Source organism: Indicator indicator, chromosome 16 (genome assembly GCF_027791375.1).
Source record: "Indicator indicator isolate 239-I01 chromosome 16, UM_Iind_1.1, whole genome shotgun sequence".
In the NCBI taxonomy this organism is placed as follows: Eukaryota; Metazoa; Chordata; class Aves; order Piciformes; family Indicatoridae; genus Indicator; species Indicator indicator.
The window spans coordinates 18,769,505-19,336,616 of NC_072025.1; the positions used below are offsets into that span (position 1 = coordinate 18,769,505).

Below are 567,112 nucleotides of genomic sequence, written 5' to 3' on the forward strand. Positions count from 1 at the left end.
AGCTCTCTGCTATGACCATTTTCCCAGAAGCTCAAAGAGCATCTCTGTTTTTTGGGTTTTTTTTGTTTGGTTGGTTGGTTGTTTTTTTGTTCGTTTGTGCTACAATTGTCCTTCTGGCTTCAGCAGTGAAAGAAACCTTGCTCCTTTGATAAGTCCTAGAAAAGAGACAGCCCCAAACCCTGCTGCTGCAGTTCAGCAAGTGATGAAAAAAGCACTAAGTAGCTGCAGGACCTGCTGATAGAGCAGGACAAGGCCTAAGAGCCACCTCTGAAAGACACAGAAAATTCCTGGGAGTTCCACACCAGCATACGCTGCTCTCAGCTCAAATTACACTTTTTCTAGGAGAAAAAAAAAGAAAAAAAAAATTGATCCCCAGGTGCTTCTACTGTGACGAGACTACAGAAGAGCAGGCAGCTAAAACCAACTCAGAGTGACTAGCAGGCTCAGATGAGGAAAGGAGCCCAGCCCTGCTGCAGGCACCCTGGGTTCCCACACACTCACTTAAACCAGCACCAGAGGCAGCTCCTGCTTGGTACAGGACAGAGGCTGCTGGTGGGCTGGCACAGCCCTTCACAGCATCTCAGGAGGGGGAGGAGGGGGTTGTCAAAGCATTTTCTGTGAGGATTTAGGTGATGGGGGGAAGGATGAGAAACAATCTCTGCACAGGCAGCAGCAGCTTTGTAGAGTGAGGGGAAATTGTGCTGAAGTGCTGGCAGAGATGGGGAGGACGAGGAATACCTAAAAATAAAAGCCTGTTGGATTAGAAGGACTTGAAAGCAAGCTATGGCTTAAACAGTTGGTAGCTGCAGCCTGGGGTCAGCAACGCCTTCTACCTGAGGCTGTGTGAACCAAGAGCATTAATTGAGCCTCTTGGGCATGTAAGCCTCTTATCTACTTATACACAGAGCTTTATTTGAGCTGGGGGGAAAAAAAATTAAAAAAATAATTTAAAAAAAAGAGATTATTAGCTGCTTTTAATGACCAGCAGTAGGACGTGCATGCTCACCTGCTCTTTGCTGGAAGGTGCTTCCTTCTCCCTCTGCTTCTCTTTAAAACTGCTAGCTTTTTTTAGGAAAGGAGCCAGACTTCAAAAGGGGTAGAGGTGTCAGAGGAAGGGAGATGGCTCCTATTCATCATTTAGGAGCTGGGGGTGTTCTCAAAGCTTCTGCTTGGCTCCTTAATCCTACAGGTGCTTCTCAATTCCTCAAATCTGACATCTCAAAGCTGTCGTGTGGGGCTCTCCCTGCCTTCCTTTCTTGCCTAAGTGAGTCCCTTTTTAGCAAGACTGTCTCTGAAAGCACTTTTCCCCTCCTCATCTTGCTCTTCCCACATTCTGTGTCTGGGGTGCACATCAGAAGGGGAGGGTGGATGGGCCACAGCTTCTGGCCAGGCACAAGGACCTTGAAGATGGGTATGGTGGGGTGAAGGCTCCACTTTGGGTAATCTCAATGCAATTTGCAGTCTATGAAAGAGCCTCTGTAAGATCTGGATTCCTACACTGGAGAGCAGAGGGTAACAAGCTCGAGGTGATACTCATGGCTTGGTGCCCCAAGTGTGCTTGAGGATGGGGGGTTGATGTCAGAGGCTGGCTGGGAGCTACCCACAGTTTTGCTCCATGCTTTTTAGGGAACATAAAAAGTGAAGCGGTGTGAAATCAGTACCATGTTGATGCCAGCACTGAGCAGCCCTCTTTCTCTTGCTGCCAACAGAATGGGGGGATGTGCTGGTTCACCAGCCCCAAGGGCCATGTGTCTGGAGGAGGAAGCCGATAAGGAAAAGCCTATCTGCAGGAGCAGATTAAAACTCCCTGGCCTGGAGTTTCCCAAGGCGGTCTGTCACCAGCAAAGGGGCTCTCAGGAGTCCTGCCTTTCCTCCCATTGCCAGCCTTGTCCCTGACCTTGCTGCTGCTGCGCCTGCTGATGTGATCCCTGCTCTGGATGCTCTCATGATCTGAGGGTGACTTCCACTGGCTGCTGCTTTGTCTTTAGTGCCTCAGAGAGCTGTGTTTGTTTTTCAGATTCCCTTTGCTGATTGTTTTGAAAGACAGATGCCCTCTGCCTCCACTGCCTTTGAAAGACATGGCTTCTCTTGCTGCTAGCGGTTGTAAACATCTTTCCTGTTACAAATGTGCCCTTTCAGTTGCTTTCTGGCTCTAAGTGGTGTTGCTTTTTTTGTCTCTCTTTGGAAGCTGAATCTCATTTACTGCCCTCTTCCCCATAAGCTGCTAGTGCTGGCCAGGGGAGATGGGGTGATTTCCTCTCTCCTAAGCTATTCTTCCTATCTAAATTACACCTGAGTCCATTACTAACCTTAAAGATGCTGTACTTGAGAAGATTCAGGCCAGGATGAGGGTTTGAGAGCACTGCAGCACTTTCTCCTTGCCCTCCTGTTGTATTTGGACCTAGAAGCTGATTGGGACCCTCAGCATGGGGAACCAGCAGTGCTTTGTGGCTCAGCCAAAATGATTTCTAAGCAAGGGTAAGTGGAGACCCTGGAGCAGGGCAAGTCTTAAGAGACTTTTATTATCCTTTCTTCTTACACTCAAATCTCTCTGTTCAACCCAAGGCCTTCTGCCTGCAGGGAAGTAGCACACCATAGACCTGGTCAGCAATGGAGCTAGAGGTGGGAGAAGGACCCTTGCAGCTTTGGTTCTTGGCCCAGATTCTGCTCAAAGAGACTGATTCTTCCCCAAATCCTTCAATAACTTTTTAGCTCCATTTTCAGCTTGTTTTTTTCAGAGCTGTCTCTCCCACTGAGTCTGAGGGCTGATCTCTCTCAGATGTCCCTTCTTAGCTGCTTTTGCCCATAGGAAGCAGGGGAGGGAAACAAAAACCCTGTAACTGAGGATCTCAACGTGTATTACAAACCTCTCTTCTCCCCACTGTGACACTACTTGTTCAGGTGGTAGGAAAAGTGAGTCAGGGAGCAGCCTTGGGGTCATGTGCACTTCTAGCATCAAATGTCTGGCAGTACCAGAGCAGAACTGGTTCACAGGATCCCTGGAGTGCAGCTCGCCTTTCCACCCATCTGCTTCACCCCACTAACCAGCCCCTGCAATACACAACAGGCTGTGGTTGGCAGTGGTTGCTTTGCACTGGAACCTGCTAGTGCCAAGCCCTGGGATGGTGACAATTGTTCATAAAAAGAGGGGGGCACAAAGTGGGGAGGGAGCTTTTGAAACACTGGGGAGGTTGGCGTGAGGCAAAGAAACGCAGCAGAGAGAAAGCTCTTTTCCAAATTTATATATGATTGAAAAAAAATCATAATAAATTAAAAACCAACACAACGAAACCAACAAACCCAGGAGCTGGAGCTCAAAAGGCAGCTTGAGGAGCGAAGCTGCTGGAGTTTTCCGAGAAGGCTCCCAAGATGCACAATGGGAACATCTGTACCTCGCCCGGCGCCTTGGAAGGCTCTCAGGCCGCAGAGTGGGGCTGGCGTCAGGCGGCTGCAGCCCTGCCTCCATGCCGCCCTCTCCCCCCAAATCCCTGCCGCCCTCTCTCCCCACCCAGATCCCCGCCGCCCTCTCCCCCCACGAATCGCAGCCGCGGCTCCGCTCCTTGCCGCCGCGGCGCTCGCCGTGCAGCCAGCTGTAAAGCACCCGCCCGAGTCTCCTCCTTCGCCACGGCCTCCGCGGCTTTGCAGCAGCCCAGCAGCCCGGGCAGGAGCGCAGCAGAGGGGAGGTTTGGCCCCGGGAACAACCGGCCTCTGTGCTGCCCATGAAAGGCAGTTTCATAAAGCTCCGTCTGAGAGCGGCCCCTTATCGGCAGTGCCGAGCGGGGCAGCCCCGCTCCCGGGACGGGGCCAAGGAGCCGCACACACACGCAGTGTCTTACTCCTGGCACGGCTGTTTCCCAGCCTCGGGGGATGCAAGCAGCCAGGACTGATCCCGATCCTGCTTTGAAGGCTGTCGTGGGGCTGGGGGATGGCTGTTTCTGCCTCTGCGCCCTGCGAGGGGCTGAGGGTGTGCTCAGATCCCCTTGGTGGAGCCCAGCAAAGTCCCTGGGGTCCTGCTGCCATGATTCCCCCACACGGAGCTGTCAGGAGGTGAAAAGGGTACCCTGGGGGAAGGCAGTGGTGCCCTGAGATGGGGAACGCATTTAGAGGCAGTGCAAGGGGAAGTCCCACCCCTTAAACCCATTCCCCATCAGCTGCTTCACCTTTACCTCTCCCCACACCTACAGCTCCCATCTCCTCGTGGGGAGCTTGGAGCTTGCCTGTTGCCAACAGAGGAGCTCTTAGAGGAAGTGGAACCCACTTGTGCCAAGCATTTCCCACTGCCCAGGACAAGTGGTGGTGGTCAGCCCAAGCTGGGCCAGGCTGCAGCCCATGGTCAGCCTCTCAGCGAGGACATTGGTGCTGTGGCACAGCTGGGAGAGCCACAGAAGTGACTGTGACACAGGGGCTCAGGTTTAGCCCACTTTGTCCTGGCTAGCATCCATCTAGGACAACCTGAAGGAAGGAAGGCTTGGAGATGGAGGAGGAGACAGCTGTCTGGGTTCTCCTCTCTTATCTTTGTGCCCCTATTCCTTCATCAGATTTATTCTCTGCTAATTTCTTTGTGAACTTAGGAAACCTGCTGAAATGAGTCAGAACCAGACACCTGTGGTCTCTTAATGAAAAATTCAGCTGTTTGAGCAGGCAGGTAGAGACTTGGTTACCCACTGCACTTTTTTTCTCTCCTGAGCTACTACAAGTAAACGTGGGAGACAAATTTGTGTTCATTGGAGCATTGGCTACAAACACAACTACCTCATAAGGGGATGCTCTGAGCGTGCACAAATGTGAATTCTACAGCTGACCAGGGGGTGCAGCTTCACTTCCGTTTCTCCAGATGCTGGACTTAGGTGCTAAAGATGGGGTTTTATTTGCAGTGTTGAAGGTAGTAGATGGTCAGGTCCCTGGGCATGAAGGGGCAGGTCTGTCTCTGCCTAGAAGTGAAGGTTTCTGAGGGTGGAAGTCAGCAGGGAGGAAGGTGCCATTCCTAGAGGCTGGATGAACAAGTTTCTGTCCAAGCCGGGAGCATCATTCAGTTGTTGAAGAGCAGACCTCACATAGGTACCTGAGGTTGAATTACCAAGTTGATAGGTTGGCTTGGCCAAGCTTTCCTCCAGTGAGTGAGACCTGGAAGATGAAAAGCAGGCTCTGTAAGCAGTTGTGTTCATCTGCTCATTCTCCATATTTGTTCCCAAAATGAGAGACTCTGTGGAGGTCTCCGAGTGTCATTTTTTTGCTCTCTTTCACAGCTTTTTATTGGAGGCAATGACACCAGAGACCAAGAGGACCATTCCTGTCTCCTGTTGATGTTAACTCCTTGAGACTCATCAGCAAAGTGTTTCTCTCCAGGCCATTTGGGCTGCTGGTGCTGAAGGCAAACATAATTTCTCACACTGTGTTTCCAGCTCAATCTGCCCAGCATCAAAACCAACCCCAAGGCAAAATAAATAAAGAAACATAAAGCACAAACCTCCACAAACAAACAAACAAAACCCAGCCACCTCCCCACCTCCAAAGGAAAAAAAATGGACAAAAAAGCCCCAAACACCACCCCTCCACCCCCAACAAAGAAACAAACCAACCCAAAACACAACAACAATTAGGAGCTGTCCCTGGCCTTTGTGGCTCAGACCATGACACCTGGACAGCTCTGAGAGACTCAGAGCAGTTTGAGGGCTCAGGGCTTGCCTGGGGGAGAGCAGAGATGAGCAGCAACAAGAAACCATTTTTGGAGCAACTTTTACACCCAGACCTGCAAATTAGTGCTGTCTTAAAATGACAACAAATGCTGCTCTGTGTAGCTCTGGCTTTGATCTTTTCCATCATTCTGCTGTTTTCAAAGACCAGAAGATTAAGGGGGATGCCAACATGTCCTACAGTGCCACCACAGAGCAGTCTTGTGTGACTTAGTCGACACTAACGGCTGGGACCTAATCCTGCCTTAAAGGCAGGAGTGGTTTCTAATACAAGGGAAAGAGTCTCTGTCCTGTCCAGGTGAAGGCCAAATGCAAACAGTCACCTCCCAGGATGGCAAACAGGCCCCAGTGTTGACCTGCAGCAGCCCCATCTGTTCCTGCCCTGGGCCCATGGGCAGCCCTAGGGATGCTCTTCATCCCTGTCCCATAACATCCTCCTGCTCCATGGCAGGGTTCCTCCCTAGAGAAGTGAGCTAAAGCAGCTTTATGCTCATTGATTTACATTTCTAAATTAATAAATATCCTCCTAGTGACACCCATGTGTGTTAGCTGCTCTTCCTCCTCTCTCCCCCCTGCCTCTGCACAAGTTGTTGGTGGCAGTTGTGGATGGGTAGTTGCTATTTTACTCCAATGCATTCACTGTGGAATTGTCTTCTTGCCCATCCTGTCTCCTCTTCCTTTCTTGGGGATGTAAAGCACCTTCACAGTACTGGAAATACAAACTACTGAGGGATTCAGCAAGCTGGGATACACAGAGAGAGGTCATTGCTTGCAGTGCATTACTGGTCCACGACCTCGAAGCCCCCTACCAGGGGATTTAGTTCAGCCATGCAAGTGACTTTCAAGCTCCTTTTGTGCTTGTGACTTGCCTAAAACACAGGCTGGGAAGCAGGGGCAGCTCCGGACCCTGTCCCATGCCCAGCCCGGGAGGGGAGAATTCAGGAAGCAGCAGCCCGAGGGCACCATCTAGTGAACAGCCAGCACTGCACAGACCCGACATGGGCAGAAGCGGCGGGGGGACGGGGAGTGCTCCCCCGGGGGGCAGCTCAGAGAAGCGGAGAGTCACGTTTTGTGCTTTCTCCCGTACTCCAGTTATTTTTAAATGTATTTCCATCAGGTTCCCCCAGAGAGGAGCCTTCAGCACACTCCGTGCCTTGCAGCAGGGATACCACACTTGGTGCTCTGCCCTGGCACTGGGAACATCAGGTTATTGTGCTTTCTTGACTGAGAAAAAGAAAATCCAACAAAGAGTTATTTCCAGTGCTTGTCGAGTGGGGGGCAGGTGTGCAGGCAGGTCTGTTGTGGGCCAGCTCTGAGCTGGTGGAACGAGCTGTGCCTTCAGATCAGCTTCAGAACTCCCTTTTGAGTTAGCATCACAGAAGGTTTTGGGTTGGAAGGGACCTTTAAAGGTCACCTGCTGCAGTGAGCAGGGACATCTGCAACTCGATCAGTTTGCTCAGAGCCCTCTCCAACCTGACCTTGAAGGTTTTCAGAGATGCAGCATCCACCACCTCTTTGTGCCAGCGTCTCACCACCTTCAGTGTAAAAAATTTCTTCCTTCTATCTAATCTAAATCTCCTCTTTTCTTTTTTAGTTTGAAACCATCACCTCTTGTGTCCTGTTGCAACAGACCCTGCTGAAAACTCTGTCCACATCTTTCTTGTAGGCCCCTTTTAAGTACTGAAAGACCACAATAAAGTCTCCTGAAAGCTTTCTTTTCTCCAGGCTGAACATCCCTGACTCTCTCAGCCTTTCTTCACAGCAGAGGTGTTCCAGTCCTCTCATCACTTTTGTGGACCCTGCTCCAACATCTCCACGCCCTTCTTGTGGTAAGGACTCCAGAGCTGGACACAGCACTGCAGGTGGGGTCTCACCAGAATCCTCTGCCTTGGTCTGCTGTCCACTCTGCTTTTGATGCAGCCCAGGATATGGTTGGCCTTCTGGGCTGTGAGGACACATTGTCAGCTCTTGCCCAGCTTTTCATCCACCAGCACCCTCAAGTCCTTCTTCACAAGGCTGGTCTCAATCCCATCATCTCCCAGACTGTATTGATACCAAGGATTGCCTCTACCCAGGTGCAGGACCTGCAGCTTGCTGTTCCTGAAGGAAGAGGTGTTTCTGCAGCCCCAGAGCAATAATGTGCCTCAATGCCCTCTGTCATTGTCCCCCAGCTCCCAGCCTGCCTCCTGCAACCTGTCCTCACACCTCTGACCCCAGGGTTAGCTCCTGGTCCCCTCAGCCATAAGATCAGTGGTCATTTTGTGATCTGGCTCACAGAAGAACTGTCACTAATGCCTGGTCTTAGTGCCCACACATCTGACCCTGATGTCCTCAGAGCCCTTTCCCTGACCAGCTGTTGGAGAAGAAAATCCCAAGGCAGGGAAAAAGGAAGGTGACATCTGTGAGTAAGATCACAGTGGTGACCAACCCTTCAGCTTCTTGAGTGCCCTGCATGCCCCTGGTGCTGCGCTCCACAAACCCCTTCTACCCCACAAGTGACATCTTCAGTGGCTTAAGGCCACCACAGCCACTTGTCATCCAGCCCCCAGCTCACCTCATGGGTGCAGGGCTGTGGGGTGCCTTCACTGGGGATCCCCATGACATGCTGGAGGTGAGCCCTGCACCCAGGCTGCCTGCACAGGGTGATGGAGCTGAGTGGGAGAACCTTTCTCCTTGTGTTGTGTCTGCAGCAAACCCTTGCCTTGCACCCAACACACCCATGGAGCAGGGACTGAGGTGTACAGAATCACAGAATCACAGAGTGGTAGGGGTTGAAGGGGACCTCCAGAGATCATCGAGTCCAACACCCCCGCCAGAGCAGGATCACCTAGGACATAGGAACCCATCCAGGTGGGTTTTGAAAGTCCCCAGAGAAGGAGGCTCCACAACCTCTCCGGGCAGCCTGTCCCAGTGCTCTGTCACCCAGAGAGGTGCTTGGCTTGGGCCACCCCAGCCTGTCCAGCGCTGTCTTTGCATCCCCCTTTGGGGCCAGCTCCCTGGGGAGGATGGAGCGCGCCGAGAATTGAGCCTCTCCCTCTCATCTGCAGACAGTCAAGACGGTTAAGTGGCTTGTTTTTCATTAGGGAAAGGCTGTTGCTAGGCCACCCTGGTCCCCGGCATTGGTCGGGAAGGGGTTTTGCAGCCAATCCGGGCAGCTGCTGGTGGCTCCCACCCGTACACACAGGCACACGCACCCCCGCCCGCAGCCGGCGTGCTAAGCGGCTGCCAGATGCACCTATTCATGCCCACATCACACCTAGCCGCTGCTTCTGGCCAAAAGGCTTATTAAGGCTCCTGAGATCTTCATTTATAGCTGCCTGCTGTAATTTTATGCCTCCTGATTTACTGGGGAGGTGGGTGGGGTTAACTGATGAGGCAGGGGTTGAAGGGGGGCTGGTTCCTCCCTCCTCTCTCACCGCTTTTGGAGCCCAGCCTCTGCTCTTTGCCTGCAAACGGAGCAAATCGTCCCTCTTGTGTCCCCAGAGTGAGGGGATAGAGTGCCCCAGGCTAGGGGCTTGCTCCAGGCTGTTATTAGGTATCAGCATTGCTCCACTCCAAGACATTTGGAGCTCGCATGGCCCTTCAACCAGCCCTTCAACCACATGTACTGTGATAACCAGAGCCAGCATCAAGGCAAGTCAGGTGTTTGACCTGAGAATGATGCTCCTAGATGTGGCCCCCATGCAAACAGCCTCCAGCAGCCAGAAGAGCTGTTGGAGCTGGCAGTGCAGGGTAGAAGGGTTGGACACATCCCTGTTGCAGTGTTTCCTGGTACAGCTACTGCTCTGCTGTGGCACAATTTCAAGCACCCTATGGGTGTCTGACACCTGCTCAGCAGAAGCAGAGCAGAAACCAGGCAGGGTGTGAGTGGAGCCCAGGATGTGAGCAGGCATGGAGGATGCATCCACTTTTGCAAAGCTCTTGGCTTGCAGGATAGGAGCAGAGACCAAAACACACAGAGACCCCCCCCAACAAGCCACACAAAACTCAGTTTCTGAGTGTCCCCCATGAAGCCCCCGTTTAGGAGGAGGGCAGGAAGGGGGAGCTCACTGAAAGCAAGGGGAAGCATTGAATTGCTGTCTGCCACTCAAGGAGAAGCTGTTGCTAGACAGAAGTAAAAGCTGTCACCATCAGCTCCCATTGGCTCAGCCCCACTCCAATGACAGGCTTATCAGTTACCTGCTCTTGCAGCTGGCTGGAAAAAAAAAAAAAAACAAAAACCAAAACCTCATTTGACAATGTTTTCCCTCTGATAAAAAAAAAAAAAAAAGCTGCTGGATTTGTGGGTTTTGGTTAATCATTACTCAGGGTTGTGGAGATAAGTGATGAGTTTTCTGCAGAATCTTCAATTATCACAAAATTTAACCTAAATGGGGAGCCACACCAGCCTGGAGATGCTCAGCCTCCCACCATGGGCACCAGTAAGCTGCCTGAGTGATGAACCAGAATGAAGGTTGGTTGCTCTCAATCACAGCAGCTCCTTGGCATACAGGTGAGCATTCACAGACACCTGTGAGGATCCTGATTAGCTCCTCAAGGGCTCACTGGGTGCAGAAGTGGTGAATGGTGCTGTTCAGATTGTTCAGAACAAACATCACTTTGTCAGGTTGCCACCACCCCTCATTACTGTTGGTGGGGTTTGCTCATCAGCAGCCCTGCCCCATGGGGCTGGGGGGGATACAGTGAAGGATTTCACAGAATCACAGAATGTTAGGGGTTGGAAGGGACCTCCAGAGATCATCAAGTCTAAACCCCCTGCCAGAGCAGGATCACCCAGGGCAGGTCACACAGGAACACATCCAAGTGGGTTTTGAATGGGTCCAGAGAAGGAGACTTCACCTGTGACCTTTCTGGGAAGCTTGCTCCAAGGCACCAGCACCTCACAGCAAAGAAGTTTCACTTCCTGTTGAGGTGGAACCTGCTGTGTTGCAGCTTGTACCCATGGCTCCTTGACCTATCACTGAGCCAAAAAAAGAGCCTGACACGTTCATCTTGACACACACCCCTCAGATATTTATAGACATTGATAAGATCCTCTCTTAGCCTTCTCAAGACAGTTTATACAGTCCTTCAAACCTGATGTAAATGGGGATTGACCTCCCCAAATTTGTTACGCATCTTCCTCAAGAGCTGGAGATCACAGCACATAAGTGAAGCTTGCAGGGCATGTGAGTACCAAAGAGCAGCTGGTTTGCCTGCACTTTTGCCCTCAGATTTTCCCCCAAAGCAGGGGAGGTCTGTCAGGAGAGGAGCAGCTCTCAAAGGCAGCCTCATGGCACTGTGTAAGCCCAGGGCTGTGCCAGCAGGAGCAGACATTGGCAGCCATGAAGGTAGACAGGGGTTGCTCCACCATGTTCAGGCAAGCAAGAGCTTCCCTGGATGGATCACAGGGCACAGGGGCTCAGAGAAGTCTGTCCCTTGCCTGGAGTACAGCCCAGGCTTACTTTTGGAAGTAGGTCTCGCTGAAGTGTTTGGATAGACTTCAGAAATGGCTTTTTGTTCCCTTAATTACACCTTCCCCTCGCTGCTGCTGATGGCAAGGCAGGCTGAGTCACAGGCTGATAAAACCCTGTGGCCTTCCACCTCCTCTTGCAGCTTTCTCCAGCCTCAGCCTAACACCCCTGTGTCTCACATCAAGCCTTCATGGGACAAGTCAGAGCTATGGGGTGGTGAGACATGGAGGGCTAGGGAGAGCAACAAGAGGTGGACAAGCAAGTCAGGATCCATGGAGTGCCCCATGCAAGCTCCCCACAAACCTATCTACCCCCCGAGGGAATGCAGTTACAGGGCCTGTACATGGGTCTGCTTTCCTGGGAGCAGGAGACAGCACTGCTGCAGTGGCTTCGGAATGCCACCGTCTTCTGACAGGTGGCTCTGCAACCTGCTGAGCTTTCACCTTTCCTACAGCTTGTCTCCTGTCATCCCAGGAGAGGTGGAAATGGTAGATAAAAGAGACAGAGAGAAAAAAATTGTGCTAGCTGTGCTCCTTCTGCATCCCCCCTGTGCCCCATGGGGTTCAAGTCCCTCCATGGGGTTCAAGTCCTCCCATGGGGTTCTGATCCTGCCGTTGGGGTTCAGATCCCTCCATGGGGTTCAAGTCCTCCCATAGGGTTCTGATCCTGCCATTGGGGTTCAGACCCCTCCATGGGGCTCAAGTACCTTCATGGGGTTCAAGTCCCTCCCATACCCTGCCAGGTCCTGATGGCATTGCAAACATCACACTGGGGCTCAGCTTAGCTGCACCCTAAGGCTCACACAGAGGGTGGTGCTGGCTGTGTTTTACAGCTTGCTGCATCAGGAACGTGCTGGGGACAAACTGGGACGAGCAGGATTTAAAGACCTCTTTGTGGGGCCATGTTTCCTGCCTGGTCTGGTGGAGAGTGCCTGGCCCATGGGCTCAGGGTGCAGCCCAGGTCGTTGTTTCTCTTGAAGGATGGTTGCGCTTGGGCCACCAGCAGGGCAGAGCCTTTTAGACGTGCCCGACGTTGTGAAGTGTTTCCGAGCTGTCCCCGGCTTCCCGTGCCGGGCAGGGAGGAGTTAAGATGGGAAGTGCAGGACGCCTCCTGTAATGGCACTGATGTGTGCGTCAGGTGTGCCTGCGTCACCCGGCTGCCTTGGCCGCTTCCCAAGGCTGGGGCTCAGCTCTCCTTCCCCCCTCCAGCCGCTGGGAATAGCCTGGGACACTGCCTCCGTTTCAGCGCTGGCTTCTGTGCCCATGCTCTGCTGTGGCAGCCCTCTAGCCACCTCGGCCCAGGCAGGAGGACCGGGAGACCCCTGTGCTAAGAGGGTGGCCTCAGCCTTAAGGGGTGCAGCAAAAAAGATAGAGAATTTCTCTAACCATGGCTGTTCTGCTGCCCAGGGAAGCGTGAGACCCCCGTGCCCAGCCCCGTACCACACTCAGCAGGGGTACAGCTGTGCAGCCACAGGTACATAAATCCATTCCCCAGGAAGCAGCAGCCTTGCAGGCAGAGCCACTAAAGGTGACCATCACCTCATGCCAGCAGCCCACATCACAGCTCAGCACCATTCCCCGCCCAGCACCATTCCCAGCCAGCAGAGTAGGCACAGCTCTTGCTCCCAGATCCCAGGCATAGGGATGCTGAGTTGCAGGGTGGGAAATCCCAGTAACACAGGGAGCTCCCGGAGCTGGGACAGCCCAGCTGCTGGAGGGTGACACAGCAGGATGCTTTCTCCTGCACTGGGATGCTTTCTCCTGCACTGGGATGCTTTCTCCACACAGCTGGTAGTGCTGGACCACAGGTTTGTCTCAGCCCATCCCTGCTCCTCCTGCTTTCACAGGGACATATCCAGAGCACAAGGGACCAGGGAGCTGCTTACTCCAGCCACCATCAGGCCACTCCAAGCCTCTTTTTTGGTTGCCAGTGGGTTTTAAGCCCTGAGGCACAGCATGGTAGGCAGGCAGCTGTTTGCCAACCTCATTCTTGCCCTCTCCCTCGTGGAGGGTTGCCAGATGAGATGATGCAACATGTACACAGGGGGTTAGCAGGAACAATTTTTAATTTGGAATTGGGACAATTATGGGAAGAGTTCCTTTAAAATGAAGTGCACCCCACACCCTTGTTCAGGCTCAACACTGATTAGACCTAGAGTTTCTTCAATGTGCAAAGCAAATGAGGAGGAAACTGGTTGCTCAACCAGCCCTGGATGGTTTGCAGCCTTTGGGCATCAGCAAGACATCTCAGTCTTCCCACTGAAAGACTTGCCACTTGCCCACCATGGGCACATTCCCTTCTCAGAGGGCATGGGAGGTGCCCTGCCAGCCCCAGCCCATCACTGCAGTCATTCCACACCCCTGGGGGCTCCTCCAGGCTGACGCCAGGACCCTGCTCACCCCCTAGCACCAAGTGACAGATGAACACGGCACAGTCACAGCTCTTGCTCCTGTGCGACAGCAAGAAGCTGCAGACAGCATCTTCAGGAGACTGCCAGTGTCCAAGTGCCACAATTTCTCCTTCCCTGAGCAGAACTGGGGGTGTCTGACTCCCCTGCACTGCTGCCCTGAACAGAGTTGGGCACTAGGCAGAGCGCTTGGGGCACAAGCCCCCTGGAAGGTCAGCAGCTGTCTCCACCTCGAACAGCTGAAGGCAGCAGGATGGCCCAAGACATGTGGAGGAAATGCTGCCCCCCATCACAGGCCACTTGCCATCAGGTCTGTGGGCCAGTACTGGTCATCCATGTAGTGACTGCTGTCTGCAGCAGGGTCTGTGATGGGGCTGGGGGCCCGGGGGGGCAGGCTGCAGGCCAGCTCTGTCTCCCACTGCACCTCCACCAGTCTGTAGAGCTCCATGGCCGTCTGAGCATCCTCCACTGACGAGTGCCCTTTGGAGCCAACCTGAGCAAAGGGGGGAAAGCCTGGTTAGATAAAAGGGGTGGCAAAAATCCCACAGGTTACATTGTCTGCTTGCTTGGTAGGATACAAGGCCTGGGGGTGTTGGAGATGGCAAAGGCTTGATGCAGCTGAGGAGATGCAGGAATCTCCTGAGCAGTTTCTGGAGTGCTTTATTGCAAGGGGGTTGGAGCTAGATGATTTTTAAGGTCCCTCTTCCAACCTGAACCATTCTGTGATTCTACTGAGGTGCTCAATAGTCAGCCTCGGAGGCCCTGGGCTGCCCCACCTTGATCATACATAGGATAAGGTTCAGCTCCATCTTGCAACTATGGAGATGGGGTAGACCAGGACCAGGCTGACCACACAGGCTCATAGCAAACCCAGGAACTGGTCCTCATCTCAGGTTTCCTGGTACTTACCTGGATGTTTTTCTGGAGCAGGTGCCTGGCCAAGCTCTTGAGTGAGACACTAGCCTTGACAGGGAGCCCAACTCTCTGCTTCAGCACAGGGATCTGACTGGTGTCTCGGGTCCTGTCTTTAGGGTGGAAGTACTTCAGGGCTTGGAAGTCATTGTGGATTGCATGTCCAACCACAATCTTGTCTTTCAAGATCTTCAGGATCTGGAAGTGTCAGAAAGGGTTAGACAGGCAGTGCAGCAAAAGAAACACCAATTAAGCATAAACCAAACCACTTTGTGTTCCTTCAGTTCTAGTTTTGGGGTGCCCAGAATGGAGCAATAACAAGCAAACCAACCCAGGGCACAGCCTCAGAGGCTCCCTGTGCTTGTGCCTCTGCCTCAGGGCAGCTCAGCACAAAACACCAAATATCCCAACTCGTGTGTGGCAGCCTGGATTTTCTTTTTCCTCACCTCTGCTTGGGCAGTCTTGAAGGGAATTGCTCTCTTCATGTGCTGCCTGGTGATGCCACTCCAGCGTGTCCGGTAGTCCACGATGGGCAGCTCGGGCCGGACGTACTTGTCATAGATGACATCCCCCTCGTAGTTCACCACAGAGCACCGTGCCAGCTCACTCAGCCTGCCCTGAGGACCGGTGCCAACCATCTCGCAGTCAATGGCCACATACTTGCTAGGGCGCAGGAGTGGGGAGGACGTCTGCGCTCCCTTGGAGCTGCCATTGCCCTGGGACAGCAGCACAGAGTGATGCCTGGCTGTGCTGTCTGGGGAGGTGGATGGAGAAATTACTTTTTTGGGCTTGGGAACCTTCCCACAGCGTGGTGCCACGGTGCCACCCGTCTTGGTGAGCACGCTGCGTGCTTCTGGCCCCACCGCTGGGGCCTGGCCGCCCGGGCGCCTGCGGGGTCTCAGCAGCCCCCTCTGCTCCAGCAGTGCCCGGCGCTCCATGAAGCGCTGGTGCTTACGGCTCCTCTTCTTGCCGCGACCCTGCGGCGAGCTAGGACCTTCCGGGAGCTGAGTGCAGCCCACTGCAGCTGGGCCAGGGGTGCCATGGGGGGTGGGTGTGGAGACCTTCAAGGTGGGCAGCAGTGGGGTCATCTGCCCTTTGCCAGGAGGCATCCTTGCTGAAGTGGACAAAGGGGTCATGAGTGCCACGCAGCTCCCGTGTCCGTCTGTCAGGCGGGTTCCCCATGCCCCACAGCAACCCCCCCCTCCGCGACATAACCCCGCTCCTGCTCTGCAGACAGCAGCTATGGGGCAGGGAAAGAGAAAACAAGGACACATTGCCACACCCAGTCCCCAGTCCCTTGTCCCTTCATTGCCCAGCTCCCGCCTGCCCCATTTTCGGTCTCGGGAGCCTGCCCACCCCCTTATCGATCCGCAGTCCCCTGGCCACTTCATTGATCCCCCCTGCCCACCCCATTACCCACCCCCTATGGCCCTGTCTGACCACTACCCAGGCCCTCTCCGCCTCACTCCCGGCCCCAGCCCCCTGCCCGCCCCATTACCGAGTCCCAATGCCCCTACCCTTCTCACTGCCCACCATCAGACTCCTGCTTTCCCCCGATCCGTGCTCCCCGATTAGCCCCCCGATCCACCGGTGCCGGCCGGGCCCGGCGCAGCTCCCACGTGTCCGGCCCGGAAGCGCCGCGCTCACATGCCCGGGCAAGTCCAGCCGTGGACACGCCCCCCCCGCTTCTCCATTGGCTACGCGGCGAGGATCGTTTGCATACAGGGGGCGGGGCTGCTGCTGCCTGGCAGTCAGTGAGCTCGGTTATAAGGCGGTTGCCCTCTCTGAATGCTGCGCTGCCTGTCTCACTTCTGGCCCTGGTAGCAGAGGACCCTTCTGGGCGGTGGGCTTGGGCTGCGCACCACGGTACCCAGCTTCATGCCCTGGAACTCAGCCTGGTACCAATATGATGCAGGTTTGCTGGGCTCTGTTACTGACCCTGTGGACGTCCCTGCTCCTGTTGGGAGACCTTGGGACCGCTAGTTGGGTCAGCCCCGCTCTCGGTGGGCTGAGGCACTGCGGTGGTGGGTGTGCATCCTCCGGGTTCTCCCGTGTCGGATTGTGAGGGGCAGCTCTGGCTAGGGCACAGGTGCAGGTGGGGTTTCAGACCGGCCTCTCCTTGCTTCGCTCTGGAGGCTCACAAAAGCATCGGCTGAGGTGGTCAGAAGCGGAGAAGGGTCACGGACAGCCCCAGCCACCAGCTTGTCCCCACGCCTTGTGGATTGCTGGAGAGGCCGTGCGCCCTAGGGCAGACTGTGACTTGTTGTGGTGGGATGAGCCATACAACAACAAAATCACTAGTCTTCCACAGGGAGCCAGGCACTGGGTGTCCTTGTCCCCTGGCATCCCAGGCTGAGCATCCCCTCTCCCTGCCACCCAGCTGGGCTTGAGGGGATGCACACAAGTGTTTTCATGCTGTTTCCTGTATTTTTTTTCCATCTGTGAGCTTCTGCCTGGTCAGAAAGACAAGATTTAGGTCAACCTGCAATTTGTTTTCCCTGTTCCTTTTGCGGTGGTTTTTTTTTTTTTTTTTTTTTTCTTTTTCTTTCTTTTGGCTGGTAAACCTTTTCCTTAAATCTCTTGCTCTGTGTTTTGTGTCTATGGCTTCCATCCCCGCTGCTCAGCTAATTAATTCTCTCTAATGAGAGCAGTTATTTCAAGTGTCCCACAATAACTTGCTGGAGAACCCTGGCAGGTCTCTGTGTAGAAATTTCTACTTGATTCTGCTATTTTTGGTGAACTTGTGTAGCAGCTCCTGCAGACAATTCACTTGGGGTTGCTTGGGCCATTTTTGTCCCATTTTTCTACCACTAAGCAACCACATGAGCACAAACAGAAGCAAACCTGAGCCACAGCATGAAAGAAGCTGGCTGGTGTTGCCTGTGGCATTTCTCTACCAGATCCAGCTGGATAAGGAGGTGACATTTTTGGCTGCCCTTCTCGCTTGTGGGAGAAGAGTCTTTCCCTTGGGACAGAGGAGTCAAGTGCTTCAAGTGTTTGCTGCTTCTGGGTTGATACCTTCTCCCTGGATGTGTTGCTGTTGTACTCATGAGTCTAACCAGTCTTGGCTTGTCCACAATAAACCCTTCCATCTCCCCTCATCTTTGCCTGGTGACAGTCTCATTCCTAGGCTTCATGTTTTGCAAGGGGCATGTGGCTCCCCTTGGTTGTGTGAAATTTTAGCTTTACTCTCATGGCTACAAAAAAGCAAACAAACAAGCCCCAACCAAACAAACCTCATCAGGAGAATTTCTGGGCATATGAAGAGTAAGGGAAAACCCTTTTCTGGTTTTGCAAGGCCACAGTAGCCCAGGCTGCAATGGAACAGTAGTGTCCTTTTTTTTTTTTTCCCTGATCTCAGATACAAAGATGGAGGTGGAAAAAAAAATCCAAATAGCTTTAAATGGATTCATCTGAGCACTGGGGCCTCCTCTCATCCTGCTGACCTCTGGGTTATCAAAAGATGGTTCTCACATCATCTCCAGCTTCAGTTTCTGCAGGGCAAAAGCAGCAGAGAAGAATTTCCCCCTGGGAAAAGATGCAAGAAAGATCCATCAAATGTGAGGACAAACACAGGCAGTGCTGTTCCTACAGGGATCTGTGCTGGAGCCTGCATGGAGTTACAAGCACCAGAGGAGGACCCTGGTCAGAAGAAGGCTACAGCTTGCACCCACTCCCTTGGGAGGAGCCTTGTGCTCAGTGGAGATGCCTCTCATCTCCACAAGGTCCTGTGGCCTCACTGGGGCTGGAGAGTTTGGTGACAGATGGTAGAAATCCCTTTTCAGATGTGGCAGATGAGCAGGGAGCTGAGATGAAAGCAGAGAGCGCCTGAGCCCAGGAGAGGTTCCTGTGGTGTTTGCACAATTTGAAATAATAAGGAAATCTGTAAAACTCTGGGCAGAGCATGTCTGGAATAACTGCCTACATTTGGGGGATGAATAATTTACTAGCAGTGATTGGCCTCTCTCCAAGCCACACGAGCACCAGCCTGAGCCCAGGCAGAGCAGCCTGGGTGGCTCTGTCCTCGGCTGGGACCTGGTCCCTGTCCTGCCACCTGGCCATTGCTCCTGCTATAATAGCTGGTCTCCAGCCAAGGTGTCCATCCCCAGTGTCATTGCTGCCCAGAGCTGCAGGGCTTCCTGCAGAGCTCCTGGTCCCCTTGTCTCTGGTTTGTTTTCAAGATGCTGCTTTGCAGAGCAGAGATGGTGGCAGTGGGTGTCTGTCACCAGCTCCAGGCTCATGAACTCAGTTGTCCCCTGCCTCTTTCCTTTCTCCAGACAATTCTCTGTTCTTGGCTGAGATGCTGAGTGGAGGAACAGAGGCTTTTAGACACTGGGGATAAGAAGGGAGTTGAAGTCCCAGCTCTGGGAGGAGATGGCGGCTGTGGCCACAGCAGCCAATTAATGTGATCATGTTTATGAATGTGGATCAGTAATTCCAGGTAAGTTCCCCAGGAGCAATGCTGTGGGTGAACAAAGCCTCCCACCTGCCCAGGAGCCTGCTGGCAGCCAGCAGTCCCCAACAGTGCCAGCTCGTTCCTGCTGTGATTCTAAACTGCCTCATTTTCCAGACTCAGCCTGGACACAGCTTTTGTCTCCTCTTACTGCAATGCTGGAACTCATCTTTGCAGGGCTGGTTGGCCCTATTCCCACCCTGACTTCTCTGCCCCTTCTTTGTTGTGAGGAATGCTGGTGGGAATGAGGAGCTCAGGGATAAGGTAACTTGGAGAAGACAGCAAGGACCCAGCTTTGCCTCCATGGGTCACAAGGGACTATCTCACTTTCCTGGGCTTTGCTGGTTGCATGGTGTCTCTCTGTCACCCACCCATGGGTTAGGGCACCCCACAAAGTCCCTCTTGAGTGCCTCCCATCATTCCAAATAGGTTTGCAGCAGGGATAGTTTTTTGTATCTGCCAAAAGCAAAGGCTGAGGAGCTACAGATGAAGACTGGGACAGTGAGCAGTCCCTTGCTGGCCTTGGTTTCCTGTAGAGAAAGAAAGTCTTATCATGAAGGGAGCACTTGGAAACACCACCACCACCACCCTTCAGTGCAAGCTGCTGATCCAAGATCACCACTGTGGGGACAGCAGAACAAGTAATCATCATGGCACTCTCTGGCTTTTGCCATGGTGGGTCTCAGACTGCTGCAGCCCTCTTGATCAATAGCAGAAGTCCAGCACAGTGGTCCCCTCAAGACCTCTCCTTTGCCATGCCTCAGCCCCCTCTGAAGAGGGCAAAGTGGTTCATACTGCAGTGCTTGGCTAGTCTTTGACTTCTCTGCTCAGCAAAGCTGGGCTGGGACCACGCACATCTTTCAGGCTCATGCTCAAGCACCTTAAACCTGGAGGACAGGGAAGCAAGAAGTGTGTGTGCACTAGCACAGGCCACAGAAGCCAGGGGGTTCTGCAGTTCCCATCAGTGAGGACCTTTGTCAAGGAGTGAGGAGCATTCATAGAGCATGCCACAGTTACTGAATGCCCTCCTCATCCCTGCTTTATGCCCTCCATGCTTCAGCTGCAGTTGGTCTTCTGAGTTCCTCAGCCTGAGGAACTTGTGCAAAACCTCCAGGAGACCTAGCTAAGGATGGGTAGGGCTGGGTGCAACAGCACTGCACAGCTTTCAAGACTGCTCAGTGCTAGAATGTCACAGAATCACAGAATTGTCAGGGGTGGAAGGGACCCCAAGTTCCAACCCCACTGCCAGAGGCAGGGACACCTCATGCTAGATCAGGTTGTCCAGAGCCACATCCAGCCTGGCCTGAAAAAATTCCAGGCATGGGGCTTAAAATCTTTCTTGGAAGGCAGAAAACCTTTTCCTTTCCCTTGGAGCACCAACAGCCTCCCTCATCCTCTGTCCCCTCCTCCACTTTTCATGCTGTCTGCATCCCTCCAACATCCTGGACAGGCCTCCTTCTCCTCCTCGACCACATCCCTGCAGGTGAAAGCACTGCTGCTGAGGCTCAGGAGGGATGCTCCTGCAGCAGGAGGTGCGGGCAGATGCTGCAGCTCCCCCTTCACCGCCCGTTTTCTGGCCCCCCCCCCAGGAGAGCAGCAAGCAATTAGGGGGCCAGGCGGAAGCTTCATTATCGCCCTGTCGTGGCCCCGTTTGACGAGAGGCTTTATTGCCAAACTTATTAAAAGTGAAACGTGCAGCTTCTGCCCAGCAATTTCCTGTCTGCAGCGATAAGCTGGGCTCTGCCTGCTGGGTAATAAACAGTTATTTTGATGTATGGCTCTGGCTGGGGTGACAAGGAGGAGAGAGGGCCTGGCTCCTGTTAATTGCGGTGGTTAATGAGATCTATTTCGGGAGCAATGTGTGAAGAGGTTTGTGCCTTCTTCCCCCCCACCACCACCCCAGACACTGCTCATGCAGTTAGAGGTTGCCTCTGGTGGCTTCATGCTCTGAGTGTTGCCAGTGGGGACTGTGCAGGGTTTTCTCTCTGCAGGGCACAGAGACAGAATGCCTGGGTGGGAGTTACTCTGAATCCCCCTCACCTGCCCCGTCTCAGCCCTTCCATGCAACCAGGAGCAAACAAGAGAGCTGCTGTGCACCTCCACGCTGTTAGACTTCATCCCCTGCAAGTGCTGCCCCTGAGTTCTGCTGCTACCACCCCCATCTGATGCCAGAGAGAGCCCCAAAACCCAGGGGCTCTGCTTCAATCTCCCCATATTGTCCTGCCTGTCCAAGAACCACCCCAAAGCCTGACACCACCTCCCCATCACCCCTCCTTGGCTACCTGCAGGAGCAAGAAACTCCAAAGGCACACTAATGCCACAGAAAACCTGGGCATTGGTGTGCCTAAGAGCAGCAAAAATCTGATAATTATCAGCAAAAGGCTGATAAATGTTGCCTCATTTTGTCAGAAACAAAATGTCCTCGTTAGGTGTGTGGTCTGTAGCTTGCTTTAATTAGACCTTTTGCAAATGTTTTGAAAGGAAACAGCTTTCATTTTTTCTTTCTTTTCTTTTCTTTTTTTTTTTTTTTTTTTAATGCAAGATGCCCAAACTGGATTTGCAACAATCCTGACTGCTTTTGCTTTTTCTTCTTTATTGTTTCCTTTCCTTCCCTACCTGGCCAAAGCTATTAGCTGCACTCAACTTGAAACTGCATAACTTGCCCCAATAAACAATTTGTCAGAAAAATTTCTCTTGGCTCTAAGAGGCCTGGTAGTAATTTGTCAGCAAACACCCTGTTGAGTGTTTCCCATCTGACTCCTTAACAGCAGCTTTATTGGTCTGGGAATTAACAGGGGGAGATGTGATGCTTGCTATTCATTGCAGCCATCCCAAATTGTACTCATCACATCACAGCTCCACAAAGCAAAAGCTGCTCTCTTTCCTCTGATGCACCTGGTTTTGGCAACCACGGTGTGTTTTACCTCCACTTTGCTCCCTGCATCCTCCCAGTCCTGCAATGTGTGCTGCTATCCCCAGGCTCAAAGCTGCACTGGGGACCCTTATCCCTGTCTTCTTCATCCCCATCCTGTTCCATCCATCCTCATCCTTGCCTGCTCCATCCCCATTCTGCCACAGAATCACATTCATTGGGTTGGGAAGGACCTCTAGAGATCATCTGATCCAACCCCCCTGCAGTAAGCAGGGATATCTCAAACTAAATGAGGTTACTCAGGGCCCCATCAAGTCTGATCTTGAGTATCTTCAAGGATGGGGCTTCCACCACCTCCCTGGGCAACCTGTTGCAGTGTTCCACCACCCTCACGGTAAAGGACTTCTTCCTAGTGTCCAATCTCAATCTAAACTCCTTTAGTTTAAAACCATTGTCCCTTGTCCTATTGATATATGCCCTTGTATACAGTTCCTCTCCAGCTGTCTCCTCCATCCCCATCTTGTCCCCTCCATCCCCATCCTGTCCCCTCCATCCTCATCCCTGTCCCCTCCACCCTTATCCCTGTCCCTTCTATCTTCATCCATGTCTCCTCCATCTCCATCCTGTCCCCTCCATCCTCATCTCAGTTGCCTTTATCTTCATCCCTGTCTTCTCCATCCCCATCCTGGCCCCTCCATCCTCATCCTGTCCTCTCCATCCTCATCCCTGTCCCCTCCACCCTCATCCCTGTCCCATCAAACCTAATCCCTGTCCCCTCTTTCTTCATTCCTGTCTCTTCTATCCCCATCCTGTCTCCTCCACCCTCATCCCCGTCCCTTCAATCCTCATCACTCTCCCCTCTTTCTTCATCCCTGTCTCCTCCATCCCCATCCTGTCTCCTCCATCCCCATCCTGTCTCCTCCATCCTCATCCCTGTCCCCTCCATCCTTGCATCCCTGTCCCCTCCACCCTCATCCCTGTCCCATCGAACCTCATCCCTGTCCCTTCCATCCCCATCCTGTCCCTTCCATCCTCATCCCTGTCCCCTCCACACTCATCCCTGTCCTTTCTATCCTCAACCCTGTCCCCTCTTTCTTCACCCCTGTCTCCTCCATCCCCATCCTGTCCCCTGCATCCCTATCCCTGTCCCTTCCATCCCCATCCCTGCAGCCTCTGGCTGTAGCCAGCCGGGGCCCTCGTTAATTCGCGTTGCAGCGCGTCAGGGGCTGAGGTGTAATTAGAGCTCCTGAAGCCTGTCTCACGCTGTAATTGCCGTGACAGGGGCCACAGCATATCCGCTTGTTAATTAGTAAACCACAATATCCCGGGGGCTCGTTGAGAGCTGCCTTAATTGTATTTCATCTGGAACAGAGGGATAATTACCCTGCGCCAGCGCTGCCACTTTTAACGTTTTTTTTCTGAAAGTGTCTTTTAAAAAGAAAGAAAGAAAGGAAGAAAAACCCAAACGGAGCTCCTCTTCCTCTCCATGGCCACTGCTGCTGCGACCACCCTCAGCTGCCCAGGGCCCTGGGGTTTGTTCTTAGGTTGGAGGGGAAGGGCTGTGGAGCTCAGCGGTGTGGGGACAGCATGCCAAGAGCTTTGCAAAGGGAGGTGTTGTTGGTATGTCCTTCAAACTGGTGGTGGCTGAGCTGCCCCTGCTTTGAGGGCACTTCTGCATCCCTGCACGTGGGACTCCACCAGGAACCCCGTTTGCAGATGCAGGTTTGCTTGCTGGGAGTCCCGTTTGGTGGCAATCCCAACCTTGCTGGTGGGCATGACCACACTGGACACTTCTTGGACTTCCAGCATGCCTGGCTTGGAGAAAGAGCTTCTGTCCAAGGAGGAGTGACCCAAGGTCTCCAGGATTCCCACTGGACAGAGGGGCAGAAGTGCCCCTGAAATGCAAAAGTGAGCTGCTGTGGGCTGTGAGGTGGATCTAGGAGGGCTCAGTGTAACCTCACATTGCTGCCAGGATGCTTTTGTGTTTCACATCCCCAGGATGCTTGGAGCACCAATTGATGCTCAGTGCTGGAGGTCTCTGATCCTACAAACCCTGTGGCAGCATGACCTCAGCCTGCTTGGCTTTGGTGGACCCCAGACATGGACAATTTTCTTTCTCAACTCCCCTCTTGGCAATCCTCATCTCACCAGGCAACCAGGGGTCTTCTAGGAGCTGGTTAAAAGCTTTTCCATCCATGGGAAGGATCTCCCTGCAGGGTGTGAATGTGTCTGTGGTCACAGAGGGACCATAGAGCTTTGGTGTGAGAGGAAGGAGGTGCTGAAGCTCAGCATCCCCCTTCTGAAGGCACTGCTGGCTCCAGAGCCTCTCTGTGCAGCACAACAGGGGAGCTATTGGGTGGTCCAGGATCTTGGTGGAAGGTTAACCTGGGAAGAGATGCTGCTGAATATCTGACTCTTTTCCTATTCTTCTCACTGAGCTGACACAAAGAACTTGTCAGGGCTGATTCCTGCTGTTCAAAATATCATACAGTGGGCAACTGGCCTTCAGGAGCTGGTTGGTGAATTGGTTTAAATATCAGGCCTGACTTTTTCTTGGGAAGCTACCTGGAGCTCAGCCTTGAAGAGAACATCTGTCCAGCTGCTCCAAGCATTAGGAAAAAGAAATAACCAAAGCAAAGGGCCTTGAACATAATTACAGCCTAAGAGCCCCAGTGGGAACTCAGTCACCTGAAGCCATCCCCAGGACTTTTGTGCCATCAAAAGATTGACACTGCTGGGTCCTGAAGGCTGGTCTTTGGAAGCTGTTGCAGCAGGGTTGAATGCCAGAGCAGGCAGAGAAACAGCACAGGTGCTTGTTCCAAAGGTTGGAGCTGGAAAAGTGTCTCACATGCTGTGGAAGAAGCAGATGGAGGCAACCACTGGAACGCTCCATGTGTAATTGAGGGCACCTTCAAGGGTGAGCATGAGGTGGCTGCCTGCCTCCAGGATGCTCTCTCCTGCTGCCACACAAGCCACTGTCATTAGAGCTGGGGCTGGAGTTTAGAGCTGAGTAACCACAACAACTTTGCACAAATTAAACAACATACCACAGGTTAATTAGATTTCTTACCACTGCCTCCATTAACTTAGCCCTGTTGTCAGCTGTCAGGAGTGGAGATAACCTCTTGGAAATCCACAGGCATTGTCACTGGGAGATGGCTAAACCTCTCCCAGGGCAGCCATACCAGCATGGGCATGGGTGGGAAATGCCACCTTTGCTGCTTGGAAACCTCTTGGTGCACCAGAGGAGACCAAGAGGAGATGCAGTCATCCTCCACCAATGGGACTGGATTTCCCCAAGCTGCTGTTTCAACCCCACCTTCTCCCTAAGCTGCTCTTTAAGAACAGGAGGTATTTTCTGCAGCAGTCTCTCTCATGATTCCAGGGGGTGCTGTGTGAATGCAAACAAACAAACAAACAAACAGCCCCCTCAACAACATCTGAGAGTGCAGCTTCAGATTTTTAAACCAATTTCCTTCGACCCTGTCAGGGCCTGGTTTGTGTTTGCCAGACAATTATGTGGCTAATGAGGACAGCCAGGGGTACATCAGGCGGGATGAGGAAGAGTGAGGCTACAAAATGTTGCAGTGCTTTGGAGAGCTGCTAACTAATGGGAGCTCAGGAGGCACGGCCCAGGGGCAGGTGGCTCCTCTCAGGGCTCCTGGTGCTGTTTATAAGGAGCTGGAGCAGGCAGAAGGCAGTGGGCAGCAGGTACAAGGTGAAGGAGAATTCTGGTCCCTGCATGGTGGCCATGCCCATGGGAAATGAGACAGTTTGCTGGTAATTAGGAATATTTAGGGATGATGGCACTGAGTGCCATAGATGTAGAGACAGGCACAAGATTTCTGATGGAGCAGGAGGTAGCAGCCCCAGCTGCCCCATGGGGCTCAGCAAAAGGGGCTCAGCAGCAATGGGGGAACTGAGATCATCGAGATATGTTCTGGCTGAAGCCTTCCCAGCATGGAGCTTTGGGCAGCATCTCTGCAGGGCTACAGCTCTCTCCCACCCCTGCCAAGAGGGTGAGGAAGAAAAGCAGTGAGGGTGGCTGGTGCTGCAGTGAGACCCCACTCCCCAGGTCACCGGGAGAGATGTGAGCAGCCAGCTGTGGCCATTGGACACCTCCTCTCAGCAGCCTCTCTGCCAGCTCTCTGGCTGTCTGCTCCTCCCTGTGCTGGCTCTGCCATCCATCAGCTGTCCAGGCTCTCCCTTGTGTGCTGGCCAGCTGCACCCCTGCTCTCTCCAGGAGCCCACAGCCATGGTCAATGAATTCCTACAACCACAGCATCTCATGCAGCTCCACAGGGACAGAGTGGCTGAGCCACTGCCCAGAAGGCTTTGTGTATTCCTTTATGGATCCTCCTCCTCCTTCACTCTGGCTGCACCTTCAAAAACCTCTGGGCTAAGGTGAACCAGGAAAGTTCACCAGCAGCTGGATGGGCACACAGACACAACTATGTCAGAGGTACTGACATGTGCCCATCTTAAGGTCTGAGCAGCAGATTTTCCAGATCCAACAACCTGAAGATCAAGATGTCACTCTTAAACCATAGCTCCGTGCCAGCCTTGCAATTCACCCTTGGGTTGGGTGCTGCCACAGCAGGGTGCAGAGCTGAGCCTCTTATGCTCAGATCCCTCTTCCTCTCTTGCCAGTGCCATCAGGGAGCTCCTACCTTTCTTCTCTGGTGTAGGGGCTTGGGATGGCCAGGCACAGCCACAATCCAAGGCTGGAGGAAGCCCCTGTCCTCTCTCAGCCTTCCTGCTGGAGAGCTAAGGTGGGTGATGAGGATCTTGCAGAAGACCTTGGGGAGGAGCTGGCTCCTTGCTCTTCTTCCCACCCTTTCTGTTGCCATTTTGCTGCCCTTTGCAAATTCTCCAGCATTTAGTCCCCATGCTTAGCCTCAGAGTCCAGCCATCCACCAAGTCATGCCAAGGTCCAGTGGCCGAGGAGCATGCACAGCTCATGGAGACATCTTAAACACTCTTGCTGACTCTGCTCCAGTCCTGAGGTCCTACCCCAGCCTAAGGCAACAGCCTTTGGCACTTCAAGAACCATGATTGCCCCTTTCTTGTCCCTGCTGGGGCCACCCCACCTGTGCCTGCCACCCACCTTCCTGGAAGAAGATGGCATGTGTGCTGGAGAGCCTCCCCTGAGCACAGCAACTGAACTGCACTCCCAGCGACTAATTTGCGCCCTAATTGGTGTGGAAACAAATGCCAGAAAGTGCTGGAATACTCAGAAGTGAAGCTCTCCACCTTGGCTTCCTTCAGGAAAATGGTCTTAATTAAGAGTCTGTCTTGCAAAGAGATGATTTCCAGCTATGTGTTGAAACAGGAGCCAGGGTAAAAGCTGTGGCTGAGACCAACGTCTTCTCCTTTCTGCTTCCCCTTGGCCGTGGCAAAGCAGATACAGGGTACAGATTCCTCACCCCTCTGCATCTCCAGGGCTTAGCCAGCCTCCACAATTGTTTCTCAGCCCCAAGAGCACTTGCTCATTTTTGTCCACACATTGGGTCCCACCAGCAGCAGCTCCCAACAGAAGTGGTCACACGAGTGCAGGAGATCATTTGACCAGCTCCAGTGATGCTGACTCCATGCCAGTGTTGGCATGACGGCTGTTCAGACTTCATGTCACTTGTTGGTTAACCTCGGGCTCTCCTTTGGGGCTTTTCCTTGGTGTATTTGCTCTGGCCAAGCTGTCACATCCCTGCTCTCAGTGGGGCATCTGGCACCCCTTTCTGCCCTAGCAGGGGACATGTTAGGAGGGGTTGCACATGACAAGCAATCTGGAGTGGCTCCATGTTGCTTTGTTGGTCATACTTGAGCCCATGGCACTGCAGGAGACACTTGGTGAGCCCTGCCACCTGCGGGAAGGGGCCCCTAGGCACCTCACGGTGCCATGGAGAGCTGCTGGACCTGGCAGCGCTGCCTTCAGAGCAAGGCTGGCATCGAGACACCCCAGCCCCTTCCCCATGGCCTCGCCGTGCACAGCTGTTCCCTTAGAAATAGCTGTTGCCATGGTTTTTCCAAAGGAAACACATCTCTCTCCCCACCCCTTCCCCACCACCACCACCACTCCCCACCGCCTTAACCTTGTGACAGCAGGGATGACGCGGCTGCCTCCGAAAGGCCACTTCACGTAGCTATGGCAACAATTAGCTTGCTCTTCCTTTTACCTCGGGGCTGGAGCTAGGCACAGGGACCCACAGCTGCTCTCCCAGGGCGGGTCCTTCCCCGCTCCGGCCTTGTGCCTGCAGCCTGTAGCTGGTATGTGCCTGCTCCCCGCTGCAGCAGCCCAGGCAGATGCCTCCTTCAGACAGGGGGGTGCCTGCAATCCTCCTTCATCTCCGGTGGTGGGGGGCGAGCCCGCTGCGTCCAGCACAGCAGGACGTACCCTGGGATCCTACGCAAGCCCCAAACGTCTCAGCAAGGCTCTGCTGGCCCCCCAGCAGCGGCTGGTGCGGGGAGCTGTGGGGGAGCATCTTCATCGTGGCAGCGTGGGGAAAGGAGGTGGGGAAGCAGCTGGGTGTGCCAGAGGAAAGGTTGGGAGCCAGCTGGGATTTCAGTGCTGAGGCTGGAAGCATGGCAGGGGGGCATCTGGAGCCTGGAGGAGCAATGGTGCCTCTGCTCCCAGCTGCGGGCGGGTAAACAGAGTGTGAAGCTGCTCGTTGGGTACATCAGAGCCACAGCTGCCGACTGCAGCAACTAAAATAAGCCTTTGCCTGCTTTTTATTCCTCCGAGCCCAGCAGAGCCCACTCAGCGCCAGCAGCGGAGCCGGAGTCTATTCTTAGCCCTGCAGAGAAGGGAGCGGGAGTCCCTGCGCCGCTGCCACGCAGGGCTGGGGGCTGCTGGCTCCCCACCCCCTCCTGCTCCCCACGAGCCTGGCCTGACCCAGGTTGCCACTGAAGCGGGAGGGGTTGCACCCCAGGAGGTACAGTGTCCTACTTTTTGGCCAAGGAGGAGCTGGGGAGACAGCAGGGAGGAGGGATGCCCCAGCATGTCTCGAAGCATCGCTGCAGGATTCAGTGTCCCTGGGGAGCAGCTGCGCTGCAGGAGGCTTTGGAAGGGGCCCTGCTCTTGCAAAGCTCCTTTTCTGCCCGGGCTAGGGGGAGAGTGAGGGACCTCAAATCACAGCTCCCTCTGCCTCTGAAGGTGGGAGGTTTAAGGGGAATTCAGGGGTCTGAGCTGATAGTCACCTCCCACCTCATCTTGTGCCAGCACACTGGACCTGCTGCTGTCCACCCCAGCACTTCCCAGTGGTTTCTGAGTGCGCTGCAGACTCTGGTGACCAGGGAGCAGCAGCTGCTGGCATCACACCATCCCCACATCGCACGTGGGGTCCTACTCTGATCTGTGGGGAGATTTGGGGTGACCTCCAAGCTGGCCTGGGGGAACAGTGAGCAGAGCACAGGGAGCAAAACACCCACAGTCAGGCATACCGCAGCCAGCCCAGCGCTCGGCTTCCGTGTCTATCCCAGCCCGGAAGGATGAGGGCAGGACAGGGGGCAGGCAGGGATGCAGCTGAGGGGGGGGGCTCAGGGAAGGAGCCCCAACTCCATAGCAACAGGTACTTGCCACGTAATGGAGTCCTTTCCGCTCGGCCTCCGCAGCCGCCAGCCTGATTCGCGTGGCCATAAATAATTCAATTTTCTCATTCACACACATGAATGCTGTGGGCCAGGGCTCTGGGGGTGCTCAGCCTCCATCTGTCCAGGGGGGAAGGGGGGAGGGAAGGGCCTGATAATAGACTCCAGCATTTGTTTAACATGGATGAGTGTGGCCAGATGGCCTGGGGACCAGGAGGTGGGAATAGGGAGGTGGGAGGTGAGGGGTACTCTGGGGTGTTCCTGGCACCCTAAGTGGCCCCTGGATGAGGAGGCTGGTTCAGGGATGGGCTCTGGCATCTCCAAAGCAACCCTGGCACCTCAAAATCAGCCTCTTTAAGGCTGATTAGCAAACTTTAGGCCTGGGATTGTGTTAGGTGAGCTCAGGTAGCCCTTCCTTGCACCATGTCTTTGGTGCTTTCCCAGCAGGGAAGCAGGGACAGGAAAAGCACTGTGCTGTGCTGAGGATCACCCTGAGACCACATCTCAATGTGAGCTGGGAGCCAGGGAGTCAATCCTGAATCAAAATAATTTAGCTGGAGATGGTAAAGGGGAAGGTGCAAGGGATGCTGTCCCTCACTGCTCTGTCCCACACTGCTGGGCAAGGGCTAGCAGCCTCTAAAACAACCCCAGAGAATAACACCCTGATGACAGAGAGACACATTGCAGCTCACTAGCACAATTAGCAGGCTCCAAGCCACCCCCTGGCAGGGGCACAGTGAGCCTGGCAGGAGAAAACAAGGGAATTAGCAGGGTTAAGGAGCTGTGCTGGAAAAGCCTGCGTGTTGCTGCTGAGCAGCCGGCGCCTGCTGCGTGCACACACCGAGCCAGGCTGGCACCAAGGGAGGCTGCCTACTGCCTGGTGGCATTGATCCCTCACCTTCCCCTCCATGGCTTGAGCACAGTCCAGCCCAAAGCACACTGAGAGCAGTGTGAAAGCCAGCAGCTTCATCCCTTCTTGGTGTCTGACCAGAGGAAGCCATTGCTCCAGCCTGCGGTGGCAGCCCGAGTCTTGGGTGGGTTCACACCTCAGGGAGAAAATACAGACCAGGGAGGAACCTTGAAGGTGGAATTGGTCACTTCACCTTAACTCTGCCTCTCACAGGCAAAGGGTTGGGCTCCTTGCCACCGAATCAAGTTCTCAGCCTCATTCACCACTGGGAGAAATCCTGTCTGGAGATCCCATCCCTGCTTAAGACAGCCAGTGGCAAGCAGGTACCTAGCCTTGAGCTCAGGCTGTGCCTCCAGCTGAAGCCTACAAAGCCAGCAAAGGGAATTCTCAGACTGCCAGGAGGAGGGTCAGGAGAGAAGCCTGTGCTCTGGTGGTGTTATCCATCACTGGTGTTGGAAGAAGTTCCCGTGGGAATGGGGGGAGGTGGAAGAGCCTGCTGGGGGGGGGGGGCCGGGAGCGTAACCAGCTCATGCGCCACGGCGTGTTTGGGTACAACACGTGTGTGTGGTGTGTTTGTGTGTGTGCTGTGTCTGTGTGTGTGCTGTGTCTGTGTGTTTGGGTGTCCTCATGCACAGGCAGGAGCCCTCTCCTGCTTCCATGCTCTCACAGGGCTTGGAAGCAGGGAAGGAGATCAGCCAGACAGCACAACCCTGGGCCATCAGGCACAGCCAGCTGCTTGCTACTCCACAACTCCTCCGTGCCTGTTGGCCATGCCCTGCCTGCTCTGTGTGTCCATCTGCATGGACCAGAGCCAGACCCCGCACCCTGGCCCTCTTCAGCTCCACTCACACTTTTTAGCCCCCTTGGTAGCCCTAGCACATGCCCATGAATATTAAACGAACTCCTGCTTTCTGTGGTTGAAGCTCAAGCAGCCCCCACACCCCACACACAGGGCAGGGTGGGAAAGAGCCCTACAACAGTACACCTGGGAGCTAAGCCCCCCTGGTAGTTCTCAGTCATGAACCCTGCACCTCCCTCTAGGCAATCTCCTCAGGACCTGCCCGCATAGCAGCAGTCCCAGCCTCCCCAGAGCTCCTTGAAGCAAGGTGGGTCTAGCCAGGGCTGTCCCATGCCATGCTGGGGAGTTGAGCGGAGCCAGAGGTCCCCAGGTTGCTGGCTGCACTCACAGAGTGCACCCCTGGCAGCAGAGCATCACAGGGCACTGTGGGTGTTTCCCCCAGATCTCCCAAGCCATGTGCTGGGAGGTGCAGGATGTGGCCCTGTGTTTCAGCTGCTACCAGGTGAGCAAACACCAAAGCCACCCAGATTTCCACCTACCAGGCAATTCAGCTTTTGCCTCTTCCACCAAAAAAAAAACCAAGGCCCAGCCCAAGCCCTCTGCATCTTTGGAGGGATGGGTGGCAGAAACCTGCTGCTGTTTATTCTGCCAGCTCCCAGCACTGCAGGAATGGGACACAGAGAGTCCAGCTCCAGCAGACTTCTTTCTCTCCCAGAGTGCTAGGGGCAGGTACATCCTTAGGTTTGCCCAGGTCCTCAAGGATGGACCACAGAGTTGCTGGAGCATGGTCCCCTTCCCTGCTTACCCCTTGTCCCCATGCTTTCTGCCCCTGGGAAGGCTGCAGAGGCAACCCAGGCTACCAGCCATGAGGCTTTTCCCAGCTGCCTTGCTCCCATCACAGCCACCCTGGTGGGACCAGCGGTTCTGTAGCTGCTGGGAGTCCACCAGGCTCCAGTGGATCTGGATCTGCAGGCAGCTGCAGGCTCAGGAAGACCCTCAAGGGCTGCCTGGTGGGGTCTGCTGAGTTTGGTGACCTGCACGGTCACCAGTGGGACCCTGTGGGAAAGGCACACAGCCTTCCCCTTGCTGGGAATGCACACCCCAATCCCTACACATACACCCCAATCCCTACACACACACATCCCCTCTGCTCCTCTCCCAGGTCCCAGACCCTTTTCCTGCCCCTCTCCTGCCTGCATTCCCAAGTGACACCAAACACAGCCACTTACCTCCTGCTTGCCCTTAGTGGACACTGGGACAAAGCCTTGAGGACTGGGCAAAGGTGGTTCTTCCCCCACCCCCCATCAAGATGAGGAGGGCAGCTGCTCTTCCCCTGCTGCTGCCTGCTCCTACAGCATGCACTGTGTCTCCTGGCATCATCCATGGCTCCTGGCATCACCCACATCTCCTAGCATCACCTGTGGCCCCTCAGGGCTTGGCCATGGTGGGTTTCAGGTGTCCAGCAAGGTATCAGCTCTGAGAATCCCCTTGATGAGGACCATAACAGCGACAAGGAGATGCCCAAGGCTCTTTCCTGGGCGGGGGGGAGGTGTAAAAGGAAGGCTGATACCCAACACCAGCTATCTCCTGAGGTGGTCTGTGAATGACAGCTGGCAAGGGATGAAGACCTTCTCTACCCCCATACCTCAGCAGTACCCCGGGCAGGAGCATCTCAACCTCTTTATGCCACCCCAGGGGTTTTGTTGTGCCAGAGGTGGTCTTTTCTTCTGGAATAATTCTCCATGTCCTGCCCGGAGGTGTGGGGAAGGAGGCTCAGTGGAGCTGAAGGAGGGTCTCAGTGGAGGACAGAAGTGGCCGATCTTAGCTGGGGTACCCTGTGCGATGTTTGTATTCCAGGGGCACCACGGTGGGCTGCAGCCTCGGAATGCCGCTGGTGGCGTTCAGCGCTGCAGCCCCCCGTGGTCCCCGGTGGAACAGGAGGTGCCCGGTGAGACAAGGGATTCCCGGTGGGATACGGGAGCACGGAGCGCATCCTTACCTTGGAGGAGCCTCTATGGGGAAGGGATACGGGACCCAGCTTAGGATGCCCCGGTCCCGGAAGAGCGCGGTGGTGGAGGCAAGGGATGCGGGGCTGGGATGGGATGGGTGGATGGATGGATGGAGTGGGTGGGATGGATGGGGTGGGTTGGATGGGGGTCGCAGGTCTCCCCGCTTTCAGGTGCGGAGACAATAGCCAGGGCTCCTGTTGCAGCTGCAGACTGTCTCTTTAAACCCCTCACCAGCCCACAGGTGGCCCTGTCACCACCGTGGTCATCCATGACGTCATCGGGAGGGAGGGAAGGAAGGGGAGGAGGAGGAGGAGGAGGAGGAGGGGAGGGGGGGAAGAAACGCGATCCCCCTCCACAGCAAAAGTCCCCGAGCGCCCATGGCAACAGATTGCAAATGTCACTGCGCATCAGCCGGGAGGAGGCTGCCGGGCTGCCCCCACCCCGGCTGGCATAGCGGGGACAGGGCTGCCACCCCATGGGGGGCACGGGGAGGGGGGGACAGGGCTGTCACCTGCGATGGCATAGGGCTGTCACTTGCGATGGCATAGGGCTGTCACCCCCGTGGATGAAAGGAGGTGGACAAAGCTGTCATCCTGTGGTGGGTGCATGCGAAGGGACAGGGCTGTCACCCCTCAGGCAGCACGAAGGGGACAGGACTGTCATCCTGTGGTGGGTGCACGGGAGGGGACAAGGCTGTAACTCACCACGAAGAGCTGGCTGTGGGGAGGTCCAGCTCTCACCACAGGATGAGGAGCAGCCAGGTGCCTCCACCTTGCTGCACCTGGGTGCTGCTGTCCTCCTTCCCAGGAGGGTGCTGGTCCCTGCCTGTCCCCCATGTGAAGAGGAGCTCCATTACCCAGTGGTGGTACCCAGCTTCAGCTGTCCCCAAGGCCACCCTGGAAGGACCAGGCACCCCAGTGAGCCCCCAGCTTCTGCCCCTGGGGTCCTACCTGTGCTCTGCCCCTGCAACAAGGTGTTTTGCACAGGCCAGGACAGCATTGGAAAGTGTTTAAATCAGATCTTGCCTTCAAGTAGAAGCAACACCAGGAGCAAGAAAAGGGGATCCCAGTCCCACACCCACAGACCCACAGACCACATCCTGATGGTGGTGATCCCATTAACAGCCTCCAAAACTTGCCCAGTTCCACTTCAGAAAGAGCCCCTGGCACCAGGGATGCTTTGGTGGCAAAGAAAGGTCTCCTTGGTGCTGTGAAGGTCTGTGGGTGTTGCAGCCTGCAGACTTGGCTCTGATGGACCCCGATCCCAGTGAGACTTGTCCAGTGTGGAGAGGAGGGGGGCGGAGGAGCAGATCCCACAGGGTTGCAGTGGGGCTGAGGAACCTTTTCATGCCCTTTATAAAGCCATGTGTGAGCATATCCATGGATCCCCACGTGAGGGGACTCCCAAACTCTGCAAATATGAATGAAGTCAACCCCCAGGCTTGAGGGAGAACTAAATATTGAATTACATCCTTGCTTTTTTGGCACAAGGAGAGACATCCAAGGTGGCCCTCTGCTCTCTTTCTGCTTCTCTCACACCAACAGGAGTTTCCCCAGTTGAAGGTTGTTGATACCACCTCCAGGGTGCTTCACCCTGAAAAAAACCCAACAACAACATGGGAGCAGCTCCTTCCTGCAGAGTGGCCACACTCAGCTCTGTACATGCTGGGGCTAGGGGAGGACTGAGGCACCACCACTCAAAGCTGAAGCATTCCTCCCCAGGCCAGACTCTTGTGCAGATTTCACCCTCTACCTACATTTAAAAAAGAAAAGGTTTATTTTTCTCCCTGGCCTTGGCACAACAGGGAAGACAACAGTGACCCAGCTCAGCAGCAATGGGAGGGGGATGCAGATGCTCAGGACCTGAAGGTTTGCTTCCTCTGTAAGCATCCCTCGAGGAGACAGTTCAGCTTTTCCTCACAGTGGGTTTGTGCTGGTGGAGAAGCCAGGATGGGAGCAGCCCACCCCTGCCATCTCCCCAGTGCTGTTCTCCTTCCACACTCTCTCTAATCCTGGGAAAGCAGCCATGGGATCCAGTCAGGAGGCTCTTGGTAAACAACCAAAGCAAGAACAGCAGAAGGGCCCTTGCTTCAGGAACGAGAGAAATCATCTCAATGAGCCCAAATAGGTTACAGTTTATCTTTTTATTTTTTTAACCCACCTGCTGGCTCTGGAGGAACAGGCTGGAGAAGGATGTGGCACTGGCAGGGCAGTGGTGTGGTTGGTGGTACTGCTTTGGTGCTGAGGCTTACATCAAAGCCTGGATAAAGGATTGTCCCCCCAGGGCAGGAACTTCTCAGTTCTTGCTTGAGGCCATTTAGGGTGGGACAGAGGGATTTGCTTGGGGGAGCAGCCAAAGCGGGGAGCTGAGAGCTGGACAAAGGATGAATTGGGTGAGGGACACCCTGGAGCATCCCAGCTGCCCAGCTGCGAGGTCTGAGCTGTGGAGAGCAGGGATCATCTTCCAGACACCACTTCTGCCTTCAAACCCAGCCCAGTGAGACCCAAAGGCATGGACTCACAGCTGCTTTGTGAAGCTGGAAGAGACCAGCAACCTTCTGGACCAGCCCCCAGTAACCTCTGTACCCATTCCCAGTAACCCAGCCTTCAGTAACCCCCAAATCAGCACTGGGCTCTGGAGTTTGCTGTCTCCCCACTGCCTGGGGACGTGTGGATGGACACCTCACCTCCCCACTGTGCCCCAGCAGGCAAGGATGGAGACAGCCACACGTCCCACAGTGCTGGACCACCAAGAAGTGGCATGAAATGCTGCAGGAGGTGGGAGATTACATGTGCTGAAACATTCCCGGGAGCCCCGGGGCAAGCATCCTCCTGAGCGTGGGGGTCTGGCCCCACGACCCCTCCACCTCCCTCCCTCCCCCAGGCCAAAATAAGCAGGGACTAACTTCGCCAAGAGCCTTGTGCCCACAGGGAGATTTATTTCACGTGATGCAAATCCCTGTCGATGGATGAAACTGCTCCAATGAGGATCCCTCGACCCCCTCCCCAGCACCAGGGGGGCCACAGCCACGGGGAGGTTGTAGTGCTGAAGTGATTAGCTCCGGAAGCACTAATTGCTGCTGTCTTAATGGCCCTTTTGTCCGGCGAGCTGGCTTGCGGTGCGTGTGTGCCGGGCGCTTGTTTTTCTGCCAGCTGCTGTGTGGTTGGATGCTCTTTGGTATTTAGTTTGATCCTATTAAGGTGGATCTCAATTAATTAGGCGGGAGGCTGAGAGACAAAGAGAGACACTGGGGCCATTCATTTTCAGTCTTGTCATCGTGCCTTCGGCAACTTGGAGCCGGAGGGGAGGTGGGAAAGGGACACAGGATGCTGGGTGTATCCCATGTCTCTTCTGTTGGGTGTGAGATGGGAATGCGGCAGGCAGGTGGAACGGCAACGAGGTCCCCCTGAGGGTCCTCTGGTGCCCCAGGGTCCCCTGCCTGCTGTACAGGGGTGCCAGGCAGACTGCCTTCCTCCATCAGCCTCCAGCAGGCAGCTGGAGCCAGCCAGGTCCCATTCCCTGGGGCGATGGGGGACTGCTCCAGCTGCTGGGACCTGAAAGCATACTCCCAAACACATGGAGGATCCCTGGGAATTGCAACCAGAGCTTTGGGGAAGGAGCATTGCTGCTCCATCCCAGCGTAATGCTGGCTGGGTCCGGCTGCTGCATCCCTGTGGGGCCACCCACCCCGCGGAGGGGGGGTGCACTCACCCCACAGGAACGGGGTAACCCACCCCACAGGGACAAGGTGCATTCACCCCACAGGAATGGGGTACACACACCCACAGGGAAGGGGTACACTCACCCCACAAGACGGGGTGCCCCCAGCAGTCTCTCCAGCACCCTGGGTTGAGCATCCTGCCTCACACCGCCTGCTCCCAGCTCCTGTGCCCACTGGTCGAGTGGCTCCAAGAGCTGGTGCAGCAGCTCAGCCCTGGTGAGAGGCTGGCAGATGGATCTCAAGGGCCCCCTGACATTCCTCCTTCCTTCCCTTTGAAGGACAAGTGCCCCCGGAGCTGCCCTTACTGCTAATGCACGGGGTGGGAGGCGAGATGCTGCTAAAAGCCCAGGTGAGCAAAAAGCTTTCAATCTCCTTGAGAAGCCCAAAGGGGTGCCCAGAAGTGACCCCAATCTCTGCCGCTGATGCCAGGGTTGAGGTGCACCTCAGTATGCTGGCTGGCAGCAGGTTTGATGTCCCTTGGGGTGTCCCCAAGTGGGGACTCAGGGTGCATGGGATTCCTGGGGGTGGAAGGGTGCAGGAGGGTGCTGTAATGGGGTGGCCAGGGTGCAGGATAGATGCAGGGAGTTCTGGGGTAGTGTGCTGGATGGGTGAAGGGGAGCGAAAGGGTTCAGGGTGTGCCTGTGCTACAGGGATAGGGGGAAAGAATGGGTGCAGGAGGTGATTGGATAGGATGGATGTGGTGCCTGGGTTGCAGGATGAACAGAGTGGGTCCAGGCTGGGTGTAGAATGCGTGCAGCACGGGTGCAGGAGCTGCAGAACGGGTGAGGGATTCCAGAGAGCACGGGGAGGGTGCTGAGGGTGCAGGGAAGGGAGTACGCACGGGTGCAGGGGGTGGCCGGCGCGCCCCTCCCGCCGCCAGGGTGCGCAAGCTCCCCCCTGCTGCCCCTTTGGCCCGGCCCCGCCGCCTCGCTGGCCCAGCAGCCGGAAGCGGAAATGGGCCATGGGCCGTGCTCCCTCCCGTCGCGCCGCGTCGTCGTCGTGCGGTACGGCAAGATGGCGGCCGCCATAAAGTGAGCGGCGGCGGCACCCAACGCCGGGCCTGAGTGGTGAGCGCAGTTGTGGCCTCCTCCCGCCTCGCGCCTGGCCCCACCGTGTGCCCCCTTTCTCGGGTCCTCGCCTAGCTAGGGGGCCGCCGCAGCCCTCGGTTTTCCCCCGTGTGCTCTCCGGGAAAGAGGCAGAGAGTCTGGGGGCCATCGGTAGGCGGGCCCCCAGCTTTTCCTAGGCATCCTCTGGAGATCTGTGTGTCCCCACAACCCCGGGAACGTGAGGCTCTCTACGGCGCCCCTCAGCAGGCAGGCCCGTAGGCCTCACAGTACGCTCTCATGTGCCCCTCACCCTGCCTCCTCCATCCTTTCCAAGCAGCCCCCTGCCCCTTGCTGTCAGCGGGCAGGTCCGGATTGTCTCTGTCTCCCCTCTCTGGTGGCTGCGTCTCCCTACGTTCCCTTGGTGCTTACCTGTGTCTGCCACCCTCACCAGCTCCTTCCATCCTCTCCTACGTGTCCATCATCAGCAGACAAGCCTGCATATCCCAGCACCCCCTGGTACACCGGGATTGTCTCAGAGTTCCTCTTTTCCCTGGTACCTCCCACTGAGGTCTCTCCTGGTCTCCACCTCTCCTTCCACTGTCCTCCTGTGTCAGCTCCCCCTTTTCCAGAGGCATACCTGCACTTTTCAACTCCTTGGGTGCTGCGGGACCTTTCCCCACCTCCTCTGTGCCAACAGGTGCTCCCTACCCTGCGTTCTGCCCCTGGTGTAGTCGCAGGGCATGACAACATGCTGTTTCCCTAGCAGGGTGAAGATGAAGTAGAGCTCTGACCATGGACCATGATGTCCCTACGATCAGGCCCCGCCGCATCCAGAACCAGAATGTCATCCACCGCCTGGAGCGTCGCCGGATCAGCTCGGGCAAAGCTGGCACCCACTGGCACCAAGTCCGCGTCTTCCACCAGAACGTCTTCCCCAACTTCACTGTGGTCAACGTGGAGAAGCCGCCCTGCTTCTTGCGCAAGTTCTCCCCTGACGGCCGCTACTTCATCGCCTTCTCCTCCGACCAGACCTCTCTGGAGATCTACGAGTATCAAGGCTGCCAGGCAGCAGAAGACCTCCTGCAAGGCTACGAGGGAGAGATCCTGGCCAACGGCAACGACCAGAGATCGGTCAACATCCGGGGGCGGCTCTTTGAGCGCTTCTTCGTCCTGCTGCACATCACCAACGTGGCCTGCAACGGGGAGCACCTGAACCGGGAGTGCAGCCTGTTCACGGACGACTGCCGCTACGTGATCGTGGGCTCTGCTGCCTACCTGCCCGAGGAGCCTCACCCTCCCTTCTTCGAGGTCTACCGCAACAGTGAGTCCGTGACCCCCAACCCTCGCTCCCCCTTGGAGGACTATTCCTTGCACATCATCGACCTCCACACGGGCAGGCTTTGTGACACGCGGACTTTCAAGTGTGACAAAGTCATCCTGTCCCACAACCAGGGGCTCTATCTCTACAAGAACATCTTGGCCATCCTCTCGGTGCAGCAGCAGACCATCCATGTCTTCCAGGTGACGCCTGAGGGGACCTTCATCGACGTGCGGACCATCGGCCGCTTCTGCTACGAGGACGATCTCCTCACCCTGTCTGCTGTGTATCCCGAGGTGCAGCGGGACACCCAGACCGGGATGGCCAACCCCTACAAAGAGCCCTTCATCAACTCTTTGAAGCACAGGCTGCTGGTGTACCTGTGGAGAAGGGCTGAGCAGGACGGAAGTGCTATCGCGAAGAGAAGGTTCTTCCAGTACTTTGACCAGCTGCGGCAGCTCCGCATGTGGAAGATGCAGCTGCTGGATGAGAACCATCTGTTCATCAAGTACACCAGCGAGGATGTGGTCACTCTGCGGGTGACGGACCCGTCCCAGGTACTGCCTGCCTGCCTGCCTCCTTGGGCTGCTGCTTGCTTTGGGGCAGGCACAGTGCTGTGAGCTGCGTTTGTTAGTTGGGTCTGTGGATGTTGTTTGGGAGCCCCTGGACTTTAGTCTTTGTAGAATCACAGAATGGCTCAGGTTGGAAGGGATCTCAGAGATCATCTCCTCCAACCTCCCCATCATGGGCAGGGACACCTCTCAACTAGACTCAGCTGCTCAGGGCCTCATCCAGCCTGGCCTTGAACATCGTTGGGTGGGGAGCAGCCACAGCCTCCCTGGGCAGCCTCTTCCAGAGTCTCATTACCTTCCTAAGAACTTCTTCCTCATCTCCAGTCTCACCCTGCTCTGCCTCAGCTTCAAACCACTCCCCTTTGTCCTGTCTCTAGACACCCTCCTGAGAAGTCCCTCTGCAGCCTTCCTGTAGGATTCCTTCAGGATTGAAGGCAGCTGTTATTCCCTAGATGTTTGTTTTCCATGTGCATTGTTGTGGGAACATTTGGCACCTCTTGATACTCGATTATTCTCGATTTCATGGCTTCCTTCTCCACAGAAAACGAGAGGGAAATGATCTGATGTGGTTGTCCCATCCCCTTTCTCCAGGGATTGTTCTCTCTCCTGGTAGATACATTTAGAACCCTCTTGCTCTCCCACATCCCTGGCTAATTTTATTTTTGCTGATTCTTCAGATACTACACTTAGACTGTAGAGGTGGTCTCTCCCTTTTCTCCTCCACCTTCAAGCATGTCTTTCAGCTATAATAGCCTTCATTTTTCCCTAGGAGAATTGCCTTTTCTGGCCTGCCTACGTCCTTACTCTCACAAGCTTCATCTTGTTTATGATCTCTTGGAATTGGCGTAGCAGCTCTTGGATCTACTTAATGTGCCAACTGCTTCTCCTTTCAGTTTAGCACTAAAGAAGTCAGAGCAGATACAGCTCAGTCACTGCTGGGTCCTTCCTGCAGGCTGGTCATCTCCTCTCACTCCTGTGAGAGTGGTGGTCAGGTTTTGACCTCTGTGAAGCTGAGTTGGATGTTGTTTTTAACCTGTTCTCTTCCTTCAATCTGCATGGGGTTTATTCTTCAGAAAGTGTTCAGCAAGAATTTGTAATCAATCTCTGATGCAGTGTCAAGGTCTGATTTCTCCTTAGATGTTTTTTTTCCTTCCATACCTTTCTTTTCCTGTCTTTGCTAGATCCAGGACATAGGTCCTAGGAGAAACAGACAGCTGTTATTGTGTTGCCTTAGTCTAATGCTTCCTGGAAGATCACAGAATGGCTCAGGTTGGAAGGGACCTCAAAGATCATCTGCTTCAATGTCCCCACCATGGGCAGGGACATCTCTCAACTAGACTCAGCTGCTCAGGGCCTCATCCAACCTGGCCTTGAACATCTCCAGGAAGGAGGCAGCCACAACCTCCCTGGACAGCCTGTTCCAGAGCCTCACCACCCTCCTGCTGAAGAGCTTCTTACTCAGCTGCAGTCTAACCCTGCTCTCCCTCAGCTTCAAACCATTCCCCCTTGTTCTGTCTCTACACACCCTCATGAAAAGTCCCTCTGCAGCCTTCCTGTAGGATCCCTTCGGCTATTGGAAGACAGCTCTAAGGTCCCCCTGGAGTCTTCTCTTCTCCAGGCTGAACAACCCCAGCTCCCTCAGCCTGTCCTCATGGCTCATGATCCAAATCTTGGATCATCTTTGTGTCTTCCTCTGGACTCATTCCAGCAGCTCTGTGTCCTTCTCATGCTGGGGGCACCAGAACTGGAGGCAGGATTGGAGGTGGGGTCTCAGCAGAGCAGAGTCAAGGGGCAGAGTCCCCTCTCTTGCCCTGCTGCCCACACTCCTCTGGATGCAGCCCAGGATACAACAGAGGACTCTGGTTTCTTTTGTTTTTCTTCTCTGTGGTGTTTGTTTGGGGCAGTTGCTTTGGGAAGGAATAGGTCAGGCTTCACCTGATACATTTTACCCATTCATGGAAAAACTGAAGCTTTGTGGAAGTGGCCTGCAGCATTCTGCTGGTTGCTGATACCTGGAATGGTGTTCTGGAACCTGCTGTAAATGTGGTAGGCTTGGCTCTGCTCTCTGCTGCAGTTCCCAAGGCTTCTGTGCTGTTTTGCTGCAACCTGCTCTTGCTTCTCTTCACCTGAGGGTTAGTTTGAGGTGCAGATTGTGGATTGCTTGCAGTGTTCCTCAGGCAGTGTGTTTAGTGCTGCAGGATCAGCATCTCTTTGCTTAGCTCTTTCAGGAGGTCATTCCAGATGTGGAGCAGTCTCTGCAGACCTGCCTGAATACAGCCTTTGTGTTAGGGCTTGCTGATGATAACTTGGCTCAGCAAATATGTAAAGATCCTGGTTTGCTTTCATCTGTCAGAGAGGACTGAGGTTTCAGCCAGTTTCAGGCTCCTATCTTCCCTCTGGCTTCTCTGTCAAGAAGTTGAAGGAGGTCACTGTTCATACCTGGGGGTCTGAAGTGAATCCTATTGATGAGGAGGTTGGGGTTTGTTCTAGGCTGGTGGTGCTGGACCTGCCAGCTTTGCTGTGAGATTTCTGTGTCACTCAACTGCTGCCACCCATGCTGTGCTGATCTTTTGCTGGTGTTCCAGGTGCTGCAGTGAGGGTAGTTTCTCTGGTCAGGGACATCCTGTAGATGTCTGCATCTTAACCTGGCAAAGGAACGTTTTTATTTAAGGTTGGAGGACACTCCCTGCAACTGTCAAATGATGGAAACAGTTTCTCCTGCTGTCTCCTCTCATTTTTCTCTCTGTTCCAACCCTGTGTTTCAGAAGGGCTTCCCTTCCCTCAGGCAGCAGTCTAGTGAGTAACCTCATCTGCTGTGCTTCCTTTTGACGTGTGGGGGCTGGATTTGTGTTATCACAGTTTTATTTTGGGGCTGTAAACCAAACAATCCCTTGTGATGTTTGCAAGTGGGTGGGGTGGGCAGTGTGCCTGCCATCATCCCTGAGCATTGCCTGGGAGGGGAGGTGAAGCATTCAGAAAGTGCCTTTATTGACAGGAGATCCAAGCAGATGTGTGCATGCACCATGGGAACTGGTTACCTTTGGAGCAGAGGCAGGCTCTTGCTGTGGGGTGTTGATGTGTCACCCTTCCTGTTGCTGACAATAGCTGCCTGTGATGACCAGGGATTAAATTTGCCCTTTCTCGATGGGATGGCAGTGTTGTTGCCCTTTGATGTAGTTGTGCTGGCACAATGTCACCTTGTCCCTGAACTTCGTGCTCCTTCATGCCATGAAACACTGCCACTGCCAGTCACACAATGGCTCAGGTTGGGAGGGAGCTCAGAGATCATCTACTCCAACCTCCCTGCCAGAGTCAGGACACCACTCAACTAGACTCAGCTGCTCAAGGCCTCAGACAGCCTGGCCTTCAACACCCCCAGGCAGCAGGCAGCCACAACCTCCCTGGGCAGCCTGTTCCAGAGTCTTACTGCCCTTGTGCTGAAGAGCTTCTTCCTCAGCTCCAGTCTCACCCTGCTCTCCCTCAGCTTCAAACCATTCCCCCTTGTCCTGTCTCTAAACACCCTCATGAAAAGTCCCTCTGCAGCCTTCCTGGAGGATCCCTTCAGCTATTGGAAGGCAGCTCTAAGGTGCTCCTGGAAGCTGAACACCCCCAGCTCCCTCAGCCTGTCCTCACAGCAGAGGTGCTCCAGCCCTTGGATCATCTTTGTGGTCTCCTCTGGACTCACTCCAGCAGCTCTGTGTCCTTCTTATGCTGGGGATACCAGAACTGGAGGCAGGATTGGAGGTGGGGTCTCAGCAGAGCAGAGTCAAGGGGCAGAGTCCCCTCTCTTGCCCTGCTGGCCACACTCCTCTGAATGCAGCCCAGCACAGTCCCTGGGCCCTGTCTCATGAGAACACTGGAACTGAATGAAGGCATTAATGTCTCTGATTCCCATTTTTGTGCTAGCAGGATACCTGGAGGGCACAGTCTTTGTGAGCAGTAGTGTAGTGCACAGTAGACTGAAAAGACTCATCCCTGTGTGATGGAAATACTAAGAAGGGGAAGAAAATAATGTCACCACACAAAGGACAGAAATACTTTGTGGCCAGCTAGCACTGGATTTAAAATAATTTTGTCAGCAGGAAGAAGAATTAAATTTGTCACTTGCAGGAAGTGTTTTGGATTTGGTGAAGGGCAGAGAGGAAGAGAAAACAGAAATTTTGACATCCAGTTTGAGCTGAAAAATTGGAAGCCTATTAGGTTTGCTTCATAAATAATCACAGTTAAGAGGTGGATAATTTGGTTCACGTTGAGGCATTTGAATGGCAGAATGAATTAGTGTGAGGCTGTGAGATTCTCCTGTGCTGCAGAGACATGGGGAACAGGGGCTGTGGTGTCATGTGAGGAGAAGGAAGTGGGACAGCTTCCTCCTCTCTGCCCTCCTGGGTAACTGCTGCCTCTGCCTCTCTCCCCAGCCCTCCTTCTTCGTGGTGTACAACATGGTGACCACAGAGGTCATTGCTGTGTTTGAGAATACGTCTGATGAGCTGCTGGAGCTGTTTGAGAACTTCTGTGACCTCTTCAGGAACGCCACCCTGCACAGTGAGGCCGTCCAGTTCCCCTGCTCAGCTTCCAGCAACAACTTTGCCAGGCAGATCCAGCGCCGGTGAGCCCTTGGCAGCATGCTTTATACGTGTAGGCACCGTCTGCTGAAGGCTAGTATCACACACCCACTGCCACCCTGGCACAGCCACTGCCCTGTTCCTGCCTTCTACATGCTTCATCTTGCAGCCTCAGCCATCTGATTTCATATTCATAGAATGTCTCAGGCTGGAAGGGAGCTCAGAGATCATCTGCTCCAACCTCCCCACCGTGGGCAGGGACAACTCTCAACCAGACTCAGCTGCTCAAGGACTCATCCAACCTGGCCTGGAACACCCCCCCCAGGAAGGAGACATCCACAGGCTTCTTGGGCAGCCTTTTCCAGATTCTCAGCACCTTTGTACAGAAGAATTTCCTAAGCTCCAGTCTAACCCTGCTCACCCTCAGCTTTACACCATTCCTATTTGTCCTGTCTCTAGACACCCTCCTGAAAAGTCCCTCTGCAGCCTTCCTGTAGGATCCCTTCAGCTGTTGGGAGGCAGCTCTAAGGTTCCCTGGGAGACCTCTCTTCTCCAGGCTGAACACACCCAGCTCCCTCAGCCTGTCCTCATAGTATCTGTCTTGCAGCATGAAGGAACAAAGCTGTGGCAAGCAGGAAAAGAAATCTGGAGGGAAAGCTCTCCTTCAACAGGAGCTGGAGCTCTTCAAAGTGTGCCTGCCCAGCAGCTGTGGTCCCTGCAGATGGGATTAGTCAAGGTGTTAGTGCTGTCCAGTGGAATGTATTTTGCCAAGTGGCACCCCCTGAGTTTAGTGGATACCAGACTGTCTTCTGCAGTGTTTTCTCCACCACCTGTCAGAAACTTCTGGTTCTCATCAAGCTGTGCTAGGTAGGAAAAAGGGAAATTCATCAGCCTAGACCTATTGTAGAAGCTGAGCACAATATCAAAATAACCTGGATTTCTAGAATATGCTTTTAGCCAGTCAAATGTGATCTTAATGAGGCAGAGTGTTGTTCCTCTTGGAATACATTTTTAGGTGAGTCAGGTTATTTTGTTCTCCCAGGGACTTGTTTCACATCATCCAGAGTACTTGGCAAACACTTAGAGGCATGAAGCTCCTGTTGATTCTAGGTTGACATCACACAAGGAAGGGGAAGTTGGCTTTGTCTGTAACTTTCTAGAGCTGCCTGTCAGGAAATCCTTAATGCTTTGTGGGAGAGAGAATGAGAGAGCTGCAGACACCTGCAGAGCAGCTCCTGCCTTGTGTGGAAGTAGAGGGGAGAATCTTCTCATCCCTTTGCCCACAAGGGCCTGTGACAGGAGTGTTTGATTTCCATAGTAAAGTCTAATAAAGCATAATCCACAGAGCTTTTGGCTGAGTGCTTCTGGTCAAAGGGAACTGTTTTTACCCCCCCTTCATGTATGACAACCATCTGGCTGCTCTTGTACATGAAAAGCTCACATTTTCCTTAGAAAGAGGAATCCAGCCTGGCTTAATCTCTCCTCCAGGAAGAACTTTTCAGCTTGCTGTAGTTTCTGAAGAGCTTTAGGCTTCTTGTCAAGCTTCTTCCTGATCTAAGGTTTCTCCCTTTATGCATTTAAAACGTATTGGCCAGAGAGAAGGAGATTCTCAAGCTGACATTAGGCACTCAGCTGTTACTGGGAAACCCTCTGGCTTCTGCTTATGCTTTTTCCAGGCTTCGTGGTAAAGCTTGGCTTGACTGATTAGCTGCTAATCCACCTCTCCCTGTTTCTGATCCTCTTCATTTCCTGTACTGCTGAGCAGCTGGGGCCAGACCTTGTGGGTAGGCAGTGCTGTCCTCCTGTCAGTTTGAACTTCCAGAGCAGAAACAGTAATGATGAGGGAGGATAAAAAAAGGTCACCAGACCTGGTTGACGTTTGAATCGCCACGCTCCGTCGTCTCTGGAAACAAGCTGCTCCAGTTCCTATGCTGCTGCTGGGTTTCTTGGCTTAGCAGTTTGTTTCCTCCTCAGTTCCTTTCAGCTGTGCTCTTCACCTGTGGCCTTTGTGAGTAAAACCTGTTCCTTGCTTTGCTGCAGGTTCAAAGACACCATCGTGAATGCCAAATACGGAGGGCACACGGAGGCCGTGCGGAGGCTGCTGGGGCAGCTCCCAATCAGTGCCCAGTCCTACAGTGGCAGCCCCTACCTCGACCTCTCCCTCTTCAGCTATGATGACAAGTGGGTGTCAGTCATGGAGAGGCCCAAGACCTGTGGAGATCACCCTATAAGGTATGGAACGGGCTGGGAAGCTGGATGTTAGGAACAAGTTCTGCACCAGGAGGGTTGCAGAACGCTGGATGAGGTTGCCCGGGGAGATGGTTGAGGCCATATCCCTTGAGATACTCAAGAGTGAGGCTCAGCAAGGCTCTGGGCAACCTGATCTAGTTGAGGATGTCCCTGCTGACTGCAGAGGAGGTTGGATTAGATCACCTTTGGAGGTCCCTCCCAACCCAGACTGTTGTACATGCCCAGAGCAGTGTGAGAGTAACTCTGCATCACCTTGTACAAGCACATGTGCAGAAAGAGGAGCAGATTGAGGACTGGTCAGGAAATCCTTTCACCAGAGGGTTTGTTTCAGCAGTCCCACAAAGTTTGCCTCTCTCCTCAGAGTAACTGCTTTACCTTGTATGTGTAGGTGGGATCTTCAGGTCCTCTCCTTCAGCTGTCCTGGGGGAGGGATTGGGTTGTGAAGCCTGAGCCTCTTCTGTGTGAATGCTTTTGTTCCTCCTCCTCCTCTTGCTGCATGTATGTTGCAGAGTGATCCTGTTCTAGATGCCTGCTTTTCTGCTCCTTTGAGCCTGTGCATTGAGCTAGTTTGTCCTGTGAATAAAAGAGCAGCTGGCTGAGGTGTTGCTTGGAATGCTTGAGACATCGATTTTTAGCTATTTTCAGACTTCCCTTGTTTACAGCTCTCATCCTGGGAGCTGTACTCTGTGCTCCTTTCAGGGAGCTGCAGGAAATTTGTTGCTCTGGTAGGAATTTTAGGGCCAGTCCATGCCTCTTCTGTCCAGGTCTTTGGTGGCAGAAGGAATAAATCAGAGCTTGGGAATAAGGAGGTTTGCAATGCTTCTTGTAGAAACACCAGGACTGTTTATTTCTTTCTGTTGGCAGCCAGTAAGAGTGGTTAAAACCCCACCATCTCCAGGCTGAAAGGCTCTCAGAGAGGCTGGGTTCTCCAGGCAGAAGAAACCTTCCACTTAGAGTGCTGCAGAAGCAAACCTATGCTCTGGAAACAAAGAGAGCCTGCAATGCCTAAGTGCTTTGTTTAGTGACTACACACATGTTGGGGGCTCAGGCAGCCTAGGGAGACCGTTCTGGCCAGTTTCCCAACTTCTGTTTTCATCAGTGCACTCTCAAAAAGTGGTTTCATGTCTCCCCTGGCCCTGACTCAGGTGGCAGGGAAGCTCTGATTATTCCTGGGCACTCAATTCCCAAATTATGTATATTTAATTGAATTTTTCTGCCTGTATGATTTGGTTTGATCTCCAACTCCCATGTTATCTGCAGAGAAAAGCTTGCCCTTTCCCCCTTGCCATGCTTGACGTTGGGAAAACTTGCAGGGCAGCAGTTGTCTGCCAGCAGCCAACCTGCCTGTGGCTCCTGCAGACAAAAGGGAGCAAAACCGCAGTCGTTTGCTGCGGTTAAGTCTTTGTAGTAAACAAAGCCGAGTCCCACCTTCCCTCCTGCCCTGAGCAGCCCGGCAGCTCTGAGCCAGGGCTTTTAAAGCTCAAAAGCTGTGCAGAGTCAATTAGGACCTGAATAGTGCCTCTGAACAGTGGGAGCTCCTGGTTTTTTTTTTTTCCTTTTTTGGGGGGGGGAAGTCGAGGTGGGGGAAGTAAGCAGAAGATGAGGCGTTAACCTTCACCGTTCAGCAGCTGAAGCCGTGCTGCTGTGGTTCTCCCGTGCAAAGCAGAAGGATTAACGAAATAATGCTGCTGCTGGTGCTGCCTGTTGTGGTTAGAGGGCTTGGAAATGAGGAGCCACAGCGTTTGTAATCTAAGTCCTATTATTGGCTGGAATGCAGAACCCTTCTGAAGTTTCAAGGTGTCCCAATCTGTGTGAGGTAGGAAGACCTCGATGCCTTGGTTCCAGCACCTCTGTGCACGGTGTCCTTTTAACCTTTTGTGCCTTTCTGCAGCCCAGAAGGTTCAATCCTCAACTCTGGCTGCTTGACAGACCAGTGGTTGCTTGCTCTCAGGCAGAAAGGACTTCAGGTTCCCCAGCACCACCGTCTTCCAGTAGCTTTTCAGGAGGCTTGAAGAGATATTCCGTGGGTGAAATGATGGCACTTGTGAGGAAGAGGCTTTAACACAGCCTTACCTGTAGTAGGGGGTCTCTAAAATCCATCTAGATGGCTAATAAGGAGCCATTTAACCAAAAAAATTGGTCTGCAGATAACTCTTCCATTTTCATAGAGTTTGAATAGGCTGCTCTTGCTGTTTCTGTTGACATACAATTTTATATTGCAATGCCTAATTTATCCCCAGAGTGAGAGCCCATGGAAATGACCTCTGATTGCAGAGCACTTTTAAGAATACATTTAAAAATACCAAACTGAGCACATCTTGGAGATTACAGGGAGCTTCATCTTGAGGAGTAAATTATTGTGAATTGGGGGGAGAGAGAGAGAGAGAGAAGCAGACAAGGGACTGTGCTTTATTTAAAGAATGACCCTCTGCATACCCAGCCTTGTGTAGGAGGGAAAGGGCCTTTTGAAAAGCCAAATACCAAGATTGTGACTCTCTCCCTGGGTTCTTGTGTGCAATTTTCAGGCAGGGTTGGCTGGCACTCTGATTCAGAAGAAGGGAGAGGAGAGTGGCCCTCCAGGAAGAACATGAGGCTCTCAATAGGGCTGTGTTGTTAAAATGTGGAGTGTGTCTGCTCCTGAAGCAGCATTGCCTCTCTCTGTCATCACCCCTTCTGCCAGGCTAAGAGCTGAGTGCATCACTGTGCTGGAAGGTTGGGGGTGGGGGAAATTGTGCTCTGAGATTAAAAGCATTCTCCAAGTTAAAAACCAGAGGAAAATGCAAAATACCCACATGGACTAAGTGATGGTGGGGAAAGGAAACAGCTGGGAGCCAAAATGGCAATTTTGTGGCTGAAACTGAAAGAGCAGCTAAAATGGTCTGGGGAGCGAAGGCAGCCTTGGGCTGCGGGGGGCTTGAGTGAGAGCCCAGCTGCTTTGTGGAGGTTCCACATCCAGCAACCGTCACCAAACTCTTGGAGGGTGGGGTCACAGGACAGTGGTGTTACCTGGGCTTATGTTGGTTACACAAAGTGCAGAGAAGGTTCAAGAAGCAAAGAGCTTCCCAGACCTGCCTGTCTTTTCAGCACTGCCTGCCTCAGCCCCCTGGCAGTGTTTGTGTTGTGCTGGAGCTCTGTTCCAGAACTCACCTGTTTGGAGACACCAATGAGCTTCACCCACAGGGAGGTTTGGGGGTGACAGCAGAAGGGTAAGAAGTTTTCCTTTGCCTCTGCACGTGCTCTGACAAGCAGGTTGGAAAAGACCTCAGAGATCATCAAGTCCAAACCTAACACCTCCTGACAACTAGACCATGGCTCCAAGTGCCACATCCAGTCTTTTTTTTTTTTTAACACCTCCAGGGAGGGTGACTCCACCATCTCCCTGGGCAGCACATTCCATGGCCAATTACTCTTTCTGTGAAGAACTTTCTCCTCACCTTGAGCCTAAACTTCCCCTGCTGCAGCTTGAGATTGTGTCCTCTTGTTCTGGTGCTGGTTGCCTGGGAGAAGAGACCAACCCCCTCCTGGCTACAACCTCCCTTCAGGTAGTTGTAGACAGCAATGAGGTCTCCCCTGAGCCTCCTCTTCTCCAGGCTGAACACCCCCAGCTCCTTCAACCTCTTCTCCCAGGGCTGTGCTCAAACAGACCTCTCCCCAGCCTCGTTGCCCTTCTCTGGACACATTCAAGTGTCTCAATGTCCTTAAATTGAGGAGCCCAGAACTGGACACAGCACTCAAGGTGTGGTCTAACCAGTGCTGAGCACAGGGCAGGATGACTTTCCTGCTCCTGCTGGCCACACTATTGCTGATGCAGGCCAGGATGCCATTGGCCTTCTCGGCCACCTGGGCACACTGCTGGCTCGTGTTCAGCAGCTGCCAACCAGCACTACTCTCTGCTCAGGAGCTGTGGGAAGGCCTGTGCCTGTGCGGAGGGCAGCGGGTGGGCAGGGCCATCAGCAGGTCTGTGTTCCTCGCAGGTTCTACGCTCGCGACTCGGGGCTGCTGAAGTTCGAGATCCAGGCGGGGCTGCTGGGCCGCCCCATCAACCACACTGTGCGGCGCCTGGTGGCCTTCACCTTCCACCCCTTCGAGCCCTTCGCCATCTCGGTGCAGCGCACCAACGCCGAGTACGTGGTCAACTTCCACATGAGGCACAGCTGCACCTAGCGGGGGGATGCCTGCCCGGGCCCGGCTGCTCTCCTCGCCTCTGGGCCTCCGCCGCCACGCACCGAAGCCGCAGGCTGATGCCTTCCGGGGAACCGAACCCCTGCTCGGCTCAGGCACAGCCCTGACTTGGGAGCTCCTGGCAGCCAGCCCTCACACAGGGCCCTCAGCTGTGGAGAGCAGCTCTGCTGACCGTGGGTGTCTGAACGTTCCTTCTGACCCTCTTGGTACTGCGGTGGTCCCACTGTAGCAATCGCTGCTCTTGTTCCCTCTTCCTGTCTCTGAAGTGTAGCTGAGGCTCCTTTCCTGGTTTCCCAGAGGTTTGTCCTCTTTCTCTCCTGTTGTAGCTCTTAGGATGGCAAAGGTGGAGCTTTGCAAGATGATTGTGGAGCGCTCCTTCCTGTGCCTTGCTGAGACACACACAGCCTGTCGTTCAGGGAATGGATGGGAGCCATGGAGAGGGCTTAGAAATACAGCTACCCCTGTTTGTGTTAGCAGGGAACTGAAGTCCTGTTCTTATCTGCACAATCTGCTCATGTGGTTTTAGTATGCAGGAGGTCAGGAAAAAGAGGTGTGAGAAACACACTGCAGTGGAGAGACATGAGCTGTGCTCTTGACTCTATGCAAGTTGCTTAATCTTTGTGCCTTAGCATCTGGAAGAGCTCCTAAGTGGAAGGTGGTGTCTCAGAAAGCCAGGGCAGCTGGTGGTGTCTCCAGTGCACCAGGAGGTGGGCACAGAAGGAAGATGGGTGGCTGGGAAGGGTGCGTGGGGAGCACCAGCAGCTCCTTGCTGATGTTGGAAGGACTTTTCTGCAGCCTAGGGGTGAATCCTCATGGCCCATCTGGAAGCTCTGCTGCTGAGGGGAGGGAAACCCAGCTGCAGGCAGCCTCCTGCATGTTGAAAGTGTGAGTGTGGGGAATCAGTAGCATTTGGCTTTGCCCAGGAAGGAGGGAGGAGACCTGAATTCAGGTGCATTGCTGCAGCTTGGCAGTTAGGAGCTGAGCTGGTTGGCTCAGGTTGCTGACCTACCCCTGTTCTCTGTGAGAACCCAATTTGCTGTCCCCAGGCTTGCAAGCACAGCTGGCTGGTGGCTTGGTGCTGACTCTGGTGTTTATGCTGCTGCTGATAAAATAAGCTCCTGGGTGGATTACTGCCTGCCACCGTGGGCTGGTGAGGATCCTGGCCTGCCTTTCTCTCTGGGGGAGGAAAAAAAACACGGGGGAAATTGTTGGTTGTGGGCCAACATTTGGGTTTTCCTGCACACAGACTGCTGTGTGAGTGTGGGCCAGCAGGCAGTGCAGCCACCCCCAGCACTGCAACGTTGGAAGCTGGAGCTCTCCTGTTGGCCCATCCCTCTAGGAGGTGCAGAGGGGGGCATTAGAAAACTGATGCTTATACATGGGAGACCTTTCACTTTAAAGGACCCTGTGGGTGTCTTGTGTGGACCAAAATGAGCTGTGAGTGCTGTGGCCTTGTGCCTGTGAAGAGCAGTGTGGCAGTCCTGCATTTGTATTGCTAGGAAAAGAGTGGTGTGGGGCTCCAGGGTCCTGCAGTCAGCCTTCACTCTCTGTTCTCATGATACTACTTCTGTCTCCTGGCCTTGCTAACCACATCTCCAGGGTAAGGCATTTGTATTTCCCTGCTCTTTTGCTGCTGTTTGCACTGTTGGTTTCTCAGGTCTGTCAGGAGCAGCTTTAGGTCAGCAGACTGCTAACAGAGGAGGCATCAGGCCGCTGGTGCTGCAGCTCCAGGCTCCTCTCCATCTAATAACACTATTTGGCAAGGCTTTAGGCTTTATCCTGTGATCTCTTCCTCAAATATTCAGTTAAAGCTCCACGTGGAGAATCATTTGCACATTTGTACATCATGGATTTACCTCCTCCTGCACCACTCACATTTGTTCACACTTCCAGGATGAGACTTCCCCCCCCACACCCCCCCTTTCCTTTCCTTTCCCTTCCTTTCCCAAAGCTCTCAGCAGCTCTATCCAAGACTGGCTTTGCTCCTTGGTGTCACAGTCCTGGGATGTCAGTGCTTACTAAAATAGCTGTCAGATCTCTATTTAGTGATAAAAACTAAATAAAACTTCAACATTCCTGCTGTTGAGGGGCTTTTGCCAAATTCAAGCTGCCTTGTGTGGAGCAGAGAGCACAGTACAGATCGTTGGACTTGGGGGCTGAGAGACCAGAGCTCTGTTCTTAGCTCTGCTATTAAATTGTTCTGTGTCTGGGGGCAAATCTCTTTCCTGTTCCAGCTGGTGTTTTCATTCTCTGTAAATGAGGCCAAAACCATATTTGTAGCTTTTGTAAACCACTTTGAGATTCGTGGATTAAAAAAAGAAAAGAAAAAAAGAAGTGCTGGGTAAGTGCTAAGTATTTTCCTATTCTGTTTGCAGACAAACTGATTGATCATTCTCAGTATTAATTGCCTTGGAGTAGCATAGCAGCAGATCCTCTGCTCTTGGCTGCTGCATTTTTCTATCTACAACAGAGTTAATTTTATTACAGAAAAATGGGTTGAAAGAAAAGTCTCTCATGCTTGAAATGTTGGTTCTTTTATTTAAGAAGCAAAAGAAGTGTGTATGTGTGGGTGGGTGGGAGGAAAGGGGAGATGTTTTTCTACCTGTGTTTTTTTTTTTTCTCTTAGGCTAGATGAAAATGGAATAAACAGAATTTGCTTGTAAGAGCCTGATTTACTGTCTCTATCTTCCAAAAATCAGAATGATGCAGGTTGGAATTCCCTTTTGCTAAGAAGAGAGGGCAGGGGGGTTGCCTTGGACTGCTCAGGTTTATCACATGTGAGTTTGCTGCCTCTTCCTGGCACTTGGAATATATTTGCTGTTCCTACCTGAGGCATTTCTGTGCTTACTGCAGATTTCTCAAATTCTTGTCTGCGTGAGCTGATGCTGGAGGAGGAATTGTTGATTTTCAGTTCTGATTTCCCCTTTGTATATTTATATTAGCCCAACTTATACCCAGAGACTCCTCCTTTAACCCATTTATAGCATTTGTCTTGTCTTATCTTTTCTGCTGATGGTCCAGTGATCAAGAGATGAAAGCTGAAGGCCCCTTGCTGGGCAGAAGAGCCATTCCCTGTCCTCTGCTTTTAGGCTGGGTTAAAGAACTTGGGTTTTCCACTGCATGCTGCTCCTAGCCATGGTGCAGCTTTTGCAGAGCATTGTGGCTGGGAACATGTGGACAGACCCTTCCCAAAGCCTGGGATCCCTTTGTAATCTGCTGCTGGCAGCATCCCTTTTTTAACTCCTCTCAGCATGCACATCTCAGGCATGAAAGCCACTTTCCTTTGAAGCCTTCCTCCATTTTGGTGCCTGCAGCTCTCTGGTGCTTTGCTTTGCAGACCTTGAGCCCATCAGAAAGCTCTTGAGCCTGTGGCTTTTCAGAGAGGCACTAAGTGACAAGGAGATGCTTGACTTGGAAACCACATTTGGCTGGCAGCAGAGTCCTCTCTTTTGTTACCATCCTGTGCTGCCTTTGCTTTCACAAAAAAAACCCAAAAGAAGTAAAAGCAGGACCCTTGCAATATTTCTCAGCTAAACTGCATTAGGCAGCTAGCCACAGAACCAGGGCTAGAAGCAGACCCAGGCAGCCACCAATGCTGAAGATTCCTTTCAATTAACCTTCCAGTGCTCAGCTGCTGGCTCTGATTTAGCTCCCTGATGTTGTCAGGGTACTCACAAGACCTTCCTTTTGCTCAAGTGCTGGTGTGTATCATGCTTCCTCTGGTCCTTTTGACCCAACTGGAAGAAGCAGGCTTCTGCTGCTGTAAGAAGTCTCTTTGTCTTCCTTCTTTGTGTCCTTTGTCTTGCTGGGCTTCTGCCTGCTTTTCCTGCAGGATCTCTCAGGGCTGTGGGCAGAGAGATGGTAAAGGCTGGGTGGCAACGAGACATGTGGCCCTCTGACCACTTTTCATCCTTCTGTGAACCTTTATCAGATAGGTGCTTGCTGGCAGAGCAAATGGCTGGTCCTGTGGGCAGGAGTTGGTGGCTTTGCTTTGCCTGGCATTCTGAGTTTCAGAGGCCAGGTGGCTGATGTGCCTGAATTCTTGTGCTTCCCTGTCTTGTTAGGTGCTTGCAAAAGCTTTTCTGGCTGAGTACTCCACAGGAGGAGGAAATAGTGAAAGGGCTTTTATTGGGTTTATCTTCTTTTTAGCTTGCTCCAGAGCTGCAGGGGACATGGGCTGAGCTGTGCAGACTTGGTCACTGTAGCAGTAGCAGCCTGGCACTCCCTGCCCACCATGCTGGCTGCTCATCAGGCACCGGTGCCCTGGCTGAGCTCTGCTTTGCCTTTTGCTTCTCTCAGGGAAGAGCTGCACACTGAATTCAGAGTTCTCAGGAAAAGCCCTGAACTGTATATTCTTTGACTGATAGTTTGCCAGGTGAAAAATACTGCACCAGTTTTAGACCAGCCCTTGGGAAAGGAGGCAGTGCTGCTGTGGGCCTGCATGTGAGGAGAGCTGAAAAGGGGCATGGTGCCCCTAGCCTCAGCCAGGCAGGGCTGTGCTGCAGCAGCTGGGTAGCACCTTGGCTCTTGCTTGGTTAACAAGGAGTGGAGGGCACTGCACAAGCCCACAGGCTCTGCTGCATTTGTGCAGAGGGATTTTTTTTTTTTTCTTACTGTGTCTTGTTTCTTTCCTTCCAGAAGCCAAACCTGTTCCCAGGGCCCATCCTAGCTGTTGCTATCAGGGTGCTTGCTGCCTGCTTGTGGTTTTGTGAGGATGCCAAGTGCACCTGAACAAATATTTGAGGACAGTTGTAGAGGAGGGTGGCAGGGAAGTGCCTGGTGGGTGCCCAGGGCCCTTGGCAAGCCAGAGGGAGGAGTGCCACAGGGAGAGGCATCTCTCAAGTCAGCCTTCCCAGAGAAGGAGCAGCACAACTTTTGGCCACTGTGGAAGAAGACCTTACAGAACCTGCAACAAGGCAATGGAGAGCTGTGGCTAACTCTACAAAGTCCCCAGCATCTTCAGGTGTGGATAGCTCTACAATGTCCTGCTGCATCCTGCTTTCTCCAGGTATGAACTGAGGTCTTTATAGGACTTTATTTTGTGTGACTGACAGAACTTGCTTGAATTCAGCATTTTCAAAGCCAGGAACATGCTACTTTTGCTCTCCATGGCTGTCCTCTTTCTCCCAGTATCTTTGTGAGATACCAAGCCTGGGCCACAGCAGCCCTGGCTTTGCCCAGAGGAGTCCCTGAGCCCCTGCTCTTGGCAGTGCCCTCTGAAAGCTGCTCTTGCACAGGTTCACCCTCTCGCCTGCCAGTGTCATCTAGCTGTGTTGTGACAGTCTCAGGGAGGGAGAAAGAGTGATCCAAGAGAGTTGGGTGGCCCAGCACACTGTCCCCACCCCAGTGCAGGGTGAACTGGACAACATCTTCTGCTTACCTTGGGTGAGGCTGGTGAGGATCTGCCAGTGGTGCTGACATCCAGCCCCAGGCCAGAGCCCTGCCAGAGGACAGCCCAGCCCTGGGGCTGCTGGAGCAGGGGGATGCATGGGACTAGCTGTGCAAGGAGACCTGAGGAGGTGAGAGCCAGGCAGGTGGCAGGGAAGCCCTGGCAGAGCCAGCTGGGTGCCGTTTGACACCGTTTTGGGTGTTAATAAGGGCAGTGGGCAGCGGTGGGGCCCTCCCAGTGCCCGCTGGCAGCTGCTGAGCTGGTCACTTGATAGCTGCTGGGTGCTGCTCAGAGGCATAAAGTGGAGCAATGCTGGATTAGATGTACCTGCTGCCCTTGGTGAGCACCAGGGAGAGGGGATGGGTCCTCACCCTGCTGCCTCCGGCCGGCTGGCGCCCAGCGCCGTCCCCATGGCAACAGAGGGAAGCAGCCAGCGGCATGGAAACGGCCTTGCTGTGCCCAGCAACCTGCCTGCAGGGATCACACCCTTCCCAGGGGGAGTTTGGCACCCCTCTGGCAACCACTGGGGAGCCCTGGGCTGTGCTGCTGGGCTGAACGCACGTCCCCTGGGGTATTGCATCACTGTCCCTGCAGCTGGGACACTCCTAGCACCCTGGCATCCTGCCCCAGAGGCAGCCCTGAAGGGTGGTTTCATTGCTGCTGCCTTGTTGGGTTTTTTTCGGGGGGGAGGGGGGGGGGGCAGCTGGTCCTGAGGTCAGGCTGAGGTGCAGATGAGTTGTGCTGATCCCTGCAGCAGCAGCAGTGTAGGTGGGCCCCTGGTTCAGCCCTTAATGCTGGCAAAATCCCTCTCTATCAGGGAGCAGAGGCAGCTGGCAGCCAAACAAGGGCTCCTGTGACATAGGGCAGACAAATGTCACATCAGCACTGTGGCTCTGCACTGCAGCCTGCCTGGCTTTGGGCAGCAAAGTCCAAGTTAATCTCTCCTCATCCTGCCTTCTACCCCTTAAACCCTCGGAAAATGGCTCTGCCCATGAGGGCTTCTTCCCCAGAGGGGGGCCAGATTTGAAGGAGATGTTGGTGCTGACTTGCTGTCTCCAATGAGGGCTGAGGAGAGCAAGCTCTGCCCTGCAGCTGCTTGAGGCCCAGCAGGGTTTGTTCTGTTTTCACACTGCCCTTGGCTGCAGGATGACTGCAGGAGCAGACTGCCCGGAGAGAGGTTGTGGAGTCTCCTTCTCTGGAGACATTCAATCCCTGCCTGAATGTGTTCCTATGTGACCTGCCCTGGGTGATCCTGCTCTGGCAGGGGGGGTTGGACTGGATGATCTCTGGAGGTCCCTTCCAACTCCTACTGTTCAGTGATTCTGTGATTGCCAGGCAGGGGACCTCCCCAGCCAGCTGCACTGCCTCTCTTGCAGGGAATTTGCTAACCAGGGCTGGTTTTACAACCATGTCCAAGGGCAGGTAATTTTGGAGTGTGTCTCAGTGCTGGGGCCAGGTTGTTTCTGGGCTGTTGGCATTAGAGAGGAGCCAAGAGGGCTGGCCCATCCAAAATCATCTGCATTCCATGGTCAGTTTGACCCTGGCAGCTCAGTAAATTGGTCCTTTGCCTTGATTCAACTGAGCAAAATGAAAGGCAGCATCCAGGTGTTGGCAAGGGGCTGAGAGAGCCATGGCTGGCAATTAGGAGAGCAAGCTGTTTGCCTGCTGGCTGGTGCATGAACAGATCAAGGGTCCTGCTCCACCACCTCATCTTGGGACCTGCTGCAGGGATTCAACAGATGTCTGTGCCCTGCCCAGGGGCTTTGACTTTTGTTTGCTTCCCAGAGTGATGTGTGTGTGTAAGGCTGGCCTGTTCCTGTGCAGAGAAGAAAGGCTCCAAAGCTGGAGTCTTCAGTGGTGTGGCCAGGAGGTACAGTGGGGGCCAGTCCAGCTGCTCCAGCTTCAGGTTTGCCTTTGCAAAATGAATGGTGAAAGTGGCAAGGCACAGAGGAGGGATTCTGGAGGCAGCTTGGAAGGGGAAGGAAGGTTTTGAGGAGTGTTAGTGCCACATGGAGGGGCTTGGGAGCAGTTTCTAAATAGAGCTTTGGGATGCCATCTTTAAGATAGTGAAGTGAAAGCCCCAAAGAGCTGCTTGTGCCAGCAGGGAGGGCTCCAAACCAAGGCCACCCTGTGCTGCTGCCATGGAGATCTGGCTGGGAGAAGAGCAAAGAGCAGAGCATCCAGTTCCAGTGTGGAGAGCTGTGCTGACCCTTGTCCCACCAGCTAGGACATTCCAACCTAAGGAAGGTTTGTGTTGGTTTTTACTATGGTATCTTCTCTCCCTGCATTTCCCCCTCTGTGTCCTCTCTCACTGCTCTCTTTTTGTTGCCTGTATCCTTGCTTAGCATTCAGCCCCTCGCACCCAACTCTTCCTGCCTGCTTTCTGTAGGGAAAAACAAGTGGGGAAGCTGCTGCTGGGAGCAGCTCTGCCAGGCAATGGCTGTTAGGGCTCCAGAGCTGCCAAGAGGTTTGGGTCCAGGTGCACAGCTCAGTAAATGTGAGCATAGGAAGGGAGCTCTCAACTCCAGAGAAATGAAAGGACCCTGCCAAGTGGCACTAGCACAGGGGGAGCTTGGAGAGCACAGCAAAGGAGGTGTGAGTGGTTTCAAAAGAAGGGGAGAGCATCGAGGCTTGGCTCCCCTCTGCACTTCCTCGACAGGACCCCGCAGCCCTGCTTCACCAGCAGTGCAGGAACTTGGATGCTATTAGGCAGTTGATTAGCAAAGCCTCCGAGCAGCCCCCACTGCTGCTGAGTACCCATTAATGCCTCTCGAGGGGAGAGGAGAGCCTTGGAAAAGCACAAGACCAATCTGAGTGTCCTTGATCTCTTTTTGGTCTGAGAGGTCATGGGCTAAAGCCGGAGGGGCAGCTGGGGAGGGGAGGAGGGGCGGCCTGGGGACAGCAGGCATGAAGGCAGCACCGCTATTAGCTGAGTGCAAAAACGTCGCCTGATTTCAACCCTGCCTTCTGAAAGGCTCCCGGGAGTGTTTTAGGGTTATAAACACCTACTCACCGACCTGCTTCCTGCACATGGTGAGCCAGGTACTCCTGCAGCAGAGGGGAAGCCAGCCAAAACCTCTGCAGACGTCCCTCAGCAGCTGCAGCTGGGCTGCGGTGAGCTCCCTGCCCCCTCCCTCCCCTCCTGCTGCTAGGGTTTATTGGCACTGCAGGGTCTGTCCCCTTCTCCTTGCTGGCTCCTGGATCCAGCCAGCTGCTAAAGGACACTGACATCACTTAATTAAGGGTTTAATTGAATCTCACAAAGGGATTGAAATTGGCTGCCTGCTTCTTGTCACTGAGATGCTCACAGAAGAAAGAGTAAATCACCAACTCAGCAGCTAGGGCTGCAGCTCTAGGTGCAAACCCTTGTTGCTGTGGACAGGGCAGTGACTCTTCTTTGAATGGTGCACTGGCTGGGGGCTGCTTTTCCAAGTCACCAGGTGCCATCCCTGCCCAAGGGAAGGGTAGATAAATTAGACTGACTCCCCAAGGCACTCAGGAACAGATAAATAGACCTGAGGCCATGTTTCATTGTGCTTCACCCCCTAAAATGTGGAGGAAGTTCTGGGTGGTGTTTTGAGATGGAGGGCAAAACCCCAGAGAGGCCAAGGTTGAACCAGGGTGAAGCTTTGTGGTCAGCAGCAGCTTCTGAATTTGTTCCATGGGGGGAGAAAGAAAAGAGAAAAAAAAAAAAAAAAAAGGCTTCTTTGAGAGGAGGGAATCAGAAGTTGGGAGGGAGTGGAGGAAAAAAAAATGTCCCAGAGCAAAAGGGTGACCCTAATGAGGATGCTGATGCTGTGGCCCTGTTACTGATGAGTAAATTGCTGCTCAGGAGGAATGTGAGCCAGTAGAAAACAGCATTCCACCCAGGTGCCAAAAAAAAAAAAGAAAGGCAATTAGAACTGGTAAACACCAGGGGCTGACTAAACCCTGGCCCTTAATTAATCACTTCACCTGAATGGTAAGGAAATCATTAAGTGCTATTGATGTCTATTAATTCCCTGCAAGCCCAACAACAACAGAGTTTGAAGACTTCTTTCACTGTATGGTGAGCAACCAAGCCCTTGCACAAGGTAGGAGAGTTGCTTTGTGCAGCTCTGCTCTCCCAGGCCACTGAACACTGCCCCAGAGGCCCAGGAGGTGCTGCACAATCAGCAGTAAGTTAGGATGTGGCTCTGGGGGTGGCTTTGACAGGCCAGGAGAGAAGGGGGGTGGAAAATGTGACTTCAGTGGAGCACAGTGCTGGAGAGCTCAGGGAAGGGTGTGCAGAGCTGGGGGCTTAGAAGGTGAATGTTGCATGGTGGTGTACAGATCTGTGCCAGGCTCTTCTGTCCAGCTTGGAGAGTGCTGTGTAGATGTCAGCTGCAGGAATCACAGAATGGTAGGGGTTGGAAGGGACCTCCAGAGATTGAGTCCCACCTCCTGCCAGAGCAGGATCACCCAGGGCAGGTCACACAGGAACATATCCAGGTGGGTCTTGAAAGTCCCCAGAGAAGGAGACTCCACAACCTCTCTGGGCAGCCTCCTCCAGGGCTCTGTCACCCTCCCCATACAGAAGTGTCTGCTCATGTTGGGATGGAACCTCCTGTATTCCAGCTTGTGTCTCTTGTTCCTTGTCCTGTCACTGGGCACCAGTGAAAAGAGCCTGGCACCCACCCCTCAGGTATTTACAGATGCTGATCAGATCCCCTCTCAGCCTTCACTTCTCCAGACTAAACAGCCCCAGGGCTCTCAATCTGTCTTCACAGCAGAGATGTTCCAGTCCCCCAGTCATCCTCAGAGCCTCTGTTGGACTCTCTCCAGCAGCTCCCTGTCTCTCTTGAACTGGGGAGCCCAAAACTGGACAGAGTATTGCAGGTGTGGTCTCAGCAGGAAGCAGCAGAGGCAGCTACCAGAACTAGGCTGCTGAATGAGCAGTGGCAATGCAGTGGCAGACTTCCTAAGACGTTCCCCAATGTTCAGACTGAGTAGCCTTCACAAAGGAGACAGCCTTGATTCAAGGTCAAGAAAGGACAAAGACTTCTCCTTGCTTTCTGACTGTTGAGTCACCCACCTGTTCTTCCCTGAACTTCAGAAGGACCACAGATCTCTTCCCAGTCTGATTTTTCCATTTGTCCTGTCACCTTTATTTGATGTGGGCACTTCTGCATCGATGCAACTAGCAGCTTGTGGTTGAGGATGGTGGTGTTGGTGTGTTGGACAAGCCTGCCAGCTCAGAACTCACTGGAAGCTTAGTTTCTGGAAGGAAGGGGAAGCTCTTCCAGGCTGTCAAACATCCATGGAAGAACCTCTTTTCCTCTCTGTCAAACCTGTGACAGCTGAAGGAACTTCCCTTGAAGCTAACCTAGACAGCTGGAGTTAAGGTAGGGGATTCATCCAGTTCTTGTTTTCTTCTTTGCTGTCAACTGCAACTCAAAAGGCTCTTCTCAGCAGACTGAGCTCTTTCAAAGCCTGCCGTGTGCCATTCAGCCCCACCGAGGAGGTTCACTGCCTTGTTGCCATGGTTCCCTCTCTCTAAAGAGGAGTAGTTAAATATGCAATTTGAGAAACTAAAGAGGAACAACAGAAAGAAAAAGAATAGAAAGGAAGATTCTGGGTTTGTGACAGAACTGCTGGCTGCACCAAAATACTCTGTTTACAGGTGAAGTATTTACCCAGTGTGTGCTGCAGGCAGCCAAGGCTTCTCTGGCAGCATGGATTTCAAGGAGGTGCCCTTTGTGCCTCTGCCATCCAGGAAATCAGTCTCCAGTCAGTTACTGCTGCTACTGTCCCCAGTTAATGCTCCAGAGAGCCTCAGATGTATTTCCTTGGCAGAAATGCTCTCTGGCTGGATTTGGAACAGCAACAATGCATCACAGACCCATGACTAGCTCGTGCTGCCTGTGGATATAGAGGTACAGTTCAAGGCTGAAGTGTTTTAAATCCCCTTGGTAGCATTTCATTGTTCCTCAGGCCTGCTAACCCCCTGCCTGCTTTCCCCAGGATGCCAGGACATGCAGTTTGTGCTGCACAAGACCACAGAGCCTGCAAGCATCAGAACTGGCAATGTCCCAGCCCCTTCAGAAGGGCTGGCACTTGCCCTTTGCCAATGGCACTGGCAGGCCAGCTACAGCTTTGGTGAAAGTGCAGTGGGAATGAGTGGGAGCTGCCTCTTGTAGCACACTGAGCCCTGCAAACTGGGGGATGGGAAGAGTTACCCCATAGCTTGTTTCTAAATGTCTGCAGTGAGAGAAAGCAGGAAGAGAGATGACATGATCCCAGCAAGTTGTTTATTCCAAGTGACTAGAAGGAGATGTACACCTAAAGCTCCTCTTCCACCTAACAAAGGCAGTAATAGCACAAAGGGCTAGACAAGAGCCACATATGGTGGGGTAAGAGGAAAAGCACAGTTGAGAGGCAGTAATAATCCAAAATAATTCTGGGAACACAGCAGGAGTGGCTCTCAAAAGACCAACATTTTAATCAACAGACTTTGTACAGAAGAGGCTTCCCACTAAGGCAGTACATCTACCTGGGCTTTAAGGCCCAGGATGATCTGTCTTGTCAAGCTATCCTCAACAGCTCTTTTCAGGGAGGGTGGCTTTGCAGAATCCCTCACAGGAGCAAGGTTCAGCCCAGTCCCTGTGGCATGAGCTGCTGCTGAAAGCTGAGTGTCACTTCCACTCCCCGCTCACATCCGCCTGGCCTTCCGTGGGCGGCAGCCGTTGTGTGGCACTGGGGTGTTGTCAGTGATGGAGATGACCTCCAGACCTCCCATGGTCAAACCCTTGATGGCAGCCTGGAAGACAGCAGATGACACTTGGTTATCAACACATGAACAGCAGAGAAGGAGAAAAGAATTTGGTCCCCAGGCTGAAAATCAACTTCTTACAATGGTTCTACTTTGTAGTTGTCTCAAAAGTAAGTAACCTGCAGCAGAAAGCCCAGGCTGAGCCTGTCTGCTCCAGTTCCTTCATCATTCCCAGAAATTTTCCCACTTCAGTTGGATAAAGTCCCCAATACAGGTTTTGTTCTGCCTCCAAAGTGCTATTAATGAAACTCTAATGGGTTTTTTAAGGTGACCTTAGAGCTGCCTTCCAATAGCTGAAGGGATTCTGCAGGAAGGCTGCAGAGGGACTTTTCCTGAGGGTGTCCAGAGACAGGACATGGGGGAATGGTTTGAAGCTGAGGCAGAGCAGGGTGAGACTGGTGCTTAGGAAGAAGTTCTTCAGTAGGAGGGTGGTGAGACTCTGGAACAGGCTGCCCAGGGAAGTTGTTGCTGCCTCCTGCCTGGGGGTGTTCAAGGCCAGGTTGGATGAGGCCTTGAGCAGTTGAGTCTAATTGAGAGGTGTCCCTGCCCAGGGTGGAGAGGTTGGAGTAGATGATCTCTGAGGCTCCTTCCAACCTGAGCTATTCTGTGATTCTGAATTTTTATTACTAGGTGTTTAAGTGATTAGTTCTTCAGAAAAGCAGTCATGAGAGCAGCCTGAATTTCAAACCCCTGGAATGATGCCTGAGGAAGAAATCCAGGAGATGTTGACACCTACCTTGCGTCCCGGTCCCAGTCCTTTCACCACGACTCGTACATGCAGCACACCCTTCCCACGTGCTTTCTGTGAAAAGAACAATGCTTTAGTGTTCTCCTTGATATAACTACTGCTGCTCTGGCTCCCCAGGAGTCTTTTTGTTCCCCTCTGACCCACTATCATAGTATTCTGTAAGTAAAACTAAAGGGTAGGTAGTAATGGATACAGAAGATAACTCTGGCAGATTGCTGCACGAAAACACAAGGAGAAAAGGAGGCCTGGAAACAGCTATGGCAGGTTGAAGGGAACTTCTGTGCTAGCCTGTTAGTGCTGCATAGAGACAGCTTGAAGATCAAACTGCTGCCTAAAGCCAGGGCAGAAGACAACCTGCCCATGGATATGTGACTGAAGTGGCAAGGGACTAACAAGAACTAACTCAAAGCTGTTTTCCCCTCTCTCAGGCAGCTCTCTCCTGTGATCAGTGGATTCCTTCTGGAGGATAAATGAGGAAAGAAGGCAAGCTTTAGCTTTGCTGTGCAGGAGTCCCTACCTTCAGTGCCAAAATTCCAGGGGCTTGCAAATTGAGAATGCAAAGCAGAGCCGTGCTGCCACCACCTGGACACAGCTCCTCCGGGCCTCTTGCTTTGTGTTCCAGTGTAATCAATGTATCAACAGCTGACACAGGGACAGTCAAGCTGGTCAAGCAGAGCTCTGCAGCTGTTAAGAAGCTCCAATGAGCACAGACTAACAGTGAAGATGATCTGTTTCTCAGAATCAAGCACACTAAGGTGCTGGCCAGCACCAAACACCTCCAATGTGAAAGGCTGGAACAAGTTCCACTGCATTTAGGATGAGGATTTTCAGTTTAACTTTGCCTCGTTCTGCTGTAAGGAGGACTGTGGTGCAGCCAAACTCCTCTTTTCCTGCCACCTGAGCACCCACATGGCTTTTTTTAGAAATAATGGCAATAAACTGGATGCAGCTGGAAACTACAAGGGCAAGGACATCACCTTCTTTGACTTGGAACTGTTAGCAGCAGCTCTGTTCTGTGACAGAGAGCAAATATCAAAGGTTTGGAAGGCTGGAGCACCTCTCCTGTGGGAACAGGCTGTGAGAGAGTTGGGATTGTTCAGTCTGGAGAAGAGCAGGCTCCCAGAAGACTTCATTGTGGCTTTTCACTATCTAAAGTGGGCAGCAAGAAGCCTGGTGAGGAACTTTTTAGGATGTGGGGTAGTGATCAGACTAGGGGGGAATGGATCTAAGCTAGAAGAGGGGAGATTCAGATGGGATGTCAGGAAGAAGTTCTTCCCCGTGAGGGTGGTGAGATGCTGGAACAGGTTGCCCAGGGAGGTGGTAGAAACCTCATCCCTGAAAGTTTTTTAAGGCCAGGCTGGATGTAGCTCTGGGCAACCTGATCTAGTGGAAAGTGTCCCTGCCCATGGCAGGGGGGTTAGAACTAGATGATCCTTGAAGTGCCTTTCAACCCAGACAATTCTGATTCTGTAATTACAGCTGCTCCTCAGGCCTCTACAGTGAAGAAATGGACCTGCTGCTGATTCAGGGGCTAGATTTCCAAAACAGCCAGGACATCTTCACTTAGAAAAAGGGAGCTGTGCAAGCTGGTACTGAGGATAAGCTGAGTTCCATTTCACAGCTGGGCACTTGGACCTGCTGTTTCCAACCTGCTTTGTGTGAAGATGAAGCCAACAGCAGTGTGCTGCTCCAGTGCAAATCATAGAATGGTCTGGGTTGGAAGGGACCTCCAAAGGTTCCCCACTGCAGTCAGCAGGGACATCCTCCACTCGATCAGGTTGCCCAGAGCCCTGTCAAGCCTCACCTTGAATATCTCCAGGGATGGGGCCTCAACCACCTCCCTGGGCAACCTGTTTCAGGGTTCCACCACCCTCCTGGTGCGGAATTTGTTCCTAACATCCAATCTAAATCTGCTTTTTAGTTTGAAGCCATTGCCCCTCTTCCTACCACTGCAGGCCTTTATAAACAGTCTCTCTCCATCCTTCTGGTAGCCCCCTTCAGGTATTGGCAGGCATCTATTAGGTCTCCCCCGAGCCTTCTCTTCTCCAGGCTGAACAACCTCAGCTCCTTCAGCCTGAAAGGGACAGAGCTCAGGCTGCTGCCTGGGAGCAAGGCAGTACCCAGGCAGCGTGGGGAGCGGGCAGGTGGTGCTCCCCTCTGGGAGGCTGAGGGCTGTCAGTGCAGACTCACCGTTGCTGCCGCGATGGCTGCAGTCTGTGCCGCGATGGCAGTGCCCTTCTTGGCATTCTGGAAGCCTTCTGTGCCACAGGACGTGTGGGCAAAGGGCCTGTTGTCAAAGCCAACCACCTGGATGTGGGTGCTACAAAAAGAGAGGGGCAAGAGAATGAAGCTACTGCCAAGCTTTATTGTCCATGTTCTTCTTGCTCACCTTACAGGCATGGCTTGTCTTCTGTCTCCCTCCTCCAAGCCACCCTAACTTAGCACTGCCTTCAGATGAACCCAGCACAGAGACCTCCTAGCAGTGACCTTCTGCTCACCCTAAATCTGAGCAAGGTGGCAAAACCTTCCTGGGTCAGGTAAACTTTATCCAGGAACACCTCAGATACCGCTTAGCCCTTTCACACCTCTCTCTCTCTCAGCATCCTGCATCTGCTGTTTAAAGCATAAAAACATTTCTACAACTTAGAAAAGTTAAAGAAACAGTAAAATATCATATTAGGCATCACTGCTGAAACAACTGTCCCATGGGGGATGTGATTAATTTTTTTAAACAGCTGTACAGTAACAGTGTTAGAGCAGAGGGCTGGAAGAAATCAAGAATCAAGAAGGTTGGAAGAGACCTCAAGGATCATCGAGTCCAACCTGTCACCCTACACCTCATGCCTATCTAAACCATGGCACCAAGTGCCACGTCCAATCCCCTCTTGAACACCTCCAGGGATGGTGACTCCACCACCTCCCTGGGCAGCACATTCCAATGGCCAACCACTCTCTCTGTGAAGAACTTTCTCCTCACCTCCAGCCTAAACCTCCCCTGGCGCAGCTTGAGACTGTGTCCTCTTGTTCTGGTGCTGGTTGCCTGGGAGAAGAGACCAAACCCCTCCTGGCTACAACCTCCCTTCAGGTAGTTGTAGACAGCAATGAGGTCTCCCCTGAGCCTCCTCTTCTCCAGGCTAAACAGTCCCAGCTCCCTCAGCCTCTCCTCATAGGGCTTGTGCTCAAGGCCTCTCCCCAGCCTCGTTGCCCTTCTCTGGACATGCTCCAGCAATTCAACATCTTTCCTAAACTGAGGGGCCCAGAACTGGACACAGTACTCAAGGTGTGGCCTAACCAGTGCTGTGTACAGGGGTACAATGACCTCCCTGCTCCTGCTGGCCACACTATTCCTGATGCAGGCCAGGATGCCATTGGCTCTCTTGGCCACCTGGGCACACTGCTGGCTCATGTTCAGCTGCTGTCAACCAGTACCCCCAGCTCCCTTTCCACCTGGTTGCTCTCCAGCCACTCTGACCGCAGCCATTAAAGCAGTGAGCATCAAAATATTCATATCAGAATGGAGTCAAAACATGTTATTAACAATTACACTGCTGTTAAAGGCACTGTAAGAACAGTTCTGCTTCCTGGATAGCACTGAGGTTTGAATTCAGTACTATCCTCCCAGTCCTTTGAGGTTTTCCATCAAAACCACTCACCAAAGCCCAGGTATGTGACAGGATTTTATTCTGTAGGAATGGAGAAGCTCATTTGCTTACTTGTTGTATGTAGCTTTGATGTGAGCTATTGGGATCTCTTCATAGACCTTTCCATCCCACCTCATGGAGTTCCTCTGCAGGATCAAAGGGCTGAGGAGTGAAACGAGTTATCAGACACTGACTCTTTAAATTTTCACACACAGAAAACATCCTGCTGGAAGAGACCTCCAAGCTCATCCAGTCCAACCTTCAACCTGGCACTGCAGGGTCAGCACTAAACCATGTCCCTAAGCTGCTTGAACACCTCCAGGGATGGTGACTCTAGCACTGCCCTGGGCAGACCATTCCAGTGCTTGAGAACTGTCTCTGTAAAGAAGCTTTTCCTGGCATCCAGCCTCAACCTCCCCTGGTGCAGCTTGAAACCAAAGTCAAGAAGCCAGCAGGTCTCCGAAAGACACAAGCTGTGTTTATGATTAAGTCAATACCCCTCCCTCCCTCAGCTAAAAAACTACCGAAGGCGATAAAACCTCGCAGCAAGAGGCAAGTGGCTGAGCCCTGCCGGCGAGGCCTGGCCCTCTCACCTCTGATCGGTCATGCTCCTGTTCTCCGCCTCCTTCGCGGCCGCCGCCGCTCCCGCAAGGTCCTGCAGCCTTTGCGGGCCGGTGTGTAAGCCGCGACGCAGGGAAGCAGCGCAGCTCCTGCGGGAAAGAAACGGCAGTGAGGGTAGTGAGGTTGCGGAGAGCGAGGGCGAGCCGAAGGCCTAGGCCGGGGTAAGGGGTGCCGGGGCCTCCCGTGCCGGCGGCCATGGCGGGGCGGGAGGGCTCAGGCGGTCAGCCCGGAGTGAGACTGGGGAGCCCGTCGCGGTCCCGGCCCCGGCAGGGTCCCGCCGCTCACCCCCAGGCCGCTCCGAGCAGCCGTTGCCAGGCGACCGCCAGCGCCGCGCTCATGGCCGCGGCTGCTCGCGCGCCCGGTGAGGTCGTCGCAAAGCATGACGGGAGCGAGGCGGAAAGATGGCGGCGTCCGCGAGCTCGCCCGCTCAGGCTGTAGCAAAGCACGACGGGAGCGAGGCGGAAAGATGGCGGCGTCCGCGAGCTCGCCCGCTCAGGCTGTAGCAAAGCACGACGGGAGCGAAGAGGAAAGACGGCGGCGCGCAGCCGCGGTGCATTGTGGGCCGCGCGGCGCCGTAATGGCGGCGTCCAGGCAGGGAGCCGTGGGTTGGGGTCGGTGGCTTTGTACCGCTGCTGCGCCTCGGCCGTGGAAGCTTTTCGGGGCGATGTGCCTGCTGAGGTTGCCCCGCATCACGCAACCTCTCGAGAAGGAGGAGGAAGAGATGGCGGCCCTCATGGAGCAGGTAGAGGGGGGCACCTGGGGGCCTGCTGGTAGGAAAACCTCTGCTTCGGGCCTGGCGGAGAGGGCAGCCTGCGGGTCTGGAAGTCGTGGCTAGTTCCCAGTAGTGCCTCAGGTGCTATGGGGGACTGGTTGCGTCTGCCAGCCCCGGGAGGTGACAGAAACCAGAATGAGGGCACCTTGAGTAGTGTCACTTCCCGCCCCTACACGATACCGAGTGCTCGGTACAATTTGCTGCCCGCACCAGGCATCGTGAATCTTGGCAGCTTCCTTGGTGGTAGAGGTTCCTGCTGTGAGCAGGTTAGTCCTGCACTATCTCAGGCAAATTCCCATAATCTTGCGTTTGCTGAGGTAGAAATAATTTAATTCTGCTTGCCAAGTCCAGCCCACAACACCTGGTGGCTTAAGAATGCTCTGTGCTGCTTTTCTAGATAGAACTGGAGAAAAGCCAGTATTCAGATCATGAAATCAGGAAGATGCAGGAGGAAGAGCAGCTGAGGAAGAGGAAGGAAAGCATGTATGATGATGAAGGACCTGGCAAAACTGTCATCATGGCTCAAGATCTGGAGGAGAAATGGGAACAGAGGTTCATGAAGTTTGAAGCTGCCCCACGGATAACAGGTACAGTCTGGAGTCTGTGGTGGGGGAGAACACCCTGAGAGCTTGCCAAGCACAGCAGAGTGCAAGGCAGTAGAGGAAGAGCACTTGCTGAGGCTCTTTTCACACAGCTGAGTGGAGTTTGGTGGAGGGAAGGCATTTTTTTGAGATTTTGTTAAAAGAGAGTCTTGACTCTCTGGCAGCACTGCTGGTACACGAGGAGTTACCTGGCTAGTGAGGGAGTCACTTTTCCCATGCTGCATTGATATAGGTATTCAACCTCACCAGAGATAAAGAGTGAGCATGGCTGTTGTTTCCATGCTTGGTTACTTGGTTCCCAAGTTTCACTTAGTGCTCTTGTTGAGTTGAATCAAAAGAGAGATCCAGGCTGCTTGCTATAAAATCCTTCTGGAAACCCAGCTGTGGATTCCAGCTGAATCCTGCCCTGGCTTCTTAGAGGGATTGAGCATTTTTGTCTGGGTTGTTGTGTTCTGTGGATCCACATTTGTGTGCTAGTGCTGAGATGCAGAGGGTGCACCACTGGACCAGGGCAGTGCTGCCAGGAACCTTTATTTCCAGTGGGTGTTGGGTTTTGGCAGATGCTGATAAAAAGAACGATCGGACGTCACTGGACAGGAGGCTGGACAGCAACCTGCTGCTTCTGGTGAAACAGAAAATTGGGAACCAGGAGCTGTGGCTCCTGCCTCAAGCAGAATGGCAGCCTGGAGAGACATTGCGCAGCACAGCTGAGAGAGCCATGGCGATGGTTTTGGGTGTGTAGTTTGCTCTCTGCATGGCTCTCCCTCCTCTTTGTCCCAGGCCTTCTCTTCCCCTACTCTGTCTCCCTCCTCTTTGTCCCAGGCCTTCTCTTCCCCTACCCTGTCTCCCTCCTCTTTGTCCCAGGCCTTCTCTTCCCCTACCCTATCTCCCTCCTCTTTGTCCCAGGCCTTCTCTTCCCCTACCCTGTCTCCCTCCTCTTTGTCCCAGGCCTTCTCTTCCCCTACCCTATCTCCCTCCTCTTTGTCCCAGGGGTTCTCTTCCCCTACCCTGTCTCCCTCCTCTTTGTCCCAGGCCTTCTCTTCCCCTACCCTGTCTCCCTCCTCTTTGTCCCAGGCCTTCTCTTCCCCTACCCTATCTCCCTCCTCTTTGTCCCAGGGGTTCTCTTCCCCTACCCTGTCTCCCTCCTCTTTGTCCCAGGCCTTCTCTTCCCCTACTCTGTCTCCCTTCTCTTTGTCCCAGGCCTTCTCTTCCCCTACCCTATCTCCCTCCTCTTTGTCCCCAGGGTTCTCTTCTGCCCTGAGGCATGTTTGCCATCTGCTGTATCAAAATTGCCCCCACCTGCTGGGAAAAGGCATTTCATGGCAGAGGGAGGGTGCTAAATGGGGTGGGCTTCTGGCAAGAACTGTGATCCTGAGCTCTGTACTGTCACAGTGTCTGCAGTGTGTGGTAGGCTGCAGGCTGAGAGCTGGGACATCTCTGGCTGCCAGCAGCTGCAGTGCTGAGTCTGGCCCCCACAGTCTGATGTCCCCTGAATTGATCTGGGCTTGCTCCAAGTGCATGGCTTCTCTTGCCCTCTTTAAGCCAATGGGTGATGGCAAACCAAAGTGCCCTTGCTTTGCACTGTGGGTTGGCAAACTTGATCCCCTCTCCCAGTCTCTCTCACTTTTGAGAGCACTCCCTGGGCTCCAGACAAGCTTGACCCAGACAGGAGGAGTGGCTCACACTGCCTTCCATTCCTTCAGAGGAGCAGGCACTGTTGTTCTGTGCTCTTATGCCTTGTTTTCTTTCTCTTGCACTGCTGGGGTCTTGCAGGAGGTCACGTTCAGGCCAAAACCCTGGGGAATGCACCGTCTGGGATTTACAAGTATAAATTCCCCAGGGCCATCAGGACTGAGGATAACGTGGGAGCCAAAGTGTTCTTCTTCAAAGCCTTCCTCCAGAGCAGTGATTTGTCCCAGGCAGAGCCAAAGGAGGATTACCTCTGGGTCACAAAGGACGAGCTGGGAGGTTACTTGAAGTCAGAATACCTGAAGAAAGTGAATCGGTTCCTTCTGGACTTGTAAGCAGCAGGCTGTGCTCCAGCAGATGGGAAAGGTGTGGGACAGTGCTCCAGGGAGGAGCACAGCTGCTGCTTTGCATGGTCTGTGCCTGTCAGATGTTAACTTGGGCTCTGGAGGATAATTTGCCCTTGCCTTATTTCCCAGTTCTCTTCACTGGGACTGTACTAAATAAATATTAAAACTGAGACTTGGAAGTGAAGCTTTCCTGAGGGAGTTCTTTGCTCTTGTTGAATCCTCCTCCTCCTCAGAAATGCATGTTGTGATCTCCTCTCCCAAGTGTGCAATTCCCTGGGGCTGTGGTACCCAGGGGGCTCACTTTCCTCACCAGACTCCTGTCTAAGTCTCAAGCTCAAATGGTTTCTTCTGTGCAATGGTTAATGCTTGTCTCTGGTACCTGCAGGGCTGGAGGGTTGTTTGTCCTGTTTGTCCTGCTGGGAACAGACCCTCCTGGCCACAAAGCTGGGGAGAGGGAAGCTGGGGTACTCACAGGTTGTCAGCCTGGAGCCTGTGATGTGTGGTGACCATGGAGCACCTGGATGCATGAGGAACAGGCAGCAGCTCTTCCTTTTGAGATGAGTTCTGCCTTCCCATCCACACTGCCTGCCTCTTGAACCTAAACCTACAGCAACAGACACTGAAGGAGGGTAAGAAGAGCAGCTCTGCACTGTGAGGCTCCTTTTTCCTGCTGATGAAAGGCTGCTCTACCATTGCTGCCTCCTGGGAGCTGCCTGGAATGTGGCTCTGGGGAGTTCTCAGTGCCCACTCCTGGTGCATTAAGCCAGCACTGCCAACCCAGCCCAGCTGCTTCTGCCTCAGGTAGCCTGACCCTGTTGCCCCAATTTATTAGAAGATCTATCCTGGACTTCTCTCCTCTCTCTGGGGTTGGTTCTACTTCTTGAAGGTTTATTTTTCTGGTTGTAAATGTTGCTCTTTGGTAGCCAGAACGTGGGCCCAGTGCTGGCTGGTCCTTGTCTTCTTCAGGGGCAGGCAGAGAGGGAGGAAATAGCTGTAGTTAATCACTGGGAGAGAGTCTGGCCTCCAGAGGTGAAACTGGAGATTGCTATATGTATTTTATCAACCCTTTGGGAGCTGTTGAGCTGCAGGCCTTAAATTAAAGCTATCCTTAATCACTCCACAAGCCATTGGGTTGGGGAGATAGCACAGCAGCCTTCTTTTTTTTTTTTTTTTCCTAGCACTGGGCAGTTTGGGAGCTGCAGGCTCGTGGTAAATTACCCACAAAACAAAACCTGGGTTCTTGAAGCACCCTTGCAAGCCTGGCAAGGAGCTTAGGTCTGCAACAGAGAGCCCTTGCAATGAGGAAATAAGTGAGAGCAGGATGGATCTGTTCCCCAAAGCTGTTGATTTTTTGGACTCTTGTCTGAAGGGGAGGCTCTTGCCTTCTCCAGAGCTGAAAGCTCCTGCAGAGGAGCAGTTGGAAATGCAGAAGTCCTTCCCCCACCAGCCTGGGGGGGGGCTTGGGTGCAGTCAGCTCAGGACAGGTTTGGTTTGGGGGTTTTTTTCCCCTCTGTTTCAGGCTGTTGCTGGCTCCAACTCCTGAAAAGAGCTTTGTGTGCACAGGCCTGGGGCATGGCCTTTGCCAAGGCCTCTGACCCCTTTCTCACACCAAGGGTAGGTTTTGTTATGCTGGCAGCTTTTTGGGTATTAAGACTGCAACCAGCAAGTTGAGGGAGGTTTTCCTGCCCCACTACTCTGCCCTACTGAGGCTCCATCTGGAGTATCCTGTCTAGTTCATGGGATCACAGGATGTTAGGGGTTGGAAGGGACCTCTGGAGATCGAGTCCAACCCTGCTGCCAGAGCAGTTCTGGGCTCCTCAGTTGAAGAGAGACAGGGAACTACTGGAGAGAGCCCAGCAGAAGCTGCAAAGCTGCTGAGGGGACTGGAGCACCTGTCTGGAGAGGAGCTGGGAGGCCTGGGGCTGTTTAGTCTGGGGAGGAGGAGACTGAGAGGGCATCTTCTCAATGCTAATCAATACCTAAGAGAGGTGCCAAGGGCATGGGGCCAGGCTCTTTTCAGTGGTGCCCAGGGATGGGACAAGGGGCACAGGCTGGAACAGAGGGAAGTTCCACCTAAGCATGAGGAAGAACTTTGCTGGAGCCCTGGAGCAGGCTGCCCAGGGAGGTTGTGGAGTCTCCTTCTCTGCAGACTTTCAGGGCCCATCTGGATGTGTTCCTGTGTGACTTGCCCTGGGTGATCCTGCTTTAACAGGATGGGAGTGGACTTGATGATCTCCAGAGGTCCCTTCCAACCCCTACCATTCTGTGATTCTGTGAACAAAACTTCCAAAGGATCTAAAATGCTGTTGAATTGCTGCTTATTTGCTCTCAAAACCAGGAGCACAAAAGAGAGGGGAAAAAAAAAAAAAAAAAAAGCTTGCTGGAAGCTTGCTGATCTTCAAACCCAGGCAGCTCTTCATCTGTCTTACTGAAGCTCCAAGTCTTTGCATATTGCCTGTGCTGAGGGCTGTAGCTCCCTCCAGCACTGAAAAAAACATCACAACCAACAGCCTCCTCCTTTTGGTGTCTTTTTCTTTTTCCTTGGGCTCCGGCCTTTGTTCTTACAGGTAGCAGCTGTGTGGGAAGCTTGGTCTTGTCTGGGATCTGAAATGATTGTGTTCTCTTCCACTAAAACACAAATTCCTGCTTGCAGCCTGCCTGGGAACAGCATTTATTTGTTTCTTTATTTCCCCCCTCCCCCTGCAATTGATTTTATTTAAAAGCTCTCAGCCACTTGCTGCAAACAATCCCAGATCCTGCAGCTCAGGGGTTTGGCTCAGTTCTGCAGGGCTGTTCCCCTCCCCTCTGGCTGTGGTGAGAGGGAAGGCAGAAGGGTACCAGGCAGGTTTGGTGGTGGAGGGGATGGTTTGTATCTTATTTTTTCTCAGCTCTCAGAGGTTCCACAGTAGATCCCTGAGGCTCCTCTTTTCCTTTGAGAATTTGGTGGCTGCAGGCTGCCTTTCTTCTCATAGAATCACAGAATGGCTCAGGGGGACCTCAGAGCTCATCTCTTCCAACCTCCCCACCATGGCCAGGGACACCTCTCAGCCAGACTCAGCTGCTCAAGGCCTCATCCAGCCTGGCCTTCAGCACCCCCAGGCTAGGAGGCAGCCACAACCTCCCTGGGCAGCCTATTCCAGAGTCTCACCACCCTCCTGCTGAAGAACTTCTTCCTCAGCTCCAGTCTAACCCTGCTCTGCCTCAGCTTCAAACCATTCCCCCTTGTCCTGTCTCTAGACACTCTCATGAAAAGTCCCTCTGCAGCCTTCCTGTAGGATCCCTTCAGGTACTGGAAGGCAGCTCTAAGGTCCCCCTGGAGTCTTCTCTTCTCCAGGCTGAACAACTTCATTACAATTTGAGTAATAGCACTTTGGAGGCAGAACAAAACTTGGATTTGGGACTTCATCCAACTGGTCCCCCCCAGAGTCTTCTCTTTAGAACTGCTGAAGATTAAGGTGAGAGCTGATGCCTGAAGCTGATGATTGTGGCTAAGGGCTGCTCTCCCTCTCAAGCATCTGGGCAGAGAGGAGCTGGGGAACTTTGGTACAAGAGGCAGGGACCAGTGGTGCTGCTGGGAGGCCAGCAAGCCAGGGCAGGGCTGAGTGTGAGTGCTGCTGCCTGCCTGCCTGCTCTCTGCCCTCTCTCTCTCATTTATCAGTGTAATGAGGTCCATTACATTTCTCCTTTCAGGTTTTACCCTCCCCAGTGTTACTTTGTAGCATGAAACCCGTGGGGGGAAGTGAATGATTGGGGCAAGCAACTGGATCTAATGCAGCTTTAATGGGCACACAGAAAAAGCAGACTGGGGTGGGAGGGGGGCTCAGGCAGCCTCCTGCTTCTGCAGGCAAACAGGAATTTATCTTGATGTGTGGATATATATCTGGCTTTGTGATCTGTGAGCTTTTAATAATTGGTTTGGTGACCTGCTGGCGGTGTTCTTTCTCTCTGTAGAGCTTTCCTCAGTCCCCAGTTAATATAATGGGTCACAAATCCCATTTACTTTTGAAATTCTGAGTAATCCTTTTGTTAATGTCGCCCTCTTGCTTTTCTGGAAGGGTTGGAGGAAATCAGAGCCATGTGCTAATCAGTAAATCTGCTCCTGCATCTCTGTCAGCTGTTGCCCTGCCCTGCCTGCCTGTTCCAAATGACCAGTGCAGCCCATTTGTGTTGGAGCCTCTGCAAAACAGCAATTGCCACCTTGAGCTGTGGTCCTTGCAAATGGCATGGGCTGGAAATGTTGGATGAGCCTGAGGAAAGCAGTGAGGTGGGATGGGGAGTGGGCAGCCAAGTGATAAAGGCTGAGGAGGGAGGCTGGGCATTTGGGGGGGTCTGATCCCCCCCTCAATGCCCTCTGTGGAGGGGCAGTGAGTTCAACATTTCAGGGTGACTGCTGGAGGTGACACCTGTGGGGATTCCCTTTTCTGCTCCAGCTCCAGCAGTGCTCACAGCCCTGCATCCAGGCTTGTGCCCTGCACAGAAGCAGAGGATGTGGCACAGCAGAAGGTGCCCTTCCAGCAGCATTCCAGAGGCTCCTGGTCTACCAGTGACTGGAAACAGGACTGGGGTAAGCTGCAGCTGCCTTGCCTGCTCTCTCCTGCCTTTGGGGGTAATTAGGTATCAGACTTCTTTCAGAGGGATAAGAAGCTGCCAGATGCCCAGCCCCTAAGGTGAGAACAGGCTGCATACCCCCACTGAAGGGAGAGGAGGGAGAACATCAGCCCCTGAAGTGCCTGAAGGCTTGCAAACCACTCCAGATCAGCTGCTGTTGCTGCCAACCCAAAGGCTACCCCCAGCAGTGGCTGCCAGTGGACTGAACTGGGTGGGCAACTCCAGCAGCACCTCCAAGCCCCAAAATACCCAACCCACACACTCAGTGCTTCTGGAATATTCTTGTTTCCTATTCTCTGTAGGTCTTCAGTCTCCCACACAGCTGCCAAGCCTCACCTTTTGCCCTTTTCTTCTCTGCTTCCATTTGTCTCCCTATTTTTAGCCTGTCCGTGGCATTCTTCACACGGTGCCTGTGTGCAGTGCTTTGATCAGAGCTGCTGCTGCTGCCACAACCTTGAAGGTAACAGAGTGCAGTGGAGCAGGATGTGCTGCATTTCATTCACTTGCTGTAGCTGGGCATCCCAGGCAGGCACACAGCTTCATCTCCCCTCTCTCCCGGGGTGTTTCCCTTTAAAGGTCTCACCAGGATTTGGGATGTTTGATTCCAAACCTCTCTCTCTGGCCTTGGCACGGAGCACGGTGAGGAGCTTCCCAGTGCTGGGGGAATGTTACCAGCTCTGGTTAAAAAGCTCCGTTCCCCTGAGGGTGGAGCTGGACGTCACTCGCTGCCCGTGAAACAGCTCCGTGCTAGGCACTAGATGGCAGGCGGTGACTGGGAAATCCCAGCTGTGGAGCTTGCCTTCCTTTTCCCCTTAAAATCACCTCCTGCTCTAGCTCTTGAGTGCTCCAGCGTGGGAGAATGGAGTGAGGATCACGAATTTTTGGCCACTGTGCCCAAAGCTTGGTGCCTTGCACGCTGAAGGATCCCAGCAGCTTGCAGAAGGTCACCTTTGGTCCATGGATGCTTGACAAGTAACCAGATGGACAGAGAAAGAGAGCAGGCAGACAGCGTCTGAGGAGGGAGGGTGGATGGGTGCTGAGGGCTGCCCAGGGCATGGCAGAGGGTTAGGGAGGGATGGGGGTGCAGGAGGGATATGTCCATAAGGGGTAGGGATAGGGGCAAAGAAATGATTGTAGGTGTTTGAGGCAGGCAAGAAATCCCTGGGGATGAATTTGCTGTGGCCCAGCTGTGCAGCACTTGCTTTGGAGATGGTGATGGGGTTCCCAGCAGGGTCCAGGTCTCAGCCACATGCTGGCAGGAGGGAGTGCAGTCACCAGAGGCTGGCTGTGGCACTTGCTCCCCAGCACAGCTTTGGTTTCCTTGGGCTGGGCTTTGGGGCTTGATCCCCCAAAGTGGCCATGACAGTGAGTTTACCTAGAGGGGCAGATTTTCCTCCCCTGCCCCAGCGACGCAGCACAGGCTTCCATGCACTACTGGGGAGCAGGAGTGGCAAAATCCCTCCCTTTTCAGCCAGGGGTCTGAGCTCAAGGTGTCCTTGGCCCCTGCCAAGGGGTGCTGCTCCCACCCCTAGGAAGCTCAGGTGGTGCCAGGGGGGTGCTCGCCCTCCTCCCAGGCATCAGTGCAGAGCTGCAGCCCCTGTGCCCCACTCTGGGTGCTGTAGGTCCCTTGTAAGCACCTTCCACCAAGAAGGGGATTATCTCTAGCTCGTTAGAGTCCTTGCAGGGAGGGAGAATGAGGCTCTTTGCTTTGAAAGGTTTCCTTGCCTGGGATTACAAGATAATGCGTATGGAACGACATTAGCTCAGCCAGGTTTATGGATTATTTGAAAATCAAATTCTTTTAATCTCATCCACCATCTGGCACCAGCAGAAGAGCCAGCAGCCAGCTCCCTGCTGCTGCTGCCACCCTGACTGTGCTGGAGCAACTGGAGCACCAGAGCCAGTGAGGGGACACCAGCATCTCTGGCCACTGCTGTGAAGCCTGGTACCAGCCCTCAGGCCGGCCTTGTCCTGATCCCTTCCCAAGGCAGCATGGAGGTGACACAGCCCTGAGGGACTGAGAGGGAACAGATGTGTTAGGAACATCTTGTTCCTTGTGTGACCATGAGACCCAAAGGCAGCAGTCAGAGGGGTGCCCAGGCTTTGGATGAAGGTGAAGATGAAGATCTGACCAGGGGACCTGTCAACTGTCAGCTGTGAAGGTTTGTGTCTTATTTTTTCCCAGCTCCTAGAGGTTCCACAGTAGATCACTGAGGTGGTTCTGTTCCTTTGAGTGCTTGGTGGCTGCAGGCTGCCTTTCTACTCATAGAATCACAGAATGGCTCAGGTTGGGAGGGACCTCAGAGATCATCCACTCCAACCTCCCCACCACAGGCAGGGTCACCTCTCAACCAGACTCAGCTGCTCAAGGCCTTCAGCACCCCCAGGCAGGAGGATCCTGCTCTCTAAGCTATCCATGGTGTCAAGTCTCTCTCTCCCTCCCCCTGGAGATGCCAGTTGGGGTCTGTGCCATATGCCACAGCCAGTCTCACTGACATGGGAGATCCCCTGGCTGGGCAGAGAGGGGCAAGGGTGCAGGAGGTCTTTGCACCTCCCTGGGGAGTGGACAAGGTCGAGTGACACCCCATCCCCCAGCTGATTTTTCAGCTTTGAAACCAGCCATGCTGCAGAGCTGCTGGATTCTCCTGGTTCTGGTTTCTTTGCTGAGCCTCAACAGGAGCATCCATCTCCTCCTGTCTGCTCCAGAAGGCTTCTGCACCTAATACCACGGAGTGCTATCATCTCAGTACCCATTTAGCAAGAATAAAAAAGCCTTCTGGGACAGTAGGTCACAGTTAGACAATTTAGCTCAAGTAGAGAAAAGGCCTTTACAGCTATGAATACATGAATACTTAAATTATATATATATATATCTAACATTGGTTAACAGCAGGGCTTATAAGCATAATCTATATATATAGCAGAGAGCTAACAGCCTCTTCCTTGAGACCCTCCACAGAAGGCTTGGGGCTGATCTGCCTGTCAGCTCTGTCCCCGTGGCTGGAGTCCCAGTTTGCACCACTGCTCAGTTTTCACACACTCACAGGATGTTAGGTGGTGGAAGGGACCCCCAAAGCTCATCCAGTCCAACCCCCCTGCCAGAGCAGGAGCACCCAGGGCAGGTCACACAGGAACACATCCAGGTGGGGTTGGAATGTCTCCAGAGGAGACTCCACAACCTCTCTGGGCAGCCTGCTCCAGGACCCTGTCACCCTCACAGTGACAAAGTTTTCCCTTCTGTTCCTGTGGCACCTCCTCTGCTCCAGCTTGCCCCCACTGCCCCTTGTCCTGTCCTTGGACATCCCTGAGCAGAGCCTGGCTCCATCCTCCCAACACTGCCCTGCACATCTTGATCACCAGGAATGAGGGCACCCCCCAGGCTCCTCTGCTCCAAGCTCAAGAGCTCCAAATCCCTCAATCTGTCCTCACAGGGAGATGTTCCTCTGCCTTTGTGCAGAGCATCTTTGTGGCTCTGTGCTGGACTCTCCAGCAGTTCCCTGAGGTCCTTCTTGATCTGAGGGGCCCAGAACTGGACAAAATATTCCAGATGTGGTCTCGCCAGGGCAGAGTAGAGAGGGAGGAAAACTTTTCTGGACCTACTAACCCCAGCCCTTCTAATACCCTCCAGGGCTCCATCCTCCCAGCACTGTCCTGCACATCCTTATCAACAGCAATATTGGGCTCTTGGCTGGGGAGTGGCTGCTAGGGACAGAGGGAGGCTGGGCAGGGACAGAGGAACCCACTCCTGGGTGGGGTTTGGGATGGGAGAGGTGAGGCTGTGGCACCTCTGCCTGCACACAGAGCCAGGCTGCTACCTGATGCATCAGGCAATGATTCTTGCTGTGATCCTGCGTGGCCTGGACACAGGAATGCAAGAAGAAAGGAAAAAAAAGAAAAAAAGAAAAACAAACACCAAGAATGAAAATGAATAGCTTTAAAGAAAAGAATGAGTCATTTCTGCAGGTAATTCATTACTAATCATACAATGGCAGCATTGTCTGCATCATTAAAATTACTTGGGGTTTTCAATACATTGTTGTTCTAATTAAACAAACCCTTAGATTATTTTTTCCTCTCCTCCTTTGCAGCACAAATTCTTTTTATTTTTTCCCTCTTTTCTTGTCTTTTTTTTTCTTTTCTTTTTTTTTTCCCATTAATGCCAAAGAAGAAATTAATTGTGTAATTAGTGATTATTACTTTGTCACTCCTGCAAGGGTTCTTTCCAGGTTGTAGCTGTGCAGTGGTTGGGGAATGGGTTTGAAATGTTTGGTATCAAGACTCCCTAGAAGGAGCTGGCTGTGGATGCTGCTGGAGGTGGGGATTTGGCAGTGCTGGGACACAGCTGGCAGGAAAGGGGGTGAAAAACTCTGCCAGGGCTGGTTGGAGGAGGCTGTCAAACACTGGTAGGTATCCCCTTGCTTACTTCATAGAATCACAGAATGGCTCAGGTTGGAAGGGACCTCAGGGATCATCTCCTCCAACCTCCCCACCATGGGCAGGGCAGGGACACCTCTCAACTAGGCTCAGCTGCTCAGGGCCTCATCCAACCTGGCCTTCAGCATCCCCAGGCAGGATTCAGCCACAACCTCCCTGGGCAGCCTGTTCCAGAGTCTCACCACCCTCCTGCTGAACAACTTCTTCCTCAGCTCCAGTTTAACCCTGCTCTCCCTCAGCTTCAAACCATTCCCCCTTGTCCTGTCTCATGACAAGTCCCTCTGCAGCCTTCCTGTAGGATCCCTTCAGCTATTGGAAGGCAGCTCTGAGGTCACCCTGGAGTCTTCTCTTCTCCAGGCTGAACACCCCCAGCTCCTTCAGCAGAGGTGCTCCAGCCCTTGGATCATCTTTGTTTCCTCCTCTGGACTCACTCCACCAGCTCTGTGTCCTTCTTGTGCTGGGAACACCAGAACTGGAGAACCCCTGGAGCACCCAGGGCTGTAGGCAGCTCTGTGTGACAGCAGCAGGTCCCTGTGCTGCCCAGACCTGGGTCTTTGCTCTGCTTTCTGTCAATCAACTGTCACAGTGCAGGACAATGCCCCAGGAATGATCCTAGCCCTGAGGGCAGCCAGCTTCATCCATGGGCTCCCTTTAACATTGCTGCTTTCACACCTCCTGCCTCTCCATTTTCCTTTGGGGGTGATTCCAGCAAGGAAATTCTGCTTCTCCTGCCCCCATGGTCCACAGAAGATAGATGCATCCAGCCAGGCCCATCCCATCTCTGCACCAGGGTGGAGAGCAGCCCCCTATGGCAGCAGAGTGGACAACCTGCTGCTGCCCACTGTGCTCTATCCTTGGGCAGCCACTTCCATGCTGCCTCCTTCACTTGCTGCAGGTTCCCTCCCAACTCACTGACCTCCTGCAGCACCACTTGCATTGTGGACACTGGGCTTGAACCAGGATCAGTTCCTTCTTTATCCTGCCAGGGTCCTGCTGCTTTCTGCTCACTTTTGAGGGTGAAATTCCCAAATCCTTTAGAATACATGAAATATGAAGTCTGCTTTTCACCCTCCACTGGAGTGAGTATCCGTGAGGGTTTGCCTCTTATTTTTCTTATAGAATCATAGAATCATTCAGTTTCAACCCCCCTGCCATGGGCAGGGACACCTCACACTACATCAGGCTGGCCAGAGCCTCATCCAGCCTGGCCTTAAACACCTCCAGGGATGGGGCCCCAACCACCTCCCTGGACAACCCATTCCAGGCTGTCACCACTCTCATGGGGAAGAACTTCTCCCTCATGTCCAGCCTGAATCTCCCCACTTCCACCTTTATTCCATTCCCCCCAGTCCTGTCACTACCTGATAGACTAAAAAGTCCCTCCCCAGCTTTCTTGTAGCCCCCTTCAGATACTGGAAGGCCACAAGAAGGTCACCTTGGAGCCTTCTCCTCTCCAGACTGAACAGCCCCGACTCTCTCAGTCTGTCCTCATAGGAGAGGAGCTCCAGCCCTCTGATCATCCTGGTGGCCCTTCTCTGGACACCTTCCAGCACCTCCATATCCCTCTTGTAACAGAGGCTCCACAACTGGATGCAGTACTCCAGATGGGGTCTCACCAGAGCTGAGCAGAGAGGGAGAATCCCCTCCCTTGCCCTGCTGGCCACACTTCTCTTGCTGCAGCCCAGGCTCTGGTTGGCTTTCTGGGCTGCAAGTGCACATTGACAGCTCATGTTGAGCTTCTCAACCACCAGCACTCCCAAGTCCCTCTACTCAGGGCTGCTCTCCAGCCAGTCCCTGCCCAGCCTGTGTTTGTGCTTGGGATTGGCTCGACCCAGCTGCAGGACCCTGCACTTGGTCTTGTTGAACCTCCTGAGGTTGGCTTGTGCTCACCTCTGCAGCCTGTCCAGGTCCCTCTGGATGGATCCCTTCCCTCCAGCCTGTCTGCTGCACCACACAGCTTGGTGTCAGCAGCAAACCTGCTGAGGGTGCACTCAATGCCTCTGTCCATGGCACCAACAAAGATGTTGAACAAGACTGGTCCTAGCACTGACCCCTGAGGGACTCTGCTTGTCCCTGGCCTGCACTGGGACATGGAGCCATTGACAGCCACTCTTTGGGTGCAGCCATCAAGCCAGTTCTGTATCCATCTGGTGGTCCACCCATCAAACCCATGTGTCACCAGTTTGGAGAGCAGGATGTGGTGTGGGACAGTGTGGAAGGCTCTGCTCAGCTCCATGTCAATGACATCAGCTGCTCACCCCTCAGCTATCGATGCCCATATCTAACATTTGTTCCTGCCCTCCCCCTTTCCTTTTCATGATGTCAGCATTCTGCCAAGCCTCACCCTACCCTGCCATGCAGTTCTGCACCACTGAGCCAGGTAGGTACAAGCAACCTTCCTCTCTGCTTCCTTTCCCTGAAGTAAAGAGCTGACCCTGGAAGCCCAAACCTGGCGCTGCAGGCCAGAGACCCCCAGAGCAACCCAGCAGTGTGCACAGGGCTGGGGAGAGCTCAGGTGGTTTCAGTCAGGGGTTGTGGTGCTCCTGCTGCTGTGTCCTTTCCCAGGGCATCAGCGTCAGCAGCCCTGTTAGCTGTGAAATGAGGAAGGTGACTCATGGGCCACACAGATGCAAGTGGTGTCACTGCTTCACCGGGGCCATCGGGTTTCCAACCTGCGTCAGCACAAGCAGGCAGGGGAAGGAGGAAATGAGGCTGGCAAACTGACCTGAAGCTGAGGGGGAGAGGGCAATTGTGGTATGGCAAATAAAAAGCCTCTGAACTCCTGTCCCCCACACCTTGCCAGACACAAGCTGCAGGGAGATCCAGCCCTGCAGACCTGCAGGCATGGACTGTTCCTGTCACTGTCAGACGTTACGAGGGTTGACTCTTGATGTGCTCTCCCACAGGCTCCAACTTTTTTTTCCCTCTCCCCATAGACTGGAAGCAACTTCCCTGCCTCTCTCCCAACCTCTTTCCTCCTGACTTTTTTCCTCTCCCCATAGACTGGAAGCATCTTCCCTGTCTCTCTCCCAACCTCTTTCCTCCTGACTTCATTTCCTCTCCCCATAGACTGGAAGCATCTTCCCTGTCTCTCTCCCAACCTCTTTCCTCCTGACTTCATTTCCTCTCCCCATAGACTGGAAGCATCTTCCCTGTCTCTCTCCCAACCTCTTTCCTCCTGACTTCATTTCCTCTCCCCATAGACTGGAAGCATCTTCCCTGTCTCTCTCCCAACCTCTTTCCTCCTGACTTCATTTCCTCTCCTCATAGACTGGAAGCATCTTCCCTGTCTCTCTCCCAACCTCTTTCCTCCTGACTTCATTTCCTCTCCCCATAGACTGGAAGCATCTTCCCTGTCTCTCTCCCAACCTCTTTCCTCCTGACTTCATTTCCTCTCCTCATAGACTGGAAGCATCTTCCCTGTCTCTCTCCCAACCTCTTTCCTCCTGACTTCATTTCCTCTCCCCATAGACTGGAAGCATCTTCTCTGCCTCTCTCTGTGCCAACCTCTTTCCTCCTGACTTTGCCATGGATGTTGTGCAAGAAACCTGCCTTAGGTCAGAGAAAAAAGCAGGCCAGAAGTGTTCAACAGCCTTGAAGCCAAGAGAGCAGGTGAGGGGGCTGGCAAATGCAAACTTCAGGTGTTATGAACCCAATTGTGATGATTGATGGATTTATTTATTTATTTATTTAATCTGAAGCTGATTAGAAATTGACACTTTCTGAAGAAATGAGAGTGAGGTCTTTGGAATAAACCAGGAAGAATTTGTTTGTTTGTTTTTTCCTTTTAAAAAAGGATGTTTCAGCCAATACCAGCAATCACACATCCCTGAGTGTCTCTCCCTGCTTGCAAGCTCTAGCAGAGGAAAAAGAATGTTGAGGGATAAATAATTCAGTTTGGGTTAAGGGAGAACCAGACTGGACCATCACCTGCAGCTCATGTGTGACCTCTACAGAGGGCTGAATGGGGGAGATGAACCAACCCCATTCCCACCACAGGATGCAAGGAGAAGAGGTTGGGAGGGAGGTGGTTGGGGCCCCATCCCTGGAGATATTCAGGATGAGGCTGGACAGGGCTCTAGGCAGCCTGATCTAGTTGAGGATGTCCCTGCTGACTGCAGAGGGGCTTGGACTGGATGACCTTTGGAGGTCCCTTCCAACCCAGACCATTCTGTGAGTCTATGATTCTGTTCTTCTAACACCTGGAGTTGTTCTAGCAGCATGGACCTGGCTTAGTGTTGACCCTTCAGTGCTGGGTGGAGGGTTGGACTGGATGATCTTGGAGGTCTCATCCAACCAGATATATTCTGTGATTCTGTGCCAAGACACAGTCACAGAGACCACCTCTACCAGCAGCCTGGCAGCTGCTTCTGCTCAGCTGGGATAGCAGCTCCCAGTCCAGCCCTTTCTCCTTGGCAGGTGGAGCACTCAGCATCACCACCTCAGCACTCACCTACACACCTGCATCCTTCAAGCCTTCCCCCATCCCTTTCTCCATCACCACCCAAAGTGGTGAGACATACCTCCTCCAGGTGCTCTCAGATCAACAGAGCCATCCCAAGAGCACACCTGAGCTGCCAAGTGAGGTGTCTCCCAGCAGGTAATGAAGGGGAGCTGTGCTCTGCTGGGTTTTTAAGACATGGTTTTGCAGGGTGGCTGTGCACAACCCACCTTCATCTTCAAAAGTTTCATTGTTCCTGGAGCAGAAACACAAGAGAGCTCCTTGCATCTGTTTACCATGCAGAGAGGTCACAAATGGCTCTTCTCCCTCCTGGGTCCCTGCAGCTTCTTGAGCAGAATTAAAAGACACACTTGGGGGTGAAGAAGAGCAGGAAGAGAAGAGAAGGAGCCCTCTGCTTCCTCCCACCTGCTCCGCGATGGTGACTTGCCCCGAAGAGGCTGAGGAAAATCCTGTGTAAATGGAACATAAATGTTTTATGAATTCAGCCCTGGTGGAGTAAATTAAAGGGTCATTAATGGCCTCATTAAAGAGCTTTGCACTTTGTTCTGAATTATGAAAGCTATCATGCAATGTTAAACTAAATGGAGTTTGCAGGGAAATTTTCAAACTCTTTAACCAGTTCCCTCTCCCCCTCTGCCTCTCTCTCTCCTTTTCTCTTGCCTCCCCCAATCCCCCTCTCTCTCTTTTCTTTTTTTTTTTCTTGGTGTCTGAGAAATGTCTTTCGAGGGAGCCTCCTGTAGAGCTCCAAACTAGATTTCAATTATAAATCTTCTTATGCTCCACTAATTGCCTAGAATTTTTCTCGAGAGCTGCCTGAGGTTAATGCTGATGAAGAAAGAGCCCTTTTGTCTTGTCTTGAAATGCTGCCTCCCTCCCCCACCTCTGATGAGACATCAGGCAGGGAATTACCTATAATGACATCCAAAAAGGACACTGAGAGCTGCCATGGGGCAAGAGAGGGAACTTTGCTGTGGCTTTGCCATGGCTTGCTGAGGAGAAGCCTTTGGCTCTCCTGGTATCTCATGCTGTGGCTCTTGATGGACCCTGGCAGCCTTCCTGAGCTCTGGCTCCATCAGCAGCCCAGCACTGACCCTTTGCTGGGAAATCAGCTGGTGCTCAGTAGGGTCAAAGGGACATGTCTGGGAGCCCAGCCTGGACACTGTGGGCTTGATAAAGCAGAGTGATAAATGGAGTGGTGCTGTGTGATGCTGTCCAGAGCCATCAGCAAGGCTGCCTGATGGTGCCTGACGCAGAAGAGCCCTTGAGCAGCTGAGTCTAGTTGAGAGGTGTCCCTGGCCATGGCAGGGAGGTTGGAGCAGATGATCTCTGAGGTCCCTTCCAACCTAAGGCATTCTGTGTTCCTGTGATTCTATGAAGAGGAGTGGAGAAGGGGTGGATGAGCTGCTGCTGCAGCTTTTGTCCAGCAGCCCTTTGCACTTTAACAGGCTGAGATCAGATCTCTGCCGTTCTCCTCCACCTTGATCACCTCCATATAAGAGCTCACCCTTATCAAGGCCCCAGGGTTGTAAGGACATCCCTGAGAGCTATAATTGCTGGGGAGCATCCTGGCTGCCATCACAGGATGCTTGTCTCCTGTCCTGCTCTTGGGCATGAGGAGTGGTGAAGCCTCCTGTGCAGCATAGCAGCAACTCCACATAAAGACTCATTTCATGCCTCTTGAAGTGCTGCTGTGGATAAACACTAATTGCCAGGTCATTTTGGATCAGGCAGGAGCTTGCTGAGACAGTGCCTGCCCTGCCTGGCCAGAGAGAGTCCAAGTGCTGCTGCTATGGCTTGGATAGGAGCATGGAAGATACAGGCAGTGGGAGGTACAGGAGTGCAAGCCCAGTGCCCTTGGAGACAAAGTCTTTGAAGTCCAAGTTCAGGACCCAGCCTCTTCATTGCCCCTGGGTTTGAGTATATAGGAATAAGGAGCTGGCCTCTGGCCACCTCCTTGCCTTTCCCCTGTGGTGGGGGGGATGCAGGGAGCCCCGCATCTCATTGCAGAGAAGGGGAATCTGCTGTGTCTGGGGCCAGCAACCTCTTGCTTGAGATCCTGCTGCCCTGCTGAAGTGGGCAGGAATTGTTCAGGAAACCAGGAAACGCTGCTTTGCCCCAACTTTTCCACTGGGACACAACCATTTCACCACCAAGAGAAGCTCCTCAGGCCTGGCCTGGCAAATCCTGGCTGAGGCTGGAGGCAGAGCTGGGTCTCTGGGGAAACAGTGGCTGGTCACAATGGGAACACCCTCCCCAGCCTACCTCTAAGGCTCATTGCTTTGACTTCTTGACTTCGCTTGCCCTCTGCAAGTTCTTCACACAGCTCCACAACAAATTAAAGCCCTTATTAACTAATTAAGCTATTTCTCCAAGCAGGCAGGAGAGAGAAGAGGTTGTTATTATTTCTATTTTTAACCACCTGCTCAGCCCAGCTGAGACATGAGTGGTGGACAGGGCCAGCAGAGAGCTCCCACTGCAGCCTAGGTCTTCAGCTACCAAATCCCCACAGGACTCAGCTGTGATGCTTTAGCTCTTTGGTTTTCCACCTCTGGGACTGATTTTGGGATGAGGATGCCAGCCTCTGGGAGATGCAGGCTGTGCTGGGGATGGTGTGGGGGTACCCTTGGGGAGGGATGCTGAGCTCCCCACACAGGATGTAGCAGCCCCAGGGACCCCTCTGCCTCCCCCAGTGAGTGGCAGCTGAGCAGGGGGTTCTAACCCCCACGCAGGCATCTCTGAGGGCTCAGGGCCTGCAGGCTGCCAGCAGCCATCCCACTCATCCTCCTTGGCAGCTGTGGACTTACTGCAGCCAGACTTCCCTAGAGCCCAGCTCCCCAGGGCTCCCCCCCCAGCATTCTCATTGTCTCCAGAGACCACCCAAACACTTTTTTTAGGTGGGGTCCTCCTCAGAGGTCAAAAGTCACTCGATGACCTCCATCAGTAGGACTGGTCCTGCCCTGGGGCACCCCAGAGTGGCTCTCCTGGCCAGCAGCCTCCCTGATGGGAAGCGCAGCCAAGGGCTTACTGCCACACGGGGCTTGGGCAGCAGATTCCCGGTGTTGAGGCTTGTGGGATGGCTCTTTAGGAGCATCCTGGCTGGCTCCTGGCAGCCTGTGCTGCAGTGCTTCAGCACTGAGAGGCTCTGTCTGCCTCCCAGCTCCTTTGCTCTGAGGTGGGAAGGCTGTGGTTGCGCAGTGTGCGGGAAAGGATGAGGATCCTGTGAGAGCTCTGCTCAGAACTGCAGCTGCTTTCTGGCAAGCTCTGGCCTCCTTCCCTGCACTAGGATGTGTGGCACTGGGACAGGGAGGTCACCAGGAGCTGGGAAGTGGTTTCTATAGGTGAAACTCCCCATGTGAAGGCTTTTTGGGTCTGGGGAGGGGGTCAGGAGTCATAGCTGCTCTCCATACAGAATCACTAAGGCTGGAAAAGACCTTTAAGATCATCAAGTCCAACCATAACCCAGCTGCCATGACTACCAAACCATGTCCTGAAGCACCACATCTACAGCTTCTTGGTGACTCCAGCACCTCCCTTGGCAGCCTGTTCCAACCCCTCACCATTCTCTCCCTAAAGAAGTTTTTCCTCAGGTCCAGCCTAACCCTCCCCTGGAGCAACTCAAATCCATTTCCTCTCATCCTGTTGCTGGTTACTTGGGAGAAGAGACCAACAGCAGCCTCACTCCAACCTCCCTTCAGGCATTGTAGAGAGCAATGAGATCTCCCCTCAGCCTTCTCTTCTCCAGACTAACCAACCCCACCTCCCTCAGCTGCTCCTCATATGGCATCCTCCAAACCCCTCTCCAGCCTCCTTGCTCTTCTCTGGATGCTCTCCAGCACCTCGATGTCTTTCCTACCCTGTGGTGCCCAGCATTGAACCCAACACTCAAGCTGTGGCCTCACCAGTGCCCAGTTCAGGGGCACCACCACTGCCCTACTCCTGGCCACACTGGTTTTGATCCAGGCCAGGCTGCCCTTGGCCTTCTTGGCCAGCTGGGCACACTGCTGGCTTGTGTTCAGCTGCCCACCAGCACCCCCAGATCCTTTTCTGCCAGGCTGCTTTCCAGCTGCTCTTCTCCAAGCCTTGAGCATTGCTTTGAGTTGCTGTGACCACAGTGCAGGACCCAGCACTTGATCTTGTTCAATTTCATTCTGTTGACCTCAGCCCATGGATTTAACCTGTCCAGATCTCTCTGCAGAGCCTTCTTACCCTCCAGCAGCCCAACACTGCTGCTCAATTTAGTGTCATCTGCAAACCTGCTGAGGGTGTCCTTGATCCCCTCATCCTAAGCATTCATAAAGAGATTAAACAGAACTGATCCCAACACAGAGCCCTGGGGGACACCACTAGTGACCAGCCAGCAGCTGGTGTGGGCTCTTTAAATGGGGACTTTGCCCTCAGGGGCTGGGAGCAGCTACTGGGCATGTTCTGGGAGAGTTGGGCAGGGTATAAAAAGCCCTGGAGGGAGGCAAGAGGTTTGGTCTGTGCAAGTTCTGCTTTTCTTGGTAAGGTTATTTAGCTCTTCTTTATTTTTCTCTTGAGGGTTTTTGGCTTGGTTTGGAGTGGGTTTTTTGTTTGTTTGTTTGTTTGTTTGTTTAAGTTTTTGTGCCTTTTTTTGCCTCAATTGTTCTGTCCTGCTCCCCTCCATCCCTTCACCTGCAGCTATTCTTGAGTGCAATGGAAGAGCTGATGTGGAGGTGTCCCTGCTGGAGACTCTTCTTGGTGCCTCCAGCAGGGACACCCTGCTGCCCTACCTCTGCCAGACAGCCCTTTGGAAACTTTCTCTTAGTGCTGATGGTGATCCTTGCAATGCCTCCAGCCTCAGCAGAGGGCTGGGAGAGGTGAGCTGGTGCTCTGGTGAGGGATGGGGACCACTGCAGGGGTGATTTAGAAGTGCTGCCAGGGAGCAGTGGCAGTGCTATAAACCATGTTTGTGCTGATAGGATTAGAGGAGCTGTTGCTGTGCTGAGCTGGAGCCCTGCAGCTGGGGTGAGCAAGGGAAGGGACAAAGCTCCCTGGCAGCTGCCCTCAGCCACCCAACCTCTCTGCAGGCATTGAGCACCCAGCAGGCTGCAACTGGAGGGTGCAGTGTGGGGGGCAGGTGAGAGGGTGGTGCTGTGGGCTCTGTTTGATGCCTTTGCTTGTCCACTGGTGTCTGTGGACATGGGCTCTATGTGGCTCCAGCTCCCAGTGCCTGCTGGGCAGGGCTGTGGGCATGACTCCTTTGCAGCCCAGGGGCACAGGGGGTGGCCAGGGCTTGGGCCACACCACTTGGGGGGGACCAGGCAGAGGGTTTGGGGTCAGTGCTGTGGCTTGAGTGCCTGCAGAGTGTGCTGTGGCTTCCAGGATGCCATGAGAACCCTCAGCCCCTTTTAAGTGCTGCAGACAGGAGGGTTTTATGGGTTGTCCATGAAAACTTCCCACAGGTGCTATTGAAGAGGGATGCTAGGGAGTCAGAGCTGGGCTCTGCTGCCTGTGGCTTGCAGATTTGGGGGGGGGCTCTGTTTGCCCTTAGGTAGGCTGAGGACACTGGGGGAAGCCCGGGGGGCCAGAGTGATGAAGCAGTGTTACTGGGATGGGGAATGTGGAGGGCAGTTCCAGGTGTTGATGCTGTGGTGCTGCTCTTCTCCTTGGGCCCTGCTGTGAGCAGGGAGGTGAGAAGGTTTTGGTAGGGAGAACCATGTGCTGCTCCTGGTCTGCACAAACAGAAGATGGAAGGGTGAAGGCAGCTTGGCAGCTCCTCAGGCACTGCTGAAGAACCCCTGAAATGCTTTGCATGATTTCCAGGCTGATGGGGACTGAGGGAGGGAGAAAGATACGGATGGGGAGAAGACTGAGAAGTGATTTTACTGCTGGGTAAATTTTCTCTGCACTGAAACATTGCAGAACTTGGGGGTAGAGACATAACTCTGCCAAGAAAAAGTACCTGTGACCAGACAGCAAGGGAAAGGAGCTTGAAAAGTCATTGGTGATGTGAAGCCACACCAGGAAAACATGGGACAGGGCATGAAAGAGAAATCTCTCTCCCTTGTCTAATCCATTCCCACATGCCTCATTCCTACAACAAATAACTGAGTCAGCCAGAGAAAATCAAACTCAATTTATATCTCAATCCAAGCAAATATGAAAAGGCTGCCAAACCTGACAATAAAGCCACAGTGATCTCAGCTCTTTCCCTCCTAGATACTAAGAGAAAGAGGAGCAGAAGAGCTTTGGGCCATGCAGTCATAGGTTGGGGACACAGAGGGCTTAGCAGGATGCCTTAGAGCTCTGTCCTTGGGTGGTGAGAAAAGCTTTGTGCTCTGAGTGGCACCATCCAGATGCCTGGTGGGGAAAAAAGCAGAGGCTTCCACAAGTCACTGTGGGATTCTCAGGGGTGTCCCCCTCCCTGCTTTGCAAGCCTTAACAGCTGGCTCTGGCAGGCTGTGAGCACAAAGATTTGTCTTCAAAGTTTGTCAGATCTGCCACACTTTCCATGCCAGTGGAGCCATGCAGCAATGTGCCCTGTGCTGGGGGATGTTCTCTCCTGGCAGGCAGATCAGTTGCTCCCTGTGGCCCGGGGGAGGCTCTTCCTGCATTGCTCAAGGTGTGATCAACAGATGCAACCAGCTCAAAGGTTGGTCTCCCTTCCTGCAGAGATACACCACCCTCTCTCTTCCACCCACAACTGCTCCAAGAGAGCCAAGTTTTCCCTTGGAGCAAGGCAAACCTCTCTGCAAGTCCCTTTCTTCCCCTCTGAGCTGCCCCAGGGGCGTTCAGCTTAGCTAAGAGCTGGTTTAGCTGCAGGTGTGCAGTGACACTGAAAGGATGCTCAGAAAGCCAGCAGAGGGGCTGGGTTCACACCCAGCTTGCCACTTGCTTGCTCCCTGCTTGAAGCCAGGTGATGTGCCCAGCCTGAGCCCTGCCCCCCATGCCCCTCGGTGCCCTTTCACACTCAGGTGGTGCTGGGCTTCCAGCAACGCCGCAGATGGGCAAAGAGAGATTAAACAAAGACTCAAAATAGACAGTTTGATGAACTATTTTCCTAGAAGAAGGCATTTAGCAAGCTCAGCTGAGCTATAAATATCCCATAATGTTCCTCTAATGTGTGAGGAGAGCTGGGGAATGGGAAAGGGGGAGGAGGGTGGGGTGGGGGGAGGGATTTTCTCCATGTAAACAAATAGAGAGGAAATAGCAGCAGGAGGAACAAAAGGAACTAATGAGTTCAAGTCCAGCGCCCTGGTTTGGCTCCGAGGTGTAGCTTCACTTGGGGAGAGTGTGGCCACGTCCAGGAGGTTCGTCTGAAACTCAAACTTGGGACTTTTTGTTCCCAAATATTGGCAATTTGGGGCTTGTGGTTGATCTTCCTTTTCAAAGCTAAAAACAAACAAACAAACCAAACCCCGAACCGACTAAACAAAACCACAGAACAACAACGACAACAAAACCCAAACAACCAACCATGACAACAAAAAACCCCACAGAACAACAACAACAAAACCCAAACAAACAACCGTGACAACGACAAAAAAAAAAAAAAAACACCAAAAAAAAGAGAAAACAACCCAACCAACAAACCACTCAAAAGAAAACTAAAGCAAAACAAACAGAAAAAACCGAAAAAGCAAACAAACAAAAAAATCCAAGCAAGTGAAGTCATGCAGGAACAAAAGGAAACGTTTCATGAATTTGTTGTTTTTTTTTTTTTTTTTTTTTTTTTTAGGTTTCAGCCTGAGAAATTCCCACTTTCCTGAGTATGTCACATCAGTAAGGGCTGGATTCAGCCCCTGGAGAACAGGCAGAGGATGGCTGATGGGAGGTCCACGAGGGAGCAGGTGGGGGGTGGGGATGACGACGGCACCCATGCCTGGGACAAACTCTTGTCGGACCTGTGCTTTGCTCAGGAAAAGCAAAAATGTTCTTCATGCTAATTTGCTTTTTACCCACTCAAATCACACAACGGCAAAAGGGAGAGGAACAAAAAGCTGTTCCCGAGCCACATTAGGAACAGTTTGGTCTCATTAAAATCTGCTTTCACCTGCTACTAATTTCCCTCTGGTTACAAAAGCCTGGGATGGGGTGGGTTGTTTGCTCGTTTGAATGAAGCAGGGGGGAAAGAGCTGTGAGGCATTGGCCGTGGGGAGGAAATGACAGCACAGGCTGGGGAGGGCACCGGGTAGGGAGCCAGCAGTGGGGACAGGGAGAAAACTGCAGCAGCAAAAGCCTTCCTGGGCTTCCTCAGCAACCTGAGAAGGGTGGGAGGGATGGCAAGGTAGGAGCTGCCCTGCTTGCTGTCCTGGTGCAGTGGCTGTTTGGTGAGAGGCTGGCTGCAGCCCCCAGGGTGATTTGCATGGGGGATGGTGTACTGCTGGAGGGTCCAGAGCAGGATCTTGCCCAGTCCTGTTGTCCTGCCTCACCCCAACCCTCCTTAACTCAGGGCTGGGGACGTCCCTCTGTCCCAGGGAGGAGACATTTGCAGTCCAGAGCAGCAGCAGGGTGCTGAAACACTGCTCTCATCCATGGGGCTGGCAAAGGCTCCTGCCAACAACACGACCTGGGCAAGAGGGGCTCTTTGTGAGGTGTTTGGGCTGTTGCTTTGGGGAGCTGTGATGAGGAAATGGAAACAGCAGGTGTGTGGGGAAATGACCTCAAATGCTGGGGCTGAGGCTGAGCCCAGGTCTCCATCCTCCCCACAGGCACTGCCTGGGCTATGGAGCACAGTGCTCCAGAGCTGCCTCTTGTTACTCTGACAAGTAATTAGGGTGATGTGAGATGTTAAAAAGTCACTTTATTAGGCAAAGGCTGCCTATAAAGCTCCTGGAACAAGCAGGCTTTTTAAACAGCTCCAGACTGCCCGGGAAGGCCTCTGCTCTCCTCCATCCTGCTCCCACCATGCTCCTCATCCTTCACATCCAGACCAAAGGAAGAACTGAGACCTGGAAAGGCTTTTTCCTGCTCTACCTTAACCTTTCACCTGCTGGTAAGACCCTCCTCCCCCCCCCCAAAATAGGAAACTCAAATCACAGCAACCACCAGTGATGGGTTCAACCTCTGCTCTCCCCTGTGCTTGATGACATCCCTTCCCTAGAAGCTCCCCAAAACCTCCCCTGGGGTTGAATTCCTCATCTCTGTGGCACAGAGGCATGGCTGGCCAAGCACCTGCTTGTGCCCACTGCTAGCACTGGCCAGCAGCAGCCTGGGGATGGGATGAGTGTTAATAAATCCCCAGCACTGGTCCTGCTTTAGTGTTCCTCTAATTGGAGCCATAAAGTTAAACTCAGCCACTCAGGGTTCTGCTGGGAGCTGAGTCTTCCATTTGCTGGTTCTCCTGCTCTGCTAAAGGGCACCATGCTGCCTAATAGGTGTTAAATTGGAGCCTCACTATTCAATAAGCCTCTTAATGGCACTGTGCAGATCCTTGGCAGCTTTGGGATGATGCCTGCTTCAGGATACCCATGCGTGGGGAAGGTGGTGCTGGGAACTGGAGGGTTGGAGAGGCAGAGGGTGGTGGTAAAAAAGTACAGGGAGCATTCAGGTGCTGCTCTTCTGCACACAACCAGGTGACTGCACAAAATCAAGAAGGTGGCCAGGTCTGAAAGCCAGGACACAGGCACAGGGGGTGGCCAGGGGATTGCGCTGCCCACGGCCAGTGGCATGGCATAGTGTGGTGTGTTTGGTCCTGCAGTGTGTGTCTCTGGGGTGTCTGGGTACTTACTGCCTGGGGAAAAGCATCACCTGGGGCTGGGCAAAGCAGCGGTGCTCCCCTGTGTGATTTGTCCCTCTTGGTCAATGACAAAGCCACAATCTGTGTTTCCCTCAGCAGGACCATCCCCTTTGTGATGCTGCTGCTGAGGTATCACTTCCAGGGCGATGCTTCTTGCTGCCCCTCCTCCTGAGCTGATGACAAGCTGGGTTTCAGTCCTGTCTCAGCCTCCTCCCACCCCCAGCACTGCTCTTTCACTGAGAACATTTCATAGCTTCCCACACCCCCAAGCTCCTCCTTCCTCACTTGCCAGGTCAAAAGGATTTCTCTCCTCCCACTGCTCTGCATGGCTGACCACCTAGAAGTACCAGCGTGGATGTGATCATGAAGTGTCCTGCAGGCAGTGAAGCCATCCAGGCTGCTCTCACTTTTGGGTAGTGCTCAAAGGCAGGCCCAAGCTCCCAAGAAACAAGCAGCCTATTTTTATCTCATCCCTCTGCTGTAATAACTGGGAGTTGGAGGGCTCTCATTATTCATAATTCAGATGAGGGTGTTCTTAAAAGTCCCTGGTGGGTTCATCTTCTGCCTCCAGCACTGCTGCTTGCCTGGGTTTGCTCCTGCAATGTGGCACCACAAGGTTGGCCAAGCCCATGATTGTGTTCTAGCAGCTCCACACTGCCCAAGAGCTTGATGCATAACCCCACATTTGATCTCCAGGCACTCTGAGGTTTCACTAAGGAACACCCCTAAAGCTGGGCCATGCTCTGGTGGCTCTGGTGTGGAATCTCTGGGCTCTAAACTCACCTTGAATACTGCATCCAGTTCTGGTGTTCCCAGTGTGCCTGGCTGGATGCATCTAGCTTCTGTGGACTGTGGAGTCAGGAGAAGCAGAATTTCCTTGCTGGAATCACCCCCAAAGGAAAATGGAGAGGCAGGAGGTGTGAAAGCAGCAATGTTAAAGGGAGCCCATGGATGAAGCTGGCTGCCCTCAGGGCTAGGATCATTCCTGGGGCATTGTCCTGCACTGTGACAGTTGATTGACAGAAAGCAGAGCAAAGACCCAGGTCTGGGCAGCACAGGGACCTGCTGCTGTCACACAGAGCTGCCTACAGCCCTGGGTGCTCCAGGGGTTCTCCAGTTCTGGTGTTCCCAGCACAAGAAGGACACAGAGCTGGTGGAGTGAGTCCAGAGGAGGAAACAAAGATGATCCAAGGGCTGGAGCACCTCTGCTATGAGGATAGACTGAGGGAGCTGGGGGTGTTCAGCCTGGAGAAGAGAAGACTCCAGGGTGACCTTAGAGCTGCCTTCCAATAGCTGAAGGGATCCTGCAGGAAGGCTGCAGAGGGACTTTTCATGAGGGACTTGTCATGAGACAGGACAAGGGGGAATGGTTTGAAGCTGAGGGAGAGCAGGGTGAGACTGGATCTGTGAAAGAAGTTCTTCAGTAGGAGGGTGGTGAGACTCTGGAACAGGCTGCCCAGGGAGGTTGTGGCTGCCTCCTCTGTGGGGATGTTCAAGGCCAGGCTGGAGGAGGCCCTTGAGCAACCTGATCCAGTGGAGTGTCAAGGAAATCTGAGCAGATGATCTCTAAGGTCCCATCCTAACCAAGCCATTCTCTGAGCATCCACCTAAGACAGGCTGGGATGGACTCAGTGTGCTGCAGGAAATGAGGTGGGATTTGCCACCCTCTCCAGAGCAGGCAGCTTTGAGGCCGAAGCAGGGGACAGGACTGGATGCAGGTTTTTTTTTTTTTTTGTCAGCTCCATCCGTGCTGGAGAATGCAGCTCATGAATTACACAGCCTCCAGCTGACAGCCTGACATTTTAGCTCCAAACATTCTCCTATAATTAGAGAACCTAATGCAATAGAGGGAATGGCTCCATTTTACACACACATTATCGTAATGCCTTTAAATAAGATAATTGATTATGCCTCTGCATAAGAAAGTGAAATATTCGGGGTAATTAAAACCGACATTCAGGTTTTTTTTTTTTTTTTTTTTTTGGCATGATGACAGGTGAGGCCCTGTGTCAGTGGAGAAATCTTTAAAGTGATAGTCACACCCACAGCCACCTTCCCAAAGTTTTGGGGAGAAGTGATAAAGGAACCCTCATGACTGAGTTGCCTTTTTTTTTATCCTGAGTTCAAATGAGGAGACCTTCTGGTGGCCTTCCAGTATCTGAAGGGGGCTACAAGAAAGCTGGGGAGGGACTGTTTAGGGTCTCAGGGAGTGATAGGACTGGGGGAGAATGGAGCAAAACTAGAAATGGGTAGATTCAGATTGGATGTTAGGAAGAAATTCTTCCCCATGAGGGTGGTGAGACACTGGCACAGGTTGCCCAGGGAGGTGGTGGAAGCCTCATCCCTGGAGGTTTTTGCAGCCAGGCTGGATGTGGCTCTGGACAACCTGCTGTAGTGTGAGGTGTCCCTGCCCATGGCAGCGGGGTTAGAACTGGATGATCCTTGAGGTCCCTTCCAACCCTGACAATTCTGTGATTCTGTGTTTTGATGAGAGGTTTCTCTTTTCTGCTTTCATTTATCTTCATTTCAGCCTCATATCATCAGTTGACAAAAAAAAAAAAAAAAACCCTCCTGCAGTCACACTGCTGTGAGCAGGGATATTGGTAGATCCCACCTGATAAGCAGGATTTGGCCAGCTTTCTGCTTGTGGCAGACCCCTCTGAGGTGTTGGTGCACAGGGCTGCTGAGCTGGCTGGCAGCAGCTTCCAGCCTGCATCTAGCCTGATGATGAAACCTCTGCTGGGTGGTTATGGGCTCTGTTGGAACCCTAGAATGGTTTGAGTTGGAAAGGACCTTACAGATCATCTAGTTCCAACCCCCTGCCATGGGCAGGGACACTTCCCACTAGACTGGGTTGCTCAAAACCTCACCCAGCATGGTCTTAAACAATTCCAAGGATGAGGCATCCACAACTTCTCAGGGCAACCCATCGAGTGTCTCCCCACTCTTTTACAAAGGCAGGTGTTCATGTAGAAGCCAGGAAAGTGCTTTGTGGTCCTTCCAGGTGAGGGCTAACTGGGCAGTATGTCCCCTGTGCAATGGATGGATGTTGGGGCGCAGTTAAGGATGGGACATGCTAGAGGGACAGGTCATGGTGAGTCTGGGTGCACAAGGACCTGCACTGGAGGACTCTGGGGACATGGGGCTGCACTGGCAGTTGTTCTGTCCTTGCCACCCAGGCTGAGATGCTCTGCTTCTTTTATTGGTGCTTTTATGTTGCTTCTGTCCTTTCTCAGAGTTGGAGGTGCCTGTGAGCACTGGATGAGGCACGTAGTGCTGTGGTCTAGTTGATTAGTTAGGGTTGGGTGATCAGTTGGACTTGATGATCTTGGAGGTCTCTTCCAGCCTGGTTGATTCTGTGTGACTGCATTTCTGATCCAAACAGTAGGCACCTAAAACTACCATTAACTTCCTCTTGTTTGGGCTCCTTCCTCCTGCTAGAGGGCAAGGTTTAGCTGAAAAACTGCCTCTGCTGCTGAGTAGTGAAACCTGCCACTGGTACTCATGGGGTTGATGAGAGGGTTTGGGGTCTGGGGGCTTTTGAGGGGATTCTTTTGGTCTCCAGAATTTATCCAAGTCAATGCTGAGGCTGACCTGCTGCCTTGGTGTTTGCTGACTCTTGTGCCTTGGAACTTTGCAAAGAGAGGCCTGAACTTCTCCAGCATCCCTAACACTTTCCTTGTTGTCTACCAGGATGTTTCTGGCAAGAGCTGGTCGGGACCTGGGCGAGGAATCTTTGTCTCTGCCCTCTGGATTCATCCCCATCCCCTTGGAAGACAACACTTCTGACAAAAGGGAGGGCCAAGATTGTGACCATCCAATCTGTCTCCTGCCTTCATTTTCTTCCAGAAACCCACAGATGGTTTCTCCTTCCTGCACTCCCATCCAGTCTTCCAAGCCTGAGAAGATCTGCTGAGACAAGCTGCCATTTCCAGCCCCATGCAGGGTCTGTGTGAGGAACTTTGCAGAAGAAAAGGTGCAAGAGGGTCCCATCAGATGGTTTGTGCCTGCCCATGGACATGCAGCATGTAGAATGGTGCCTGCTAGGTGCACTTCCAGTGGCACTTGCTCCCTAGCATTGCAGCTCAACCCTCCAGTGACGAAATTCCCTCTTTGGCAGCTGCTGGTCCAGCTCCCTGCTCATCATTCTCTTCCCCATGGGCTTCATCCAGTGCAGGTAATTAAGGAACCTTGCTTATTTAGATGGCTCCCAGCCTCCAAGCTGCCTGTGGAGGCTTGATCCTGCTCCAGGACATGGTGTCCCTCAGCACAACCTGGATGGGGCTGGCAGGGCACAGGCAGGAGAGTGAGCAGACATGATGGAGCAGCTCTTGGTGGGGATGAAGGATGGGAGCAGAGGCTTCTCCCGGCCTCAGCTTGGTCCCACCTCCCCACCCATCCCTATCAGGGGGCTCGGAGCGAGGGGTCTCCTTGTGGGAAAGAGAAAACCAGAGCTGTGGCAGAGGGAGGAGGAGGAGGGGGTTGAGGAGCGGCGCTGTCTGCCCTGCACATTAGCAGGATGCTCGGGCTCTCTGCGCCGCTCTTTAGGCTATTACGCCAGGCTCGGCGGACTGCGGTCGGCAGCGGGGCCCGCCGGGACGGCACCGGCAGCTCGCCCCTTCCTCCGCTCCTCAGCGGGCTGGTAAAATCCCCGCCGCACGGCCGCCTGCCAGCCAGCCAGAGGCGTGCTTAAACCGCCTTGGTTAAAGGCACCGCCTGGCCTCCCGGGGGACAGCCTCCCCGCGCCGAGGGGACGAGAAGGAAGGAGGACAAAAGGTTTTCCCAGCCGTGCGGGTACGTGGGGAGGCGATGGAAGGTGAGCTGATGTGGCACGAGCCCCCTGGGACCGGGCCACGGCTGCCAGAAGTGATCTGATGTACTGGCCTGAGGGGACAGCAGACCCTGCAGGTGGGGTTTTGTCGTACCTGGCACCTAGCCTGCAGCCAAAGCCTCAGATCGCAGCAGCACCCTGGCCACCGGCATTGGCTGTGTCCTCTGGCAGAACAAGGCTGGAGCCCTGCAGCGTTTAGGAACACTACCCAAGGCTCCCATGAGTGCAGCCATACACAGATAAATTGTGGGTGGGCACCCAAGCAGGCAAGAAAGAGCCCTCAGTGCAATTCACTTTTCCATGACTGGGCTGAGAGCTTGCACAGATTTGACTTCCTGGGGGTTGCCTCCCTCAACATCCTGCATGCCTCACCGCCCTGTCTCTCCTAGGAGCCACCAAGCAGTGTGGGTGATGGGGCTAAATGATGGGGAGACTGGTGGGACTGCTGAGGGAGAGAAGAATCTCCTGAGTGCCTGGCCCAGAGGGCAGCTTTTCTTGGAGGCCTGGCACCTCATGGGTGATGGAGCAGACCACTAAAAGGACAGTGGGCACTGCTGTGTCGAGCCTGGGCAGGACCTCCATCTCCTTACAGACAGACCTCAGCTGCTGCTGACTTGGTGTTCATGAGCTGTGTCCTACCGAGCTCTGGAGCTGCCCCTCGCTGGTGGGAGAATGGCAGCCTGGGAGACCACTGAGCAGTGACTGCAATGAAGTGTTGCCCGGGGGAGACAGAAGCAGGGGGCTGGGGTATGACTTGCCCTAAGGCTCTCAGCAGTTCTGCCTGCCCTCCTGCTCTAATTCTCATATAAGAGAAACTCAGAGGTCCCAACCTTCCCAGCTCCTTCAAGTCCATGCCCCTGCTCACCCAGAAGCAGTGCCCTGCTGGAAAGAGCCACTTGAACATGCCCAGATGTTGTTTCATCTAGACAGGGACCCCATCTGCCCTCGTGGTCCCCAGGCTATCCCCTTCTCCCACTGACCCCCCCCCTTCCCCCCAGGCTCCTGCAGCCCATCTCAGAAGTGTGCTCCCCGCTCTCTGTGCTCTCTCTCACCCTCGCACACCCACACAGCCGGGATGATGCAGGAGAGCAGCCTGTGCCATCAGCCTTAGTCACCGCTTCCGTAGGAGGAAGATTGTGAGCAGAGGAGGAGGAGCAGAGCCACCACGTGGAGCGAGACCACAGCCTAGAGGACAACCACCAGCTTGGCTGTGGTGTCACTGCTGACCACCCTGTTCCTTGCTGTTGGATCCATTAGGACAAAATAATTGCGTGGCTGGGTTGGGGTCAGGCAGTCACCTAGCTGGGGGACACCGATGGTAGCACAATGACTCCTCCTCCAGAGGAAAACCAGCCTGGAAGCGTTTGCAGCTCCCTGGGAGAGAAGGGGCTGGGCCGTACCTGCAGCCAGTGATGTGAGGACATGTGGCTGGGGTTAGGTCAGGAGCAGGGGCAGAGCCACATAAGTGTTCCCCTGCGATGGTGCCAACACATTTCTGAGCATTCTTTTATGAGGAGGAGCTGAGTGCAGAAGAGGACAAGGGCAGGTGGGTAAAGCTCAATGAGATGGACTGGAAAGGGAAGAGCAAAGCAACCTGGGCACGTTTGGCTTACCAATGTGGGCACAAAATTAATGCAGGGATAGAAAGAGGCAGTCATGGTGGGGCTGAGAGCATTCTGGAGGACTCCAAGGGAAGCAGAGCAGGGTTGAGCAAAGAGACCTTCCCCTTTGATTACTTTCCAAGAGGTGACAATGAGAAGACAGCTTGGCTGGCTGTCCTGAAGAGAAGCCTCAACAGCAGCAGCCTTGGCTGAGAAGCGTGGAGCAATGTGAGAGGAGCCATGAGAGGAGTCCTGCCTGCCAGCCCCGTTGACCTGCATCTTCCAAGTCCTGTGGATCGTGTGGGCAGCAGCCTGGAGAAGAGAGTAACCACAGACACTTACTGGAGTTTTCTCCTTCCCTACCATTAGCCTCAGCCCAGCTGGTAAGTGAAGGCAGGCTGCCTTTCAACTGCAAAGCAGGCAGCTGCCCTGTTTTCAGGGGTGGGGTGGAAGTGCAAGCCAGCAGGAGAAGGCTTCTGGCCACAGGGTGCTGGTAAATTCTGGTAATGGTGCTGGCAGAGAAGAGCACAGGGGAGCTGGAGGTGACAGTGGCATGGCTGACCCTGCCTGCAGGTTCACCAGGCTCTGCAGTCGTCCTCTGGTGATGAGCAGACTGTGAGCTGGTGCTGCAAGCTGTCCTGGGCTCCTAGGACCTTCCAAATGACCATCCACATGGTTCTATTCAAAGGCCTCCTTGGGTTGGGTGTTTAATCCACTCTCTCTCTCATATATTTGTTTTTTCTCTTCTCCCTGCTCCTATCCAGACTCCAGCTAATGTCCCCCATCTCATGCCTCACATTCTGCTGTGAACTGCCATCCTCCCCAACATCTTCAGCCTCAGGTGGACTTGGATGAGGGTGGTCCTACTCAGATGAGACCTTCTGCTGGACAGCGAGCCATGAGCATGCAACATGAGAACACATCACACCCAGGATTGTCCCAGGACCTTCTCAGCATCCCTCTGCTGCCAGCTGCTGCTTTACAGCTGCCATGTGCCACTTGCCTGGCCCTCCTCTGGGAGCTTGCTGTCTCCATGTGTGTGTGGTGCACATCTGTGTGCCTGCATCTGAGCCTTTCCCGGGATCCATGGGGGTACTGTGCATGCCTCACACCATCCCTGTAACACATCCCACATCCAGGCTCCTCCTCTGTTTGCAGCTGTGTGCTTCTCTTTCCTCAGCAGGTTGTTGTGATTGCTTTCCCCAGTGTGGGCTGGATCAGCAAGGGATTAAAAAGGTCACCCAGAGCTGGGAAAAGCAACTCTCTTTTGAGCATTAACTGTGGCACCACGCTTCAGTTCCATTTTCTTTCCTACCAAGGCTGAGCTGCCAGACTCCAGGCTGGTCTCTTCCCTCCTGTGCACCTCTGACTTGCCAGCAGAAGCTGAGCACCGGCTTTCAGCGAGAGCCGCCGATTCCTCCGCGGGCCCGGGAACACACCAATGCAGTGCACTAATGAATCACACCATGCATTAACTTCTTTGAAATGCAAAGCACCCCCTTGATGTCTCAGCAGTTTCCACTTAAATCCAAAGCAAAACCCAACAGGCAGGGAAAAGGGGGAAGCGAAGCAAGGTAACTGTTTCCACCTCGTGTCTGTTACACCGATTGCATCAGCCTTAATTACAAGGGGACTTTCTGCCCTTTAGAACAGTTTGGCACTTGGCGTATTCTCAGCTTTCCTGCCTCTGGCTGGCTCTGAAACAGTTTCTCTCATGCATCCCAAACAGTTTGTAATTAACAATTGCATTGTTGTCCTTCGAACATCGGCAGAGATACAGAAAGCAGAGAGCTGGGGAGTGAAGATGTTGATGTGACTGAGTATTGTTTTGCTTCCACAAAATGACTTTTCCCCATTTTTACAGCAAATTTTGTACTGATGAAAGGTTCAGAATAGTGGAGAGACTTTGCTTACCAGTTGGTTGTGAAGCTTGGCTCACACCCTGAAAAAATTCTCTCTCTTTCGTGTCAGTGGAGAAGGAAATTCCAGCTCAGCTGCTCTGTTATCTTTGGCTCATGTTCTTGACCCGAGTGGATGCCCATGTAGAAAATATTCCTGCCAGCATTGTTGCAGTCACAAAATGACCCTTGATGGGAAACCAAAAGGGAGAGCAAACCCAGGAGTGTTTCAGCCCCATGTTGGATTCTTGAGCTACCCAACGAGTCAGACCAGAGGGAGCTGCATTTGAAGCCTTGGCTGTGTAAACAAGAACCAGATTACAACTTCTTCAGTTCTGGTGCAGAAACTTGGACAGGAGGATTGTTGTGTCCATCTGTTCCTCTCCGAGGCAATCTGCCTTCAAAAGCCATTGCTGCATAAATCTGGAGGCAGCCTAAATGCAGGAGTACCTGAATGTTGTCTAACAGATGGGGACACAATTTTTTTTTTTCCTCCCCAGCAGAGATTTCCCTTGCATTGCCCCATTTATTTTTGAGGGTGTTTTTCAGGACCATCCTTGCAATGCCAAGGCTGCCAGGGAAGAAGAAGGCATCCCAGTCTGAGGTTTGTAGGTAGCCAGTTTGATTTTTTTTTCAGGAGCAAACTTTCCTGTGTGAACAGTGTTGTGACATTTTTGGGTTTGCTTTCACCCCTTTCAACACTGGTTCATAGAATGGGCTGGGCTGGAAGGGACCTCCAAAGGTCATCCAGTCCAACCCCAATGCAGTCAGCAGGGATATCCTCAACTAGATCAGGTTGCCCAGAGCCCTGTGGAGCCTCACCTGGAATATCTCCAGGGATGGAGCTTCAAACACCTCCCTGGGCAACCTGTTCCAGTGTTCCACCACCCTCCTGGTGCAGAACTTGTTCCTCACATCCAATCTAAATCTGCTCTTCTCTAGTTTGAAGCCATTGCCCCTCGTCCTGTCACTGCAGGCCTTTGCAAACAGTCTCTCTCCATCCTTCTTGTAGTCCTCTTCAGGTACTGGCAGGCTGCTATTAGGTCTCCCTGAAGTCTTCTCCAGGCTGAACAACCCCAGCTCCTTCAGCCTGTCTTTGTAGCAGAGGTTCATCGTCTGACCCAACTCCTATTTCTCATCCAAGCCTTTCAGAAAGCCTATTAGCTGTGAACACTTGATGTTGCCCTCTCCCACCCTGCGGATAGTGGCTTGAGGAGTTCTTCCACCACTTCTCTTGAAACTCATTCTGGCATAAACAACCAAATGCACCTGGGAATAAACACAAAGCTGTGTTTTGAACCCTGTGAATCCCTCCACTCGTGGGTCCTTCCCCTCCTTCCCTGCCAGGCAGCCCAGCCATCTGCCCTCCACTTGACAGGATTCTCCCTTGTCCTTCCACCTTTCATCCCAGAGGATCTTTGAAGCATTTAGCATGGTCGCATTCAGCTTCATCAACTCAAGGACTGCCACAAATTTTCCACCAGTACCACAGCCTGGCCTGCTGAATGGCAGCAAGGTAATTGCTTTTCTTTGCAACCTTTTCACAGCTCCCTGCAAGCAGTTGCTGTCCCACCCCCCAGGCCTCAAGGACTGCAGATTGAAAGCCACCAACTCATCAGGCTGCATATGGAGATGACTTGGGGTAATGTCTCTGGGTGGGAAGGAGTTAGCCATCAAATTTAGTAAGCAGCAGCAGCGTTTCATGCAGGTCATGGAGGGAATGAGAAACTGCTGCTCAATTGCAGTGGGACTTTGGATATTCCTGATGAGAATGGGGAGCTCTTTCCCACTGCAACATCCTCCCTTGTGGTGAGCAGAGCCCTGGCTGTGGAGCCACAAAGATCTGCCCAAGGAGGCAAGCCTGGCTCCTTCCTCTCTGGGAACAGAGGCACAACAGATGCTGCACTGCTGACCCCCGACGTTCAGAGCTCACCAGTCTGGTCTCCAAATGCAAAGAAAGATATTGGATGTTGTTGTCTTTCCACTTGCCTCCTGGCTCTGGAACCAGTAGGTTGCACTCAACACTCACAGCTTTTATTTATTCTCCCCCCAGCCACAAGAACTAGCACCTCTCCTTGCCCTCCTTGCCCTCCTTTTTTTTCTTTCTTTTTCCTTCCTTTCCTTCAATTCCCCCCTCCACCCCCCAGTATAAATGGAAAGCTGCGAGTCTCTCTGAATCACTTGTCTCCAGGAACTGGGGCTTTGAGGCAAGTATCCAGGATTGGGAAGTGTGCAACGTAAGTGAGAGACTTGGCAGTGGCAGCAGGAGATGAAACCGAAAGGTGATGTAATGCAGCCATGTCAGGAAGGATGAGGATTATGTTTGGGGTTTGCCTGCAATCCTGGTCAGAGGGTAGGGCTCTGTGACCATGTCCTGTGGCTTGTGACAGACAAGTGCCATGGGATGCTGTGAAAACAGGCAGGCAGTGAGCTCAGCCCATCCTGGCTTCTCCCCTCCATTACTTCTGTACCTAATGGGGGAGTCAAGGTAAGGATCACATCTTCTAGGAGAGCTGGGCAGTACCCTGGGCTACTGGACTAGCAGTGTGGGGAGAGGGGGAGAGAGAGTGGTTGGTGCAGCAAGGGAAAGAGGAGAAGATGAGGGAAGGAGGGGGAGAAGGTTTAGAACTGGGAGAAACACACGTGGAAGGGGCTGGTTGGCCCCAGGGCAATGTGAGCTGGACCTGAGCAGCTGCTTACTGTCTCACTGACCCTCAGCCCTGCCCATCCAGAGCTCTGGACTCAGGAAAAGGCAGTAAGCAGCACAATGCAGCCTCCTGTGCTTGGTTGAGCATGCCATAGGCACAGCCCTGGCAGGACCTGCTCTCCCTGGGCCATAACATATCCTCATGCAGCTACCGGAAGAGGTCTGTGCCTGAGAAGAAGGGGTAGGGGGGGGAGGAAGAGAAGTGAAACTATGGCTGCAGAGGATGGACTCCAAATTTCTGCTTCCTTATTGCTTCCCCCTCCCCTCATCTTGTCCAGACTTCAGTTGCATTCTTCCTGAGAGAAGTGGCTGTTGGAAAACAGAGAGGGAAGACGACGAACACTGCTGCGGAATTATTTAACGAGACAGAATGAATTGCATTTGAAATCATTTAAATGGGATCTGGGAGTATTTAACTGCAGCACAGGAACTTAACAAGAGTGGGAAAGGATTTTGTGCTAATTGCTGGCAATGATATACCTATGGAGAGAGAACATGCAGCAATTAGCAAGCAAGGCTGTAATTTCTGCCCAAGGTCCCTGCCTACCCTAGAATAAGGCATGGATTATCTGCTGGAAGAAAGGCTGGGGCTCTGCCCCACAGGTGACCAGAGAAAGGAGCAGATGAGATTCTCATTAAGAGGTTGTTAACTCAGTTTTACAAGCAGTGGGATGCAGGAGATGGGTTTGGTCTGTCCCAGCTGTCTTGCATCACCCCAGGTTTGACTCTTGACCACCTGTTCTCCAGCCTGGCATAACTGAGACTGGCAAAACCTTAATGAAACACAAATCCCTGTCCCAACCCACAGCAGGTTATTTTATCTGCTGCTTGCCCACCCAGATATGGCAGGGACTGATTCTGCAGCCAGCCTCCTCTCCATGCCTCAGAGGTGGGGTTACAGTTCCTAGGGTGGAAGGCCTGAGGATCAATTTGATCACTTCTGGCTGAGACCTCAGCAGCTGCTGGATGTGGGGAACCTGCAAGACAAGACTAGAGAGCTGGGGGTGTGATGTAGCCTTGTTCAAAGCCTGTGTGAGGGCAGAGGCTGGGGTGAGGACCCTTGGGCTGGGGCCATGCAGTGATGGTGAGGGTGAGATGTGAGGAAGGTTGAGGAGAGGAGGGGAGATGAGATACTTTTGCAGGTGCAATGACAGCACTCACCAGTTAGTGGCTTTGCACGAACCCACTCCAGATGGCCCTCAGCCTGAGAACAGAGACCTGCCCTTCCTATAGAAGTGTCCATGGAGTCCAGACCCTATGGCCCCACTCTGCTGAGCCTGCAAAGCCTGCAAACGATGCCCAGCAGCAGGTCTCAAGCCCAACCCCAGAATCACAGAACCAATAAGGTTGGAAAAGCCCTCAGGGATCATCAAAGTCCAACCTGTCACCCAAGACCTCATGACTACTAAACCATGGCACCAAGTGCCACGTCCAATCCCCTCTTGAACACCTCCATGGCATGAGCTGCCATGGCTCTAAATGGGACAGGCCCTGCTAAGCAGCAGCCCTGGGAGAGTGTCCTCACTGCAGGGGAAAGCAGAAAGCCAGCAGCTCTTGGCCATGCCTCTGACACCCAGCAGCTGCAGGCAGCCTCTGCCAGCCTCTGCCCATTGTTTCCCTCCCTATCTCCATTCTCTCACTGTGATGCCTCTGTCTTTGGTTTTTGTCTTTCAATCAGTTTTCATCTCAGTAATTCCCATTCAATGGTTAGTCCCTGATCTTTATAATTGAGATCAGAGCTTCATATAATAGGGAAGTGGAGGGGGGAGGGAGACTATTTTTAATTTGCTACGTTCCCATTAATAACAAGTTCTAATTAAAAATCCTCCGTCTTCCATCCTCCCAAGTTCAGAGGAAAACTCTCTGCGACTTCTGTTGGAATCTTCTCCTGATAAATTGGTACCACAGCCTCCTAGAACAGCTGGTCCTCTTTAGCAGGCATAGTAATTAATGGGAATAATAAATGCATTCAAAGCAGGTTCGTAACCCTCCTTTCTGTGCACTCCAGACATCCCTTTGCATTGCAAGAGACACACATCAACATTGCCAGCTTACAAAACAGGCACCAAAGAGCTGCCCACGTCTAACAAGCCCAGGTTTCATTAGCACTCTCCATCCCATAATAAACCTTGTGATACAAAAGGTCCCCAGGGATGGGGAGGTTCTCTCTCAGCTGGGAATGAGGTGGATGCACGGAGTGGGAGCCTTGTCTTGGAGCATCCCTGTGGCTGCTGAGGGATTTGTGCCAGCCCTGAGTTTCACAGCACAGCTCCCCACCTCTGCAAGGAGGAAAGCCATGTTCTGCTCTTCACCTGGAGCCTGCCCAGTGGGGAAGGGTCTCTAGTTTTGCAGGGCATAGCTCCACACACAGCTCTGATGGGTGGGGTGAGCGTGGGGCTCTCATCCTGAGCTGCTGCCTTGTGCTGCCAGGCCTGACCCTGCCTGTGCCTGGGCTCCTGTGCAATGCTGCCCTTGCTGCTATGGCAGGGGAAGGCAAAGGGACCTCAGGGAGGGAATTTGCTTTGCCACCTGCACAAGGATGCAGGAGACCAGGATTTCCCCTTCTCTCCAGCTCCTGTTCTCTGCTGTCCATCTGCCTGCCTAGCATGTGTTTGGGCAGACAGGCATTCGTGCCTTGCAACATCCATGCAGTGAGACTGAAAGGAAGGTGGAGTGAATGCAAAGCTGCAGACGAGCCCTAGGTGTCTTGATCCCCCTTGCTGGCCACATGGGGACTACCCTGCCCACACAATGGGGGAGTAGGGGTCACATCTAGCCTGGGCCACAGCCAAGCTAAAGCATAAGGTCCAGCAAGCTGCACAGTCTTCCCTCTCTTTGTGTGGGTCTCCACTTACAGCAGCTGCTGCCTTGGGCTTCCTTGGGTGTGCAGATCAGCTCTGCCGGGGCTGGGCAACCTCACGCTGTCCCTCACGCTTGCTTTTGTTCCCCACTGCTGAGCTAATGGACTCATCTCAGGAGTGGCCAAACCAGGAGCCATCAGTGCAGATCTCCCCAAGCTGAGCAATCTGTCCTGAGTAGTGATTTCAATTAAAGGGTCATTAGCATGAAATCTTATCCAGCCCAGCTCCCATTTGCCAGCAGGAGGTCTTTCTCCTGCCCGTCCCAAGCCCTGCTCTGCGGTTAGAACACGCTGCTCCTGCTGGAGCCCTCCAGTTTTGCTAAAACACAGCAGCTGCTGCTAATAAACAAACATATTGATCATAGAGATATGGGCTGTCAGGGACTTAATTCATGAATGAAATGTACTTAAGAGAGCCCAGTAGGCAACGGCTGTGCTTAAAGAGCTTGCAGCCAAGATGGTGCTTGGAGGTGGGAATTGAGAAGCCCAGCAGCTGCTCAGCACAGGGATGTGGCAGCCTGGGGCTGGTGTAAGGATTTGGGGATGAATTTATGCATGGGACAGAAAGGAGCAGAGTAAATTTACCCTTCATCATCAGAGGCCATCACTAACAGTGGTGTGGTGCAACGAAGGGCTCTGCACTTCCCTCCCACAGGGACATTCAGTGATAGGCTCCTGGTTTGGCTCTATCACGTGGGGAGCACCTGGGCAATGCAAAGATCTGGGGCTAATTTAAGGAGAAAACTATCAAATAGCCCACAAAACCCCGTCCCTGGAGTCCTTCAGGAGTCTGAGGCTTGCAGAGAACCAGCAGCAGGACCCATGCCTGCCTGCTGAAGTATGGGATGCCCCTTGCAGGTGTGAGAGATGAGCTGGTGCAGCATCTCTCAGGAACTCCATCAGTGCTGGAAAAGCTCCAAGCTTCCAACGTTTCTGTTCTTCTGACAGCACCCAGGTTTTGCTGATTTTGCATCAAATTTTCCCTCCAAAGGCAGACAACAAAATTCTCCCTGGACATAAGACCATGGCTGCTCATATCACTGGTGCTGAGAGGACTCATGTCTACACTAGGTGCCATCAGCTCCCCAGAGGATCCCACACACACAGAGGCTGTAATTACCACAGGACTATGTTTGAATACAGCCTTTAGTGGCACCAATAAATCATACCTCAATATGCAAAGATGGAGGCTGATCTGTAACAGGTTTCCACACTTCTGGTATTGGCCACGTTGAAAGCAGTTGTTAAAATAGGTCTTGGTATTTATGGTCCTGGGATGTGGAGGCCTTGCTGAGAGCTTGATGGATGAACATTCAAGGACAGGAATAGTTGTCAGTCTGAAATATTTATCAGTCTGAAATCTCCCTGCCATGGCTTTGATATCCCTGTTTGTTCTCCTTGTCTTCTAGGTTTGAAGCTGAGGTTCCTGGGCAGAAGGAGGGTCTCTGCTGTGGGGCTGCAGTGGGCAGGGCTCTGTCTCTGCCTCCTCTCCCCCTGCCTTGTCTCATCTGGCAAGGCTGGGATGGAGAGGGTTGGTGGGACCCTACTAGGATCATAGAATCATAGAATTGTTAGAGTTGGAAGGGACCTCAAGGATCATTCAGTCCCACCCCCCCTGCCATGGGCAGGACACCTCACACTACATCAGGTTTCTCACAGCCACATCCCAGCCTGGCTGCAAAAACCTCCAGGGATGAGGCTTCTACCACCTCCCTGGGCAACCTGTTCCGGTGTCTCCCCACCCTCATGGGGAAGAATTTCTTCCTAACATTCAATCTGAATCTACCCATTTCTAGGTTTTTTTTTCCATTCCCCCCAGTCCTATCACTCCCTGACACCCTGAAAAGTCCCTCCCCAGCTTTCTTGTAGCCCCCTTCAGATACTGGAAGGCCACAAGAGGGTCTCCTCAGAGCCTTCTCTTCTCCAGGCTGAATAGCCCCAGCTCAGGCTCCCTACAGCTTGAGGAGTCCTGGGGGAGGTTGAGCAGCCTGGGGAGGGCAGAGAAGGGAGACCTGCCTGCTGCTCTGTGTGCAGGGCAGCCAGGATGGAAAAACCTCATGTGCAAGGCACCTCTGTGGGGAGGAGGGTGTGGGTTCTGCTTCTAAAATCAATGGCTACACTCTTTGCAGAGGGAAAGGAAGATGTCTGTGTGTTTATGGGCACTCAGAGGCTGTAGCAGCCCCATGGCAGGAGGCTGTGGGGGAGGCAGGGGCCATGGGGACAGCATCTGACCTGCATGCAGTGCAGACCCTGCTGGAGTGATGTTATCTCTCCTCCCCATGGCAGCAGTGACCTCTGTGTGACCTGGCTGTGGTACCCTGCCCCAGCCAGCCTGCTGCAGGCTGCTCCCTCTGCCCTCCGCCCCTGGGGCTGTGTTTTAGGGCTTGCCAAACAGATTCCTGCTCCACTCACAGCAGGAGAGGAGGCCAGTGTCTGGATGGACTGCATGCCTCCCCCAGTGTGTGTCCATACCCTGCTGCTGTAATACTCTGCTATGGACCTCCCACATCCCTCCAGGGCTGGGAAGAGACTTGAGGCCACATGGGCAGGATGGGTTCTCCATCATCTTGCACCTCATTTCTCCTTAATCAGCAGCACAACCCCCTTCACTGCCCAGCTCCAGTTCCTCCCTCAGTTCCTGGTGTCAGCAGCATGCCTGGGACTGCCAGCCCTCTCCTGCAGGATTGGCAGCCTGGACACTTTGCTCCTCCTTGCAACGGGAGAGGAGGAGCTGGAGGGTTTTACGGCAGCACAGATGAACTTTCCTCTTCTTTTTTGCTAACACAACCCCAAACCCACAGTGGAATGTGTTTCATTTCTGGCCCATCTTTCTGTGCTGCTTTTATGAGTCTGTTGTGCTTCATGACTAAAACATGGCTTGAAGACCACAAGTGGTGCATGAGGTCACTGCAGAACCATGTCCCACTGCAGCCTTCTTAGAAGGTCCATGCATGAGGGCCAGGGGGTCTGCTGAGCAAGAGAAGAGAGCAAGAGAATTTTGGAAGGATCAAATGCTGGGTGTCAGAGGGATCCAATGCTGGGTTTCAGAGGGATCCAGTGCTGGGTTTCAGAGGGATCCAATGCTGGGTTTCAGGGGGATCAAATGCTGGGTTTCAGGGGGATCAAATGCTGGGTTTCAGAGGGATCAAATGCTGGGTTTGAGAGGGATCAAATTCTGGGTTTCAGAGGGATCAAATGCTGGGTTTCAGGGGGATCAAATGCTGGGTTTGAGAGGGATCATATGCTGGGTTTGAGAGGGATCAAATTCTGGGTTTGAGAGGGATCCAATGCTGGGTTTGAGAGGGATCAAATGCTGGGTTTGAGAGGGATCAAATGCTGGGTTTCAGGGGGATCAAATGCTGGGTTTGAGAGGGATCAAATTCTGGGGTTCAGAGGGATCAAATGCTGGGTTTCAGGGGGATCAAATGCTGGGTTTGAGAGGGATCATATGCTGGGTTTGAGAGGGATCAAATTCTGGGTTTGAGAGGGATCAAATGCTGGGTTTCAGGGGGATCAAATGCTGGGTTTCAGAGGGATCCAATGCTGGGTTTCAGAGGGATCAAATGCTGGGTTTCAGGGGGATCAAATGCTGGGTTTCAGAGGGATCAAATGCTGGGTTTGAGAGGGATCAAATTCTGGGTTTGAGAGGGATCCAATGCTGGGTTTCAGGGGGATCAAATGCTGGGTTTCAGGGGGATCCAATGCTGGGTTTGAGAGGGATCCAATGCTGGGTTTGAGAGGGATCAAATGCTGGGTTTCAGTGGGATCAAATGCTGGGTTTGAGAGGGATCAAATGCTGGGTTTCAGAGGGATCAAATGCTGGGTTTGAGAGGGATCATATGCTGGGTTTGAGAGGGATCAAATGCTGGGTTTCAGTGGGATCAAATGCTGGGTTTGAGAGGGATCAAATGCTGGGTTTCAGTGGGATCAAATGCTGGGTTTGAGAGGGATCAAATGCTGGGTTTCAGGTGGATCAAATGCTGGGTTTGAGAGGGATCAAATGCTGGGTTTCAGGTGGATCAAATGCTGGGTTTGAGAGGGATCAAATGCTGGGTTTCAGGGGGATCAAATGCTGGGTTTGAGAGGGATCAAATGCTGGGTTTGAGAGGGATCAAATGCTGGGTTTCAGAGGGATCAAATGCTGGGTTTCAGTGGGATCAAATGCTGGGTTTGAGAGGGATCAAATGCTGGGTTTCAGAGGGATCAAATGCTGGGTTTCAGTGGGATCAAATGCTGGGTTTGAGAGGGATCCAATGCTGGGTTTGAGAGGGATCCAATGCTGGGTTTGAGAGGGATCAAATGCTGGGTTTCAGAGGGATTAAATGCTGGGTTTCAGGTGGATCAAATGCTGGGTTTGAGAGGGATCAAATGCTGGGTTTGAGAGGGATCAAATGCTGGGTTTCAGGGGGATCCAATGCTGGGTTTCAGAGGGATCCAATGCTGGGTTTCAGTGGGATCAAATGTGGGTTTCAGAGGGATCAAATGCTGGGTTTCAGGTGGATCAAATGCTGGGTTTCAGAGGGATCCAATGCTGGGTTTCAGGGGGATTAAATGCTGGGTTTGAGAGGGATCAAATGCTGGGTTTGAGAGGGATCAAATGCTGGGTTTCAGAGGGATCCACTGCTTGAGAAAAGACTGAGCGTCACTACTTCAGGCATCTTTTCAGAGCCTGATCTCAGCAGCTGGGGGACTCCTCAGGTCTCCAAGACACCCAGAGTTTGCAAGTTAAATAAGTGTCTAGACATTCTCTCATGAGAGAGGGGATGAACACTCCCAGAGATTCACCTGCAGCAAAGCACCTTTGCTTGAGGTTTCCTGAAGCCACCACTGAAAGGTCAGGACTCTCAGTGAGATGAGCAGCTCTCTTCTCCCTTCAAGCTCTTCCATCAATACCTGTTTTTCCTCTCCATTTACTTTTACATCCCTCTTCAGAAAAAAACATACACAAAGAGGTAAAAAAATATGCTGCTTCCCATCACAGCAGCTAAACAACTTCTACTGACAGAGTTCAGGCTGAAGACCTCAGTCCACCTTGGGGACAACAGTGGGGACCAGGAGTCCCCAGTGATGACCAAAGCACTGCAAAGAAGGTAATGAAGTTGAGGTGTGAGGAGAGCACCTGATCTTCTCCAGCCAGAATTGAGGTGTGGTGGTTGTTCTCCATGTGCTCCCTTCAGCCTGGGCAGATGCTGTGCACTGGGAGAAGGGAAGGTGGCTACAAAGAAGAGCCTATGAGCATCTTGCCATCCATGGTTCTATGAGTGACATGGCTTTAGGCCTTGCATACAGGCAGCAGATGGGAACAAGAGTCCAGTTTCACCTTTGCAATGACTTCTGTGAAAACAATGACCACTGTTGTAGCTTCTACCACCTGCGTGGAAGAAGCCTTTCAGGCGGTGCTTGTAGCCCCTCTAGTAGGAAAGAAAATGGCTCCTCAGTCCTTTGGACATCTGCCATGGGGATCACCTTTCTGGCTCACTGTTATGGTTTGAAGGTGGAACTTCTGCCTAGCTCCTAACCCACTTCAGCCAGATGTCTCCTTCTTCCAGCAGCCAGCTTACAGTGTTTGGACACTGGCAGCCAATGCTCTTCAAGTGAGGGACAGAAACCTGTCTGGCTGGCATGGGAGCAGGAGCTCCATGCAGAGAACTGGGCTCACCTCTCCTACTCATCCAGTTAATGGATCTCTGCTGAGTTAATGTGGGGATAATGTTCCTCAACCCACTGCTGGGCTCTTCCGTGATGATTGCTCCAGCTGCAACCCACCTCTCTTCCACTCCCTGCTCTCATCCCTCCCTTCTCCCCCAGCTTTGTCTTGTTTCTCTCTCTAGGTCATTATGGCCTTCATCCAACAAAGCACTTAACCAGGTGTTTCACCAAACAAATAACCTGGCCCTCTCCCTACACTGAAGCCGGAAGCCTCATGCAGGAGGCATCTCTCCACTTTTGCCTTCTGGACCCCTGGGGCTTTTGTGGTGTGGAGAAGTTCTCAGGCTGTGGGTAGAAAAGCTTGGAAAACTCTCTGATGGCCTTCCTGACCTGCTGGCTATGATCTGCAGTACTAACATCTGCTTGCTTGTAGGCAAGAAAATAAACCACCAAGGATTTCCTTGCTGGGCTTGAGGAAGAGGAGCAGCAGAGTCCCTTTCAGCTAGAGCTGAAAGAGAAAGGCTGAGCTTCTTGGAGATCTGCATAGGAGGAAGAAATGGGTTTGATGGGTCTGGCTGAAGATGGAGAACCCTGGGAAGGAGTGGACCCAGCAGCAGCTTTTCCACTTCCCTGACTGTTCCATGTGTAGCTGTGGTCGTTGTTTTGCAGGGACCTTTTCACTGGCACCCAGAATGCAATTTCTGCATAATATCCAAGTCAGGACAAGTGTCCAAGGCCCCCCAACTGGATAAGGTAAGACATCATCCCTGATATCCTAAAAAATCCCTCCCCAGCTTTCTTGTAGGCCCCCTAAGAAAGCTGGGGAGGGACTTTTTAGGCTATCAGGGAGTGACAGGACTGGGGGGAATGGAATAAAGCTGGAAGTGGGGAGATTCAGACTGGAGGTGAGGAAAAAGTTCTTCCCCATGAGAGTGGTGAGAGCCTGGAATGGGTTGTCCAGGGAGGTGGTTGGGTCCCCATCCCTGGAGGTGTTTAAGGCCAGGCTGGATGAGGCTCTGGCCAGCCTGATCTGTGTGAGGTGTCCCTGCCCATGGCAGGGGGGTTGGAACTGGATGATCCTTGTGGTCCCTTCCAGCCCTGACTGATTCTATGATTTTTTTTGCTGTCACAGGAAAGAGGAGTTTCTCAGGGTGCCTCAGGAGTCTACCAAAGAGGTTAAAACACTTCTTGTGTGACCAGGAGCAGACCCCTCTGCCTTTTTGCCTCAAAAAAAAAAAAAAAGAGCAAGACTGAAGGTTAGGTTTTCGTGCTGGGGCAAGGTCTGTGCTGCTCAGCTCTGTAACCAGCCGTGGCTAAGGCAGTGGGGCTTACATTTCAGGGCTTAAATATTCAATTAATCAATGGGATATTCCATTAGTGTAATAATCACTTGGCATCCCCTGATCTATAGGTACATCTCAGCTGGGCCTCCCAAATTGATTTCTGATGAAGTTCTAATTGACTGCACAGGCAGAAGAGGACCTGCCTGAGCATGTTGAAGCAGGGCTCTGGGCAGGCTGTGGCAGCACCTCCCCAACCCCCCCTCTCCCCCCAAGGAAGGGGAAGGAGGAGGGGGAGGTGTGATTTATGCCCCATTTATCACCACAGCCTCCACCCTCTCCTGTTTTATGGCTCTCGAGTGAGACATGAGAGCTCACAGCCTCAGTGTGGAAATCTGCCACAGCCAGAGCCCCCCACCAGCTGCTGACAGCTGCTTCTCACTCCTGCAGTAGGTGCCAGGGGTAGGCTAAATCCTGCAGCTCCCCAGGTGGGGTGCAGCCCTTGTGTGAGCTGTGTGGTGAGGGCTCAGGTCCCTCTGGCACTGTGTGTGCTGCTGGCTGGGCTCTGCCACCCCTCTCCGTCGAGCAAAGCCAAGCTGCAGGGGGTTCTGCCCTGCTGGTGTGGCCCAGAGAATAGCGGGGTGGAGGTGTGTGGAGTGAGGCTGTGGTTGACCCCTCTGTGCTCTTGTTTGGCCATCTTGGCCAAAGGGATTGCTTGGGGCAATCCCAAGCATGGATATAGGCTGGGCAGGGACTGGCTTGAAAGCAGCCCTGAGGAGAGGGACTTGGGGGTGCTGGGGGATGAGAAGCTCAACAGGAGCTGTCAAGGTGCACTTGCAGCCCAGAAAGCCAACCAGAGCCTGGGCTGCAGCAAGAGAAGTGTGGCCAGCAGGGCAAGGGAGGGGATTCTCCCCCTCTGCTCAGCTCTGGTGAGACCCCATCTGGAGTACTGCATCCAGTTGTGGAGTACTGCATCCAGTTCTGGAGTCCCTGTTACAGGAAGGATCTGGAGGTGCTGGAAGGTGTCCAGAGAAGGGCCACCAGGATGATCAGAGGGCTGGAGCTCCTCTCCTATGAGGACAGACTGAAAGAGTTGGGGCTGTTCAGTCTGGAGAAGAGAAGGCTCTGAGGAGACCTTCTTGTGGCCTTCCAGTATCTGAAGGGGGCTACAAGAAAGCTGGGGAGGGACTTTTTAGGGTGTCAGGGAGTGATAGGACTGGGGGGAAAGGAACAAAATAGAAATAGGTAGATTCAGATTGGATGTTAGGAAGAAGTTCTTCCCCATGAGGGTGGTGAGACACTGGAACAGGTTGCCCAGGGAGGTGTTGGAAGGTTAAAAACCTCATCCCTGGAGGTTTTTGCAGCCAGGCTGGATGAGGCTCTGGCCAGCCTGCTCTAGTGTGAGGTGTCCCTGCCCATGGCAGGGGGGTTGGAACTGGCTGAGCCTTGAGGTCCCTTCCAACCCTAACAATTCTATGATTCTCTCTGGCAGTCCTGTGTCCTGAGTGTTGTCTTTCTTGAGCCTGGTGGTGGGCCCTGAAGGAGGATGGCACTGCAGGGATATCTTTGTTGTTTTCTCATGTGAGGTTGGGAGCATCTTAAGCTGCCATGCCATAGACCTCCAAAAGCTCTACTATAAACATTTAGGCAAACCCTGCCCTTGTTAGCAGCCTGGCTATGAATTTATCTTGCTGGGATGGTTGTAGTGGGAGAGCTCATGGTCATGGCAAGCCCTGGCACGTGATGCATCTACAGGTGTAGGCACACAGAGATGCCAATCTCCTGGTGGGATGGGATTGCCTCCCCAGTCACACCATGGGATGGTTTGTCACCCTGGCTGCTGCAGTCACTCCCAGAGGTGTGCAGAGAGAACACTTCAGGTGCACTCCTTCACTGGAGACGTTCAAACCCCTTCTGGTTGTCTTCCTGTGTGACCTACTCTAGGTAATCCTGCTCTGGCAGGGGGGTTGGACCAGATGATCTTTTGAGGTCCCCTCCAGCCCCTGACATTGATTCTGTGTGCACAAATGTCCCCAACACAAGTCGTTGAGATGGTGAGGGCTTGGATCACCACCAGCCCTTCTAGCTGGTCACACTGTGACGCCCAGACCCCCATCTGGGACCTGAGTGGCTCCTCCTGCAGGAGCTGGTTAAAAGGGAAGGTTTAAGGGCTTCCTGCTCTGCTCCTCAGTGGTGGGAAGGGGCCAGATGCTGGTCCCTGAAGCACAGGCTGGCTGCTTCCCTCCTCCTGCCTGCCAGGGGACTCAGGCAGCCGAGCTGAGCTGGGGGAAGGTGACTGATAGTGGTTTCAAGAATCCTGAAAACAGCAACATCAATGAAACCAATCAAAGCCTCCGTGGCTGGCTGCTGAATTTTAAGAGCAATGGCTCCATTTCTCAAAGCTACAGAAGTGACTGCAGCTTCCTCTCCATCCTCTGCCTGCATTAGCTTAAGAGACAGCCAGGTGCTTAGAGGTTACTTTGCAGGCAATGACTGTTCTGTTAAGGGCTACTCATCTCTAACAGAGATAGGTTTGCTTTTATTGAACACCAGGCAGAGTGGTTGAAACCTGATAAAAAAAAAAAAAATCTTGTGATAGGTTTTTTTTTCCTCTTTCTTTTTACTTTTTTTTTTTTTCTCCCTCTCTTCCCCTCCTTTTTCCATGAGGAATATTAACAAGCAGAATCAAAAGGCTCACTGGCCACACTGCTTTCAGCAACTGCTCTGTGTGGCAGGGGAGGCAGCTTAGCCCAATTAGTAAGATCTTGTAGGAAGAGTTTTGAATCATCACAGCCAAGAGTCTCTCCCCAACACCACCATCTTCATCACCATTATTTCAGTCCTCACCTCCATACTTCAAAGTGCAAGGTCCTGTAGCTGGGTCAGGCCAATCCCAGGCACAAATCCAGGCTGGGTGCAGAGTGGGTTGAGAGCAGCTCTGAAGAAAGAGGCTTGGGGATGTTGGTTGCTGAGAAGCTCCCCAGGAGCCATCAGTGCCCTCATGCAGCCCAGCAGGCAGCTGTGTGCTGAGCTGCAGCCAGAGGAGTGTGGCCAGCAGGGCAAGAGAGGGGATTCTGCCCCTTGACTCTGCTCTGCTGAGACCCCACCTCCAATCCTGCCTCCAGTTCTGGTGTCCCCAGCATAGGAAGGACACAGAGCTGCTGGAGTGAGTCCAGAGGAGGACACAAAGATGATCCAAGGGCTGGAGCACCTCTGCTGTGAGGACAGGCTGAGGGAGCTGGGGGTGTTCAGCCTGGAGAAGAGAAGACTCCAGGGGGACCTTAGAGCTGCCTTCCAATTCCTTCAGGAAGGCTGCAGAGGGACTTTTCATGATGGTGTCTAGAGACAGGCCAAGGGGGAATGGTTTGAAGGTGAGGAAGAGTAGGTTTAGACTGAAGCTTAGGAGAAGTTCTTCTGTAGGAGGATGGAGAGACTCTGGAACAGGCTGCCCAGGGAGGTTGTGGCTGCCTCCTCCCTGAAGGTGTTGAAAGCCAGGTTGGATGAGGACTTGAGCAGCTGAGTCTGGTTGAGAGATGTCTCTGCCCATGGTGGGGAGGTTGGAGGAGATGAGCTCTTAAGTCCCTTCCAACCCAAGCCCTTCTAGGATGTTTCTGTGATGATTTATGGCACAGGAAGGGGATTCAGTTGATTGAAACCTCATCTGTGGAGTTTAGGTGCCAAAGTTTTCTCCAGAACCATTAAATCTGGGTGGGTAATGGCAGTGTGGCTTGTAGGGGTGGCCTGTTTTGAGACCCTGGGAGTCACCTTAGGTTGTGTCTCCTTCCTCACAACAGAGAAAGATGCAGCTTTGCCCAGGAGGGGAGTTCTGACTGCAAAACAAATTGTGAAACCAACCTCTTCTATGTGGAGAAAAGGATTTTCCTGCATGCCAATGGGAATCCAATCCTTTCCATGGCTGTAGCTGCTGGTGGCTTCAGAGCAGTCTTGACTGATGAGTTTTATTTCTAGTTTGTTTGGTTTTGCTGTTTTTAATTACTCAGTGAGCAGAGCCAGAAATATAACCCATGGGAAACCCAGCTGGAAGGAGGAAAGCTACAAATGAGGGAGAACTCAGGCAGGTGGAACCATTTCCTTCAGTGTGGGTGGACCTTTCCAGCAGCATCTCTGTGTGCTGTTCTCCACCTTAGATCCTTGCAGGACACTCCTTCCTCAGCCAGCTTGGGCATCTGGCAAAGACATCCCCTCCTAGCAGCCCACAGGCTCATCCCTTGGGAGATATTGAGGCCTTCCATCCCTGTAGAGAGAAACCTTTGTGGGGCTGTCCCTGAACTTCCCTCCTTTCTGTATCATCCTAGGCACAGGAGGCTGTTTTGTGGCCATCCAGCTTGGTGAGGAGCTGATTACACTCATGGTCTGTTCAGGCTGTCCCTTCAGGGCTGTGTTATGACCATCCTCACATTTAGATTTGTTGTCTGCATGTGGAGGGAGCCCCAAACATGATTAGAGAACAGCCAAGGCACAGCCCTTGAGAGCTGAGCATCCTCAGGTGACATCACCTGTTCCTACAACAGCTGGAGGATGAGGATGAAGCACACCCTAAGAGAAATCCTCTCAAACCCTGCAGACAGAATTTGGCCATATCACAGAATCACAGAGCATTAGGAGTTGGAAGGGACCCCCAAAGCTCATCCAGTCCAGCCCCCCTGCCAGAGCAGCAGCACCCAGGGCAGGTCACACAGGAACACATCCAGGCAGGGTTTGGAAAGTCTCCAGAGAAGGACACTCCACAACCTCTCTGGGCAGCCTGCTCCAGGACCCTGTCACCCTCACAAAGTTTTCCCTTCTGTTCCTGTGGCACCTCCTCTGCTCCAGCTTGCCCCCACTGCCCCTTGTCCTGTCCTTGGACATCCCTGAGCAGAGCCTGGCTCCATCCTCCCAACACTGCCCTGCACATCTTGATCACCAGGAATGAGGGCACCCCCCAGGCTCCTCTGCTCCAAGCTCAAGAGCCCCAAATCCCTCAGCCTGTCCTCACAGGGAGATGTTCCTCTGCCTTTGTGCAGAGCATCTTTGTGGCTCTGTGCTGGACTCTCCAGCAGTTCCCTGAGGTCCTTCTTGATCTGAGGGGCCCAGAACTGGACAAAATATTCCAGATGTGGTCTCACCAGGGCAGAGTAGAGAGGGAGGAAAACTTTTCTGGACCTACTAACCCCAGCCCTTCTAACACCCTCCAGGATACCATATCCATGATATGGATATCCATGAGTGTCTGCTGCTTATACCCACTATAGAAAGAGAAGTCCCTGCTCTCCAGCTCTGACAGCCTCATTTTTGATCAGCATCTTGAAATGCAATTAGAATCTGGATTATTTTTTGTTGTTGTTGTTTTCCTGGTACCATTTTTTTTCTTTTTTTCCTTTCCTCCCTTTTTTTTTTCCTAATTTTTTTCTTTTTTCCTTTTTTGTTTTTTTTCCTCTTTCCCCCTTTCCCCCCCCTTTCCCCCCTTTCCCCCCCCCTGTTTTCTTCCCCTTTTTTTCTTTTTTCTTCTTTTTTCTGTTTTCTTTTTTTCTTTTTTCTCTTCTTTCTTTTTTATTTTTTGTTCCTTTTTTCCCTTTTTTTTTTCTTTTTTCTTTCTTTTTAACTTTTCTTTTTGCAAGCTGCATGACATATGGGGTAACCACACTGCCTGTGCTGAGGAAGCATGGACAGTCCTCCTCCTGTCACAGATTCCCACACAAATATGGAGGCTATTAAGCAGAAGTTATTAAGTCTCATTATTAATGCACTGGAATGAGATGGGAAGGATATTTGGTTGATTCTTTTTTTCTGTGCCAGAGCTTTGCCTGTATGCTCTCATCACAACAGGGTGAAAGGGAAAGAGGCTTAGAAGGGGACAAGAAGGCTGGAGAGAGACTGCTTGCAAAGGCCTGCAGTGACAGGACAAAGGGCAATGGTGTGAAATGAGAGCAGAGCAGATTCAGATTGGATGTGAGGAACAAGTTTTGCACCATGAGGATGGTGGAACACTGGAACAGGTTGCCCAGGGAGGTGTTTGAGGCTCCATCCCTGGAGATATTCAAGGTGAGGCTCCACAGGGCTCTGGGCAACCTGATCTAGTTGAGGATATCCCTGCTGACTGCATTGGGGTTGGACTGGATGACCTTTGGAGATCCCTTCCAACTCAGACCATTCTATGATTCTATCCAGGGCTAGGGGATTCAGGTGACTCTGAGGAGTGACGGTGAGCTCTGGAGCCTGTCACCTTCTGAGCACAGGTTTGGTGGCAGCTCAGGTCACTAATGGGTGGCTGGGTCTTGCTGCTGGTCAGCACTGGTTTAGAAGCAGTGTGGCTGGATGAGAAGCAGACCCAGTAAGCCTTGTGACCTACACCTCTGCCTCAGCAGAGTGTTCCCCAGGGGGTAGTTTTTTCCTAATGTTTCCAGCTGAGTTTTCCTGTTCTGCCAGCAGTGATCCTTCCATCAATCCATACCACAGTTGCTGAGAGCAAAATCTTTTGGAGAAAGTACCTCTGCATTTGCTTTCCAACACTATCCTGGGCTGCAGCAGGAGAAATGTGACCAGCAGGATGGGGGAGGTGATTCTGCCCCTCTACTCTGATCTTATGGAGTACTGTGTCCAGTTCTGGTGCCCCCAGCATAAGAGAGGTGTGGAGCTGCTGAATTTGGTCTAGAGGATGGCCACAAAGCTGATCAGAGGGCTGGAGCACCTCTCCTATGTGGACAGGCTGAGGGAGCTGGGGTTGTTCAGCCTGGAGAGGAGAAGGCTCCACAAGACCTTGTAGTGACCTTTCAGTACTACTGGGGCCCTACAAGAAGATTGGGAAGGGACTTTCTACAAGGGCTCGTAGTGATAGGACAAGAGAGAATGGATTGAAGCTTGAGGAGGGCATATTTAGACTGGAGATTAGGAAGGAACTCTTTGCAGTGAGGGTGGTGAGACACTGGAACAGGTTGCCCAGGGAGGCTGTGGATGCCTCCTCTCTGGAGGTGTTCAAGGCCAGGTTGGATGTAGCCTTGAGCAACCTGGACTGGTGCAAGGTGTCCCTTGCAAGGGACAAGGGGGTTGGAACTGGATGATCTTTGAGGTCCTTTCCAACCTAAACCATTCTGTGATTCTTTGACTTTCCCTTCTTCCTGTAGACCAGATTCCACCTTCCCCAGCACCTCCCTCTTGCCCTTGCAGATCTTTGTGGATGGATGCTCAGTTCCCCGCTTTAGGCAGGCAAAATGGCTTCAGCCTCCTTAACATCTCCTTGTAAATCAGATTTCTGATTATTGCCACTGCCCTCTGAACCCCCTCCAATCCTTCACTCTATTCCTGGTGCTGCAGCAGGCCGAGCATGAAGAGACAATGTTTGAAAACCTCCTCAACCCGGGTGGCCATCTAACGAGGCAGGGAATAAAAATATCCTTCCGAGGGGAGCTGGAGGCACTGTGCAGCTCTCTCATCATTTCCAAGATGGTAAAATCATTCTGCAAGGACAGCCTGTCTCCACTCTGATAAAATCAGGGCCAGAAAGGCAGCTCAGCTTGGAGGAACAAATTGTAGAGTTGTTGGGGTTTATTTATTTATCTATTTATTTATTTTGTTTTCCTTCCCCCTTCCTTCCCCCCTTCCTTCCCCCCTTCCTTCCCCCCTTCCTTCCCCCCTTCCTTCCCCCTTCCTTCCCCCTTCCTTCCCCCTTCCTTCCCCCCTTCCTTCCCCCTTCCTTCCCCCTTCCTTCCCCCCTTCCTTCCCCCCTTCCTTCCCCCTTCCTTCCCCCCTTCCTTCCCCCTTCCTTCCCCCCTTCCTTCCCCCTTCCTTCCCCCTTCCTTCCCCCCTTTTTAGTTTTGCAAGGATTTTTTTTTTTTTAAATAGGAGAACTGTCACAGATTGGGACAGATGATGTAGAGAAGAGCAGGTACAGATGAAAGCAAGGTGGTGGTGTTTTTACCAAACAGAAAGTGGATGGTTTGGCCTCTGCTCTCCAAAGCCCTTTAGCTCCCAGGCTGTCTCCTACTGTCCCTGCAATGCACCATGCTCATCACAAGAAGAGCATGGACCTGTAGGAGCAGGTCCAGAGGAGGGTCACACAAGTGAGCAGAGGGCTGGAGCACCTCTGCTACAAAGACAGGCTGAGAGAATTGTTCAACCTGGGGAAGAGAAGGCTCTGGGCAGATCTTATAACAGTACCTGAAGGGGACCTACAAGAAGGCTGCAGAGGGACTGTTTGCAAAGGCCTGCAGTGATAGGAAAGGGACAATGGTGTGAAATGAGAGCAGAGCACATTTAGATTGGATGTTAGGAACAAGTTCTGCACCATGAGGGTGCTGGAACACTGCAACAGGTTGCCCAGTTTGGTAGTTGAGGTCCCATTCCTGGAGATATTCAAAGTGAGGCTCAACAGGGCTCTGAGCTACCTGATCGAGTTGAAGATGTCCTTGCTTATTGCAAGGGGTTGGACTGGATGATCTCTAGAAGCCCCTTCCTACCCAAATCATTCTGTGGTTCTTTGTCCCTGGCAGTACTCTCAGAGCCTTTTCAGACCCACAGCTTAAGCTTCACCTCCCAGAGCAGCTGATCTTGGTCCTTCCCACATCTCCCTTGCTTTGGTGTGAAACTGCTCTTGTGTTTCTTGCCTGCTCTGCCTCTCCCTATCTCTGAGACCTGCTGTGCTTGGAGGGAGATAAAAGAAACCAAAACAACAAAAGAATCATATAGAATGGTTTGGGTTGGAAGATACTTTAGAAACCATCCAGTTTCAACCACCCCTGCCATGTGTAGGGACACCTCCCACTGCACCAGGTTGCTCACAGCCTCCTCCAGCCTGGTCTTAAACACTTCCAAGCATGAGGCATCCACAACTTCTCTGGACAACCCATTCCAGTATCTCACCACCCTCATAGTAAAGAACTTAAGAGCCAGGTGAGAAGGCTACCTTTGTGCTAGAAGTTGTCTTGATCTTCACTAATGTGCCTATCCCTGGAGCACCTGGGAGTTGAAGGCTGCCCAAAACAACCCCTCAGTGTCCTCTCAGCTCCATGAGAACCATGAGCTTTTCTTCTCCAGTTTTTTTTTCCTTCCCTTTTTCATTGCCATCTGAAGATGGTGGGGAAAGGTGAACTTCATTAAAGGCTAATGAAATGCACAATGCCTTGACAAGCTGCAGTGGGAGTTAGGAGAGGGCACTGCTGCTTGTGGAGCCTCTTGGCTCTGGGGTGGGTTTTCCACTCTGTCTTTCCCTTTGTCTGGTAAACAGGGATTGCATAAGCCCTCATGTCTTCATGGGATGCTCAGAACATTGTCCTCACTTGCCATTGTCTGGGTTAATTTATGCTGGGTTAGACCTCACCCTTTGGACAGGGTCCAGAGTCCTGCTGGGATAAATCTTGCTGATTTATGGCTCCCTCTCCGAGGACTTTAGGGAGGCCCAAAATGAGGAGAATTCAGAACAATTAAGCCAGGATTCAGAATTCAGAATCCAGGGAAGGTGTGATGGGATAATTTGGGGTTGGTAAGCACAGACCTTTCATCTGTTGGTGGAAAGAAGGGAAATGAAATCTCCTGGCCTGTCTGAGAGAGGAAATTGCCCAGAATAGCTGTGACAGAATCAGCTACTCTACATTAGCTCCCCGTGAGGATGCTCCAGCCACTTTGTTCCAGGCTAATTAGTGTGCTTCCAAGCAGAGTAAATATTCTGGAAGGGAAATCTCTCTTCTCCCACAATGAGTGTCTACATAGAGGTGGTTATTTGGGAATGGCCCAAGCAGGACATCTGAAATGGTTGTTGTTCCATGGACCAGTGTTCCCTTGTTGAGAGACTGTGGGCTTGGAGAATTCCAGCCATTTGTGGGTGTTTGGAGGAGGGCTGGGAAACTAGAAGTGTGTAGATTCAGACTGGAAGTTAGGAAGAAGCTCTTCACTATGAGGGTGGTGAGAGCCTGGAACAGGTTGCCTAGGGAGGTGGTGGAAGCCTCATCCCTGGAGGTTTTTAAGGCCAGGCTGGATGTGGCTGTGAGCAACCTGCTGTAGTGTGAGGTGTCCCTGCCCATGGCAGGGGGGTTGGAACTGGATGATCCTTGAGGTCCCTTCCAACCCTGACAATTCTGTGAGACAGCAGCATGGATGATCCAGGTGGTTACCCAGGTGAGATGGGCTTGGGTGGACTACCCTAGTGCATGCTTCCAGAATTTCAGAGAATCAACCAGGTTGGAAGAGGCCTCCAAGATCCTCCAACCAATCACCCAACCCTAACTAATCAATGGGATCTTAGAGATGCCAGAAGTGGTGGTGATTCAGAAATCAGAAGAGCTGACAGCAGTCTCGTTATTTCATGTTCTGTCTTTTATTGCACTGTTTCATGACCATGCTATTAAATGTCTGCTCTAGAGGGTATTTTTTCCCCTCTCTCAGATCGTTCCCCCTCTCTTCCCTCTCTCTTCCCTCTCTCTTCCCTCTCTCTTCCCTCTCTCTTCCCTCTCTCTTCCCTCTCTCTTCCCTCTCTCTTCCCTCTCTCTTCCCTCTCTCTTCCCTCTCTCTTCCCTCTCTCTTCCCTCTCTCTCCCTCTCTCTTCCTCTCTCTTCCCTCTCTCTTCCCTCTCTCTTCCCTCTCTCTTCCCTCTCTCTTCCCTCTCTCTCCCTCTCTCTTCCCTCTCTCTTCCTCTCTCTTCCCTCTCTCTTCCCTCTCTCTTCCCTCTCTCTTCCCTCTCTCTTCCTCTCTCTTCCCTCTCTCTTCCCTCTCTCTTCCTCTCTCTTCCCTCTCTCTTCCCTCTCTCTTCCCTCTCTCTCCCTCTCTCTTCCCTCTCTCTTCCCCTTCCTTTCTCTCTCTTCCCCTTTCCTTCTCTCTCTTCCCCTTCCTTTCTCTCTCTTCCCCTTCCTTTCTCTCTCTTCCCCTTTCCTTTCTCTCTCTTCCCCTTTCCTTTTCTCTCTCTTCCCCTTTCCTTTTCTCTCTCTTCCCCTTTCCTTTTCTCTCTCTTCCCCTTCCTTTCTCTCTCTTCCCCTTCCTTTCTCTCTCTTCCCTCTCTCTTCCCCTTTCCTTTTCTCTCTCTCTCCTTCCCTACTTTGTTACTGACTCAATCTAAATGTTTCTCAGGAGACCATCTGTGTCTCACATGGCTCATTCCACATCACTCACAGAGAAGTTCTCTCTATGAAAGATGAAGGCTTCTGAGAGGAGGGAGCTGAGCCCAAAGGGAGAACCATTTACCCAGGTTCTGGGCCAAAGCATTTGACTGGCTCTGAGTTCCTGCAGACAGTTCTGACCACCTCCATGCTGCTTGCACCAGGCTCAGTGGAGGTCAGCTCAGCTTAAACCAGGAAATCTGAGGTCAAGCCTCCCAGTAGCAACACACATGAGGACCTCCCCCATGGCTCATGGAGCAAAGCTGTACTTGCACTTGCTTGGTGGCACTTTAGAGTCAACCCTGGCAAAATATTGATGCTGAGGAAATGGGAGAAATAACAGAGGATATCCTAGGAGGTCCATCTCCATCCAATACAGGCTCTGGAGATGTTTTATGATCTCAGGGCTTGATAGGTATGGCCCAGCCCAAAGGAACCTCTCAGCTGCAGTCTGCTCTTAGAGCCATTGAGAGTCACAGCCCAACCTCTTGCACTTTGCACATTGTCTTGGAGAAGGAAGGCAAAGTTCTGTGCTGATCTTCTGGCACTCATAGTGCTGGTTACTCTTCCCCCAAGGCTCAGCCCTAAGCAAGGGGTAATCTGGTACTTGGAGGGGCAGAAAGAGGGCCTGGGAGTGCTGGATGATCCACACTGGCTTCCTTCCTGCTGGAAAACGTTCAAAACAACTTCATCAGCATTTTAGTGTCACCTGGAGAGATTCTTCACAGCCATAAACCCTGGCATGGCTTTTATAATTCCACACGATGTGCCTGCTCTGGAGAATTGATACTTACATGGTCCACTGGGTTCTGTGTCCCTGGCAAAATGCAGAGCAGCCTTTCCCTGTGGGACAACTGAACCCTCCACCCTCCTTCCAGACACAGCACTAAAAGAAAATGGATGGAAACTTTTTTTTTCCCCCCACTGAAGAAAGCCTCTACCTCCTTAGACTCCACAGGATCCCAGAGAGACTCTGAGAGCATGTGGTGGGAAACAAAGGGGCTCCTCCAGTGTCTGGCTGGGATGTATCTCTGTTTGAAAGCATTTTGGGTGGACTCCCAAGCCACCAAGGAGTTCAGTTGTGTCCAGGGGGCTGCAGGTCTCAGTGGTACTGAGTCCTGCAGTCATCCAGGGCAGAAAAAGCATTGGAAGAAGGATTGAGACAATGTGGATGGATTAGAGGAATCACAAGCACCTGAGCTGCCAAACTCAGGAGAAGAAACTGTTACTGGAGAGAAGAAATTGTGTCTCTACTAAATCTGCTGCTTCCTCCAACATATCCTGGCTCCTGTAGACCCTGCACCCCAATCCTTAGGTCCCTCCTGCAGACCCTGCACCCCAATCCTTAGGTCCCTCCTGCAGACCCTGTACCCCAATCCTTAGGTCCCTCCCCACCTTGTTCCTGCCTCTCTTTGGCCAGAAAAGGAGACAAAACTGTGGAAAGCCTTGGAGCTTTTGTGCCTGAAAGAATGAAGAGAGGAGGTAAGGAGGGTTGGAGGCTGATGCAGCTCAGCAGCAGCACAGCTGGTCTCCATGACCCATGAGGTCCCTTCCAGGCCCATGCCTCTATAGGGGCTGGGCAGGGCACCTCCCAGAACTGCAGCAAGGAGAGGGAGCATGTCTCATGGAAAAGCAGGTAGAAGGTAGCACAGGAGGCTGAGGAGTGTCTCCTGCTCCCAGCCCAGACCTGGCCCTGCTGTGTTGGCTTCAGATAGGCAGAAGAGACTGCTTGGGGCAGAGGCTCCAAGCAGTGAGGGAGCCTCAGGTTCCTTCTAATGATGGGGAGAGAAAAAAAAGCAATACTGTCAGTGAAGAGCAGGCTGACACCTCATCAGTGCTGCAGTGACTGATACCTTCTTCTTCTGAGAGATTAATTGTCTGAAAATAACTGTAACACCAGGATCTATGAGCTCTTGTCTCTGCAGAGGAGTTCTCTCCTTTCCCACCATAAAGGACCCCTTCCTTGTGAGAGGAGTCCCTTGAGAGGTGGCTGGAGACCCCCTTTGTGGTGCTTCAACCTCGCCAGCCACCAGCCTGGTGTTTTCTGTGGGCACCAAACCCCAAAAGCAGTTCTGAAAGGGGCAGCACAGGGATCAGCATAGTTAGGGCAAGGTGGTGGTGACAGCTAGGAGAACTGAGGGGCAGAAATTCCATTTACAGGGAGGCTCTGGGAGGCTTTTCAGCTTCTTGAGCTGCACCTTGTGGTTGCATCAGGATCTCACCCCTTTGTGGCAGGAGCAAGGCACCCTGCAGCTGCCTCCCCAGCTCCAGCCAGAGCCTCGCCAAGGCACTGGCTGCTCAGGAAGCCCACGTCTAGCCATTAATCTCCCAGACATCTCCCATGTCTCTGCATCTTCCTTCTGAGCTGACCCCTTGCTCCAGCTAAGGTTTTTCTCCTCCTGAATTCTATTTCAGCTGTCGAATCTGCAGAGATGAAGTGTGTGGAAATGTTGCAGATCCGCCTGATTCCTGCTGTTGTATCCAAGCTTCAGCTGCTTCAAAGGGTGCAAATGGGAATATTGACAAGACCAGCAAGAAGACCCATCAGCAGGTAAAGAGCTAAACAGGCTGACTAATGAGGGGGTGCAGAGAAAAATCAGCATTTTTTAGGATGATTTCTCCATGCTGGCCTCTTGCCTAGACTCTAAGTAATCCTGGACTATGGGCACACAGTGTTGCAGCCATGCCTCAGCCCTTCCTAGCAGCTGATCCCATCCCAGCCAGAGAAGGTGGCTTCCTCCTTGGTGTCAGAAAGCCACAATCATAGAATCACCCCGGTTGGAAAGGAGCTCCTAAGGTCATCTAGTGCAACCCCCCTGCAGTGAGCAGGGACATCCTCAGCTAGCTCAGCTCCCCTGTACTGAGCTTGGCACTTTGCATGGAGCAGCAGTGAAGTCACCACGTCCCAGGTCACTCAGCTGCCCCATCCCCTGGCTGTGCTGCCCTGCCTGCAGCCCCCCCACCGCTCCCTAGTGCCCGATATCCCAGCCCAGCCCTTCCTTAACGAGGTTTGCAAAGATTTCCCCGGACAGAGCCGGCTGCCGGCCGCGCTCTCGGCTCGCCGCTGCGCTGCCCTCGTCCCGGATCGATCTCCGCCTCGGAACTGCTGCTGTTTGATCTGCTCATTGCAATGCGCTGGAAGGGAGCGAGTGAGCCTAGGGAACGAGCCTCCTCGGAATTCAACTGCCTCTCTAATGTGATCACAAATGGCTGTTAACCCTTGCATTGGCGTGGAGGAATGCAATCGAGGGAGGGATGAGGCATGAGGGTCCCTCCTCACCCTCGGGATGCTCTGTTAACTAGGAACAACTAGGCCCACGGTGGAGGGGTTAGGAGGAGTTATTTTATGTTTGCAAAGCTCTTTGAAGAAGGGAAACATCCTAGAAATGCTGCAAGTACCAGCACCGTGGCTGCCACTGCTGCTGTCACTCAGGGGAGAGGGTTGCAGCTATGGGATGTCTTGCACCCCAGGGTTTCACAGCCTGTCACCTGGGTGGGACCTGAGTGGGAGGTGTGAATATTGTTATCATGGCATTTAAACAAATGGAGAAACAGGGGTGCAGGCCACAGGGGAGCTGCTGAATGTCTCTTACATTGTTGGGTTTTGTGGTCTCCACCCAGGGGATGCCTGGCCTTGAAGACACTGGTGATTAGGAACCATGCATTGACTGGTGATGCTGCAGTAGAGGTGCAAGGGAAGTCAAGTGGAAATCAAGTCCACGACTTGGGTTTCTCAAACACCTCCATGTGTGGGAGTTGGGGAGCCTGGTCCATTACCTTTTTAGCTTGAAGAACCCAGGAGAGATCCAAGTGCAAAGCTCTGGCTGTGTGTCTCTCCCCCAAAGCAGGCTAAGCCTCAAGCTCACCCACCTGCCCCTCCATCATCACCCTAACCCTTAAGGGGAACTGGAGGCATGCTGGGTGCTGGAGCTGTTTCACCTAACCATGTCCCTGGTCTGAACCACAGGACCCTGGCGCTACCACCACCTCCACTCCATGGTGCTGCTGACTGCCTGGGTGCCAAGCTGAACGTTACACAGCAAACTCTGATGAAAACTAATTTCCCCCTGACCTCCCCATTTTGTCTTCACAGCAGAAACATCAAGCAAGCTGTAGAGAAAAGAAGAAAGCTGTACCAGAACAAGCTTGGCTGGGTTCCCACTGTCAGTTTGGTTCCCTCCAACAACAATCAACCAGGACAGGAGCATCTGCTTCACTCAGAAGGGCTTATAAGCATCATCTGTGCACCCCAACACAGCAGCCATAAACCTTTCCCTCTCAAACTGTTATCAATGTAAAACTCTTCAGCTGGAGAGTGTTTGCAAAACACCTTCTAACCTTGACTTCTACAACCCCAAGCCCTCACTGTATCCTTGGCATGATCAGAGGCAGCAGCCACTGTCTTCTGAGCTGAAGTGGGGGATGTGTATGATGTCCAGGGAGGTCTCCAAGGAAGAGGGGTAGAGGGTGGGCAGGCACCTGCCTGGGAAGGGGCGGGGAGGACAGGGACAGCAAAGGCACAGGATGTTCTTGGAGCACAGAATAACAGCCTTGTCCATGCTTCTCCTTTCTTCCCTCTGACAGCTTGACAACCTAACAGGAAAAATGAAGTCAGTGAAGGGAGAAATGTTATCAGGAGCCCTGTGCTAAGAGGGCAGACAGGCCAGATTGGAGCAAAATGAGAAGCTGTCCGGACTAATGCAATCATTTATCACATAATCTTGCTCAGCAGTTGGGCGGGGAGCCTGGCAGTGCCTGGCACTCAGAGGAGACTCTCTTGGCCCCTGGTACACTGCTCCAGTTGGTGAGGGCTGTTTCTCCTGGATTCTCCAAGGCTTGAGGTCTCCCTTTCGCCACCTTGTTGTGTTTGTGACATCTGCCTCGAATTGCTCTCGCTGTTCCCTTCACACTTCCCTCCTCCCCAGAGCTGTGCTGGGCTCTATGCTTTGCTGTGGAACCCTTTTTCAGAGGAGGTGGCATCCTGTCAGGTCATTGCTTGTGCTGAGACATTTCCTCACCCAGCCATTTTGGCTCCATGCTGTGTTAGCAGCTTGCCTGGAAGCTAGATTTACTGCTACCTCATCCCTGCCGTTGCTGAACCGCTGCTGCAAAAAGGGATCAGCACCAAAGGGTTACCAAAAGGAAGCAGCAAGGGAATGTCACTGCCTGCTCCTGTTGCATCTTGGGGTTTGCTCTGGGCTTGGGCCATATGTGGTCCTCACCCCAGGGGAACAGCTGGACTTCAGAGGGTGGCTTCTGGCAAGGATGAGCTCATTCACTCCTGCTCAATCCTCCTGCAGGGCAGGGGGGTGGGAGCTCTGTGACCACCAGGCTGCTCTGCCCTGCCTGGGACTGTGACTGTCTAAAGCAAGGAGTCCACCAGCTGTGGCTGCTCTGGATCCATCTGGATCCACTCTTCTTCCTCTTGAGACCCTGAACTGGAGGGACACCTTATGCTTCTCTTAAGAGCCACAAACCCCTGTGCTGCTAGCACAGCACTTGGCACTGCCCAGTCCAGCATGGCAGCGTCTCACCCCAGGATGGGTTATCAAAAGGGTCTGCATGTGCCAGGCTGTGGGACGTGGTGACACACCAAGCCACCTCTTCTGTATCTCACCCCTGCAGCCAGTGTGCATGGGCTTTGTGATTAACCTCACCTGCTGGCTCCCCAGGAAAGCTGTGATGTGCCAAACCAGGCAGCTCATTTGTGCAGCCCCCCTCACAGATGAGCACTTAGATGTGAAACTGCTTGAGCTGGCCACAGGTCGAGAAAGCCAACTCCACCTCTGCTCTCAGAGGAAACCCAAACCTTCAGGTGCTGGGAGATGAAGGCTGTGCTGGAGTGCAGGGCACTGGCTCAGGGCTGGGGAGTGCAGATTCAAATCTCTCAGCTTGAATTATTTTCCCTCCTAGACACTTGAGTGTCCCATATCCCTAATGCTCCATCTGCAGACCCTCTCCCTTGTGTCCTCTCACCTTTCCTGGCTGTGGAAACCAGCTTGTTTACAAGAAACATCTTGGCTGAGACAAAGCTTCCAGCAATGTTGGAGCCAAGTCCAGCAGTTATTCCTCCTTCAGCTACACTCCTGGCTGGGCCTCTCTGTGCATCCAGCTCCATCGTGGTGTCTTCAGCACCTCCTTTCAGAGCAGCTCCAGTTTTTACTTCTGACAGAGAGCTGCTCTTCTTTGAAAGAGATCTGTGCCCTCTCTTCCTCCCAGCCCAGCCCAAATCCAGCTGGAAAAGGTGTTATAGCCATCTTGTGTCTGATGAGATCCTCCTCAGACAGAGCTTAGCCATCTCCAGGCCCTGCACTTCCCGATCCACAGAGCCATTTGTCACCCAAACAGCTCCAGACTTTCCTTCCCTCTCTTGCAGAAGAGCCATGAGGAGGGGGATGGATGTTGCAGGAAAAACAGTGGCAGAGGGCTGCATTCTCTGGGAAAGGGAGCAGGGGAATCACGCTCCATGATTTCCCTCACCACTAGAGATGTCTTAGTCCTGGTGATGGCTTGGTGCCCTTTGGGGCTTGGTGGATCTGATTTGGGACTCAGCAATGCTTTTTGGTGCCATTTCCTGGTGTCTCTGTGCTCCCTCCCCCATCCCACGCAGGCAGAGAGAAATTGTGGATAAATGAATTTTAATGGAAAGAGGATCAACAAGAGAGTCATCATCCACACCCTCACCCCACCTCCCCAAAACCATCTGATCTCTGCAACAGGTCTAATCCCACCCTCCCCCCAAACCCCTGAACCTCACCCTCTGATGCCACCCTCATTCCCCAGCACAGGCTGCAAGATCCTGGTGCTTTCAGAGAGCCTGTGGCATTCTGCTGCTTCCTCCCACACTTCTCCAGCCTGGGACACACTGTCCCAAGCTGGTGACTGAATTGTCCTCTCATCTGGTTCTGAATGCTCAGGATTTGTCTTGGTGCTGCTGAAGTGCTCCATGCACTGAATATCTTTGGAGGTCTTGTGGAGAGCACCTTGGTGGGCAGCCTGGGTGGCCTGGTAGTTGTGGTAGGGGTGGTGGCACTGGTGCCCAAGCTGATGGCACCACTTGGGAGGGTGTCCTCATCCATGTCTATGCCTGGGGTGGTGTCCTCATAGAATCATAGAATCAGTCAGGGTTGGAAGGGACCACAAGGATCATCCAGTTCCAACCCCCCTGCCATGGGCAGGGACACCTCACACTACATCAGGCTGGCCAGAGCCTCATCCAGCCTGGCTGCAAACACCTCCAGGGATGGGACCTCAACCACCTCCCTGGACAACCCATTCCAGGCTCTCACCACTCTCATGGGGAAGAACTTTTTCCTCACATCCAGTCTGAATCTCCCCACTTCCAGCTTTATTCCATTCCCCCCAGTCCTGTGTATCCCTGATATCCTAAAAAGTCCCTCCCCAGCTTTCTTGTAGCCCCCTTCAGATACTGGAAGGCCACAAGGTCTCCTCAGAACCTTCTCTTCTCCAGACTGAACAGCCCCAACTCTTTCAGTCTGTCCTCATAGCAGAGGTGCTCCAGCCCTCTGATCATCCTTGTGTCCCTCATCCATGTTGATATCAGTGGCCAGGGAGATGTCAAGAACTGGACTTGGGTCCAAGGCAAGGTGGGGGGATGGAAGGGGGTGTTTGCCAGAATGCATCCCATGTTGAGGACCCACCAGGCATGTCACAGCACCTGCCTGCTTTCTGGCTTAACAACAGAGAAGCAAAACTTCTCATCCCACTGCCTCCTCCAGGAATACAGAGTGTTAATCGTTATTAATGACTCCCTGTGACTTTTGTTATTAGCCATACTAATTAATTGGATTATTACTGTATCCTCTCTTGGAGATGCTTGGGGGTTGCAAGTTAGAAGTACAGGACATTGCTTTCAATGCAGGAAAGGGATAAGAGGGACCCCACAGGATGTTATTTGGGTAACAGAAAGCAGCAGAGGTGAGTGGAGGTCTGGGAGGATCATCCTAGAGGGGATGGAGTGGAAGCTTAGCAATGCCAGCACCAAACCCTCCCCAGGGTGAATGCTTTGATTCAATGCATGGTTTTGTTAAATTTCAGCTACAGAGGTAGAAAAAAACAACCCAAATCCTTAGTCCTTTGTCCCAAGACTCCTTAGCTCTCTGTATCTCAACCAATGGTGAGGGCTTGACCCTGCAGTTCCCCCAAGGATAAGATCAGGAGAAATGGTAGCAGACAATCTCTGTACAGGACATGAGTGAGACTTGGTCCCCAAATCTTTGCCTTTATCACCCCCAATCAGCCAGTGTGAGCAGCTCAATGCACTTGCCCACGCCCATCAAATTAGTTTCTTCTTGCCCTTGTCCATCACACCAGTTCCTCCTTGCCAAAGCCCGTCACTCTAGTTTCTTGTTGCCCTGAGCTCAGGACGAGCCAACCTGCCTTGTGGTGAGACCCAGCATGCACTTGCAGCCCAGAAAGCCAATCACAACCTGGGCTGCATCAAGAGAAGCACAGCCAGCAGGTCGTGGGAGGAGATTCTCCCCCTCTGCTCCACTCTGGTGAGACCCCACCTGGAGTACTGCATCCAGTTCTGGAGACACTATTACAGGAAAGATCTGGAGGTACTGGAACATGTCCAGAGAAGGGCCACAGGGATGATCAGAGGGCTGGAGCTCCTCTCCTATGAGGACAGACTGAAAGAGTTGGGGCTGTTCAGTCTGGAGAAGAGAAGGCTCTGAGGTGACCTTCTTGTGGCCTTCCAGTATCTGAAGGGGGCTTCAAGAAAGCTGGGGAGGGACTTTTTAGGGTGTCAGGTAGTGATAGGACTGGGGGGATGGAGCAAAACTAGAAATGGGTAGATTCAGATTGGATGTTAGGAAGAAGTTTTACACCATGAGGGTGGTGAGACACTGGCACAGGTTGCCCAGGGAGGTGGTGGAAGCCTCATCCCTGGAGGTTTTTGCAGCCAGGCTGGATGTGGCTGTGAGCAACCTGCTGTAGTGTGAGGTGTCCCTGCCCATGGCAGGGGGGTTGAAACAGGCTGATCCTTGAGGTCCCTTCCAACCCTAACAATTCTATGATTAAATGCATGGCACAGCACCAACTCCCCCCAAAAAATAGCTCTGGGGAAAGAAAAAGAGCAGAAGTGTTTGTGCAGGCACTTGTGCACGTGTGTGTGTGTGTGTGTGTCCCACACAAACCCATTTGCTGTTTAGGTGTCAGAAATAAATTTTACCACTGGAGTCTGCAGCATCTGATTAGTGAATTATTCAGTTTGGAGATTGCCTTTGCTGTGACCTCATTAGTAACCCCGAGGTGAGCAGGACGCATTAGACTAACCACCAGCCTGTCACTGAGGAGCAGAACTGGGGCAGTAAAATGGATTTAAGTGCTTTACCAAGAAGTGCAGCACAACTCCTGTGTGTGTATATATATATATGTATGTATGTATGTATTAAAAAGGTAAAAAAAAAAAAAAGAAGACAAAAGGGAGAAGAGAGAGGGATAGAAGTGGGAGAAAAGAAAGAACAATAAAATAAACAAATAAATAAACAAGCCAGCCTGTTAAGCTGGCAGCCTGAGGATAAACAGGCAAGCAGGCAGAGGGGTGCAGCAAAAGTGTGAAAGCAGGGTAGGGCTGTGGCTGGGAAGAGGCACCTGCAGGGCTCTTCAGTCTCTGCTCTGCCAAGAGAACCCCAGCAGCTGCACAGTGAATGCCAGCCAAATCACCCCACCAGGTGCCCAGGGGAGCCTTCTCTTTTGGACCCCCAGTGGGCTGACACCCAGCCTTGGAGCTCCTCTACATCAGTGCAGGTGATGCAGGGCTGAAGGAAGGTCCTCCCATGCTCCTGGCCTCTAAGTGTTGATGCCCACGTTGGGTGTCTCAGCTGCTGCATGCTGCTGGCTGTAAATGGCAGTCTGGTGGGGACATGCTCATGTCTCCCAAACCTGCGCAGGAGTGGGACTTACTCTGATGCCACGGGGTGCAGCCTACAGTCAACATCCAAGGAGCATGGTGAGCCCCTTGAAGAGGGCATGATAGGGGGAAGGAGAGGTGAGAGACCCCATGTTGTCTTTTCCTGACACGCCTACAGAAGGGAAAGGGGGATGGGCTTGTCCCACCCTCCCTCAGGGTCAGCTGTTCTTTCCTGGGGGGAGGCAGGGGCTGATGCCAGCAGCTTTCATCTGGGGATGGGCCCAGTGACTGATGTGGTCACATTTGTTTGCTCAGCAGCTGTTGCAAATAATGGATGCTAAAAGGCTTTGTGGTTCATTGATGGCCATGCTCATAACCACACACTCTTCATCCAGTTCTGGGGAAGAAATGCAGCTCTTCCCACCTAACTCCTCAGGTCCTAAGCCCTGCCTTTGGTATGAAGTGGCCTTGATCCCTTTGCTGTGTGCACAAGAGACCCTGCTGCTGAGAAATGCTCCAAGGTGATGGCTGGACCCTGCAAGAAGATCACCCAAAGGTCTGTTCCTTCCTCCTACCACTGCAGCTGCTAGAAGCCTGGATCTGCATCCATGGCACTGGACTCAGCTCTTTATGAGCTCTCTCTGTGGCAGTGCCTGTTGAGTACGTTTACCTTTTCCACTTCTTTAGTGGCAGTACTGGGAGCACCTCACTGCCACTTCACACCAGGAGCAGTCGTCAAGAGGATCCTATGGGATTTCTCTGTGTCATCATCCAGTCCTCAGAGGCATGGTGAGCTCACAGGTTTCTTCAATAGAGCCAAGTATTTACTTGCCATCTAGCTTCAGCTGGGGTCCATCTCTGACTGAGGACACCCTTATTTAATACTCTCCTCATGCTCCCTATTATAAGATCTCCCTGCACCTGGGCTGATCTCTGGACCAATGCAGGAATGGGAGCTCATTGTCTTTATCTTCCCTGTGGGGTTTTGGCCATCTGGGATTATCCAGAGCCTGATCCCTCAACCCTTCCCCGTTTGAATCCATCAGCTATTGCCTGGCATCTTGTGAGAAGCTGTAAGAGGAACAAGAAAGCGTAAGAAGGGTAGGACACAACTCCTGGAGTTCTATTAGGCTTAATTGTCCTTACTTGCTTCTACCCAAAATGCTCAAAGAGCCTCAACTGAATCCATTTCAAACACCCAGGGCCAAGGAGCCACCGGATAGAGACAAGCTGAGGAGGGAGTGAAGGAGGCTGTTGGTTCTCTGGGTCTTTCCTGAATCCTCCTTCCCTTTCCTACCAGGCAAGTACAGGAAATTAGCTCATTTATTGCTGCTTAATAATATATAGTTATGCACTGCCTATCCCAAGCCCTTTGCATTGTCAAGTCAAGTGCACTGGTGTGGAAGCTTTTGCCTTCCCTTGTGCTGCTGCTGCTGCTGCTGGTGTCACCTCCGAGCCTTTGCCTAACGATGACTTGACGAAGCGAAGGGAAAGATGCAGCAGAGTTGAAAAATAGCTGGGGGAGCCCAGCCAGGGCTCTCTGTCACCCAGCCAGGTTGTGCTAGCTGAGCATCTAGCAGGGACACACACACAGTTGTGTGCCTTCCCCTTCCAATTAAAGCAGCCACAGTGGGGTTGCGTTGAAGGGCAGCCAAATTTCAGCCCTTCTTGCACAGCTCTCCCCATCTCATCTCTCATGCAGATTGACCTCTCCTCAGCTTAGTCCCTCTCCAAAAAATAACCAGTTTGCAACTGGAGAAAGTGCCACACCAGATGAACAGGACTCTGCTTGCACTTCATCTTCCTCTTGCCAGCCAGCTCCCTTTGGTCTGCTCTGCTACCATGGATGCAAAGGGACATGAGGGACCTTTTCCAGCATTGCCACCATGGTCTCAACACACCCCCCCCCCCCCCCCCGCAAACAGTCTCCTGGCATCTTCCTGAATTTGGAGTCCAGGCTTGCAGGGTGAGCTTGAAGGATAGAAGACTTGCTCCCTTTTCTCATGCATGAGTTTCTTCTTTCCCTCCTGTGTTTCCTGTGGGAGCTGTTTGCAATCCATGTTTTCAGTGATGAACAGAGCTGCATGTCATGTCTCCTCACAAGGCTTCTCCCAGCTCCCATTCCTTGCTTAATTACTTGGAAAAACTCTTCCACCTCTCTGGGTAGGGATGCTTCTAGTGAGTCTCCTCTGTATGCAGTTCCCCCTAGCAGCTCCTGGCTGGGCAGCCTGGCAGGCTGTAAGATGCTGCATGCCTGCTCGTGGGACACACCTTGAGATGCGAATGCAGACACAGGAGCATCCCTCAGCACCTTCTCTGGCACTAAATTATCCATAAGGAACCTTGCTCATCAGCACAGATGGATTATCCACTCAACTAATGCTGGCCCTTCCTCCTCCACTCATTAGAGATGAGCCCTTTGCAAAGGACCAGCCTGAAAATCAACGCAGGACAAGAGCCCAACCCCACACTGCCTATGGCCCAGCCTGGTGGGCACCAGCACCCTCTCCCTAGCTGCTGTACCTTTGGCCTGCACTTTTCCTCTTCCCAGCTGCCCTGCAGCCAGAAGAGGGTGGCATTAATCCCTGCCTGTTTTGTGAAGCAAGGCTGGAGTTTTCCCTTGGCCATTTGCTAAACAGCTGGAGTGCTCCCTGTATCCAAGGAAACCTGCCTTAACCTGCTGCTTACAGGGAGGCTTCCATCCAGCAAGTTTCTCTCAGCTTTTCTCAGTGCCCCTGGGTTAAGGTTCTGGGAGGTCTATAGGTAGAGATGCACCTTCCTTCTTCCTGCACTCCCCAGCCTCTCCTGCTTCCCTTGCTCTGGGAATTGGGTCCCTGTGTAGAGCAGAATGGGCACAGCCCTGATTTCCCCAGGTTTGTCACCACTTAATTGCAGTTTCTGGAGGCAGAGCTGTAGGCTGGTTTTGAGCTTCTGTTTTTTCTTCCTTTCTTCTTCTTCTACCCTACTCCCAACATTTCCAGTACAGGAAGTGCAATGCAAGCATCCACCACAGAGATGCTCTGTGCTGCATCTTCAACTGGGGTCACATGCAGAAGTGCCAGGAGAGATGCAGATGAAGGTTTTGGAGGAGGTGGAAGGAGTCAAAATCCAGGAAGAAACTGTGGGTTAGACAGTGTCTGTGGCTTCACCTGAGACCTTCCAGCTCTCTCTCAAAGCAGGAAAAACTGCAAGCATGAGGGACAGCAGAGAGTGGGCAATGCTCTCAGGTTTCTCTAGACACTTTCTCTTCTACTGGCCCACGTTCACTCTCTGGATGTCGTTGTCAGCAGCTCCTTGCTCTGCAGAGCTGCTGTTGCAGCCCTAACCCTTCCTGGATCCATACCTCTCCAGACAGAGTGCTGCTCCGTCCTGCCCCTGAGCACCTGAACTCATCCCATCAATTCCATTCCATTTTCTTCTCTTCTATCCCATACTATCCCATCCCATGCCATGTGGTGCTGTCAGCAGCCCCCCATTCTGCATCCCTGCCTCTCTGTCTTATCCCTGCTGTCCCATATTTCCTCTGGAAGCAGCAATGATCTCTGATCTCATTCAGAAAACTCACAGTAAAAAAAAAAAAATCTCCTTTTCCTTTCCCATTTCTTCTGCTGCTTGAGAGCTGGGTGCAGGCAGGAGGGTAGGGGAAGTCCTGGAGCATGGATTTAACTGGCCATGAGCTGGTGATGGAGTTGTAGGATGGACTACAGGAGTTGGAGAAGGTGGGCAAAGCCTAGGGAACAAGTCCAGGGAAGCTGGTTTGGGCACAAAAGGTTTCCCAGGCTCAGGACATCATGCTGAGACCACCAAGGAGAAAAGGAGCATCTGTCCCCTCCCTGTCCCCATCCACTCAGCGACGCCAGCCCCGGTGGGGATATGCTGCCCTGTCCAGCTCTGGCACCGTGTTGTATTGTGCCAGAGCATCCCTGAGCACCTCCAGGAGGTTTAACGATGTCCTGGGAGCCGGAGGTTGCTCCTTTCCCTCCAGCAAGCCCTTGGGGCTGGGTGGTTGCTGCAGCGGCCGTGCCGTGCCCAAGGCTCTGCTGCTCCCCGGAGCAGGGCTCCTGAGGCGGAGCTGCGGAGCGCAGCCCTGAGCGGGGTTGGCTCCCTCAGCACCCCCAACTCTGCTGCCGAGGTCAAACTTCTGCCTTGGCCTTGCAATATCCAGCCCAAGGCGACAGCGACATCGCTTCCCGCGCTCAGGTTAAGCATTTCTTTGGCTTTCCCTAAGGTGGCAGTGGAAGCCCCACGCTGCAGCATCCTCCCGCAGCCCGGCACTTCAGCTCTGCATGCTCCAAGATGTCCCTCTGCCTCCCAAAGCACCCAGCTCTGTGTTTCGTGGCTTGGTCCCCATCTGTTTCATCTAGCAGCCCGGCCTGGTCCCAGGTAGCAGCTGGGGGGACCCATGTCACCCCCCAAACACCGAGCACTGACACCCGTGCAGGCTCAAGCAGGAGGATGTGCTGGTGCTCTGGCAGTGAGCAGTAGCTTGCAGGCAGAGCTGGGAGGGCTGACAGGTTTCCAGGGTCTGGTCAGGAGGAGAAGAGATGATGGAGAGGCAGAGAAGGCTGAGGTGGAAAAAAAAGAAATCTCAATTTTCCACCAATAGAGAGAAACAAAACTGCTTTGTGTTGGTGTGGGGAAGCTTTAAAGGGTGATAAGAGGGTGTCAGGAAGAACTCTGAGGCAAAGAAAGGATACTTTGCACCCTAGCCTGGTGTTTTCACTCCTGATTTGCAGCATCTCCCCAGCACTGCCTTTGTGGTGCAGGTCGGCTCAGTCCAGCCAAGGGACTGCAAGGGCAGGTCCCAGCCGTGGCAGCCAGCTGGCTCCTGTGCCCGGGGAGCCCCACTGCTATCCTGCAGCCCTGAAGTTGTTGGGATGTACCATGGGGTCTCCTCTACCTTCAGCAAGGACCCAAGCCCTTCTAGAAGAGCTGGGCCATGGGGTGAGCTGCTGACTGTGCAGTCCTCAGGTCTTCCAGGACACGGGGACCAAAGGAGGTTAAAAATGATCCGGTTGGCAAGGATAGCCTGCAATTTCCTCTCTCTCTGATCACAAAGTGCCCCCTTAGGAATGCCAGACAGCCTTGGGCAGCAGGCACAGATTTGGATTTACTCCTGTTGTTCAGAGCAAACAGCTGCTAAGGGCGTCAGTGATACAGACAGGATGATGTTGTCACTTTATGGATCATTTTTATTTCATTGCTCTCCAACGTTTGTAATACCCCGGAGCTCAGAAGCTTAAATAACAGCTCTCCCCACATTGATTTTATCCTTTGCCATTTGGCACTCCTCCTTCCCTTTCCCTTTGAGTTCCTAATAACCAGGATTTTAACCCAGAAGCGTCCCTCTGTGTTTGGGCAGTGGCTGTGGCCGGCCAGAGATGGCAGGGGAAGGGACGGGCACAGGACAATAGTTTCCTTGGAGTCCTTCAGAGATGGGGCTGGGGGAAGGTGTGCTGCTGTGGTACCTCTTGGGCTCCTCCTTGCCAAAAAAAAAGAGAAGAAAAAGAAAAGATAAAGCTAGCCCCAAGACAAATGTTCTTGCCTAGTTGCAGTAACTCTGAAGGGAGTTGTGTTTAGGATCAGGATGGCCCTCTCCAGTGGGCTTTTGGGGATGGAACAGACAAGCAGATGGTGCTGAGGGAATTGTTTCACACCAGAATGTGTCTCTTCTTCCCAGTGCAAACTGCCTGTGAAGCCACCATGTGCTCTTCATGTGTATCTGCCCTATGGAGGCGTGCTGCCTGCTCAACCTGGGGCTCCTGCATCTGAGCTATGGGGCTTGGACCCTGGACCATACAGCCCCTTGCTCTCCTCTGGCTCAGCGCAACATCCCCCTGGGGCCTGCAGCACAGCTGCTCTGGTTGGTATCTGGTGGTGTGTTTCATCTGCTCTCCCTGAGGGATCAGAGTGGTAGATCTGGGTCTAGAGCACCCAGGGCTGCTAGACCCTCAAATAGCCTGCTCCAGCCTCTCCAGCACATCTCACCCACCAAAACCACAGCAACACTCTATGTTGTAGGTGGGTTTGACAAATAGCACCAGGAGGTGGACCTCCAGAAGGCTGTGAGAGTGTCCAACAGAGAGCTACCAGGATGACTGAGGGACTGGAGCACTGCCTTATGAGGAGAGGCTGAGAGCCCTGGGGCTTTTTAATCTGGAGAGGAGAAGACTGAGAGGGGATTTAATAAATTTTTCTAAATATCTGAGGGTTGGGGGTCAGGAAGGAAGGGGACAGGCTCTGCTCACTTGCACCCTGTGATAGGACAAGGGGCAATGGATAGAAACTACAGCACAGGAGGTTCAACCTCAACATGAGGAGGAACTTCCTCACTGTGAGGATCACAGAGCACTGCAACAAGCTGCCCAGAGAGGTTGTGGAGTCTCCCTCTCTATAGACTTTCAAGCCCTGTCTGGATGTGTTCCTGTGTGACCTGTGCTGGATTCTCTGGTCCTGCTCTGGCAGGGGGGTTGGACTTGATGATCTTTAGAGGTCCCTTCCAACTCCTAACATCCTGTGAGCCTGTGAGATGTGCCTCAGGAGGAATGAATGGAGATCAATTGCTGGGGCTAGTGAAATAGAATCATAGAATCAGTCAGGGTTGGAAGGGACCTCAAGGATCATCCAGTTCCAACCCCCCTACCATGGGCAGGGACACCCCACACTAGACCAGGCTGGCCAGAGCCTCATCCAGCCTGGCCTTAAACACCAGTGGTGTGGGCTTGGCTGGACAGGCGTGAAAAGAAGTAATCAGTAGAAGTAAATATTTGTCATAGCTTCACTCTAAGGCTCTGGCAGATCCCTGAGGGAGGTGAGAGGAGCCCTGCAGCACACTGAAGCAACTGCTACTGAATCTGCTTGCTCAGCACAGCAATGCCTGTACACACAGACAGGTATGGCTGGCACAGAGTGGTCTGGAGGCTCAGCTTCTCTGTCTGGGTTGCAAAAGCTCCTTTTGGATAGTCTGCATGTGAGCAGCCAAAGAAGAGGGCTGCTGGCCCCACCTCCTCCATCTCAGTGGGAAGCAGAGCTGTATCCAAATGCTTCTCATTACAGCATGAGGAAGAGAACCTGGTGACACTTCAGCTGCCCTTAGTCATTTGAGCTGTGGAGGCCATCTCTAGATTTCAGCTGGGTGCAGTGTTCTGTGTCTTTGCAAAAAAGAAAGTGAGCCTTTAATATTTAATCAGTCATTAGTCACTTTTATTTATTTTACTCAGCTGAGCTGCATCACAAGTGGTTCACTGATAGCTCTTCATAGTGGGAGCTCTTTGCTGGATGAAAACTCTCCAGTGTTTGAGATTCTTTTTTTTTTTTTTTTTTTTGGATCAACTCAGGCTCCCCTGGAAGCTCTGCAGTGGGTGGCTGAACATCCTCAGCTGGCAGAAGTCTGTCTCCATTCCTCCCCAGGGCCTTCCAGAGGCTCCCCAGCTCCTCAGGAGGAGCAGGGCTGGTGGGGCCTTGGTTAATGCCTCTGCACCATCAGCTGTAGATGCGTTTAGCTATCACAAACCGCAGCGGTGCCTGGCAGGGGGAGCGGGTGCTGAGCTGAGTGGGGAATGGGAAGATGGGCTCTGGGGAGCCCACCCCACTGAGAAGGTGGGTTGTGTTTCACATTAGCTGGTGCTCTTGTGTGGTTTCCAGCACTAGCCCAGATGCAGAGGCTTGTGGCGAGCCAGCTCGGATGTGATGCAGTAGGCATTAATCATGTCAGCCAGATCTGTCTCTCTGAGGATGGGGAGAGCCTGTTTTCAAACTGGAGGGGTGGGAGAGGGAGTTGCTCAGTGCTGAGAACTGCTCAGCAATGGGCTGAAAGGTGTGAGGGATTTGCCTCTTCTAGTAGAACAAAGATTTGACAGCACTCTGAGTGAGATCCTGGGCTTTGGTTTTTACCCTGTTGGTACTAAAAGTGGCAGGGCAGGGATGATACAGGTGCCGGTGTGGAGAGCAATATGGCACTGCTGTCCAGGCATCTTCAGGGCTTGCTGGTGTCCTCCTCTGCCTTCCTCCTCTGGCAGTGTGTCCTAGATGAACATGGGGACCTTGGTGCTTGACCTGTTGGTGCCTAACACCAATCAAAATAACCTGAGAGATCGTTTCCCACTGCAGGATGGAGTGTAGGTCTGGAGCTGGCTGGACAGGAGGCTGGCAACTTATTTGGCATCTTGAGCCTTGAACAGGTAAGTGTGAGGTTGGTAAGGCTGCTTTTGGGGAGGCAGTGATCTGTAGCAAGTGACATGGATGGAGAAGAACCAGGCAGGGGTAGGCAAGCAAAAGTGCTGCATGTTCAAGGAGAAGAAAACTTGGCAGCTGTTTTAGGGGCAGGCATTGAGACCCTTTGTTCACCTGATGGAGATGGTTTGTGAGTCAGCAGCAGGCACAGCTGAACGGAGCCACAGTGCACAATCTTGCTTTAGTGATCCTGAGTTGGTGTGTAAGGAACGTTTCTTTCATCCAACTTCCACTAGAGGCTGGTGCCCTAAACCTAGCAGGAGCAGGATCTGAGCACCACCACTAGTGGAGGAACAGAAGATCATAGGATCATAGGATGTTAGAGGTAGGAAGGGACCTTAGAAGATCATCCAGTCCAATCTCCCTGCCAGAGCAGGACCAGAGAGTCCAGCACAGGTCACACAGGAACACATCCAGACAGGGCTTGAAAGTCTCCAGAGAAGGAGACTCCACAACCTCTCTGGGCAGCCTGTTCCAGTGCTCTCTGACCCTCACAGTGAAGAAGTTCCTCCTCATGTTGAGGTGGAATCTCCTGTGCTGCAGTTTCTATCCATTGCCCCTTGTCCTATCACAGGGTGCAAGTGAGGCCTGTCCCCTCCCTCTTGACACTCAGCCCTCAGATATTTATAAACATTTATTAAATCCCCTCTCAGCCTTCTCTTCTTCAGACTTCTTGTGGTGGGACTTCACCTGCCAGGCATGGGAAGGGCTGGGGGACTGGAGCACTGATGATGTGTTTTCTCTGCACAGCTCCTCCGTGCTGTCTCATGGCACATCCTCACTTCACAGCTCCAGCATGTGGACTTTATACCTGGCACACCACTCACACACATCACCTCCAGCCCCTGCAAATGCACACATCCCTCTTCTGAGGCTGATTTCCCCAGCTGGCTGCTTCCCACACACATCCCTAATCCTGCAACTTGCCTGCCTGACAGATCTCACCCTCCTCGTCCTGATCCTCCTTCACCCTTAACCCGCACCTCATCCTCCCGCACCCCTCAGCCCTTTGCAGCCTCCCTGCTTTGCTCACCCCACACATTTTCCTTGGAACATCTGAAACAAGCTTTACCTGGAGTGTGTTCAAAGGCTAATGGACATCCTCCCTTAATTATTGATTTGTTTATTGCAGACACTTTGGCAGGACATTCGCCACTGCTCGCACACCAGGCTCCTGCCTTCGGCTTCCCTTGCAGCCCACAGGGGCTGAGAGCAGTGTTAGAAATGTCACCTGGGGACCACACACCCAAGCTTGAGGGCAGTAGCCCTTCATCCCTACCAGCACCTACTGTGCTCCGAGGTCTCCCAAGTTAATCCCTGTTAGCCCAGACCTGTGGGAACAGTGAAGGACTTTCCTGCAGAGCCACACCAGAGCTCCCCACCAAGCCTTCCCTTTCTCCCCAGGTGAGCAGTGTTCATTGTGGCTGTTTCCCACAGCAAGATCCCTTCCTGTAAGGTAGTATCGACTCCCAGCATCTGTCCACGAAGTCTGGCACAAGGCATCACAACACAAGGATGCCATTGAGCCCCAGCTGCTGCCATTCTGGGTGGGGAGAGATGAGATGCTGAGTGCTAGCAGGATTGTTCATGACTCTGTGTTGGGAAAGAAGTGTGGCAGCAGCCAGTGATGAGGGCTCAGAGGCGTGGTCCTGCTGCTGGGGCTGCTGCCAGCCTGTCACCCTGAGCTCCAGGAGCTCTGGCTTTCAGGTGATGCTAGAGAGGTATCAAAGTAGGAAAACACAGATGCCACAAGCTGCCAAGGGGAAGCATCCCTCATTTGCTTGCAGAGTGTGGTGAGGTAGCTGGGACAGAGCACTTTGGGATCCGGTTTGCTTTGGGGTCCTGCTTGCTCAGGCCAGGTCTCCTGGCTAAGCCAGGCCTTGTAGGTCCTGGTCCCTTTGAGCATGGTCACTTCTCCCTGCATGGTGGGTTGAGAATTGGTGATATTAGTTTCTTCCCTGTTTAACCCTGCTCCAGCACCTCTCCTCAAAGCCCCCGGGAAGGAGCATCAGTGAAAGATTTGGAGGCATAAACAGGCTGGGGAGCTTTATTTAAGGCAATTTAATTTCCTCACAAGGGCAGGCAGGGTTTGTGGAGCACGTTTCTGTGCTTGTGTGTGTGTGGGGAAGAGCTGAGGGCGAGGAGGAGTTGATTCTCCAATGAGTTGTGATTCAACTTGGAAGCTTGGTAGGGGCCCGAGATGAGCGTTGTTACCTCTCTGATGAGGCATGTGTCACAGCCACTATTCCTTTCACACCATTTCCTCCCCAGCATCTCAGCAGCAGCCTGAGCTTCTTCAGACCATGCTGTGATGGGGAGGGATGCTGCTGTGGCTGTAGGTGCCCAGCTGGAGGACAGGGACACTTGGGATAATGAGCTGTAATGCAAGAAAAGAGCTTGGCGTGGGCATAGCTCTTCCTTTTGTTCTTAAAAACGTGCTTGAAAATGATGAAAGGTTTGGTTGGTTGGTTGGTTGTTGTTTCATTTTGATTCTTTTAAAAATCTAAAGCAATGTTCCTTACACCAAGGTCCTGCCTTGTAGGATGTTCCAGGTTCTCTCTGCCCACCCCCACACTCCCCAAAATCCCACGTTTCACTTGTACTTTCAGAGGCTGAATTAGGAACATGGGATTTTTGAAGGCATTGGCTTGGTTTGAGGAAAATCATGGGGGAACACGATGGAAACTTCTGCTCCTTTGTCCTGGCAAGGGCTGTGTCCTCCACTCCGTGTCCTGACAGCTCACATCAGAAGTTTCCTGAGTTGTGCCCACAACGAAGCAGCTCTGAGCATGTAAAAATGCCCCAGGAGACATGCAGATGGCAGAGCATCAGAAGAACAATGCTGGGACTATAAATCCTGTTATCTGCCTGCAGCATGGCTATTTCCAGTGCCTTCTGGGACTCCTTTGCAGCCCTCTCCCCAGTTCCTCTCCCAGCAGCTGCCTTTAGGCTCTGTAGCCTCACCCTTGTCTGAGCTTCCCCACCCAAGCCTCAGAATTTTCTTTCCTCTTGGTGAGAGATGGACCCAGCCCTGTGCAGAGCATCGCTGGCAGATCAAAGCTCTGCCTTGATTCCTTGATGGCAGCTCTATTCTGCTCCCCATTATTCTCCTTCCTATTCCTTGGGCTTTCCAAGACCTTTGTTTCAGTCTCTTTTCTATTTTATTTTCTTTTTTTTGACCCCTGTAGACATCCTCCCTAGAACATCCCTGGACATTACAGCCATGACCAGATCTTTTCCCTGGCTAGACACATTAATTCAGGAGCTGCCTAGGTGGGAGATGGGTTCATGTCCTAGCAATGAATGCAAGCACAGCAGTATTTGTAATCTTCATGACAGGGCTGTTTCTTTAGACCTCACTTGAATATGGTTCCTCATGAATTTTGTTTTTTTTATATATATATATATATATATATATATATATATATTTAGTGTTTACTGGAGCAAACAATTCCTGGTTAGATGTTTTTCCTTACACTTTCTTATCAGCCTCGGAGAGTTTATGAACAGAACATCTGCTGGAGTGGCTTCATCCTGTCCTTGTCCCGACATGCCCACAGTATGGATAAGGACAACCTAAGGCTGGAGTCTCCTACCACTGGCTGCTCTCCAGACACCTCCCGCAGCTGAGAACTTCACCTTTCATCACACAGTTGTCACTGCTCAAATGTGCCCTCCACTGCCCCTCTCCCTGCAGGTTCCCAGGCCAGGCTGACCCATGTACAGGATGTGACCTTCCCTGTTCCTCCTGACAAGCACTTGAGAAATAAGCTGCTTCCAAGCTCTTCCCAGGCTGGTGGGAATGAGGAGCTCTGTTTCAGGAGGCAACACTTCAGATGCTTGTGTACCTATGCAGCTCAGGTGAGAGGCAAATGTCTTTCTGGCTCTGCAGGAGATGATATTTTCCTCCTGCAGCTCATGCCAGCAATGCTGTGGGGGATGCTGCACCCCCAAACTAGCCCTGACCCCCTCCCCGCAAGCTGGCAGCAGCTCCCAGGCATTTATTCTGCAAGCTGGACCCTCTCCAAAATTGCACTTCCTAGAGTCTCTCTGCAAAGGGGTGCATGAACCTGCAGCCAAGCTCCTAATGCAGAGGATGAAAACCTTCTCCCCACTGCTCCTGTCAGAGCTCACACCCTGTGCTGCTGCCCAGCATCACTGAGTGCTGCCAACCAGCAGCTCTGCCTGCCCTGGGGCTGGCTGCCTTTCAGAGGTGCAAAGTGGTCCTGTGGTAGACAGATTTTTCAGATCCTTCTGGATGAGAGGGGGAGGGGGGGGGGGGCAAGAAAAATGTCAGCTCATCATTTTCAGCGAGTGGCAAGTGCTCTTCTGGTAACAGGGAGCAGGGCGGTGCGTGCCTCAGCGGGGGCCTGCCGGATCGATACGGAGATCAGAGGCAGGAGTGGACGTCGGAGCTTGTGATGACTGAGCAGATATGGGACCATGGAGCTCTTTCTGGTCATACCCCAAAGGGCTGTAGTGTTTGCTGGCCCTGGGAGGCAAGCAGTGCACTGGGGAGCCTTTACCTGGCAAGTGGTGTGGTGGGAGCAAAGATTGCTCCCGGGGGATGGCCAGCCTGAGAGTGTGATGCTAAAGGCAGTCAGGTAGGTGGGAAGAGCAGAAATACAAACAAAGCAGCTGCCTTCACCTCTGCCTGTGGCTAGGGGCCCCCCAGGCACCTCCCAGCCTCGCTCTGTTTCGTTAGCTACTCGTGTCCCCATGCATGGGGCAGCTTGGATGGGGAGCATGGGGACCTCTCTGCAGAGAAACAGATTTAGTCTTGGCTAAGTGCTTCCCATGGAATTTCTGGAGACTCTCAAAGGACAGTGGAAACCCAGCCCCCAAACCCCTGTGGGGCAGAGTTCTCACAGCAGTCACTGATTTCATCCTTCATGGAGATGCTTCTTGAAAGAGCAATTTGCCAGCATCCCTCAGAGCAATAATGGCAAGGCCTCTGCTCGAGATACCATCTCTGCCATCTGACAGCCCCATCACTCATGCCCTTCCCCTGCCTCCTTCTTGCACAGGGACAAGAGTGAGGGATGGAGGCAGGGATGGAGATAGGGATGGAGGCAGAGATGGCACATTCCCACCACTAGCAGCTCCCAAATCCTCCTGTCCCCCTTTAGGTCTGGCTGTGCAAGAAGTAGAGCTGCCCTTGCTGAGCTGAGCATCTTCCATCTGCCCATGGACCAGGGAGCTGTGGTGATTTTGAATGCAGGAAGCAGGGCCAGGGGCTGCCCAGCTCTGGTTCTGGCTGACAGTTGGTGGTTTGTCTGCTCCCTGTGGCAGGGACTTTGCTGTTACTGCAGTCTCTTCTGCCAGGGAACTCACCTGGCAGCCTGCAGTGGGGAGGATGAACAGTCCCCAGGTTTCCTTCTTTTCCTGCCTACCTTCCACCTACCCTCTGGGCACCCAGCTGGATGCTTCCTGCTCCTCCCATTCCCACACTTCCCTCCTTGAGCAGTGACTTTATCTATTAATGGCAGAGGAAGCCAGGGCTTGGCACAGAACTTTCTCATCATCTGCTGAAGTGGGGTCTGCCTGGCACCGTCTGGCAGAGTAGGATGGGAGCAGCCTGGCTCCTGTGTCCCCCCTATCCAGGACAGCTGACCTGAGACCTCCCCAACTTTCTGCAGGTTAAACCTCATCTTTGAAAGGAGAGTGCAGAGCATGTAACTGTCTTGGAGGACTCAAAAGCTTCTCTGGGTAGGTTTGTTATGCTCTGCTCCAGGCCTGGGCTTGAGCCCACCACCAGGGGAGCAGTGACACAGGACGAGCTGGTACCCAGGTGGATGAGGAGGGTGCCATGCACATGCCAGGGAGTGCCACCCTGGCACCTCCATGGTGACAGTGGCTTCTCCCAGGTCCCAGAGTTGATCTGTTGGAGGAGAGCCTTGTGCTGTGGGACTGCAGAGGGTCCCCAAGGAGGGGGGGGGGAGGTGGGTTGTCCCCTGGCGGTGTTCCCACCCTGTGACTGGCACCGTGGTGACATGCCATGGCAGGCTGATGGTCTTTCACTGGTTTCACATGCAACAGTGTGATCAATGCCAAGTGCCAGGAGGAGGCTGGGATTGGTTTTGCAGGTAGTGTGACATCCCTGTCCCCTGTGCTCTCAGGGGATGAACCCACATGCAGGCTGGGCATTTTTGGGTGCCCAGTGTTCTCCATTGGCCATGGCACGTGACGTAGTGCCCTCCACTGGAGTCTTCTCCAGTCTGGTGGCAGCGCTGGACTGTAAGAGTGACATTTCTCTGACATGGGGGAGGAAACTGAGGCAGGAGTATAAAACATGGCTGGGTGTTTTCTTCTTCCCAGCCATGATCTCTGCACAGGTGCCTGAGGATAGCAGCTGCTTCTCGTGGAGATGGGGAACCACCCACCTCTTTGTGCTCCTCTTCCTTGCCCTGCCCAGCACTTTGGTGACCTCTTGGGATGCAGGTGTTTCACTTCAGTAATTTGGAAGCAGGTGGGGTTCACCAAGAAATCAGCCCTCCCACTTCAGTATATATCCATTGGACCAGTAGCTGGGCTTTTCCTAGGGAGCCCTGGTGGAAGGAGCCTTGATGCAACTACCTGACACCCCAGAAACCTTCGAGGGAACAGGTCTGTCACCCCAGTATGTGCAGCCCCATGCACATCACCACTGTTCCCAAGGCCTTGCAATGTGGCTGTGCAGCAATGGGCAAGGAGATAACCAAGTGATGGGCTTCCTGTGAGTGTGGTGGTGGGCAGCCCCCTCCTCACTGAGGGGTATGGGTGCCTGAAGTGCAGTTGCAAATCCTCCCCATGGTTGTTTATCATCATTTTTTATATCCCCAAATGTTATTGCCTCTCCTGGACTGGGATGACCTGGGGTATGTAGTGGAGCCTGGAGGTGGTGGCTCTGCCAGTGAGGAGATTCCTCTTGTCTCTCCTTCCTGTGCTGAAGTCCTGTGCCTGGCAGAAGCAACCCCTTGAAATATTTGAAGTCCTACACCTGTAATTCCTCCCTTCACCCCTGCTCCTGCCTGCAGCACTGTCCCTTTATCGTTGTGTCTCTGTGCAGAGGAGCAGAGACATGAAACTATTGGAGGGGGGGGGAGAGAGAAGGGGGGCGGGCAGAGGGGAAAAAAAAAAAGGCAAGGCATGCAGGAAAGCGCCGTGGAAGAGCAGAGCAAATTAAGCAGAGCTCTGATCTGCTTGGGTTTGTGCTTGCCAAAAATGCACCATGCATCTTAATTCGCTCTGCTGTTCAGCTCGCACTCACTGCTCTCCCGATGCCATCTCGGCGCTCTGAGCTCAGCCTTTTCAACACTTCACTCTTCCTCTTGCACGGTGGCTCCCCCCCCTTTTTTTTTTTTTTTTCCTTTTTTTCTCTCTTTCCCCCCCCCCCCCTTTTTTTTTTTTTTTTTGCATGTCTGATTGCAGCAGATTCTGCAGGAGGGAGGGAAGGACGGGGGAGCCCCGACCCTGGGTGCTCCTGTTCTGCACTTCCCGGCAGCCGGCTGAGTCCCCGTTGCATTTTGGAGGGGAGGTTGGGGGGAGGGGGGAATGTGTGTGCGTTTGTGTCTTTTCTAGAAAGTCCTTCCTGGGTGCTCTCCAGTCGCTTTTTAAAATTTTTTCCCCCCACCTAGTCGTCTGAGCTGCCTCTCGCTAGGATCCTCCAAAGGAAAAAAAAAAAAAATCACAAAAATATTATTTCAATCGCTGTAATCCACACTGGGTTTTATTCTCTTCCAGTTCCATTTAATCTTTCTTTCCTTTCCGCCCTTGTGTCCGGATTGCAGGGGGGGTGGAGGGTGAAACCCACCCAACAACCGAGCGAAAGGCAGCATCGTCCTCCTCCAAAAGGCGAAAGAGCTTGAGAAAGCCGGAGCCGAGCCAGATCCTCTCTGCTCTCCCCCCCAGCACAAATTTAACCCTAGCTGCAACTTTTCCTTTGCTGGTGGGGCTGAACTGGGGCTCCGGCAGGGCTGGGGTGGGTTTTTCCCCTGTCTCCTTCTCCTCCCTTAGACTGATTTTAGCGGAAAGGGAGGGGGGTGGGGAATCCTTTTTATTGCAGAGCCCGGCTCGCTTTGCAAGCCTTCCTCCTCCTTCTCCTCCTCCTCCCCTGATTTTTTTTTGTGCCCGCCGCAGCAGGGCTGGCCAGGCCGGGGGAGGGAAGCGATGGGAAGGGGAGGTCGCCCCCTCCTCTCCCTCTGTGTGTGTTTTTTTTGCAGGTGTGTCAATTTTAATTCTGCCCAGTAGGTGGGACTTGGTGACTTTCGCACCGTTTTTTGTTATTTATTTATTTCCTCGGCTGCCTCCCCAGCCTCCCGTTGCAATCCTCCGGAGCGGCTGGCGGGGAGCGGCGGGCGGCCGGGCCGGCATGCATCCATCCCCGCCCGCTGCCGCTGCCGGAGCGGGAACTACAGCTTCTCCCAGCCAGCTGCCAGCATGATTTCATCTGCTGGAGGATTTTTGCATCTGATCGCTTGAGGTTTTGTTGTGGTTTTTTTTTTCCTCCTTTTTTTTTTGTTTGTTTTGGTGTTTTTTTTCCTCCTTCTCTCTTTGTTTCCTTCCCCCTTTCCCCCCCCCCTCCCCTCCCTCCATCCCCCCTTTCCTCCTCCTCCTCTTTTTTAGAAGCAGCAATCGGAGATGGATGTCTCTCTTTGCCCTACCAAGTGCACTTTCTGGAGGGTATTTTTGCTTTGGAGCATTTGGGGAGACTATCTGCTTTCGGTGCTGGCTTGCCCTGCTAATTGTCTTTGCAGCAAGACAGATATCAATTGCAAGAAGCCGGATGATGGGAACCTCTTCCCTCTCTTGGAAGGGCAAGATTCAGGCAGCAGCAATGGCAACACGAGCATCAATATCACGGACATCTCAAGGAACATCACTTCCATGTAAGTGGGGGTGCCTCCGGGCTCTCCTGGCGGCACGGCTCGGGCTGGGCCGCCGGTGCAGGGCTCAGGTGCCCTCGGCATTGCTGCGCTGCCTGGCACTGCTCAGCCCGGCTTGCCGAGCGGGGAGATGCAGATCCGGCTTTCCTCCCTTACCCCATCTCCAAAACAACAAAAAAATAACAAACGCAGCAACAGTTTGGCCAAGGCTTAAGAGGAATGAAGTAAATGAGATCTGATTCCTTAGCAGGAGAGCGAGCAGCAGGCGAAGATGCTAAAGCTGCTGCTTCCTTTAACTGTTTGCTTCTGCAAGGGGAGGGGGCTGAGGTGGGGGGGAGGACCCCCCAGCCATGCATAGCCACATATTTACCCAAATTGGGCAAGAAAAGCAAGTTCTGAGCTGCTTATTCTTTTTCGAGACTTTGGATCTGGTTAGACTGCAATTTATTTATTTATTTATTTTTAATTCATCCCCATAACAGAAAATGCTCCCTTCCCTCCTCTGGCTGAGTGTATCTGGGGAATCTGCGGTTTTGCCTTTTTCAGGGGAGCTGAAAAGAAAGAGAGAGAGGGGGGAAAAAAAAGGACAGCAAGATGTCCCTTAAGTAGCTTATTTAGCTGACATTGTTGTAATTTCGCCACTCGCTGTGGTGCTGCGATAGGATTTGTGTGTTTTGGTCTCAGGGTGGTGGCAGTGAGGAGAAGCATCGGAGCAGGGAGATATTTTTAGTTGAGCACTTTGCGTTTGTTTGCATGCTTGTTTATCTGGAAAATCAACTTGAAAGTTGCATTATCCTTGTTTGGAGAGGCAGTTAGGAAAGCCCATGTTAATCTCATCAGCGTGGAGCCGAGAAAAGGAATATTTCCTTCTCCTGAATCCATCGTGCTCTATGAATGTGTTTGTGGGGAGGGGGAAAAAAACAATTCCTCATCTTTTCCAATCTCTGCTCTTTATTTTCCAGCGCATTTTTTGTTGTTGTTGTTGAGATGAACTCTGAACCATTTCATTATTCTAATGCTAATTGAAATGTGAGCATTTAGGGAAATGTAGCCCCCAGAGCAAGTTGGCAGTGGGAGTTGAGCAGAGAAGAGGTGGAATCCTTTATTCTGGCAGTTAAAAGCAGCAGCGTTTGATATGAGTAATGGAGGGTCCTTCATTTATTTTCCCACCTCGATTGCCCGGTTGCATGGAGGGGAGTGGGTTTTGCTGGGTCTCTTCCCAAGGTTGTTTTTGGTCACAGTGCGATTGCAGCAGAGCTATGGAGTAATTGCAGTGCCTCTTTCGCATCTCTGCTCGTCACCTTTGCTGGGTGAAGAGGCTGGGAGCTGCTTTTCCTGCTTGCTTACAGGTTTATGGGATGCCCAAACAGGTTCCCTGCGGGTACCTCTGGCCCTGAACCCCCCAGCCTTGTTCACACCTTGCCAGCAAACCTCTGCAAACCCAGCAGGAACGGGGAAAGTACGTGGGGAAACTAATGCAATGCTCCCCTTCCAACTGCCCCACATTTACCCTGCATCGTGATGCTGGAGCGTGTTCTCTGCCATGCTGGAGGGATGTGGGTGATGCCGAGGAAGTCTGAGAAACTCGTGTTGTTCTCTCTCTCTTTTTTTTTTTTTTTTTTTTTTTTTTTTTATCTCCTGTGCTTGCTGTTTGTTGTGGCTTGGTTTTAATCCTTTGGTGGGCAGGGAGCAGCAGGAAAAGGTTGGGAAGGGTTTGGAAGCTGCCAGTGTGAGCGAGCGTGCGTTGTCAGATGCACACACACACACATCTGAACTGCTGCTAGAGGTAGTGTTATGTGAGTCCTTTGTGCCCAGAAAATGTCTTGACTGCTTTGAAATTGAAAAATGCTGATAAGCACTCTGTGGAAAGGAGAGGGGCACCAAAAAAAAAAAAAAAAAAAAAAAAAAAAAAAAAAGGAGGAAAATGGAGGACTCCAGAAACAGATGTTGGGTGTGTGTTCTTTTTTGAAGAGGAGCTTCTCCTAAGTTGGGGAAGGAGGAGAAGGTGCTGGGTTTTGCTGGAATTTGTATGCATCTCTGTTCCACATGAGCAAAGAGTGTTCCCTCGTCCCCTGCATCACTGCTGGCTCCATGCCTCACTCCTTAGGCTTGAGGGGGCTAGGCTGAACCCCAAAATGCCTTGAGGGGCTGAGACTAAGCATGAGTGAAAACTTTTCCTAGGGTTTTGTGCTTATTGGGAAGGCAGCACTAGTTTGTAAGGGATGTTTATGTGTGCAGAGGGATTGTTCTTGTGTAGAAGGCATCAGGTCCTGCATCCTTCCAGGTTGATGTCAGACCTCTTCTTGCAAGCCCCTCCACCACAGGTGCTGGGGTGAGGGTTACATGGAAACCCAGCCTGGTCCTTGCTGAATCACTCCTGGCATGTGGGTCTGATTCATCTGGGCATCAAATGGTGCTTCTCCCTGCTTGCCATGCTCTGAGGGCTTGGCTTTGTTAGGCAGCTTGCCTTATTTGTGGGCAGCAAATAGGCAAAAAAAAAAAACATATCCCATTGGGCTGCGGAGTGAAGTGGGGAGGTTTAGCCCTGTGACTGGGGTGTGGGATACTCCAGCCAGGTTCTCCCAACAGGCCCTGGAGAAGGTGGAGGTCTCTGCTCCATCCTGCTTCTGGAGAGAAGTCACCACCCTGGGGCCAAGCAGAGCCTTATTCATGTCCGAAAGATGAGCTCAGCCCTGCAAAAACAGAGCTTGGGTGGTGCTGACGAAAGGCTGCCAGGGCCCATTTGGAGGGTTGGAGGAAGAAAGCAGCATGAACTGGTTTGGAAGCCTTGTCCACCTCACCTCCTTGAGCCAAGGCAGAGGACTCACCATGCCATCTCACCCCATTCAGGCAGGTCCCCCCAGCACTGGGGGGCAAACTGTCAAGAGCTTTGGGTTATTTCACATCTTAGTGGCTGATGAGACCCCTGAGACAAGGATAACAGAAGGAGGACAGGAGACAGCCTATAGTACTGGCAGGGCAGGCCAGCCCCATAGATGCCTGCAGTGTGGTATCCCATCCCTCCTGTTGTACCCCCTCAGTGAATGGCCTTCTCTCCAATCACTGTTGCTGCTTCTGGTTTCTTACCCATCCTCTTTTTGGTGAGAGTGGAGTGGCTGCTGTAAGGGCTTGGTGGCTCCTGCCTGGGCTGGGGGGGAACAGCGTTTGTGTAAATCCAGGCAGTGCCAGGCTAATGGTGAAGCAGGGGAAGGGCAGGAGGTTCCTGCCCTGAAATGGAGCTGGAGGATGGGTTGGCTGATGTCTGTCTTTCTGCCCTTTCCCAGCTTGCCCAGAAATATATCCAATTTTGGATTGCATCCCTGGGGACATGGCTCTGCACACAGATTCCTGCAAGAACTGCCAAAGGCCCTGTCTAGCTGTGGGGCCAGCTTGGGACCTTGGCTGAGATTGTCTCTAGCTTGGGGTCATGATGCTGGATTTCCCTCGCCCAGTTTGGGCAGAGGGTGACTGTGGGGCTGGGGTACGTCCATGCTTTGTGCAGCTGGGTGGTCTTTACTCTGTTCCCAGCCAGGTATGACTTGTGGAGACACCTGAGCTTCCCTTGACCCAGCCTCACCCCTGCCATGTGGGGCTCCATCCATTGCAAGACCTCCCTAAAAAAAGCCCAGATGCAGAGGGAGGACTTTCGACCTGGGGGTTCCGTGGCGCAAACCCCACATGCACCAAGCATCTTGGGGGGGTGTTTGCCACCGTGGGGTCCCCATCCGTGGCACTGTGGGGACCTTTCTGGTGCACAGGGAGGCCGGGCTTGCCTGTGCTGCCACGTGTCGGGGTGAGAGTAAGTGCTGTGTGCTGGGGCGGGCTGGGGAGTTTCCCTTCTGGCAGCGTGGGCAGCGCCTGCGTGCACCGGCAGGGTGCGTGGGGAAGGACGGACGGAGGAGTTTGCCATCTGGGCCTCCCTACTTCTCAGCTGTTGCTATGGCACTGCAGAGATGCTGCCAGGCAGGCGGCGGTGGTGGTGGCCTGTGTTTGTCACCCCTTGAGGTAGGGAGGTAGCCCAGGTTGTGTGAAGCTTTGCCTCTGAGCCAGCCCCACGAGGGGAGATGGGGGGTGGGGGCTTCTGGTGGCAATCTACTCCTGATGGGTGGGTCTGCAAGGGTTGTCTCTGTGGCTTCTAGCTGCCTTCAGCAAGGTGGGGAGAATTCAGAGCAACCCAAGAGGAGGTGGAGGTGGCTCATCAGAGTGCTGTGGAATGTAGGATTTTAGGGTCTCGCTTGCAGGGCTGAGGGGAAGTATCTTTCCCCCCCTGGCCCCAGCTCCCGTGGACAAGAGCAACAGCCCTGTCCTTGCCTGTCGGGCTGTCCCAACAGCCCACGGCAGCATCCGCTTCATGCCGTGGGCCTGGCTGGGGGTGGCAGAGCCGCGTCAGAGCCGGGTGCTGGTGGGGGGTGAGCGACAGCGCAGCCCCCACTCGCTGCGCGGGAGCTGGCAGCACGTGGCGTGGGGGAGAGCCAGGAGGGGGTGCTCGGAGATGCAGCCACCCCTTCGCTGCCGGCACGGGAGGAGCAGAGGCACCCAGGGCGTCCGTGCATACCTGGATCTGGGAAGAGGGGGAAGAAGGAAGGGGCAGGCATCTTCCTGGATGGGCTGGAAGGAGCAGAACTTGCTCCTGGCGCAGGAGCCAGGCAGGGGGCTCCCGTGATGCTCGAGCTGATGATTGCTTCAATCAACAGACCACAAACTTTCCCCCTCTCTGCGATTCAGCCACAGTGTGCCCTGCGTGCTGCTGCTCTCCAGAGACGAAGGGCTCAGCGTTTCCAAAAGCCTCCCATCCCATTGTTCCTTCCATCTCCTAGGCTCAGAGGCTTTGGATGGGGCAGAGACCGTTCAGAAAGTCCTGAATTCAGCCCAGCTTTGTTTTGTAGGGTTCTAGTTCATGCAGAGTGGCTGTCCCAGAGGGTGTAAGGATGGGGGAGTTGGGTGTAGTACAAGGCTGTGAAGACAGAAGAGGATGCAGAGATGTTTGGGACAAAGAGGTGGGCTGAGATATGGTCTCGATGCTCTAGAGATGCTGGGAGCACTGGTCCTGACTGTCCTTGTGTTGTTCCACTTCTATCAGGAGATCAGGTCCATGGTGGGTGCTGCCCTGTACACCAAAGTAGCTAAACTTGCACCAGGGCCACTCAGGGCTGGGTGCATCCCCTGGGCTGGGTGCTAGCTCCTTGTCCTGCCCTTAAAGCCTTTATCCCTGCTGAGCAGTCCTGAAGGGAGGCAACTTTCTTGGCACAGGCAATGTCTGAGACCTTCAGTACTTTTGTAGCCTTCCAGGCTGTGTGTGGGAGCAGAGCAGAAAGATCTGGGGTAGATGGGCTCTAAAAGGTGGCTTTTAGAGCAGTTGACTGTCAGGACCAGGTCTCAACCCAGCTTTCTCAGTGGTGGATGAGCTAATGCTGAACAGCTACTCAGGGTTACAGGCCCACTTTGTCTGGGACTTGGGATTCCTGCTGGGCTGAGGCTCCTACCTTTTTCATGCCAGAATCTGCTGGTGTCTCTGCCCTCCTTGTGCTTGATCTCACTAGAGTCTCCAAGTGCTTCCCAGCTCTATTTGTATTACTTGGCTCTACTAATGGCTCGCACCAGGTATTTCTTCAGGGAGGAGATATTTTTGGTGCCTGCCAGGATTTCCCAAGCTTTTCCTGAGCTGAACATGGGGCCTGAGCTGCTGGCTGGACAGGAGAAGTCAGTGATCCAGATGGTTTCAAGCTGTATGTGACATCTCAGCCCTCATCCTGCACAGTGTGAGGATGTTTGAGTCAGCTGTCTGCTGGTTTGACTCTCTGGTCTTGGAAAGGTGAGGATGCTTTGGGTCTAAGACTGGTGTTTCATAGAGGCAAGACAGCATTCTGCAGGCTGTGGTCTCCTCCAGATTCTCTTGTTTTCCCCTCAGCAAAGGCCCTGCTGAAGTGGTGCTGTGGGTGGGTTTCTTGTTCAGAGGCTGCAGTTTGTGTATGGTGGTTGGGTCTTGCAGAATCATAGAATGGTTTGGGTTGGAAGGGACATTTAAAAGTCATCTAGACCAAGTCCTTTGTAGTGAGCTGGGACATCTTCAACTAGATCAGGTTGCTCAGAGACCCATCCAACCTGAACTTGAATGTAAACAGGAATGAGCCTTCTACCACCTCTGGGCAACCTGTGTTAGCGTTTCACCATTCTCACTGTAAAAAAATTCTTCATTCTATCCAGCCTAAATCTCCCTCTTTTAGTTTAAAACCATCTCCACACTTTTAGTTTAAAACCATCACCCCTTGTCCTGTTGCAACAGACCCTGCTAAGGAGACTATCACCATCTTTAAGTACTGGAAGGCTGCAATAGGTCTCTCTTGGAGCCTTGTCTTAGGGCTGAACAACCCTCTCAGCCTTTCTCCATACCAGAGCTGTTCCAGCCCTCTGATCATTTTTGTGGCCTTCTCTGGATCTGCTCCAGCAGCTCCATGACTCCCCTGTGCTGAGGATTCCAGAGCTGACCACAACACTGCAGGTGGGGTTTCACCAGAGCAGAGAGACAGAATCCCCTCCCTTGACCTGTTGGCTTTTGATAAAGCCCAGGATCTTGGAGGCACTTTGTGCTCCACATGAAGAGATGGGGAGCAGCAGCCCTGTTTGCCCCACATGATGCTCCATGTGCTGGAGAATCATGCACAGGGCTAGTCCCTGTGTTTCTTTCCCAGCATTGTAAGGCTGTTTGTGCAGGAGTGTTGCAGATGAGCAGCTCTGTGGATGTGCCACAGCCTCCAGCTGAGCCTCTGTCCTGTGCCCACCTTGGAGCAGCTGGATCCTGGCTCAGCCCCAGCCCATCAGAGAATCATTTCAGCTGGAAAAGACCTTTAAGATCGAGTCCAACCACTATCCAACTACCAACTCTGGTGCTAAACCATGTCCCTCAGCACCCATCTCTGTTTCTTTTAACCACCTCCCTGGGGAGCCTGTTTGAGAACCCTGTCAGTGAAGAATTTTCTTCTAATATCCAACCTGAACCTCCCCTGCTGCAACTTGAAGCCATTTCTTCCTTGTCCTCACTTGTTACCTGGGAGAAGAGTCCAACTTCTACCCCATTACAACCTCCTTTCAGGGAGTTGTAGAGCCTGAAAAGGTCCCCATCAGCCTCCTCTTCTTCAGGATGAACAATCCAGGTCCCTCAGCTGCCCCTCCTAACACCTGTTAGGACCAGCTGGTCCAGAGACCCTTCTCTGGACCTGCTCCAGCACCTCAATGTCCTTGTAGCGAGGGCCCCACAGCCGAGCTCAGAACTCAAGGTGCGTCCTCACCAGCGCCTAGCAGAGGGGGACAATCCCTTCCCGGGTCTTGCTTGTCTCACCGATCCCTCCGCCGTTCTCCCAGCTCGGGCGGCTGTGCCACTAGAGGGCAAGCGGCGGCGGCGGACGGCGCGGCGGGACCCGCTGCGGGCTGCGCCGGCTCCGCCGATCCCCGAGCCAGCGCCGTCAGCCAGCCGGGGCGGGTGGCACCGGTGCGGTGCGGCAGTGGCTGCGGGCTCAGGTCGCCGCTGGTTCGATGTCGCTGCCTGAGAGCCGAGCCCTCGCTCCGGGGTGTCGCTGCTGCTCTACCTTTCTTGGGCTGCCACCTGCTTCCCCAGCTCAGAATTCCAGTCCTTGGGTGGGCACCCGGTTGTCAGATGGTCACCCGAGATGTGGCTGGGTGCTGGGTCACAGCCTTCTGCCCTGTGCTGCTGCCAGAGGATGCAGTTAGTGCACCCTCACTTTCCCACAGCTCTTCTAGCAGTGCCACAAGTCAGGCAGCCTCAGCCCAGTGGGGGACTGAGGGGATTTGCAGCCTTTTTTTTGGCGGAGGTTGACCCAACCAGAGCATGTGTGGTGTGAGGGAGATGTTTCTGGGCTGTTTGAAGTGCTGGGCAAGAGGTACCTGGCTGGGGTGGTGTGATGCCATCTGCCAGCAGCTTCTGGCTATATGTGGTCTGCAAGTAAGCCCCTGACAGCTCTGCCCGTTTTACTGATGGGGAATCTGAGGCTTGGAGCATTGGTACTACTGGCCTGCAAGCAGCAGAGCAGGGATGGAGACCCTTCAGCCCATCAATGGCCAGGATTTAAGGACAGGCCAAGAGTGGAGTGGGGATATCCAAGGTGATCGGTCCTGTTGTGTTGAACATCCAAGAGAAGTATTCCCAGGAAAATCCTGGATGTAGAGGCAAGAGTTCAAAGGCTGGGAGCTGTCTCTGGATGTCTCCAGGATGGCTTTGATGCTCTTTGCTTTTCTTATTAGCCCTTTGCTCTAGGGGTTGGAGGGCTAAAGAAACCATGTGCCCTTCCCCAGGGGAGAAAGGCTGAGAAGAGCCTGGTAGGAGATGGGAAAAGGGCTGGTGGTTGTGGGAAGCTGGTTCAGACCCTACAGCACCCTCCATGTGCAGCTCTTGAGAGATATCCCATTCTCTCTGGCAGCTGGGAGATGGGCTGGTTGTCTCTCTGGTGACCATCCCCATGTGCTGCCAGCATAGTGGAAGGGCTGTGACACCCAGGGGTCCCACAACTCAACAGCAGATGGGGGCCCCAGCACTGTGGCATTGGGGTGGATGTGTGCTGAGGGGTGAGTGACATATGTGGGTTAGAACAGTGCTATTGCTTGGGGATTGGACTTTATTTTGTTGGGAGAACATTAAAATCTCTCTGGATTCCCCTTGGAAGGCTGTACTGGAGTCAGTGCCCAGCTAGCAAGGCCTTCTCCAGCAGCTTTGGTGGATGTGCCCTTGTGCATCTTCATCTTCCATGTACCACCTTGTTTTCAGATCCTGTGGGGCTGAAGGCTCTGCCCTGTTGCCCTGTGCGTGAGCCCTGGTTCCTGCTTGCCAGGAGAATGTGTGCTGTATTTTTAGCTTGTTTTCATGTGGCATAGCAGTTGGAGAGCTGAAGGAGAAGCCAGAACCATGTGTGCAGCTAGTTTTCCTTCAGCTGCCCCCCAGTGCTCCTGTGTAGGACATAATGGAGCCTGATAGTGACTGTCCCTGTCCTGTACCCCTCTCCTGCATGTGCCATCACCCCACCTTCCTTTTCTTCCTGCTTCTGTCTGCCTAGAAAGGAAAAGTGTTTAATTAAAAAGACAAGTCCCAGGAGTGGAGCAGAGAGGCCAGGAAGGATCCCTAAGGGAGTGTGATGGTGCCACAGCACAGATGGGTAGCTTGGAGTGCTCCTCCTTGGCCTTGGTGCTTGTTGCAGTGACCAGTGAATGGCCTTGGGATCTAGGAAAGGATGCAGGGAGATGCTGAGCCCAGGTGCTATCCCCTGCAGCTCTCTTATGGTTCTGCACTGGGCTCAGTTGTGCCAAGGAGGGCACAGGGCACTGGTGCTCTTGCTGGCTGTCTCTGGGGGACTGAAAAGTGGATAGGAGCAGATGTCAGGGTGGTGAAATCCTCCTCCTTCTCCTAGCTTGTACAAGGCTGTGCCTTACCCAGCTCTCCTTGAGCTCTCCCCTGGCAGTTCCCTCTAGGAAATGTTAATGTGGAAATGCTCAAACAGATGCTGGGAATCCAAGTGCTGCTGAGGACCCTGCATGCTCGGGGTGTTGCCAGGATAAATTAGGAGCATGAGTGCTCAGCTGAGCTGCAGCTACACCAGGCTCTGACTCCTGACCCTGCTGGGATGTGAAGCCACATGAGGAAGGCCCTGGATGCCTCCAGCTGTTGGCCTTTCTTCTGCTCCTGGAGCAGCTCTGGCCCCATCCTTCATCCCATGCTCCCCATGGAAGTGGTGTGCAGTGACCTGAGGTGGGAACAAGGAGTCCTGGCTCTCTGGTCTGTGGTCCAGCTGTGCAAATGCTCCCTTGGGCTGCCCGCCCTTATTTTGGACCACAGCCCTCCTCCTCTCCTGCCTGCTTCTAACCTAGGCAGGCATAACCTGTTTGGGCATCCCTTGTGCCCATCCCAGTACAGATGGCATTGCCTCTGGGGAGCTCCCTGGCTTGTGTGGCTGGAAAGATCTCGTGTCCCCTAGACCTCTTTCCTCTAGGGTGTGGCTGGTTGCTACTGGGGCAGTGTGGATTCTGATTCTGGCTGTCTCCTGCTATGCCTGTGGTGTTTCAGCCAAAATATGTTCCAGGAAAAATGCACTAAAAGACACTTGGTGGCTGCTGCTGAGCAGCCTGGGGAGCAAGCAAAGTTCAGTGGGGCACAAGGCCAAGGATGCTCTGCATTCCCAGGCTCTGGAGAGCATCCTTATCCTTCTGGGGCTCTCTTTATGCCAGTTAAGAGAGGCTGAGTGTTACTGGGCACTGTTTCCTCATTTGAGCCTCACCTAGGCTCTGGATCTATCCATAGTGTCAGCAGTCTCAGGTGCTGTGCCAGGCAAGAGTAGCAGAGAGCTGGGTCAGTGTCAGAGCAGCAGCCCTGTGCCCCCTTGCAAATGCTGTGCCACTCACTTCAGGTCAGGGCAGATGCTGGAGTTTGTGCCTGGGGGCATCAGAGCAAAACTTGAGCTCAGGGAACTTGTGCAAGTCTCTGGTGTGGCACAGGAGTGGTGGCTGGGCACGGAGGGAGCCTGCACAACAGGGACCTGGCACCTGGGGGGTTAACAGCAAGGTTCATGGTACAGCTGGAGAGGATTTGGGAGAGGCAGAGTCTGAGGAGGATGAAGAGGAATCCGTTGGGAGAGCTGATATGCAGGCATAGAGGGGTGTCAGGGTTTGTGGGTGAGGAGGGCAGGCAGTTGCAGTGCTGCTCACGAGGTGCTGCAGCAGTGGTGCTGGGGAGAGGAGCAGAGGCAGGGATGCTTTCAAGCAGGATGCTGTGCTGGGTTTCCTGCCCTGGGCAGGGGTGCAGCTGGGAGCTGGTCCCTGGAGCAGCCCTGGCTGCTTGCTTGGTGGTGGGCTGTGGTGATGTGTGGTGGTACCTGGCTGTGTCACCCCAGCAGAGTGTGGGATGATCCTCTGGCCCTGAGAAGCACAAGCCTTTGGCTCCTTGATTGCAGCTGGGGCACAACCTTGGGGCCAAGAGGCACTGCTTTGGGCAATCCTCCCTGGAAATCCTCCTCTCTCTGTGTCTTACTCTGCCCTCATCCGGGTCTTAGAAGCCAAAGTCCATGATGTGCCCAGCCTGAGCCATGCCTGGTGGTGTTTCATGCTGCATCCAGGAGGGATGGTGGTGGGATCCTCAGGAAGAGTGCCCCAAGCTTGTCCCCAGCCCTGGGCAGGCTGCCCAGCACCCATGGTGCTCAGGGCTGCCCTGGCCTCTAGGGAAGGATTCCTGCCTTCCAGCAGGCACGGGTAGCATAGATTTATTTATTTATTCAGAGATTTAATTAACATCTTTAAATATTAAATAGTAAACAAACTGTGTCTAGTGGGATCAACATTTACAAACAGGGATTTCTAATTCTTTTTTTTTTTTTTTTTGTCCCCCTCTGGGACATGCACTTGGTTGGTTGGTGCATGCTTGAGTTTTTTTTTTTTTGAAGTGTTTGGGGAGGACCAGCTGTGTGTGGGCTCTGATTAATGGGTGAGGGATGACCCACAGCACTGCTGGTGAAGGAGGGGGAGAAGATGGGGTGAAGGAGCAGGAAGAGACAGGAGAGCTGGGAGAAAGGAGGCAGCAAAGCAGGGATGGGTGCTCAGAGTGAGAGTGTTGGAGAACTGGGTGGCCAAGTGCTGCATTTAGGTGACTCTTGGTAGCCTGTGCCATCCTCCTCCTGCCCAGGCAGGTGGAATGGAGGTTCCTGCCATGGCACAGCTAATTGCAATCAAAAGGTGGTGGTCCTTGCAAAGGGAGGTGGTTTGCAGCTGATCTGCATCCTATTATCTCTGCAAATGGAGGCCTGCCTGGCAGTGGATTACACTGGGGGTTATTTATTGGCAAAGCATTGTACGGTTTTAATTTTTCCTTTTTGCTTATTCAGGCTTTAGCTCCAGAGGAAAATAGCCTGGGGTGGCTTTGAAATGGATTCTCTCTGCCCCATTAACTTATTCAGTGAGTTTAATGGGCCCCTTCTTTTTTTTTTTTTTTTTTTTTTTTTTTTTTTTCCTCACTCTGAGCCTTGAAGCCATCATTAAAAGGCAGAGATTTATAAAAGCAAAGACACTCCTGAGCTTTAGTCAAACTTTGGGGTAGAGGGGTGAGGGCAGTGGTGCTGTTTCTGCCTGTGCTTCAGGTGAAGGTGGCCAAGGCTTTGCTCAGGGCTCTTTGGAGGGCTGGCTGCTGCTGTAGTGCCTCTCTGGAAGTTTTTTACCTGGGGAGAAGAGAGTGAGGTTGCTTGGGATGCTGCACTGGTGCTGCCCATCTTTCTCTGCTGGGGAGATGATCCTGAGGAGCTGCAGGCTCAGCTGGGCCTTGCTGGGACTGAGCCCATGCCTGAGAGCACTGGGATGTCATCTGGGATCTTCTGTGTTGGGCTGGGGCCCAGTGTGATTTGTACCCTGTTGGTGCTGCAAAGCTGCCATCTCTTCAACTTCTCTTGCTGTGTGGGGGCTGCTCACAACCTTCATCTTATTTATGCCATGCCAGGGCCGGGCAGTGCTTGAGGCTTGCATGGGTGTCTGTGGTCAGTGGTTGGAACCTTTCCCCTCCTTCCCTTCTCTAGTGACACCTGGTCCCTGTGCTGAGCAACCCAATTGAGTGTCCCCTGTGAGGACTGCACTTGTTGAGCACATAGACTCCTGCTATCCAGTGTAAAACAGAGGATCTGGGGAGTGTCTGGAGAATGAGGCTGAGAAGAGACACTTGAGTGCATTCCCTCCATCCAGGGCTCTTCTAGGGCCAATCTCTCCAACTTTTGTGTTGCAAACCAGGCCTGGGGTCCTTTTGGAGAGTAAATGTAGGAGCATGTAAGCTGGTCTCTTCTCCCAGGCAACCAGCACCAGAACAAGAGGACACAGTCTCAAGCTGTGCAGGAGGAAGTTTAGGCTTGAGCTTAGAAAGAAGTTCTTCACAGAGAGAGAGAGATTGCCCATTGGAATGGGCTGCCCAGGGAGGTGGTGGGGTTGGCATCCCTGGAGGTGTTCAAGAAAAGCCTGGATGAGGCACTTAGTGCCATGGTCTGGTTGATTAGATAGGGTTGGGTGATTGGTTGGACTTGATGATCTTGGAGGTCTCTTCCCACCTGGTTGATTCTGTGATTCTCTGTGGGTTGACATGTCATCCTCCTGGGCCACCCTCCTGCTGCCATGGTTCAAGTTTTGGTCCCCAAACTGTGATGTGTTTGCTGCAAACACCATTCCTGCACAGGCCCCCAGTAACTTGTGCCACCACTGGGGACCAGAGGCAGTGCAGGGCTGGGGGCAGCAGGATTTCCTGGCTTGCTCCTGGACACTAAGCTGAGCTAGTTCTGGCACCTCCTGGGGTGTGCAGAAGACAACGTGGTGCCTGTTGTGCTCCCTTGAGTGCCCTGCACAGTGTGGTGTGCTCTGATGGGAGAATGTCTTTCTGTCACCTTTCCTTCATCAAACTTCCTGCATCCCTTGGGAATGCACATGGCATAAGAGCTTGGGGATAATTAGATTGTGATAAACTTCTCTAGCCAGCCTGATGTAGTGTGAGGTGTCCCTGCCCATGGCAGGGGGTTTGGAACTAGATGATCCTTGTGGTCCCTTCCACCCTGACTGATTCTATGCTTCTCAGAACCCACAGTCCAGATTCAATTCTCTCTGGTTTTCTAACTAAGGAAAAGGTGGTAAGTAGCAGGAGTTTCGCTCCTATTAGGCAAAAAAAAAAAAAAAAAAAAAAAGAAGCTCAGGTGCTTGAAGCACCTCTCCTATGAAGATAGATTGAAAGAGTTGGGATTGTTCAGTCTACAGAAGAGAAGGCTTTGAGGTGACCTTCTTGTGGCCTTCCAGTATCTGAAGGGGGCTACAAGAAAGCTGGGGAGGGACTTTTTAGGGTGTCAGGGAGTGATAGGACTGGGGGGGATGGAGCAAAACTAGAAATGGGTAGATTCAGATTGGATGTTAGGAAGAAGTTTTACACCATGAGGGTGGTGAGACACTGGCACAGGTTGCCCAGGGAGGTGGTGGAAGCCTCATCCCTGGAGGTTTTTAAGGCCAGGCTGGATGTGGCTCTGGGCAACCTGCTGTAGTGTGAGGTGTCCCTGCCCATGGCAGGGGATTGGAACTGGATGACCCTTGAGGTCCCTTCCAACCCTAAGAGTTCTGTGATTCTATCATTCTATGATGTCACATCCTGGCAACCAAAGCCTCAGAGCTGGGACATCTGCTCTTGTGTATCACAGTATCACAGAATGTCAGAGGTTGGAAGGGACCTCAAGAGATCATCAGGTACTTTTTTACTTCTCTTACTCCCCTTGGGGTTAGCACCAGGCAGCATGAGCAGCCAGATGTAAGGCATGTCTTTGTGCCCAGCCTGCCACCTGCTAGCACAGGGATGAACCCAGGCTGGGGAGTTTGTGACAGCTGGAGACCCAAACGTGCTGCCACCCTTCATGTTTGCAATGTCTGCTTGAGCTGTGTAGATCCTGCCAGCCCTGCTGCAGTTCAGGAATGGGAGGAAGACGTGGCAGGACAAGGAAAGGATCTGCTTGTCCTGACCAATATGCTCAGGGTTGCAATTCTGGGGCTGACCCCTGACCAGGGTGCCAGAAGCAGCTGGAAAATGAGACTAGAGCCTGGTTAACATGACTTGTGTTTGTGGTGGTGGCCCCAGGGCTGGCTTGGCTGCCCCACCATGGGATGGAGGGAGGGAGACTGTGACCCCTGCCCACCAGTTGCCAGTCTGGCAAACAGTGAGGAGCCTTGGCAGTGGGAGATATGCTGCCTCAGTGCCAGCAGATGGGCTGGATCAGACCCTGGCAGGGAGGGGCTTGGGGGGTTGCCAGGAGGAAGGGCCTCCAGCTCCAGCAGGAGGTGGCCCAGGGTTTGCTCTTTGTAGGCTCTCTGGAGGGACTGACCACTGAGCCTGGCCTCAGGGTGGTGGCAGGACGGGAACAAGCTAAAACAACCCTGAGAGTGCTGTGACCAAGCAGAAGCCAGCTGCAAAGTGCAGGATGGGAAGGGCCCCTGATGCTGGCCTGTTTGTGACCTCCAGGGCAAGGGGGATGCTCTCTGCAAATCTCTCTGCTCCTGTGCCCCTCTCTGGGTCCCAGTGGCCAGGAGAAGGAGACACTCATTGCCTAATGAACACCCAGCAACTGAACTTCTCCCCTGCCCCTGTCCACCCTTGCCTCCTTGCTGCTACCTGCTGGGTACATTGCTGCAGACCCTGTACATCACCTCCTGCTCTGCTCCACCTTCCCTCTAACTCCTGCTCCCCATCAGTTTGCTGCTGCCACCCCCCTTGCTGCTCCTCTGCTGTAAATCCCGAGCCCTGGGGAGGATTGGGGTGGGGATGTAGGGGGCCACAGCGATGGCTGCTGACCCAGGATGGGTTAATCCCTCCCGACAGCTCCCCTGGGACTCGCTTGCCAGCAGGAGCTGCTGGAGGATGTTCTGTCCAGCCGCCTGTGGGGGAAGCTCATCCTCCCGCGGGAAGCAGGGCAGAGCTGGGCTGCTCTCTTCAGCCTGTGGGCTGCAGCCAGCTGGATACAATCCGGAGGGTGTTGGTGGAGCCTGTGCCTGACCATAGGCATCCCAGCCCTCAGGAGGGCTCCTGGAGAGGGCTGCTCCCCCAGGACGTGTTTCTGTCATGTAAAAATAGCCCAAGTCAAGAGGCAAATCTCCATTTTATCCCGGGAGTGCTTGGGCTCATGCTGCAGCATGGCTTCCTTTGTGCCCTTCCCTCAGCTCCCTTCAGTGAGCACTGCAGGAGCTGTGGGCAGCAGAGGTCCTTTGTGAGGATGGAGAACCATCACCTCAGCTTCTGCTGAGTGGTGCTGCTCCATTTCTGAGCTGCCCATGCTGTGCTGGTTTCTTTTTTCCCCTTGTGATGATGGGACAGCAGGAAGGAGCCGAGGGCAAGGGGGCTGGCAGAAAGCTGACTTCAGGGGGGTGTAAGAAGCCAAGCCTGGGGGCATCAGCTCAGTGAGTGAGCTGTTGGCCATAACCCTAGCCCCACTGCTCAGCTTGGGCATGCTGGGCTGTGCCAGGGAGTGGAAGAGGAGCTGCTTGTGTCTGCATGGGAAAGGCTGCAAGCGTCCAGAGCTGACGTCTTGGCCTGCGTGGGTGGCTCAGCCTCGCTCCAGGCTGGCACTGCTGCTGCTTGGCTGTGGCTGGAGGGCTTGTCCTGAGGGTGCACACACACCTGGCACCCAGACAGGGAGGTACTTGGTGTGCCACATGCTGAGCCTGGCTGTGCCCATGGGTTTAGTGAGCTGTAACTGATCATGCTCCCACGCAGCTGCCTCCTTCCTCCTAAGGAGCAGCGATGGAAATGACCCTGAGCTGTGTGAGCTCTGCCCTGCTCCCATGGAGCCCAGCAAAGCACACAGCAGAGGATGCATGGTCAGAGCCAGGATGGGGTCACCAAAGTGCTTTGGGATGGTGCTGTCTGCAAAGCTGCTGCATGCACACAGGGATTTTAGGCATTCTGCTGGGCAGCCTGTGGAGGAAAATGCTGCAGGGGATCTGAGTCCCTGATGATGTTGCTTTCCAAATCACTGAGGTGTGAGTGGAAAACTGAGGTACCAGCCTAGGGCAGGGGGTCTGCAGCCCTTCCTGACCCCTCTCTGCAAGCCACAAACCTGTAGGAACATCTCAACCACTTGACATTGGTTGAAGGTTTGGTTTGTAGAGGTGCTGGCCCTGGCTCCCGTGTGGACCATGTGTGTCCTCTGGAAAGGCACTGAGCAGTGTCACTTGTGATCACCTGGAAGGTGGTTGCCAGATAGTTTGCATGAATTATTGGTGGGTGTGCGCGGGGTTGGCGGCGGTCTGGCATGGTGAATGTATTAGGCGAGCATGGGCGGCGGGGGAGGGGCATTGGGTAAGGGGCAGGATAATTGAGGTTTGGAGACGGGGGGTACAGGGAGAAGGAGGTATTTATGGAAGGGGGGGGAAAGAAAGGAGAAGAAAGGAGAAGAAAGGAGAAGAAAGGAGAAGAAAGGAGAAGAAAGGAGAAGAAAGGAGAAGAAAGGAGAAGAAGGAGAAGAAAGGAGAAGAAAGGAGAAGAAAGGAGAAGAAAGGAGAAGAAAGGAGAAGAAAGGAGAAGAAAGGAGAAGAAAGGAGAAGAAAGGAGACGAAAGGAGAAGAAAGGAGAAGAAAGGAGAAGAAAGGAGAGAAGGAGAAGAAAGGAGAAGAAAGGAGAAGAAAGGAGAAGAAAGGGAAGAAAGGAGAAGAAAGGAGAAGAAAGGAGAAGAAAGGAGAAGAAGGAGAAGAAAGGAGAAGAAGGAGAAGAAGGAGGAGAAGGGAGGAGAAGGAGGAGAAGGGAGGAGAAGGAGGAGAAGGGAGGAGAAAGGGAGGAGAAGGGAGGAGAAGGAGGAGAAGGGAGGAGAAGGGAGGAGAAGGGAGGAGAAGGGAGGAGAAGGAGGAGAAGGGAGGAGAAGGGAGGAGAAGGGAGGAGAAGGAGGAGAAGGGAGGAGAAGGGAGGAGAAGGAGGAGAAGGGAGGAGAAGGGAGGAGAAGGGAGGAGAAGGGAGGAGAAGGGAGGAGAAGGAGGAGAAGGGAGGAGAAGGGAGGAGAAGGGAGGAGAAGGGAGGAGAAGGGAGAGAAGGAGGAGAAGGGAGGAGAAGGAGGAGAAGGGAGGAGAAGGGAGGAGAAGGAGGAGAAGGGAGGAGAAGGGAGGAGAAGGGAGGAGAAGGGAGGAGAAGGGAGGAGAAGGGAGGAGAAGGAGGAGAAGGGAGGAGAAGGGAGGAGAAGGGAGGAGAAGGAGGAGAAGAGGAGAAGAAAGGAGAAGAAAGGAGAAGAAAGGAGAAGAAGGAGAAGAAAGGCGAAGAAAGGAGAAGAAAGGAGAAGAAAGGAGAAGAAAGGAGAAGAACAGGAGCAGAAGGCGAGGGCAGAAAGCGACGGAGAAGAAGGAGAGAAACGGAGAAGACAAGGGACGCCGGGAGAGCACGGAGAAGACAGGCGACAGAAAGGAGACGACAGGCGAAGCACAGGCAGAACGGCGCAGCAAGGAGCACTAGACGGACGCAGAAGAAAGAGGAGCCGCACTCGAGCGACCGTCGCGCACGAACATGCGCCGACACAGGAGACGCAAGGCGAATACCGTTCTCCGTACCGGCTTCTCACCTTTCTCCCTTCACCCTTCTCCTCCCTTCTCCTCCCTTCTCCTCCCTTCTCCTCCCTTCTCCTCCCTTCTCCTCCCTTCTCCTCCCTTCTCCTCCCTTCTCCTCCCTTCTCCTCCTTCTCCTCCCTTCTCCTCCCTTCTCCTCCCTTCTCCTCCCTTCTCCTCCCTTCTCCTCCCTTCTCCTCCCTTCTCCTCCCTTCTCCTCCCTTCTCCTCCCTTCTCCTCCCTTCTCCTCCCTTCTCCTCCCTTCTCCTCCCTTCTCCTCCCTTCTCCTCCCTTCTCCTCCCTTCTCCTCCCTTCTCCTCCCTTCTCCTCCCTTCTCCTCCCTTCTCCTCCCTTCTCCTCCCTTCTCCTCCCTTCTCCTCCCTTCTCCTCCCTTCTCCTCCCTTCTCCTCCCTTCTCCTCCCTTCTCCTCCCTTCTCCTCCCTTCTCCTCCCTTCTCCTCCCTTCTCCTCCCTTCTCCTCCCTTCTCCTCCCTTCTCCTCCCTTCTCCTCCCTTCTCCTCCCTTCTCCTCCCTTCTCCTCCCTTCTCCTCCCTTCTCCTCCCTTCTCCTCCCTTCTCCTCCCTTCTCCTCCCTTCTCCTCCCTTCTCCTCCCTTCTCCTCCCTTCTCCTCCCTTCTCCTCCCTTCTCCTCCCTTCTCCTCCCTTCTCCTCCCTTCTCCTCCCTTCTCCTCCCTTCTCCTCCCTTCTCCTCCCTTCTCCTCCCGCTGTTGATTAACCCTGGCCTTCTGATACCACTCTTTGGGAGGAGGAAAGGAGGGGATGTGTGCTGCAGCAGCCCAGGGATGCTAACAGCAGTGGGGAAGGCAGGGGGCAGTGGAGGAGAGCAGAGGCAGATTTCTCCCAATCCTCCCAAACTGAAGGAAAAAAAAAAAAAATCCAGCAAATGCTTCCAGTCCTGCAGTATTAAGAAAGTGAAGCACTAGAGGATAAGGAAAGCATGAGCAATAACAGCAGGGATTTAGGAGGAATAAATCTTGCCAGACAAACCTGATTGCTTTTGCTTTTTTCCTTTTTTCCTTTTTTTTTTCTTTTTTCTTTTTTTTTTTTTTTTTGGATGGAATCACAAAATTAGTGGCTGAGCAGAACGTGGAAATCCTAATATATTTGGATTTAGCAAAGCATTTGATATAGTGTCTGGCCAAATCTTACTCTAAAAATTAGTTCAGTTTGCCTTGGCTGTGACTCTGCCAAATGGACTGAAAACTGGCTTAGGGCCCTCAGCAAATAGCAGTGGGCTGTGCTGGGGGGGGTGGGAGGGAGCTGTGGGAGCAGGGCTACAGACTGGGTTTTGTTCTTTAAAAGATTCCAAACTGGCAGAAAAATACCCCAGAAATAAGAATAATTAACACCCTCCCCCCCCCCCCCCAAAAAAAAAAAAAGAAGAATAATTAACAGCCCCAAGAACGTGGTCTGGGTTTGGAGCACCTTATTACAGAAATATTGACAAACTGGAGAGAGTTCAGAGGCAAGCAGGGGCGGGGGGGGGGGGTGGAGGGGGAAGAAAAAAAATCAGATGGGTCAAATTACCCTTGGAGAGAAGCTCTGGGCTGAAAAAGTCCTGGAGCTGGAGGCGTTTTTGGGAGGAGCAGGTGGTGGCCTGTGGAGCTGTGATGAATATTTGGGGTGCTGTTGGGATTTGGAGGTGTTTTGGAGAGAAGCAGGTGGTAGCTGTGGGGCTGGGATGGATATTTAGGCTGTTGTTGGGATCTGGAAGAGCAGGTGGGAGCTGTGGGGCTGGGATAGGTATTTGAGCTGTTGTTGGGGACCTGGAGGTGTTTCAGGGAGAAGCAGGTGGTAGCTGTGGGGCTGGGATAGATATTTGGGCTGTTGTTGGTGACCTGGAGGCATTTTGGGGAGGAGAATGTGGTGAGGTGTGGGGCTGGGATGAATATTGGAGGAGATGTGGGGACTTTGAGGCGTTTTTGGGAGAAGCAGGTGGTGTGCTGTGGGGCTGGGATGGGTATTTGGGGTGGTGTTGGGATCTGGAAGGGTTTGGAGAGAAGCAGGTAGTAGGCTGTGATGAATATTTGGGGTGGTGTTGGGATCTGGAAGAGCAGGTGGTAGGCTGTGGGGCTAGGATGAGTATTTGAGCTGTTGTTGGGGACCTGGAGGTGTTTCAGGGAGAAGCAGGTGGTAGGCTGTGGGGCTGGGATGGATATTTGGGGTGGTGTTGGTGCCCTCAAGAGCAGGTGGTGGGCTGTGGGGCTGTGATGAATATTTGGGCTGTTGTTGGTGACCTGGAGGAGCAGGTGGTGTGCTGTGGGGCTGGGATGAAATTTAGGCTGTTGTGGGACCTGGAGGAGCAGGTGGTGTGCTGTGGGGCTGGGATGAATATTTAGGCTGTTGTTGGGACCTGGAGGAGCAGGTGGTGTGCTGTGGGGCTGGGATGAATATTTAGGCTGTTGTTGGGACCTGGAGGAGCAGGTGGTGTGCTGTGGGGCTGAGATGAACATTTGGGCTGTTGTTGGGACCTGGAGGAGCAGGTGGTGGGCTGTGGGGCTGGGATGAACATTTGGGCTGTTGTTGGGACCTGGAGGAGCAGGTGGTGGGCTGTGGGGCTGAGATGAACATTTAGGCTGTTGTTGGGACCTGGAGGAGCAGGTGGTGGGCTGTGGGGCTGGGATGAACATTTGGGCTGTTGTTGGGGACCTGGCACCTCAGAGTCTTCGCCCCCACAGAGCAGGGAATTGCTAAGCTGCCCATTTCATGGCCCCTTTCCAGACATTATCCAATAAGCAGGGAAAACATTCGGCGTGACTGTCGGAAAGAACATCCCTGACTGCAGGAGCTGGGCACGTTTCTTTGGGGGGGGGGGACCTTCAGTCTTAGAGCAAGGACAAAAAGATGACCCTGGGTGATTTGGTCAGCAGGTTGGGAGGTGTTTTCCTGGGTTGTGGGCTTGGGTGGGGAGCTGAGAAGTGATGGTAGCTGCCTTGAGGTCCTGCAGTATCTGTCTGCACCCCACAGATGTTTATTTGCCATTGGGAAATAGGCTGAGAAACTGCTGGGGACAGCTGGGGTGCAGATGGGTCCCCAAGGGAGGATGGCTGAGTCCCTTCATGTTTAAAGGTGTGTGGAGGGGTGTGGTGGCCCCCTGGCCACCTTGCAGAGGTAGGGCAGGATGGGTGGATGCCCCTCATGGGATTTTATGTTGAGTTCCTCATTGCTGTCTATAACTACCTGAAGGGAGGTTGTAGCCAGGAGGGGGTTGGTCTCTTCTCCCAGGCAGCCAGCAGCAGAACAAGAGGACACAGTCTCAAGCTGTGCCAGGGGAGGTTAGGCTCAAGGTGAGGAGAAAGCTCTTCATGGAGAGAGTTGTTAGACATTGGAATGTGCTGCCCAGGGAGGTGGTGGAGTCACCATCCCTGGAGGTGTTCAAGAGGGGATTGGAGGTGGCACTTGGTGCCATGGTTTAGTGGTCATGAGGTCTTGGGTGACAGGTTGGACTTTGGTGATCCTTGAGGTCTTTTCCAACCTTATTGATTCTGTGAGTTGAGCCCTGTGTGTAAAAGTCAGGAAGAATGAGGACTTCCAGCGTGTTTATCCATGCAGGTGTCTGTCTGTCCAGCACACTGAGCTCTTGGAGTTCTTCAGCACTTGTTTGGGGCCTAGAAAGAAGTTCTGGGTGTGTGGAGACTCTTGACCCAACTGTGATGTTCCCATAAGGTGAGCAAATGCCTGTGTCTGTCAAGGATGGCTCTGCTGGCTCAGTTGGGTGCTTGAAGGGCTGTTGCTCACCACTGCCAGCAGGATGGAGTGGGTGAGCTGGACCTTTCCATCTGCCTCTTAGAGCAGATCTGTACCTTCTGATCCAAATGCAAAGACACTTTCATGGGAAAGGCAGCTTGCTGCTGGGGACATGGCTTTGCATAGGGAGCAGCTACCTTACACCTGTGAGCAAGCTGATGGGACAGGAATTAGGAAGGTCCATGGAATGGACCTCCCAGAAGATGGGGTGGCCTTGTGTTGGTGTCCTGCTCTTCCTGGAGGAGCACAGAGTTTGGAGATGATGTGTGCTGGCAGGGTGTTGCAAGAAGGAGTTGGCAGTGTCAGAGCATCACAGGCAGCTGGCCTCTGCTTCCCTGACTCCAGCCTGGGTTTGCTGTCCCTGGTACAAGCAGGGCCAATTTGGGGCTGTCTCTCGCTTTTGTAGAGAGGCCTTTTGCTCTGCAGGCAGTGTGGTGAGTTGAAAACTCTTTCCCCAACATTAACTTCACCAGACCAGCTCAGTGGAAGCAAATGGAAGCTGTCCCTGGTGCAAGCAGGACCAATTTGGGGCTGTCTCTTGCTTTTGTAGAGAGGACCTTTGCTCTGCAGGCAGTGTGGTGGGTTGAAAACTCCCCCCATTCCCCCCCTAGCATTAACTTCACCAGACCAGCTCAGTGGAAGCAAATGGAAGCTGTCCCTGGTGCAAGCAGGACCAATTTGCTTTTGTAACTCCTTGCAATAAGAACCCCTCAAAAGTGCAGAGCAGAATGTTTTTGGGCTGGTACAATGAGATTTCTGCCAGCAGGGAGCAAGAGAGGCCCTGTGTCTCCTAGCCATGGGACAAAACCATGGTCCCCCCTGACCTTAGTGTGATTCCCTCCGTTCACATCGCTCCCTGCCCACCGCCGAGCCTTGCTGGGAGGAGGAGTAGTGGTGATGTGCTGGGGCCGAAGGAAGCAAGGTTTGGGAGGTATTTTTAGCTGTTCTAATTGTGGCAAATAAATGCCATTCTTACTTGTTGAGATTTGAGCTGCAGCTAAATCACAGCTAGTCCCTAATGATGATAATTACCGGATTTCAATATTTATAGAAGCGGGCGCTGCCTTCACAGCAGCACTGCCACCCAGCCCTCACCTTCACACAGCCAAACCTTCCCTCATTATCTCCACTGCTGTTTATTTACTTGCACAGTTTTAACCCACAGATGGCAACCTAGGAGAGATCTGAACCCATACAGGCCTGCAGTGGGGGTGTGTGTGGGAGTTTAGGAGATGGATAGGGAAAGCATCTCCTAAGGATGTGGAAGTTTTTGGGCAGAAGCTGCAGGATGGATAGGGGAAAGCATCTCCTAAGGATCTGGAAGTCTTTGGGCAGAAGCTGCAGGATGGATAGGGAAAGCATCTCCTAAGGATCTGGAAGTCTTTGGGCAGAAGCTGCAGGATGGATAGGGAAAGCATCTCCTAAGGATCTGGAAGTCTTTGGGCAGAAGCTGCAGGATGGATAGGGAAAGCATCTCCTAAGGATCTGGAAGTCTTTGGGCAGAAGCTGCAGGATGGATAGGGAAAGCATCTCCTAAGGATCTGGAAGTCTTTGGGCAGAAGCTGCAGGATGGATAGGGAAAGCATCTCCTAAGGATCTGGAAGTCTTTGGGCAGAAGCTGCAGGATGGATAGGGAAAGCATCTCCTAAGGATCTGGAAGTCTTTGGGCAGAAGCTGCAGGATGGATAGGGAAAGCATCTCCTAAGGATCTGGAAGTCTTTGGGCAGAAGCTGCAGGATGGATAGGGAAAGCATCTCCTAAGGATCTGGAAGTCTTTGGGCAGAAGCTGCAGGATGGATAGGGAAAGCATCTCCTAAGGATCTGGAAGTCTTTGGGCAGAAGCTGCAGGATGGATAGGGAAAGCATCTCCTAAGGATCTGGAAGTCTTTGGGCAGAAGCTGCAGGATGGATAGGGAAAGCATCTCCTAAGGACCTGCTGGTTGGATTCTTGGTGTTTTGGCCATCCTTGGAGGGATGCTCTCAGGTCTGCAAGCTTGCCTGTGTCTGCCAGGGCTTAGCCCCCAAAGGGTGGGGGTGGTTGTGCCTCTTTTTGCAGGTGTTGGTGTGGGGGATGGCTGCCTCTGATTGCTGCGTGCACCAATGCATGTCCAGGCTGTAACTGGGACAGAGCTGTAGGGTGAAGCAATGCAGATGGCTCCAGTCCTGCAAGGCTGGACTTGGGGGAGCTTGAAGGAAGGGGTCTGAGAAACTCCTGCCTGCAAGTTTTCTTGATTCAACAGCATCGCTCTCATAGAGGGGTGGCCACCTCTTGGAGCGTGTGGGTGCAGAGCCACGTGTGTGGGTGGCATGTGTCCCCTAAGCCTGGGATGGGGATGCAGAACCCTCTGGATATCCCAAAGCAGCTCCATCAGATCAATCCCAGGCTGTGGACCCTCGCTGGCATCCACTGTTGCGCTCCCATCGGGTTTGAGACTCCCTCCTTGTGCAAGGTGTAGAAAGGATTCACTTATTCAATTTGCTATCTCTCCAGTGCCACATAAGCTGTATTGATAAATTAATCTTATATTGTAGTGACTAAACAGCCCTGCAATTTTTTACCCTGTGCAGTCTAATCTGTCTTGACAGCTGTATCATTAGTTTATATTTGTTGTAATCTCATTCGCTGTGTTGGCTGTGGAGAGTTTGCATCCGAGGTGCTGTGCTGTGCTGCTCTGCAGGTGAGGGGTGCAGCTGGTGGCTCTCTGCTGGGGGGCTCAAGGTGCTGTGTGGGGGGTGCTGTGCTCAGAAACCTGCCCCCAAAATGCTGCTCTGCTGCCTTGTTACCGGTAGCTGCCCAGTAGAATCATAGAATTGTTCAGGGTTGGAAGGGACCACAAGGATCATCCAGTTCCAACCCCCCTGCCATGGGCAGGGACACCTCACACTACATCAGGCTGGCCAGAGCCTCATCCAGCCTGGCTGCAAACACCTCCAGGGATGGGGCCTCAACCACCTCCCTGGACAACCCATTCCAGGCTCTCACCACTCTCATGGGGAAGAACTTCTTCCTCACATCCAGCCTGAATCTCCCCACTTCCAGCTTTATTCCATTCCCCCCAGTCCTGTCACTACTTGACAGCCTAAAAAGTCCCTCCCCAGCTTTCTTGTAGCCCCCTTCAGATACTGGAATGCCACAAGAAGGTCACCTTGGAGCCTTCTTTTCTCCAGACTGAACAACCCCAACTCTTTCAGTCTGTCCTCATAAGAGAGGTGCTCCAGCCCTCTGCTCATCCTGGTGGTCCTTCTCTGGACACCTTCCAGCATGTCCATATCCCTCTTGTAACAGAGGCTCCAGAACTGGATGCAGTACTCCAGGTGGAGTCTCACCAGAGCTGAGCAGAGGGGGAGAATCACCTCCCTTGCCCTGCTGGCCACACTTCTCAGCAGCTGTGTCCCCAGGGCTGCCAAAGCTTCCCTGCTGCTGAGGTTTGGATGGGGACACTCAGGCTGGGGTAAAGATGGTGAAGAGGTGGAAGCTGAGAGATCTGCTTCTTGAGGTGTGCTGAAGGGTTTGTGGCATGCGGAGGTTATGAGTAGTTGTTTTTTTTGGGCTATGCTTTTGTTTTCAGTGTTAAGGGTGGTCCCTGCTCCATTGCTGAGGTCACCTTTTGGCCATGGAGGGTGAAGGGACTTCGGGAGCTTGGACTGCACAGCCTCTCACCCAGCCCTTTGGAGGTGGTGCAGGAGGGATGTGTGCTGGCAGGGTGTTGCAAGAGGGAGGGGGCAGTGTCACAGCATCACAGGCAGCTGGCCTCTGGCTCCAGCCTGGGTTTGCTGTCCCTGGTGCAAACAGGGCCAATTTGGGGCTGTCTCTTGTTTTTGTAGAGAAGCTTTCTGCTCTGCAGGCAGCTTTGCCTGTAACTCCTTCCAATAAGAACCCCTCAAAAGTGGGGAGCAAAAGGTTTTTTGGGCTGGTACAATGAGATTTCTGCCAGCAGGGAGCAAGAGAGGCTCTGTGTCCCCTAGCCATGGGACAAAACTCTCAGAGTGGGAAGATTTTTGGCTACTGCTTTGTGCTTTAGGTCTGGAACCTGTTAAATCTGTATGGGAAAGGGCAGTTCCAGAGTGCAGGCTCATGGTTACAGCATCTCTGGCCAAGCCTGCATGGTCTGGTAACCTCTTGATCCTATCCCTCCCTCTGGAGTGCATCCTTTTGGGAAAGCCTTCAAGATTGGAGGCTGAAGATGTGGATGGCTAGGCTTCACCCTTGCAGTTTGCTGCTTCCCCCTTTGCAGATGGGCCTGAAAGGGTGGGATGTGCTGTGTGCCAGCTCCAGTGGCTTCATGTAGAGGCTGGTGGAGGATGGTGCAGCTCTGTGAGATCAGCTTGGTGGCACCAGCACTAAATGATGGAAAATCCCCACTCCATGAGGCATTCTTGGGGAAACATCTAGAGCCTGTTTGTTGCCAAGCATGTAGTGATGCTGTGAATGCAGTTTCAGGCAGGGTGGTCCATGATGAGTGCTAAGAAGCGGACCTGACTGTCCCACCACACAGCTCAGAACCTCCTCACTGTGGCACTAGGTTGGCATCAAGGTTGAACTGCCATTTGCAAGGTGCTCTCAGGTTTGGGATGCCTCAGGGAGAGTCCTCGGCAGTGGCAGAGTCCTGTGTTTGCACAGGGAGAGCATCTTGCTGCCATTGCTCCTGGAGCTGCTCTTTGTCACGGGTGGCAGTGGATGACAAGGTGATAGAATCCTAGAATCAGTCAGGGTTGGAAGGGACCACAAGGATCAGCCAGTTCCAACCCCCCTGCCATGAGCAGGGACACCTCACACTACATCAGGCTGGCCAGAGCCTCATCCAGCCTGGCTGCAAAAACCTCCAGGGATGAGGCCTCAACCACCTCCCTGGACAACCCATTCCAGGCTCTCACCACTCTCATGGGGAAGAACTTCTTCCTCACTTCCAGCCTGAATCTCCCCATTTCCAGCTTTGTTCCATTCCCCCTAGTCCTATCACTCCCTGATATCCTAAAAAGTCCCTCCCCAGCTTTCTTGTAGCCCCCTTCAGATACTGGAAGGCCACAAGAAGGTCACCTCAGAGCCTTCTCTTCTCCAGACTGAACAGCCCCAACTCCTTCAGTCTCTCCTCATAGGAGAGGTGCTCCAGCCCTCTGATCATCCTGGTGGCCCTTCTCTGGACACCAGCAGGCTGCATACAGCTGCTTGGCACAGCTGGAAGCAGACAGTGTCCACACTGGAGGCAGGAGTGTCACATCCTCTGGTCTCTTCTCCCAGGCAACCAGTGACAGAAGGAGAGGACACAGTCTCAAGCTGCTCCAGGGGAGGTTTAGGCTGGATGTTAGGAAGCAATTCTTCCCAGAAAGAGAGATTGGCCATTGGGATGGGCTGCCCAGGGAGGTGGTGGAGTCACCATCCCTGGAGGTGTTTAAAGTCAGACGATGAGGACCTTAGTGCCATGGTTTAGTTGATTAGATGGTGGTGGGTGACAGGCTGGACTTGATGATCTTGAAGGTCTTTTCCAACCTGCTTACTTCTGTGATCCTTCCTCTCTGCTAGCCAGCTGGGGCTGTTGGAGTTGAGGGTCCTTAGCACTTGCCCTAAATTCAGAGTCACTGAGAGGTACATGACCCCTGCAGCATGGCACTCAGCACCTTTGTGTACACTCAGCACTGCTGCCTGCTCTACAGTGGCATGGAGGAGAAGTGTTTCCTCCCTAGCTGGTCTCTGCTGCCTGGGGACCTCTCTCCATGCTCTGCTGGCCAAGGATGCAAAGACCTTGCTAGCATTTTCAGCAAGGGATCTGCTCCTGGTGTAAAAGCAGAATGCTCTGCAGCCAGGGCTCTAGGGGAGGCTCCCCTCAGGGGGTGAAGTGTGTGTGTGTGTGTTCACTCACCTGTGGTGGGAATAAAGAGAGGGCAGCAGAAGGCTCCCTGGAGGGCACCATGGAACCGGTGGCAAAGCTTAGCTCTGCTCCTCCTGCTTTGTCTGTGGCTACCTTCTCCTCACAGTGAGGGTGACTGGGGCAGACTGCAGCTTTTTGTCCCCCAGCCAGTGTGAGGATGCCTTAGGTTTATTTTTTCTTTTAATATTCCTCCCTCCCTTCTCTCCCCCCTTCCACCCTCCACTTTATCCCCAGGTGAATTGCAGCTCCCTGCTCTTGACTTCCAGATGGGTCTCACTCACCTCTTGGTTCCATTTAAGCTCAGGTTATATCCCCCCTCCCTTCTGCAGCTTGGCATAGCCTCCAGTGCTGCCAGTTCCTAGGCAGTGGTGTCAACTGGGAGCCACAGGGAGTTTGGGCTGGGGCTGCTATGCTCCACCCATACTGATGAGACTATTTCCATAGCAACTACAGGATTGTTCAAAGGGGAGATGGGGGAAAGATGTGAGAAACCAAAGCCAGCCCAGCTGAAAGCACTCATGAGCAGAAGCTGTTGGTCAGTGTGTGGGGGCTGTCACCCAGGAGAAGTCCCCTGGCTGGGTGGATCTGTGTGGCATGTTGTGGCCAGGCAGCTGTGGTGCCCTCACCACTGAAAATAGGGAATCTGGAGCTGGTCCTTGGACTGTGCTGCTTGGGGAGGGCTGGGATGGCCCTCACGGGGCAGCTGTGCTGTGGCTTTGGGGTTGGGGAAGGGGCAGGACATGTAGGGCCAGGCTGCGTGAAGATGGTGCCTACTGTGGCTCTGGGGCTGTGCTGTGGCTCTGGGTGCCACAGCTGCTGGTGCACAAGGTGGTTTCCCAAGCTGGTGGCATCGTTGTGCTCATTGATGCCAAGGTGATCCCAGCAGTGCTGGGGGCTCTGTCGGCTCAGAACCTGGGGAGAAGGAGCTGCAGCTTCAGCCCATGAGCATCCCAGTGCTGCTTTGGCCTTGAACTCTGCTTACCCCTCTGTCCTCATCCTGCTGCCTTTTCTGCCCTCACTGGGAGCCAGGGAAACACCTAAAAGGGCTTCTGAGGTAGAGAGCTTTGGAAATGTGATGCTGGGCACAAGCCTTGCCCAGTGATCCTATGTGTGCCGTGCCAGAGACTAAATCTGAGTTTTGGCATTGCAGCAGGAGAGCCCAAGGAGTGGCTTGACCCTGGACTGTTGGAGGTGATCTGTGGTTTGATGATGGCTTGAGGCTGGGGCTTGCCAGTGGGGCTTGGGGCAGGTCTGCTGGCTGCCTGGAATGCCCCAAGGTGACTTAGGGACTGGTGGGCACCCTGCAAGCTCAGTGCAAGGCTGGAGCAGGCAGGCTGTGGATGAAGACACATTGGTGGGTGGATGCCAGCTGTGTAGGGTGGTGACACCTGGTCCCAGCCCTTCTGCTGCTGAGGAGGGGGGAGCAGGCCTTGTCCAGCCCATTGCTGTACCCACAGAGGGAAATGGAGCTGGTGTGCAGGAGGATTGTCCACTGCCAGCTGCCACCCCCAGTGAGCCCCATCCTGGCACGTGGTGTGGGCTCTTGGGCCCCAGCTGCTGCAGGCTGTGAGCCAGCCAGCCACAGCCCAGGGGGTGGCCCAGGGCTGCTGGCAGACAATGTTCACATTCTTGGTGCAGAATGAGCTTCCCTTCACTGACAACCTCCTGGGCTCACAAAGTTTGCTTTGAGGTTGGTGCTAGGAGCTTCCTGGTTCTCTAGCTGCCCAGGAGCAGAAACAAAGATTGAGTGATGCCTTGCAAACAAACAAAAATCCAACAACAACAAAATTTCCCTGGAAGGACTTAGTCTGATGATTTGCTTTCTGGTTTGCAATTGCTCTGTGACCTTAAAGAGTGCCAAGAAGCCATTTGTCCAGATGAATATTGCTTCAACCCAAGCTGCAACAGGGCAGGTGCAGCCTGCTTTCCTTGCTGCCTCTCTACAACCCCAACTGAGCAAGGCTTCTGGATCCCTCCTGTGCCCCTGGGTGATTTTTATGCCTCTCAGTGTCATGCTGGCCTCTTGGAGATGCTTCAGAAATAAGAAACTCCTCTTCAGGAGCACAAAGCTGCAAGGCTCATCACACCTGTTCTTGTGCCTGGGGCTGAGGAGGGGAGCACCTTGGGCTCTGGATGGCTTTGCTTCCTCATTGCTGTGGCCTTCAACCTCTCTGCAAAGCCTGAGGGTCTGCTGCTGGAGAACATCTTCCTGTGGGGTGAGGAGAGCCTGCTAGTGAAGGATGGGGGTGCCAGCCCTGGGTTAACGAGGTGCCAGGTGTTGGGCAAGCTGCAGTAACTCAGGCTGTGTGCTCCTGCCTTGCTCCTAATGTAAAGCAAAACATGTTGGCTCCACCATGTGTTCTGGAGTGTTGGAGCTCCCAGGTGTCAGCCCACCCTTGGCCCTAGTGAAGGAGTGAAGGGCAGGGGCTTGGCTGGGGTGGTTGGTTTTGAAGTGCTGGCCAGCCCTGGCTGTGGGTGTTGCTCTCTGTCCAGGTGCTGGGTGAGCAGAGGCTTCCCCATGATTCAGTTATGGCTTCATCTGGCAGAACAGCAGACTGAGCTGTGGTGTGAGGCAGAAATGGTCCCAGATTTGCTTTTTGTGTAGCTGGATCAGCTCAGACACAACAACAACCCTTTAGCAGCATCTCTGGCTGTCACTGTCTTCTCCTGCAATATTTTTTTCAAGGCACTTCCCCCCCACCTCTTCCCCCCCCCATGTTTATATGAACAAAGTAAAGTGCTGGGAGAGGAGCTTTTAAAGTGTCTGTTCCTTCCCTGCTCTCCTTTCTTCCCTTCCCTGCATCCTCCTGCCTGTGTCATGTTTAGAGCTGTGCTGGTTAGCTTTTCCTTTTCAGAGCCAGATGACTTCCCACAAGATCCTTGCTGTGCTGGGAAGCCTGGAGCTCTGAGTCTCCATCCCTTGATGTCTGCATCTGCCTGCTCCTGGGTGATGCTTCTGCTCTCACACCTCTGCAATAAGAGTGAGCTGGTGTTTGGGAAAAGCTTGGGGGAGGGGGCAAAAGATGAGGAGGGGAGGTTTGTTTTTTTTTTCCCTGGTTTGGGAGAAGGGATCTGACACCTTCACATGGGTGATGGAGGAGCCCTTCCATTGTTGCTGGGGAGGGTAGGCAGAGCTGGCAGTGATTTATAATGCAGATATCTAAGTCCAGGGGGGTCGTGGCAGTTGGCTCAACATAAACTCCATGGGAAGCTTGCCTGGTCCTTTGGCTTTACAGGGAGCAGGTGGTGCCATGGAGGTAATAGGGACACCCTGGCAAGTCTCCTTGCAGGTTGGAGCTCCTCTGCCCATGGCTATCCTGAGCAGAGAGGCTGGGAGTCTGGCCTGTGGCCAGCCCAGCTGGGCATGGCAGCCCCCTTGTTGGAGCTTCATAAACCCCTGAGGAGCCAAAGCAGTGGCCAACCAAAGGTCAGGCTCCCTGGGAGCTGTTTGGGAAAACAAACATGTTGTGGGAGCTGGGCTCTGAGTCCAAGAAAGCTTGGCTCTTCCCTCCCCTTGCTTGGGCAGTGGCTTTCCTGGTGTTCAGGATATGTGGGAAAGCTGGAAGTGGGATGAGCTCTGCTATAGGAGTGGTGGAGCTGTGGGGGAATGGAGGAGGGTGAAGTGGGATGGGGAACTGAGGGAGGGTTCTGGATTCAGCCACTCACAGGCCATGAGCATGCAGAAGCAAAGGGATCCTTTGGCACCTGTGGTTTGCTGCTCCAAGATCTGTTTTCTGTGCTGCTTTTGGAACCCAGGCACAGGAGCAGTGGGAAGGACCTGTCCCAAAATGTGCAGTTACATGGAAGTGGGATTGGAAATGAAGCTGCCGTGGATGTGAAAAGCTCCCAAATGCAGACTGCCCTGGAGGCTGTGGTTTTGGCAAGCATCCTTGAGGGTTTGTGTGGGAGGGTGGCAGCAGGCAGGGTCAGGGCAAGTCAGCAGGTCTGGGCTGTGAGGACCTCAGTGGCCCCATCCTGCCACAGCATTTGTGCAGCCCCATCTCTGGCTCTGGTGTCTGCTCTTGCTGGACTCTGAGTCCCTCCTCCTCCTCATTCCCAGCACTGTACATCACTGTAACAGCCACTTCATGAGAGGTTTTATTTCCTCCTTTTCCAGCACCATCCATTTTCCTGTCTTCAAGCACAGCACAAGGTGCAATGCATGCCTGTCCCTGGCAGTGCTCCCTTCTGGGTCCAAGCTGAGCTAATGTGGTCTCTCAGGACATCATCTTGACCATTGCCAAGGCCTTGTGAGTTTTTGAGGGGGCTCCTTTCCACCATGTGCTCTTTGTCACCTCTCTGGACAAAGAATTTTTTCCTGCCAAGCTGAACTCTGGTGATCCTTTACCTTTAGGACCTTTACCTCCTTCTCTTGCTAATGTGTGGAGGCACTGTGCTCTCCAGCTGCCTTTGGAGCAGAGCTTGGCAGCTCTGCCTGCCTCTATCAATTTATATATTTTAATTTCTGAGAAGCCCTGGACCCATTTGAGGATGGAATCCTTGAGGGAATCTGACCTGCAGTCTGAAGTTCCAGAGAGGGTTTAATAAGGCAGAATATGCTTCCTGAAGGCCATTTTTGGCCAGGGTGCTGCTTGCTCTCTAAAATGCCATTTGATCTTTAAAGACCACAAAATGCTGCATGCTGCTGCCTGTCACTGCCTATGAAATCCCATGGATAAAAGCATCCTTTCCTTTGGCATGGCAGGTGTCTGGGGTGGCTGCTGAGAAATGGGAGCTCTTTTGGTCTCCTGCACCTTCATATGAAGCAAAAGGTGTGCTGCCTCACCTGGAGGTTTGTGCTGAGTGGGAAAACTCCCAGGGGAATTGTTGTTTTTGGTTGTTTTTTTTTCTTTTTTTCTGCCCTTGGATTGTCCTCTTATGCCAGCTGGCTGCATGGTTGGTTTGGAGAGGTGTGACCAGAGATGCACAGGTTGCCAGAGAATTGCTCAGGGTTGGAAGGGATCACAAGAATCATCCAGTTCCAACCCCCCTGCCATGGGCAGGGACACCTCACACTACAGCAGGCTGGCCAGAGCCTCATCCAGCCTGGCTGCAAACACCTCCAGGGATGGGGCCTCAACCACCTCCCTGGACAACCCATTCCAGGCTCTCACCACTCTCATGGGGAAGAACTTCTTCCTCATGTCCAGTCTGAATCTCCCCACTTCCAGCTTTGTTCCATTCCCTCTAGTCCTGTCACTCCCTGATATCCTAAAAAGTCCCTCCCCAGCTTTCTTGTAGCCCCCTTCAGATACTGGAAGGCCACAAGAAGGTCACCTTGGAGCCTTCTCTTCTCCAGACTGAACAGCCCCAACTCTTTCAGTCTGTCCTCATAGGAGAGGAGCTCCAGCCCTCTGCTCATCCTCATGGCCCTTCTCTGGACACCTTCCAGCACCTCCATATCCCTCTTGTAACAGAGGCTCCAGAACTGGATGCAGTACTCCAGGTGGGGTCTCAGCAGAGCTGAGCAGAGGGGGAGAATCCCCTCCCTTGACCTGCTGGCCACACTTCTCTTGCTGCAGCCCAGGCTCTGGTTGGCTTTCTGGGCTGCAAGTGCACATTGACAGCTCCTTAGAGGTCCTGAGCAGGAGCCTCTGCTTCATGTACCCCAGGTCTGTGTCTAATGGTGAGAAGCACCTCTCTGGGCACAGAGGACCTGCTTTGCAGGCTCTCCTGTAAAGAGTAACAAGAGAAATGCCATTTGGGGGAAATATCATCATTTTTTTCAGTCTGCCAGTGAGAGGCAAAGGGGAGAATGAGCTGTGGCTGATGCTGCAGGTGGGGGGTTTGCTCTTGCTGGTATTTCACCCCAAGGCAGCTGGATTTTTGTGTATTTATGCAATATCTGCAGGACTAAGCTGCTCATCCTGTCTCACACTTTCCTGCTTCAGGTGGTGTCCAAGCCTGTGCAGGGATCACATAGCGGCAGGCAATAAATAAGATGTGGGAAGGGAGCCTACAGCAGCTGGGAGGTGGTGGGCAGGCAGCTGGGGCTGAGCCAGTAGCCCAGCCTGTATGCAGAGATGTTCAGGGGTACTGTGTCCTCCACCCTGCTCCCTGGGCAGCCCTTGGCACTTTCCTCCTGAATCTTTTGCTCTGTTGCACATCTCTGGAGAACAAGAGGGTTTGTTTTTTTTTTTTTCAGTGCTGGGATGATCTTGGACACCTCAGTTATTGCTCAGGACACCAGGGCTGTTTTTTCCCAGGACTAGTGATGAGATATTAAGGAGGGGTTTTGTTGTGATGGCAATTGCACTGCTGCCCACAGCACTTCTTCAGCTCTGCCATCCCACTTTGCACTTGCTTCTTCCTTTCTGAAAGCAACTGACTGGGCATAACTCTTCCTGCACTGAAAAACCTTGGCTGTAGAGTGTGATAAGAGGAACATACTGCTGCCTGGCTGCTGCAGCAATCTGACCATGCTGGGCCCAGGCAGCTCCCTGTCTTGTAGTAATACTGACACATTGTCCCTGGAAGGGATGCTCTCTGCTCCAGAAGTCACCAGCCAGAGCTGGTGCAGGATGTGGCAGCTGTCCTGGGGTGAACTGAAGGCTTGTGGAGGTTAAGTAGAGGAGAAATAGTAGCGATAGGATGAGGGGCAATGGCCACAAACTAGAAAAGAGCAGATTTAGATTGGATGTTAGGAACAGGTTCTTTACTCTGAGGGTGGTGGAACACTGGAACAGGTTGCCCGGGGAGGTGGTTGGGGGCCCCATCCCTGGAGGTATTCAAGGTGAGGCTTAACAGGGCTCTGGGCAACCTGAGGATGTCCCTGCTGACTGCAGAAGGGTTTGGACTTAGATGATCTTTGGAGGTCCCTTGCATCCCAGAGCATTCTGTGATATGGATAAACGCACAACATGCGGCACAGCGAGCCCTGTGCAGGAGAGGGTCTGATGTCTTCAGGGCCACAAGCAAGGTCCTGGTTATGCAGGCAGTTTCCCTCTCTCCCTTAGGCACAGCTCCTGTGCATCCTTAAGGCTACCAGGCAGTGTTGCTGGATTACAGTGCCTGGAGGAAACTTGTTTTGGCACAGCTTAAAGCTGCTCCTCAGGGTATCTTCTACCATAGGATGGCTTTATAGGCAATCTGCTGTAGCAGCTCTTCTGCACCTGCTGAGTTTTCCTAGCTGGCCTGTGGCAGGCAGATGCTGCTGGAGTGAGCAGGAAGGTGTCCTGCAGAGGAGTCCTCTCCTCTGACTGCCTTGTGTGTGCTAAGTTGCTAGGGGATAGTGGTTGGCTTTCTCCAGGAAGGCTGCTGAGACACCACACTGCAGTGGCTTGTGCCTGGCTGTATCCTTCCCACTCACTCCCCAGCTGAGGGCACTGGGGGCTTTTTCCTTTGCCCAGCTCAATCTGGATTGGATAGTTGGGTTGGATGCCCCTAGGGGTTGGGGACTTGTGTCCTCTGCAGCACTTGTGTGCTCCTGCAGGGCCTTGGCAAGGGGAGCAGCTGAGCCAGTGTAGAGGGAGCCATGTCAGTGGTGTGCTTCATGATGGTTACCTTGAGGAACCCCAGTTGTGCTGTGGGGTTGTGCCCAGAATTGTTTCTATCAAGCTGGATTTACTTTCTCTCTCCACCTTCCCCCTTCCCTCACCCTTTTTTCCCCCCACTGACCTCAGATTATCCTTAATGATGCCAAGTTAGCCACTGCTGGGTGACTTTTCCATGTGTTTTTGGGAAGGGGAAGCCCAGTTTAAGCAGGGACAATGCTGCCCCTGGAAGTCTTTCTTCAGCTGTGCTTGCCTTTAATACTCTGTTACCAATTCACTTTTATACCTTCCATATTGAGGGAATCAAGTCTTTCCTGCCTCTGCTTATTAAATATAGGCAATAAGTGCCTTTAAAATACTGTGAAGGATGGTTGGGTCTTTTGTGGCTTACTCAGCCTTGCCTGGGCAGTAAGGGATGGATGAAAGGAGCTGGCAGTCCCCACCATGGCTGTGCTTTGCCCTAGGGGTGCCAGGGCCATGGGTTTCCCAGCCTTAAGGGCTTCCCGCCACCATCTGCAGCACCTCTGCTGGGAGGAGGCAGGGCTTGCTGGGCAAAAAGAGACATCTTCTCTCTCTTCTAGCCTTGCAATCCAAATTCCTGTTTGCATGGTGTGGAGGCTTGTTTGTAATGCTAAATCTATCAGGTAATTGAAAGTGAATGCTTCTGCCTGGATGGTGAGGTGTGATGTGCCTGGGTGATGAATCAAATTTTCTTGTTGCCCCACAAGAGAGGGAAGACAAACACTCCTGCTTGCCTTTCCTGTGTATTTACCTGTGTGTTTGTATGCTCTGCTCTGCTGAGACCTCATCTCCAATATTGCATCCAGTTCTGCTGTCCACTCAGGAGGAGGACACAGAGCTGATGGAGGGAGTCCAAAGGAGGCCACAAAGATGATCCAAGGGCTGGAGCACCTCTGCTATGAGGACCTCTCCTGAGGGAGCTGGAGGTGTTCAGCCTGGAGAAGAGAAGACTCCAGGGGGACCTTAGAGCTGCCTTCCAATAGCTGAAGGGATCCTCCAGGAAGGCTGCAGAGGGACTTTTCATGAGGGTGTCTAGAGACAGGACAAGGGGGAATGGTTTGAAGCTGAGGCAGAGCAGGGTTAGACTGGAGCTGAGGAAGAAGTTTTTCAGTATGAGGGTTGTGAGACTGGAATAGGCTGCTCAGGGAGGATGTGGCTGCCTCCTGCCTGGAGGTGTTGAAGGCTAGGTGGGATGTGGCCTTGAGCAGCTGAGTCTAGTTGAGAGGTGTCCTTGTCCATGGTGGTGAGGGTTGTAGTAGATATCTCTGAGGTCCCTTCCAACCTGAGCCATTCCATGGCATGTCTCTCTGTACCTACTGTGTGTGCTGTGGGGTGCTGCCTGCTTGCTGGTGCACAATGTGTTTGCTGCTGAGCATCCAAGCCCAAGCGATGGCACTTGGGTGGCATGGCTCTAAGAGGGGTGTGTGGTCTGCTCTGGCAGTGAAGGGAGCTGATGACAGCCTGCGGTGAAGTCCTCCTCCTCTGGTCTGGACCCAGAGAGGAGGTAGGTTTGGATAGCACCTGTGTACACAACACATGCTATGGAATACTTGGTGCTTACTGAGAGCCTTTTGAGGCTGCTGAGCACAGCGCTTGGAAAGCTGAGGGAGATTAGATAAATATTATCCCTGTTGTGTGAGGAGGGTGAAGGGAGGCCAGGCACATTAAGCAGCCTCAAGCTAATCACTTGGTAAATTGGCATAAGAGGCTGTTTTTCACCTCTGCCTGATGCCTGTGGGCTGAAATGAGCGTGACTGTGCTTAAATCCCAGTGGATGTTCCAGTCTCCCTCGCTCCCTTGGCACTGGGCTGCGAGAGGAGCACCTGGAGCAGAGCAGGCTTGCTGTGTGGCCTTGAGAAGGTGTCCAGCACCTTCTGGCATGATGTCCTTCTGGGAATGAAAGGGAATTCTCATGGACTCAGTGGCTACCATTTCCCTATCAGCAAGTACAGCAAAATCACACAGAATCAACCAGGTTGGAAGAGAGCTCCAGGATCATCAAGTCCAGCTGATCACCCAGCCCTAACTAATCAACTAGACCATGGCACTAAGTGCCTCATCCAGGCTTTTCTTAAACACCTCCAGGGATGTTGACCCCACCACCTCCCTGGGCAGCCCATCCAAGTCCTGGCACTTCACTTATCACAGCCTCACAGTATATCAGAGGTTGGAAGGGACCTCAAGAGATCATCAGCTCCAACCCCCCTGCCAGAGTAGCATCACTTAGGGTAGTCTGCACAGGAATGCATCCAGCTGGGGTTTGAAAGTCTCCAGAGAAGGAGACTCCACAACCTCTCTGGGCAGCCTGTTCCAGGGCTCTGTCACCCTCACTGGAAAGAAGTTTCTCCTCATGTAGAGCTGAAGTCTTCTATGTTCCAGTCTGAACCCATTGTTCCTTGGCTTATCACTGTGAACCACCCAAAAGAGCCTGGCCCCCTCCTCCTGACACCCACCCCTCAGCTATTGATAGGCATTGATCAGATCCCCTCTCAGTCTTCTCTTCTCCAGACTAAACAGCCCCAGGGCTCTCAGTCTCTCTTCACAGGGGAGATGCTCAAGTCCCCTAAGCATCCTCCTGGCTCTCCCTTGGATTCTCTCCAGCAGGTCTCTGTCTCTCTTGAACTGGAGACTATCTGAAACCTAAACCCTGTGACTTGGTGACCATATAGTCAACAAACTTGCTGATGTCTCTGTGATGCAAGGACAAAAATCACAGCATCACAGAAACATTCAGCTTGGGAAAGACCCTCAGGGTCACCAAGTCCAACCATACCTGCCATCTTATTGGCCTCAGACAGTGTCTTGGGGTTTGCAAGTGGGATGTGATGCTTGTGAGCTGCAAAACCTGGCAAAGATGGGTTTAGGCTTCACAAGTTTGCTATGAGCTGGGACACAGCAGGCAAGCTGACTGCAGTGGTCTCCAGGGCTTTCAACAAGTTCTAAAGGTGTGGCTGTAGGTACATGGAGGCTGAGATATGATGCAGGGTTGGCCTCTACAGCTAGCCTTTATCAGGCTTACCCTGTGTTTTCCTGCAGAAAGGCAACTGATTTCCTCAGCAGAGAGATATTTTTTGTGGTCAGAGGTTAATATGATGCTGCATTACATCACAAATGGTTTGTTTTTTTTCTGGAGGACACCCAGGATAACCCAGCTGTTGTAGGTGAAGAGCTGGAAAAGTGGTGGTGGGAGGTGTTGAAAGAGAAGATAATCACTGAGGTTCTGTGGAGGTGATATTGGCTTCTGCTTTCCTTGAGGACAGTCTCTACTCTGCTGCACCCTGTAACAGGACAAGGGGCAATGGATATCAACTCCAGCACAGGAGGTTCCACCTCAACTTGAGGAGGAACTTCTTCACTGTGAGGGTCACAGAGCACTGGAACAGGCTGCCCAGAGAGGTTGTGGAGTCTCCTCTGGAGACTTTCAAGCCCCATCTGGATGTGTTCCTGTGTGACCTGTGCTGGATTCTATGGTCCTGGGGGGTTGGACTTGATCTCCTGAGGTCCTTTCCAACCCCTAACATCCTGTGATCCTCTGGCTGGCCCAGAAGGCAGGAGGATGCTCATGGGCTTTGCTGCTGACACAGGGCTGTGGGAACACAAAATTGAGTTAGGCAGGCCAAGGGGAAGAGCTGCAGTAGTGAAACCAAGAGAGTCTGTAATATGAGGTGGGCTGAATGCAAATGTGGGTGCAATGGGGCTTTTGCTGCCAGCTAGGCAATCTTGTCACTTGGAAACCATCTGGTGGATAGAAGTCTTGGTGCAATGCTCCACTCTGAGATGAAAACATGCTTCCAGGCTGATGGGGCTGCAAGTCAGGGTGTCTCCAGTGTGACTGGAGAATTGCTCATGCTGTTAGACAAGTGAGACTTTCCAGAGACTGCTCTGTGGGTTTTTTTTTTTTTTTTTTTGGTCACTCTTATTCAAGGAAACAGCAGCAACAAAAAAAGGGTAAAGTAAGCTGATGAAGAAAGTAGTCATTGTTTATTTTTGAGTGTCTATCACAGTGCTCCTTGCTCAGGTCACCAAGTGTGAGTGCCAGTTGTGCTGGGGCTGGAACCAGAAGCAAAATAACTTTGCCAGCAGGACTCTGCCTGAGCAATATATCTGCAGCACTTCTGGGACTTGATTTAGTATCTGTTCAAGGCACTTGAGACAGTTTGCCTTGCACTTCATTGCTTGGTACAGCCATGCTGCCTTGGAAGAGCTGGCCTCCTGTAACTTAGAAATGAGAGCTGGGTGGGTCTGGCTTTGGCTTCTAAAGAGAGGAAAGGAAAAGAGCTGCTTGAGCAAAGAGTTTTGCTGTGAGAAAACAGATGTAGAATGCTTGTGGGTAAGAAATGGGAAGAGCAGGGGAGTTCTGGTGTGGTGCTACAGTGTGGATTGGGAGGACAAAGCCCTAGCTTGCTCCTAAGGTGGGCTTTGATTGCTCTGTCAGAGACATGGTATAAAGGCAGCTCTGCAGAGCAAGGAGACCTGGGCCAGCAGGATCCTCCAAACAGGCAGGAAGCATGAGAAGGAAGGAAGGATTTCAACAGGCACCCCCTTCCCTCCATCTCTTCCTCCCCACCTCCCCCAAAAAACAAAAAGAAAAAAGAGTGAGTAATCTCATCTGGTAGTGGTGCATCTCATATGGCCTCAATTAGAAGCTGGAAATGGGTCTAGGTGGATGTGTTCATCTTGAGCTCTTCAGGGTTTGTGAGCTACAGGATTAGTCCTAGAGCTATTGCAAGAGGAGCAGCTCACCTCAATAATAACTGAGCAATGCCACAGCAATCTGTGCTCAGAGATGCTTGCATGGAGGAGGGAGTAACCCACTGACTGTAATTCAGCTCTCAACACCTGATTGCAGAGCCCAGGGCAGGGCTGGGAGCTGTCACATCTGTATTTGGCATCAGCTCAGCACCAGTGCTCCTGCCAGCTTAATGAACCGAGGCAGGGAAGAAGGGAAGGTCTCAATCTTCAGCAGCAGCTGGGAGGGTATAAAATGTCTAGAGCAAGCAAGACCTTGGATGGAGAAGAGGGGAGCTCATTGAGATACTGAAGGACATGAAGAGGAGCTGAAGTTCTAGGGGTGTGGAGTTTCTTTGCTTGGTTGGTTTGCTTTCCTGTACAACCACTGCCAGTTCTGCAATCACAACTTGACTCCTTGAGATTTGTAACAAGATGCATTTCTGGTTTGGTTTAAAAAGTGGATTCAGGGGAACTCAGCCAACACAAAGCAACAGGGAACCAAAGAAAATGTTTTTCTTGGTGTGTCTCTGAGGTGCTTGTGAACCAAAATTGATCTGTCACTTCTAGGAGCAAGGGTGGCATTCCTGCTAGGTTGAAAAATTAGATTTAAAAAAGAAAAAGGGCCATTTCTGGCAGTCCCTGGGATGGAAAGTGTAGCTTAAAGGACTCAAAGTCCCTTGCCAACCTGCTCTCTTTGTCCCAGATGAGGCCATTTCCCTCTCTTGCCCTCTGTGTAAAGCAGCTGCTGGGTTGGGGGAACATCCTCTCTGTGTATGTTTATTTCCACTGCTGCTTTTCTTGTGTCTCACTTTCATAGAATCAGAGAATGGCTCAGGTTGGAAGGGACCTCAGAAGTTATCTGCTACAACCTCCCTGCCATGGGCAGGGACACCTCTCAATTAGACTCAGGGCCTCATCCAACCTGGCCTTCAACCTCCCGAGAGGAGGCAGCCACAGCCTCCCTGGGCAGCCTATTCCAGAGTCTCACCACCCTCCTACTGAAGAGCTTCTTCCTCAGCTCCAGTCTAACCCTGCTCTCCCTCAGCTTCACACCATTGCCCCTTGTTCTGTCTCTAGACACCCTCATGACAAGTCCCTCTGCAGCCTTCCTGTAGGATCCCTTCAGGCATTAGAAGGCAGCTCTAAGGTCTTCTCTTCTCCAGGCTGAACACCCCCAGCTCCCTCAGGAGAGGTCCTCATAGCAGAGGTGCTCCAGCCCTTGGATCATCTTCTTGGCCTCCTCTGAACTCACTCCAGCAGCTCTGTGTCCTTCTCACACCTCTCTCTGCTGGGGACACTAGCACTGGAGGCAGTGTGTGTGTTGTGCCTCTGTTAACAAACCAAAGCACACCTGCCTGAGGAAACTCAGGGGTTTTGTATGGGAGGCTGGAACGCAAGCTGTGGAGATGTATTTGCAGTCGAGTGTAATGTCACTTCTGGAGGGCCTGACCATGGTGGGGGGGCAGGGTGTCTCCAAGACCTCTGTGACCTAATGCTGAGTCATCAGAAAGTCATGCCTGTGCATGTTGCTGGGAACAAGCTCAGGTCTTTTTCTGCCTCTTCTAGAATGCTGCCCACATGGCTTTGAGTGTCAGGTCAAAAATAACCTTGACTTTTTTTAGCAAACCCAATCAATGAGACAAGAGCCAATCTGGCTGCTGCCTCCTTCCCAGCTGGGGTTGCTCCATAGTTCCTGGCTCCAGGCTGCTCCATCCCTCTCCGAAGGTCATCGCTTGGATCCTGCAGCTTTAGCATGCCCTGGTGGTGGTAAACTCGCAACATCCCATCCCTGCTTCGTGCCATGCTTGCTCTTTCTCTTAGAGGTCTCTTTCTTCCTTCACATTGGAGTTGCCGATGGGAAACATTTCCAACTTGTGTTTCTAGCCTAGCTCAGTCCTGCAGCCTTGTGACTCAAGATCTGAACTCCCCTGCCCTGTATCAGAAGGGTTTCAGTGAGGTGGAAAACCTCTTGACTGACTCCTCCCAATCTGTGTTTTGTTCTGCAGGCATTCACAGGGCCTTCAGGCACTGGCAGGGAACGCACAGTGGCTGTAACCATGTCCTGTTTCTCATCTGTCTGGGGCAGAGGCTCTCCAAGGCCACGAGCAGGTCTCTGAGGCTCTCCAAGGCCACGAGCAGGTGGCTGAGGCTCTCCAAGGCCACGAGCAGGTGGCTGAGGCTCTCCAAGGCCACGAGCAGGTGGCTGAGGCTCTCCAAGGCCACGAGCAGGTCTCTGAGGCTCTCCAAGGCCACGAGCAGGTCTCTGAGGCTCTCCAAGGCCACGAGCAGGTGGCTGAGGCTCTCCAAGGCCACGAGCAGGTGGCTGAGGCTCTCCAAGGCCACGAGCAGGTGGCTGAGGCTCTCCAAGGCCACGAGCAGGTCTCTGAGGCTCTCCAAGGCCACGAGCAGGTGGCTGAGGCTCTCCAAGGCCACGAGCAGGTGGCTGAGGCTCTCCAAGGCCACGAGCAGGTGGCTGAGGCTCTCCAAGGCCACGAGCAGGTGGCTGAGGCTCTCCAAGGCCACGAGCAGGTGGCTGAGGCTTAGCTGTAGGTTATGTTGTCCTGCTGCCTCCTCACACTAACCCCTCAGGGTATGCAGGCAGTTATGGAACATATGGAAAACAGAGGTGACTCTTGTGGCTTTCTGGTTTTCTTGGATCTGCATGGTGAGAGCTGAGCAATATGTTTAGGTCTAGTCCAGGCTTTGTACTTTTCTTGGGCTGGATGTTTGGAATATGGCTCAAATAGGGGTGTGTTCCTCTGCCACACTCATTTGTCTGTTCTGGTCCAAGCATGAGGTGTGGAAAGCCCTGGAGGGAGGAACATGTGGCCTCTGGGACTGTTCTGGAAGCTGTCAAAAGCCTTTTTTCTGCTCACCCTGTAGACCCCCTCAGAGTCCTCCAAAGTTCTTGCTCACAATCGTGGTATTGTGGGATGGTTCTCAGTGCTGACTCATCAGCCCAGCTCTGCACCTCTGGGAAGTGTTTCCCTTCTCCAGAGCCAAGTCCCTAGCCAGCTATTGCATCAGGGCAGATCTGAGCTTGGGTGCACATGTTGATTAACATCAAAGTTAGGCTTCATTCACATGTTGTCTCAGGGAACCAGCCAGGTGGTTTTGTTCTCCCTCTCAGTTCACTTTGAGAAAAGTCCTCCTCCACCTGCTCTCCAGCAAAGATCCTCTTGAAAAATATTTGTGTTTTGGGGTGGGAGGATGCCAGAGTTTGATCTGGGAGAAAGCTTAGAGTGGCCTAAAAGTGACTTAAGCTGGGGATGAGGACTGAGCTCCTTCCTCCAGCACACAGTGTGGCAGCTTGTTAGGAGAGACCCATGGCCATGTCCAGCCAGCTACACTGCTGCCAGCAATGCTCCTGTGCTGCTGATAACAGGGGACCCCATTCTCTGGGGTTGTCACTCTGTCACCTTTCCTGGCTCCAATATTTACTGAGTAATGATCCTACAGTGACAGATCTATTTCTGGTTTTGTTCTCTGGAACATACCTGCCAGAGTGCCCCAGGCAGCTGAGGAATTTATAATAAAAGGCATGGTTTCCAAACCAAGCTTGCTGCTCTCCTGCTTGGCAGCACTTCCAGCCAGCAAAGACTAGGACCCCATTTGTCTCCTGGAGTAAGAGGCTGGATAAATATGACTTTTCCTCCTCCCATTTAGGGCCCAAGTTATTTATTTATTCATTCAATTGAGTAGTTTTATTTGCATTCAGTCCTTCTGTGTGAGCTGTCTCGATCGTGTCTTTGTTTAACCAACCTGCAGAGAGGGGACACGACCTGGGGCAAGGATGTCCAATGGATTGATTGCACCTTGCACACTTGAAACTTGGTCAACCCATGGCATTGCTGTTGGTAGAACCATGGCAGTTTGGCTTTCCTGAGTCACTGCAGAAGCAGAATAAAAGGCACCATGAGAAATGACTTGTTTGGGCAGCTTGATGCATTCTGTGGGTGTCTGAGGCTGGGGAGGCTGAAGCCTCTGCAGGGCCAGTCCCAGACCTGTTGCCAGAAGGTTTTGGTTGAAGTGAGCTGGGAAGAAACGTGGGGCTGGGTGGTGGGATGTGATGAATTCATTCTGTGTGCTGTCCCTTGCACAGGCAGAGCATCCATCTGGTTGTGCCACAGCTGAGCCTCTCTTTGTTCTCCACAGACACATAGAGAACTGGAAGAACTTGCAGACGCTGAATGCTGTCGACATGGAGCTGTACACAGGACTCCAGAGGCTGTGAGTATGTCCTGTGTGTTGGGGACAACAGCAGCAGGCAACTCCTTCCACCAAAGACCTGTAGCTTCCCTCCATCTCCACTCTTTCCACCCACCATGCTCAGAGCCTGTTTCAGCTGCTGGCTCTGCAATGAGACAGTGCAAAACAGAGATGAAGTGGTTCTGGTCTTTGCTGGGTCCGAGAGAGGGAAGATTATTAGCTCCTGACAGTTCTGTCAACACACATCAATCCTGACCTCTCTTCTCCCCCACTTTTCTGGTTCTTGGCCTGTGCATTGTTCTGACTCATTTCAGCTCCACAATGTGAAATTCCAGCTGTCTCAAATGATCCTTCATTGCTGAGCTGTTGGTTCTCATTTAACACAGTTGCCATCGTGGGGGTGCTGCACAGTAAGGGAATTGCATCTCCCTGCACAGCCCTCCAAGCAGCAGGAAAGGCTGACTTTGTGCATCATGGAGGGGAAACTGAGGTCCATGAGGTTAAAGGGACTTGCTAGATGCTTGGGAAATTTGGCCAACTGAGGATACCACCCAATCTCTTAATTCCCCTACCTGGAGCTCTGAACAACCTGGGTGCTGCTCTCTTGAGGTGCTCAGGGTTAATCAGAGACTCTGCTGGTCCTGTGTTTCCCTGAGAGCTTTACACCAGGTTCAGCTTGCTTGCAGGCTGGAGGAGAGGTGTGCTTTGCTGAGTGCTCCATAACCAAGCCCCAGCAAGCTGTGCTTTGAGCGCACGCATACTGTAAGCAGGCTGGCTGCTGTTCTCAGCTCAACCTAAGAAAGCAGTACTGGAGTGGGACATGCTTTTGCCTGCAGCAGGTATTAGTAGTCAAAGTGCTGATGCAGCTCCAAAACAAGGTGAGAAGAACATTCCCCCTTCCAGTGCCCATAACTCCCTACACAAAACACCTCTCCTCATCAGAGGGGCAAGCAGAAGGCTTTTCTCTTGGCTTTGAGGGAGGGGAGCTGGTGATGCAGAGGCTTACATTTGCTCTGGGACCAGGCAGTGCTGCTCAAGAAGATGGAGAGGGAAGAGCAGGAGATGCTCTGGGCCACCTCAGCAAGCCTTCGTGGATGGGGGGGGATGGGGTTTGGGGGGAGAGTCTTGCCCAGCAGCCACTCTGTGCCGAGCCTGTGCTGTCACCACATCAGATGAAGCTGAAAAGTCCAATTCCCTCTTTATTTGCCCTTCACAGAAGCTGTCTGGGGAGGGATATGCCTCCTTGGTGGGTGGGGAGGGAGGAATTGAGGGCCTTCAGTGGACCTCAGGTACTGAGGGTAGGATTTTCATGCAATTGTCATCCTTGACTTCATCACTGCCCTTCTGCATCTCTTTGCAGGACAATCAGGAACTCAGGACTACGAAACATCCAGCCCCGCGCCTTTGCCAAGAACCCTCACCTGCACTACATGTGAGTCCCTCTGCTCCCTGGGCAAAGTGCATCCTCAGTGTCCATCTGGGAGAGCAAGGGGCGGGAAAGGGGGATGCTGACGGGGAAGGGGAGGAAGGTGTGGTAAAGGAGGGGAGAAGGAAAAGCAAAGGCACAGAGAGCTGAGAAGGGGAAAAGGACCTTGGGGATAGTAGTGGATGGAAAGCTGACCATGAGCCAGCAGTGCGCTGTACTCTTGTGGCCAATGGTGTCCTGGGGTGGATTAGAAGGGCTGTGGTCTCCCTCTCTGGAGATATTCAAGCCCTGCCTGGATGAGTCCCTGCGCGTGATCTGCTCTAGGTGATCCTGCTCTGGCAGGGGGGTTGGACTTGGATGATCTCTCAAGGTCCCTTCCAGCCCCTAACATTCTGTGATGTCCCAGCACAGGATGGGACAAGCTCCTGCTGATGGGTTTCAGTGTCTACTAAATGGTCTGGTTTTGATCACCCCTCTAATGAGCACTTGCTTGATTAGCAGCCTTGCATTTCCCTTTCTGCAGGGTTGGGGGCATGGCCCCATGCCCCAGTGTGCAGCCAGAGCCTGCCCTACTCATCAGCTTTTAACCAAAAGGCAGGTTTTTTTTTAAGAACAAATCCTGGGCCAGAGGGTTGCCAGCTTAGCTCTGCTCCTAATTATTGATTCCTTAAGCTGACTTCTGCAGCTAGCCTGGGGTTAGGGATGTTTTATCCCAGAAAACTGGAGATCATGGGATGTTGTATAAGTGTCCAGCTGCTGGAACATTGTTAGCCAGCAGGTGCAGTCTCCTGGGGAATTCCCACATCCTTGAGGCTGAGAGCAGTGATTGCTTTTCTGGATGTGTGTTTGCTGTTCCCAAGTGATAAAGGAAAGCCTGAACTTCAGGGCAGGGTGCAAGGCACTGCATGGGATTGAGATATCTTGTAAAAGTCTGTCTGACAGCAAACCCTCCTTAGCTTCAGGATAGTTGTGAAAGGTGAAAAGGGGTTGGTGAGAGGCCCCAGCCTTGGGCATGAGCTGTTGGGCTGGATCAAGAGTGTGTGTAGGCCTGCTTTTTGGAAACCAATGCAAAGCAGCCATGGTGCATCCCTTGGAGTCCATGGGTGCATGTGGGCATGTTCCTGATGGAGGGAGATAGACGCAGCCTGCAGAGCTGGATAGATTTTTGTCTTTTGATGTCTGCTCAGCCACGATGTGGAGACTGAAAAACCCCAAAAGCTTCCTTTTTGGCAAACCAGTTACAGTTGCTAAGTGACAGTAAAGTGCTTGCTAACCAGGAGGTCTGCAGCACCAAAGGGCATGAATAGTTAAGGGACAGCAAAAGCCTTTTTGCAGTTTAAAGAAGTGTGCATTTGGTCCTCTAAACCCTCCTTAATGCTGACCACTGGGATTTTCCTGCTTCCTGCATTCTAAGTTTGTCTGCTGTTTGCTGTAACTGTTTGTTACTGAGAAGCATTCTCTCTGAATACCTCTCTTAATTGATTTTTTTTCTTTTAAATGAGTGTCAGTGATGCTGTTTATTTCTCTAGCAGATGAAACAACTAACATTTGATTCCTGCTGCAATCCCTTTGCCTGTTGTAGGAGTTTAGAAGGCCACATAGGCTGGCTTGGAGGCTGTGTAAACATCTAGTTGGTGCTGCTTCTTCCAAAAGTGTTTGGGGTGTTGTTTTTTTTTTTTTTCCCCTGTCTTTTGAGACTGGAAGGAATAAAAAGAAAAAACAAAACAAAACAACAACCAACCCCACATCCATCTTGTGTCAAGAGTTAAGGTTGGTGTGTGGTGATGAAATATGTGTTTGTTTACTGCTTGGGCTGGGTGAGATTGATCATGTTCTTAACATCTTTCTTTTGATGCTGGAGGCAAGTAAGTGTATTATGTGCTTAGTGCTTGCCATTGGGTTATGATGCTGTTCCTGGGACCTGGCAGGGTGGATAATTGCAAGGTGTGGACGTCCCTTGTGGTGGATACCAAGCATCCAAGCGTGGAGACCTGGTGCCTTGCAGGGATGGTGGTTCCCTCCTGCTCCCCAGAGGCTCCTGAGCCTCAATCTTGCTGCTCCCTTGCAGCTAGGCTGCTTTTTCTAGGGGAGACTCTTGTGAGGCTTTGTGCAGCCTGGTGGGCATCTGCTGCCACCCAGGGTCCCCTCTATGGCCATGGCACCTGGATGAGGGGATTAAGAGTACCCTCAGCAAGTTTGCTGATGATACAAAACTGGGGGGGGGGGGGGGGGGGGTTGGCTGACACCCCTCAGGCTGTGCAGCCATCCAACATGACCTGGACAGGCTGAGAGCTGGGTGCAGGCAAACCTCATGGAGTTTAATAAGGACAAGTGCAGGGTCCTACATCTGGGGAGAAATAACAACAGGCACCAGGACAGGTTAGAGGCTGCCCTGCTGGAAAGCAGCTCCACAGAGAAAGAGCTTGGAGTGCTGGTGGACAGCATGGTACAACAATGTGCCCTTGTGGCCAAGAGAGCCAATGGGATCCTGGGATGTATCAAGGGAAGTGTCCAGCAGGGCTAGGGAAGTTGTTCTACCTCTCTACTCTGCCCTGGTCAGACCACACCTGCAATCCTGTGTCCAGTTTGGGGCTCCCCAGTTCAAGAGAGACAGAGACCTGCTGGAGAGAATCCAAGGGAGAGCCAAGAGGATGCTTAGGGGACTTGAGCATCTGCCCTGTGAAGAGAGACTGAGAGCCCTGGGGCTGTTTAGTCTGGAGAAGAGAAGACTGAGAGGGGATCTGATCAATGTCTATCAACAGCTGAGGGGTGGGTGTCAGGAGGAGGGGGCCAGGCTCTTTTGGGTGGTTCACAGTGATAAGCCAAGGAACAATGTGTTCAGACTTGAACATAGAAGATTTCAGCTCTACATGAGGAGAAACTTCTTTCCAGTGAGGGTGACAGAGCCCTGGAACAGGCTGCCCAGGGGGGTTGTGGAGTCTCCTTCTCTGGAGACTTTCCAAACCCACCTGGATGTATTCCTGTGCAGACTACCCTAAGAAAACTGGGGAGGGACTTTCTAGGCTATCAGGTAGTGACAGGACTTGGGGGAATGGAATAAAGCTGGAAGTGGGGAGATTCAGGCTGGATGTGAGGAAGAAGTTCTTCCCCATGAGAGTGGTGAGAGCCTGGAATGGGTTGTCCAGGGAGGTGGTTGAGGTCCCATCCCTGGAGGTGTTTAAGGCCAGGCTGGATGAGGCTCTGACCAGTCTGGTCTAGTGTGAGGTGTCCCTGCCTATGGCAGGGGTTTGGAACTGGCTGATCCTTGTGGTCCCTTCCAACCCTGACTGACTCTATGATTCTAAGTGGTGCTGCTCTGGCAGGCGGTTTGGAACTGATGATCTCTTGAGATCCCTTCCAACCTCTGATATACTGTGAGACTGTGAAGTGCCTCCTTGGCTGCTCTGCAGGCACTGCCTCCTGGGCAGCTCAGCTTGCTGAGGGCCTGATACACTTTCTGCAGTGGCTGCAGGGGTGAGCCAGGGATAAAAGGATTCATGGAAATGTCACTCTACTGGAAGGCTTGGGCAGCTGTAACTGGGTACAGTAGCTGACAGGAGCCAGGGATGCTGTCCCAGTCTCTTTGTGGTACGGCTGGCTGCAGCTGGATGGGTGTGGGGTTGGGGGCTTGTTGCTGCTATGTGTTGCCACTGGTTTTCTTTCTTCTTTGCTGGCTTTTGGGATGGTTGTAGGTGGTGTCAAGTCAGTAAGATGTCAAAGATGTCTTATAAATGACAGAGAAATTTCACTGCCAGGGAGGGGTGGCACCGGGTGGTCAGAGCCCTGGGTTAGACATTTGCTACAAGCTGGGTCTGAGCAGCAGCAGGCATTTCCCACATGAAGCTTGGGTACAAATTCTAAGGACTTAAAAAGCTGGATTTCCCCCCCCCCCCCCCTCTCCCCATCCTGGGTTAAATCCCAGCTTCCTGCTGAAGTGAGTTTTTCCCTGTGCCTTTCATCAAGGTTTCCTCCTCTCAGATGGGCCAGAGAGCTCTGCCTTCTCCCAGCAACTTCTATTTCTGGCCCTTCTTCTGTGCACATGCTTATCTTCAGACCCCAGCTGTGCAATCACAAGCAGATCACTTATCCCAGCTCTAATTGCAGGAGCTCAGGTTTGGGGGGGGTTGTTTAAGATAATGGTTCTGGATGAGGTTTGGATTGGGTTTTGGTTTTTTTTCCCCCCTTTCCCATCATAGCCAGGGAAGAAAAGTGAGAAACCCATGAAAGGGCTTTTCAGCATTCGTCTGCCTGAGAGGTGGATTACAAAATGTCCCCCAAGTGCAGCCTGGCAGAGTTGTGCCTGTCCTTTAAGGTTTGAAATTAGCTGTGTAAGTGCAAGGGGCCTGAGGCCAACCTAATCAGTGGAGGAGCAGTGGATGACTGGGAGCCAGAGGTCTGGATCTAGAAATAGCTATGGATCTTTCTTCTTGAAAGAGGAGAGTTAGGGCTCCATGGCTCATCTGCTGGTTAGTGCTGTGAAGCCTATCACTGATAGAGGCAATGAATCCAAAAGGTAACAGTGGGCTTTACCATGTGGATCTACAACATCTGCTGGCACTTTGAAGCAGGTAACTCACAGAATCATTCAGCTTGGAAAAGACCCTTGGGATCATCAAGCCCAACCATTAACCCTACTATGCGAAGTTCACCCCTAAACCATAGCCCCGAGCACCACATCTGAATGACCTTTAAACACATCCAGGGATGGTGACTCAACCACCTCCCTGTGCAGCCTGTTCCAGTGTCAACTCACAGAATTAACCAGGTTGGGAACAGACCTTCAAGAACATCAAGTCCAACTTACCACCCAACACCATCTAATCAACTAAACCATGGCACCAGGTTCCACTTCCAGGAGAAGCTTGTTGTTGAATGGGGATGGATATTATCCAGTGTCATTTTGTGCCCTCATTGAAGTTGGTCCTCCTGGGCAAAGTGGCGTTGGTGGGTTCTTGGCCCCATTTCTGTGCAGCTTTGTCAGTCCTTTGGCTAATACAGAGATTGTCCTGGAGAACATCATGCACTGGGTGCAAGGACCAGAAGGTCTAAGCTGTGGAAAACCAAGCCCTTGTAGCCAAGATTTGTGGAAGCTGGTTAGCAGGCAATGCAGGTGGACATAGGAAATGTTTGGTGTTTTCACAAGAAGTTAGTCTTTGGCTTGAGTCTGTACAAGAAACCCTTAGGATGATATGGGTTCTGAATTTGAGACACATCAGCCATCTGAATATTTATTTACTGTGTTCAGCACAGCTTATTGAGGGAAAAGGTCTTTCATGCTCTCACTCTTTCTGTCCTTCTAACGACACTAGAATGCTTTGGACAATTTATTTGTGCTTGATGGAGGATTATAAGTCATGAGGATATCAATATCCTACATGTATGATGAAAAGAGGCAGAGGAAGAGTTGTGAGGTGCCCCTGCCCATGACAGAGACTCTTTACTATTCACAGAATGGCTTAGTTTGGAAGAGACCTTAGAGATCATCTACTCCAACCTCCATGTCCGTGCCAGGGTGGTTGGAGTAGATGATCTCTAAGGTCTCTTCCAACCTAAGCCATTCTATGAGTCTATGAATAGTAAAGAAAGGTGGTTATAGTGCCTTGCAAGGAAGAATTAAACATTGTCCCATCCCTGGAAAGTCAACAGGAGAGCTCAGTGTCACTGTGCACCAGAAATCAGTGCACAGGGAAGGACAGGACCTGTTTCACAGAATCACAGAATCAATAAGGTTGGAAAAGACCTCAAAGATCATCGAGTCCAACCTGTCACCCAAGATCTCATGACTACTAAACCATGGCACCAAGTGCCACGTCCAATCCCCTCTTGAACACCTCCAGGGATGGTGACTCCACCACCTCCCTGGGCAGCACATTCCAACCTCTAACAACTCCTTCCATGAAGAACTTTCTCCTCACCTCCAGCCTAAACCTCCCCTGGCACAGCTTGAGACTGTGTCCTCTTGTTCTGCTGCTGGCTGCCTGGGAGAAGAGACCAACCCCCACCTGGCTACAACCTCCCTTCAGGTAGTTGTAGACAGCAATGAGGTCACCCCTGAGCCTCCTCTTCTCCAGGCTAAACAATTCCAGCTCCCTCAGCCTCTCCTCATAGGGCTCTTTTAGAATCATAGAATCAGTCAGGGTGGAAGGGACCACAAGTATCATCCAGTTCCAACCCCCCTGCCATGGGCAGGGACACCTCACACTACATCAGGCTGGCCAGAGCCTCATCCAGCCTGGCTGCAAACACCTCCAGGGATGGGACCTCAACCACCTCCCTGGACAACCCATTCCAGGCTCTCACCACTCTCATGGGGAAGAACTTCTTCCTCACGTCCAGCCTGAATCTCCCCATTTCCAGCTTTATTCCATTCCCCCTAGTCCTATCACTACCTGATTTTTTGCTGCTGGCCAAAGCATCCAGGCTTTGCTGGCTGCATGACAGCAGAGCTGAGCATGCAGACGGCTCCTAGCAGGTTGTGCTAGGCAAGCTGACATTGGCAGTGGCTGAGTCCCCCTTTGCTGGGAAGCAGGCAGTTAAGAGCCTGTGATTCCCTCTGCACGCTTCCTTGGGCGGCTGCGTACTCAACCAGGCAGTCAGGAGGCACTGCTGTGTATTTGCAGAAGGTAATTGTGCACACCTTATTTATTGTGTGCTAAAGAAAACAAATTAAGGCTGTGTAATTATGGAGAGAGGCACACTTTTAAATAAGGCTTTAAGTACTCAGATTTCTAGTTAGGAAATTAATAATTGCCATTTCTGTCTGCGTTCAGAGGCTTCTCTTAAACTGTCTGCTGGAGGTTTGTCCTTGCACTAAATTGGTTTGTGGGCTGGCCAAGAGACAGTTCCTGTCAAGGAGTTCTCTGCCTGCCAGAGTAAAGATGGAGTTGAGGATCAAGCCTTCATCCAAGGGTCTTAAAGATGGAGATCTTGGAGTGCTTCGTGCTGTAACTGTTTTATTGAGTACAGTGTGGTTGGATCACCTCTGCCCAACAGACATTTTTATCTGTGCCACCCTGTCAGTCTTTTCTCCCAAAAGTGAGGATTGAGGAAGATCTGGAAGGTGTTGGCAGGAATGTGCATGGAGCTGGTTTGCCAGGGAAAAGACTGAGCTTACTGATCTGTGGGCTTGTTTTTACAAGCAAACTGAGGTGGGATTAATGTAGAGTCTCCCTAGAGTCTCCTCTGGAGGTTGTGTTGTTGTGCTGAGGGTGGGGTTAGCTTTGATGTCATGCTTGGGCTCATGGCAGTTGTGCATTGTCATATGAACTGGTACCCTGCTATTGGATGGACTTTGTAGCTTTGACCCATTTGGATGCACTCCTGTGTGACCTGTGTTGGATTCTATGGTCCTGCTCTGGCAGGCAGGTTGGACTTGAAGATCTCCAGAGGTCCCTTCCAACCCCTAACATCCTGTGATCCTGTGACATGGGAGTTCCAGAGATGTGCTATGGTTTTAGGCTTAGACAGGAAAGAAACAGGGCTGTTTGCCCTGAGAATTGAGGTGGTCGAGGCAGTATGAGGTTGGTGAGTTGCTCTCTGCCCTCTTCAGCACTGTTTCAAGACAGCACTTGAAACCCTCCAGCAACCCAGGTCTGTGCATTTTCATAGGGCCACAGGCAACTGTCTGGCAAGGCTGGCAAGGTTCCCCTTCTTTGCTTTGTGTGCCTGGGAGCTTAATTGACATCTTACAGTAAGTGAAGAAATAAACAAACATCTGATAGAATGGTTTGGATTGGAAGGGACCTTAAAGGTCATCTAGTCCCAGCCCTCAGATGCTGAGCTATTGCAAGTATAGCACTGTTGCCCCTCAGCCATGGCTGGAGGATTATATTTTCTCCTGACTCGTAATTAATGAGCTACTGCCTTGCTCTCAAAGCCGTTCTTAGGTGCAGAGCTGGGTTAAGCTCTCTCTCTTTTTGCTCTCTTCCTGTAAACAGCTCCAGGCCTCATGACTGCCTCCACCCTTCACTTGATTCTCCATGCCCTTCCTCCTCCTTCCTGGTGATTTCTGCCTGCTTTTCCCTTTCATCACAGTGCTGCTGTCATACCCATCCTGGCAGTCTCCTCCTAACCCAAAGTGTCATGTGTTAATTGCTCTTGATTTCCTGTCTGTGCTCTTGAGCAGTGCAGCCTAACAAGTCTGTGTGCATCAGCTGGGGCACAGTTTATGACTGTATGGCAGCTATTAGCTTGCTGGGAGGGGGAAGTAAAGCATATTTACCTAAACAGTTTCCTTGATAGCTTAGTGTTTTATATTTTGCACTTGCAAAGGACTAAATAGGAACTGTTTCCCTCCCCCTGAATACAGACAAAATAACAAGTATGAGAAAGGTTTAAACAGCCTCTAATTTCTGTTGAATCACAGAATCATTTAGGTTGGAAAAGACCTTTTATGATCATTGAGGCCAGCTGTTAACCCAGCACAGCCAAGTCCAGCACCAAACCACGTCACTGAGCACCACATCCACACGTCTTTAAAACACCTCCAGGGGTGGTGACTCAACCACTTCCCTGGCAGGCAGGCAGGGAGCTTGGGTACACTTTGATTTCCATTTGTACTCTCAGTATCTTTCTGCTCTGGCCCCTTCTAGGAGCAGGCCTTTGTGTCTGATTTGCTCAGAGAGGCTCTTCCCTGACAAGTCTCCAGCTCATCCTATGAACATGCTTAGAGTGCAGTCACTAAAATAAACAGCAGTGACATCTCCTCTGCTTCCATAAGCTTTCTTGTTCTGCTCTCCATCTGCTTTGCCCCCTGGATGCCATCACACTGCAGGTCCTTGCTGATATGCTGATCAGCAGCAGTGGTTTGATGGCCTGTTTATTCCCAGTTACCACAAGTGACTGATAAGCATTTAACTGCAGCTCTTCCTTTTCCTGCAGCAACAGAGGGCAGAGGTAGGTCCTGTGTGTTTGTTGGGATTTTTTTTTTTTTTTTTTTTTTTTACTAGCCATTGTGTATGAGGCCAGGGGAGAAACCAGTTTCTTGCAGGTCTATGGCTTTCCTTCAGGCTGGGTGGAAATCATTTGACCTGCATTCAGAGAGCTGGGTAACTAATGCCTGGCTGCAGGCTGTGGAGCATTCATTGTGTTGTAAGAGGAAGCAGAGCAGTGAGTTTGTGACTGATAATCCTCTGGTGGAACTCAAGAAAGAAAGTTTCCAACCCAAGCACTGTGCACCTTGCAGCAAAACTTGTCCTACTTCCATTTTTCCATCTGAAAATCTGGAATTTGACATTTTACTTTCTCTTCATTTATTTGATCTATTTGCAGCATAACACCTTGCATGGTTTCTAGGGAAACCTGGTCTTGAATTGTGGGGTGCTGTTGCAAAGTGAGATGAGCTATTACAACGCTATCACAAAGAGTTATTGCCTGCTCAGACTCTTAGTCCTGCCACTCTGGTACTTGGGCTCCTAGGACTTTTGCTGTCACATTGTCTCTCCTTTCTTCCTGTGAAATGTTTTCACAGATTCATTTGTGGAATGGCTTGAGTTGGAGGGGCCCTTAAAAGTCATCTAGTTCCAACCCATGGGCAGGGATGCATCCTGCTACACCAGGTTGCTCAAAGCCTCATCCAGTCTGTTCTTAAACACTTCCAAGGTTGAGGTCTTCCACTTGTCTGGGCAAACTGTTCCACTGTCTCATCACTCTTATATGTCTCATCACTCTTATATTAAAGAACTTCCTTCTATGTCTAATCTAAATCTACACTGCTCCAGTTTCAAACCATTGCCCCTTGCCCTGTCACCACATGCTGGATGTTCTTTCCAGCTGCATCATGTGCCTACAGGACTTCCTTTTCTGAAATTTGAGCAACTGTCTTTTGGCAGATGTGCAATGGGCAGCTGTGGTTTTGCAGAGGTCCTGGGTTTTCTCATTCTATCCTTTCATTTAACACAAACAAACAAAAAGGCTAAAGACAATGCTGAAGATGTTTTGAATGAAGCTGTTCCTACATGGGCTGTCTGTTTGTGTGTCTTTTTACAAGCTTTGTTTCAGGATTGGGGTAAAATATGAATTAAGACAAGCTGAGATTTTTTTGGGGCTCATCCTCTGTGACAGGTGTGTTGGAACTGGATGATCTTTGAGGTCCCTTCCAATCCTGGTAATTCTGTGATTCTGACCCTTACTGTGCAGCAATGGTTTGATAGATGCCTGCAACCAGCTCTCTTAGATGTGATCCTGAAGAGAAGCTGTGGTGGTGTCTTGGTTAAACCTCACCACACCTGTGATCACAAGCAGCAGAGAATGAGCTGGTTTCTGGAGATGTGGGTATGAAGAGGACTAGATCTTGCTCCTAGACTTAGGAGGTCACTGAAGCATGGAGGTGCTCCAGAAAAACACAGCCTTTGGCTGTCCCTTTTGCTTACTCCCCAGACCCTGTGGCTCAGGTGATTACCTGCAGGGCAAGAAATGTCTTAATTGCCTAATGCCAATGTGAGAGGTGATCTTGGGGGGGACATTCCCCAGGATGGAGCTGAGGATGCGGAAACCTACTCAAAAGCTGCTGGGAGAGAGAGAGTGAACAACCATGGTAGGATGTAAGAAAGTTAAGTAACTGGACAAGTCTTCTTGCCTAGGATTTGTCTTTCCATGATACTGGTTTACTAACAGTATGATTTCAAGGCTGATTCCCCCCGCTCCACTTTTTGATGTACAGGCAATAAGCACCAGGGCAGAAAACCAGAAACATTAAAATCATATGTTATTTGAGCAATAAGATACGACAGGGCATGAATGATGGGACATTAATTCATGATGGTGTGTGACTAGGCAAGAATTTAAATGTCACCAGTTAGGCAGTGGTGTGTTTTATTGGAATTATAAAATTTTATATCACAAGGCTGGGCCAATGGGAGGAGTTTCCCACCGACCCCCGACCCCCCCTCCCTTTATCTGTATTTGTGAAGGGATGAGCCATGAATTGCGTTGGATGCAGTAGTCAGTGGGGTATTTACGAGGCTGCCAGGATGACCCAGAGATTTGTCTCCCCCGGGAGCTGAGGGTAACCCTGGCTGTGGCCTTGCTAGTGACTGAGGATGAGGATGCTTCATGCTTGTTGTGGCCTTTCCCTGGGCTGCTCCCCACGTAGCTCCTGTGGGGCCCACGGATGACGTGTGGAGTGGGGCCGTGCCCGGCGCCATGAGCCCTCGGGGTAGGGCTTCAGCACCACGGACAGGGTCGCCCCAGCCGCCTGCCCCGGTCCGCCTCTGCCCCTGTCCGCCCTGCCGGGGTCCTGCTTGCACTGCCCCAGCTGCCGTCGCCGTTATTAGCCTTTCAGCTTCTCTGCCTGCAGTTGAGCTTCCCAGCCTCCAACCCAGACCTGGCTTTGCTGCCTGTGACTGGGCCTCCCTGCCTCCCACCCTGCAGATTTCCAGGCTGTCCTGCCTCCGGTCCAGTTCTCCAGCCTCCCGTGTTTGCTGCCTGCAGCTGGGCTTCTTTGCTGCTGTGCAAGCTCTGATCTCCCTGCCTGCAGCCTAGAACTAGCCTCAGCCACCCTGCCTCCAGCATGGACCCTGGCCTCTAGCCTTGTCCAGTCGTCTCAGCCCTCTCTGCTTGCAGCCTGGCCTCTGATCCAGCCTCCCTGTCTACACAGAAGTCTCCTGACTTCCCTATGTCTTGTTCAGCCCCAGTCTGCAGTCTGGCCTCCCTGCATGCAGCCTGGGTCTCCTTTGTGCTCCTCTTGGAACAAACTCATTTCCCTTCCAGGCTTAGCCCAGCACCCCAGAGCAGTGCATGGAGCAGTGACTGTGCGTGTGCAGGCTGGATCAAGCCATCAGCTGCAAGCCCACCTCGAGGGCTGGCCAGCCTGGTTTCACTGCCACCTCTGCCTTTCTTCTTCTGTCTCTCCTGCACTGGAGCCAGTCTGATGAGCTGCCTGATTGACAGATGCAGTGCAAACTTTCTCAGCTGTGGTGGCTCCCAGCACTGGCTTCGTTCTGCCACGTGGATGGAGTCATCTTACACAGCACTGCTGCTGTCTGTGGGTTTCCTCACACGAGTAGCTCTCTAGGAGATCTGTCATCCACCCTCACTGAAACCACAACCCCTGAGCTTTGGCTAAATGTTTGTTGTATCCAGTTGTGCCTGTTGATAATTGTGGGTAATTTGCTGTCTCAGAGTAATGAAAGAATGCCTGCCGCAGTCTGAAGCACTCAGTGCTTGATGGTGATTAGTCTTTTCCTTTGAAAACATTCTTCAGTGGCCAATAGGGAAAGATAAAGGCTGGGTGAAAGATACTTCTTTTTTAAGTGTATCATGCATTGAGAAGAAAAGGGAAAATGGACCTGCTGTGTCCAGCCATTCTTGTGGATTATTTTTTTTTTGACAGAGCTACTTGTGAAAGACCAAAAGGTGTTCCTGCTTTTGGAGTGGTTATAAGTGAGGAGTGTAGCAAGCAGGCTTTGCTGGCCTCTGACTGAATTAAGTCACCGATAGCTGCCTGTCCCCCCTCAGCCAAGCATGCCTGGGGCTGTGATCAAGCACATCACACCGCAGCTCAGGTGTAGCTGCAGGCAGGTCTCTGCTGAGAGCATTGCTCCTCCCTGTGTGCTCAGCTGCTGCAGACAGAAGCATTTCTGCTCAGAAGCCGATGGCCCTGCTCAGGTGTGCTCCAGGCGTCTGCTGCCTCCCTGCTTCCCATCGCTGCTCCGTGGGTCCCTAGAGGGAGGCAGCAGCCTGGTGTGAGGCAGCTCCCTGCTTTCAGCTGTCTGTCTCCTAGGCTGAATGTTTTCCTTGCCGTTTGATGAGGCATAGCTGGAGCACATCCTCCTCACCCCCTGCTGTGGCCGGGAGCCTCCTCACAGCACGGGAGGTGGCAGCTGCCATCTCCACTGGCTGACGGCGTGGTCCCTTTGGTTCCCCGTTCCCCACCCGTGCCCCTCCCCGCACCAGCCCACTGCCCCTGCATCCAGGTGCTGCTCCCAGGCCCCCTGTGCTGTGGGTGCAGGTAGCTGTGCTCATTGCCAAGGAGGGCTGAGCCCTGCAGGCTAATGGCAGGCTCACTTGTCATTAGCTGGTGTAAACACAGCTCTTTGGCAGCAGCCTGCTTTTCCAAGCCCTGGAAGACCATTTTTCCTTTTATCTATAATTCAGCTAAGTGTCAAGCCACAGTAAGTTTTAGTGATAACACACAGCAGAGGAAATTTATTTATTGGCTGTGCAAAGGTGGGTTTCATTCCAGGGCTGTGGGATGGGGTGGGTTGTTTTTATGCTCCCCTCTCAAGTCATGTTGGCTGTTCATGCAACCTCCCTTCCAGCATGTTCAAGTGGCCTTCCTTGCAAAGCTCCCCATTGCACTTCCTGCTTGGCTCAGTGGCTTTTCAGCCCTTCTCCTATGCAGGATCTGTTGGCTAAGTGAACTGGGAAAAGAGAAGCAAGGAAAATAGAGTGGGTGGGAGTATTCATGTGCTTGATGAGGTGTAATGGGAGGAAAGAGAGTCACGAGTTCCCCATCTTTCACTTTCTTCTGTTGCTGTGTATCCATTGCATCTGCTTCCCTGACCAGCCTCTGGGCTTTGACTGCTGAGGAGAAGCAGGGAAGAGCTTTTTTGGGGTGGGACTACGTGTAGTGCTTGCCTTCTGTCAGCCTATGAAGCTGCCAGGGGTGACTGGAGACACAAAAGTGGATGCAAATGGATGTGGCACTTGGAGCCATGGTTTAGTTGTCAGGTGAGTTAGGTAATAGGTTGGACTTGATGATCTCTGAGGTCTTTTTCAACCTGGCTGATTCTGTGAAAGACTTCAGGCTCCTTCCTGAGGCAGAGGAAGGCAGAGAGTGGAGCTTGGGGCTGGCCAAAGATGAGCAGAGGAGGGGTGCAGCTGTACAAGGAACAGGGACCAGTCTGAGAGAGAGGATCGCAGGAAAGGATTGGAGCAAGGAGCTTATTAGGAAAGAAGGTTGAAATGGAGTAGAAGGGGAGGGGTGGGTGTAAAAAAAGGTGATGAAGAAAATGGAACTGGAGGGGAGACAGAGGGTTAACTGGGGTGGGGAAGAAGAATGTGTGTGTGAGCTCTGCAGGTGGTAGCAAGTGTAAGGGAGAAATGGGTTAGCTAGCAAATACTTGGGAACTGCCTCTGAAGTAACCAGAACCTTCCTCTCCCATTTGGATGTGGCTTTGGAGGCAATACTAGAATCTTCCTAATTATTTTTCTTGGACGAGTTTTGTGATCCTGATGATATTAATTATTCTTAAAGGTCAACAGCACTCACTTGAATCCCCTTCTGTTCTATCATGTAATCAGTTAATTAATTGGAAACCATTTAGCAGTGTCTGCCGAGAGCTTAGCCTGCCTTATGCCCTGTTGTTTAGCTGTTGCTGGGAGATACAGATATATATGTGTCTGGCTATTCGTATCTGTACTCCCTCCTTTACTCAGAGGCTCTGCAGAGTGCTCAGTACTGTCCCAGCCCATCTCAACCTCTGACATCCCACCCCAAGGCAAGCAAATTTGGGCTCAGGCCTAGTTGTTGCTTTTTACTTAACCCCCTTGCAAGAGCAGTGTTTGAGATTATTCAGGGTTTGTTGATTGCTGGGCATCTAAGTAGGTGGGGGGAAAAATATATATACTTTTTATATATAAATATATAAATTTATATACATTTATAAATATATAAATTTATAAATATGTAATATAAAATTGAAGCAAGAGCCCTGTAACAGCTGAGATCACAGCCCTAGCTCAGGAGGGAGAGGAAGGACCTGACCTAGTTGAGCCTGCCCCTTCTTACTACAGAGGGGGTTGGACTAGATGACCTTCAGAGGTCCCTTCCAACCCAGACCATTCTATGGTTCTGTGACCTTGTCCAAGTGCATCTGTTCTTGATGTGTTGGAGTTGAAGCTTGTGTGGACCTGTTCCAACTCTCCTAGTGCTGGCCTGTGCTTTTGGGGTGACCCCCCCAGCTGGGGTAGTACTTCCTGAACACCTGTCCTTGCTGCTTCAGTGTATTCAAAAGGAAGGTTGTAGGGAACATGCAGGAGCTTGGGAGGGCAGGAGTTTGGGCTCTGATGTCACTGTGTACTCAGAGATGCTGGGAAATGCCCCTTGGACACAACTCTCCTTCCTGTGCTGTCTTCTTGAGCTGTGTTTTGCTGCTGCACAGAGCTCTTTTCTCTTTCACAGAGTCATCAGGTTTGCTCTGGGTCCACTGGAAACCAGTGAGTAGGAGGCAATCCTCCAGTTGTTCTGTTCCTAGCTTGTAGAAGCACATAATTTGAAGCAAACAGGCAGGATAAACCCAACCCCTTGCTGGACCAGCAATTGGCAGCCCTTGTTCTCCATCAGCACTCATCTCTGGTGGTATTTCTGCCTGCTGAAGCAGGAGGTGAGCCCAGCTTACAGACACATTTTGGGCCTAATGGATCTAAAATTACTACAGCTTGGGAGAGAAAAGGTGGGCTGGGAGCAGAGGAGCCATAAGGATGTCTCAGCTGCTGGAGGGCAGCCATAGGGAAGGACTCTTGGTTGATTTTTCTTTTCCTTGAGCAGAAGATTGGTGTGTTCCATGGATGCTGCTGGAATTTGCCCCACAGGGAAGCTGGCAGGCAAAGGGAAAGCAACTGCAGGGCTGACCCAGCTCTTAACCTTTCCTTGAGTCTTTTGAAAGCCCAGATGTCTTTGGAGAAGAGCAAAGGAAACTGCACACAGCAAGGGAGTGTAGTCCAGAGGGCCAGATCCCTGCATCTGATCTGCCTCAAAACATAAGGGACAACACTACCCACATCTGGTGCTGACTTCTCATCTGCACCATGCACTGAACCAAAACTGTGAGCAACAAGCTCCGAGGGGCGAGTCGTCTCCAAACAGAGCTGGGAGATGCCTCAGAATAGATGACTTGGAGGGTGTGGAAGCATCACGGGGCTGGAGATGGCCTTTATTAAAGTGGCCTCCAAAGTGTTGTGGGCTGAAGGCAGCAGCAGGAGGTGGCTTGCTGTGTTGGCAAGGGCGGTGGGAGGAGAGGCGTGGGGCTGATGTGCTGCTGGCGTTGGCCGTGGGAGCCGGGTGAGAGAGGCGTGGTGCCTCAACCCCCTCCTGCTTGCTCTGAGACTTCTGGTTTTGCAATCTGGTGTTCAAAGAACAATAGAGGAGACAAGCCCCTTCCACCTCCTTCAGCCCTGTCTCAGTGACAGCTGGGATTTTACAAATCAAGGTCATGCAGCTGGGAAATACAGAGGGGTTGGTGGCTTCTCCTCTGTCATTGTCCCTCCTGCGCCTGTGGAGTGGCAGGGTCTCTTCTCCTGTGTCACTGATCATGGTCTCTTGCTCTCCACTGGTGCAGGATGGTTGGAGTTTAGGAAATTATTGCAAATTCTGGCTCCAGTCCTAGAACAAGAAGGAATTTGTGGGGAATGAGATGATCATCTGTTGGGACCTGCTGTGTGATGTATGCCTTACAAGGCACAGCACAGTGTCTGTGAATGTGATGAGAAAGGAGTTAATTACACTGCCCAAACCTGCAGGGGGAGATTGAACCTTGGAGTCCTTCCAATTCTGCTGGGTTTGGGGTCAGTTAAAGACCTGGGTGGTGTTAAGGTGTTGCTTGAGGAGCAGAACTGTAGGTGATGCCAGACCATGGCTGGAGAACCTCTGTGAACTGTCTTATTCCTCCAGAGCACCAACACTGAGGTCCTGGTGTTGAGCCAGGACAGGGAACATAAATGGCCTGGATCAGGAATAGTGTGGCCAGCAGGAGCAGGGAAGTCGTTCTGCCCTGTACTCAGCACTGGTCAGGCCACACCTTGAGTACTGTGACCAGTTCTGAAAGAAAGATGTTGAGTTGCTTGACCGTGTCCAGAGAAGGGCAACAAGGCTGGTGTGGGGTGTGGAGCACAAATCCTATGAGGAGAGGCTGAGGGAGCTGGGCGTGTTTAGCCTGGAGAAGAGGAGGCTCAGGGAAGACCTTATTGATCTCTACAACTGCCTGAAGGGAGGCTGTAGCCAGGTGGGGATTGGTCTCTTCTCCCAGGCATCAGCACCAGAACAAGAGGACACAGTCTCAAGCTGTGCAGGGGGAAGTTTAGGCTTGAGCTTAGAAAGAAGTTCTTCACAGAGAGAGATTGCCCATGGGAATGGGCTGCCCAGGGAGGTGGTGGAGTTGGCATCCCTGGAAGTGTTTAAGAAAAGCCTGGATGAGGCACTTAGTGCTATGGTCTGGTTGATTAGATAGGGTTGGGTGATTGGTTGGACTTGATGACATGCTGGAAGGTATCCAGAGAAGGGCCACAAGGATGATCAGAGGGTTGGAGCACCTCTGCTATGAGGACAGACTGAGAGAGTTGGGGCTGTTCAGTCTGGAGAAGAGAAGGCTCTGAGGAGACCTTCTTGTGGCCTTCCAGTATTTGAAGGGGGCTACAAGCAAGTTGGGGAGGGAATTTTAAGGGTGTCAGGGAGTGATAGGACAAGGGGGAAGGAAAAAAAACCTAGAAATGGGTAGATTCAGATTGGATGTTAGGAAGAAATTCTTCCCCATGAGGGTGGTGAGACACTGGCACAGGTTGCCCAGGGAGGTGCTGGAAGCCTCATCCCTGGAGGTTTTTGCAGCCAGGCTGGATATGGCTGTGAGCAACCTGCTGTAGTGTGAGGTGTCCCTGCCCATGGCAGAGGGGTTGGAACTGGCTGATCCTTGATGTCCCTTCCAACTCTAACAATTCTGTGGTTCTGTGATCTTGAGGTCTCTTCCAACTTGGTTGTTTCTGTGTAAATGGGAGTGCTGCTGGCAGCTATGAAATCTCAGTGACCAGTTTGCCACCGTGTCCCGTTCTGCTAACTCTGCTCTGCAAGGCTTGCATGTGCTTGGCATTACTTGGTGCTCTTGCAGGCTCCATCTCAGGTGTGTCCTGCTGAGGCTTTGTGTTGAGCTATGAGAGGTTTCAGTTGAGTCTAACATTTGCAGAGCCTGCCTTGTGGGCAGCCTGTGCTGTCAGAGCTTTTGGGACTTGCTGGGGTAATTTTAGCACCTTCATTAAGGGAGGACAGTACATTTTTCCCTTAATGAGCAAAGCTGCTTACTAAACAGGAAAGGGAGGGAGAAGCAGAGGGCAGGGCTGGTGATGGGGACTGTTTTTAGAGGTCATTGGAGTTATCTGACAGGGACAAACCCCAGAATGACTTTACAACCTTCCTCTGGTTCAAACCCAAAGCCTTAGCAGCTTACTCGCTGTGGAGAATGAAGCCTGGACGGAGCTACCCCTAAACCTACCACAGCATGTGAGGCTGCTAATGTTTTCCTTTCCTATGGCCACTAGCACCTAACCAAGGCTGCAGAGAGCTGTGAGGTGATGGGAAGCACCCCTTGTGCCCAGAGCACAGGGCATATCAAGGGACTTCCACGTGGTGCCATCATCATACCCAGCACAGTTAAGAAAGGGCATCTTGCCTCTCATTTCTGTGCTCCCTCAGCCCCAGCTGCTCTGCACAGCTAATCCCTCCCTGCTCAGGATTTTCAGAGTGGCACCATGTTATTAAAATGTGTGAAAAACTTCTCCCATGCAGAAATAAATGTGTCAGGTTGGGAAACAAGGGCGAGTGGAGGATGGAGAGATGTGTGGAGGAGGGACAGGTGCAGAGGGTACCACCCCAGCAGCAGCCTTTCTGCCTTTGCATTGGGCTGAGCTGCAATAATGTAGCTTTCAGTTTAATTACAGGGGCTCCTGCTTGGTGGTGTCATTAGCTGAGGTAACTGGCTTAATTGAGCTGAGAAGAAATGGCTTTAATAGTGGCAACAGTTTTGGCTGCTGGGTAATTGAGGGAAGAAGACGTGCCAGCTCCTTTTGCACCCAAGTCCCCTTGTTCTGGGCTGCATGGATCCAGACTCCTGTTTTCATCCCACACCCACACATCCCTTTTTTTAAATACAGGAATTTGTTCAGCAGATGTACCCCCCTGGCCCCAGCTGTCATTCATATGCTGGGTCAAAATGGCAATGGGCATCTCCCCTCCATTGCTGCTCACCAGCAAGGTCTCCACTCTGGTCTGAGGGAGCTGTGGGAAGAGCATGCAGGACACAATGAGTCCCCTCCTGAAATGGAGGAGGAGGAATGGATGTAGGGAGGGGGTAAGAATTGGGACTTTGCTGTCACTCAGCAGTGACAACCTGTCTTTGAGGTGTGTGTGGGGTTGTTGGTGAGGAAGGCTGGTGCAGACATGGTGTGATGAGCCACCTGCAAAGCAGGAGGCTTAGGAGTGCTGCTGGTGTGGCAGCAGGAGACAGGAGTGGCATCCAGCTTGAGTCAGGAGTGGGTTTGGGTGTCTGCTGCCCTGGAGCTGGGCCAGGTGAGCTTCAGCCAACTCCTTCTCCCTACCCAACTCCTTTGAAACCTGCTCCAGAGGCGAAAAGGGCCCTGGCAGCTATTTCTAAAGACTGCTTCCATGGAAAACAACATCTTGTGAGTGATGGAGAAAAAGTCCTGTGGCAAAGCAGCAGCTTGAAGATGTTCCAGGAGTGCTGCTGGTGGGTTTGTCCTGAGAGAGGCAGGCTTCTGTCTACTGTTGAGAATCATGCAGGGAAGGCCTTTTGCTTCCTTCCCTCCCCTGTTTCCTCACTATGTGATGTGCTGCTGTATTTTATTGCAAGTGGAGCTGATGCAGAGACTCCTCTAAAGGTTGTCTGGCACGCTCTGACACAGGACTGCTTCCTCTTTCCTATCACTCTGCCAAATTTTAATTGCTCAGGCTGAAGTTGTCTCTGTTGGATGTCTTTTCCTGGCTGAATTATTATTATTATTATTTATTTCTAGTTACAAATAAAACCCCTCAGGCAGAGGAAGGGGGGTGAGGGAAAGCAAGTGGGTCAGGGAGCAGGGACTGGCACTATCCAGCCAGGGGCACAGGGGAGTGGAGGTTCTGGTCACTGCAAACAACAGGGATTTCATAGAATGGTTCAGGTTGGAAGGGACCTCAGAGATCCTCTACTCCAACCTCCCCACCATGGGCAGGGACACCTCTCAGCCAGACTCAGCTGCTCAAGACCTCATCCAACCTGGCCTTGAACATCCCCAGGCAGGAGGCAACCACAACCTCCTTGGGCAGTCTGTTCCAGAGTCTCACTCAGACTGAAGAACTTCTTCCTCAGATCCAGTCTAAGCCTACTGTCCCTCAGCTTCAAACCATTTGGAGATGCTAACAGCCTTTGAGCCTTGGAAACAGAGGTGGGAAGGCAGAGCAGGCAGCTGGAGCTGGGAAAAGATTGGTCTTGGCTGGGAGGGCCTTGTTTTTTCCCACTTTTCTCCCCTTTTATACTCCACTGGGAAACTCAGAGCACACAGGCAAGATCTGAGCATGGGGACAACTTCAGGAGAACCAAAGAGTTGCTGCAGAGTGCTGGAGCTCAGTGCTTCAGCCCTGGAGCAGTCGTTGAACCTCCTGGTGCTCAGGTACCGTGGTACCATCTCTCCTCACACCCTCACACACTGTCCTCCCTGGGAAACCTGCTCCATCCTGCACTGGGTGGAGCTGCTCTGGAGAGGATCAGTGCTGTGCAAGGAGGTTTCTCTCTAGGAGCTCTCTCTCTCTTGCAGCAAAAGTCAGCAGGGGTACTCTTTGCATGGGGAAACCCAGTCCTGACGTCTTTGACCTTTGGAGTTTCCCTGCCTGAAATGGTGCATTTTGGATGGGTCTTTGTGTGTGCCTCCACTTCCTGCCTCTGTGCTGAGCTCAGGGAGCTTTGCAAGGACCTTTCTGACATTGTAAAGTGTCCAAGGTGTCTGTTTCCAGCTCTAAATGCTTTCCTGCCCCTGTGTCCTGGTCAATCTGAAAGGGTTGATGCCTGTCTCCCTGACCAGCCTTGTGGAGGTGATGGTCAGGTTGAACCAAACACAGGCTTTGCCCTTTGAGCCCAGAGTCTCCTGCAAGACATCTGCAGGTGAAGATCCATCTCCTAGTTGCCTAAATGCTTGCTGTGGGCTGCTGTCTGGGGGAGGGTGGAGGCAGTAGGAGTTGGTTTCCAGGGACTGTAGGAGCTGAGGAGTGGAGAACATCTGCCTGGCAAAGCTCCTTACGTTAGTGAGGATGTTTCCTTTCTCCATCTCTGTGTCCTAAATTGTAATCAGGCTATTTTTGAGTCCCTTATTTGCGTGGCAAGCCTGTTTTGTGTGTGGTTTGTTTTTTTTTTTTCTCTCTTCTCTTTCAGAATCCAATTTTCTCTTGACATTTCTGCCTAATGTAGCAAAACATGACCTTTGAGAAAGGACATTCCAGCAAGATTCACTCCCTCCTCTGCATCTCTGCCTCTCTCCCACATCTTGCTGTCTCTCATGCATCCCTCTTTTCCTCTCCCTTCATCTCAGGGGGTGGGGGGTGGGGGTGGGGTGTGGGGGCCTTTACTGTCTTGCTTTCCAGTAGCAGCAAGCTGCTCCTTCTCCTCCTACTTTTCGTCTGTCTTTGCAAAGTTTCCAGGTGCTCAGTGCCTCCAGGGTGGTTAAAAAAAAAAAAAAAAAGAGGGAGTTTTGGCAATATTTTTATTTTCTCTCTCTTAGCTCCACCTGCTTCTTTTTTTTTTGCCACCTTTCTGAACTTCTTTGAATCATAGAATCAACAAGATTGGAAAAGACCTCAGAGATCATCAAGTCCAACCTATCACCTCATGACTAATTAAACCATGGCCTCAAGTGCCACATACAATCCTTTTTTGAACACCTCCAGGGAGGGTGACTCCACCACCTCCCTGGGCAGCACATTCCAAGGGCAGATCACTCTTTCTGGGAAGAACTTTCTCCTCATCTCAAGCCTAAACTTCCCCTGGTGCAGCTTGAGACGGTGTCCTCTTGTTCTGGTGCTGGTTGCCTGGGAGAAGAGACCAACCCCCTCCTGGCTACAACCTCCTTTGGTAGTTGTAGAGGGCAATAAGGTCTCCCCTGAGCCTCCTCTTCTCCAGGCTAAACACCCCCAGCTCCCTCAGCCTCTCCTCACAGGGCTGTGTTCCAGACCACTCCCCAGCCTCATTGCCCTTCTCTGGACGTGTTCAAGTGTCTCAACATCCTTTTGGTGTGAAGCAGAGCAGGAACTGAACGATGCAAGAGCTGTGCCATCATGGTGTTTGGGGTTATTCCTCTGCTAGGTTCTTGGATAGCTTCTGGGAGGAGAGTTTGCTGCATCAGCTGCAGGCTTCTCTGCTCCTAACTGTGGAGTTTTGGGCTCCATGGTCTTGCATGGGAGTAGGTGAGGCAGGCTGAGGGAGCTGGGGTTGTTCAGCCTGGAGAAGAGAAGAGCTAATAGAGGCCTTCCAGTACCTGAAGGAGGCTACAAGAAGGCTGGAGAGGGACTGTTTACAAAGACCTGCACTAATAGGATGAGGGGCAATGGTCTGACATTAGAGAAGAATAGGTTTAGGTTGGATGTTAGAAGGAAGCTCTGTACCACGAGGGTGATGGAACACTGGAATAGGTTCCCCAGGGAGATAGCTGAGGCCTCATCCCTGGAGACATTCAAGATCAGGCTCAACAGGGCTCTGGGCAGCCTGATCTAGTTGAGGATGTCCCTGCTGACTGCAGGGGCTTTGGACTGGATGACCTTTGGTGGTCCCTTCCAACCCAACCCATTCCATGATTCTAAGCTTTTCCCTTGCTGGTCCCTGGGCTGTGCCCTCTGCATTTAGCCCACATGTTGCTGCCCTTCCTGCAGCCTGCTGTGAGGCAACAAAGGAATCTCTCATCCCAGACCCTTCTGCTTCAGACCTGCACAAGCAGGAGCCACTCCAGGATTTGTTTGATTGGTTTTAGTGTCTTTCTGCAAATCAAACAGGGACTGTGGGCTGAGCCCAGCATGGCTGTGCTGTCCATGGTCACATCTGTGCCACCTTGTCCCACACCTTCTTTCTGTCCAGCTGAGCATTTAATGAACCTCCAGGTAGTTCATGCTTCCAGACCTTCATTGGTCTTGCCAGCAAGCAGGGCTGAGGCAGGAGGGCATCTGCAGCTTTGCACTGAGCTGCCTTGCCTGCCTGTAGATGGCTCACAGGGGGAAGGGAAGTGATGTGGCCAGGGCTGGATTCAGCAGAAGATGCAAGGCAGAACCTTCTGTGTTTTCTGGAGACCAGCACAGATAAGGGAGGATTTGAATTTCTACCAGAGCTTGAGACCACCCATTCCTCTGCTCACCCCATGAGCTGGTCTATGAGCTAGTAGCCCTCAGGCTGGCCAGGTGTCCCCAGGAAGGCTTCCCACTGCAGAAAGTGTTTCCTTACCTTCTCATGCCTTTAGAAACCCAGGACACTTCTCTCCTTGCTGGCTCTGCCCTAAGCGTTTATTATTTCCTCCCTTCCCCCCCTCTTATTTTTAATCCTTTGGTTGCTTTTACACTCTTTCATCCTCTCAGCTGAAGAGGTGATGTCTGCTGGGCTGCAAAGCTCTCTCAGGTAGAGGAGATTTATGTTTCTGCAAGTTTGAGCAGATGGAGAGAGGGATGGGGAGCTGTCGGCTGCTGTAGGGGCGATACCCCGGGGGCAAACAGCACACAGCTGTAGAGGGACACTTTGAGCACACAGCTCCTGCAGCTCATGTGACAAGACCACAGGTACTCATCCTGCTGTCATCTGAACATCACTGTTACTATTTTTAGCATTTCTACTTAATTTTTCTTGCTCAAGTGATTAAATTAGAATTGTTCTTTTTGCTTACCGTTGGTCGAACCCCAGGTTCTTTTCTGCAGAGGGTGGTAGAACGCTGCAACAGGTTGCTCAGGGAGGTGGTTGAGGCTTCATCATCCCTGGAGATATTCAAGGTGAAGCTCAAGAGGGCTCTGGGCAACCTGATCTAGTTGAGGATGCCCCTGCTGGCTGCAGAGGGGGTTGGAACTGGATGACCTTCGGTGTGGTCCCTTCCAACCCAACCAATTCTATGACTCCTGAACAAGAACCAGCCATACCTCGCCGTCTTTGAGTTTTACTTTTCCTTTCTGAATATTGCAGTAGGATATAAACGATTTGCCTGCTTGGGAGGAGGAAAAAAAAAGATAAAAAACAAATAGAAAAAGAGAAATTTCCACTTGGGTTTGTCCTCATTAAAAAAAAATCTCTCATCATGAAGTCTAAGCTTGGGTCATAAACTGCTTGACAGTCTCCCTGTCGAGGAGGACGATGAGCACTGCAGAGGCAGTAGGGCCACATGCAGGAGGAATTATTTACCATGACTTCTTTTTCTTTCCCTCCCCCTCCCCCCTCCCTTCTTCTTCTTCTTTTTTTTTTTTTTTTCCCCTTGTCAATTTTCAGAGACCTCTCTGGGAACCGGCTCACCACTCTGTCATGGCAACTCTTCCAGACCCTGCGACTCTTTGAACTGTAAGTCCCCACCCTGGGAGGTATCTCCTGGGAGGAGAGAGGGGAGGCTGAGAGGAGGAAGGATGATTGATTTCCAAACAGAGCTGTTGGGGTTTGGTTGTTTTTTTTTTTTTTTTTTGTTTTTTTGAAGCCTATGAATAATTGCCTAAAACTCCAGTGGGCAGCACCATCCTTGGGAGGGTTTGCTGGGTATGGGAGCACCAGAGCAGAACTGCTTCTCTTTTAACTTCACAGCAGCTGGCTAATTAATGTCAGGATGATGAACAAGTCATGCTTGGGGTAGTAAACGGTTGACTAACTCTGGGAACACATTAGAAGCACTTAGAGGCCTGATTTCCAGTGAATCTCCTCCAATACTTGCTCCTCATCTGTGGCAAGGTAGGGCTGACTGTTTCTCTTCAGCTGATGGATGTCCTTTGTAAGACACCCCTGCTCTTGAGGTGAATGCCTCCCTTGCTCTTTAGCAATTGAGGCACCTCCCAGCTCCTATGTGGGAGATGAGATAGTGTCTCTCCTGGGGCACTGGTGGCCTTCAGCCTGCTGAATTATTGATGGAGCATTCAGTGCTGTGCTTGGAGAATAAGTGGACACGAAATCAATGGAGCGTTGGCCTGCTGACCTGTTTTGTTGAATTTTAGAAAGAGTTGTTTGGTAGGGATATATAAAAAAAAAAAAAATATATATATATATTTAATTATATGTAGGATTTGTCCTGGAGGGTCTTGGGAAGCTCCATTCATCCTCACTGATGATCAATAGAGCTGTAAGCCAGAAGTGACTTATGAAAGAATAAAGGCAGTCTTTCAAGTGGGAGTAAGTGCGTTATCAGTGGTGTTACTGCAGCTTATTTTATTTCTATCAAGTTGTTAAATGAAAAAAAAAACCAAAAAACAATTACTAATAGTGATATTAGAAACCCAGAGAAACACCCTTCTGATGGGGGCACTCTGGCTAGCAGAGTGAAAATGCTGAATTTGGAATTTGTCTGCTGGCTGATTACAGCTCTAAATATTTTATTTTTTTTTACACCCCCCCCCCCCCCCCTCCCAGCCTGGCTCAGGTTTCAGCTTTAATAGCATGAGTCATTTGTATCCTTAGACCTTTACTTATTGTCATTGCACTGTCTGGCAAAACTCAGATGGATGGTTGGGACCCAAGAGAGACCTGAGAGTGGAGGAGTGAAATGGGTCTGCAGTCCTGAGCTGGAGGTGCTGGGGCTAAGGGTGAGCCTGTAGATGAATGGGAATGCTTCCAGCAGGACTCCTTTGCTTCATTTGGTCACATTTTGTTTCTTCAGGCATACCTCCCAGGCCTGCCCCTCCAAGTCAGGCTCAAAAGACCAATGCCAAGCATGAAGGAAATTGAGAGGCTGCTGTTTTGACAGCCAAGGTGTCCTTGTCCCCACCTAGGTGTTCAAAAAAGGATTGGATGTGGCACTTGAAGCCATGGTTTAGTCAGTCATGAGGTGCTGGGTGGTAGGTTGGACTTGATGATCTCTGAGGTCTTTTCCACCTTGTTGATTCTATGATTCTATGATGAAGAATGCACCTCTGTGTGGTCTTGCTGTGCTGATCCTGACAGGGAAGCTGGTGTGGCTTAGAGGGCCCTTGGTTCGTGTCAGCAGAGCCACAGCACCCTGCAGGCTGGCAAATGGGAAGGAGCTGAATGACTTGGCTCTGGCTGGAGCTGTGCTCAGAGCAGTTTTCTTGGAGACAACAAACCCTGATTGATGAGAGAAGAAAAGCAGCTAGAGATTGGAGACTGCAGGGCTGCTTGGTGGGGAAAGGTGGTGGGGTGGAAAAGCAGCACTGGTGTGATGAGTGGTGTCTATGGTGTGCTGGGGTGAGGCTTGGCACTGGACCTCTTCTGTCATCATACTGCAGAAGGGGTCTTGGCAAACTACCCCTGGCAGTGGCTCTGGATCAGGTTACACCTCCAAATCCATGTGCCTGCAGAGTCTGGCTTGCTGTTGGCTGGGCTGGAGTCAGAGCCCAATCAGGTTTATCTTCGCTGAAGAATTGCTTTGTCACTGGTGCCTCCTGACAAATAATCCTCTCTGGCCACCTTGACACAGAGGATCCTCCATCCGTGGGAGCACAGGCAGGATGGTCAGCACCAGAGTAACAGCATGACTGAGGGAGCAGCAGCAGATCAAGAGAGGTTCTCCTCCTCCTCTGTTCTGCCCTGATGAGACCTCACCTGGAATATTGCATCCAGTTCTGGGCTCTCCAGTTCAAGAGAGACAGGGATCTGCTGGAGAGAGTCCAGTGGAGAGCTACCAGCATGACTAAGGGATTGGAGCACAGCCAGATGAGGAGAGGCTGAGAGCCCTGGGGCAGTTTAGTCTGGAGAAGAGAAGACTGAGAGGGGATTTAATAAATGTTTCTAAATATCTGAGGGCTGGGGGTCAAGAGGGAGGGGACAGGCTCTGCTCACTTGCACCCTGGGATAGGACAAGGGGCAATGAATAGAAACTACAGCACAGGAGGTTCCACCTCAACATGAGGAGGAACTTCTTCACTGTGAGGGTCCCAGAGCACTGGAACAGGCTGCCCAGAGAGGTTGTGGAGTCTCCTTCTCTGGAGACTTTCAAGCCCTGTCTGGCTGTGTTCCTGTGTGACCTGTGCTGGATTCTCTGGTCCTGCTCTGGCAGGGGGGTTGGACTTGATGGTCTCCAGAGGTCCCTTCCAACCCCTAACATCCTGTGAGCCTATGAGGATGCTGTTCCCCAAAGTGTGATGGGAGAGGAATGCCTGAACTGATACCCACTGGCATGTTGGTGTTAATGAGGCAGGGAAATGTCAGCAGTGCCCTTCCTTGGGGCAGTGAAACTGTCCTGCTGAACTTTGGATCTTGAGAGGAGACAGCCTGAGGGTGTAGCCTGAGCTATGGCCTCTGACTAATCCTTCACAGAAAGATGTTGGGAATTCAGTTAAAACCATTTTATCTCCTGTGGGGTGGTCCTGGTCCTGAGTGCTAGAAAGATGGGACCTGTTGAGGAGGAAAAGCAACTCTTCAAGACGGTGAGAAATTAGTAATGAATGTGCAAAAGTGGGAAATACTGTATTTTTTTTAGAAATGCAGAGGATGGGTGAGGAGAAGACAGTTTTTTGGCACACTGAGCTCCAAGAAGACTTCCAGAATCTGGGAAGGAGAGAGAATTCATGGCCCACATAAAGAGGGTGTGAAGCACTGGTGAAAGTTAGAAAGGGAGTTGCAGACTGACATCAGACAAGGACTTGAAGCTGAGCCAAAAACTCTCTGGAAAGGAAGAAGGTGGTGAGCAGCAGAGAGCAGAAGCAATGAGCCTGAGGAAGGCAGGGTGAGCAGCAGCACTTGCACGTGGTCCTGGAGAGGCCAGAAGATCCCAGGGAAACCCAGATCCTGGCAAGACTCTGCTCTTCTCAAGAGGGTTAAGCCTACAGAGAAGGTTGATGGCACAAATGGATGCAGGTCTGCAGCGTGGTTCACCCCTGCACCTTATTTTGAGTAGCAGTGCCTCAGGGCTACCAAGCAGCTGTGGAGCCAGAGGGTGGACAATCATCACAGGCAAATGTGCAGCTTGCAGTGAGGTAGCTTGGAGCTGAAGAGCATGCAGGAGGGGAAGCAACATGAGGATCATCTCCAGGGAAGTGCTGGGAGGAGAGGAACTACAACTGAGGTGACATGGAGATTGCCAGGGAACGTGAGACCTGACAAAGCCACTCACTGTGAATGTGGGAGAGGGAAGAACAGGAGACTAATGGGAAGATCATGCCACACTATGGGAGCCTGGGGCCTGGAACAGCTGCCTGGTTGTATTCAAGGCATCACAAGCTTGGGAAGATGGGGCTGCTTCAAAGCTGAGTTGCTTTTCTTGTTCAACAGAGCTGAGATATTTTGCTTTTTAAAATATTTTCCCCCTGCTTGACTCACTGAAGAAAGGATGGCAAAAATGAGGCAGGCTTCCAAAGAGTATTATCTTCCTCCTCCTGGCCAGAAGCAAGGCTTGGAATGGTTTTCCAGTAACTTCAGCCCTAATTCCCACAGCACAGGCTGACCTTGACCAGCAGGGCTCAGGCTAATGTGTGCAGAGCTCTCCTAAGTCCGAAGCTGGGTGTGCACAGGGAAGCATCTAACACGTGCAACAGCTCATAAACATTGGACTTAGAGCCTTTCTTATCCAGAAGTCACAGCTGGTTTCCTCTGTCATCTCCTTGGCTTCCTTTGTCCTGTCCTGAGAGAGCTCAGGGCTGACATTTCGAGAAATTCCTTCCCAGAAAGACCTAAGGCTCTGGATCCAATTACATCTCTGGTTGTCTAAAACCTTCTAGTCCTGCCCATCTTGCCACTCTGCCCAGTCCAGCAGCAGCTCTAATACCAGCAGTCCCTGCCAGCTTGCCCTGCAGTAGCTTTCTACAGTGCTACACAGCAAGAGGCTTTGGAGGGGGTGGGGGACAGCAGTGTCCCTCTTAACCCTGCAAGTCCAACTTCACATGGTCTGTGCCTCTGGGTTCCAGACTTAAGGCCACCACCAGCCACGCTGATAGAGCTGTAGCCATGCAGTGGGTACCTGCCTGCTGTCTGCATTAGCTGACCCAGCTGTCAGCTTAATCCTTCCCTTTCTACCCCATCCTGTTCTGGCAGGGGTTTGGAAATAACTTGGGTCTGGCTGGACTGCTGTGAGAAGCCCTGGTTCTGGGGAAATAAATAGAAATGGAAAACCAAAATAGGTTTTTGCTCTGCTGGATGCCTTTTTGTGGTTCTCAGGCACGGGGAAGCGGTCTGGGTCCCCAGGTAGGAGAAGTGTTTTAATTGCCAGTGCATGAAACCTTGGCAGCAGCTTTATGGCAATGAAAAGAGACAGGAGAAGTGTGGCAAGGATCTCCACTGCCCTGTGAGATGCTGTAGCTGCAGACAGCTTTGTTTTAGCTGATGGCTGGGGAGGCATGGGACAGGGAGTGTCTCATTTTGTTGCCTAGCTTAAATAAAACCCTGCTCTGTGTATGCGTGAGGTCCTGCCTGTCCCAGCACATACTGGGATGTTGATGACATCCCTTCTCCAACACTGGTCCACCCTTTTGTAGTGTCTCCAAGCAGTTTTGGGAGCCAATGGATACAGCTTTCTCCAGGGAATAAAGCTGGGCTCAGTCAGGCACCTGCAGCATCGCTGTCTCTGGAGAGCTGCCTTGGTGACCTCATGGCTGTAGGGTTTCAGCTCTGTCATCACTTCCTTGAATGAGTGTGGGACATGATTGTCTTGGGCTTCCTCTGCCCCAAACACCAGCTCTGCACTGAAGGGGCTGTGCCTGGAGCACCTGAAGGGAAGTTGTAGTCAGGTGGGGCTCAGGCTCTTCTCCCAGGCAGCTTGTGACAAGAGGAGAGGGCATGGCCTGAAGGTGCACCAGGGGAGGGTTAGGTTGGATGTTAGGAAGTGTTTCCTCATGGAAAGGGGAATTAGACACTGGAATGGACTGCCCAGGGAGGTGGTGGAGTCGACATTCCTGGAGGTGTTTAAGGCAAGATTGGATGTGGCACTTGGTGACATGGTCTAGGCAATGTGGTGGTGTTGGTCATAGGCTGGACTTGATGATCTCAGAGGTCTGTTCTGGCCTCAATAATTCTGTGCTTCACATGGGGCTGACGGATGTCTCTGGCTCCTGAGCAGATTTGTTCCCTATTTGGGCCAACTCCTTGGTGCAGGAGCAGCTTTGCTTGTGCAGAGAGAGCGCCCAGCTCTCCTGTGGCTGTGGTCCTTGCTGTTACTCACAGGCTGTTTCTTCACTTTAACCAAGGCCTTCAGAAGGTGTGGGAGTGTGCACAGTTCCTGAGTGCCTGTAACCAAGCAATGCTTTGGCAGCATTTCCAGGCTAAGGGTTTACTTGGTCTCTCCCAGGAGTAAGCTGTGCTGGATATGTCTCACGAGAAGGAGCCACTTGCCTCCCTCCTCCCTGTGACACTCTTGCAGTGACCTCTTGGCTGTCCTGCTGTGTATTTCAGCACCAGCTTTTGCCCTTCCTGCTGTGATGGGAGACACCTCTGCAGCCTGTGCTGATGTCTTCTGGTCTGATGGTGGGTTTTGGCCAAATGGTGCTTTGTTGTTCCTGAGGTGTTTCTCCTCCTTACAGAGAATGGAAAATACGTTTCCCCTAGCAAGCAGAGTCATAGGCAGTAGAGATGTGGTACAGAAGTTGTGGGAGAAAGAGTTGGAAGGAGCTGCAGATCCTAATGATCCCTGTAAGGGAGGTGGGCAGAGGGAAAAAAGGGAGGTCCAGGTTTTGGCCAGATGCAGGACTGGAAATCTCTGTGCACCTCTCCAGAGATGGCAGGGCATCTTGCATGGCAGGGCAGGCACCAAACAGGGAGGGAGGGCAACTCCTGCCTGTTAAGAGTGCTTCTGCAATGAGTGTTGGGGAAAATGGGTGTTGCTTGTACACACTGTGCCATGCCAGCTGCTGGTGGCCCTTGGCACATCCAGCTGGCGCTGATGGAAGTTAATTTGTGCAAACCCCTCTCTGGGGGTCTTGCTTAGAGCTCCAACACTGAGGTTGGGGTAGGTTGTGGGTAAGTTCTGCTCTGCCATCCACTGCTGCTGTATTATTCATGGCCCTTCATGAATTAGCAATGGGTCAGGAATGTTGATCTCTCTTACTTACAAAGCTGCCCCTAACTGCTAGGACTGCAGCACTCCCTGACAGTCCTGTTTCATCAGGATGTTTGCAGTGCAGCAGAATTTCTTGCCTGCTGCCTCTGAGCTCCTCCAGCTGCCTGAGGGATCCCAGCATACAACTCCAGTTGCCTGCTCTGCCCTTAGCTGAGTTCATGGTTCTTACCTTCTTGGAACAACAATGTGCTTTTGAGGCCAAGAGAGCCAATGGGATCCTGGGATGTGTATCAAGAAAGGTGTCCAGCAGGGCTAGGGAAGTTCTTCTACCTCTCTACTCTGCCCTGGTCAGACCACACCTGCAATCCTGTGTCCAGTTTGGGGCTCCCCAGTTCAAGAGAGACAGAGACCTGCTGGAGAGAATCCAAGGGAGAGCCAGGAGGATGCTTAGGGGACTTGAGCATCTCCCCTGTGAAGAGAGACTGAGAGCCCTGGGGCTGTTTAGTCTGGAGAAGGGAAGACTGAGAGGGGATCTGATCAATGTCTATCAATAGCTGAGAGGTGGGTGTCAGGAGGAGGGGGCCAGGCTCTTTTGGGTGGTCACAGTGATAAGCCAAGGAACAATGAGTTCAGACTTGAACACAGAAGATTTCAGCTCTACATGAGGAGAAACTTCTTTCCAGTGAGGGTGACAGAGCCCTGGAACAGGCTGCCCAGGGGGGTTGTGGAGTCTCCTTCTCTGGAGACTTTCCAACCCCAGCTGGATGCATTCCTGTGCAGACTACCCTAAGTGATGCTGCTCTGGCAGGGGGGTTGGAGCTGATGATCTCTTGAGGTCCCTTCCAACCTCTGATATACTGTGAGACTGTGATACCCATGTACCATCTCCTATGTCCTGCTGGCAGCAGTGACCTTGGGAGAATCCAGAGGAGAATGTGGTTTCATGGCCATGCTGAAGAGGATGCAAAGCCTGTACGGTACCTACTGCAGTAGGCAGGAAATGTCTTGTCACTCCAGTCCCACCAAATTACTGTGCTAATCTGCTTTGCTCTGTTAAATTCACTGCTTTGGCCTTTTGAGTTGCTTGTCTGAGTCTTGTACCTGTCTTGCAAAGGTTTGCATGCTTTTGACAGGAAAGGAATGAACTAATGAAAAGCCACAGAGTGAGGTCCAATTTGGTGTTTGCTCTAAAAATAAAGGAGGAAACAAAAAGTTAGGTGACATCTTGGTTTATGAGAAGATTCAAACTGTCTCCATTAGGGTTCAGATTTAACCCCCTTGGGTGCTGGCAGAAGATTCCATTCTCTTCCTCCTCCTTTTGCAGCTCTGTATTGATGGCAGAGCAGCTGCATGTTTGGAAGGTTGTTTCCCAATCCTTTCAGTTGGTGGAATTAATGTTGTGAAAGCAAGCATGAATTTTTCAGGAACATGTGGAGCAGACCAGAAGAGCAGCTCCTGCCTTTGCCTATATGACAGGAGGATCTAGCAATGGTTTGATCTTTGGAGCTGCCTTTCTGCTTGTGGATGACTGAGCTCACCTTCTGCAACTCCTCTGCTCCCTGCTCTCTTTTGCTTCACAGCTAGATGGGGAAGTGTTTTGCTTTTCAGACTGGACCTCCTCTTTTCTCAAGTTGCTGTTGCAACCCTCCTTAGGAAACCCTCCTGGCTGAGCACTGTCTCCCTGCTGGGACCTGCCCTTCATGTATCTCCAACAGAGAGCTATAGAGAGCTTTAAAAATGCAAATGAAATTGTTAATAGGTGGGAAAAATCAATTATAATAAACATTCCTGGTATATAAACTACATGTAACTGTGTTTTAAATGAAGTACATTAAAGGCAGTGCTTTTTTTCCTTCCATTTCTCCTGGCCAGGTCAGCAGGGTCTCTGTGCAGTGCTGTTTGATTTGATTAAAATGCATTTATAGCCTGTTCATTAGCTCATGTCCTGGGTCACCAGGAGGCTGTGTTCCTACAAGGTACTCAGGAGAAGAGCTGCCAGCTTCACTGAGCACTTGTAGGGGCTGGAGGTGCAGGCTCTTGGACCTCCACTGAAGTGGGATTTGAAAACCTGAATCAATATTTGAGGGTGGTGGGGAGCTGCCTGCTCCTTTCCTGTGGGATGAACGTGCTGGGTACCAGGAGTGCTGTGGGAGCAAGCTGCAGATGTGCAGGTCTTGTGGTAAGAGATGTTGTGTATATGCCTGGCTCTGGACAGCCTGATCTAGTGTGAGGTGTCCCTGCCTATGGCAGGGGGGTTGGAACTAGATGATCCTTGTGGTCCCTTCCAACCCTGACTGATTCTATGATTCTATGCCTGTGCTGCCCTGGGAGATACAAAACCTTGTGTGTGTGTGCATGAAGGAGGCTGTGTGAAAGCTGGGTGTGCAACCCCTGCATCTCTGGAGACAGCAGAGACATCAGTAACACGTGCCAGCAAACCCCAGGCAAATAACATGCAGGAGATTCTCCCTTAGCTCTAAAGGGGACCTTGCAGCTGCGTGGTTGCTGTCTTCCCTGGGGAGCCTGGAGCCAGGTGACAGCCCTGCTCGTCCTTTCCCTGCCCCACCACCCTTTCTCATGCTCTCTCTGCCCATAGGAAACTAGAGAGGAACCCTTTCAACTGCAGCTGTGACATCCGCTGGATCCAGCTGTGGCAGGAGAAAAGCGAGGCCAGCCTGCAGTACCAGGACCTGTACTGCATGAACGTGGATGCAGGCACCATCCGTCTGCAGGAGATGAACATCACCCAGTGTGGTAAGGACTCTCTTCACAGAGAGAGTGGTTGGCCATTGGAATGGGCTGCCCAGGGAGGTGGTGGAGTCACCATCCCTGGAGGTGTTCAAGAGGGGATTGGACGTGGCACTTGGTGCCATGGTTTAGATAGGCATGAGGTTTAGGGTGACAGGTTGGACTCGATGATCTTTGAGGTCTCTTCCAACCTTCTTGATTCTATGATTCTATGACTCCTGGGGCCAGGCAGGGGCACTGCCCCCTCTGGCACCCCTACTTCAACCATGTGCTTGGGGGAACCTGGGGTGGCAGCATCTCACCCTGTGGGGAAGTTTGTGGAGTCAAAACGCTGCCTCTTGGTCAGTGTGGGGCTGCTGGTTGTGTGTGTGAAGAGATTGGGGGATTGGGAGTGTTTCTTGCCCTGATTTGGGGCAGTTTGTGGATTCAAAATGCTGCCTCTGGTTCAATGTTGGGAGTTGCTGTTTGTGTGTGTGAAGAGACTGGGGGATTGGGAGTATTTCTTACCCTCACTTGGGGCAGTTTGTAGATTCAAAATGCTGCCTTTAGGTCAGTGTGGGGCTGCTGTTGCTGTCTATGTGAAGAGATTGGGGATTTGGGGCATTTCTTATACTGATTTGTGGAAGTTTGTGCATTCAAAATGCTGCCTCTGGGTCAGTGTGGGGCTGCTGGTTGTGTGTATGAAGAGATCGGGGGATTTGGGCCATTTCTTACCCTGATTTGGGGCAGTTTGTGGATTCAAAAGACTCTCTGTGGGTGTGTGTGGGGCTGCTGTCTGTGTGTATGAAAAGATTGGCTGATTTGGGGCATTTCTTAGCCTGCAGTGTCATTGGTAGTGATGAGCCTGCATGAAAAGGGATGTGTTTCACCTTGCTCTTCTTCTGTCTAACGGTTTATTGTTACAAGACACTGCCACTGTGTCTTTTGTAATTACTCCTAGGAAATACATCTCTCTATTCATTTGCTTTTGTTTTGTTCTTCTATTATTTTTTTTCCTTCAACTGAAAGCCCATATCTGTAGGGAAGAGGCAGCAGTGACTTTATATCTCTTTCTCTTCCCGGCTGATGTTTAAAAGAGTCTTGTGGCCCCAGGAGCAACATGAGGCATGTTCAGAAATTATCCTTTTCTTTTCCTCCTTCACCTTGTTCACACATCAGCTGTCTGTTCAGTGTCAGTTCTTGCTCTGCTATTGCCATTAAGGGAAAGCATCCCTTGCAGGGGAAGGGGAAGGAGTTGCACCTTCAGCAGAACAATTAAACTGCCTATATGCAAGCGGCTGTCAAACTTGCAGGCTAGGAAAAAAAAAAGAATCAAAGAGCAAACCCAGATATTTTCTTTTTCTAATGATTGTTTTCTGTTCTAGGAATGTGGGGGTTCGTTCCCTGTAGCAGTAGCAGGCAAACAGCACAAGCATTTGGATTTGCATGGCTTGGTTATTTATTTATTTTCCCTCAAGTTCATGATGTCCCCTTTATTAAGCTCTGGAAACTGGCCAAAGCGTGCCTGCATGTGGATGGACTAAAAAGATTTGAGTGTGCTGTAATTTCCTTCCCACATGGGAAGAATATAATCTGCAAAGATTAAAAGAAAAAGGAAAAAAAAAAAAACCAACAGAAATCCTTAGGGATCAGGGACAGGAGAAAAAGGTGACCCCATCAATGGTGGCATTAGACTGTAGGGGACAGTGGGTGCTGATTTGAGAACCCAAACGTGCTGGTGTGCAGGGTGAGCATCTCCTCTGCCCTCTCAGTCTCCTTGAGAGCAGGGAGCCACACTGATCTGCTTGCCTCTAGAGGGAGAGTCTTTTTCTTCAAGCTTTAAGAGGACTCAAGGGATGTTGTAACAACAGCCCATTTGTCTTTGTCCTTTGATTCTGAGGGCTGCTGTAGCTTGGTGTGGCTCAACGTGAAGTGACCACGCGCGGCCTTTTAATCTTCTCTCTGTTGCTCCTTGCTCACCTGTGCAGCTTTGCCAGACCTTGGCTGCTGCCTTGTTTCTTCTGGCATCCCCCCAGATGAGCCCAATGGTGTTACTCGCTGGTGGCAAGGAAAGGCTGTGTGTCCCTGGCCGTGGCTTTGGGTTGTTGGGATGGATGCTGTGATGGGAGCAGACTACTGCTCAGCTCCTCCCTGCCCTGCCTGGTCAGTTTGTCTCTATGAAGAGCCCAGAAGGCCTCCCCTGTGCAAGAAAGCTGTTTGCCCTTCATGCAACCAGTTCTGTCTGGTTTTGTGTTGCAAGGATATTTGGCACCTGTGATGGCAAGGGAGGAAGTGGTGTAAATCAGAGGCACCATAAATCAGTGGGTTCCTCTGCCACCACCAAGGAAGAACAAGGGCACCTTTTATTAGGAGAGCTGCAGTTAACAGAAGGACACATCCTGGGTCATCTTCTCTTGATTGTTATAAATCAGAGGGACATTTTCCTCACCTGGAGTGCTGGGTGCTCTACCTTGTCCCCAGAGGTGGGAATGTTTTGCATCCTCTCCCAGCACTTTCCCATCCCAGATGACTGCCCTGGAGCAGCTACTTTGGGATTAGCAGAGATGGGAATGGGGGATTACTTGAAGGGAAGGGCAGTCAGAAGTGGACACTAGCTTTTGGAATTGAATGGGATGGGAGGCTCTGTTCAGCTTCAGTGTCTACATTTTCCCTTCTCTCCAAGACCTCTCCTTCCCTCCGTTGGGCAAAGCCATGCTGTTCTCTCCTGCTACTTATCCCAAGGTGCTGGAAGCTGATTTTTTTTTTTTTTTTTTTGGTGGGGATCTTGGGTCAACACATGTCCTGTGGTTGGAAGCAGCAAATTCTGCTGCACACCTGAGCACCTTGGTGTTTGGCTCTCCTAGACCTCCCTGAGATCAGTGTGAGCCACGTGAACCTGACGGTGCGGGAAGGGGAGAACGCAGTCATCACCTGCAACGGCTCTGGCTCGCCGCTGCCCGACGTCGACTGGACCGTGGCTGACCTCCACTCCATCAACACACACCAGGTGGGGGCTGCTGGGCTCCAGTGCTGCCTTGTGCCCAAGGTGGCAAGGGCAAGACGTCTACCAGGGGTTCCCCAGATCTCTCCAGAGCAGAGGGTCAAGTGGAGGGATGGTGGAAGTGAAATGATCCTATCCAAGGGGAAATTGAGGCTGTGCTCTACCCACCTGAGAACACTTGAACTACCTGAAAGCAGCAAACCCTTCCTTTGGTGTGGCTGGAAAGTGAAGATGAGATAGCTTTGTGTCTCAGGGCTCCCCAGCTGAATTGATTCATGTCTCCTGCCGTGGAACTCCCTCAGCTGTAGCTGAAACAGGCAGCTCAACAAGCTTTCCGAGGGGCAAGCCCAGCTTCCCTGTGCTACACCACCTTGGCTCTCTCCCCTCTTTAAGGTGTGGTGTGTTAGCACACTAGGAAACATCTCCTTTCACACAGATCCTAGCTGCCCTTGGACTTTGGGGAGCCTCCTCACAGGTGGAACACTGTGATCCTCATGTGCTGAGGGCTGGGGAGAAAAGGAGCTACCAGAAGCTGATTTCTGTCTCTCTCTCTCTGGGATTTTTAGACCAACCTCAACTGGACCAACGTTCATGCCATCAATTTGACCTTGGTGAATGTCACCAGTGAGGACAATGGGTTCCTGCTTACCTGCATTGCTGAGAACGTGGTGGGGATGAGCAATGCCAGTGTGCTGCTCACAGTCTACTGTAAGTAGCAATGGAGAGACCTTGACTGTAGAGAGGCTGGAGGGCTGCCCTGGGAGCTGTCTGAATGCATGGCCACTTGCTACCTGGTTTGGTGGATGAGGATTAGGAGCTGAGTGCAGTGAGGAGGAGGATCCCTGCACAGCTCTCAAGTAGCTGTATTTTTGCTTTTCTGCTGCTTCCATTAATGCAGAAATGAGCCCTAGGGCAGGGGAGGAGCAGTGGTGCCACACTGGTGGTGGATCTCTCTCCACTCATCTCTTGGGAGACCCAGTAGGGGAAGGAAAAGCCACAGTGGGATTAGAACTGTGTTTACAGACACAGAGGTGCTCTGCCTGATGCTGTGTGAGGGGTTAAATGTCACCCTTGCTAAAGCAAATGAATCTTGCTTCTGATTTGAGGGGTCCTCAGACCTTCCTCCCAGGCCTGCTCCTACAAATGCCATGTAAACATGCACGTGTCACATTCCAACTGTTCACTTTTAGCTGCAAGTAGCTAAACTTTCTTTGTGCTCTCTAATAAAACTTAACACAAACCTGACCTTAAGAGGAAGTTTACACAGCTTTGTGCTCTCAAGCAGCTGAGATTTACTATATGTTGCTGTGTCTGTAATATTTGCCTTTATTCTGTAGTTTGAAAAAATCTCTCCACCACCTTCATCCTTGCCAGGTGGAGTGGAAAACTATGTGGGGTTCTGGCTGGGCTTGGTGAGCCCACACATGTCCCAGAGCAGTGCAGGAGGTGTGGGGTTCTGTAGACAAGGCAGTCACAAAGGGTAGGAGGGGGAAAAAGGAGAACAGATGCTTTACTGCTTTCATCTTCTTCCCAATAAGTACTATTGATGGTTTGAAGAATGGAGGTGATTAAGGCTCAGATCAGCTCAGAGGTGACTGAGCATCAGGCAGGCAGGGGATTTTTGCTCTGCTTTTTAGCATCTTTTCCTGCACACCTTAAACAGCACCAGGGCAAGTGCCTGTTTTCACCCATGTAATCCTCTAAGCTCCTCACAGTTTCTGCTGCTCTTGCTCTTGTTGCCCAGACCCATTACTTGGGCTGGAATTTCACACTGAAATGATCTGGGGTTGGGTGTGTAGGTGGCTGCCTGTTTTGCATCCTCCTTGCCAGGAAGATGTGAACAAGCCACATGCAGCTCGAAGCTTGTGAGTGAAAGGAGGTGGCTGGGACACAGCTCTGTGGTTCAGGGTGTCTGGGTGCTAGTGGGAGAACTTTACTCAGCTCCAACTGGCTCTGCATCCTTTTCTCTTGAGGAGACCTTATTGTGGCCTTCCAGTATCTGAAGGGGGCATACAAGAAAGCTGGGGAGGGACTTTTTAGGGTGTCAGCTAATGACAGGGATAGAGGGAATTGTAAAAAGTAGAAATGGGTAGATTCAGATTGGATGTTAGGAAGAAATTCTTCCCCATGAGGGTGGTGAGACACTGGCACAAGTTGTCCAGGGAGCTGCTGGAAGCCTCATCCCTGGAGGTTTTTGCAGCCACGCTGGATGTGGCTGTGAGCAACCTGCTGCAGTGTGAGGTGTCCTTGCCCATGGCAGGGAGGTTGGAACTGGCTGATCCTTGAGGTTCCTTCCAACCCTGACAATTCTGTGATTCTACGACCTTCAAGTCTGTTTTCCAAAAGATGGGCCAGAGTTGGTGCACTGTTTTTGTTCCCCTTGGGGATGCCTCATGGGCTGCATTTGCAGCTGGATAAGATCAGCAAAAGGAGTGTTTTAGGGAAGACCTTTTGTGTCCTGTCTTTGCACAAACCTCTATTCTTCTACTTCAGACCTTGCCAGCCTTGGGGTTTGGGACCTCACCTGCGGGTGTCATAAACAGTGTTTCAGAAGCAATAGCAAAGCAACATTGCAATTCCTGGGGTGTCCCGGGGGGAAGACAATGCCTATGCAATAAATTGCAGGTGGAGTCTCTGTTTCTCTCTTCCCTCTTCCTCTCTCCTTTAATTAAAACACCCCTGGAGGGTGCTGGGTGGGTGAGAACTCCTCTGGGATCTTCAGGCAGCCGAAGTCCCCAAGGACAGGCGGTTTGCTTCCACAGCTCTGCAACCAAAAGTGGTCCAGTGTGACTGGAGAGCTCCCATGGGTGCCTTGCACATGTGTAATGTAGCAGTGCTGCCTCTCAGCATCCTCCTTAACAGGAGCAGGTGGCCTCCCTCTGATCCCTTGAGGGAAGGAGAGCAGCTGTAGGTATGTGGACTGGGCAACTCCAGGCTTAATAGTTTCTTGGCTGGAGAAAGGACCATCCCTGTTGTTAATTTGTACCTTTGTCCAGAAGCCCCAGAGAGCTGGCTGTGGTGCAGACCCTCCTTCTGGGGTGCCTGGAGTGGGTCTTGTGACTTAGCACCCTGCTTCTTTACAGAGATCCGTGGGAAGAGTAGAAGGGGATAAGGCATTTTGGAGGTTGCTTTTCCAGCAGTCTTAATTTCCATGGTGCACAGAGCCATGATGGGAGTGGAGGGGTGCTGTGAGCCTGCCATGTATTCTCTCTGCTAGATCCCCCTCGCATCCTGACTCTGGAGGAGCCAGTGTTGCACCTGGAGCACTGCATCGCGTTTGCAGTGCACGGGAACCCAGCCCCCACCCTTCACTGGCTGCACAACGGCCAGGTCCTCCGGGAGACAGAGATCATCCACATGGAGTTTTACCAGCAAGGGGAAGTCTCTGAGGGTTGCCTGCTCTTCAACAAACCCACTCACTACAACAACGGCAACTACACCATTGTGGCCACCAACCAGCTGGGCTCAGCCAACCAAACCATCAAAGGACACTTCCTTGAAAAGCCCTTTCCAGGTAGGAGATTCAGTTTATGTCTTTAGGGTTGCCTGCAATCCACAACTCTTGCTATGACCCCAACAACAGTTCTTGCACTTGACCACCCCAGCCGGCCTTTGAGCAGCAGGTTGGAAGAGGTGACCTCTGCAGGCCTCTTCTGACTGGTTTGATTCTCCTACTTAAGTCCTAAGAGAGACACTAAGTGGTTTGGATATTCTGTAGTGGTGGTGGTGGTGTTTTGTTTGTGGGTTTTTTTTTTTTTTTTTAACAGCTTTAGGGATTTCAGTAGGAATAGGATGGAAGTTTGGCCAATTATTTTGGGTCTCCTCTGGGGTGTCCCAAAAAGCTTGCCCAATTGTTTTTGGAAGAGTTTTTTCACTGGGATTGCTTTTCAGAAGCTAAAGAAAGGAAACCCCTTTGCATCACTTTGAAGTGATGCAATTCTACCTTTTATTTATTTGTTTGTTTATTTGATTGTTTTCTTCAAGCTTGCAATTGTGAAATGACTAAAGCAGGATGGGGCAGTGCCAGGGTTGTTTTCTTTCTGGGTATGACATGTGTAATTCCAGACTGCCAGGCCTACAGAAGATGCCACAGCTCAATTAGTCATTTCCCATCACTTTGCTGGGGTTTCTTCACTGACTGGTTAGAATTCCCACTTGTACCCTGCAGTGTCTTCAAGAGTTGCTTTTCCTCCTCAGCAGGTCCCATCTTTCTAGCACTCAGGACCAGGACCACCCCACAGGAGATAAAATGGTTTTAACTGAATTCCCAACATCTTTCTGTGAAGGATTAGTCAGAGGCCATAGCTCAGGCTACACCCTCAGGCTGTCTCCTCTCAAGATCCAAAGTTCAGCAGGACAGTTTCACTGCCCCAAGGAAGGGCACTGCTGACATTTCCCTGCCTCATTAACACCAACATGCCAGTGGGTATCAGTTCAGGCATTCCTCTCCCATCACACTTTGGGGAACAGCATCCTCATAGGCTCACAGGATGTTAGGGGTTGGAAGGGACCTCTGGAGACCATCAAGTCCAACCCCCCTGCCAGAGCAGGACCAGAGAATCCAGCACAGGTCACACAGGAACACAGCCAGACAGGGCTTGAAAGTCTCCGGAGAAGGAGACTCCACAACCTCTCTGGGCAGCCTGTTCCAGTGCTCTGGGACCCTCACAGTGAAGAAGTTCCTCCTCATGTTGAGGTGGAACCTCCTGTGCTGTAGTTTCTATTCATTGCCCCTTGCCCTATCCCAGGGTGCAAGTGAGCAGAGCCTGTCCCCTCCCTCTTGATCCCCAGCCCTCAGATATTTAGAAACATTTATTAAATCCCCTCTCAGTCTTCTCTTCTCCAGACTAAACTGCCCCAGGGCTCTCAGCCTCTCCTCATAGGGCAGCACTCTTAATCACCCTCACAGCTCTGCATTGGATTCTCTCCAGTAGATCCCTGTGTCTCTTGAACTGGGGAGCCCAGAACAGGATGCAATATTCCAGGTGAGGTCTCACCAGGGCAGAACAGAGGGGGAGGAGAACCTTCCTCTGTCTGCTGAACACACTCCTCTGAATGCAGCCCTTGCTCTGCTCTCTGGCTGTGCACCCCCATGCTGGCCATGGTGGAGTTAAGATCCGTGCGTGCTGCAGCCTTCAGGAATGAAGCCATGAGAAAGTGGCAGCTCTAAATTGGCCCCTGCAGCCCAGAGAAAACCCAGCAAAATAGGGCACTTGCTAAATATAGCAAAATACCCCCAGTGCTCTCATTTATTATTTATATTGCACCATATATGTACACAGAGCTTTCCCACAGGTCAAATAGCGTAAACGCAACCCCAGATCTCTGCCTTGAAGATCTGACAGTTGAACAAAGCAGCTGAGATGGATGGGAGTGTGAAATTTGTGCTCTGGCTCTGAGGATGGTGCCCTTTTTGTCCAGCTGACCTGTTTGTTTCCTTCTGTTAGAGCAGAAGAGCAGCTTATCAAATGTAGGTGAGGGTGAGGAGAGGTGCACAGGTTTGCAGTCTCAGCTCTGTCAGGTCTCACCTTGGTGACTTAATTTCCCCATCTGTCAAATGGGGACAGCTCTTAAGTAGGTCCTGGACCTCCAGAAAAGGGGGCAGGCAGATCTGCTGCTCCAGGAGGGCTGGGTTTGGAAATGAATCTGAGCCATGCCATGATGTGGGAAGGCACAGTGGTGTTTGAAGAGCCTCATGTGCCAGAGGTCCTGGGAGAATGGGGTTATGTGGGACATGGAAAATACTGCCCTTGTGACTGCAGCTTCCCTCACCACCTTGTGAGTAGTGTTGGTGTGGAGGCCTTACTGATCCTGAGACAGAGAGAGAGAGAGGGGACTGGGAAGGGACTTTTCAGGGTGTCAGCTAATGATAGGGATAGAGGAAATAGAAAAAAAGTAGAAATGGGGAGATTCAGATTGGATGTTAGAAAGAAATTCTTCCCCATGAGGGTGGTGAGACACTGGAACAGGTTGCCCAGGGGGGTGCTGGAAGCCTCATCCCTGGAGGTTTTGAAGGTCAGGCTGGATATGGCTGTGAGCAACCTGATCTAGTGTGAGGTGTCCCTGCCCATGGCAGGGGGGTTGGAAGTGGATGATCCTTGAGGTTCCTTCCAACCCTGACCCATTTCTTTTATTTCTTCTGATCTAGAGTTCCAAAGTGTTCCTCACCCTGGCAGACCTTGCCAGCCCCATGCAGGATGTAATTTGCTTCCCTTGAAGTTTGTTGCTCCATCCACTGCAGCAGCTGCCTGTAAGACTCAGTGTAGCTGATGTTTATCATTTCCCATTGGAAGGTAGACTCCCTCAGAAAACACCTCAAATGGAAGGTTCCCCACTGGGATCCATTCAGGAAGTTTATTGCCCATAGCTATTCACACATGCAAAGATTTTACTGTCTGTGGAATGAGAATTGTTAGTCTTAATTAATTAATGAAAGCAAAGTGCCTAGTAAAGGATCTGTGACCACATCTTTTGGAGACACCTCTGGTTTGCCACCTCCTGTTGCTGTGCCAGATTGTGCTGCTTAGGTTGAGAAGAGAAAAGTGCTGTTAGAAGCTGTGAAGATATCTCCCATGCCATATCCTGCTTCTCTAGGGTCCAGGACAGTGGCTCCTAGGACAGATTTGTCTCATATCCTGATCAAAGTCTCATTTGCACCTTGTCACTGGCATCTCAGCCACAGGTTGCCATCTCTTTATTAAATCCACACAGGTTAATATCCACTGTGATGAGTGTTCAGTTCTTTGGGAGCTTCTCAGAGAACTCAAGTGGACTGAAATGTCTTGGCTATGTTTTATATGTTGAAAAATAAGATGTAGTTGGAAAAACATTTTTTTAATTTGTTTTTTGGTGGGCTTTTAGTGAATTTGCTTAGTCCAGCAGAAAAAGAAAACGGAAAGAGGAAAATATAAAAGCAGGGAGAGTTTTGCAACTAGGCTCTGCCTGCTTTAATGGTGTAAAAAAACCCAAACACAACAGTCTCCAAGTGAAATATTTCTCTTCCCCCTCCCTTTTTTCTTTTTCTTTCTTTTTTTTTTTTTTTCCATCCTCTTTCTAGAAAAAGCCAAAGGAAGTTACTCTTCTGCTTGATTGAAATCAAAATATTTTTTCAGGTTTTGTTTTGTTTTTTTCCCCCCACCCCCTGGTTTGGAAAGCCCTGTTTGTCACCCAGGGGTTGCTTTAAGCTTCCTTTCCAAGCCTCCAGTGTGAACATTGCAGTGTCCTTCCAGGAGCCCTCTGCCAGCAAAGCTGTGTAAACTCCAGTTACTGTGGGGCTCAGTCTCTTACATGGGCAAGTGAATGGAAAGCTGATGTTACTCTCATGCTATGTAAACTGAGTGTCACCAAGAGCTTTAGACCTCATCATCTGGGGCCTCAGCTGCCTGCAGAGCTGAAGGAGCTTTACTGAATAGAGTGGAGCAGTCAAGAGGCTGACAGCAGGGACTGGAGTAGTTTTCCCAGGCAAGAGGCAGCTCTGGGACAGCCACAGCCTCCACGCCCAGTTCAGATGCTGTTGGCTTTCCTGAGCTGCTCATGAAAAAGAGGTCAGGGGAGGTCTCTCTAACCTGTTGCCCCAAACTGAGCCCTCCTCCTTGGGAACTGGTCCTTATTTTCATGGGATTTTGTCCTTGGTGAATGCTGCCATGCCAGGCAAGATCTATTCCTTTGCCCTCCACCTCCATGCTGCTGAGCCCTGTGTGTCTGTGGGAGTTTTGCTGGCCTGCTGGAGGCAGGATTGTTCAAGGACCATTCCAAAGAGTGGTTAGCATGCTGCTGGCCTTGCAGTAACATCCGTCCCCTCCTGTTTCAGCCCAAGGCCCTGCACAGTCTGCCCTATGCTCTTTCCATCCTGACCCTCCAGCATGTCCTGCTGTGGCACATCCACTGCAATTTCCAGTTATGGTTGCCCAAGAGGACAGAAAGACCTTGGTTTCCTGGGAACTTCAGGGTGGTGCTGAGTGCCTGAGGGTGGGTTGGGAATGAGATTACTCTTCCTTTGCTGTGCTGCTAACTCTGTTGCTTCTCTCTTTGTCCTTTCCACAGAGAGTACGGACAACTTTGTCTCAAGTAAGTGTCCCCTTGCCCTTTGAATGCTGTGGGGGTGTTTGGGTTTGGCAGGTTCCTCTGTCTCTCTGTGACTTAATTTGCTCCTAAGGGATAAAAAACAGGAAGACAAAAGGAAGCTTGTGTAGGTTGGAAAAAGCCCTGATTTTCCATGCATTTGACTAGTAGGCAAATGCATCAAAATGGTGTGGCCAGCAGGGCGAGAGAGGGGACTCTGCCCCTTGACTCTGCTCTGCTGAGACCCCACCTCCAATCCTGCCTCCAGTTCTGATATCCCTAGCATAAGAAGGACACAGAGCTGCTGGAGAGAGTTCAGAGGAGGCCACAAAGATGATCCAAGGACTGGAACACCTCTGCTGTGAGGACAGTCTGAAGGAGCTGGAGAAGAGAAGACTCCAGGGGCACCTTAGAGCTGCCTTCCAGTAGCTGAGGGGATCCTCCAGGAAGGCTGCAGAGGGACTCTTCATGAGAGTGTCTAGAGACAGAACAAGGGAGAATGATGTGAGGCTGAGGGAGAGCAGGGTGAGACTGGATCTGAGGAAGAAGTTCTTCAGTAGGAGGGTGGTGAGACTCTGGAATAGGCTGCCCAGGGAGGTTGTGGCTGCCTCCTTCCTGGAGGTGTTCAAGGCCAGGCTGGATGAGGCCCTGAGCAGCTGAGTCTAGTTGAGAGGTGTCCCTGCCCATGGCTGGGAGGTTAGTGTGGATGACCAATGATGTCCCTTCCAACCTGAGCCATTCTATGATCAAGTTCTGCTGGAGTCAATCTTGTGTTTTAGCCCTTCTTAGACCAGTAAACTGGAAACTTTGGGAGATGGCTCAGGGCTGGAGGCCACCCAACACAGAAGATCAGGCACTCTAATGTTTTGTGTAAGGTTGGAGTGACATCAGCATTGTCCTGCTCAGTGTTTTTCTCTGCTGATGTGCATCAGAAACTCTCTGACAGTTGATTTTGGTGCCCTCTGAAACAGGAATTTGCAGCCTCTGTTAGGGGTGACCTGGCTGTCATTAGATCAGACACTGCCACTGGGGATGTGTCTTGGCAGCCCCACGGGAGCCCTGCTGAATCTTCTGTCTTTGGTCTTTTGGTTTCAGTCGGTGATTATGAAGTGAGTCCCACCCCACCCATCACTGTGACCCACAAACCAGAGGAGGACACTTTTGGGGTGAGTCTTGTCCTCTTCCCTGCAGAACTGTAGACAACTCACTATTTACATTCCTCTGCTGCTTGGAGATGTTTGCAAGAAAAAAAAAAATCTCTTCCTTTCTGACTCAAGCCAACAATCAGAAGGATTTTGTGGCTTACACTGGGAGGAACCACATGATCCTCTTGGGTCTGCAGTGGAGCCAAGGATCTCTTTGAAAATGAGGCATCCTGTGAAGCTGCTACTGGCAGGGTCAGAAATTCTCTCTCTAAAAAAGCAGCACCCAGAGAGCAAACAAACAGGCAATTGTCTGTTTCAGGCTATTATTGAGCTGTTAGGCTTAGCCTTGTGAGGGACTCAGATTTACCTTGACTCCATTCTGTCAATGCCAGTTTGCCTTCCCTCCTGCTGTGCAGGCCATGCCAAAACTGAAAAAGGAAAGAAAGCTTTTGGCTTCTCAGGTCTCAGGATGGTCTTTCTCTTGCAGAATCCAGGCAAAAAGGGACAAATACTTGTGTGTAAGTGTTGGGAGGGGGGTGTGGAAATTATCAGGTTATCACAATTGCTCTAATTGTGCAGATTTTGAGATCTTAAGACCCACCAGGCATCCACAGAAGGAGGAGAACTCAATCCACCTTGGTTTCAGTTACCACAATTGCTCTAATTGTGCAGATTTTAAGATCTTGAAACCTACAAGGCATCAACAGAAGGAGGAGAACTCAATCCACCTTGGTTTCAGTCACCACAATTGCTCTAATTGTGCAGATTTTAAGATCTTGAGACGCACCAGACATCCACAGAAGGAAGAGAACTCAATCCATCTTGGTTTCAATTCTCCTCCTCCAACTGAAAATCTCTTGTAACTGGAGGGAAAACTTTGAACACTGAGGCTTGGAGTAATCATGTGCACTGATTATTAGATGTACAGCCCAGCAAACATTGTGTGTGTGTGTGGGGGTGAAAACAGAGTGTGGCAAAGTAACAAATGTTAAAACCAAAAATAAATCTAGTAGCTGATGTATCAAGGGCAGGGGAAAGAGTTGCAAATTGAAATGTCTTTTTCTTGGTGAAATGATGCCTTTTCTATTAGGAGCAGAATAGAGTTTTGTAAAAGGAAGCAAAGTCTAAATGCATCACAAGACCCCAGCACAATTGGACAAATGCCAAGGAAATTGTTGTTTACATCAATGCAATAAAAAGAGCTCCAGCAAAGGCTTGGAGGAATAAATATTCATAAATATTAAAATAAGCCTGGGATTGTAAACCCTTTAGGGCAAGGAGGTTTTCTTTCCTCTGCTTGTATACTGACACAGTGGAACTGCAGTTCCAGTGAAGGGTTTTTAGACACTGTTGTAGGATAAATATTGACTACTAAAAAAAAAAAACCAAAACTAAATTACAACAAGCAGGGAGAACCATTACAGACTTTAGGAAAACCAAATGGTTTTGGGGGAAGAAAAACCTAAACCAGTCCTACTTCATTTCTTCCATTTTCTTTTCGTGGTGTGTTATTTCCCCTCATTTTTTTGTCCTGAGGGAGGTTTGGGTGGAGGCAGAGTTGCTCTTTCCAAAGAGTTTTCTGCTGCTCCTGTGTAATCCCAGCTCAGGTTAGGGTAGCTTTAGCATGGTGATGTCATGGCCCAGTGGTGATGTCATGGCCCAGTGATGGTGATGTCAGAATTGGAGGCTCGTGATGTGGGGCAGTGAAGGGAGGACCCGGGCATTAGAGCAGAGGACCTCCTTCCTTGCAGATAAATGGAGAGGCTGGGGAGAGCTGGTGCCAGACTGGTATCACTGACAGGGAGACCCCAGCTCATCAGACCTGTGGTGCTTCCAAGCTGTGCCATCGTGGATCCTTTCTCGTGGATCCTTTCTCGGCTGATATCCACGGTGCGGCAGCAGCAGGTGTGAGCCTCTAGAGAGGTTATCTGGGCAAGGAGGTTGCTGTATTTCCAATCTGAACCCCCAAATTCCCCTCTCTTGACTCTGAGGCTTTCTCCTTTCAGGTTTCCATCGCAGTTGGGCTGGCAGCTTTTGCTTGTGTCCTCTTGGTCATCCTCTTTATTATGATCAACAAGTACGGCCGGCGGTCCAAGTTTGGGATGAAAGGTAAGTGCAGTTGCTTTCCTCTAGCAGGAGGCATCTTCCAGGATTGCCAGGCTCTTATAGCACAGGTGGAAAGGTGGTGTGGTTTTATTCCTACCTCATCAGTCTTGGTGCAAAGCCTTCTGAAGAGCACAGTGTCCAAACCTGTTCTGTTTGCTGAGGGAGTGATGGAGATGTTCTCACCTCTGGGTGCTTCTGCTGGGCAGAAGTCTGTGTGTGTTCTCCTTAGCAGCACACATCTGCATCTACAGGCTGCCTAGCAGGGCTTTGAGCTTTCTCCCTCCAGCTGTGTGTTGAAAGAGCTGTGCTCAGGAGAGTGTGTTCTTTGATGAAATCTTCTGGGTGGACTTGGTGGTGCATGGGTTTTGCCTTGCATCACGCTGGGTGCAGAGGGCAGGGTGTATGAAGGAGGTAGAGAAGGATATGGAATTGGTTTAGGTTCTATTGGAAGGGCAGGTGGACCCATTCTGTGCCTGGCTGTGGATGGGGACCAGGATGCTACTCTAAGCTCATAAGGTCCCTGCCACAAAAGCAACTGCTGACCTGTCTTTCAGCGATGTGGAAGGCTCCCATCTGCTGCCTCTCTGCTGGAAGGTTTCCTCCTCTGCAGCATGAATAACCACTTTAAGAGGTATTTCAAGTGTCCCTGGTAGTGATTAGAAAGTGAGAAGGCATCTGATGTTTGCCAGGCAAGATGGGTGTCCCTGTGCTACCAACACCAGCACAGTGATGTGACAGAGCTAATGCCAGAAGAAAGTAGATGACTCTGTGCCATCTGCTTTTTGTGACTCTGCTGGTATCTCCAGTTGGGCAGCGTTGGTGGTGCCCCTTGAAGGTTGGAGGAAGAGCCTTCCCATGACAAAGTAGTTCCCGGCCTAATTGGTGGCTCATGCACACACTGTTTGAAGCCAAGCTTTGACTAACCTGAGCTGCTTCTGAGGCTCTTGAGTCGCAGCCTTCCTCTGGCCTTGCTGGGACCTGCATGGGAGGGCAGGTTGAGAGGTTTGGGAACATTTCTGGTGCTTCCTGGGGCTTTGTTTGGTTTAAAAAGACATTTCTGAGTGGGTCCAGATGGGATTCTGGCTGGAGTTTCTCCTCTGCATCCTATGGAGAGAGAAGACAGGACATTTAATTAAATAGTGAATCTTCTACACCAACTTAGTAATATTTAGTCCATATGTCCAATGATAAGAACCATCTGGTGGGGTGTACTGACTGGTGGGTGGAATAGAGGAATGGAAGACAGGGTTCCTGGGATCAATTCCCAGCTCTTCCACTGACTCACTTAGTGTCCATAGGCAACTAGCTGACTTAACCTCTGTCTCTGCTTTGATTTCCCCATCTGTAAAAGGGGGGATGATGTTGGGTGCCTTCTGGAGAGATTTGTCACTGCCAGGGTATTGCTACTGATGGGGCTTAGAGGTACAAATATAAGAAAGGAAAAGTAACTTCTGACCCTGATGGAAGAATCAAAGGGGAATGAGTCTCATGTGAATAACCAGTCTTGGTGAAGAGATGTGCATGTGAGTGTGTGCAGAGGTGTTTGGGTGAGTGTGGTGGTGGATATTCTGTCCTCCCAGAAGCTGGAGGGATGCTGTCATGGATGCTTCTGTGTGCAGTTTTTGGAAGGCAAAAATGTTTAGCCAGAACCCTAGAATGGCTCAGGTTGGAAGGGACCTTAGAGATCATCTCCTCCAACCTCCCCACCATGGGCAGGGACACCTCTCAACTAGACTCAGCTGCTCAAGGCCTCATCCAGCCTGGCCTTCGACAGCACAGGTGTCCACAGCCTCCCTGGGCAGCCTATTCCTGAGTCTCACCACCCTCCTACTGAAGAACTTCTCCTAAGCTTCAGTCTCAACCTACTCTTCCTCAGCTCCAAACCATTCCCCCTTGTCCTGTCTCTAGACACCCTCATGAAAAGTCCCTCTGCAGCCTTCCTGTAGGATCCCTTCAGCTGTTGGAAGGCAGCTCTGAGGTCCCCTTGGAGCCTTCTCTTCTCCAGGCTGCACAACCCCAGCTCCCTCAGCCTGTCCTCACAGCAGAGGTGCTCCAGCCCTTGGATCATCTTTGTGGCCCTCAGCAGAGCTCGCTTTCCTTCTCATCATGCTGTATTTCCTCCAATTGTGATATGAAATCACAACCCTGGAAAGGTTGTAAAAGTTTTATGGGTGGCTTTGGAGAGCTGGAGCTGTCAGGAATGAAACACATCTTTAAAACCAGATGGTGGCTGCAGATCCTCCTGCCCTGTGGACAGTTTCTCTTGCACAAGGCCTTACTTGCTCTGAGCCTCCTGCTTTTCCCCTACACCCTTTGTAGGGTGCCTTTGTCAGCTGCCCTGCCACCAGGCTTTGCATCTTTAAACTGTCTCCTTTCTTTGCTGCCAGACCTCATCACCTTTCTACCCACAACACAAATGCAACCCTTCCATTCCCTTGCCATGGCTGGCACGTTTGGGACTACCTTGGCTCTGGTCTGCCCTGAAAGCTGTAGCTGACTTATTTCTTGCCCCACAAGGAATGCAGCAGTCCACTCCATGCTTTCCAAAATGCAGTTTCTCAGCTCTCTCTCCTCTCTGTTCAGCACATCCATGGCTCCATGGCCTTGCACTCTCCTCACATTGCTTTGGGGTCCCAGCTGAGCTGTTGCAGCTGGTCCCAACCTGGCAATGGTACTTTGAAGCTAATGTTTGTCTTGTGTCCTCCATGTCTCTTTCCACAGTGTCTCCTCTTTCACTCCACTAGTGGGATGCTCTTCCATTCCTTCTTTCTGAAAGCTTTCCCTTAAGGGGGGGTGATGTCCTTGTCCAAGTCCTCAAATCACTTCCCTTAGTGATCCTCAGCTCACATACAGGTTCTACCTCATTCTGACCCTCTGTACAGGGCACAGTGCAGCTGTTAGCTACCCCCAAACCACCTTTAGCTGGCACTTTCCTCTGGGTCCCTCATTACCAGTTAGTTCTTGGTCAGGAGCCACCTCCTGTGTGGCATCCAGTGTGTTATCACTTACTAATTAAAAAAAAACCCAAAACCAAAAATGCCAAAGTATGAGTGGTTTGGAGAAAGTACATCATTCCCTGATGCACTCCCTGAGTCAGGAGTTGTTTTGTTCCTTGCCAGCTGATATGTTGCCACTTGTTGTTGAAATCCCAGGCTGGCAGGCCTGCAGCAGCAGGTTTTTCCTGTTGTTTTTGTCACAGACACAGAACCAGAACGCTGTGTGCTCCTGTTGGATGTGTTACTCAAAGCACCTTGTGAGTCTGAGAGTGTTTTGCCTTCTGCATCTCCTAGCATGTTAAGCAGATGGGGTTTCTCTTAGAGAGAGAGAATGAGAGGTAAATCTGGACTGGCAAGATGTCACTTTGGGCTGGAAAGTGCCCCCTGGCCAGCCTGTTGGGTTGCCCACCAGCCTTCAAAGCAGACTAATGGTCGCTGAATGTCCAACATGCCTTTGGAAAGTAACTCTGTGCCTCACAGAGCATGTGCTGGGGGAGGACTGCTAGAGGATGATGTGTCCACACTTGTCCTCTCCTGGCTGGTAGCACACCCTCAGAGCACTGCATGAGAGCCCTGGCAGAGCTGCTGCTCTGGTTCTGACCTGGCTACTGATACAGCCAAGTGGTGCAAAGGGCTGCGCTGCCGAGCGAGCTGTCCACAGGCTGCAGCAGGGGCACCAACAAAAGCTCCTTGTGCAGGGGCTGTGACGTGCTCTGCTCCTGTCTCCTTGGTGTCCCTTGGCTGGGCTCACAGGGGCTGGCTCAGTGCCACCCCCTTGTTCTCTCAGGAGAGGCCATTCATTAGCCTGGGGTGGAGGAGGGCAAATCCCCTTTCTGGCTGGCTGTCTTTGGCTTCTCCAGCTGGGGCGCAGGGAGAGGGGTAGGCTGAAGCAGCTTGGGAGGGGTGCTGGGGTGATGGAGGTGTCAAGAAAACAGCAAAGCAAAGAGAATTTTTGTAAAGTGTGGTGTTATGTGGGCATCATGGAGGCAGAGGGGAATCAGAATGTTAGGGGTTGGAAGGGACCTCAAAAGATCATCTAGTCCAACCCCCACCCTGTCAGAGCAGGATCAGCCAGGGCAGGTCACACAGGAACACATCCAGGTTGGTTTTGAGTGTCTCCAGAGAAGGAGACTCCACAGCCTCTCTGGGCAGCATGTTCCAAGGCTCTGTCACCCTCACAGTCAAAAAGTTCTTTCTTATGTTCATATGAAACTTCCTCTGCTCCACCCTGCACCCATTGCCCCTTGTCCTGTCATTGGGCATCACTGAGGAGAGCCTGGCTCTGTCCTCCTGACACTCACCCTTCACATCTGGAGCTGCAGAGGTGGGCTGCAGCTGCTTGCTGAAGGGTGATGTATCTAGAGGGAGAGCTGAGATGCTTGTTAAGACCTTGTGCTAGTGTGGGATGAAGAACAGCATCTTACAGAGCAAGAAACTGACAGCTCTTGGGTTTGCTGTTGTGGCCAGGGCAATGGGTGGGATGGAGCACATGGGAAGGAGGAGCCTGGCATCCCTCCCTCAGTCATTGCTTGCTCTGACTCTGGGCTCAGTCTTTCACATTCTCTGACCACCCAGAAGAGGTGCAGGGATTTAAAGCTCACCTTCTAAGATCAGGCTTGTCACCACAAGCCTCGTAAACCCACTTCTTCTGATAAAAGTTGGAAATTCCAGCAGATGACAGGAAATTAAGTTTCATAATGTATTAAAAAAATAAAAAAAACCCCACAACCCCATATGCAAGTCCTGGGACTAACAAAAATGGAATTTCATAAACCAGTAATAACAGCAGAGAAAAGTCCTGGGACTAACAAACTGCTGGGATGGCACAGAGGTGGAGACTGTGTAAGCACAGAGGTGGATGGACAAATATCTGCTCCTTTCACTTGTTTTGCATTACATTTGAGAGTGCCTAGGGATCAAGAACGTGTGCTCAGGCAGATTTCTGTGCTGCATGACTTTAAAGGAGGGAAAAAAAAAGTGAAAATCAAACTGAGTTTGCCAAGATCTGGGGAGAAAGATGCTAGAACAAATCCAGAGGCAAGGGCACTTGTTGCTTTGCTGAGCTGAACTGCTTTCCAGGCTCTGAGATTAAAAATAAAACAAAACATCTTGCATTTTCCAAATGAGGTTTTTCTTCCTGGGGTGGAGAGAGTGGCAGCTAATGGTTCAGATTTGGTTACAGTTGGCAAAGAGTCAATTGCTTTGGGGTCTGTCCTACAGAAATAAGGGCCTGTGACGGGGGCTGCCTCCCTGTGTATGTGGAGAGGGTGTGTACAGCTCTGCACACCTGCTCTTGCCCTTTTGGTTCCACCCAGAGGAGAAGGACTTAGCGAGATCTTTACAGGCAGAATCACAGAATTATTGAGGCTAGAACAGCCCTCTGAGATCAAGTCCAGCCTATGACCCAACACCTATGACCTAGCCTATGACCTAAGTCTGGTGACTTAGACCAGACCATGTCACTAAGTGCCACATCCAATCTTGCCTTAGACACCTCCAGAGATGGTGATTGCACCACCTCCCTGCCAGTCCATTCCAGTGTCTAATTATCCTTTCCAGGAGGAAGTGCTTTCTGACATCCAACCTAAACCTCCCCTGATGCAGCTTCAGGCCATGCCTTCTCCTCTTGTCACAAGTTGCCTGACCCTCACCTGACTACAACTTCCCTTCAGGTAGTTGTAGAGCGTGGTAAGGTCCCCTCTGAGTCTCCTCTTCTCCAGGCTGAACACCGCCAGCTCCCACAGCCTTTTCCTCCAGTCCCTTCCCCAGTCCTGTTGCTCTCCTCTGGACTTGCTCCAGCACTTCAATATCATTTTTTTTTTTTTTTTTTTTTGAAGTGACAGGCCCAGGACTGCAAACTGTGCTCAAGGTGAGGCTTCACCAGTGCCAAGCACAGGGGCAGAATTCCATCCCTAGTCCTGCTGCCCACACTATTCCTGGTACAAGCCAAGATGCCATTGGCCTTCTGTGCCAGCTGGGCACACTGCTGGCTCCTGCTCAGCCAGTTGTCAACCAGCAATTCCAGGTCCCTTTCTGCCAGGCTGCTGACAACTCAGCTGATGCCCCACTGATGAAAATACCTCCAACCTTTCAGGCCATTGGAGAATCCACATGGAAGCTCAGCCTTGGGCAGAAAAACCAAGCAGAGAGGGGAGTAGAATTTCCAGGGCTCTGCCACATGCATGTGTATATTTTCTTTCTGAATAGGCAGAGACAAGAAGGAGATGGGGGGAGAAAAACCAACGAGAGAGGAGTGAATACACTGCCCACACCTCCTGTAAGGTCTGAGGAGCCTCAGCACCGTTTGTTCTCACAGCCCTGATCAAAGTGCTGGCACTGCTGGTGTGCATGTGGATGTCAGAAGCACTTGCAGAGCTGTTCCATTGTAATTTAGCATTAGCTAATAGGTACTTAAAGTAAAGTGGTTGCCTGTTTCATTACGACTGGGGGGTTATTAACATTTTTTTCCCCCATAAACAGATGGTAGCTGTCCTCTGAGTCGATTGCAGAACAGTTCCAGGGTTCTGATTCAGGAGGGCTGACCCCTGAAAAGATGTCTTGGGTGCCTGGCATTTTGCTTTTTGTTGATTTGGGTTTTTCTGTTTCTCTTTTATTTGTTTATTTTATATTTTCTTTCCTCCTTCATCATGCAATTCAAGAGGACCAACCCCTGCAAAGATATCTTAAAATCATAGAATTGTTAGGGTTGGAAGGGACCTCAAGGATCATCCAATTCCAACCCCCTGCCATGGGCAGGGACACCTCACACTACAGCAGGTTGCTCACAGCCACATCCAGCCTGGCTGCAAAAACCTCCAGGGATGAGGCTTCCAGCAGCTCCCTGGGCAACCTGTTCCAGTGTCTCACCACCCTCATGGGGAAGAATTTCTTCCTAACATCCAATCTGAATCTACTTGCTTCTAGATGTGCTCCATTCCCCCCAGTCCTATCGCTACCTGACACCCTAATAAGTCCCTCACCAGCCTTGGGTGCCTGATATTTTGCTTTTTGTTAGTTTGGGGTTTCCTGTTTATTTATTTATTCATTTAGTTCCTCCACCATGCAATTGGAGACAACCAGGCCCAGCAAAGTTATCTTGGGTGCCTGGCATTTTGCTTTTTGTTGATTTGGGTTTTTCTGTCTCCCCCCTCCGCCTCCCCCCATTTTATTTTACTCTTTTCCTCCTTCATCATGCAATTATTGCTGCAGCTTTCTGGAAGAAGAAACAAACAGATATGTACCCAAAAGCCATGACCTACCTATCAGCTGAGGCTTAATTCTGACCCACCTTGCCTTGGCCAAGTGTGCCTCTAATCGTGCACTGCTTGGTTTTTGCCCTGATTACTTGTTTGCAGCTCTGTAGTCAAGAACAAACACTCTGCAGCTTGGACAGCCTGCTCCTTAAGAGTTAGTTGCTCAGGAGGAATCTGTGATTGCAGGGTCCTTTCATTTCATCCTCCTGGGAACTTGCCATGCAGTGGGAGCAGGAGGAAAGAGAGTGCAAAGCAGCATCAACCAGCATGGCACAGTTACTGGAGAGAAGCAGCCCCAGATGAGAAGCCAAGGCTAACCACAGGGCTCAGGAATGTCTGGTGGGCCACACTAATGAACTGGAAGTGGAAACTGACTGCTGTTGGTGTCACAGCCCAGCAGTGCCAAAGGACTGAGCCCCCTGAGATGTGTGGGCAGAGTGACCGAGTAGGGCTCTTGGAGGTCAGGCTTTGTACTTGTTGGTTTTAACTTGTTGGTATCCTTCTGTTTGTTTGAGAAGCCCCTTGGTGTACTTCTCACTCCTGATATTACTTGCATTTATTTGCTAGGGAGGTGGATTGAAAGGGCATGTTGTTCCTCTGGGGCTTCTGTCTATAAATACCTGTTTATACTCTGCTGAAGTGCAAGCAGTGCTATTTATTTATTTATTTAGTGCCTTCAAGGTGAGAAAGCATCAAGCTCTTCAAACTGATAAGTGCTTCACCCTCTGCTAAGCCATGCAGTCCATAATCAGTATGGTGGCAGCAAGGGAAAGGTGCTGTGCCACCCTGGGCTCCTTGGCAAACCTTTGAGAGGTTCCACCTCTCCCCTGAGGTGCTGTGACATGGCACCTGCTGCTCTCTCTCTTCTCTCTGCTCTCAAGCCAGCAGTTAACACTCACACCCTTTCTCTTTCAGTCCCAGGCAGTGTTAGTCCAGGGAAAGTTGTGAAAGAAGGGAGCTGCTGTCACTTGTTGCTGCCTGCAGGAGCATGGAAGCCACCTTTGGCTGGCGAGAGGCCCCCAGGAAGGCTGGAGTGATGCATCAAATGACCCTGCAGGAGGAATGGTTAGCAGAAGAGCAGGATTTATTTAGATCTAGCACTAAACCACTGTCCCACTCCCAGAAGTAATAATAGATTATTTATGAAGGAAATGTCAAGTGCACTGACCAGCCATTATCTCTTTCAGTTGCTTTTACAAAACCAAGGTGTCTATTTTGGACAGCTACTAAAAGCAGTTTAAAAAAAAACCCTAAAAACAGTCACATCAGTAGTTTTCAGGTGACCTGAGAAGCCCTCAGCCTCCTTCATGCCACGTTCCTGCAGGCTCTTCCTTCCCCTGCATGACCTCACTTGCTCATGGGTGCAGGCATTTGCTCCAGTCACAGCTGGGTGCAGGGCCTGGGGTGCCCCAGAGGAGCCCCACAGCATAACTGGTGTGTGCCCAGGGCAGCTCTGTCTTAGCAGCTGTCTCACTGCTGACTTGCACCACTGCTTCTCACATTGCAGTGACAAAAGCTGTGTGAGTGACCCTCATCTTACCTGTGACTCAGCATGATGTGAGCTCCCAGCTGAGTTGGTGGAAAGATGTTGGAACTTATTATTTTTAAGTTTTTTTTTTTTGGTTTGTTTTGTTTTTTTAAGCTATCCCTGTTGCAGTCTTGGAGCATCAGCTTCTTCCATCAGCTAAGCATTAGTGTGTGGCAGCACTGGGGACCCTGCTGCTTGTGGCTCTGAGCTTGCTTCTGCCTTTGCATGTGTGCTGGGCTCATTCTTGAGGAAGGAGAGAGTGAGAATGAGCCATCCCTGCTTCCTTCGTCTTGAAAGGTTGGGAAGATATATCCTTCATCCACTTGCAACTGAGTTGCCCCAATTCCCCATCTATCTTTTCCACAGCCAGGCTCAGTCATAGAATCACAGAATCAGTCAGGGTTGGAAGGGACCACAAGGATCAGCCAGTTCCAACCCCCCTATGCCATGGGCAGGGACACCTCACACTACATCAGGCTGGCCAGAGCCTCATCCAGCCTGGCCTTAAACAGCTCCAGGGATGGGGCCTCAACCACCTCCCTGGACAATCCATTCCAGGATTACCTGAGCAGCCTGCCCCAAGGACCATGCAGAAGGTGCTAATCCTCAGGGGGGCACCTCTCCATGGCAGTGATGCTGCTGCCTGCCTGCCCCCTGCCTCCAATTTGTGTTTGCTGCTTGGACTGATGGTGTTTGTCCATCTGTGTTCGTGTGACTTTGCTGGAATGACAGCACAGAGCTGGCCTAATTCTGTTTAGCTCCAGAGCAGGCACCATGTACAGCAGCAGGATAGGCTGATGAAGAGACATCTCCCCAAGCCTTGTGTCCTTTGTGCTCTCTGTGCCTCTCTGAAGGCAGCCAACAACCAAAGACCTACATGTCACCTTTGATGTGGCTTTAATGAGGTGCAGGGCAGTGTGGGGAGAAGCAAAGGGCTGTAATTAATATTTTAATTGTAGTTGCTCTGGACTGCAGTTGTCCAATTATCCTTTGAAAATTATTTTGCTACTGTTAATGCTGATAAGTGGTCCTCTGGGAGGATGTCCCTGGTGAGTTTATCACCTCTTCCTCCTCATGATTTGCTGTAGGATTGTGGTGTTTGGGCAGGGATGCTGAGATTGAGCACTCTGTGCTGAAACCCTGGAGCAGGAGAGGTTCAGCCTTGGTCAAGAGACAGGTGACTGTCATGTAAAGGGCAGGACTGGCAAGGGAAGTGTTTGGAATCTGTGAAAACAAATGGAGAGAAGGTGGAGAATGGTGCTGCTGGGTTTGAACCTGGGCCAGGTGTGCTTGAAGAAGTGCCTAGAAATTTGGAGGCAGTGCAATGGGAATGGACAGGAGCTGTCATTTAAATGTGCTGTTCAACCCTCAACTGGAGGAAGCACTGAGAAAGCAAAATGGTAGAGAGTGCTGGAGCCTCTGATGATCTAATGGGCTTGTTCCACCTCTGACTTCTAGTTCTTGTGGTGCAGCCTCCTTGTGTCCCAGACAGTCCCAGGAAACTCACCATCAGAACCAGTGTTTAACATCTGCTGGTGAAGGTGGCAGCAGTACAGAGCCCTGTGTAATGCTCGGGCATCTCATTTTGATCTACAGCTGTGCTATTAAAAACCAATGGACCAGAAGATAATGTCTGTACACAAAGGCACCTGAGTGGTGTTCTGTGCACAGGAGGAATAAATCATCACTCTTGGACCCTTATTTTTGTCTCTGAAGGGGCAGGGTTATAATCCAGGTTCTGTTTGGGAGAGTGGTTTTCACTTGGTGCTGGCTGGTGGCACCCAGTTGATAGACCCTGGATAGAGGGGGAGCAGAGGGGATGGGATGCTCTTACCCCAAACCTGCCTTGTTCAGGAAAGGGACCCACAAACTGGCCATAGGTCTCTCTTTGGGCTCTGTGTATGAGGCACCAGGGTATGTTAAGGGACACCATGCTGGGAATGATGCCCAGTGCACCCACAAGCTCACCCCAGCCCTGACATCAGCCTTCAGTGTGCTGTGCTCCACAGCCAGGCTGGATTGCAGAATCTCCCTGCTGCTCTAAGGCTTGTGGTGTGAGAACAGCATGAAGCTCAGGGTCATCTTCTGTGTCTCATGGCCTCTTTGCTCCCTGTATCTGCTAGAACCTGTCAGCTGCAGAAAAGTTTCTTTTTCTTCATTGTTTTGCTTGACATCAGAGCAGCTGCAGGAGTTAGCAGCCTTGCCCGTAAAGGACTCTCTTCACATCAAGACTCTTATGCTGCAGCCAAGCATCTTACACACCCTGGTGTTGGGGTGCTTTTGTGGCTTTGATCTTGCTGAGTGGTCTCACTTTGTGATCAGTGAGGGGTTTTCACCACAGGAGAGGGAAAAGCCACTTTTTGACCAGAGCCCTGTTGAGAAGCGTGGCCTTTGGCAACATAATTTTGCCACATCTGCCTTTGATGAGACCTGAGGCAAAGTGCTGCAGCACAGAGGTGAGAACCCATATGACTACAGCAGAGAAAATAGATGAGTCTGCTTGGATTTGGGATCAAAAATGCTCTGCCTTCTTTCTCATTCCACCTGAACCAGCTGCAGGAGGGGCTGGTGCCAGTGAACCTGCATCTCTGCTGTGAGGACAGGCTGAGGGAGCTGGGGTTGTTCAGCCTGGAGAGGAGAAGACTGCAGAGGGATCTTAGAGCTGCCTCCCAACACCTGGAGGGAACCTACAGGAAGGCTGGAGAGGGACTTTTTACCACTGATAGGACAAGGGAAAATGGATTTAAACTGAAGGAGAATAGGTTGTGATTGGATCTTAGGAAGAAATTCTTCACTATGAGGATGACAAGACTCTGGAATAGATTGTCCACAGAGGTTGTAGATGCCCTCTCCCTGGAGATGTTCAAGGCCAGGTTGGATGGAGTGTGATCTAGTTTGGAGGCATCCCTGTCCATAGCAGGGAGGTTGGATTAGATGATTTCTAAGGTCTCTTCCAGCTTAAACCATTTTATGATTCTCTGATCTCCATTTTCTCTATGTCCCAGAGCGTCCTTCACCCTCCCCAGCAGACAGCAAGCTCATCCCAGCCTAACAGAGTCAAGACTCAGACAAGAGGCTGTGAATTAGTGTGAAGGGGAAGACACTGTTTTCCTTCACCCTGGTTTCCCTTCAGAGCAAGGCTCCCGTGGCAGGGCTGAGCTGCTGGTGCCACGGTAGCCGCCGGGCAAGCAGCGCGCCCCACGAGGCCCCTCGGTGGCTTTGGTGCCCTGATGCAGAAGCCTGTGGTGCTGAGACATCTGCTGGGGCTGGGGCAGGGGAGAAGTGGCCCTTTTGTTGCTGACAAGACAATTTTTGTCTTGATGTTCTAAAAGCTCTTGTGACATCTGCAATTTTCCAGATGGATAATGAAAAGCTGCACGCAGCGGCGGCTTCCAAAGCGCTGCCCCCGTGGAGCTGCGTCCCTTGGTTTCATGGCTGCTGACAGGGCTTAATAATCATTACACTAAGTGGAGCTGGCACCTGGGGAGGCAGGTAAAGCTGCTGCTGCTGCCCTTGGGCTGAGACATGTTTCCCACTGTGCAGCAAGAGGTGCAGATCTGAGCTGAGGATCCTTGTCCTGCCTATTCTCCTCCCAGGATGTGGAGGTCTGGAGGAGCCTGCCAGCCAGGTCTGCATCCCTTTTGCTCAGGAGCCCCTTAGCACACTCTCATGGCATCCAAGGATGCAGCTGGGTCTGCCCCAGGGGCTGCAGTGCTTCCTCTGGGTGCTGGGTTCAGTCATAGAATCATAGAACGGTTGGGGTTGGAAGGGACCTTAAAGATTATCTAGTTCTAACCCCCCTGCCATGGGCACAGACACTTCCCACTAGACCAGGTGGAAGGTATCCTACTTTTGATGTTTTCATCTTGGTTTCCTTACTGCTGCTTATGCTGGCTAAGGGACACACTGCCTGTGTGACTTTGTGCCTTTGGTGCTGCTTGACTGGAAGATAGCAGAGCTATGGGAGAAGGAACCAGTTCTGCTCAGTCACTAAGCCACCATTCTATGATTCTATATCAGTGATGGCTTCCAGAAATTGCTGAAGTCATAGAATCACAGAATAGTTCAGGTTGGAAGGCATCCTTGAGATCATCTACTCCAATGTCCCTGCCATGGGCAGGGACACCTCTCAACCAGACTCAGCTGCTCAAAGCCTCATCCAGCCTGGCCTTCAACACTCCCAGGAAGGAGGCAGCCACAACCTCCCTGGGCAGCCTGTTCCAGAGTCTCACCACCCTCCTACTGAAGAACTTCTTCCTCAGCTCCAGTCTAACCCTGCTCTGCCTCAGCTTCAAACCATTCTCCCTTGTTCTGTCTCTAGACACCCTCATGAAAAGTCCCTCTGCAGCCTTCCTGTAGGATCCCTATTGGAAGGCAGCTCTAAGGTGCCCCTGGATTCTTCTCCAGGCTGAACACCCCCAGCTCCTTCAGCCTGTCCTCAGAGCAGAGGTGTTCCAGCCCTTGGATCATCTTTGTGGTCTCCTCTGGACTCACTCCAGCAGCTCTGTGTCCTTCTTATGCTGGGGACACCAGAACTGGAGGCAGGATTGGAGGTGGGGTCTCAGCAGAGCAGAGTCAAGGGGCAGAATCCCCTCTCTTGCCCTGTTGGCCACACTCCCCTGGCTGCAGCCCAGCACACAGCTGCCTGCTGGGCTGCATAAGAGCACTGCTGGCTCCTGGGGAGCTTCTCAGCAATCAATGCACCCCTAAGTGTCTTTCTTCAGAGCTGCTCTCAATCCACTCTGTACTCAGCCTGGATTTATGCCTGAGATTGGCCCAACCCAGCTGCAGGACCTTACACTCAGACTTGTTGAACCTCAGGCAGTCACACCTGCCCCCCTAAACCAGCACCCAGCAGCTAATTCAGTAGGTTCCTATCAGATGTTGCTTAAACCCAGCCTGAACTCCAGTCCCTGTGGTGAGCTTCTCTGGCTTAAAGCTCTGCCATGTTTGTGCCACCCAGACCAACCCTAGCAGGGAAGAGGCACCTAAATCAAATTTACTGTTGAGATGAATATTGTTGGGTGACAGTGCTCAGATCCAAGCCAGTCTGAATTAATTTTTTCAAGGAAATTCTGGGGGTTCTGTGGTTTTTTTTTATGTTTGGGTTTGGGATTTTTTTGTTTAGGGTTTTGTTTTGTTTTGTTTAGGTTTTTTTTTGCTGAGACACTATCAAATATTTTACTAAGCCCAGATATATTGCTTGTCTTCATTGACTAATTTGGTAACTCAATCAGGGGAAAACAAGACAGTGAAGGCAGTTCAGAGTGATTTGTTTTTATTGACCCACTGCTTCATCCTTTCCATTCTGTTATCATTTAGCCTCTTAAATATTTTTTTCTTAATATTTCCTTTGGTTTTTGTTTGGTTTTATTTTTTATTATATAAACATTTCCTTTGGTTTTTGTTTGGCTTTATTTTTTATTATATAAACATTTCCTTTGGTTTTTGTTTGACTTTATTTTTTAGCATAAATATTTCCTTTGGTTTTTGTTTGGTTTTATTTTTTAGCATAAATATTGCCTTTGGTTTTTGTTTGGTTTTAGTTTTTAGTATAAATATTGCCTTTGGTTTTTGTTTGGTTTTAGTTTTTAGTATAAATATTGCCTTTGGTTTTTGTTTGGTTTTAGTTTTTAGTATAAATATTGCCTTTGGTTTTTGTTTGGTTTTAGTTTTTAGTATAAATATTGCCTTTGGTTTTTGTTTGGTTTTAGTTTTTAGTATAAATATTGCCTTTGGTTTTTGTTTGGTTTTAGTTTTTAGCATAAACATTTCCTGCTTTTTGTTTGGCTTTATTTTTTAGCATAAATATTTCCTTTGGTTTTTGTTTGGTTTTAGTTTTTAGTATAAATATTTCCTTTGGTTTTTGTTTGGTTTTAGTTTTTAGTATAAATATTGCCTTTGGTTTTTGTTTGGTTTTAGTTTTTAGCATAAACATTTCCTGCTTTTTGTTTGGTTTTAGTTTTTAGCATAAACATTTCCTTTTTTTTGTTTGGCTTTATTTTTTAGCATAAATATTTCCTTTGGTTTTTGTTTGGTTTTAGTTTTTAGCATAAATATTTCCTTTGGTTTTTGTTTGGTTTTAGTTTTTAGCATAAATATTGCCTTTGGTTTTTGTTTGGTTTTAGTTTTTAGCATAAATATTGCCTTTGGTTTTTGTTTGGTTTTAGTTTTTAGCATAAATATTGCCTTTGGTTTTTGTTTGGTTTTAGTTTTTAGCATAAATATTGCCTTTGGTTTTTGTTTGGTTTTAGTTTTTAGCATAAACATTTCCTTCTTTTTGTTTGGCTTTATTTTTTAGTATAAATATTTCCTTTGGTTTTTGTTTGGTTTTATTTTTTAGTATAAATATTATCTTTGGTTTTTGTTTGGGTTTATTTTTTAGTATAAGTATTTCCTTTGGATTTTGTTTGTTTTTATTTTTTAGCATAAATTTGTAGTTTTTACTCTTTTTTTTTTTTTTTTTTTTTTTTTTTGCTGTACATCAGCCAGGAGAACAAATACAAGTTGTGTGCACAGAGATGAATAAAAAGGGAAATGTCTTTACAGATTTTCAGCATCTCTACCTTCTTGACATTCACTTTCTTAGCCCAAAATTAAATTGGGTGACAGCAGCTTAATGATGTGACTTCATGCCTGTTGGGCTGCTGAGTGCTTTTGTTGAGTATCCTGATACAATCATGGAATGGCTCAGGTCAGAAAAGACTTCAGAGATCATCTGCTCCAACCTCCCTGCTATGGGCAGGGACACCTCTCAACTAGACTCAGCTGCTCAAAGCCTCATCCAACCACACCTCCAGACAGGCAGCAGCCACAACCTCCCTGGGCAGCCTGTTCCAGAGTCTCACCACCCCCCTACTGAAGAACTTCTTCCTCAGCTCCAGTCTAACCCTGCTCTGCCTCAGCTTCAAACCATTCCCCCTTGTCCTGTTGCTAGACACCCTCCTGAAAAGTCCCTCTGCAGCCTTCCTGCAGGATCCCTTCAGCAGCTCTAAGGTCCTCTTGGAGTCTTCTCTTCTCCAGGCTGAACACCCCCAGCTCCCTCAGCAGAGGTCCTCAGAGCAGAGGTGCTCTCCAGCCCTTGGATCATCCCTGTGGCCCTCCTCTGGCCTCTCTCCAACAGCTCTGTGTCTGTCCCTTGGTATGTGAGACCCAGAGAAGAACTACTTCTGAATTTTCCAGTAAGAATTTTGCATGCTTGTTTTGACCCTTATTTAATTTTCTTTCTGTTGGTATTTTTGTTTCCCTTAATTGCTATTTAAAGAATATAAGTTCTTCTATCTCCTCTTTGCTCTCAGTCTCCCCTGGTCTAAAATATCAAGATAAGAAAACTGAGATCAGATACAGCTTGTTTTCACTTCTGGTTGTCTGCAGAAACCTTTTTCACTCTGTTGCTGCAGTGCAGCTGCATTTTAGTTGTGGGTTTTTTTTTTTGGTTTTGGGTTTGGTTTTGTTTGGTTTGTTTTTTTTTGTTGTTATTGCTTTGTTTTTCTTTTGATATTTAATTCTTAATAACAAAAATATATGGGCTTCCCTCTCTTTCTCTTGTATCAAAGTTTATTATGCTCCTGGTGTATTTAGGAGTGATTTGGGCTTATTATTTCTGCTTAAAGATTTCAAGTAATGCTTTTTGGCTGCTACTGTCTATTAAGATGATATTGGAGTTAATGGGATGGCAGCATGTGCCAAAAGCTCTCATCAGCAAAGCTGTAAGGCTGCAGCAGGGCTCCTTCCTACTTTCTGCTATGTCTGGGTGAAGGCATTGCTGTCAGTTTTGCTGAAGTCCCTCTGAGCTGGTCACAGAGAGCTCTGCTGGGATGCTTCAGTGAAGGGTGGCTCACTTAGGTTCTCTGCTGCCAGAGCTTTGCAGGGCTTTCAGCTGGTGGTTTGGGGACCTGTGGTGTAGAAGCAAGCTTTGTGTTAATCTGCTGTGAAGGAATGATGTTCTGCTCTTTTGGTACAAGAGGAGAGAGGTGCTGTTGAATTTAGTTGATTGAGGCTTTTGTTAACACGTGCTGCTGGCCCTTTGAATGCCTGCCAGTTGCCTCTTTTCTGTTATTTTTTTTTTTAAATTTTATTGTTCAAATGAGACAAAAGCTGACACTTCCCTGCTGCTAGCCAGTTTGCAGAAAGCTGGCTAAGCTCTCCTTTTGCAAAAGGTGCCTTAGATCAGGTTCCTGGTTGCTCTGCTGATCCATGATGCAGCAACTCACTTTGATACCAGCCTTGCCAATCCAAAAGCCTCCTGGGTGCCAGCAGGGAGGCAGGGTGCTGCCTACAGCTGTGCCTTCAGGATAAAAAAAGTCCTGATTTTCAACCACTGGCAAAAGTCTCTAGTTTATTTTTTTTTTTTCCCCGTGAATCAGCTTTTACTCCTAGATTTTTTTTTTACCCATGTGTGGCTCTCCAAGCTGTTAGGTTTTTGTGCAAATTCATAATCACCTACAGGTCCTTTAAGATCCTCCATTCTGAGTAGAGAATCTTCAATCCTGAACCCAGCACTTGAGAGCTTTTTTCAGGTGAGTTTGAAGATGGCACATCCACACAAAACCCCCTGTGTCCTTCAGGGCCTCTGAGCTCTCTTCTGTGGTGTGCTCTTCTTCTGAAAACTTGATGGTTCTTGTAGCATCACTACCTACAGTGTATTTTGGACAGCAGGATCATAGAATTGTTTCACTGATGTTTCAGTGGTGAAGACCTCTAAGATCATTGAGTCAACTGTCCACCCAACACCATGTCCATTAAACCATTGCCATGTCTATACATTTTTTGAACACTTTCAGGGATGTGGCCTCCACCACCTCCCTGGGCAGCTTGTTCCAATGATTACTCTTTCAGTAAAAAAATTTTCTTCCTAACATGCAACCCAAACCTCCCCTTGCACAACTTGAGGCCATTTCCTCTTGTCCTGTCACTTGGTTGCTCTCTACAAGTCCCTGAAAGGAAGTTGTAGACAGGTGGGGATTGGTCTCTTCTCCTAGGCAGTGACAGAACAACACAGTCTCAAGCCGTGCCAGGGGATATTTAGGCTTGAGGTGAGGAGAAAGTTCTTCACAGAAAGAGCAATTGGCCATGAAATGTATTTCCCAGGGAGGTGGTGGACCTCCCTGGAGGTGTTGCCCTTCCTGGAGGTGTTCAACAAAAGCTTGGATGTGGCACTTGGAGCCATGGTTTAGTTGTCAGGAGGTGTTAGGTGATAGGTTGGACTTGATGAGCTCTGAGGTCTTTTCCAACCTGCTTGATTCTGTGATACTTGGTGTTGTGTTGTTCACAGTTGGAAGATGAGAAGAATGAGGATATGGACTGATGAGGGAGGGGTGACAAAGCAGCCCAGGCTCTTCTTTGACAGCCTAATGCTTCATGACACTTAGCAAAGCAGGTAGAGAAGGAGGAAAGTCCTCTTCCCACACACTTTGTGCACTTGGAGCAGGCATCTGTGCATGGCCGTGCAGGCATTGCAGGCGCATAGAGGTAGGGAGATGCTTTATGAAGTTGTTAGGAGCTGGTGGTAAGTGCTCATTTATCTGCACTGAGCTGCAGAGCCTAGGAGCTGCTGGAGGGAGATTTGCTGTCGAGCAGGCTCTTTAAGGATAAATAATCTTGGCTGGAATTTGCACTAATGATTTCCTAAGCGTGCTGGCACATCTCGGGAGCTGGAGAAGGAGGGAAGGCAACGCTTGCGTCTTTATTGGAGGTGTGAATGGGGAAGGCTGGAGGAGGCAGGAGGGAGGAGGGAGCAGCAAGCAGTGTTTCCCATTTTGGTTAGCAGTGTGGGAGCTGGGAAGTTGGTGGCTGAATCTTGGTTTCTTTTATTGGTCTAGTAAGCCCAGTAGCTATGGGAGGTGTGTGATCCATAGACGTAGCTTCGCTGGAGACGTTGCAGTCTTTGAGACTTTCTGCTGAAGGATGTTGCCTTGATAAAGAAGTTGATTGCTACAGAATCCAGCACAGCTCTGTCAGTTTAAATTATCAAGAAGGCACCTACAACTGCCTTGATCAGCAGTAAAACCAAAGCAAAAAATACACAAACCCATCTCCCTGGAGCCAAAGGCTGTGCTATGCTAATGCAGAGCTGGCAGAACCACGTGGGAGCCTCCAGTTATCAACCTCATATCTCCAGCACATTCAGATCAGGTTCAACAGAATTTCACTGCTTTCCTGAATTAATACAGGAGTGAAGATTTGAATTTAAACTCATCAGTCCAGAGTCTGGAAGTAGGTGTGTGCACTCCCAGGTGTGTTTTGAGTGAGAAAGAGCACTGCAGGCAGCATTGCCTGCCTTCACGCCTCGTGCTGCAGCTGTTGAGGTGCAGGGGGTCAGATGTGTTATAGGTACCAAAGAAAGCCCTCAGGATATTTAGACATAATCTTCTACAAGTTGTAGGCTGAGGGAAACATTTCTAGTAAATATTGGCTCCCAGAGGATAAAGAAAGGAGCAGCCCTTATCTCTTTGAGGTAGTTTATCCCTGATTCTGAGGCTTATCACAAATGCACAATTAGGCTTTTGCTGTGGTTGTGCCTTTGCCTGTGCCACAGACATGGGAAATGTGGGCTTGGGAGGTGGGGTGATGCTGTGTGTGTGCACTGCTGGATGAGTGAGGATCTGGTCATGCATCTCTGCTCCAGCCTTCATCAGCTGTGACAGCAGCTCCAAACCCTACCATCTCAGTTGTACTTTTTTGGGGGGGTTGGGGCTCTTCTTACCAGAGCAGCTGAGCTTTACTGACAAAGCAGCTGGTGGATAATTTCATTAGTGGCTACCTGTTGCAAGGGACATGTGTGTCAGCATTTTTTTAAGCAGAGGAGTTTGAAAAAAATAGCAAAGGGAATTAATAGACAAATCCTGCTGAAATTCCTCTAACATCCTCCACCAATCCTGGGCTTAATGTCTAACAAGTACTGAAGTATGAATGATGGGAGCAGGGGGATGGGGCTTAATGAAATGTTTCATCAGCTAGGGAAAAAGGGCTTTGCTCACAGTAACTCAGTGTGGGTAAGTCTGTATGGTCTTGATGAGAAGACAGGGACAGAGATGGGCTTGGGGACTGAGATGGGCTCCCTGCTGTGCCCAGCAGCTGGATGAGCCATCCAGCGGGTGCAAGGGCCTTAAGGGCCATCCAAGCAGAAATGAAGCCTTGTAGACTGTTAAAACAGCAAGGCTGGATTTCCATTTATCCTCTACTAACAAGTCTGACTTGGATAGTTCATCAGTTTGATGTTGGAGTAGCTTTCACGGAGGCTTAATGAGACTAATCGCTGCAGACTTCCTCCACAGCCAGCCGGGAGGGGTGGGTTCCTGATTAGGCAGCCACAGAAGAATTTGGTGCTGTCTGTCTCACTACTGACTGCAGAGTGAGCCTCAGGGACATCCATCAGATGTTGTTAAAGACTGGGAGACCCAGTGATAAAAGTGTGCTCAGGGTGAGAGTATCCTGAAATGCCATCTTGAGCATCTTCCTTGAAGAGCAGGAGTGCATCTTGGCTACCCTTGTGGCTTTTTTTTCAGCATGGGATCACCACAAAGTTGCTCACAGGGCATTGGGGTAAAGTTTAAGCTTATGTTGGCTTCTGAGATGCATGTTCCTGGCAGATCTCTCTGGCATCTGCCCATGAGAAGTGCTGCCTTCACTCTTTCACCCTGCTCTTTGTTGGAGATTGTTATTATTAAACTTTTTTTTTTTTTGTTATCCTGTCAGCTAGAAGAGATGAGGTGTGAAGGAGGATGCATTAGCACAGCCTTCTGCAGGCAGCAAAAGAGGGAAGAAAAAAAAAGGAGGAGATTGGATATGTTGTCAGAAGGTGAACAGACAAAGAACAATGGCCTGAACTTTGGGAAAAGCTGTAGAGGAGTTAGCAAAGGTTTGGGGGAGAAGAGGAGGGTGCTGTCCAGCATGAAGGGGATTTGGGACCAGAGAATTAACCCCCAATTTCCAAGAGGCTTTGTGTGCTGTGATCCTGAGGCCCAACTCTAAAGATTTTCTCTGCTCCGGAAGATAAACTCCCTGGAGAATCATAGAATGGTCCAGGCTGGAAGGGACCTCAAGAGGTCCTCTAGTCTGACCTCCCCACAGTCAGCAGGGACATGCCTGACTAGATCAGGTTGGGAGAAGCTGGCAGAGGACTTATGTGGAGCAGTACTGCTGGCCACAGAGCAGAGTGACCATGGTAGCATCTGTGCCATCCTCCATTCTTTTTCTCTTTTGGACTTGCCTTGTTGGCTACTTCCCTCTCCCTCCCTGCCTCCCTGTGACTAAGCGCTCAGTCCAGCTTTCCTCCTGATGACCCTGTCCTTTGCCTTGGATGAGCAAACACCCTTTAGCACAAGCCCTGAGCTGCATGCCCAGCTGCAGGAGGGCTCAGACAGCCTGTGGTTGGCACTGAGCTGTGTGCCACTTGGATGTTTTCCTCCTGACAGGAGCAGCGTGCAAGGATTTTCCGCTTACCGCTCCGGTCGCTCCCCGAGCCCGAGTTAGTTACAGCAGCTTTCAGCACAGCCTATGTAGATCACTGCACTGGAGGACTCATGTATTTCATGCAGGAAAGGTTTTATTATTTTTTTTTCCTCCCCTCCCTCCCCTATTTTGCTTCTGGAGAATGAGTAAATTAAGCTATGTGTTTACTACCACTTGAGCAAAGCAGTCCCAGGCTGGGCCACGGAGATGCACGGCCGGTGGTTAAAATTAAGAGAGCAAACATCAACCTAGGAACTCAGAGAGGGGAGAAGGAGGCTGGGAAATGGGATTACATTACTGCCACGCTAATGTGACCTCAGAGATGGTCTACTGCTCTGCAGGGATTTGGGGAGTAATGCATTTGATAGCATCATCTGAGAGGGTGTGCATTTATTTGCACATATTTACATCCAAGCTTGCAGTCTGCCAGTTGTTTATTCTCTCAGTTTACCCTGGGGTGTTTTTTTTACCCATCTCCAGCTCTGTGTGCCCCAGAGATGTGTTACAGGTGATGCTATAGGATGCTTCTGCACTGGGCTCAGATGCTGCAAGGGGTTGAATGCCTTCTCCTTTGAGCTGCCACCTGAAAAGGCTAAACAAAAAGCACTGCACCCTTAAAAGTCAGAACACAGTGGCAGCCCCCCACTGGGGACTAGATCTTCACTCCTTAGTCTCTTCTGGAGCCAGCAGGGGAGGGATATTTCAAAGGAAGGCTCTGCTGTCTGCTAATGTGCCCTCTTTGTGGCATTATTGGCATGGAGAAGAGCAGCAGCATCTCTTTTATCTCAACTCTTGGGGTGCCACACCTAGATGCATCAATTGCTGAGGCATCCAGGGGTCCAGCTCTGAATGGGAAAACTCCCAGATCAGAAGCAGCATTTTGGATACCTGCTGGTGGTCAGAGTGCTGTGGTGTTGGGCAGGCTGTAAATTGTTAAAATCAATTTTTGTCCTAATTGGCAGTCACAGCAGAAGTGATACTGAAGCAGTTACAAGGGAATGGATCCAGGCAGTGTGTGGAGGAGTGGGAGAAGAGCAGGATTTCCATCCATGGGGAGCTGCTGCTTTGGGTCAGGATGTGCAGAGATGTCTGTCAGGGGCAGCTCACCATTCCACCTGGTCTTTGCAGATTTAGCTTTGATTTAGGTAACAGCAGCAGGTTTTTCTCTGTTCCCTTTTTCTTTCAGTATTTTCAATATTTTTTGTTTTCTTTTCCCTAGAGCTGTGTGAAAACAGCCTTTATGTATCCACAGGGAAATAAAGCCCAGCTCATGACTGAGAGAGAAGGACAGCCTTAGGTGATGTGGGAGATTTCTGTCTGAGGGTGGCATTTGCTCAAGGACAGAAGGCATCTCTTCTTATTCTTCCTTGGAAATAAAACTGAAGTGAAGGCAATGGGATGACTCTGAGAGAATGCTTTAAGAGCTGCATGGCTATTGAGCTGTGGAGTGGATGTGGTTTCTTTTGAGGCTGCTGTAGCTGCTTTATGAGGCCTTTTGCTGATGGAGTATTTGCTGAGAGTGACCATCTAGCTCCCACCCAGCATCCTCACTGCAGCTAGTTTCTCTCCAGTCATTCATCACCTCTGCATACCACAAGCCTCCCCAGCCAGCTTTCAGCTCCACAGCTCCTTGCTTGTGAAATGCAGCATTTTTTTTTAATTTATTTTTCCCCCTCTCCTTTTCTTTTGACACAGTTTGGATGTGAGAAGGTTGTGTATCTAATATGAGCTTGAAATCTCATGACCCATTGCAGTGCCTGCTTCCCTCATGTCCCCAGTCCTCTGGCAGTGGTACCCTCTTCACTAGGCTGCCCCTTTTGCCTGTGCTGCCCAGATGTGGCAGATATGTCTCCTCCTCTGCCTTAGCCATGCAGATGCTAGATGAACCTTGGTCTGTCTTCTATTTCCCTAACCCCCATGGCTGCTGGGGAAGAGGTTCTTGTCTTGTGGGCTAACACAGCCTGCCCAAGCTGAGGTTTGACCTGTCACCAGCAGCCCCAGTAAGCACACCTCTCAGTGATCATGGGGTGACCATGTGGAGCAATGGGCTCTCCTCAAAGAGAAGGCTCCAAGGAGACCTTATTGTGGCCTTCCACTATCTGAAGGTGGCTACGAGAAAGCTGGGGAGGGACTTTTTAGGGTGTTGGGTAGTGATAGGACTGGGGAGAACAGATCCAAGCTAGAGGAGGGGAGATTTAGATTAGATGTGAGGAAGTTCTTTGCCATGAGGGTGGTGAGGCACTGGAACAGGTTGCCCAAAGAGGTGGGTGGAAGCCTCATCCTTGGAAGTTTGTAAGGTCAGGCTGGTTGTGGCTCTGATCCAGTGGAAAGTGTCCCTGCCCACGGCAGGTGGGTTGGAAGTAGATGATCCTTGAGATCCCTTCCAACCCTGACAATTCTGTGATTCTGTGCTTCCTGCAGAAGAGGCTTTGAAGGCATAAGATTGAGGCTGCTGGATGACCCTTTGCACCCTGGGCTCAGCCCTGGACCATCTGCACCTCCCTGGAGGCAGGTTGCAGGCAGTGAGTAGAGACGAATCTTTGCTTGTGGTCTATAAAACTCACAATGGAAGCTTCTCTCCTCATCCAGGCAATTAAAATGTCTGTTTTGTGCATGAAAAGAGTCTAATAGTAATAATAATGGTGCAGTTAATGAGATTTCAGATGCCTTTGCAAACCAGCTGAGGTTTTGTGTAAGTTCAAAGATGTGTTGTGTTGGAACCCTGGTGAACTGGGGAGCTTTCTCCCCTTGGGTGCTTCAGGTTGTAAGGAAGGTTGAGCATTCCTGATCAGGCAGCTTGCTGAGGGAATGTCTTCTCCCAAGGGAAAAAGGCATTAGTGAAAATGCAGTCCAGAAGGGAAGACAGCAAAATTGCAAAAACATTTTCCCTGATGCCTTTTGGAAGGAATTCAGAGAAGAGCAACTAAAACGATTAAGGTTCTGCAGGGAATGTATTGTAAGAAAAGATTAAGCAAAAGAAAAGCTAAATATAAAATGCAGCAAGACCAGAGTGAAGGCAAAGAGTTCCCCAGCGGTGCATATTTAGAGGAGTTGAACAATGGAGAAGTGAAAAGAGTGTTTAGGATGCTGGAAGGAGAACATGGGGTGTACAGAACCAATTAAGCAATCCAAAACTTGTGGGCTGTGTATCTTGGATTCTCATTTCCAAAGGAAAGAAGTAAGAGGTGCATGGGAAGGGGCTCTGAAATGGCTGCTCAGCCTTTGGAAACTTTCGAGCTGGGCTGAAGGGGACAAAGAGTAGTCATGGGTGGAGGTGTCCTCACCAAGGTCCCTGCACAGTGGGGTGCAGGGTTATGGAAACCTTCTGGCCTTGCTGGGCTTCTGGTTTGTCCTTAGAAACTGTGGAGGGGTGGCAGGGCATCCCCCCAACCCTGAACCACCTTGTCCCTTCCCTGGGGCTGTGCTGGTGCATGGAATAGCGACCTGGAAGGCCTGATAGGGATGACTGGCTGCAGTCTCCCTGCCTTGGCTGATTAATTAACTCTTCAGATTAATTTCCTTTCTGATTGCTGCTTGATTAATTCCTTCTAACTCTGTGAGACCTCCTCACCACTTAATCCTCTTTACAAGCCCTCAGAGTGCGATGCTTGAAGTAAACATCAGGCAAAAAAAAAAAAAAAAAAAAAAGAAAAGAAAATTAAAAGAAAGGCAAACACTCTGAAGCGCAAACACAACCACACTGCTGGTGGGACCCCCTCCTGCACTGGGACCTGGCACCCACGGGGGCTGCCTCTCAGCACCCAAGAGCCCTTCCACAGTCCCTATTCCTCCCCGTGCTGAGCCCCACTTTTCATGCTGGTTCTCCAGTGTGTCTGTAGCAAATTGCACAATTTCACTTGTTGAGCCTGATAATTAGTGACAATATCCCAGTGATCTGCAGAGGGGGCAGGAGGAGGGAGCTGTGTTCAGCTGCCTTCAGCAGGTGAGGGAAGAGATTGTTTTTGTTTCCCTATTGCTTCGTTAACAGGAGTGGCTGAACTCCTAAAGCAGCCTTTGATGTGGGCAAGAGCACAAGATGCTGCTGGCACAGTGGCTTGAGACAGGTGTCAGTGCTTGCACCCTCTCACCACTCAGACCAGACCCATTGGGCAGGTCCAAGAGGTGTGGGAGATGGCAGGAGCCACCAGTTTTGAAGGGGAGGGCCAGTGGGTGAGTGGGGACACTGATTTGTGACTGGTGTAGGTCAGAGTGATCCATGGCCAGCAGATCAAGAAAGGTGATTCTGCCAATTTCCTCTGCTCTGGTGAGACCTCACCTGGGATACTGTGTGCAGCTCTGGAGTCCTCAGCACAGGAAGGACATGGACCTGATGGAGCAGGGTCAAGAGAAGAGCCGTGAAAATGATCAGAGGGCTGAAACACCTCTGCTAGGACATGCTGAGGGAGCTGGGGTTGTTCAGCCTGGAGGAGAGAAGGCTCCAGGGTGACCTGATGGCAGCCTTCAAGCACCTGGAGAGGGCTACAAGAAGGCTTGCAGAGAGACTGTTTGCAAAGGCCTGCAGTGACAGGACGAGGGGCAATGGCTTCAAACTAGGGCAGAGCAGATTCAGATTGGATGTGAGGAAGAAGTTCTGCACCAGGAAGGTGGTGGAACACTGGAGCAGGTTGCCCAGGGAAGTAGTTGATGCCCCATCCTTGGAGGTATTCAAGGTGAGGCTTGTCAGGGCTTTGAGCAACCTCATTTAGTGGATGATGTCCCTGCTGACTGCAGGGGGGGTTGGACTGGATTACCTTTAGAGGTCCCTTCCAACCCAACCCATTCTATGATTCTGTGGTCAGGCTGAGCCTTTTGAATTGGGGACAATATCTATGTGCAGAAGGCAGAAGTTCTGATCTGCTATCTGCTGAGGTTTTCTAATTTCATTTTAATGCCTTTTTTTTTTTTCATTTAAAATTATTATTTATTTTTTATTCCTGGGCATCCATTTCCAAAGGTCTCTGGATACTATATAGTTAAAAAAACCCCAACCAAACAAAACCAAACCCAACCCAACCCTTATGATGAGAAAGGAAATGCAGCCAAATGAATCCCCAAACAGGAACAAAATTTTTTCCCCACATCTCCCCCTCCCTATGCTCAATAACCCAATGCATTCCCCTGGGAAATGTAATGTTTAAAGAGCAGCAGCACTTTCTTGGCCATTGTTTTTGAGGAATGCTTTGTGGTTGGAAACAAAGATGTAGCATGCACCAGCTAAGTCCTGGTGAGTTTGTTTTGTCTCCTGACCTCAGCTGCAGTGGACGCAGCACGAAGGCTTTGGTGCCCGAGAGCCAAACTTGTTTTCTGTTCCGTGGCTGCTCAGCCTGTGTCAGCCATAAATGTGACCTAAACTAATGAAGTTGGCTGAGTTTGAGCTCACAAGTGGAAGAAAACAAGAGAGATGGTGTGTGGATAGAGGCAGGGGCAGTGATTTATTTCTGTGTTGACAGACGACACAAGCAGCTCTTGGAGGTTTTTGGAGCCGGCGCTGTTCCTGGGCTGCAGCCTTTGCTGTGAGCTTTGCACAGCCCTGCCCTGTGCTCTCCTGGTGAAGTGTTATGGTTGTGCTATCCATCTTTACAGGATCACAGGATGGTAGGGGTTGGAAGGGACCTCTGGAGGTCTTTGAGTCCAGGCCCCCTGCCACAGCAGGACCATAGAATCTAGTGCAGGTCCTACAGGAATGCATCCAGATGGGGCTTGAAAGTCTCCAGAGAAGGAGACTCCACAACCTCTCTGGGCAGCCTGATCCAGGGCTCTGTGACCCTCACAGTGGAGAAGCTCTTCCTCACGCTGAGATGGCACTTCCTGTGCTGTAGTTTATATCCAGTGCCCCTTGTCCTATCCCAGGGTGCAAGTGAGCAGAGCCTGTCCCTGTGTTTCCTTCCTGACACTCACCCCTCAGATATTTATAGACATTTATTAGATCCCCTCTCAATCCTCTCCTCTCCAGACTAAACAGCCCCAGGGCTCTCAGCCTCTCCTCACAAGGCAGCACTCCAATCTCTTTATCATCCTTGTAGCCCTCCATTGGACTCTCCAGCAGATCCCTGTCCCTCTTGAACTGGGGAGCCCAGAACTGGATGCAATATTCCAGGTGAGGCCTCACCAGAGCAGAGTAGAGGGGGAGGAGAACCTCTCTCGATCTGTTGGACACATTCCTCTTAATGACCCCAGAATCCCATTGGCTTTCTTGGCCACCAGGGCACATTGTTGTCCCATGGAGAACTTGCTGTCCACCAGGACTGGAAACCAAATGACTCTGATAAAGGAGCCTGAGCTGCACACAGAGAATGTGCTGTTCTCCTGCAGACTGCATTAAGCACAGCCCTCCAGTGTTACTGGGGTACAGAGAATAGATTGGGTCAAGTTGCAGCCAGTAATTTTTGGCCATGAAGTCACTTGGGTCCAAGCTTGTTTTCCTCTATGTTATTGCCTCTAAAAAAATATGAATTTGGGCCATGTGAGCTGTGTTCTAGGTGGCATATAACAAATTACAGCTTGGACATGCATCCAGACAAACCAGCCTGGAGTACCTTTTTGGTCCAGTATCTCACCTCCTGAATTGCAGGAAGAGATGAATGCTCTTTGGGGAGCATTTCTGAACTTGTGATGCTATTCCTGTCCTGCTGGGATGGGGGGAGGCAGAGATGGATTCTTCCTAGTAGCCTACATCCATTGGAGTTGTCAGGACCCTCTAGAGCTGTGTGTGGCTGAGGTCTCTGGCCAGGGAAGTTCCATGTTGAAGCAAAGGTGGGTGGTGGGGCATTAGGGGACCTGAGCTGTACTGTTGGCTCTTCTCCTGACCCAGGCTTCAAGCCTTCCTTTCACCCTTCTGTAATGGAAGCCAAGGGCACCTACAGCCCCTGCAGAGCTCCCTGGTCTCTGGGCTCTGCAGGTGCTTACCTCGGTGTGGGCAGTGATTTGTTCTTACATTTGAGACCTGCAGAAACCTCTTTTTTTTTTTTTTTTTTTTGGCTGTCAGCAGGGCAGGGTCCTGCCTTTGTGAGTTTTGTAGGTTAAACACATCTTTCATTAGGGGGAAAAATAATCCTTTTATTTGCCTTTTAATCTCTACTACTAAAGCTTTACTGCCAACCAATATCCAATTTCTACAAGGAATGGGGGAGACTGAATTGAAATCTTTGATCTCCTTTGCTCCACCTCCCTTGTCCTTGCATCTTCTTTAGGGATGTATTTCCTTGGCTACAGAAGAAAAAAAAAAAAGAAAAAAAAAGTCAATATAAAAGTAAGAGGGCAGAGGGAAAGAAAAAAAAGATAATTTATTTTTGGTAGTGGTGAAGGGAATGTGCAGACCAGCAGCAGTGAAAACATTGCATCAAAATTTCCACACCACATCTGTGGATGAGAGATGGTCCCAGCTGCATGCAGGGGATGCCAGTGGCATCTGCTGCATGTCCAGCTGGGAGGAGGGGGTTTGGGGGCTGTCTGTGGTACAGCTGTATGGGTACAGGTCAACACAGGATTGCAGGTTGTGCCTGTGGACAGGCCACTGTGGCAAATGTGCAGAATCTCTTCTGAACACATTTGACAGGTTGGCATCACCCCTGCAGGCCCAATGGTCCAGGGATGGTTGCCAAGCTTTTTAGAGTTGAGGCACCTCTGGCCAGAGCATCCTAGGATGAAGCCAGCTCCCCCAGCCTGGCAGGAGACTGATGCCCTCTCCATCTGCCATTCCTGAAGGAGCTCTGGGTGCACACCTTTAGACCTTGTCCTGCAGCTCACACTGGGCATGGCACATGTGTGCAGGATTAGTGTGAGGAGCTTAGCTGGGTTTCAGGCTGCTTTAGAGATCCTAAATCATGGCAAGTGTGAAGCCTGCAGGAGGGCAGATACTGATGGGAAGTTCCTTAGGAGTTTGGGCTGAGAGCGTTGTCTGGGTCAGAAGAAATTAAATTCTGATGATGGGGGGGGAGGGGGGGGAAGGGAGAGGAAAAAAAAAGGATATTTTAACTACATCCCAAAAATCCAGCCAGAAGCAGCCAGAACTGGGCTGGGTGGAGCAGCTCTGGCATGCTTTTTTGGTTTCCTACACAGCTTGGAAACTGGAACAAGGGAGAGATGAAAGGCAGATTTACAAGGAAGGTGTAAGTCTGGGGGAGAGGAGGGAAACAGCAGAGGGTAAAGGGTAGATGGATTCTCAGCTTCTGCAGAGGATCCAAATATGCACATAAACTATTATGGAGGGATGAAACTGAAGCTTTTAGAAGGCATTGCTGTCACAATCCCCAGCAAAGGTGCTTCAGTGCCCAAGGGAAGTTCTCATTGTGTAAGGTGACCAGAGGGGCAATGCACAACCCTTTTGGTACTGCATTGTCCCAGAGCCTGCCCTCCCTCCAGCCTCACCCTCAGGCCACTTCAGCTCTGTGAAGATGACTTAGTGCATCAAGGATGTGGTAGGATTGGAGCCTAATCAGATCATTTCTGCAGCAGTGAAGGAATATAATTTCCTATACATGAGCCAGCACCTCTTTCAACATCATCTTTATTTCTAAATAATATATATATGCTCTCTTTAATTTAGTTTTCTCCCCCTTCCCTCCTTTTTGCTGTGCGGTCAAAATTGAAACCACTGTGTGTAAAAGGCAGAAGGAGCAAGCCAAGTTTGGACAGCATGGAAAATGCTTGTTTTACTTCAGGATTAAACCCAGGTACAAACTCCAGATGGTTTGAAATCCAGTGCTGAGATAGGCACATGCACAAACATCAGCCCTGCCAACCAAAGGATGCTGCCCTACATCCAGACTCCAGCTACTGGACTGGTGTGCCTGTTGAGCACAGTGGGCTCCTGTGGCCAAAAGCTACAGAACAGAAGGAATGGTAAGAAATAAATGCACCTAACAAACCCTCAAAACCTATCAAAACTCATCACTGTTGCCATTGTAACAATGTATGGTGGCTGGCTCAAGATACAGGTAAGAGCTCTGCCTCAGACTGGAACTTGTGAAGAAATTCCTCAGTATGGAGGTAGGGAGACTCTGGAACAGGTTGCCAGGGAGGTTGTGGATGCCTCCTCCCTGGGGGTGTTGAAGGCCAGGTTGGATGAGGCCTTGAGCAGTTGAGTCTGGGTTGGAAGGGACTTCCAAAGATCTTCCAGTCCAACCCTCTCTGCAGTCAGCAGGGACATCCTCAACTAGAGCAGGCTGCTCAGAGCCCTGTTGAGCCTCACCTTGAATATCTCCAGGAATGGAACCTCAGCCACCTCCCTGGGCAACTGTTGTGGTGTCCCTGCCCATGGTTGGAGTAGATGATTTCTGAGGTCCTTTCCAACCTCAGCCAGTCTAGAATTCTCTATGGCATGTTTAGTTGTCTGGTCTAGCTCTGGGTTTCAGCCAGCAGTCTGCAGCCCTCTGCATGTCTCAGCCTCTAAATAGGAGCTCTTTGAAGGGTGTGGGGGGGATTTGTCTTGCTCTCTCCTGCCTCTGACTTTGCAGGCAATACCTGGGTGGATTTGGCAACTCCCGTGGGAAACATTTTAGCTTGGGATACATCCTAACTCCACAAAGAGCAGCTGCAAACTGCATGCCTGGCTCTGTGATGTTCTGTGGTGTCATTTCTAGTCGTGTGAAGTGGTTGAACCATGGCATGTTGTGGTAGTTTTAGGCTATGCCTTTAAAATTTTTCCCAGAACTTGAGCAGAAAGAGTAAATAAATCACTATTAGGTGCAAAAAGGAAAATAATGATTGCTCTAAACAATTCCATTAGAGTGAGATCTCCCGGAAGATTTGGTTCCCAAAACAATCTCTCTCTCTTCTTACTATAGGCTGGGAGTTACTAACTCTGTGCTTCTGTTGGCTTCTGCTTGACCTTGGCTGCTTCACTTTTATTTTGGCTAAGTTTAATATCTCTGCTTCTTTCTCTTGTCTCTTTTGTACAGGGGGATAAGGGGGAGACAAGGAGGGAGAAGTTGTTGCAGCTCCCCTGGTCTTTGACCCAGGGGGGTCCTTGTGCTGTTTGTTAATTGTAAATACCTGTAAATATTGTAAACACAATATAGCTTGTACATATTCATTGCATTTCGTTGTAGATTGTAGTTTTGCCTGTAAATTCAGCTTTCATTGGGCTTCCAAACTGAGCTGGTCTGGCAAAGTTAATGTTGGGGGGTTGAATTTTCAACCCACCACATCCCACACGTGCAGCCCTTTAGCAGCCAGCGGGGTGCTGCTGGTGTTAGTTTTGGGGGAGGAGGGGGTGGGGGTGGAAATCTGTCATTTCCCACACAGAAAAGAAAGTTTGCATGTGACACTGGAGCAGCTCTAGAGCTGTGAACGTTTGGCAGGAATTTTTTTTTTTCTTTAGGAGTCCACAGATGGGGGAGGGGAGGGACGGAGAAGTAGTTGCAAAGTCTCTGCTAGGTGTGAATGGGAAAACTGCAGCTGCATGAACCATCAGCAGCAGCAAGGTGTTGGTGCAGAGTGGTTTAATAGACCTGATTGTGGAGTTTGAGATGCAGCTTTTGGGGTGGAAATGGTAGATTTTTCTATGCAGAAGTCTTGCTCTACTGCAGCTAAGCTCCCAAGCTGCAACTCAGTTCTGGCCCCTTGTGCCACAGGATCTCTTTGGTGGAAGGCTGTGCATGTGGAGCTGGTTTGTGTGTGTTGCACCAGCAGATAACTGCTAATGGCTGTAGGAGGTTCTGTGTTTTGAGGTTGTGGGTTTGCTTGTCTGTTTTCCAAGGGCAGAAGGAAGAGGTTGGAGTGGGGGGATTCTGCTGGGTGTGCTCGAGAGCTCTCTGCCTACATAGAGCTGTCTCAGCAACATCACTGTTCCCCGCTTGAAATGCTAAATTACTCTTCTCCCTTTGTTGTGTGATTGTTTTATGTGCTTTTCTCAGCAAAATCAATCAAGAATTGATAATTTATAAGCTCTTGTTTGCCTATTTCAGTCTTCAAGGGGAAAAAAGATGAGGATAAAGCAGAAGGCAATGCCACAAGTAAAGGACTGTGGGGGATGAAGAGCTGAGTGCCCACCTGCTTTCTCCCTGAGGTCTGGGGGTGCTCATTGCTCATGCCTGTGAGGGAGGTGGGCTCTGCTGCTTTCTCCTTAAGGGTCTGCCCTTGCTGCCTACTCAAGGAGTGAGGCTAAGAGCTGTGAACTTGCCTGTAGGAAAAAACAGGCTCAGCCTTGAGAGGTACCAGGCACGGTCATCCCCAGCAAAGTTATCGGGGTGTGAGTGAGAGCAGAGCCTTGCCAGGTTTCTGTGTTTCTGCATGAAGAGTGCCAAGGCAAGAGGGAAATTTAACTAGGCAGGTAGAAGGAGAAAGCTGGGTCAGCTGCCATCCCAGCTTACACTGAGAAAGCAACACCCTGTGGCAGCATATTCCACACTTCTAAGCTTGAACCCTGCCCGCATGTCTGCTGTCACGCACACCTCTGTGCACACAGGGATGTGTCCTCCTGCTGCCTGCCTGCCCACCTGCCCCCAGCTGCTGCTGCCCTTTGATGGGTGCACATCCTCTCTCCATCCCACCCCACCACCTCCCTGAAATACAAGGAGGACCCAAGAGGAAAGAGCCATTTTCCCCTGGGACCATTGGGAATGTTTGGTGGGGGAAAAAAAGAGACACTATTGTCTTTTAAAGAGAGAAAAATGTTATAGCTTCATAGAAAGATAAACAGAATGAGGCACTGCTTAGATAAAGAAGTGGATAAATACTTGGATACTGGGAAAAATGATGTAGAGAGAGGGATGCACAAGCAGTGTCTAGACATGGATGGTATCAGGATGCTCTTGAGGAATGGGAGGCACACAGTGGTTACATTTCCCCAACCCTCTGCTGGACTGTTTTTCCCTTTCACTGCTACTCCTGCCAGAGCTGTCATTTGCATGGTGAGCTGCTGCTTTTCCTTGGGAAGGCTCAATTTCTAGTCTCCATGCTCTGCAGCTTTCTCAAAATCTCCCATTTTGAGAGCAGCCTTGGAAGAGAGAGCTTAATGAAGCCAGGATAATCCAGCTATGAAAACTGGCTGGCTTGGACCTGCCTTCAGTTCTTCTTCTGTGGGTTCCTGATCCAGCAGGATGGGGGGAGCTGAGCTGTGGGGCAGTCAGCCTTGGTGACTGCCTGTGTTCTACCAGTCCTCAGGTGCCCACTGAAAGCTGAGGCATCTGTTGTGCTGCCTCCTCTGCCTAGTGGGGTTTCATCCTCTAGCAGATGGTCTAGAAATGCAAAACAACATCTCAGAGTGGACTGTTGACGTCCTCCCTTTTGTAGGCTGTTCAGAATTTGATTCAGATAGTCTGTATTTACCATGGGTGTTTCAAACCACGCTTTGGAGAATTTGGCCAGGAAGGTCTGGGGAGCTGGCTGGCTCCCAAAGCTTTCCCATTACAAGGGAAAGTTTTCATCCTCAGTTTTCAGCTCTTTATGCTCCTCCTCATGATCTGCAGCAAAAGCTCAGTAGCTGCTTAAATAGAGGGATGTGAGATTTTCCTAGAAAGAGTCAGACCTAGGGGTTCAGCTTGGCTCTAGGAATGGCAAAAATTTGTGGGTGATGCTTCTGCAGAGCAGTTCTGTCTTCTTTCTGATGGATGCCTTTTTCTTTTATCTGCTCTCACTTCATGGTGTGACCAACACTGCTGTGTCCCACTCAGCTCAGTCTCTTGGAAAACAGCTGTTACTAGATGGGTAGCTGATACAGTTCAAAGTGCAGCCTGTGATGGGTTGACTGATTCTGAAAATTTCTTTTAACCTCTTCATTATTTTTCTGGTTACAATTTAGCCAAGGCTCCAGCCCAGAAAATGAATTCATTGTGTGCTAATCACTCCTTGTGTCTAGCCACAGGGCAAGGGGGAATGGTGTGAAGCTGAGGGAGAGCAAGGTTAGACTGGAGCTGAGGAAGAAGTTCTTCAGCAGGAGGGTGGTGAGACTCTGGAACAGGCTGCCCAGGGAGGTTGTGGCTGCCTCCTGCCTGGGGATGTTCAACACCAGGTTGGATGAGGCCTTGAGCAGCTGAGTGTAGTTGAGAGGTGTCCCTGCCCACGGTGGGGAGGTTGGAGGAGATGATCTTCCAACCTAAGACGTTATATGACTCTATGAAACTTTCTATTCTCACCCTCTGATGCCCACTTTGAAGGAAAGCCAGCAAAAGCTCATTACCCATTTACCAACCACTCTCTTGGTAGCAGAGAAGAGCCAAGACATGACCATGCTATGAACACACTCTTCTCACACCTTCAAAGTTATAATTGATAGTGAGTAAAGGCTGAAAAATGCCCCAGATTCCCCTGTTCTAAGTCTTCCTAGGACAAGCTACTAGCAAAAACTGTGTTGCTTCACAGCACTCCCAGAGACTGTACCAAGAGGTCTGTTAAATATAGCAGAGCCATGCAATAACCCCATGTGCTGGACCTTCAGGCTGTTCCTCTCTGCACGGGCAAACAGCTTGTTCTTTGCCACTCTTAGGTGGAAAGATGCTCCCTGCCTTTGTGTGTTGCCTTTGTGAGAAGTACATTTGAGCTTGAAAGCCTTTATGCATCCCTGGTGAAGATTCATCCCAGACATGCAAAAAACCCCCATGGGGCTGATTGTTTGGGGAATTATCAGGAGCTGGGCTCTCTTTAGAGTGCAGAAGTCCCTCTGGATCAACCACTTGGCTTATTCTTTGGCCATTCTCATTAGAAAAGATGCTTTTGAAGAACTTGGTGCTTCCAACAATACATCCTAGGGGTCACAGAATCAACCAGGCTGGAAAAGACCTCAGAAATCATCAAGTCCAACCTACTGCCTAACACCTCCTGACAACTAATCCATGGCTCCAAGTGCCACATCCAAGCTTTTTTTGAACACCTCCAGGGATGGTGACTTCACCACCTCCCTGGGCAGCACATTCCACTGGCCAATTACTCTTTCTGTGAAGAAAGAGTAGGTCTTGTGGTCCTGTCTTGCTGTGATGTTTCTCCCCACCATACCCCACCCTTCTTCTGCCTCCTCTTGTGCCTGTGGCTGTGAACACCAGGAGTAGTAACCTACTCCATGATGCTAATGGTGCTGAAGATTGATAACTCCTCATTGCAGAAACACTTGTCAGGGGTTTGACAGGCTGCTCAAGGGTGCCTGATGTCGCAGGGTGGAGGGAGGCAGCCAGCAAGCTGCTTGCTTGCATTTTATGACCCTCCTGGTGGGACTAGTAGGCAGCCTGGCATAGCAACTGCTCAGGGCATTTACTAAGAGATTTATGAATTTGTAATTTTCAGAGGCCCTGAAGCAAAAGTGTCTTTAATTAAATTTTGATTCTTTTCTCTCTTCACCCCCCCCTATCCCCTGCCTTCTCCCTCCCCACTCTTATCCCTGCCTGTGGTTTGTTTACTGAGACCAGCAAAGCTTTTGGAGAACAGGTAGGAGTCTTTGAGCATAGCCAGGAGGAGCAGAGGGTTGCAAAGCAAACAAGCAGATGGCAGATATGATAAAGCAGCCCCCGACTGGCTCTGCCAAGCTCACAGAGGGCTCTGCCATGCAGTTCAAGGGTCCCACAGTAAGAGCTTCCTGGATCCCTCTGCTCTGGACATGGATTTGGCAAGGTGTCCAAGAGACTGATGGCCAAGCTGTGTTCCTGTGCTCCCATTTGCCCAGTGCTTGGATCCTGGCATTCCTTAGAGCTGCCTGGGGGACAGAGGTGTTGAGGGTGAGACAGCCTTATGCTGCTCTGTGTGGCCCTGCTGTGACTGACATGCATGGCAGCCATCCGCCTCTGAACGGTGCTTTCCTCTAGAGGGGAGCACAAGCCCAAAGGGAAGCAGGCAGCCTCTCTATATTATTATTTTGTTTCTCTTTAAAAGGGAGTTCTGGAAGAATAAGATGAGAAATTGGCCTGGCCTTTGTGAGCAGGGACAGGTGCTCCAGGAGATGATGCCTTGGCATCGCCTAGGACTTCCCCCATCGCCCCTCTTGTGATTCCTCCCCTGCCACTGACCCAGTGGCAGTGTCCCTCCCCAGCCAAGTGATGCTAGCCCTGTGAGTAGGTTTCTCTCAGCCCACTCAGTCCTGAAGAGCTGCAGTTAAAAGGCTCTGGAGACATAATTGTGTCTGCATAACAGCACTGATGATTTCCTTGAGAGGTAGGATGAAAAGTGGCTCCGTTCCACTCCTTCTGCAGAGACTTGATAGCTGCTTCTAGAAAGGGGTTTGGTTGTGGTCCAGATGCCTCTGCTGCTGCAGCTCTGTCTGCTTTGTGCTGCCTGCACACTCAGGCCACGGTCTGTAGGGTGTTGCCAGCTTAATGGGTGCCTCCAGGTGGGTGAATTTGGGAGAGGGCTTGGCAGAGTGTGCTGCAGGATGCTCTGGCAGCCTGAAGTGGGCTTTGTGCAAGAGGCACTTGGTCTGATGCTCAGCAGACACTTGCTGCTCCTAAATAGAAAGCCATCAGCCTTGTGAAGCTCCCTTTCCCCCTCCTTCTCTCCTCATCAGCCTGCTGTGGGTGAGGGAGCTGTTTATCCCACTCCCTCCTTCCTGTTCCCTTGATGGCATGGATGGAGAAGTCACTTGACCTCCAAACAGCTTCAGGTGTGGCTTCCCAGCCTGGATGTGTTGCCATGTCTCTGGTTGTGAGCTCAGAGCTGCCAAGCAAGGGATGTGTTTTGGGGGCATGGGGTGTGGAGCAGGGATGTGGTGCTTAGTCACAGAGGTAAGTGCTGAACACCCTCGTGGCTCACAGGCTAATGTGAAGGCAGCTTCCCTCCTACCTGCCTTCAGGCTGGTGATGAAGGAGCTTGTGGGCAGGATGTGGAACGTGTGCAGGGAGGCAGAGATTGGGCTGGTGATGCCTCTTGCGCACTCATGCTTTAAAAGCTGGTGACTGAGGTTGCAAGAACCAGCAGCAGCAAAATGAGTCTCTGAAGATCCAGACCTAATGTCCCTTTGCATGTCAGGCTGTTGCTTGTTCCAGCCATGCCTGGGGTGACTGTGGTGATGCCCCATCTCTTGCATCCTTTCAAGAGTCCTTTTTAGTAGGCTTTTCACCTTCCTCATGCCTGTCTCCTGGCTATAGGAAGATGTTTGTTTTCATTCTGCTGTTTCCAGGGCTGGCACCGTGTTCAGGTGCCTCTGATCTCACATGGAGCCTCATATGACTTGTCCCTGTTTCCTAACCACCTTCTCCAGCATTTCCATCTGCTTAACTCCTACTCTATTACTTTTCTCAAGCTGCTCTGTTTCATTGGTGTCCTCCAGCCAGAGAGCAGGGTTCCAGTTAGCTGCTGCTGTTGTAAATGACAGAGGTGGATCTGGGGCTGATCCCTCTCGCGGAGAGATGAGATGTACCCTGCCCCAGCCTCCATGTCTGCATCAGGTACCAGCTGCTTGTTTCTCAGGCAGGGTTGGAAGCTGCTGCGTTTCTGCAGACTAGCCTCTCTGCTTTAATTGACGATTTATGCTCTTGCAGCATTAAAAACTCTGGTCTTGAAAAGCGTTGGTGTCAGGCTGACTGGCTGGGAGCCGAGGCTTTGAGGACTTGCAGAGCACCAGGAGGTGTGAAGTAAGCTCCTTGCAAGGGCTGTGGCAGAGCCCCCACCCTGGAAATGCCAACCCAGCAAGGCAGTGACAGGCCATGCATTTGCTGGCACCGGCATTGAGATGCAAATGGCATTCCTCGGTGACCTCTGGTGGGACCCACCTCCGTGCCTACAGCCCACCAGTGAGGAGGGGAATGTGCTAGGCTGGTTAGAAAGGGAAATTTCCCCAGGCCTTGGAGGAATTAATCATTTTATATGCTGGACTCTTGCCTTCTGACTGATCCATCTGAATTACAGATTAACTGGCAGCATGGGGACAGAGGAAGCCATTTCAATTAATAGCTCTCTAATTTATTAAAGGGGTTGTTTGGGCTGGTGGATCAGCAATGCAGCAAGTTCTCTGACTGGGGAGATGTTTTCTGTTCCCTTCTGCATCTCCCAATCTTTTCTCCCTTGCTGGTTTGATATCCCTGTTCACAGGAACCTCTCAGACTTGATGAGCATCTCAGTGAGGCAGGTGGAAGCCCCAAACCAGTGATACCCTCTGCAGCTCTCAGAAAGCTGTAACTCCAGGGGGCACTTCTCTGATTTTTAAGCAAAACCATCACCTTTAGGACCAAGGAGCACAAATTTTGGAGTAAGCCATGACATCCTGGAAAACACCAGTGGCTCAGTGCTGCAGCTAGCATTAGTTGAGCATAAAAGTATTGGTCCATTTTCAATCAGTTCTGCCTGGAGAATGTCAGGGGCTTAGCTCCAACCCTGTAAGGCTACAAAAATTTCTTGACAACCTGCAAATCCTTCTTTCTTCAGCCATTTGACACTTTAGCAAATGTGAATTGTATCCTGGGCTGCATCCAGAGGAATGTGGCCAGCAGGGCAAGAGAGGTGATTCTGCCCCTTGACTCTGCTCTGCTGAGACCCCACCTCCAATCCTGCCTCCACTTCTGGTGTCCCCAGCATGAGAAGGACACAGAGCTGGTGGAGAGAGTTCAGAGGAGGGCCACAAAGATGACCCAAGAGCTGGAGCACCTCTGCTGCGAGGACAGACTGAAGGAGCTGGTACTGTTCAGCCTGGAGAAGAGAAGACTCCAAGAGGACCTTAGAGCTGCCTTCCAATAGCTGAAGGGATCCTACAAGAAGGCTACAGAGGGACTTTTCATGACGGTGTTTAGAGACAGGACAAGGGGGAATGGTTTGAAGCTGAGGCAGAGCAGGGTTAGACTGGAGCTGAGGAAGAAGTTCTTCAGTAGGAGGGTGGTGAGACTCTGGAATAGGCTGCCCAGGGAGGTTGTGGCTGCCTCCTGCCTGGAGGTGTTGAAGGCCAGGCTGGATGAGGCTTTGAGCAGCTGAGTCTAGCTAGGAGGTGTCCTGCCCATGGTGAGGAGGTTGGAGCAGATGAGCTCTGAAGTCCCTTCTGTGACTTGCAGCAAAACTCAGCACCCCCAGCACCATAACTGATGTGAGCATCATGAACTGGGGAGCACCAGGGCTGCCCAAGCTTCACTTCCTCTCCCAGTTACTCAGCATGAAGGAAAAAGGGATTTGTTGGTTTGTTTGTTTGTTTATGGATATTTTTTAGATGAAACTCATCTTCCAAAAGGGTTTCTTAATATTGCAGGAGCAGATTCAGGATTTGAACCGTTATAGAAGTTAAATATGCTTTGATTCTGTAAGTAACACATTATTTATCTTGGGATAGAATAAATCTGGGGGGTTGAGATCACTCCTGGAGATCATCTCAAGGAGGGTTGTGGAGGGGAAAGAATAAAAACAAAAGTTTGCCTTTCTGTGAGGCAGAAGTTTTAGATTTCCCCTTTCCTTGTGCGTGAACTAAGCCCAAACTATGGCTGCAGGGATGTTTTGATTATTTTTTTTTTATTTGATCATGTAAGGATTTATCTTTTGGCCTGAAAGCAAACATCATGAGCCTGACTTGAAATCTGGGTCTATAGCTTTTCCACCTGGAGCAGGGCCTCTGCATGTAGGGTGTCTGCTGGATGGAAACCCAGTCCCTTGGCCTCTGATGTTTTCAAGGAAAAAAAAAAAGTCCTTCTAAAAAAAACCAAACCAAAACAAAAAAGGTTAAAAGTTGACCCAAAAAAAACCTCCCCTATTTTTGTTTGGGAAAAAAAAAAAAAAAAAGAAATTACAAGCACTATTAATTACACATGAGAACCAGATGGTGGTATTGCCCAGCTTCCTTCCAGGGTCCAAGCAGGTTCTTGAAAGCAAACCAAGAAGAAAAACACAGAGCAAAGACACAAACCATGTGTTGTGTGCCAGGTACTTCACATCTGGAATGCTCCTTCCATTTGAAACCTCTGAGCAGTGCAGAATTAGGGCATTTATTTATTATTTTTAATGTGATTTATTGTCTTTCTGTCTTTCTGTCTTTCTGTCTTTCTGTCTTTCTGTCTTTCTGTCTGTCTGTCTGTCTGTCTTTCTGTCTTTCTGTCTTTCTGTCTGTCTTTCTGTCTGTCTTTCTGTCTGTCTTTCTGTCTGTCTTTCTGTCTGTCTTTCTGTCTGTCTTTCTGTCTTTCTTTCTGTCTTTCTGTCTGTCTTTCTGTCTGTCTTTCTGTCTGTCTTTCTGTCTGTCTTTCTGTCTGTCTTTCTGTCTGTCTTTCTGTCTGTCTGTCTGTCTGTCTGTCTGTCTTTCTGTCTGTCTGTCTTTCTGTCTTTCTGTCTTTCTGTCTGTCTTTCTGTCTGTCTTTCTGTCTGTCTTTCTGTCTGTCTTTCTGTCTTTCTGTCTGTCTTTCTGTCTGTCTTTCTGTCTTTCTTTCTGTCTTTCTGTCTTTCTGTCTTTCTTTCTGTCTTTCTGTCTTTCTGTCTTTCTTTCTGTCTGTCTTTCTGTCTGTCTTTCTGTCTGTCTTTCTGTCTGTCTTTCTTTCTGTCTTTCTTTCTGTCTTTCTTTCTGTCTTTCTTTCTGTCTTTCTTTCTGTCTTTCTGTCTGTCTTTCTGTCTGTCTTTCTGTCTGTCTGTCTTTCTGTCTGTCTTTCTGTCTTTCTGTCTGTCTTTCTGTCTTTCTTTCTGTCTTTCTTTCTGTCTTTCTGTCTTTCTTTCTGTCTTTCTGTCTTTCTGTCTTTCTTTCTGTCTTTCTTTCTGTCTTTCTTTCTGTCTGTCTTTCTTTCTGTCTTTCTTTCTGTCTGTCTTTCTGTCTTTCTTTCTGTCTTTCTTTCTGTCTTTCTGTCTTTCTGTCTTTCTTTCTGTCTTTCTTTCTGTCTTTCTTTCTGTCTGTCTTTCTTTCTGTCTTTCTTTCTGTCTTTCTTTCTGTCTTTCTTTCTGTCTTTCTGTCTGTCTTTCTGTCTGTCTTTCTGTCTGTCTTTCTGTCTGTCTTTCTGTCTGTCTTTCTGTCTGTCTTTCTGTCTGTCTTTCTGTCTGTCTTTCTGTCTGTCTTTCTGTCTGTCTTTCTGTCTGTCTTTCTGTCTGTCTTTCTGTCTGTCTTTCTGTCTGTCTTTCTGTCTTTCTTTCTGTCTTTCTTTCTGTCTTTCTGTCTTTCTGTCTTTCTGTCTTTCTGTCTTTCTGTCTTTCTGTCTTTCTGTCTTTCTGTCTTTCTGTCTTTCTGTCTTTTTTTTTAAATCTTGACAGAATATTAAATTGAAATAAAGGGGCCTGAAAATGAATGTCCTGTAATGACAGCAAAAAATCCCTTGGCGTCCTGGGAATCTCAGAAATTGGATGTTTGGAGGAGGGGGATGCACAGCTCTTTGGGTTTGGAGGGGCTCTAGTTACCACTGGACAAAAATAAACCTTCTCAGCACAGGAGCAGGCAGGCTCTGGGGAGGAGGTACTGGTGTCAGCACGAAGTGATGTGGCTGGAAGATAGCCTGGCCAGGCTAATTGATCCGGAGCCTTTGCCTTTCCTGTCTCCTTACCCACAATCCCCACCCCTCTGATGGCCTGTCAGGAATATGGGACTTGGCCCAGTTTCACATCTCTCCAATAACATTATGAAATTGAGAGTGACACTGCCATTGGCACTCAGTGCAGTAAGAGACTGGAGCCAGAGGACAAGCAGTTTGCCTTCATGGCAGCTAAGCTTTCCAAGCAGATCAAGACGACCCAAGACTGATCTCACAGTGGCCAAGACATGGGAAGAGGGGGCACAGGAGGTGGCTGGTGGACACAGGCAAGGAGCTAATGAGAAACATGCCCCATGCTTGCCTTCAGCATGTGCTAATCCTGGCTGGTGGGAAGGATGTGCTGCTGCCCTGGCTTGTGCTGCAGAGCCACTTCTGGAAGGGCTTTCTCTCCATGGATGGTGTTTGTGAAGCAGAATTGGGCACTGCTCTCAGCAAAGGTCAGGAGAATCCTCGGGCAGGAGCACAATTGTGATCCCAGCAGTTGCCTCTGAGACCTTCAGTGGTTCTCTCTGTTTTGAGTATTTCCTGGCACAGACAAAGGTTCCTGCAGCATCACACTCTTGGCTCTGGTCATTCAGTGATCCAGCAGCAGGCTGGACATGCTTGTGGTGAAGCTGCCAATGGAGCCTCTCACCAGGATGTCACTGGTTGTCCCCCTGTGCTGAGGGAGCTGCACTCTGAGCTGGTTAGATGTCACATCCCAAACTGTTCACCCAACTGGCCACAGTCTTGAAGGTGTGCAGTTGCCACAGCCTTAATGCCCACCATGGGCATATTCTTTGCTGGTTGAATTGCAGGGTATATCTGTTGTGGAGCTTACAACTCTTCTCCTTTCCTCTCCATCTTGCAGTTGTTTAGCCAAGGTGTGGTTTGAGGTGCTGAGCTGGAGTTTGCAGAAGATGGCCCCTTGGCAGCTGGACAGTCAGCCTTTTCCCCAGCCTCCTGCTGCGTTCACACATTCACCCAGGCAAGGGTGTTGAGAAAAGGTTTATCAGTGTGTCACAGTCTCACTCTGCAGTGGCTGGGGGCCAGGAGAGAGGATAAAAGCCTTGGTCTGATGATAAATTGGAAATGCAGAAAGGAAATGTCTGCTCAGTGCTGAGCAGGCAGCCCTGCTCCAGGCTCGGGTCTTTGCTTGAGGTCACTCAGGTTGTGAGTGCTGGATGCTCACAAGGGGGTGAAATGCCATCAGAGCCACATCCAAGCCTGTGACCAAGTACAGCCATAGGGTCCTGGGAGTGTGGGGAAAGCAGACACTGCTGCCTCCTTGCCAGTGTCCCTGTGCTGATGGCACTGTCCACCTTAGAGTGTTTGGCAGCAGATCTGAGCACGCTTGGATGCCCATCAACCCTGAGCAAGCTGCCATGCACTTGGGAAGGGGTGTGAGTGAGCAAGTAGCTCCCTTTTAGCAAGTGCTAACATGACCCAGGGCTCAGCCAGGGCATGTCAGAGCTGCTGTTACACAGACAAGACACTTTGCTTTGGGAGACCTCTTACATGGAGAAGGGCAAGAGCTGTGGTGTAGATCTCTACCTCCAGCAGCTTTTCACCAGAGGGGCTGAGAGTGAGGATTTGGCTGCACATGGGAGCACAGAGGGGCTGTGGAGGTCCCAGGGCACCCTGTAGCCAAGCTGCAGGAAATGCTGCAGTATATAAAGCGTGTCTTGCACACAGAAGAGATTAAGAAGCTGATCTGATGTTATTCCCATTGATTTTGCTGTTGTATTTATACCTGAAGGGAAGGAGCAGACGTGCTGGAAATCAATTGGGCTCGTGCTCTTCCCCACTCTCTCTGCAGTGCTGTTTGAATGAAATGCTGATATCATTTTTACCTTGTGCTTGTGATAGGGATGAGTGAGCCAAGAGATTAATAGGTGCTGCTGAGGCCTTCACCCAGATGCTGCCCAGCTCTTGCCTTGTAAAGCCTGTGCCACTCTAGAACCCAAGGTGGCCCTGAGGTGGCAGCTTGCTGACTTTGCTTGGAGAAATCCAAACCTTCTCTAGTCAAGGGGAGGAAGAGAAAAAAGTAAATGGCAATAAGCAGAGGATTTGGGACAGGTAGGACGGTGGCCACCTAAGAAGGTGGGAGATGGATGCAGTGGGATGATGGAGATCTCAGGGGAGAAAATGAAGATTTGTCTTCAAATGGAGGCAAGCCCATAAAGAGTTTTGGAGATGATGGCTCTGTACATGAGGTGTAAGATAACAGGGACCTTATTTTGATGTCTTATTGTTCATCTGGTACCCAACAGCTACCCATCCTGCCTCACCAGCCTTTCTGAGGCTTTCTGAGCCTTGACCTTGGAGCTGAGGCAGGAGGGCTGCAGCAGGACCATGCAGGGAATTTGGCTGCTCACAGATCCTCAGGTGTTCCTGCTCCCTCTTGCTCTGCCACGTCCAGGTGTGTGTTTCTCTCCTGTGGGACCTGCTAGTGCTGGATCTCTCATGCCGTGATGCTGTCTTAGGAGGTTTCTCTGCAAGGATGGATGTGTTGGAGCCCAGCTGGCTCCTTGTATCCCATGGGGAGCATGCACCCCTAGCAGGGGAAGAATTGGCCAGGTGAAATAGTCTTCCTCCCTGCAGAAGCAGTTGAACAGAACACACTTCTCTTCCTCTCCTATTGTCTGCTCTATTAGCTGCTTGCTTCACCTGACCTCAGCGGTGAAAACCTTTTCCTGTGGCAAATGAAGCAGCTTCCCAGTTTCCATCCCCTGTTACATGGGAGAAGGTGGTGGCTTGTCAAGACTTGACCAGCAGATCCTTGTGCTGCAGGACCTACACCATTCTCCTGGTTCCCCCCACGCATCCTATTTGTGGTCCCTTTTCTGCTTATATGCTTTCCGAGCTGAAGAGGTTTTCGGTGCCACTGGGCTGGGAGCTATCAGTCTAGGTGTAAAAAATAAAAAAAAAAAAAAAAAGAAAATTGCTGCTTTGCTTTGCTGTGGGTGCTGGCTGGCTTTGCTGTCATGCATGGCCCTGGCTTCTCAGCTCCTTCCCTTTTTAATTATCAGATTGTCTCATCGGTCTTACTGTAAGCGGTTTCTTGTTGCTCGTTCTGCTGGATTTATGCATTCGTGCCTTCATGTGCATTGAATTCATATTTTATACAGCTTGATCTTCATGTTTCCATTCCTGAGGGTGAGTGCTTATAGGATTCATGTCTAAGCTCAATAAATAAACTTGAGAAAGGGGGGGAAAGGAAAGGAACATGAGAGGAATGGGGGAGGTTTGGGGATCCCCTGTCCCCAACGAGATTGGAGGGATGCTCCACACTGGGACTGCCAGGGAGGTTGAGATGGGAAAAGGAGGGGATGTACAGGGCTGCTGCATTCCCTTTGCCTTGATGCATCCTCTTTTGCACCTTCTCCTTCTGTCTTCCCCCTCTGCAAGCACCTGAAGGATTCAGAGAGAGAAGGAAATTGCCATTTGTAATGGGGGCAAGGGACTTCTATAAACAGCAGCATTTTGGCAGACTGTTTCATCAGGAAAAAAAGTGCTTTGAAGGATCACCTTTGTAGGGATTGCCCACTTGAGGAGGGGTCTGACAGATCTTTTTTTTTAGGCACCTGGCATTTTTAAGACAGTGGAAGGTGGCAGTGGGGTGGGGGAAGAGCCATGTGTTCAACCTGAGCAGTGATGGGTGCAGGGTCTCTGGACCCATCCCTTGTTCACTTTCACCCCAGTCTTCAGTGGGAGCTTCATCTCCTCGAGATGCTGAGGGACCCAAAGTCATTATCTCATTCAGGAGAGGGGGACAGGGATTATTGCTGCCTTTGTTCTCCTGCCTTTGTTGCTGGAGGGGCTGGAAGCTGAGGGGTTGGAGTAAGACCTACTAGAGAGGTCAAATTTATGTTCTCAGAGTCTTTATCTGCTCATGAAGCTCAAGAACAGGAATTTTTTTATGTGTTATAGGAGAGTCTGTGCCCCTTGGGGCATGACAGAGGAGGGGTTGGCACGTTTGCAGGCTCTGCAGCTGGGCATGGTATGGTCAGAGCAGGAGCCCTGCTCTACAGGTCAACCTCTGCAGCAATGCCTTCCAGCTCCTGTGGCAGGTGTTGTGCAGGGGTGCAGGGATAACAGAGGGAGACAGAATGGAGCTGTATGGCTGTGGAAAATGCTGCTTGGACGTGGCTGAGGTGGTGATGCCAGAGCAGGAGGACAGAGAGCTGGAAACAGGGAAGTCTCCAGTTAAAGCCTAACGTTTTGTACAAGAAAGGGATCTTCTGTGGCTCAGGGAAAGAGGCATCACGTGATGGACCATCTTGTGGTTGGGACTGGTGACCCCAGAGATGAGAAGAAGCTGCTGCTTCCCTTTGCAGGAGGGCAGAGGGTGGGTTGGAGCCCATGGCAGTCTGGCTCCAAGCAGGTCCTGCGCAGGCACCGAGCACTGCCTTGGCCTCGTGCCCACATCTGCCAATAAAAATTAAGAAATTGATTTCCTTTTGTTTGCCTGACAGGACGAGGCTGTCTTTATGAGACAGTAAATGCAATCCTGCTCTGAGCACAGCTAGACTTTTTTAATTGTGTTTGTTGGGCTTTCGCTTATTGTTTTATGAGTTTCAGTTGCCTGCCTTGCTGGTGCAGAGATCAGCCCTGGGGGAGGGTTTGATTTCATCTCCAGCACAAGGTGGGAATTTCTTTAAGCGTCTTTTTTCTTCTTTTTAAAAAATTATTATTATTATTGTTATTGTTATTATTGTTATTTTATTATTAGTAGTAGTATCGTTATTGTTATTGCTATTAGTTTTGTTTTATTTTTATTATTTTTATTTGTGTTATTGTTATCATTATTATTTTTATTTTAAATTTTATTATTTCTATTTTTATAATTACTATTACTATTGCTATTATTATATTTTTATTTTTATCATTTTTATTTTTATTATTACTATCATTATTTTTATTTTAAATTTTATTATTATTTTTATTTTTATTATTACTATTATTATATTTTTATTTCTATCATTTTTATTTTTATTATTACTATCATTATTTTTATTTTAAATTTTATTATTATTTTTATTTTTATTATTACTATTATTATATTTTTATCATTTTTATTTTTATTATTACTATCACTATTTTTATTTTAAATTTTATTATTATTTTTATTTTTATTATTACTATTATTATATTTTTATCATTTTTATTTTTATTATTACTATCACTATTTTTATTTTAAATTTTATTATTATTTTTATTTTTATAATTACTATTATTATATTTTTATCATTTTATTTTTATTATTACTATCACTATTTTTATTTTAAATTTTATTATTATTTTTATTTTTATAATTACTATTATTATATTTTTATCATTTTAATTTTTATTATTACTATCACTATTTTTATTTTAAATTTTATTATTATTTTTATTTTTATTATTACTATTATTATATTTTTATCATTTTAATTTTTATTATTACTATCACTATTTTTATTTTAAATTTTATTATTTTTATAATTACTATTGCTATTATATTTTTATTTTTACTATTTTTATTTTTATTCTTACTATTATTATTTTTATTTTAAGTGTTATTATTATTTTAATTTTAATTTTTATTATTACTATTATTTTTATTTTTATTATTACTATTACATTGTTATTTTTATATTATTATCATCATCATTATTATTATTGTTATTATTATTATTATTATTATTATTATTATTATTATTATTATTATTATTATTATTATTATTATTTAATGTGTTTGGTTTCCTGCTTCTCTGAATTTGGGGGGTTCCTTCTCTACCTGTGCTTAAAAATGAAGGTGTTGGTGTGTCTGTTTCGCTCTGAGTTGTAAAGCCAAGGCTGAGAGCTCCTGCCTTGGAATGCTCTACTTGCCAGTCAGTGATCTGGCCCTTTGAAGAGCACCATTTAAGATTAATATCAAGGAAATAGGGAAATGCCAACAAAGGTTTGAAGTCAGAGGAGGGAGGGATTTGATATGTGATACATACTGGAGTTTAATAAGGGCTGCTTCAGTGCTTGCTATGCAAGGCATGGTGACCCACTTTGCTAGGAGAGCACTTTGGAGCTATTATTTTTTCCTAGGTGTGGGTCATATACAGTTCCTAATTAAGTAGGTTAATTATATGGCTTCTTTATATTCCCCAGGCAGACGTGGATGGCACCGTTAGATCTTGGGGTTAGCTTTTTTGATTCAAAAAATGGTGTTCTGAGCAGCAGCTCCTGGAGGCATGGGTGGTGACAGGGGTGTTTCCCTGCAGCCCTGAGCACTCATAGAATCACTAAGGCTGGAAAAGACCTTAAAGATCATCAAGTCCAGCTGTAACCCAACTGCCACAACCACTAAACCATGTCCTGAAGCACCACAGCTACAGCTTCTTGAACACCTCCAGGGATGGGGACTCCACCACCTCCCTGGGCAGCCTGTTCCAATCTTTCACCACTCTCTCATTGAAGAAGTTTTTCCTCATGTCCAGTCTAAACCTCCCCTGGCACAGCTCAAACCCATTTCCTCAGGTCCTGTTGCTGGTTACTTGAGAGAAGAGACCAACACCAGCCTCACTCCAACCTCTTTCCAGGTAGCTGTAGAGAGCAATGAGATCTCTCCTCAGCCTTTTCTTCTCCAGACTAACCAACCCCACCTCCCTCAGCTGCTCCTCATATGATACCCTCCAACCCCTCACCAGCTTCCTTGCTCTTCTCTGGTGGGCACACTCCAGCACCTCAATGTCTTTACAGTCCTGTGGCACCCAGAACTGAACCCAGTACTCAAGCTGTGACCACTCACCTCATCACTTTTTGCTTCAGCAAACTCAGTTTCTGTGCTTAGCACGTGGCCTAGGACATGGATGGAGTTGTTTTTTTCTGAAACCACATCGTAGAGACCATTGCCCAATTCTAGTCCAGTGCTGCACCCACAGTGTCTCAGCTGCTGCCCAAACCTGGTCTTGCAGCACAGCTGAGGTCCCTGCTTTTTTGGAAGCATCAAAAAGAGAAGAGCACTCCTTGCTGAGGGTTTTTAGTGGAAAGTGCTGCAGCCTGGGAAAGCTCTGAGCAGGCCTTGTAGCTAAACTGTCCTTGAAAGGAGTTTCTTTAACCTTTCCCTTCCCAGCTCAGCAGTGGCTGAGCCCCGCAGCATCTCTGGGTTATCTGTTCCAGGGCTCAACCATCCGTACTTGGAGGCATTAGGGAAAACATTCAAGCCCTAATCTCCCTCAGTGCAATTTAAACCTATTATTTCTTGTTTTATCCCCAGTGGACACGGAGAACAGCTATTATATTTCTCTTTGCTGCAACCTTTTACATATTTGAAGGCTGTTATCATGTGTCCCTACAGTCATCTGCTCTCAGCACAAAGCATAATTCTTTCTCTTTTCCCTTGGAGGTCACATTTGCTACACCTTCCATCATTTGTTTTTTTTTTTCCCCTGCTGCTTTGCAGAGGTTACTGTGATAGCAAGCTGGAGTTTTTGTTGTTTCTTCACCTGTCTGCCCTGAAGCTTTCATTATGTTATGGATGTGTATGAAGCGACCATTATCTTTTCTAATCTGTGGTTAGTTCTAAAGTAGCCTGGATTCCTGAGCCTCTGTTTTATCACAATGTATAGCTCTTATCCTTGATAAATAATTGAAGCAGTCTGATGTGATCATGCAAACAGGGCTCCCTAAGCTGTGTCTTATTGTTTGCTTTATTTTTCTTGAGTAACAAGTTGTCTCTAGAAGACTTGGGAACAAACCAGGCAATTCAAGAGCAAAGACTGAAAGGTATATCCTGTTTCATGGAGCTTACCGACAAACAAGGAGATGAAGGAAGACACCAAGCCAAACTCCAGTTTAGCCCCAGGGAGGAAGGCTGAGTAGACAGTGCAAGGAGATTTTCTGAAAAGCAGGGGTTTTAGGGCAATCTGGAAGAGTATTTGTTCAGGATTTGAGGAGATTGTAGAGTGGCTCAGGTTGGAAGAGACCTCAGAGATTATCTACTCCAATCTCCCTGCCATGGGCTGGAAGTGGGGAGATTCAGGCTGGACATGAGGAAGAAGTTCTTCCCCATGAAAGTGGTGAGAGCCTGGAATGGGTTATCCAGGGAGGTGGTTGGGGCCCCATCCCTGGAGGTGTTTAAGGCCAGGCTGGATGAGGCTCTGGCCAGCCTGATGTAGTGTGAGGTGTCCCTGCCCATGGCAGGGGGGTTGGAACTGGCTGAGCCTTGTGGTCCCTTCCAACCCTGACTTACTCTATGATTCTATGACACCTCTCAACTAGACTCAGCTGCTCAAGGCTTCATCCAGCCTGGCCTTCAACACCCCCAGGGAGGAGGCAGCCACAACATCCCTGAGCAGCCTATTCCAGAGTCTCACCACCTTCCTACTGAAGAACTTCTTCCTCAGCTCCAGTCTAACCCTGCTCTGCCTCAGCTTCAAACCATTCCCCCTTGGCCTGTCTCTAGACACCTTCATGAGAAGTCCCTCTGCAGCCTTCATGTAGGATCCCTTCAGCTATAGGAAGGCAGCTCTAAGGTCCTCTTGGAGTCTTCTCTTCTCCAGGCTGAACAACCCCAGCTCATCAGAATGGATGCAAAGCAAGAAGAGCTGGAACATTGATGGGATGGATGGAGCATAGCCTGACAGGGAGCCTGGAAGAGAAAAAAAAGGTGGAGATGAGCCTGGGATGGTGGTGTTTGAATTGAGGTGTCTTTCTTGGGAAAGAGGAGTTGGCTGTAGAGAAGCTGTAGGAGGGAAGAGAGAACAGCACTACTTCTGGTGGCATTTCCAAAATCAGCATTTTCAAGTTGGTTAACACCACATTCATTTTGGTCCTAAATTTCTGTCTTTATGGTTCTCTTCTCCTGTCATTGTAAATGGGCAGGGTGGCAGTGGCTGTATGGCCAGGCTGGAACAGGAGCTGACCACCATTTCACCCAGGGGTATTCCTGGGACATCCTTAATATCTCTCCAGCCTTTCTCTGCAGTTCTGTGCCTCTGTCAGTTCTGCTGATATTGCTTCCCTGGCAGGAAAACTGCATGGGCTTAGCGTGGAGAACAGCTAAGCTCTGCCTTTGCAGCTGCTGGCTGGTGATACCCCTGCTTGGGTGGAAGGAGAGACAGTGAAAGCTTTCAGAGTGTAGATGTGACCCTTTCAATGCTGAGAACATACAAAGGCTTCTCAAAGTATTACCAATTAGATTCTTATCAGAGTTACAGCCCACAGCATGTTTGGCCAGAGCACAGCCTCGGTCCTTCACAGACAGCTGCTGAATGGAACCAACCATCTCCCTCCAGTACTAATGCTGCAGGAGATGTCTTCTCTCTTCTTTGTCACAGAGGTGAGATTTCTGCTCTCAAAGCAGAGGACAATGAAACCTTCTTCCTATCACTCACTAGAGAGGCATTTCACATCCCGCTGTCTCATTAGGTACCTCCCTTTGAAGCAACACCTTGGCTGGTTAGGGAAAGCAATCAGCCCTCAGTAGCCTCTTCCATTGCTCCACTGCAGGGGAGAACTTTATGGTCTCTTCTCAAATTATTGACAACAGCCTGTACTAGCTGCTATTTTTATGCCTTCCTTTGTGAGCTGCACCTTGAAATGCAGAGGTGATTAGACTGGAGCAGTGATGCTCTTGGACAGCAGTGCAAGGAACAGCCAAAAGGAACCATGCAAGAACCCAACCTCCTGGTTTGCATGCAAAGAATTGACAGCACAGAAGAACAACAACAAAAAAAAATTCACTGAAAGCCAAACTCCCTGTTTGCTTTGTGTGCTTGGAGAAATAAAGTCTGTGTGTGTGTAGTCCCAGCAGAGGCATTTTGCAGCTGAATTTTGGAGCTGAATTTTTGCCTCTGCATCTTGAAAGCTGGAAGTCACCTGGGCTTGAGGACTTATAGATATATATTTTCCCCCACCCCCCTTGTGACTAAAACACCTGTCACAGCTGCCAGGACTCTGCTAATTACACAATAACTTTATTATATCCCACTTGGAAAAGCAAACAATCCTTGAAACTCAAAAAAAAAAAAAAAAAAAAAAAAGAGAAGCCTTTAGCCTAGATTAATGCAGGCAAAATGATTGCATGGAACCAGCATTCACCCTCTCCTCCCAGAAGCTCTGGAGAGTAAAATGGCTTGAAGACTCCTCTCTTTGTTGCTAGTGCTACACAATAAAGTAATTGTGCAATTAGAAGTAGATTATTGATGGGAGAAAGGCATGTGCTGTGCAGGCTAGGTAAAAGGCTTCTCTGAATAAGTTTAAAGCCTCAATGCAGCATCTCTGCTTGGTTTTGAGTGAGCTTCTTGTAGCCCCTGGTTAGGGGGTTTGAAGCCTCAGTGCAGCATCTCTGCATGGTTTTGAGTGAGCTTGTTGTAGCCCCTGGTCAGGAGGTTTGAAGCCTTGGTGCTGCAGCATCTCTGCTTGGTTTTGAGTGAGCTTCTTGTAGCCCCTGGTAACATCCAGCCAGGAGCAACGGAGTATATCTAGTTAGGTGTGGTTTTTCCTGGGATGTCCCCATGGAAGGCTGCAGTGCCCAGGTCCTCAGGATCCTGTGTTTTTACACAGCATGAATGGCTGCAGCATGGATTAAAGAGTTTCCTTTGGTGCTGGAGGTGTTTGTGATGTTGGCTGGCAGGTCAGACCCTAAGATGGGTGAGAATAGATGGAAGTGGGGAAGAATGTGTTCAGACCTGATGTCCCCTGAGGTTTCCAGCTTTGGCAGCTGATGGAAGAGGCTGAAGTTAGAAGGTCTAAAAATAAAATCAAGCATAAGCTAAAAGCTGGGATACAGCTGAATGCTGTGAAATAGCTCTGTGTGGGAAGCAGGCCCTGGCTCTCAGGTGTAGATGTTCTTTCCTTTGTGACTTGATTTTACCTATGGGAACCAGCCTGCCATTAGTTAGGGAAAGACTAGAGCAGTGATACTCTTGAGAGCAGGCACTTGGGTGTTAGAAGTTGTGGCTGGAGCAGGAGGCTGAGGGAGCTGGACCATGGTTGTTGGCTGACCATCTGTAGTGGGGAATCACAGGATGTTAGGGGTTGGAAGGGACCTCTGGAGATCTTCGAGTCCAACGCCCCTGCCAAAGCAAGACCATAGAATCTAGCACAGGTCTCACAGGAATGCATCCAGACAGGGCTTGAGAGTCTCCAGAGAAGGAGACTCCACAACCTACAAAGATGATGAAGGGATTGGAGCCTTATGAGGAAAGGCTGAGAGACCTGGGGCTGTTTCACCTGGAGAGAAGACTGAGAGGGGATTTAACCAATGTCTATAGATATCTGAGGGCTGGGTGTCAGGAAGGAAGGGACAGCCTCTGCTCACTTGCACCCTGTGATAGGACAAGGGGCAATGGATGAATCAGTGTGGCTGCATCTGGTCACACTCTCACTGAAGAAGTTTTTCCTCATGTCCAATCTAACCTTCCCCTGGCACAACTCAAATCCATTTCCTCTTGTCCTGTTGCTGGTTACTTGGGAGAAGAGACCAACATCAGCCTCACTCCAACCTCCTTTCAGGTGGCTGTAGAGAGCAATGACATGTCCCCTCAGCCTTCTCTTCTCCAGACTAACCAACCCCAGCCCCCTCAGCTGCTCCTCATACGATACCCTCCAAACCCCTCTCCATCCTCCTTGCTCTTCCCTGGTGGACACTCTCCAGCACCTCGATGTCTTTACAGTCCTGTGGCACCCAGAACCGGTGTTCTGGGGACCTGATCCATGGAAGCAGACAAGGACATCAAGTGGGTGCTGTGGGGCTTGGCGGGGGGAGGCACGGGGACCACCTCACCTGGTCGGCAGAGCTCGCGGGTCTGCTTTCTTCTGCTGTGCCTGACGGGTGCGTTGTGGTGTTTGCAGGTCCCGTGGCGGTGATCAGCGGAGAGGAGGATTCAGCCAGTCCCCTGCACCACATCAACCACGGCATCACCACCCCCTCGTCGCTGGAGGCCGGGCCGGACACGGTGGTGATCGGCATGACTCGCATCCCCGTCATCGAGAACCCTCAGTACTTCCGGCAGGGACACAACTGCCACAAGCCAGACACCTGTGAGTGCCTCCTCCGGCTGCAGCCCCCTGCCCCCGCCAGCACCTGGGGAGGGCTCGCTGGGGTGGGGGGAAGGAGGGCAAGGAGGAAGAGGTTAAGAGAATGAGGAAGAAAAGAAGGAGGTTTTTGAGGAGAATGGGTCTCGGTATGGTCCAGAAACCAAAGCGAATCTCAGGTTTCAGAAATCACAACATACATGTAGGTGCTTCCAGAGAAGACTTTCCACCCTCACCTTCACCTCCCTTCACCCTCCCTCCGTCACCCACCTGTCACCTTCCCCCCACCCCTTGCCTGAAAGTGCCATTTGAAGCTGGGCTTTGCCTCGTTGGGTCCGAGCATGAGGTCCCAGATGTGAGCAAGAGCTGCCTGGGAGCACAGGGATGGATGTGACCCCTGCTTAGCTGGGGAAAGGACCTGCCTCCTCTTTCTCCTCCAGCAGTTTCCCAGCCATGGGGCTGCCTCCTTGGCTCCCCACTGGACCAGGGAGAAGCTCAGGGCACATGGCCACAGATGGGGCAGATGTGTGGAGATAAAGAACAGGAGGCTTGGAGGCTTAGATGCTGGATGTCTTGTGTTCATGGGTTTCTGAAAAGGTTTTGCATCTTCCCTGTGTAAACCTGGGTTGTAAACTGGGCTGACTAGACTAGCAGGTGGTGATCAAGTGGTCCTTTCTGGTTTGCATTCCTGAATTCTCAGTATAATAGAGCAGTACTGGGCAAAAGGATGCTTTTCTGGGAGTTCTGCACCGCTTCACATGCCAGTGGTGAGATGCAGTCTCCCCAGCACGTGATTCACAGCTGGTGCTTGAGTTCTCCCAGGCCTCTTTCTAGCTCTGAGATGCAAGCTGAGCAATGCAGGAGGTTTGGATCATGTTCCTCTCTTGCTATTGAACATGCTTTTGGTGCATCTTGGTTCCAGGTAGAAGTGGAAAACTAAAAAGCTTGCACAAAATAGGGCCGCCTCCCCCCCCCACCCCGAGTTTGTGCTGTCTTTGTGGCCCAGTCATACGCAGGGAGTGCTGCACTGAAGTTGCCTCTGCTCTCCCTTTGGCTGCTGCTGACTCATGAGTGCAGGAGACATAACTCAGCCCCTGAAAACAGGGAGGAGGCCAATCTCCCCCCCTGCAGAAACTCGTTCAGCATTAAGTGCTTGGAAAGAGCTGCTCCTCTCGTCAGGGATGGGGAGCTGCAGCCGCTGGGGCTGTGAGGTGTCTCTGGAACAGCCCCTTCTGGGTGCTGTGAGCTGGAGCTGTTATTGCTGTGCTTTGCTTGCTGGAGGGATGGGGTGTACCAAATGACTGCACCCAGATCTCCCTGTGATTTTCATTTTAATCCTCTACTTTAACTCTAAATTTAACCTCTCTTGTCAGGGATGGGGAGCTGCAGCCACTGGGTCTATGGGGGTGTCTCTGGAGCAGCCCCTCCTGGGTGCTGTGAGCTGGAGCTGTTCTCGCTGTGGTTCTCTTGCTGGAGCAGTGGGGTGAACCCAGTGGATGCACCCAGCTCTCCCTTTTTGATTTTCATTTCAATCTGCTAAATTGGGTCTGTTGGTAGGGAGGGGAGGAGGAGGGCAATGATTAGGCAGGAGTGGAGAAGCCTGATTCTAGCGTGGGTTTTCTGTGCTGTTAATTCTATATTTTACACTTTGCATAGCACCTCATCTCAAAATGATTTACAAACCCTGATGGCTTGGGGGGAGGGGGAGCTCCCCTGCTTTATTTTTTGTTTTCTTTTCCTTCCCTTCCTGTGCTCTCTCAAATCTCTAGTCTGTGTGCTGGCCATTGCAGCATGTGAGTGCTGATGCAGCTGTGTAGTAGCAGAACCTAAACCTCAAAGGAGGGAATTTTGCTCTGAGCCTTTGCCCTGTGGAGTTCATCAGAGCTGGGGGAGTTGCAGGGAAAGCTGCTGGCAGCAGGATTTGGTTTCATAGAACTATTTGATTAGGATCTGAAAAGTTCACAGAGATGTTTGGGGGTGGCATCTGAACCCACTTCTCCCATGGAAGATGCCGTGTGGGTGAAATGTAGCACTAGTGAGAACTGTGCCCACATCCACATCCATAGCAAATCACCACCTCTGAGCTCCAGATTTCCTAGGGCTGCAAGGCAGTGGGGATGGAAACAACCTCCCCACCACAGGCACTGCCTTTGGGTGCCAACAAGAAGCTGGAAGCTGGCAGGCTGCAGGCCATTCCAGTTTTACATTTCCTTGTCATTCATAAGGCAAAACCTGGGCTTCAAGACCTCAGGCAGGGCTGGATTTGGTGTGTGTATTGTATTTTAGTCCCCAGGACATTAGTTGGGCAAAACTTCTGACTTCATTGGTGGCTTTGCTTGAGGCTGGAAAGTTTCATGATCCACCTTTTAAATTAACCATGCTTTAGGGAGCTTTGGCTGTAAGGGGTTTGCTTGATCTGATGTGCTCTGCTCAGCTTGAACCTGAGCTGGAGAATATTTGTTGTTCCCATTCTCCCCATGGTTTTCACGCTGGAGGGTTTTTTCCTTTCCCCCTGTGCAGACCTTGGACACAAACACTTCATTTGCTGTCACTTTAGAGAGGAGAACTCCTCTGGGTTGGGGAAGCTCCTCGATGTGCAGCTCAGCCTTTACTGTTGTGAGCTGTCAACTGTCTTCTGCCACCCACCTCCTGCAGAGCTGCTGTCCAGCTGTAAGCAAAGGTGCTCCCAGTCTCTCTCCTTTGCACTGAGGTGTTGCTAGAGCAAGGACATATTCATCAAGGAATCATGGTGAAGCTTTTCTCCTTCCTTCCTTCCTTCCTTCCTTCCTTCCTTCCTTCCTTCCTTCCTTTCTCCTGCAAGCATCCCCCTGCTCTTGGATGCTGTCTGGGTTGAGGAGATGCCGATACCCATTACCAGGCTGCAATGAAGAGAGCAAACTCTATATGCTTAATGCAGTATTAATAGGACATTGATGTGATATAGATTTCTGTCACCCTCTATCCCAGCAAACATCGCTTATCACGCAGGGATGACGGATGTTTATTCCCAGCCACTTAGCTCTGCATAATGGAATTGCAGCTGAAATATGGAGAGCAGCTCCTGCTCGTGGAGCTGCGGCCCCTCGCTCCTGCTCTGCGCTTCTCTCCTGTGGGCTCTTCTCCTTAACTTGTCCTTAAGGAGACTGAACTCTGCTCCTCACTGGGGATGTGCTGCCCTCACATCGATGAGCCAGCTCTCACTTTTGACTTTCTGGGATGTTTGCAGTTGTTTCTTACCCCCTTTTGGCTGCTGCCTCATTCCAAGGAGCAAGAGAGACAAGCTGAGGATCCTCTATCCTTTCCCAGTTGAGGGCCCCTCAAAGGACATGGAAGAAACTGCAGCACCTTATTTTCTGTTGAGGAAGCACTGAGTCTTTGAGAAGATGCTCCCCACACCTTTGTGCTATGACTCCATGGCATGCTGGGCAGCACTGGGGTTTGCAACTAGTCCTTGTTTCAACTACTCTCAGCTCTGCCTGTAGGACTAAGCAAAGACCATGGCAATGGGGACAGTGCAACCACAGATCCATTTCAGAAGAGTAGACTGAAGTGTTTTTTATTCTCCTGCTCTTTTGCACTTGGAAGAGAAACCCAGAGGCCTGTTTGCTTGGCAGATGTCACCAGGAGGAGAAACAGGTTTTGATGGGTTTGCTCCTGTGTTTATTTGTAAATAAACAGACGGGAGGAGAAGACTGAGACTTGTGAGCAAGCACTGTGGATAGAATATGTGATGAGGACACCTGGTGTAAGACCACATGGCTCCATCCTATGGTCAGGGGTTTTGGTGATGTGAAACATGATTTAGTCTGCCCCCCAGAAAAGAGCTCTTGGCTCTTCTGGGCAGATAGAGTCAGCTCAAATAGCTCCTATCAGTAGCAAAAAAGGAGCATTGGCTTGAAATGAGTTGATGAGGCTGTTGATAGGACATCATTTTCACACCTATGCTTCGTGTCAGTAACAGCAATTTTTAACCTTAGCTCCACCTCCTAAGTTCAGGATTCACATATGAAAAAAAAAAAAGGGTAATTGTGAATAACTGAAGACTTTTGTGGTGAAAGATGGAGTAGTGTTTCAGAAGAAACATTTGGGAGGATTGTTTAATAGCAGTGATTAATTATTAACATGATGCATCTGATGCAGATTAGTTCTTGGATCTGATGTCTCAAGCTTTACTGAAATGCCACAGCACAGCTTTGCAGTTGTTCTGTTCTCTCATACTTTTTTGCCTGACCAAAGAGGTCTTCTTGACCAAAGAGTGACACAAATCAGAGAAACAAATCCTAACCTTAGTAGAGCTAATTAATCTGGGGGGCAGATTGCTTGCAGATCCTTGCCTGTCTCACATCAGTGGATGCTTGATTACCACCAGTGCTGTGTAGACTTTTGGGAGCTGGGGGTGTTCAGCCTGGAGAAGACTCCAGGGGGATCTTAGAGCTGCTTTGTAATACCTGAAGGGATCCTCCAGGAAGGCTGCAGAGAGATTTCTCATGAAGGTGTCTAGAGACAGGACAAGGGGGAATGGTTTGAAGCTGAGGCAGAGCAGGGTTAGACTGGAGCTGAGTAAGAAGTTCTTCAGTAGGAGGGTGGTGAGACTCTGGAATAGGCTGCCCAGAGAGGCTGTGGCTACCTCCTCCTGGGGGTGTTCAAGACCAGGTTGGATGAGGCTTTGAACAGCTGAGTGTAGTTGAGAGGTGTCCCTGCCCATGATGGGGAGGTTGGAGCAGATGCTTTCTGATGACCCTTGCAATCCAAGCCATTCTCTGATTTTGGGGGAGGCTGTTGCCAGCCATGACCAGGGCTGGCTTTGTTTTCCTTCCCCAGGACTGGTGCAGTCTGGGCACCCCGAAATGTTCTCCACGCCAGCGGAGCGGACATCCTTCCATAGAGTTCTAGTGAGAGTTGGTTGTTGTCTTGTTGTGGTGTTATTTTTCTTCCCAACCTCATTTATTACAGGCTGCCCTGACATAATTACATATTCAAAGTTAGTAATTACATGTATTCATGCTAATTAAGTAATTAGATCTAATTACAGCAACTGTAAATACATGGTAATTGGCTAAAAAGAAGTACTGCAGAAAAAAATAAACCCAAGGCAGATCACACAATAAAAACACCATCAGCACCCTTTCAGGCCATCACCAGCCTTGATCTTGTGTTGCAGAGCTGTCTAAAAGGAACATTTTGGTCATTTAAACAAATAGATTTCCTTCCCTCTCTGCCTAACAGGCCTGGAAAACAAAACTGGGAAGGATATTTACCCTTATCACTGTAAATTCTATTTTTGTTTGCTCAGTGTGGTTTGTTCAGCTTGGGCTAAAAAAGATAAGAACTATGCAGCATTTCTATTTTGGGTCACTTCATTTTTTCCCCTCCCCTTCTTTTTTTTTTTTTCTTTTGCCAAAAATGGCACCAATGTTGGAAAGAAAATTACATCAAAAAAAAAAAAAAGCTTGCAGTTTCATTTGGCTAAGGAAAAAAAAATATACATATAATTATCTGAACCTGCTGGTAGTGAAAAATGGGAAATTTCCTTTCATTTTCCCCAGGATTAAGAGGATTTGTCAAACAGAAATTTAATGCAATATAAATGTGCAGCCCAGGGTGAAATAACAACAGCACTCTGCTGCCCAGTGCCCAGCCTGGGGCCAAGCTCTCAGTTCCTCCCACAGGTCTCTGCTGTTTCTCCAAACTTCTCTTTTCTTCTTCTCTTCTCTAACATGAAGGCCCCAGACTCTTTTCCAGCAGGACCCAGTGCCCTTTGCTTCTCAGAAGTAGGCACTTGTGGATTGAGACTCTTCTGCCAAGGGGCTCCTCACTGTCTTGTAAGTTTTGTTCTTCTCAGTCAACCCATGTGAGCTGCTTTCAGAGGGTTTAATGAGGGGTGGTGAGTAGCTGTTTAGTCAGTGATGTGTTTTGCTCCTTTCTTCTGTGTCTCCTCATTTGTCCTGGCAAATCCTGGGTTTGTGGCTTGGTTCTGTGGAAAAGCCCTGGCCTCAACACTCAGCTGCTAGCAGGTGGGAGGCATAGGTGGTCACTGCAGTGACCTTCTGCCTGCAGATTTCCCTTCCTTCTGCTTTGTGATCGCCTCTCATAGAAACTCCTCTTGAGCTCCCAGTGCTGAGATGAATGTCCTGCAAAAGATCTGGATGTTGAAGCAACCCTGCAGGCTCTGGCCTGCTGCCTCCAGTGCAGGTGTTGCAGATACCTGAAGAAAAGTGTGAACCACAGAAATCTGTGCTTCCATTAGCCCTTGGAGCAGGAATGAACTTTTATTGCACTCAATACCACCTTCTTATCTCCTTCTCCAGGCTGCAACATCTGACTAGCAGGAGAGATCCCACGGCCAGTGGGACTCAATCTGCTCAGCTCTTCCCAGCCCTTTCCTCTGTTTTTCCTTTACCTGTGGCTGTTTTGTGCTCTGTGCTGTTTTATCCAGCTCTGAAAGAACTAATGGAAGAAATATCCACTTTTTCCAGACCTCAGAAATCCAGTTTGTGTTTGCAGAGGTGCCCATCCCTCTTGGTTCACCTGTACTTTGAATTGCAGCCTCATGCTCAGCAAGTTGCTCCTCAGACCTTCCTGCTCTGATGGTGAGGGTTTTTTTTTCACGCTGTCTGGGAGAGGCTGCAGAATTCACTGTGTATATCTTGCCCCTCACCCAGCTCTGCAGGCATTGTCTGTGGGGCTGCATTGAGAGGAGGAGAAGCAGTGTGGAGCAATGGAAAATGTGGCTCTGTCTGTCCCCTGTCTACTTTGGAAAGGGCTGCTGCAGCCAGCAGTGCAGCCCTGCCTCCTGCAGCTGCTCAGGGTTTAGCTCCTGTCTCTGTTAACTTTAACATGTGTCTACCCAAAATATTTGTAGCAGCACCCAAGATAAGAGGCAGCTGTGCAGGCTCCAACCCCAGCAGAGGGGAATGATGCTGGGCAGCACAGCTGTGGTGGATGGATGGTGACGCCTTGGCTGGGGACATTCCTGAAGAATGAAATCCATTAGGAAACCCTTAAATCCAGGAGAACATGGCTTTGGTCTCTGAAATTGACCTGCCTCCAGAGAGGTTGGCCTGGTGGTGGAAATACTGCTGGGTACAGACATCAAAGATTGGGCAGGGAAATCTTTTCTCAAGCAAAATTCTGCCTGTTCCTCTGGTGTGAAGCCATCTCCTCTGGACCCTTTAATGCAGGTGTCTGTGGGGACATCAAGCAGGGATGGCTCATCTGGACTGGTTTTAGATCTGCAGCTCGTCATGTAGGAACTGCCAAGCACTTAACAAGCCGGATGAGAGGAGTCCCTGAGCTGTTTTCCTCCTGGATTTGGAGCAGCTCTAGCACAGCAGACTGCTCTTGCTGCCTGGTGCCTTCATCCCTGCATCAAACGGATTGGCCTGGACATGCGCTGCTTCATGGAGGACAAGCACTCCTGGTGCTCTGTCTTGCATCCAAGGCCCTGCTCTTCTCATACAGGGGCTCAGGCACCCTCCCACTGCTCTTGCAGCACCTCATGGCCCTAGGCACACACCACCACCCTTGTGTACGTGGACACATCTCCCTCACTCGCTCAGCCATGCACTGTGGGATGGGCATGGTGCAAACCTCTTGCTGAATCAGCTCTTCTTCACTCCTTCTGCCACATCCTCCTGCCTGGTGACTCCTACACACTGATCATTCATCTCTACCTCACCACTGGTGCTGCTGAAGGACATGTGGATGTCTGCTGAGCACCTCACAGCTCTACCTTTCCTCAACCACCCAGAGATGCCACAATGCTCCCAAACAGGCAGTTCCCAAAGCCATCAAAGCTCTGGTTGCATCTCCAGTTTCTTGTGGATGTTTAAGGCTTGGCAGAACAGGTCTGCTTTTCACCCATGGCCCAGCATGAGTCAAGACTCACTGTAACAGGATGAGAGGAGGAATGGCATGAATTGGGGACAAATGGGTTTGCATTCCCTGCTTTATTGGCTGTATGTTTAGGCATTGGTGCTTCTCCCTGGGCAGTTAGCCTTGTAGTGGATCCAGGGTGCTCTTAAGCATGAAGATGTCCATGCCAGAGATAGGAGGGCTCTGCTCATAGGCATTGGTGCTTGTTCCTGGCCAGTTACCCTTGTAGTGGACCCAGGGTGTTCTTAAACATGAAGATGTCCATGCCAGAGAGAGGAGGGTTCTGCTCATAAGCCAGCACTCCTCATGCCCATGGCTTCATCCCTGCAGGGGACAGCAACAAGGTGCATGACCTGAAGTTGTTGCAAAGTCAGGCAGCCAGTAAGAAAAGGGATTCAGGAGTATTCTCCTCATGCTTGTGTCAATTTTGCTGTGAGTTACTTCAGAAGTAGCTGGGGAGGGGTGTGTGTGTGGTTGGAGTTGTGGTACTGGTCACATTGATTTTGGTTTTTAATGGATTTACAGCAGCTTATAATGCTTGGCTGTTGGGGAAGTATCTGGAGGCTGGGCTACCTCTGCATTGTTGAGACAAGGGGAATGTGCCCATGATGCCTGGCCATGAGGTACCCCTGAAGGCACCAGCAGCTTGCAGAGTCTGCAAAGATGTTGCATTGTGACTTTTTTTGGTTTGACCAGGCTGCTTTTCAGGCTTAAAATCTATCTCTGAGAAGCGTTGGGGGACTCCTCGTGGTCAGACAGGAGCTGTCTCTATGGTTAGAAGATTGCAGGCTCTCCTTGCTTGTTCATTGTCTGCTTAAATTAAGATTCCTAATTAAAAAATAGCTGCTGTTGTTTAGGAGCTGGAGCAGTTTTGCATGACCACACACACAGCAGGAACATCATTAGCAGTGCTGCCCTGTGGGACAAGGAGTACAGCCCAGGATCTAGCAGAGAAGCTGTGCATCAATAGAGCTTCAAAGAAAAAAAAAAACCTCCCACAAACCTACCCTGAGTGTTGCTGTTGCTTTTTGAGAGCCCAAAATACTCTGCTCAGTCCTGAAACCTGGGGAAGGACCCATGTTAAAAGATGTTCTGCTTTGAAGAGCTTCTCATGTCAGTGAAGGTTTTGTTGACAAGCCTGGCATGATGGCTGGCTCTGGGGGGGATGGTGTGGGCAGGCACTGGTGGCTTGTGCCTCCCAGTAGCACTGGGCAGGCAGAGCAGTTGCTTCATGTGTAACCTAACAAAAAGGCAGAAATTGTCATTCTTGGTTGCTGAATGTTTCCAGTCTGCTTCAGCATCCTTCTTCATCATCTGTCCTGCTCTCATTGGTCTCAACTGCGTGGACAGGCAGTGGGTTGACTGCCAGTGGGGTTGATTGGGAGAAGGAAGATGGTGCTGGCTAATGGAAGCATCTCTTCTGCTGGTGTGTTCCTGAAGCCCTGACCTGAAGGAGCTGTCTTGCAGTGCAGTTAAGTGTAAAGCACTGTCCTTGTTGAACTGGCTGTGATTTACTGAACAGGCCCAGCTGAGAGCTCAGCAAACCCTTTTTCATGTGTAGCTGATGGAAGATTTGTATGCAAGTGTCTTGAGGTGAAAAGTACATTGAATTCACAGCATGTAAGGATTGCTCTTGATGCCCAGGCTTGTCTCCCATTAAGGAAGGGTTTATTGCATAATCCATTTTTAGATTCCTCCATGCTCGTTCCTGAAGAGACTGTGAGTTACCTAATGCTGAACCCTGCCTGAATCTGGTTTCCAGAGCCTTTCTCCCTGCTCTACCTGGACAGATCTATTCCAGACTCAGAAAACCACAGAATGTTATGGGTTGGAAGAGACCTCGACAGATGAGCCAGTCCAACCCCCCCTGCTGGAGCAGGATCATGTAGAGCAGGTCACACAGGAACCCATCCAGAGAAAGAGACTCCACAACCTCTCTGGGCAGCCTGCTCCAGTGTTTTGTCACCCTCACAGTGACAGAGTTTCCCCTTCTGTTCCTGTGGCACCACCTCTGCTCCAGCTTACCCCCATTGCCCCTTGTCCTGTCGTTGGACATCCCTGAGCAGAGCCTGGCTCCATCCTCCCAACACTGCCCTGCTGCACATCTTTATCACCAGGAATGAGGGCACCCCTCAGGCTCCTCTGCTCCAAGCTCAAGAGCTCTAAAATCCTAAGCCTGTCCTCACAGGGACATGTTCAACTGCCTACAGCAGCTTGGTGACTCTGTGCTGGACTCTCTCAAGCAGTTCTCTGAGGTCCTTCTTAAACTGAGGGACCCAGAACTGGACACAATATTCTAGACATGGCCTCACCAGGGCAGAGTAGAGGAAGAGGAGAACCTCTCTGAACCTACACACCACAGCCCTTCTAATCCACCCCAGGATGCCATTGGCCTTCTTGGCCACAAGGACACATTGTGCTGGCTCATGGCCATCCTGTTGATCACCAGGACTCCCAGGTCCCTTTCCCCAGAGCTGCTCTCCAACAGATCAGCCCCCAGCCTATCCTGCTCTGTGGGGGTTGTTCTTTCCCAGATGCCAGGTTCTTCACTTGTCCTTGTTTGTAGTCCATTCCATTTCTCCTCACCCAAGTCCCCAGCCTGTCCAGGTCTGGCTGGATGGCAGCAAAGCCTTCAGCTGAGCCTTCAGACTTGGTGTAAGCATGCCAGTGTCTGCCCATCCTTTACCAGTGGGGCTCTGCTGCTGCCTGCAGCTGAGCGTGGTCGATACGGGGTGCAGTGTTCAGACTAAGCAATGTCTTACAGCTTTGTGGACACTCAGCTCTGCCTGATCTTAGTGCTGAGTTCCTGCTGGTTGCTGATGGTTCTGTGTCACAGCTGTGGGTCTGCCAAAATGTCAAACCTTTCCCTCAGCCCTGCTAACCTATTTTTCCTCAGTGCACTGGAGCACTGAGTCTAGAGGCTGCTGTAGTTAGCTATTTTTGTATCTGTGTTTGATCTATTTGGAATGCACTAGGTTAGACTGTTTGGATACCTGTTCTTCTCCTGCTAATATATTTTAATAGATGTTTTCACCACCCCTCCCTGTCCCACCACCACATCTTCCTTTTGCAAAGGAAAAGAGATCTATTTTGTGGTTGGTTTGGGTTTGGTTTGGTTTAGTTTGGTTTGTTTTTTTTCCCCCTGCAAGCACCTCTTAAATTTAGGATGAGCAGTTTTCTCTGGCTCCCATAAGTGTGACTAGGAGATAAGGCAGCTAAGTCTATTAAGTATATATGGCAAATTTGCAATTAGAAGAAAACACTGGAAGAAAATGATTTCAGCCCTTGTCTCCCTTCCCCCCCATCCCAGCCTTTCCCACCCCTCCACCTCCCCCTTCGCAGGATTAAGCTAAACTAATCCTCAGATGAGCAAGATCCTCAGGAAAGCAGAGAAGCAGAGTAAAAACCAAGGGAGGAGAAACCGAAAAAAAAAAAAAAAATCCTTCACACTCAACACTAATAAGGAAATTACAGGCGTCCTACATTATGAATTGGATGAATTTTTAATGGTTAGAAATGCAGCTGATTTATAATGCATCCATCCTGGACTGCAGGGCCTGTCGCCAGCTAATAAATAAATGACAGCCCCTTTATATTAAAAGTATCAGTCATTTCACATCTCTGCACTGGAATTGATGTGGAGCACTGAGCACAAGGGGAAGGTGATGGCCAGCAGGTCTATACCAAAGCAAAAGGACCTCATGGTTCAAGCCATACCTCAGGTATGGCTTGATAAGCCAGCAAGTTGCAGCCCAGGCTGCACCTCTGAGATGGGCCACAGCTTTTGCTCTGTCCCACTACTCACAGTCCCAGACAAGGGAAAGAAAAAAAAAAAAAAAGGGAGATAAAGAGCTTGGCAAAAGGGCTCTGTGATTTTGAGCCCAATTAGGACCCTGTTTGATGTGTCTTATGCTCTAGGAGAAGTTCACAGGCTCACAGGATGTTAGGAGTTGGAAGGGACCTCTGAAGGACATCAAGTCCAACCCTCCTGCCAGAGCAGCACCATAGAATCCAGCACAGGTCACACAGGAACACATCCAGATGGGGCTTGAAAGTCTCCAGAGAAGGAGATTCCACAACCTCTCTGGGGTGCCTGTTCCAGTGCTCTCTAACCCTCACAGAGAATCATAGAATGGTTTGGGTTGGAAGGGACTTTAAAGATCACCCAGTTCCAACCCCCCTGGCACTGGCAGGGACACCATTCACTAGACCAGACTGATCAATGCATCTCCAACCTGGCCTTGAACATCTCCAGGCAGAAGGCATCCACAACCTGCTCCAGTTAGTTAACCCTGGATGGCAGGAGAAGCTCCATGTGAGGTGGCTGCCTACAACTTCCTTCCTACACGTGGAAGGAGATAGGATGCTTTGGATCTGCCTCTTGTCAGACACCTTGTTTCAGGATAAGGGAGTCTGGTCTCTTGGTGGTGCTGACTATTGGTGCAGCCAGGATGAGGCTAGCTCAGAGTGAGAGGTCAGCATGAAGTCAGATGAATCCCACCACAGATTTCACGCTGAGGGCTGAGTTAAAAATAAACTCTGGGCACATTCCAGAGCTGGGAATCTCATGCCAGATCCCAAATGAGCCCAAATGCTGAGGGGACCTTACAAAGAACACAGCAGGCAGCTGAATATTTGAGGGATAGCCTATGTTTTATCGTCCTCTTAATGAGGAGAGGTAACCTGGCATCCTGCACCTCTGCTATTTCCTGGAAAGAAGCTTTTCTTCTTTCAGCCCATCAAGGGGCTGCCAAGCATCTTCATCTCCATTTTATGGATGAGGAGAGGCAGCTGGAAAGACATCAGTTAGCTCAAGGTCACACCAGGTTACTGACAGCTAGCAGTCTGGACCACATTCAGCCCGCTGGACCGTGTGGTGTTTGAGTCACCTCCTGAAGTCCCCTCACAGCCAGCCTGTTGGACTCAGGAGTTTAGACAGACAAGCAAGTTCTGGGAGCTGTCAGCTCTGTATTATGACCCCACAAAACAGGAATTTGGAGTGTTTCCTGCTTCTTCCCAAACTGGTTTGCTCAAATTGTCCCTTTCCATCTACACACTCCCATGCTGCAGTCTAACACATTCCTGCTTTCCTCGCTTGGTTAATTCCAAAGAGATCTTTCCTTGCTCCCCTCCTGGGAGCTCTGTACACCTCATTCCACCTAGGCACTGCCTCCTGGTTGATGTTGGAGTTGGTTGGAACCCCAGTGCTGGCCTTGGAGGAAGATCACAGGATGTTAGGGGTTGGAGATCATCGAGACCAAACCCCCTGCCAGAGCAGGATCACAGAATCTAGCACAGGTCACACAGGAACACATCCAGATGGGTCTTGAGAGTTTCCAGAGAAGGAGACTTCGCAAGCTCTCTGGGGAGTCTGTTCCAGTGCTCTGTGACCCTCATAGTGAAGAAGTTCCTCCCCATGTTGAGCAGTTCTTTTTTCACCTTAGCTTCAGCTGTGGCTGAAGGAATTGAGCAGGGAGCCTGGGCTCTGAGCCCTGCTGCTGCTGCCCGAGGAAAGCGCAGCTCTCCCAGATGCAGGCTTTCATCTTGACCTGAAGGAAGGAGCTGCTTATTGCCTTATTTATTACATTTCCCCATAGCAGTGTAAGTACTATATCCATGATAGATATAGGTCTTATGAATGATATAGAGATTGGAGCTAAGTAATTGCAGGGTTTCTTTAATACAAGAGCTCCTCGGTGTCAAGCGGTATTAATGATCTGCCTTGACGTGGGCTCTGCAGAGGGCAATTGCAAACCCCAGTTCCGTGAGAATTTGAGAAATTGGGAGAGAAATCTTAATGTGCTCTTCATCCCTTCTGTTCCCATTGGGATACTCCACAAAGAGTATCCTGTCTGCTGGTTTTTTCTCAGCTTTCCCTAGACCCTCCAAGGACGGGAAAGCTAAGAGAGTTTGGGGAAAACAAATCCCTTTCGTAGGCAGGCTGGGCTGGGTTGGGCTGTCAGAGGAGGCAACTTGGGGAGGAAATATAGCACAAAGATCCTGGCAGCTCCCTGTGGTCACTAACAGTTCTCTGGATGTTTCTGGAAGAGTAGAATGATTATCTAGAGTGAAACAGCTAAATTCAGGCAGCGATAATGATGTTCTGTGTCTCTACTCATCTGAGCCTTGTCTCTTCTCTGTAGCTTTAATAGGAAGCTCTCTGAAAGCCTTGCACAACCTCATTGCTGGGTGCTGTTAAACAGGTGGCTACATCACCATGAGAAATTCTCTATAAAGCCTACTCTTTAATGCCTTAGAATCTTTGGGGATGAGTTAATAAGTATTAGGATTTAACAGCTAATACTTCTCTGCAGTGACATCATTGCAGGGGAAGGGGTGAGGGGACAGTAATTGCAGGCTGTGCTGAGGGTCGTTTTCTGCCTTGCAGTTCTGGTTGCAGGGAGTTGGTAGCCTGCCTGGCTGGTCCTTCTTGCTCCCTGCTGTAGAGTTCTGAGGCCTCTTTAAACTAATGGAGCTCTTTGTGAAGGTTATGAATCTTTGCCTTTTCCATTTTTAGTATTTTGTTTTCTTTCCCCCAAGCCTTGAATCAGGCTGCTAGAGCTTTTTTTCATTCCTTTCTTTCTAGCCACCTTCGTCTTTAAGGTTGTTTCTTTTTCTTCTTCCACCACCTCCTTTTTAACATGAATGAGGGCAGGGGAGACCTGTGGACTTGGTGGCCCATGTTGTGTGTCGTCAGTCCTGGAGGAGGTGGTCTTGCTGACCTCTGTGGGTTGTGTGGAGCAGGGAGAGTGGGCTCAGGTGTTCTCTTGCTCCAGGAGTGGCAGCTCATTAACACTCTATGCCTTGCAGATAAATTTCATTGATCAGCAGCAGCTTAATCAAAAACTCTATCACAGTTTGCTTCGATTATTCTTTTCCATTTCTTCATCTTTGGAGAATCAGCTTAGCTGAAGTTGATGGACTCATTATATAGTGGGGAAGCTACTGCCCCAGACTGCTGTGTGCATCACAGGCTTCAGGAAGGTTTGTGTCCTCCCTCCTGCATGTAGATGAATATTCCTCTGATGAAACAGGCAGTGGGGCAGTTGTGCTGAGCTGAGTTTTGATCTGCCTGAGCTGATCACTTCCCAGCTCACACAGAGTCCAGGCTTGGTCCTCACAGTTCTGGCATAGTGATGAACAAGTACTGCTGCTGTGCATAGAGCTAACCCACCTTCACCTTTCTAGAGGCATATGGTGGCCTCCACATCACCATAAATAACTACCAACATGTGCACCTGCACCAATGGAGACTTCCCTCTCCCCTCTTGGAGAGGGATGTTTGGGTAGAAGCAGTGCTACAGAGTTGTCTCTGCTGGTGATTGCTCAGCAGTTGGGTGATGAGGGCTTTCTTGTGGGACAAGAAGGGATGGAGATGTGAAAGAGTTAGGAGGGGGATCTATGTAGGGGTACTCTGAGGAAGAAGGCATGGACAGGGATTGTTTGAGAGATGTGAGCTAGGGAAGGGAGATGTGAGCAGAACTGAGTGCAAAACCCTGGTAGGGAAAGTCTGCACAGCTGGACCATGTGCTTGCTTTTCCTTTGCTGTTGATCTGTGTGCAGTGCAAACATAGACATAGAAGTGGTGACCTGCAGCAAAAGTAGGACACTAAGTCCCCTGTCTGAACAGGTCTCAGCACTCCTGAGATCAGCACCTTGAGTGTGTTGCTGTTGTGCATTTTGCTGACACAGTGAAGGCTGTGGCTGGAAACCTGCTCTGTGAACAGTGGCTTTACTCTTTGGAAGAGCACTAAAGCTGTGGGGAGGGGGAGCAAGGAAGCTGTGCAGGAAGTGGCAAAGATGTTTCCTAGCACTTGCCATGTTTTTAATGACCAGCTTTGAGAAGTGGAAGCCCAGTTTGGGGACAGAGAAGGGAACTGGGAGGGAAGCCCTGAGCCAGGAGTGCTGCTTGTTCCTGCCACTCCAGATTCATCTGACACTGACTATGCTTGATGTCCTGATAAGATTCATTTTTCTTTTGTCTTTTACTGTTTGCTGCATAAAATCACTCTCCTTGATCCTACACGCTCTCAGGGCTACGTATTTCGTGCTGGTTGCGGTGTTGCAACGACCTAATTTGATTGCAGAGGGTCGTGTCCTGTATAATGTTGTCTCATTTTCTCAGCAGTCAATACAAACTCGATTTGATTTTCTTCAAAAATCAAAAGAAGTGGGGGCAGGAGCCCAGCATCCACAGTCAAGCTTTTACCTGCAGCTCTTACCTTGCTGCCTGGCTGTGATGGCACCCAGCCTGATCCAGGATCTGCAGGCTCTTATTATTTCTTTATTTTTCCTGCTGGTTACTGAAGGGCAGAAAGGATGGAAGCTATAGTAGAGAAAGGTCCTCATTTGTAGTTTCTGGCACCTCTGATATGCCTCATTCCAGCGGGCTGGACACCCTCTTGATGGAGCTTATCTCCAGAGAGGAAGGTTAACTGTGTCTCGCCTTGGGACCTGGGTGAACATCGAGCTTTCTCCTTTTGTCTCCAGCTAGATGCTTGGTTCTTTGTACCTTTGTGTTTCACCTGCCTCAAAGACTCTTAATCTGCCTTATGCCTGTTGTTTTTCAGTAGCTCAGAGGGGGAAAAGGAGGGTCTGGTCTCAATTTGTGTGTCTCATTTCCATGTGCAATGAGCGTGTCGGTTTCAGAAGTGGTGGCAGCAGCCCAGGTCTCCTGACCCCACTGGTGGTGTTCAGGGCAGCTTCAACAGCTCCAAGGCTATGACTTGCTGAGCAGTGGCAGGGCTTGCTTGTAACCTGGAAGTGTCACTGTGTTGTTACAGAGCTCATTCAGAGGATGGTGCTTTTTCAGCAGCTCATAAAGGAGGTGTCAGCCCAGTGGTTGGTCTGTGGGGGGAAAAATAAAAGGTTGCAGCAAGCTCTTAGCTCTGGCTTGTAGGCCATGTCTGCCAGCTGGGATTGCTGGGGATGGCAAATGATCCAGCTGATGACTTTGTTGCTCTTTTCCTTCTGGCTCTTGGACTTTCTTCCTTTGTTCTCAGGGGATTCCTTGTTCTCTGTCCTGGTGACTCGGGTCCCATTGGGTGTTTGCTGGGTGTTTGATTAAAAATGGATTTATTGAGTTGGCACAGTAAGAGTGAGAGAGCTGTGGGCAGGCAGAATGGACCATGATTTTGCAGCTTTAGCTGCAAGCAGGAGTTGAATAAACTAGTCAACAGATCTGTGTTCCTGGTATGTCACCAAGCAGGCTGCTTTGGCTTGAGTAGAAGGATTAAAGGTGGCAGGAAGAGGCCAGGCAGTGGGGTGGCTGAAACACACAACAGTAATCTGTGCAGCTGAGCAAAGGGAATGGGATCATAAACCTGGAGGGCAGGAAGAAAGGGAGCAGGCTGGACACTACCCACTCATGTCAACCTCCTTGGCAGGATACCAGGTCTCCATAGGCTAAGTGCCTGCCATGGTCAAGCCAATGTCCCTGATTTGTTCTCAGTTTCAAAATATTTAATCAGAGAATGAAATCTGAAGTCTCTTTAAGAAGAGACTGGCACAGAGCAGCTGGCTGAGCGTCGCAATCAATGTATCCGCTGTGGAATGTTTCCTGCAGAAATATTACATCCTCTCTCATTTACTTGATGATCTTTAGGTGGAATCAATCAAAAGATGCTGCACACAAATAGTTCAGCCTGGGATGCTGTGGGTGTCCATTAGAGAGGCATTTGCTCCGTGTTAATGGACCTGTTGATTAACAAACAACCCCACTGCTTTTTAAGTAGAAAGCTGTTACTTGATGGCAGTTGTTAGCATTTTCTTCTCTGGTGCCCCACCTCCTCTGTGTACAGATCTTACTCTCTGCCAACTTGGGCAGCTGCTCCAGCAAACCCCAGACCTGCACTGCTGGAGACTAAAGCACTCCTGTCTCACCCGGGGAGGTTACTGGAGATGGACCTTCTCCTGGAGGTTAGAAAGGACAGAAAGAGATCTCTCTGTACTCAGCATGTGATCCCAGCCCTGTGTGTCTTGTTCTGTTTTCTGCTTCCATCTGACTTTGTATGTAGTATCCTGCTGTGCTCCAGCAACGTCCAAGGAAGATCTCCCCCTGACACCTCCAACAGGCTGAGACCCTGCAGCTCCTTGAGGAGTCTGTCTTGGGTTTTAACACCAGGCTGAGTGTTTATGGTTTTATTTTAGCCTGTAAAGCCTCTGGTTTGTTGGATCAATACTATCTTCATTTCCTTTCCCTGCAGCATGGAACTTTCCTAGTCTCCACTTGCTCTGGGCAAAAAAAAATGCCTATGCTGTAGTACTAGTTCTTGCTCTTCTGATGCTAGCGTGGCAGGAAACCCAGCTGGCATTTCAAGCACTTCAAGCTGATGTTTTTAAACTGGTATTTTAAGATTAGGATGATACTTACTGCTTAGAAGATGTCTGCCTACTGGAAAGCTCCTGCACCAACCTGAGTGGACCCAACTCAGTGATGAGCAATGCTGTGGAGACAGGAAAACAGAATGTTTGGTTCTGGAAACATGGTCCCTGGACACAGCCCAGGACAGACTTCCATGCTGAGCCACGTAATGTAGCTAATTGCAGAGAGGCAGCCACACAACAGGGTGTTTGGATCCTTACTGCTCAGTCAGAGGCTGGGGGGGACCATTTGGGCCCACCCCAGGCTGCTGGTGCTCCTGCAAAGCAGCTGCTGTTTAGTCTGGTGGGCCAAGCAGCAGGGGACCAACCTCCACCCCCATGTCACTTGTATAGTTCCACCCTTTTTTGCTCCAAACTGACTCAGCCAGAGCTGTCCTTCCCACAGCTGGTGGGAGTCACAGTGGTGAGGCAGGCAGTGGATTAGGGCAGCAGAGTGAAAACCATTTGGTGTCTCTCTCGATTCTTCTGGGTGCCTTTAATTAGCATGATTGCTCAGCACGCCATTTTGCCATGTTCTTCAGCTCCTCTGGTTAGAGTAATTATTCCCCCAGCTCCTTTTGTTCCAATCCCTGATTGCTTACAAAGTCTCCTGTTAAAAGCCATTAAACCCCTAAAGTAAAGTGAGAGCAAACGCTCGGCAGCGGCCACGCTCCCGGCCCCACCCGCGTGTGCCCGCGCACTCGCCAGCCCCTCTCTGGCACTCCTCTGCTCCCTGCCACGTGCTCTCTGCTGCAGCATCTCTCCCTGCCTTCCCCTCATACGCTTCCCCACAGGCCATCCCACGTGTCCCACATGCAGCAGGTTGTGTGCATGGCTCCCTCTCCCTGCTTTCTGCTTCGGCACCTTCGGCAGCGCTCCGCTCGGTTTGCTCCGTGCATGGGCTGGGTTGGCACTGAGGCTGAACTCAGGGCTGTGTTCTCTTTTGAGTTGCCTGTGCCAATATGGAAGTGCCATTAGAAGTGGAAATGTGTCAGCATGCTTTTGCCCCAGTGTGGCAGCTCTTGCATTGAGGAGCAGCAAACATAGAGGAGGACATATCCTGGCTATGGTGTCAGACAGGGCTTCTAGGATCATAGAACCACAGAATCACCTGGGTTGGAAGGGACCTCTAAAGGTCATCTAGTCCAACCTTCCTGCAGTATTCAGGGACATCCTTAGCTAGATTGGGTCATCTAGAGCCCCATCAAGCCTCACCTTGAATACTTCCAGGAATGAAGAGTAGGAAAGAACTTAATTCTGACATAAAGTTGTTTCCCTTTCTCTCAAGCACAAAATCCTTTGGTGGAAGGAAAATGGGGCTTTGAGAGCCAGCATTCTTGGGAGTTTTGGCATTGCAGTGCTTCCTTATACAGAGGTTGGGGAGCTCAGTCCCTTCCTTGTCCCTCATCTGTGCTGATATTTGCTTAGCACATGCCAGTGATGACACAAGCAAGGCAGATACAAAGGCTTGCAGAGAATTACATGGTGTGAAATAAGATTGGGCTGACGTGCTTTAAATGCCTTGTGCATTTAGGTGAGTTGGTGTGAGAGAGGGAAGGGAGAGAGGGAGACTCATTTCCAGCCCCAGAGTGAAACTGGGTCAGAGGAGGGTCTGTCATTCATGTAGTTTGTTAAGTGTGGAGCTGACTGCCAGAGGAGAAAATTCTCATCTAGGCTACTTGCTGGAAAGACATTGTAGGAAAGGCTTTTCCTCCACCTTCCTTCCTTTGAATGGAAACTCCTAATTCACAGTAGCCACACAGTTTGGGTTTAGGTCTTCATTTACTGCTCTGCTGTGATATGTCAGATCTTCCCCTCTCTGCGAAGTGGGGAAGGAGTAAGGGTCTCCTTGCCCAGCAGCACCCCCCCATACACTGCTTGGAGGGCTTCCTACTCACTTCATCTCTGCTTTGCTGGCTACAAGGGGCTTCCCAGGCTTTTCATACCTTCTCTGTGTTCCATGCGTGCTTTGTGACAGCAAAGCCCTTTCTCCCTTCCTACTAATTGAAGGCCATCACAAGTTCCTGCCTCTCATTTGGTGAGCAATATCCAAACTGTTCCCTAGGAGCATCAAGATCCTAGTGCAAGCCTGTGTTCTGGTGATTGCTGTTCCCTCTTCCTCTGGGTAAAGCACACCCCACCCTGGGTTGTGTGTTTTAGAGCTTGCCATGCACTGGTAGGTACCAAAACATGGTCCTGAAACAGAATCTGGAAGCAGGAACTCTCCCTTGGCAAGATTAATGATGTTCTTCTGATGTATTTTGGTGCAGAAGGCAAACAGAAGGTTCTGAGAACCATCTAGTGGGGCAGTTTTCAAGAGAAGAGCCAGGCTGGCATCCTTCATTTCTAAAACAATCACCAGAGCAGGAGCACTAGAGAGGCACAGATGAAGGACAATGATTCCAGACAATGCAGCATCCAAACAGCCTAAAAAAGTCAACAAAGCCTCATTCCTCCAGGCTCCCTGCTGCTCTCGCTGTGTTTTTTGCCCTCAGCTCTTCCTGTTCCCATTTGCAACTCCCCTGTAGTGCTCAGTGCCTCCTTGCCTGCTGAGATCTCCTCAGTTTCCATCCTCAGCTTGTAAACTCCACGAAATCACGTTTCCCCACAGGATGCTCCTGCTGACACTTCAGGCTCTCGGGCTTGTACCCCTCCTGGGCTTCCTGGAGGGCAGCTCTGGCCTTTCTAGATGACATAAGGTATTGCTGGAACAGATGGCAGAGTAAAGGGACTTGAGCAAACAAGGATTTATCCTGGACCTTGATCAGCTCCTCTGCCAGCCTTCTGAAGAGCAGGAGAGCATCGTTGGCACTGCCTGGGCAGGGGAGGTCCAAGATACAGATGACAGCAGCACCCTGTGTATCTCCTTTGGTGTCTACTCCAGATGCTATCCTGACCATCTGGCTTTACCAAGCACTTCTGTGCCCTTCTAGACCCCAGGTTTCTTGGAGAAGGTGGGAGCCTGGAAGCTGGGGTTATTCCATATTGACTGCCTACAACTGGTATCAGTTCCTTCAGGAACCTTGGAGAAACCATGGTCCTGTTCTGTGCTACCATTATGCCATCTATGTAATGACTATACCAGCTCCTGCCTCCCTGGGGAAGGAACCAGGCATAACTGATGTTTGTGAAGTGCTCTCTGGCTGAAAAGAAGTTTGCAACCACTCTGCTGCAAGTTCTGACCGGGGGCTTCCCTTGCTGGTTTGCTCTTTGATGCGACGAGCTGTGGTACTCGTGGATCTGTTGTACCATAATTGGAATTAATCAGCAATTAAGAAACAAGAGCCCAAACAGATTCCTTCCCAATGTATATCAATTTCTGGGCAGAGGAGTCAGTGGTTTCAACAACTGTTTAAAATGCTTAGGGGAAGCTATTGCTACCTGAAGCAACTGGGGAAGAGTGCTGGAGGTGTGAGAGGCAAAGTGGAAATGAGAAGCTCTTGTAACATTGTGCACCATGCTTTACTTTGGCAGCACTCTGAGGGTGCACTTGGAAAAAAAAAACCACAAAGCAAAACAAAACAAAAAACAAACAAAAAAAACAAACAAACAAACAAACAAAAACCCCCAACAAAAACCACCATAAATGAAAAATTGACAGAAGAATACGTTTGAAAGCCAAAGTGGTGAAAATGATGTATCACTTTCTGGGATGGGAACTTTCATGCTGGGCCCCATGGGCTTTCTGTGGAGTGCAGAGGCAAAGAGAATGCACAGCAGTGAGAAGCAGGGACTTGTGGAGGCAGGGAGAAGTGGTTGCTCCTCCTGGGTGGTGAGAACTGCAGAGGAGAAGGCTCCTGGATGCAGTGCTGCAAGCAGACAGAAGGACATCAGCTACCAGCAAATGCTCAGGCATTTTGGAAGCACTTTCCTGCAGCTTGTTCTCGAGGCTGATCTCTAAACCCCAAGAGGTTTGCAAGGCCCTGGGTGTCACAAGAGACAACCCAAGCATCCTCTTTGCTCAGCTACCTTCTCTCGGATCCAGAACGACTGCAACGAGGCAGAGGCTGAGCTCTGTCCGTTGTGGGCGAAGCTGCTGGATGCCTGGTCCTTCCCCCTTCCCTGCTCCTCTTGCAACTCATTCCACATACTCTGGCTTCAATCTAAGGAAAACAAAACCGATGAGGCCCAACTGATCTGGCTGCTCTCCATCATGCAGAGGGCCTCAGAGTGGCTTTAAATAGCTGCACCTCTGTGCAGCCTGGAGAGAAGCATCGGCTGGGCCTCTGGAGAGGGAGGGTAGCTTTGACTGCCACCACAGGGCATCTCAGACTTGAAGACAGTCTTTTAATTTTGCCTTTGCTCCTAATTTTTTATCCCCCTATATTTTTTAATTTTTTTTTTTTATTGTATACCCTGGTAAGTGCTTTTCTACTTTGAGACTTTTCCTGAGGGGGATCGGTGGGGAATCTTGGAGCTCTGCCTCCTTGAGCTATCAAGCTACATCATTTAGTATCTTGGAACTACTCCATCTATGAAAAGAGTTCCAGAGAAAACAAACTTGTGATCCTGGCTAACGTGGACATGGCCCACATTGAGGGTGACAAGAGGAGAAATGCAAAGGATGCTGGAACTCCTCCGACCAAAGGTTTAATGAATCTTGCACAGTCTGAAAGAGTTCACTGCTTGAAAAGCTGCAAACCTTGCCCTTTTTTCAAGGATCATCATTCAGCTCTTCAGTGCCTGCAAATATTCTCCTACCCCTTCCTCTGCTCCAATTAAGCACGTGGAAATGGGATCTTCTGGACCCATTTGCTGTTTCTCTTGTCCTCAGCACCTCTTTTCCTGCCCTCAATGACATGTGTGGTGTTGAGACCCCCTGCTCGTGATTTTGGGTCATGAAGAAGATGAAGATGCCACAAACCGGAGCTGAAGCTCCTTCTAGCACATTCCTAAGAGGTTTCCAGTGACACCAAGTCTTGTTGACTGTGGTGGGATATTCTTAGGCTTGAGGTTAAACCATGGAAAATGAATAGAGATACAAGGGAAGCTGCTGTGGAGAGGAATAAGGACCCTGTTGCCATGAAAATGAAGAGTCATAAGGCATTTCTGCAGCTCCCAGGGCCTTCTGAATCTTAAAAGAGCTGTTAACCTACTTGAAGTTCTGCTTGAGGTCTGTGTATCAGTGTGACATTCACCTGTGGGCTGAATTTTCTTGTGGCTCTCCATTGTGGTCAACACTGTTGGGCTGGTGTGAATGAGAGGAGGTCTTAGTTCTGACTTCACCTTGGATGGTGCTGGATATGATGTGCTTGTGTGCAGCTAAGACCACCAGAAAACCCTGTGGTCTCTACAGCTACCTGAAGGGAGGCTGTGGTCAGGTGGGGGTTGGTCTCTTCTCCCAGGCAACCAGCAGCAGAACAAGAGGACACAGTCTCAAGTTGTGCCAGGGGAGGTACAGGCTGGATATTAGGAGAAAGTTCTTCACAGAAAGAGAGATTGCCCATTGGAATGTGCTGCCCAGGGAGGTGGTGGTGTTGACATCCCTGGAGGTGTTTAAGATGAGACTGGATGAAGCACTCAGTGCCATGGTCTGGTTGATTAGATAGGGTTGGGTGATCAGTTGGACTTGATGATCTTGGAGGTCTCTTCTGACCTGATTCTGTGATTCTGTGTGCTTTTGCTGAGCTTCTGTGACCTGCCTTGTTGTGGCAAGCAAGGCCTCAGACTGGCTTGCATCTCACCCTGCTGTGTGGATGGAGGGGGAGAAAAAGCAGAGGGTTTTGTATCATGGCCCTGCAGATGAACCCATCCGTGACAGGAAACCTGGATTTCTCTGTTGCTTTCCCCTCAGATGTAGACATATCACTCCTGGCTTTGGCTAGATGGATGGCTGTTTCCTTCACTCTGGATGTGAGCCAGGCTTGATGGTTTTCATGCCTTCTTTGATGCTATTCATACTTCATATCTGTGCACAGAGAAAGATAAAATGCACGCTGTTGTTGGAGTCTTCTGTTGCTTTTCCTTTCCATCATAAATTCAGCTGTAACCCAACAGAGTGATCAGAGCCTAATGTGGGCTGTGTGGATAGCAGTGTTATGTTTGGCCAGCTCATTGCCCCTTCAATTGCTCTTTTTGTTTAACCCATTTTGGCCAGGTGTTAGCAGGCATCCTGGGGCTTTTCTCCTCCTTTCCCACAGCTATTTATGCTGCTGGTTTAGAAGCAGTTTCCACCCCTGGGTTTCAAAACTGTTCTGCACCTCTCCTGCTGTGGCAGATGGGTCTGCCATGAGGAGTTGTGCATCATTTTCCTGTGTCACACTCCCTGCTGCTCTTCTCAGGTGACCTGGAACAGCCTTAGATGTCAAAAGCCCTGGAAGCATGGGATGTAGGAATAGCTGCAATTTTACTAGAAGGCAAGGTGAAATGATCTGGTTTGGCTCCTTAGTCTTGCTCTCAATTAGGGGAGGAATGGGGTTTGTCAGAGGTCTGTAGGCTGGATTGGGTATGTGCAGGGGGCAGAGTAGCTGAGACCCACTAGCTAGGGTGCTGGAGAGTGCAAGACAGCTCTGGAGGACTAAGTGGATGGCCAGGGTTGAGGACAAAAACTGATTGCATGGTTTGGTTGCCCTCAATTCTCTTGTCCTTTCGTTGGCACATCCTTACAGCCTGCTTAGAGAAATGCCCCACCTGCCCCATCCATCTCAAGCTTTTAGAGCTGCACAGTGAATCTGAGCTCATTCCTCCTTCCCTATTCTCCCACACTCTCCATACATTTATTCCTCTACCATATCATGGCTCTTAGTAGAGGCAGTGTCATATTTTCATTTAAAAAAGTGAGGGAGAGGCACACAGTTTAGTCTGTCAGACCCTTCCCAATTGTGTAGGTCTTCTAGATATGCTTTTGATTTGAATCTACAGGGTGGGTTGGGTGTTTTGTTTTTTTTTTTTTTTCACCTATTTATTATTTTCAGGCTTATCTGTTGGAGTTTTGCTCCAAATTTACAACCAATATCAATGCCAGCATTTTCCCTCTCATTTTCCATCTAGGGCTGACAAATGCAGAACTCCACAAATAGGATTGCATTTAAAATTTCCCTAATTCATTTTTCTTTTTTCCCTTTTGCTCTTCTACTTTTCTTTTTTTTCCCCCTCAAGAGACAAAAATCAACCAACCAAAAAAATCCCAAAAAACCCAAAACACCCAAAGCCAACCCAAACCCAACCAAAAAAAAAAAAAACAAAAACCAACCCAAAACCCCAAACAACTAAACAAAAAAAAAAAAAGCCCCAAACCCAGAAACAACCAAAAGCAAACCAAATCCCCACACTCTTTTAAAGATACTTCCAAGCCAGTTTTTCAGGTGGTAGAAGGATGACATTTGTCACAGCAGCAGTAGAACTCTGACCCCGTGGAGATTCACCCATCTGAACCCTGGCCATCCCAGTGCACATCATCCATCTCACATCTGACAGCAGAGATGTAAACCTAGCGAAAGCCTTGTTGGTTTCTGCTCCATACAAGAGGAGGGGGTTGAAGGTAGCAGTGCAACACAGGGGACAGCAGTGAGGAGAGACAGAGAAAAGCAGGCAGGAGAGAAGCATGTGTTTTTTGCAGATTCTCTGGGGACTTTAATAACTCAGGAGGAGAGGAGGCCCCAGTGACCGATGCTGCATTGCTTTCCCAAGCCAGCGGTATGTGCTCAGCCCCTCAGCTTCAGAACCACCTCCTGTCCTCCTGCCACGTCCCTCAGAGGCCACTGCATGTCACTTCTGGGCTAACCCCTGCTGCAGCCCCATTCTGCAAAGACCCTGCTCTCACTGGAGATCCCTGCAGGTGGGATTCACAGCACAGTGCTGACAACAAAGAGCAAAGCCCTTGGCATCCCCTGCCTCCAGTCTTGCTGGTCTTTCACGTGTCCCTTTGCTGAGGCTCTGTGTCACCAGGGGGTTTTTAGGCCTGTTGGATGTGGTCTGGCAGAAGTGGAATTGCCTTAATTTAGCAGAGCTCAGAAACACAAAGAAAACAAAGCAAAGAGGAGTGTTCCTTGGAGATATTTGGTATAGTTGAGTATAGACTTTCCCAGCTATCCTTTGGTGGCCATAAAATGTATTTATATTATGGAAAACAAACCATGGTAAACAGTGACGTTCAGGGATGCCACATTTATTTGTCTCCCAGTGGCTCTGATAAGAAATGGACTTAGTCTGCATCCATATTTCTGAGCATCAGCACTTTAAGCTCTGCTTTGGCTCTGAGAGTTGAGCCAGGCTCTTTCTCACTACTAATGACATTTCAACAGTTAGAATTTGCCTGTGAATGTTGTTTATGACCCATATACTGAAGCTTGAGCCTGGCTTACTCTCCCATGTGGATCAGCCCTTCAGGGGCCACAGAGAATAACAGATAGCTTCCCTTCCCCCCCCCAAGTTTAAACAGTTCCAAACCAAACAAACAGCTTTTGTCTGCATTCTCAGGTTCATCAGGAGGCACACGTTTGATGAGCAGATGGAACAAGGTAGTGCAGGGAGGAGATATAAATAGAGATAAAAGGTAAAATAGAAAGAAAAAATAGGGGGGGAAAAAAACACCTTCTGGTTGGTGTAAATTCAATGCAAGAAACTTTCTGTTCCTAGTGGAAAGCACTTTCTCTACTGAGATCAATTCACAAAGGCATCCAAGCTGCTCTATGCTGCTCTAAGTGGTGCTGGACTTGGGCTAACTTACCTAATTTGTTGAGGAGCCTGTGACTGCATGAGGAGCAGGAGCATTTTTTCAGACCTTGGAGCAATTGTGGAGCCAAGACATCCCAGTAATTTCTTGGAAAAACCCTTTGGGCCTATCAGAAGCTGTGGGAGATCAGAGCAATCCCTAGGATCCTGCCATGTGTATCTTTGTCCTTGTGACCTGGTAGATCAGATATTGATGAGCTGGCACAGAAACTTCTTGAGTTCACATACTTTATCTGAGCTAAGACCAACTCCACTGCAGTCTTAGCAGCTACCTTCAGTGGCATGTGCCCAGTTCCTGCTATGCCTCTTTGCAGTCAGCTTCAGCAATACTGTTACAAATGGTTGTCTGAGAAAGTATTGTAAAAAACCATGAGCTGACACCTGAAGACAAATGCCAGGGGCTTTTCTGCAACAGCTTGCAGGATTTAGCACAAAAGATGCTAGAAAACAGGAGTTCAAGTCAAGAAGAAGGGAAATAGAACCTAAATATCAGGATGTGTCCTCCTTCAGTCAGACCTTGAGGAGCAGACTGTGGGACTGGACGTCCCAGCAGAAGGCTTCCCTTCTGCAGCTCACATCCAGTGCTCCACAAGAAGTTTGCTTCCTCAAGACCAGAGAACTATTCTCTGGCAAATCCTGAATATTTGCATTTCATTTCATCTTTAATAGTAATTAACATCTACTAATTTCTGTGTTAGAAACATGCTAATACTTGGTTTCCCTGGCTGGGGCTTCCCAAGGCAGGAGCATTATGATTAATACAGCCCTTGAAAATGCTGAATTTCATAGAATCACAGAATGTTAGGGGTAGAAAGGGATCTCCAGAGATCATCAAGTCCAACCTCCCCTGCTTGAGCAGGACCACCTAGAACAGGTCACACAAGAACACATCCAGGCAGGTTTTGAATGTCTTGGGTCTGAAGGAAGGAGCATCCCTATGGTCTCTGCTCCATTCTTTTTTCCTTTTCATCTGGCCAGTACTTTTGGCAAATCCTAACCCATTTTTAGAGAGGTGGGGTTCTGTGAGGAGATGCCTCCAAAACACAGCTTCCAGTGCAGCTGAGGCTGAGAAGTCTACAGGGTTATGAGGGTCAGGTCTCTGCAGCCTTGCAGTGATGCTCTTCAGCTTGAGAAGTGTTAAGCCATAAAATAAATCATGAGAGATGTCAAGCTTAAATAAATCAGGAGAGCAAAGCAGCTATAGGAAGGATTCTGTTTTCCCACTCCCTGCCTAGGGGAAACAGGGAGTAGGTAGGAATTAGGGGCTTTTCCACTCCTGATTGCTGGGAACTTCTAGAAAAGCCTTGTTCCCTCTTCTCTGTCCAGACAGCTTGCATGCCCCTTGTCCTCAGAGCACTTGTGCCTGCACACACCACACGAAGCCATTGCCTGTTCCTTATGCAAAGCCAGGGTGAGGTTAGCCCTGCCCAGAGAAGGTGTTTTGGCTTTAATTTGACAGCAGCCATTTGCTGGTTATTCATTTGGTTCTTTTTTAATAATTACATGTGTGTCGATATCTCTCTCTTTTTTTTTCTCTAGTTTTGCTCTTTTTTTGGTTTTTCGTTTACTTTATTTTGCTTTTTTCTTTTTTCTGTTTTTTTTTCCCCTTTAGGTTTCAGAGAAATTATGTTGAATCCAATAAGCCTCCCTGGACATTCCAAACCTCTTAACCAAGGCATTTATGTTGAGGATGTCAGTGTTTATTTCAGCAAAGGACGTCATGGCTTTTAAAACAAACAAAAAAACAAAAAACAAACAAACAAAAAACACAAAAACAAACAAACAAACAAAAACTCCTTAAAAGTCCCTGTTCTGATGTCAAGTTTATAGGCTGTGCCCTCAAAGTGGTGGGAAGCAGTAAGCGTGGTCTGTATGGATTGAGGTCTCCTCCTAATAGGACTCTGCAGCCCTGGCGGTTAAAGCCAACTGAAACTGTGGGGTTCTTTTTTTCCTGTCACCAGATACCAGGGTTGTTATTTTTTTTTCTTTCTTTTTTTCCTTTTTTTCCCTTTTTTGCCCTCCAATGGTCGCTGTGTTCATTAAATATTCCTGCAAGGCACAACAGCAGCAATGAGAGCAAATAAAGAGAATTAAAAACCCGATCGAAAAGGAGTCATCCTAATGACACAGTAAATCATTGTCCTTTTTTGCTTTTTATTTTGGTTTTTTTTTTTTTTTTGTTTTTTTTTGCTTTAAAATAAAACACAAAACCAACCAACAAACAAAACAAAACCAACCAAGCCAACCAAGCTGACATCTTTTAGTCATGTCCTCCCCGCTTGGAGTTTTACCTTGTAAGCTTTTTGTTGTCTTCGCGACACCCAGCGAACGCCGCCGGCGCCTCCCTCACGGGGCCACCGCCCGTGGGAGGTCTCCCAGAGCCAGCCGAGGTGGGGGAGCCTGGAAGAAACCTAAAGCAGAAGGAAGACTTTTTTTTGGTAAGACCCAAGGCAGCCCTGCTCCCAGTCCTTGAGCAGAAAATAATGTCGGAAGGAGTAACGGAAAAGAGGAACGAACAAAGCAAACAAACACACACAAGAGAATCTTACTTCTCTGACAGGAAGAGAAAGTGGTTGTCTGTGAAGTGCACATATTCTAGGAGGCATTTTTTTTTCTTTTCTTTTTTTTTTCTTTCTTCTGTTTGTCTGTCTGTCTATCTGTGTGTGTTAGAGAGGCTCGTTGGATCTGACTGTATCGTTGTTGTACTCTGGTCTCTCCCTGCTGCTTGAATGATGAGCTTTATCTGAGGAGTTGCCTGGACTTCCTGCGTGGATGGAGAATCCGTAGCGCAGGAGAGTCTGTGTCCTTGCCAGGACTAGGGCAGGAAGCAAAGTGGAAAAAGGTATCAGATGCACACAGGTCCTGGTTGCTGGGCCTTTTCCAGCCCCTTTAGCTCTCCCTTACATTTCTACCCAAGTAGAGATTGATTGTAACCCAGTCACATACCCAGAGCCATCAGCTTGAGGCTGACTGACTGAAGGGGAGTTTAAAAAATATAAGTATTCTGTTGCTTCTTCTCTGGCATAAACAGGAATATCGATCCTGTTCTCCGGCCGATATTTGTATTTGCTCCCCATCTCCCACCCCACTTTTGTCTTACTTCATCCAAAGCCTCTCAGATGGAAAAGTAAACCCTTTGATCCTGTCCTCAAGAGAAGCCAGCTGCCCTTGCAAGCAACTTGCAAGGCTTTCCTTGGAACTCTCTGGGTGTCACGTGTACGGGAAATACAGATTTGTTTGTACGTGTCACTGATAACCTATAAGCAAGGCAGATTTTCTCTAGAGGAGAGAAAAACAGAAGAACCTTCCAAAAGCTTCAGGTCTGGCCAGATCCTTTTCAGAAAGGAGTATTGAACCAGGAGCTTGCTCACCAGCCACTCAGCTTTGCTTGCCTTCTTGGTGGCCCCGGATGACTTTATCACGTCAGGGATGTCTCTAAGTCACCAGCCCTGAAGGGTCACTGCCACTGGAAAGAATCACGGTCCCTCTCCACCAGAGCTGGGCAGAAGCTTCAGAATGGGATGTTCTGCTTCATCCTGCCTTTACAGGTGACCTGCATGAACCAGCCTGGAGATTGCCAGGAGGTTTTGTAATCAGCTTGCCCATAGAGACGTCCCTGGGAATATTCCATTCTCTCGCTTCTTCTCCTGGTTCATTCTTGTAAAAGAGGTCAAGTGCAATAGAAGAATCCAGGAGAAACGGTAGCAGATTGCTTTAAGTTAATGGACATGCCTTAGGGGGGCACCTGTGTTAGGATGAGGAGGCCTGGCTCAGGTTGGATGGCTTCAGAAACCATGACCAAAACTCCCAACAACGTTTCCTGCCCGCATCGGAGCTGGAAATGCAAGAGGCGCACTGCCAGAGAGGACCTGCGGCCATGCTCCTGACACCTCAGTTCTGCAGATTCACAGAGTGAGGAGGAGCTTCACCAAGCATGTGAATCACTGGGTGCTTGTCTGAACTGAATCCTCTCCCCCCCCCCCCCAATATCCTGGGAGTCGCCCACCTGACCTGGGGGTGTCCTGTCCATCTGAACTGTCTCCTCTCCCTAGCACTGTTCAGGGGACTCTGTTCTCAACCGTGTGTATCAAGTCGTAGAGATACATCCCTGAGCCTGGACCAGAAGCCTATATCCAAACACCCTAGCAGAGGAAAGGTTGAATTTTTTTGCAGCTCAGGTCCATCTCTGCTTAGAAGAAATCCTCTGGAGTGTACAGCATAATTAAAAGCAGTTCTCCCCACTGTGATGGACGTCTCCATTTGTTTAACACCAGTTAAGGATTCTGATTCCTCACTGCTGAAAATGAAAGCCAAGTCCTGGCTGTTTTGCAATTTGGTGGCTTTAAGTAGCAAGTTTAAGGATGGGGTTGTTGGGTGTTTTTCTTTTTTTTGTTGTTTGGGTTTTATTTTTTCTTAAACAAAACAAAACTTTAATTATTTTATTTTCAATTATTGTAAATCATTACCTCATTTTTTTCTGTCAGTGAGACTCCTCCACCCTTGAGCATTCTTCTCTTGCCATAACTCTCATCCTGTGCTAATGGGAAATGGGACAGTCCCTTTTCACAGAGACTTATAGGGGTGTTCAATGTCTAGTTTCTTAATAAACACTTTATTTTCTAACGAAACAGCTGCATCAGGCCTCTTCTTTGAAGACAAAAATAAAGAGAAGTTCAGAATGAGACGTCCTATAGTCTACTTCTTCACAAGGTCATCCGTGGATGGGGGGTTTGGCTTCTTCTGAGGGTGGTGCTGAGGGTGGGACCCACAGGAGTGATGTGAAACCTTGCTCAGGTGTAGCTCTTGCTTCTATCACTCTCAGCAGGCACCAAGGTGTTTTCTTGCCTGAGATCTTAGCTGCTGATCTTGGTTGACAACCTGTTGTTTGGCTGGGGTTTTTTTGTAGCTCAAAATGGTCATGTTCTTAGAGACAAGATGGTGTCAGGATTTGTCCAGCCAAGTTTCTGTGCTTAGTGGAAGGAGGTTTATTAGGAGACTTATCTGTCAGGGAGCTTGACACTGAACGATTGTTCTAGCTTCAGTGCTTTTGTTTCAGGACATGATTTTGCTGCAGGTCTCCTTGCTTGGCTGTGCAAATTGCTCTCCTGTTGGGTGTTGGACTGCTGTCCCTTCAGCAGGGACAATTAGCCTCCTATTAAGCTAGCAAAAATGTGTCTGATGTGGAGGCAGTGGGGTACACATGAGTGCTGCACTCAATTTCCTCATTGGGACTTCACATGAGGACAGTTGATTGCTCCAGGAGGAGAGAGGAACCACTCTGCAGGCTGAGGGTCTCAGCATGAGTGAGGCTGTGTATTGGTGGCTGTGCCTTAGTATTGTTGCCAGGAGACTTTCATTTATGTGACTTTAAGCTGCTGTGCCACCCTGCAGATGACTGTGAGCATGAGGCTGGGGATGTGTTTAAGCTGCTATTGGTGGATGGTGCTAGAACTCTCTAAGCAAACCTGGTGAGAGTTTTGGTGAGCAAAACAGAAACATGTTTGCCAGCATCCTTCTCTTCCTATAACTTCTGGCATGGCTTTCAAGCAACTGCTTCAAATGTTGCCATGAATGAATTTCTGCCTACTGTTCCCTCCTAATGACTGTGCTTCTACAGGTGATGGGGTGCTGTGCTTTTCACAGGCTTAGGTGATGGCTGAGATCTTTACCTTTCTAGGGGTGTCTGTGATGCCTGAAATGAAGAGTTGTCTCCTAACATAACCTGACACACAGGATGGGCAGCTGAGCTGCAACGAACTTCATCTCAATTTCCCTTTCCCTTCTGAGGTGTGGGAAACAAACCTGGGTGATGGAAGCTCTGAATTTCTCTCCCCACTGCTCCAGGGTCTGTCATCAGGTTTCACAGCCCAGAAATACTGCAAACAGAAGGTTTATTTAGCCAGTTACTTAAGGCTGCTGGTGTGGTCATCCTCAGTTCACTTTGCTTTGTATTTATGGAAACTGATTCCTTGCCTGCGAGTCCCCACAATGGTTTTGGTGCTGCCAGTTCACAAGGAGCTGGCTGAACTCTGCCTGTGGGCTCTGACATGCATTGCAGAGGGGTTGGGCACTTGTTTCTCTTTGTGCTTGCTTCTTGGTTGCCTCTGTTGCCTGCTGTACCCACATGAAAGCTCTGTGCTTTTCCAGACAGGTGGACCATGAGTTGATGCTGTTGTCCTGCTCTCCCTCCTCATGCTACTGAAGGAGCCTGGGGTACTGGTTTGGTAGGGTGCAGGCAGTGGTACAGAGCAGCTCCTCCTGAAAATCTTAACCCTACCTACTGTACATGGACAAGAGAAACAAAGCTTTATTTCCTTGAGTTTTGACTCTAAAAAGATGCAGTTACATTCTCTTCTCTTCTCTTCTCTTCTCTTCTCTTCTCTTCTCTTCTCTTCTCTTCTCTTCTCTTCTCTTCTCTTCTCTTCTCTTCTCTTCTCTTCTCTTCTCTTCTCTTCTCTTCTCTTCTCTTCTCTTCTGAATGTAACAGACATGTTATGATTCTGGCACAGTAACTCTCTGCATAATGGAAGCAATGCATGGCCCAGAGGGACCTTGGGATTAGACTTGCTGCAGGCAAGTGTTTGATGTGTGATGCTCTTGTAGATCATGTCTGGAGAACATTGGGCCTCTATAGGTGGTTGTCCAAGTTGCATCAGCTGAGTCTTGGACTTTGCTGCTCTGTTGTTCATTTAGAGGTGCATGCAAGGGGCCAGCCCTTCTTTCCCAGGAGGCTGGAACTTCTTTTGGAAGGGGTTAGTTTTCCCTGCCACCAGGTCTTTGGCCTTTTTGGCATGTGTCTGTGCCCTGCTGTCCAGGGAGGCAGAGGCAGAAGTGGACAATCAGAGGAAGGTTCCTCTTGCAGCAGCTTGTTCTGGGGTCAAATCACAGCAGAGTGGCATCGCCACCCTGCTCTGATTTGTCCCCAGAACAAGCTGCGGATCCTCCAGGTTAAGCCCTGACGTTAGCAGGGGATAAAGACACAGCACAGCTAAACCCCACAGGCCTGCAGGAGCAGTGGGAAGAGAGCATGCAAGAAATCAATGCTGGGTGACTTCATTTTTGCTTAACATTTTCAAGTGCTTGTGGTGTGGTTCATGCAATGAGTCCAAGAGTCCTTATTAACTGTGTGCTTAGCACTGCCTGCAGACCATCATCAACTGGCAGAAGAGTGTAACAAGCTGGGGGAAAGTGCATACAAAGCTGCTTTGAAAGGGAAAGAGTATGGCAGGAGAGCAGCACACACACACAGCTGGGGAAGGTGCTTCACTTGGTGAAGTGATGCCCAGACCTTCCTCTGCTCTTCTGGTGCATTTTGCTTTGCCTCTGCTGATATTTTGTGGTTTCTCTGATGTCTCCCCTCCACACCCCTCGTGGCTCCCTGGTGGTGCCATCATGTGGGCTGAGAACACCACAGAGCATCAGCCATAGGCCCCACATCTTCAGTGGCCTGAGCTTCTTGTGCCGCAGGGGTGCACTGCAGGCTGTAGGACATCCTACCCTGTGGGGATTCACAGAGATCCTCCTTTACCTTGACCCCTAAAAAACAACTTAGGAAACCCAATGGTAAAAAGAGCTCCATTTGTGCGGTGTGGCTTCCATTGTGTTTCTTGTGAACTGCCATGTGGGGAGAACAGAGAGGGCTGAGGGGTGCAGTTTTGATGCCTTTCTGCTTCTACTGGGAACAGTTTGGCTGTGTCAGTTCCTGACATCATTCTTCAGTTTCGGATTTCCCCTTCTTGGATGCACTGCTGAAGTTTTGGGGGTTGTTTGTCTGTCTTCCTTACTGGGATTTGGTACCTGGTTTCCAGAGAAGTGATAATTGCCTGTTCTTGCTGAAATCAGTAGAGAAATTCCAGTGAGTGGTAACTGAACTTTTGCCAGGCAGAGCTTTGAGGTGGACCTCAGGCTTGGAGTCTGTCAAGTTAAGAGCCATAATCAATCCCAACCCACACTTCCAGCCCTGGATGATTGCTTTGCTAAAAGAAGATGATGGTCTGTCCAGCAGTAAAGCAGAATGCAAGCACCAGACAACTGGGTTTGAACTTTGCTATTCATTTTTGTCTTGGGGAGTGTAACTGCTGACTAATCAGCAGGAATACATTTGGATTGTTCTCTGCACTGCAGAGGGACTGGTTCCAAGTGCTGGTTAAATGATTTGCTCTGCTCTTAGTGAGTCATTTGTGACCTGTGCCCGGTTCCTGCAGATGGAGTGACTTGTTGTAAGGGTTTGCCTATGATTTCAGACTATTTGGCCTTTTTTTTCCCCCCTTTTTTTCCTCTGAGGGTTTGCTTCAAACGTTCATGTTGTGTGACTGGCTGACTGGTGCTGCTTTTGCTCTCATGTTGGGTGAGGGAATGTTTCAGCCAGAAATGTAGTATGGAGAGATGCTCTTTGGTCATCTGGTGTTTGGGGTTGGCCTTAACCCCATGTTTCTCTTTCTTGGGATTGGTACCACTCCACCAGCTCTGTCTGCAGGCATGAAAAACTGTTGTTCCCTAGGCCTTTGCAGTAGTTAAGAGCTTGTTTCAGAGCAAGCAGCCTTCATGGCTCCAGCCTGAATTTTGGGAGCAGCCTGTGTCTGACCTGTATGTGGATCTCCATCCACTGATGGCAGTGCAGCTGCTGCTGGGGGTCAGCCTCCTTCAGAAGAAGTCAGAAAGAGCCAGGCTGGCACTGCATTAGGCTCACTAATCTGCCAGGATATCTGAATAAGCTAACCATGCCTGAGTCATCATTATCTTAAGTGACTCAGAGATGTGTCCAGCCTGCTTATTAAGATAATTGGGAGAGGGAGGGAAGAGTGTTTGCAGTCTGGGGGTTAGATTGGTGAGGCAGTGGAGTATTGTAGCAGCTGACCCAAAAGAGAGGGAGCTCATGGCCTTTCAGGTTGGTGCTCTGCCTGTGTGCAGGAGCTGGTCCTGCTGAGGTTCAGTCCTGGTGCCAGTGACAGGGATGTGAGGTGGCATCATGGTAATGCAGTCTGCATGTTTCAAACACCACTGGTGTGAGCTTGCCCTTACCAGGCTGAAGAGTTGTACCTCTGCTCAAAATTCCTGAGGAGGCTTTGTTGCCTGGTAACTTTAAAGGTGCTCTGGATCCATAGAGCATTGCACTTCTGCTGCATCAGTGCCATGCAACGTCTGAGGGACAAATAGGAGCAGCTGGCACAGTCACTCTCTTGGTCCAGTCCCCTGTAGACTGCTGAAGGTGATGGCAGGTTTGGTTTGTGTTCATTTGGTTTGGTTCATTGAATGGTACCAGTGAGGCTTGCAGGTTTTAGAGTGTTTAAGCTCCATCATACTCTCAGTGCTACTAGAACAGCTCCAGGGGTGCACATCCCCCAAACCCTTCACATCTCACCATGCAGAGACATTGCACACAACAGAGAAGGGACTCCCTTAAAGACAGGTAAGTGCCATTTTTCTCTTTCCAGGGAGCTGTTGTGTGTATTATGATAAATTCAGACTTCTAGCAGGAATTATTTTGATAGATCTGCTCCAAATGCATGAAGAATAACTGACTGCATTAGATGGTATCAGTAAGAAACTGTCAGTCAATGCTCAGGAACTAGCAGGGACTCCTCTGGTGGAAATGTTGCAGATCTGGCACTGCATGAAGGTGGAAAACCAGAAGATCTAAATGCTGCTGCAGTCTGGGCTTAGCCCTCACTGCCACTCCTGTTAGACTGCCAGGTCAGGGCTGGTGGCTGGAGGATGCAGCTAGGGTGCCAGCAGGTATGGCAGAGCTGTTTTCAGCATGGCCCTCCAGTCCTTTGGAAAGCTGAGGAGCACAGAACTGCAAGGGTGGCTACTTGGTGATGGTTCCAGCCTCTCATTTTCATCATCAATAAGCTAAAAAGCCTCCAGTGTGCCTTAACCTTCTGCCTGGTGCCAGCAGAGTGTGTTACAGATGGATCACCTCTTCCACAGCCACATGAAATGCTTGCCACTGGACCCTAACAGAAGGTCTGTATAGCCACAGCTTCAAAAGAAAGCAGGAAAATCCCTGGCAGTGCATCCTGGATGAAAATCCTGCCTTGTGTCTAGGCTGAAAGTTTGGTATAATGCTGAACATCTCAAAGGGGACTCCTGGGAACTGGGTACTGTTCTGTTTAGGTCCTTAAGCTCCTCTGCATGACTGCAATGCATGAAGCATCTAATCTCATGCCAAATTTCCTTCCCTGGGTTCTGAGGAGCTGGCCTAAGGCTCAAAGAAAATGGGGGTAGGTTGATCTCAATAACAGTCTTACAAGGAAGGAAGAATCTCCCTCATCAAAACAAAACAGAATCACCTTTAGGAAACAGAGAAGACTCCTGAGCATATCATCAGGTATACTCAAATGAGTAAGTATCACCAATGTCTCTTCTAAGGAAGAAGGTCTCTAAGACTGCAAAGAACAAGGAAATGTGGTGATGATGAGCTGTAGATACACCACAGACTGAAGCCTGCCTCTGAAAAGACCACTGAAAACTAATGGACTGCATGGGAATATGTTTGGATCATCCCTTGAAGGGCTGGTTCAGGCTTCTGGGGCATGTCTGTGCCATTAGTTTGTATCACTGTGTAGCTCAGGTTTGACAGCTACCTGGGCTTTTGGCCTGCCAGTAGAGGGAGGGGAGGCATCCCATAGCTTACTGGACACAAGCCATGGAGGACTTTGCTGCCAGGCCTGCCCTGTCTGAGACCTCTCCTTCTCTTGCCTGTGCCCTTCCGAGCCACAATGGATCCTCATGGGTTTGGAGCTTTCCCAAGATCTTACTCAGGCTTATGCTTGGGTTCCTCAACAAGATGGTCATCTCTTCAGCTGGAAAGAAGGTTACTCTGCCATAACATCCTTGGAACTGCCTGAAGTGATGTTCTTGTCTGAAGCAGTAAGTAGATGTTTGCTGATCGTGGTGCAAGGCTGTGTGCATGTTTGTGTTTGTATGCACAGTAAGCATCAAATATTGATGGTGGAAAGGTGGTGCTGGACTTCCAAGAGAAGAGAACAATGATTAAATGTGGTCTGCTGCCCAAAGCAATGATCTGGCAGCTGGGATGGTACATTAGGCTGTGACATGGAGGTAAGTCTTTGCTGCAGAGTCCCCATCTGTAATCCTGCATAAATGATTCCTGTTCCCCGCCGTGCGATGGTGCTGTGTGCACACTCCTGATGCCATGGATGGATGAGAAGGGCCTGGCTTTGAGCTGGTCCTGAGTGTGACTCAAGAAAGCCATTCTCAAGACCCTCAGCAGCAATCACATCCCTGTGTGCTAGAGACTGAGCTCAGAACAACCTCTGGGTTTGGAAAGAAAAGGGGAGCCACATGGGTCCTTTCCTAAGGGACATCCTAGCCCAAGTGCAGGCACTGCACATGCTGCTCTCTCACAACTCCCCTGAATAAAGTTTCTTTGTTCTAGGAGATACAGGTGATATATTTTTTAAGGCTCTGTGAATCATTCATATCCCAAAGATGAAACTGAGCAGCAGAGCTAAGGAAAGGCTGAAGGTATGAGGGAAGGAATCTTCCATTATTTATTGTACTAAATCTTGACCTGGGAGCACCTTCTTGCAGTCCTTCCTTTGCTTTGGGAAGCCCTCTTTTCTCTAAAAAATCTGAAGCAGTCTCCTACTTCCCGCAGATAATTGTAGCAAGAACCCAATCAAGTGCTTCCCTTGTGCAGCTTGATGGCTGTCTTTCGAAGGAGCAAGTCCTGGTGAGCATGTGAGAGTGCAGTGGGGCTGCTGGCAAAAGCATGGACATGTTGGCTGGGGGAGAGGGTAAAAGAGTCCTGCCTATGCTCTGGGTCTGGCAAACAGTGGCAGGAGAAGTACTGCTGAATGGCTTGGAAGGAGGGGCTGGTTGCTTTCTGACTGAGCCAGGCACTTCCAGGCTTGATGTGGCACAAGCCAGAGGTGAATAAGGGCTCCTGCTCGTTTGTGGCCACTTGGTGGTCAGTGTGAAATGATTTTGTGGGTGCCAGTCTCATCCGTGGCACCCAGATATTCACAGCACAGGAAATGTCTGTGATTGCTTGGATGGGTGACTAAATTCAGAGCATGGCTGCATGGTGCTGGCTTGTGGTGTCCAAGGGCTGGAGCACCTCTGCTCTGAGGACAGGCTGAGGGAGATGGGGATGTTCAATCTGGAGAAGAGAAGACTCTGGGAGCACCTCAGAGCTGCCTTCCAATACACGAAAGAATCCTCCAGGAAGGCTGCAGAGGGATTTTTCATGAAGGTGTCTAGAGACAGGACAGGGAGGAGTGGTTTGAGTATGAGAGAGAACAGGGTTAGACTGGATCTGAGGAAGAAGTTCTGCAGTATGAAGGTGGTGAGACTCTGGAACAGGCTGCCAAGGAGGCTGTGGTTACCTCCTTCCTGGAGGTGTTGAAGGCCAGGTTGGATGAGGCCTTGAGCAGCTGAGTCTAGTTGAGAGGTGTCCTTGTCCATGGTGGGGAGGTTGAAGTAGATGATCTCTGAGCTCCCTTCCAACCTGAGCCATTCTGTGACCTCTTGGTAAAAAGAAATAATCAACACAGGCTGTCTGAATAGCACCAAAACTCACATCCAGAAAAGTGAAAAGGGTAGAAGAGAGACTGATTGGCTGGTTGGTTAGTTGCAGATTTGGGGAGGTGGGGGGACTTTTGGAGGTGGTTTGTTGTGGGTTGGTTTGTTTGTTTGTTGGGTGGGTTTTTTTCCTGTAATCTAAGAGAAGGGCTTGACGTTGACCTTTCATTTTCTAAGATCAGAGTTTTCTTTCTTATCTCAGTTGTAACGCTGCAAAAAAAAAATCAGGTTCTGCTTGTCCTGATTAAATGGTAAAGCATTGTACCACCCCAGCAGGAAACCGTCCTGTTGCTTTGTTATTGCCTTTTTAATTACTGTGACCAATTCATTGGCAAGAGTAATATTATTGCTGAGGGCAGGAGACACCTTCTCTCTCCATTGCTATCTGGCCCCAGGGCTTATATGATGCAGCACTGGCAATAAGGTGAGATAAAGAGAACTTCATTTAGTTGCTGCTCTTCATTTGTGCCTGCTCAAGAGCTCATGAGGACTCAGTTTAACCCTGGGTGTTTAGTAATGATCCAAGGTAAAAATAATCCCACTCCCACCCCTGCTTTCTCTGTGGTTATTTATTATCAAGAAGCTTTTGGAGTGCTACTTGGGCTCCCCGATTCAGGAAAGACAGGGAGCTGCTGGGGAGGGTCCAGCAAATTGCTGCAGGGATGATGAAGGGACTTGAGCATCTCTGCTATGAAGAAAGACTGAGAGACCTGGAACTGGTTAGTCTGGAAGAGAGAAAGCTGAGAGGGGATCTGATCAATGTCTATAAATATCTGAGGGGTGGGTGTCAAGAGGAAGGGGCCAGGCTCTTTTCAGAGGCACCTGGTAACAAGACAGGGAATAATGGATGTATCTAGAACACAGGAGGCTGCACCTTAACATGAGGAGACACTTCTTTACTGTGGGGGTGGTGGAGCCCTGGAGCAGGCTGCCCAGAGAGGTTGTGGAGTCTCCTTCTCTGGAGACTTTCAAAACCAACCTGGATGTGTTTCTGTGTGACCTGCCCTGAGTGATCCTACTTTGTATCTCTGGAGGTCCCTTCCAACCCCTACCATTCTGTGATTCTGTGATACTTGTGCTAAACAGCACAAGGAAAGGGGTGGCCAGCTGTGGGGTGGGGATAGTAGGAGGCTAAGCACCCAAGCAGGTTTTACCATCAGAGCTGGCAGCTCTGATGTGATGCCCAAGAAGGCTGCTGCTAAAACTGGGTGAGAAATGATTTGGAAGCATGTGCTGTTCCTGAAGATTTTATTTTTTAATGGAGAAACCTTTCAGGCCCCTCTTGAATTCATAATGAAGAGCAGGTTGAAAAGAAGGAGAGGGCAAATGAAGACAGTGAGGCTTGCTAACTTCCTTTAAAGCTGGAAGGTCACCTTTAAAAATGGATGAGTGCAGCGTTTGGAGGAAGCTCCAAGGCAGCAGGCCTGGGGTTCAGCACTAGAATAGGAGGCAGAACAAAGATGAAAAGAAGAATCCAGTTGGGATCTAGGAACAGCTGCAGAGCTGCAAGTGCCTGTGGTGGGCTTGGGTGGAGGCAGTGTTGGAGGGAGCTTCCCTGCCTGCTCTCTGGAAGCGTGGCGAGGTGCTGGGGAGCGTTAAGCTGGGTGCTGGATAGGCAGCTGGGCTGCCCAGGAGCGTGGGAATCGCTGATGCCGTTGTGGATGTGAGCTGGAATTTGGGTTTAAATTCCACCTTTAGGGATGCTGAGTAACCCTGAAGAGGTCTCCTCTGCTTTGGTTGTGTCCATGCTGACTTTTGCCTTTTCCTGGGGTGCCTCAGGGAGTGGGAAAGGGGCGACCGCAGCCTGAGCCCTGCAAAGTCTTGCTGTGCAGAAAGCTTTGGGGCTGTCTTTTGGATGGTTTCCTGGCTCACACTGCCTTGTGAGCTGGTGCAAGGCATGGTAGTGCCACTGTGTCATGTGAAGGTATGTGAGTATATTCCTCCTCTCCCCATACCCCATCCAAATCAACATAATGGGCACTAGGCTACAGCCATCAGGTATTTCCTCCCCAGAATATCCAAAAGATGATGTATCACAAGGAAAGGAGCCCAGCATTTGAAAAGGTAAGACCCCACCCCCCTGCATCCATTACAGAGCTTTCTCCCCCATGCTCCCAGTGCCAACCCTTCCTTGGAAACCACCAGACTCAGCCTGGGAGCTGACTGGTTGTGGAGCAAGCACATGGCAGACCTTTCTTCAGCTCTAGCCAGATCAGGCATATCTTCAGGGAGCTCTGTTCCAACAGGTTCCAGATCTGGTCCCCAAATGAAGGGCCTGGGTAAGTACAGAGAAATGCATTTCCCCCAACACCTTCAAATCAAAGCTGAAAGGTGAGATTGCTCCTCTGAAGTTGTTGTGTGGTGAGTTGAAAGGACAGGATTGCAAAGGAGAAAGGACTTCTGTGAATCCCCAGGTAGTTTGTAAAGCTTTGGGATCTACTGAAAACTGCTGCCACATGGTATTTTGTCCTGCTGTATTACTTCTCTTTTCCTGTGTCTGTCCTGTTTGGAGGTTCTCAGAGCACTCTTACAATCAATAATCAGTAAGTCTTGTTAGGGGGAGGGAAGGGAAGGGAAACTGAGGCAAGTGTGTTGCCTTCCCCAGACTGTTGCAGCTTGTACAGAAGCACAGGGAAGTGCATGGCCTGACAGGGACCAGGGTACCCAGGGAAGAATGGGGACTGTGACCAGAGAAAGCTGGGACCCTGTCACTGGTGGCAGCTGTGTCTGCCCCAGGAAGAAGTTCCCTATGACAGGGAATGAAGTGACATTTCTTAAGGGTTCACCTAAGAACTGAGCTCATTTCGTCTTTAAGCCCTTGCCTGTCTTTCTCCCTGAGCCAAGGCACAGGAGCATCAGTCACATGCTATCTGTTGCTTATTAAGTGGTTTAACAAGCCCAGCTAATTACAGTGTACTCAAGGATTTGGTAGCTTCTGAAAAGGGTCCCTGTTTGTTTGTGGCAGTGCTTTAATACATTAATACACCAATTAATCCTTGGGGGGTGTGTGTGCTCATGCAGTTTAAGATGCAGGAAAGCATGGTGATGGCTTTCAGATCAGCTGGGGCTTCTCTGGCTGTTTCAGCTGCAGCTCTGAAGGGCTGCTTCAACCTTCTCACTGGAGGAACCTGCATAAAACCAACCCTCCCCCAGAATATTGTTTTACAAGGCTCTGGCAGGCATGGGCGCTCTGTTGTTAAGGTCTCCTTCTCTCAGACAGGCCTGGAAGCATTTCTCAGTCTTTATTTCCATCTCGGTGATGGTGATACAGGCAATCTGTGCATGAAAGTCTTGTCTTCTCTCCCTCAGTTAGTCCTGAGGGGTCACCAGAAGAAGCATGCTGGTTGCCACATTTGAACTTGTTTGCAGAGGGCACTGTGCATTCATTAAGCCCCACAAGTAGTGAGCAATAATCTGTGCACAAGGCACACAGTATGAGTTGGTGCAGGGATGGGGCTGGAGCAGGCAGCCAGGGCCAGAGGTAAAACCCTCCTTCAATGCTCTTAGAGTTCAGTGAAAAGGCAGCAAATTGAGATTGGGGTTGCGGGGGGGAGGAGGAGAAGGAGAACTGCCAGATTAAAGGAAATTGAGGAGCTGTAAGAAATACACTTCAAATTGAAGAGCATCTAGGATGCAGTGATTATATTCCCTGCAGAGCTGAAGTGCTGAGGAGGGTCTGCAGAAAGGGACAGCCACACAAAGCCAGTGGCCTTTTGGTCAGCAGCCTGGCAGGGAATGAAAAATGAGTTGAGGAGAGCTGGCTGGGCTTTAATGCAGGTCTTTAAGATACAGTTGGGAAGGCTGCTGTAAACATTCAGCCTAGTTAAAATAAAGGCAATAAAAGAGGGTAATGAAAGGGCTGATGTACACCAGGCTGGCTAAGCAAAAGATGGAGACTGTGGTGGGGCAGCCTTGGAGTATCACAGTGAAAGGAGAAGGGAAGAAGAAAGCAGGAGAAAAGAAAGGGACAGAAAGCAGCAGCCATACTGACAGAGTATTTCAGCCAGCAATGGTCTTTTTTGCACAGAAGTATCTCTGAGAGACAACAAAACTGCCCTCAGAGCAAGAAGGGGCTGGAGACTGGAGGAGAAGGCTGAGCTGGTACAGAGGATATGGAGGAGAAAGTGCTTATCTTGAGAGTGATAGATGGAGAACTTAGACAGATGCCAGAGAATGAAAGTCAGCTTATTTCAGAGATAAGAGAAGGATTATTAAATATTTTTTCATCTGCCAAAATTGCATCCAGCTTTATGGAGGATGAAGAGAAAGATCTCCCTGGGTCAGTGGCCAGCTGCTCAAGGGCATGGGACAAGGTGAGCATTCTTTACAGATGGAGAGCACACCCACCTGTGGGTAGGCACACCACTTGGCAAGCTCTTTGCTGACAACTTTAAGTTGCCTGTCTAAAATGAAGGAGGTGGATGAGAGATGGAAGTGGTGGACATTATGGGGACAGGAGCCACATCAGCAAGTTTAAGCTTTGCTTTGGGGAAATCTTGAAAATCTTCTAAAACTTTGAGGGATGTTGTGGGAGAACAATGCTCTGTGAAGGCCAAACCCATGGGGGCTTGCAGTGGTGGGAGGTCACACTGAACTAATCTGCTGGCATTCCCCAGGGATCTGCCTGTCACTGTATTCAAGGGAAATTCAGTGGATGTAGTAGACTGAGATTTTTCAGCAAGTGCTTGACATGAACCCACCTCAGAGACTGATGACTGGAGATAGAAGCCTTGGTGTAGGAGTTAAAATAAGAACCTGCACAGAAAACTGCACCAAGAGCAAGAGACAGAGAGGAGCTGTTGCTAGAAGGGTTTCCAATTGGAAAGAGGTTGAAAGTGATGTGTCCTGGAGGTCAGTCTTCATCACCTGTGTTGTTCAGGCAGTCTGCTAATGATCTGCAAGGAAACACTGAAAGCAGCAGCCAGAGCCAGCCCTGCTGTAACACCACAGACCTGAGGGAATTTTTTTTTTGCAGCACTGACTATGGCTGAGGTCTCAAATGTGCCCAGTGCCTGTCCTGATTTGGGATGTGTTTGAGAGAGAAATCCCAACAGAGAATAGGAGCAGAGAGAGAGGACCTCTTTGAGCCTCCTGCAATACTGTGAACAGCACCTGAGGAGATGTGGCATGGGGAGGCTGCAGTTTATGCAATGGAGACACAATGCTGCCTGTGAAGAAAGGATACATGAAGGAAGGTGGATAGCATAAGAGCCTTTCCCTTCCCAAAATGAAGACGTGATTTTGAACAGCTCAGTAAATTATTTTTGCCTTCTTTTTATTTTTTTTCCCCCTGCTTTCTCCACAATTCCAGTTTCTAGAGTGGAGACTTCAGATGACTTGGTGTGAGCTCTGTTTGCAGGAGAATTGCAGCCTGGCTGTGTAAATGCAAGAAGTCAGAGTGAAGTTTTGAACTGCTCATCTGCACTCAGGTATTGAGCTGGGTAGGTTTGCCCATTACCTGCTTGAAAAATCTCTGCCTTGGGAAAAGGTTAAGGGACTTGATGTAAACTCTGATTGATAAAGAAAGGACATGGAGGTGACCTTTATAACAGGAGCTGAATTTGGGGTCACTCTCCAAGCTCAGATTGCAGTAAGGAAACAGGATTTGCAGGCAGACTGATGGATTAGATTAGTGGAACCCAGCCTCTGATTTTTCCATGTTACTCTCCCAGTATCTGATGCTGACCCTCTAATTAAGGTAGTTAAGGCAGGCAACACATAAACTCTTCAAGATATTTTCCAATTAGATGAGACCTATCCTACACCAGTGAGGAGAAACAGCTAACGGCATATGGGAAATCTTTCCACCATTATTCTCTGCAGCATCACCCACATAGACTCATCCACAAACTCCCATTGCCAGCTTTGAGAAGTCCTTTTTTTATGCCTCTGCATCCTTAGCTAACTGCCAAACATTATTTCCCTTCCCCTCCTTTCTTTGCAATCCTGCTCATTCCAGTCCTTTTCACCAGCAGTTTATTCTTGCTGTAAAACTTCAGTAGACACATTTAAATTTAAGCTGTTTAGCCATATATGATATCTTTTTTTTAATGTAAAAGCATATATACATAATCTTGGCTCTGCAGCTGAAGATCCTGGTAGGTTGCCTTCTTTCTGTGCCTTGAATACCAACTTAGCAATCATCCAGTCCTCACACATAGCTCGCTTAAAGCTGAACATGCACCCTTTCCCCATCTGCAATTAATCATGTCTACTGAGGCTACCAGCACTGCAGACTGTTTTCTTGAGTCTCACCAGGGCCCTTAAGAAGAATTAAGTGGGTATTTTTTTTTCCCCTGGTGCAGACACTGATGTTTTGCCCCAGGAGGAAACTGTAGGCTTTTATTTGTTTTTCCCCTCTCACGCGCAGCAAAGTTTGTGATGTCTCTTCCCTTGGAAATTCACCCCAACCATCTGGCTCATAACGGTGTGAGGCACCACTGAAAGCTGACAGACAAATGAACAAATATCCAGGGTTTTATTACCCCCCTGGTCTCTCCATGCTGGGAGTGTCAGAGACAATAAACCACAATGGGTTCTCATTTATAATCGTACTAAAGACAGGGCACGGCGGGGGGGAAGGATAAAGCAGTGCCATCAGGGAAGGAAGCTCAGTGTCCTAACAAGAGCATGTGGTGCCTTAAATAGTCCTGAGCTCCTGGTGAGGAGGGACTTCTAAAGCTGTGTCCAAGCAGAGCTTTTTCTGCCCAAGGAGACCTTTTGCTGCTTCGCTTCACCTCAAAGTGCTCTGCTTCAGCCAAGGAGAGTAAGTTGGTGGTGGCAAAACAACTGCTCAGCAAGTGGAGGAGGCTCTGGAGTCAACACATTGGCCAAGCCACTGCCTTTCAGAGGTCCTCTTCTGCAGGATGGACCCAGGCTCCTTAGTCTTGTCTGCAGCCTCCCTGCCATCACCCTGGTTCATTTTTTCAGCAGTGTGGGGGACCCAAGAGGAAAGGTGGATTTCTCTTTGTGTGAAGCATCACAGGAGCACCAGTCCAACATTCGTTGCCTCCTACTTCTGACTCAGACATAGACCAAAGGAGTACAGGAAGCCCCAACTATGCAGAGACCTGGAGAGCTAAATGAGGACCAGCTGCTATCCCCATCAGATTAGCTAATTCCTTTGTAGGGTCAGTCCTTTATTCCTCTCTGCATAATTTGCTGCCTCGTAACAATTGCTGAAATCACCCAAACCACAGTAATTTTAGAGCCCAGCAGGCAGAGCTGTCTCACATTACTCCTCCTTCAGGGGTTTCCTTCTGCAGGAGAAGTTGGCAAGATGAAAAAAGGGATGGGGTTGTGCAGACAAACAAGTACAGAGAAAGCCAAGGAAACCTTAGGCAGAAACAAAGATGGAGCAAGCTCCATTCAGGGTGTTAGGAAAACATGAGTCTGAGGGAACACCTCATCAAGCCAGAGATGGAGGCACACCTCCTGTGTTGGCCCTGTGAGAAAGGGAGCTGGAGGAGGTGGGAAGGAAGGGGAGAGATGGAAATTGGGCAAATTGGAGAGAGGCCTTTTAATGAAACCATAACTTGAGCCTGAGATCTGTCTTTCAACACCTCATGTTTTTACTCTGTATAGCCTCCCTTCTGGAATTTTCTTGTTCCATGAGTTTGGCTGGATCAGCCACTTCTTTAATGACCACCAAAGGAAGTTGTTGGGAGAATGACTGGCCATGGGGCAAGAAAGGAGAGAGGTGCCCAGAGATCACAGAAGCAAAAGAAAGGCAGAGGATGCTCTGTTTTGTCTAAAATTGTCCTTTTCCTTTGTGATGATGATGAGGCTGCCAACAGTCAGAAGCATTTCCAACCTGCCTGGAGCTCCAGCTGGAAAATGCAGAACACCAGGACCCCTCACCAACGTTCCTGCTTTAAGACAGTCCAGAAATTCTGTCAGAAGAGATTTTTCTGAGGGTCTTTTCTTGTTTCCACTTCTGGAGGGAACTGCTCTTCTAAAAATACTTTATTTTGTAACCAAATTTGGGGCCAGTTCATACTCTGCCCAGAGTGGGTTTTACACCAGGGACTACCTCTGTGGATTGGTGCTCCAATCACATTCAAACCACCTTTAATGCCACCCTTCTAATAGTCACATAGCCCCCAGAACATCTTCAGTACATCTGGGGTATTGTATCATTTGTGGTGGGGGAACGTTAAGATCAGAAGCAGTTAGGAAGACAAGGACAGATGAGGCAGATGCAGCCTCTGGCTAGAAGCCTCAAAGCAGAAACTGAGCAGCTTTGAAACAGTGGCCTCAAACCCTCCTAAATCCTCAAAATTGCAAGGGAAAGCTTAACAGTGAGACCTGAACCCAGTGCTAAAATATCTACCTGGGTGTGCAAGTGAACAGCAGCACGGCTCTGAGACAGAGTGCTGGGACCAGGATGGCACTAGTAGGATCTAGCTGGTAGGGCCAAAAGGGCACTAAATTGCCCATAGGATGTCTGTTGGTGAGAGATGTACCCACTGTGGGGGTAAGGGCTAGCTGGGCTGAGCTCTCCTGTTAGCTGTTGGAGGGAGCACCGGGTGCTGGCAGCAGTGATGCCAGGCACACGTTCGTGCCTTACTGTCACTCCAGGTGGGGACTGGAGTCTAAACAAGGCTGTTGCAATGATGAGCGAATGTTTTTGGTGCTACTCCCAAGTTTGGGAGTGGGAGGAAGACTCAACATGGAGAAAAGAGTTGGGAGAAAAGCTCATGTCTTGATATGAGCCAATTAACCCAACCTTGAGTGACACCTTCTTGCTGGGATGTTGCAGGGGTGCCAAGACAGTGAAAGCCCAGGCTGAGTTTACTGAGAGCAAACCCCTTCCTACAAAGGACCTGGCAGCTCTTTTCTGGCCTTGCAGCAGCTTAGCACTACTCACAGAGAGCTGAGGGGCTGCTGCCTGTGTCAGGTGCTGGAGTCGGTCCCCAGCTTTCTGCCATGGAGATTTGACCAGAGAATTCTGAGGCTTGGTGGTACCTGAAGGCAGGCATTGCCAGGCTTCTGGCCCCTCTGGAGCAGGCAGAGCTGTGGCAGTGAACTCCCAGGCTGAAGTCCCCAGCTGATAGCCAAGAGCCTCTGAGACCCTGGGGACAGAAGGTAAGCCTCTGTGTTCTTGCTGGGAGACAGCCTCCAAGCTGCAAGGCTGCTGCTGAGCCCTGATCACTTCCAGCTTTCTTGTGATTATCCATCTCAGCTCTAGGATGCTGTTGTGTCTGATTACTGCGTTGTTGAAGCCTTAAGCCTGAAATCTGACTACTGTGTGCTCCCTTGAGGGGCAGCCAATCCTCCTCCATCCCTCCACCAGTAATCCCTCCCTTCCCATGGAAAAGTAATAAAAAAGAGAGACAAGTGGTGTCTGTCTGCAGCAACGCTTTCCAATCAAGTGAAAACTGGATGGGAAATCAAATCAGCGGGTAAGTTCCTGCAAAACACAGCCTTATCTCTTTAAAATCTCTCCTTTTGATGGGATGAACTGAATGGCAATGGTTGCTGATGTAAAACAAACCATTATTCCTTCTATCTCCTCTCCAAGCCCCTCTCCCTGTAGAGGCATGAGTCTGAGGGAGGGAGATGCTCTCTGAAGACTATTTTCCTCCGTTAAATAAATTCACTTTCAAATAATGTGTAATTAAATGTGTGGTATTGAATTAATGTTTTATTCTGAGTGCTTTGGCAGCAAGGGACCTAGGGGCTTGGCTGGTGGAAAGAAAACATGTTCACCAGAAAGACTCCCTTCCCTTCTCTCCTTCCCTTTTTCTCCCACCCTGCCAAGAATCCCAATCCCTGTTTCCAAGAGCGAGTTGGTGAGGACCATGCTTTGCGCAAAGTCCTTTTATGATACTTTGCCATAGGTCTTTTGGGCATTTCACCCAAAGCAAAGACTTCTGCAGCCCACTCCAGTTGCTCCTCTCTCCTGGGCTTCATCTTCCTCCTCCTCAAAGCCTAGTTGTGTAGTTAACCTTTGTATATAAAGGCAAAGCCTGAGCACCTCCTTGGGATGTGAGTTTGTGCTGGAGCTGGAGAGGCATTTTGGCTTTGCAGCCTAATGTCAGCCACCAATTATTTGGAAAGATGCAGGAGGTGATAGGAATCATTGATATGTTTTAAAGTGTTCTGTCTGGAATATTAAGAAGGGTTTGGTCCCTTCAGCAGTTTGTATTCCCCTGGGAGACAGCTGAGGAGGAGCTGGTGCCTACAGAGACATGGGTGTGCAGCGGGTGAACTCACACTCAGGCTTTGTAAAAAGGCAACAGCAGCAAGGGGGGCTAGGGGGTCTGTCCTAACCTGAGGGGATCTCGTATGTGCCTTGGGCACAAGGAGCTTGGACAGAGGCAGAATACATGGGGGGCACGTCTGGGAGCCCACTTACAGCTGTGTGCCTGCTCCCTAACCCCAAGCCCAGCAGCTGCAGGGAACCTTGTGAGGATTAGATTTCTTTTGGAAGGTCTTCCAGGTCTCCATACAAAGAGACATTTTAACCACTGAGAAGAGCACAGGTGAAGGGATTTACCTTGTTGGATCAGGGAAGGTTGCTGTTGATGTGATGAGCCCTCACCTGAGTAACTGCAGTATGTCACCAATCTGCAGAAAGACAAGGAGATGGATGCTGTCCTAAATGCAAGAGCCTGCTGCTGTGCAAGGCCCAGGTGTGCTGGATGCTTGCTTGCTTTGTAGTCACTCTCCAACATTTGCTGGGGCTGATGTACCAGAAGTTTCCTCTTGCTGTCGCTCCTTTACTTTGGGATCTCCCCAGGACGGCTGCTCAGCCTGCAGCACTATGTGGTGTGGTGCATCCCAGCTGAGACTGCTCAGCACCCAGTAGCCATGGGAAACTTTATACTGCTGTCTTCATAAAACACTGAGTGGTTATCAGTCAGATTTATGGGACTGAAGTGAATAAGAAGAGCTTGAAATCATGTTTTGTTTTTAGAGGAGTGTCAGGTGGTTTAAGCTGGGACAGGAGGTTTTGCTTAAGAAGTGCTTGTGAGCTGGTGCTGGAGGTGGTGCTGCAGCAGCGATGCAGCTGCTCAGGGAGTGCTAATCCGGTGGCTCTCTACTGCTAATCAGATCACTCTGTGGGCCTGGAGGGCTGCTTCACAGAAACAGCTCTGCCTTGACTAGAAACTGGCTGGAGTTAGCTGGCAACTGACTGGCAGTTCATGGGGGCAGGGCTTCCTCTCCTCCTGCTGTTGCAACAGCAAAAGCCAGAGGAGCTGGTGATGCCCCAGCTGCTGGAGGTGTGCTTGGAAGTGGTGCATGTAAGGTGTTTTCAAAGCAGCAGAGGTCTGCCTTGCAGAAGTTGTCCTTCTCTTGTTTTCTTGATCTTGATTATGCTGAACATCAGCTCCTGATGCAGATTGGTATTCCTGGATAAATTTCTTTTCAGCCCAGGTTGTCCAGCTAAAGGTGTCAAGCCCTGCTGGTTTGTACCAAGGTTCATTTACCAGCGTGCTGTGCATTAGCTTTGGGTCTGCTGGGTCAGCTGGGCAATAATGCCTCCTTCACATCAGGGTTCTGCACTCATGCCTTGTGTCTGCTCCCAGAGAATGAAGGGAATGTAAAGAACTTCAGCAACATAAAGTAGTTGCCTTTTAAGGTTTGATCATGGATGTTTGATAACATAATATACAGTGGAGCACATGGGGCTGCCTGGAAGCAAGTTGCCAGCATCTTGGTAAGGTACAAGAGATGGGAAACAGTTTGAAGAAAGGCTGTGGAGCCAATGACACATATTGGTCTGCTGGAGATTAGAAAATCTGAAAAGAGATGCAGAGAGAGGAATAATTTAGTAGAAGGAAGATTTCAAGTTGTTTCCATCAAAGCCAGAGGAGAGATGGGTGGGAAATGTGAGAAAGTCTCTCTCTGTGTAATTTTGCTGTACGGACACCCAAATGGCTGTGAGAAGCTGTCATGCAGAAATAGTAAGACTGAAAAACACTGCCCCAAAGTGAAGATCTGAGCAAGGTGGTCTTGTCCACAGGGCCTGCAAAGAAGCAGGTGGGAGGGATCTTGGTGTATCCATATGTCAGAGCCCAGGTGACTCCACTAAGGACTGTGGCTGCTCCAAGAAATTCCCAGAAATTCCGAGATGCCTTACACAAACCTCCATGATTTGGGGTCGTTTTCAAAGGACTGTCAGAACTATTTGTTGTTTATAATCACGACTCTTTTGAATCTGAGTCCTTGAAGGGTGCCTTCACAGAGGAACTTGGCAGAGAACCAGCTTCTGGGCACAGCGCCGAACTGCCAAGGATTGTATCCAGGCCTTTTCCCAGAGGTGGCTCATGTCAGAGCAAGGAAAGAAGCCACCAGAAGTGGAGGGTTACCTACTCAGAGTCCATAGAGAGATAAGAAACAGCCTGTTTATGTCCCCCTTTTTTTTTTTAAAGATGTGGGACTGATTCTCCATTTGTCTATGTGTACTTCCCAGCAGCCCACGACTGAAATCAATATCCTTCACTGACTTTGATGGATTTGCACCAGGCCAGGAGGGAGACACAGCTACCTTATGCATTATCTTCTCTCACTGTGAGACAAACCTGTGAGAGAATGACTTATCAGCCCTCCAGCAACAAGGCTTTTTGATCTAATCCTACCTGATCTGCGCCTTTGCTCTGATCGGGTGCATCAGGCAACTCCTCAACACGTTTGGTTGACATCCAGGTTGCAGCTGACTGCCTGACATGAAAGGCATGGGTTTGGTTGTTCCATTCCTTAATGACAAGCTTCACAGTGTAAGTTACAAGCTTTATTTAGTTGGTTTCAATTGTCCCAGAGCAGGGAAGCTGTGCAGGGTTTGTTCACAGGAATTGCTTTAGCAGCGAGTCAGGAGAGAGCTGAGTGAATCATTGCCTAAGTGAGAACTTTGCTACTTTTTTGTGGACAACTTCTGTATAAATTAAAAAAAAAAAAAAAGAAAGGAAGAAAAAAAAAGATAATTCTTTGGCATAAATTAGTTGTTACAGCAAATGACTCAGCCACTGAAAAATGTCATTGTTGTTATCATTTATAAAGGGCTGTTGATGCAAATGAGGCTTCAGAAGCTTATGAAAATCAAGGCTATTACCACTAAAAGAAAAAAAAATAATACTCAAACCAGGATCAGACTCAAATCAGGGCACCCTAGAAACACATCTAAAAGAAATTAGTTCTGAACCAGATATTGAACAACAAGAAATGGAGAAGAAAAAAAAAAAAAGATAAGAAATGAGACAAAGCTAAGGGAAGGAGGAACTGGTGGCAGGGAGGCATAGGAAAGGACTCCATGTGTGTGGAGGAGAAGGAGCTGGTAGAAAATGGATATTGGTCTTATTTAGGCTAGAAGAAAACCCTGCTGCTACAATGGGTGGCAAAAGTAAAAGGAGAAATTGCTATGGTTTTGTTCTTTTTCCCCAGTGAGCTGCGTGTGGTTCATGAATGAAGAGTCCAAAGACAGGAAACCCACTAGAAGTACAGCAACCAGCTCTTAGGAGTGGGAAAGTAAGAGATGTGAGGATTTAATTTCAGACCTGGTGTAAATGATGCAGCTTAAGAAGCAGTTTTACGTTTTGCTCTAGCTTAAGTACTGGCACTGCTCATGGTTTCCTCTGTTTGGGGTTTGATTTGTCCATTTACCTCCTGCTGGAGTCATCTGTGTCCAAACACAATCATCTGCAGCCAGGTTTCAAGATAATTATCAAGCCATTGTTTTAAGGATGTAGACTGTGATGACATCCTGGAATGCAGAATTTGCAGTTTCACTGAAGCCATCTCTGTTTCAGCTGGTGCCCAGGGCTGATTTGGAAAGGAGACAAGAATTGGAAAAGCAGATTCATGAAATGTACCCACACAGCTTCCCAGTTTCTGCTTATGTGGTGGAAATGTGGTGGTTATTAAGGGAAAAAAAAAAAAAAGTTGTTTTAATTGCACACAGTCTGTTATGAGCACTCTGTGCTCTACCTGGGATTTAGTGGTTGAGTTGGGGATCTTTTTGCCTTGACCTCATCACAAGCAAGAGAGATTCTCTAATATGAGTGTAAAAGATGGGTGAAGAGCCATTGAGTCTGTGATTTAAAGGAGAAAGTTCTGGCTCTTGCAGGCTCTATCTATCCCAGGGGCCAGCAGAGAAGTGACCCATCAGGACATGGTAGATTGATGTATGAGAAGAGCAGAATTCCCCTTTTCTTCTTCTATATCCCATGGCTGTGCTGGGTTCACACGGTTAGCAAACTGGAATATGCTTGTGTCAAGGAGAGGAGCAGCAATGACTAAGGGACACATGGGAGGGAATAGGAGGAGGAGGAAGTTGTTGTTTTTAGACAGACCCTCTTCTGACTGAGTGCACTTGAAGCACAGATCAAGTCAGCCATCCTACAAAAGGTTCCAAGGAGGATAGGTAAGATCCCATTGCAGAGCCAAAGCCACAACCCTTCTGCCTTAGCTTTGCCAGAGAAAAGGAATGGTTTCTGCTCTGGAGTCAATTTGTAAAGGTGAGTGCCTGTGTGCCACCATCACTGCACTGAAGCCATGGGGAACCTCCAGCCAGCTGCAGGCTGAGTGTGTTCTGATGTGCTTCGTGTTTGCTCAGAGTAACAGCAAAGGCAAGAGCTTGAAAAACGTTCTCTGTGTGTTATATCTTGATGGACAAGAAGGAAGGAGGGAGGGTGGAGGGGTGGGAATCTGCCCAACTCTTCTTCTGTGTCATGCAGCAACATAATAATTCCAAAACAAGAGCCACAAGATGTTTCATTTAGAACTGGAATGACTTCAGCGTTGCACACTCGCATCCTTCCTGTAGATACAGCACGGCCTTGAATGAGCTCCCATCAGGCTGTCAAGTCTGGTTATTTTCCTGTCAGGTCTTGCTGTGGCTCCTGCACAGGTTCTTCTTTTGAATTGTCTCATTGGCTTGTTTTTATAAGTTAATGGAACAGGGGGAAGGGGAAGAAAAAAACAAAAAAGAAAGAAAAAAAGGCAAGAGTGGTACTTAGGGGAAGACAGTTTGCATACACCTTGTCAGCAGGGCTGACTGCAACACAGTGGAGACAGATTAGCACACCGCTGCCTGCCTAAAACAAACAAACACCAGCTGTTTATCAGACAGGGCTCAGCTTTCTCCAGGAGGAGGTAAACAGATTTATGCAGATGAACCTCCCAGCTGCCCTTGCAGCACAGCATCTTTCATGGCTATTTGGTCTTCCTCCATGAGTTACAGCCAGGACAGGCGAGCGAAGAGATGCAAGGTTAGCACAATAACACAGCAAGCTGCAGGCGGTGCCAGGGTGGTTTGTCACTGCTTTACGTTTAAAGCCCGTATTTAACAGTGAGGTGGAATTAATCATAGTGTTGATCTCACTGTGACTGGAAGGACTTGATGTCAAGTTCAGCATTTTGATTCAAGTTCAGCATGCCCACGAGCATGAGGGGGAAAAAAAGAAGCCATTTATCGTCACTCGCTCATTATCCCATTTGTGCCTAAAAAACTAGGATGCAAATATTGAGGTGGAGAAAAGTTGTGGTCAGCAAAAATGCTTCTCTGACTCTACATTAAGATTGTCCAGTTGCTGTCAAACTGCTTAACTTCATGAACCTTCCTTTGATAACCATTCAAGTTTTGCTTTAAATCCAGCAGCGCTACCTGAGTCCACTACCTCTAACGGATTGTTCCTCCCTCATTGCAGCTCTATTCCCACAATACCTCCTTCAATTCTTCACATAAATTTTCCATGAAGCTTCTCAGGTGACCCTAGCAACTTGCTGTGAAATGTGCTCTTAAAGACAGATGGGATATTATTTTAATAACGTAGCCATAATCACACAATCTGGACACTGGCTCTTGGAGATGTCTGATCATTTATTAAGATGTTGCTGGGAGGGAAAGTTTGGAGCTGAAGATTTTTGGGGCAAGGCCCTGGGGAGTTCAGAAAGAGAGGTTTGCTTTAGTTCTTGTGGTGTTACCATTAATCCATCAGAAGTGGAAATAATACCAAAGAGCATTGCTGGTTACTTGGAGGCAGTTTCCTTTTTCATCTTGTTTCACACCGAATGGGGCAACAGGATTGCAGTTGCAACATTTCAGTTGGGGTTCTGTGGTATTTTTGGAAGTGTTCTTGAGCTCCTCTCGGTACAAAATCATTTCCCCATTGCTTTCTTGCCTGCTGCTATTCAGGAGACCCAGAATGCAAATGTGTGGTTGGTCAATGCAGTAAATCCTAGGTACTGTGCTGATGAGTGCTGTAGAAATGCTTGCCAAGAGAAAGAGGAAAAAAACCCTTTTCCTCTACTCTATTAAGTAAATTGGTGCCATTTCAGCTTTTCTTAGATTAGGACTTTGCTCACCCAAGTGCATCACTTAACATTTCAACACACAGTATTTCAGATTTCTCAAGGTACTCCTTAACCACTCAACTAAACCAGGTGGAGAAGGCAAAGCCCACGTGTGATTTGTTCTCCCTGGCTGTCACTGCAGATTTAAACCCAAAGTCATTGGGGATGTGCTACCATCCTGTGCTTTAATGTTACCAATATTATTAATATTGGTAACTAACAGTTTTCAGGCTGTTGAACAATTAATGAAAAGGTCAGTGGGAATCCTCCACAGGGGGATCATTCATTACAAGCCCCATTGCTTATGCAATCTCGCAGCATCCATCTTCCCAAACAAGCCAAAGGGCCAGGCAGGGCAGCTCCTCCAGCCTGCCTGTGGGCTCCTGATTAAAAAGCTTAATTGTTTGAAAGCCATCAGGATGCTAGTCTTCCAGTCCACTGGATTTTGATGCATCAAGTGGTACAGAAATTGTCATGGGGCACCTCGTGTCTCTGCAGGAGCCTGAGTGGGTGGTAGGAGTTGGTGGCACACTCTGGTCAGTGTTAGTGGTGCTTCCCTGAGGCCACCTTTATCAGTCCCCTGAAGGAAATGGATGTGTGCATACCTGTACAGCTCCTGTGGCACGTGGAAGAGATGGAGAAGACTCTAAAGCAGCCAAGTTTGTGAGTAAACAGCTGCAGGGCCAGGTTATGAATGCCCCAGAGTAGGAGTGGAAGGAGGGCACTGTTCCATCCAATGCCTCTGCCTACAAGAAAGCTGGGGAAGGACTTTTTAGGCTATCAGGTAGTGATAGGACTAGGGGGAATGGAATGAACCTGGAAGTGGGGAGATTCAGGCTGGACGTGAGGAAGAAGTTCTTCCCCATGAGAGTGGTGAGAGCCTGGAATGGGTTGTCCAGGGAGGTGGTTGAGGCCTCATCCCTGGAGGTGTTTGCAGCCAGGCTGGATGAGGCTCTGACCAGCCTGATGTAGTGTGAGGTGTCCCTGCTCATGGCAGGGGGGTTGGAACTGGCTGATCCTTGTGGTCCCTTTCAACCCTGACTGATTCTATGATTCTATGATTCTAAATGTATCAGCTTTTGCTCAGCAAGCACTGGAGAAAAATGTGTAGCACTCACTGCCCTGCCATAACCATCAGGCTGGTGCTGGAGATGGTCTGTGCTGTCACAGTTCTCAAGGCAGGCAGTAACCACCAGTGAAGGGCAGTTAGGAGAGAGAAAGTTTTGAGTACTGTGCCTCTGGAAAATGCTTTGATGGCATGGAAAAAAAAAGACACTTTCTATTACTAGAGGATCTGTATGGGTGCTGTGATGTGAGGGAGGTTTGGCAGGAAGAAGCTGTGCCCTAGTGTTGTTCCCAAAAGAGACTGTGGAGACCTCCAAGCTCTCCCAGCAGACAGTGGCATTTAATAACAACGCAGCATTCGTGGGTCTCCTGCTGACTGCTTCTCTACTCGTGTAGGTACCCAGTACCTGGGTAGATGCAGCCCTCATGAATGACCTTGTTAGCTGAGCAGCCTGATCTTCAGAGGCCTCTGTACCTTTGTTAAATGAATACCTGTTGCTCTTTTGATTCTTCCTGAAGCCTTGGTTGCTATTCTATGTCGCTCTTCACCGTCCTAAATGTCAGTGGAAAGGATCATTGAAACTAATGGGTTCGGTTTGTCTGTTGTGCCAGGGACTTTATCCTGGGCTGACCTTGTTGCTGAGGGGACAGTAATGCAGGAGTTGGCTGCAGGGTCAGGGTCTTGCTGCAGGGCAGTGCTCAGCACTTCCTGCTTGTGCCTGAAGGTGCATGGAGGTCAGTGGTCCTCCTCCTCTTTGGCATGCTTGGACTTGACAAAGTTCAGCCTCAAAAATCTGCCTGAATTTGGGGTTAAACTGATCCCACTTGAAACGTGAAACTCAACAGGACCTTCTAATCTCCCCTGACCTGGCATTGGAAGTATGTGACCTTTGCTGTGCCTCACAGGAGATGAATTATTTCCAGGGTCATTCCAAAGAGACTCTGGTCTTTGTAGCAGATTTTGCCCCACAGGTTGCTCTCCCTGAGGACAAGCTTGCTGCCAGCTAGTAGTGAGAACACAACAAGTCTCGAGTGCTTTCCTCACAGATGTTTTGCATAAGACTAGCTCCATCCCAGAGATGGTTGCATTCCGTGGGTGGGTTCAAAGATCCCTGCAGGTATTTTTGCAAAGCAATGTCAGACCCTTTTTCAGCTTGCTAGAAAATTGAGTTAGTTGGTTTGCCGTTCCCTGAATTAACCCTGATTCATTCTCCCCTCAACCCTCTCCCTTCTTCCTCCCCTCCCTCCAACAGATGTCCAGCATATTAAGAGGAGAGACATCGTTTTGAAGAGGGAGCTGGGAGAAGGTGCCTTTGGGAAGGTGTTCTTGGCAGAGTGTTACAACCTCAGCCCCACCAACGACAAAATGCTGGTGGCAGTGAAGGTAAATCCCAAGGGTGAATGGCAGAGAGTAGGACACAGGGGCTGGCTGGCAGAGGCTGGATGAGCCTGCGTGGGAAAGGGAAGCAGGGGAGGGCTGGGGGCCAGGGGTGGAGATTTATCTGATGCCAGAGATTGTGGTAAATCCACTTAGTCACACCAAGTTTCAGTATTTTCCTTCAAGGTCGTCTGTTCTCACCCATGCCAAAGCCTCTCCTCCTGCCGACGTGGCCAGGAGACAGAGGGGTGGAGAAGCTGCTCCAGAAGCTGTAAGCTCCTGTGCAGCTGCAAGATCCTGTGCAGCACCTTCCCTCTCTGAGGGAGCAGGGCCCTTCTCATTCTGGATTTTCTCTCTTTGTGGAACATGTAGAAGCTGAAACAAACAAAAACCCCCAACGACAAAAAAGGGCCTCAGCAAAAATGAGTACTCAGAAGCAAAGCACGACTAACCAATTTGCTGGGATCAATTTGCTGCAAGCTGTGTGAAGCAGCCCATCTCCACTCCACCCAGCTCCTGCTTGCCTAGCCACAGATTGCTTCTGTTTTGGTGGGTTTGAGCCAACAAAAGTTCAGCTTGGCTTGTGCTATGCTGTTTGCATCCTTGTGAAGGGTCTTCGCTTGAGCTGTGCTCCACCAGTGTGGCTCTGCTGGGCAGAGGACACCACTCAAGCACACCACAAGAAGTGTGCTCTCCTCTAAAGTGGCTCCAGTTGGCACTTGGTTTAATCCCCAGCAGTGAACTGATGTCTCCTAACTCCTTGGAAGAAAATCTGCGTTTAAACTGATGCTCTACAGGGAGAAAGATTCCAGCACACTTTCCAGGATGCTGGAAGCATCCAGTTACTTGAAAGTCATTTTAATCATTGGCAGGTCAAGGGGAGGTTTTTTTGTCCCTTTATGCCCCACATGTGAACTGCAAGATGGCACCTTTCACCTCTGAGACTGGTTCAAGCCAAGGCATCACAGCTACCCATATGATTAATTGCCTGATTCTGGGGCTGGTAGCTGCCTATCAGTGTCAGGCATGGCTCACAGGATCCTGTCTCTCAAGTGTCTGCTGAGTTTCATTTGCATGTAGGCAGAAACAACATCTGAACTTGTTTCTGTTAATTGCTAATATGAGCTTACATCTCCAGAGTGCCTTTCATCCTGCAAGATCATACAGATCCAGCTTTGGAGCAGGGCCTTGATATCTGGCTTCTTGCCAGCTCAGGGGAAGAGGAGCAGGGAAAAAAAAAATCCCTCTAATTTGGGCCACATTATAAATCTTAGGTGGAAAAAAAAGGAAGAAAGAAAGAAATGAAAATACAAGGGGAAAAAAAAAAAAAAAAGGTTTACTTGTGAAGTTGAAATCTGGCTGCATTTCATGAAGTTCTCATGCTTCCAATGGAGGCTGAGAACAACCTCCCCAATCACTGCAGCTCAGGGCATCAGTGGGGCACACTGCTTAGGGCAGCTGAGTCCACAGCCCAGAGCCTGCTTCTGCTCTGCTCGCAGGGCCAGAGAAAGTGGCTGTGTTATTCACTTGGTTAATGGACTCAGATTTTCAGCAGATCTAAAGGCTGCAGCCCCACAGATAAAAGCTGAGCTGTGATGTGATGGCATGACCAAGCTTCCTCATTTATTCAGCTTGCTTCTAAAAACATCCAGAGAAATGCACAAAACCCGTATTCAGCAAAGAGCTGGAGGTTACAAAGTCAAGTGCTGGAGATGCTGGAGGAGCTGGTATGAAGGGCATGTCCTCCCAGTGTGGATTTCTCTTTTCTCTATAGGCTGCTCCATTGTAATGATCACTCCTGTGTCTGAGAGTTCCCTACATGTGGATGAGCTCCTTTTCAGATTCTCACAGAGAGGTGCTGGGGTTGTCTCATCCCCACTTTACAAGGGGCAGCTGGGAAAGCAGGGAAACTGAGCTGAAAGGCTCGCTTAAGCAGAGGTTGGAGTTACTGCCTTGCCTTCCCAGCCCTGCAGACAGCAGGTACCAGAGCCACGCTGAGCCCTGCTGCTGCAGGGTGCTCCTGCAGACCTGGCCCTGGTGCCACACAAGACAGGCTGTTTTCCAGGTAGTACTGGAACAAGTGACATGGCATGACAACCTGCAGATGCTGAGTGACCTCCCAGCTGTCACACAGGAATCATGTCATGGAGGCACCAACCCACCCCAAACCTTCCCAGAAGAGGCATTGCAGTGGTTTTGCTGAGCCATCTCATCTCTTCCTCTGGTCCTGGTCTTCTTTCCCTCTTCTACCACTCCTAGCTCCTGTTTCCCTCATTTCTAAGTGCTTGGCTGTGCAACCTCAGTCACGTGGGGTTTGATATCTTTGTTGGGGTTATTGTTTTAGTGTGTGATGTTTGCAGATTTGCAGTTCTAACGCCTTGTAGAAATGTTTGTGTATGAAGGGGAGGAAAGCTAAGGGTGCTGCAGCTTGAAAAGTTCCATGCAACCACAGGAAAAAAGAGTGATGTGGCAGGAGACTCTTTTCCTGGGGAAAACAGGGCATCATCAACATTATGAAGGTATTAAATGACTAAAAGTGATTGGGTGCCTGAGATAAGGATGGATGGTTTGCCATCTGCACCATGTAACTAATACCCATCAAAAATATCTCTAGTCAAGCTATCTCAGAGGACAGAGAATTAAATCATGCCATGTGACCAGCAGTTTTGGGGCAGAAGAAGGAGATGAGGCAGTACCCTAAGGCTTGGAGAAGAACCTGGCAGCAGATCTGCTCCAAGGGATAAGCAGCCACTCTGGAGGACTTGGCTGCTTTGCAGTGCCATGGACCAGCCCAAGTTGCATGAAGAGTGTGCACAGTCCCCTCCTCTAGGCACAGCTCTCTGGTGCTGAACATCTCTTTTTGCACACAAATTGGAGCCTGCACCTGCTGATGCCACCTCTGCTATCTGTGTGGGGAGACTGAAAGCATGGGGAAAGGGGGACAGGTACATTTAAGGGGAGAAATACCTCTCATCCACCACCACTGAGGAGGAACCAGTGCAGATCAGATTGAATCTGGGGATAACTGGGTCTAGTTGGCTTGAATCCTTTTTGGCTTTGGATAGGTTGCACAGTTAAAGCCAGAACTGCTAGTGAACACTGCTGGCACGTGGAGGATGAGGAGAATATAACCTGAGGCCCAGCAACTGAACAGCAGAATTGCCTCTTCATTTCCTTAAACGTCTGCAAAGGCTGTGCTGCTCCTCATGGCCATCCCATCCTGCCAAATGTTCTGAACTTCAAGTTTCTCACTCAGTGCCCTCCCTTGATGACAACAGGCTGCTCTCAACCCAGCTCTCCAATTCAACTGTGCAATAATGGCATGGCCAAGCCAGACTCCAGCCCTGAGGAACCCTCCCTGATCACCAGCTGCACCCACAGCAACATCTTCCTAGCAACCCTCTGACGTCCACACAGCCTGGAGCCTGCGAGCTACCCTGCAATGGCAACGTGGCATGCTCCAATGTGGAGGATGAGATATTCTCAGTAAGGATACCAATTTCAGCATCAGCCTGCCAGGGGAGCTGTTATAAACAGCAGGGAATAAACCCATGATGTTCAAAATTATGAGCAAAGACTTGCCAGTGTCCTTCTTCAGAGGCAGTTTGAAAAATCCACACAATAACTGCACAGCCAGGCAAATCCATCTTCTGAATAAAGGCAGTCTAGTCAGCTATTTCAAAATAAAAGACAGATAGCAAAGACTGACTGGCTCAGGAATTTAATAATAATGAGATATGAAGCCATTCACCCCTAGGTCACCAGTACAAATCCTGCCCAAGCTGGGAATAATTGGAAGCTATTACCCTCTGAGGCATGTTTGCTTCTGCCTGGGAAATGAGTCGGGGAACCTGCTGGGCTGGTAACTATGTGAACAAAATGCCAGGCTGGTGCCACCAGCACCTGCCACCAGCCTTTTCCAGTGCCAGTGTGTCCTCTCCTTTCCTCATCAGCTCCTCTGTGTGATGCTCTTTGTTCTGGCTTTGGCCCTGCTGGAGCTCAGCCGCTGTGTGTCTGTGCCCCTTCTTGCAGGCGCTGAAGGACCCTACCTTGGCAGCCCGCAAGGATTTCCAGAGGGAAGCAGAGCTGCTCACCAACCTGCAGCATGAGCACATTGTCAAGTTCTATGGGGTGTGTGGTGATGGTGACCCACTCATCATGGTCTTCGAGTACATGAAGCACGGTGACCTGAACAAGTTCCTGAGGTACGTGTGGTGGAGGGCATGGGAGCTGCTGGGCAGCTGCTCTGCAGTCTCAGTCTGGCTTGTTATAGATCTGTGGTGCACAAGGGACACTGTGACCACCTGGCAGGGCAGTGGGGTGAGTAATGAGAATGTTTGTTCCAAGGAGAGCTTGTAGGAGATGATGGTCTTCACCAGAGTTGGTGCTTTATTAGCTCTACCCCAACATTTCCTCTTAGGTAGTCCCAAGGATCTTCCTTCTCACCTATGGAAACCAGATTTTTCTTTTCCCACCCCAGCAAGTTTGAAGCTGCAGGAAATGGGGCTGCAATCCCTGTCTGCCCTATGGGAGTGGAAGGGCATGAAGCCATGTCTGTCAACAGCTCTGAAGTCCACACACCCAGCAGAGTCATGCCCTGCTGAAGCAGGAAGGCAACTAGTTATCAGTCCCCATGTCATCCAGCTCCTGGTTCAACAGCACGAGAATCAAAACATTCCTTTGAGAAACTTGCTGGAGTCCTTGCTCCTTTGTATCCTGGGCATCCATTGATTTCTAGTTCTCATTCCTCTATTCAGAAAAGTCCTGAGCAATTGGGGAGGGACTTTTTAGGATATCAGGTAGTGATAGGACTAGGGGGAATGGAATAAAGATGGAAGTGGGGAGATTCAGGCTGGACGTGAGGAAGAAGTTCTTCCCCATGAGAGTGGTGAGAGCCTGGAATGGGTTGTCCAGGGAGGTGGTTGAGGCCTCATCCCTGGAGGTGTTTGCAGCCAGGCTGGATGAGGCTCTGGCCAGCCTGATGTAGTGTGAGGTGTCCCTGCCCATGGCAGGGGGGTTGGAACTGGATGATCCTTGTGGTTCCTCCCAACCCTGATTGATGCTATGATTCTATAATGTTAGAGGAGCTTAGGGGTGGTACCTGTGGAGTCTACCCCTGCTCCTTGTTCCCTAAGCCTCCTCAGACAAAGACCCTGACTGAGTTACAAATGATGCTGACCTGTGGCACCAGGCTCCTCAAGAAGCTAGGCAAGGCCTGGCAGTGTGCCGTAATTGCCTTCCCTGCCTCCAGAGAGATGCAAATTGCAGGAGCCTTCTCCTCCTCCAGTCATCAGTCAACCACTTCTTCAGCGTGAGGCAGATCATTTGTGTGCCCTGAATGTGCCAGAGGTGAGGGGCAGGGAGCAGCTGTGGGAGGAGGAGGTTTGTGGTGCAGTTCTCCCACGGTACAGAAATTACACTTTGAAACCTGCCTGCAAGTGGAGTGGTACTTACCTCTTGAAATAATTAGTAGTTTTATTTCCTAGCACTTAGAAAATTGGACCCTTGATATTTTCCTGTTTTGACTGCTAAGTGTGAACAAGACTGCACCAGGAACAAGAAGCTGGAGCACAGCAGGTCTGGACTGGGGGCTGGAATATGCTTAGTGATTGTTTTTCACCATCACGGTCAGTTTCTGATCAGGAAGCTCAGGTCCTTCCCTGAGGGTTTTGTGTTTAAGCAATCACCTACACCAGCAGATCTACAGGGAAGGACCCCAGAGGTTTCTTCTTTCCTTTGGCAGGCAGTGCCAACCTGTCTCAGAGCATTGTCAGGGCAGTAGCAGAGCTGAGAACATCCTTCTGATGGTTTTGCTCCTTGTTTTAGGGTGTCAGGTAATGACAGGACTGGGAATGGAACCAAACTAGAAATGGGTAGATTCAGATTAGATGTTAGGAAGAAATTATTCACCATGAGGGTGGTGAGACACTGGAACAGGTTGCCCAGGGAGGTGGTAGAAGCCTCATCTCTGGAAGTTTTTGCAGCCAGGCTGGATGTGGCTCTGGGGAACTTGATGTAGTGTGAGGTGTCCCTGCCCATGGCAGGGGGGTTGGAACTGGATGATTCTTGAGGTCCCTTCCAACCCTGACAATTCTATGATTCTATGGTTTTGGCAGAGTTGTGAGTGAGTTGATTTTACAGCTCAGTCCCTGTCTCAGGCTCTGGAGAGATGACATCCTTGGCAAGGTAGGACAAGTGACAGCTGATGCTACACTAGCTTTGCAGAGCTCCTCAGACCAGTGTTCAGCCTTGGTTACCCTAGGACCCTCCCAACAGCTGCAGACTGAGCTCTGCCTGCTGGCACAAAACCGTGCATTGGGCTGAAGTGGTGTGATAGCACAGGGTGGAGGTGAAGTGTAAAGGACAGTGCCTCAACCTTGTGACTGATGGAGGGCAGTCTAAAAAAGCACCTGAGAGGCTGTGTCCTTGAAGTGCTTCCCAAGCAAGAGCAGCAAATCACCTCACCTTTTTTCCTGGCAGAACCAGCAACCTTGTTTTCCTGAAAGGAGGGGTTTGGTCTCTTCTCCCAGGCAACCAGCACCAGAACAAGAGGACACAGTCTCAAGCTGCGCCAGGGGAGGTTTAGGCTGGAGGTGAGGAGAAAGTTCTTCACAGAGAGAGTGGTTGGCCATTGGAATGTGCTGCCCAGGGAGGTGGTGGAGTCACCATCCCTGGAGGTGTTCAAGAGGGGATTGGACGTGGCACTTGGTGCCATGGTTTAGATAGTCATGAGGTTTAGGGTGACAGGTTGGACTCGATCTTTGAGGTCTCTTCCAACCTTCTTGATTCTATGATTCTATGATCCCAGCTGAGGCAATAGCAACAGCCTTCCTTACTGCTCCAGCTGACCTTCCAAACAGCATAGTCCAAACCAGGCTCTCCTGCTGTTTCTGAAGGATATCTCATGCCCACTGCTAATGCCTTGTGGAATTGGTTCACACAACAGTGTGCTCCCTAGCCTGATGCTATGCTGGAGCCAAAACCCCATCACGCCCATGTCCCAACCCCACCTTGAGAAACACTCATGCCCTAGGAGGCCAGGACCTGTCCTGGTATCACTGGAGAAGAAAGCTTGTTGTTGCATTATCTTTGGCCTCTGTGGAGGAAAATAGACTTTCTAGATGTGTGGTCCCTGGCATTTGCAACCTCTCCTCTGCCAGCTGAGAGTTTCTCCTTCTGATGCAGATATGGAGGAAGGAACTCCAAGCTCCATGCTCTGCATATTGGTGTGTGATAGGCAGTGAAGTCCCTTGGTGTCACAAAGGAAGCTGACTTTTGGGACAAGGGAGCTTATTCCCAGTGAATGGGAACTCAAAATGCCTGAGGAGGCTTATGGAAAGAGAGCCATGGGCTTTGTTTTCCAGGTCAGCTATCTGCTGGTGGGAAACTCTGGGGGATAGGCTCTGCAAGGGGATCAGAGAGGACTGGTGGTGCAGGAGTGCCTGGCATCCCCTCAGCAAGCAGCACTTTTTATTGTGGCATGATTCACCACAGCAGGAGACAGTTGTCCCCAGGCACTGGAGGCCAGGGATGCTGGGAGCCTGTAGGAGACACTCAGATGGACTTTTCCTAGTTTAACTGCAGGAATTGGCAAAGCAGTAAAATGGAAGAGACTCACTTTAGACCCAGTGTCCTGGGGAAAAGCACAATAAATAAATCCCTTCAAGTGTTGTTAGGCTTTTATCTGCTTCCCAGAGCAGAACTGTGCTGATCTGTGACATTAACTGGTGTGTCAAGGGAAAGCCCTGGGATCAACATGAGCAGCTGGCTTAGAGGTGGCATGGCTTGGGATGGTCCCTTTGGGTAAGACTGTTGCTGGTGGTGCAGCAGCTCAAGATCCTGGCTTGGGGAAACACAGACACAGCTCTCTAGGGAGTGAGGCATCCCCAGGGCTGGGTACCCAGGGGCTGGGCTGGCTGCTCCCCAACACACAGACCTGCTGCTCAGGGTTCTGCAGCAGCAGCCTATCTCCATCCCTTCTTCCCTTTCCCTCTGTCCCTGGCTCTCTAGCCTTTGTTTTCTCTGTGGCAGCAACACATCTGAAGCAGGGATATTTGCATACTGCTGTTACAGACCCTCTTGGCAGCCTGAAGTAAGTTGTTGTTGTTTGGTGTTGAATCAGACAGGCCATAGGTGGTGTTAGAAAAGTTTGCCAAGTTCTGGGGTTTTTGCAGCCCCCACAGTCTTTGGGACAGAAAGAGGAATTTCAGGAGAGGAAGGCAGAGGGGTGATTTTCTTCCCCATGTTGGCAAAAGCCTTCATCACCCTGTAATGGAAAGGAAACCCAAACAAATGCATAATTCTTTAATGGGAAATCCACCCAATTTATGGCCAATTATGACCCAATTAAACCTTTTTCCCTGAGGAAAGATGGAGAGAGCCTTCTCATGTTTCCTGTAGGCTTCTTGACACACCTCAATGTGGGGATATCCTTCCTGTTAGTCTCATGAACATGTTGATGCTTCTTTCCTCTGGACTATGTGAGATGGGCAAAGGGTGGGAGGGAAGTGTATGCACTGTACAGGACATACTGAGATGTGTCCTACATAGTAAGATATACAAAGAGCCAATAATAGAAAGATGTTGGCTGACCATTTTTGTTACCCATCACCTGTTCCCTGTAGACCTGGACTCTTCTTTGGGGGCCATTATTGTCTTTGGAAAAGGTGGCAGTAATGAGGCAGTGATGTATCCTTCACTTCTCACCTAGGAACGTTTACCTTTGATGACAACAGGTAGTAGCTGCAGCTAAATATGGTGCAACAGCAAGGCCTGACTGGCACAAACTGTCCAGCACAGTTTTAGAAGGTATTGTTTGTCCTCCTTTGCTGGTTTTAAGCTAACCTGCCCAGCCCTGGCTCAGCTTCACCTGCTGTTGATATCTGTAGTCAATCACCAGGTAATTTCCTGGGGTAAACCCATCTGTGGGCTATTTAAATAAGACATCAAACAGTCTCATTTCTGCATACACTCTCCTGCAGCTCTTCCTTGCCTTTAGAAGTTTTTCCAGTGTGCTGCTGCTCCCACTGTGCCCACAAGCCTCCGAGACGCCTCCAGCAGCTGCAGTGCTGCTCCCATCCAGCTCATTCCACATTCAATGCAGCATCACCCACACATGGCTCCCAAAAACCCCCACTACTGGCTCCTCAGCATTCATTTCTGGAGTTCCACTCCTCTTCCAGCTGTCTTTTCTACCAGGAGGGGATGTTCAGAGCAATGTTTCCAGTGGTGGGGGCAGCTGGAGGTAGCTGAAGAGAAGGGAATTGGAAAAACTATGGGTTGTAGCCCATACACCTGAATGCTAATCCTTCTGGCACACCCTCAAGCCCAGCAGAGCAATTAGGGAACAGAAACAAAGGAGAGAAACAGTTTGGGTCTTGTTGTGGGTTGTTCAGTCCCATGTCAAGAAGGAGGCAGAGCTCTGTATGTGCAATTTCAATTTGCTGTCTCCCTGGGAGGTTACTGCTGATGACAGGGGTGAAATGCCAAGAAGCATTTCAAAGAGAGCAGTATGAAAGCCTTGGAGGCAGTGCTGTACTGTACCTTAGTCATAAGGAGGAAGGTCACAGCAAAATCTCTTACTTTTCCCTAAATATGAGGGCTTTTGTTATTCCACCTTCACACAGGCTACCCCAGGGAGAGCTCTACCAGGGCAAGAGACATCACAGAGGGAGCATGGCAAAGACAGGCTTGGTACACAGCAAGGAAGGGGACTAGAAAGGGGACAGGACAGGAGTGAGGCTGACCTTAAGTCCTGCATTTCCAATGTACTTGTTTCAGCACAACCTTTGCTTTTGTTGCCCAAGGTGCTCTCTGCATTTGCTGACATCCAGACCTAACCTCTGCACCTGTGCTTGTGCCTGTTCACAGAATCAGAATCACAGAAACATTCAGGTTGGAAAAGACCCTCAGGATCATCAAGTCCAGTCATTGACCCTACTCTACAAAGTTCACTCCTAAACCCCAAGCACCACATCCAAACCACCTTTAAACACATCCAGGGTTGGTGACTCAAGCACCTCCCTGGGCAGCACATTCCAATGCCTGACCACTCTTGCTGGGAATTTTTTTTTTTCCCCTAATGTTCAGTCTAAACCAACCCAGCTGTAGCTTGAGGCCATTCCCTCTTGTTCTATCACTAATTACTTCACAAAACCTCTGGGATGATTTAGGGTGTAAAAGGTACCTCCAGCAGTGAAGCTGCTGGTGTTCCTCTGCAACCTTTTCTGTGCTCTCTGGATCTGTTTCTGTCAATCAGGAGGTGGTCAGTCGGTGTCACAGTCTTTGAAGGGAAATAGAGGAGGTCAATTTGGGTTGATTGTTGTAGAGAAAAAGAAGAAGAAGAAGAAGGGTGATATCTCTACCTCTAGGAAGCTTTACAAGATGTAGAAATTAACTGGAGCAAAGATGTAAATATCTGATATTGCATAGGTCTGGCCAGAGGAGAATGCCCAAGGAGAATGCCTTGCACCAAGCCAATGGCCCCTCTCTCCTGGCAGTCTAGCCTGCCTCCATCTGTGCCTATAAGAAGTTGCCTGCAGTAGAGTAAGGATAGGACAAGGATCGTAGCCTCACCATCCTTGTTTAAAGGATGGTTTAAAAACTGTCTTTTGAATTTTTCTTCTCAAAGTTTGAGCAGAGAAAGCGAAGGAGTGTAAATAAGTCACTGTTGGGTGTAAGAAAGCAAAATAATGATTGTTCTGAACACTTCCATTGGGGAGAGAGAAATTTTTAAGAACCACTACTCAGAACAAAGTTGGGGCAGTCGGAGTCAGAGTTCTCAGCTTGCTTGCTGGGCTTCTGTCTGGCTGCTGCTGCTTCTTTTCTGGCTGACGATAACACACTGACCTTGGCAAGCTAAGTCTAACAGCCTCTCTGCTTCTTCACTCTCTGCCTTCTGCCAGGGGGGTCTGGAGGGATTTCTCAGAGGCCCCTTGGGAAGAGGTCCCCTCTCTTTGGGGGAAGCAAAGGGGGCTTGGTTTTCTGTTGATTGTACCTATTTGTAAATGTTGTGAGTATTGTCTGTTTGTACATATTCATTGCATTTCACCATAGATTGTAGACTTGCTTGTAAATACAGCTTTTCATTTGCTTCCAGGCTGAGCTAGCCTGGTTATTTTCGGGGGGGGGGGGGGGGGGATTTCAGCTTCCACACTGTTACAACCCCCAAGAGATGTTCCCCCAGCCTCCTGTTCTCTTCAGCTTTTCTTCCTTCCACTGGAGCTCTGTGTACATCCTCACAGTGTAGAGCAGGTGACTGGTCCCCACTCCAGCAGGAGCAGCAGCCTGTGAGGGATTCTTGTCCGCTGCTCTCTTCTGACTTTTGAGTAATAGTTCTTAAACATTTCTATCTATCCAATGGAAGTGTTTAGAACAATCAGTATTTTGCTTTCTTACACCCAATAGTGACTTGTTTACACTCTTCAGCTTTCTCTGCTTGAACTTTGCAAAGAAAAATTAAAAAGACAGTCTCAAACCATCACAGACACCTGACTCCATGCTTTTTGCTTCTTCCTCCCTCTAGGGCACATGGCCCAGATGCTATGATCCTGGTGGATGGGCAGCCTCGACAAGCCAAAGGGGAGCTAGGGCTATCCCAGATGCTCCACATCGCCAGCCAGATCGCCTCTGGAATGGTGTACCTCGCCTCCCAGCACTTTGTCCACAGAGACCTGGCCACCAGGAACTGCTTGGTGGGAGCCAACCTGCTGGTGAAGATTGGAGACTTTGGGATGTCAAGAGATGTCTACAGCACTGATTACTACAGGGTAAGGCAGCTCCAGCAGCAGTCTGGTGCTCAGCGCAAAGGGAGCCTAGGGAGTGTTGCAGTAAATCGGTTTTAGGAGCTCTTGGGCTCATTCACTTGGTTGTTGCCTCCTTGAAACGTGCACAGATATTGATCAGGCATCGCTGGACCACTGTCCTTATTGCTTGTCCATCCTGGGCATGCTTGCAGGCCAGGCATCCATGCAGATGCCTCCACACAGACCTCTCTGTGATACCCCAGCACACAGCCACATACTTTGGGATGGCTCTGAAGTCATCCTATTCTTACTTCCTTCGTATTTTTTCTTCCCCTTTTTTTGGAAGACATTGATAAATTAAAGGTAATCCAAAGAGTAGAGGCTGTGACCTCTGGTGTTGGATTAAAGAAACTTAATACAGGGACCTGGAGAAAAGGCAACTGAAAGACTGACTGATAAGTGCATACAATATGGGAGAGGAAATAATAGGCAATTTAGGTTCAACCTCAAAACACTTTTTTTTCCCTGCAGGGTCATCATTTAAACAATGGAATAATTTGCCAGAGGTAGGTTGCTGAGGGCTTGTCATTAAAGAAGGAAGCAGCTAGATAAAAATGCCAGGGTTTAGTGCAGAGGCTAATCCTGCACTCCTCTCTGGGGACAGGCTCAATGAGTCAGGAATGCCTTTCCAGCCTTTTCTTCTCTGACTTATGCTACTCTGTCCCTTTGTCTTGCACACTCCCTTTGTGCCTGTCTGCATTGCCCCATCTGCCCAGGATGGCAGCCTCCCCCAGGGCAGAGCACATTTCTCACCCTTCCCCAGCTACAGGAGGAGCTGTGATGTGCAAAGTGTTTGAAGCACACTGGACTTAGTCCTTTGTCACTGGAACATCCACCAGCAGGGGAGAGCTTTTCAGGCTAAGGAGTAGTGGTTTCTACCCTGGTGCTGGACTAAGGTTGGTTTATTCCTGGTTGCAACGTGGATGTTTGACTTTGAGGATGATGTTTATCAGCTACCCAAGAAAGGGTTGACAAGGTTTTGATCTGATTCAGAAGGTTTTCTTTGTGATAGGCAGTTGCTAAGTGCAGTTACTGTGCTGAAGACAAAAATGTGATCAGATTCCTGCTGTGATGTATCACCTCTCCCAGCCCAGGACATTGGCTTAGCACTGTGTTTAATTACCAGTGAGGGAACCAATCCTCACTGTGCAGCTCAAAAGTCCATGTAGTTGAGGCCCCATCCCTGGAGATATTCAAGGTGATGCTTGACAGGGCTCTGGGCAACCTGATCTAGTTGAGGATGACTCTGCTGACTTCAGAGGGGGTTGGACCTTTGGAGGTCCCTTCCAAGCCAGACTGTTCTATGTTTCTATGTTGGGGAAAGGTCTCACTTACTGTGATGAGGGAAGAGAAGTGGCTATGGTCCTATCCCTGCTGAAACTTCATGAAAGAGCGAGTAGAGAAGAGCCCAAGGGAGGATGAGAAACAGCCTATGTGATAGCTCATATTCTTGCCTGCCCCCTTTCCTGTAGTCATGTTAGACCTACCCCAACCACAGTCAGTGTCACACCACTTGGGGCAATCCCAGCTGAACTTGTGCTCCTGCAGCACCAAGAGCTCTCTAGGCAGGATTTTTTTGTCTTCTCTGTGGTGGTGTCCTGTAGACCTCATCCTGTCTGTGCAGAATGCTTTGCTGAGGGCTGCTCCATGCTGTTTCCTGCAGTGGTGTAAGGCTTTCGGGTGGGCTTTTACCTGCTAACAGAAATTGCCATGGATGACCAAAGCAGTAGCTGGTTATCAGCCATTTACCAGAGCAAGAGCTGAGCTTCAGATGAGCACAGCCATTTGTTCTTGATTGATTTTCCTTCCTCTGCTTTCACTGACTTCTGGTACTTTAAAAAGTCTCAACCACAAAGTCCATGCTCTGCATGCAAGGAGACCGTTCCTCTGTTACAGTTCAAAGAAGAATCCTGGCAAAATAAGGTTCTGATTGCCCCTATTTACGTTGGCATGAGGGGCAGAGGGTTTATGTGACTTACCTAAGGCCAAAGCAGGATTTGGTGGCACAGCTGTAAAGCCCTTCCAGACCAAACATTTCCACCAGCAAAGAGCAGAAGTCCGGGAGCCGAGTGTCCTGCATCCCTCCTCCAGCCACAGCCCAGCCACACTCCTCCCAGCATGTGAGAACCCAGACAGGTTCATTTCTCAATCTCCTTCTCTAACTATTACCTTGTGGGATGTGTTTACCAGGAGAAGACACGGAGCTGATGTCGTTATTCATCCTTCTGGTGTGCTCATTGTTATGTGACCATCTCTGCTTTTCCCTATCAAACAGCATCTCATACCTATCCTCTCCCTCTGCTTTTGCACAGCACTGCTGCATTCATTCTCTGCAGCAGCTCCTGTGAGCCTTGCTGTCTCTGGACTGGGAAATCTATTTGGTTTCTCTGTGGCAAGCTGCATTGCTAAGTTGCCTGTGAACATGAGTAGGAAACCCTTTGAACAGGAAGCTGCTTGTAACACTAATGAAGCCACACGGGGCTGATCTGAACCGACTGGATTAGACTTGACTCCAACTCTGGTAAGAAGCAGCATTCACTTTCCCCTGCAAGTGTAGGTGAGACAAACACCTTGGCTTCACAACAGTACTGCATTTGTGATCTGCCTTCCTCACAACTCTGATTCCTAAAATCTCTTGCATGGAACCTGGCTCCTCAGGGCTCCTGAGATGAGCCAAGTGCTCAGACCCATCATAAAATGGGCACCCACGTGAGGGCTTTTGAGTGGATGCTGAGCTGGTGGGAGAAGCAAACTGCTCCTGAGTCTGACCTTTGGAAGGTGGAGCTGTGGCTGAAGAGCTGAGCTTTACAACTCTTTGGTGCTGTCCCTGATCACATCTACAACCTGTCTAGTGAAATTCCCAAGCCTGATTCTCAGGATTTGTGCACAGCAGCTCTCCTCTGCCATTCCCACCAACCAGGAGGACCTGAGGCAAAGTTCTGTTTCAGGTGATTTCTAGAAACCATTGCTGCAGGACAGGGAGAATGCTGCAATTTGTCATTTTCTGGGAGCACAGTGAAGGATTCCACCTCAAAGCTGACACAAAGTGACAGGGCTGGAGCTCTCTGCAAACAGACTCCCCCCAGTGTGCTGGGTGCCTGTACTTGCTCCTGCCCCAAGCCCCACAATCATGGATAACTGGGCACATGGAGATTTGAGTGTGTTCCAGGCTGAGGATTAGCTCTGAGCCATTTCCTTTCTCTCCCATTTTTAATCTTTTAAAACAAAGAAAGAACACCATCTGGCTCCTGTATTTGTGGGATGCAAAAGTGCTTTAACAAAGGTGAACTGCTTAATTTCCTGTTATACATTTGGATACAGAATGCAAACATTTGTGTAACAAAAGCAGCAGAGAGGCTTTTTTTTTTTCCCCCTCTCCACAAAGCTCTCCATGTTCTGCCTGAAGACAGATGAGTCCTTTTCCTTATGCATCACAGAGGGATCCCTTCAGCTGTTGCCTTTAAACCTTCTCTCCACAAGCCAGGATGGAGAGAAGATGGTTGTGGAGGTGGAGGTGTTGGGGAAATGTGAAACAGCATCTGATTAGAAAGTGGAGGGACTGGGGAGGTGGGGAGAAGTAGCCCAGCTTCTGTGTGAAGGGTAAAAGGCAAGGATGCTGAAGAAGCATTTCTGTGATGTGTTGTGTAACGTGCTGCAGAATCTTTGGTGTGGGTCTCTGTGGGAAGGCAGGATGGAAACTATCCATATTGGAGAGGAAAGATTTGGCTGGGTTTTGTTGCCCTTGTTGTTTTCTTCAAAAAAACAAAAGGTGTGAGTAGGCATGGGTTTGGGGTTTTTTTAGGTATGACTCAGGGCTGTGACAGCAGGTGGTGGGACGCTGCAGGTCAGGGACATTGTGCCTCAGCCAAGCTGAGCGTGGCATGGAGGCTGCAAGTCAAGCACACAATGCCCACTGCTGCCCAGGGAGCAGGAGGCTGTCAGAATGGCTGGGGTACATCACTTAGGACCCCCAGCTGCTCTTCCACTCAGCAGCCTGGGGGTTGCTTGCTCCCAGAGCCCTTCTGTAGGGCTGCCACCTGCGCTCCAGTAAAAAGCAGATCATTTTCCTTTTGTACCCCAAAATGAGTAATTCAATTCCAAACCAAAATCATGTGGCAGCTACCCAGGCAAAGGGCTGCATTTCTTCATCTCTAGAAGAGAACAGAGTCTTAAATCATAGCCCTTAACAACTTCCAAGGTGATGTCCTGACATGGGTAGGACATCATCAGTGAAGACACATGTTGTGCAGAAGAAGGATTTATGTAGGCATTAAAACCTCATTCAGACATCCCCCTGTCCAGATCTTCTATGTCTTACCCTTCTGGCATCCTGCCCCACATCCCTGGCTTGGCTTGAAACCACTTGGGGATTTATCTCCATCCTTTCCAAAAGCTCTGTCCTGAGAGTTCTCCTGATCACCATTCACTGGGTGGAGGTCACCTACTTGTCAAAGCAAGGACACAGGCAGCATTTGCAAAGGGCTCTGCAAAGATGTTTCTATTTCTAGCAAAACAGAACTAAACATAATAACAAACAAACAAACAAATGCTCCCTCCCCACTCTGGAGCATTGTTTGGGTTTGGGAGAGGCAAAGTTTGCAGGAAGAAAGTGATGTCTTTTAATAGACCATACAATACGGTTGAAGGGAGGAAAAAAGAATAAATTTTATTCACATGAACCCTATCTGAGCTCTTTTTCTTTTTTTTTTTCCTTTTTTTTTTTCCCCCAAGTACTATCAGTTGGTTTAATAAAAGATTAATATATCTTCCAATGAACCTTGACTCTCACATCCTTTAGACCATCAGAACCAAACCAATATTTCTGCAATGGCTGTGGCCTTAGGTTGGTGTTCTTTACAAGGTCTAGGGTCCCTCAGGCATATGCCTGCACTAAAGCATGAAGGCTTACTCTGGAAATATTTTCTTTCTTCTCTTTTAATGTGGCTAGCAAAAAAAAAAAAAAAAAAAAAAACAACCAAAACAACAACAAAAAAAAAAAACACCAAACCACAAAACCCACCACCAAAATACATATTTTGATATAATTTTCAGTACCCATCATCAGGTTACTTTCTGATGACCATCTCCCATCTAGACCGTCTCTTACTTCAGTTGCTTTCCTCTGGAGTTCAAAATTGTTTTCTTTCTCTAGGCCACAGTCAGTTGTTGGGGTTTTATTTTGCTGTTGTTTGGTTGAGTTTTTTTTGGTTTTTTTTTTTCCCAGAGAGGTTTCCATGAAAATAATGAAACTCTGAGCTTTAGCAGCTGCTGGGTCATGCTCCTTTGGAGGCTTATTCAGCATGGTAGATAAGACTAATAGACAAGCCTTATATTGAAAGTAGATTTAGCCTGACCCATGCTCTCCCAGACAGAGGGGCCCTGAAGGATCACACCATCACTGAATGCTGCTCTGTTCCAACTAGCTTTGAGCTCTCTGCAGAGGTTTAGCTCTACTCTCCACCAGCACTTTTTGTGCATCCTTGCCAGAGCCCCTTCATGTCCACGTGCATCCTCCAGCTGTGTGACACCTGCTATCGTGTCACTTCATTCTCCATTTGTTGCTTTGCTGTCCCTCACACATTTACAGCATGGGAGAGTGGTCCTAGCAGGGGGAAGCTGCTGCCCAGACCTTTTAGCACCAGGAAGGAGCCCTGTGACAAGTGTGCAAGGGCTTTGCACCATCTGCACACAGGGGAAGATTAGGCTCAAAGTGAGGAGAAAGTTCTTCACAGAAAGAGTAATTGGCCATGGAGTAGGCTACCCAGGGAGGTGGTGGAGTAATTGGCCATGGAGTAGGCTACCCAGGGAGGTGGTGGAGTCACCATCCCTGGAGGAGTTCAAAAAAAGCTTGGATGTGGCACTTGGGACCATGGTTTAGTCGTCAAGAGCTGTTAGGTAATAGGTATTAGGTAATAGGTTGGACTTGATGAGCTCTGAGGTCTTTTCCAACCTGGTTGATTCTGTGATCTGTGAAGGGGAAGAAAAGCCCCTCTGAGTTTCTATCAGGAATGTGACACTGACTCACTCTGGGGCAGAAAGCAAGCTGCCACTCCCAGGTTTTAGAGCAGAACCCTGCCAGGAGTTGCCAGCTCTGGACAGAGAGCAAGCCAGGCTCATGCACCCAGGCAGTGGGCTCAGGCTTTACTTCAGTGCCAACAGGTGGGGGAAAGCAAGCTCAGTCCCTGCCATGCTGACTGTTGGGTGGCATCTTGTGTAGATGGCACCTTCAGCTTTCAACATCGGTACCATTTCCAGCATCTAAGTGTTGTGGAGATGTTAAGCAGCTGAGCATTGCCTTTTGTTCTTCAGTTGGAGAGTGGTGGGACTCTGGAATAAACTGCCCAGGGAGGTTGTGGCTGCCTCCTCCCTGGGTAGGGGAGATGTTCAAGGCCAAATTGGAGCAACCAAGTCTAGTTGGGTGCTGTCTCTGCCTATTGTGAGGAGGTTGGAGCAGATTATCTGTAAGGTCCCTTCCAACCTAAGCCACTCTGTGGTTCTCTAAGGTGAAAAATATAAAATGTTACTCTCTCTCTCTCCATCCTTTCTGCTTGGCTGTTGGGAAGGTTTCATATCTGTAAATCTGTTCCACTAGGGGAAGGACTTAGAAGTGAGAAATACTTAATTTTTTCTCCTGTACTAAGTGAGATCCTGGAGAACCTTTTGCTTTGTCATATCTGTGCAAGCAAGTGCAACAAAAAGTCTCACAGAGACCTGGAGATGTGACCTGGAGACCCCTAGTACTGATGTAGCTTGGCCAGCCAGGCAGAGCCATAGTCTTGCTGTGTTGAAAGTCTGCTCATTTGTTTACCCCATGTTGCTCATCAGGCCAACCCTGGAGTTCTTATTTCTTTCCCTGTTTTCATTGCTCTCATTCCCCCTAGATGACAATTCTATGCCAGGTGAGGCATGGACAGCCGTGGTGCCTCACAACTGCCTTGCCTGATGGTTTGGGGGTGAAAAAGTGATTTTTCTCCCTAGCTTGCAGTGGAAACAGGGGAGTGAGGGAACTGCTTGATGTGGGTGGGTGGGTGAAGTGTCTCTGTGCCTGTCCTGGTGTGTTCTGTGTGCAGGAAAAGTCAGTGTGATGTTGAACGTGTTGGGCTGTGATCTCTGCGGCTCCCATAAAAACCTCTGCAAATTGAATTGGTGGCACAGTTCCTTATCTCCTGGAAGAAAGATGTAACAGCATCATCCTGTGTTTTAGCCAGCCATTTTTCCTCAACAATTCCCCATTTCTACATTGAGGGAAAAAAAACAAATGTTGAGCCTTGATTGGAGTTGTGGTTTTTTTTTTTTGTGTGTGTTTTTTTTTTCCCCTTCTTTTCTTCCTCCTGTTTGAAGCATTAAGAGCCCTTCACACAAAGCATCTCAAGTGCAGAAGAATTAATTGGGGAAATTAAGCTGTGTTGTATTTCTGGCATCTCCTCAAAAACGGTAATTTACCCCAATTCTCCACCCTGCCAAGACCTCCACCCACACCCTGCTTCCCTCCTCCCCTCTTCCTCACCCTCTACCTGTCTTTCTCCTGCTTGAGTTGCTGTTTTCATACTGTTGCCATTTACTTCACTCCAGTAATGAGAGGGATGTGGCAGGTGAAGAGCTCTCACAGTCTGGTGACATCTTCCTTGCAACAGGGAAAACAAAACTCCCTGCTATGGTACTTGACCTCCACGCTCCCTTCAGCTGCTGCTTGGGATAGGTTGCTGCTGCACTGCAAGTCCTGTGGCTCAGATTTCTTGTTTAATATGCAGTCTCAATATTCACCCAAACACTGACCTCCATCCTTAACCCCTCTGTTGTTCTCTCCAAACCCTCACATGCTTACTGAGAGCTAATCCAGCTTGCAATCTGACAGGGCAAGGGTAACAACTTGAAACAGAAAGAGGGTGGCTTTAGGCTAGCTGTAAGGAAGTTCTCCACTGTGAGGGCAGTGAGGCACTGGAACAGGCTGCCCAGAGTGTTGTGGATGCCCCATCCCTGGAAGTGTTCAAGGCCAGGTTGGATGGGGCTCCTGACCAACTGCTCATGCTTTGGAAGGAGTGTTGCCACTCAACTGAGGGAGACCTGGATGTGCAAAACCCTCCCCTCTCACCTTAACTGGATTATTGGATCCATTTTTCCACTGCATCCCAGTTGGCCAGTGGCTTCCTCCTGCCTTCCCACTGGCAGGACGATGATCTCAGCTCTCCTTTACCATGTGGACAGCTGCGAGATCACAAAATGGTCAGGAAAGGCAGGAGGCAGACCCAAACCCCAGTATGATCAGCAAGATGACTGGAGGCAGAGAAATTATAAACCATTTCAGTGGAAACATGGAGAAATTATGCCTTGCTGAAGACATCCCTAGGAAAATTAAGATGCAAATATCTTTGTCATCCTGCTTAACTAAGGTGTTTGCATGGAAAAAGAACTCATTGCCTTTCTTTTTTCCTCCTGATTTCAGCATGGCCAGAGTTTACACAGCCTTTTCTCCCCTGTTTCCTCCTGATTTCAGCATGGACAGGGTTTCCACAGCCTTTCCTCTCCTGTTCCTCTCCTGTTTCCTCCTGATTTCAGCATGGCCAGAGTTTCCACAGCCTTTCCTTTCCTGTTTCCTCCTGATTTCAGCATGGCCAGAGTTTACACAGCCTTTCCTCTCCTGTTCCTCTCTCTTTTCCTCCTGATTTCAGCATAGCCAGAGTTTCCACAGCCTTTCCTCTCCTGTTCCTCTCCCTTTTCCTCCTGATTTCAGCACAACCAGAGTTTCCACAGCCTTTCCTCTCCTGCTCTCCCCACCTCCTTTCTTAGTCCTGCCTCTCAGCCACAGCAAGCTCCTTCTCCACACCAGCTGGATGGAGAAAGCCCGTATTTGCAAGCAGCTGTCTTTAATCCACAGGCTGTTTAGGGCTAGGCTGTCAAAGAGAGCATGTTCAATGTACAATCAAGGGGCAATGATGCACAAAATTGCACACACAGGCAGAAATCGGAATCTTTTCTCGGTGTGTGTTGAGCTTTGAACACTTAAGTGATTCCACCTCTCTCTTCCCCAGCCAATTATTCAGGCAGCACATGATAAGATTGCTAAAGGAATTAGTGAGGGAAATCTTTATGCTAGCCAATCAATATTGCTCTGCTTAACACAAGGCATCTCCTCCTCTCTGGCCTCAGTTGTGTTCTCTGCAAACACAAGTTACACCTTGGCCCTGGTGGCCAAGAGGAAAACCAGCAGCATGTCTGTTGGAGATGTTGGTAGTTAATGAGGTTCCTCTTTGCATTTAATAACAGTAATAGTAATCATCATCATCATCATTATCATCATCATCATCATCACAACAACAAGAACAGCAATAACAGTAACAACAACAACAACAACAATAATAATAATAACAACAACAACTGCACCACAGCCTTGCCATAACCATGTTTTAGGGTTTCAAAGAGGTTGCTGTGCAGGCCAGGTGGACCTTGCAGCTCTCAACTCCACAGCCTCAAAGAAATGGGGCAGCAACTGTATAAGCAAAGGCACTGGATGATAATTTTTGTGAGCACCACTGAGGCAAGAGGCCAGATTTTTATGGGCTGCTAGGCTGATCCAATAGAGCAAATCCTGTGTTCCACTGTGGATTCTGAGACCAAATTATCAATTAATGTGAAGCATGGGGGGGAAAAAAAATCCAAATCCTTTTTAGTTCCCTGCAGTTGTTAGTGACAAGGCACAATATCTACAGCTCAAAAGCTTTGCCAGCATCCCCTGCCAGCAAGGCAAAAACTCCACTCCTACCTTCCCCCCTTCCCCAACCCCTCCCCAGTACATAGAAGGAAAACAGATGAGATCAGTGGGGTTTGCAGTCAGATTCAGCTGCCTCTTCATGTTTACCTAGATGGAGAAATAAATCAGGTTTGGGTTACACTCTAGGTTAGTTTTTTTGTTATTGGAATAAATGCATGGTAATAGATCTGCCAGAGGAGGATGTTTCTCTTTCAGCTCAGTGTTTGAGGTACAATTTGCTTTGTTCTGCACTATATTATTTTGATGATTTTTTTTTTTTTTTTTTTTTATGCCACTGCTGGCTGACTTCATTTGCTCTGCTTCTTTCCAGTGTCCATACCTCTGCTACAGTTGGCTGGAGGATGTAGTGTTAGGGGATAGAGCTCTCTTTTCTTCCCCTCCCCCTAACTGTAACAAAACAGAGGCATCTGAAAAAATTTACCATCATGAAACAATTTTCTAAGCCTTTCTCCTCCCCCACTTGGTACCTCAGTGTTTTGGGAAGGGAGGTGAGTCAGTCGTTAAGGGGGCAATTCCCCAAGCAGAACGAGCTGTCAGCTACATGTAGCAGCCCAGTTTCCACCTCCGGTGTGAGGAGGGAAGACACCCAGGGTGATGACTGGATGGACACACCCTGAAGTCCTGTTTTTGGTATTCCCCAGGCAGCTGTCAGCCTGAGTAGGTCCTAAGGAGCATGGCCAGAAGTCTGCCCCCCAAGTTGCTGTGCTCACCAACTCTCCTTTTGTCTTGGGATTTTCTTTCCTTTTCTTCCTGGTGGGAATACAAACATGCTAATAGAAAGTCAGTGGACCTTATGCTTGTCTTTCACTCTTGATCTGCACCCTGAGATCCCTACCCCTTCTTCCCTCTCCTGCTCCCCAAATCTTCCCTACTTTGATGCATGGGAAAATGTAGCACTCTACTTTCCCCTCCATTGTTTTGCTTTCCTTGACCCCTCCTGCAAGCACTGGCAGGTTTGCAAGTGATTTGAAGCTATGGCATGAGTTTTCATCCCTTCCTTCTCCAACCTGCAGCAGTACTGATAGGACAAAGGCTTTTTGGGAAGCATAGGGTGATGTATAAGCTGCTTCACTGGGACATTTGGCCAGTGATGCCTTTAACTCTTGCTAACTCAAGCTTACTTGAATTAAGACATTAGGCCTGGGTCATCTCGTGCTGGCAGAGGCAGATGAGTCCCTGCACTGTGCCAGTGGGCCTGGTGATGGGCAAGAGGCAGGGTGCTTGGCTTCCAGATGCAGAGCAATTACTTATGCCTCCTCAAACTTCTCTCTGGGCCCCCCCCCCCCAAGAGATGTGGCTTCACAGTTCAAGAAGTTTCAAGAGACCAAGCCCCACTTTGACTCTTGCCCAGCTCACCTTCCCTCTGCACTGGTGTGGGGTGTGCAAGGTGATGGTGCCCAGGGCCAGAGGGTCTCAGCTGCCTCATGCAGAGCTTGTGCAATGTTGGGATGATGCAGCCAGTGAAAGACATATGGTTCAGTTAAAGACACACCCTTTCCCTTCTTGTCCCCTTGCTTCATCTCCCCCATCCCTCCCTCCCTCTCTCACCCTTCCCTTCTCTTTTGTTTGTCTCCTTCCCTTGTTTTCACCCCTTGACTGTCAGGAAGGGCCGTGTCCGAAGGGCCAGCTCAGCGCAGCGTGGCAGCGACAGAGACTGGCACCACCGGCAGCTGCAACAGTGAGTGGATCTCGACCCCTGGGGCAGCTGGAAGTGGGGGACTGGTGCCACTGGAGCATGAAATGACACCTGGGATTGAGTGGCTTTGGTCGGGTCTAGTGTGCTTGGCTCTCCTGTGGGCTGAGAGCTGCTCGTGTTTCTACTACAGCAACTCTCTGGGGCTTGGCTGCGTGGTGAGATAATATGGAATGAGTGCAGAAGTCCTCAGTGCAGTCCTCCTCTGCAGCTGTTCAGGCTGTGTCTGAACTGATGGACAGCATGGACCATCCCCTGGCTGTGATGGCAGAGAGCTCACTGTGATTTGTGTTCACTCTGTGCCTCCAAGCAGGTGGCATTTGTGCAGCTCACCAGGGCCTGTCCCTGACTTGTGTTGTCCTCTCCAATGGTTGTGTGGATGCCATCGAATTGTCATGGACTAAAACCAGACCAGGCTGTCACATGCCAGCCCTGATGCTTTTTATCTGCTAGCCTAGACACAGCCTCAGTGTCTGACCAATTGGGTGCTTGCAATGCACTTGAGTGGATGTCGACCATCACTGCCCCACTGCAGCTCCCATCCCTTGGCCAGAGGAGCGACAGTGAGGGCTTGGTGTGAGTTTGATGCTCTAACAGTGCAGAGAAGTTTGGGTCTGCCAAGGTGGTGGCTGATGGGAGCCTTGTGGGGCAGTTGAGGGCTGGTAACACTTCTGTTCACTCTGCCCTCCCTCTTACCACCCTCTTGTGCTTACTGCATAGTGGAGCCTCTGTGTAGGGATGCTTAGCCTGGTGGGTTCTCAGCCGTCACAGCATTCCTACCACCAGCCATCTGCAAGGTTGCTGGAGGTGAAGTGCAGAAGCCATGAGAGGGACAAATATTTCAATTGCTTGTCCTGCTGCTGGGACACAAGGAAGTGCAGTGTTGATGCAGAAAGTTGTGGGACTTTTGGTTGAGTCTGCTTTGAAAGTGGATTGAGCTAATCCACCCAAAGGCACTGTCTGTTCAGAGCAGTTATGACCCCTCGTAAATCAAGTCAGGAAAGCGATGGCTTGCACATTTTATTTCTCAGCAGCTTCCCTATGCCAGCAAGCCCAGAGGGATGGGCAGGAATATTTGTGTAGTAGCTGTGACTAGGACAAATTACTGAGGTCCAATTACCCACACCTCCCTCTGACTTTGAAAGAGGAGCTGCATGCTCCTGGAGCTGTTCCGCTGCCCAACCTCCTCCCGGTGTGGCCACCACTCCTCCTTTCCCAGCAGTGAAGGGGGCTAAGTGAAGGCCTACAGGGGTGTTAAGCAGCTGGGTGGATCTCACAAAGCTCTCCTGGGAGCAGGAGGGGGGCAGGACTCTGGCAGTTCCTGGCTGTTGCCAGAATCACAAGGGCATGTGAGTTCCGATGCCGCCGATTTTACAAGGGATATGTCAGTGGCTGAGTTGGACATGCCTCCAAAAGGTGATTTTGTTACATTTATGCCTTTTTGAGCCAAAAATTGAATTGTGGGGTGTGGATGGGAGTTTAGTGCTGAGCACTGATGTAATTTTGGATCCTCAGCCCTGAAGGCAGCTTTTAAAAAAATGATCTCCTCCTGTGTCCCCTGACACTATTTCTTTGCCTCTCAATCATGTCCTTCTGACAGAACAAATACTAGAGTTGACCTTTGCAATGTGACATCCTAATATGTGACTCCTTTATAGCTGTTTTCATCCAAAATGTTTGGCACACTAAGAATCTGCTCCTGCAACCACTTTACCACTGGGCTTAGCACTTTCTGCTCCAAGCAATCCTGGGGGAAGCCAGAAGAGCACTCACATGCACAGAAGTGCTCTACCTGGTGTGACTTGCAGGATCAGGCCCTGGGGACACGTAGCACATGTCTGTGAATAGCTGCAGTTTGAAGCCAGAAAGCCTTGCCCCTCTCATTTATGATCTTTATTCCCTATCAGAGTGCTGTGCCCAGCACTAATCTGACAGCCTCCCCTTGGCTACAGTGCCATGGCAGGTAGTGCTTGGGTCATGTTTACAGCCATCATCTACAACCCTGCTGCTGCTGCTTGGTTTTTTCCCTCCCTCCCCCCTCTCCCCCCAGCCCTGAAACCTTGCTAATTAATAAACTCCCTTAGCTTACCCTGCACCATTTGATCCTGCAGAAATCACAGTGTTTTATCTTATTAGCAAGTTGGAATTAAAGAATTAAAACGCCTCAGGGGAAAAAAAGGAACACAACCACTTCCCTGTGCATCCCTGCTGAAACAACCTTGCACTGTCCCTCAGAAAGCCCAAGCTCAGCCCCACCTTGGGTTGACAGAGGATGGGAATCTCAGCCCAGTGAGTGCTTCAGCTGAAAAGGCCTTTCTGCTCTGCTACTCCTGTTGTGAAAGGGAGAGCTCAGTTAGTGTGGAGAAGCAGTGACTGGAGACAGGGCTGCAGGTCCCTCCCATGCCACCAATGTCCTCTACCACTGTAGGAACTTCAGTTAGTCTTCCCATGCCTCAGTTTCACGTTGTTAGAAGGTGGTCTCTGCTCATCTTCACCAAGGAGATTCACATGCAAAAAGCCCCCCAAAAACAACAACAAAAAATCCCCAAACAAACAAAAAAAAATCAAACAACAAAAAAAATTGCAAAGGACACAGTCACTTTGGTGGTGAGAGAAGGGTAAGTACCTGAGAAATACACAAGGAACCTGTGAGCTGAGGCATTTGTGGCACTGGTTCAAAGAGAATGAATTTTGGAAGACCTCAGTAGCTGAAAAATTCAGAGAGAACAAGGCAGGATCCTTGTTCTGCCCACCTCTGCTTGGTATTTGTAGGGTAGGCAGAACCAGGAGAGAAACCTGCTTCACCTTCTTGGTGATGGGACTTGATTAAATCTGGGGCTGGAGACCACTACCCACCAGGAGGTGTCTACACACTTCCCTGCTGTTTGCCAGCAGTAGAGCACTGCATTTCCCCCCCACCCCCAGGCCCTTAAAAATAGATTCATTAGGAGTACAGAGGGCTGGAAGGGATTCCCAGGATCATCAAATCCAATCCCCTGTTGCATCAATCACATCAGATTTATCCTTTTCATAATCAAGCACCACTATTAAATGTGCTCCTAAGGGAAGACAGTCCCAGAATCTCATTGCTTTAACTCAGAGTTGCTTCTAATTTCCAGTCTCTGCTTAGTCATGGCCCGTTGGTTAAGCAGCAGCTACCTGGCACAGAAGCAAAAAAAAAACAAAAACAACAAAAACACCACAGTTTGCTTAAAATAACCACCCAGAAGTCCTACACCCCCCTCTCTGTCCCCCCAAAATATGCTGAGGCTGCAGAAAGAAGATTGCAAGGTCAGGTAATGATAACAGGGAGGCCCAAGCTCCCTCTTGCCTCTGCCTTGTAGTACAGACTTTACATAATCCCCTGCTGTTAATCTTGACTGATTCAGCTGAGGTACAAGGCAAAAGCAGTCACTGAACAAAGGATCTTCTTTGCTGTTCTTCTCCATAATATCCATGGTGTCACCCTCTCCCTTTTTTGCCAGGTCTAGCTAACAATGAGCTCAACATTGGACTCTTTTTCCCTTTCTTGGCAGCTATCTCCATGCCAATTTTGGCTTGTCTGTACAAGCCAGTACCTGCCCAGCACCTTTGAGGAAGTCAGGGAGTTGCATTACCTCACTTTGCAGGTCAGGGAGGGAAGCACAGAGCCAGCAGCCTTATAGCAACCCAGAGTGACTTCTCCCAGGTAACGAGTGAGAGGATGAGAGGAAATGGCTTTGAGTTGTGCCAGGGGAGGTCTAGATTGGACATTAGGAAAAAAAACTTCTTTACTGAGAGAGTGGTGAGAGGCTGGAACAGGCTGACCAGAGAGGTGGTGGAATCATCCTCCCTGGAGATCACAGAATCACAGAACATTAGAGGTTGGAAGGGACCTCCAGAGATCATCAAGTCCAACCCTCCTGCTAAAGCAGGAAGAGATATTCAAGAAGCTGTAGATGTGGTGCTTCAGGATCTGGTTTATTGGTCATGGCAGCTGGGTTGTGGTTGGACTGGATGATCTCAAAGGTCTTTTCCAGCCTTAGTGAGTGTATGATTCTGTGAACTTCAAGGGCAGCTTCCCTCCTCCAAAACACCCCTGGCAGCCTTATTCACCCCAAACCATGCGAGGGAAGGGGCTGGTGAAGCAACCTGTCGTGTTGCACACGGGGTCTGCTGTGTGCCATGGAGATGATGTGATGCTCTAGACACATGGTTTCCTTGCTTCACAGCCCTGTCTGGTTAGTTAATCAGAGTGCACAAGGAATGGGTGGGGAGGCAGAAGTAGGTTGGGGGTAGGCTGAGGTGCTAAACCTCTGCATTCCCCAGGAGGTGTGACCCAGCCCAGTGGAGGCAGCACCACAGAGTGGCACACGTGCTGAGGTCAAGGCACTGCCATGCAGTGCAACCAGAGTGACTAAGGAGAAAGCTCACCTGCCAAAAAAAAAAAAAAAAAAAAAAAAGCCTTTGCAACTAGGACGCTGCAATCCCATGGTTGCTTATTTAACTTGGCAGGGATTCAGCTGAGACAGGCACAGAGGGGAGGTGGCAGAGCTGATCTCAGTACCAGCGTGGGGGATTTGGACTTTCTATTTCAGTGCTCTTGTTTGGAAAATAAATGCATCAGAACTCCATCCTTTTTTTTTTTTTCTTTTTATTTTTTTTGCCTCTGTTTTCTTTCCCCCTTTTTCCCTTCCCTCCCACCCCCCTCCCTTTTTTCCTTTTTTTTCCCCCCTTTTTTTCCACTTTCTTTTTCCTTTTCCCCCTTTTCCCCTTTTCTCCCCCTTCTTTTCTCCTTCCCCCCTTCTTTTCTGCTTTCCCCTTCTTTTCTCTTTCCCCTTCTTTTCTCCTTTCCCCCCTTCTTTTCTCCTTTCCCCCCTTCTTTTCTCCTTTCCCCCTTCTTTTCTCCTTTCCCCCTTCTTTTCTCCTTTCCCCCCTTCTTTTCTCCTTTCCCCCCTTCTTTTCTCCTTTCCCCCCTTCTTTTCTCCTTTCCCCCCTTCTTTTCTCCTTTCCCCCTTTTTCATTTTCCCTTTTTTCATTTTTCTCTTTCTTTCCTCCTTGTTTCACCCTTTTTTCATTTTCCCCTTCTTTCCTCCTTTTTTTACCCCTTTTTCTTTCATTTTCTCCCTTTTTTTATATTTTATCTTTTTTTATTTCCTCCCCCTTTTTTCTCCCCCTTTTTTTCCTTTCCCTCCTTTATTCCTTTCTCCCCCTTTTTTCCCATTTTTTCTTTTCTTTTTTCCTTCCCCTTTCTCCTCCCTTTTTCTTAATTCCCCCCCCCCTTTTTTCCTCTTCTTTTCTTTTCTTTTTTTTTTCTTCTCAAAGCACTATTTAAATGCCATAGGAATCATTCAGTGCCCACCTTAATGTTCCTAACAAATTAAAATATTTTATTAGTCCATAATCTGAAAATCATTACCGTGTCTGCTATAAAATCTCCAGGCTCTCCAGAGGGAATGATGTCAGTGTGGGTCTAAAATGTATGCAAATATATTTCACAGCCATAAAGGTGCCAGGGGTCAAACAGGCAGCCCCCAGCCCCACAGGCTGTTAGTGTGAGGGAGTGAAATGCATCTCACAATGGAGAGGGATCTCTGGGTTGGTTTTCCTGGAGGCCTGCAGGTGAATGCCTGTGCCTGACTGGTTTGGATGGTTTCAGAGGAAGGAGTTGGTGCTGTTCCCACACACCTCTCTCTTGGTGAGAGTAAAGAAGCTCTGCAGATAGCTCACCACCATCACACCTGAGCCTGCTCATGAAGACAGGGTGGATGCCTGTTCCCCCCAGGCACCCACATGCCCCCCCTGTGCCACCTTCCTCTTGAATATGATTGAATGTGTCCCTCTGATGCAGGGAGGGCAGGACACAGCTGCATGCAGCTCACAGAAAGCAGCCCACACCCAGGCAGCTGGCAGCTGGAGAGGCTGGGTGACCAAGCAGCCCCTGCTTTGGCCAGGTGACACCATTCACTCCCAGAGCAATGCCTTCTGAGTTGGTCCTTTGGCCCCTGCAGAGCCAGTGGGCTTCTGCTGCTTACTTCTCACTGGCTTGGGCAAGTGTCAGATGGCTCAAAGATTAATTACCTTTTAAATGGCTGGATTTTCCTCTCCACAGATGACTGCAGTGGAAAAGACAGAAGTACTGGGATAATTCACCCTGGTAATACCCAGCAGGTTATCCTGTACTTACAAGGTCACCAGTTACCACGTAATTAGACCTCCAACACAAACAAGTCTGTGATAGATTTCCAAACCACTCTTCCCCCTGTGTCAGAGAAGCAGAGGGGATGGCAGCAAAGTGCAGGCTGAACCCTCATCAGGTGCAGTTAAAGCTGTTAAATAGTTTAAAACTCAAGCTGGGGGAGGTGCAACGAGAGGGCACCAAGGCCACCTGCACCTGTCAGTGAGTGGGAGGAAAAAGAAAACCAGAGCACTTTGTCTAGCAAATGCAGGAAAGTCAGAGCAGAAAGGAGGCCTTTGAGGCAGCTATGTGTGGCAGGTGGCTGAGGGCTGAATGGCAGCAATGGTCTCTGCTCTTTGAGCTTCATTAGGGAGAGCTTTGCCAGTGCTGATGGATTGTGCTGAGACACAGAGTTGCATGGCTGCTGGATGATGCTCATGGGGCCACGTGGGATGCAGCATCAGGTATCCCTGTGGGTCAGGAGGAGGAGGAGATGATCAGGACACCCTACCTGTGCCTGCTGCCTCCTGGAGCATTTAGAAGAATGACAAATGCCTTTGATTACCAAGCACAAATTCTAGCAGCAGCTCATCACACCCCTCAGGTGGCTAACAAAGCATCGAGCCTGTGCTGATCAATACACAGCAAATATGGCTGCAAAGTGAGACTATGGCCACCCTGCATTTTGTCTTTAGAAACTGTGTCCTCTCCAAACCAAGCACAGTCCCTTGTGGGGGGTGGCAGCTCCCCAGAAAGCTTGTGGCCTTCAGGGTGCCAATGAAACAAAGGTCAAGAATCTAAGTCAAAGAGCCAAACGTGTACCTCTATAGCAATCATTACCTGCAGTAGTCTTTTATTAGACAGCCACACCTCCCTGGCTCAGCCTCACAAAGGGTATCCATAAGGTCAACAGCTTCTGGAGAGGTGCAGCAGGAGCAAAGAGAGTGTGGAGCAATTGATTGCTGAGGATGGAAAGAGCTGTATGTAAATAGCCTGTCTAGAGGATGACCAGAGAGAGAGGAGATGCGGTGCCTGATTGCAAATATTTACATAGTTGTCAGCTTGAAGGTGAGGCAACGTTGAGAGAAGTATATAGGTGTTAGCAGAGGGACAGAGCAGTGAGGATGAGGCTGGGGAGCATCCGTGTGGCAAGCAGGAAATTTCCATCCTGTAGGCAAGGCTCCCTTGTGGTTTCCTGAGGCAGGCTGTGAGCTGCCTGGTGGGAGATATGGATTGGCACCTATCAATACCTTAGCAAATCCTTTAAGGGCCCTCTCTTACAAAGGGAAGAGGGCAGAATGGAATTTAATAGGGGTTTTTAGCCCTCCTGCCTAGGCTGGGAAGCTGTTTCCTAGGCAGACATGTGTGTCCTTGCCACTGCATGCTGCACGCACCCATGCACAGCGTTAGCTCCTGGGCTAGAGCAGCTTAGCCAGAGGCAGCAAAACCAGCCAAGGCTCCAAGCCCATCCTCTGTAGTCACGTTTCTCCTTGAAGTAAATGCTCCAGCAATGACATAATTGAGGACTGTCCTGTCTGCTCAGCACATGTCTGCAGGGGTCATACATCCTACCAGACACTGCAGAGCATTAGCGGTTTCTTCAGGCTCGCTTTCTCCTTCCATCCTTCCTCTTGTGGCTAACCCTAATGGAGAACTGGTGGCTAGAGACTCCTCTAGGAAAGCTTGCCTGGTTCAGAAAGCTGACCATCAAGGAGCAGCTCTATATTATGGCAAAACCAGTCAGATGTCTCCTACCGGGTGCTAGGTTTGTGAAATGGTCCCAGTGGGGCTCGCTAGGAGGGAGCAGCTGGCTGGCTACAGGAAGGGGAGCAGAAGGCAACCAGTGATATCTGCATGGCCACTTAGTGCTTGAGGGCTCTAATGGCAGCTGGGTACCAGGGTCCTGTGTTTGTGGGTTTCCTTATTTACTTGCACTGCTGGCTGCATCAAGTGGGGAGGGAGCATTTCGACACAAGGCTGTTAAACTTCAACAGCTCAGTCCTACTCAAGGGCATCTAGAAAACAGAAGTAAAATAAAGGAGCAAACTTCAATGCACAGAAAGTCTGGGGTGGAAAAATAGTGTGGAAGAGGATCCAATGCTTCATTCCTTCACATTTTCAAACTCAGCTTGTCTTCCAGCTGAATCCTGAAGTCAAACCCCAGCCTCCCCTTCTGCACATGGCACTCTTTTGGCTATCACTAGTTTTGGTTCTGCCACTTCCCAGTGCTGCTGCTGCTTCTTCAGCACAGCTGGGCTCAGATGGGTGCAGTCTCTTCTCTGCCTGTCCCTCTTTGGCTGTGTCAGCATCTACAGCCTCTCTTTTATGTGCCACACCACTTTTTGACAGGGATGCTTCAGCTAGGCTTGTGAAGGGTATGTCAAGGGCAGCCTGCCTTATTTTAGGTCTCAGGAAGTTCAGCCTTTGGCATCACAGATTCATTGTGCCTCTACATTGGCCTAACTTGTGGTAGGTGGTTGTGGAGGGAGGAAGTTTGCCTCTGCTGTGAAATGCAGCTCTCCATTCAGCAGTGCCAGAGCTGGCACAGCTTTCCCACTGGCACTGATGAGTTTAATCACATCATTAGTAGGTGTGACACTGCAGCCTCCCATGATGAGCTCTTTATTTTAACACAACTTGCAGCGTGTTTGTCTGAGATGCCATCTGTGCCTGCACTGCCTTCATTAGGAGAGAAAGCCTGTGCATCCTCTGAAGTTGGTCTCTATTTCTGTGATGCTTCCCTGCTGAGAGAGCACTGTTCAGCTGAGGTGATGGGAACTTGCACCTGAAGGAAAGCACCATCACCCAACTTAAACAGGCCAAAGAAACCATTAGGAAGCACACCACTGGGAACCATCCTCAACTGGCCTGCAGGGAACTGACTGGAAGGAATAATCCAACTGTTTTACAGCTGGAATAATCCAACTATTTCATTGCTGTAAGTTTTTCATCTTGGTAAAACACTAAGACACCCCCCCCCCCTCCCCCCCATCCTTCAATCTGAAGTACTCTTAAGCTTTCAGGCTTTTGATTTTTTGTGCCTCCTTACCATGACTGCCCATAGAAGCCTGCCCATCTTTCAGATACAAAAGGTGTTACTGAGATTTGTGGGTGCAGATCTCAGCATCTAATCTTCCCCCTTAAAAACTCCATCCTCAGCTGTACAATCTTATAGGTAGCCTTTTTTCAGCCACGGGCAGCATGCCCACAGTGTTTCACTGCTGCTTGACAAGACTCACAAATGACAAAGCAGGCAGGAGCTGCCAGATCGTGGTCCAGCTGCATGTAGGGAAAGGGACTGCCTCTGTAGGGAGTTCCCACACCCTGTGCTGGATTAAATTTCTGTCTGTATGCTGCCAGGCCTCTGCTCATTGAATCTGACATTAACAAGAAATAGATTTCCAAACAATCTAGCCTAATGAATTTTGAATATTATTATGATTAATGCCAAGGCATTTGAACTGATTATCCAGCAACCAGAAGTTAAGTAATGGAGCCTTATCTAAATCATGTGTAGTCCTCAGTCAGGAATGGCTCTGACTGCAGACAGAGAGAGAGAGCATTATTGGTTACCCAGAGGGGAGGCACTGTCAGGACAGGCAGAGAAGGACGATGGAAGGGGAAGATTATGAGATACCAATCTGAAAGCATTTTAGCACAGAGAGCTCACACATGCAAGTGCTTTATTGGTCCTGTATCCTAAGCTGCATGTCTCAAGCCATTTGGAGTCTTTGCTTTTATATCACCAGGTTAAGAGTTTCTGGGCAAATCTTATTCCTACTTCCCAAAGCCAGAAACTGAGCTGATTTTCATTCCCTGCCTTGCCAGAAGAGCAGAATGCTGATGGATGTCATTCTTCCATCATGATGGTTTAACTTAGCCTCTATCTGATTAGCTTTTGAGCTATTAAACACTTCTTGTAGCATTACCAGCTCACTGCAAAATGATAATGCAGATCAGTCATGGGCAATTTCTGTTGGTACTTGCAGCCTTTGCAGGCTATAGATTCCCTTTGAATCTGGAACTAGCTGGCAGCTGTGCTGTTTTCATGGGTATTGCACAGCTCTGAGCAGGCCTGTCCTAAACTAGACTCTAGTGTGGTGGTGCAAGGGTCTCCAGGCTGGTGGAGGTGAATTGGTAAATCCATATCATATGGTGCCTGACAAACTATCTGATGGCTGCAGTTTGAATATGTTTAAGTGGCTTTCCTACCACCTGCTGTTTACCTGGGCAGTGACCAGCAGAAAGGTGGCTTTAATTGGTAGGTGTTGAACAGGTGTGGTGCCCCTGTCGTGGCTGCAGCACAGAAGCCACTAGCTGGATGCATCTCTCTGCAGAACCACCCAGTGCTAAGCCACAGCCAAGCAGTGTGGTTCCTGGGAAGCCATCGCTTGAGTCCTTCTTCAGTGCTACCAGTTTGGGCTCTTGTCACTCTGGGCCACAAGAAGCTTTCAGCAGGTGACCTAGGGGATCAGGAGGCTGGCCAGTTCTCCTTCACCTGAGAAGGCTTTAGTGGCAACTGGTAGGACAGAGCTTTAGGACCTGTTGATGGCCTTGCTGAACTCTTTACTAGGTGCTTTGCAAACTGCAGCTGCTCTGCACCCACATCTTCCCAGCTGAATGAAGCAAGGCTGGAATTCCTCACAGGTTATGTCCCGGGGTTGGAGGTCCTGGCTTTTGGAGCATTTACTGGTCCAAAAATGAGAAGTTGGGTCCTGGCTTTTGGAGCATTTACTGGTCCAAAACTGAGAAGCTGGCCTTCATTCCTCTGCAGGCTGGTTGTGCAGCCCTTTCCTAGCAGTGGGTGCTGCTGCTTTGAGTTCTGGGAAGAAAAGGGGAGGGGAGAGCTGTGGTAAGGAGCACAGCACATAGATTATTGGCAAACATAATTAAAAATATATGTGAGATTACTCCTCTGTTTCCCTTTTCTCAAGCATCCTCTGCATTACCTCTGGCATTTTTAGATGGCAGATAATATAACTGAGAGGACTCTTGGGTACAGGCAGATCTCAGAGCAGCAGTGATTTATCTCAGGCCCTTTTGAGGTAGCAGAATTTAACTCTAGCTACAGTCACCCCTCCATGTCTGCCCAACCCCCACCCCCCTACTCCATTTGCATAAGTAATTGGCAGCTTGTTAATGGCTCATTAGGAATGCTGAAAACCGTGGGATTAAAACACAGTCAGTGGAGCAGAGATGAGGGGAAGGGGGAGAAAGGCCACTGTCCCTGCTTGCAAATGACACCACTTGATTCAGTGTGATTCAGAATTACAGGTCATAAAGTAACTAGATTGTTAAATGAAGTAAGGAAAAACAATGTCACTGGCAGGCTTTATTTTTAGACTCATGTTTAAACACAGTATGTGCATCTGGGGGGAACAAACAGTCCCTTGCCAACAGTCCTACTGACAGCAGGAAGGTCTCATCCCCCCCCTTCTCAGTTTCTCATTAACCCTGCCTGGTCAGTCTTTTCTGCTCCTGAGCAAGTCCATCTGGCTCTTTACATCACCTCACACCAGGGACATTTGTTTCCTTTCCCCCTGTTCTCACTGGGTAAGGCCATTTCTCTCCCCTCTGGCAGCAGGTGACATCTGCATCTCCCCTGCTCTGGGCAAGGCTGGGACACTCAGGGCAGGTGCATGCAAGTAGGAGCACCAGCTCCAGGTTGCTTTGTGTGTCCTCTGAAACTCCAAACACCCTTTGTGATGCCTTGCAAAATTGCTGTGCTATGCCTTCAGTCACTGGCATGCAGGGGAGCAGGCAGCAAGCCCCATGCTGTGGCACTGCCAGAGCCTGCAAAGGTAGAGTTGTTTGGTGTGGAACATGAGGATTAGGAGAGGATCAGATCTGCTATTCTCCAGAAAGTGAAGCATACACATCCAGAACACTGCATGGTGAGGACATAAAAGTCAAGTAAATTGAAATGTTTGGGGGAAGCTTTGTGTTGTTTGCTGAGTTTTAAGCTCAAGTTCAGACAGCAGTGACAGCAAAGGCACAAGGCCTGCCAGCAAGGGGAGGGCTGCACAGAGACTTTGCAGTGATGGCTCTTGGATCACTTAGAGGATGCTCAGCCTGGGGGCTGGGACAGCCATAGTGCATGATGCCTTTCAGTCAGGAGAGCACCTTGGGGATTTTTTTGAGGCTAGAGTAATTGTGGCAATGGTGCAGTCTCAGCTATAGCTAGAACCCTTCTTCCTGGGTAAGCTGAACAGAAATGGCAGATAAAATACTTACGAATTGCAGCCAGACACAACCTGCAGCTAAACTGAGCTACCACAGGCAGCTGATTGTAAACTACTTGGGTACTTCAGAGCCTTAGTAAGGTAGCAGTTGAAACTATGAGGTGCAGGACAGCTAACATTCAGCAAAGCTCAGCTCCCTCTGCCGTATCAGAGTTAATACCACTGCTTTGCCCAGGAAACTCTCAGGACTCACACAGGCAAAAAATATGAACACATCTGATAGGGAAAGGTCTCAGTGCTGCTGGATCCAGAACCGAAGGCAAGGAAGGAGTGTCTCCTCCTGGATCCCCAGCCATGAGCAGGCACTGCCCTTGCCTTGCAGCTGAGAAACCACCTTCCCATGCCTCAACCTGATCTGACAAACACAGCCTCACAGAGGTGTGACCTCCAAGAGTTCTGTTTGCTGTTTGTTTTTCTCCAAGAGCTCAGCTTAGCCAAACAGAGAAGTTTTTCCTGCTTCTTGCTTGCATTGCTTTTTTTTTTTTCCTTTTGCCCTTCTGTTCTCTCCAGTGACCCAGCCACCTGTGGCCCTTATTCATACAAGGCTGTCCAGAACTGCTGAATAACACAGCCTGCCTGCAGCAGGGATCAGTGTGTCCTGGTGGGGACATACATCTGGCTGCTGGGGGAAGGTTCAGAGCTAAGGATCTTCCAGAGATCACCCAGCTCCTAGTGCTGAGGTGTCAAGTACAGATGTTCTGGTGTATCCCAGCCTGGGATGACAGCCAGGGCTGCAATTAAAGAAGATCCCAGGTCACCTCTTACCTATAGCAGCAGCAACAGAGACAGCAGTCAGGCAATATCCACTAGGGCAATGGATTGAGTGGATTTTTTTCCTGGAGAAAAAAGGTGCCAAGGTCTTCTTTACTGCTGTGTGATTCTGCACAAACTCTAATGCCTCAGCTTCCTGCACATAAAAGGGAACTTCAAATAATGCTGCCCCATGTGAAGACACCTACAGTGGCTCTTCTGACTTTCCCAAGGCAGGAGCAGCAGCAAAGCCTCCCTGAAGCATGCCAGGGACAGGAAGAAAGCTATCAAATGACCAAGGGAAACAAAAGCATTATTCAATTTGAAAGTTGTGAAGGAAACAAAACAAAAAGGAAAATAAAACACAGTCTTAGAGTATGCCAGAGACCAAACTCTGTTCTTAGCTGAGGTCCATGAAGCAACCTTCAGCTGTGAGAGTGGAAGGGATGAATCAGTAGCTCCCCTCCAAATGCTGCTTTGAGATACAACCAAAACCAGGGCTGCCCAGCAAGAGCTGCCTTTGGCATGTTAGCAGCTGGGTTCCCACCAATACAAAGATCTCAGGAGGGTTTTTCAGCCCTGGTGTATCTCTGTTTGTGGCCTAAACTGCAGACACATTGCACACTGCTGCTCCACTACCTGCTGCTGTACTGTCAAACTCACTGGGGACAGCAAGTCATCTTTTTTCCCTTCCTAATCAGCTGGATGTCATTCAGGAAGCTGGGACAAGGGGAACTTTTTCCCCAGACACCAGCTTGCCTTGGTAGGAGAACAAACCTCGAGCCTTATACAACTACTTGTACACAGCACTTATAGAGCTTTACATCATCAGAGTGCTGCACCAGCATTAAGTAATTATCTCTCTCCCTAATGGCTGTTAATGCTGGCCTCTTGTGAACCTCCCCCAGCTCCCTGAGGCTCATATCTAACACAGCAATAAGCTGCTCAAAGGGAGTGGCTGGTTATCTTGCAAGTCTAGGGGCATGGATGTGTAATGAGTCTTCAGAGCAAAAGCCAGGTGCCCTGGAGTGTCAGAAACATGTGGCTGTGGCCTAAGTCAAGCACTGGGGAGTATCCATTAGAAAAGGATGGAAATGAGCAGGTGATACTGCAATCTTGAAATGGAGACAGGAGAAGGAAACTTTGGCTGCTCAGAGGATATGCACTGATTGCTCTCTTTATTAGTAGTATAATACTGCAAGGTGAAAGAGCAAAGCAGTGGGAGTAGATGTCAGTGTGGGCATGGGGAGTTGGTCTAGGGAGAGAAAGTCAGAGTGCTAAAAATGTCAAGGAAATCTAGACAGCCATGGCAATGGGATAAGGAGGCCAGTCTGCAGGTCTACGAAGCATTACAATAACAAGGAGAAAAAAACCAAGCTTACAGTATCATAGGATTTAAAGAGGGGAACAGAGGAGGCTTCACTTGCTTGAAAGCAAGTCCTCATTCCAGGTGGTGGACTGTCTCCAGGATAGATGGTGCAATGCCACTATTTGAGGACATTTCATCCTTAAGGGCCTTTAGAAGATGAACCTGCATGATAGCTGGGCTCCTCCCATGCTTGACTCCCAAAGGAAATGGAGCAAGATGGAGTGGAAGGATGACATGACTGGTTTAGAAAAGACTCAGCAGTAGCATGCTCCTGACAAGCACCAGTCCTGCATGGTCACTTAGCTCAGAAACCTGCCAGGCTCAGCTCTGAGCAGAGGTTTGACTGGAACAAACTTTCAGCTTCTCTCTAAAGACAGAATAAAGCCACTTCTCAAAGCCAAGGACATGTCATGTAGACTGGTTTTGCAGAAGGATAAACCCACCATTTTTATTTCTCTTTAATCCTGATTTAATAGCATCATTTTGCTTTTTATGCTTCTGGCAATGGCTGGTCCTGTAGAAGAGGTGAGAAGCTGTGAGAATCATGTGCAAGTGCACAGTGGCATGACACAGCTCAGAGCCACTACATGTTATGCAAAGCACTTCTGTCACCCTGGACACACTCTGCTTCCTATGGCATCAGCAGCACAATCCCTCTGTGCTCAGCTCTAAGCCATTTTGCTACATCAGCAAATAACAGGGTATGGCTGACTGCAGACCAGGAAGACTCAACTTTGTGTTCTCTTGCTGTACAGCTTCAGAGCAGGGCCTTTCCCTGCCTTCCTGCATCTGTTACCTCATCTGTGAAATGGGAATTTTAATCCTAATCAGTTTGTGAGGGAAGCAGGAAGGGACAGTCAAAGGCAATGCATTACAAGGTAGTAGTCAGCCTGATGTGGCAGGCCAGGCATTGGAGTGGTTTCATGGTGCTGTTCAATTGCTCTGCTTTTAGTCACCAGCTAAGTGCAAGAAAATGTTTGCTCTTAAAAATGTGGCACTCCTTTTGAGGGATGCAAACACCACCTCTGCAAAGACTACCCAGGAGCATGGCTGAGCCATATTTTGGGACCCAGGCATTTCTGAACGTTGCTTGGGGCTTCCCCCCCCCCCCCAAATTAATTTGATTATTAATCATTATTGGATTAATTTTTCATAAAAGATATATGTCATGTGACATACAGGGCTGAGAGGAAGGCTTTGGCAGTCCCTGGGCTCCAACACATCAGCTAAGCCAAGACTGTGTGTCACAGCCTTGGGACTGCTGTTGACTGTAGATGTCACTTTACTGGCAGTGCTTCACCAGGATGTGTCTAGAGGAGACCAAAGACCTTTATTTTAGGTTATTAAAGCTGAGATGGGACTACTGGCTTCTCTCATCTGCTTTCAGAGCCAGATCCTCAAGAGGTGTAAAGGTCCCATTTAAGCAACACTGCTGTAATAATGTTTGTGTAAGCTGAGGACCTGCATCATGGATCCTGAACTGCTCCAAGACCTGTTCCAGAAGGGAGTTAACTGTGCTCAGGACGTTGTACTACTTGTAACCTCAAATGGTTCTGCAAGATTCAGGATATTACAAATGTAGAGAGCTTTGCAATAAGTAATCATTCTGAGATTGCTGGAAAATTGAAGCGTTAGTGCTGCTTAAAGGAGAATAAAATAAGCATTGACACAAACCAGTTTTTTGCAACAATCAAATTTGATGTATGTCCTCTTCTGTTGATAATGTTTCCTCAGAGTGCTTCACAAGAAGGGAAAGCAACTTGCAAAAGCTGGGAATGCAGGGAAAAGCAAAAAAAAAAATGTGGCCAGGTTTTCAGAGGAACAAAGAAAAGCACATTTCCATTACAGGAGAACATTCCTGGGAGCTCAGAGCAGCAAGCTGAGAACAGCCCAGCCAAGCCTGCTCTAAACAGGAGGTGCAGAGCTGCAATGAGCTTTTTATCTTCATGCATCACAGTTCTGAGCACCTCTGCACTTAGGAAAGAAAGATGCTCCTACAACTAGTAAAACTCCTTCTCTTTTTTGAGGCAGGGTCTGTTTCAGAGTTAGAGCAAGGGCTGGTCTGCAGGCCTCTGAGTACAGCACTGCAAGCCTGAGTCCAAATTCTGTCAGCTCTGGAGAAGCCTGACTGGCAGCCTCTGTGCGGAAAGGCTGCCAGCAGCACATCCCTTTCACCCCTGCTCCAGCACTGCCCCTCTGGCTTCCAAGCACTGCAGTGTCTGTGTGCTGACCCTTCCCCACACTACTTCTCTGCTTTAAGCAGGCTAAGAAATCTGTGGCAGCTCAGGGAAAACTGGCAGCTGGGAGGAGAGCTTCTGCTGTACAAGAACCTTTTTCATCCAAGCCAGCGCAACAATCTCATTATTTTGAATAGCCACACACAGGCTGGAAACTTAGATACCAGCTACCTCCTGCCCTGATCCTTCACAGGACCAGAGAGATTTCAGCCTGTGTGATTCAGCTGCAGTGCTCCAAAGTTAGTTTTTGGTGTCCCTAATGAGACCGTCTTCCACGCAGCACCACACAAAAGAGCTCTTGCTCAGCACCACCAAAACCTCAGACAGAAATGGGTCCTGGAGACTTGCAGCCATACAGCTCTCAGCACTGACTGGTCCTAGCAATTAGTGTTGTCCCACAGATGGTGCTTTTTATGTAGGACAGAAAAGAGAAAGTCTTCTCCTCCTCAGAAACAATTGTTTAGTAAATCTGAAGGTAAATCCATCAGGGCTGCAGCAGAAGTGTGGCCAGCAGGCTGATGGAGAGGGATTCTTCCCCCCTGCTCTGCTCTGGTGAGACCCCCACCTGGAGTATTGTGTCCAGCTCTGGAGTCCTCAGCTCAAGAAAGACATGGACCTGTTGGAGTGCATCCAGAGGTGGCCACAAAAATGATCAGAGGACTGGAACACCTCTGCTATGAGGACAGGCTGAGAGAGTTGGGGTTGTTCAACCTGGAGAAGAGAAGGCTCCAGAAGACCTTATTATGGCCTTCAAATATTTAAAAGGGGCCTACAAGAAAGATAGGAATGGTCTTTCTAGTAGGACTTGTGACAGGACAAGGGGGGGATGGCTTTAAACTAAAAGAGGGGAGATTTTGACTATAGCTAAGGAAGAATTTTTTTTTTTTTTACAATGAGAGTGGTTAGACACTGGCACAGGTTGCCCAAAGAGGTGGTGGATATCCCATCCTTGGAAACACTCAAGGTCAGGCTGGTCAGGGCTCTCAGTAACTTTATCTAGTTGAAGATGTCCCTGATCACTGGGGATTGAACTAGATGACCTTTAAAAATCCCTTCCAATCCCAAACTATTCCATGATTCTATCTGCTGTCCAGCTGTTTGCATGTACCCTGCAAACCCACTGCATACCTGTTGGGTTCCTAGCTCTGGAGAAGGGCAAACCCTGACTGAGAAAGTACTTTACCCTGGCTGGGCAGATCCCAGTGGGACTTCACCCATGAGCCCATCCACTTCCAAACTCTACAGAGGGGCTGCCTTTCTGATCTCCATGCAATGTTTGGCATATTCCTGACTCTGGGAGCCTGCTCTTTACAAACAATCTTTGCTGCGTGGTCCCGCGCTCATTTACACACTCAAAGCCCTCTTTGACAAGGTCTGTAGCACAAAATCTCTCCTGCAGTTAGGTGATGTGCAGATGCCTGTGTGTGTGCATGGTAGAAAACCTCATGGAAGGCAGACAAAGCTCATGCTGTGCTTCTGGTGGGTGCTTGAGAGCACTGAGGATCTGCAAAACTCACAGCAACACTCTGGTGAATATTGTTTGTTGCCTTCTGGTTCATCAGACTGTAGGGCTGGAGTCTGCTCTTGGCATTTTATCATTACAAGCCCATTTTGGGAGGAGAGGACATCGTTTATCTTGATGGATATCACTCCCTATCCATCATGCTAACCAGGTGGGATTGGTGGGTAAGCCCCTGGGCGGTCAGGAAGGCAGTAGCCAGCTCAGGTTTGTTTGGGGTTTTTAGTTTTTTAGCAGCTTTGATGTAGCTCCCAGGGAAGCCCTGAGTTTGTCCACATCCTGTCAGGGCTCACCTCCTTCCTCAGGGCTCTCATCACTCACGTTTCCCTCCTGCCTTTGCCCTCACCCAGGTTGGAGGACACACCATGCTGCCTATCCGCTGGATGCCTCCAGAAAGCATCATGTACAGGAAGTTCACAACAGAGAGCGACGTCTGGAGCTTCGGGGTGATCCTCTGGGAGATCTTCACCTATGGGAAGCAGCCCTGGTTTCAGCTCTCAAACACAGAGGTACAACAGTGCTGAGATACCTCAGCTGGTGCTTTTTAGCTTCTCTCCAGGCTGCTTGCAAAGCAGTTTGTACATAGGCAGTCCCCTTCTCTGCGGTCCCATGGCTCCCATGGCAGAAGTGTCACTGTCCCTGTTTAAGAGCTGGGGAAACTGAGACATGCAGGAATCAAAGGGCTCTGCCAACGCCACGTGCTGACTCATTCTCAGTCTCCAAGTTCTGACATACCCCCATAACAGCCACATCTGACAAACTCTTGGGGTGCTTCCAGAGCTGGGGATATCCAAATTACTGCTGGGATCTGAGTTACTGCTATGCCCTGAATTTCCTAGGCTCCTTTATAGCTGAGCCTCTCACTGCAGTCTCCAGAAAGCCTTTGAAGCCTGTCATGTGGCACTTTTTCCTACAGGGGTATCTATTAGATGTTTTGCCCCAGTTCACTGAGGGCAGAACCATAGGAGCTGGCTTGTCCTTGTTTCTTTGAACAGCAAAACTTGCAGCCCATCAGCATCAGGCTTCACTGTAAAAATGTTGAGGGAAGGCTGGCTGGGATTAGCAGGGTGTCAGAGCTGAGGTTTGAGGCACATCAGCAGAAATACACTGAAAGATTTTTTGCTCAGAATAGCAGGGGGTATTAGAAGAGAGGGACAAGATGCATTGACATAGCAGTGTGTGGGAGCCTTGCACGTTTTTATCCCACTGTGTATCTAATGGATTTCAGAAATTTCCCCCCTTTTGTAATGAAAAATGTGCATTTTCTGCTTTGTGGATACAGATCCCTTAATTAAGTGAGTTGCAGAGATGGCAAATCCAAGGTGTTGCTGTACAAACTCTAATACTTGCCCATTCGTGTGCTCAATGGGGCCTGACTGTATATCCCAAAGTAGCACAGGCAAACATTTTGGAGGCACAAACAAAGGAATCAGTGAGGACAGAAGTTATTTGTCATGCCAGTTAATGAGCTGCTCTTGCATTTCCCTGGGAGGGTACATACAAACACACAGGAATGAGCATGTGTGACTTGGACATGGGTGATTGGCAGATTGGGATATGACAGCTCAGCTACCCCATGCTTTCTGCCTCTGTTTCCTTTACAGTAGGACTGAAAATAGTCACCCTTAGCCTTGAAGGAAAAGGGCTGGTTAAAATTCTGCAGCTGTATTGGCTTTGCAACCATCTCTGGGAAAAGTCTTGGCCTTCCCTTTCCTGTTGCTATATCCACTTCTTTCTGAGTTCTGTGAGTTCCCACTGCAGGCCGTACTGTCCTGGGGAGAGGGACCTATGTTAGCTCTCATCTAGCTCACTTTTCACAGCTTGTGGAGAGCTGGGCAGAACCTGGGTGGTTGCAGAGGACTGGTGCCTCCAGCAGCTCCTCATGGTGAAGTTTCAGAGCAAGTCTTAGCAGCAGCCTGGGCAGAGCTGAGGCAGGTTAACAGGGTCTGTGCTAAGCCCCAGGCTGCTAAGGCTGGTCTGTGAGCAGCACCACTGCTGGCTGTGGGCATTAACAAGGCTGGGATCTCTGCTCTCTCCCTCTCTCCTTTAGTATCCATATAGCTTCATAGCCCAAGAGCATGTTTAGCAGGTGTTGTCACAGCTGGAAGAGACCCTGCCTGAAGCAGAGGAAGGAGGCAAGGCACCACCTCTTGTGAAAGCCTCAGCCAAATCCATTAACTTCTGTCCATACCTTTCCTATGCCCTGGAGAGAAAGGCCCCACCACAGGACTTCTGTGCACGTCCAGGCCACCCTGTCAGAAACCATAACTCACCTCCTCCTCCAAGTGGCCACTGCCAGCAGCTTTCTGGCCACGCAGGCTTCTCTGCATGCTGCGCCTCTCTCCTCTGCTTTCAGCAGGTCCTAATCTCTCCCTTCTGTATTTAAATGCAAACAGCAAAGCGATAAGGATCTGTTGAGCTGTGTGGCTGCCCCATTACTATTCATAAATGATAAATTCCAAACACCCCTTGCTGGGTGGCTTCCCCCAACACACACTGCTTGGGATCTGGGTTTATCTGCAGCGCGTGGCAGGTCACTCGCACGCTGCAAGGCTGAGACTCATCAACTCCAGCTAAGGAGACTAGACTGTAATAGCAGCCCTCTGACAAATCATAACCTCCCTTCTTTTTGCATCCATTCCTCTGGTGAGCAAAATACAAACCCTTAGGTGAGTCTTTTCCAACAGCATCCCTCTGAAGAGACTTTAATGCCATCCAAGAGCTCACATTTCTCTCATCAGCAGCACCAACCTGACTCAGAACCAAGTGTCAGCACTGCAATTATTCTTTTCACCATCCTAGATATGCTTAAAGATGGAATTTAATTTTTTTCAGCTGTTTTCTATGTTAAAATGAGGCAAACCTGCCCATGGACATGGAGGTAGGAGAAGACATTCTGAACTCTCACTTGTAGAACTCTCCTGGGTTTTGCAAAGGCAAGAATTCTTCATTTTCAGGGAAGAGAAATGTAATTTCAGCTGTGCAAAATACTACTTTACTTTGGGGGTTTTAGGGCTTTTCTCTTTCCTGTTTCAATTAGCCAGGAAAAAAAAAATGACATAATGGATTAAAGCTTCATTTCATTTTCTTGTGACCTCCTGTTTAGAGAGTGCATTGAGGTAGGTCTGTGTCAAACGGGGATGGGTTTTGGGAACTGCAAGACTGCAGCTAGAGATTAACTTTTCACTGGAAAACTGTCACTAGCAGCACACAAACAGGTGAGTGCTGAGGAGATTCAGACCTCTTGGCTTCTCAGTGCTCACTAAATACCACCACATCAGCCAAGACATCCTCCAGGAACTGCTAGAAGGGTGTTCAATGCCTCTCTTCTCTTTCTCTCTCTTTCAGGTCATTGAGTGTATTACCCAAGGCCGAGTTTTAGAAAGGCCTCGAGTCTGTCCCAAGGAGGTTTATGACATCATGTTGGGCTGCTGGCAGAGAGAACCTCAGCAACGGCTCAACATCAAGGAGATCTACAAGATCCTTCATGCTCTGGGCAAGGCCACGCCAATCTACCTGGACATCCTTGGCTAGCCACAGCCACTTGTCAAAAGTCCCTGCTCCTTCTTTCCGTCCTTCCTTCCCTCTCCCTCTCCCAACTCCTTTGCCCCTCAGCTCCCAAGCAAACATCTTCATATAAACTCAAGTGCCTGCTACACATACAACACTGAAAGAAACGAAACAGAAAAGCAAAACCAACAAACAAATTCCACAAACCAATAACCTGTAAGGCAGTTTGGCTTATATATATTTATAGATATCTCTCTATATATAACTTCCACACCAATACAGAAAGAAGCTGCTGTTACAGAAAATTATAAGACTGGGAAAAAAAGAAAAGAAAAAAAAAGAAAACAAAAAAAGAAAACTAAAAAAAAAAAGGAGAAAAAAGTACTTAGAAAGGTATATATAATTAAAAAAAAAAAAAAAAGAAAAACAAAACAAAGCTAAAGAAAGGAGAAGGTATCTTTGCCCTGAGCAATGAAGCAGTGAATTGTAACCCTGCTGTGAGTACGGTTAAGGCTGCTGGGCAGGGCTCTAGACTGGCTACAGCACTGATGCCATCCTGGGTAGGAGCCCTGGGAGGAGGGCCTTGCCCTGGTTGTATGATATGCACTGAATGTGTGAAATCAGACCTCCCTTTTCAGCCCTTCCTCCCTCCCTCCTTCCCAGCCCACAGGTGATGGGCGCCAAGCCAGGGCAGTGCCCCTGGATGAACTCTCTTTTACCAATCCCTTCCCTCCCTCCCCCTCGGTCCTTCCCCATTCCTTCTCTGCCTTCCTGCCTTTTTTTCCTCCCTCCAACATTTCAGGACAATTTTTCTAATTTGCTGATTCTTAACTGTATAGACTCAAGGCTTTCGAACTCACAGTCAAAGGATTGTGGCACCTACGGGTAAAACACACCCCGGGAAACCAGCCGTCCCCCCGCAGACTGCGAGCCAGCCTGCCCCAGACCTGCCTCCTGCCCAAGCCGGGAGAGCAGTGGGACCACGGCGGCTGTGCGAGGGAGTCAAAGGGGAGGTCCTGGAGACCCGGTCCCAAATCATCCCCAACACATTTCAGTGTGGAGACAGGAGTGCCGTTCGCCCAGCACGCCCAGCGCAGGAGGCGGCTTTGGGAGAACAACCCCTCCCCATCCCCACCCCTCCTTTTTCTCCCCACCTTTCACGTTGTCTAGCAGACATGGAGTTGTTCCCCCTCCTTCAGCTGTCTGCACCAGGGCCAAAGCAGTTCCTGGTGTAAGACTTCAGCAGGCAGGGTTGGATCCCTGCTCCCTCCATTGCATCACGCAGACAGCTGGGGAGCATCCCTGCATCCCAGCTGGGTGTGCCTACGGAGTCAGCGTATCCCAGCGCTCTTCCTCCTCATCCTCTTCCTTTCCCCCATCCCTGCCCCATGCCTCAGTCCAAGCCTCAGGCACAAGCCAGCCAGGAGAGAGGGAGAGGGACAAGGCTTGGGAACCTACCAACACCTGCCTGCAGCCCCCTTGCCATTCTCCTCACGTCCCCATCACCTGAAAGGATTGATGCATCTGCCTTTGAGCTGTTGTGAAATGCAGAGGCTGAAGAATAGCTCCACAGGCAGCCCCGGGAGGAGGGGGAGGAGAGGGAGGAGGGGAAGCAGGAGAAGGTGCCTTCAGGAGCAGACGGCTCAGCGGATGGCCACAGCAGCCAGCCTTGCATCTCAATGAGGATAAAGGCCTGGCAAGCAGCGACAGGGTGCTGGGGACAGGAGGGAGAGACTCATCCTCACTCTAGCCCGTCTCCCTCGAGCAGGAAATAATCCTGACCTCAGGAAGGGCTGAGTCAAACACTGAAGCTCATCCAGACTGGGCTAAGAACACAAAACTTTTCTGGGTCTTTTATTTTGGTGCTGGTGATGGAGGATGAGGGGGAGCCTCAGCTTGGCAACTGCTCTCAGGAGGCAAGGAGCATCATCAAGGCAATTTTGAGAAGGCAAATGCTGGTACAAAAATAGCCTGCTCAGATGTGGCATTTGCCTAGAAGGGAATGCAGATGGGAGAAGAGGAGACAGAGAAGGGATCCTGACTCCTTCTCCATGGCCAGAGCAGTGTTCATGGCCAGGATGCAAGGGAAGATCAGAGACTGTGGTTATGGCTGGCTACTGAAAGGGAATATTTTCTATCCTCTCCTTACCCTCCTTGCCTCTTGCCAGTCTCTACCTCCCATCCTTGGCTATGGCATGTCCTGGCTTATGGTTGCAGGCAGATGCAGGGGACATTGCCACAATGAGGTTTGTGGTAGCAGCAGTGGCTGTGGGTTTATCATGTGCTTGTGTAAAGAGCAGGGCAAGCCTTGGGTGGGAGATGATGGCTGGCAGTATCCGTTTGGGAGAAAGGGTGTAACCTTCCTCTGTGATAGAGAGATCCAGGACAGACTCTTGCCAATGAAAGCTGGACAGACTACCCCTGAACAGGCACAAGCAACTCACAGCATGGACACCAGAGGTGGCATGGTCAGGCACAAGGGTGTGGACCATGTCCAGGATACCACACACCTCAAGCCATGTATTATGCCACCCCTCAATAGCTAGATCCTGCTCCTTTGGGAGAGGACATCCAGTTTTCCTCATCTGCCAACTTAGGTGTCCCCTTGAAAGGAACTAGATCAGTTAAAGGGTTGCTAGTCCTGGCCTGGCTGCCATTGTATGCAGCCTGCTTTGGCCAAAAGGATTAGAGAGGGAAACTACTTTGAGGGTGCTAGAGCACTGGAATAGGCTGCTCAGAGAGGCTGTGGAGTCTCCTTCTCTGGGTGCAATCCTGTGCAACCTGCTCTAGGTGAAGCTGCTGCTTCAGCAAGAGAGCTGGACTAGATGCTCTCCAGAGGTCCCTTCCAACACTGCCCATTCTGTGAGTCTGCACCAGGAGGGAACAAGCAATGGCAGTTAGTTGCCCAAAAGAAAACCCTTCCCTCAGGCTGTCTGTCTCTTAGGCTAAATGGCTTCTTGCCAGGCACTGGACCAGACTGTGCAAGGCCACCATTTTGGTGACTCCTCTCTCTTGCTCTCATTTCTTTTTCTGCTAATGTCACAGGCCTTTACACTATCTACACACACTGGCTCCCCATAGTCAGTGAGATTCCCCTGTCACTGTTCTACACAACAGCCACATCCTCCTTTCCTTCCTTCTTCCCTGCTTCCCCTCCTCCCCAGCACCACCACCCTGTCCCTTTTGCCACCTCTTTGTATGGTCACAACAGCCAGGTGAGCTCAGGAGCTCATGACACCAAGCCTTGGTGCTGTATGGTTAGGACTGAGTAGTCTGTGAAAGGCATGGAAATGGGTCCCCAGAAGATGTGAAGAGGCTGAGACCTAGGTTCAGGCTGCCTGACTGCTTTACTGTTAGTTCCACCAAGTGCAGCAACTGCCTCAGCAAAAGAAAAAAAAAAAAGATCCTTTTATCAAAGTGAATTGTGAACAGTTGCTTAGAAGAGGATGAGCTACAGTTCTGTGGTCATCACATCTCATCTGCTCCTTCTGCTTTATGTCCCTTGGCCTGTTGGTGCTGGATGGAGATTTGCTGGTGGGGAGGAGGAAGTTGTGGTTGAAGACATGATGGAAACTGCTGCATCACTTTTTTGGCATGACAGTTTTGGAGGGGAAGCAGCTGTGCTGAATTCTTGGTGAACACCTAAGACCTTATTTTCAAGAGGATCATCCATGGACCAGAAGTGGAGCCGCCCACCAACACGGGTGATGCTGCTTTTCCCTGCAGGAAGATGGGCTCTGGGGTGGCCCTGCTGCATATGAGGGGAGGAAGAAGAGCAGATTTTGGGGGGCAGCTCTCACAAAGTGCCATAGATCTGAGTGTGGGGACTGCTGAGAGGCAAAGAGAATTGAGTTGATGCTCCTTCTTCGTTTCCCAGCGAGATAATTCCCCTTATCCTGCCTCTATTAAGAACAGAGAGCTATCCCTGCTTCCTGGGGACACCAACAGGTCTCACCCAGCTCTGGGGCAGGCCAGGCCCAATTCCCTGCACATCCAGGCAGGTGTTCTCTCCACCTCTTTCTCAAGGGTCTTGTGAAAGGAAGCTGGGGGAAACGTCAGTCTGAGCGCTGCTGAGAAGGGGCCGTGGGGTCTTCCTGCTCCCTAAAATAAAATAGTTAACATCAACTCAGTCACACAGACACCCACTTGGGTGTCACCAAAAGGCTGCTTTCTTGGAGGTTAAGGCACTGTTTTGGTGGCAGGGCATACACTGTGTGCAGCAAACGTGTCTCCAGCCTTAGGGGCTCACCAGTGACCTGTCTTCACTCCTCCAGCCATTGCTTTTCCTTCCACCCCAGTCTGTCAGGTTGCAAGATGAGAGCTGAAATGCAGCAAAGGGAAGACACACAATGATCTGCCAGACTGAAAGTCAGCCCTTTCCTGTCACTAGTTACTGGTGTAACTTTCCTGACAGCAGTTACAGCAGTGAGTCCCCCCCAGAGCTTGCCCATCTGGTCCTTTCAGATATCCCTTGATGCATATATTTTTGGGGTGAAAAAGGAGCCTGAGACACCCTCATTGGGTCTACGGAGTGCTGAATTGCAGACCCTGGGAATGAGTGCTGCACAGACAAATGTGGAAAGTCTGGAGTGACTTTAGAGAGGCTGCTTGCTTGAGAGACATCATTAGCTTTGAGCTGTCTGCTTGGCCCCAGGAGTGGGTGGAACAAGGTGAGAAAATATGTGGAGAAATAAAAAAGCCAAGGAAAAGGAGAGGCTGGGCTTAGAAGGCAAGTAAGTCTCTTGGATTGGGAAATGGAGACTGGTTTGGGGAGTGTGGCACAGAATTTTAAGTAGCCCAGTAGATACAAGCAAAATCAGCAGAAAATAGCAACATGCTGGAGTTCCAGGAAAAAGTTCCAGCTATAACTCTGGGGTTAAAATGGAGACAGAAACCAATAAAAGCAAGGGACCATTTATGCAGGCAGAAGCCAAAATGGCTCGGGTTTGTGCTTTGTTGTGATTTATGATGGTTTTGATGGTGGTTTTTATTTTCTAGAAGAAAATGCAACTGAATTAAGGCCAGAAAAAGTGATGTTTTGGGGGGGCCCACAGACAGAAGTATGATGGCAGATGGGAAAGGCTCTTATTTCCCAGAACTTAAATGCATGGGGTCCCTTGAGTTCAGAATATGGGTGGAAGAATGCAGACCTGGGTCACTAGAGCTAGAAGTAATTCTGAACAGCAGGCATTCATGTACCAGTCTGTGTGGAGACAGAGCTTTGGGCAGCATGTCACCTTAAGAGGTGGGAGGTTTTGATCTCTCTCATTTCCCTGCCCCCAGGGAGTAGCTACATCCTTTGCCCAGCTGTGACTCACAAAGTTTAATGAAAAAGCAATGCAAGTAGTTGTGTCTTTTGGTGCATCCTATAACTGGCCAGGAATCAGCTAAACCACCACAGCCATGGCTCCTACCCAATGTTTTCCTAACAGCTGTAGGTGTTCTTTGATGGTGAGGCACCAGTGAGGATAAGCAAGCTGAATAAGTGGGAGCTGGGCTGTGATACCCTCCTGTAGTAGTTCCTCTAAGAGCTGGAATGCTGTGGGGCATCCAGAGGGTTCCTTCACTATGACACTCAGTAGGCACAGGCATGCTTTGCCACAACCCCAAAAGGCTCATTTTCCTTTCAGATGTGGTGGCTTTTCTGATGGGTGGTAGGGACATGGGGCCTTGGCCTAACAATGCTGTCTCCAGATGAATACCAAAAACACTAAAAAGAGACATTTTCCTGCTCAGCACTGCCTTCCAGGAGTGGACAAACTTGCTCAACTCTAAGGTGCCTTCTCCCCCCTTGCTCCACAGTGTGTTTTACATCAGTACGAATTTTATGTTTCTTTAAGTAGCTGCTAAGTCCTTAAACTTTTCTTTTCCCCTTCACTGCTATCCTTGCAAGAAAGGATATTGAGTTTCAGGCACGGAGAAAGTAGGTGTTTTCAAAACATCTGTTCTGGCTGGCACTACCATAAATGACACAAGCAGAGACATCAGTGGCTGCTCCAAGAGGAATGTAGGAGCATTCCATCTCTCCTGGGCCTCTTATTCCTCTCCAATACACTACTGAGCCATAAATGGCTCCCTGAGAGGAGCAAGAAGAGTCCTGTTGCTTGCAAACCTTGAAAACTAAATTGAAGATAGAGAAGAGACCAAAGAAGGACACAATCTTACAGCTGAGTTAAATGAGTTGAGAGGTTGGTTTCACCTCCATGGCTTAAGTTTCTCACAGACCCCATCCTACAGATCTTTTCAAACTAAAGGAATGACCACTAGTTCCTCCTGCTGCCTTCTAGCCCACAGTTTCAGCATCTCTCCAAAGGGAAAGGAGATACAACAAATCTAAGCACTGCTTCCTCCCACCATCAGGAGTCCTCTGTAGGAACTGATCTCCCACCCAGCACAAGTGACTGATCCTACAGATGAAAACTTGAGGGGTTGCACAACTACTGAACTACTGGCTGCTAGGACAGGATCCCAGCAGGGAAGGACTGAAAGACCTCTAAAGAAAATCATAGCTCTGGGAGGTCTGAATCTCTTCTTACATACTTTCTCTTTCCCTCTGCTGCCTTCCAGCCTCCCCAGTCTTTGCTGCTGAGTTTCTGCAGTCACTCTCTTTTCAGAGCACAGAGAGCCAGTGAAGCTGTTTGATTTCAATGTGGTAGGTGAGAGAAATTTTTTTTTCCCCTCTGCCCTCTTCTTCTTCTCCCCGCGCGGCTCCTGTCCTTGCGGTTCTCAGGACTGGACTAGCAGAGCTTTTAAATGAAGTGAAAATCTTAATGTGAGGTGAATCCCAAGACCACAAACAGTTTGGACTTCAAACAGTGAGAAAATTGGCGCCGAATGATTCCGCACACAAAGCAGAAAACTTTCATTTCCTGCAGGCAGGATGGAATTGACTGTTATATTAAGACTTCAGAAGGAGCACTGCCCCGGAGTAATTTCACTGCTGTCAGGCAGTGTTGACATCTAGATTAACCTCTGTGCAGTGAATTTTACAGCAAGGCTCATTGTAATGCATGTGGGGTATCTCCTGTAAATCCCAGCCGAAGCCCACAGTGTCCCACCCTTCTGGCACAGGAGAAAGGCTTGGGGAGCAGCTGCTATCATTTTTTACCCCAATGGAGCATGACTCTAACCTCATCCAGGCCAGTTCTGCTGAAACCTATTTTCTGCTGGGCTAAAGTGACAGTAGCTCCAGCCAGTGGCTTGGCTTTTATTTTAATTCCCCAAAGAGGCTTACATCACAAGGCTGACATTTTTTTTTTTGCCAGCGACCAACAGCTCCCTTCACACATCCACCGAGCAACGCAGTCCTAATTAAAAGGCACTAGTTAACCAGTGGCAATTAGCTGCTTCCACTGATTAACTCCAACACATACAATCCCCACACGCTCTGATCAAACATGATTCAGGATTAAATGGCAGACAAACTCCCAGCTGAGGCGAGGTGACGGCACCTGATCCTACCCACCAGCACACAGGCACGCCGTTAACTCTGCCTACCAAACCAAAACTGCATGGATTCAAGAAGCTCACACAGTTCATCCTGTCAAGTCAGAAGACATTGAAGAGAAGTCCCTTGACTCCTGAGCTGAGTGTTCCTGGTGTTGAGTTGAAAACATAGGCCAGACCCCAAGCCCTTATGTCTTTTGCTGTAAGAGCAGGTTGAACAGCAAGAATTCCCAGGCAGGACCACAACAGCTTCTTCCCTCTTGTGTGGATAGAGACAACCCTGTCTGTGGTTCTCAAGATGCTTCTCTGAGACGCATTTCTTTGTGAAGAAAAAAAAAAAACAACCACCAAACCAACCACTAGCAGCTAAAAAAAATATGAAGCGGAAAAGAGGGGCTTTTCAATGTGGTTTTGCCACCCCTTTCTATTTATGCACTTATTGTCATACTCAAATATTGCTCTGCAGTCATCTGCAGGAGGTTCTAGGCAAGAGACGAGCGATCAGGTGTGGAACAGGTTAGCCACTAACCCTAAATTAAATCTCAGTAGTACTTCTAGACATCTCTTTCAGAGGCCTCCCATCCTGTCACCCACAGCTCTTCACAGCAGGCTTACCATGATATTTGCCAAAGGTGTTGGATAGCCTATGAAGAGAGGACATGCCTGTAGTTTCCCCTCATCTTCAGACAGTGTGGTGTGCCCCTGGCATTTCTGTAATCAGGCCCATCAAGAAGATTTACTACCCTCAATCAGAATACAGATGAAAAGGCTGCCCAAGGTTATGAAGAAGGTCAAGCTGTTGCTTTGGACTGGTATTTGCTTTGGAAGGAATTTGATGGACCAATTTAACCACCGCAGCACATCAAAACCCGGTGGCTTCATTTAAAAAGTAATCAGTATTGTATTTCGCTTTAGACATCCGTGCATTAGTGTTCTGCAAATATGATTTCCTCTTTGTTTGCATTATTGATGCCATAAAATGTCAGACACATTAAAGAAAAAAAAAAAAAAAAAAAAAGAAAGAAAAAAGGAAAAAAAAATCCAGGCCAACCTTTGGGGTTTGGAATGATTCTGGCTGAATTGCAGTTGGGTTGCTTTTTATTTCCCATGGCAGCGATGCACTGCTGCTCATTCTGCTATTGCTTCACAAAGAGTTATCTCTAAGTGTATTTATTCAGCCAACCATATTTCAGGAAACACATAACCTTGATATTTTTACAGTATGTGGCAGCGTGAGTACATGTGTTGGGGGTGGGGAGTGGTGAGGAGAGAGCCCTCCCCATATCTGGTGGTATGTTGGCTTTGTGCAATGCTGGGTGACAGCCTTCTGCTCAGGTGGCCAATTTGATTTACTCTCAAGAACTGTAAGTCCTGTGATCAGGACTGAAGGTCTTCTGGTTTTGCACTGCCCAGAATCTGTCATCTGCTTTCAGCATTCAGCAGCCATTTGCTATCCACAATGGTTCCTAGATGTGTATGCCACAGAGACTACACAGTGCTTGAATCTCAGGCACGAGACAGATGAGTTTTAGCTCATCCTAGTCCTGAACCAGTGACAAGCTCACTGATTTATCATGGTTCCTACACTGCTCCCCACTGAAGGCTCCCTGACTACTGTTCCCAAAGCAAATACCATTAGCTGCTCAGTGTGTTTTCTTCTAGACTATTAAAGAGCACTGGTCTTGGCATATGTTTTCTGCCTCACCTCTCTATAACAAATGCTAATCCATTGTTCAATTTTCCTATAAAGCTTTTTGAAGAATATTCTTCCTCTTAAAAATCTACAAAACCCTCTTCCCAATACTTCTGTCTTCTTGAGAGTTAAAAAAAACCAAGAAAACACAGTCGGAGTTCTCTTTCTTATGTAAGGAATTTCATCGGCTATAAGATTTCTTTTCAGCTTTTCCTTCCACTGAGAGCAAGACCTGGGAGCAGGAGGAGAGGGATAGAGTGGGGCAGTCTAAGGGACTCAGCTAGGATCTAGACTGCAAGGGCATCTGTTCACCTGCTAGGCCCATGCCAGCCTTACACAAGAAAGAACTCCCCCTAGATTTTCATAAACAGCTTTCTGCCCAGCTCTCTTGTTCCTACTGCAGTTCTGAAGACTGACCTTCAGATAACTTTCAGATCTCCTTATCTTCACAGAAACATCTCAAGGGTATCCAAGCAAACCAAAGAATCCAAAGAAGAGATGATAGAGCTAAAGGAGTGTGTAGTTCAGTTCTTTCTGCCCCCTTTTTCACCAGGGGCAAAGATGGTGAAAGTGACCAAACTATTTTCCCCAACAGAAGTGATCCAGTTTCTTTTGAAATCCTGATATTTAACATGTTGTGAGCAGTACCTATAAAATATGCCTTGAAATGTTGAATGAACACAAGGAGTCTGTTTGGGTTTGGGTTTATGCCTGTAATTTCTCTCACCAAGAATTCAGCTGTTACTCAGCTCCCAGCAGATTGTTCTGATTGCTGGAGAGATGGTTGGGATTGATTCTAGCTGTGATCTGTTTGAGTCCAGCCTCATTCTTATGTAACTAGATTGAAACAACAGAAATAATCAGCAAGGGACTGAATTGTTGTTTGTGTGTAACTAAACCATCTTGTGCAACACCTCAAAACTGAAGGAGCTGAACACCCACGATTTTGTCAGTAAAGGCTGTGGATACTGAGAGGCACTAGAGATCACTATGATGTTAGGGATAGAAGAGAGGGAAAGAGGAAGAGAAATGGTACAGGAAACAAACAGAACACAACAAACACTGTATCATAAAACATATCAGTTGATTTATAATACAAGAAAATCCACTACTGTACATGAGAAAAGACTCAGAATATCCATCCCAGCAGCCAAGAACATTTGCCATCAGGACACATCCTACAGACCTCCTCTCAATTTTAATTTCCTTTTCTTCCTCCTTCTGCTAAGACACAACAAATCCTGGCATATGGCTCTCTTGCAAGCTGAAATTAAGGTAAGAGGCAGAACTGGGAGAGAGAGACCAGACCCTGGTGGATGATATGACAGCCTTGCAGCCCAGCACCTCTTCAGCAGCAAGTGCCTGGTGTGGACCTGAGTTATTAATTTATTTGCTAATGGTACGCCGCTTTGATGCCAGTGGTGCTCACACGGAGGATAAACCAGTTCAGTCCCCAGCAGCACCAGGAGAAGGGCTGGCTGTAAACTGGAGGTTCAGGGGAGTGCGGCCGCCGGGTCAGCACCACGGACAGCGGCACCCGCCCGGGGCCTGGCTTCTGCCCTGCTCCGCCATCGCCCGCGGAGCACCAGCGGCAGGGACAGGGCTCCTCATGCCCTCACCACTGCGGGCACAGCCCTCTCACCCTTCATTCTTTCCTCCCGTGCTTTTTTCTAGTGTGAAAGGGTTAGCCAGTATCTTGTTTTCATGTGATGGAGATGGGATGGATTAAAATGCAAACCAATCAATCACACGTGGGAGAACTATTTTTTCCTTCAGAATTAAATTCTAAATTCTCTACCCCACTTCTTCCTGCACTGGTGTTTCACATGTGAAGGCTTCTTCTCTCATATGGACTGTGAAATGTTCCTGTCTTTGGATGCATTAAGGAAGAGTGTGACCAGCAGGTTGAGGGAGATTCTGCTCCCTCTCTGCTCTACCCTAGTGAGAGCTCATTTGGAATACTGTGTCCAGTTCTGGGATCCCCAGTTCAAGAGATACAGGGAACTACAGAGAAAGTCCAATGGAAGGCTACGAAGAAGAAACTGGAGCATTTGTCTTACAAAAAGAGATACCTGAGGGTGTTCTGCATGGAGAAGACTGAAAGGGGATTTTATCATTGCTTATCAGTATCTAAAAGATGAGTATCAAGAAAATGAGGCCAGCCTCTTTTTGGTGGTTCCCAGTGATAGGACAAGGGCCAATATGGGCATAAACTGGAACACAAGAAGTCCCACCTAAACATAAGGAAAAACTTCCTTCCTGTGAGGGTGCAGAAGCACTGGAACAGGATGCCCAGAGAGGTTGTAGACTCTCATTCTCTGGGGACTTTTAAAACCTGCTTGAACATGTTCCTGTGCAACCTGATCTAGGGCAACCTGTTTTAGCACTGGCCTTGTACTAGATGATCCCCAGAGGTCCCTTCCAACCCCTACCATTCTGTGATTCAGTGATTCTCATCTATTGAGACAGTTTGACATATGGAGAGGCACTATACTGCTAGCCCTTTAGAAACAGTATTTATTTCATTGGCAGCATCTCTATAATTCAACTTCGGTCATCAACGAAATGTACTGTTGCAAAAGGGTAAGGGGACAAATCTCTTGGAAAATTCAAAGGGGCATATAAATGACACCATGGCCCTTTAAAGTTATTTTGACATCAATCCATTAAAAAAAAAAAAAAAGCCACCTTACGGTGTAGTGAAGATTTGTCAGTAGAGTCAGCCAAAGATGAAGAGCCATGCAGGGAAGAGCAGGCACCAACAGGCAAGGCTCCAAAAGGGGAAGCAGTAACATCTCAAAAATGAGCAGGTATCTTCACTATCCAGCTTGCTCAGCCTACATACTTGGGAATTTCATTCCACTTGTTCTCCTGGTCCACACTAAGGAAGATACACCCTCAAGGTGAACCTCTCCTAAAACTCATCATCATGAGGGAGAAGCTATTAGGCAGGATCATGCCTGCCCCTTCCATCCCTGAACAATTTAAGGTGAAGAAGAAAATCCAGCCAGAAATTTGGGCTATTCCCCTCTGTCCAACACATGCTGCTTCCAAGATACAGGTTCCTCTGTATTCCATCTCCCATGCACTCCCCAGATGTGACTGGCAATTATTACATTGGGACACCTGGATGGACACTCAGAGGCAGTAAGGCCTGGGAAGTGCTTGAGACATAAGACCTCAAAACTTGTAAGTGACAGTATTGAAAATGAGGAATTAAGGGCAGATTTCTGATGCTTAAGATCATCTGGAAGTCAGAAAGGATGAGCTTGCAGGAGATAGCAAAGATGATTTAAGAAGAAGCTCAGAGAACAAATGGTGCTATGGGAGCAAGGAAGCCTACTTGAACACAGGGAGAGGAAGGAAATAGGCAGCGATTTAATTCCCTATGAGAGGTAACTGATCATGAGAGTAGTGAAAATCAGGTGTAAGCTGCACTGAAGCAGAAAAGAGCCCTGGTTGGGCTCTATGCATGCTCCTCTAAATGAGTCCTGAAAGTTGCTCCAAAAGGTTGAAGCCTTGCTGGGTTCCTCCCAAGCCCACCTTCCCTGCTTCAAATCCTTGCAGATACCATAATTTCACTGCATTTTCTCTGCTCTCTGACAGCTCTGCTTCCAGCACAAGCAGGCTAGATCTTTTCAGTTCCTTTTCACTCTCCTGGCTCAACTCCCACACCCAGCCCATTCCCTGTGTAAAGGAGAGTTGCCTAATTTTATATTTATTTCTTTGGGTTTTTTTCTTCCTTTCTTTTTTATTTTCTTTTCTTTCAAAAGTGTCCTTTAAATTTTCAGCTAGACTGGGAGGCAATTTCTTGCATGAGAGCTTTGTATAGAGAGGCTTAAAGAAGAACAAGATTAAATAAATAAATAAGTACACCAAATTAACTCCCCCACCTCATCTTAATGAAATGCTATTTTACATAAGTCATTTCAATAGAAATGAAGGATTTCTATGCAGGCAAGCAATTGACACTGATTTTGCTTTCAGTGAGTGTTAACAGCTGCCCTTTGCCTCTTCCGGGTCAGACAAGGAGGCAAGGTTCCCCCAGGTAATGTTGAGGATACACAACCCTCGTGAGTGAAGGCTGCCTTGGGGCCTTCAGGCTGTGTGTGGGGTGGTGGTTAGGGGATGTTTTGTGCACTTGCTTCCAGTAGTTTCTCAAGCAATGTTGCCTGTCAGTGGCTTATGTGGCAGGGGGATGGCCTAGGCAGAGAAACCACTGTGCTTTGCTATGCTGGCACTCCTGTCACAAGTAGAAACACCTAGCCTGCAGAGAACTGTGAGGGGAGATTTCCAAGAAACTCCTCCTGCTCCCACCTGAACTGCCCTGCAATGACACAGGCAGGCTTGGCTCCAGAAGGAGATGCTCCACAGCTCAGTCTGGCAGGTGAGTTGATACTGAGAGGAGGATAGGGCTGCATCTCAGAGGAAGGACATTTTGATGGCATTTTTGTTGTTACTGTTATTTAAACCAGCTTATTTTAATCTCTGTTAGTGTCACTGAAAGTCTGCATGAGCAGAAAACAAATCCTCTGGTGCTGGTTGCTGAATTAATTTTTTGGGTTTCTGGTTTTTTTTTTTCAGACTTTTTTTTTTCCTTACCCCATGCACCACACTGTGTTTGCTCAGTGGGGAGTTTTTTTTTGTGTCTTTTGAACCTTATTTGCCATTTTGCAGCTCAACGGCTGGTTCTCAATCTTTTCATCCTTCAGTCTTCCCTTCTCCAAATCAGAATTCACTGTTTCTCCCTGCTGGGAACAACGCAGGTTAGCCCTCAGGGGAGAACCTGGTGAAAGCAAGGTGGTTGTGATCTCTGCCTGCCCATCTCACCTCCTCCAGCTAAGAGCATGAGGAACCTTGAGAACTGAGTGTAGGCCATGGTAGGGTCCCTGCTTGTCCCCTGCCTCTATCAAGCACACTGCTACCCTGGAAGGGGACGCCTGATACAGGGTTAGGCAGACGTGCAAGAACACATTTTAAGTTAAGGATCTGCACTAAGGTGAAGGGATTTTTTTTAAAGTGCTGAGGTATTTACCCTCCCCAGACCTTCCCTTCCTTCCTTCCTGCCCTGCTTTGCCCCCCCCTCCTCTCTCCCCAGCCTTGAAATGAAACAGAAAACTATTTTTTTAAAAAACCTGTGTCAATGAGTTATGTTTGGTATAAAGGATGATTTAATGGCATCACCAAAGGTCATTTGTTTTCATCTCCGTGTCGCTGCCCTGAGCCCCCAGAGGCCGTACATCCCCTCCTTCTTCCCCATAACTCCATTGCCCTCTCTTCAATTCACCTCACCACCAGCCCCACCCCCACCATCCCACCCCTCAGAAACCTAACTCTGGGTTCAGCTGAGACTGCTGGAGAGCAGAGATTTCAAAGCGAACCCTCAACTCCTGGCCACCACAAACCAGAACCGTTTCCACCTCGAAAACAGTCAGTTGCTGCAAATGAAAGGCAGACTCATGTCTTGAATCTTGTAAGTTGGTTTTTTTTTTGTTGTTGTTGGTGTTGTTTTGGGTTTTGTTTTGGGGTTTTTTTTAAACCTTTTATACCTATTCAGGTGTGCCCCTGCGTGCACTGCCTGTAGACAGCGCTGTCTGTGCGCACGGCTGCACACAGAGCTCTCACTCACTCTCTCAAATATAAATATATTGTATGGTAAGAGCTGTAAATATTCCCTTGGTCATGTGTCTATGTCTTCTTCAAAGTATCATATCCTCAAGTGTTATGTTAACAACTCCATTTATTGATTGATGGAACTGTGTGTAGACCTGTACCCTCCCTGCCATAGTTTATGTAGCTCTCTCTCTTCTCAAATAAAGTGCAAAACTACCACCAGTGCAGCTCCTTCTTGCTTCTTTTTCTTTTTTTTTTTTCCTTTGTGTGTGTTTTCCATGCTGGACACTCAGCTTTAATTGATAAAAGGCTATGCTGAAACTGAATACAGCTCCCAGCTATCCCAACACAACCTCCAGATGATGCTTTAGAGCCATAGAATGGTCTGGGTTGGAAGGGACCTTCAAAGGTCACCTAGTCCGATCCTCTCTCCAGTCAGCAGGGACATCTTCAGCTAGATCAGGTTGGCCAGAGCCCTGTTGAGCCTCACCTTGAATATCTCCAAGGATGGGATCCCAACCACCTCCCTCTGGGCAAACTATTGCAGTGTTCCACTACCCTCATGGTGCAGAACTTGTTTCTAACTTCCAATCTAAATATACTCTTATCTAGTTTGAAGCCATTGCCCTTCATCCTGTCACTGCAGGCCTTTGTAAACAGTCTCTCCATCTTTCTTGCAGCCCCGTTCAGGTAGTGGAAGAATTGCTATTAGGTCTCCCTGGAGACTCCTCTTCTCCAGGATGAACAACCTCAGCAACTTAAGCCTATCCTCATAGTAGAGATGCACCAACCCCCTGATCATTTTCAGGACCTGCTCCATCAGGTCCATGTCCTTCCTCTATTGAGGGCTCTAGAGCTGGACATAGTACTCCAGGTGAGGTCTCACCAGAGCAAAGTGGCAGCATCACCTCTCTGAATCTGCTGGCCACACATCTCTTGGTGCAGCCCAGGCTGCCATTGGCCTTCTGGGCTGCAAGCTCACGCTGCCTGCTCATGTCCAGCTTCTCATCCATCAGCACCACCAAGTCCTTTTCCACAGGGATTTGTATATCACTGGTCAGGCCAGGTTGGTCATGAAACATAATCATCTGTAGGTGAAATGTTGTCCCAGCTGCAATGAATTAAGGTCTCACTACTGACCTGATTCATTCTTCTCCTCTACTCCCAGGTGCAGCCTACATTAGCTGGAGATCACTTCATTCTGGTAGAGATGACAGGAGACCATACTGCTCCTCCCTTCTCCTAGGGGGTCTCCAGATCACCACATCAGGCAGTCCTTCCATGGTGCAGAAAGCTAGCCTTGACTTAACACCACGGGGAAGGGTCTGGATCTTTTTGTTGGTGCCTGGATTGCCCAGCACCTAAACTCAACTCCCCTCAGTAAGTCTTGGGGCTGGGAACAAGACTCAGGATTATGACAAAATCCACTGCTGTCACTCACTTCCTCTTGACTCTTGACACTAGCTTCATGCTGAAATCACAGGGAACAGAGGATATTTACCATTGCAAGTCAATAAAAAGCCTTTGCACAGATACACTTACTGGTCAAAACCATAAAGTGATGTGTGAAGCAATGCTCAATCTACTGCAACTGACACCAGACTCTTGCTGCCAGGAATGTGACTGACAATTCCTCTTTATTTATACCCTGCTATATGATACCTGCCTTAATGCTGTAAATTTTCCTGATTGGAATTTCACAGTGTCTGCCTGGATATTTGTTGATCATAAAACAAATCTGCACAATCTGTTCAAGTCAAGGCAGGAGCAGCAGACGCCAGAGAACTCACTCGACAGGACGCAGGTAGCAGTGCCCAGGTAACAGAAGATGGTCAGATGCTATTTTCACAGCATTATGGTTTTACTGAGAGCCAACCTTTATGAACTGCTTTCCTGCTCTTTCCCAAAAGCCTCTTCTGAAAGGCTTCCAAGAGCCTGGGGTGTTGGGTTCCTACCAGCAGCTCCATATGGACCCTGCAAAGTGCCTTATTTGCAGCTCTTCACCATCCAGAAATCTCACCTTGATACTGAAATCTGGGTGTTTGCACAACTGCTCACTAAGGCAGCCCATGAGGGAAAGATGTGGCTTTTTCTGCAGCAGTAAGACCACTTTTTTTTTTTTTAATTTTTTTTCCTTTTTTTTTTTTTTTTTTTTTTTGGCAGGAAAAGACAGAAGAACAAAATTTCTGCCTACAGGGGAAACACTGTAGAACTTGATCCCAACTGGGAGTTCCCATATTGTCTGGTGAGCAACCTTTTATTTCATTCAGTTTCAACTGAATTTTGCCTCCTTAAGTTTGGACTATTTTTTTTTCTTTCTATATTGTTTTAGTTAACTTGCCCATTTTTTTTTTTTTATGGGAGACCTTTATCTCCACTGCAGAAATTAGAGGTGTGTGCTCTCCTCCTTGGCAATAGCCAAAGCCACCCTTTCCCCTAGGAGCCCACACATCCTACTGTCAATCCAACACACCCTCACCTCTTCACCAACAGTTTCCCAACACACTCCACACCCAACTACTCCAACCCACCACTCTTCTGCCCACTCCTGCTCTTGTTCAGCAGGAGTCTTCTCCCCCTGAAAGCTGCACTAACTATTCATTCCTGCTGCTTTCTGAGCCCCCAAACTAGGCTGCACCCTCACCCCTCATCAACCACACCTCCCTTTCCCTTTTCTATACCAGAATAATAAACCAGAAGTTGTTGATTTTAATTTTAACCATATTAGCTCTTGTCAGGCAGTCTGATGGACACGGATCCCTTTTATTACTGACTTAAGGCACTTCTGTGTTAAAGACCTTTGTAAATTCATTTAAAAAACAATAAAGAATGAAGAAAATTCTCACAGTTTGACCAAGTTCCCTAGGAAGTGCCTTGTTCTGCCCCCTCCCAGTACCTGTTGTAACTTGTCTGTGCCAGTCTGAGATGGGGTGAGTGCATGAGCTTGCAGCATGGGCTGGGAACAAAACCACACCAAAACAAACAGCAGCTGAGGCCACCTGCAAGTGGGCTGTCAGTCTGTGGGAATATGCCCTGGATCAGACAACATCCCTTGCAGGAAGGTAGGAAAAGGAAGGACTGGATCCATTCAGGGCTTCGTTCCTGCCACAGCCATCCTGGATTAGCTCAGGTGCACACAGCAACCTTTTCAAAGCTCCATAAAACCCTTCACAGATGTCATGGTTTAACCCCAGCCAGCAATTAATCACCACACAGCTGCCTGTTTACTCCCTCTCTCAGTGGGATGGGGAAGAAAATCAGATAAAAGAAGAAAAAAAATGTGGATTGAGATCAGGACAGTTTCATAGGACAGAAAATGATAATAATCAATCAATAAATAATAGAAGTGGTGCACAATACAATTGCTCAATACCCACTGACAGATGCTCAGCCAGTCCTAGTGTCACTGTCCCTCAGCCACCTCCTCCCACTTTGTGTTGAGCATGACTTCATATGCTGTGGAATGTCCCTTTGGGCCAGCTGTCCTTGTTTTGTCCCCTCCCAGCTTCTTGTGCACTCCCCAGACCCTGCTGGCAGGGCAGGATGAGAAGGTGAAAAGTCCTTGACTCCATACAAGCACAGCTTAGCAACAACTGAAATACCCAGCCTGTTACCAGCATTATTTCTCATCCTATGCCCAAACCACAGCCTTGTAAAACTTACTAGAAACAAAATCAACTCTGTTCCAGCTGCAAGCAGGACAACAGATTACCCTTTAGAAGGTAGGAAAGGTGAGCAGACCCTCAGAAGCTCTCTGACTGGAAGGAAGGAAGAGGTCTTGGCCTTTCCCCAGGCTGCAGAGAGCCAGACAAAAGGTTAAACACATGATGTAATCACCAGGGAAAAGCACAGGGCAGGAGCAGGGGAAATTATTTCCTGCTGAATCGTGGCTGCTGTTATTCCCAGAGAAAAGCAGCCAGGTATGCAGGAGCTTCTCATTAGCCAGCACGATTTCCATTAGGCTGTCTATTAACATTTTGTGGCTGTAATAAACACCTACATAATTAACACACAAAAAAGGAGCCCTCTCTAGGCTAACAGAAGTGGCCAGAACAAGCTGGGAATAGCCCAGGCAGGCCCATTCCTGCCTGCAAAGCTCTGCCTGCAGAGGAATTATTCCTTCCATCCTCCTGGGACAAATTCCCTTGCAAAGAATCAAGTTGTAACATCTCTGTTCTCCTGGCTTAGCCTAGGAAGATATCTACCTCTGCTTGGAAGATGGAAAAAATATTACATAGCAGGGCAGAAATTGTCCCTGGGGAGATTCAGGACACCCCAGGACTCCCTAGCCCTCTACCTTAGCTCTGAGGAGACTTTTCCTGTTAAGAACTGACAGGGAAAGAATTTTTTTTTTTTTACAGAATCACAGAATGGCAAGGGTTGGAAGACACCCCTGGAGATCACCTAGTCCAGCCCTCCTGCTAACACAGGTTTGCCTAGAGCAGGTCACACAGGAATGTGTCCAGGTGGGTTTTGAAAGTCTCCAGAGAAGGACACTCCACAGCCTCTCTGTGCCCCATCTCCCTCAAAGTCAAGAGGGTTCCTTTAGGACCACATGCATGATGCCAGCTGGTAGACAAGCCCCAGGAGCTCAGACAGAAAGGGCTTTTTTATAGCTGTAAAGTACTCTAACACATCAGAGAACAGGAGGGAAACAGAGAGAGAGGTAAACCACAACCTTCCCAATGCCTCAGTCCCAAGGTTTTCATCCTAAGGGCACAAACATTTCTGACTATGGTACTCACAGGGAGAGCTTACAGGTAGCTGTGACCCCTCCATGGTCCTTGCCCTCCTCCCTGCTGACTGCCAAAGGAACTGCTGCTAAGCCTGTGCACAGGAGGCTGAAGCCATGTCATTCTGACAGGGTTACCTGTCTCCCCCACCAAGCTCTCCTCCTTTTTAACCTCCTGCTGCTAAGAATACACATGCCCTTTATCCTGGCTTTGAAACAGAGAGAGAGACTTTGGAATTCAATTAGTCAAACAGTTGCCCCAGCAACAAAAACATATAAACTTAAATGATTTATACTCACAGACACTACTTCAAATGGGAATAAATTTAATACAGCAACTGGGAATGAAATGCATTGTACAATAAGAAAATTGTATTTTTTTTTCCTCTCCCTGATGATAGGCCTCGAGGTCTTAATACAATATAGATGAAAAAGAAAATATATATATATATATCTGGGCAGGAGGCAGCAGGATACATTGTGCTGGATGCAGGGCTGCCTGCTTGGAGAGTAGAAGGGATAATGAGCATGTACATCTAATCACAGAGCTGTGATTCTGCTTGCAGACAGCCACAGATCAAAGATTGCAGCTGGCAAATTGACTGCTTGGTTTCACTTTCTTTCTTCAGCTTCCTTCCACCTCCTGAAACCTTTCCCCACCAGACCCCACCCAGGAGGCAAAACAAATCCATCCTTACTCCAGCAGCTTCTTCATCTACTACAGAGCCAGGTCCCAGCCTGGTGAAGTGAGATTTATGGGGTTTTTACCAGCAGAAACGCTTTGAGTCAAACATAGGTCTGGGATTTGAAGTAGAAATTAATTCCCAGAAACGTGCAGGAGAAGTTTATCCTCTGCAGGAAAACTGCAAGAAACTTGCAAGGAAACTCAGAACAGCCAAAGTCACAGTCACCTGCACTTTGCCCATGAAGGACAGACCACGCAGTGAATGCCACCCTCCCTACACCTCTCCTTTGAGAGTTCCCAAGGAGAACTAGAGGTGCACAGGCTGAGAGACTACTGAGATGATGCACATGCAGACCACTGGCATCGGCACATGTTTGATGCATCCTCAGTCCATTACATACAAATACATCTTCTTTCAACCAGAAAAGGTTTCATGAATGAAAGAAAGTGAACTAGGAGCTTAGAGGAGCCTTATGGTTAGTTTCCAGTAAACAGGAATGGTCCAGAATTCATGCAGGAATGGCCTCCTTCCTCTAAGGATCAGCACCTGCTTCAACCCAGAAGTGTGGAAAGTGGGTATTGCTTGTGGCTCATGCCTCTTGGCTGAAGGGCAAAAGCCAGACCTGGGCTAGAAACAGCCAAGCAGTGCCTAGACTGCAAAAGAAAGAAGAGATCCAACCACTAGCTCTTCATTTGTCCTTAAGTGGAAGTTACCCTCTCTTCCTAGGAGGTGATTTGGAGGTCATCATCTGCACCCACAAAGCTTAACCAGCATGGCCACCCACTACTATGGATTGGAGCTGAGACTGACAGCCTTAGAGGGCTGCTGCAACGTTATGAGGAACTGGATGAGATCTTTCATAGAATCAATAAGGTTGGAAAAGTCCTCAGAGATCATCAAGTCCAACCTATCACCCAGCACCTCATGACTAACTAAACCATGGCTCCGAGTGCCACATCCAATCCTTTTTTTAACACCTCCAGGGAGGGTGACTCCACCACCTCCCTGGGCAGCACATTCCAAGGGCAGATCACTCTTTCTGGGAAGAACTTTCTCCTTACCTCCAGCCTAAACTTCCCCTACTGCAGCTTGACACTCTGTCCTCTTGTTCTGGTGCTGGTTGCCTGGGAAAAGAGACCACCCCCACCTGTCTACAACCTCCTTTCAGGTAATTGTAGAGAGCAATAAGGTTCACCCCTGAGCCTCCTCTTCTCCAGGCTAAACAATTCCAGCTCCCTCAGCCTCTCCTCATAGAGCTTGTGCTGAAGACCTTTCATCTGACCTGCTCCACTAGGCAGTATTTAGAGTGGGAGAAAGACCTTTATTTCCTATCCAGATCACTCTCATAACACCTTCCCCCACACTTCAAAAGGCTTAAACAAGCTGAATCCCAGGTACTTTGGGACCTCTTGTACAAAGACAACTTCTCTGGCTTAGAGTAAGTATTGAGTAAACATTACAGGCCTAAGTAGAGTAGGGGAAAGGCAGGGAAACACCTTAGAGAGAAAGAGAATACTGCTTTCTAAATATAAACAAGCCAACCCACAGACTGCAGCTCTAACAGAAGCTGTTATCTCCTCAGTGTAAAAAAAACAAGTAAGTATAATTATTAGGGTGAGTTTTCAATGGTTTGTTGTAGGTAGGAAGTCAAGAGTGCTGCTCATTATTAGAGGTGGCAGGTGAGGTAGAGAGTTCAGGATGCTTTGGGCACAAATGGAGCTCAACACCTGCAATTCTCTTTGGCAGCTCGGCAAAGGGAACCAAGCAGATGCAGAACAACAACTAAACAAGGCTAATAATGAAATCATATTTATGTAGGCAGGAAGGAAGCTCAATTGCCAGGAGAGTACTAAAGTCTACAAGTGTAAACACATACCAAATAAGTCAGCTTGATGAGATGCCAAGTTTGTTCAGCAGGGTATGGCACTTGGCTGCTGGAGTGCTCCTGCAGGAGGTAAACCAGGACGACGTCAAAAAGGTCAGTGGGTGAAATGTGTAGCTCCATCAGGAAGCCATGCAAACAAGCCTGTGCTGGTAGGGTTTAGCACTGTCATGCAATGTGCCTGTTGGCCCTGTCACATTAAAGCACAAGTGTTTGGCTCCAGAGCTCTCTGTATGATCTAGAGCTTGCTGCTCTCTTCACATGGCAAAGCAGAATTTGGAGATGAAGGAGGTGATGCATTAAGTTTGTTCACACAAAGGTCCTGGGTTTCAAGCACAAACTCAAAGAAACTTCTTTCTCTTGCCAATATTGACACCATGAGGGATGTGGTGGGGCAAGTGTTTGAGGATTTGTAAGACTTGTATGGCCAATATAAAGGGAATGAGCAGCTTTACAATATCTGAGCCTCCCTCTGGGTCCGGACTACTCACACACTCTGAGTCAAGAGGGGAAAAAAGACCTTTGAAACAACAGCAAATAGTACAAAGTATCTCTGGAGGTGCTTAGAGTGAAAGAGCCGTTAGGATATTTAGACCCTAGACCAATCCTCCACAGAGGCTGCAAAAGGCAAGATGGAGCTGAGCCAAAAGTATTCAGCTTACACCAGCAAAAGCCTTGACTCAGCTGGGAAGCCCTCTCCATCTCCCTGTTCCTACGAAAGTAACATCTGTTCTGCTCCATCCCTCTCTGGTATGGTGGCACAGAGAACAGCAAGCTGGTGTGTCCATCCCTGCTCCCCTCCTCCTGGATTAAGGGATGGAGCAGTTCAGCAGCCGGCTCCCCAAGCCACAAACTCCATTTATCACCATCTTTACACTCCTTTACACAGCTGGCTCTCCTGATGATAATGTGTTCTACAGTTTCCCTTGCTGGCGTGGCTTATGTTAATACTCCATTAACATTGCTAATCAGAGACAGACTTCTGGCAGCATCTCCAGGGGATGAGCAAATGTTATCCTATGCCTTTTAGTTTAGGAGATCAGACTTTCAGATGAAATCCATTCCCAACATCTCTGATTTCAGCAATTAAATGAAGCTGCAACATCTGGGAGCTGTTCAATGCTGGATGCATGTGGTTCCTACTGCTCCAAAATAAGTCCTTTTAAGCCCCCTTTTATGCCAGCCCTCAGATATATGACATTTGGAGCTTTAATTCACTTGGGAAATCAAAGGCTGCTAGAAAGATGAGATGGAATCAAATCAAAGATAAAAGGTACAGAAGGTCCTGAAGGTCTGAAAGTGCAGACGGCTTCATCCCAAGAGATGAAAAACCTCAGTATGGTAAAACTTAGTCACAAGAGATGAAGGCTGAGACACGTGACATGCAGCATCCATTAGAGCCTCAAAAGCAGGTTTCAGAGAGTGCCTTCTAATTGCCCTGTGGCTACTGTATTTCTTATTCCCCTGAAGTCCTGCCTTCTGGAGAAGCCTCTGGAAAGAGACTAGCATCCAGTGTCTGAGCTGACCCCACCGCCTTTTGACACCACTGCTTTGTTCTCCCCTTCCCCAGCATGTTGCCAGTTCATCTTACCACATGCAGAATTCTATCCCTTTTTACCTTTCAGTAATGCTTCTAAACCTGCTTTAGCTTTGCAAAAGAAGTCTACTTTTATCTAAAGTAGTATCAGGCACCATGATGTATTTGGTCTTGAGAAATTCCTGGGAAACTCTAACTTCATAGATAAAAGGGAGGCAACGATTCATTAACAATTTCGAAGTCCCCTCCGATTTTAGGTGGACTGCCATTCTCCACAGGATTCACAAAAAGCATAAAATTAATATTTGTTAAACAGAGATGGCAAAAGCAAAAGCCTACAGAGTGGAAAATAAAATACCTAAGCTTCATTTCCTAGGAAAAATATCATAAATGGGGCAGAAGGAAACACAAATATTGAAAGGAGATGGAGCACCTGCAAGCCTCCCCAGCTGCCTCAGCAAGGTGCAACAGCTGAGCAGAAGCATGGGGCAGTTAGACCACTGAAGTAGTGAGTCACAGAATCAACCAGGTCGGAAGAGATCTCCAAGATCATCAAGTCCAACCAAACACCCAACCCTAAGTAATCAACCAGACCATGGCACTAAGTGCCTCATCCAGTCTCTTCCTAAACACCTCCAGGGATGCTGATCCCACCCCCACCCTAGGCATCCCATTCCAATGCACAATCACTCTCTCTCTGAAGAACTTCTTTCTAAGATCAAGCTTAAACTTCCCCCTGCACAGCTTGAGACTGTGTCCTCTTGTTCTGTTGCTGGTTGCCTGGGAAAAGAGCCCAACCCCCACCTGGTTACAACCTCCCTTCAGGTAGTTGTAGACAGCAATGAGGTCTCCCCTGAGCCTCCTCTTCTCCAGGCTAAACAACCCCAGCTCCCTCAGCCTCTCCTCACAGAGCTTGGGTTCCAGGCCCCTCACCAGCTTTGTTGCCCTTCTCTGGACACCTTCCAGCAACTCAACATCTTTTTTAAATTGAGGAGCCCAGAACTGGACACAGCACTCAAGGTGTGGTCTAACCAGTGCTGAGTACAAAGCAGAATGACTTCCCTGCTCAGGCTGGCCACACTATTCCTGATGCAGGCCAGGATGCCATTGGCCTTCTTGGCCACCTGGGCACACTGGTGGCTTATGTTCAGCCTACTGTCAACCAGTACCCCCAGGTCCCTTTCTGCCTGGCTGCTCTCCAGCCATTTTGTCCCCATCCTGTAGCACTGCACAGAGTTGTGCTACACACAACGTGCAGAACCTGGCAGAGTCTGATCAGCAAATTGATGCTCTCATTCAAACAGCTGTATAAATCTATTTACCACCTAAAATTAGGATGTACTTCCTCTCTACTATTCCCTTCCCTCTGCCCTCACAGTCTTCCTACACCTGGTGACTTCTTGTCTTAAATAGCAAGCACTTCTGCTGCAGGAAGTGATGCTTACCAATGCTTCCCAGTGGTACAACTACAAGGAGAACAGCTTGGTTTCAACAAGCAGCTGCAGACCAGTTACATTTCAGAGCAAAGCCAACCTCTGCCTTCCCCCTTTCTCCCCAGAAAAAGCCAACTCAATTTACAGAAAAAAAAAAAAAAGAGAACTCACAAATAAACAATCTGCATCAGTATCTAAATGATTAAGTGGTATATGACTCACATCCATTTGGAAAGGCTTCTCCAAAGCTCTAGAGGCCTCACCAGAACCTATTTCGATGCACAGCTCAGACATGCAGTAGCTGCAAGGTTTATTTCAGGCACTTCAGGAGGGTGGTTTCTATGCCCACTTGTTTTAAAGGTCTGAATTCCAATTTCAGCTGAGGACACATCACGTTCATTGAAGATGGGGAAAGCTGTGTGCATGCAGGCAAGGTCCACTGCACATGGAGACGACCTTCAGTAACTGGTTGGCAGTGGTTTCTAATATATCAGCTCATTGCTATAGTAATGTGCTTTGGAGCCATTAATTAACTTGCTGCTCTCTGAGGAAATGCTGGTTCCTTCCACCCTTCACATCTACCTCGAAGAACTGCAGCCCCACAACAGCTCTGTGTGGAAGGCTGGGACAATCCTGGGATTCTGTGGGATGGAGCCAAGCAGACCGTGGGCAGGTGCTATGAAAACTTCCTCATACAATGCTTCAGTGCAGTTCCATCACATCCTACACTACCAGACCGATGCTGCCAAAGCAACACTCTTGCTATGCCAGACTTAATTCAACTGCCTGTCCCCAAAATCACTGTCCCTGTTAACACCCAAATCCCAGTTCCATGGTCCTTGGCTCTTCAGCCTCACATTCTGCCTTAGTGGATAATGCCAACTAAGAGAGGATCAATGAAAGAGTAGGCAAAAGATTTGCCTGTTCCTCCTTGATGTAAACTGTCATCTCTCTCTCTGATTTACTCATGATTCAAATGTTCTCACCAGCCTGTTGATGATTTTTTACCTTCTTGTTTGTAAGCAGTTTAACCCATGTCCTCCAAAGCCAGTACCAGAGCATGAGAGTTCACAGATACTGCTACTCTTCCTTGGGTGGATGAGGGTTAACTGCCTTGAGCAAGGACTGAGACCCAAAACCTAAACCTGATGAGTGCCTCCTCTGCTGTTCTGCAATATTGACTATTCTTCAATTCACTTCTGTTTTGTTTCAGCAGCTTCCCTTACTGAATCATCAGAGAGCAAAATTGCTTCAAAATAATAACCAGCTACATGGAAGGGTTATTTGGAGAGGGAAAGAGCAGAGTTTTGCTCCAGGTTTACATAACTCTCAACTCACACATTTCACTTGCAGAGTAAAGTGTGCCTACACCTTCCTTCAGAGCCAGCACCTCAAGAACCCATCCTCTCAGCCTGACCTCTGCTTCTTCTCCTTACAGATGAAACACTCTCCCTTACACAACATCACAGAATCCTAGAATGGCTCAGCTTGGAAGGGACCTCAGAGATCATCCACTCCAACCTCCCCACCATGGACAAGGACACCTCTCAACTAGACTCAGCTGCTCAAGGACTCATCTAATCTGGCTTTGAACATCCTCCAGGCAGGAGGCAGCCACAGCCTTCCTGGGCAAACTCTTCCAGAGTCTCACCAGCCTCCTACTGAAGAACTTTCTCCTCTGATTCAGTCTAGGCCTGCTGTCCCTCAGCTTCAAACCATTCCCCCTTGTCCTGTCTCTAGATACCCTCCTGAAAACTCCCTCTATAGCCTTTCATTAGGATCGAAGGCAGCTCTGAGGTCTCCCCCAGAATCTTCTCTTCTCCAGGCTGAACAACTCCACCTCCCTCAGCCTATCCTCACAGCAGAGGTGCTCCAGCCCTTGGATCATCTTTGTGGCCTCTAGACTCACTCCAACAGCTCTGTGTCCTTCTTTTGATGGGGACACCAGAAGCAGAAGCAGTATTGGAGGTGAGGTCTCAAGTGCAGAGTAAAGAGACAGAATCCCCTTTCTTGCACTGCTGGTCACTCTCCTGTATCACTTCAGCTCAGGAAGGGAATTCTTACAGGTTAAGAGCAGCAATAAGCAGATTTTAGGCAAACTCAGATCCCACACATCCCATCTAATGTAGTGGGGCTGCTGCAGGTTAGCCCTTCTGAAAGCCATCACAGAGCAGCCCTGTCAAAGCAGATAAACATCTCTGGCTTTGACTAACACCACTGCACACTCTGGAGCAGCTCTAGCCAGCAGTCAGAAAGCACATTTGTAAGACTCCTGTTGCACTTATCTCTCTCTTTCACACACACAAATGAACCTTAAAGTACAGATTAATTTTTTAAACAAGCAGGGCTGCAAATATTTTCCAACTTTCCTGGACCAGAAAGTTCTTGTATGGAAAAACAGAGTGGGGAAAATACACACGGGGAAAGAAAAAGAAAAGGGGGGGTGGGGGGAGAAGCTCTTTTCAAATGGGAATTTACTTTTCATTTCCTCTCCCTTTGATAGAACCAGGATTAACTGCTTTTTATCCCCTTCTAAAGGACACTTTGGGTCCCCAGCTGTTTTCCCACTGTCAATCCCTAGAGAACAAAGCTTAGGAAGTTAAATGAGTTTGGGAACCTCATCTTCGCTTTTAATTAATTTGCAATGAATGTATGCTAATGACAGCACCACAGCAAGCTTGCCAAAACTCTCCCCATCTGCATAAGGAAGTGGTGAAAACCAAAGAGTCTGGGATCTCACCAACAGCTTTAACCCTTACTTGCTGGAAAGGCACCCAAAACGTTGAGGTAGAATCACAGAATCAATCAATAAGGTTGGAAAAGACCTCAAGGATCATCAAAGTCCAACCTGTCACCCACGACCTCATGACTACCTAAACCATGGCACCAAGTGCCATGTCCAATCCCCTCTTGAACACCTCCAGGGATGGAGTCTGAAGGGTTCAAGCAGTTGTCATCTCCATACATCCCATGGAGACATCTTGGCTCCACTCCCAGCAGAGAAGGGACAAGCCCTGCTAATTGCTATCTTGCTGGCTCTTAGATTCTCTGCAACAACAACAGTCAGAAATGCTTCTTTCAGGGTTCAGACTGAGGAGCTCAACTGCTGTTTCCCTGTTTGGAGCCACACTTCCAGCTCTTCCTCTTTGTTTGACATGAATTATACAAGCACAAATGCACTTCAAGCTCCTCATCTGGAAAAAAAGAATGACAGAAAGCATCCTGGTGATCTTGTTTTCCTACCATTAGCTGCTTTCATGAGTGGAGGCACCAGTGGCATCTTAGAAGGCTGCTACTTCATAGGTTTTCAAAGGCAAAGAATGAGGTCAAACTGACACAGTGAGAGGAGTGTTAGGTTGCTTCTGGTGCTGACAAGGTGAGCTATGGCCGGAATGAGTGTTAGGCCAGGGATACTGAAAATCTGTGTCTGGAACTGGAGGTTGTTAAATCTGAGAACAGCTAACTCCAGTTTTGGCAGAGAGCTTACAAGGGTTGGGGAAGCCATTCTGCTGAGACCACAACCCTAGCTGTCGGAAGTAATAAAAGCTCCTCTGGAACTGTGATACAGAAATGGTTGAGGGAAAGGGCAAGCAGGAGAGCAGACTGGATCTGCTGATCTTACAGGGACATTCACTTACAAACACTCCTAGCAAATGGAAAAATTGACCAGAGAGACAGATTATATGGAAATTAATCCAAATGAGAAGAGAAGGTAACTTGAGAGAAAGGATTTGTACCCATAAAGTTCTGTTAAGGGTCTTCAGGAGAGAGCGTAAGGACACTGTGGAGGGGAAGGAATGAGTTTAAACCAAGCAGCTCCCTCTGCCCTAGCTCACTGGGAACCATTCATCCATCACAGCCCTTGTTGGCCTCTCTCTTTCTCAGCCCATAGTTTTGCAGGAATTAAGCTCAGGGCATTAGTCCCAGCAGTGTCTCCTTGTTCTCTGCAGAGCTTCTACCTCCAGGCCATCAGTTTGTCCTTTCTCAGTGTAAGTATAGAGCATGCCTTGCTGAACTGCAGAGGAAGGTGTGTGCTGACAGAACCACCAGGTTCAGCACAGGAACAGGGGATACAGAGGTGAAGACAACCGTAGGTAGGAAGAAGGAGAACTAATACATCAATGAAGCGTTCATATCCACCTACTCTGGATTCTGTGTCTGGTTATACAGTCCAGGAGCCAGACACTTGCAGATCCAGAGGAACCAAATGTTTATGGAACCATAAACATTTAAAAAGACCATGCCCAGAGGAGACTGTTGTTCAGTGAAGACCTAAGACATGAGCACCAGCCTGGCTATGATCTGCGTGCCTTGGTGCAGGTAACCAGCCTGCAGTCTGAGGTCAACCTTAGAGTGCCTTGGCAGATGCAGAAAGCGATTACCTCATTTAAACGAAACAAAGGTTCCTATAGCTGCTGTTGTGCAATCGCTTCCCCTCTGTAATTGAGCCCCAGCCTATTTACATAGGGGCTTTTGTGGTTGGGCTTAAGTCGTTTGCAAGATATTTTTACTGCTTGCAAGGGGATCTATGAAAAAGGATGAGGCAGAACGTCTCGGAATGCAAAGTACCGAGCTGGATTTTAACCGCTGCACAACAGCAAATGGGTTATGCTTGGCTTTTTACTATTCAGCTGGTAGCAATAAAACAGCACTTGGCTTACTCCTTTACAGAGCCAAGTTCTTTATCTTGAAAGAACAATAGTGAAAAAAAGGCCTGTAAAGGAAGGAGGCAGCCTTCTGAAAAGTCCCCTGAAGACTGCCTCAGAGCTGAAGAGGAGGCTTAACTCCTCCGCTCCAGCTCCGCGGCGGCAGCTCTCTCCTAACCCGGGGTGCACCGAGGAACGCGGGGAAGTGCTGCAGTTCAGCCTGGTCTCTGGTTAGGGAGATAAGTGTGAACGTGCCATTTACAGCTACCTGTCCTAAGGGGCAGGGAGACAACTCGAGCTGCTTCTCAAGGCAGTGCTCATCAACAAAGTGCAGAGCAAAAGTCCTTCCAGGTGGTAACGGTGCACAGCTTTGCCTCTGCATTCTGGGAGCTTTCCACTAGCGTCGGCAAGAAGTACCTGACTGCATCGTTGGCAGCACTGGTATCGGGAAGGATGATGTTCACCCAGAGGCTCCTAATCTTAGCATCCACTTAAGGCAGAGAAGAGACAGGCCTCCACGGCAATGAATAGAAAAGGCTTTTTAAGTAAGACTGATGGGCACAGACAGATCCTCTGGTGCTCTGCTTCACCAGCTCCCAGATCTGTATCAGCATCATACATTATATGGTCGTCTTACTCCTTGGCTAGGGACACAGTCATGGTTCAGTGTTTTAATTAGCCCACTCCAGTCTATCTTGGCCATAAAGGCTCACAGAGAGGAAGATAAACACTATGCAGAAATGATGTTAATTTATAAAATATTCAATTAAAGAAAACAAACAGCATAAACTAAGATCATCAGAGCTAGATGATGAGGAAACCATCCTGCTGGGAGTCAGCTGCCTTTGGCCTTGGGCAGGCTAATATATTGCTCTTCTGCACCTCCTCCCAGAGTGGCTCAGGGAGAACAGGACCACCTGGGAGGTGAAGTTACAGAATAGGTTCTTCAGCAAGTGGTTTTGGCAGCTCAGGCCAAGGCCCCTTCACCCCCTCAGGGATCAAAACTCTTGCCTTCATCTCCAGCTTTCTTCAAAGCAAGAAGAGGCATAGTCCATCCCAAGGTCATTAATATGGTAGCAGAGTCCTGTTTCTTTAAAGCCTACTCCTGCTGTTTGCAGCTCAGATAACTGTAAACTCTTGAGATATAATCCTGACTTGGAAGTTTCTCTGGCACCTACACCAAACTGGGATTCTCAAGTCCTGCTGAGACAGGAATATTTCCTAAGAGGATGCTGGGAGTGAGAGCAGCAGCATGTCCTGCCCCCAAGGATGGGCACACAGCTGCAGGAGCAGTAACTACACTCAGGGCTAGATTTGAGAAAGGAAGTGAGAAGTGAAGCAAATCACAGCATTTAGCAATGGAGAGGTCCATTTGCTCTCTCCCCTAGCCCACAGGTGACAGATTGGTCCCCCTGTGCTTTGTCCTGTGTTTAATGACGCAAGCAACCAGGGCTTCTGTTTAGTCTCTCAGGGAATGGCTCCACAGCTTCAGGAATCTCCACAGGAGGAATTATGAGAAGTACAGTCTGTGTTTGTCCCACTTAACTAAATGGGCTGGTGTGGGGATGAGGGTGAACACTGCCTTCAGCCTTTGCTGCACCTTCTGGAGTACATGGGGAAGGTTTGTTTGAGACCTTTCACCATCAGTGCTTCAGCAAAGTCCTTTTCACCAGTGTTAATCTCAGCTGGGAGCTCACCATGTGAGCAGGAAGGACTTGTCTCCTTCCCTGCCAGCTGGTGAAAATGGAGTCCCTCTGAGTGTGCCCCAGGCAGCAACAGAGCAGCAAGCAGAAAGCTGCCTGCACCACTGGACCTTGGCATTTCTTCTGCACCTTTTCCCAGCCTTTTTCCTGCAGGGCCAGTACTGCTTTCAGAGAGGGAATGGAAGCAGTGACCCTGCCAGTATTGCAGATTGCTAAACCTCTCTCCAGGGAATGGAGAGTCAGGACCATTCTGGCCTCAGTAAGTTGCACGTTGTGTTACTCTCTGAGATTCTCATTATCTCCAATGGAAGCTCTGACTTGTTTCTCAGTTCTCATTTCCCTTTTTACACAGTTGCCTCTCCTTTTAAAGGCAGCTTTTCCTAGGAGCTCTGGCCTCAAAGGTTCCTTTTTCTTCATGTGTGAATTACAGATGTCACAAACACCTCCGACAGGGTGCATGATTCCTCATTCAAATGCAGACTAGCTGAGGGGGGAAAAGCAAGTCTTTAGATCTATGGCATCCCCTGGGGATATCAGCACAGGACAAACAGCCATGCCAGTGATAAGCCCAACTAGACACTGGATGTCACCAGCACTCCACTGGAAACATAGAGGAAGGAGCAGGTATCTGGCAGTAAAAACCTCCACTCTTAAGGCAAGTGGTCTGGTTAGCTAAGAGAAGAAGTGTTGGCTGGGCATGAGTTAACAAGGAGCACCTCACATACCCTAGAACCAGAATAAACCCAACCAAAGAGACCCAAGTGAGAAGGTGAAGGGAAAGGATGAAAGGAGATGGTTGTAAAACAAGACCAAAGATGGTTTAAGAACCTTCCAGATATCCTTCAGACCACAAGCCGTAACAGCTGGAAGTAGGTGGTGGGATGGAGAAGGCCACCCTTCTCCCTACAAATGCTTCATACCAACATGCCTTGAGGACTCTTCAGAACCTAGAGCTTGACAGTAGAAATGAGAAACACCTGCCAGCACCATCTGACATCTCCTAGTCAAGAAAGCCTACTGATGCCCATCAGCACGTTGGCTTCCACATCCATGGAAGCCTTTCACTCTTTACCATTAGGCCCTATACCAATATAAGAGAAGATAAGAGATGCCTTGAAAAATTTCAACCTGGCTGCTGCTCAGATCTCGTCATGGGAGAAGAGGAGGGGAAGGCTTTAGGCAAAGACACAGCTTACTCCCAGTGAAATATATGCACTGAGGAATGCACAGAAGAAGGTGCTCAAGGAGAGTAGTTGCTACAGATGTGATTTATATACACCAGACCAGCTGTTTTATTCATGGCAGGGTATCCACACTGTGTCTGATGCTTTCTGGAAGGGTCTCCACCTCACAAACGTGTTGCAGTTTGTTATAACACAGTTCATCTGGTTGCTGCCTACAGAAATTGCCAGCACAGAGTGTGTGCAGCACCTCGGGTAGGCATGATCCACAACTGGGCTGCCAGGCATGTGGAGCTCCTGGACAGGTGTAAAAACATGGATCTCCTCAAAGCCCTGTTAGACTGAAGACAGATTCCTCTGACTGGAGATGCTGGGGAGCTTAATGCCCAAAAATGCTGTCTGAAACCAGGGATTCACAGTTTTGTGACAACTTTTCCTTCTGGGTGGAAAAGAGAGAGCTCAACTGGATGGGTGGAAAGAGAGAGCTCAACTGCCCATTGTAGGCTCAACCCTGTCAACGACCAGAGCAGAATCCTTCAGGAGTGAACTGTGTTTGGCAGCAGCAGATGAGGTTTTAATGCACACCTCCCTCCCAGCTCTGCAGGCAAGACTTGGGTGGAGGTTGTGAAATGCAGTGTAAAGCCCAGGACAGCTTTTGGCTTTATTCCAGCTTGGGAGGCGAGTTCTCCCATCACAATTTTCCCAATATGAAGGGCCTCCTACCTGGCTGCATAACAATGTTTCTGTGTCCAGCTGCTTTGTCTGGTTGCTTGTTTTAAGCTCTCCTTTCATCAGTACCTGGAGCAGCAAGGCACTTGAACTGACTGCCACTCTGCCTTCTCTCTCCATCAACGAAAGCATGGGAGTGCTTCACTGACCTTCTAAATACAGAGACTTCAAATTAAATTATAACATTGCTGATAATCAGCAGAGCAGGGATTAAACTGATTGGGGCCCTGCCAGACCAGATTTAGCTTTCATTAAGTTCTGCCCACAAATCAGACTTGCCCATACCCTTGGCTCTCCAAGTTCTAATGCGCACAAGCACGCAGAGGGAGAGCAAAACAAAACAAAACAAAAAAAATCAAAATACAAAGTACTTTGCTGCTTAAAATTCTAATCCTTTCAAGGTCTGTAAATACCTGGGGTCTAGCTTCCATGCTGTCTATCCAACATCTGCTCTTAGAAGTGAAAATCTGAAAGCAAGTCATTTACATGAGGGTTTAAGAAGGCTGCAGAGAAGCGACAAGAGCAGGGATGTAAGGCAGAGGAAGGCTGCAAGGAGCTGTGGATCCCTTGAACCAGAGCAAGAGGCTTATTTAATTCTTTATTTTTTTCCTTGTGTGTGTAAATTTCCTAAACAGCTGACCTAAATGAGTTCTTACCACGATCAGATAGCTTAGGACAACAGAGTAATCCTTCTAATAGGATTACAGGCTGTGCTAAAGGAGACTTGAGGCTTTTCTTCTCTGGGTTGTAATATGTGCACATATGCACACAGATGTGTGCTGGGTACTCTCAAACCCACCTTTTCCCATTCCCCTTTTTCCCTATTCACCCCTCTCTTTACCCATCTCTCCCACCCCACTTCTTGTCTTCTCGCACTTGGTATGAAATAGTCACCAATCTCAGACTGAGAAAGCAGAAGGGAGTAGATCAAAGAGCTGGCCTCATGAAACTGGACAGATGGAAGTGTGGGGAAATTAACATCCAAAAAAGGTTGCTTTCAGTGGCACTCCATGAGGACTGGGATTGCCTGATGCCAGTCAGCCTGCCCAGTGCAGGCAACACAAAAGCTGGAGGAGCAACACACAGCAGTTCAGCAGGAGGCCCCACAGAGCTTTGCAGATGTCCTGCACTAAGCAAACACCTTTATAGAGGCAGACACAGAAATATGCATCAGGGAACAGACAAAGCAAGACAGACATCATCACTCTCTACAGCTATCTGAAAGGACATTGTGGAGAGGTTGGTGCTGGTCTCCTCACAGGTAATTAGTGATAGAACAAGACCTCAAGCTGCAAGAGGGTTTAGACTAGACATTAGGAAGAATTTTTTCACACAGAGTAAGCAGACGTTGGAATAGGCTGCCCAGGGAGGTGGTTGAGCCACCAACCCTGGATGTATTTAAAAGTTGTTTCGATGTGGTATTTGGGGATATGGTCTAGGGGTGAACTTTGTAGAGTAGGGTTCTTGGTTGGACTTGATGATCCTGAGGGTCTTTTCCAACCTGAATGTTTCTGTGATTCTGTGAGAGCTACCTAGCAGCTGTGGGTGGAAAGGAGCAGGGAAGTGTGAGGGTGTCTGTGTAGTGAGAAGAAGAAAAGCAAGTAATGCACACTCACACACAAAAGGGGAGTTATTGCCTAATAATGCAGTGACTGACTGAGCTCCCAGAGAAGGATACACTCAGCAGTGCCTAATACAGTCTTTAGTTGCATGCAAAGGGATGGAGAAGGTGGCTTGTAGCTTCAGACTGCATGAGTGAGACTGATGCTGGTGCCCTGATAACAGCTTTCACAAATACGTTTTTCAAAGGCTGCTAAGAAGCACTTAGAGAAGGTGCTGGAGAGAATTACAAAAACCAGATGCAGGAGGAAAAATGCCTTGCTGTGAGGGACTAAGAGGAGCTCAATTCTCTATATCAAAAAAAGATAGTTGTAGGGGATAGCAACTTAGCAACTTCCAGCAGCAAAGACCTCCAGCATTAGCGAGGTATCTGCTCACACACAGAAAGGCACAGTGGGAACCAGCAGCAGGGGGAAGGTAAAGCCAGATGAACCAAATGGAAAAGGAAAACAAAAAAAACAAAAACAAAAAAAAAATCACAGAATGGTTTGAATTGGAAGGATCCTCAAAGATTACCTAGTTCCAACCCCCCTGCCATGGGCAGGGACACCTTCCACTAGGATCAGGTTGCTCAAGGCTTCATCCAACCAGCACAGCAAAGAGCTGTCAGGTGAGAAGTTAATCCCCAAACCAACAGGAAAAGGAAAGAGGTTTGCAAAATTTAGAAGTGATCTGCTGCTTGACCTGGAAAGAAAATGCTGGAGCCCTGGGTCAGCAGCTCTCTCGTGCCTGTGATTGAGTAGGTGACATAATATAGATAGCTGGGGCTGCAAATTAATTAATGTTACATCTTTTATAACTCTGGGCTACCTGACCAAAGGATAATGCTCTGAGTGACTGAGTACTGCTGAAAAATTTAAAAAGAATGAGATATTACTTTGGACAAGCTGAAGTAGAGGATTGATTTCATCACTCTCTTCTTTTCCCCCAAAATAGTAAAGCTGCCTCAAAAGAAGGAAGCAGAACTTTTCTCTTTCCACATTAACCAAATGCTGTTTTGAAATCAAAATGATTTTCACTTTTTGGACTTGTTCAGCCTCCTAGGTGTGTCTGCAAAATACACCATGCCTCAGACACAGGCCAGCATCCCTCAGCTCCCCCACAGAACTATCACAGGCACAGCAGTGCAAAGCTTGGCCCTGAAGCTGATCCATGCTTTGGGAAGGTGAAATGGAGCATGAGGAGATTCATCACTGCCCAGAGAAGAAAACACTGCTGGAGACCTTCCTTTCCACAGCCCAGCTCCTAGGTGAACCAAGGGTCTGACAAAGATGAAAGAGGCACAGAAATCCCTGCAGGGCTCTAGGCCTTTCTTGCACAGATCTTCAAGATGGGAGGGGATGGAAAGGCAGAGACTAGGGGAGCTGCATTGATAACTGATCTGAGGAGGAGGAGGAAATGAGAAGGGGAGAGGAAAGTAAGAGAGAAGAAAAAAGGCAGGGTGCTGAATGAAGAACATACAGGTGGGAGCAGGAACCTTTCCAAGTGCTTGGTGTAGTCCAACAGCTTAACCCACATGACCCCAGGATGGTCTCCCACCTTATGTGCCTCTTATGCACAGCAGACCCGAAGTCTCTACCCATCCATCCCTTATCCAACCAGCCAAGTATCCTCATGTCCAGCAGCACCTACTTGCTCACACAAGCCCTATTTCTCTTGGGTCACAGCACTAATGAGGAAAATGTCCATCCATGATACTATTTGTAAGGTACTAACAATGAAAAAAAGAATGATTTCCATCTTCCTCCTGCTATCCAGCACAGCCATGGGCTGCCTTGCAGCATGCAGATTGGCCAAAGCTAGATGAAGATTTAGTCTATGCTTGTTAACAGGCACAAGGTTTGGGTGTGATCCCACCACCTCCTCACCAATGGCAATAGCTAAACTTGGCAGGAGGAAAGGCTTGATCTCATTTCTTTGTTGGACTCTTAGGGTAACTTGGGGAGAAGCCTGCTACTGTCTCACCCACATAATCAATATTCATTCATTCCAAGCCCAGATCTTCCCCCCTTCCTCATTCTCCTGCTTCTTTCTCCCCTAGCCAAGCATCCTTTCCAATGAGCAGCACTCACTGTGCAACCAAGGTTGAGGATGAACCAGGTTCTTTCCCAGCCTTAAGCCCCTAAGGCCCTTCCTGGCAGCTCCCAGCAGCAGCAAGTCTGTCACAGAAAGGATTGCTCTTAAAACATCCCTCTCTCCATTGTCTGGGGCTCTGCCACAGCTCCAAGCCACACAAAAGCTGCTGGCTGCAAGACTGACAGTGCCAGGTGAAAAGCTCTCCCTTTTCCTCCGTGTGATGGGTCGAGGTGTCCAGCAGCATCAGCACTTCAATAGCAGTGCAGAGAATTGCTTAAAGCCATTTGTTTATCGAGGCCATGTGCCACCATTTGATTGTCTGCAAAGCCCAGGAGGGCACCTAAACACAATATCTCCCAGAGAGTGACAGTCAGGGCAGTCACCACTTGGTATTGAACAGACACCTTCAATGCAGAGGGGAAGAGAGACTACAAAAGCAGCATTAAACCAGCAGTTACAACCCTCTCCTAGCCCTGGTGCCTGCTTCAACTTCTCAACCTGTCATTAGGGGACTGGATCACAAAGCAGCAGCACAAACAAACACAGGCAGAGAGCAGCTCCTGCTCCCCTGGCACACTGCCTGCAAGAAAACCCTCCACAGCAGCACAGGGCAATGGGGTGCAGCTCCTGGCACCCCTGCATCACCCAGAGGCCTTCCCCTTTCTCCTGAAAGTGATAAGACATGAGGAAGGTGGTTTCTCTGTACGTTATTGTAAGGTTGCCTTCTCATTTCATGTATAATTCCCAGTTGTTCATGTTGGGAAGAGGATCATGATGGTCTCACTTTCCATGGGTTTGTTTCCAGCCATGGCTTTTAAAGCTAGGAGAAAAACTTCTAAAGCTCATAGAAAAACTTTTAAAGCTCCTCCTGCCTCTCCAAAGAGCTGTCCACCCACCCCAACTTGTTAGTGTTATTTTTCAAGAGAAACCAAAGGCAGAAAAAATGATTTTGTTAAGTTTGAGGGTTGTTTTGTTTTGGGTTTTTTTTTTCCCCTCCTCCTCTACTGCTTGGGTGGAGAAGTAAACTCCAGAAAATTCTGAGCCATTTAAATCAAAAGCATTCCTCGCATGAACATTCTGGGATGGTTTAAAGCAAGGGGGAAAAAAATTCTTTCTCTTCAAAACCTGCAGACTGTCAAAACTGCTCACAGAGCCATTTTGACAAGCTCTGACTATAAACCCTGTAAGGTTCATTGCCCATTAATATTCTTGGATAATTCCTTCCTTCTATTTGATTGTCACCAAAAGCAAGCATCAGTTCTTCCAGACATCCTCGTGTCTTATAATGAACTACACACAGAGGGGAAAAAAAAAATAAGGAAGCCTGAAAAATAATCTGAATATCCAGGATCTTGCAAACAAGCACACAGTCTACCTGTAGCTAGATTGCTTGAGTTCATCATCCTCCCTGACAACTCTCTGCAGTAAGCAAAATGTATTTTTTCACTCTCTTGCACAACCAGTTTTGCACACAGTGAAACAGAGCTTGTGAGGGCATCTCACCCTCCAGCATCACACACCAGGGCTTGCCCAATTAAAATGGACAAAGAAGTGATATTGGTGGGACACAGAGGGATCTCCTGTAGGGATCTTCACACCCAGGCTGGCTAGGTAAGGAAATAGGAGCAACATCCAGCAAGGCCTTCCAGGGAATCTGAACCCAGGAGCACTCCTGGAAGGAGCCTACAGGCACCACTTTGAGCACAGCTCTGTCTTATCACCTGCAAATATTTATGGAGAGGAGCAGCACTTTTCCCACATGCTGTGAGGCACTGTCAAGATCTATGCTTGGCACTTGTAAGTATTTTTAGTCAGCGTGGATGGCTGCAAGATGGACCAGCAGGACCACATGTCCCTCCTTACCCGATGGCCTATGCTTGCCAGGGAGATTTGGTTGAGAGAGTTAGACAACAGCATAGATCACAGCCAGGCTCTGCACTGCTGTGAAGCTACATCAATAAATATTTAGCTAAGACAAGGCAGTGCAGGGACAAAAATATATATGATTAAATTCCTATTGGCTTGAAAGTCTCCCTGCAGTTGTGTCTGCCTCTGGGCTGCAGCTTCCCAGCAAAGTTGAAGCACCTGATATATATTCACAGAATTGTCAGGGTTGGAAGGGACCTCAAGGCTCAGCCAGTTCCAACCCCCCTGCCATGGGCAGGGACACCTCACACTACAGCAAGTTCCTCAGAGCTACATCCAGCCTGGCTGCAAAAACCTCCAGGGATGAGGCTTCCACCACCTCCCTGGGCAACCCGTTCCAGTGTCTCACCACCCTCATGGGGAAGAACTTTTTCCTAACATCCAATCTGGATCTATCCGCTTCTGGTTTTGCTCCATCCCCCTAGTCCTGTCACTCCCTGACATCCTAAAAAGTCCCTCCCCAGCTTTCTTGTAGGTCCCCCTGCAGGTACTGAAAGGCCACAATAAGGTCTCCTCAGAGCCTTCTCTTCCCCAGACTGAACAGCCCCAACTCTCTCAGGCTGTCCTCATAGGATAGGTGCTCCAGCCCTCTGATAGACCTGTTCTGATTGCTTTCACAATTGCTGAGTGCTCTCAGCTCCCATATCCATCAGGGTTTTAATCTATGAAAAAAAGGAGAGATGTCTGAGTCCACCCTAATCCTCTTGATGTGGCTCATTCAACCAGGCTCTCTCATAGGAGCCATCCCAAGGACACCTCCTCCAGCTGAGTAGGGGGACTGGCATGCCTGCAATGCACCAGCAAACTGAGGGAACCATGCAAAAAGAGGGTTTTTTTTCTTGCTCTCTCTCCTCTCCCAAGCATTGAATGGCTAACTGAAGCTCCAATCCAACAGTATGACAGCAGTCCCTGAAATAGGTAGGGACAGGCAGGGCCTGGGTGCTGCAGGAACAAACAGAAATGTCACCTGGGAGAAAGGTGCATAAATAAAACTGATAAAGAAAAGTTTTAGGACTTGTGGAACGTGCACAATGTGCTTTATCTGATGTATCAGCTCCTATGTTTAAACACTGCCAGTGGCTGCCAGGGAAAGAAAAATAAAAGGTCTCTTATAAAATTATTAGCCTGTCACTTAAGTCAACAGCAGTGATAGCATGATAGAAGCCAGCAGTTATGTCACATTGTTTTATCACTATAATTACATCAAGAACACTGTAACTGTCTGTGAGAGATAAGATGAGGGAAGGAGCTTTTCCGAAGCATCCTGTTCACAGCACCAGGATTTACAGGCTGGTTTGGGGTTTGGACATGGTATTCAATTACTGTCCTTGAGCTCTGAAGAGCCATGTCACTCCAGAAATACAGCCAGAGGGCTTCCTGGCCGCTTGTGCTGCAGGTGGGTTTGGGGGCATTATGGAGGTCAGTCCTTATCATCAAAAAAAAAAAAAAAAGGACTAAACTAATGGAAATTGGTCTCTGAAAGCTCCTGGGGCTTCATAGGCAGCCCTCTAGGCTCCTAAATGTCCACAGCAGGATATATGAACACTTCCACTGGGTGGTAGCCACACTCACTGAGCAGGCATTGGCCCCTCTGCATGCAGAAGTGGAACACACCTGGGATTGCACCCATGCTGCAGGCCAGGAAAGGGCTTGGCCTGAAAGAGAAAAGCAGTTCTGTGCAGCTTTTAGAGTCACAGAGACAGCTCCTGAGGGCTCATCTCCCCACCCCAAAACGACCTGCAATCCTCCATCTCTCACACAGAAGCACCCAAGCCTCTCTTAACACTGTGCTAGGCAGATGCAAAGCAGCATGACCCCTGCAGACCCCACTAAGTCCCCAGACAACCTAACATCCTCTGAATGCTTCCTTCAAGTAGGTAAATCCCTAATGCATGAGGCTGTCACTGTTTTCTCTTTCCTCATCCCATCTTCCCCCTTCGTTTGGGAATTTGCTGCCAGGAGATTCCTTCAGAAACCCTGCAAAATCCCTGCTCCTATATCATGCTGACAACTCAGCTGTTTCTATCCCTCTTTCCCATGGATTCCCTCTATTCATTGTGAAATTGTTGTGAGGCATACAGGAGGCAGCACAACAGAACCTGGGAAGCAGCAGTTGCTGCAGCTTTTAGTTGTCAAGTAAGACTGAAAATAGTTAAAATTAGTTTCAGAGAGTAAATACTTACTTGAGTAGGTTGTTTTGTTGTGGTTTATTTTTCTTTTTTCTTTTTTTAACTGGGTGTCAAGAGGGAGGGGACAGACACTGCTCAGTTGCACCCTGTGATAGGACAAAGAGCAATGGAGATAAACTACAGCACAGGAGGTTCCACCTCAGTGTGAAGTGAAGAGGGACTGGAGCACTGCCTGATGAAATAGAGGCTGAGAGACCTGGGGCTGCTTAGTCTGGAGAGGAAAAGACTCAGAGGGGCTCTAATCAATGTCTATAAATATCTGAGGGCTGGGGGTCAGGAATCAAGGGACATAGGACAAGAGGCAATGGCTGTGCACAACAGCATAGGAAGCTCCACCTCAACATGAGGAGGAACTTCTTCACTGTAAGGGTCACAGAGCACTGGAAGAGGCTCTCCAGAGAGGCTGTGGAATCTCCTTCTCTGGAGACTTTCCAGACTCATATGGATGTGTTCCTGTGCAAACTGTGCTAGATTATATGGTCCTGCTCTGGCAGCAGGGTTGATCTTCAGAGGTCCCTTCCAACACCTAACATCCTGTGATTCTGTGAACTAACAAAAGACAAGACAGGTCACAGACCACTGGGAAAAAAAAAAAAAAAAAAAAAAAAAAAAAGAGAGAGAGAGGATGCCAGACTGGCCCCAGATTTGTTTCTCTAGCACCCCCCTTACTCAGCAATTCATGGAGTCATACAGTTATTAGGGCTTTCCACACGTGGACAAACAGGATTCAGGCAACATGTACACACAAGGCTCTCTTGCCAGTGTTTTGGTTGCAATTTGCTATCCTCTGCTTCCAGCAAGAGAAAACTCCTCACAACAGTGCTGCTCTTGTCATCCCAGGCTTGGGTGGAGGTTGCCTCTGCAGATCCAACACAGAGGCTGACACCCTCAGCACAAGCTCTAATGGGAGCTGGTGGTCATCAGTAGGGTGGGTGACACCTAACTCATATCCTACAGAAGAAGCTGTCTGCCTTCTAGTATCTAAAGGGGGCTACAAGAAAGCTGGGAAGGGACATTTTAGGATATCAGGTAGTGATAGGGCTAGGGGGAATGGAACAAAGCTGGAAGTGGGGAGATTCAGGCTGGATGTGAGGAAGAAGTTCTTCCCCGTGAGAGTGGTGAGAGCCTGGAATGGGTTGTCCAGGGAGGTGGTTGAGGTCCCATCCCTGGAGGTGTTTGCAGCCAGGCTGGATGAGGCTCTGGCCAGCCTGATGTAGTGTGAGGTGTCCCTGCCCATGGCTGGGGGGTTGGAACTGGCTGATCCTTGTGGTCCCTTCCAACCCTGACTGATTCTATGATTCTACAAGAAAGCTGATGAGGAACTTTTTAAGGTGTCAGGGAGTGATAGGACTAGGGGGAATCCAAGCTAGAAGAGGGGAGATTTAGATTAGACATTAGGAAGAAGTTCTTCACCATGAGGGTAGTGAGACACCAGAGTAGGTTTCCCAAAGAGGTGGTGGAAACCCCATCCCTAGAAGTTAAGGCCAGGCTGGATGTGGTTGTGGGCAACCTGATCTAGTGGAAAGTGTCCCCGCCCACAGCGGAGGGGTTGGAACTGGATGATCCTTGAGGTCCCTTCCAACCCTGACAATTCTGTGATGCCTTTTCAGTATTTCCTTTGTATCATTCTAAGCTGCAGGGAATTTACAAGGGAACCTCAGATCTGTGGAGGATGGATGCAGAGACCATCTTCTCCACTAGATATAATGCAGGGGAAGATGGTGTTGGGGAAGACAAACCTGTTTACCACCCTTCACCAGAAAAGTGTGAAATAAAATCTCCTCTTGTCTGAAATCTAGAGCAGTGGAGTTGGTAGAGATGATCCATCACACCACAGACCTTTATCACAGTAATTACAGCAGGAGCAGGTTTACCATTTGGGGAAAAAAAAATAAAAACAAAGAAAAGAAGAAGAAAGATTACAAGAAACAATCCAGCAAAACAGTAGTAGTGTCACAGCTGGGAGATGTGAAGAGAAGAGAAATGCATTACATGGGAGCAGTGGAGAATGAATTCAGCATGGCAAGGGCTACACATTGCTAGGTCGTGTTTAGTGCACTGCTGAGCGTGTCTGCAGGCAGGAGATTCCATTTGCATCCACATGTGCACTGCTGCTAATTAATGCAGATCAATTTCCAGAGGGTCTTCAGAGCAAAACCAACCAACCAAAAAAAAAAAAATACCCCACCCCCAAACACAGAAGCACCTGGTAAGTTTTTTCAGGTTCCCAAAGAAATTAGCCTCATCAAAATCCCTGACAGCTCCACAGGCTGGAACTGTCATGCCCCTTGACATCCCAGATGAACAGCACAACCATCAGACTGAATGTTTGACCTGTCAGCAGCTCAGGGAAGGGACCTCCGTTCCGTTGTGGAAGCACGCAGGGAATGCTAAACTGGGATCTGGCACTGAGCTTATTCCCAGAATGGCAGGAACACACACCAGGGGGACAAGATGTAATTGAGAGCAAGGGTCATGCATCACTGAAGCAAAGTTATCTCTGCTTTCCCTCCTTTTTCTCTCCAACTCAGCTAATTCTTGAGGGGGAGCAACACTCAGCCTTTCCAAGACAAGATGAAGGCCATTACAGCCACTCCAATGCTAAGCTCCCAGCAGCAATATCATTTGAGGCTATTTTCTCTGCCCTGGAGTCATCTTGATGTCTTGCTCATCAGGGAATCCTCTCCTGATCACTTTGTGTGACTTGCTAGGTGTGTGCTGAAAAAGGCACATGTGGGAAAGATTTGGAGGGAATGGCTGGCACAGAAAACCACATAGATCATGACAATCCAAAGGAGAGGTAGAGCAGGGAATGCAGAGGGAGGGAACATTCAAGATGGCACAGCTTACTACATGGAGGCTCTGCAAAACTGCTGCACACTGCCAAGTGCTTGACAAACTTGAGTATTTCCATACAATTTCCACTAAGACCCAGCCCTCGTGTGTCTTAGGAGGTCACCAAGCACAACTGAGCAAGAGCAGGATGAGAGGAAGCATGAATCACAAGGAGCTACCCACTCATACAGGTCATGGGTTTGGCATTTGCAGGGCATGCTCTGCAGCTGTGCCCTCATCTTCCTTGGAGAGGAAAGCACAGATTGAAGACCAGAGTGAAACAGGCTCTTGGCTTTCCTTAGGCCTGGACAGAACTGCCAGAGAGCATATAACAAATTATCAGTCCAGTAATAAAAGATACCCCTCTTCCCTATGCTGGGCCCTGATCTTCCTCTAAGTGACCCTACATAGCACACATCAGTCAGCAGACTCCAGCCTCACCTGCTGGCTGCTGTGATCCTGGATGCTTTCCAGACAAGCTCCAGGCCATGGCACAATACAGGGAAAACACTCATTGCAGGGGAAATTTTCCTGTTATTGTGACAAACTATTCACTCACAGCCCTCTGGCTTGATATTTCCATGGTGTCTCTGAAGGCTGCCTCAACCAAGAATTCCCAGCCTTCTGTACTCAGTGCCCAGGAGAGATCCCTGCCATGGGGACCCAGCCCCTCTGATCTTCAAGGCACCTTAGCAGAGCAGATGCAGATACTCACTTCCACAAGGTGCAACTGGAGGAAGGCATAGAAAAGTGGAGCTCATCTGTAAGCAGAAATGCCACTAATTGAAAGCAGAGCCAGTTTGCCCAGGGCAAGAACCCAACAGCCAATTCACCCTCTCCCTGCAAACTCTTTGTTCATGGGGTTCCAGGCAACACTTAACTGGTTATAAGAAAGTCCTTCAGAGGCACCATAATTGGTGGCAATAAATTTTAAGTGCCCAAAGAAGCTGGTAGAAAAGCAGTTAGGTTAGGATGGAGTCAGAACAGGTGGGAAGAAAACTTCAGGAACAATCTGCAATGGGCAAAAATCTTTGGTTTTGTTGTTGTCCAACCCCCTCTTTAAAAAATCATCACCAGAGCAGGAAAAGGACATTCTGCAGGTGTGTTTGCAAAGGGCAGGAGTATAGGAAGTCAGCTCTCTAGCAGGGTAGCTGGATCCTTTATTAAATACTTGGTAAACTGAGGTAGTGTTGATGACACAAGATGTCAAGTAAGTTAGGAACGTGAACAGGAAGCCAGCTTTCAAAGTCACTTCTGAAAACCCATCCCTTAGAATAAAACACAGAGGGGAAAGCAGTTCTTCAGTGAGCAAGCTTCACTTGTGGTACTCTGCCTCATAATGTCTTGAGACATGCTAGTTTCCCCCATCTCCACCAGCAGACCACTGCTGCAATTTGTTTCTGAGGTTCAGATTACGTCTGGGGTGCTTCCAAAAATCTTACTGCATCCCAAATGCCTGAAGAAGGGCTGGTGTCAGGATGGGGCTTAGTCTCTCTGTATTTCAGAACCAAAGGTACAGCAGTGTTACTAAGGTCCAGTCACTTCCAGGACAGGGCTGCTGGAGTGTTGGGCAGGCAATGCAAGTGAGGGGCAAGAGGGAAGCTGGATTACCCACAGCCATCAGTGTGTCCACCCTGCCGTTCAGATGGGTGAACACTAAAGGGACAGATGTACCAGAAGTGCACCTGCCACAAGAATGGTTTCTGCTTTCCCCACAAAAGTCAGATCCCCTCTGACACAGCAGAGAGCAGGGTTGCAGCCCAAGCTGGAGCTATTTTCAGGACAGCAGTGTCCCTGTTCTGCCTGCAGGCTGGCTGTGAAGGACGGATTCAAAGCTTATGAAGACTTTCTGGTTCTCAATGCTTTACAACTCAAGCTCTTGACTTCTATAATCCATTGAGCTTGTAAAACCAATGTCATATCCCTCACAACAACATCACTTGGACTGGCCAACACCATCCTGACAGCCTCTGGTCAGGGCCCAGGCAGTACGCTCCCTCTACCCATCCTCTGACAGAGACAGCAGCTCGCAATACCTGGGGCTTTCAAGCTGATGCTTTCACTCAGACTTTAATCTCCGAAATCAATTAAAAGCAAAGCAAATAAACCCAAGAGATTCTCTCCCCTGGGTTTCTTTCAGCTTCACAAGCAGGAGAAAAATTATCCTTCAAAACATCAGCTTGGAAGCAGGTAGTGCAGCTGGCTGTCACTCAGTCATTAGGTGCAGTTTTGCCATCCCACCTCTCGCTCTGTGGAGCAGGATGATTTGTGCATATGTGATGCATCAGCATTCTGCATCCCTCATGAAAAACCATTATAGATAAAGCAACCCAATTCCTGATAAGGCATCAAAATGCCTGGGAGTGTATTGCCTTCAAAAAAATATCACCAGGCCCTCCCTGAGATAAGTCCCACTCCAACTTGACTCACACCCAAGCTCACTTTCGTACTCCAGAGCTCTGTGTCTCATTGCTGCAACCAAACACATGACATCTCATCTGCAAAGCAAGGAGATGTGTCCAGGGAAGAGGCAGAACCCAGCTCTGGGGCCCCCAGCATAAGGACATGGAGCTGTTGGAGCAAGTCCAGAGGACCACAAAACTGAGTGCTGGAGCACCTCCTCTATGAGGACAGGTTGGGAGAAGAGAAGGCTTTGGGAAGACCTTCTTGCAGCCTTTCAGTGCTTAAAGAAGGCTCTAAGACAGATGGGGAGAGACTTGTTACAAGGGTCTGTAGTGACAGGACAAAGAGTGAGGGCTTTAAACTGAAAGAGGGGAGATTTGGTTTAGTGATAGAACAAGATGGAATAGCCTCAAGCTACGACTAGGTAGGTATAGACCAGACATTAGGAAAAAAAAAAAAAAATCACAGCAAGAGTGGTCAGGCAGTGGAATGTGCTTCCCAGGGAGGTGGTTGAATCACCAACCCTGGATGTGTTTAAAGGTGGTTTGGATGTGGTGTTTGGGGATACGGTTTAGAGGTGAACTTTGTAGAGTAGGGTTTTGGGTTGGACTTGGTGACCCCCAGGCTCCTTTCCAACCTGACTGTTTCTGTGATTCTTGCAGTAAAAAGCCTCCTTAATCCCAAATCAAGTAGGCTTTTGTGATGGCCAGAAGCAAGACACGAGCTGTCAGGCCCTGTGGTTTTGCACAAAAGGCTGAAGCTGAGTCATAAAGGAAGTTTTGAGCCTTCACCTTTTGCTCCTGTCAGGTGTCACCTCCTGCATAGTTTGCATGCAACACTGTAAGACAGCAGGGTTGAGTCATCCCATTCCTTGGGGATCAGGCTGTGACCAGTCTGCTGGAAGTACTTGGGAGGATGCATGTCCCAACAGCTCATGAGTCACCATTCATAGAGAGCTGCCAGCCTCCACTACAAAGGGGATATTGGTCCAGCTCTCATCTGAAAGGGTTGTGCCCCTTTCTTGCTGCAAGTGGCCAAGCTCAGCCACATTGTATGCCAAGGACTGGAGAAGTGCAACCCATGAAGGATGGCAGCAAGACTTGCGTTTCACTGGCACGTTGTGTAAGAAAGAATCATTCTCCAATGGTGCTTGAGCAAGCTGACAGTTTTGTGAGGCACCAGGACTCCGTGAACACTGCCACAGTAACACAGCTCCCCTGCTCCCTGACACAGCCACAACACATTTGGGAGCATTCCCTTCAAGGAGAGCTGCAGAGGTACCCGTGTGTTAATTGTGCTAAGATAAAGTGGTGATTTGCCAATTAAAATCCCTTTGTTTTTTGCACCTGTCCCTGATAGGCTTTTGATAACACTGTCTGCTGCCTCATGGCAATATTCCCCCCCCCCCAACATGAGGTTTCCTGGAGACCTGCTGCTATGACTAAGCCTTTCCATCACTGCTGTGTAATCACAGACTCACAGCAGGAGGCAAAGCTGCTCAGGCTGTGGCAGCCATTGTACTTGAACTTTCCTCACAGAGCATCTTAAGATAAGTTTCTTCAGCTGCTGAAAGCTCAGGAAAGCAGCTTTTAATGACTCTTCCAGCAAGAACCGGTGGAAATTCCCCACCCCCCCCTTTCCTCTAGGAAAGGTGAATGTCCAGTACCTGTGTTTGTGTGTTTGGTCTGAGGGTTACCGAGGTTTGATCACTGATCCCACTTCTTGCCAGCCTATCCCTGTTCAAGTGAAGTCAGAGGCCACGAGGGTGACCTGAGTACAGTATTTAAGTACTGCTTTATTTTTGCCAGCAAAGAGCAGCCAAGCACAGAGGACAGTAAAGGATCAGAAAGAGCAAAAGAGGAAGAGTATTTTGCTAGCCTATTGTCTCTTCTGGTTCAACAGCTGCTGCAGCACAGAGGGTTTCATTCTAGAGGTTAATAACCCTCATGAAGCATCTGGTATGTGCCACACTGGTAGTGACCAGGCACAGCAACCCCCTGCCCCATTCCAAGTCCCTAGTATGTGCTTCCCAGTAAAAGAAGAGAAACTCTTAACTGAGGCAACAGGGAGGACATCAGGGGAAATCTAAGCCAAAGAAAAGGTTAAACCTCCTCAGATCCCAATGACACTAAAGAGCTCTTAACTGTGAAAACCCACACAAGGTTTTAGAGTAAAAGCGTCAATAGCATGGTTTGTTCCATCAGTGCAACAAAGTCAAAAGAGCTATTTCTTGGCTTTGTTGCCTCCACCCAAGTGCCAGCCTGTTTCCAATAGCTGAGACAAATTCACAGATTGCACTGGGTTGGAAAGGACCCTCAAAGGTCATCTTGTCCAACCCCCCTGCAGTGAGTGAGGACATCTCCAACTAGAGCAGGCTGCCCAGGGCCACATTGAGTCTGATTGTTGAATGTCTCCAGGGACAGAGCCTCAACCACCTCCCTGGGCAACCTGTTCCAGTGTCTCACCACCCTCATTGTGCAGAATTTCCTCCTGATGTCCAACCTAAATCTGCCCTGCTCTAGTTTCAAACTGCTGCCCCTCATCTTCTCCCTACAAATGAAAGGATCCTTTCATGATTCCTATAGACCATTCCCCCAGACTGGTCCTCATCACTAGGGCAGCCACAGCTTTGAGGGCAGGGACCAAAACAGAACCTCAGTGGGAACCATTAAGGCACAGTGAGGACAGTTTGAGGAACAGGGCAGTGCTCAAAGGAAACATTTAACTTCTCAAATAGAGCAGTACTCAGAGTTTAAACTGTAGGCAGACACATTTTCTTACCTCTAACATCATTCAGCTATTTAGCTAGTTTCATGAAGACAAACTTTTCTTCTGCTTAGATAAGCTAAAAGCCTTTTGCTCTGTCTTCTGCCCTCCAACTCCTCACCACACACACAAAGCAGTTTTCTGCTGGCCTCACCTGAGTAAATTCTGAAGTGTGAAGCTGCTTCTGCTTCTATCAAATCTGACCTCAGACACAAGTGGTAAGTTGAGGTTGAGGAGAACTGAGGGAAAACGTATTTAATTAAATGAACTTAGAAACATCAACCATCATGATTCAGAGGTGAATTTAGTCTACTTTTAAGATCAAGAGGAAGAGCATGGAGGAAGTGAAAGAAGAGATAAAGGTCTTTGTTACTGCACAAAGTGGCCATCAAGAGGCCCGACTGAATTTTCATTATACCTTGATAGTTGCTATAAAAAGAGAGGCCAATTCACCACCTTGGAATAATGAGGGAAAACTCTCCCTTTGAATTGCCCATCAGCACCTTGCACTTCAAGGCTTTGCACTCCTCAACATTTAAATGGCACTTGAAAAAGAAAATAAAGACACGAAGGAGAAGAGAAGCTGTCCCCTTAGGGGTAAATACAGCTCACCTGGGAAAAGCATTTGCCCTATCAAGAGCTAATTAACAATGGGAAAGAAAAGGGAAAAAAAAAAAAAAATCACATTTCGTGCTGTTGGGATGTCCGTAAGTGGTGCTTTGTTACAAGCAGCGTTTGCAAGGCTGAAATTCAACTCCACTGCAGCCTGATGAGCACATGCCTGACCTGCAGCCTTCCTCAGTGCTCCACAGCCTGCTGCTTCCACCAGGGTTCAGCATCTCTGCATCGGCTCTAACGCAGCAGCACCTGGAAGCCCCTGCTGCCATCAGGGGGTCTGCTGTACAAATAGGCTGTGAGGAACTGTGGTGGGTTGAAAACTCTCCCAACATTCAATTTGCCAGGCCAGCTCAGCTGGAGGCAAATGAAAGCTGCGTTTACAAGCAAAACTACAATCTACAATGAAATGCAACAGATATGTAAAATATACAGTATTTACAGATTTATTTTTTCACACCCAGTAGTGATTTATTTACATTCTACCACTTTCTGTTTGAGATCTGTGAAAAATCTTTCAAGGTATAGCCTAAAACTGCCACAGAAACACTCCTTGCTCCACGAGCAACCAAGCAAACAGGCATGACAAACAAAGGCAGGAGGGAAAGTATCACAAGCCCTATTTTTTGTACAAGAGGCTGAGCTACAGAGAGGTGGGGTGTACTTGGAGCTAATCTGCTGTGCCAGTGACATCATCAACTTGCTTTTCTTGTTTACCTCTACATACTAGGAGGTCCTGATGCCTTTATGATTCCCACTTAACTGCACAAGCTCCCAGCCTTGTAATTGTTGAGATTTGAGAATAAGCAGCAAAGCTACCCCTCCCCAACCTCCCACACATGCCACACCACGGGTAGCTGTTAGAAAGCCATCAAAATGAAAACTGAAACACACCAGTGATACTTAAATATTCCAGCATTGCTAGTCAGAGAAGAAATAAATCCTTAGTCTGATCTCCAGATCCATCCATCTGTGCATCCTGCCCTGATAGGCAACAAAATTGGTCAGTTCAGGGATGCATTGAGTGGAGATTATCCAGCAGTGGCACCCAGCAGTTCCCTGCCATGGGAATACATGATCCCAGTCTAAGCATCCTTTGAGAAGCAGCACAAAGTGGGACAAGCTCTATTAATGGGAGTTTTTTTGGAAGTTGCTGCACCACAGGTCACACACCTGGCCTGATGTGCACACACTGAGATCTGCATCTGGGCTAAGAAGGAGGATGCTGCCTGCAGAAGCACACCTTGATGCAAAGTAGTTCAAGAGCAGCTTCAAACGTCCTGCATGAGAAGATCCTGCTCAACCTGCCTGAAGGAGGAACCTCTCCACATCTCATTTAAGGGCACTGGGTGTTGCTTGGCACTTGTAGGATACCATTCTATAAACCAGGCTCTAGCTGACTTGTGTGGTGCTAGCAGGCTCAAACAGGGCCAGAGTCAGAGTTCAAAGGAAAGAAATGCCTCTGCAGTTGGCATTGTTCTTGCTCTCTCTTTCCACAGCTTTCTCTTCTACTACACTGACACCAAGCAGTTCTTCCCTAGCATGATCCAGTAAAGAAGTCTGGGCCATAGAATCTGTTAGAAAACAAACCAGTCACAGGAGTCTCCTTAATGCATGCTTCCCACTGACTCCTGCTTGCTCTCCCACATCAGACACATCGTTCAAGGGACAGTCAAGTAGACCCCTGAAGATCTCAGTACCTCTGAGCATCACTTCCCCATAGGAAAAGGAGGGGAATTAGAATCAGTCAGGGTTGGAAGGGACCACAAGGATCATCCAGTTCCAACCCCCCTGCCATGGGCAGGGACACCTCACACTACATCAGGCTGGCCAGAGCCTCATCCAGCCTGGCTGCAAACACCTCCAGGGATGGAGCCTCAACCATCTCCCTGGACAACCCATTCCAGGCTCTCACCACTCTCATGGGGAAGAACTTCTTCCTCACATCCAGTCTGAATCTCCCCACTTCCAGCTTTATTCCATTCCCCCTAGTCCTATCACTCCCTGACATCCTAAAAAGTCCCTCCCCAGCTTTCTTGTAGCCCCCTTCAGATACTGGAAGGCCACAAGAAGGTCACCTCAGAGCCTTCTCTTCTCCAGACTGAACAGCCCCAACTCTCTCAGTCTGTCCTCATAGGAGAGGTGCTCCAGCCCTCTGATCATCCTGGTGGCCCTTCTCTGGATACCTTCCAGCATGTCCATAATCCTCTTGTAATAGAGGCTCCAGAACTGGATGCAGTACTCCAGGTGGGGTCTCACCAGAGCTGAGTAGAATTGTGGATGGATCAGCCTAGCTCATAGGAACTAGCCTTCCTGCTCTACCTAGCCCTCCCTCTGATGTGGCTGGAGGCCACAATGCCTTCATTCTCCTAAGAATACCCAGGGGAGCTGATAGGCCTGATATCAGTCTCACCTTTCTTTCAACTACTGTAGGAGCCAGGAGCCCTTATCAAACTCAGCTCTACCTTATCACCACCTCACTCCTCCCCTCTTGTTTCTGACATCCTCTCCTGTAGGTGTTTCATTGTCAGCTTTGTGCAGCCAGGTATTTTATAAGCCTAATAAGGGCAGACAAACAACAGCTATGTCTGGATGATGGACTGATAATCACAGACATGTTCTTTGCCAAGAGCTTTTGAAGGCAGAAGCCCATTTCAACCTTCCTTCACCCCAGCATCCCACTGCCAAAGCTCACAAATCACATCAATGGAAAGAGCAAGGGAGAAAACAAACCCCAGCTGATATTGTCTGCCATCAAAATGCTGCTAAATAATGCAAAGAAATGAAAACAATTTGGTTTGGATGATTGATTATAGGGAAATTGCTCATACCTCCAAAGCGTGGCACTTCCAATCACATCTTTCTTTCATTTGTCAGCAAAGAAATTAAGTTCCTCTCCTGGCACAGAGCCTGAGCTGTCCTATTAGCCACCTTTGGCACACTGCATTGCTGTGCAGCAGCTTCTTGCCCCACCTTGACACCTCACCTTGCCCCACCAGAGCTGCTAGGTAGGATCACCAGAGACATGACTCAGAGAACGGTTTGGGTTGGAAGGAACCCTATAGATCATCCAGTTCCAACTCTCCTGTCACAGGCAGGGACATCTTCCACTAGACCAGGGTGCTCAAGGCCTTATCCAGCCTAGGCTTGACCATCTCCAGGGAGGAGGCATCCAATCCCACTGTCCATGTCACTGACAAAGATGTTAAACAGCACTGGTCCCAGTACCCACCTCTGAGGGTCATCACTCATCACTGGTCTATATTTGGATACTGAGCCTTAGACTCCACCTCTCTGAGGGTGGCCATCCAGACAATTCCTTATCCAGCCACTGGCCACTCCTCAAGTCCATGCTTCTCCAATTTGGTGACCAGGATGTCATGAGGGGCAGTATCAAACACTTTACACAAGTCAAGGTAGAAGACACCAGTTATCTTCCCTCATCCACTGATGTTGTAACTGCATCATAGAAGAAGCCACCAATGCTGTTCAGCTCCAGTGAGCAGACTACAGTGGCTCAGCTCTACTCTGAGGCAGTTCTCTCAGCTGTTCCCACTAACCCCTAAGGACACTCACTCCACTTAACACAAAGTGTCTGCAGCCTTGGAAAAGCCAAGAGGACACCTAGCACCTGAGGATCTGCAGTCACCTTCCAGAAGGTCTTCCCAAAGCTGGCTTTCCCTCCTGCCCTTCCATACAACCTTGAAGTTTTCAACAGAGATGTGACCTTGAGATCTGAAAAGGAGTATCAGTGACTGCCTCACACATGAAAAAGCAGGGGGATGAAAGAGGTACATTTGTGTCAATAAAGAGCAGAAAACAGTCCCACTGGGATAAAAAATGCTTCCTTTCCTCTCAGCAACTAAAATCCACCAACAAAAGGGATCTCCTAGTCCTGGACTCTGCTATGACAGGCAGTAGTTCTCTAGAATCCTTTGAATTAATTTAGCAAGCTCCATTTGAAAAACAAGTTCTGATTTTTTGCCTCCAGCATTCCCATTATGAAAGGCTGTTTCAGACCATCTCTGTTGTGGCAGTTCAGAACTTTCTTTCAATCCTCTGCCTGAATTTATGCCTGGCTGGTTTTATGCTCAGGTTGCTACACCAGTGCTGTTCTTTGGTTTAAAGAATTGCCTTTCCTCCTGATGTTTGCTCCACAATGAGATATTAACAGAGCTGTCACAGAAGGCATGTTTAGCCTAGTTTTGCCATTAAAAGGTAAAGACTTCCTCTAATTATAGATGGGCCTTTAACTCCTCAAGGAAAAGGTTGTGTTTTTACATTGTGCTGAAGCAGAGCTACTCATGGCAGGAAGGCATTTCATGGAAGCAGCAGAAGCAGGATCAAACATACTTAAATAACTGTTTGTCCTAGTGGCTGTTTATCTAGCCCATTCCTAAAATTCACTAGGAAAGAGGATGCCACATCCTTCCTAGACAGTCTGCTTTTGGGGTTTCACCCCTCTGGGGATTAGAAGGATTCTCTTCATAAACATCTTAGATCATCTTCCCCATGAAGTCAAGCATTTACTTTCTCTTACACCAGTGACTATGGAAAACAGCTCGTCAGCAGCCACCTTAGAAGTGCTATTTATCTGTAGGAAGGCTGACTGCATCCCAGCATTTCTCTCCTAAAAAGAACAAATGCAGCTCCTTCAGCCTTTGTTTGTAGGTTTTGTTTGCCTGACCTCTTTCACATTCCCTCATTTTGGTGTTTTTCACCCTGGACACTCTCTCTCCACATTCCTTAACGGAAGCAGACAAAGTTTCACATCAGTTCCAGACACCCACACTTGGCTGAAGCTCTGCCAGCCCCAAGCAGGTTGTGATAATTGCCTCACATCCCTGGCAAAGAGCATTCTTGTTATCACACTGTTGGATGCAAGGAGTCATTTTGCAGCAGCATCACAGAGTTGATTCATATTCTACCTGTGAACCAGCACAACCCCAGCCTCTCCTGCCCTGCTGCCGCCTCATTGCGTATTCCCTGCTTTCTCTCTGGGTGTTCTGCTCTGCCTAAGAGGAGAGCTTTGCACTTGTCTTAATTTCATCTCTTCTGCTTTCAGGCAAGGTCTCTCATTTGTAAAAACTGTTGTAAGTGCTGAGCCTTTCTAGTAAGGTCCCTTGTTTACCTGCCACGATGGCAGGCAGCGTTTCAGGCCTCCAGACAACAAGGCTACAACATGCCCACTGCAGAAGAGAGCTGCCCTCCAGCACAGCTCAGCCAGGTACAGAAGCTATTTCCACACTGCTTACAGTCATCTTCCAACTAAAGTTCTTACATCCTGAGTTGCAGAGACCACTTCCCCCAAAAGGATCTTCTGCCAAAAGCAATCTTCTGCCACAGCATCCTGTAATGACAATGGACAAGCTCTGCTTTTCAGACCACCCAAACCTTCCAGACCACCTAAACCTTCAAATTCCTCCCTACTCAGTGCCCCTCCTCACCCCTACTAACATCCTAAATCAACCACAAGCTGGAGGTGGGACCTCCCCTTCCCTTGAAGCACTGCATGGCACTGGCTAAAGCTGGAACACAATAACACAAACTCTAACATAAGTTTGCTTTAAAGACAGAATAAATAAGAAGTCAGAAACCAAACTTACCTTCTGGTCGTTGTACAAGGTTCTCTTCTGCTCTGCTTCCTAGCAGCCCCCAAGCGTCCTCCTTTCCACCTCCTCAAAGGTTGACCAAGGCACTGCAAAGCTCCTAAGAGCCTCCCAGCTTGTGCTGTCCCAGACTGAGTGTATTTTAGATTCAGGCCTTCAAAAAACATCTCTGTAACAGAGAACACTCCAAAAGAAAAAGTCCTGGGCCCCAGCCAGGGCCTTTTATAGAAGAAAAAAAAAAAAACACACCCAACCAACCAACCAACCACTCTGCATGCATGATCCCAGTAGTCAGGTGACAGGCAGAGTAAATGCTACCACCACCCACCCACTCTTAATTGTTTTGAGCCCCTCCCCACCACCTCACAGCTGAATTTTATCAGGAAGGGCAGGGACCTTTAAAGCTGGTGGGCTGCAAAGAGTGAAGATTTCTGACTTCCATTTCCCTAAAGGATGTGACACTGCCCTGGTGTGCTGTTAACTGAGGTCTCCAAAGTGCACCCCAAGACTGTTGGTGCCCTTGGCATAGCACTAAGGTATGGGGGTGCTGTAGCCCCTGTACAAAGCATGCAGAGGTTTCCTCAGGCCATTCCTGTTGGAGGCCATGAGACCAACAGACAGCTGATGAGCATCCAGCTTACAAGGGGCACTGACCTCAGAACCTCCAGACAGGAGGTTTAAAGTGGCACATAATAAAGGTTAAGGCTTGGACTTTGCTTGTCAGTCCCCTTGGGGATGGCTGTGTCTGCTCAGGTGGTAGGGGAGTTACAGACTGGCTAATTGCATTGTTGTACCTCTTGAAAAGGCTTCCACTGCACAGTGAGAGTCATCATCCTGCCCTAGAGGCTATAAGCTGCTTATTAACCAAGAGAGAATAAACAAACTCTTAGGGGAATTTGGTGCTGGTGCTGTAAGGAGGGAGAGCCAGCAGCACACCAGCAGAAGCTCTGGGCTAAACAGAGCAAAACAAGATCAGGGAGCACTCTTGCTCCTTTGAAGACAGTGATTCTTCAGGATTTAGCCTGAAAGCTGCTCCAAACCACAACTCTGGACAGAATGCTGATTCCAAGCACAGCTCTCTCACCCATGGGCATTTTCCAAATGGCATTTTCTTGTGCTTGCTCAAGCACAGAGCAAATCTTGCTCCTTTCCCCCTGGAGCTGCCTGCTCTCCTCCTCACATCTGCTCCCCATTCATGCTAAAGCAGGGCATGAGCTTTCCTGATGCCAGAGGTGTGAAGCCAATGTAAATTACTTTGCCTTTTGCATTGAGGGGAAGTCTGATTATCAACCTGTCAGATTTAGACAGCTGCCAAGATGCTTTATAAGAAGAATTAAACCAGGCTCAATCTCAACAGAGAGCTTCTTGGTATCTCTTTAGGGGCCCCATGCAGGGCTGTGGCCTTTGCCAGCATCAGCAATGTAGATCAGCAGGTTTGTTTTTTTCCCCTTGCTGAGCTGAGATTTATCAAAGCCAAGCATGTGGGAGAGACTGCAGCAGCACAAACCAGTCCACTATCATCAAACAGTAGGTCATAAGAAAATTGTTTCCCAGGCTTTTAGCCAGGGACATCCCACAAGGAGCTGACAGAGGAATTCTCTGGTTACATCCTTGTAATGCAGCCCACTCCAATATTAGAAACTGGTGGTCAGCAGAGCCCCCAGAGCACTTGGCATGTCAAAAGGGGACAAGACAGTACCCCCTCACAGATAAAAGAAGTGAAGAGGGAGGGAATTTTGCATGCCAGAACAAGATTATCTGCTTGGCAATCCAGCCAAGACACTGAAAGGAAACATTTTCCCTCTCTAGCTTGGTAAGTTCCCTCCACTCAGTGTGGACTGCAGGGTGGAAGTGGTGATCCTCACACTGCTGTGGCAGTGGTGAGGTAAGTTATAACCAATTACTGTGGGATGCTCATTTGTTCTGCTGCCTTCTCCAGCACTAAATATCAACATGTTTGCTTATGTTATTAGGCCTGATGACTTTGCAAGGCACAGCTATGAGGCTGGCATTCAAATCCAAATGGGAAATTCAGCAGCATCAGCCTCCATAAGCTCTGTGTATCTTGTCTTTCTCTGCAGGATTGGGGGGGGAAAACAGTATTTATTGCACACAATAAGCTTAATAGCTCTTCAGATCCCTTCTCACCTTGCTTCCACATCCTCCAAAGCCTCCACAGCCTGCATGCTGCCATAGCTAGCTGTGATGTGGATTTGCTTTAATATGGCGACAAAGCAAGTCTGGAGCCCCTCTGGATATTCTCTGCTCTGCAAGGTTTCACCTATTTTGCCTGAGCTGTGATCCAGCTACCAATGAGGTCATGAAGGTGGATTAGGGGCTGCTCAAGAGCAACTGTACTGTTCTTGCCTTTGAAAGGTTAGGCTGAAGTGAAGGGCTTAGAGAAGAGGGATTGGTAGTCCTCCCAACCTCTTTGAAAGAGACAGGCCTAAGAATGGCAGTGTTGGTCTCACAACCCTGCATGGTCTCACTTATTTGGCAGGTGGCACCAGTCACATTCACAGTCTCACAGAGGTTGGAAGGGACCTCAGGAGATCATCAGGTCCAACCCCCCTGCCAGAGCAGGATCACTTAGGGCAGTCTGCACAGGAATGCATCCAGGTGGGGTTTGAAAGCCTCCAGAGGAGACTCTACAACCCTCCTGGAGAGCCTGTCCCAGTGCTCTGTCACCCTCACTGTAAAGAAGTTTCTCCTCATGTTGAGCTGAAATCTTCTATGTTCAAGTCTGAACTCATTGTTCCTTGGCTTATCACTGTGAACCACCCAAAAGAGCCTGGCCCCCTCCTCCTGACACCCACCCCTCAGATATTGATAGACACTGATCAGATCCCCTCTCAGTCTTCTCTTCTCCAGACTAAACAGCCCCAGGAATGTCAGTCTCTTTTCACAGGGGAGATGCTCAACTCTCCTAAGCATCCTCCTGGCTCTCATGCAGAGGAGCAGAGTGCAGAATTCCTGGCTGGATCTTCAGCAAGCTCCTACTCCAGATTTTTCACAAACATCTAGCCAGAGTCTGAACCCAAAGGGATAGGAAATGGATCCTGAGCCAGCTCTCACCAAGCATAAAAGGAAGGAAAGACACAACTTCTGAAAGTGTTGTAGATTCCTCCTGCAGGCAGTATCGAGAAGAGTGGAGTGGAAAGAGGGAGGAGAGTCTAGAAGGTGAAAAACTGCAGTTATTTTGAAAACAAGCTGTGCTTTTGTGCCATGGACATTGCAAAGACCCTAAGAAATCAACAAATCCTCCTTTTCACCCTCTTGGGCACTGAACATTGCTTCATACCCAAGAAGGTGATTATGAGCAGGGGAAATTTCCCTGGTCATTAGTGGTCTACAGGCCACCAAAGGCAGAGCTGACCTCTGAGGTTGCTTTCCGTGGTGCCCTCGGGTGACATGAATGCATGGATCCACAAGAGAGCATGACTCCAGAACAGCAGAATGGCTCAGACCAACAAATCCACTTCAAGGGGTCTTGTGATAGGACAAGGGACAATGGATACAAACTGGAACACCTCAATGTGAGGAAAAACTTCTTTCCTGTAAGGGTTACAGAGGCCTGGAGCAAGTTCACCAGAGAGGCTGTGGAGTCTCTTTCTCCAGAGACTTTCAAGACCAGTCTGGATGTGTTCCTGTGTGACCTACCCCAGGTGATCCTGCTTTGAAGGGGTGGTTGTACTCAGTCTCTGGAGGTCCCTTCCAACCTCTGTCCTTCCCTTCTTCTGTAGTCATCCTTGGTCACCTCAGCACCTCCTCTTCCCCTCCCTCCTCAGAGCATGAAAACCTTTGGGACAAGAAAACTAGCTGAAACAGAAGCAATACAGACATAACATTTTCCTTCTTTCATAACACTCAGATGGCAATTCCTAGCCAACAGCTTTTCTGGGGGGATAGGCAAGCTGTTATTTGAATGCCTGTGTACCCTGGCTGTGCTCCTTTCTGCCTTTACAGCAGCACCCCTGGCTGCAGCTCTGTGGGGGAAGGAAGGTTTTGTGAAAATCAGAAGTGGTGAAGGCAGTGGAAATGAGGAGCAGGCAAGAGTCTCTCCTCCTCTCATCATTTCTTTGCCACTGCTATAGTCTACAAACTGAGGTATGGCTCTGCAGGGTCACAGCTGCCTTAGCTCTTGTACATATCACACAGACGCTCACACTGCCATGGAAACATGCTCCTGGCTTGCACCAATGAATTGTCTCATGCACAACTGACACTTTGTAAGATCTAATTGTTATCACAAAGCTCTAAACATCATGGAGAGGTCTCTCAGCTTTTGCTTATCAATGCCCAGCCGCTCCCGCTGATCCCTGCTCTGGGAGCAGCAGTTTGCCAGCTGCAGGAACACTCTGCCATTTTCAGCTCAGAAGCTAAACTGAAAGACTTTCAACCCAGGATTTGACACTTCCCTGCCAGAAGCTCAGATTTAATGCCCAAATCTGAGTCCATGACATTCTGTGTGCTTGGATTCTAGTGCCACGTGAGCCCTGGCAGAGCCTAGCTCTTGCCAATCAGTTCATGGCCTAGAAGGTTGCAATTTCTGCTGAGGATCAATGCATTTGAAATAGGCTCAGGTAGCTGTGTGCAGATGAGAAAAATGTCACCTTCTTGTGTTGTGTACACATACAGCCACTGAGCCACAAGCCCTGATGCCAGGATGCCTTGACTCGTGTGCAGCAGTCCTCTTGGAAGGAAGTATCCTCTGTTTGCCACCAAGAAGGGAAGCCAAAGCCTCTTGAGTTCCTCCAGAGTTGCTGCTCCCTTCGAGCTGGCTGGATTAGAGCCATCTGTAAAAAGGAACAGTTCAGCTATAATTTTTACAGCCCAAGTCTAGTACAAAGCCTCCCGTTGCCAGCGTGCTCTCAGGAGTCTGCAAGACATCAGCCTCCTTGCAAGCTGGCTGGCTGCTTCTCCAGAATCAGCCTACACACCTTGGCAGCACAGCCTGTCACTAATCCCTAGAAAACAGCCCCCTTTGAGAGCTAAAAATAGATGGTGGTTTGTTTTATTTTTTTTTTTTTAGGAACAAATTAATTATTCCTCAATCTCTGCATATTAGGAATGTTCTCTGCTTCAGGGTTGCCCCCAAACTGGCTTTTCACCTTCCTTTACCTGTGTCCACATGCATCACTGATGGCAGGGGCTGGGATATTCAGACGGTGCCTGCTAATTAAGTGGGCTGTGAACCTTCTTAAACCATAGATGGAGGAGCACGAAGGCTGTGTGCAGAGGCTTGTGCCATCAGTTTATTGCTCACAGCTGAGCAGCCCCAGCTGGAACAAAAGCATTCAGCATAAGAAAAAAAACACCAAAGAAAACAAAACAAAACCCACCAAGGAATCACTTGTTGAGATTTCCAGCAAATCAAATTCAGATTCCTTTTCCTTGTTAAATCTGTCCTTTTCCAGTGGTCATGGGGAGCACTCAGGGCTGCTTAGCAGTTTTTAAACAGAGTAGATTTTCATGCCCTAGAACTCTGGAAAGGCAAAATAAACCATAAAATTGCTCTCTCAGCACAACACTCAGCATTACCTAGTCATATATCTGCTTTATACAGAGGCCTTGTCCATTAAGTACCTTTTATACTTTTAGCAAAAATATTCCTATTTTCAGAAGCATGGAACTATAATTTTTTTCCCCTCTACTAACTGCAGTTTAGCTTTTGTAGTATGAAAAAAAAAATAAGAATCCCTAAAAGCCAGAAGAGCTTCCATTGAAGTCAATGTGTTTGCCCCAGAGAGAAGCCTCATTGGATCAATTCATCCCCAGTTCCCAGATCACCATGGAAAGCTGGCATGGTTTTTTTGTGCACCACTATCTCCTTGAAGGTCATGCCAGCTTCCACCAAACTGAAATTAAAGCATCTCTGTGATTTCCACCAGAGAAATCTGGTCTGCACCAAAAAGCTGCTTCTTCTACCCAGCTGCAGGAATCCAAGTCCAGTCTCTGGAACCTCATAATCTCATTGCAAAATATTGCTTTGCCTGCTACACATCTTCCCTTACCTTGTGCTGGTAAGAACCCATGCCCCCAAAGATGTCAGCCAGAAGAGCCTGGTACCTGCTTGACATTTCTGAGCTTGGCTTGAGCTCAAAGGACAGGGAAAAGAAAAGAAAAGAAAAGAAAAAAAAAAAAAAAGAAAATTATTTCTTATTTGAACTTCAGCTCTGGTTCAATTACAGCCTGGGGCAAAAGCTCAGGTTGATTTCATTTTATCCCAGTGGCTTATTTCTTCTCTAATCTGCCCCCCTTGTCATTGCACCTGTTATACAGACATAGAGAAATCAAGGTGGCCTTAAACCTGCAGCCCTTCATTAAATAAGGCCAAACACAGATGTGTCTTTATTTCATCTCATCCATGTAAAACCTTCAGTGACTTTAATCAGGACCATGATACTCCAATAAAGGTTATAAATTAAAGAGTATTTTTGAACCCTGCTCTGGTTTCCCTGTGATATAAACAAAACAAAACAAAGCAAAGCAAAACAAAGCAGAGCAAAACAAAGCAAAGCAAAACAAAGCAAAGCAAAACAAAACAAAACAAAACAAAACGAAACAAACAAAAAAACACCCAGAAAACAACATAAGCTTAAAAAGATGTAGAAACACTCCCTGCACTGTGTTGCTATCAACAGTTAATCCCTCTAGCTCAGCAGCCTGGGGTTTTATCACACACACACACACACACACACAGAGCTCACAAGATAGTAATCAATTAAACCTTTTGCTAAAGCACAGAATGGGAACATCTGAAGTTCAGATTCAATTGTCCAGAACTAGCTGCCTGATAATTAATATTCCTTCAAATGGCTTTTCTGTCCCTCCTGTTTCTCCAGCCTGTGGCTGGGGTACACTATTGAGGAGTTGATCATTCCCCAGCCCAAGCCTCGTACAAACACAACAGAGACTGACAAGCTGGAGAACTGAAGTTTCAGCATTGAGCAGCTGAGTTTGAGGCCTTGAGCAGTTGAGTCTAGTTGAAAATTGTCCCTGCCCACGGTGGGGAGGTTGGAGTAGATGATTTCTGAGGTCCCTTCCAATCTGATCCATTCTATGATTACCTCAGGCATATCCTCCAAAACTATGTGTAAAAAACACCACCTCACTTATCAGCAACAGCAAAACAAAAAAGAAACCCACCCCAAAACAACAACAACAAAAAAAACCCCAAAGCAAGCAAACAATCCCCCCCAAAAAACACCCCCCCCACCCCCCAAACAAACAGAAAGAAAAAAAAAAAACACAAACTCTTGAGAAAATATTGCAGGAAATGGATTTGTATTGTTTCCACAAGACAAATGCAAGGAGGATGGATCCACCATCATAGAGCCCTACAAAGATTTACCTCCATTTCCAAGATGTGCATTTTACAACTGAAAAGGGTCACATCCTTTGAAATATGTTCTGGTGCAGCTCAGCAATGCATCTTTTGCCACCATCAGGCAGGCCCTACCTTACCTCTGTCTAGCTTACATGTGTAAGGTCAGGCTCCTCAGGCATAAGCTGAGATGTGTATAATTGCTCAGCACTTAGACAGCAGTGGCTGTTCCTTCATGCAGCCCTAAAAGCCTGTCCAATTGAATTGCAAATATTTCACTCTCACCCTGAGTGCTGGGTAACACTTCAGCTGTCCTTTCACAGAGACCTTGACTTCTAGTTGCAGGTAAACAAAGCAACTAGCCTGGAGGGAATGCCCAGACCTTACATCAAGGAGAGATGTGTCCATAAATATTGATAGATCATATGCTGAGTATTGATAATGAGCACATGGATGTCTTCACCCAGGCAACTCTTGGTACTTAGCAACCTGAACTGAGTTTATCCTCTATTTGCTTGCTTTCATTGTGCCCCAGACCATCTCCCCCTGCCAGACCTGTACACTGGTTTAGAGCCCAGTACTATCTTCACAAGTCTGTGCCAGGGCATCTTCACCAAGATCTGCCCTGGAGAAGGGCAAGAAGAATGCCCACAGTCTGCAAGCCCAGTTATGTCTGGTTTCAAGAGCAGTTCCAATCTCTTTAAGCTTCCAACAAGGAGAAAGGGATCTGGTTCTATGCAGCCTCATTCACACCTCTCCTCCTACTGCTGTGGAAGCATGATGACTTCTCAGCAAACACAGCCCCACTCCTCAGGGTCTCTCAAATGCTTGCTTAGCTGAGCCCCTTCAAATTATGCTCAGATCACACTAAGACAGGAGAAAAAGCAGAATGTGCCCCTTTCATACCTGGTTTTATTTATTTGCTTCTAATAGACTTTGTCACCCAGAGAAATTTCAGTTTTTGCAGAGCTGCTTCTTTTTCCCTCTGCAATTTGGTTCACAACCTATCACTGAGCTCTGCTAAGTTTGTTATAAGATTAGCATTGCTGTCCCCAGCTTGGTGGGGGATGTGACAAGCAAACTTTGCTGAGCTGTGCTCCAAATCCAAGCTGAGAACACCAGAAGAGCTGAGGCATCCCAGCCCAGCTCCAGGGAGCCCGAGGCTTGAAGAGGATGAGACAGGCACAGAGCAAGTGTTGCCCAGATCTTGTATGGGAAAAGAGGACTGGAACAGGCCCTGCAAGCTCCACATTTCTGAACACTGCCACAGAGACTCCTCTGGACATCCTGCTCTCTCTGTTGAGAGATGTGCTGGAACCACTGATCACCAAATCAGAGCAGATACAGGACCAGGGAGAAAAAGAAGTTAACAATAGAAGGTCAAATGGATAGGGGAGGTGAAAATTGCAAGGAAATAAAGATAAATAAGGCTTTTTACTAGGCCCATTCTAATGATGGACAGGTGGAAACGTGACAAGGGCTGCTCTGACATGTAATGAAGGCTGGCTGTTGCTTAGAAATAGTTGTGTCTTTCCAAAATAAAGAAAGCTAGTCTGCTCATTCCTGGCTGGCTAGAAACATGGGCAGCATGGAGAATAAAGTAGTTAGGAGGCATCACCTACAGGGTCTGAGAGTATGTGCATTGGAACAGCAAAACAGCTCAGGTCACTTCAGGGAACACTTCACCAGATGCTTCTATCCCCTGCTTAATTCTGAGCAACTACAGTTTTAAATAAGCATCTTCAGCCTGGAAAAGGACTCTTGCAGGTTTATTACCCCAAAAGGACACATCAGACACCAAGTGGGAAAGAAACAGTTCCCTGCTCTGGGGGCTTCCTGCAAGGTTCAGCCCTCTTGTTCCTTTTTCACACTCATGATCTCTTTATTATCCCCATGCCTCCAAGTCTGTGTAGAACATACAGGACAGACCCACACAAAATCATGGAGTCATATAGGTTGGAAAAGACCTTTAAGATTATCAAGTCCAGCCTTTAACTGCCAAGTCCACCACTAAACTCTGTCTCTAAGCACTACATCTCCGCATCTTTTCAATAACTCCTGGAATGGGGACTCCACCACTTCCCTAGGCAGTCTTTTCCAGTGCTTGATAACCCTTCTGGTAAAGAAATTTGTCATAAGACTTATTTTAACCCTCCCCTGGTGCATCTTTCTTTCCATTTCTTCTTGTCATGTCCCTTGTCACTTGAAAGAAGAGACTTCATTGCTTTCTACAGCTACCTAAAGGGAAGCTGGGGCTGGGCAGCCTCTTGTCCTTGTCCAGGACCAGAGGAAATGGTTCCAAGCTGCACCAGGAGAGCTTCAGACTGGATGCTAGAAAATATTTGTTCACTGAAAAGGTTCTCAAACACTGGAATGCTGGAGTCACCATCCCTGGGGGTGTTCCAGCAGCCTGTGGCCCTGCTGCTTAGGGACATGGTTTAGTGTTGACCCTGCAGTAGCAGGTCAAGGATTGGAGGTCTCTTCCAACTGGATGTATTCTGTGATTCAAGCAGTTGTAGAGAGTGATAAGGTCTCCCTTGAACCTTCTTTTCTTTAGACTACCCAACACCAGCCCCCTCAGCTGCTTGTGCTCCAGCCCCTTCACCAGCACCTCTGAGATTTAAACGCATTTGAAGACTCCAAGTCTTTAAAGGACTCAGTCAATGCATGGAGGACACACACCTTGGAGCATATGGCACACATGCTGACTAACAGCATGGATAATGTCCCTAACAACGCTCTGTGGCACACATGAGCTGGGTTGCTCAGCCTCCCAGCTGAGGAGTTCGACGCAGGCCTGGCTGCTGTGTCGAGTTTTTACTGCGCAGCATAAAAATAGAAGCAGCATAATGGGTTTATGTTTTCAAATGGGCTTCCAGCTGTGCCACCTGCAAGTCAAGGAGATGAGGGAGGACAAAAAAAACCCAAGCCATTAGGTCATAAAAGCACCAGCAGAAAGCCAACCAGCATCTGATAGCCCAGGTCTCTATCCCCCAAGGCACTGGTGCTCAGAACCCTGCAATCTGTGGAAACGCTCAGGCTGTATTCTTGCACATGGCTTCAGCTCCTGAGCTTCATTGCTCTTGGAGTAAGCTCAGCAAGTTGTCTCTTGCTAACTGCTTTTTGGGAATAACAAGTCCTGAAGACAAACCAATAACTGGACTTAATATCTCAGCCCTGTGAGACTATGTTTATTTTCCATGTCAAGTCTAGAACTGAGACTCGCTGGCTTCCTGCCCCTGCATCATTGCATCTCTCACGTGAGGGACACCTGAGCTGTGGCTTGATTTAGCAGCAGAGTTTTGTGGTCTGTAGAAGAGAGATGTTTGTATCACAGTATATCAGAGGTTGGAAGGGACCTCAGGAGATCATCAGGTCCAACCCCCCTGCCAGAGCAGGATCACTGAGGATAGTCTGCACAGGAATGCATCCAGGTGGGGTTTGAAAGTCTCCAGAGAAGGAGACTCCACAACCCCCCTGGGCAGCCTGTTCCAGGGCTCTGTCACCCTCACTGGAAAGAAGTTTCTCCTCATGTTGAACTGAAATCTTCTCTGTTCAAGTCTGAACCCATTGTTCCTTGGCTTATCACTGTGAACCACCCAAAAGAGCCTGGCCCCCTCCTCCTGACACCCACCCCTCAGCTATTGATAGACATTGATCAGATCCCCTCTCAGTCTTCTCTTCTCCAGACTAAACAGCCCCAGGGCTCTCAGTCTCTCTTCACAGGGGAGATGCTCAAGTCCCCTAAGCATCCTCATGGCTCTCCCTTGGATTCTCTCCAGCAGGTCTCTGTCTCTCTTGAACTGGGGAGCCCCAAACTGGACACAGTATTGCAGGTGTGGTCTGACCAGGGCAGAGTAGAGAGGTAGAAGAACTTCCCTAGCCCTGCTGGACACCTTTCTTGATACATCCCAGGATCCCATTGGCTCTCTTGGCCACCAGAGCACATTGTTGTTCCATGCAGAACTTGCTGCCCAGCAGGGCAGCCTCTAACCTGTCTTGGTGCCTGTTGTTATTTTCTCCCCAAATGTAGGACCTTGCACTTGTCCTTATTAAACTCCATGAGGTTTGCCTGCATCCAGATCCCAAACTGTCCAGGTCATGTTGGATGGCAGCACAGCCTGAGGGGTGTCAACCAACCCCCCCAGTTGTTGAGGGTACTCTCAATGCCCTCATCCAGGTCGTTGATAAAGATATTGAACAAAACTGGACCCAGTACTGATCCCTGGGGGACACCACTTGCCACAGGCCTCCAAGCTGACTCTGTGCCACTGATGATGACCCTCTGAACTCTGTTGTGGAGCCAGTTTGCAATCCACCTCACTGACCAACCATCTATGCCACATCTCCTGAGCTTTTCTATGAGGATGTTATGGGAGACTGTATCAAAAGCTTTACTGAAGTCAAGATGTATGACATCCAGAAAAAGAGACTTGGCAAAGTGAATAAGACAGAAGAGCCAACAGATAGACTTCTCCCTTTCACAGCCTTTAATGAGCCCTCTGCTTCTTATCAGCACAGCAAGGGAACAGACATCCCCCCGCAGTCCCTCCAGCTCACAACTGGCCCCTCTCTGAGGGCCAAGGGATGAAGCTAGGAGCAGAGTGACAAACATGGAGTATTTCTGAACTCATTTGTCTGCTGATAGGATTCAGGCCTTATTCCAACCTGCAAATGGGATATGCTTCACTAGTTTTAAATCACTCAGCAGGTGATAAGTGGTTAACGCCTGCAGCCCTGAGGCGCCTTCCAAACATTATTGCTTATTAAAATAAAACAATAATTAAGTGGAAGACACAGAACCTTGTGATTGCTGAAAACTGGATCATTTTTTGTAATGACTCTCTGAGGCTGGGAGAAGACAAGGTGCAGCCACACAGCAAGAGAGAAAGGCCGGGTGAGACCTGAGGGCATGCTCTGCTCTAGCAGCTGGGAGGAAGAAGTGCTAGGACCTGAGAGCACCCATGGGAAGGATGCTCCAGGATGCCACCACAGCAAAGGCATGTGATGAGCTGGGAGCCATTTAAGTTTGCACTGAGTGGCAAAAACTTCAGGCTCAAAGGGTCCAAACCCAAGAAAACCATGGCATCTTTTCATAGAATCATAGAATCAACCAGGTTGGAAGAGACCTCCAAGCTCATCCAGACCAACCTATCACCCAGCCCTAAGCAATCAACTAGACCATGGCACTAAGTGCCTCATTCAGTCTCCTCTTGAACGTCTCCAGTGATGGTGACTCCACCACCTCCCTGGGCAGCCCATCCCAATGGGCAATCAGCCTCTCTGTGAAGAACTTCAAAGTGCTGGGAGAAGAGAAAGGGGTTTCTTTGGTGCCAGTTCCTGCATTTTTGTATGGCCATGGTCTTGATAATACAGATAGAGGGTCACACAGAATCACAGAGTGTTAGGGGTTGGAAGATCATCTAGTCCAACCCCTCTGTCAGAGTAGGTCACAGAGAAACACATCACAGCTTCTCAGTTCCCTTCAAGCTCCAATTAGACAGTCTCAGTAGCTGACACCTAGGGCCCTTTTGGAGCCAATAGAAATCAGATTTCTCACCCTTCTAGCACCATCCATCAATGACTTATCTCTGTAGGGATCTGTATGGCAGGCACATGTATCCCTCACAGAGTTTTTGAGATCTGAGGAGCCAGGAGATGTTTTATATTCCCTCGTTCCCTCTTCCTTCCCTCCTTCCAAGCAGAGGGAGCAGAGTCTTCATCTCCTTCAGGCTAGCTCTATCCAAATCCTGCCCACTCTAGGAGCTTTGATTAGACAGAGTAAAACACACTACGTTAATAGTTCAGATAGTAAATACCTGAGTGTTTTCATCCTCTCCACCACAGTGTCAGCTGCATAGTTTTAATCCTGCCTTTGTGCTTAATCCCAGTGATTTCCTGGGAACTGCAAGAACACATCATTACCACTCCAGGCTTTCCCTCAGCCCTTCTGGTCAGCAGGTCCTGGGGACAGGTTGCCAACTTTCTGTGCCACTGCTTCTCATATGCTGACAAACTCCTGCAAGCCCTGAGTTGAGGATTAATGAGGAAACATCAGCATAATTTAGGTCCTAACCTTGCAGACCTTCCAGATTTGAGCACTCTTTGCTGATATAATCTGACTGGATTTTTAGGAAGATTAAGGCTGGGTTTTAGGAAGAAGTTCTTCAGTAGGAGAGTGGAGAGACTCTGGAATAGGTTGCCCAGGGAGGCTGGGGATGCCTCCTGCCTAGGGTTGTCAAAGCCAGGCTGGATGAGGCCTTGAGCAGCTGAGTCTAGTTGAGAGGTGTCCCCGCCCATGGTGGGGAGGTTGGAGGAGATGATCTCCAAAGTCACTTCCAACCTGAGCCATTCCATGATTCTATGATAATCCCACTGAAGTGGATCAGGTATTAGGCAAGTGAAAGAGCCACCACAAACCTTCCAGACACTTGCCTTGATTTGGAAGCTCAGCACAGACAGTTACAGGGAGCTGCTGTGACACAGGGACCTGTCCCATATCTCAGAGTATCAAAATAAGATTGTCTGTGTAGCAGCTGTAAAATATTTATTCTTAGTCCAACCCCAGTACCACATTCCAAAACTATCTACTGTTAATTGGCTCTTTATCAACAGCCCCAGCAGAGGGTCAAGGCTACAACAGGTGATGGGGAAGTTGCCTCCAGACTGAACTTCTTGCCCTCTCCTTCTAGCCATGGTAAGGAGAAAAATCAGACTCCACTATCTGCCCTACAGCTGTCCCCAGAGCTCCTCATACTGCCAGGAGATGCCTTCTAAACATTTCCCCATTAAAAATGTCTTCCAGCACTTCAAACAGATCTCCAGCCTCAATGAGCAGGAAAGAGGCATCAAGCAGCTAAATGCAGAGGTTATTTTTAACCTCCTTCTTAGAGAAGAAATTATTCATAACCTGAATGCATGCAGTGCATCTGATACAAGACAGGCTTGGCTGCAAATGCTCCTTCATGGAGCTGCCAGCTCCCTCCTGTCTTCCCTGGGAAGTGGGGTTTACTTCTCACTGCAAGGATTCCAGGGAAACACTGAAGGTGTGAGGTCACCTGTTTCCTACCGACCTGCATAGTGGCTGCTGTGGTAGGAGAAGCAGCTTTGAGGCACATTTCTAGCACTAGCTGCACGTCTCCTGCTTCATCCCTGCTCATGTTCAGAGACATCATGGTGGATTTCTTGCAGCTCTTGCTTCTTCTGTCCCCTGCAGCTGCACCATGAGCACACTGGATCCTGCATGCTTCTGGGAAGTTCTCTTCTGAAACTGAGCTATCAGCTTAGCCTCAGGCAGTTCACATTTCTCTTCAGTCTTTTCTCTGCACAGGGAAAGTGCAGGTTTCCTGCACTTGAAACCCTTTTCTTGCAACCTTCTCACTTCTAGCACTTACATCCTTTGCTGTAATCAGTGGTGGAATGCTTCTGGCCCAGCAAGGGCACAGATCACTTCTAACTGCAGTGCTGATAATTGGGTTTGGCAGGCAAGAGTTGGCTTCAAGACCTTTCTCATCTTTTTGATTTCACTTTTATAAAGCACATGCTCAAGGATTTCAACTCTGAAGGTAAAAAAAAAAAAAAAAAACCCAGACTGTTATGATCATCTGATCTGACCTCCCACTTACCTGTGGATGTAAAAATTCACCCACTGGTCCTTTTACTGAGCTCAGGAACTTCTGCTTGAGTTGGATTGCCTCCTGCAGAAAAGTGATCTGGGCTTGGTATATTGGATTTAAGTAACAGAGCTTATCACATCCCTTAGGCAATCACTCCAGGGGTTCATCAGCCCATTGTTAGAAACATCCACCTCATTTCCCAATTGGAAATCAATGTTAGACAAACACAGACATTGGATCTTGTTACATCCTTTTCTCCACTGGTCTAAAAAGCCTCTTAACATTTGGTACTGTGTATTTTCCCTGAACTGAGAACAAGCTGCTCTTACCATCTAGGTGCCGTGCCAGCTCTAGCACAGAATACACACAGAAGATGCACAGCAGCTTCAAGATACATTAGTTCATCATCACTCCCAGCCCAAGCAGCTTGGTTTTTCAATGTTTCTCTGCTAGAAGACACCCATTCCCATCCCTGCCCCCAAGATCTAGTGGCTGCTTTCATGCCCTGCACCTCAGCTGACTCAGAGATGCTGTGTGCCACTGACCTCATCCTCACAGCTCTTTTGCTCACGTTCAGCATGAAGACCAGGCTAACAAATGTGCTTTTGGCTTGTATTAGCCTAGACCTCCTGCTGTGTTTCAGGCTCCAAAAATCTTGTGACACCATTGTAAAACTATCCAGATTGCTTTAGCTGCTTCCAATCAGCCTGAGAGTCTCCAGGTCCCTTGAGACAGATGGATGCTTTTGGGGAGAAGGGAAGAAAAGAGAAAGAAACAAAGCTCCAAAGTCAGCCAAAGGACTGAAGCTCTCAGCTTAGCTCACAAACAATTGAATCCCAGGTTTTCAGTCTGCCACTTGAAGACTGCTGAGATCTGCAGACCACTTCTAAGAGTTTATAGCAGGTAGTTAAGGAAGCCAACAGAGACATAAATGCTCTCAAGAAAATCCATCATACCACTCGAAGAATTTGGGGGCCAACACTGCCAGCAGGGAGAAAGACCAACTACTGATTACAGGACAGGGATACACCAATGCAGCTGAAGAGGAGCTTGTGATCCTTGTTGTCCACCTTCATCCCAGTGAAAAACTCACACCTCAGTTAAGAAAGCATGGATGCTCCAGATATCCCCAGAAAGCAACTGAAGAAACAAAAGTATCTAATCAGAATGCAGCTTTTGCTAGCTGCTCACACCAGGGCAGCAGCCCTCACACAACTTCCTCCAGAAATGAGACTAAAAGGAAAAAAAAATAAAAACAAAACACCAAACCAAACCAAACCAAACCACAGGCAACAGAGAAGAAACAGTTATTTAAAGGCAATCAAAGCCAGCAACACACTTTACAGCTTAAATCAGCTGGAATCTGGGGGGAAAAATATCTATGAAAAATCCTCAGTCAGAAAAGCTCAACCCCAACAACTAAACCACAGATCGTCCTGCATGGGGATTTTCAGTGAGTAGAGGAAATTGAGGTGAGAGATGAACTGATGCCCAGCAGCTGGGCCACTTTGCAGCTGTGTGCCCTCCCCCAGGCAGCCCAGAGGATTGCTGATGAGCCCCTTCTCCCCCAAACTTCTTCCATGAGCTCTTCACTCCAGCAAGCAGAAACACACCATGGATTGAACTCCCTTTTGCATGGCAGGAGATAGTACAGGTGGGGTGGATTAACCAGAATCTAAATAAAAAGCCTAAGGTGCAGCAAAACAACAATAACAATAATAAAAACCCACCTGCAGCATGAGGACTGAAGGATCTCTTTCGAGGTCCCTTCCAACCCAGTGCATTCTGATGCTGTTTTCAGATCCTGTGGTGTATGCACACTTCCACCTTTCCTGTGGCTAGCAGACCCACACTGCTAGCCTGAAACTTCTTTTCCTGAAAATAAACATGAAGCAAGTCCTTTATTATTACTATTATTTTCATTATTATCATTATTATCATCATCATTGTTGTTGTTATTGTTGCTATCATCATCATTATTGTTATTATCATTGTTATTGCTATTATTGTTATTCTAATAGGAAAAGAACAGAGCTATCTTCATACAAATCCATAATCCACAACCTTTATTATCTCCCCCCACCTGCTTTCCCATCAGATGGCACACATTTGCCAAGCAAGCCCTTGGAAGCAAGGGCAAAAGAGGGAAGGAAAGAAAGATGCTGTGACAAAGAAAATGCCAAGGGCTGGGAATATCCTGGGCTAGCTGTTGTAATTTATAATCAGCCCATTTAGGAGGGAGCAGTAATGCACAGCTGCTGAGCAAACTTCTCCAATGTGTTTCTGCAACAGCAGAAAGCAAAAAAAATAAAAACCACCAAAAGGCCTCTGAGGTCATCTTGGCTCCTCCATTATGCTGTAAAGAAATTGTCTAATTGCAGAACCTTGTGTAGTCTTCACTGTTAACCTCTTTCCCTCACAGCCAGCCAAACAACACAGCTCCCTTCTGCAGAGAGCCAGGAGCAAGAGGGCTAAGGGAAAATGGATGAATAAATCCAACAGGAAGAGTCTTTTACTGGTGATGCTAGATTTATACTGGGAACAATCAGTTTTTTTCCCCTCCAGCAGAGCACTCAGCCAATGACACAAAGCAGGGCTCACCTTAAGACTGACAATGTTTTCAAGCTCCCTCTTGCCAGTTTCTACCACAAAGTCTCTGGCTCACTCTGTAGGGGTTGACCCCATAAATTCCCCTGGCCCATGTGTTCCTGTGTTTTTAAGGTAGTCAATATCTCATGGTTTCAGATTCAAAAAGACCTTGATCCTGTATTCAAAACATAAGGAACTTCAAGGAGGGCCCAGGACAGGGTGGAGAACAGAAATCAGAGCCCAAGAGAGCATTGCAGTGCTTGGGTAGAGCAAATGCACCACAGTCCAGAGCTTTAATGCATCATTTAATCCTTGTGTGGATTGTGGTGGTTCAGGCAGCTCTCAAGCTGGCTGCTGGTGGAAACTGTTAGTACAGCAGCCCAGTGTCTCTGGAGAAGCCATGAAGCTTGGGAAGTAACTTGGAGAGATGGCTAAGGAGTGAAACTCCTGTGAGCAGAAGTTTCTCCTGTGCACACCACAGAAAAACTGGTTGAGTTCAGATAATAGATCTGCCAGACAACTCTTGATGCCTGTTTGTGGTCTCATGCTTGCATTAAGGTCACCCAGAACAATGTTTTCTTTTGCTGAAGCTGCTCTGCCTGACACCCCCAGTCCCTTAGCTAATTGACAGGCTCTACTAATCACAATGGGGTTCTTTCCTTTTGATCCCAAGAACAGCAATGGGATTCAGAGAGTTGGATTTTGATGTTTAAATTGGGGTTTGCTTGTTGTTTATTTCTTTACTTGCCTTTAATTACTTGTTTTGCATTTGTGACCACTGCTCTCAGCTTATGCCTTTGGAACCTGCAAGTTCTCTCTTGCACTCCCAGCTCAGAGCTAGCTCAGCATGGAGCAGTTTGGCTTCCCAACTCTGGACTGACTGCAGCAGTCTGATATGACCACAGGTGGTTTGCTACTACAAAGCTTAACTCTTGCAGTTATTTTCCTAGCTACAAGAGGATGAGATTGTCACTCATAGCTTAACATTAATGCCATTTTAACCAGAAGATTACATGTTCCCTGTCTCAAGTTCTTCATGGTACTCATGAGGGAAGAGAGATTGGACAAATCCCACAGAGGCTGCAGATTTTTGAGCCTGAACTTGAACATTCAGGGAGGAAGCATCCCTGGTTTACTTCTAAAATTGACCTCGTTCTCAACTGTTTTAGCAGTGAGTTTATTTCAAACCCCAAAACTTTATAAAGCTTTGGACTAGATGACCTTTGGAGGTCCCTTCCAACCCAGACCATTCTATGATTCTAAGAATATTTTGATCTGTTAGCTTTCCTTTTAAAATGCAGCTAGAGTCCACACATGAAGTATGATGTGCTGGGACCATTTGGTTTTGAGAGCTGCTATCAGTTCTGTCCTGATAGAAATTTGGCTCCCCTGTACTGCAACAAATCATTTAAAAATTCAAAGGAAAAGGATCTTTAATTATTCACCTCCATGAATCAAAAACCTCCTCTTTTATATCTCACAGCAAAAGTCCCAACACCAAAGTGGCTAGAACAAAGGTCATTAGGAGGTGAAGAAGCCAAAGACAGGGTTTTGTGGAAGCACATTAAAGAGGACAAGAAATCTCCATGGGGAATTTATTAAAGCCAAGAATGCAGTTATTATGTAGCTTTTTGAGGCACACAGGGGCTCAGCCTCTTTCCAGCTTGTTTCTGCACTCTAAATTGCACTTGTTATCCACATACCAGGCTGCAATTACTGTGCTGGAACAGGTTGGGTTGTGATTGACTGTGTGGTAGCACACCCAGCCTCAGGAAGCTAGAGGTAAGTGTAGACTGCTTTAATTTGCACATGAAAATTAGAATTTGCTACCAAAAGGATGCAGTCCCTACTGCCTCACCCAGCAAGGCAGCCAGCTTGGAGTGTGAAGTGAGGATCAAAAAATGGATCACCCGTGGCTGCTTCTGGTATTGATTGTATAAGCACCTTCAGTGAGTCATTGCTGTCTGTCTTGTACTTCACTCTGGACATAAGAATATGCTGCTAGCTCTGTAATTCCTGGCAAGTTTTAGTTGTGCCTGGGGCAACTCTGAAGGAAAGCTACTGCAGTTGCCTGAGTTTGATTTCTCCTCCATCCTTTCTTGGGTCCTTTTCATTTCTCTTTCTCTGCTTTTCTGGACAGCTGGGTGCATGTGTTTTGCTTTTTGCACCACTGCCAAAGCCAGACTGCTTGTTTCCTACTTTCTGTGCCAGTTTCCCAGCCCTGAAATGGCACAGATGAAGCAGAGGCCATCAGGTTCTCTGCAAACTCACTCTGAGCCACTCAGCCTTGATTGCAACTCCTTCTCTGACTTCCTCCTCAACCAAGTCTGCATCCTAACACTTCTCCTATCCTTCCCATTACACCCCACTCACATATCTAAGTGTGCTGTTTGGATGCTCAGCCCTAACTGTTATGTATTTTTCTTCTGTGGTTGAAACACTGGTTCAGATCCACTCTCATTTCCCATTTTCCAGTTGCTGCAGAAACAGCTGTTAAAATCCTCTTCCCAGTAGCCTATCCTGTGACATCCTTTGCTTCAAATTCTTCCTGTATCAAGCTTCTCTGTTGAAAAGGGTTTGGATGACCTATGACAAAAGTTTCTGATATTTTTTTTTTTTTTTTTTTTTTAAACTCAGCTGTGGACCAGGCTCTTGGGTTGAATACAACACTGAGGTTTTCTCCTTCTTCCTCCTCTCTTTTCTCCATACCCATCCAGATGTAACATGAGAGGCAAACAGACTCCTCCATCTCTTTTGGTCCCTTTGAATTTGAATTTATAGAAATCACTATTCCCCGCCCCCCCCCCTTTTTTTTATCCAAATGCTTTTCCATGGCAGCAGTGGTCTAGCTTTATCTTCCCAGGTCAGATATGTTCATCCCAGCCTAGCCAAGTCATGATCAAACCTACTGACCATGAAAGCACCAATTCATATTTATTAGCTTGAAGGACTTGGTTGTGGGACACAGAGCTGGACCTTGCTGTGCAGAGCCCTGCATGGGCAGAGCACTGCTCCAACCCCTGCTCAGTCAGAGGCACAATTTCCAAGTGTTAAAGCTCTGCTATGATTTGTGAGCTCCTGTAAGCACTCAGAGAGTTAAAGCCAGGAGCTTATTCCATTGGCTTTTGGTTGTGTGTTTTTATTTCTTTATTTTTAAACAGCGACTCTGCGCTTCTCCATTTCTGTATTATTCACACCTCAGCAAACCTCATTTCATTAGTTTTTTTTTTGGGAACTGCAACAGTAATCCTGGTGATTAACTTTCAATTGGGGAGAACACACGAGCAGACATTAACATAATGTCAAAACAATTTGGTACAACTCTTACTTAACCTCGGTCAAATAATTTCCACCCCCAGCGCCCTTCCAAATGGACCTTTATTAATATGGCACAGAGAAAGAGGAGAGAACCCTGCCTTTTGTGCAGGGAAATGATTAACCAAGAGCACTTACCAGAAATGAGCATGCAGGGGAACAAGGCAGCAGGGCAAAACTCTGCAGTCTCACCTTCTGAGGGTTGCAGCTGGCCTTTAGAGGAGCTCCACCAACCAGCCCTCGACAGGATGATGCTCGGGAAAGGTTTCATAAATTGTCTTGCCTGGGTGACAACTTGGGGAGAGCTCTGCAGCAAGATGTTTAGCTTCTTGCATTTATTATATGGAGGGGATTTTAAAGCTGATGGATGGGTATTAATTACCATGGAGGCTGAAGAGCTATATTTCTGTCTTGATGCCACAGCTAAACCTGAGAGAATCCCTTTTTTTGTTTGGTTGGTTGGTTTGGGTTTTTTTGTTTTGTTTGGTTTTTTGTTGTGTTGTTGTGTTTTTTTTTTTTTTTTTTTTGAGGAGTCTGTGTTGAAGCAGAGGTTGCTCTTTGTGGCCTCTTCAGTCAATGGACAATAAAAAAGGCAAAAAAGCCCACAAGAGGGAGATGTGTTAGGGACACTTTGGTGTCTCATACAGCCAGGGGATATGCTTGCTGCTTATAAAGACTTCCTACCTCCTGGCTGCAGGAGCTCTTGTATGAGCTCTGGTCATTGCTTCACAGAGAGCACATCCCCATCATATGCTGTAATTGACAGAGCTACTCCTTTCATCTCCCTTACTATCAGGGCACAGGGGAAATGCTCTGCTAGATCCAACTTTCACAGTCTCACAGTATATCAGATGTTGGAAGGATCACTTAGGGTAGTCTGCACAGGAATGCATCCAGGTGAGGTTTGAAAGTCTCCAGAGAAGGAGACTCCACAACCCCCCTGGGCAGCCTGTTCCAGGGCTCTGTCACCCTCACTGGAAAGAAGTTTCTCCTCAAGTTGAGGTGAAATCTATGTTCAAGCTTGAACCTGATGTTTCTTGTCTTACTACTGTGCACCACCCAAAAGAGCCTGGCCCCCTCCACTTGACACCCACCTGGCAGACCTTCAAGTCTGGGCTGTGGAGAGGTTGCCATCAGCACCACCAACCTCTGAGAATGTTGGGAAGCTTGGAAATGGTTTGCTCTGTGAGGTGTAGCATCTCTCACATGGCCAGCCAGAGACAGCTCCCTAAGAGAGAAATAGATAATCACCTTGCAATCACTGGGGATGGATGTACAAATCACCTCTCCTGCAATTAAATTCACTCACAAGAACCTTCACTTAGATGCTCAAAGTTTGAAATATTCAAGACCAACAATTGTTTTTGACATTGTTGACTTAAATCCATTCTGACATTTATTCCTGAAGTGCAGAGGAGACCAAAAAAAGGGGAAGAAATGACAAATAACTTTTGGGTTTTTTTTTGTTTTCCTTTCCTTTGGTTTGGTTTTGTTCATGTTTTTGTTAGAGGGGTGGCTTTGGGGTTGTTTTTTTTTTTTTTATTTCACATAATAGGCCTGAATGGAACACAATAAATCCAAGAAGGTAATAAACAGCTCATAAAAAATCACTTTTCAAACTGTTGCTAAAACAACCTCACAACAGTTGGTGCACTAATAGCTCACTGGAGGGATCAGAGAAAGCTTAGGTGAGCTGTGAGCTTGAAGGTAACAAAAGGTGCTGGTTGTTAGCACAGTGCCATGGCTTTACATGGGGAAAAGTCAGTCCCAGTGCATGTAGAAAGCATGAGCTAGCTATTAGGAGTTGTTTGCTCTTTTCTTTGCCTTTGATCTCTCCCATTTTTCTCCGTACTATGCTGCAGTTTTGAAGGTTTTGTCTTTTCTGCACAGGGTCTGAAGTTTATTGCAAGGTCTTGCAGGGAGGTGTTTTGTAGCTTGCAGCAGGTAGAGAGGATATGGCACAGATGTTCTGGGGGAGTCATCTGGACTGAACATCTGCTAAGTGGCTAGCAGTGATACAAGGAACAGGATTTGATGCATGGGATGGTTTCTTCTTCATTGTCTTAATAGCTTCTTCCCCATTTGGAGGCTTTTTCAGTTTCAGATGGCTGTGACCAATGCAGATGCATTCATCACAGCTGCATTTGCCCAAATCCTACATTTCTTAGTGAGGAAAAACGGGGGGGAAAAAAAAAAAGATGTTTGGTTGAGAAGGAGCCCTTGTTCCTGCCAACCCTCACTGCAACACCAAGCCCTTAAGTAGAGAGAGCATGCATTAAACAAAGGATCATGTTGTCTCTGCAAGCACCAGCTCGAGGAACGGGGAACAAAGCATGAGTCACCCTGACGTACACAAGAGAAACGATGAATAATGAGCTAAAAATAAAATGCTTTCAAATAGAGTTGTGCTCCTACTTCTGACTGAGGAGCATATTCCTCCAGGGGAGGTGATGCCTTCCTGTCTCAGCTGGGCAGCACTGTCAGCCACATGAAGAGCCCTAAAATGAGCAGCTCCCTATTGTCCCTGCAGCTGCGGTGCAGTACTTGGAGCCTGCTAGGTGACACCAGCCACGCTCTTCCAGAGGACAGAACACACTCAAGTTGTGGCATCATCACCCTTCAGTGATTTGAAGGCCAGACACCACCCATTCAGAGAAGACAACCTTCTAATCAACTCCCCCTTAAAGGGAGCATCTTGTGAGGCTCTCAAAGTGTTCTGCACTGAATGGAGCCCAAAGTTCAGCATTAAATATCACCCATGGTAGTCTTTCCCTCTCCTAGGTCCTGTGAGTAGCTAATAAGAATACTTGAGCCAGGCTGCCAATGCAATGAATCTCCTCCAAAGCTTTTCAGTGCACTGGTATTTTGCAATGTAAATTGCTGAGAGATGTCCCAGCAACCTAACCATACGAGCACAGAAATTCCAAGGTCCTTGCTTAGTTTTCACAGCTTTTACTTAGTGTTTAGCCACCTTGCCTGAGCAAGAAGAGACTAAAATCTAGGCAATGACTTTAGTTCTGCTCCTTTACAGTTGAAAGAACTGATAGCTCTTGATAACACTTCCAAATATAGAGCAGCTCCTGCTGCATGTTACCCAGAAGGGAAAGAAAACAAAAGGCAAGGTGGGTTCTTGTGAAGCTTATTTGCAAGTTTGAGCAGCTCCCTCTGGCTTTGTCTACTTGTGTGAAAACAAAACAAAACAACACAAATAAAAAAAGAGAGGAAATCTGACATTCTCCACATGTGCAGCACACCTCCAGCCCAGACTAGCATCCCACCACCAAAAGTTGGGCAAATACTTGGAGTTGTACCTGCTCTCCAAACCTAGGTCAGGCTGATGTACAAACCAAGCAACTATGAGCAAGCAGAAGCAGAATATTGGAGAGGCAACACTGGGCAGCATTGGATCCACCTTGAAGTGGGGGAGGAAAGAGCTGACAGTGTGGTGGTGCTGCTCCCCTCACTGTTTCCCAGGTGTAGCAGGACCACTGAGAAGGTGATAAATGAACACTGAGCATCCACATGAAATGACTCACAAACATCTGCAGACATTATCACTGGACACAGTAGTCCAGGGCACTTCTAAGGCTGAGAGACAGTGAAGAAGACAACTGTGCCTTAATTTTGAAGATTAAACGTTGCTAACCTCCATGGGTTGGAAAGGGGATGGCTCTCAGATCTTTAGAAGAAATGAGGAAGAAACAACAACAGTGTCTGACTGGTCTTTTGTGGGTTTTTTTTTGCTAATGAGCCATTAGAAGTTGGGTTTGAGCCATGCTCTTTGCCCTCATTATAGCTGTGTTCCAATAAGCTCTGCCTGTTGTAATGAGGAGAAATCTGGACTGATGCACAGTTTTAATGAGATACAGTGCAGATGTAAAACAGAAAGCCTAACATCTGAAGCAAAACCTCAAAGTGGACTAAGAGGAACAGGTAGAAGGTTTACCTCACCAGAAAAGAGTAGAGGATACAACCATTTTCATGTCACAGGCAGAAGAGATAGAACTTCCCCTCCCCCAGCTCCCTAAATCAAGTGTGAATTCAAGAGGTGATATCTAGAAGGATGCAATTCACCAAGGGGAAAGGAGGGAAGCTAAAAGAGATCCAGCAGCTAATGACATCTAAGAACTGAATGGTGAGAGGAAATGCTCGCTGTCGACAGCACCGATGAGGAATGAAACAGCCAAGAGAACATTTCTTTTGTTCTTGTCTCAAATCTTTTCATGGAAATTAAAAGGGCAGTTTTCACAGCTGGTGAAGGACTTCTTTTTTTTTTTCCTCCCCCCTTCACTCTGCCATCTGATGCTGTCTCCACTTTGAAAACAGCAAATTTATGCCTGAAGCTGAACAGGGGAAAATTGGACTCTGTTGCCTGTGGGTATTTTGCCATGAAGAGCAGCAGGATCTGATGAGAGATTTCATCCAGATCAAATCAGGGAATATCCAACAATGTCTCTGTTTTCAAAGGAATCCCTTCTGAGCAGCAAGAAGGAGCCAGGACTCAGCTGGGTGCACCCCAGGACATTCAAGACAGTCTTGTGCTACTAGAGGGAGTGAACAGAGTAATACTGCATTTTTTTTCCCCCTGCATTTTCTGAACCCAGTGTGCCAGAGACCTCCAATCTGAGCCCAGAAGAGAGTATTTTTTTTCACCACACAACTATGCTATGTCTTCATGATGCTAAAAAACAGGAGTAAAAACCTGTGCGAGTTCCAACCTTCTCCACAAATCTGTCTGATGGTGCTCTGCCAGAGCACAACACTGTCCTTTCATCTTTCTTAGCATTATGTTTCTCCTAGAAAGATCAGCAGTGAACCATTCACCAAGAATTACCCTGAAGTAGTTTCCACCAAGCACCAGGAGAGGTTGTGGGTCTGGAGGCAAGCAGGAAAAAAAAGTCCCTTTTCCTTCAGGAGTAAGTAGTGCTCTTTTCTGAGCCTGGATTTACATCAGGGTCTCCAGGACTGCTTTCTCCTTGTGCTTTGTACCTGCTCAGACTCATTCCAGCTGCTTTGAGCTGTGCATAAGCATATTGCTATGGGTAGCAGTACAGTGGCCATGTCCACAAGCTAAGTCTTGGAGCCATAAAGACTACAGATTTCTGATATTATCTTCAAAGAAATGTTAACCCCTGCAAACACTGAAATGGCTGGTTCAGCACTCCAAAACTCACTGGCTCCTTCAGACTCTGGCTATGGCTCAAAACGGTTTAGTCTCTATGTGCATCCCTGAGAAGATCTCTATCCTGGGACGACACCATGGGCTACAGAAAACCCCATGTGTGGAGGGGTTTATTCTCCAACCCCCCCAAAACTGCTCTCACCTCCCCAACTACAATAAACTGAGGCCAGATTTTTGTAGCTTCTCATCAGGAGAGAGGAAGCAGAAAATGAAACCCAGGCTGCTTTCTGCAGTGCTTGGCCAACTGCAGCTCTCAGCCCCAGAAGCCTGCTGCAGTGCATTGCCCAGCCCCTCTGCCTCCCAGGACTTGCTCCTTGCTAAGAACTGCTCTGCTGTGACAGTGTCTCTCATTCTGCAGCATGACAGCCAACACAATGCTTGCACATGAAGAGGGCTGTGCTGGCCCTGGATGCAGAGTTTGCCAAACACAGGATTGCTTTGTCTTATGTTTTCATTGCTAGGTGTTAAGCCTTTGAACCTGAACAGTTCCAAAGGGTTTTTGCTACTGCAGATGCTGTTGGTTTGGGATGCAAATCCTGCTTTCCTGCATCCCACCTGGAATAAGTCAGAGGAAGCAGGCAATGAGAATGTTGCTTTTCACTAATTTTTCCCCATCAGCAGTCACCAGAGCAGCCACTGGCAGAAAGTTGGTGCATCTGTGCCACAGAGTGTGTAAAGCAGGGGTGTCTGCATCAGGCAGTTGCAGGCAGTCAAAGGATGTATCTGTGTGCATGTGGTGCCTAAAATGCTGCTACATTTTTGCTTGCACGTGTGCATGTCTGTGCACCTGGATGGAGCAGGGAGCAACTATCAAGAGTCACTTTGGCTCTAGCAAATTGTCACTATTACTGCCCATGGGAGGATAGAGGGAAGTATGTTTCTGGAGGCCAAGGCTCTGTTTGCATATGGCTGAAGGCTCCAGGTGCTGGATCCAGGTTTGTAAAGCTTGCATGTGACATGGAAAACAACGCAGGAGTATTGAAGTCCACTTCATTGGAGGGGCTGTGTTGTATGACCCAGGAATATGTGGCATCCTCTGTCAATGGGCCTAACCCGTTCTTGTCTCTGTGACAAATCCCCTTTCACAGTGTCCTGACCCACTTTCAGATCTCCTAGGATGGTATTTGTCAGCTCTTACAGAACGGTCTGGATGCTGGTCCCCATTCAGTTCTGGAGCATTTCCCACTCCTGGCAAGAAGCTGTTAAAAAATGAAGGAGTGGCAGGGAGGGGGAATGTATCACCTAATTGATTAGCTCTGTGAATCACAGAGATGCCAGCCTGTGGAAGAGTAAATCACTGAAGCTGTCTTTGATGTCTCCTTCGGTCAAGGACACACCAGCCTGCTGCAAATGTTGTCTTTCCTTTAATGTGCTTTCCCTCTCTCTTTTAGACCTGGGCATGTGTGGATTTTTTTCCACTGGATGCCTGCAGCTGCCATACCTTGTATTTTGAATCCTTCAGCAATTACCAGCTAAGCAGGGTTGGGTAGGACAGGCCTGCAGAGGAGAGATTACTAAGGAATGGGAAACACAAGGAGGGGCATCAGAGACCCCTCAAGGGATTTCTCTCTCTCCTTCCCACCACAGTGCTGTCACTCACTCTGAAAAATGCCTCCCACTGCAAATAATCTTCCTGAAGGTAAAGGAGACCTCCAGTTAATCCCATTTTGTGGTGGCATCAGTTGCTGGAGGGGAAGGGAAATGCAACCCAGGGTGACTATTGGCAGAAAGACAGATGTGGACTTCTTGCACTACCTAAAGAGCTGTTGGTTGCTTCTTCCCAGTTCTGGCATGGCTGGAAATTCAGGAGCAAGCATGGAGTGCTGAAAGACTATAATAAAAAGCTAAGTGTTGATACAGGTTTAGTGATGGAGTTTCAGCACTCCCAACAGGAGCTGAAACCAGAAGCCACATTCAAAAAAAGAAAAAGAAAAAGCACTCTTCAGACAAAACAGAACAAGTTAACCAAACTCCTCTGAATTTCAAGCCTGAGCTCCTTCCAAAGCTTGAGAAAGTGTTACAAGGCACATCTGATCTTGCTGCCAACACACACCACATCTCCTAGCACGTGCCACCTCAGATGGAAGACTACTCCCCAGGACTGAACTGCTTCTCTTTGGTTCCTTGCCCACGCCACCTGCCCGGCTCCGTCTAGGTAAAGCAGCACAGCGACAGCAAGCCTTGGCTCAGGCAGGGACTCGGAGCTGGGCCAGGCTGGGAGATGGCCTGTTAGTAGCTGTCACTTGCTTGGCTGGGTTGGTTGTGTGGTTCTGGGAGAGGGTTCAGCAGTCACAGGCTTCTGCCAAGATTTTCTGCATGACAGCACCCTCCTTACTGCAGTCTGTAGCTGGACTGAGCTTCTTACTCTTCAAGAGTGGGCCTGTAAAGGAAAGGAGTCCTGACATTTCCAGGCTGCTCTCCTTGGAGGTCCCTGCAAACACAAGCTGCCCTGTCCCAGTGCATTCAGCCCTTCTGTTAATAGTAGAGAGGTTCTGGCCATGGAGGCACAGAGAGTGGGACCCTGGTTCTGGCTTCCTTCCCTAGAAAGTAGTCTGAAGTTAAAAAAGCTCCTGAGAATCTTGCAAGCAGAGGATGGTGCTCCCAGATCATGCCTTGCTACCATTCTCACTCACTCCACCTCCCTGGAAAGCAGCTCAGGGAACATCAGCACTCAGCAGGCTTAGGAGAAGCCCAAAGCATCAAGAGCAGATGAGAGAAGCTGCTCAAAGAGTAACAAAGGGACTAATGAAGAAAGATGAGATGAGCAGGAAGGATAAGAAGATGATTCATGTTAAATGCTCTAAAAATCTGTTGTCTAGCTCTTATTTCAAGCTACTGTAATGGCCTGTTTCTGTCTTCCAGGCTGAGCTTATTGCCTCAGTGCTCCTTAGGCAAGAGTTTGCCAATTACATCCAAGTCAGCTCAGCAACTGGTCTTTGGTACCTGGATGAAGATTTGAGTCTAAAGTGGGATTTGTCTTTGAAACAATTACTGCTTCTGTTTTTCTGAAGTCCCTTTCATTCAGCTTTCTTGAACTGTTGAGATTAGCAAATGGCACAGCTTCCCAGCCTGTAGTTAATATCAGTTCTCTCTTCCTACTATTCAGCTCATCATCACTTTAGAGGACACCAAACACATGCTCCAGCCTGAAATCAACCCTGGGCATGGGTTTCCTGGGGTCAGTGCTTTCCAGCAGAGCTAGAAATACCAGTCCTTTGAGGTTGCACATGGAAACACACTGAGTGACTTCACTTTTCACTCCCTGTCTCTGTTTTGCACACCACCAGGTTTCAATCCACTTCACTCATCCTGCATTGCTCTAAATGTCTCCTCAAAACTACAGTCAGTACCTAGTCAAATGCTTCATCTGGCAATCTTGTTAGCATTATCTACCAAACATGTAATTTTCCCCTCCTCTCCTCTCCCTCAAAGTATATGATCTTAGTTTATTAGGTTCTATTTCTATAAAATAAGCCATGGGATGAGGTAGGATAAAAATACAGGGAAAAGTGATGAGGCATCTTGTTGCCACCTCTGAATTCTGATTGACTTTCCAGACATGCAAGATATTAAGCCATAATTGACAAAAAGCATGATAATTCCCTCTTAAAATCTTAGCTGCTTGTCTACATTTGCAACAGGCTGCCCAGGGTGGTTGTGGATGCCCCCTCCCTGGATGTGTTTAAGTCCAGATTGGATAAAGCTTTGAGCAACTTGGTCTGGTTGAGAAGGGAAGTTGGAGTGGATGATCTCTGAGGTCCCTTCCAACCTCAGCCATTCTATGTTTCTGTGATACATTTAGCCCATTCTCCAGGGCTGAACCACAGCAGCTGCCCTGTCACCCAGTGATCACTCCCCAGCAGAGAACGGGGATTGTGAAAAGGAGAGAACATCCACAGGGTGAAACAAAAATGGATTTAAAGGAACAGCCAAACTAATTGCAACACCAGTATAAAACATCTGAAATTATACTCACCCCAGTGAACTTACAGCAGTCACAACAGACAGGAAGGCAGTCCTCAGGAGAAGGAAGAGGTGCAGGGTCAGGATGAGCCTGAGCAAACAGAAGTCCAAACAAGCAGAAAGCTCTTCCACATCCAAGCCAGGCTGTGAGAGGAGCAGGACACTTCTGGTTTGGGACACACCTGCAGCCAGTCAGGTCAATTGCCCTGGCTGACTCAACACTGCTAATGGCCTGCACCTGGTGGGATTCTGTCCCAGCAAACCCAGGACATTGCCAAAGGAGAGGTGACTGCTGATGGCTTTTGAAGGACATCATGCTGTTGAACTTCACAGGAATCTAACTTGCTGTCAATTCCTTGTGTGTCTGTGGTGAGAACCCCCTGACAGGGTACTAATGGATGGATTCATCTGGTGGGGAAGAGAAGGTTATTAGCCCTGTAGAGATGATGGTTTAACATTACAGTGTATGTGTAAATTCTTTATCTCAGAATTTTAGATCTTAAAGATCCTCTCAAAGGTAATCAATGGCACTTTAGTACCCTTTGAAGCTTTTATTCACAACGCTTGCATGGTGTTTTGTGCCACATTGACTACTATTTCCCTACAATTTTAAACCAAAATTACTCCAGACCTGCATTGAAGATGCTTTAAATGTGGTGATCTATCAGCCCTTCTTCAATAAAGTCTTGGGGCATCCTCACATTTTCCTATGCTTTAGGACACCAGTGGATTAATTGCTTAACTCTCTGCCTGCCACTCTGTGAACTGATGTGCTCCCCCTCAAATGAATACAGCAGGCTTGGCATTGACCTACCAGAGAATTACAGTGCCTGAAAGCAACATTGATGCAACAATAAACTAGGCTCCAAGGCCCTGAAGGGCAATGTTGTGTATGCCCAGGGGATGAGGGCTGGATGTTCAACCAGCTTCTTTCCAAATGCAGAAGGAGTTGCCTAATTTGAAGTCTGTAGATATATGTAGGGGTTGATTTGGGACCTCAAACAGGCACTTTTATTTCATTTTATTTTGTTGTGTTTTATTTTAATCTACATCTTTAATCTCACACAACCATATGAGGTAATCAGAAATGGCTGTGCTGGTCCAGCCTATGATATCCTTCCTGAGGAAGAGGAATCATCATGCCCTGTGAGAGATATTAGTCACATTCCTTGGTGTAATACTGGAAGCACCCAGCTGTAATAGTGGTGAAAGTGTGTGAAAGCCAATTTAGAACAGGAGAGAGAAAACAAAAAAAGCTATGTGCAAGGACTCTGCAGAAGAGACTGTAAATGTGCATCATGAAACAGGGAAATTGTTTTAGCTTCCTTATGATTTCAAGCTATATTTCATTTGCTCTGCTATCATTGCTGTTGCACTACTAAGAACATTATGAAATCTGCCAGAAGGAGCTGAGAAGGTTTCTTACACCACAACACCTAAAGGCTTGCTTTTCATAATCCCTAATCCCCACAGTACCCCAAGAAATCTCACCACCCTTGGTGCTCCTTCCCAGAACCCACCAGTCAGGTCTCTGCCATTCACCTCATCTGTCTACTCTGAGATGCTTAATAACCTCTTGCTTCTCTGTTTTTTTTTTTCTCCTCTGTGTGGAAAAAATCAAAGTACCTCACGGATATAAATTGGGAAACCGCACCTTTAAAAATATATCAAAGAGGATAATTTATTCATCTGCCTGAGAGATGCCATGAAACTCTCATTCCTCCATAGCTTGTATTCAGCCAAGCTCTTTCCCTGCAGCTGGTACTTTGCAGGCAGTTTTCCTCGCAATACCAAAGGCTGGACTCAAACTCCCTTCAGAAGGAAGCTTCTTCCCAAGCAGTGCTGAGACTCACCTGCAGTGAAGACCACAGATCAGAGCCCTGAAGTCATTCATGACCCAGGCTGGACTTGGCTACACCTTTCCTTCTGACTAGGAGCACTAAAAGTTTGGCACAAGGGGTGAAGTATTTAACCAGGCTGCCACTACGTAAAGCTGATAGAGTGCCTGAGCAGAACATCTGTCAGTGAGGTGGCAGCTGGCAGAGCCCAGCAAGGATTTGCTGGAGAGAAATGGGGCATAGTTTCCTAATTGAGCTGCAATGCTGAGCTGTGTGGGAGGGTGAGGGGACCATGTGTGAGCGAGCATCTTGCTCACTCCATGAAGGGCCAGAAGAAAAAGTGCCCCAAGGAACCTTGCTTGGGAGGGCAGAAGTGAGTGCTGCAGTGTGAGAGAGGAGATATGGATGAGTGTGGAAGCCCATGTGCTCAGCAGGGTGATTTCTCATGGCCCAAGTCTCTGACTGCTCCACAGGCTCTTGCTACTGTGTCAGTGAAGCATGGTCCCAGAATTTTTCCTTTGCAGATTTTTTCTTCTTCATGTGCAGGGGTCTAGCTCCAGGCATTCGAAGAAGGGGTTGCTTGGAACAAGCTGATGATTTTGCCATGGGCTCAAGCTCTTGTCTTAGTGGAGCTGAGCAGCCCAGCCCACAGGCAAAAGGCTTAGCAGAAGGCAAGAGCTTTGAGTCCAAAGATCATCCCATGTAGCATGGAGAGAGATGGGTCTGATACTCTTTTCCCCATTCGTACTCCTGATGCTTTCAAAGAAGCTGTATTTGACCTTCCCCAAGAGCAGACTTTGGGTGGCCTATCACTGGCTTGCTCCTTACTTCCCACAAGAACCCACTTCTCCCAAAACTGAGCTCACAGTAGGACTTCCACAGGAAAAAGTGCTCAGGAGGGAATTATGGAGCCCTAGGAGCTCCCTACAATGGCACAGAAGAGAAGGACAAGGAGAGGCTGAAACCAGCTTTGAGTGGAAGGAGGCTTGTGAATGCTGAGGAGGAAAGTCTGGAGAAAGAGCTTGGTGGGCAAGGTGGTCTGTGGAAGTCAGTCTGGTTGCACACCTCCTGTTTCTTCTTTCACCAGATAATGCAAAGGCAAGAAACTCTGTAACTAATTTCCCCACCACTACCACTGCCATCCTGCAGATGCTTCTGCTGACTTTGAATTTAGAAGTTCTCTGAAAGCAAATATTTCACACCCCCCACACACTTCTTTGGGTTGTTTTTTGTTGTTTTGGGATTTTTTTTTTGAGGTTTGGGGTTTTTTTTGCACTGAGACAGAGGTTATCAGGCCCTGAGAGTTTATCCATGATTCAGGTCAGCAGAAAGGGTTAATCAGCCAATATTGTTTAAGTGCAGCAGCGTGGGAGGGAGGCAATAAGAGAATAGAGTTGGAGTCAACTTCTTTGCATTCTCCCCCACGCTCCTTTTGGAGGGTGTTTCAGGGACAGGCTGTGAGGAATGCACACTATCTAATCTGCATGTATAATGTAAATATGCACATTTTTATTTGCTCTCTCCATCTGCAGCCAACTTGCTGGCATCAGAAGAGCCATGTGGTCTCACTGTAAAGTTTCCTTGTAAAAGCAAAGGAGGAGACACAGCATGGCTGCTTGCTCTCTGCCTCGTGCAAATGGGTGCAAAAAGTCTCTCCTGCTCACTCCCTCACATGTTTCTTCTTAAAATGTGGGGTTTAGGATCTTGAAGGGGAAAAAAACCTGGATTAGGCTCCTTGCAATGAGCTGGTTCATGAACTGATCTGGGAAAACCAGCTTGGAGGGAAGGAAGAGAAGAAATTGCACTTGGCCAACCCTAAATGCTCATTTAAACCAATTTCTCAAACAAAGAGGGAAGTTAAAAAAATAATTAATAGTTAGGATAGAACAAACAGCTTTCATCGTTTGGAACAGACAAAACTAAATGGAGACAAATTTGAGAATGCTAAGCTTTTCAGCACCAGGAAATCAAAATGTTTCATCCCAGTTGTCAAAATAAAGCATCTAGGCTGTATGTTTTGCAGAGGATTTTTTTTTCCCCTGTTTGCATTTGAAGCAAGCTGAGTAATTTGCAGATAGACTAAAGCAGCTTGATTCTGCATTTCCACCACCACTACCCCACCCCTCCAGAAAGAAAAAGACAAAAAGAAAGACAAAGTAATTTTGGTGAAGAGCTGTTACCCAGCTCCATTGTGGCCTTCTGAGCACTGCAATGACACTGGCTGGGAAGCAGCAGCAGCAGCAGCAGCAGCAGCTGGAGTTGCTTGCCCTGCCATCAATAGCTTCCAGCACTTGAAGTCCTGGCTGTCCTACAAATTGTCTCTCTCCTGACTGGCTGAAATCTGACTTTCCTCTGTAAAACAGTTTGGACTCAGCTCAGTTCCAACTAAGAAGGGGTGTTGCTGAGCAGAAACTTAGGGGGCAAAAGCACAGAAGCTACCACAAAGTCACCAGGGGCTTGTGAAACATTCCACTGCAGTGTCAGTCATAGATTCATAAAATGGTTTGGCTTTGAAGAGATGCTAAAGGTCACCTAGTTCCAAACCCCCTGCCATGGGCAGGGACACCTTCCACTAGACCAGGCTGCTCAACTAACATGGCCTTGAACACCTCCAGGGAGGAACCATCTACAACCTCCCTGGGCAACCTGTTCCAGTGTCTCACCATCCTCACTGTAAAGAATTTCTTCCTAATCTCCAGTCTAAATTTGCTGTCATAAAATCAACCAGGTTGGAAGAGACCTCCAAGATCATCCAGTCCAACCTATCACCCAGCCCTAAGCAATCAACTAGACCATGGCACTAAGTGCCTCATCCAGGCTTCTCTTGAGCATCTCCAGGGATGGTGACTCCACCACCTCCCTGGGCAGCATGTTCCAATGAGCAATCACTCTGTGAAGAACTTCCTCCTAATATCTGGCCTATGCCTCCCCTGTCCTCAAGCTTCAATCCATTGTCCCTTGTCCTGTCAAGTCCTTATCAAAAGTCCCTTCCTGGTTTTCTTGTAGTCCCCTTCAGGTACTACAAGGTCTCCCTGGAGCCTTCTCTTTTCCAGGCTGAGCAGCCCCAACTCTCTCAGCCTGTCCCCGTAGCAAGGTTCTGATCATCTTTTTAGCCCTTCCCTGGACATGCTCCAGTAGTTCCACATCCCTCTTATGTTGGGGGCATCAGAACTGGACACCAGAGCAGAGGGGCAGAATCACCTCCCTTTTCCTGCTTGGTCACTTTGCTTTTGATGCAGCCCAGGACACGGCTGGCCTTCAGGAACACAGACCTGCCTTCCCACAGATGTTTTATTTTCCCTTCAAAGGCATGAACAGCTCAGAAGGCTTTTTAATTTCTTTTCCTTGTTGTTCTGCAGCACACAGGAGTATTTGTGTGTGTGGCTGTGGTTGTGACAGTATAAATATTAATGGCAGAGGGGTGGAATGCAGCCCTCCAGTGAGGTTCCACAAACACCCAGCTGTTGTGCTATTTGCAAATTTATAGAGACACGTTTCCATCAAGAGTGTGAAAGCCAAATAAGCATGCAGAGAGGCAGAGCACATATGTCTCAGCAACTGCACAAGGAGCCTACAGGAATTTTATGGAGCTCCTTAAATCCCAGTCCCACCGAGGTCAACTGGAGCTGCGTCACTAACTTCAGCGGGATCAGCACTTGGCACAGTGCACTTGCTGTGATTTCCCTGGATAAAACAGATCAAGCTACTGGAGGAACAAAGGTTAAACTCCTATCACAGCAGTAGAAGTGCTGATCCCTTGTGGCTCGCTGACATCTGAGCCTGATGGGGAAGATGCCGCAGCATAACACCTTGCAGAAGAGAGCTTCCAACCTTGACTCCTACAGAGCCTCCTGTCACTGGAGAAGCAGGACCTGGACAGGGTGGTGAATGAGGAGGAAAGCAGCTCTGCACCTGCCTGCCTTCCCCTCTGCACCAAGTTCTGCTGGAGAAGGATGGTGATGGGGCATCAGTCAGGCCAACAAAAGAACATCACTTATGTGCTTGGAAGGGCGATAGGTGACAGTGTGCAGGTCAGCTCTGGGGGCTGCCACACTGTCCCAGCAGCTGCTTGCACTCACAGGTTCCCCACAAAGATTTTGCAGTCACTGTCAGATGATGTTTTGGATGACAGGAATTGGTGGGTGTAAGTTTCATCCCTTAGACAAGGTGGAGCATGAAAGGAGATGGGTCACAAGCAGGAATGTTTCAGGCATAAAGAGGAATTGTTTAGCCTGTGGCTTAAGAAACTCATTTCCTGGGACTGTTAACTTCTGAGGTGCAATACTACATTTCTTCTGCTACAGAGGAACTTCTCTGACCCCAAATGGGAAGTCTAGGATTATTATTTGGGCTCACAGGATTCCCTTGGTCATGACAACAACCTTTGAAACAGGGCATTTTCCTCAGAATCTTTTCTCAGCCTACTGCAACAGAACAAGATCTTGCCCAAATCAGGCAAAGGCCTGGGCATGTGGACATTTGTTTGAACCTCCTCCACATCCCCCCAGTTTGGTAGAAGTGTCTGAGGAGGAACTAATGGGAAGCTATTCCCTTGCTTTCCTGAGGCAGCCTACCTCCTAGGAAAGGTGTGGTGCAAAAAATCTACTGATTTTATGTATGTTTTTTTTTTTTTTTTTTTTGCTAGGGCCAGTGATGCTCCAACAATTGGGCAAAATAGAGTCAGTAGCCATCCAGCCCTGAGAGGACGTTCTTCTTGGGCACCAAAGGCTGGACGGTGGGTTGGGACCAAGCTTCATTCTGCCTTTGGTCAGGAGAACATCTTCTAATGGTCTAACCCTGTCCTTGGAGGAGGGCATCCACTGGGGGAGGTATTATGCAACAGGTTAGGTTGCAAATGTGTCCTGGAGTGCATTGCATGCTCCCCTCCCTCTGCAGGCACTGAAATGAGAATCAGAGCTCTCCAATAAGTGAATTTTCCATTCACTAGGAAGAATACTTTTCTGCATTGTCTTTGACCAGTTATTTTTGAGCCAAAAGGGAAAGCCACAAAACAACCCAAAACATCTTAGTGGAGCAAAACATCTCTTTGGAGTACACTTTTCAAAATAAAAATGGAAGCAATGGAAAATAAAAATTCTAAGCAAGCTCCATTTACAAGGAGAAGATCAAAATATTTTGTTTGAATCTGGCCAGACGAAACACTCTGATTCAAATAACAAATTCCCTGGCAAAAGAAAGTTTCTAAATTCCCCCCCCTCCCCCCCTCAGCCTCTGAGAGGGATTCAGAGAAGCAAATATACATTTGCAAAGAGCTGCTGTTACCAAATCTGCACTGCCCTCTGAAAGGAGATAATCCCAAAATGTCTTTCTGATCTAAAAAAGATTCTGCAAAGGCAGGAGATCAGGCAGCTGTTTCTTGGACACAGCACAGAGGTGGTTTAGCTAAAGTTTCAGCAAGTCAGCCCTAGGCTTTACAGTACCATCTCTGTTTGGTGATCACAAATCCCTTGTAATGTGGGACATAAAAATGCCCTGCCAGTGCCATCATAGACAGAAGCCACTCACCTCATTCAGGCTGCACTATGAGCACAACCTGGCCTTGATTTATTGTACCTTTGAGTTATTCGTATTTGTTCCAAGCCAGTAGGCTGGCTTTTGCTATATTTAGTTCCAATGTGGGGAGAAGGACTAAAGGGAGCCATTCAAATTTTATGGGAATATTTTGTATTTTATCCCAGGTGCTTCTCCCTCATGCAAAACCTGTGTGAAAGCAGCAGATGGAGGGAAAGAATGGTTTGCCATACTGGAATAGTTGTGCAAATGGAGGAGACATGCTAGAAGGTGTCCAGACATGGGCCAAGAGGATGATCAGAGGGCTGGAGCATCTTTCCTATGAGGACAGACTGAAAGAGTTGGGGCTGTTCAGTCTGGAGAAAAGAAAGATCCAAGGTGATCTTCTTGTGGCCTTCCAGTATCTGAAGGGGGCTACAAGAAAGCTGGGGAGGGACTTTTTAGGCTATCAGGCACTAGGGGAGAATGGAATAAAGCTGGAAGTGTGGAGATTCAGACTGGACATGAGGAAGAAGTTCTTCCCCATGAGAGTGGTGAGAGCCTGGAATGGGTTGTCCAGGGAGGTGGTTGGGGCCCCATCCCTGGAGGTGTTTAAGGCCAGGCTGGATGAGGCTCTGGCCAGCCTGATGTAGTGTGAGGTGTCCCTGCCCATGGCAGGGGGGTTGGAACCAGATGATCCTTGTGGTTCCTTCCAACCCTGACTGATTCTATGGGACAGGAGTTTTGCAGAGGAGGACTGGGGACGAGGTAGGAAGTCATGGCAGATGTCGATCTCCCAGCCCGCAGGGTGGAGGAGCACCACTGGTGGGCAGCAAGCTCCCATCTGGGTGCGTAACACTCTGGCAGGTGAGCATGGCCGAGAGAAGCTTGGAGATGGGACTCCGAGTGACCTATGGGCACACAGCAAGAAGCCAACCTCTCAGTATCCTCTGACTCATGCATCATCCCAGACACCTCTCGTTGCCTTGCTGGGTCGGGGTTTGAGAGGGCACAAAAGGCAGGAGCCAGGGAAGGAGCCGCTGCCTGATGCGAGGCGAGCAATTGGCAGGTGATTGAGCGGCGGCAGCAGCAGCACTTTTCTCAGCTGCCTCAGCGTCCTCAGCACCATTCTTCAGACGTGTACTTAGCTCAGCTGGACGTCCCGGCCTGACGCACCTGCTCCATCATTATCCAGACAGGGATTTCGAATGCTACTTGAAATGCCCGTGATTGTGCATGCGTTAAGTGGCAATTTGCCAGCTGGGGCCCCAGGCATCAGTCGGCAGGACGGCTGCTCACCTTGGGCAGGCAAGGGGTGTGTGTCTGCGTGCTCCTCCTTTGCTTTCTTGCTTCTGCTCCGTGGGTTTCTCATTCCTGCACCACGGAACAGCCTGTGGCACAGCAGTGTTTCCACAGTCTTTCCTCCAAGCCTCTCTGAATACATTTGATAGAGTAATTTCTCTCTTTGTGGATGAACTCGAGAGCTTCAGAGGGTGAAATTTTTGCCTGCTTTTAGATGTCTAAACACCTGAAATGGTTTTTGAGCCATGAAGTCAGGGATATAAAGGCCACTGTGCATTACCACTAGTGAAGTTATTCTGGACTTACATCAGTGCACTGAACACATTGCACTGATTTTTCCACCCCTATGCAGCCTGCAGGGAGAGGTGTTTGTACATAAGGCCATCAACCTGGCAGCTTCCATGACCTTTGTTTAGCTGATGCACAACAAATGCACTTTGCTTGGGGTTGGTGCTGGTGGGAGCTGTGGCCTGACCTTAGCTTCAGAGTTTGGAGAAGAATCCCCTCTGATATTTTTTTTTCCAGGCATCCTCTGTACAATCTAATCAAAGGCACCTGGCTGCTGTCACTCTGATGCATGCACTTTTCACTTTGATTTTCCTCTCCTGTCATACATGGAGCTGCCAAGCATCCAGGTTGGATGATTGCATATTCCCTTCATGATGGATATTAATCTTCTCAGATGTATTTCAATCTTTCCCTTCAGTAAGCACTGGGCTGGAGCACAAGGAGGCATCGTGCAAAGTCAGGCACAACCCCTGGAAGTGGCAGGGGTCCACCAAGGATGGGACTGTGGTTCTCCCTCAAGGCTGTATCCTGTGCCAGGCTGGGGGATGACATGTGAGAGGCATTACAGGTACAAATGCTCAGCTTGGTGAGGAATCACATGAAAAGTGCCATCTTCACCAGGGAAACAGGTAGGTGTTTTTGGCGAGAAAAATTTTCTCTCCAAACTCACCTCGGTGTTGCAGTCACTGGTGGCTGAGAAAATGACTAAATCCTCCAAATGAACAAGAGTGCTTGGGAATTTCCCTAGGAAAACTGCATGCAACAAATGAATTTTCTGATTGTTCTACACAAGGTTATTTTGTTTGACCCCAGCTATGTCTATGTCCTTCCAGCAAAAGGAGCTCTTTCTCCTCCCCTTGCTGTTAAGTGAACAACAGAGCAATTACCTGAAGCAGTGCACTGACAACAGAAAGCCACCAACACTATTAAAGCTACCACAAACCATAAGGTGCTGCTGACTCCCACTGTTCTCCCTGTGGTGTTTGTCTGTTGTGTCATTCCAGATCTGTGACACCTGCTTTTCACTCTCCCTTTGACAGAACAATGTCTGCTTCTATACATCACTTTTCCACTACGTATCTCCAAATACTTCACAATGGCAAGAGTTATTATCATCATTTTATGGATGAGAAATCCGGACACAGGGAGGTTAAGTGCCATTGGACTAGCCCTACAGTTACTTTTCTACCAAGAGATCATCCATCTAGGATGCAGGTCAAATTTCTCTCTTTCATTCCTGGATCACTCTCTCTTCCTTGTTCATCCCCATAGAACACAGAAGCTTAGGCAGGAGTTTAAATTTATGTGGAGTTATTGACACTGTGTTCTGCTCTTTGTCTCCCTGTGGTTCCTGGAAATTCTGCAGTTTCTGCTTGCTTTAGAAAGAGCTCAGATAATTTCTTTTTCTATAAGCACAGATTACAAAAGCAGATCTGGTTCATGCATCTCTCAGACTCTGAAGGAGCCTGACTGTGGGAATCCAGTTAAGGCAGTTTCTAGGTTAAAGGATAATTACAATATTCATCATTTTAGACTCAGGTTTTCACTCCAGTGTTTCACCTGGCTTCATAGGGTGAGGTGCAGGTGTTTCTTTATATTAGGGTCTTGTTGGTTCATCTCTGTTCAACAACACTTGTGGGCTATGCTTAAAAATCCAGAGGAACCATATTTTAGACAGTAGCCTGTGCCTGAACTTTTCCACTCAGCATCAACTGCAGCAAGGAGAGAAAATGAATCTCTGCCTTTGAATGATAAACTGTTTAAAAATAGGGCTTCTAATGGCAGCACTGACAGACTTTCATTTATAGCACCTTCAGTAGGACAAGGATAGCATATTTTATGGGACAGAGGAGACAGACAAGAGAAAAGAGAAAAAGAAAATATTTATCTCCGAGGTGTTCCCCCAGCAAAATCAATTACTGGTCCTGTTCTTCTGAAGGATGTGAAATGGGCTAGCAAAATGCCAGGCAATTGTGCAGAAGATGCTTTTGTCACAGCTGAATTTCCCTTTGGGACTTGGATAGGACACCATAGACAGAAAAGCTTAAAGGACATAATTCAGCTGGTCCCTGCAGATTTGCAGCTGCTCATTTGTGCCAGAACCTTCACCTGCCAAGACCCTTGGCTGTTAATGCAACGTGGTGGAAGCAGGGTAAACTCAAAACATCCCCATCAGAAGACCATTGAAATAGATGCACAGGGGCAGCTGCCTCAGCAGGGATTTAAAACAGGATCTTAAGAACAGGCTAAGAATTTATAATGAGATCTTTACATCTTCCCAACTTCCATATGGCTTCAGCCCTGCACCGCTTCACTTTCCCTGTTGCACTCACTGCGCACAGATACTTCTGAGAGCACATCATAGAATTGTCAGGGTTGGAAGGGACCTCAAGTATCACCAAGTTCCAACCCCCCTGCCATGGGCAGGGACACCTCACACTACAGCAGGTTGCTCACAGCCACATCAAGCCTGGCTGCAAAAACTTCCAGGGATGAGGCTTCTGCCTCCTCCCTGGGCAACCTGTGCCAGTGTCTCACCACCCTCATGGGGAAGAACTTCTTCCTAACATCCAATTTGAATCTACCCATTTCTAGTTTTGCTCCATTCCCTCCAGTCCTATCACTACGTGACATCCTAAAAAGTCCCTCCCCAGCTTTCCTGTAGGCCCCCTTAAGATACTGGAAGGCCACAATAAGGTCTCCTCAGAGCCTTCTCTTCTCCAGACTGAATAACCCCCAACTCCGTCTACATCTTGAACCCAAACAACTTTGTGTCAGGTGCCTGCAAACCAAGGTGAAAAGCCACTTGGATCACAAAGAGAGATGACTACAGAGTTAATCTTTAAGGAGAGAATAATTAGAGACACGGAAGTAAATGCAAAATGGGATAAAATGCTAGGTAGCTTTACCAAAAAGACACAGAAAGTGCCAGACTGAGTCGATACCCTCCTTTGATAAGGTAATTGATTTTCTAGACAAAGGAAATGCAGCAGATCTAATCTAGCTGGGCTGAATTCAGCAAAGCATTTGATAGGGTGCTGCAGCAGACATGCTTCATTTGATTGCTGAATGTGGGGTTTAGCAGAGCAACTGCCAGGGAAACAAGGAAACAGCTGAAGGGGAAACACCAACAGGTTCCTGTAAAGGGAGAAGCATCAGGTGGAAGGAAGGAAAGTAACAGCAGTCCTGAGGGAGCTTCATAGAAGAGTCTGGGTTGGAAAGGACCTCCAAAGGTCATCCAGTCCAAACCCCTCTGCAGTCAGCAGGGACATCCTCAACTAGCTCAGGTTGCCCAGAGCCCTGTTGAGCCTCACCTTGAATATGTCCAGGGATGGGGACTCAACTACCTCCCTGGGCAACTTTTTCCAATGTTCCACTACCCTCATAGTAAAGAACTTGCTCCTGACATCCAATCTAAATCTGCTCTTCTCGAGTTTGAAGCCATTTCCCCTTGTCCTATCACTGCAGGCTTTTGCAAACAGTCCCTCTCCATCTTCCTTGTAAGCCCCCTTCAGGTACTGGAAGGCAACTCCAAGGTCTTCCTGGAGCCTTCTCTTCTCCAGGCTGAACAACCCCAGCTCCCTCAGCCTATCCTTGTAGCAGGGGTGCTCCAGCCCCCTGATCATTTTCATGTCCCTCCTCTGGATCCAGTCCATCAGGTCCATGTCCTTCCTGCGTTGAGGGCTCCAGAGCTGGACTCAGTACTCCAGGTGAGGTCTGAAGCCTCATTTGACTTCAACTTCCATGAATACTCTAACAAGCACGTTGTAAGAAGAGTTAGATGATTTTGAAAGTTGGAATCAACAGAAACAGGAGGGGATCTGCTTGTACAGTCTGCTGTCTCATGTATTTAGGGAACAGCAGCAATATTTTTTTGCTATGATGTATGGATGTGTCACTTGGCCTAAATATTTGAAAGCTGGGATAACTATGCAGTGCTGTAAACACCAGAAGAGGGCAAAAGCACATTAACCTATGGGACAAGAAGCTACCTGTTGGAAAAAGATATTCATAAACTCATTCAGTTTAGGACAATCTCATTTGACCAGACATCAGGTAGGAGAAATGTGTTTCCAAAAATCCTACTAATTTAAAGGTGGAAAAGGATTAGTTGTGGCACAGCTGTTCTGGGGAGACTTGAACAGCACATGCCCCCAAAAAAATTTGGTTTCCAGTATATATATTTTTTTTTATAGTTCCTTTTAATCAGCACAGAGAAATGAAATCATAAACCAGTACGAATAAGGCAACATACAGCCAGTCTCCTGGTTCTGTGTTCTATCAGTCCCCTGCTGCTGCCTTGGCTTAGAATTATTTGTGTTCCTTCTCAGTGTCTCATATCTTACCACTTCAAGTCGATTTCTAGCACATATTTTTTGCATTGCTGCGAGGAACATTGAGCTCAGACTCAAAGACAATATTCACAGCTCCTTGATAGCTGTGAGATTCCCTTGAACATGGATTCCAGAGGTAAATCCTGCACCCCCATGACAGGAATGCATTATTCACCTTTTCAAATGACCTTGCCTTTCATCCAGACCTTGGTGGTCAATCTAAATTGTGTTGCTCCCAATAAAATGTAGTTAGCTGATGAGGCCAGAGATGTGTTTTCAACACCAGACATAGCTTGCAGCCTTAGGTTGTTTTTTTTGTTTTGGTTTGGGTTTTTTTAGTGGGTTACTTGGCACTGATAGAGTGATCCCTGCATTGAAAAACCAGACTGACACGATGGGCATGAAGAGTTTAGCAGGCTGGAGGCAGGAGTTTTCAAGCAAATTGGTTCAAGTACAGATTGTTTGGGTTTTGAGCACAGCAGCAGGGTGCTCCAAAGTCACAGGGTGCTGCAGATCTTCAGCCACGAGTTGAAAAAGAAGAAGAAAAGGACAAGGCAAAGGAAAAATCTTTGAATAGCCACAAAATATTTCAGAATAGGATAAAAAGCTTTAAAAGGCAAGGGGTGTTTGGAGTGGTAGGTGGCAAGAGGTGAGGCTGGCATCAGCAAGATAAAGAATGATGACTATAGGGGATTAGACTCCAAGAATTCACCCTCTCATCTATGAAGCATAAGTTCACCACCCTGGGGTGGGAATCCCTTTGGCAAACACAGGGATAATGCAAAGGGAGCAGGGTAAACTCAAACCCAGAGCAGAGCCAAGAAGAGTCAGCTCAAGCTGCTCTGCTGCACCCTTAGGAACAGCAGGACTGTGGCAGGGCTCTGGCAGGGCTCACAGGCTGCACATCAACAGATCAAGACATTGTGGTTGTGTCAACACACCTGCATTTTGGAGCAACTTCAGCTTTTCAGCAGCAAAGGCATAAACTTCTCTACTGCCAGGCTCTGCTATTAGCAACTTAGAAGTCATTTAAAGATTAGCTGAGATGTTATTTCTATCAAGCACTTCAAGCCTGGCCATTAGCAGCAAATTGGCTGTGAAGAGTGGCAGAACACCTTTCATTCTGAAAGGCAGCTTACAGGTGAGGGACTTCCTGAACTGAAGGTGACATCTTTGTATTTAATAATCCCCTACTGAACTCTCTCTCTCCTTATTTATCCAGCCATTTCTTAAATCCATACAGAAAACCAGCATCCACAACATCCTGTGGCAAGGGTTTGGAAAAAATGTATTGTGTGGAGAGTGATCTCCTGGTGTCTGTTTTAAACTGGCCAGCAACTAAATTTGATAGTCCCACATTCTCTTATTGAAATAGGCTGGGGTTGTTCAGTCTGGAGAAAAGAAGACTCCAGGGGACCTTAGAGCTGCCTTCCAGTAGCTGAAGGGATCCTACAAGGAGCTGCAGAGAGACTTTTCCTGAGGGTGTCCAGAGACAGGACAAGGGGGAATGGTTTGAAGCTGAGGGAGAGCAGGGTTAGACTGGATCTGAGGAAGAAGTTCTTCAGTATGAGGGTGGTGAGACTCTGGAATAGGCTGTGGCTGCCTCCTCCATAGGGGTGTTCAAGACCAGGTTGGATGAGTCCTTGAGCAGCTGAGTGTAGTTGAGAGGTGTCCCTGCCCATGGTGGGGAGGTTGGAGCAGATGATCTCTGAGATGCCTTCCAAACTGGAGGTATTCAATTTTCTACAGTGAAATAACAGCAGAAGGAAACTTACTCCTTGTGTCCACAAGTATCTAATTTTGACCACGACTCACTCTGGGTTTGAGGGCATACCAGTGGGTCACAAATATCCCTTTGCTTCACAGCTGGAACAGTGGGATGGCAGAAATTAGGACATTTCAATAACCTTATACTTGCTGCTTTTATTCCCTTCCCTCCACTTCCCAGACTTATTCTGAGACTGATCTGTTTCACAATGCCAGTGTTACTTGCAGGTGTTCCATGGCAGTGCTATTTCTGACCATAATGCCTGAAGCTCCCATTACACAGGGAACAAGGCAGATACACAAGAAACCTATGATTTTTTTAGCTTGAGGATGTTAATAACAGGAGCTTAAGTTTCACTGATTTGTTGACAATGCCATAACCTGCCTATGAACAGCAGCAGAGCCCAGTCAGAGAAGCATAGCTAACTGAAGGCCATTTTGGTGTATCTACCAGGGAATTTGCCCTCCTGGTTCACAACTTTCACTTAATTGACTATGTTCCAATGTAAGAATCTCAAGTGCTGTTCCAAGGCAGAGCTGTTTCATGTTTTTAACCTCACCAGCCTTGCCTGTGCAGATTTAGGAGCTATCATGCATGCAAGACAATCATAGAACTGTCAGTGTTGGAAGGGACCCCAAGGATCATCTAGTTCCACCCCCCCTGCCTTGGGCAGGGACATCTCACATTAGATCAAGTTGTTCAGAGCCACATCCAGCCTGGCTGCAAAAACCTCCAGGGAGGAGGCTTCCACCACCTCTTTGGGTAACCCGTTCCAGTGTTTCACTGCCCTTACAATGAAGGACTTCTTAACATCTAATCTAAATCTCCCTTCCTCTAGCTTGGATCCATGCCCCCCATCCTGTCACTCCCTGACACCCTAAAAAGTCCCTCCCCAGCCTTCTTGTAGGTTCCCTTCAGATACTGGAAGGCCACAATAGGGTCCCCTTGGAGCCTTCTCTTCTTCAGACTGAGCAACCCCAACTCTCTCAGCCTGTCTTCATAGGAGAGGTGCTCCAGCCCTCTGATGGTCCTGTTCTGATTGCTTTCACAAAGGCTGAGTGGTCTCACATTGTTTCATATCCTGATATTCATCCTCCTTTTGGAGGAAGGGCTCCCCTGAAGTTGTTGGAGATGCACAGGTATGGACAGCAGGCCAGCTTCAGTGTGCTCAGCCCCAATTTGTAGGTCACCAACACATCTCTCGTCCTAAACCTTCATCCAGAGTATGGAAGAACAATACAAATGGGACAAATCTTATCACTGTAACAGAGGTCTCTAATCTGAACTTTAGAGCTGTGTCACTTTGTCCATTAAAGAACTGGTGCTCCAGAGTTTCACTCCTAGATTCTTACCCAGTCCTAATCTGATCCTGCTTAGAAAAGAGGCATTTCACAAAACAGTTTTGCTTTTGTTTGGGATGTTGCTAGTAAAAATATCCAAGGGATGTTCCTGTTAGTACCCTGACACTAAGCAGCATGAAGAAATCCACCTAGACTTCAGGACACATCCCATAGCCCTTACAACTCACGTGCATATTTTGCCTCCTAACATCTGTCCTTTGTTGATATTTCAGTAATCCTGAGCCCAGAGAAACCCAAGAATCTTTTGGTTGTTTTTCCTTCCTTAAATCCCATCCATGGTGACTCTATCCACACCTTGTTCTCCAACTTCTAGCCTGCACGGAGGTGGTGGAAGCCCCAGCCCTGGAGTTTAAGGCCAGGCTGGATGTGGCTGTGAGCAACCTGATCTAGTGTGAGGTGTCCCTACCCATGGCAGGGGGGTTGGAACTGGATGATACTTGAGGTCCCTTCCAACCCTAACAATTCTATGATGTGCTCTCAGAAGTAGCTGTGCACAGTGAGTGCAACAGGGAAAGTGAAGCAGTGCAGGGCTGAAGCCATATGGAAGTTGGGAAGATGTAAAGAATGCATCATAAATTCTTAGCCTGTTCTTAAGATCCTGTTTTAAATCCCTGCTGAGACAGCTGCCCCTGTGCAGCTACTTTAATGGCTGATGATCCTTGAGGTCCCTTCCAACCTTAACAATTTTATGATTCCACTCTGCCTTTCCTCACACCTTCATCTTCTCTAGCATTACCTTCTCTCCTTCACAGGCAGGAGAGATTGAGGGTGTGAGCCACCCCCCTCCTTTGTGCAGGCAGCAGAGCAGAGCTGCCAAACTGATGGTTTATTTTATGAATTGTGCTGTGTGTGTTTTAAATAAACTCAGGCAAGACTACATCTTCTGCTGAGCATATGACTACTGTAATAGTTTGTCTCATAACAAGCTTGGTAGCCAGAAGGGAGAACAAAATAGTTGGGTTTTTTGTTTTTGAGATATGTAACTAAGCACGCCTGGACAGAAGGGTGCCTTTGGCAGCGTTCAAAACACTGATGTGTCTCAGTGAAAAAACTCCCCTCAGGGCTGTGAGAATCCCCCCACTTGGAGCAGTTTGGGGAGCTGGAACAAACCCTGCCTGTTGTGCACGTGGGTTGGAGTAACAAGTGAATTACTTGAGTACTTTCAGGCACAGATAAGCTTGTCCTGCTGACAACAAACATATCAGGAGCTCAGATTCTGCATCCTGCAGACGCTCCAGCAAATGAGGTGATTCCTGCTAAGTAGCTACCTTGGGGAGAACGGTCTTATTTTTCTTATTTTGTTTTTAAACAGAAAGCTTTTAAATAGAGATTCAAGAGGGCTGAGTAGAGCTAATGCATGAGGAGCACTGAATGCTGCTGCTCCATCATAATAAAGCCAGTGGCATGAAAGAGAGGAGGAACAAACCACACCAGCCTAACCGGGCAGCCTGTCTTGGTGGCTGGCTCCTATGCTTTGGATTAGAGTCCCTCCTATCTTCACAGCCCATTTAACCAAGTCCAAGTGTTTCCTTTCACTGCCTGCCATCCTAATCTATGTAAAGCAGCTCAGCCAGGCATTTTTCATTGAATTAATACATATTAATGGGCAGTAATACATTTGTACCATTGCATACATTCTCCTGAAGTACAATTTTCCATCTACAGGGTTTTATTCACATTGCCACGTGGTAACTGCATCCACAATAATATCTTCAGTGATTATTCATTACAGGAATAATACAGCTGTGACAAACACTGTATCTTAGTGGCTTTTTTTTTTTTTTTTTTTTTTTTGAGGCAGAATATTTGGTTTTATTTGTAGACTAATTGCATTATTGTCACTACCTGGAGAAAATAATTTTCTACTCAGCTGTTGGGAAAAATAAGTGGACCGGCAGAAGTCAAGGCATAAACAGAAGCTGGTTTTAAGAAGTGAGAGAAAACTGTAGATATAGGGTTTGGACTAAACTCAACTGCATGATTTGGATGTAGAGATTATGAAGCACATGAAATGAGGTAAATACACACATGGACAGGTGGCAAATGTTATTATTAATAGGGCAGAACTAAACCTTGGATGCCTGCGAAATTGTCAGATAGATAATAACTTGTTCACATTGGGGTTTCCATGTACATACAAGCCAGGTAGATACCTCATCAGCCTGTGTTTGAGCACAGATAAAATTGGGTATGAATGAGGGAAGAGTTCACAGAATATTAGGGGTTGGAAGGGACCTCTGGAGATCTTTGAGTCCAACCCCCCTGCCAGAGCAGGACCATAGAATCTAGTGCAGGTCACTCAGGAACTCATTTAGATGGGCCTAAGGAGACTCCACAACCTTTCTGGGGAGCCTGCTCCAGTGCTCTGTGACCCTTACAGTGAAGAAGGTCCTCCTCATGCTGAGGTGGAACTTCCTATACTGTAGTTTACAACCATTGCCCCTTGTCCAATCACAGGGTGCAAGTGAGCAGAGGCTGTCCCTTCCTTCCTGATACCCAGCCCTCAGATATTTATAGACATTGATCAGATCCCCTCTCAGTCTTCTCTCCAGCCTAAACAGCCCCAGGTCTCTCAGCCTTTCCTTATCAGGCAGTGCTCCAGTCCCTTCAGCATCCTTGTAGCCCTCCTGTTGGATTCTCTCAAGCAAAACCCTGTCCCACCTACACTGGGGAGCCTAGAATCAGATGCAATATTCCAGGTGGGACTTCACTAGGGCAGGGCAGAGAAGAGGAGGAGGAGAGTTGCTATTAATGCTCTAACAGCTGCTGAGTGTAAAGCAATGCACATACAATAAGCAGATGCTGGACATTCTCAATTCTGCTTTGAAATGACTACTATGCAATGGAAACATCAGCAGATAAAGGAGGTAGTAGCAGTAAGTTTGCACTGAGTCATCTTTCCTCTGGGCTCACCTTTCTCCTCATGCCCTGACTCTGCGCTATAGGGCACCCTTGGGAGCACAACCACACTGCTGGACCTGCTTCAGTCAATTCGGTGTCATGGAAGGAAAAAAAAAAAGGGATACAAGACACCACGTGGAACAAGACTGATGGGATAATAACATGTGTCCATCTTTCTCCCTGGAAAACCTCAGCATCAATTATTGTGTCAGCTGTAATTGTGTTGTCTGTTGAGCAGAGGCAGACAATGCCTTTGTTCCAACAAGGCAGGAGGCTCTGTCCTTTTCCTATCATGATTCCATAGCTTTCTGAAGGGAATAAAGGCATCCCTTGAAAACTTAGCTGCAACTAAAATAGCCAAAACATAATTAGCTGCAGCAAAATAATTAGCAACATAAACACCTTCAGGCAAATTCCATTTGCTTCTGTGGAGGCAGTTTGACCTCACTTAGTGTCTATCCTATAGAACTTTCTAGAGTCTTATTGATGCCATAGAGCCAAGACCTAGGGGAACCTGCCAGAGTTTGTTTCCATCAAGGAAACAGCAGTTCTGCAGTTCCTTAGGAGATTAATTAACCTGTCAAATAATTAAGTAGATAACTTGTAATGGAGCTTCCCACTTCATAACTGATTGATCATTTCAGGAGCATCCCAGATTTAGCTTCTTTACGGGAAGACTTCCGTGCCAAAATAAAAAGGCAAAGATGTGGATGATTTGAGGAGAGCTTTGTGCACAGTGAACTGTCCAGGAGCTTCTCCTGATTTTGCCCTGGGTTTGTGAGCAAGGTGGCAAGGATGCAATAAATCCCATACATATTTCACTGAAAAAAAAAGAAAAACCCACAAAAAAACCCCCAAAAAACCCAAACCAAACTGCACTTAGCTTATCAGTGAATTTTTTTTTAGCTGGATGACTGCTTTCATTTTGGAGGTAGCAGATTAACATTGACTGAATGACAACAGCAGATTTTTTCTCTTTTTTTCTTTAATGTGAGCTGCTGCTGCTGTAGTGAGTGTGAAAATTATTTGGTCATCTGCTATCCTAATGGTGAGGTCATGATTTTGGAAGGCCTGGGTTCAGCTCCCTCCTCTGCTCTGCAGCTACCTTGCTTTCCTGTGCAATAATGGCCAAATCTTGCAGGGCTTTCAGGAGCCCTGCATACAGGAACCACATTCAGCAGAGCTTAGCTCCCACTGCAGCACTTAAAGGCAGATTTTCCAGGTTTTTTTCACCCCCCATGTATAAAGCAGGAATTTTCTGGGAAGTTGGTGCTGCCTGAGGATATTGGAGGCCCTGGAAAACCATTGCTCCCTCCACCATGGTGTACCTCATCTGTGAAACAGGGATAAATAGGATTGCCCAGCAGCCTAAGGGAGGCAGGTCCCATGGGAGATGGTGATAAGTACTGAGTGAATTAATGCTTTTTATTTGCACTAACTCATATTTGTTTCCCTTGAACGCATTTGCAACACTGAAAAGGTTTATTGGGAATGTGTAGCATCGAATCTCCAAAGTTTCTCTGGTGCATTATTCATCTGAGGTGGAAGGGAGTAGAGAAAAATGCTGCACCCCATTACTCACCTTGCCCCCAAACACAGAACTTCATGTGAAATGGTGACACACAGGACCAAGAAAGCTGACTCTGCTGCTAAGCTAAGCTCATTGTCATTGATTTTCTCAGTGGAGTCTCTATTACTTATATGAAAACACTGACATTTTGTTGGAGCATGTGTGGAAAAAAATCCTATTTACCTGCCAAAGACCTCCCCAGCAAAATAGTTGTGCTAAACTGTTTAAAGAAAGCATCCACCAGGATGTTATAATCCTAGGTGAACAGAACCATACATCAAGAAAGAAATCTGAGCCTGGATTTTGAGCCTGCACATGTCCTGAAGGGACCTTGGGCTGGGGCAGTTTATCCCAGCCTCTAGTTAACCTGAGTAATTGTTTAGTTTCAGCCTAGAAACTCTTGACCATCAATAAAGTCTAGTTGGTGCAGTCAGCCTCCTGTGGGGTACTTAATGATCCATAAAACTGTTTAAAGGGAAGCTGCCAACTTGATTTTGGCCCAAACCTGTGACTTTGGTTTTGATGTGTCTTAATTATGCACATTTGCATTTTCTGGCTGCAAAGTGGAAACTTCAGAAAGTCTAGGAGTTCCCTTGCTTCTTTTATGCACTCAGGGTTGTCCACCTTTAACCCCTACCTGGGACTAAACCACAGCAGCTGCTCTATCACTCAATGATTCCTCCCCAAGCAAAGAAGGAGGCTCAGAAGTGGAGGAAGGAGAGAAAAGCCACAGGTCATGATGAGAACAGACTTAATAAAACAGCAAAACCAATGTCAATATAAAGTACATAAAATTATACTCACCCCCATAAATGCACAGCAACCCCAGTGAACTGGAAAACAGTCCTCAGAAGGAAGAGTATGAACAAGAGCAGAAAAAGTCCCCACCCTCCCCTTTATAATGAGCAACACATGATTTATGGTATGGGATACACCTGTGGGCAGCTTAGGTCAGCTGCCCTGGCTACCCTGAAACTGCCAATGGTCTGCAGACCATGGCTGCCCTTGGATTGTGTCCCAGTGAAGCCAGGAGAATGGTATTTAATGACACAGGATTGTAGAATCATTGAGCTTGGAAAAGACCTCCAAGATCAGCAAGTCCAAGTATCAACCCAACACCACCAAGCTCGCCTAACCAGTTCCAAGTGCCATGCCTACACACTTTTTGAACATCCTCAAGGATGGTGACTCCACCACTTCCCTGGACAGCCTGCTCCAATGCCTGACCACTCTTTCAGCAAAGGAATTTTTTCCTGACATCCAACCTAAACCTTCTTTGGTGCAGCTTGAGGCCACTTGCCCTTGCTCTATCACAACCATACCTTCCAAGCCACCAATGCCCAGAAACTTGACTATGGAAATGATGGGAGGATGGACAGGGCAATGAGGATGACTGGAGAAGATGCCTCCACCTTCAGTGCCTCTACAGATATGCATGTGCTTGCTTTGAAGTGTTGCTACCACTCTTCTTGCCTGGCAGCAGTGCATGCACCTCCTTACACCCAGGCTCCCCAAGGAACATGTGGCAAATGCAAGCAGTGTGGCCAGCAGGGCAAGGGAGGTGATTCTCCCCCTCTACTCAGCTCTGGTGAGACCCCACCTGGAGTACTGTGTCCAATTCTGGAGCCCCTATTACAAGAGGGATATGGACATGCTGGATCATGTCCAGAGAAGGGCCATGAGGATGAGCAGAGGGCTGGAGCACCTCTCCTATGAGGACACACTGAAAGAGTTGGGGCTGTTCAGTCTGGAGAGGAAAAGGCTCTGAGGAGACCTTCTTGTGGCATTCCAGTATCTGAAGGGGTCCTACAAGAAAGCTGGGGAGGGACTTTTTAGGATATCAGGGAGTGACAGGACTGGGGGGAATGGAATAAAGCTGGAAGTGGGGAGATTAAGGCTGGACATGAGGAAGAAGTTCTTCCCCATGAGAGTGGTGAGAGCCTGGAATGGGTTGTCCAGGGAGGTGGTTGAGGCTCCATCCCTGGAGGTGTTTGCAGCCAGGCTGGATGAGGCTCTGGCCAGCCTGCTGTAGTGTGAGGTGTCCCTGCCCATGGCAGGAGGGTTGGAACTGGCTGAGCCTTGTGATCCCTTCCAACCCTGACTGATTCTAGGATTCTATGATCGTGTGGCTGTCAAACTCTACTGTGTGAGCTATGACATGTGCATGAGCATAGCTAGAACCTTGCAGACACTTCAGACCTGGTGTAGCCAACGGTATGGCAACACAAATTAACTGGAGAGCAGCCATGTGCCTTGTCTTTGGCCTTTTGTCACTTAGCTGTGACTATTGACATGGGATTTGACAATGCAGCTTGCTCCCTCCCTGTTGCTTTCTTCCCCCTCACTTTAGTGCATCTCACTTGAAATTGTTTGCTGTCATCATTGATCTCTTTAAGGACTCAGGGAAGAACACTTTAATTAGCCCTGATGAAGTGGCAGGAGCCAAGTGAAGCCTGGTGGCTCTCACTCTCCTTCTGTTTGTGTTTCCTGCCGTGTGTTCTTGCTGGCAGAATTTTAAACCTGGCTAATTGCTTTGTGGTGTCTAGACATCTTTAACAAGTGCTTCTTCCCTTTCCTACTAGTGCTTATCATTTACATTTCCCCCTGACCCCATTCACCCTGCACAATCTCTAGTTAGACACATCACAGAGCACCTCACATTCCAAAGGAAAAAAAAATAGAATGAAGACAAGCTTGGAGGAATTTGGAAACATCACTGTGACAATCATCCAGGATATCCCAGCTTCTCCCCTTACTGGCAGATCCTTGCACCAGTTTTGCATCACCTGCAGCAGCCAGGACAACTTGCATCAGATTCTGGCCTCCCAAGAAATATAATTCTGACTTTTCACTGCAAAAATCACTGCAGATCCCAGTAAGTGGCACCAACAGGTTGCCCACTTGCTGTTATTTTTCTGTCACAGTGAAAGGGCTCCAGTGGTGAGTACAGTGTCCTCCTTCTTCTAGAGAAGCCATCACATCATGTGAAGGCAGTAATAAGTGGGTCAGCTGCACCAGAATAAACAGCCAAGGTGGGATTTTGTTGAGATGATAGAACTGTGACAGAAAGGGGTTCTGCTAGCCTCACTTCAGTGTTTGACCTTCCTAGGAGGTATTGCATCAGGGTGCTGGACAGTGCACAGACCTCAAGCTCACAGCCAGTGACTCTGACACATCACTGTGCCTGCCTAAAAGAACACTTGGAGTTCTCCAGCTATGCCAAAGTTTCACCAGCAGTCTGCTCAGCCACTCTCATGCCATGCAGTGGAGCACAGGCATGGCCCAGGGCATTGAAGGATCAATCCTTTCCCTTTCAGCTGCTCCCTCTGCCCATATAGGCTTGAAAATCTCTGTCAGCTACATTAGAAAGCAAAATCTCCCTTCTAATTTACCCTTCCAGAGAAGAAGCAGAGAGAAGCCAGATGCCCAGCATATGACTTTGGTAGATATTAGTCTAAGACAGAACAGATGAGCATCTGGGAAGAAATCATCTTGTGCTTAATACATTTTTCAGGAATATTAGCAGCCTGCTACAGCTTATGTTAGTCTCTTGAAGCTAAGCTGCTTTTTCCTCTGTATGTGCTCCATATTCACCCTTCTCTTTCTCTCCTTGTAGATAAAACCATCATTCAGATCCACTTCATCTGCCACTCCACTGCAGCAATTTTCTCCAACTGATGCTTCAATGATATTCCTTCTCTTTCCTCAATTTAGCCCATAGAAAATTAATAGACTAATATCTAATATCTATACCAAGAGGAGGGAAAATGATTCTTCCATGGGACCAAAAATAACCTGAAATCATTGCAGTTCAATTCCTTGCCTGCTTTGTGCCCACTTGAGAAGATTTGGCCTGTGGCAATTAGAAAGAGAATGCTGCAAACTAATTTTTGTGTGTGAGATTACCAGAATCTGTGGAATAGTTTCTGCTGCTTTCTCCTGTCATGGTTGCTGTCTCAAAAATGACCAAGAGCAGTGTATTGGTTATATTAATCACCCTGAAGCTCTGGCAGGATGTGGTGCACCATAAAGGCAGTTGCAGATGCCCCTTCCTTGGAGGTGTTCCAGGCAAACTTGAATGAGACCTTCAGCAACCTGGTCTCATGGAAGATGTCCCTGCCCATGGCAGGGGGGTTTGAACTGGATGATCTTTAAGGTCCTTTCCAACGTAAACCATTCTATGATTCTATAAAGCCACACTCTGCTACAAAACGGTTGTTCAAATCTTCCCCCTCCTGTAGGAGCAAGTCCATAGGAGGACCACAAAGATGATCCAAGGGCTGGAGCACCTCTGCTATGAGGATTGGCTGAGGGAGCTGGGGGTGTTCAGCGTGGAGAAGACTTCTGAGGAACCTTAGAGCTGCTTTCCAATACCTGAAAAGATCCTACAGGAAGGCTGCAGAAAGACTTTTCCTGAGGGTGTCTAGAGACAGGACAAGGGGGAATGGATTGAAGCTGAGGGAGAGCAGGGTTAGACTGGAGCTGAGGAAGAAGTTCTTCAGTGTGAGGGTGGTGAGGCTCTGGAAAAGGCTGCCCAAGGAGGCTGTGGCTGCCTCCTCCCTGGGGGTATTGAATGCCAGCTTGAATGAGTCCTTGAGCAGCTGAGTCTAGCTGAGAGTTGTCCCTGGGCATGGCAAGGAGGTTGGAGTAGATGATCTCTGAGGTCCCTTCCAAGCTAAGCTGTTCTATGGTTTTATAACAGTACATAGCCACAGCTGGGCAGATGTTCAGGTCAGAGCTGAGATGTGTGATGTGTTTTCCATGCATTCTGCTGTGAAACACCAGTATTTGAGGCTAGCAAGCAAAAGCAGTTACAGCTCCTGACACCAAGGCAGAAATAGGTACCTGTGTTGATGGGGCAGCCTCTGATTGCTGTGATGAATGAACCCTGGTGGTTTTTTTTTTTTCAGCTGAAAGGTGTTCCTTGTTTTCAAGTTCAAAAGGGACAATGTGAACATGCTGTCCTGAAAACAGGAAAACACATTTCAGAATGACAATGCACAGCCATGAAAATGTGTTTTCAAACACCCAAACCCAATAACAAGGCAAGGAAGCTTACAGGGAGGTGCATCTTCTTGGCTTGTTTCTAAAGCAATGGCTCTGATAATAGCAGATTCTTCCTTCTGCCTCCTTGCTTACCTCCCTGGTCACCCTTAGCAGGAGTGGCATTCCCTCCTGAAATGCCAGATCAGGGACAAGTGCTGTCACCTGTTTATAAATACCTCTCCATTAAACACTCTGCATAATAACTGCAGGAAACAATGGGCCCTGGGTGACTCCCTTCCTCTCACAACAGCTCTGTGGGCTTCATTGCAATTATTTCCAAAGATAATTGTAAAGATAACAGCATTTAAAATATCTAATGTTTTATTCAATATTTCGGGGAGTTTCAATTACTTCCAATTATAATTCAACAGCTTTCTATTTAAAACAATTATTGTCCTTTAGAACCTGTTTTGAGTCAAATAAATTGTTTGCCTTTATCCATCCTTGGCTTCTTCCATAGGTATTCATTCAGGGTCTCCCTTTGGTTTTCCAGTTCTCTATTAACTTGTGTAGCCTTTCATTAACCCCTTATGTGCCCTCCAGCTCTACAACACAATCAAGCCTCCAACAAAAAAAAGCTGTCAGGGCAGCCCCTGGGACAATCACAATCAATTAAACTCATTAAAAGTCAATATGATTCAATTACAGGTAACAAGATACATTCCTGGTTGGTTGAACAGTGCTGGGGTACTTGGAGCTAAGTAGAGGCCACTGGGGTGAGGGTGAGCTCCATCTCCCTGAGGGAGCTGCCATGAGCAGAGACTTGGGATGTGAACATGAGGACAAGACAAGGGAGGGGAATAATCACAGAATCACACATATAGAATGGTTTGGGTTGGAAGGGACCTCCAAAGGTCACCTAGTCCACCCCCTCTGCAGTCAGCAGGGACATCCTCAACTAGCTCAGGTAGCCCAGAGCCCTGTTGAGCATCACCTTGAATACCTCCAGGATGGAGCCTCAATACCTCCCTATGCAACCTGTTCCAGTATTCCACTACCCTCATGGTGCAGAAGTTATTACTAACATCCAAACTAAGTCCACTCCTCGCTAGTTTGAAGCCATTGCCTCTCTTCCTTTCACTGCAGGCATTTGTAAACAGTCCCTCTCCATCCTTCTTGGCTCTGGCCAGCCTCATCTAGTGTGAGGTGTCCCTGCCCATGGCAGGGGGGGTTGGAACTAGATGATCCTTGGGGTCCCTTCCAACCCTGACTGATTCTATGATTCTGGTAGCCCCCTTCAGGTACTGGAAGGCTGCTATTAGGTCTTCCTTGAGCCTTCGTATCTCCAGGCTGAATAACCCCAGCTCCCTCAGCCTGTCCTCACAGCAGAGGTGCTTCAACCTCCTGATCATCTTCATGGCCCTCCTCTGGACCTGCTCCATTAGGTAGTAATGCTACAGGATAACAGGAATACTGTGGGGCAAGACCATTATTTGGTTCATTGACTTTGTGGGGAAAAGAAAAAGAAAGATTTTCCCTAAGACATGCTGCAAGTGATGTTAGCCCATACGTGACTATCTTCTTTCTTTGTAGAGTGGAATCTAATCATGTCCTGATAACAGGAGTTGGTTGCCCTCTGATTGTGAAGGGAAAAAAAAAATACATGTGTGATCACAAGGCTATTTGAATCTATGAAAGAAACTTTCTGTTCAATATGGGACAATAAAGAAAAAAGGAAAATAAAAAACCTTCATTTGCAAATTGTTGTCTCTTTGCAGTTCTTTGAAGGTGAGTTGCCTGTTCAGTAGCTTTATATAACTGCAAGAGCTAGTGGGGAATAAAAAAAGTTTATTTTGTGTAAGTGTAGAGCAGAGGCACTTTGTCCTTCATGACACTCAATGTCTTTTTTTTTTTCTTTTTTATCTGTTATTATTATCTCTTGATGAGAACTTGCCCCATTTAAAGGAAAGCCTTTATTTTTATTTTTAAAAATGTGATTGCATTTCCCAAGATAAAAAGACCAAACAAACAAAAACACCCAAACAAACATAAAAACCTAACCAAACAAAACCCGAAATAACCAAAAGCCAAACACCTCCCAAATCTTTAAATTAAAAACCATCTCTTTTTTTTTTTTTTTGCCTAGTGGGATGTTGTGAAAAATGAAAGCATCTGTTCTGCTTGGATTTTTTTTTTTTTTTGCCGTGATGTTTTCACTTCATTTCCCACCAAGAAAAAAAAATAAAAAGAAAGAAAATAAAAAAGGAAATCCACATTAGACTGAAAACATCTAGAAAGCTTAAAAAATAAAAAAAAAAAATCATTTGGGATTTTTTTGTCTTTGGAAATGGAAAAAATAGAGGAAGTCCAAACAGGTCAGGGAGAGATTTCCAGTTAGCCAAAACAATACTTTTGAATTAATTTATTCTCAATCAAAACATTTCGCTCAGCTCTAATTGTTGGTCTGAAATCAGCCTTGCAGCGTTCAGGAGGAGCTGATTTAGATGCTCCCACGGGTTCCCATGACTTGGAAAAAAATAATCAGTCAATCATCTTCCTGGTCTCACAGTTTGCTGTTGTTCAGTCTCAAGATCACACGGGGCTCTTGTGGAAACACTTTGTCTGGCTTCTATTTCTACCTAGGGAGGATGAGTGCAGTATCTACAGCCCCAATCCAGCAAAGCACTTTACACATTCTTTAGTTAATGTCCTCTCCTTGATGTTAATGAGATATTCATGTACTTAAAGTTAAGCCCAAGCTAAAGTGATTTGTTGGACCGAGTCCTAACCCCTGAAAAGGGAGGTGCTGAGATCTGTTTTGTGCAAGTGTCCACAGCTTCTAGAGGAGCGTGGCTGGGCGGTGCTCAGGAGTTGCACTGATTCAAGTAATCAGTTTAGAAACTGATGAAGATCCACTTAAGCATCTTCCTTTCAAGGCTTCTTGCTAAGTTGCCTTAAAACTGATTTGATGAGAGATGCTCTCTGAGCAGTTCAAGAGCAGGGCTGCCTGCTCTTGACCAAGTTCAGCCTGGGAATGATTTGCTGAGCTCCTGTAAACATCTGCAATGAGTAACAGCTTGTTCTGATAAGCGTGAGATTTGCTCCTGGACACCCATAAGTCATTACCTTGCTGAAGGGGAGGTCTGAACAACCAAAGCAAAAAATGCCAGAGGATTGTGTGATTTCATGCAGGTCCACTGCTGGGCCAAGTGTATTACAGGCTTGAGTTATGTCAGCCCTAAACCAAGGCTAATCCTCTCCTGTGCCATTTTTTTTTACATCCAACTGATCGACCTGTTGTGACCAAAGCTCCATTTCACATAATATAACCTGGAAATTACTGTAGTGTGCTCTATTATTATTATTATCATTAAAAAACCTACCCTACTATGTGTAGCTGGAGGGCAAAGAAGGTCCTTCCCATCTTCTTGCACTTTGTAACCTTATGGATCCCTCTGAGATGTAGCAGGAGGAAATCAGTCAGGGTATATAAATACAGCCACAGATTGCAGGGATATACCTCTCCCTAGGAGTTGGCAGAAAATCCCATGTCTTCCCTACAGAGGAGAAAAAGAAAGGTATGAATTCCTTGAAAATCATCAATCAATCATTTCAGTGTTTTCCTGCAGACACACACACACACACACACAAAGAAAAAAGCAAGGATTTGAAATGTCAGGTTAAAATGCTTCAGAGACAAGTTTTCCTGACTGGCAAAAGCAGATTCCTTACTGCCAGTGCCAGAGGGGAAAAAAGAAATCTGCTGAAAAACATCTGCCAGTGTCCTTGCCTTGGCCTGGGAAGCAGAAGAGGTCAAAGGATTGTGTGATTTGATGCAGGTCCACTGCAGGATCAAAGTGTATTCCAGGCTTGGGTGATATCAGTAAAGTACATCTAAAACAAGCCAAATCCTCACCTGTTGCATCTAACCTGTGCCACTTGGATATGGGTGGGCTTTGGGGCAGGGGCAATAGGTTGCCCACAGTATATCAGAGGTTGGAAGAGACCTCAAGAGATCATCAGGTCCAACCCTGCTCTGAGATGATCCTGGCAAAACCCAGTCTGTGAGGGAGTTTCTCTGAGCCCTGTCAGGCACAACAAAGTGGCACAAAACATTTTACTGCTTCCATATTAATCTCTTCTCTCTACAGAGGGAAGTGATGAAATATCAATGTATTAAATGCCTAATTCATTGATTTCAGGATTAAGCTTTCTGGTTTATCTCTGTGTTTGCTCACAGCCATCTAGACATGAGGGACAGGGATAAGAAATCCATAAGCACCAGTGTGTGGTTATGAACAGCTATTCAAGATAACACACAAACATTAAAAGCAGGACAGACTGAAGTCAATATGCCCAAATATAGTTTAATAGCTTCTTAGTAAATAGATAAATTTGAGAGGCTTCCCAGCTCAATCATTCTCTCCTTTTTGCATTCATTCATCCATTCATAAATTCTTTCTTCATGGCTCAGGGTGTAGTGGGGAAAGGTGGTAGAGCACCTTCTTAGTGCTTCTTGCTGATGCTGATTGTGCTCAGGATGCCTTGGAGGCCATCTATCAGATATGCCAGTCTATTCCCATGCATGTGGCTTGGCCATCTATCAGACATCCCAGTCTATTCCCATGCATGTGGCTTAGCCCCGTAGAGATGCTGTGCTGACCTCTTCCTTTCCCTGCTGCCATTTCTGCCTCTCCACTTTCATCAGAGGGGTGAGAATGTGCATTTCAGAGGTGTTTAAGGCCAGGCTGGATGAGGTTCTGGACAGCCTGATCTAGTGTGAGGTGTCCCTGCCCATGGCAGGGGGATTGGAACTGGCTGATCCTTGTGGTCCCTTCCAACCATGACTGATTCTATGATCTCTCATCATGGTTCAGGCTGACCCTCCCTCACAGCTCTGTCACTGCATCCCTGCGCAGAGCACACCAACCCTGGGGCAACCCATTCACTAAGCTCCCTCCCCCTCCTGCAGCCCTCTATCCCATTGTGGCTAGCCCCTTTGGGCTGTTGCCCACACACCAGCTCTCTCTTCAAACCTGCTCAGTTCCTTCCTGAGATCTGCCAGCCTGCCTGCCAGCCCCCCACAGGGAGCACCCTGCTACACAGCCATTTATAGGTTACATCAGCTATGGGGACAGAGTCAGGGTCTGCTCACCTGAGGCAGGGCTGCTGCTGAGGTGAAGTGATTAAAGTATTAGCTGCTGGAATAGCTGCCCATCCCACTCATCTCCATCAGAAGCAATTAATATGGATTATATATATTTTGCAAGAAGAATATCTTTTCCTTTCAAACCTTGGAGTAACTCCAGAGAGGATTAGGTGGAAGACTGAATGAGCTAATTTGCATAAATTAGGTAAAACATGAATAGCAATTTGCATTCAGAAAGGCTCTCTTTGACTCTTTATGATATAGTGATGCCATCTGGAGAACCTAGCTTTGAACCAGAGGCTTGTTGGACTCATTTTCCCCAGGCTGATCCCAAAAAACTTTGTGGGTATGCTCAGAAATATTCCCCTTGCCTCCTGGTGCTTGGAGCAGGGTCAAAGACCTTTATATATGATTGGCCTTTTTCATTCAACTGAGGACAAGTCCAGCAGAACATATGAGCTGATTTCCACCCTTTCTCTGGTGTATTTTGGTGGATCACTTCCTTTTAAGAAAGCCAGGAACTGAGGCAATTTGCCACAGGCATCCTTAAATCTCCAGAGCTTGCAAATACTCCTCAAGACAAAGGATTTTTGCTGCTTCTTGGAGCTCCTGGTGCAGCCATCACTAAATATCTCTATGGGTAGTTGAACAAATGGTTTACACACTCTCCTTCTAGAGCTGCTGCTGTTGCTGAGGCTCACAGGAAGGACCTGATGAGCCTCAGCATCCCTGCTCTATACAGACAGAATCATTTGGCTGGAGCTTTAACAGGCAAAGGTAACAGAGTTTAGGCATCCATGGAAGGATGAATTAATGACAGTTAATGATAGGAATGAGTTAAGGACAGGAAGTCCTTGCATGCCCTAAGGTTTTAGGATGAAGAGACAAAGAAAAAACAATCAGAGAAGTTCAAGATACCAGAAAGGAGCAGAAAACCTCTTTGGATGTAACCTTTTTTAAAGCAGGATGGTAAAGGAAGCCAAGAATCAGGTTTTGAATGTGATTTATGGTATTCTTACACAACCAGAATTGCCACCAGCCCCCAAGAAACAATTATTCCCACAGTTCTTCTCAAGATGAATGTGTCTGAGCTAAGAGATGAAACTGGGACATGAGTCATTTGCTCTTGCAGTTGCCAAGCTTACAGATTGATCTCCGTGGCAAGCCAAGTCTGCATCATCTGCCCAAGCTTGAGAGGCTGGATTTGAACTGAGAGGAGCAGCACCTGACTAAAAGTGACAAAACTGGGTTAAAGGTAATAAGATCAGATTCAGTCTAAGTACACACCTTCAGAGAGTTCAAAGGATGGAGAAGGGTTTGGTGATTATTTAATAATTGTATGAAGATGGACTTATGCAGCCTGGAATGCCATTCTGGAGAGCACTGCAGAGCTCTCTTACAGCTGCAGAATTAGAGGGTATTTCTGTGTGACCTTAAGGCTGCAGTGGTATCCAAATCATATAATGGCTCAGGTTGGAAGGGACCCTAGCGATCATCTGCTCCAATCTCCCCACCATGGGTGGGGACATCTCGCACCTAGACTCAGCTGCTCAAGGACTCATCCCACCTGGCCTTCAACACCCCCAGGAAGGAGGCAGCCACAGCCTCCCTGGGCAGCCTGTTTCAGAGTCTCACCACCCTCATACTGCAGAACTTCTTCCTCATCTCCAGTCTAAACCTACTCTCCCTCAGCTTCAAACCATTCTCCCTTGTCCTGTCTCTAGACACCCTCATGAAAAGTCCCTCTGCAGCCTTCCTGCAGGATCCCTTCAAGTATTGGAAGGCAGCTCTAAGGTCCCCCTGGAGTTTTCTCTTCTCCAGGCTGAACACCCCCAGCTCCCTCAGCCTATCATCACAACAGAGGTTCTCCAGCCCTTGGATCATCTTCATGGCGTCACTCCAGCAGCTCTGTGTCCTTCTTATGCTGGGGACAGCAGAACTGGAGGCAGGATTGGAGGTGGGGTCTCAGCAGAGCAAAGTGGCAGAATCCCCCCTCCTGCTATCCAAGAAATTCCAGACTGATCATGCCTACCTCCTTTAGGACATTGTTTTTCCTTCCTGAGAGCACCAGCAAGAACTTCTTATGCAACTTTGTGTTATGTAGAAAATTAATAGCAAAGGGGAAGCTGACAAGTTCCAGATTAAATGTTTTCTCCTGTTGGTGAACAGCAGCAGGTCAATACAAACTGTTTGTAGAGGAGCTCTCTTGAAATTAATTTGCATATTTGAAGAAACCATAATTATTACTTTTTTTTTTTATGACAAAAGAAAGTCCTACTTCCACATTTTCAACAGCTAAGTTAATTATGGTTTTATTTCAGAATCCAAAGGAAATATTTTCAAGGTATCTAAATGAATTGTGTGCTCATCTGATCTGTGCTTGGAGTTGTTTTCAGATTATTGCCTCTCACAAGCAGTGATGAATCCAGAATGGGGAAAGCAATTCCAAAATCTTGCAAATTCCCCCAGACAGAGCAAATATTTCCTGAACTGATCTAATACCAAAGAGCAATAATAATGACTATCATAGTTACAGTGGATTGGGAGGAGAGTAACTGACAGTTTAAATCAAACCTCTCCCAGAAAACAGGAGGTGAGGAGGACTAATGGGGGTGGATGATGGCTTAGAAGGGTGGTTATTGATCGAGTTCTTCATGGTGGATTAACTCAGGAGAGGATAGTTAGAATTATTTTAGCTTTATCTGGGAAAAGACATTGAGTATTTGCTTACTTTTGTTGCCTGTAGATGGCATAACTCAATGGTTACTCACAATTTATACCAAAAAATCCCCATCCTGAAGAAATTGGATACTGATTATGTTAGTTTTCTCAGCTCAGGAGGAGGACTAGATACTTCCTTGGGGTCTCTTTCAGTCCTATCTTCTTACCTCATAGAAGACTGGGTGGGGCTCAGAGCCACCTGGGCAGCAAGAGGAATTTCCATTTTGAGTCCAAACAGCATTTGGGCAGGGGGTTTGGCCAGGCAAAATGGGAGTCTCCCTGCCCCTAGATTCATAGAATCACAGAATCAGTCAAGGTTGGAAGGGACCACAAGGATCAGCCAGTTCCAACCCCCCTGCCATGGGCAGGGACACCTCACACTACAGCAGGCTGGCCACAGCCTCATCCAGCCTGGCTGCAAGCACCTCCAAGGATGGAGCCTCAACCACCTCCCTGGACAACCCATTCCAGGCTCTCACCACTCTCATGGGGAAGAACTTCTTCCTCATGTCCAGCCTGAATCTCCCCACTTCTAGCTTTGTTCCATTCCCCCCAGTCCTGTCACTCCCTGATATCCTAAAAAGTCCCTCCCCAGCTATCTTGTATCCCCCTTCAGATTGTTACATGCAGCTGTTGATCAACCTTTTCCAGTTTGCTGCCCTCTACATCCTACCTGCTTTCCCTGTGCCCAACAGTTCTGAGCCTACCACCAAGAGCTCCACACTGTTGCTAGATTTATAGCAGCCCACCCCAGATCCATTAGAAACAGACCACAGATCCCCAGGTACCCTTGGGTCAGTGGGATGAAAGCAACCAGTTTGCACCAAAGAAGTCCTACAGAAGGGTGGTGTAGCATCCTAAATGTGCTGAAACTAATGGGACAGGCACAAACTTCAGCTAGAGATAATGCGGTGGAGAAGCATTCCTGGCTTCAGAGCTGCCTGCTTGGGTACCACTAGCAGTGCAGCTGTGCTTCACCTCATTTGCTTTATTGTGAGGCAGATCTTACAGCTCTGTGCTGCAGCTTGGTGCCATGGCACTGCCCGAGCTATGCAGTTTAAACCCATAGAATCATAGCATGAATCATAGGATGGTCCAGGCCAGAAGGGACCTCCAAAGGTCATCCAAGTCTGACAGTCCCACAGTCAGCAGGGACATCTCCAACTAGATCGGGTTGCCCGGAGCCCTGTCAAGCCTCACCTTGAATATCTCCAGGGAAGGGACCTCAACCACGTCCCTGGGCAACCTCTTCCAGTGTTCCACCACTCTTATAGTAAAGAACTTCTTCCTGATATCCAGTCTAAATCTGTCCTTCTCTAGTTTGAAGCCGTTGCCCCTTGTCCTGTCACTGCAGACCTCTGTTAGCAGTCTCTCCCCATCCTTTCTGTAGACCACCCTCAGGTACTGGCAGGCTGCTATTACGTCCCCCTGGAGCCTTCTCTTCTCCAGGTTGAACACCCCCAGCTCCCTCAGTCTGTCTTCATAGCAGAAGTGCTCCAACCCCTTGATCATTTTTGTGGCCCTCCTCTGGACCCTCTCCATCAGGTCCATGTCCTTCCTATATTCAGGGCTCCAGCCTGTACACAGTACTCCAGCTGAGGTCTCACCAGAGCAAAGTGGCAGCATCAGCTCTCTGGACATGCTGGCAACACATCTTTTGATCAGCCCAGGATACCATTGGCCTTCTGGGCTGCAAGCTCATACTGCTTGCTCATGTCCAGCTTCTCATCCAGCAACACCCCCAAATCCTTTTCCACAGAGCTGCTAACACCTCATCCCCCAGCCACCTCTGCCACACAGCAGGTGCTGTCAGGGTGAGGAGGGCACAGCAGGCATCACAGAACCAACCAGGTTGGAAAAGACCTCAGAGATCATCAAGTCCAACTTATTACTTAATACCTAACACATCCTGACAACTAAACCATGACTCCAAGTGCCACAGCCAAGATTTTTTTGAACACCTCCAGGGAGGGTGACTCCACCACCTCCCTGGGCAGCACATTCCAAGAGCAGATCACTCTTTCTGTGAAGAACTTTCTCCTCACCTCGAGCCTAAACTTCCCCTGGTGCAGCTTGAGACTGTGTCCTCTTGTTCTGGTGCTGGTTGCATGGGAAAAGAGACCAACCCCCACCTGGCTACAACCTCCTTTCAGATAGTTGTAGAGAGCAATAAAGACTCCCCTGAGCCTCCTCTTCTCCAGGCTAAACAACCCCAGAAGGTCAGGTCCTGGTTAGGACCCCTAACCTGGGCTGAGCTGGTGTTTCCCTGCAGCCCCCTGTGCCTCTTTCCTGTGTTTCAGCACAAGAGGCTTCAAAGCTTCCTGTCAAGCAGAGTCATTGACTTCCTTAGTGTTAACCTAGACACAGAAATCCCAACTGTGATTAAAGCTGGTTGGTTTGCTTGCCCTCTCTCTAGTTCTCTGTGGCTATAGGATTAGCCTATATCCTCTACATTTTTCCCTGTGGAGAAAACACTTCAGCACTCCTGAGAGGAGTCTCATCAGGCATTAAAACCGAAGTGAATTGCATTTGCTGTTGGATCAGGGGTAAATTAGTAGTGCAGTGATAGAGCCCCTCTTCTGTTTTAATCCATTTTAATCTCATTGTCGAGTTAATAAAACCTCCTGGTTTACTAAATCAGTGTGGGGTGTGATTCCTTCTGAGGTGTGTCTGTACACAGATCCTAACACAAACTCTCTGCTGCAGACTGGGGCACCACTGAGCCAAGGCAAGCTGGCCCCAGGGCAAAATTCCCTCTTACCACTTGTCATAGAAAGATAGGCACTGGGGTGAATTCCTGCTCGTGTCAGACAGAGGTTTTGTTTCACTTTCTTGATGCCAGCTGCACTTGAAATACTTTTACAAACGATTTCATCTCTAAACAGGAGACAAACCTCCTGTTGTTTGAGTTCCTGTTGGATTCATTTGTGACCATTAAGCAAAACAGCCATGCCCTATAATGAAGAGGGATTAGCAGGGAAACAGATTTGTTACTTTTATTCTTCCCTGTGCATTTATTAGAACAAGGCTGTGCTTCCAGTTTGCCTTTCATTTGCTTTATGGCAGGCTGCTGGAGTTGAGACATAAGTCAAAAAGAGAAATTTATATAAACTCTGGAGTTTTGCTGTTTTCCTGACTCAGATCCTATCAATTTTTTTGCAGCTGTATTCATTTAGGAAGGTCAATCTGTAGCCTGCTAGAGAAACAGCATTTTTTTTCATCCCTTCCTCCCAATGGCTCTCTTGAAAACAAGGAACTTCTATAAACTTAAAACTTTATATTTATATAAATGTATATTTAATTAATTTCTATAAACTGATTGTATTTCTGTAAATTGATTGTATTTCTACAAAGGATTTAATTTCTATAAATCTATATATTTGTAACCTTGCAGATAGCAGAAATTTGACAGAGCCGCCTTCTTTTTCATTCTTCCTCCCCTTCTTCTTCTTTTTCATTCTTCCTCCCCTTCTTCTTCTTTTTCATTCTTCCTCCCCTTCTTCTTCTTTTTCATTCTTCCTCCCCTTCTTCTTCTTTTTCATTCTTCCTCCCCTTCTTCTTCTTTTTCATTCTTCCTCCCCTTCTTCTTCTTTTTCATTCTTCCTCCCCTTCTTCTTCTTTTTCATTCTTCCTCCCCTTCTTCTTCTTTTTCATTCTTCCTCCCCTTCTTCTTCTTTTTCATTCTTCCTCCCCTTCTTCTTCTTTTTCATTCTTCCTCCCCTTCTTCTTCTTTTTCATTCTTCCTCCCCTTCTTCTTCTTTTTCATTCTTCCTCCCCTTCTTCTTCTTTTTCATTCTTCCTCCCCTTCTTCTTCTTTTTCATTCTTCCTCCCCTTCTTCTTCTTTTTCATTCTTCCTCCCCTTCTTCTTCTTTTTCATTCTTCCTCCCCTTCTTCTTCTTTTTCATTCTTCCTCCCCTTCTTCTTCTTTTTCATTCTTCCTCCCCTTCTTCTTCTTTTTCATTCTTCCTCCCCTTCTTCTTCTTTTTCATTCTTCCTCCCCTTCTTCTTCTTTTTCATTCTTCCTCCCCTTCTTCTTCTTTTTCATTCTTCCTCCCCTTCTTCTTCTTTTTCATTCTTCCTCCCCTTCTTCTTCTTTTTCATTCTTCCTCCCCTTCTTCTTCTTTTTCATTCTTCCTCCCCTTCTTCTTCTTTTTCATTCTTCCTCCCCTTCTTCTTCTTTTTCATTCTTCCTCCCCTTCTTCTTCTTTTTCATTCTTCCTCCCCTTCTTCTTCTTTTTCATTCTTCCTCCCCTTCTTCTTCTTTTTCATTCTTCCTCCCCTTCTTCTTCTTTTTCATTCTTCCTCCCCTTCTTCTTCTTTTTCATTCTTCCTCCCCTTCTTCTTCTTTTTCATTCTTCCTCCCCTTCTTCTTCTTTTTCATTCTTCCTCCCCTTCTTCTTCTTTTTCATTCTTCCTCCCCTTCTTCTTCTTTTTCATTCTTCCTCCCCTTCTTCTTCTTTTTCATTCTTCCTCCCCTTCTTCTTCTTTTTCATTCTTCCTCCCCTTCTTCTTCTTTTTCATTCTTCCTCCCCTTCTTCTTCTTTTTCATTCTTCCTCCCCTTCTTCTTCTTTTTCATTCTTCCTCCCCTTCTTCTTCTTTTTCATTCTTCCTCCCCTTCTTCTTCTTTTTCATTCTTCCTCCCCTTCTTCTTCTTTTTCATTCTTCCTCCCCTTCTTCTTCTTTTTCATTCTTCCTCCCCTTCTTCTTCTTTTTCATTCTTCCTCCCCTTCTTCTTCTTTTTCATTCTTCCTCCCCTTCTTCTTCTTTTTCATTCTTCCTCCCCTTCTTCTTCTTTTTCATTCTTCCTCCCCTTCTTCTTCTTTTTCATTCTTCCTCCCCTTCTTCTTCTTTTTCATTCTTCCTCCCCTTCTTCTTCTTTTTCATTCTTCCTCCCCTTCTTCTTCTTTTTCATTCTTCCTCCCCTTCTTCTTCTTTTTCATTCTTCCTCCCCTTCTTCTTCTTTTTCATTCTTCCTCCCCTTCTTCTTCTTTTTCATTCTTCCTCCCCTTCTTCTTCTTTTTCATTCTTCCTCCCCTTCTTCTTCTTTTTCATTCTTCCTCCCCTTCTTCTTCTTTTTCATTCTTCCTCCCCTTCTTCTTCTTTTTCATTCTTCCTCCCCTTCTTCTTCTTTTTCATTCTTCCTCCCCTTCTTCTTCTTTTTCATTCTTCCTCCCCTTCTTCTTCTTTTTCATTCTTCCTCCCCTTCTTCTTCTTTTTCATTCTTCCTCCCCTTCTTCTTCTTTTTCATTCTTCCTCCCCTTCTTCTTCTTTTTCATTCTTCCTCCCCTTCTTCTTCTTTTTCATTCTTCCTCCCCTTCTTCTTCTTTTTCATTCTTCCTCCCCTTCTTCTTCTTTTTCATTCTTCCTCCCCTTCTTCTTCTTTTTCTTTTTTCAAATCCCTTTTCAGTGTTTTTTGGTTGGTTGGTTTTGAGGGTTTTTTTTAATTGTTCTTTTTATGTTATTTTTTAAGGGACTTGCAAGGGCTTGAATCAGAGAGTTCTGGCCTCTTGGGAGGCCTACACTGCTTTCTCTGATCAATAAAAAGCATCCAATCTGTCACACTCCATGAAAAAAAAAAAAAAAAAGAAAAAAGAAAACCAAGCAACACCTGGGTAAAAAAATATCTGTGCTGTATGCAGCCACAAGTCCTTGCAGATAAGAATACATCCCAGAGCAACAAACCCAGAGCTCCCAAGGACTTCATGACAGCTGTGAAGGACTTCAGGCTCTGACACATGATCCAGCAAGAGCAGCTTAACAAGTTACCAACCATCAGAAGAGCTGAGGTAGCAGTCTGGGCACAGGTTCTTGGCTCATGACAAAGACATAATAATGCAATTTAACTCAGCTGACAGTGAAACAAAGTGAGCTACATCAGATTATTTTGCATTAGCTCCAGGCAAAGAGCACAGATATGGACAGGTAGGTTGGCTCTGCTGATGTGCAATAACATATTAAGCTTCCATGACCTGATGTTTTTGTCCAAACCCTCAGCTCTTCTTGCTTCCAACACCTCAAGATTTTAGCACATCAGCCAAAGGGGATTCTTTAGGCAAGGTTCAGCAGGGGAAAGCAGCAGTGGCACACCACCCCCTGTGCAGATTAATGGAATGAAAACAGATTGCACTGAGCTAATACAAGGTCTGCAGTCTCAGTTTCACCCACACAAAGAGACAACATGCCATGGGACAGGCTCAAGTCTCCAAGTTGAGGTCAAACATCCAAACCTGAATTCAGACTGAGGTCAATAGAAACAGGATCCCATTAGAGCAAGTGGCCACAGCTGCACAATTGAAATGCCTGGATTTCAGCCTCCTCACAAACATTAAGGCTTTTTTTTCTTTCCAGACTCAAATGGCCTTTCCCTGCACTTGTTTGGGGTGCCCTCTCCAGCAAATGGCACTCTGGAGGCTCTCAAAGACCAACTAGATAAACATGGGGAGCTTACTTCAAACCAGGAATATTTGGTTTGGGAATTAAAAAGAAAATGAGAGAGAATGAGGGTTTAAAAAGGGAAAGTCAATCATGAAGGAGATCGTAAGGGCAGCCACAATCTCAGCTGAGAGGGTTGAGTCCCTCTGAGCTCCATTCCTGCATTGCTATAGATTGCTCTGTCATGGGTGGTGTTGCCCTAATTTCCTCTAGAAAGCCAGCTTGGACCTCAGAGTCTGTAGTCTTCCTGTAGACAGGGTAGAATGGTGGGATTAGAGATCACCTTGGAGGGCTAAGTTATGTGAGATGAGAACTTGAGCATTGGTTGAGTAGAGGAAGCACCAAGGAAGGCTTTATCTATTGTACATCCAGAAAGCCACTCATGTCTCTGCTCCCACTTTTCAGACTCTTCTCACAATGCCAACAGCACTCAGCAGTTGCCAGGGATGGAATTAATGAGGGGAAGACTTCTGATAGCTACATCCCAAACAGCCTTCTAGAAGCTGTAGACAAGCTTCTGTTTCTCAGGACCCTTTCAGAGCTTTTCTTTCCTGTCCCTGATGGGATCTGGTGCCAGAAAGGGGTGAAGTTGTCAAGCTTCAGCCGAAGGCTTGGAAGTCAGGTGGGTTAGGGGAAATAGCAATGGCCTCTTAAACAGCCATCTATGGGAAGATGATGGAACTGGGAGGGAAAATGCTGATATTTGCTGTCTGTATTATTTCTAGTACAGCAAATGAAAGAAAAAGGCAAGCACAGCATCTGACTGTCTAGTTGGGTTGAGTTTATGAACTCCTTAGTCATTCTCTCATTCGTATTCTTCCTTCCTCTGGGCTAGGATTGAATCTGGCCAATAAATTGTCTTTTTTTTTTTTTCCTTCTAAATTTGCCTGGTGAATGGCTTTCAAAGGGGTTGCTCCCCACAGCATCTCCTGGCACTACTATAACAGTTACCAGGAGGTGTGGGAAGGCCACGTGCAGTGTGACCTCCCTGGCTCAGCAAGCAGGTTCACGGGAGAAAAGAAGTAGGCAAGGAGGACAAGGACAGAGCTTCTACCTGGGAGAAACAAAACACAGGTAATTTCCCTCATCTTCTTGCTGAGCTGGCATATCTTGAAGCTCTGAGGTCCTAGTGATGGATTAAATACATCAGAACAGGCTCAGCAAACTCATCCTGTAAAATTCATCACTCAGTTCAGCAACTGCTGCAGAGGGCAGTTGTGCTGCTAGGATGCAGGGCTCCATTCTCCCAAGACATCCTGTGTGCTGGGGTAGGCTGGAGAGGAGGTTTTTCCCAGCATCCATCCCTTTTGCTACCTTTCCTTTCACAGTTTCCTACTTGGATCATGGGTTTCAAGTCACCAGTCCACTCTGGCTTTTTTACAACTGACCTGGAAAGAGCTGCATCAGTCAAAAAAGATCCTCTGACTGAAATTCCAGCTGCAAATCAGTGCCAGACTTCAGAGGTGCCTCTTCTACTACAGAGCTGGAGTAGATGTGTGTGTACAGAGGCCGAGCAAAAGAATCTTTTCCTCTAGTCCACAGAGTATTTTTGGCTCTTGACCCAGGGTTATATCTGTGCACAGTGAGAAGAACAGGAAAGGAGGCAGGAGAAGAAGAGAGAGAGACAAAAGTAGGACACTGGTACTTGTGCTCAGTAGTACAGATAGGAGTTCAGTTCTGCTGAGAGTAGAAGTGATAGGCAGGGTCTAAGGGAATAGGACAGTGAGGGGCAGCTGAGGTTTCCCTGATTTTACACACTCAGGTGAAATAATGAGGAAAAAAAAAAAAGCCTGCATGGAAAGCAGTGTGTCTCTGCTGCTCCCAGTGCAAAGCTCTTCCCTTGTGCACTTGTGTATGGCTATGCCTCTGTACCCTCCAGCCTGGATTTATCTCCACACCCCTCCCTGGTGACTCCTGCAGCAGGATGTCAGCTGGCAGCCGCCACTCTCAGCTGGCCGTAGCTGAGCACTGCGTGGGTTCTGCTTTCTTGTTCCCAGCACAGGGCAGATCCAGCAGGGAAGAGACAAAAAACCTCTGTTTTCTGTCAAGACCAGGGGGAAAAAAAAAAATCTTCACGCCTGGAGCTCGTAGGCAGAGGACTCAAATTGCTGGCACAGGACTAAACTCTGGAGTCCTCAGAATACCTGGAGGATTGTTCTGCTTAACCTACTTGCATTTTATTTTCCTCCTCTCTTATTTCTGCCTCTGCCACTCCAACTGCTAAGTTACAAATCTGTCTAAGTAGAGGAATCTCTGCTCCTTCAAATGGCCTCCCTGGGCTTTAGAACTCCATTAATTAGCATCTTTTAAATGCTTGGGTAATATTCTCTTCTCCTTTTTGGAACCATTTCCCCGAGCCCTAATTTTAATAAAGCTGGTGCTGATGAACATTTAAATATTAAAGCCCTTGGTTACAGGGAAAAAAATAAAAGAGAAAAAAACCAAAAGAGGCATTTTCAAAGACAGCCAAGCAAGGATTACTTAACTGGCTGACATCATTCTGTGTGTGCTGTGTGAATGTGCAGCACATCAGAGAGAAAACTCTCTCTGAAAGGCATTTCTGTGTCACTGTGTGGAAGGTCAGGATAATTTGGGAGGTGGCTGTGTCTGGCAGGACAGGGACATCAGGGGCTAGGGGAGATGTTGTGCAGTTCAGCATGGCAACAGGAACAGGGAGGTGATCATCCCCCTGTGCTCACCACTGCTAAGGCCACATCTTGAGTATTGTGTTCAGTCCTGGGTCCCTCACTGTAAGACAGAAGGGCAGTGAGGCAGGAGAAGTCCAAACCTAACTCAACTGCCGTGACCACTAAACCATATCCTGAAGCACCACATGTACAGCTGCTTGAACACTTCCAGGGATGGTGACTCCAGCACCAGCCTGGGCAGCCTGCTCCAACCCCTCACTCCTCTCTCAGTAAAGAAGTTTCTCCTCATGTCACAGTCTCACAGTATATCAGAGCTTGGAAGGGACCTCAAGAGATCATCAGCTCCAAGCCCCCTGCCAGAGCAGCATCACTTAGGGTAGTCTGCACAGGAATGCATCCAGGTGGGTTTGAAAGTCTCCAGAGAAGGAGACTCCACAACCCCCCTGGGCAGCCTGTTCCAGGGCTCTGTCACCATCACTGGAAAGAAGTTTCTCTTCATGTTGAGCTGAAATCTTCTCTGTTCAGGTTTGAACCCATTGTTCCTTGGCTTATCACTGTGAACCACCCAAAAGAGCCTGGCCCCCTCCTCCTGACATCCACCCCTCAGCTATTGATAGACATTGATCAGATCCCCTCTGTCTTCTCTTCTCCAGACTAAACAGCCCCAGGGCTCTCAGTCTCTCTTCACAGGGGAGATGCTCAAGTCCCCAAATCATCCTTATGGCTCTGTCCAACCTGAATTATCACTGAAGACCTACATTTCAGCAGAGTAGCACCAGCAGGGGCTTCCTCACCTTGCCAGCAAGGCTCAGCTCTGCTCTGGAAGAACCAGAGGGCAGCCTCAACTGTCTCAGCCTTTCTTATTTTCTCCTGGGGCAGGTGACAGAGGCATCACACCGATGATGTTCTTCATTAGGTTGATACATCTTATCAGTTCCAGACAGGGCAGAGCCTCTCTGCTTCACACCTCACAGCCTAGCAGATCAGCTGAGCAATGATTTCTGTCTCATCACAAATCTCAGACTCGGTGATCAGTGAGGTATCAATATTTCTGTAGATACATCAGCCTGCCTGGGCAAGATTTACAGCAGTTTCCTTGCTGAGAGGCTTTATACACTGTCAACCCTCTGCTAAGCCAGGGAGCTGCCTATCAATGGCCCATTATTTGCTCAGAAAGCAGCTGTGTTTTCCCACTAGATGCAATGGCACTGCCATGAGTTGTAGCTGTTGTAAAGTGATGATAATCTGTTATCCACAACCTACCACAGGTATGCTCTCATGGGCTTTTGCTGAGCTCTACCTACTGACAAAGGTAATATAATACCTTAAAAACAGACTGGGAAATTGGTTCTTTGAACTCTCCTGCTGTGCCCCAGCCTTGCTGTCCTCTCTGCTCTGGCCATTGCTGACCCCAAAAAGCATCCTGAAGAAACCTGACCCTAGCTGCTGGCTGATTCCCACATTGGTGGTGTTCCTCTCCTCTGGTGGAGCTCAGCCTCACACTCAGTGAAAGAAAACAAAAAAACCACCACCACAACCTATTTTTCAGTAGTTTCATTCTCTGTATTTGAGTCAGTGACAGACTCAGGCAATAGTTTCAATTCTGAAGCCATTTTCTTCTTAACAAAAAGGCTTTTCAGGAACGCTGAAGCACTTTCTGTCTCTCTTGTGCAGGAGCTGCGTTCTGTGTGACAAGAACACGTGTGCTGCACTGAGTCCCTGTCCCTTCTGCCAAATCAGGGGCTTCTAGCCACTTAACCTGAAGGAGATGTTCCTCAGCTGACCCCACTCTCAGAACAGGCACAGGAGGTCAACAAGTACTCTGCCTTGCAGACAGAAGGCCAGCACACTGGATTTGGAGGTCAGTAAGTTGAATTCAGAGGAACTGCAGCAAAAAAAATAACAAAAGAGAGCCCTCAGGCTTCCATGGCTAGACCTAGGGCTGTGAAGATGGTTCATCATTCCCATGCAATTTCCCTCTAAGCCAATTACAAATGTGCATGGTGCAAAGAATCTACCTACAGAGGTCTGACTGCAAAACTTTGTAATTTATGTTCATGCTTTGCATGGTCACCACCCCCAAATTAATAACTAATCCTGAGATTTTACTCTTCTTCCCCCTGTTTTGAATCATCTCTGTTGCTGGGCTTGCTTCCAAAGGATAAAACTTTGCAATTCCAAATGCTGGGTGCAGATGGAAGTTGGGTGAAGCAGAGGTTGATTCAGATTTGCTGTAAATGAGACTAAATGCAGTCTGTGGGTTTGGAGCTACTAGTGAAAGGCTGAAGTTGAATGGGTAATACAAAGGAGTAAAAGGCTAAGGTGGCAACTGCCACACTTGTGGCTCTTCAGCTACTTGTGGATCATGAGCAATCACTGGCCTCTCTCTGAAGAGGCAGCTCCTCATCCTGCAGCAGAGGAGCCCAGCAGACCATCAATCATAGAATGGTCTGGGTTGGAAGGGACCTCCAAAGGTCACCTAGCTCAAACCTCTCTGTAGTCAGCAGGGACATCCTCAACTAGATCAGGTTGCCCGGAGCCCTGTCAAGCCTCACCTTGAATATCTCCAGGGAAGGGACCCCAACCATCTCCCTGAGCAACCTGTTGCAGTGTTCCACTACCCTCACAGTAAAGAGCTTGTTCCTAACATCCAATCTTCTCTTCTCTAGTTGGAAGCCATTGCCCCTTGTCCTGTCATTGCAGGCCTTTGTAAACAGTCTCTCTCCATCCTTCTTGTAGCCCTCTTCAGGTACTGGCAGGCTGCTATTAGGTCTCCCCAGAGCCTCCTCTTCTCCAGGCTGAACACCCCCAGCTCCCTCAGTCTGTCATTATAGCAGAGGTGTTCCAGCCCCCTGACCATTTTCATGGCCTTCCTCTGGACCCACTCCTTCAAGTCCATCTCCTTCCTGTACTGAGAGCTCCAGCCCTGTACACAGTACTCTAGGTGAGGTCTCACCAGAACAAAGTAAATTACAAATCATTGCACATCACCCCAAAGGCTCCTTTGCATCCAGTTTACCCCAGGGGCGTGAGTCCTGTATCTGAATATTTTGGTGAGGAAATTTCCTCCCTTAGAGAAGGTTGATCTTCTCTACCTAAAGTAAGAGCAATCAGCTGCCAGGTCAAAGAACACAAGAGCAAATGCAGCATGACAACCAAGACAGCTTGCTGAGGTTTGCACTGTGTTTTGCCAGCTCCAACCATCCCACAAGGTGCAGGATCCTTGGTTTGCAAACTGGATGGTCTTCAATTTTTATTTGTGGTTAAAATACAGAATTGATTTTTTTTTTTTTAATCTGTCTTGTCCACACTCCTCTTTCAATAGAAATCTGATCTTGGAAAACAGAAAGGAAAAAAAAAAAAAAAAAAGAGAGAGAGAAGAAGAATTTTAGATGCTCCAAGTAAAATATTTACTTTCTCCAGCTTATTTCTCTGCATCTGAGAAAATGATTGCCTAGAAGTGGAGATCCTTTGAGGTGAGATGGAGAAGAATACTTTTTTTTCTTCTTTTTTTTTTTTTTCCAGAGAGATGCATAACAGATGAAAGAGATTATTACTGATTCTAAGTGCAGAACAAAACCCAGCTCCAGGCCTTCTTGATTTCAGATGAAAACACCTTTCTCAGGATGTTTTATGCACATGGAGGAAAAAAGTGAAGCTTTTTCTCTTGTTGTAATTGCCTTTTTTTGTTTGTTTGTTTGTTTCTCCCAGTCGCAATTGCTTGTTATCATTGCAGTTCCCACAGGTGGAGATATTGCTTTCCATGGAGGGTTTGCTGGAGCTGTTCATCTCTCAGAATGCTTTGTGATATTATGAAATGTCAGGCTGCCAAGCAATCAGCATGGGTTGTTGTGGGATTCTGTTGGTGGTGGTGTTTTTTCTTCTAATGAACACACAGGCACAGGCAGCAATTTGTTTGTTCAACTCCTTGTGCAGGTTTGCAGTCGACTCCAAAAAGCAAGCAGCAGCATGCAGAGAGCCCAGGTGATGGTTCAGGGGGGAGATCGAGTCCCTGGAAGCAGAACCCAAAGGTCCTTCTTGGGGTCAGTGACACCACCTGTGGGGAACCTGCTCAACTTCCCCCCGTTCAAAGAATTTGAGTTTTTAACTCCTTTGTCAGGAAGCCTTTCCTGTATCATTCAGAAATTCTCTAAGCATGGAAATGATTCTAATCACCTAAGTTGATTTTCCCCTTGGTGTCTATTTTTTTACTGCAGGCAGATGAAAGGGGTTGGGTCAGCTTCCCCTCTGGTGGTAGGCAGATTCCCTTTCTGATTTTCAGTCATACACAACACAGCAAGAAAACAGCTCACAGGGGTGATCAAAACACCTCACTGGAACCATTTCTGCTTATTTTGTGTGTTGCAATTATTCTTTTTTTTTTTTTTCCTCTCCTCCTTTTTCTTCTATTTTCCCTTCAGCATCACAGAACTACTGAGTCAAAATTGGGTTGCCAACATCCCTTAAACATAGACAAACTATTTTATGTCTCTAGTCAGTGTTAGAATCCATATAAAAATATACAAAATAACAAAAAGCCAACATTTCTCCTCCAAATCAGCATAACTGCCAAAGTTATTCTTTGGTTTACCTTACAAACCCTGAATTTCATATTGTTAACTAATTTTTTTTTTCAAGGGGTGCTGGTGAATTTCAAAGGTGTAGAAGCAAGCACAGAATGTCAGATTGCTACAAAAAAAACCCAAAACAAAACAAAACAAAACAAAAAAAAAAACCAACAACACAAACCACAAACTAATCCACTTTTGTCTCCTGCTCTGGCTTCAGTCTGTCAAGAAGAGAGGAGTATGAAGGTGAAAAGGGCAAGGAAACAATTTCTGAAAACCTGTGTAGTGGCTGCAGGAGAACAGCATGAAAACAGGTCTGAAACTCCTCAAGTTGTTGTATTATCCCTGTGATAACCTCACTCAAACAATCTTTTTGCCTCCTTCTTCAGCTCTGCTGCACAAGAAGAGGGAGAAAACAGGCCAAGGAAGAAGGGGTGGGAAAGAGTTTTCTATTTCATAGCCTTTCCCAGAAATTTGGTTGTAACCAAAAGGAATGGATCCATTCCTAGGATGAACTTAGGGCTGTAGCACTTCATGAATCACAGAATGACTTAAGGCTGGGAGACCTTAGAGATGACCTACCCCAACGTCCCTGCCATGGGCAGGGACACCTCTCAGCTCGACCTCCCTGCTGCCATGGGCAGGGACACCTCTCAGCTAGACCAGGCTACTCAAGGCATCATCCATCCTGGCCTTGAACATCTCCAGGGAGGGGGCATCTACAACCTCTCTGGACAATTTCTTTCAGAGTCTTGCCACCTCATAGTGGAAGAGTTTCTTCCTAAGACCTGATCTAAACCTATTCTCCTTGAATTTAAATCCATTTCCCCTCGTCCTGTTGGTAGATACTCTTGCAAAAAGTCCTTCTGAAGACCCAATTTGCAGCAGAATTTAGCTCTGCAAGGCCAGAACCACCTGATCCTGTCCTAGAAGCTTAAAGAAAACTGATAGCAATGTAAAGCTTATAGTCCTGTTATGAGGTGTTGTTTCCATGCTGGGCTTTGGACATTGAGCAGGCAGCCAATGGTTGTTCCTGGGGTGGTTGGAAAGAGCAAGGAGCCTGGGCTTACGCATCATGTTCCTCCAGTGAGGAGAAGGGATCTGTGATATCAAACCCTTCATTCCCTCAGAGCAGAGGCATATCTGCTTGTCACAACTCCTGGCTTGATGTCTTTTCAATGCAGGTTTGCATGATGGATGGTTTGGGCCCCCCAACCATTTACCTGCCAAAAGTTAATGCAAAAGCTCCAGAAGTTTGCAGAGGAAATGAAAGCCCAGGATGTTTCTGAAATCTGGGAGACAATTAGTGTGATTTACATCCTTGGCATTACAAGGAGCTGAAAATTTCTCATGTTCCCAGGAAAACACGTTGGGAGAGGTGAGGGTTTGGGAAAATTCTGTTGGCTGAGGCACATGGATCAGGATGCTTGACTGGTGGAGCTGCTAAGGCAGATGGAAAGCTGATAACAGGCTGAGGGGGTTTCAGATCACTCTGCCGAGCAAGGACGTGCTTTTACGGATGCTGGAACTGCTGAGCTCACTGCTTTTCACTGGAAAACTTCTGCTTTGAATGGGCAAGAAATGTCTTTGCTATACTTAGAGGTGGATTATGTGATGGAGGGGAAAAAAAAAAAAAAAAGAAGGGCTACTTCATGTGCCAGCACATGAAACTGCCTCTGAGGATTGCCAGAAAAGGAGAAGAGCTCAGTGAAAGCTTCTCAAAATCTGGCCCTAATAAAGAGCAGGTGTGAATTCAGTGCACACACAGGCTTCAGGGTGACTCCAGGAGAAAAGAAACATATTATGGCGGTAGGGAATAAGAACACAGAGGAACAGAGAAGTGGCAACCTCTGGACTTCAGGTCTTAAGATTTAATGTGGTGCTGCATGACAAGCTATTCGCTGCTTGTTGTTCCCAGAGATTAGTTTCTATCATCATCAAGCCTGAGACTGCACAGTTTGGTGGCAGGATTGCTGCAGATCAGGAAGGTTGGAGGGGCACTGGGGAGAGAGGAAATGCTACTTGGGTGGAAAAGACTCAGTGCTGGAGGTTCTGGATGAGAAGGAAAACACAGTGCAGCGCCAGACAGAAGCGAGGGATGCTGGAAGCGCAGAGCTCATCAAGAGGTTTCCATCTTTCCAGGTTATTTAGGGAGCTAGCCAGTGTAGTGGGACCTTTAATTTTTTAAAATACAATTTCTCTTCACACTTTTTTTTTTTTTTTTTGTTTCTCTGCCCTGTGTAACCTCCTCTTGCCTCCTCTCAGAGAGATCACTCCAGTCCACACTGGTGAGTCGCCATGGAGACCACAGCCAGGGGATGGTGAGACGTGACTCCGCACTGCCAGAGCCTCACCACTTAATTATTTATTAATAGGCTTTTACCCTTCTAGCCTCACGAGATGCAACATCTTGTTACCAAGGCTGGGAGAGAAACAAGAAACAAAGCCACCACAAAGACAAAAAAGGAGAAGAAAAAAAAAAAACACAAGCAATTACAAATAATTAATTAGAAGCACTAGAAACATGCCAGGAAACATGTAACGGGAGTAGGAATTGGACTCAAAATCCTATGGGTCAATAGTGTTTAGCTGAGGAAATATCTGGCTAGGCTGAAGAAAGGCTCAGTCTGTGGGAAGGTAGTTTGTGACCTCAGTGTTTGCAGGGTCATTTTGCTGAGTGCCCTCTGCAAGCTGCTGGGGGCCTTTTGTGGAAATCTGGAGTGTGTTTTTCTCTGCTGGAAATGAACCCTAACAACTAGGGCATCTTACCCTGCCTGGAAAAAAACCTTGCCTTGAAGATTTTGCTCACCCACATCAGGAATTAAGGACCTTGGGGACATCAGGCCTGGTTTGTCCTGATGACTGGATGACTGGTCAGAATTTCTAAATTACAGAGGGGCTCTGGTCAGCAGTTGTGGAAAACCTCTCCTGGTTAAAAGAGAGCTGGCAAACAAGAGGTCCACTCAGAGGAGTGAATGCCAGGTTATAAAGAAAGTCAAGATGTACAGCAAGGTTTCCTTGCTTTGCATTGGTTTTAAGTGAGTAGTTAATCCAGTCTACCATGATGGAAGGCAAAACACTTACTTGAGTCTCCCTCTTTGTACCTCTGCTTTTCTCCATGACCTCTACAAGAGCTACAGCACTGGAAGACCACATACTGCTTATTTTTTTTTTTTCCTGAAGCCTTCTGCCCAATCTAATTAACCCAGCAACTTTCTTAGGGATCCTTGTGATTGCTGCTGGTGGTGACTCCAGACTGGGAGGAGCCTGAGAACAAGTTGGCACTTTTAGAGGGCTTGTAAGGAGACCTCTGTGCCCTCTAGATAAATGTCAGACGTGACAAGACAATGCACCGAGCAACAAAAGATGAAAATACTTTTGTAATAGGTCTGCAAAGAGGGAAAAAATAGAAAATAATACAATCTTTAAATCCCAAAGCACAATATAAAGCAAAACTAGAGGAAGTGCATGGCACAGAGCCAAGGAAATTCAAGGAACAAATCTAGCAAACAATGAAAAGCAACAGCTCTGACCAAAAACAACCATTAAATGTTAAATGCTGCTCTTGTAACTGACAACACCAACAACTTCAAAGGGCTGTTTTACTAGCAGGTGTATGTGTGTGTGGGGAATAGTTAGGCTCTCAGAGGGCTGACTCTAAATTTGTGTTTCCTGTGGGTTTGTTCTGGGTTGGTGTTTTTGTTTTGTGGTGATTTATTTTTTTTGGTGGGTTTTCTTCTGATGGAATGTCTATCCGCCTCCCCCGCTTTACTAATGTGGTAGTTGAAGGGGAAACCCAGAGCCCAGCTAATTACAGTCCCTGAGGGTAGAGCATTTTGCATCTAGTCTGCATGGGCCTGAAGAGTTGTACACCTCATGTGGCTGCTTGCATCCAGAGCTGTAGGGCAGGGTCACCTGGGGGCACTTTTTTACACCACACATGAATCAGGCCAAAAAAAAATAAAACAAAATCAGAGAGGAGAAGCAGTGGAAGAGCAGGAAGAGAAGAGGTTTGCTGATATTCCTGTGCACTTTGAGGAGTATTTCCATTCTCTCCCCTTCCCCTGTAATGCACTCTCCAGATACGTGGTGCCCTGCTGGCTGCATACAGAGGCACAGAGTGGCCTTAAGTGGGATCCCAAGCATTTATCTAGTCTCCAGGCTTTTGGTGTTTAAGTATCCAAGAGTCTTTATTTCATTTTTCCTCACCACTTCTCCCTACTTTGAAGAAGGGCAGTGCTTGGGTCTGTCTCTTCTATACAGAGGAGCCAAAGGCAAAGGCTTCAGGTACAGAAGAACCTGAAGCGATTCACCCAAACTGATGTCCTGGTCTTCCCCTACTTGGCACAGGTCAGCAGTGTACATCAAACCCATCCTCAGCCACCTTTCTTGCTTTGCTCATGTGAGCAAACCACAGACCCAAAAGACTTGCTCATGGTGTGGAGAACAAAGTCTCAGGCTACTCCTTTTTCTTTGCCATTCTACTCATCTCTTATCCTTTTGTCTGCCCTTCAAGAAGCCCAAAGCCTTTCATTTTGTTTTATCAACCCTGTTGGTTCAGCAGTGCACTTAGAATCATAGAATTGTTAGGGTTGGAAGGGACCTCAAAGACCATTTTGTTCCACCCCCCTTGCCATGGCCAGGGACACCTCACACTACATCAGGTTGCCCAGAGCCACATTCAGCCTGGCTGCAAAAACTTCCAGGGATGAGGCTTCTACCACTTCCCTGGGCAACCTGTGCCAGTGTCTCGCCACCCTCATGGGTAAGAATTTCTTCCTAACATCCAATCTGAATATACCCATTTCTATTTTTTTCCATTCCCCCTAGTCCTATCATTACCTGACACCCTAAAATGTCCCTCCCCAGCTTATAAGGATTTATCCTCATCCATCCCCCTGGAGCTTTTTGGAAAGGACACCTGCCAGCTCCTGTGTTCTCTGACACTAGCCAGGTGACTCCCTAATCACTTTTAGTACAGCAAGATGAACCTGTCATTAAAAAAAAATAAAATATAATTGTTCTTCAATTTGCACTTCTTTCTTACATGGAGGCTGAGCAGAGCTCCAAAGCCCTGACTGGAGCTTTGTTGCAAAGCCTCTGGCAACTAAAAGCTTATTCTTTTGCAGGAGAGGGGATCCTAATTGGAAAATATGATTGAAAGAAAATAGTGAATCCTCAGTAATTTCCTTCCAAAAGGGGAATGCATGAGCTAGAATGAATATTAATGTCTCATATGTATGAAATGGGGACACTGAAAAGTGCAAGAGAAGTTTTCCTTCTCTGTGCGCTGCACTTGGCAAATAACGCTCCACGGAGTCACGTTCCCTCAGCAGCTGTCCTGCACACCTCTGTCTCAGACACAGCTGAAAGGCTGCTAGACAAAGGCACCCATAAGTCCCTTTATCTGTGACCCTGCAATAGACACTCTTCCACCTCTGGCATTCCCTACCCACAAGCTCCTTCTTGGTCATTACTCACATCAATCAAACGTGCTCCTCCTCATACAGCCTTGCTCGTAGCCACGAAGCCACTGGATAACCCTTGAGGTCTTTTCCAACCCTAACAGTGCCATGATTCTAAGTCTCATGAACATGGACCAAGTCTGCTGAAATCAGTGTTGTTCTAACAGCCACTGCCTCTAAACACTGGGCATCAAACTAAGTGATCTTGGAGGAAGGGAGATGGTTCTTCTCTGTTAACATTAAATTTCAACATCGATCAATTGGATTTTAGAGTCAGGCTTTTCAGCCCTTCCTGGCCTCTTAAACCACAGAATGACAGAATGGACCTCAAAAGAGCATCTAATCCAAGCCCACTGCTAGAGCAGGTCACACAGGAATACATTCAGGTGGGTTTGGAATGTCTCCAGTGAAGGAGACTCCACAACTTCTTTGGGCAGCCTGCTCCAGGGCTCTGGCACCCTCACAGGGAAAAAGCTTTTCCTTTCTGTTCCAGTGGCACTTCTGCTCCAGCTTGCACCCATTGCACCTTGTACTGTCATCAGACATCAGTGAGCAGAGCCTGGCTCCATCCTTCAAATCTTTATAAACATGAATGAAGTCACCCCTCAGGCTCCTCTGCTCCAAGCTAAAGAGCCCTAGCTCCCTCAGGCTTTCCCCAGCAGGGAGATGTTCCACTGCCTTCAGCATCTTTGTGGGTCTGTTCTGGCCTCTTTCAAGCAGTCCATTGAGGTCCTTCTTGAACTAGGGGGTCCAGAACTGGACACAATATTCAGGATGTGGCCTCACTAGGGCAAAGCAGAGAAGATACAAACTACTTGTGTGAGTAGCTTCTAAGCAAAAAAATAAAGGTCAAGAATTCACAAACTAGCCCTTCCTCCCTTCCTGTTTAGATATTAAATGCTGAGAAGCACCAGAGTTTGTCCTGCAGTCCTTGGTGGAGATGCTGTTACCCAGAGATCCTCTTCTATTGGCTAAATTCCTGTTCCCAGCAGTGTAACCACAGCACATGAAGGTTTCTGGGACAATTGCCTCTCCCTTAAGTACAATCATTACCTGCTCTGACAGACTTCTTTGCAATGTAACTTTGTAGACTCCAAACCTAATTCCCAGAGAACTGAGGCTTACTGGGGAGAAATATTCTTTTATTTACTTGCTCATTCCCACACTAATACCTTCCTCCTATCTGCTTCCTTTGGAATGAAGTGGTTAACATAGTCACTGTGCAGAAATGTAGATTTCCCCTGGCACTCCTTGGAGTGAAGAAAGGATAATTTCCGACATTTCCCTCTTTAGGTAATGCATCTGCCAGAGTTCTCAGTATTTCTATAGGGCAGATGAGACTGACAGCCTAGGAGAGCAGGAAAGGAAGAGCCATCACACTGATCAAAGATCTGGGTGGCACTCCAGGGATCTGCACTCAGCTCTGGCCACAAACTCACTGCATGACCTTAAGAAAACCATTTAATCTCTCTGTTCCTTAGTTCTCTACCTGTCAAGGATTTTACTCTCTTTTCAACTCTTTTCCTACCACGTTGGTGTAAGTTCCAAGCTCTTAGATACAGCCTCCATCTCATTCTGTTATGTTACTTAGCAAAAGGTATCAGGGATCTCTGCAAGGGCCTTTAGAAACCAGAGTGCAGATCCCAGTAACACAATGACACTAGGAAATAACATCCTCAAGACTCCAAATGTGATTCCATCTTCTGATTTCAGTCCACAGCATTCCCACAGAGAATCAAAGTGCTGCAATCATCATGTGGTCCCACTAGGATTACAGAAATGATTCACCCAAAAAAAACACTTCAGCAGTTAGCACTCTTGAAATGATGATTTGAATGCAAGGGTAGCTCTGGGGCTGTCATAGATCTCAATAGAGGTTGAACATTGGGAGTGCGACAGCAAGTCCTGTGCTTGGGCTTTAAACTTGATCCCTGCTGCTTCTGTTGAAGTAAGGTCTCAGCAACCAGCAGCTTAGAGACTGTGGCAAAGGGAAGACTACTTCTGAAGAGAGACAGAGTCCTGCTGGAGAGAATCCAAGGGAGAGCCAGAAGGATGCTTAGGGGACTTGAGCATCTCCCCTGTGAAGAGAGACTGAGAGCCCTGGGGCTGTTTAGTCTGGAGAAGGGAAGACTGAGAGGGGATCTGATCAATGTCTATCAATAGCTGAGGGGTGGGTGTCAGGAGGAGGGGGCCAGGCTCTTTTGGGTGGTGCACAGTGATAAGCCAAGGAACAATGAGTTCAGACTTGAACACAGAAGATTTCAGCTCAACATGAGGAGAAACTTCTTTCCAGTGATGGTGACAGAGCCCTGGAACAGGCTGCCCAAGGGGGTTGTGGAGTCTCCTCTGGAGACTTTCAAACCTCACCTGGATGCATTCCTGTGCAGACTACCCTAAGTGATGCTGCTCTGGCAGGGGTGTTGGACCTGGTGATCTCCTGAGGTCCCTTCCAACCTCTGTGAGACCATGAACGCATCCACAATAGGGTGCCATGCACAGGACATAGTGGCACACATCCTCTGGGCACAATGGGCCACATCCCATTGCAATAGCTTTAGGATGGGCTTCCTTCACTCTGCCTGCAGCAGCTACTAGGATTTTTATCCACATGTATTAGTTCAGAAAGCATCCAGTGCTGTGAGAGCACCTCCCCCAGGCTATCCAAAACCTTCAGCCACTGCCATTCAGGGCATTCCTATAAATGGAATAATTATTTTAATCAGGAGATGGGTTAGAAATAGGATATCTGCAGCTGTGGTGTGATTCCCTGCACTTCCTGGAATGGCTGCTTGAAAAAGTGGATTAAAACTGTAGGTGGAAGGGTAGTTGCCATGGAAACTGCATCGTTGGAAGCTTCATTTCAATCTTTTCTTCTTTCTGATAATTTTCTACCTATTTCACCATTCTGAACAGGTACCATTCCATATTTTTTCTCTCTTGCCTTCATCAAATTACTCATGATGGCACAATCCAGGACTTGGGGTTTGGAAGTGAAGCTAGTGGAATGAAAGGCTGAAAGACTTGGGGCTGTTCAGTCTGGAGAAGAGAAGGCTCTGAGGAGACCTTCTTGTGATCTTCCAGTATCTGAAGAGGGCTACAAGAAAGCTGGAGAGGGACTTTTTAGGGTGTCAGGGAGTGATAGGACTAGGGGGAATGGAACAAAACTAGAAGTGGGTAAATTCAGATTGGATGTTAGGAAAAGGTTCTTCCCCATGAGGGTGGTGAGACACTGGAACAGGTTACCCAGGGAGGTGGTGGAAGCCTCATCCCTGGAGGTTTTTAAGGCCAGGCTGGATGTGGCTGTGAGCAACCTGCTCTACTGTGAGGTGTCCCTGCCCATGGCAGGAGGGTTGGAACTTGGTGATCCTTGAGGTCCCTTCCAACCTTAATAATTCTATGAGCCTATGACTCTATGAAATATGGGAAAATGGTACCAGGGTTGCACTAGGAGGCAGTTTTGTGTAGGGTTATGAGAGAAGCTGAACTCACTTCTGGCTCAGAGACCAAGCAAAGGGCCTCAAGGTGTGAGGAGTGACTCCTACTAGCACTGCACTAGCACTGCCAGAAGCCAACTTAGTCCCTACAGGACTGTACTGTGAGTGAATCGCTCAAGTGGCACCAAGCAGCATCCCAGGTGTGCCTCTTGTGGAGAGCACTACCCTCTGAGAGCCATAAGGATGCTTAGGGGACTTGAGCATCTCTCCTGTGAAGAGACACTGAGAGCCCTGGGGCTGTTTAGTCTGGAGAAGAGAAGACTGAGAGGGGATCTGATCAATGTCTATCAATAGCTGAGGGGTGGGTGTCAAGTGGAAGGGGCCAGGCTCCTTTGGGTGGTTCACAGTGATAGGACAAGGAACAATGGGTTCAAACCTGAACAGAGAAGATTTCTTTACTTCTTTCCAGTGATGGTGACAGAGCCCTGGAACAGGCTCCCCAGGGGGGTTGTGAAGTCTCCTTCTCTGGAGACTTTCCAAACCCCCCTGGATGCATTCCTGTGCAGACTACCCTAAGTGATCCTGATCTGGCAGGGGGATTGGACCTGATGATCTCCTGAGGTCCCTTACAACCTCTGCTACACTGTGACTGCCCTGTGAGCACCAGACACTTTGACAGTTCTTCAAAGGCTCATGGTGCTCTGGGAGTGGGAGAAGAAATATTGGTTTGCTATCAGCTAGGTGTCATTTTGAAATAAGAAGTGCATCTGAGAGAGGTCATCTTCAGGTCTACAGCCTTGAGCAGAGCAGGTGCCACCAGCTAACATTTTCTGTGAGAGCTGATTTGTGCTAAGGACTAACAGAGTATCCCTGTGACAACAAAATACACTTGGATTAGGCTGGCTCTCAAGATGACCAAGACAATGCAGTTCCAGAACTGGAATGGGACTTGAAGCTTATTTTCCTGCAGCTGGAAAGGGAATGGTGAGGGAAGCTGAATGGAGCAAGCTCACCCAACATGAAAGTTAAGCAGCATATGGAGGTTAGCTTGCCCTGCTTCTGGTGCTGGCTGGTCTCTGGCAATTGCAGGATGATATTCTGAAGCCTTGAAAGACAGAACTTGTGAATGCACCTCTGAGCCTTGTCAGGCTGGGGTGCACTAATCCTGTTTCAGACAAGAGCTGGACAATTGTAGCACAGAAAGCCCCTCCAGAGGACTTGGGGACAATTTGCTTTGCAGCATTGCAAACCAAAGCAAGAACCTAAAACTTCACTTCTGTGTTTCCTTGTCAGGCCTGTGGAGCAGGGTCCTCCAGACCCTCCAAGGCTGTACAACCTTGTGTTGCCAGATTTCTCTGGCTGTTGCGGTTTTCACAGCTGCCTCTTCAGGGCTGTTACATCAGGTAGTGGGGTGGCTCTCCTGAGTCCCTCTGCTTCTTAGCTGAGATGGAAACCTTGACAGCCTCTGATTTAGATGAAGAAATTAAATGGTAGGAATGAAATCCAGCTACTTTTACAACTGTAATGCAATGGATCAGTTCCTCACTGCTTCTTTTTACAATGATCCCTACTCTTTGTGACAGTTCCACTACTTCATTAATATCATGTATTTCATTATTATCTGCACAGCCCCTGACAGGTCAGCTGGCTTTTCTGGGATTATCTCACAGAGGGTTGGAAGCCTGAAGCTTCATTCTGGGTGTGCTGAAGCACAAGATTTGTAGTGACCTTTAAGCTTCACCATTCACCACTGAGCTTTGGCTGATGAATTTGCTTGCTCAAGGGGGTAAATTCCAAATGCTACAAGATAAATCCTCACCTTAGCTAATTTGTTTATTTCTTTCCTCATTTCAGGAAGACTTGGGGTTGGGAGAAGTTCAATTCAGTCTATCACTCCTAAAAATAAAAAGTCCTCTTGCCAACTGAGGCATAACCTAGCCCTTTGCAATGGAAGCTTTCAACAGTCTTTGCCTAATGCTATCACCCATCCCATCACTGAGTAAAAATTTTGTGCTGTTGTCTGAAAGGAAACAAGCTTTGGTTTACTATGACCTGTGCCCAAGCTGCAAACCAGAATGCAGCAGGCAGAAAGACTAAAACTACCCAAACCCCACCCTAAGCAAGCAAAAGATCTGCAGTCAGAACAGTGAAATGTCCCACCTGCACTAAGGACAAGAGAACACCATGTGGGGCTTTGTATGAAAACACAACCTCTCTGCAGGTAAAACTCACACAAGTCACCACAGCATCCTCAGGCATTGCTGCTCAGGGCAGGGGTGTTAGGGCTTCATGATCAGAGGGCTGGAGCACCTCTCCTATGAGGACAGACTGAAAGAGTTGGGGCTTCTCAGTCTGGAGGAGAAGGCTCCAAGGAGACCTTTTCAATGACCTTTTTCCGAGCCACCTTTGTGGCTTTTCAATATCTGAAGGGGGCTCCAAGAAAGCCGGGGAGGGACTTTTTAAGATATCAGGGAGTGATAGGACTGAGGGTAATGGAATAAAGCTGGAAGTGGGGAGATTCAGGCTGGACATGAGGAAGAAGTTCTTCCCCATGAGAGTGGTGAGAGCCTGGAATGGGTTGTCCCTGGAGGTGTTTAAGGCCAGGCTGGATGAGGCTCTGGCCAGGCTGCTGTAGTGTGAGGTGTCCCTGCCCATGGCAGGGGGATTGGAACTGGATGATCCTTGTGGTCTCTTCCAACCCTGACTGATTCTATGATTCTATTCATCATTACTGGCAGACTTCCCCTCCCTTTCCAAACTAGGCACTAGCTTTTGAAACACATCAGAGAATGTCGGGAGGGTTGGAAAGGAGCTCAAAAGATCATCCAGTCCAACCCCCCTGCCAGAGCCGGATCACCCAGGGCATGTCACACGGGAATGAATCCAGACAGGTTTTTGAATGTCTCCAGAGAAGGAGACTTCACAACCTCTCTGGGGAGCTTGCTCCAAGGCTCTGGCACCCTCACAGGGAAAAAGTTTTTCCCATGGCACCTCCTCTGCTCCAGCTGGCACCCATTGCCCCTTGTCCTATCATCAGACACCACTGAGCAGATCCTGGCTCCATCCTTCATGTCTTTATTAACATGATTGAGGCTGCTCTGCTCCAAGCTAAAGAGCCCCAGATCCCTCAGCAGGGAGATGTTCCACTGCCTTCAGCATCTTTGTGGCTCTGCACTGGCCTCTCTCAAGCAGTTCCCCAAGGTCCTCCTTCAACTGGGGAGCCCAGAACTGGACACAATAATCCAGATGTGGCCTCAAGCAGGGCAGACTAGAGGGGGAAGACAACCTCTCTGGACCTACTCACCAGAGCCTTTTCGATACACCCCAGGTTACCATTGACTGCCTTGGCCCCAGGGGCACATTGCTGGCTCATGGCCATCCTGTTGCCCACCAGGACTCCCAGGTCCTTTTCCCCAGAGGTGCTCTCCACCAGATCAGCCTCTCAACCTATACCAGTCCATGGGGTTGTTCTTTCCCAGATGCAAGACTCTCCACTTGTTCTAAACTCTTTGTATCTTCATTGGGAGCTCACTTTGGAGTCCCACCTCTTCTTCCCCTACTCTGAACTACTTGTTCTCTTCAGAGACCCCTGCTGCAGGATGAACTTTAAACAGAGCTGTCTAGTATCTCTGGCCAGGGTTATAGGGACAATCAGCTCTCTAGCTCCTTTCAAAGCTTGAAAAATCTCTAAGTGCTTAGCCTGTGAAGCCATTGGTACTCTGGTGACAGGCTGTTATTGGTTCAATACATTATTTGAACCTGCAGTTTGTGCTGAGCACTCCAGCCCTTAACCAAACAGCTGTTTTTTATCTCCCCTTCATCATACAGAAATACTTAGGTGATGGAAACTCCCCTTCAAGAAGGCTGCTGTAACATTCAGGAGTGTATCTGGGCAAAGTTACCCTCAACATTTCCCTTGCATACACTTGTTCTGTAATTAAGCACTACAAGTTGGCTTGAAAAAAAAAAATCCTTACTAAATCTGAGTGTGATTTATGGGGATCATTTATTTCAACTTTTTGCTAAATGGCAACAGATTTGGAGCTTTTATTGCAAATTGTTTTCATTTAGACCTTAACCATCCTCTAGCCCTCTGGATAAAGCACTGATTTGATGCATGCTATTTTTTATCATTTAGGTGCTAGACCTAAAGCAAAAAAAACAAAAAACAAAACAAAAAACCCAGAACAGAACAGTCCCTGTGGAGAGAAGCAAAGGAGGCAGTCAAAGGGGTGAGAAGGGGAATGGACAGAAGACTAAATGAAGAAGCAGATGGGGTGATTGATCCTCTAAGGAGATAGCTGGAGAAACTATGGTGGTGAATAGAGGTTTTAACCTCCCACTGTAAAACTGCCAAGGCTTGACCTGCTTTTGGTTTTGGCTACCTTTGAAGTGCAAATTTGCGTAAGAGGGAGAGCTCAGCAACTTCTGATGCTTAGGACAGGTGGATGCAGACCAATCTCAGCCACCTCAGGTATCTCTGTAGATGCAACTATCCTGAAACCAGACTTTCTGCAGAAAAAGGCCTCTAGCCTAGAGGACAAGGCCACTAGCCTCAGGATTCATTTGCATCCACATCTATCAAACCCAGCTGAGGGTCAAGGTAGGAGCTTGCTATATATAATACAAAGTGGTCCTGTGAAAGTGAATTATATTTAGGTTCATTTGGGATTCTAGCTTTCCTTTTCCCAAATACTCCAATGCATCCAATGTTCCCAAACCCCTAGAACTTAATGACTTTTTGTTCAGTTGTTTTTTTTTTGTTTGTTTGTTTGTTTTTTTTGTTATTTTATTTTTTCTCCCTATGAATGAGAAAGGATCAAACTTGTAGCTTAATGCCTTCAAGATGAAGAATCATAGAATTGTTTTGGCTAGAATAGACCTTTAAAATCATCAAGGCCAGCTGCCAAGTCACCACTAAACCATGACCCTCAGCATCACACCTATGTCTCTTTTAAATACCTCTAGAAACAAAAGAAACCTCTGGCTCACAAGACAGAAAGATATCAATACAGAGGAACTTAGAGCTACACTGACAAAAAGACTTTAGCACTTTGGTACTTTGCAGCACCTATACTCTCAATGGAGTAGCTGAGAGCTTTTCAAAGGACTTGGGAATGAAGGTTTGTTGGAGTCTGTATTTTCGTCTAGGCACACAGGCTGAGGAGCTAAGTGAAGCATTTTAAATGTTGTTTAGATAATAAAACCCAACAAAGTGACCAAAAGAGCCAATGGGATCCTGGGATGTATCAAGAAAGGTGTCCAGCAGGGCTAGGGAAGTTCTTCTCCCCCTCTACTCTGCCCTGGTCAGACCACACCTGCAATCCTGTGTCCAGTTTGGGGCTCCCCAGTTCAAGAGAGACAGAGACCTGCTGGAGAGAATCCAAGGGAGAGCCAAGAGGATGCTTAGGGGACTTGAGCATCTCCCCTGTGAAGAGAGACTGAGAGCCCTGGGGCTGTTTAGTCTGGAGAAGGGAAGACTGAGAGGGGATCTGATCAATGTCTATCAATAGCTGAGGGGTGGATGTCAGGAGGAGGGGGCCAGGCTCTTTTGGGTGGTGCACAGTGACAAGACAAGGAACAATGGGTTCAAACTTGAACACAGAAGATTTCAGTTCAACATGAGGAGAAACTTCTTTCCAGTGATGGTGACAGAGCCCTGGAACAGGCTGCCCAGGGGGGTTGTGGAGTCTCCTTCTCTGGAGACTTTCAAACCAACCTGGATGCATTTCTGTGCAGACTACCCTAAGTGATGCTGCTCTGGCAGGGGGGTTGGACCTGATGATCTCTTGAGGTCCCTTCCAACCTCTAAAACACTGTGAGACTGTGACCATCTTTCCAGGAGGTGCTTTGCTTGTTATTGGCACTTTTCTATCTATTTCTCTGTTTTGGAGCAAAAAAACCCAAACAACCCAAAGGAAACCAAACCAAAATCACATGCTTTGAGAAATTGATCAAACCACATGAAAAATGAATATTTTGGGACTAACAAACCTGGAAACAATCAGTCCAAAATCTTGTGTCAATATAGCACTTAGGAGTAATGAAGCCACTTACACAGCAGCACTGGGGCTGGTTTCAGTGCTGTTTGCCAGTCAGGCAGCAGTCTAAATCTGCAGCAAATACTGGGCCTGATTCATCACTGTGCTCTCTATCCCTGGGTGACTCTGGTGGCTGCAACCAGTCTTTTGCCCTGAATTATGACAATTTTTCTGTTGCTTACTGGCCATGCCTCTATTTTTTTATTCTGGACCTAGTTTTATCTGAGAAGCAGAACCACAGCCACAAAGATGGCTTGGCCTTACAGGGTTGTCTCTGTTTTGAGTCTTTGATGTGCTCCCCATAGATAACTGCAGAAGGTTATCCTCACTTGAGGCTCTTAGGCTCATGGAAGCAACTCCAGAGCATGAAGCTATCAGAATTCCCTGGCTCTTGCTGTATCAATTCCAGATTTTCACTGTGCAAACAAAAGCAGAATCTAAAATGGAATGGGAGGCTTCTGTGCTGATTTAGCATCAGAAACCTCAAATGTGTCATCAGTTGAGGTGATTGCATTCTGTGCAGCCTGCTTAACTCTCCTTCAGACTAACAACTGCAGCTGCTGTCCACAGCAGTGATGGTTTGCCTCTGTGTGTGGCAGTGCCTGCAGTGGGAGGAAGGCTCAGTGGCAGAGGTGACCAGCCCTGACTTGGCAGGTTGGCAGTTTGGAGGTGTGGAATGCTGCAGCCAAGATGAACACTGCTTGGCTGAGGAGAGAGGAGGAAAGGTGTGCAAGTGAGAGCTCAAGTCACAAGGAGAGTTCAGCCCTCCCTTCTCCAGACAGAGAATAGCTAGAGCCCAAATGTTTGTCAATCTGAAGCCTCGCTGCCAGCTACCTGCACGTTCACCTCCAGAGCCCTGTGGCTGGGATGTGGCAGGATTTATAAGCATGCAGGCTGGACTTTTATTTTCTGATAATCTAGTTTAGTGTGACAAATAGCCCAATGAACAGAACACCCACTGGGTCTCACCATCCACGTCACTTGGACGGCCTCCAGCTTTCCAGTGCCTGAGGTGTTGGCTTCCTTCCCAGCACTTCCCTCTATCTGCAGCCCTCCAGCAAGTTTTCATCACTCCAGCCTCTTCCAAGGCAGTGACCCCAATGTACTTGTCACACAGTGTTCTCAAGATAGCCATGACACTTAGCAATGTGCCCAAGTGCCAAGCACAATTTGGGAAGTTAGATGGTACTTCACTTTCCTTACCATCCCTCTGCTGCCTCTCCTTGGGGCTCTCTCTCCTCCCTCTCCACTGCTCCACCCTGAGAAGCTTTGGATAAGGCTGTAGGTCTCTCTTCACACATTTTTCTTGCTCTACTACTAAGTTACTGTGAAATGAGCAGCAGCCCAGGCAGCTCCTCCTCCTGTGAAATGGGGGTATCGTTTCCTTATTCTCCAAGACAGCTCCAGGCTCAGTGCCTCCAGTTGTTAAATCATGTTTAAAACACCTCAGAAGGGAGTTTCAATACCACTTGCACCAGATGCTTCCTTTTATCCCTTTCTCCATTACCACTCAGCTGACTTCTCCCCAGTTTAACTGATTCCTTGCCCATTGCCAGTTGTGGAGCAATGGAAGGGAACCATAGGGGACCATAGCAGCTTGATTTAGTGCAAGCTATCCTGGCACCTCAAAGTCCCAAACATTTCCAGTTGATGGAATGAGTGTTTGTGAGAATATCAAATATCTCTGCTGAGCCCTGCATCAGTCAAATGAGGTGGTCTGAACCAGTCTGGTGATTTTAGGGGTATCTTCAAAGAGGTGTTGACCACCTCTCCTATGAGGACAGACTGAGAGAGTTGGGGCTGTTCAGTCTGGAGAAGAGAAGGCTCTGAGGTGACCTTCTTGCGGCCTTCCAGTATCTGAAGGGGGCTACAAGAAATCTGGGGAGGGACTTTTTAGGATATCAGGGAGTGATAAGACCAGGGGGAACGGAATAAAGCTGGAAGTGGGGAGATTCAGGCTGGACATGAGGAAGTTGTTCTTCCCCATGAGAGTGATGAGAGCCTGGAATGGCTTGTCCAGGGAGGTGGTTGAGGTCCCATCCCTGGAGGTGTTTGCAGCCAGGCTGGATGAGGCTCTGGCCAGCCTGCTGTAGTGTGAGGTGTCCCTGCCCATGGCAGGGGGGTTGGAACTGGATGATCCTTGTGGTCCCATCCAACCCTGACTGATTCTACGATTCTATCTCAGGCTGCAAAACATTACAGTAGGTTGGAACTTATTGAACTGAACTTTGCCTTTGCTTTCTTTTTTGTTTGTTTGGTTTGGTTTTGCTTTGGGTTTTTTTGTTGTTTTTGTTTGTTTGCTTGCTTGCTTGGGGCTTTTTGGTCTTGTTTTTGTTCTCCCAGAAGCAGCAGGAGGCTGCAGCGAGGTGAGCAGATGGGTATCTCTTCTGAAGTGCTTGAATTGATCATTTTGCTTGGGTGTTGTGGGCAAAGCCTGGTGGGTGTTTGCAGAGGAAATGCTGTTGGTCATTTCACACTCATTTCTGCATGAGGCAGACCTTTATCTAACCATTTCCTGATTAGGTCTGAAAATTCAGCTGTGACATTCTCTGAAGCACTCCAGCCCAGTTCCCACACAGAAACCACTGGCCTATGGCAAGCCTCTTTCTTAGCAGCAGAAGCAGCCATGCCTTCATCCAGAGGCAATTACTCTTTTAATACAAGTTCTATAATAACCTTAACCAGTCTAGAATGGCATAATTGTTTGCTTTAATAAATACTTCAGAGCACTTTAGCTGGCCTGGAAAATACCTTCATAAAATCCTGTTTAAGCTTTTCCAGCCCGTCAGCAATGACCCCTATTCTTCTAGCTATTTATTTTCTTTTCCCCCCCTCCCTCCCCTTGAAATTTGCTGTGACATCCAAATTAGAATGTTTTGAATCACAAATATGGGGAGTTAAGTATTTTTATCTTTCTTTTTAAATGGGTTTTCATCACCTCTTGGAGCCAAGTATCTACCAGGGTGGAAAAAAAAAATTAAATCAATACCAGCTCCCAGAACTAAGAGAAAATGTCCCAGGCTTAATACACTCCATGCAAAGCCACTGCAGCTGTGGATCTAAAAAGCAGCTAATAGAGTGACTTGTTGTACAGGTTACTGATGTTCCCAATAATCCCATTGCTAAAATGGTTAGGAACAACAACACTACAACAGCACTACAACCAAAGGAGGGCTCCTGCTGCCTTGCCTTTACAGATACAGCACAACATCAACTATCTCCCTGGTCTCACTTCTTAATACCTGAACAGCTGTGCATGTAAAAGAGATACACAACCAAACTATCTCCTTCTTCCTTTTTGGTGCTGTGGGAAAGCATGTGAGAAAGTGGTGTGCTGAAAGACAAGGACAGAGAGGATCTGCAGAGCCATGTCCCAAGGCTTCAGAATCTGATTGCCTGTTCATGTGAGGATGAAAGCAAAGGTCAGTTGCCCTCTGTTTTATGTTTTTTCTTGCATTACTTTTCATGTGGGCTCAAAGCTCCATTCCCCTCACTTCTCTCATGTATGTTGTGAAGCAGGCAGTGAATAGGGAAGGATCCTTTGGCTGAAAAGAATTGTTATTTGAAAATGTAATGATTCATCTGAGCACCATAACTTCACTGAGGACCATCTCAGCGATCCCCATGACCCTGAGCTTATATGTAAATTCAACCCTTGCTCTTTAAGACTATCTAGGCCAGGCACACATGGTGCACAACAACTTTGTTCCCAGTCCCTCTCTGAAGAGTCAAGCACAGCAGGACTATTAACTGAATATCAATCAGGGAGCACTAAAGACAACAGCAGTGAGACATTTCTTCTCTCCCTCCCAGGTCCTGAGATCCATCCAGAATACAAAACACACCCTGTGTCCAGGAAACTGCAACCAAAAGCCACCCAGAGATAGAAATACTGTGGCTGCAGCACATTTGACTCATATGGAGATGGACAAAACAGCAACATCATTCCATGTAATAAGGGAATGTTAAAGGAAATATACTACTTGCTGGAAAGCAGAGTGCTGCTCTCCATCTGCCTTATCACTGGGTTCCAATGGTTGGGTGCCCACAGACCTTTTGCATTAAATTTTACATTGATTTTTATGACCATGTACTGTCTGAGCACTCCAACTGCTCTGTGTCCTCCCTGGTGTGGTATGAAATAAAGTTCATGGCAGCAGTGTAATGGATGGCTCGGACCAACTCCAGAAGTGGAGGTTTATCAGGTAATTAGGAGGGGAGTCAGAAAATGTGCTCTTTTATGTCTACATAAAAAAAACCACATTAAGCTTGGAAATAGCCAAAACATGTCATTTCATGAGTTCCCAGTGCTTATTACTTCAGCCCCATTTCTCTTTCTTCCCTTTCCCTTCCAGAGGGGCATTTCTAGGTCTTTGCTTTGCTGGGAGGAGGTCAATTCCAGTGTTCCATCACTCATAGCCTAAGGAGAAAGGGGCACACATGCAGGTACTGAGCCAGATGCTGGCAGAGCTCAGGTTTTTCAGCAGCTGGCAAACCCAAACCCTTCACACCTCCCTTCATAAGCTATGAGGTGGCTTTCAAAATCCTAAGGGTAAACTTTTTCACTGTGATCATTGTGAGGGTGACAAAACACTGGGATGGGCTTCCCAGAGAGGTTGTGGAGTCTGCTTCTCTAGAGACATTCAAAATCTGCCTGGATGTGTTCCTGTGTGACCTGCTCCAGGTGATCCTGCTCTGGCAGGGGGGTTGGACTGGATGATCTTTCAAGGTCCCTTCCAAGCCCTGATATTCTGTAATACTGTGATAAATGTTAAGGCAGCCACAGCAGGTACTTGGTAAAGACATGTCAATGCTGCCCACACCCTAGGACCTTCCCCAGGAGAAAGGCAGTTCTTGATGCTGAAGAACTGCACCCTCAAGCCGGAAGGCTTCGAAGACGGGCCACAAGGATGATCAGAGGGCTGGAGCACCTCTATTATGAGGACAGAGACTGAGAGAGTTGGGGCTGTTCAGTCTGGAGAAGAGAAGGCTCTGAGGTGACCTTATTGTGGCCTTCCAGTATCTGAAGGGGGCTACAAGAAAGCTGGGGAGGGACCTTTTAGGGTGTCAAGTAGTGATAGGACTGGCGGGAATGGAACAAAGCTGGAAGCGGGGAGATTCAGACTGGAAGTAAGGAAGAAGTTCTTCCCCATGAGAGTGGTGAGAGCCTGGAATGGGTTGTCCAGGGAGGTGGTTGAGGTCCCACCCCTGGAGGTGTTTGCAGCCAGGCTGGATGTGGCTCTGGCCAGCCTGCTGTAGTGTGAGGTGTCCCTGCCCATGGCAAGGGGGTTGGAACTGGATGATCCTTGTGGTCCCTTCCCACCCTGACTGATTCTATGATGGAAGCAGGAAGGCTTAGGAGCTGATGGATTTGCATAGACTCCGTGCAATGCTTGCCAGAGGGGCTGAGATCCCTTCAGAACCCCTTGTAGGGGTTGCAGTAGCTGCAGCATATCCACCTCTGTACTAATGTTTTACTCTAAGTGAGATCAAGAGCCAAAGGACATTCAAAAGGCCTGACAATATCAGCAAAATAGAGGAAGCATCCCAAGTGCACAACAAATTCTCTTTGCCCCTATCTGTCCACAGAAACAGACTAATTACAAAATAATTTGTCATACCATAACCTAGCAGCAAAGACCATAGCAGAGCAGCACCTCTAATCCCCTTGCCAGAAACAATAAATGCACAAAACCAGTAACCAAGAGTGGCAAAGCTGTGCAGGACTTCAAAAGCAGCTCAAGGAACAAATATCAGAGAAATGTGCCCAGCCAGATCACCAACATCTTGAATGCCTGCAGTAACTCTGTCAAATCCATTCACACTTCCATCCTGTGAGACTCTCCAAGTCTGATTCTCCCAGGTGAGCTATTCAAGCCAAGCCCCAAATAAACATTGAGCACCAACCAAGCTGTCTACATTTAGCCCATGTCCAGGCTAAACAACAACAGTTGCTCTACCACCTGCTGAATCCCTCCTCAGCTGAGAAGGAGGTTCAGGAAAAGGAGAGTTAACCTAGGGATTAAAGTATAAATGGACTTAATGGGACAACAAAATTAATACCAATAAAAAAATTGTACTTAGCTCAGTGGGTGCACAGCAGTCAGCAAAACTGGAAACAGTCCACATGAGAAGGAAGAGGAGGATCAGGAAGAAACCATGGCCTCAGCAAACTTCCCTCTTCATAATGAGTGGGATGTTTATGGTCTGGGATCCACCTGTGGCCAACTCAGATCAGCTGCCCTGGCTGACTTCAAACTGCTAACAGGCTGCAGATTGTGACTGGCCTGGGATTCTGTCCTTGCCAAACCAAGACAGCCTTGTACTCTATATTTGCACATTGCAGCATTTTTTTTTCCTTAAAAAAAAAAAACACTTAAAAAAAATAAAAAAGTGTCCAAGTATTTGCTAAGGGATTGATGGCTTGAGAGCAGCCCTGAAGAAAAGGACTTGGGGGTGCTGGTGGATGAGAAGCTCAATATGAGCCACCAGTGTACACTTGCAGTCTAGAAAGCCAATTGTGTTCTGGGCTGCATCCAGAGAAGTGTGGCCAGCAGGTCAAGGGAGGTGATTCTCCCCCTCTGTTCCACTCTGGTGAGACCCCACCTGGAGTACTGCATCCAGTTCTGGAGCCTCTGTTACAAGAAAGATCTGGAGGTGCTGTAACATGTCCAGAAAAGGGCCATAAGGATGATCAGAGGGCTGGATCACTTCTCCTATGAAGACAGGCTGAGAGAGTTGGGGTTGTTCAGTTTGGAGAAAAGAAGAATCCAGGGAGACCTTATTGTGGCCTCCCAGTATCTGAAGGGGGCTACAAGAAAGTTGGAGAAGGACTTTTTAGGGTGTCAGGGAGTGGTGGGACTGGGGGGGATGGATCCAAGCTAGAGGAGGGGAGGTTTAGATTAAACATGAGGAAGAAGCTCTTCACCATAGAGTGGTGAGACACTGGAACAGGTTGCCCAGGGAGGTGGTGGAAGCCTCATCCCTGGAAGTTTTTAAGGCCAGGCTGGATGTGGCTGTGACCAACCTGCTCTAGTGGGAGGTGTCCCTGCTCAAGACAGGGGGTTTGGAACTAGATGATCCTTGAGTTCCCTTCCAACCTTGACAATTCTCTGCAGACCAATGAATTAAGAAGAAGTGGAAAGCCCCCCCTGGATCTGTATCTGGCTTTTGCCTCTCCGGGGTACAACTAAGTGGCTGGTGGCTCAGCCTGGCAGGGAGATCAGAGTCATTGGATTGTTATAGAGGGAATTGTGCCTTTTCTATACATCTCATTTATATCTATCTGAGAAGAGCTGGGCCTATTGTCTCAAAATTGCCTTGAGATGGGACAGGATGAAGCAGGCTGTGGATGCATGAGCTATTAGAGCTATTAGTGATGGTGATGTTAGACAGTGTCGCTTGTCAGGCTGCCTTACAGTTATAAATGTGGATCATTTAAAATACAATAAGGAGCCAGATGCTTAGCTGCTGTCTGACATCTATCCACCACCTTCCCACTGCTGCAGCTTTAGCATAAGTCACTGTCTTTACAGGGAAGAGAAATGTTAAAAAACAAATGGTGCTGATTTTGAGATCCAAGCTATGTCCATGACATCTGGATTCCCTGTCTCTTATGTGTTCTTTGTCCTGAGATGGCAAACAAGGAGTGGAAGAAGAGTCCAAACTAATAAAACAAGACCTTTTTTTTTCTGCAAATCTTCCAGGAATGCTTGCTGGTTCAAAGACAGAATGTTAAAATTATGTTATTTTCAACAAGTCAGGGACCAAGTAATCCCTTTTCTGCCAGCCTGGACATCTTACTTCAGCAAATACCATTTGAACATGGGGAAAGGAAGATGAAGAGCTCTGTGAATCACTGCCCTTGGGTTCATGTCACCTAGGTGTCTGCATAACACCTCTGGAGCAGCTGTTGAGCATTGTCTCTGGTTTCTAATCCTCTAATTTCAGAGTTCTTTCATGCAGACTGTTGCTAAAAACTTCATGTAATTAATATCAATTATTTACATTTGCAGTTTAATCAGTGTCAGATATTTCTCAGCTCATTCTTCGCATTTCTGTTATTATTAATTGCTAGCCTGGGTCACCCAAATAAATGGGAACAGATACAAATGTAGACTCAGTTAATAACAGAACTATGCATGACACAAGCTGATAACAGCCAGGAAATTCATGAGAGCCACATTTTTCCTCTTGTAACTCTTGCCTGAAGCTGTCTAGCTTGACAAATCTGGTCTCTATGTACCTTCAGCATCCTGCTGTTGCCAGGTAGCTGGTGTTAGGTTTGCTGTTGAACCACTTTGAATCAACAGGCACTTAAATGCTGCACTTACTCACAGAAATGATGCCATGATCTTCCTTCTACTCCAGATCATTCTCAAGTACAGCCCTCAGATGCTTTGATTTTGAAATAGGCTCATCTGTGACTTCTGGATGGGAAGTGCAGTCCCAGTGTGTCTCTGGCCATTGTGTTAGGAAACACAGCATCTTATTTTCCACTGTGTTTCAAAGCCACATGGATGCTACTCCATGAGTTAAGTGCTAAGGGAAAGATGTCACAGAAAAATGTCTGGTTGACCCAGGAACGTTCAAGCTCGTGCTGGCAGCTCAGGTTGCAGAATTAATGTCTCTCAACCCCAATTGCAGGCTCAGTTTAGGTTCAATTCTCACATCTAAATTGCCCCCTGTTCTAGCAGCTCTGCCTGGTCACAGCCCCCTGCTTCCCCTCTTGCAATGCTTGGTTCAACGTGCTGGAAAAATTAACCCTGGACGATGCAGCCATGCATTTGAGATTGAAAAGCTGGAGGAGGGAAAGCCAGTGCCTGGAAGATGGAAGCAAGCATCTTGCACTGTGCAGCTTGGTTTGGATTAGCACCACTGCAGTGTGGGTAGTGGGGAGGAGATGAGAATTTGCCACTGCCAGCAGGTTTCCAGGGCTTGAGTTGATGTCTGGGCTGCAGCTGGAGGCAACATGAAAATGTATTCCTGAGAGAGGACAAAAGGAGCTACAAATACTTAAATGCTGGTAAATATTGAAGCTAAAAAGGCACAGGCAACTACAGCAACAGTCTCATAAGTTACTGGCTTATGGCATGGGGACAGGGCTTAGTGCAAACCACTTACCTGATTTCATGCCAGAGGAGTTTGCCTTCTTTTGGTGTGATTGGTTAGGTTTCCTTTAAATATTTATATATATATACTTCATCTATTTTTCACATTATTCAGCCATTTACTAGCATCTGTAGTGGTAGAAATTCTTCACTTCACTGATGTTAAGAGATTCCAACAGCACTTTTCTGCAGTCCATGTTTTCTGCAACAGGTGCAGGAGTGGAATCTGCTGGCAAGGAGGTCATCCTGTAGCAGAAAGAGGAGGCTTTCCCTGTATCTCACCTGCCCTCTGTTAGCTAAGAGACAGCCCAAGAGGCAATACAAAGCACATGGAATGTAGCAGTGCTGCTGTTTTGCAGACAGTATAGAAAATTGTAATTATGGCATGGTTTAATTTACAAGCACTGAGTTTTACAGCCTGAACACCCTTGCAATGCAGTGTTTGGCATGGAATGCAGGACTTAATTTTTTCCTAGAGTGATTTAGGTGCTTAATTCCTCCTCAAATGTCTCAGAGTTAGAGTGACTGCTGACAGTCAGGTGCGGGATGTCAGACCTGGCCATAAGCTCCAGACCATGGCACAGAAAATCACAGAACCACAGAAAATTAGGGGTTGGAAGGGACCTCAAAAGGTCATCCAGTCCAACCCCCCTGCCAGAACAGGATCACCCATGGCAGGTCACACAGGAACACATCCGGGTGGGTTTGGAATGCCTCCAGAGAAGGAGACTCCACAACCTCTCTGAGCAGCCTGCTCCAGAGCTGTGCCATCCTCAGAGTGAAAAAGTTTTTCCTTATGTTCTCTTGGAGCCTCCTCTGCTCCAGCTTGCACCCATTGCCCCTTTTCCTATCATTGGACATCACTGAGCAGATCCTGTGGCTTGCCCTTAGGCTCCTGGAATTGGACAATGAAGCTCACATCCTTCCTGCCTTTTTCCTAAATACTGCCTGCCTCCAGTTTTCCAGCCCAATAAATGCAAGCAGAAAATGGTATATGTTTTTATTTTGGGGGAAAAAAAAAAAGAAAAAGAAGTGGGAAGACAAAAAAATAAAATAAAAAAATAGCAAAACGTGCCCCAAGTGATAACCTGTTTCTAATAACCTCATCATTTTGGAGGGACAGAATGTGGCTTTCTGCACTTTCTAAGAGAGGATCAGCAGCACAGGGCAGAGAGAGGGACTGTTCATAGGGGGGGGTCTAGCAACAGGACATGGAGGAATGGTTTGAAGCTGAGGGAGAGGAGGTTTAGAATGGATCTTAGGAAGTTCTTCAGTAGGAGGTTGGTGAGACTCTGGAATAGGCTGCCCAGGGAGGTTGTGGATGGCTCCTCCCTGGTTGGATGAGGCCTTGAGCAGCTGAATCTAGTGGAGAGGTGTCCCTGCCCATGGTGGGGAGGTTGAAGTAGATGATCTCTGAAGTCCCTTCTGATCTGAGCCATCCCAGGATTCTATGATCTGTGATTATTGTCTTTAAAAGCTCCTCATTACTCTCTTAAAATGTAAATGTCCCATTTCTAGCTGAACAAATAAACCTCTACCAGTTGGATGCAAGTAGTGTTAATGAATCAGGGTGCAGACAGGGACAGCAAAGTGCCAGCCTCTGACTGCAAAAAAAAAAAAAAAAAGAAAAACATCTTTCAGCAGAAAAGAAAAAGAAATTAAGTCATTATTTAAAAATTGTTCTGCTAATGCGTTACAGACAAAGGGCTGTTAGCTTGAAGGGACCAAACAAGCTTTTTTTTCAGAGTACTTTACTTGCAGAAGGCTTATAAACAAGATCCTCAACAAAACCCTTCCAATAGAGCATGTGTTAGTGAAGAAAACTCAGAAGCCTTTTCCCTGTTTACCATTTCCTCAAGATGGTTTTTTGTTTGTTTTGCTTCCCTACTGTATTTGCAGTGGGTGTTCAGACTCCACATGGTTTGAGATTCAAATCACAGCCTGGGTGGAGGCAGGCAGCAGCATTTCATGTCTCAGGGTTTATGGGGTTCAGTGAGCACCACAAAACCCATTGCAGAGAGGAGATACCACAAGATGTGATCTCCTACATGCTTGTGTTGAGTGAAGACTCCAGGCTCTTTCCATCATCCAAGCACTAAAGTTTATTACCTGTCACACATTCCTGCCTAGAAGTGCTAACCAAGGTTGTGTTAGGCACTCAAGAGCCACCTGGAGTTCTTGCCCTTGGGAAGAGCTAAATTGGACCAAACTGGAGGAAGGTGTTTGGAAGCCAGAGATGAAGTTATCTGTCAAGAGATGCAGAGCAGGGCAGTGGTATTGATGTAAACCTGCATGTGGTGAGTTAGCAATGGTGTCCTGCTGGCAGCACCTTCAGGGATGATGCTAGGTGTTGACCCTGGAAGTGTTCAAGGCCAGGTTGGATGGGGCCTTGAACAACCTGAGCTAGTGGAAGGTCTCTCTGCCCATGGTGTTGGGAAGTTGGAACTAGATAATCTTCAAGGTCTCTTCCAACCCAACCCATTCTGTGATTCTGTGTGACACAGTGGGCTTTGGACAGTTAAAGTTCCTCTGGTTTGCTTTCCCAATTACAGGCAGCTTGTGTGACTTTTTCTCCCATGCTAAGAGAGATCCAGAGCCCTGCTCTGATCATCACTTCTAAGCATGCTGCCTCCTCTGTGTCTCTTCCAACACCCTGTTCATGATATGACAGTGCTCAGTCCTGCCCAAGCTGCTGAGAAACTTGAATGTCTGTTGGCCTCTTGAAAAAGATGGTGAAAAATAAAGTCCCCATCACAGGTGTCCTGAGGAAGGCAGACCCCCTGTACTTCACAGGAGCTTTAGCCTCCTTTTTCTTTTCTCCTTTGTGTTCTTTGGGTTGCTTCACTATCAGAATCAGTGTCTTCACTGAGCTGCTGGTTTCCAGTGCTCTCCAACAAGGTCTTCTTTTCCATCCCACAGGAATGTCAGAAAAGACTGAGCAACTGCTGAAAAAGAGGACATGGAATTTTGAAATTTCTCATGAAGTTTCCCTTCCTAAAACTGTTTTGTTTTGGTTTGTTTGATTGTTGTTTTTTTTTCCCAAACTACCTCATTGCAGTGTTTGTTGGTGTATAATATAATTCATATCATAGAATCATAGAATCAGTCAGGGTTGGAAGGGACCACAAGGATCAGCCAGTTCCAACCCCCCTGCCATGGGCAGGGACACCTCACACTACATCAGGCTGGCCAGAGCCTCATCCAGCCTGGCTGCAAACACCTCCAGGGATGGAGCCTCAACCACCTCCCTGGACAACCCATTCCAGGCTCTCACCACTCTCATGGGGAAGAACTTCTTCCTCATGTCCAGTCTGAATCTCCCCACTTCCAGCTTTATTCCATTCCCCCCAGTCCTGTCACTCCCTGATATCCTAAAAAGTCCCTCCCCAGCTTTCTTGTAGCCCCCTTCAGATACTGGAAGGCCACAAGAAGGTCACCTTGGAGACTTCTCCTCCCCAGACTGAACAGCCCCAACTCTTTCAGTCTGTCCTCATAGGAGAGGTGCTCCAGCCCCCTGATCATCCTCATGGCCCTTCTCTGGACACCTTCCAGCATGTCCATATCCCTCTTGTCATAGGGGCTCCAGAACTGGATGCAGTACTCCAGGTGGGGTCTCACCAGAGCTGAGCAGAGGGGGAGAATCACCTCCCTTGACCTGCTGGCCACACTTCTCTTGCTGCAGCCCAGGCTCTGGTTGGCTTTCTGGGCTGCAAGTGCACCTTGACAGCTCATGTTGAGCTTCTCATCCCCCAGCACCCCCAAGTCCCTCTCCTCAGGGCTGCTTTCAAGCCAGTCCCTGCCCAGCCTGGATTTGTGCTTGGGATTGCCTCGACCCAGCTGCAGGACCCTGCACTTGGTCTTGTTGAACCTCATGAGGTTGGCTTGTGCCCACCTCTCCAGCCTGTCATAAGACAGCCAACATGATGAGGCTGAAACAAAGTGCTTCAACCTTCCCCAAGCAGAAAGTTAAATGAAAGTCAGATGAAAATTGACACTGTCCCTTGAAACATTCAGATTCTCAGAATCAGCGTTTTCTCATAGCAAGCTGTTTCATGTCCCCTGCTGGCAGCAGGCTCAGAGACATTAGCTTTTGCTGGAAAAGCTTTAAGTGCTGGATATTATTATTGTTATTATTATAATCAATAACATGAAGAGGAAATGGAGCTGGAAATCAGAGGCAGGAGGATAGATTCAGCTGCAACTTTCCATGTTCACTACTAATAATGGTTTGGATTCCCAGGGTCACAAAGGAGAGGAGGATTCACCTCTACACAATTTCTCCAGCAATTTTTGTCTCTGTCTGTGGGTACTGCTCAAGGATTCATCCAACCTGGCCTTCAACACCCCCAGGGAGCAGCCATCCACAACCTCCCTGGGCAACCTGTTCCACATTTCCACCACCTTCCTACTGAAGAACTTCTTCCTAAGCTCCAGCCTAACCCTGCTCTCCCTCAGCTTCAAACTATTCCCCCTTGTCCTGTTTCTAGACACCTTTCTGAAAAGTCCCTCTGCAGCCTTCCTGTAGGATCCCTTCAGCTATTGGAAGACAGCTCTAAGGTGCCCCTGGAGTCTTCTCTTTAGGCTGAACACCCCCAGCTCCCTCAGCTTGTCCTCATAGCAGAGGTTCTCCAGCCCTTGGATCATCTTTGTGGCCCTCCAGATGTTTGCTAGCTGGCTAGAATAGAAAGGTAACACCAATGTGCAGGACAGGGAGGGCTTTGGACTGAGGTGAACTTGACAAGGCTCCACTTATCCAAGCAAGTGACCTCATACACCATTGCTGCTTGCTGGCTGCACAGATTCATTCAAATATCTGGTTGGCAAAAGTAATTTAAAAGCCTCTAAGATGTGTGTGAGTGCACACAGGCATGGTAGCATGCCTGGTCAGTGAGCAATTCCATCACACTCAACATGAGCCACCAGTGTGCACCTGCAGCCCAGAAAGCCAAGCAGAGCCTGGGCTGCATCAAGAGAAGCATAACCAGCAGGTCAAGGGAGGTGATTCTCCCCCTCTGCTCTGCTCTGGTGAGATCCCACCTGGAGCACTGTGTCCAGTTCTGGAGCCCCTATGACAAGAAGGATCTGGAGGTGCTGGAAGGTGTCCAGAGAAGGACCATGAGGATGATCAGAGGGCTGGAGCACCTCTGCTAGGAGGACACACTGAGAGAGATGGGGTTGCTCAGTCTGCAGAAAAGAAGGCTCCAAGGAGATCTTGTGGCCTTCCAGTATCTGCAGGGGGCCTACGGAAAAGTTGGGGAGGGACTTTTCCGGGTGTCAGATAGTGATAGGACTGGGGGGAATGGAACAAAACTAGAAATGGGTAGATTCAGATTGGATGTTAAGAAGAAATTCTTCCCCATGAGGGTGGTGAGACACTGGCACAGGTTGCCCAGGGAAGTGGCAGAAGCCTCATCCCTGGAAGTTTTTGCAGTCAGGCTGGATGTGGCTGTGAGCAACCTGATCTAGTGTGAGGTGTCCCTGCCCATGACAAGGGGGTTGGAACTAGATGACCCTTGAGGTCCTTTCCAATCCTAACAATTCTATGGTTCTATGTTGCCAAGCCTGGATGGCAGAGAGCAGTGGAATGAGAGTGGGGAAGTTTGGGCTGGTGTCTCAGGCATCAGCAGTGGGTTTGTAGGAGGGCAGAGGAAAGCAGGCATAACTCTGTCTGTGGATTTTCATCCTAGCTGGGGAGCCTGTGGCTGGTCACCAGGATGTCACTGCATTTGCATGCCATTAAGTCCCCAAATGGTGTCTATAAATATATTTTCCTTCAGAAGAGATTACTGTCACCCATGGCTTACACCTGTCCTTCCAGGCTTGGTCCTTGATGCACGAAATGCATTGTCTTCCCCTTTAAGGAGCTGACTGCCTCACTGACCTTTATATCCTGCAAAGAGGCATTTTAATCTCCCACACTGCTGTGCTGCTAAGTGGTTTCTCATTTGACTTGTGCCACTCAATGGTCTTTCCATGTTGACAGGCTTTATGAAGTCTCTGGGAGTCAGTCTGAGGCTCTGCTGAGCTGTTATTTGCAGCAGTAACACTCCTGTTTGTTCCCCGGGCTCACCACACCCACAGGAGCGGGGAGGAGATGTGGAAGGACAAATTCTCATGCAAAGAAAGAAAGAATTTTCTTTGGGAGTGAGCTGTAGGCAAGGGGAAAGGGACAGAGCACTGGTTCCAGGCTGAGGAGAGCTGAGACTGGAAATCTTTACAGGAATCCATTCTCCTATGGAGGAGTCTCTCCAAATGATGCTTAGCACTTACTGCCTGCCAGGTGGTCCCTGTGAGACTGGAGAGTGTCTCAGGATTTTACAGCTGGATGTTGCAAATGCTCACTCCTGTCAGCATTGTCTCTCTGGGTAGAGCTTGAACATAAATTGTGAGGGCTAATTTTTCAATGTTCTTTTTCATGTGCAAGTTGCCAGTCATGCAACCTGGGGTTATTTTTATTTGTTTGTTTCTTTCTTTTTCCTTGAAAGGGAAAATAAAGTCCAAGAGAGACCTTAAGAAAAGTCCCCACAGAAGGATATGTGTTCTTCACCGGACTCATTCCTCTATCACAGAAAGATGGAGTTGTGCAGAAGAGGGTCACAAAAATGATCAGGGGCCTGGAACACCTCTGCTATGAGGACAGGATGAGGGAGCTGGGGGTTG

General features: G+C 49.3%; 5 protein-coding genes across 10 annotated transcripts; 3 read left to right on the forward strand and 2 right to left on the reverse strand.

Moving 5' to 3' along the window:
- Window positions 1-13,842: 13,842 nt before the first annotated feature.
- On the reverse strand, window positions 13,843-16,150 carry LOC128972198 (apoptosis-enhancing nuclease-like). Its single transcript, XM_054388063.1, has 4 exons — window positions 16,064-16,150; window positions 14,912-15,579; window positions 14,463-14,663; window positions 13,843-14,046 (listed from the first exon to the last, which is right to left on the reverse strand). The coding sequence occupies exons 2-4, from the start codon at window positions 15,572-15,574 to the stop codon at window positions 13,843-13,845; spliced, it is 1,068 nt and encodes a 355-aa protein (XP_054244038.1). The 5' UTR covers window positions 15,575-15,579; window positions 16,064-16,150.
- Window positions 16,151-38,651: 22,501 nt separating this feature from the next.
- Window positions 38,652-50,725, forward strand: DET1 (DET1 partner of COP1 E3 ubiquitin ligase). 2 transcript variants are annotated; one of them, XM_054388208.1, is made up of 5 exons: window positions 38,652-38,745; window positions 38,881-39,734; window positions 44,165-44,355; window positions 46,352-46,543; window positions 50,536-50,725. In XM_054388208.1, the coding sequence occupies exons 1-5, from the start codon at window positions 38,652-38,654 to the stop codon at window positions 50,723-50,725; spliced, it is 1,521 nt and encodes a 506-aa protein (XP_054244183.1). The 2 variants fall into 2 exon arrangements, with proteins under 2 accessions (XP_054244183.1, XP_054244182.1); XM_054388207.1 differs by having other exon boundaries at window positions 38,652-39,734.
- Window positions 50,726-62,394: 11,669 nt separating this feature from the next.
- MRPS11 (mitochondrial ribosomal protein S11) lies at window positions 62,395-68,270 on the reverse strand. Its single transcript, XM_054388051.1, has 6 exons — window positions 68,218-68,270; window positions 67,905-68,021; window positions 67,384-67,473; window positions 65,861-65,990; window positions 63,659-63,724; window positions 62,395-62,910 (listed from the first exon to the last, which is right to left on the reverse strand). The coding sequence occupies exons 1-6, from the start codon at window positions 68,268-68,270 to the stop codon at window positions 62,803-62,805; spliced, it is 564 nt and encodes a 187-aa protein (XP_054244026.1). The 3' UTR covers window positions 62,395-62,802.
- A 41-nt stretch (window positions 68,271-68,311) lies between these two features.
- Window positions 68,312-71,467, forward strand: MRPL46 (mitochondrial ribosomal protein L46). The gene is made up of 4 exons (XM_054387748.1): window positions 68,312-68,674; window positions 69,102-69,291; window positions 69,867-70,040; window positions 71,080-71,467. Exons 1-4 carry the CDS (start codon window positions 68,312-68,314, stop codon window positions 71,328-71,330), a joined length of 978 nt encoding a protein of 325 aa, XP_054243723.1. The 3' UTR covers window positions 71,331-71,467.
- An 81,524-nt stretch (window positions 71,468-152,991) lies between these two features.
- NTRK3 (neurotrophic receptor tyrosine kinase 3) lies at window positions 152,992-403,735 on the forward strand. Of its 5 annotated transcripts, XM_054388351.1 has the most exons (19): window positions 152,992-153,023; window positions 153,223-153,231; window positions 153,298-153,429; window positions 197,529-197,603; window positions 198,943-199,014; window positions 223,212-223,280; window positions 232,460-232,617; window positions 235,455-235,597; window positions 236,158-236,299; window positions 238,809-239,105; window positions 243,635-243,658; window positions 244,748-244,818; window positions 246,804-246,906; window positions 300,281-300,469; window positions 358,537-358,667; window positions 362,694-362,866; window positions 370,186-370,429; window positions 400,552-400,710; window positions 403,550-403,735. In XM_054388351.1, exons 4-19 carry the CDS (start codon window positions 197,575-197,577, stop codon window positions 403,733-403,735), a joined length of 2,190 nt encoding a protein of 729 aa, XP_054244326.1. In that variant the 5' UTR covers window positions 152,992-153,023; window positions 153,223-153,231; window positions 153,298-153,429; window positions 197,529-197,574. The 5 variants fall into 5 exon arrangements, with proteins under 5 accessions (XP_054244326.1, XP_054244323.1, XP_054244324.1 ...); XM_054388348.1 differs by lacking the exon at window positions 152,992-153,023 and adding an exon at window positions 381,838-381,912 and having other exon boundaries at window positions 153,182-153,429; XM_054388349.1 differs by lacking the exon at window positions 152,992-153,023 and having other exon boundaries at window positions 153,182-153,429.
- The last annotated feature ends 163,377 nt before the right edge of the window (window positions 403,736-567,112 follow it).

What these genes read in the sequence shown, in the direction of transcription:
- NTRK3 (XM_054388348.1), top strand. Translation starts at nt 153,182, where the DNA reads ATGGATGTCTCTCTTTGCCCTACCAAGTGCACTTTCTGGAGGGTATTT. An exon ending in ACCCTGCGACTCTTTGAACT is followed by an intron (nt 223,281 to 232,459) that starts GTAAGTCCCCAC and finishes CTCTGCCCATAG; the next exon opens with GAAACTAGAGAGGAACCCTT. An exon ending in CACCACCGGCAGCTGCAACA is followed by an intron (nt 381,913 to 400,551) that starts GTGAGTGGATCT and finishes GCCCTCACCCAG; the next exon opens with GTTGGAGGACACACCATGCT.
- MRPL46 (XM_054387748.1), top strand. Translation starts at nt 68,312, where the DNA reads ATGACGGGAGCGAGGCGGAAAGATGGCGGCGTCCGCGAGCTCGCCCGC. An exon ending in TGGCGGCCCTCATGGAGCAG is followed by an intron (nt 68,675 to 69,101) that starts GTAGAGGGGGGC and finishes CTGCTTTTCTAG; the next exon opens with ATAGAACTGGAGAAAAGCCA. An exon ending in AGCTGCCCCACGGATAACAG is followed by an intron (nt 69,292 to 69,866) that starts GTACAGTCTGGA and finishes GGGTTTTGGCAG; the next exon opens with ATGCTGATAAAAAGAACGAT.
- DET1 (XM_054388207.1), top strand. Translation starts at nt 38,652, where the DNA reads ATGGACCATGATGTCCCTACGATCAGGCCCCGCCGCATCCAGAACCAG. An exon ending in GGGTGACGGACCCGTCCCAG is followed by an intron (nt 39,735 to 44,164) that starts GTACTGCCTGCC and finishes CTCTCTCCCCAG; the next exon opens with CCCTCCTTCTTCGTGGTGTA. An exon ending in TGTGGAGATCACCCTATAAG is followed by an intron (nt 46,544 to 50,535) that starts GTATGGAACGGG and finishes TGTTCCTCGCAG; the next exon opens with GTTCTACGCTCGCGACTCGG.
- MRPS11 (XM_054388051.1), bottom strand. Translation starts at nt 68,270, where the DNA reads ATGAGCGCGGCGCTGGCGGTCGCCTGGCAACGGCTGCTCGGAGCGGCC. An exon ending in AGGAGCATGACCGATCAGAG is followed by an intron (nt 67,474 to 67,904) that starts GTGAGAGGGCCA and finishes TTCACTCCTCAG; the next exon opens with CCCTTTGATCCTGCAGAGGA. An exon ending in ATCAAAGCTACATACAACAA is followed by an intron (nt 65,991 to 67,383) that starts GTAAGCAAATGA and finishes CTCTTTTTGTAG; the next exon opens with CACCCACATCCAGGTGGTTG.
- LOC128972198 (XM_054388063.1), bottom strand. Translation starts at nt 15,574, where the DNA reads ATGCCTCCTGGCAAAGGGCAGATGACCCCACTGCTGCCCACCTTGAAG. An exon ending in TCAAGACTGCCCAAGCAGAG is followed by an intron (nt 14,664 to 14,911) that starts GTGAGGAAAAAG and finishes TGACACTTCCAG; the next exon opens with ATCCTGAAGATCTTGAAAGA. An exon ending in TGCTCCAGAAAAACATCCAG is followed by an intron (nt 14,047 to 14,462) that starts GTAAGTACCAGG and finishes CCCTTTGCTCAG; the next exon opens with GTTGGCTCCAAAGGGCACTC.